At 43.5% G+C, this 538,988-nt stretch overlaps 6 protein-coding genes across 12 annotated transcripts; 4 read left to right on the top strand and 2 right to left on the bottom strand.

Annotated features, from left to right (window-relative positions):
- The first annotated feature begins 75,416 nt into the window (after positions 1–75,416).
- On the top strand, positions 75,417–76,595 carry APOBEC4 (apolipoprotein B mRNA editing enzyme catalytic polypeptide like 4). The gene has a single exon (XM_044266292.1). It carries the CDS (start codon positions 75,454–75,456, stop codon positions 76,552–76,554), a length of 1,101 nt encoding a protein of 366 aa, XP_044122227.1. The 5' UTR covers positions 75,417–75,453; the 3' UTR covers positions 76,555–76,595.
- Positions 76,596–88,268: 11,673 nt separating this feature from the next.
- On the top strand, positions 88,269–96,895 carry ARPC5 (actin related protein 2/3 complex subunit 5). The gene is made up of 4 exons (XM_044267275.1): positions 88,269–88,630; positions 90,973–91,045; positions 93,577–93,753; positions 95,533–96,895. Exons 1-4 carry the CDS (start codon positions 88,488–88,490, stop codon positions 95,593–95,595), a joined length of 456 nt encoding a protein of 151 aa, XP_044123210.1. The 5' UTR covers positions 88,269–88,487; the 3' UTR covers positions 95,596–96,895.
- Positions 96,896–130,197: 33,302 nt separating this feature from the next.
- NCF2 (neutrophil cytosolic factor 2) lies at positions 130,198–160,914 on the top strand. The gene is made up of 15 exons (XM_044267274.1): positions 130,198–130,557; positions 132,276–132,358; positions 139,424–139,532; positions 144,312–144,446; positions 145,081–145,188; positions 146,671–146,730; positions 148,032–148,075; positions 149,502–149,643; positions 149,866–149,934; positions 150,848–150,923; positions 152,614–152,639; positions 153,035–153,186; positions 153,304–153,415; positions 157,979–158,156; positions 160,440–160,914. Exons 1-15 carry the CDS (start codon positions 130,384–130,386, stop codon positions 160,550–160,552), a joined length of 1,581 nt encoding a protein of 526 aa, XP_044123209.1. The 5' UTR covers positions 130,198–130,383; the 3' UTR covers positions 160,553–160,914.
- A 3,107-nt stretch (positions 160,915–164,021) lies between these two features.
- SMG7 (SMG7 nonsense mediated mRNA decay factor) lies at positions 164,022–254,826 on the bottom strand. 6 transcript variants are annotated; one of them, XM_044267264.1, is made up of 24 exons: positions 254,585–254,826; positions 218,245–218,383; positions 201,748–201,779; positions 199,341–199,458; positions 197,464–197,596; positions 188,914–189,085; positions 187,664–187,735; positions 186,639–186,789; positions 186,122–186,257; positions 181,832–181,994; positions 180,974–181,130; positions 179,857–179,927; positions 178,161–178,221; positions 175,344–175,463; positions 174,087–174,513; positions 172,368–172,512; positions 171,494–171,873; positions 170,495–170,866; positions 169,587–169,736; positions 167,503–167,583; positions 166,879–167,038; positions 165,416–165,586; positions 165,155–165,300; positions 164,022–164,543 (listed from the first exon to the last, which is right to left on the bottom strand). In XM_044267264.1, the coding sequence occupies exons 2-24, from the start codon at positions 218,358–218,360 to the stop codon at positions 164,430–164,432; spliced, it is 3,648 nt and encodes a 1,215-aa protein (XP_044123199.1). In that variant the 5' UTR covers positions 218,361–218,383; positions 254,585–254,826; the 3' UTR covers positions 164,022–164,429. The 6 variants fall into 6 exon arrangements, with proteins under 6 accessions (XP_044123199.1, XP_044123201.1, XP_044123200.1 ...); XM_044267266.1 differs by having other exon boundaries at positions 174,225–174,513; positions 254,585–254,824; XM_044267265.1 differs by lacking the exon at positions 218,245–218,383 and having other exon boundaries at positions 254,585–254,825.
- Positions 254,827–256,200: 1,374 nt separating this feature from the next.
- On the top strand, positions 256,201–446,261 carry NMNAT2 (nicotinamide nucleotide adenylyltransferase 2). 2 transcript variants are annotated; one of them, XM_044267272.1, is made up of 15 exons: positions 256,201–256,378; positions 257,322–257,454; positions 280,155–280,617; positions 282,036–282,298; positions 293,220–293,365; positions 413,857–413,945; positions 414,597–414,664; positions 416,748–416,826; positions 420,136–420,262; positions 421,608–421,688; positions 422,867–422,911; positions 426,834–426,910; positions 439,036–439,137; positions 439,293–439,360; positions 442,001–446,261. In XM_044267272.1, the coding sequence occupies exons 5-15, from the start codon at positions 293,281–293,283 to the stop codon at positions 442,101–442,103; spliced, it is 924 nt and encodes a 307-aa protein (XP_044123207.1). In that variant the 5' UTR covers positions 256,201–256,378; positions 257,322–257,454; positions 280,155–280,617; positions 282,036–282,298; positions 293,220–293,280; the 3' UTR covers positions 442,104–446,261. The 2 variants fall into 2 exon arrangements, with proteins under 2 accessions (XP_044123207.1, XP_044123208.1); XM_044267273.1 differs by lacking the exons at positions 256,201–256,378; positions 257,322–257,454; positions 280,155–280,617; positions 282,036–282,298; positions 293,220–293,365 and adding an exon at positions 293,431–293,499.
- A 2,767-nt stretch (positions 446,262–449,028) lies between these two features.
- LAMC2 (laminin subunit gamma 2) lies at positions 449,029–507,377 on the bottom strand. The gene is made up of 23 exons (XM_044267271.1): positions 507,202–507,377; positions 488,135–488,323; positions 479,715–479,850; positions 475,735–475,833; positions 472,954–473,090; positions 471,836–471,958; positions 470,823–471,012; positions 469,674–469,786; positions 468,481–468,699; positions 467,678–467,860; positions 466,278–466,523; positions 464,066–464,211; positions 462,861–463,017; positions 462,393–462,598; positions 461,559–461,638; positions 460,251–460,397; positions 459,611–459,755; positions 458,770–458,919; positions 457,934–458,048; positions 456,498–456,697; positions 454,006–454,164; positions 453,814–453,913; positions 449,029–450,773 (listed from the first exon to the last, which is right to left on the bottom strand). Exons 1-23 carry the CDS (start codon positions 507,278–507,280, stop codon positions 450,520–450,522), a joined length of 3,573 nt encoding a protein of 1,190 aa, XP_044123206.1. The 5' UTR covers positions 507,281–507,377; the 3' UTR covers positions 449,029–450,519.
- Between the last annotated feature and the right edge of the window lie 31,611 nt (positions 507,378–538,988).

Here is a 538,988-nt window from a genome sequence, read left to right as displayed (position 1 = left end):
TATTATCTCCTACTCCTTGGAAACCCAATAGCATTCTAGTCTCTATAAGGCAACACACTTATGTTCTGCATATTGGTTTCTTTTGCTCGTCTCAATTTACTCCAGACTCCCCTGCTGGACTGCCAGCTCTTTAAGAGACTGAAACTAAATGTATCCTATTCCTTCATTTTTTATTTTGGAAAAAAAAAAAAAAGCTTAATTGCCCTTTTATAAGAAATCATTTTATTTTCCTTCCACTAAAAGAAAAAAAAAAAAACTTCACTGGAATAACAGTTTAAACATTTACTATCATGATGTATTTTGGAACAAATGTCAATCATCGGGAAACCATTTTCAAAGGAATTTTAATTATGTCCTGTCTTACTGAGCACAGAGCAAGGTTGCACAATAGAGTCTACAGAACCATAAGGGACTTTCTCTGACAGCAACTGTCTCCTGTTAAACGTAGAACATTGAAGAAGTGCAAGACATTCCTGCTTCACTCGAGTTGATATATATTTTTTTAAGATTTTATTTATTTCTTTGACAGAGAGATCACAAGTAGGCAGAAAGGCAGGCAGAGAGGGAGGAGGAAGCAGGCTCCCTCCCGAGCAGAGAGCGTGATGCAGGGCTCGATCCCAGGACCCTGAGATCATGACCTGAGCCGAAGGCAGAGGCTTAACCCACTGAGCCACCCAGGCGTCCCAAAGAGTTGATAAATTTTTAAGGCTGTTCCATGTGCACTTCAGACTTTATGTGCTACCAGCCCCTTCCCCTCCCACTGATAGTACTTGGCAGTTTTTAGTAATAGCTCCAAAAAAGAAAAACCCAGACTGGGTTTGTACTACCCTTGTGAACCTCCCTGGAGAAAATGTTGCTCTTTGCTCAGCAATTCCTGCTCAGCTAAGAAAGCCAACACAAGGAAAACAGCTGGGCTCCCTTCCTGGTCCCCCGTTCAGTGCGGGCAGTCTGGAAACAGATCTGCAAAAGCAGACGTTGGGGAGGGAGAGGGAGGATACCTAAACAGAACAGAGCCCGAGATCAGGAAAAATCCCTCGGCGTTGTAAGAAAGAAAGAATTCAAAGGGACTGAATTTTTTATGGCCTGCATTTTTATTACAATAAAAGGCTCAGCGATTCTGTTGCTTGAAAAGAATGAGATGAAACCGTAAATCACATGACCATCCCAGGCTCAAATGTTTCACAATTCTGTGGATTCCAGCTTTAACTTGCTGAATGAGGGCAAAATGCAAAAAACCATCAGGGGAGCATCACACAGTTCAATGGTCACAGGCTAATCTTTATCTTCGAGTTGAAGGAAGTCAAGCTGACTCAGGCAGGAGTCATTCTTTTGGTAGCAACAATGGCTGTAGGAATTCAGTGGTGAGGTAGCATTCACCGTGCCAGGCACTAGACTTGCCCATCATGAGCCTCAGTGCACCCTCACAGCAGCCTGGGAAAAGCTCAGATCAAGACAGATGAGGGAACAAGCCTGGGGTTTCTGTTGAGCCCTCCAGACCACAGAACTGCGACCTTCCCGGGAAACATGCTGCCACACTGTAATCACCTGTGTTCCACTTATAAAATAGCATCGTGTCAATGGTGGAAAATCTGAATTTGCAGGAATCTAAGCCCTTGAAAAGATCTGGAGGTGGGCTTCTCATAAGAGCAATGCAAAAAGCTGAAAATATTATATTCAGGGAAGGAAGTCTGTCGAGGTTATCAGTTAACACAAGATCATTTTAACTAACTTCCAAGTAGACTGGCCTTTCACATCTTAGGTTAAAGGGCAGTCTGTTCTCAATCTTTTACTTGACTAAAAACAGAAGTCTAATCTACTTAATTATAGTCACTTTACTAGGCTATAGGATAATAGCAGGTCTCTATGGGGGAAGATCTCTTTTAAGAAAATACTTCCAGGGGCGCCTGGGTGGCTCAGTGGGTTAAGACCTCTGGCTTCGGCTCAGGTCATGATCCCAGGGTCCTGGGATCGAGCCCCACTTTGGGCTCTCTGCTCAGTGGGGAGCCTGCTTCCTCCTCTCTCTCTCTGCCTGCCTCTCTGCATCCTTGTGATTTCTGTCTGTCAAATAAATAAATAAATCTTTAAAAAAAAAAAAAAAAAGGAAAGAAAACACTTCCGGAAGAAGCATGGACAGTGACCTGGCACTAGGCCACTCCTTATTCTTTCTCAATCTCCAAGCAGCAAGGACACCATGGTTTTTCCATATACCATATATTCCTTTTTTCACCATATATTCTTAATTAAACTCTTTTTTCATTAGATCAGATAACATCTTGCCCCACTTGGACAACTCTGATGAGTTTCACTAGTAATAATTAAATCTCCTTGGTAGTGCTAAATACCAGACACCAATTTGCTGGGCTAACTAAGTATAGGAAGCTCTATAATCAGGGCAGCATCTTCATTTTCACCTAACTATGTTGTGCCTTCCCTGATCTTGACCTTTAAAATAGGCATAAATGCCTGTAAGAGAGGCCAAGGCCGAAAGAACGGATCCAATATTCATCCAGCATGGGAGAAGGAGGGATCTCTGTGCCTTGTGTTAGGGAGAGTTCTCCCACTGGGTCACATTTTCTACTTTCTTCTCAGCTTTTTGGTCTGCACCCACGATGTAACATGGTAAACAACCCATGTGGGATCAAAAACTCAAGATGACCCAGATGGACACAGATACATTAAAGAGACAATCAGATGGAGGAGAAACCACTAGAGATGCTGCTTCTTGACTCTTGACTCTTGCATATATCTAGAGAGCTTGTCCCCTGGTGATCTGTGTGTCCTGAGCGAACACAACCACAAGTCAAAGCCATATCCTCTGGATTCTAAGAAACCTTCCCATCGGCTTGAGGCTGCTGCAGCATCATGACATTTCTATCAGGAAAGGCAGTGATGTTGGTCATGTTTCACGTACATTGGAAAAGACGCAATCATTATTTTCAAATATTTTTATTCAATATGTTCAGCTCTTTTCAAACAGTCTTAGCAAACTCGGTGAGGATGCTCAACTTCCTGTTCCTTCTGTATTTGTTTTGTCTCATGTCAAGCTCTGCATGCGTGTGCCATAGACGAGTGGTCCCACATTCGTCGGTATGTGTATTGGCTGAGAAGCTGCTATTGAACTTATCCTCCATGGTCACTAAGGATAGAATCCTCACTTTATTTTGGAGTGAACCAAAGGATATGAAGCCTAAATGAGACAACTGAAAACCAAATTCTACTCTCAAATCCTAAAGAAATTTCCAAAACATATTTGAAAACGGCTTTGCATAGTGAGAATCAGGAGTGTTTTCAACTCATCTGGTGGAGAAGGCCTTGCCAGGACAGATTAAATAGGTACTGACTTTGAACCTACTTTTTCTTTAAAATTGCAACCATTCCGAGCACAGCCAAGCCTGGATTTCTCATCAGGCCTTCAGAACAGCATCAGCCATCCGTCACCGACTTTTCAAAGGCTGCATGAAATGCCTTGCGTACCTCTGCTGGGTTTCTGCGTTTGGTCCTAGGTTACGTTTTCACGAAGGCCAAGGGTTAGAGCTTTGACAGATGTGGTTGTGGTCTGATTGGCCAATTTTATCTTCCATTTTACGGACACATACAGTATCTGAGAGCCACATTTGTGAAATGGCTCCATTCTGATTGCAGCCAGTGAGGGGTGGATGGAATGTGGGGCTCGAGACCTCCATTCAGTGTGGTTTTAGTCTCAGAGCCACTGTGAAATCCACCAAGGCATCTGTCTGGGGGAAAATAGGGTCATTTCCTTCTGTGTCACCATTCCGTTTCAACTGGGCTGTAGGTTCTTTTCTCTTTCTTTTATTTTTCCCTTCTTAAACTTTCAAAGGACTTTCCACTTCCTCCGGTGTTTGCAATGACCACAGTTTGACATTGCTATTTCCAACAAACCAAAGTAGAAAGTGAATGACATGGTATCTTGGACTCAGACCTCTTAGCATGATAGCAACTGTGCAAATATACTACTCCACATCCCTGACTTCCTCGCTGAGGGGTGGATGGGCAGATGTGACTTAGCACAGCAAGCGGCGACTTCCAGGGAACGGGATGGGCAGGTTGCTTCAGCCCCGCTCAGCACTGAGGGAAGGGAAGTCCCTAACATTTTATTTGGCTACAGCCTAGTCAATGTGCCAGGTGTGTATGAGGCAGGGACACAAAAGGTCAATAAACACAGGTACTCCTTTCACTGGCTTACATGCTGGGGTTTCTGCATCCAAATCACTGCGAAGTCCGTAATCACAGGAAGAGAAAAGGAAAGATTTCAAAAGGATAGGATACATTTCACAGATACATTTCAAAATGATCGGTGAATGTTAGATACGAGCAAGAGCGTTACAGTGAGCGCCCTGACAGCGAGGTATTAATTCCCCATCAGCTGACACCGAAGACCAGGGCAGGTAAGTGAATTGCCCAGGATCACACAGCAGAATGCAAATTTGAAAACAGATCTGTCTGACTCCGAACACGGCGGCCCTTTCCATTCTGTCGTGGCGTTTCCAAAATTTCATAGAAACGTGGCCATGTTAATTTCTGGCTTTGTAACTTTAATGTTTAAAGAGAAACACCAGTTCCTTCAACTCATGTCACAGGGGAAAAGCCAAGAGGGTTATTAGAATTTGTGTTTCCTACTCTATGCTTCCTTATCTACCAAAGCTGACAGTCAGCTTCTTCCTCCCTCCTTTCAAGTCCCCTCTGCGCTTCTTCTACTTGCTGGGGTTCCAATCATGCTTCCCCAGCCCTGCCCTTCCAGACTTAAACAATTATTTCCTTATTTTTAAAAAGTGGCAGAAAACAGAAGCAAAAAATTGACATTGTTAGTTCTTTCACTTCTCATTCACATATGTAAATTTCTGCTCAAAAGTATGCTGATCTGTAGTCTAAGGGTTTTCTTTTCTTTTCTTGTTTTTTTTTTTTTTTTCTCAAAGGCTCTTTAAAACAACATATGGAACCTATTACAGTACTCACTGACTTCTTCACTTTTGCTTCTGCTCTGGAGGGTGATGGGTTTATGATTTACAGCTCAAGTGAATGCAGTTCTTGGGTTCACTGCCCCAATTCGATTGTGGTTGACATTGATTCTGGATACCAGAGAGACTTTAATTGTTAACTTTATCGTAGACTGAAAAATGATTTACATGCTAGTGAAGCTTAAGCTGGCTCAGAATCTCAACTTCTATACACTCATTCCTTTTTTTTTTTTCACTTCAATCTGGACCACAAGAAAATATGGGGTTTTCTTCTCTTCTTCTGTGTGCCCTAAAAAGGAATCCCAAGCTAGTTACTTTATAGCTATAACATCACAAGAAGGATGAAATATGGTGAAACCAGTCCAGATAATTTTCAGGTCTTCCTTGAGAACTAAGTGCATTGATTAAGTCTGCCTAGAAATCTGTCAACAGGCTGCCTGGGTGAAGGTTGATTAACTCTCTCTCTCCTTCTGTCTCCTTGCCACAGACCTCCAGAGTTGTTTTAGATTCTACTCCAAGTCCTAGTGGACCAATTCATCAAGAATAAGTGGTGTATTCTCCAAATTAAAAGCTGGCAACACTAACCTTCCATGTACAGTGGGCTGTCATAGCTGGTCTCACGTAACCAAAAAGGAAATTGAAATAGAAAGGCAGGACTTTGCATACACTCAAGCAGCACATTCGCAGGGACATCAATTTTAAATATAAGATTCCCCGATGCTCTGGTCTGAGCCACTGAGCCAATCTAACACACCCTCCTTTTCTCCACCTTGATCTTAGGGAGGAGGGGTAGTGAAGTAAATAAACTTCCTCACAATCCTCTCTGCTGGGCCTGACCGTGCACACTTTCCTCTGGGTCCAGCTTGGGACTTCTGGTGCAGAGCCCCTGTGTCTTGGTCTTAGCCGGTTTGTAAGGGGGAAGTTACTTTGTATCACAGGTCAAACAGTTAAAATCTTGCTTCGTTTGAATTATAATGACCTTCTCGGGCTATGGACCAGAGGTGTTAAGAAAATTTCACACATGTCGCTCCTAGAGGGTAATAACTTGTATACCTGTTCCAAAAAAAAAAAAAAATCCAGAAAGAAAGAAGAAAAGATGGGTCAGTGAGAGTCCCCCAAGGGGAGAAAGAGACACCATTTCTCTACTCCACAATGCTACAGGCGGGTCCAACAATTGGTGTCATACTCCAGGGAGTCCAAAGCAGAATGAACACACCCCACTTGTTACCCAAGACAATGGACTGGTATGCAGAAAAAAAATGACAACTTTGATTTATATGTTTATCTCATCTCATCTTTTTCCCCATTTTGTATATGTCTTATAACATATATAAATGTTGGAGTAATAGTGCATGTATGAAATTTACAAGTAATTGTGTATCTAACGAAGGATACTCAAAAATATTGTACTGAGTAGAGTACTCTACCAAAACGTTTTCAAAATCACTGCCTTCCACAAATAAAGCATCCACTGTTCATGCCTCTTTTTTTTTTTTAAGATTTTATTTATTTATTTGACAGACAGAGATGACAAGCAGGCAGAGAGGCAGGCAGAGAGAGAGAGGGAAGCAGGCTCCCTGCTGAGCAGAGAGCCCGATGAGGGGCTCGATCCCGGGACCCAGGGATCATGACCTGAGCCGAAGGCAGAGGCTTTAACCCACTGAGCCACCCAGGCAACCCCCACGTTCATGCCTCTTAACTCCCTACAGAAACTTTCTCTTCCTCATGAAGCTCCTGTTTCTACCTATGGCAGTACCATCCACCCAAAAACCCAAACTAGCTATCCCAGAGTCATCTTCAAATGCTCTATATCCAAGGGGTCCCCAAATCCTACTGACAACTTCTTTGAGGCATCTCAGGCTAGAGCCTCCTCTGTATGCTAGCAACTGCTCTTGACATATACTTCCATTATCTCTGGGTTGAACCAGTGCAAAAGCCAAGTTACTAGACTCTCTGCACTTGATCTTACTGGTCATTCTCTATACTGTCACCAGAGTAGTTATCCTAAAAATCTTTTTTTAGGAAATTGCCTTGCTTAGGAACTTGCAGTAGGAATGCACCCATAGGAAAGAGTTCAAGGCTCCTATTCCAGTTTGCCATGATCTGGCCGCATCCTGACCTTCAAGTCATATATTCACCTTGGCCTGAGCCAGTTCCCTACTCTCTCGCATCACTAAACTCACTGTTCTCCAAATAGGGCCCTTTCATACCTTTGTTATGTTGTTACTTCAACTTAGAATATTTCATCCCCCTACCCCATCTCCTCTTTGTCTCTGTAACAGCAGCTGAGTCTATATCCTCCTAATACAATGCTTTTACTTCTTTGGCATACACATGCCTGATACTGTGATACATTATTTGTGGCACCCTGTTTTGCTTCTCATTTGATACAGAGAGTAGGTAGCAGAGCCATGATTCCAATCTCTATCTCTCTTGTTCTAAGGTATATGATTTTAACCATTGGGCATTAAATTTAAAGCAAATGTAAATATCACCCCCTCAGTCCCAAACCCACTGGGGAGAGTTAACGACTCCCCGTGTGTAAGTTGCTCACAGTTTTATCACAGCACTTACAACACTGTACTTTAGTTTGCACCCTCAGAGACCAAGTTCTTAGAGGTCAAGGACTATTTGTACTCCCCTACATATGTTGGGTATCTAGTGCATGCTGGCGCATATAAGGTGCTCAATAAATATTTGTTGAATAAATCAACTTACACATCTTTGGTCCCTCCTCAATCCTTACCTTTCCCCCTCAATTCACTATGCCCCATCACAGCTTAAATATAAGCGCAAAAGTCACAGGAATGTCTGACACAGTACTCAATACAGAAAAAGGCTTTATACAATAATGAAACTGTCAACACCATGACAAAGTTTCCCTACAAGAACTTGCCCTCAAAAACAGAGCGACCATTGCATCCAAAGTCATAAGATACCTAGGAATAACCTAACCAAAGAGGCAAAGAATCTGTACTCAGAAAACTATAAAGTACTCATGAAAGAAATTGAGAAAGACACAAAGAAATGGAAAAATGTTTCATGCTCATGGATTGGAAGAACAAATATTCTGAAAATGTCTATGCTACCCAAAGCAATCTACACATTTAATGCAATCCCAATCAAAATCCCATCCATTTTTTTTTCAAAGAAATGGAACAAATAATCCTAAAATTTATATAGAACCAGAAAAGACCTCAAATAGCCAAAGGAATATTGAAAAAGAAAGCCAAAGTTGGTGGCATCACAATTCCGGACTTCAAACTCTATTACAAAGCTGACATCATCAAGGCAGTATGGTACTGGCACAAAAACAGACACATAGATCAATGGAACAGAATAGAGAGCCCAGAAATAGACCCTCAACTCTTCGACAAAGCAGGAAAGAATGTTCAATGGAAAAAAGACAGCCTCTTAAACAAATGGTGTTGGGAAAATTGGACAGCCACATGTAGAAAAATGACACCACACATGAAAATAGACTCAAAATGAATGAAGGACCTCAATGTGAGAAAGGAATCCATCAAAATGCTTGAGGATAACACAGGCAGCAACCTCTTTGACCTCAGCCGCAGCAACTTCTTCCTAGGAACATTGCCAAAGGCAAGGGAAGGAAGGGCAAAAATGAACTATTGGGACTTCATCAAGATCAAAAGCTTTTGCACAGCAAAGGAAACAGTTAACAAAACCAAAAAACAACTGACAGAATGGGAGAAGATATTTGCAAATGACATATGAGATAAAGGGCTAGTATCCAAAATCTATAAAGAGCTTATCAAACTCAACACCCAAAGAACAAATAATCCAATCAAGAAATGGGCAGAGGACATGAACAGACATTTCTGCGAAAAAGATACCTAGATGGCCAACAGACACATGAAAAAGTGCTCCACATCACTCGGCAACAGGCAAATACAAATCAAAACCACAATGAGATACCACCTCACGCCAGTCAGAATGGCTAAAATTAACAAGTCAGGAAACATCAGATGTTGGAGAGGATAAGGAGAAAGAGGAACCCTCCTACACCGCTGGTGGGAATGCAAGCTGGTGCAGCCACTCTGGAAACAGCATGGAGGTTCCTCAAAAAGTTGAAAATACAGCTATCTTACGACCCAGCAATTGCACTACTGGGTATTTACCCTGGGTATTTACCCTAAAGATACAAACGTAGTGATCCGAAGGGGCATGTGCACCTGAATGTTTATAGCAGCAATGTCCACAATAGCCAAACTATGGAAAGAACCTAGATATCCATCAACAGATGAATGGATAAAGAAGATGTTGTATATATATGTATATATATATATATATATATGTATATACATATGTATATACATATATATATACACACACACAAATAAAGAAGATGTATATGTATATATATATACACACACACAAAAATATGTATATATATGTATATAAATATACACAATGGAATACTATGTATATGTGTATACACACACACACAACAGAATACTATGCAGATATCAAAAGAAATGAAATCTTGCTATTTGCGATGACGTGGATGGAACTAAAGGGTGTTATGCTGAGTGAAATAAGTCAATCGGAGAAAGACAATTATCATACGATCTCCCTGATATGAGGAAGTAGAGATGCAGTGTGGGGGATCTGGGGGGGGTAGGAAAAGAATAAATGAAACAAGATGGGATTGGGAGGGAGACAAAACCGTAAGAGACTCTCACTGTCACAAAACAAACTGAGGGTGATGGGGAGGGGGAGGGTAGGAATGGGGGGTGGGGTTATGGACATTGGGGAGGGTATGTGATATGATGAGTGCTGTGAAGTGTGTAAACCTGGCAATTCACAGACTTGTACCCCTGGGACTAATCATACATTATATGCTTATTAAAAAAGTAAAAAATTAAAAAAAAATACAACAGAGAGACCACTATACACAAGGACAGTTTTAATAAGGTATAGTTTACATGTCTCATGTTAAAGATGTACCCTCTGACTTCTGACAAATATTTATGCCCATGTTAACAACACTAAATCAAAATATAGAACATTTCCCTCACCACAAAAGGTCATTCCTTTAGGTCTCTTCCAAGTTGATCTCACCCCATCACTGTACCCAGGCAATCGCAAATCTGCTTTCTATAAATACATGGTACATTTTTCCTTTGGAGTTTCATGTCACTGAATATCATATAATATCTACACCTTTTTTTTCTCCAATTTATTTATTTTCAGAAAAACAGTATTCATTATTTTTTTTCACCACACCCAGTGCTCCATGCAAGCCGTGCCCTCTATAATACCCACCACCTGGTACCCCAACCTCCCACCCCCCCATATCTACACCTTTTTATCTGACTTCTGTCCCTTACCATACCTATTCTGAGATTGAACCACGTTGTTGCAGTCTAAGTAGTTCCTTCACTTATACTGCTGAATAGTATCCCATTGTTCAATATTTTATTTATATATTTACTTGTCGGTGGACATTTGTGTTGTTTCCAGTTTGGGTTACTTCAGATAAAAGTCGAGGAACATTTGTGTATAATCATTATGTGGTCATATGCCTACATGTCTCTTAAATAGCTAAATGTGGGATTGCTTGATCATGGGGTAAGCATGTGTTTAACTTTATGAGAAATTGTCAAAACTCGTTTCCAAAAAGGTTATAAAATTTTATATTCCCATCAGCAGTGTATGAGAGTTCCAGTTACCTCATAATCTCACCAACAATTGGTATTGTCATTTTAATTTTATTCACTCTAATATTCTTTCTTTCTTTCTTTCTTTCTTTCTTTCAGAGAGAGAGAGAGAGTCTTAATCAGACTCCACATTGAGTGTAGAGCCTAACAAGGGGCTCAATCCCACAACCCTGAGATCACAACCAAGCCAAAACCAAGAGCCAACACACTCAACCAATTATACCACCCAGGTGATCCCACTCTAATGTTCTAGTGGATGTATAGTAATACCACATTTGTGATTTCGATTTTCTTTCCCTAAGGATAAGTGATATTGAGCATCTTTTCATGCACATACTGGCTGTCTGTATATATTCTTTGGTAAAGAGTTTGTTCAAATTTATCCATTTTTAGAGACTTTTTATTGATTCTATTGGCAAATTATAAGAGTTCTTTATATATTCTGGAAAGCAGTCTTTTGTCAGATGTATGTACTGATAATATTTCCTCCCAGTCTGAGGTTTGCCTTTGCATTTTCCTACCCTGTCTTATGAGCAGCAAAAGTTTTCCATTTTCATGTCGCCCAATTCAAACATTTTATGTTTAAGTTTTTTGGGTCCTAAGAACTCTTTGCCTACATGAAGGTTACAAAGTTTCTTCTGGAAGTCTTATAGTTTTAGCATTTACAATTAGGATTATGATCCAGTTCAAGTTAATCTTTGTGTGTGATAAAGTAAGAGTTGAGGTTCTTTTTTCTTTTTTTAATGTAGATAATAAGTTGGTTCCAGACCATTTGTTGAAAAAGTAATCCTCTCCGTATTGAATTACCTTGGCATCTTTGTTGAGAATCAGTTGACCATACACACATGGGTCTATTTTTAAACTCTCTATTGTGTTTCACTGATCTATATGCCTGAACTTACACCAATAACACACTATCTTGATTAACTATAGCTTTGTAGTAACTGTCAAAATCAGTAAGTGTAAATCCTCTAACTCTATTCTTTTGCAAAACTGTCTGGTTATTCTAGGCATTTAAATTTTCATATAAGTTTTAGAACCAGCCTGGAAATTTCTACAAGAAAGCTTGCTAGAATTCTTATTGAGATTTCATTGAATCTATAACTCAACTCAGAGAGAAGTGACATTTTAATAATACTGACTCAATAGCAATACTGACTTTATTGGGATTTCATTGAATCTAGAAATCAATTTGGAGAGAATTGAAATTCTAACAACACTAAGTCTTGCCAGCTATAAACACAGTAAATCAATTCACTTAGGTTTTCTCATTTCTCATGGAAATATCTCTAGCGCTCAGGGTAGAGATTTCATGTATTTCATGTTTTGGGATGCTACTGCAAATGATATTGTCTTGTTTTTTATTCAGATTTCTATTTGTTTATCACTAGTATACAGACATGCAACTGATTTTTGCAAATTGATTTTGTATCCTTAGATCTTGCTAAAAATATTATTAGTTCTAGCAGGTTTTTTTGTTGATTAGTGAGGATTTGCAGCATGTTTGATTGTGTCATCTGCAAATAGAGATGGTTTTATTTGTAGCTTTCTAATTTGTATACCCTTTATTTCTTTTCCTTGTCTTACTGCACTGGTAAAAATGTCCAGTAGAATGCTGACTACAAGTGAAGATAGTGAATGAACATCCTTGTCTTCTTCCTGAGCTTAGGGCAAAATCATTCAGGTCCACCAGTGATACATTAGTAATAATTTGTACTTTTTTTTTTAAGATTATTTATTTATTATTTGACAGAGAGAGAGATCACAAGTAGACAGAGAGAGAGGCAGTCAGAGAGAGAGAGAGAGAGAGGGAAGCAGGCTCCCTGCCAAGCAGAGAGCCCGATGCGGGACTCGATCCCAGGATCCTGAGATCATGATCTGAGCCGAAGGCAGCGGCTTAACCCACTGAGCCACCCAGGCGCCCCTGTACTTTTTTTTAAAACAGCTTTATTGAGATATAATTCACATGTCAAAAAATTCAACCACTGAAAGTACACAATCCAGTGGCTTTAGTATATTCATAGAGGTGTGCAATCATCAGCCTTTTATTGGATTGTGGAGGTTCCCTTCTATTCCTGGTTTAATGGGAGATTATTATTGTTAATGGATGTTGATTTTTTTTTAATGCTTTTCCTGCATCAATCAAAATGGCCATATAGTTTTTCTCATCTATTGTAGTAATAAGATGAACTACATTAATTTTTTTTTGTTAATCAACCTTGTATTCTTGGGACAAGCATTATTTAATCATGATGTATTATGCTTTTTATATATTTCATTTTTGGTTTGCTAGGATTTTGCTAAAGATTTATGATTCATTTATTCATTTTCCTTTTTTAAAAAAAAAGATTTTATTTATTTATTTGAGAGAGAAAGTGGCAGAGGGAAAGAGAGAAACAGACTCCCCACTGAGCAGGGAGCCTGATGTGGGGCTCGATCCCAAGACCCTGGGGTCATGACCTGAGCCAGTGCAGACGCTCAGCTGACTGAGCCACCCAGGTGCCCCTTGTGATTCATTCTCATGAGGATGTTGGTCTGTGGTTTTCTTGTAATTTTTTTTGTCTCACATTGATATCAGGATAGTGTAGCCCTCATAAAATGAGATGAGAAGTTTTCTCCTGCTATATTCTCAAAACAAGTTTATGTAAGCTTGGTGGTTTTTCTACCTTGAGTGGTTCTTTTGAAAGATTTATTTGTTAGAAAGGAGAAGGGAGTTGGGGTAAATTGGAAAGGGAGGTGAATCATGAGAGACTATGGACTCTGAAAAACAATCTGAGGGGTTTGAAGTGGCAGGGGGGTGGGAAGTTGGGGTACCTGGTGGTGGGTATTATAGAGGGCACGGATTGCATGGAGCACTGGGTGTGGTGCAAAAATAATGAATACTGTTTTTCTGAAAATAAAAATAAAAAAAAATAAAAAAAAATAAAAGATTTATTTGTTTGAGAGAGAGAGAGAGAGCAACCAAGAGTCAGATGCTTAACTGACTGTATGTACCACCCAGGCTCCTGTCTTCCTTGAGTATTTGATGCAATTCACCAGTTAAGGCATCTGGGCCCACAAATTTCTTTGTGGGAAGGTTTCTAATTGTGAATTAATATTTTTAATTGATATTTAGATTTCCTATTGATTTCTGAAATAGAATAGAATAGAAATTCTTTCAAGGAATTTAATCATTTTGTACAGGTTGTGGAGTTCACTGGCACCAAGTTGTTCATAACATTCTATTGGTTACCCTTTCAAAGTGTGAAGAATCTTAGGGATAGTCCCTTTTCATTACTGATATTAGTAATATATGTATCCTTTTTGTTTCTTGATCAAATCAATTAGAAGTTTATTTATTACTCTGATCTTTTCAAAGAATCAGCCTTCAATTTCATTGATGTTCTTTATTATTTTTCTGTTTTCTATTTCATTGATTTATTTGTTTCTTACTGATTTGAGGTTTAGTTTTCTCCTATATTTCTAGCTTAAGGTTGAAGCTTAGACTGATACATGTAGAGATTTATCCTTTTGTAATATAAGCTTTAAACCTACACATTTCTCTTTAAGTTGCACTTCACAAATTTTGATAATGCAAATTTTCTTTGCATTCAGAACAAAACATTTCCAATTTTTGTGTAATTTCTGCTTTGAACTATGCATTATTTAGAACTATGCTGCGTTATTTCCAAATGTTTTGGGATATTTGGATGTCTTTCTATTACTTATTTCTAATTTAATTTGTTGTGATCAAAGAACATACTACATATGATTTCAAACATTTAAAATTCCTGGAGGCTTTTTAATGTCTGAGCACGTGGTCTATGTTGGTAGGTGTCCTATAGGTATTAGAAAAGCATCTGTACTTTGCATTTGTTGTGTGGAATATTCCATTTATAAATGTCAACTAGTCCATGCTGATTGAAATGTCACTTAAATCTTCCATATCCCTGTTTATTTTCTGTCTGCTTGTTCTATCAATTACTGAAAAGAGTGTTGAAAACTGCAACTATAATTGTAGATTTCTCTTTCTCTTTTCAGATCTGTCAGTGCTTCAAGCATTTTGAAGTCAGTTAATAGGTGCATACATATTTAGAACTGTTGTGCTTTCTTGATTTTTTGACCCGTTTATCATTGTGAAATATCCATGTTTATTCCTGGTAATATTCCTATTCTTAAGTCTATTTTTTCTGTTATTTTAGTTAAAACACCTTTATCTTTTCCCAAGCTTTCCCTTTTAATTTGTGTCTTTATATATAGACAGAAATTTTTACAGATCACATAAAATTGGGTTTTTTACAATCTAATCTAACAATCTCTGGATTTTTGGTGCAGAGTTTAGACCATTTACATTTGATGAAATTACTGACAGGGTTGTGTTTAAACTTACCATCTTGCTATTGTTTAACTATTTAACTCATCTATTCTTTGTTTTTTTTCCCTATTTTCCTGCTTTCTTTTTGATTAACTGAGTATTTTAAAATTCCATTTTATCACCATCATTGGTTTGTTTAACTATATCTCTTTATTTTCTAAGGATTTACCTAGGATTTACAACATCTTGCATTTTTATTTTATATACTGCCTCACATATAATATAAGAATACTGGAATAATATACCTTCAATTCCCTATCTTGTCCTTTATGTCATACATTTTGCTTTCTCATGTGTTATAAACCCCTCAATATATTATTACTATTGCTTTAAGCAGTCAATTATCTTTTAAGAAATTTTAAAATAATGAGAAAACTTCTTAATATTTATCTCTGTATTTTCAAAGCTCCTTATTCCTTTATGTAGATGCACATTTTCTGCAGGTGTCATTTTCTTTCTACCTGAAGAACTATAGATCTTGTAGTGCAAGTCTGCTGGTCACAAACCCCTATGCTTTTTTTGTCTGAAAAAAGCTTTTATTTTATCTTCATGTTATAAAGGTATTTTCACTGGGTATAGAATTCGAGATTGACGGGACGCCTGGGTGGCGCAGTTGGTTAAAACGACTGCCTCCGGCTCAGGGCGTGATCCTGGAGTCCCGGGATCGAGTCCCACATCAGGCTCCCAGCTCCATGGGGAGTCTGCTTCGCTCTCTGACCTTCTCCTCGCTCATTCTCTCTCTCACTGTCTCTCTCTCTCAAATAAATAAAATAAAAAAATAAAAAAAAAAAAAGAATTCGAGATTGACAAACTTTTGTCCAGTACTTTACGAATACACTACTATCTTCTGACTTGCATGGTTTCTGAAGAAAAGTCTATGTAATTCTTATCTTTTGTTCCTCTGCACATAATGTCCACCCTTTTTTCCCTCTTTCTACCTTTAAGATTTTTCTCAGAAACAGTAGCTTGTTGTGGCTGGATTATGAGGTTCTTGGTGTGTGGTTTTGTAGAATGTATTTTGTTTATATATGTCTGCTGAGTTCCCTCAATCTGTGCGTTTATATTTTTCACAAAATTTGGAAAATCTTTGTTCATTATTTCTTTAGACATCATTTTTGTTCTCTTTTTCTCTCTCTCCTACTTCTAAAGATTCCAGTTTACATATTACTCAATTTGATATTTCCCCAAAGGCCTATTTTTCTTAATTCTTTTGTCTCTTTGTGTAAGCTTCATTTTGGATAGGTTCTATTGCTATGTTGTCAAAAGGTTCTATCACTTTATCTTCAACTTTCATTATCTTTTTTTTTTAAAAATATCATGTCTGCTCTACTATTAATCTCTTTAGCAAGTAAAATTTTCATTTTAGATAAAAACTCCCCTTTAGTTTCTTTGTATGTTTTTCTTTTCTCACCTCATCCTACCCATATTTTCAGTTTAATAATTGATCCTATGAAGTGTATTTATAATACCTGTTTTCATATTTTTATCTGCTAGGTTTATTACCTCTGTCATCTTTCAGCTTTTTTATATTGACTGATTTTTTTCTCCTGGCTTTGAGTCACATCTTCCTGCTTTTTTGCATGTCTTATAATTTTTTCTTAGATGCTCAACATTGTAAATCTTGTATCGTTAAGTGCTAGGTTTTGTTCAATCCCTTTAAAAAATGTTGGGACATTGCTCTGACAGGAAATTAAATCTCTTTCGGATTAGTTTGATTATCCTCATGCTTATTTTTAAGATTTTAGGTGTGGGTCTAGGTTACTCTTTACTCTAGGGTTATTTTAGCCTCCCAACTAACATTCAAGTCTTACAAGATCTCTATTAAATGTTCTACATGTGGAATGAGATCTCTCCCTCTCCCTCTCTCTCTCTCTTGTTGGTAAAAACTCAAATTATTCTTGGTCTTGTTTGGCCTTTAGAATTGTTCACCTTACATATACCTAAATTTTTTTTCTTTGCCAGAAGGTTCACCATCCTCTCATACAGATTTCTATTTAGTCAAAGACTCAAGGGGAGCCATATGCAGATTTCTGGTGCTCTTTCCTAGCATAGCTGCCCCCACCCCCAGAGTATTCTCTCATAAATTCTGCCTGTCTCAATCCACCTGAAATTGAATCTCTGTCTTCTCAATCCTGCAAAATGCAGAGTTCTGTTTGGTAGTTTTTGTCAACATTTCATCAAATAATATTCAACTACCTAGTGTTTTTTCACTCTTGGGAAATTTTTCTGACCATCAGCCCCAATTTCCCTAATATTTCATCATCATTGCTGGTCTTTTCTCCTTGTACCATGTCTTTTCTCTTTTTGGCTGTTTCCACTTTTCTGAAATGTAGAGATGGTTTTCATACGAGGGTACTAAATAGAAGATCTCTTATGACACTAGATGTCTTTCTAGAAAACAGACTCTTCCTTCAAGGCTCATAATAATCAAGAAAAATATTCTATATTATCTTTATTTTTATTGGAGATGGAGATTCTTCTGATCCACGATGTCCTACACTCTTTCGACAAGACCATCACTCTCTCTACTATACAACTAATCCCAGCCTGCACAGAGGTTAATATACAAACTTTTTTATAACACTGGTTGATTAGAACTTGAAATACATTTTTCCAATGTGTTAGAGACTTTCTGAGGTGCTTCATTATTTGTTAGAAATTCTGTGCAGGATCCACACCAACTCAGGGAGAAATCTTTTTCAAAGAGAAAATAGCTAAGAATGTTCTTAGCACAACTTAATGACTGTGGATTCCATACCACCTGTCCTCTGTTTGCCACAAATATTGAGGTGCTGCATCATGAGCATAAAGACCATTGTAGACCTGCATTTGGTACTGAAGGTTGGATTAAAAGTGGCATCTCAGCACATTGCTAGGCAACTGTTCCATAGTTGGGTGAAGGGCAAAAGCACAAGCCAAACTTTCCACTGATTCTACTCAACACCCCTGCCATACTCAACAAACTTCATGCAGTGTTACAGGCTCACTAGTGCCGAGCATCTGCTTGCCCTGAGGATGCAGAGCTTTTTTATTACTGTTGTCTCAGAAACTAAAAGAAATCCCCTGCCAGAATAATCGGGTATCATAAGGGGGAAGAAACCCTTGTCATGTTTCTAATTCAAAAATCTCATTATTGAGTATTGAACATGTGTTGCTTCACATAATCTTCACAAATCTGCAAAGTGGGTATTTGTACTCCCTCTTTTCATTATGGAAAGTAAACTTCAGAAAGACTATCTACAGTACCCAAGGCCACATAACAGGTTGTAGTGACAGAGCCAAAATTCAAGCCCCGGTTCATATGACAGCCAGACATGTGTTCTTAATCACAGGGTTAGTTCGCTAAGTCCAAATTGGGCTTTTCACAGAACTCTCCAACATCCACGATCCTTTCAAGTTAAATTTAAACTCTCAAAAAAGAATGGGTGAAAGACTGGGTAAACCAGGCATAAAACTAATCCTGCCACTTGAAGTTCACTCTGGTTTCATAGTATCATCGTCTTTCTTCTATTATTTATTTGAGATATAATTGACATATATTATACTATTTTCAGGTGTACAATATTTTTATCTATTTCAAAATGATCTTCAAAATAAGTCTAATTAACATCCATCACCATGCACAGTTTTCCTTGTGCTGTGAATTTTTAAGATCAACTCTCTTAGCAACTTTCAAATATAAAATACAGTATTATTAACTACAGTCACCATGCTGTGCACTACAACCCCATGACTTATTTATTTTATAACTGGACCTTTGTAATTTTTGCCTTCCTTCACCCATTTCATCCACCCCAGGTCCCTGCTTCTCACAACCACGATTCTGTCATCTGTATATAAGTGGAATCATACGGTATTTGTTTTTCTCTGTTTGACTTATTTCACTTATAAGTATAATGTCCTCAAGGTCTATTGTTACAAATGACAAGATTTCCTTCTTTTTATGATGAAATAATATTCCATTCTCTCTCTCTCTCTCTCTCTCTCTCTCTCTCTCTCTCTCACACACACACACACACACACACATAAACACTATTTATTCACCCATCAATGATGGACACTTATGTTGTTTCCATATGCTGACTACTGTAAATAATGCTACAAAGGACATGGGGTGCATATATTTTTTTTAAGTTAGTGTTTTCATTTTCTTCAGATAAATGCCCAGAGGTTCTATTTTTAATTGTTTAGGGAAGCTCCACATGGTTTTCCACAGTGGCTGCACCAATTTACATTCTCACCGACAGTATAAGAGGGTTCCCCTTTCTCCACATCCTCACCAACACTTGTTATTTCTTGTCCTTTTGATAATAGCTATTCTAACAGGTATGAAGTGTCATCTCATTGTAGTTTTGATCTGCATTTCCCTCATGATTAGTGATGCTGAGTATCTTTTTGTGTGCTGTATGTCTTCTCTGGGAAAATGTCTATTTAGATTCTCTGCCCATTTTTAAATCAGATTTTTTTTTTTTTGCTATTGAGTTGTATGAGTTCTTTATAAGTTTTATATTAATCTTTTACCAGATATATGATTTGAAAATACTGTCTCCCATTCAGTATGTTATCTTTTCATTTCATTGATGGTTTCCTTTGCTGTGCAGAAATTTTTTAGTTTGATGTAATCCCATTTACTTATTTTTGCTTTTCTTGCCTCCCTTTTGGTTTCAGATCCAAAAAATCATCACGAGGACCAGTGTTAAGGAGTTCACCACCTATGTTTTCTTCTAGGAGTTTCACAGCTTCAGGTCTTACGTTCAAGTCTTTAATTAATTTGAGTTCACTTTTGTGTATGGGAACGATAGTGATCCCATTTCACTCTTATGCATGTGGTTGTCCAGTTTTCCCAACACCATTTATTGAAGAGACCATCCTTTCCTTCCTTTATCAAAAACTAACTGACCATATGTGTGTGTGTGTTTATTTCTGGGCTCTCTATTCTGTTTCATTGATCTGGGTCTGTTTTAATGCCATTAAGATACTGTTTGGATTAGTATAGATAATACGGTTTGAAACCAGGGAGTGTGATTCCTCCAACTTTGTTCTTTCCCAAGATCATTTTACCTATTTGAGCTCTTTTGTATTTCCATATAAAATTTAGGATTGTTTATTCTATTTCTATGAAAAAAGCCACTGGAATTTTGATAGGGATTACAGGGAATCTGTAGATTGCTTTGGGTAGATAGTGTGAACATTTTAAGGATATTAGTTCTTCCAATCCATGAGCAGAATACCTTTCTATTTATTTGTATCTTCTTTGAGTCCTTTCATTAATATCTTATGGATACCTATAACATCTTATAGATGCCATAAAGGTCTTTCATCTTTTATTTTATTCTTGTTGATACAACTGTATATGGACTTGTTCTCTTAATTTCTCTAATAGTTTGTTATTAGTGTATAAAAACGTAACAGATTTTTGTATATCGACTTCGGATTCTGTGACCTTACTGAATTTGTTTATTAGTTCTCACAATCTTTTTGGTAAAGTCTTTAGGATTTTTATGTATAATATTAGGTCATCTGCAAATAATGACAATTTTACTTCTTCCTTTATGATTTGGATGTCTTTTATTTCCTTATGCCTAATTGTTCTGACTAGGACTTCCTATACTATGTTAGGTAGAAGTGATAAGATTGGGTATTTTTATCTTGTTCCTGATTTTAGAAGAAAAGCTTTCAGCTTTTCATCATTGAGCATGATATTAGCTGTGGGTTTGTCATATATTGCCTTTATTATGTCAAGGTATGTTCTCTCTATACTCACTTTGTTGGCAGTTTTTATCATAAATGGATGTTGAATTTTGTCAAACACTTTTTCTGCATCTATTGAGATGATTGTATGATTTTGAGCCCTAATTTCCTTAATGTCATGTATCATCTTGATTGGTGTGTAGGTGTTGAAGCATCTTGCTTCCTTGGAATAGTCTCACTTGATCACAATACCATCATCTTTCTATACAAAGAATGGCTGAGCATTCCTTCCTTCGTGAAGTTATAAGAATCACAATGCAGAAATTCCCTTGGATCAGGGGCCCCTGGGTGGCTCAGTGGGTTAAAGCCTCTGCCTTCGGCTCAGGTCATGATCCCAGGGTCCTGGGATCGAGCCTCGAATCGGGATCTCTGCTCAGCAGGGAACCTGCTTCCCTTCCTCTCTCTCTGCCTGCCTCTGTGCCTACTTGTGATCTCTGTCTGTCAAATAAATAAACAAAATCTTTAAAAAAAAAACAACAAACCGGAGGGGTTTTAAGTGGGGGGGGGTGGGAGGTTGGGGGAACCAGGTGGTGGGTATTAGAGAGGGCACGGATTGCATGAAGCACTGGGTGTGGTACAAAAACAATGAATACTGTTATGCTGAAAATAAATAAAAAATAAATTTTAAAAAATTTCCCTTGGATCAGATCTGCTTCCTAACCTACAAATACATCTACATGCACACTATTCTTATGTTTGAATTTTTTAATTTATTTATGGCATAGCCAACCCTCATAAGCAAAGATGTTTCTCATCTTAATCAAAGCTTATTTGTGTACATGTTGCTCTAAGTCCTCCATCATGTTTGGGACCCTTTCCGACAATTAGCCTATCTCTTGCTTATATATTAAACACAAACATCTTCACAGAGTCCTTCCTACAGTTTACCAACGTATTTTTCTTTTATGCTCACCTCTGTGAATCTTTCTCCTTCAATTCAGAAATAAGTGTTTATAAACAACAACATGCGTTCATTTCTCTACTTATGACCTCTCATGAACTCAATTCCCAGAAATCTGACTTCCGGCCCAACACTCCAAGAAAATTACTTCCATTTTTGATCTCCAATGACAAAGATGACAAATCTAATGGATACCATTGAGTATTATATGTGTGGATTTCTGAAGCATTTTGTCCTATCCTGTATTACTGCCTCCATGAAATTTTCATCATCACACCGTTCTGCCCTGGTTTCTTACTTTCTATGGTGCTTTTTCTCAGACTTCTTCATGGGATCTGCTTGCATGTCTGGCCCCTTAAATACTGGTGTTCCCCAGTGTTCATGCCTTGGCTGTCTTTTCTCACTCTAAATTCACTCTCTGAAAGATTCCATCTAAAGTCATTCTTTCAGCAGCTACCACGGATGCTGGAACACAGTGGTAAACAAGATGTTCACAGACCTACCTCTACGGGGCTTATGATCTAGTAAGAGAGACAGTCACTAAATTAATGATCACATAAGCAATACCATCACCACAGTGAAAAGTGCCTTGAAGAAAAAGAAAACAGCTCTTTGAGAGTAACCACAGAGGACCTAAACTAAACAACAGGCACAATGGAGGTTTCTTTGAAAAGGTAACATTAAACTGACCAAAAAGTGGGTTGGGAGGGACAAGCTGAGAAAGCTGGGAAATTGAGCACAGATGAGAGAGGATCACACATTCGCATAGCGGTATATTGCTCCAAGGTTGGGTTGATGAGTGGTAGGGGGGAGAAGATGAGATTGGTATACGCAGGTAATGCAGAGGCTGGAAGGGAACGGACATTGGCTGACATACGATGGAGTCCGAAATGGTTGCTTATTTAGTGTCAGGGAGACATACCTGAAGCTATTAAAATGGGCAGGGGTAAATGAGCATTTCTAACGCAGTGGAATGGAAATGAGAGAAGAAAACCAAGAACTACACAAATCAAAGAGATTGACACAGCATGGGTGTTTTGGATTTGCCGGTCAGAAAGAGAGGAAGCAGGAAAAGGGAATTCCTGCTGAATGACTGGGATTATAGGGAAAAGAACCAGGCTTTAGAGGAAGATGATAAACTGAATTTGGACATGCTGAGTATGAGCAGCCTTCGCTCTTCAGGTGGAAATGTTCAGTAAGCAGCTGCAAATAGCGATGCGGAATCAGGAAAGAAGTCAGGTCTAGAAAACTGGGGTAAGGGGACACCAACCTGATGTCCAACTCGACAGCCAACTCGGTCTCTGTAATTAACCATCTCAGCTTTTTTATTTCCTTCCTAAGTTTCCTCCTCTCCTTGTGTCCTCTCTTACAGACAATTACACCACCACCCATGCAGAGCTCTGTCCAGATCATCTTTGACACCTCCGCCTTGCTGAGGACCTACATCCAATCAATCACTGATTGATTGCAACCTATCTCTTGAAAGTCTCCAACAGACAATCTCCTATGCTGGCCTCTCTGCCTACTTGCTGGCGCTTCCTCCTCCCAAAGCAAGCCACCTTTCACTCTTACCAACACTGTTTCTTCCTTAGTATCGCAACGTAAACTCCTGCTTTCTCCCTATCCAATCCATTCTCCACACACTAGGTCCTGGGAATATTACATAAGCAAAACAGCCACAGTGCCCGACTCAAAGGGCCTTCAAATGACTGAAGGGAGAGCGCCAATTAATCACCTGTAATACGGACAAGTCAGCAGTATGACGGGGGAAATGGACAGCTGTAGCAAACTGATCCTCTGCCAGAAGGACGCAACCCCAGGATGCAATCCAGGCGTGTTGGCAGTACCTTTGGGTCAGTTCTCACGGTGCATGTATGGTTTGGGGCCAGTGGGAATGAAATAGAAGAATGGCAACAAAGCTTGTGTTTGAAGCGGGAGGTACTAGGGTGGCATGAAAGGTTTCATTTCAGGGCACACGTGTTTGTGCGGCTCTCAGAGGTAAAGGAGTTCGTTTTTCTGGGGCATTTTTTAAATGAGCCACACACACAGGCAAGCTCTGTACTTGCAAGTATTTTTTTTTTTACTCTAATATTTTGGTATTAAATTTTCCTTTAATGATTTTTAAGGGCCTTGCTATATTTCCCTGTTGATTTATCAGATCTATTTTTCCCTTCATTTCACATTTTTCCTCCTGCTTTAGATATCTCATTGAATCTTTCCTTTTGCTTTTGGTAGACTCTATTTTTTCAAGGTGAATTTTTCTACCATACTTTATAGTCATCCTCCAGTTTCTTTTCTTACCCCTTCCCTGAGGCCATTCTAAATCCTCTCTTCTAACACCATCTTCATTCAGTTTCTCATCTCTCCACCCCGCCAGACCCTGTGAGCTTGCTTGTAAGGTCTCCTTCCCTTTGCAAACATTAACTTCTTCCCTAATAACCTCTGGTGTGTCGCATAAAGCTCCCCCAACCCCGCTGCCCCATCGGCCTTAAAAGAGAAAAACAGGTTCACTTGGGTAGCACAGTCAGTTAAGTGTTTACCTTCAGCTCAGGTCATGATCCCAGGGTCCTGGGATCCAGCCCCAAATCGGGCTCCCTGCTCAGCGGGGAGCCTACTTCTCCCTCTTCCTCTGACTGCCACTCCCCCAGCTTGCCCTGTCTGTCTCTCTCTGTCAAATAAATAAATAAAATCTTAAAAAAGAAAGAGAGAGAGACAAACAGAACAAAGGATAAAGCCACCCCGGGGAAGCAGGAGATAAAGCCATCAGCTTCTCCTCAGGGAGAGGCTACTCTCCTGGTGATTGTATCTCACTTTGCCCTAGAGAGGGATACATGGACACTGAAGAAGAGAGAAGGAGAAATCTGATTTCCTTGGACTTCTCTCCTCACTGACGAGGAGCAGAGACCACAGGTAGTCGGAGCAAAACCAGCAGACGTGCGGGCTTCTCAGTAAGTGTCTCAACATATGTTCTGCTGGGACCATCCAGCAACAAATACTGACTGCTGGGCCAGGAGCACCAACGTTTAGAATAGGACCAAACATGGTCCTTGAGCTCAGAACTCGGGGGAAAGCAGAGAAGCACACATCATCACAGAGGCGGTATAGTATGCCATAAAAGAATGTATTTTAGAAGGATTAAGACTTGGTTATAATCGCAGCTCCTACAAGCCCTACCTTCTCCAGCTGAGCGAATTTTGATACGTTATTCAACCCTTTGAGCATCAGCCTCCACTATCAGTAAACAGGAAAAACAGGAATTTGCACTGGATTGTGACGCATGAAGCAATTAGGAAAGAACTACATGAATGGTAGGGTTTGCCTCCAGGAGCTGCTACCCCGGTTCAGCAAAGAACTAGATGTGATGATGTGCCTTTCAGCTCATTCTGCAACCATAGGAGACAACAGAAGCTGGACTGGCCCGACTTGGCTCTTAGCAAAGCTATAATATTGGTCATGTAGATAATATATATTGAATTCTTGTTCTGAGCTAAGCATTTTACATGCATGATTTACTTAAACTTTTAAGTTTTCCTCTATGCAAGAAAGCTACTCTTTTGTTTTTGGGTTTTGGTTTTAATGATTTTATTTATTTGTTATTTATTTGAGAGAGAGAGCATGTGGAGGGGGAGCAGAGGGAGAGGGACAAGCTGATTCCAACGCTGATCACAGAGTCTGAAGTGGGGCTCGATCCCCCAACCCTGAGATCATGACCAGATCCAAAACCAAAGAGTTGGATGCTCGACCAAATGACCCACCCAGGAAGGTATTGTTTTATAGATGCAGACACTATGGCTCACGGAACGGACTTTGTTTATATAACCGAAACAGTGGATCCACGATTCCAACCCCAGTGGCCTAACCTCAAAGCCCATATTCTAAGCCACTACTCAAAGATCTTAAAATTCTTTGCTCAGGTATCCCTCAAAAAATCTTGACCAACTATTTTGCCACTTATACATTTTAAGTTTTTAAAGATCTTATTTATTTATTATTTGAGAGAGAGTGAGCAAGAGAAAGAAGGAGCACACAAGCAGGAGCAGAGGGAGAAGCAGACACCCCACTGAGCAGAGACCAGTAGGGCTAGATCCCAGGATCCTGGGATCATGACCTGAGCCAAAGGCAGAGGCTTTAAGTGAGCAGCCCAAGCACCCTACCACTTACATGTTTTAAGTGGATATAAAAGTATTTCATTATAAGTTTAAATAGTTTCAAATGATGAAATATCTGGTACATGGTAAGCTTAGAAATATTTGAAGTATTTTAAAATAAAACTGAGATCACTCTTTCAAATGATCCAGTGGAATGTAAATACCACAGTAATGGGATCCTTTGCAGCACGCATTTAAAATACATGCGCACAAGCTCTTCTTTAATGGAAAGGAGCGATGCTCTCCTTCTCACCGGCTCCTTCCCTGCAACTGGAAGATACATCTGTTCAAACACGGAGACCACATCCTCTGCACATGTACCAAATGTCACCTCCTCTGAGAAGCCTTCCTGGATGGCCCACCCTGTTGATTTCTTCATAGTACCTACCACGACCTAAAATTATTTTGCACATCTGCGAAGGTATCATTTACATTCTGTCGCTCCCACGGGTAGATTCATCCATGAAAGCAGAGTCTGTCTCAATTATAACTACACCCCAAGCAGATAATCGTTCCTTTATCTCCTTGAAATTGTATTCGTTTCACCTTTGCTATAGAGTTTTATCTTCATGTAAAATAGTTTTAAATTTCAAATTATTCTGTATATGAATAAAATACAAATTTTATTTCTGTGACTATAAGGTTGTAAGTTAAATAATATGTTCTTAGTTGTATTTATGATGATTAATCATACATTATTGATCAAAACAACATAAATTCATGCACATTTTTAATAAACATAAAGTGGGGTGCCTGGGTGGCTCAGTGGGTTAAGCCTCTGCCTTCTGCTCAGGTTATGACCTCAGCGTCCTGGGATCAAGCCCCGCATCAGGCTCTCTGCTCAGTGGAGAACCTGCTTCCCTCTCTCTCTGCTGCCTCTCTGCCTACGTGTGATCTCTCTGTCAAATAAATAAATAAAATCTTTAAAAAAATAAACATATAAAGTAAAATTTTTTACTAGAGATGTATCTCTTAATGAGATAGATGGAGGAAGCATGTTTAATATCTTGAATATAAGTAATGCCAATTATTTCAAAAAACCACTTTGATGCCCTCAAGGTTTTTTCACTTGAAACAGTGAGTTACACAAGAGTCAGCACGGGTAAGCAGGAGACCTTTCTTTGTATGGGGAAAGAGGGAGGACTGATAAGATGCCTTAACCATGGATATTCTTTGATCAGTTTTAAGAAACATATGAACATTAAAAGTTATAGATAACTGGGACGCCTGGGTGGCTAAGTTGGTTGAGCGGCTGCCTTCGGCTCAGGTCATGATCCTAGCGTCCTGGGATCGAGTTCCGCATCAGGCTCCTTGCTCAGCCGGGAGCCTGCTTCTCCCTCTGCCTCTGCTGCCCCTCTGCCTGCCTGTGCGCTCGCTCGCTCGCGCTTGCTCTCTCTCTCTCTCTCTCTGACAAATAAATAAATAAATAAAATCTTTAAAAAAAAGTTATAGATAACTGGTTCCCTTAAAACTCTGTATGACCTCACCCCTTGGGAAATCTTCATGCATGGTGGGGGCGCACACAGCCCACTTAGAAGATCCCTGTGCTACAGTGGACTGCCTCCCACAGATCAGTGCTGACTGTGCTCCATGAAGACCTGAAGCGTATCCCAGCACGGGATCAAATGAGCCCCTCCACTTGGCGGCCAGCTTGGTCATTATGGAAGTTCAACATGAGAGAAGTTCTGTTGCATCAGCCCAGGACTTCACTGCATCCAGTCAAAGAACTATCTGACTTCCCATGGAATACGAATGTTTTTTTTAACAAAAAACAACAACAACAACAAAATACCTTGGATGTCAACTGTTTAACTCCCTCATTATGGATAAGAAAAGATTACCAGCCAGTTACCAGGAATGCCAGTACTAGAATACGGATCTTCTGATCTTGGTACAGGGTGTAACACAAGGCTAGCTATCTTCTAGAATTGTATGTCCCTCTGTCTATTATGTGGGGTCTCTCGCCAGAGACTACATTTCCCAGACCCCTAGCGGTTAGAGACCGCCACATGACTGAGACCCTGGCAAAGGAATTTGATGAAAACACTGTGTGCCTTCCTAGTCCGGCTCATAAAATCCTCCCATGTGGCACTTTCCCAAGCTCTTTTCTCTTTCAATTGGCTGCAATGGAGACAACCCGTAGGTTGACCTCAGGAGCTGAATATTGCAGATGAAAGAGTCTCTTTGAACTGTGGTCCCTGCTGACTTGTTAATTTCCCCAGTACTTTCTTAGGAACAAGAAATAAACTTCTGTTATGCTTGTGCCGTTATACATTTTTGAATCCATTTGTTATAGCAGCCTACACAAGGTTTTATATAGCATTCCAACCTTCCTTTCCTTTGGTCTGATGAGTAATTTCAACCTGTCTTAAAATGTAAGAATGTAAAAGTTCTAGTATATGGAGGTAACAGTTTGGTCCATGGGCTAAAAGTTGCATGAACTGGTAAAACAGCAGCAATTCTTAGCTTTGTGGTGGTGAAATATACAAATAAAGTGTTAATTGCACTCAGCCCCTAATCACCTAAGATGCTAGTGATATCAGAGCAGCCTGAGAAACAAGGCTTACCGCTCAAGGAAGGCGAGTTCTGCAGTCTCCAGTGGATCCCTCCCGACCCCCGCTACCCTCTCCTGAGAGCCCCATTTGCAAAAATCTCTGTATCAGTTCACAGTCGAGGGGGGACAGGGGCAAGAGGGGATGGAAAGCAGGTATCAATCTCCAGAACTGGGGACCCAGGAGGACTCTCAGAGGTTGCCCAAATATTTCCTCTTCCCAGTGAGATCCTGGAGGAGAAAGTGAGCAGTCACTTTCGGGTAGTACTCTGCAGACCAGGGTTCAAATGAATCTCGGCCGATCCTTGGCTATATGACTTTAATTTAAGTGGGCTTCCTAACCATTCTAAGCCTCAGTTTTCTCCTTCTTAAGAATAACCATGTCCCCCTAGCAAAGGCGGTAATTAGGATTAAATGAGATAAAAAGTGTCTAGCATAGCAGTGGCCCCATAAATGTTGGTTTCTTTCCTGCAACAAAACCAGAGTCCCAACCCAACCTTCCTCACGCCGCCCCAGTTCGGTCCCTACCACACCCCACCAGACTGCCTCCAACTTCCAATCCCCAGCCTTTCAGCAGAGGTTCTTCTAGTGCTTTCCCAGACTCAGCACAAAGATAAAAACTGTTAGCATCTGTAGTCTTGTTTCTGGCTTTAATCAATCATTTGATATATATATTATATAAGAGACATTGGTTCCCTGCGGCTTACTGCAGCAGTGTCGCAGAATAAACATAGTGCCCTTTAGGGCTTCCGTCTCAACCATGGTTCCTATAGGTCCCTGCTCTGTGCTTTGGCTTCCTCAGGTGGAAATCCAGGGCAGGGTCGAGGGGGGTGATAAATTACATAATAGGCTAAGATTATTACTGATTCTAAAATTTTGTTTGTTCATTGATGTCTAATCAAATGCTTCATCTTGCCTTAACTCTGAGTGTAGTTCTTGGCCCTGTGATTTGGCACCACTGTTTCCATGCAGGCCAGCAAAGCAAAAGGAGGTAGAGAATGGGTTGTTTATCTGATCTTTTACACTAAGGTGGTCCTCAACTTGAAAAAGAGTAAGGTAAACCACCTTTCAGACATGGTACATGGCCATCAGAGAGCTGAACTGTATTATTCTCTGGCACGGGATTGAATGTGACTCAGATACCAAAAAAAGAAGAGAAAAAAAAAAAAAGAGAAAGAAAGAAAGAAAGAAAAGAAGAGAAAAACCTGGTAGCTAGGTTAAGTTAAACATCACACAGACATCTGTATGAAATAATAAATGAAGCAAGGATAGAAATGAATGCATGGCCCAAAAGAGGAAAAATCCCCCACCCCTGATATGCATTCATTAAAGAAATATTTACAGAAAGGGAGAGAGGAACTTTGGGTAGCGTTTTCATAGAAAACCACTGCAGTAAAAACAAACGCCCTATTTCTTGTGGCCTAAGATGTTTGCACTTATGACACCCACGCAGGGAACCCCCAAAGGCAAGGACTAACCACGACCCAGAAGTCACCCCCAGTGGTGGGCCATACTCCTTTTCTGATTGATTCACTCATTAAACAAACATTTATTGAGCACCAGGCTCAGGGCCAGGACCTGAGGATCCACTGGTGAATAAAATATACAAAATCTCTGCATTCATTTAAATCACATTCTAGTGACTAATTTACCTCTGGTCCTGGAATGTGTAAGATAATGCTTCAGTCAAAAGGGTCATTTAAAAACGGAACACTATGCTTCTAGATTTTAAAAAAAAGGCAGTAAGGTGTCTTTTAAAAACCTCCATCCAACCCACTGGCATCCAATCATCAAAGGTAGAGAAAGGCCATGCAGGTCACTGCTGTGGGGCCGACTGTTCATGTCAACTGATAAAAATGACCTCCTCCTCACTGGTCTGCTTGGCAGGGACAAATCTCTCTAATGCCTGGAACCCGGGATCTATCATAATTTGCAGTCACGAAATCAAGGTTCAACAGGGATTTCCCAAACTGTTTCTTTTGTAAGAATTCTACAAAACATTTCTTTGTGATAGCACCAGAAAACTTGATTTCCACACGTTATTCTGCCTTAGGAACTAGGATTCAGATACACATCAGACCACATTGGCCTTGCACCAGCCAACACCCCCAACAGTAAGACATAAACTAAACAAGTACAAGACTTCTTGTGTTGGCCTCCTTATCCAAAACACCAGGTCATCCTCATAAAATGTGTTTTATACCAAGCCTCAGAAACCAGTGAAGATGGTGGCCCACTGGCAATCAGAGTAAGGAGGCATCGTTCACAAGAATGCATGCACGTGCACGCACATACCCACCCACTCAAGCACACGTGGGGAGTTCCAAAATCACGGTATCAGATCACCAGCAGGAGTTGCTGCAGCTAAACCAAAAAAAAAAAAAAAAAGAACCACTTCCAACCCAAGGCTGACCTTCCAGGCACTGACGTCTCCCACCGCTAAGAGTCGACAATGGCAGGCTGTCAAGTGACTACCTCATGGCCTCCTCCCGCTGTCTCAGGCCTCACACTGCAGCTTTAGGAAGATAAAATAATAAGTATGTGTCAATCAGGCCTTCATAAACTAGCTCTGTGCAAAGCCCCTCCTGGGCTGGTTCCTGCCAGGAAATGACTGCTGCCCAAGGAGAGGCTGACAGCCCAGGCATAGCTCTGCACTCGGTCTCTTGGGAAGTACTTTTTCTTTTCCACAGCTCTTCATATTTGGAAAAACACTTGATGATCATTTTAATTACATGACTTTGGAGACTTTAATGCTCAGAAAAGCCCTGCCAAGTAAATCTGAACTGATACTCTTGCCTTTAGAGATGGGAAAACCGAAAGACTTACACAAGACCACGCAGCATTTAACATCTCTGACTAACCATTTAGCTCGTGGATAAAGTGGCCTGTAACAGTAGCTATTTGCTATCAGAGATGTCAATTATGAAAGTCTTCTGCTTCTCCTCTGCTCCCATCTCCCTCCACTCATTCTCAGAGTTCTGGAACACCGTGGATACTGGAGCTATACCTAATGAATGACCTGGACAGCCCCCCAGGGCAAAGCTCAAGATGGTTGTTGAATCCACTGAGCATCACAGGCTCAACAGAATGTAGAGCAGGATTCCCCAGATCATTGTAAAAGAACGTGCAATGGATTCCCTTCCAAGGCTTGCCAAGGGGAAGTCTAAGGAACCCCTAGACTTCCACCATTAGGCCTTAGTAACCTTATGAGGGGGTTGGAGAGACACAGCAAGAAGGGTCTGTAACATTTCACTCCTCTCTGTGGTTTTCCTCTGTCATTCCTACACACACCCCCTACACGCCCATTAAGTGCAGTGGGGGATGAGGGCAGCTGGAGGGCTCCCAGAAACTGCTCATTGAGGCTGGGAGTGACCACCTACCCAGAGGACAGTGTTCACTGAACTCCATCCAAGGATGGTTCCAGGGAGAAACTGATGGCTGTTTCCTGGAATATGGGTGTCTGTAGACACAGAGCCTGGGCCTGCTTCCCACTGAAGAGGTTGACTGGAGCCAAACTACCAAAGAAGAGTGCAGAGAGAGGGCGTCAGGCTATGCTGTCAACCATGAAGACGGTGGAGTTTCCTAGGATCCAAATGCACATTGCAAAGTGTGCCCAGGCTTGAGACATATGGAACAGATCTCCTTCTAAAAGGGCTGACCTAGTAATAGATTGTATGGGGTAAACCTCCAGGAGCAGGAGCACAGGAGGGAGTCAAAGAACAGTGAAGCAGAGTCGTCCCCAATGAAAGTCCTCCAAGGAACCCAGGAGAGTGGCCCACAGAGAGATGATGCACGTAAGCACACCACACAGAGAGAAAAGCAAGGACCAAGAGAGAGATGGATAAGTGGCATCCAGATACACGATAATAATTTTGTCCCTTTCCTTCTAATTGTCCACCTCCACCACTGATCCTAGAAAAGACCCAGAAAAAGAGGAAGTAGAAAAATGAAGTGGAAGAGCACATTATTGAAGTGGGTGTTGGGGAGGGACAGGAAACTGGCCCTGCCTCAACTCCCATTGAATCATGTTCATTTAATAAACATGGTTGCACAGTAGGTTAAGGTAGGCCCTGAGGCCTCTCCTGATAGACCACGCCCCACCCATTTCTCCCAGTCATATGGTACTGGGTGAGCAAGCAATGCAGGGATATGGAGCTCACCTTACTTTCTTTCATGAACTTCAGCAGCCCCTCAAAATAGAGGGTTTACACGAATAACCAGGTGACCTCCAAGTTCGGTTCTGGGCCAGTTCTTATATTAAATTACTTCAAGGCCTCAGAGAACTGAAAATCATCCTTTCTTCATCAAAAGGTTGGGAACCTCTGATTTTATTAGTGGATTGGCAGTCCCCAAAACTAAAGCCTGGAATCTGTCCAACAAATCCCTGTGTGAGTCAGGGGCAACACGGGATTCATCCAAATCTCCATTTCCCCATCTGTGACCCAAGATCCTTGAAACCTGCTTTCTGTCCATTTTCCTGGGACGTGGAAAGACTTCCTATGAGAACTATGTTAATAGTATTGTATGGATGTCCCCAATTTAGTACTACAAAGCTGAAATCTGGACAGAATCCTCCCCTTGAGGACCTTGAGGACAGTGGTACTAACTTGACAAAGCCACCACCATAGGCTTGCAATGACTTTCTTCCCATATGGCTGTTCTTCGTGATTGAAAAGGCCAGTGGTAAGTGCTGCAGTCTGTTTATTATGGGAATTATTAACTGGGTGGGTAATATCCTATTCCGTTGTCCAGGTCTGAGCGGGTTGGGGGTGGGAGTGAGGAGAGGGAGTAGAACACAGAATTAACCTGGCCACAGCCACTAAGAGAATTGGTATCATCCTGAGAATAAACAGGTTCAGTCTGGCAGGCAAAGCACCACAGTCAATCTACACTGGTCCAACTGGCCGGGGACAAAGGCAAACACAACGAGGTGGCACTGCCTCAACAGGCAGGCACAACACAATGTCAGAGGGACGGAGGCAGACACTCCAGAGAAAGTTCAGGATACGGACCATAGGCTTCACATCAGTCTCTCAACAGACGGTAGAGCCCAGGCTTCAGCTGGGAATTTGGGACAGATCTTTAGGCTCTGAGAAATGAGTAATTAAGAACAAGGAGGGAACAGATGAATAAGCAGGTAAATTGGAACCAAGATGGAGGAACTAAGAAGGCCAGTTATAAAAAATAAAGTACAGGGATTCCATGTGAGAACGAAGCAAACATTCAGACATTCAGACAAGAGCTAAAGGGCAGACAGAGGCAGACCATCCGCAAAGAGGGACATGAAGCCAGGTGAGGTCTGCACATGGAGTCTAGCGGCTCCGTCTGGGGAGAGGAGGAACCCTGCATAGGAAAAACCGGGTTGGGCCTGACACAATTTACATCAGATTTGAGGAGAATATTAAAAGGATGGAACAGTATTAAAATCAGTGAACTTTTCTTGTTATATCCCCTCCTTGCTCCACTCAGAACAAAATATGTCGATCAACAGAGAAAGATGGGCTCTCCAGAATACTCCTTAGGGACTCTGTAAGGTGGGCATTGAGATAAAACATGGAATTATAGTTCAAGTCCATGGCCTGGAGCCATTTTGAAACAGACCCTAGACATAGTACCTAGGTGAGGGTACAATATAGTTTCAAGGATCTTAATCAGTCTGGAGCCATGGCACTCCAATAGTGAAAATGAATTTTAAACTATCATTCAGGACAAATCATACCAACACATGTGAGGGAAACACACCGAGTGAACCTATTAAATTCTGGGCTACTGACCCTGCAGTGAGTGTATTAGATGTCCCGGCCACTTTACCTCAGAAATATTGGTACCACTGTCCAGATACCACAGCTCACAGTATCCAAAAATGGACACACAACGTACATAATGAAAAGGCTAAAATCTGTACAATTCAACCAAATAAGGAATAGATGTTATATTTCTTCCCATTCTCAAGCAAGGCAACAGTACAGGTATTTCAGGTAAGACAAATTTGTGTGTGTGTTGCTACTAAAGATTGTCCCTGAGTTCATTCAAATATAGCACTGCTGCCCTAGCACGTGGACTGGATCAGTCACTTTCCAGGAAAGCAGAAATAATTTCTTCCTTTTGCAAAGGAAACAGTTTAGCCCAGGGAATTCCTCACACATTTGATCAAGGAACGGAGTCCTCCACAGTCCCTGACACGGGAGTAGAATCCAGCCAGAAGCAACAGCTGGAAGCCTCTACGACTCCCAGACTAGAGAGAGAAAAGGAGAAGATAGAGCTTGCTAGAACCCAGCCGCTGGGCTAACGGAGTGCCCTGGGAAATGTTTAACAATGGCTAATGGGAGAAAACCCATTAGCCCCTTTGGAGCTTATCTTAAGTCATCAACACGGTATCAGTAAACAGGAAGTAGAGAAAAAAGGAACAGCATTGTCCCTCATGAGCTGGTATGCGTTGGCTCGTGCAAAGCACCATGCTGGACTCACAGGCTGGGAGCTGCCGCCAGGGCAGTGGACTCAGCTACCACTGCCCCCGGAGCTCATAGAAGCAGAGGGAGAAGGAAAGATGCTGGCTTCTCCCACCCGCTTCCCTCCATCATCCACTAGTGGCTCCTCTTGGGCCAACCCAGACAGAAGGATGTCCAAGGAGGAGGCCCCCACCAGCAATGCAGAGCAGAGTGGGGAAGGGAGATACAGTGAAATCTGCAGAAGACTGGATGAAAGGTGTCACAGAAAGAGAGAAGGTCAGCGATGACTCTCAAATGTAGAGGCTGGCAGGTGAACTAGCTCTGGGGAGAAGGATCAACTTTTGTATTTAAACATGCTCAGTCTGGATGTCAGTTAGAAATTTAAGACAGGCATTGAATAGATGTTGGATAGAAGAGTCTACCTTGTGTTCTATCCAGTAGAGCTCTGGACTGGAGGTATCAGGGAATTGTCCACATACAGACAGAATTTAAAGCCATGAAAGTGGATCTGATCCCTAACATCTGTGGACTGAGCCTGGCGACCGTTCTCAACGGAGAGTCTGTGAGAAACTTAAGGCCACTCCTTAAGACACCCATTGTACATAACAAATAAACGTCCTTCCTATGCTTCTAGAAGGGTGCTCATTATTTACCTTGGGAAAATTGAGAAAATAGTCTTTCAAACTGTTAGGTGTGTTGTGTGGTTCAGATGAGAAACCATGGTTGGGAAAGGCTGACTGGGGACTCCAAACTAGTCAGGGCAATGAGGAGGGAGCGGAAAGAAAACTAACAAGTGGCCGGTAAACTGGAAGAAAGCCAGGAGAGAGAGGAGACCTGGGAGCTAAGTGAAGGAGAGGGGGAGGGGATGCAGCTGATGGGTCCCCTGAGGGGGGCTCTGAGAACTTTCGGACAGACATGGAGGTCTAGGAACCTTGACAAGTGCCATTTCAACAGAATGCATTGTACTGGGCTTAAGAGAGAATGGAAAGAGTGAGCCTTCTTGGGTTAGAGTTATATGGTGACTAAAACTGGACCAGAAACTTCCTATCAATGATCTTTCAAACTTCTGGCTCAATCGGATTGGAGATTATTCTGAGTCACCTTCTGTTAAGAAAATTATACCCAATGGCAAGAATTTATCTCTTGGAATTTTTTTCAATGTTGGGCAAAGAACAAAACTTAAAAATATATCCAGGTAGTGAGGCTCCAACTGACTATATAAAGATTTGTGTTCATCATAAATAGTCTGTTGGTGTTACTGGTTAACTAGAAAATGGATAATAATTAGAAAACTGCACTTATAAATTCATGCTAAAAATAGGAGCTATGGCTTAACATAATGGGCTTCCACATAAATTCCATTTGCCAAAAATATTTAAGAATCCAGTGCAATCCCATCATTCTTATTGTTTTAAACTTCCTTAAAAACATATTACATACATGGAGAGCTTCAACCACTTGAAAGCTGACAGCTAACAGTATAAAATTTACTACCTTACAGTTCTTATGATCCAGTAGTCTGTTTCTATGATTTGCACAAGTCACATAAATCCTCTGAACCCTCATTTCTTTTCCTGGAGGCCCAGAATGATAATTCTGGAAGCACTCATTCAAAAGGTTTTAACACAGTTTCTCAGTAGTGAGAGCACATGACACATTAAGACTGAGCTAACTTGACCAACTGAGAAGCTTGGGACATTTACTCACCTAGACAGATGCCTCAGCTGACTCAAGTGAATGGAACAAAAAGGACCTAAAATAATAGAAAGTAGAACTAGAACCCAAAGAGCTCCTGAAAAAGGCCTCTCTGGCGAGCTTGCTCTTGAGCCGGTGCTCCCTGTGGTGGGGATGTAGGGGTGCCGTTGGCATGACGTCATATCTGAAAGGGCAGCCTCTACCCATATACCATGTCACGCACACCTACCTTAATGTGGCTTCAACTGTCTCCCACTTACATCATCTGAAAACTTTGGTGATGGTGGCATGGAGACTTGACATTCTGTGGACTACTTTGCTTTTTGTTTTACAGGCTTTCTGAAAACAGCTGCAGAAATACCCAGACCTTTGGGAAAGAGGCTGATCTTACTGCATTTCCAGCCAGACTGCAAGCTGAGAGAAGTGGAAATATATTACCAGCCTATTTTCCTGAAATCCTTGTCAAAACTGCTCCAGCAATTTCTTGGCTTTCCACATGACCTCAAAACAGGACAAGCTCCTCTTCCAAACCCATCTGCTTTTTTAACTTTAGCTCTAGTCTTACATTTAAATATGCAGTTAAGTCAGGTACAATAGCCCCACAGTCCTAGCGATACCCCAATTTGCAAATCTGAGTTACTACCGGAGCAGGGATGTATAAATCAGATGGTGAGTGCAAACCACAAACCTTATACCCAGAGATTCAACTCCAAGAAATCTATTACCAGCAACACAAACAATATATTTTCAGACTAGCTAAAAGACAAATGCTTTATTTCGAAATGATCTTAAGCAAGGCGTATGGCTAGGGTTGGCAAAAGTCAAGAATCCCACTGGCCGTTATCTCACAGCTAGCATTTTAAAATCCAGAACGACTTAGGGAAAGATGGAAAGGAAAAGAGATCACCAAAGGTTATGTAAAGAATATGAATTGAGAACTTCAAACTAATCTTTTATTGACTCAGTCTGGACTTAGCGGACTCAGGGGGCTGTCCTACACAGCACCGCCCAGCCCCCTCCTGCCTGTGTGAAGCAATACGCACACCACACTCTCCTGCGAACTCCTGTATCCAAGAATTCATGCAGCCTGTGCTCTTGGAAAGAAACGTTAACCTTCCCCTTCCCAAGGGATAAAAAACTTTCTCCTTTGGTCCCTTGTCCAGGGCTGTTTCCTGGGCAAATGGCCAGAGGAACACCCATTCAGAAAACCAGAAATCGGGTTGCCAAGGAATTGAGATGCTGAAGAGACAGAACTGAAGAAAGAGGCCATGTGGTCTAAGTCTTGCCTTCACAGCCCTCCAGAATCCGTCGAAGACTGCTTCAAAGTTGGTCCAGGCCCGAGACACAAAGTTATTCTTTCAAAGGGACAGAGAGCTAACTTCGGACACGAATCACCCTGGGATGTCCAGCCCAAAGAACACTAAAAGGTCAAGATCACCTGACGGCTATTCCAAAGGCCCTCTGGTCACTTCTGGCTTGTGCCCAGCTTCTGGAGCCTGACTCAGCTCCAGAACAACATTTAATATTGTCCGAAAGAGAGAGGCCCACAGGTTAGGTCAGATATCACAAGTGTGTTCTGAAGAGCAGCATGGTTCTAGTTTTGGTTGTATTTTGGCTCAGCTGAGGATTGGAGCAGAAGTGGACAGACCAGCTTCTCATCCTCCCTCATTTCACGCTCCTTCCATGTAATTTGGGACGCCACTTCATCAAGTCAGAATTTAACTCCAGAAAGAAGGGAGGGAGGGAGGGAGGGAAGGTGGGAGGGAGGGAAGGAAGAAGGGAGCAGGAACGATCTATTTAAAAAGAGAGAGAGATAAAAGAAAGCTTGGTAAATCAAGTAATTTTCAGCCTCCATAGAACAATCTGAAGGGTGCACTTCTCCAACCTAAAGAGCTAAGAAACATGCAAATCCTACACATTTAGGACCCCTGCTTTCCCGTGGCCTTCTGGGACTATTTCAGTGTACATTTCTCCATCATTTGGCTCTTACTTAAGAAAAGAGTTTTGTATTTCCTTGTAGGCATTTTGTGCTCTATTTTGTATTTTTCAAATTATCATGCAGTAAAATGGACTTTTTGTGGTATACAGTTCTATGAATTTACACAAATACAGATTTGTGTAAACACCACCACCATCAGGATATGGAACAGAAAGATGACCCCAGAAGACTTCCTGGGCCTATCCCTTTGCAGTAAGACTATCTCCCCACTCCTAACCTCAGCAACCACTGATCTGTTCTTCACAAATAGATCGTTAATAGTTACTTTGTTCCACGGTTCCTGGGTGGCTCAGTCAGTTAGGAGTCTGACTCTTGATTTCAGCTCAGGTCTTGATCTCAGGGTTGTGAGATTGAGCCCCACGTTGGGCTCTGTGGGGATCGTCACTGCACCTGGAGCCTGCTTAAGATTCTCTCTCCCCCTCTGCCCCCGCTCCTCACCACTTGCACACATGCTCTCTGTCTCTCTCTCAAAAATAAATAAATAAATAAATTTCTTTGTTCCACATTCCCAAACTAGAAATGCCATTGTTTAAAGCCTGAAAGTTAAGCATCTTGATATGGCAGTTATTTTAACTCATATCAAAATTTATTCAAGATAAAATATAAATTTATGTTAATAAGCATGAAACTTAAAAAGGTGAACCATCTGAAACTGCACCTTTAATTCGAGTCAACATCAACCTGGGAACAGACAGTACAGAAAACCTACTTCATTCAGAGTTCACAGAGGCCTGGAGCTTCTCTCGCTCCCGGGGGAACCTTCCTTCACAACTGCTCTCACCTGCCCTTTACTCAGCCTCGATTCAGAACTGACAGTGTGTCTGGTTGATCTAGTTCTGACCCATTGCTCCCCCTTGGACTCACGCACAGTGTGCACTTCTGGATTCTCTAATTACGTTACCTGGGCCGACCTCCCACCTTCCAGCGCGAGTCCCACAAATGGCTCACGAGGCCAACACACTCTCTTGGTCCAACCTGGTCAATGAGCAAGGGGCAAGTTCTGAAGACACTACAGTCTCCAGCTTATAGTACAGTCATCTGAAATGTTACATATACAAATGTGCCATGTATATGACTTTTTTTTAAAGTATGAGATATAAAGAACTAAAAAAGTATATTATATATTACAATATATAATACATATATTACATAATATTGTATATATATTGTATTATAATATATACAATATATACTATATATAATTATAATATATATATAATATATTTTAATATATAGTAATATATATACTGTAACATATAACACCATATTAAATATATATTATGATTCTGTAACATTATATATATGTGTGTATATACATATGTGGGTGTGTGGGTGTATATATATATATATATATATATGCTTATATATACATATAATTATCAAATTCAAAAAAATGAGATTAGACCATATAGGAATGACAATACATTTTGAACATCTGCTAAAGTGGCACTTAATGTTGAATCTTAATGGGTTGAACACTCTATCTCTTATAAAATTGTATGACCTGAGAATTTACATAATATCTTTCTTAATACTTGACTTTAAAGCTATTAAAATCTAACATTATTAAGTTAACATTGGTTATACATTTTTTAGGTTTATACACCTAAACCAACAAGTTTCCAGCATCATCAAATTGCTCAGCTCTTCCAATTAAACTGAATTCTATATAAAAATATGGCTTACTACTTAGGAGAACAGTGTGGAGATTCCTCAAGAAATTAAAAATACAGCTTCCCTATGACCCCGCAATTGCACTACTGGGTATTTACCCCAAAGATACAGATGGAGTGAAAAGAAGGGCCATCTGTACCCCAATGTTTACAGCAGCAATGGCCACGGTCGCCAAACTGTGGAAAGAACCAAGATGCCCTTCAACGGACGAATGGATAAGGAAGATGTGGTCCATATACACTATGGAGTATTATGCCTCCGTCAGAAAGGATGAATAACCAACTTTTGTAGCAACATGGACGGGACTGGAAGAGATTATGCTGAGTGATGAGTGAATTAAGTCAAGCAGAGAGAGTCAATTATATGGTTTTACTTATTTGTGGAGCATAACAAATATCATGGAGGACAAGGGGAGATGGAGAGGAGAAGGGAGTTGAGGGAAATTGGAGGGGGAGGTGAACCATGAGAGACTATGGACTCTGAAAAACAATCTGAGGGTTTTGAAGGGGTGGGGGGTGGGAGGTTAGGGAAGCCAGGTGGTGAGTATTGAGGAGGGCACGTATTACATGGAGCACTGGGTGTGGTGCAAAAACAATGAATTCTGTTATGCTGAAAAAAATAATATATATATATATTTTTTTAAATATGGCTTCCTGATGTTGGTATAACTGAGGTTTATATGTCCACACCCTCTCTCAACATTACTATCTTCTTTAAGAATTATTAAATTAATTCCTTAAAAAAAAGAATTGTGCAAACATCCCCTGTGGCATTACTTGTTGTACAGCTTCTTTGCTCCTCATTTACTGAGCTCTTATCAATCCCATAAACCAATGATAGGAAATACTTCTTCATTGCAATCGTTTTTGGAACAAGCCAAAAAACAAATGAACAGACTTATTTTTCTCGTCTGTCTCTTCCCTTCCCAATCAACTCACACTTACAGCACATAGGGTTCAAAGCATGTTGCTAACAGTGAAATGCTCACTAACCCTGAATGGAAGTACATCATTCCTGTTAGTGAAGTGTTAGTATGTTAACCTCCAGTTGGCAAGGGGCTGATAAAGAATTTTAATATGAAAATTTTCTATTTACATTGAGCCTCTAATATTAAAAGAAACAGCATCTGTGGCAAATAACCAAGTCAAGTTCATTATGTTCAATTTTTAGAACAAATTACTGATCTTTAGATATAACTCCTTAAGTTCAAAAGGTTAAATAGGATAATCCTTAAAAACAAACAAGTTTATTTGATTAAAGATACTAACAAATAAAAGAAAATAAATCCCAAGTCCTATAGAACTGTCTGCCTTGCAATGTAGTATTTTTTCATTTGGATACCAATGGGATAAATTTTCTTTTCTTTTCTTTTCTTTTTTAAAGATTTTATTTATTTGAGAATGAGAGGGGGAGAGCACAAGAGGGAGAAGGGTAAGAGGGAGAAGCAGATTCTCCGCTTAGCAGGGAGCCTGAGGCAAGGCTCAATCCCAGGACTTCAGGATCATGACCTGAGCTGAAGGCAGATGCTTAACCAACTGAGCTACCCAGGTGCCCCCAAATTTTCACTCACGTCTAGGTAAGTGCAGCTGAAGCTTGGACAATGTGGCGATTGGGATGCGGACCCCTGCTCAGCCAAAAATCTGTGCATAACTTCTGATTCTGCCCAGACTTAACCACTCTTAGCCGACTGTTGACCAGAAGCCTTACCAATAACATAGTCAGTTCACACATGTCTTGGAGGTTATATGTATTATATACTGTATTCCTACATGAAAGTAATCTAGAGAAAAGAATACATTGTTAAGAAAATCAAAAGGGAGACATTTTAACAATGTCTATTCTTCCGATCCATGAGCATGGGATGTTTTTCCAACTTTTTGTGTCCTCTTAATTTCCTTCATAAGTGTTCTATAGTTTCTAGAGTATAGATCCCTTACCTTTTTGTTTAGGTTTATTCCAAGGTATCTTAAGGTTTTTGGTGCTATTGTAAATGGGATCAATTCCCTAATTTCTTTCTTCAGATACATTGTTAGTGTATAGAAAAGCAACTGATCTGTGCATTGATTTTGTATCCTGCCACATTGAATTGCTGTATGAGTTCTAGTAATTTGGGGGTGGAGTCTTTTGGGGTTTCCACATAAAGTATCATGTCATCTGTGAAGAGAGATTGACTTCTTCTTTGCCAATCTGAATACCTTTTATTTCTTTCTGTTGTCTGATCGCTGTGGCTAGGACTTCCAGCACTATGTTGAACAATAGTGGTGACAGTGGGCATCCTTGTCATATTCCTGATCTGATGGTGTATGGTGACTACCATAACAAAATTTTAAAAATCATAGAAAAAGGAAAATCACAAGGGAGAGAAAATACATTTCCAGCACTGTACTATAAAAATTCCCAATATAAATGGACCTATGCAACTCAAACCCATGTTGTTCAAGGGTCAACTGCGTTTCCTTTCTCTGAAATCAGGGGTATTGGCTCCAGAATTTTGGCCTTCATTGCTTAGATGATCTCTTTTGGCAATAAATTAAGGATGCGTCATGGTTACTGATACACTTTCAGGGGAAGATCATTAATATTAATACCTATACCATTATTTTGACTTTTCAAGGATTAGTCTGAATCTCCTTCCTCTCTTTCCTTTCCCTTCCCAGTCCTTGAATTCTTCCTTTTGCTCTCTCTTTAAGGCCTCCTGAAAAGACAAATGGTTAAAGTGCTACCTATTTTTTATTAAATCATAAAATTTAGAATTCTTTTAAAATTCTACATCTACCCCTTTAAAAGCCAAGCCCTATCCATAGAAAACTGTCCATATACATACAAAACCAGTTTGCAAATAATCCCAGGTTTCAAAGTTACTCTGAAGCCTATCCTTGGGTGCACAGAGAATCTGCCGTCGTCAGAGTAAACCCTGCTCCAAGCAGACGCTCACAAGTCATCCATTCAACTCTGCCCTAGCTCAAGGCTTGCTACCTCCTCAGTCCTTTCCTTTGGCTCAGTACTGCTGAGTCCAAATTAACCTGTGTGTCTCCTACAAAGCCTTCCCCGATTCCTTCCGTCCAACCCCACTTTCTGTCTTTCTAGGTTTCCTGTCACCCACAGAGTCAAGTCTTAAAACTTAGCATTCACTTTCCCTCTAAATAATTCATACAGGTAAGCTATACATCAAAATCTAATTGGCAAATCCCTGAAAACAGATACACCTTACATCTCTGCAACTCTACCTACAGCCCTTGGCATGGATCCAGTGAATATTTACTGAAAGATCAATGCATTCATCTAACCTACCCCCTAGGTAGTTCTGGCCCATCACCGCTACTTTGCCCAAGGAGAAGGATGAGGCCAAGACCCACTTTTTTTTTTTTTCAAGATTCATTTTACTTATTCTAGCGAGAGAGAGAGAGAGAGAGAGAGATTGGTGGGAGGGGCCCGGGCAGAGGGAGAAGGAGAGAGAGCTCAGTGAGACTCCCTGCTGAGCGGAGCCCGCTGTGGGCTTCGATCTCATGACACCGAGATCACGACCAGAGCTGAAATCAAGAGTTGGACACTTAACTGACTCAGCCACTCAGGTGCATGAGACCCACATCTTTTTGAGCAAAATCTAGCTTATGCAGAGCTCAGGGGCTATCACACTACACTATTTTGTTCATCACTTAGCAATCACTTATGAAGTTCCCACTATGGGTCAGTCACGAAGCGAGGTCCTGGACATATAAAAGTGACAGAATGCAAGCAGATGAACTATGGTGTCCTACATGCAGGAACAGGAGCAGAAGGCACCAGTGAAGGAGGAGTAGGCAAGCATCTGTGCAGAGAGGTTAGTAAAGCTCTCATTGAGAAGAGGATGCTTGAAATGGATGTTGGAAGAATCAGCAGCAATTTGCCAGATGAACTACGATGGGAAAGACATACCAGACGTAACAGCAAATGCAAAGGCCCAAAGTACGGAAATAATTTGTCTCTTTAATCCCCTCCTCCCTTTCAGAATGAGTCCACATTTCACTAAGGCCGACTCATCTCACCTTCTGGATTCTTTGCCTGAACAGGGATTTATTTTTTTTTTAAATGGACTAAGGTGCACTGCCTAGCAAATACGAATTTCACAATGCTAAGTAAATTTAGTATTTTGGATTTGGAAATCCAGTCTAAGTCCAAATTATGGATTTGTAATGACACACATGTGACTGACTCAACATTCATTTTATTAGGGTACATATTTTTATACAGAGAGGATTTTTAATACAATTTTAATTGTAAAGATCTGTCTGCCTTCAAGGTATAAAATAACATCAAGAAAGAAATGGTTTTAAAGTATTTATTCAACTTTTCCATTCCTGTATCATTTACTTCTCCAAGTATGTTTCAGCTTCTCTGTCTGCTGGCTTTATAAACCTCTCTTTGGGCTTTAACAACCATGGAATCACTTTTACTGTGAAGTTTAATATCCTGCTTTAAAAATCCAAATATGATTCACATATTGCATCTTCAGTATTTCTAAAACAAAACAATCTGCTTGAACTTTAAAAAAAAAATTACTTTTCTCCAGAACACTTAAAAACATGCCTTCCAATATCTGGAAATAGGACTCACTTAATAACACAGGCAATAAACTGCTTTGGGCTCACTTTCCTGCCTTGTACTCTAAAAAGAAAGATTAGTAACACTGCTAAACTAATTTTATTTAAAAAATACTAATGATACTAAAATGCATCAATAGTCTGGCTTTAAAAAAAAAAAAAGCTGGAAAGAATAAAGTCAAGAAGAAATGGTTGCAGAGGTGCCATTCCTGGCACATCCTACTTTTTCAGAGACCTGAGCCTATAATTGTTTTTAAAGACACGAGAGCCTTCATTCTCTCTCCCCCAAAATATCCAAAGCAGGCTTCATATCTGAGATCCTAAAGAATGCACACAAATTTATAATAAAGACACAAAGCCTCACTGATGGTGTTACACTCAAGGTGCCTTTATCCCTGTGACTAATCTCAGATACACAATAAACAATCAACTAAGCAAGCAGAAATTTCCTAGAAAGTCACTTAAAATTATTTTACATTGTTTCACAAAACTGAGTTCAGATCTTCATTGGCTCTCCACTGTCATTAAAGCTCTAGGACCCCAAAGTTGAAAACCATAAGAGAATGAAGACCCGGAACCTCATACGAGAAGGCTGATTACCCCCATCATGACGATTGGGATGACACATTATATTTGTCTCATACTTCATACTTATTAGCATTCTTGCCCTAGATTCACCTCATGTGATCATCCTAAACCTCCAACAGAGATGATAAACCTAGGTTTCAGAAGTGTCGTGCTCAAGGACATAATGCAAAAGTGGAATCAAAGCCCAGATCTTGCTGGTACAAAATAATCTTTTCCATCACACCAGATACAGAATGACCAATCAATCATTTTCCCTATCTTTCGCTCATTTTGTTTTGCATTTCGTAATAGACTCATTGATTGGTTTTAAATATAGTATTTCAGGATCCTGAGACCTTCATCTTGAGTTTCCAGTTTTTAAAATGTATGAATCAGCCCAATATCCAATTCCTCTTAATTCACAGTTAACCTTACTGGACGATGGGCAGTCCAAAGCAAATAACGATGTTCTGCATTCACTTCCTTTTTCCTCTTTTATATCACTGCTGGAGGGCATACTGAATGCTTCCCTCAACCAGTAAAATATCTTCCCATTTATTTATTGGGCCAGGTCTCTCTCCCAGAAAACACCATTAATTCGTTTCCACAGAAGACCTCTCAGAAAGATTGCAGGGACCACAGGATGCAAGCAACAAGGCCCAAATGATACCATATATTTAAGAGTATAAGACTCTAATATCAACTTCAGAAACACATTATGAAGCAAAAGTCTTTCAGTTCTTTCAGCACTTTACAAAAGAGCCCTAAGAAAATCAGTCAAGGAGTAATTTTTTTCTGAATCCACAACTACTGAAAGAGAGCAGATTGTTCATTTCATTAATTCATTCACTGGTTGGGTCACTCGTGCATTTATTCAACATGGAGTTCTGTATTGCCAGGGTGCTCTAGGCCCCAGGGTTTTAGTGGGAAGCAGCCAACTTTCTCCCTTCTAGAGCTTACATTCTAGAGGTAGTAGGAAAGGCAACAAACCCATAAACAAATAATATTATATATTGTTAAGTATAATGAAAAAATAGAACAAGATCATGGGGAACAGAGCAGAAGCAGGGAAAGCAGCTGAGAAGTGATGATGGAAGCCCAGGAAACAGATGAAAGTAGGCTGATGAAAAATAGTTCGGTTTAACACTTGCCAATAGATTTGATGTCAAGCTTGAGGAAGAGAGAAATCGAGGATTATTCTAAGATTTCTGCCTGAGTAAACGAGTGGTTCACCAGGGGCACCTTGGCTAAGATGGAAAAGACCTCGAGAGAAACAGGACAGGGGTAGGAACATCAAGGATCCTCTCTATTGCTAAGTCAAGTTTGAGGTGCCGTCAAAGTGAAGATCTGATTAAAAAAATAAAAAGACAGTTGAGGGGCGCCTGGGTGGCTCAGTGGGTTAAGTGTCTGTCTGTCTGTTAATTTCAGTTCAGGTCATGATCTTGGTGACGTGAGACTGAGCCTTGCATCAGGCTCTGTGCTTAGTAGGGAGTCTGCTTGTCTCTCTCCCTTCTCCCTCTGCTCTTCTCTTCTCTCTCTCTCTCTCTTTCTCCCAAGTAAGTAAATAAATAAATAAATAAAATCTTTTTTTTTTTAAAGTTGAGTATACAAGTCTAAAGCTCAGGGGAGAACTCAGGGTTAGAAATACAAATTTGAGGGCGCCTGGGTGGCTCAGTGGGTTAAGCCTCTGCCTTCGGCTCAGGTCATGATCCCAAAGTCCTGGGATTGAGCCCCCGCACTGGGCTCTCTGCTCAGCAGGGAGCCTGCTTCCCCCCTCCCCCGCCCCTTGCCTCTCTGCCTGCTTGTGATCTCTGTCAAATAAATAAACAAGAAATCTTTAAAAAAAAAAGAAAGAAAGAAAGAAAGAAATACAAATTTGAGATTCAACAGAATTCAGATAGTATTTAAAGTCATGGAACCAGATGAGTTCATCTCAGGACATGTGTAATCAGAAAGGGTTCAAATTGTTACCTAACTTGGGAAAAGTCTTTAACCTTTCTACAGCCTTTCTATGCAGGATAAATATGTATCTGAACATGCTAGGAAATCTGCATACCACTACACAAATACATGTTGTCGTCAAGCTCCCAAGAAATTAACACCATAGAAAGACAGAAACAGCAAAACCAGGAATTGAAAATGTAAATTTCCTGACCATGGTAATAAGTGACCAGTTACCTTAGCAGAGGAGCAAAACCAATTGCCAGCAAATTTCCTGATAGGGAAAATGCCACTGAGGAAAATAAATATAGGGTGTCCCTACCTCTGGCCCACTGGACAGAGAAAAGATTTTCATTAACAAATGTAGCAACTGAAAATAGTATGCTGTGAATATTTTTATAGTAAATATTTAATAGTGACTACTTCCAGGGGCTGATTAATTCTTAGAATTTTATCATTACTCTCATAATTAGAAAAAGAAAGTCACACGAAAGGGTGATATAATAAAGAATTATGATTTCTGAAAATCATGCTGATTTGTGATGACATATATAACCAAGAGGGGGAAAAAAAAAGCAACTCGTGGACTATTTTCTAGAAGCTCCAATGTGGCACTTGGAATCACCAAATGACTGATAGACTGATCTGGATAATGTTCTTGCTAAACTGTAATGTGTGTTGGTGAGGTTACAAAGTTGTTGAGGTTTTAAAGTGTAATTATTCTAGAAATTTCAAAGATCACATACATTTGCCTAGCCTATTATAAACTTAAAAGGTAGACCTTTTCTTCGGATTGAAAGCATCAACATGTGTGAACTATTGGAAAGGATTTTAAAAAGCAGCAGACAAATTAAGGATCACAAAACTACTATAGTGCCATACAGTAAGAAGAGAGGAAGCAAGATTATTATCTGATCATTTTCTTCCCACATTTTTGCTTATTTTATCTAATTACCCTTGTACCTTATCGATTTAGCCAACTTAACCTATTATCCAAGGTTTTATTAGAATACCTAAAGAGTTGCTGCAGAAAAGGTTTCATATAGTCTTTATGAAATTATAACTACTGTTTTTAATGTTACCGCATGTTTAAAAAATTTTAACACTAAGGAGACCTTGGAAGAAACCGTGGCCATTGCCTTGTTTGAACTAAATGGAAAACCCCTTCTGATTATGTTAAGCTAAAATCTCAACCTGGGGAGAAATAGGTTTTACAACTCTCTGTAAGTCATTGAACATACAGTAGAAGTTCGTCTCTAATGTCCCCTGCTGGTGCTTCCAGTTGTAATTCAAGGTAGCAAGCACCAGATGGCACTGTTGATTCATAACCAGGCAACTGATTGCTTTTCCAGGTTTTAGGCTGAACTTGAAAATCTTTGTTATTAACAAAGTTAAACTTCTAGAGTAACTGAAGAAATTTTAAACATTTCAAATGAAAAAAGAGACCTCTAAGCCAATTTAGGGTGTTCTCTTCTTGATGCTATTATACCTTTCCTTAATTGCCTGTTACTCTAAATTGAGTTCTCTACATGAGGTTTTTAAATATATAACTACCTATAAATATAAATATAAAAATACTGAAGTCAAACATTGGTGTACTTTCAGATGATAATTATAATTTAAGTGGAAAGAAGTAAGGGTTCCCAAAGGAAAAATTGTCTCCAGCTCTGCTCAAGCAACTTGTCACTAACATCCTAAGGGCAGGACGGGCAAGAAGCAAACAAATTATGGGTCTGGGACTTCACCTCTATTGGGTGCTTAGTACTCACTAATAAAGGCTCTTCTGTCCACTTTGAGACTGAAGTTTCCCAGTCTTTCCACCTAAAAACCAGATGTGTCAATATGGCAAGTGCCCCACCCCCAGCAGGTTCTGTGACTATTTGGGCTTATAAAGGGGGGCTGACAGCGACACTGAAAGGTCCCTTGCTTCACCCTTGCAAATGTTCTGCTCTGTTCCTCCTGTGGGTCACACAAACAGCCAGCGCCACTGAAATTCACCAAGCTAACAAAAGTTCTCCAAAATGGAAAGTTTTAAAAAGTAATCTTGTTCTTTCAAACATGACATTTTTTAAAAAGAATGTTGCTCTTTTAAGAAGAGATACAAAGGAGCTTCTCAACCTACCACTAACCAAATAAATACAGGTGATAGAGAAAATTTCTTAGAGCTAACATGGAGACTGCCCCTCACCAATTCATTCATTTACTCAATTAATGTGTCAATGTGCCATGAATGGTACTCAGAGCAAATAATGTGGCAGTGAACAGAAAAGAGTTGGATCCCTGTCTTTAAGAGCCTCCTGTTCAGTAGTAACAGAGATGATGTCAGTAATATAGAAATAATTATTTTAATATCACTAATACGCCAATCACCCCAAAGTCTTTTAGAAAATAAGCCTGATATGAGCTAATGAAAATTAAACTCACTGGTCATGGTATCACGGCAGGGAAGACTGAATCAATGGAGAGTGAGAAAATAATTCAAAAGAACTTATTTTGGTCTTTGGCGTCCCGGTCTATTTCACAGAAAGCAAACTGTGTTTCACTGCCTGGGAGGTCACTCATAGCTGCATATTCATTTTTATTCATTTTTATGAAGAAAAGCAAATGAATAGACATTGTGGATGCTTGGACAGTTTTCCTTAGATTATTTCTCCTCCCCCCCCCCCCCCCCCCCCCCTCACCCCCGCAAAGTTCCACCTCATCTGCATCTGCTTTAATAGCTTCATCTTTGTGGAAGTAAAATATCTTAGCCAAGAACTATGAATCATCAACAAAATTATAATTTACAAATGCAAACTTAATTTTATCACATTAGAAGAAAGTCTTCCAGGGGCTCCTGGGTGGCTCAGTCAGACCATGATTTCAGGGTCAGATCAAGACCTGCCTTGGGCTTTGTGCTGGGCATGGAGCCTGCCTGAGATTCTCTCAAACCAAGCCCCCTCTTGGGCTCCACACTCAGCAAGGAATCTGCTTAAAGACTCTCTCTCCCTCTCCTTCTGCCCCTTTCCCCTCTCTTCCCTCTTAGAAGGAAGAAGAAGAAGGAGGAGGAGGAGGAGGAGGAGGAGGAGGAGGAGAAGGAGAAGAAAGTCTTCCATTGTAGAAGGCTATTTGATCAAGAACCTCTGTCCAAATTTAGTCATGAAGGTACCCCAGTCTCCAGTTATCCTGACATTGCAGACCAGGTTCTAGTTCCTGCTCTGTACCTCACTACCTGTGTACTTTGCTTTCCTCATCTCTCAAATGGAGATGATAGTTATGTGGTGGTGGTACTACATGACTAAGGGAGATATACCTGTAAAATGCTCACTGTGCTTTGTGCCTAGTTAAGTACTTGATATATAGTCACTGTTACAACATCCAAATTTCAGTGAAGAATTTCATTAATATATTCATTAGAAGGATCCGAAACCAAAGATGACTCAGACTATAAGAAAGCATCTAGCTTCTCTAAAGAAGCTTTAATCTCCTAGCTTGACCAAACTACATTGTAGGATATGGAAAGAATTAAGCAAATGAGATCACTGGGCCAACAGAGGGCATCTTTAAGGAATCTAAGCAGTTGAGAGGAAGCTGGTCAAATGAAGGAAAGTCTCAACCTCCAAAATAACAGAATGCAAGTCCTGCAAACTACAGAACTGCTGGCCACAACAGTACTCTAGAATAGACCATTAAAATATATGGTCATTTAAAGAATGCTATGGCAGAAGGTCTGTGCTATGGTGAGTGCTGTGAAGTGTAAACCTGGCGATTCACAGACCTGTACCCCTGGGGCTAATCATACATTATATGTTAATTTAAATTTTTTTTCAATAAAATAAAGTGCAATTATTTAAAAAATAGTAATAAAGAATACTATGGGGCTTCCACTAGGAATTAGTTAGTCTAAACCATTTCCTTGCTCTCACAGCAGACTAATAAATCTAGAAAATATCAAAGATATTCTGTAGCAAGAAAAAGGCCTTTGGCAATAGGTTTATACTATCCTTTGCACAAGAAGAAAAAATACAGGTTGAGTGATAATATAAACAGATTCATTATATTAAATGATTGCCAAATGCTACTTTTAAGGGATACATATTTTTAATCCAGAAGGAAGTATCTAGTTACCAGTCCCTGGGCTTTATATAAATCCTCTTTGGGCAACCCCAATTTACTTGGATTAAGACCCAGAGCAACCTTCAAAGAACATCAGTTCCCAGCAGAAGGAACTTGGCTGGCCTCTGCTCCATCCCTGTCTCCTAGAACAGTACCCGGCAACCCATGGAAGTTCATAAAATACTTGTTGAATGAATTAAAAATGTGTAAATAATATAAGGTTGAGAGGATGAATAATTACTCTGAATAATTTAATCAGAATCCAGAAGTTCCTCACAGAACAGAATAATGGGTCAAATGAAACCCAGGTAATTTCCCAGAGTGAGGAAACCCTAGCCTTGAGAGTCAGCTAGACTCCGTTTTCAATCTTGATTCTGCCACTTGTCAAGGAGGGAAATAGAGTTTGTAGGCAGAGAATTGAGGTGAAGTTTCCAGAGGGGGGAAAAAAGTAAGATTCTCCATGTAAATCCAAAATTGATCAAATACTTAGAGAAGATACAGTTTTTAGCTAGGGAGGGAGGGGGGCATTTAACTGGAGAAATCCCTACTACAAAAATATAGTTCAGAATAATCAAACATGAGTTTCTATCTGGGCCACGTTTGAGAGTAAAAGGAGACACTGTAAATTACGCAAGGAAAACAGGTGCAAAGTGGGGTTCCCCTCAGCAAATGGGGACACATGATCACACTACTTATAGGACACACCAAAAGCTCTAGACATCTTAGTTGATGAAAAATTAAGTGGATCAACAATTTGCTGTATCTGGTTTAGAAATATATTCATTAATTGTTTACCATATGCCTGGCACTATTTGAAATCCTTTTCATGTATTAGCTCATTTGATAATCACAAAAGTATTCTGAAGTATTGTTATCCTACATACCATGAAAAAAACGGGATGCACAGAGAGTTTAAGTAACTTGCCCCAAGTTACTAGTCAGCCTACTCCAAGGCTTACGCTAACTGAATGGACAGACTCCAAAACCAGTCGCCTGAGTCTGTGCATTTAACCATCATAACATACAACCTCGGGCTGCAATGAAATGCATTGAATTGCATTCTCTTAACCAGGCCAAGAAAGAATAGTCTGGATTTCCTCTGTTTCAATCAGAGTACAGCCAGAAACATGGTTTTGATTCGAGGTCCATATTGTTCATACCAACTAGGTAAGCTAGGGTGTATTTAAAAAGGCAAAGAGAGATATGAGACCATAATACCAGTATACGGATGAGCAAAAAGAACTGTTCAACTTACTGGAGAAGACACTTAGTGTGGCATGAGAACAGCTCAAATACAGGATGGCCATGGGGAGGAAAAGTCAGACTCTATTCAGCAGCTTTCAAACTTTTTCTTCATCACTGAGATTCAGTTTACCGACATAGTTAATTATATGATTAAATAACTTAACTATGCGATCAAGACAAATGTTTCATGGACACCCTACTACTTAAAATACACTCTGATATTTTCTTTTCTATTCTATGCTACTTCTATTCTACCTATTTCTTTGTCTTCTTTTTCTTATTTTCTTTTAATGCTGGTCATATCCAACGAAAATTATTCCACAACCCCCGGATTTTAGCCTAAAATTTGAAAAATGCTGCTTTACAAGCTTCCAAGAAGAGAAACTAAAAAGTGGTAGGAAGATGGTACAGAAAAGTACATTTCAAGCCAACAAAACAACAGCTAAGTAACCGTCGGCATTGTTCAGAATTGCAATGGGCTACTTTGGAACAGAGGGAGTTGTATCTCACTGTAGGTAATGAAAGTATCTATCCCATCATAGACTGTGGGTAGAATAGAAAGGATTCAAATATTAGTTAAATGGCTGAAATAGAAGAACATGAATTTTTTTTTCCAAACCCAAGATCTCATTATTCTAATTCACATTTTTGTAATAAAAATAATATTTTCCCTTCAACAAAATCCAAGCTACCAAGACTTAAGGAAAGAAGGGAGATGGGAGGGAAGAAAAAGAAAGAAGCAGAGTGGGGGGTGGGGGAGACAGGGAAGGAGGATTGAGAAAAAAAGAAAAAAGGAAACAAAGAAAACCATATAGAATTTAAGTGTTACTACATAAATTTCAAGTTTGCCTTCAAAATGAATTCTAAACCCCTTCTTTCCCAATTCCAACAAGAATGTAAATTGGGTTCACCCAGAGTACAAGATTCCTGAGTACCCTGCATCAGAAAAAGGAATAAAAAGGCATCTGAAAATCACTCTAGGCTCTATAATTAGCTCTGATGGTTTTCTTTTGGATCATTCTGGATGATCAGATCAGAACAGAAGAGTGAGACTGGCTCAGGACCTAACATGTGAAATAGCTTTCCACGGGGTTTGGTCAATCCTTTTTGACAAGTATACACATTGCAACAATCTTCAAAGGCAACTTCTGGAAGAGCCTCCAAACTCCTTTTGAAGATGCTGCCAAGAAAAGCAAGAGAGAAAGTATGAAGAGAAATCTAAATAAGGATGAAATGATGGAAAGGACACCAACATGAAGCCCAATGGATACGACTAGTAAAGATTAAAAATTCTACTAGACGACTGACCAACCATTCAACTCATAGTTTCCGTGGACTTGTTATGAGCACAGAGTGCTCTCTTGCCACCAGATCCCTTGTTTCATCTTCAAAGCCATTTTCCATAATCAAATGCTAACACCACTGGCACAGAGCTAGGGTTGTTCTCGGAGTAAGACGGATGTCTTGGTAGTGAACCTGCCAGGGCTCCCTAAAAGAAATAAGAAAGCCCAAACTGGGGTAAGCGATCCATCCAATACTGCCAGGAGTTCTCTGGATGCTTTCTGCCAGACTCAATTTCCTTACAAGGTTTCAGAGCAAAAGAGTACATGGTCTAGAACAGCCACAATCCAACCGCAGTGGGCTGTGTTTAGTATACACGGAAATGGCTCCTCATGAATTAAACAAATAAAATTAAATCAAAGGGTAACCTCAACTGTAAACTCCTCCTTCTGACAGAATGAGTAATTCAGTATTTATCTTCAATTAATACTATGGTACATATATTATCAACATGTAAGAGAGAGTCTTTGGGACTCTCTCTTTTAAAAATGAAGTGGAAAGTTAGTTTTTGTTAAGACCATCTGGACATCTTAGAAATCTGAATCCTAAATTGGACCCATTCCCACACTGCTATAAACTATGCTACAAACTCTCAGATCAGGAATAGAGTCCTTTGTAGAAAGACAAGTCCAGGAAATAAACTGAAGCCAGACTTCAGATTGGCAAGTCAGTGAAGACAGAGACTTGGAAACAGAAGAAAAAGAACAGTGGTGGACATAATTCAGGTAGGCTGGAATTCAAATCATGCTGGGACCCTGGCAACACAGGCCAGCTGGAGCAAGACGAAGCCCAAACCAGGCCAGGCACAGTCTAGGGAAACACAGACAAGCTCCAGAGGTTTGTCTCCAGGAGGACACTGCAAGTGCAATATATCATGTCCAAAAACACAGCAAATGCCCTCTTGATTCAAGCAGACACTATGAACGGGAGAATGAACTTAAGGACAGGGCATGGCCATGAAAGTATAGACTCACAGTCATAGCAAAACTTCTGTTTCGAGCAATATTATGGCCTAAGTACACAGAAAAATCTGGAATTGTTGGATAAAATAAAACAAAGATTTTAAATGCACAAGGAAGTCTAACATAGCAAGGAAGTAAGGGAAATTATAGCACTGAACAAGAGAAGTATATCAATACAGATATATTACACGGAATGTCCTGAGACTATTTGTTGATACTGATAAGCAAGAAGTTTGGGGCTTTATAGCTGTACAGAAATAGATGATAAAGCCTTGGGTTTGCTTAATGTGGAGGAGGGGACGGAGTTCCTCCCTGCCCCCCATAAGTCCTCAAAGGGCTACTTTCTTAATAAAAAAAGATGACAAGGAATCTATCTCAGCATAGACTCCCTGGCATCCCCAAACACAAAGTTCAAATTTATTTACCTAACTGAGGCAGGCTCCCCATGGAGCAGGGAGCCCAAAACAGGGCTTAATCCCAGAACCTTGGGATCATGACCTGAGTCAAAGGCAGACACTTAACAGAATGAGCCGCCCAGGCATCCCAGGAAGAAACACTTTCAAACTCATGTTATGAGGCCAGCACTACCTGATACCAAAGCCAAACAAGCAAACTACGAAAAAATTACAGGCCAATATTCCTGATGAACAGATCTGAATATTCATAACAAAAGACTAGCAAATTCAATTCAAGAGCACATTAAAAGGGTCATACACCATGATCAAGTGGAATATATCCCCAGAACGTAAATACTTCAGCATACATAGATCACTGTGGTACACCACATTAACAGAAAAATTAGGGGCACCTGGGTGGCTCAATTGGTTAAGTGTCTGCTTCAGCACAGGCCATGATCCCAAGGTCCTGGGATCGATTGAGCCCCGCATCAGACTCTCTGCCCAGTGGGGAATCCGCTTCCCCTCTCCCTCAGCCTGCCACCCTGCCTATTTGTGCTCTTTCTCTCTCTATCAAATAAATAAATAAATAAATAAACAAAATCTTTTTTAAAAAAGAATAAAAATTGGGATGTCTGGGTGGCTCAGTTGGTTGAGCGTCTGCCTTCCCCTCAGGTCATGATCCCAGCGTTCTAGGATCGAGTCCCTCCTCTGGCTCCTTGCTCAGCGGGGAGTCTGTTTCTCCCTCCGCCTGCCACTCCCACTCTTGTACACACACTCTCTCTCTCTGACAAGTAAATAAATAGTATCTTTTTTTAAAAAAAGAATAAAAATTACATGATCATTTCAACAGATGCAGAAAGGCCTATGAAAATATTCAACATCCTTTCATGATTCAGGGTTAGTAAAGAAGGAATACGCCTCAACAAAATCAAGTCCACATGTGACAAATCCATAGCTAACATCATACTCCGTGGTGAAGGAAGAGCCTTTCCTCTAAGATCAGAAAGAAGACAAGCTTGTCCACTCTTACCCCTTCCATCCACCAGAGCGCTGCAAATCCTAGCCGCAACGATTAAGCAAGAAAGAGAAATAAAATGCATCTAGATTAGAAATGAAGAGGTAAAGGGCGCCTGGATGGCTCAGTTGTTAAGCATCTGCCTTTGATCCCAGGGTCCTTGGGTGGAGCCCCAAATTGGGGCTCAGGAAGGAAGCTTCAGCAGGAAACCTGCTTCTCCCTCTCCCACTCCCCCAGCTGTATTCCTTCTCTCGCTGTGTATCTCTCTGTTAAATAAACAAATAAAATCTTTTAAAAAAAAGAAAGAAAGAAACAAAGAGGTAAAATTATCTGTTTGCAGATGACATAATGTTATATGCAAAAAACCCTAAAGATTCCACCAAAAAAAAAAAAAAAGAAAGAAAGAAAGAAAAAAACTGTTAGAACTAATAAATGAATTCAGTAAAGTTGCAGGACACAAAATCATTTGCATGTCTATACACTAACTATAAGCTACCTGAATAAAATTAGGAAAGCAACCCTATTTACAATAGATTCAAAAAAAAAATACTTAGAAATAAATTTATTTATTTTTTTTAAGATTTTATTTATTTATTTGACAGAGAGAGATCACAAGTAGGCAGAGAGGCAGGCAGAGAGAGAGGGAGAAGCAGGCTCCCCGCCGAGCAGAGAGCCTGATGCGGGGCTCGATCCCAGGACCCAGGGATCATGACGGGAGCCAAAAGCAAAGGCTTTAACCCACTGAGCCACCCAGGCACCCCTATTAATTTATTTTTAAGTAGACTCCAAACCCAGCATGGAGCCCAATGTGGGGCTTGTACTCACAACTCTAAGATCAAGACCTGAGCTGAAATCAGTACGCAGATGCTTAACCAACTGAGGTACTTAAGTGGTCCTACTTAGGAGTAAATTTAACCAAAAAAGTGATCCTCGACGTTCTTGCATTGGAAAAATTACTATTGTTAAAGTGTCCATACTACCCAAAGTGATCTATAAATTCAATGCAATCCCTATCAAAATTCCAATGGCATTTTTCACAGAAAGAGAAAAAACTATTTCTAAAATTCATCGAATCACAAAGACTCTGAAAAACCAAAGCAATCTTGTGAAAGAAGACTAAAGCTGGAAGCATCACGCTTCTTGATTTTAACCTAAATTACAAAGCTATAGTAATCAGAAGAGTATGGTACTGGCACAGAGACCAATGGAACAGAATAAAAAGCCTGAAAGTTGGCCTATGCATATACAGTCAGGTAATCTTTGCCAAGGGCACCAAAACACACAATGGGAACAACAGTCTCTTCAACAAAGGGTGTTGGGAAAACTAGACAGACATGAAACAGGACCCCTGACTTACTCTACTCATAAAAGTTAACTTGAGATGGATTCAAGACTTAAATGTAAGCCTGAAACCATTAAACCCCTAAAAAAAAATAGGGAAAAACTCCTTGACATTGGCCTTAACAATGATTTTTTTGGATAAGACACCAAAAGCACAGGCAAAAAAAAAGCTAAAATAAGTAAGTGGGACTACATCAAACTAAAAAGCTTTTGTACAGCAAAAGCAACAATCAATAAATTAAAAAGCTACCTACAGAATGGGAGAAAGTATTCACAAACCATATACTTGACAAAGAGTTAATATCCAAAATATATAAGAACACATAGGATTCCAGAGCACAGAAGCATATAATCTGACTTTTAAAAATGAACAAAAAATCTGAAGAGACATTTTTTCCAAAAACAAATGACTAATAAGTACATGAAAAGGTGTTCAACATCACTAATCATCAGGGAAATGCAAATCAAAACCACAATAAGATATGATCTCATACCTGTCAAGATAGCCATTATCAAAAAGACAAAAGACAAAAAATGTTGATATAGATGTGGAGAAAAAGGAATCCTTAAGCACTGTTGGTGGAAATGTTAATTGGTGTGTATGATGGGAATGTATTGGTAGGAATGCAAATTGGTGCAGTCTTTATGGAAAACAGAATAGTAGTTCCTCAAGAAATTAAAAACAGAACCACCACATGATCCAGCGATCCCATTCCTGGGCATCTATCAAAACAAACAAACGAATCCTGAACTCAGTATCTTGAAGAGGTATCTGCACTCCCAGCTTCTCTGCAACATTATTTACAACAGCCAAGATACGGAAACTACTTAATGTCCATCAAGAGATAAACAGATTTAATAAAATATGGAGTATGGGGTGCCTCTGCCTTCAGCTCAGGTCATGATCTCAGGGTCCTGGGATCGAGCACCGCATCGGGCTCTCTGCTCAGCGGGGAGCCTGCTTCCCTTCCTCTCTCTCTCTCTCTGCCTGCCTCTCTGCCTACCTATGATCTCTGTCCGTCAAATAAATAAATAAAATCTTTTTAAAAAGATGGAGTATATTTAATGGTATATTATTCAGCCATTAAAAAAAGGAAATCCTGCCATCTGCAACAATATGGATGAACCCTGATGGCATTATGCTTAAGTAAAATAAGCCAAAGACCAACACTGTATGGTATTACTTATATGTGGAATCTTTTTAAAAAAAGAATAGAAAAGAAAATAAAGAAAAACTTGATTTCACAGAAACAGAATGGAATGGTGGTTACCAAGGTTTGGGCGAGGGGTAAACGGGAAGATGCAGGTCAAAGGACACAAACTTTGAGTTATAAGATGAGTAAGTTCTGAGGATCTAATGTAGGGCATGGCATGGTTACTATAGTTAATAACATAGTATTGTTATATGTTATTTGGATACTTATATTCTTGAAAGTTGCTGAAGGTAGGCCATAAGCATTCTCACCACAAATCCAAATAAACAAAAACCCAGAATTAACTGTTAGTTGATGAATGCCTTAATTACCTTGATCTTGCTAATCATTCCACAATGCATATATATATAAAATCATCACATTTTATGCTTTAAATATATACAATCATATGTGTCAATTAAAAAGTTGGAGGGACAGTCTTTAAGCAAATAATACAAATAATCAAATTGGCTTTGTTGACATTCTGTATTTAAAATGTTTTTCTACTGTTAGAAAATTTTTATACTACCTATATAGTTCAGGAGCCCAGAGATGAGAAATTGATACTGATATTAAAATTGATATTAAAGCCCAGAGATAAGAAATTGATATTAAATTCTAATTGATATTAGAAATATGCTGGAAACATAACTTCTAATATGTATAAAAATTAAAAGCAAATTCTTCTGGAGCACTGGTTCTCAACCATAACTGGGGAGAGGGGTTTTTTTTGTTTGTTTGTTTGTTTTTCCTTCTTTCTTTCTTTTTTTTTTCCTTTAATGACCATGGAGCTTGAAAAACACTAATGTGTAAGTCTCATACTCATAGTATCTGAGTTACCTGGTATGGCGTTCCAGCTGTCATTCTAACTTTTAAAGGCTCACCAGGTGATTCTAACAGGCATGCAGCAAAGATTGAGAACCACTGCTGTGGCACATATCTTTAGTGCAGACCACACAGGATTCCCACCAAGCGTGACTTAAAAAACAAAGTTTACAACACCCAAAGGTACAATTCACCATAAGCAAGGGTAGGCAGAAATAACAAAAAGCACAGTTAAATTCCCAAGAACACTAGGTAATAGAATTACTTGTTACAGACTACATAGCAATAACATTTAAAATAATTAAAGATTAAAAAGATCAAAAATATGAAAATGGAGAAAAATACAGACACTAAATATATATATTCAGTGACTTAAAAAAACAACTCAGTAAGTGGATTAAACAGCAAATTGACAGACGTGTAGAGAAAAATGGAGAGCCAGAGGACTGATTTGGAAGAGGTGTCTGGAATGCAGCAGTGACAGATGAACAATAGGAATGACAGCTGAAAACTTAGAGTCATGTGAGAGGGTTCAATATATACCTAATCGATATTCCAGAAGAAGAGAAAAGAAAAAACAGAGGAGACAAATATTTCTAATATTTTAACTGTTCAAATACTTCTGAGTATTTTCCAGAGTTAATGAAAAATAAGAATCACCAAATTTGGATTTCCGGCAGGATAAAGAAAACTGAATCCACACCTAAACACATCATGTTAAAACTATAAAACATGAAAGGCAAGAATAAAAGAAAAGGCAATACTTACAGTGAAACAATGAGACTGACAACAGCCTTCTTGATAGCAAGCACTTAGAGGATTGTCAGAGCTCACTATATCCTCCCCATACTGAGTCCATGGCCATAATATTTTCTCTGAGCTTCCACATACTCTTGTCCTAACTGAAGGATGAGACTGGACTGAGCTCAGCTCAGCCCTATCAGTGATTTCCTTTGGAAGAGACTGGCATAAGAGGAGTTGGAAGCAATTAAGAAGCTAATTATCAAATTTCTTGATAAGCATGGTGCTCTTTGGAGATTTATTGGGGGTTGGTTATGCAAAGGTTGATATCCAGGATCTATTATGAACTCCTCAAACTCAACACACACAAAACAGGCAATCATATAAAAAAAATGGGCAGAAGATATGAACAGAGACTTCTCCAATGAAGACATACAAATGGCTATCAGATACATAAAGAAATGTTCATCATCACGAGCCCTCAGGGAGATTCAAATTAAAACCACATTGAGATATCACCTTACACCAGTTAGAATGGCCAAAATTAACAAGACAGGAAACCACATGTGTTGGAGGGGATGTGGAGAAAGGGGAACCCTCTTACACTGTTGGTGGGAATGCAGGTTGGTGCAGCCTCTTTGGAGAACAGTGTGGAGATTCCTCAAGAAATTAAAAATAGAACTTCCCTATGACCCTGCCATTGCACTCCTGGGTATTTACCCCAAAGATACAGATGTAGTGAAAAGAAGGGCCATCTGTATCCCAATGTTTATAGTAGCAATGGCCACGGTCGCCAAACTATGGAAAGAACCAAGATGCCCTTCAACGGACGAATGGATAAGGAAAATGTGGTCCATATACGCTAAGGAGTATTATGCCTCCATCAGAAAGGATGAATACCCAACTTTTGTAGCAACATGGATGGGACTGGAAGAGATTATGCTGAGTGAAATAAGTCAAGCAGAGAGAGTCAATTATCACAAAGGAAGAAACAGAAGAACTACAGAATCCCATCCACTGTTTACTCCCAGCCCATCAAATGACAAGCATAAGAGAAACTAGTCTTTCTGAATTGCTATGTCAAGTACTTGTTTATGTTGACAATAGCCAAGCGTTGGCAAGAATGCAGAGTAACTGAAATGTTCATATGTTGCCCATGGGTATATAAAATAATAACTACTTTGATAAAAAAGTTTGACAGTTTTTAGAAAGTTGAGACACATGTACCATACAACCCAGCAATTTCACTCTTAAGCATTTGTCCAAGAGGAATAGAAACCTACATCCACACAAAGACTTGGACAGGCATGTTCAGAGTACCTTTTTCATAAGAGCGCCGAACTAGAAACAACACAAATGTCCATCAACAGATGAATAGATAAATTATAGTGTATATATATGCTATAAATTATAGCGTATATAGCATATGTACAATGGAATATTACTCAGTATTAAAAAAGTAACAAGCTACTGATATACACAATCACATGGATGAACACTGAGCAACACGTGAAAGACACCAAAATTCATACTTTATGATTCCATGTATGTGAAACTTGGGGAAAAATAATATCTAATCTATAGTAACAGCAAAAAGATAATACTTCCCTAGAGCCATGAAGGAAGGTGACTGATGGGGAAGGAAGGGACCCAGGGAAAATTTGGGGTTGATGGGAATGTTTTATATTTTTATTGTGATGGTAGTAACATGAGTATATCCATATGTCAAAACTCATATAACTGAACACACAATGGGTACATTTTGTTATATAAATTATACCTCAGTGAAGTTGGTTCAGCTCGGGTTGTGGTCCTGGGGTCCTGGGATCGATCCCCACGTCGGGCTCTCTGCTCAGCGAGGGCCTGCTTCGCCCTCTCCGTCTGCCTGCTGCTCCCCCTGCTTGTGCTCTCTCTCTCTCGCAAATAAAGATCTAAAAATATTTAAAAAAATTTTTTTAAACTTTCTTTCCTCTGACAGAAACATTTTCACATTTTCAGCTGTTTCCCACACTTACCTTCTCACCATGACACTTTTCCTAGCCTGCTTGACTTTCCTAACTTCATTTCCTCACTTCTGAAATTTAATTTTTCCCATTTATCTTAAGACTAGGTCATAAATTTGAAATTATTTTCTTTTTGCTCAAAATGTAGGATGTGATGGAGCGATAATGGTATCAAGAAAAGAGTTTCAGAGGGCTCTGGTTTCAAATCCCAGCTCACTAGCTATCTTATCTTAGCATTAGCTCTTTGAACCTTGGTTTTGTTATTTGTAAAACGGAAATTGTAATAATATGCACCTCTTAGGGATGTCAGGCACGTAAACTTTTTGGCACAAAGGAGGCATTCAGTAAGTGTTCCTCTGTGTTCAACGAATGGTATTTTCATTCAAATTCTTTAGCATTTATATTATAAGATAGCCAGAGGAATTAAATAAAATTTAGTGCACTTAGTTAAGCAGAATCACTACCTAATAATGACTTAAGTGAAATGGAATAAGTACACAAAAACAATGTCACTCAAAGCTGCCTATGAACCAGGGCCCACCCATAGACTGTCACCAATGTCGACAAGGTAAGTACAGAAATCGAAAGTACTTAGAAACTTTTATAGAAATTTGATATGACCCTGTATGATTTACATCAGGAAAAGTGATTTAGAGCTTAAATCTTGCATGGGAGAAAGTTCTAGGATAATTGCTCAGATTAAGGAACTCGAGCCAGAATGCAAAACCACACACTATTTCCTTCATTGAGTAAACCTTACTAGGGAAAAAAGTCAGCCAAGCTAATCACTGTGCTTAGGACACATTAAAAACTATGAATTACACAGGGGTTGCCTGGGTGGCTTAGTCGGTTAAGTGGCTGCCTTCAGTTCGGGTCATGATTCCAGGGTCCTGGGATCGAGCCCTGCATCAGGATCCCTGCTCAGTGGAGAGCCTGCTTCTCCCACCCCTCTGCCTGCTACTCCCCTACATGTGCTCTCTATCTCTCTGACAAATAAATTTTTTATAAATCTTTAAAAAAAAAAGATGAAATGAATCATTTAAAAAACACTACAAATTACATAAATGCTAATGCATTACATTTGAAATTATTCTGTTTATGTGATAATATGGAAGTTGATCATAAACAACAGCTTTATATACTGGGTTATGATGGTCACCTAGGGGAAAAGTTCTGTAGAGAATGTTGGAACTGCTGAATAAATGCTCAGAATTACTGCTGGGTAAGAAACCAGTTTGGGCCCAAGTTTTTAAAGAAAAAGTATATTAGACATTCAGATTTGCCTATTTGTCTGTAATCTTTGTTATGTTAATAACCTTAATATTTCCAAACATGGAAAAAATTCAACATGTTTTTCAATAGCAGATGACTGAAAAGTCAAAATAAAGATGAGAAGTGTGGAAAAACAGAGTTTCCAGAGATGGTTATGTCATGTTTCATAATTTTAACAACTATTATCAATGCCATAGATAATAATTTTGATAGACAATCTATGTATAGGGAATTTGTGGAACCATAAACTAGTCCTTTCATCAAAAGATAACTTAAATTTAATACAACTACAGGATAAAATATTGGAAGTGGCTACTGATGAATTTTGAAAATATAGTATCACTTGCTTTATTTTTTAAAATTGTTAAAAATGAATACCTTGAGCTTGTGAAATTGCTTTAAAGCCTCTTCTTCTATTCCAATTAGCCTACCTCTTACAACTGGCTTTCCCTATTCTAATGCTACCAAAATAAACACAGAATCAGTCTAGATATGATTATATCCTGCAAATAGTGTTGTCCATCAGTTGGACCTGGATTAGATGGAGTAACAAGCAAAAAGCAAGTTGGTTGGTCACAATAAAAATTTTATAAGTCAATATACTGATGTTCACAAACTGCATATTTAGGACATTGAACATTGCTATATCCTTCAAAAGCTTTTTGTTTAATATAATTGTTGAATATAATAATAACAACAGTGATTCTCTACTCTAGTCATCTATACATAACACTTTCAATAAACAACACATATGGTTTTGGTAATTCTTTTTTTCTTTTTTTTCTGTGTTATGTTTGTTCTGTTTATATTTACATAAAGACAGACATATAGACAAATGGGACAAAAATAACACAAACCCACACACACACGGTCAAATGATCTTTGGTAGTGCCAAGGTGCCAAGAATATGCAATGGGAAAAGGACAGCTCTTCAACAAATGGTGTTAGGAATACTGGATATCCATATGCAAAAGAATGAAGTTGGGGGGCACCTGGGTGGCTCAGTGGGTTAAGCCTCTGCCTTCGGTTCAGGTCATGATCTCAGGGTCCTGGGATCAAGCCCCACAGCAGGCTCTCTGCTCAGCTCCTCTCTCTCTGCCTGCCTCTCTGCCTACTTGTGATTTCTCTCTGTCAAATAAACAAATAAAATCTTTTTAAAAAAATGAAATTGGACCCTTACCCTACACCATGCACACACACCAGAAAAACCCCAAAATGGATTAAAGAGTTAAACATAAGACCTGGAACCATAAAACTCCTAGAAGAAAACACATGGGGAAATCTTTGTAACACTGGTTTGATCAATGATTTCTTGAATATGACATCAAAAGCATGAGCAACAAAAGCAAAAATAGACGGGTGTTCCATTTACATTTATTGAAATGTGATTTAAAACTTTCATATCTTTTGATCTGTTTATGTCTTTTAATTATTTATAAAATGAGCTTATGATGTCTATGTCTTTTTTGTTCATTTTTCTATAAAATCACTTTCATTGAATTTTACAAAATGATCGGTGTACGATGGTTGGTAAACTGAAACTGGTCCTTCCCCTCAGACAGTCTGAAACCTTTTTTAGAGCATCTGTACAGATTCTGGGAGTAAAGATGGTGGCTTCACCCCGCACTTTGCTCCAGTTTTAGGAGTTACCTAAAGTTTCCTAAATTTTAGGAGTTACCTCTCATTCTAAGCATTTGCTGGTATTTACCTGGGACATCGGAGGAAACCGACATGGAGGAATTCTGCAAATCTGTGAATTTAGCAAATGAACTGTGGTCCAACAGAAAGTTTCCTGCTGGTAAGACTGTGCTGCCACCCTGTGGCCTTTCCATTTATAATCCCAAGCGAGGACATCCATCCTTTGCTTTTTTTTTTTTGGTCTTCTTTTCCTCTCTAACCCTAACACTTATCTTGTCCCATCTGTCCTACCTAATTCTCAGTGAGCCCCATGAAATCTACTGAATTCTCTCCTCTCCTTCTTTTCTTCAGTGTAGGTAGCTTCTTACTGCTACATAAATGTGGGCATTATTATTCAGTGTCTACCAAACCGCTATGAAAGCAGTGAATTATATAATTAACTGGCCATGTGCCTTCAAATAAAAGTTAAAAAAAAAAAGGCAATAAAATATAAGTTATCCAAGTCACCTTAGAGGTAGCAACTAGCAACACACAAGCCACCTTAGATACACCCCACATTGGGAAGCCAGAACACAGATTAGAAACAATTTTTAGAGTGTTAACCTGAATAAAGGTCTTTTAAAAATATATATATCAGTATGAGAGAGTTTGGCCTTTGCAAAGCTTTTTCATTATAATCTCATATTACTTTTTTTTTAAAGATTTTATTTATTTATTTGACAGAGAGAGATCACCATTAGACGGAGAGGCAGGCAGAGAGAGAGATAGAGGGAAGCAGGCTCCCTGCCGAGCAGAGAGCCCGATGCGGGACTCGATCCCAGGACCCTGAGATCATGACCTGAGCCGAAGGCAGCAGCTTAACCCACTGAGCCACCCAGGCGCCCAATCTCATATTACTTTGATGCAGATAATATTCACTGTAACTCATCCGACTGAAGATGAAGATGGCAAGGGAACAAAGGAAGACAGAGGAAAGGAGTCTGCTTGGGGAAATAGATGTTTCTTCAAAGTTCTCCCTTCCTGTACATATCAATTTAGCATAAGAATTGTGAGCAGGAACCCCATGATCAAAGTCCTTCATTTCCTTGTGGCTAGACTCAATTTTAAAAATCATTTTTATGTGGGCACCTGGGTGGCTCAATCAGTTGAGCATCTGCCTTGGCTCAGGTCATGATCTAAGGATCCTGGGATGAGCCCTGCTCTGCTCAGCTGGGGAGTCTGCTCTCTCTGTCTCCCTCTGCCCCTCCGCCTGCCCCTGGGTTCACTAACCCCACACATAAATAAAATACATAAAATTTTAAAAGTCATTTGTGCAACCTAAATGAAGCTTTGTGAAGCCGATCTTCCTTTGGAATCTTCCTACACCTAAGAGATGCAAAAAATGGTGGCTCATGCGAAACAATAAAACTGGACGTTTATCTCACACCATATACAAAAACCAACACAAAATTAAAGACAAATGTAAATGGTGAAACTATAAAACTACTAAAAGAAAACATAGGAAAAGTGTTCTTGACATTGGTCTTGGTGATGAATTTTTGAATATGACATCAAAAGTACAGGCATCAAAAGCAAAAATAAGGGTGCCTGGGTGGCTCAATCGGTTAAGCATCTGACTCTTGCTTCCGGCTCAGGTCCTGATCTCAAAGTCATGGGACTGAGCCCCAAGTCTCAGCGCCAGTCTGCTCAAGATTCTCTGCCTCTCCCTCTCCATCGGCCCTTCTCCCTGCTCTCTTGCTCGCTCGCTCTCTCTCCCTCTAAATAAGCAAATAATTTTCTTTAAAAAAGCAAAAATAGGGGTGCTTGTGGCTCACTTGGTTAAGTATCTGCCTTCAGCTCAGGTCATGATCCCAGGGTCCTGGGATCCGGCCCCACAGAGGCTCCTTGCTCCATAGGGAGCCTGCTCCTCCCACGCCCTCTGCCCCTCCCCACACCTCACTTGTGCTCATTTCTCTCTCTCTCTCAATAAAATCTTTAAAAAAAAAAAATCTTTAAAAAAAATAAAAAATAGACAAGTAGGACTACATGATGCTAAAAAGCTTCTGCACATCTGAAGAAACTTAATCAACAAAGTACAAAGGCAACCTACAGATGGTGGGAGACATTTGCTAACAAATTTGCTAATATTTGCTAACCCCGATGAGGGACTAATATCCAAAATATCTAAGGAATGTGTGTAATAGCAAAAAGAAACCAAATAATTTACTTTTTAAAAGATTTTATTTATTTATTTGAAAGAGAAAGAGAATGAGAGGGGGAGACGGTCAAGGGGAGAAGCAGACTCCCTGTGGAGCTGGAAGCCTGATGTGGGACTCAATCCCGGGACTCCAGGATCATGACTGGAGCCAAAGGCAGTCGCTTAACAAACGGAGCCACCCAGGTGCCCCAAACAATTTGATTTTAAAAACGGCAAAGGAGGGAGCCTGGGTGGCTCACACCCAAACCACCTCACACCTGTTTGGATGGCTATTATCAAAAAGACAAAAGAAAACAAGGGTTGGTGATGACACAGAAAAGGGAGCTGTTAGTTGGAATATAAAATGATAGAGCCATGATGGAAAACAATATGGCAATTCCTCAAGAAATTAAAAATAAAACTACCATGAGATTTGGCAATCCCATTTCTGGGTATTTATCCAAAAGAAATGGAATCAGTATCTCAAAGATATGGTATCTGTACTCCCATGCTCACTGCAGTATTACTCACCATAGTCAAGGTACGGAAACAACCTAAATGTCCATAGACAGATGAATGAATAAAGAAGATGTGGTACACCCATAAAATGATATATTATTCAGCCTTTAAAAAGAAATCCTAGTGGGGCACCTGGGTGGCTCAGTGGGTTAAAGCCTCTGCCTTCGGCTCAGGTCATGATCTCAGGGTCCTGGGATTGTGCCCCACGTCACGCTCTCTGCTCAGCAGGGAGCCAGCTTCCTCCTCTCTCTCTGCCTGCCTCTCTGCCTATCTGTAATCTCTGTCTGTCAAATAAATAAATAAAATCTTTTAAAAAAATAAAAAGAAAAAGAAATCCTAGCATCTGCCACAACATGGATGAACCTGAAGGACATTATGTTATGTGAAATAAGCCAGAAACAGAAAGACACATATTGCATAATGCCATTTTTATAGGTGGAATCTAAAATACACTCGTAGAAGCATAGAGTAAAATGTTGATTGTCAGGGTTTGGGGCAAGGGGGAAATGGAGTAATGTTGGTCAATAGGTATAAAGTTTCAGTTATGTAAGATGACTAAGTTCTGGAGATCTAATGCACAGCATAACGACTACAGTTAACAATACAATATTGTTTACTTGAAATTTGCTAAGAGGGAGATCTTACATGTTCTCATGCAAACCCCCCAAAAAGATAAGTCTATTTGGTTATAGATTTGTTAATTATCTTGATTGCTGTAACCATTTCACAGTGTATAAGCCTATCAAAAGATCAAGCTGTACACCCTAAATATACACAATTTCTATTTGTCAATTAAATCTCAATAGAGCTGTTTTTAAAACTGGCTATGTGGGATCGCCTAAACCTGAAATTAACCTAAAATCCAATTGGTAAATATGTCAGTGGATAGAAACTCATTTTTAAGGGGATTTATTTTTAAGATTTATTTATTTATTTGAGAGAGAGAATCTTGAGCAGACCCCATACTCAGCACAGAGCCTGACACAGGGCTCAGCCCAGAGTTCACAACCTGAGCGTATGTCCAGAGTCAGACGCTTAACCAACTGAGCCACTCAGGTGCCCCTTCAGGGAACATTTTTAAATGGGATGTCATTTATTAATGTTAAATAAAGATGGAATCTTGATCTTATATTTACAAGTTCATCGAGCTAGGAGATGCTAGGAAGACAGAGGCAAGAAGGGAGCACAACGGAGGCATGCTCAGTGGCCAATGGTGGGGAAGGGACCAATAGCGAGTTGTCCCAGAAGCAAGCATGAAAGAATATGTAACCGAAAAATAGTTAGGTGAGACCCTTAAAAGGCAAAGATCAACATAAAACATCTAAACCAGAAGGAGTCCCCTCAAGCCTCAAGGAGAAAGGACAGATGCTGTTGGGGAGACTGGGAGTTTGAGAAACTAGCTAAGAGTGGTTAAGGCTGCTTGCAGGAAACCTTCTAGGTGCTTCCATTGTCCCTGCTGGGCTATTTTCAGCACAGGAAATGTGTTTAAGAACTTTGGGGTGACACTGGGGAGGGTATGGGCTATGGTGAGCGCTGTGAAATGTGTAAGCCTGATGATTCACAGACCTGTACCCCTGGGGCAAATAATACATTAAATGTTAAAAAAATAATTTTTAAAAAAACTTTGAGGTGGTAACTAATGGAAATACACAGTAGTGATCATCACTTGTTCCTTCAGGTGGCCTGAGGAAGAGGAAAGAGGGAATAATTGGGAGTGAGCACAGTGAGTCATGACCATCGACATGTCCGGTGTCCTAGGAGAAGACGTAGAGAGGCAGGGCAAGGGAACAGAACAGAACAGGCCGAGTGGCTCTTCCATTGGCGATGAACAGGGAGCCACCACGTTCCAGGGGGCGGGTTTGCCTTAAACTGGAGGGAAACAGATACATACCAACTGCAAGAGTCTCCCGGAATCTGTAAGAAGAGACTGCTGGCCCAGATCTGGACACACTGAAGAGCTCTACCTTCAGGGGCTGTGGACCTATTAGTAGAAAGTGCCTCCCTTTGGGGAGATCGAGTCTCTGCTCCCTCTCACCAAAACGCAAACTTCCTAAGAAAGGGCCCTGGTGTATCTACATGCAACGGAACCAGTGAATCATGTCCACATACTAGGCCCGGCACCTGCTCTAGATCAGGACAAAGACGCTGAGGAGCAGGACCTCAGAGCTTGATTCTTACAGCCAGAGGGAGAAAAACCCCAAGATGTCCCCAGCAGTCGTCAGCGAGTGTGCTTTCATGCAGACTGGAATATGCATTCATGTATATTTTCATCTTCGGAACAGGTGGTTTGAAATGCAAATAAAGTAATAAGTGTCAGAGCCGTATCCTAGCAGTAGCTACTTTGCAAACGTTACCATGGCACCGATTCAACACTGTTCTTAGAGGCAGCCACACCTCAGCAAGGTTTTTCTAACTTGGGACAGCAAAGTTCAAAGGAACTAACAGAGACAAACTGCGAAAGAGTCCCGAACCGATTCGGAAGGTGAAGCTCGCCAGCACGACCGGCCTCGGGAACCCCTCGAAAAGGGCATGGTACTGAAAGGAGGAAAAAAGGGAGCGGACCATCTTCTAGAACACCTGGAATGTTATCCAAGCCTGGAGACAAAATGATGGTAATTATAACTGCTAACATTTGTTTTTAGCTGCTAACAGATTGTGCACAGATTGGGAAGGGCAAACTCCATTCTCCCACTACTCCAGTGCAAACTGTGCTTTACCAGTACTCACTAATCCTAGCTGGGGGTGAAGAGAGAGCAGATTGTCCTCATGTATGCCTCATTTATGTTAAAGGAAGGAAGGCTGTCATCCCAAGGCTGCAGTCCAGGGGCCACTCACAACCAGTAGCAAGGCGCTGGGCTCTACAGATCTCTGCTTCTTACTAGTAGACCTGCTCTACCGAAGGCATCATGCCTTTCCCAAGCACCTCCAAAGGTGGGAGGGAAAGGACGAGCTAGTAGGGACACAGGATGCTGGGGAGACAAGTCTCAGCCAACCTGGCCTGTGAACCAACTAAGATTCCCTGAGTCTGGTCCTGGGCTCAACAGGGTATGCCCCTGCCTGGGTAGTGGCAGAGTGACTGGGCGGATAAGCAGAAGTGAATGATACAAAAGAGTCTGTGATCATTGGCCAACCGATGATACAAATCACCAATTCTCTAAGAGTTCAAAGCTGATGGAGGTCTTTCCTGCTTCCCTCTCAGATGAAGGTGATCAAAGAAAAGTCTTCGAAAGACCCTCTGAAAAAGTGGAGGCTCCACCCCTGGGGAACCACAGCTGACTGACAGTGAAAAGCAAGAACGAACCTCCAGAGCTCCCCCACCCCCGTGCCCTATGGAGGCCACCAGTCCTTAAGATCTCCTTAAAGACAGGAAGGATGCATCCTTCCCAGCTAAAACAGCAGATGGAGTACAAAGAGAAGAGTACTTAGAAAAACAGCTGGGACTTCCCATACTGCCTTTATTTTGAAAGATACAAAGACTTCTGCTTCCCATAAGGATAAGTGTGGGATGATTAAGTGTAGTTAACTCCACCCATTCCATCCACCCTAAAACAGGCAGACAAAGGCCTCATGTTACGGTTTCCGGAACAGTCCAGTTGAATCATGGGGGACTTAAAACTGCAGTCTTAGTACTCCTTTGGATATAGGCTGTGCCACCCAACAGAAGACCACATCCAAGGCTCCAGATTCAAAAGCAAGTGGGACTCTGGGCTTGGTTTCAGCAAGTTTTGATATTCAGAGACATCTATCTGGTCTGATGGGTAAGGCTGAAAGAGGAGGAAATCCAGGGAGAAAACAGTGCCCAGGATCAACCCAGGATGGTGTGAGGCTCCAGGTAATGCATTCGTTGCCAAAAGGAGAAGAAAAGAAAGTCCGGGACCCAGAGGAAAAGATAGGCAAGGGCTGGGAGGCCTCGGGGCATGAATTCAGTCACGCCAGGAAAGTGCAGAACTGAGGAGGACACTGAGGTAAATGTCTGACCCTATGGACTAAATTGAAATGACAGAGATTAGGAGAAACCTGGAATTTGATGGGTTTGTGGCATCCAGAATTACTGCAGAGACATCAGCCATTAGGAAAATGGTGGCATGAGTAAATCACACTCCCTCGACAGCAGGACTGAGACTCCTAAACCATTTTCTGCCCAGGACAGGTTGGCAAAGGGGCGTTGCAGGTTTCAGTGGTACCAAATACAGCAGGGACGGAGCTGACTGGGGTTGAGGAAGAAAGAAGTTGATCTAAGTGCTTCCATACGAAAACTGTAATAAATACTCCTGAAATGACAAATTCAATTTTGGAAAGTGAGAAATATATTTTCTTTTGTTTTGTAATGGTCAGTTTATCTCTCTTTAATTTTCTGCTTTATCTGTGTTGTTGCCTGGACAAAGAGTTAAATGTAAAAGATAAAACCATACATACTAGAAAAAAATATGGGGAATACTTAACTCCTCTTTGATGGGGAAGTCTTTTCCAAATACAACAGTAAAAAATCTTAAGGGCGAAGATGAGACCATAGAAAAATGTAAAATTTGGTATAATTAAAAATGCCATCAGCATAATCAATGGCTCCATAAACCAGGTAAAATACTTGCAAAAATTATGTCAGCTAATATTCTTAATACAAAAAGAGTTCCTGCGGGGTGCCTGGGTGGCTCAGTGGGCTAAAGCCTCTGCCTTCAGCTCTGGTCATGATCTCAAGGTCCTGGGATCGAGCCCCACATTGGGCTCTCTACTCAGCAGGGAGCCTGCTTCCTCCTCTCTCTCTGCCTGCCTCTCTGCCTTCTTGTGATCTCTGTCTGTCAAATAAATAAATAAAATCTTTAAAAAACAAAAACAAAACAAACCAAAGAGAGTTCTTGCAAATCAGTAAGGAAATCCTCAACAAAGCGCTGGGTGGGGGGGGGGAGGGATCAGAGATATTTCACAGAAGGATAAATACTACAGACCAATAAGCATGTGAAAATGTGTTCAACCTCACGAGGAATTGAAAAGGTCCAAATTATAGCCAAAAAAGGATACGGATGCTCACTTCTCAAATGGGCAAAGGAGGATGAGAGAGAATTGGGACACCATCCTAAGAAGCAATCTGACAAAGTCTGAGCTAATAATAAAACTTTAGTAATCTACATTAAAAGGAAAGAAAAACACAACTTTGTTTCCAGAAATGCTCATTGAAGTATTATTTATAATAATAAAAAGAGGCAAGAACCAGAATATTTGATTACATATTTGTTGCATAATAAAATACTAATTAGCCATGAATATTGCTTTTTGAAAAATTTTTAATAACATGGGGAAGTACTCATGACCTATACTAAGTGAGAAGCGAAGTATAAAACATGATTTTATTTCTGTTGTGAATAACAAACACGTAGCAAAAAGACTGGAGGGAAGAGACATATTAACAGTTAGGGAACATAAACTGAGATAAATCAGTATGAGTTTTTATTTTTCCCTTTATGTATTAGCATTTTTAAAAATATCCTACAAGAAATACATAATACTTGAATAATACAAAGTTATTTAAAAATGTTCTTGAAACTATATTAGAATGCCCTAGGTTGCTGCGTGGGAACAATGTAACTGAGTAATTTTTGTTTAAAGGAAAAAAATCATTACTTACAGACCTCAACTTTTGTGGTTTAACATCCCAGAAACTATTCACTTGAAATATCCTAAAGAACCATATGTGCTTTCCAGAATGGTAAAGTTTCCAAAATGTTCTAACAAGACCCACCCACTGGAAATAAAACCCTCAAATAGCAAAGTGTTCACTACCCAAAGAATACTCAAATGGCATTCCCACGAGAAGTCTCCATGATCCTTTCCCCAAAAGGATAATTAGCTTCAATTTACTGCCACTGATCTGAAGAAACAGCTGATTTTAAATGCAAGCACATTCAAAACCTATGCAGATAATTAGATAATATCATTCAAGAAAGGGACAGGGGCGCCTGGGTGGCTCAGTGGGTTAGGCCACTGCCTTCGGCTCAGGTCGTGATCTCAGGGTCCTGGGATCAAGTCCCGCATCGGGCTCTCTGCTCAGCAGGGAGCCTGCTTCCCTCTCTCTCTCTACCTGCCTCTCCATCTACTTGTGATTTCTCTCTGTCAAATAAATAAAATCTTTAAAAAAAAAAAAAAAGAAAGAAAGGGACAAAGGAAGAACATGACAAACAAAATTGCAAAACCCCCGCTTGTTTAGGCTTTCAAAAACAAGAATTGTTTAGATAATCCCAGGATTTGTACTATCACTACTAAGAGCTAATCTTTAGTGAGTCCTTAACATGAGTCAGACACATAATAAAGCATTTTTTTTTAGATTTTTATTTATTTATTTGACAGAGAAAGATTACAAGTAGGCAGAGAGGCAGGCAGAGAGAGAGGAGGAAGCAGGCTCCCTGCCGAGCAGAGAGCCCGATGCGGGACTCGATCCCAGGACCCTGAGATCATGACCTGAGCCGAAGGCAGCGGCTTAACCCACTGAGCCACCCAGGCGCCCCCATAATAAAGCATTTTATATGTATTCTATTATTCACCCCCCAGATAACCTTTTACTGAGAGGTAAGTACTATTCTCATCCTCACTTTATAGACCAGGAAGCTGTGACTCCCAGACTTTAACAACTTGCAGAAAGTCACTGAGCCGGTAAGGGGCAGAGCCCAGATTGGAAACAAGGCAGTCTGTTTCCAGAGCTTGCACTGTTAACCCATTTGCTGTGTCGTCTCACAATCTGTGAAACAGGTAAAGCCGCATTATGCCTTTCTTTTTCATCTCCTCCCCACACCCCAAGAATCTCAATGAACAAAGATGAATCTTGAGCTTCCTCATCTATGCCTATATATAACTATCTTTTAAAATCAAAGACGCTGGGGCGCCTGGGTGGCTCAGTGGGTTAAAGCCTCTGCTTTCAGCTCAGGTCATGATCCCAGAGTCCTGGGATCGGTCCCGCATCTGGCTCTCTGCTCAGCAGGAAGCCTGCTTCTCTGTCTCTCTCTGCCTGTCTCTCTGCCTACTTGTGATCTTTCTCTGTCAAATAAATAAATACATAAATAAATAACTTTATTAAAAAAAATCAAAGACTCTGAGGCGCCTGGGTGACTCAGTGGGTTGAAGCCTCTGCCTTCGACTCAGGTCGTGATCCCAGGGTCCTGGGATCGAGCCCCACATCCGGCTCCCTGCTCAACAGGGAGCCTGCCTCCCTCTCTCTCTCTCTGCCTGCCTCTGCCTACGTGTGCTTTCTGTCAAATAAATAAATAAAATTAAAAAAAAAAATCACAGATGCTATAGCTATTGTGCTACCTTCTTTAAAGAAAAGTATGGCTCAATAAATCAATGCACTTTCTTTAGTTTTTCCTGCACTGGTTTTACGTATAATTTCTTTTCCTTGTTTAGGGTTGCAGCTAGAAGACCATAAATCTAGCAATGGAACCCTTATATGAAGAATACCTAGCAAATCGTGGAACAGTAGTAAAACCTTATTACTGGCTAAGCTTCTCTCTAGACTGTTTGAACTGTCCTTACCATATTCGGACAGGTGAAGAAGCAAGAGTTCCCTATACAGAATTTCATCAGATTTTTGGATTCCCTTACGGGCCAGTGTATCCTCAAACAAAACACCTCACGTTTTATAAGCTAAAAACTTCTTCTGGAAGCCTGGTGCAAAAGGGCCACGCTAGCAGTTGCACTGAGAACAATACCCATCCAGAATCGATGCTATTCGAGATGAATGGTTATTTTGACGCAGCCCGACACAAAAACAATGCTATCAGGCATATCATTCTGTATTCCAACAACTCTCCTTGTAATGAAGCCAACCACTGCTGCATCAGCAAAATGTACAATTTCTTAATAATGTATCCAGATGTTACTCTCAGCATTTACTTTTCTCAGCTCTATCATACTGAGGCCGAATTTCCTGCCTCGGCGTGGAACCGGGAAGCTCTCCGGAGCCTGGCCAGTTTATGGCCACAGGTCACCTTGAGCCCAATAAGTGGTGGAATTTGGCATTCTCTCCTCAACAGCTTTGTGAGTGGTGTCTCAGGACCCACTGTTTTCCAGCCCATTTTAACCGGGAGAGCACTGGCTGATAGGCACAACGCATATGAAATCAACAGGATAACGGGAGTGAAATCTTATTTCACTGATGCTCTTCCCCAGACAAAAGAGAATCGGAACATAAAAGCTCAGGCGGCTTTAGAGAGCTACCCCTTCAACAAGGTCTTTCCTGGGCAGTATCTTCAAGTGACACGTGGACAACCGCAACCCAGTCTGACCCCAGACCTCAGAGTTCCCGTAGTTTTTGTGTTGGTGCCTTTCAGAGACCTACCACCAATCCATGTGCATCAAAACGCACAAAAACCCAGGATTATTGTGAGGCACTTAAATATGCCTCGAATATCATTCCCGGACACCAAGGACCCCAGAAGGCCTCCCATGGGAACGCCAGTGGAGAGAGTGGAAATCACGGAGCAGGCTGCAAGTACCAAAGAAGCAGATGAAAAGAAGAAGAAAGGGAAAAAATAAAATCTATATTTCTACAACATGAGACCAAACAACTACGAGAGGACAAATTCAATAGCAAAGAAAAATCTAGAGACTTTCTCTCTTGGGTCTGATCCAAGATGGGAGATGAACTGATACACTAAAAGCAAAACCTGAAATATTTGCTATCTCAACTGCTATAAAGCTACCCAGCTTTTACCATAATCCAAGATGTTTTCATAAGCAACTTGACCTCTCTCCTTTACTTTGAAAGCGACAGTATCAAAATGGAGCCATTAGTACCTTATTAATACTTTGGTGTGGAAAAGAAAACGTCATTATTCTAGTTTACCCACACCATCTTTCCACCGAAAAAGGCCATGGACTAAACAGCTTCCTAAATTGGTTTTAGTATAAAAATTTACTGTAAAATTGGAAAACAGCCTGAAGTTACTGACATTAAGTGCTGTCTGCAAAAGCAAACCAGTGATTTTCCATTAATTGTTAATCATGAACAGAAGACCTTAGGCAATCCATTTTTTTCCTAAAGTGGTTCAAAATAGTTTTTTATGGGGAAAAAAAAAACAACTCTTTTGCTAATTGATCACATATAGCTGCAAAAATTGATTTTTGAAACCTAGTCACCTGCTCAATGTTGATTTTTCCCAGCACAGATCTCTCCTTCCTGATCAGACAACAGAGGCAGGATGATACATGAGACCCTGCAAAGGTTCCTTCCATCACACACCGTGTAAAATCCAAGCTGCTCTTCCGGGCTGTGAAACCTCCTTCTCTACCTTCCAGCTGCCCAATCTCATCGCAAGATTGTAAATTCCTACTGGTCAGGCACCTCCCTCTCCCTCTATGGTTTTCCCTTAGAATCTAGCCAAGTATCCAGGCATAATGCAGGTTGCAAGGTTGTGAATCTACATCTCAATAATGTTACCAATCACTGCTTTCCAATACTCCATACTCATTCCAACAAAGAGCTCGCTTAACCATCCTGCAATGGACATCATTTCTTTTTTAAGATTTTATTTATTTATTTGACAGAGAGAGATCACAAGTAGGCAGAGAGGCAGGCAGAGAGAGAGGAGGAAGCGGGCTCCCCGCTGAGCAGAGAGCCCGATGTGGGGCTCGATCCCAAGACCCTGGGATCATGACCCGAGCCAAAGGCAGAGGCTTAACCCACTGAGCCACCAGGCACCCCTGGACATCATTTTTTTGTTAGCATCCATTCCCCCTTTTTCTGATATAGCACCACAATGCATAATTTGTTTTACTTCCCTTTTCTCTAACCTCTTCTCTTTTCAGCAGTGTATATCTATACCGTCTCTTAAAATCTTGCTCGAAACACACTTCTAGGAAGTGCTCCTTGAATAACCATCTGAGCGTGTACATTAAAACACTTTGTTTAATTCATTCATTAATGCGGCCTCACTTCCCTCTTAGAAATATGTAAAAACATATTACGAGAAAAATGTATATCCATTTGTAACTGGCTACCAAATTTTTTCTTTTTTAAAAAAAAAAGATTTGCCTATTTTTAGAGAGAGCGTGCGTGGTGGGGAGGGGCAGAGGGAGAGAGAATCTCAAACAGACTCCCCACCGAGCATGGCCCTCCTGCCCCCCCACCCAATGTGGGCTCCACCTCACCCGGAGATCATGACCTGAGCTAAAATCAAGAGTCAGATGCTCATCCAACAGAGCCACCCAGGCACCCCAAATTTTTTCTTAAGTATGTAAAAGTAATGCTAAGCTAATAAGATAGTTCTGGGTGATGGGCATTGGGGAAGGTATATGTTATAATGAGAACTGGACATTGTATAAGACTGATGAATCACAGACCTGTACCCCTGAAGCCAATAATACATTATATGTTAATTAATTGAATTTAAATTTTAAAAAGGAAAAGTTTTTTTTTAATTTTTAAACATAAAAATAGGGGCGTTTGGGTGGCTCAGTGGGTTAAGCCTCTGCCTTCGGCTCGGGTCATGATCTCAGGGTTCTGGGATTGAGCTCTGCATCGGGCTCTCTGCTCAGCAGGGAGCCTGCTTCCCCTCTCTCTCTGCCTGCCTCTCTGACTACTTGTGATCGCTCTCTCTGTCAAATAAATAAATAAAATCTTTAAAAAAAATAAAAATAAATTAAAAGCTTAAAGCACATAGTAGTACTCCAAGTCAAAGGAGGAAGTGGAGGAGGAGAAGGAAAAGAAAATAAAAATGTTTAGAATAGAAATTTCTATTGTGATTAAAATAAACATCATTAAAATTTTTAAAAGAATATTCTATTGTTAATGTGAAAATTTTTATAGAATTATTGGAATATAATTATGTTGTAGTATATAGTAATTATTATTTTATAAGTACTGAAGTTTATTATAAGATTATGAAACCATCTGTCTACAATTTGGGATGTAGAGTCAAAAAAAAAAAAAAAGACCCAATGTGACAAATTCAGCTTCTCTATCCAGGTGGGCAACTGAGCTAAGAACATTGGCAAATCTGAACGGTTTGGGGAACCGGCTCTGAAGCCTCTTGCCAGGCTGGCTGGGGATGTCCCGCAGCAGCTGGGAAGGACCTGCCCACCTTACAGGCCTCTCAAAGAAAGGGAAAAAGTAGATTCAAATAGTTGCCATGAACTCTATCTACAAAGTGGTCAAAAGACATAACAATCGGGCTACAAAGCATTCAGTTAAAAACCAAGTCTGAAGGGGAGCCTGGGTGGCTCAGTCAGCTAAGATCCAACTTGTGATCTCCGCTCAGGCCATGATTTCAGGGTTCTGAGACTGAGCCCCAAGCTGGGCTCCATACTCAGCATAGAGTCTACTTGGATTCTCTCTCTCTCTCTCTCTCCCCTCTTCTGGCCTTCCTCCCACTCACACTCTCTCCCACTCTCCCTAAAAAAATAAATAAATCTTTAGAAGAAACATTTAAAGAAAACATAGTCTGAAATCTGAGATGAATTTGTATTTCAATAGTATATAACAAAGGGAGAAATGTTGCCTGAACTATAGGACAGGAAAGTCTCTTTTGGCAGTTAAATTTTTGTACTAGTTAGATACCTGGTGCTAGGAAGAATGTCACTGACAGGTCATGAGTCCTGGCCCGTGTAGTCAAGCCTTCAAGAGACTGTTAAGAGAGCATAAAGATATAGGGCCCTAGGCATGTAGCCTCTCTCTCCCCTTCGGTAAAACAAGAGATATCAACGAGCTCATACATAATGTCCTTTCAGCTCTACCCATACTAAGATGGCTTGGATCAGAAGAACAGATCCACAGAGCAAGTGTTCACAGTGCAGTGGTTACACTTCTTAATCACGTAACGGATTCCTGGTCACATCGGGCTGGCCCGGGGACTTAGGGAAGCGTCAAAGTGGGAACGTTCCACCTCTCTTCAGCACACTGGGGTTACTGTTAGTGAAGAATTATCACTGCTCCCACACTTAGGGAAACTCCAATAAAGAAAACACAAGCCAATAAATTACGCAGCTAGTGGTGGGTGACTTAAAGGAGGAAGGGGGCTCTATCCCAAGAAACTGATGAGAAAGGGGAACATTACCTTTGTGCATCTACCATCCTGCAGGTTTGGCTCTTAGTCTTTAGGCTCAGCTACCTGCTTAGTCAGTACAGAGAGTGAATCTATCTATCTGTATCTATCTGTAATGAATCAGGGCAGACCTTGATTAGTTAAGCTCCCAAGACAGACATGTAAAAACAGAAGGCTAACGTACTGATTTCCAGTGAGACTTATAACGGGATATGCAACCAGATAATTCAAGCAGTCTCGTCTATACAACCTCTCCATGCAGAGATGCTACCTGAGAAGCCAAGTTATTTTTTTTTTTTTAAGGTTGCTTTGTGGATTAGGGGAGTTCATTATTTGAATCAAATGTTTAGTGCCATCACTGCTTACCAGCTGCTTACCAGAGACACTGTGCCTGAAACGGTGGGCTCTGCCCAAGGACCCCAAGCCCCAGACAGTGTTTAAGGGGGCCGAGACTGTAAGAGACCACAGAAACCTTTATAACCAACTCCTGCCATGACTAGTACAGATTCTCTATAGATGTTAATGTTTTATCAAGCTACCATCTAATCCAGTTGGCTTGGGAGCAAATCCTATCTGTTACTATGTAGTTTTTTTATTCAAAGCACATGAAATCCAAAAAATTTAGCTCAAACAATATCATGTTATGCATCTTATTTCCAAAGGTTCTAAAGAAAGCTGCATGATGACTTACACTAATTAAGAATAATATTATTACTGCCTAACATTTAGTGAGAACTGTATGTCAGTCGCTTTTCTAAACAGTTACATGTATTAACTCATTTAACGCTCCCAATAATCCCATGACGTAGGTATTACTAAAATATCTATTTTCTTTTTTTAAAGATTTATTTTTCTTTTTAGATTTTATTTATTTATTTGACAGACAAAGATCACAAGAAGGCAGAGAAGCAGGCGGGGGTTGGGGGGGTGGGAAGCAGGCTCCCGGCTGAGCAGAGAGCCCAATGTGGGGCTCCATCCCAGGACCTCAGGATCACGACCTGAGCCGAAGGCAGAGGCTTTAACCCACTGAGCCACCCAGGCGCCCCTAAAATATCTATTTTCATGTAAGAAAACTGCACCACAGAAAGCTCATGGAGTAAAGGCTGAGCTAAGGGCAAACCCAGGAGCTCTAACTCCAGAATCCCTGTTCTTAATCACTACACTTTAATGGCTCTCAAAATAGCAACAATATGGACTCAGTACAAAGCCTGGGATCAATACCCATTTTTACCTGCACTGAGACCTTTCTGTAGTTCTGCTCAGACTATTGTATCAATTGGCATCCTGTAGACTATGGGAGCTAGGGAGGCTGGGTGGGCTGGTATGGAGAACTTCAGGAGGTCTAGATCCCGGGGTCTGAACACCCTCCCCATCCCCAACTCTTGTTTTAGCTGGAGCCTCATACCAAATATACACCCTAAGATTACCTTGACTTGATGTCTCTGACTCTCAGGGATGTAGCAAATCAGAGACCTAAGGCAATGGAACATCGCTTTATTACCCTATTTAGTTAATTAAATCAAATTGGTGCCTCAAAAAATTAAAAAGAGAATTATGTGATCCAGCAATTCTTCTGAGTACATAACCAAAAGAATTGAAAATGGGGTCTCAGGTATTTGTATAACCATATTCATAGCAGCATTATTCATAAGAGCCATAAGTAATCCAAGTGTCCCTCAATAGATGAATGGATAGAGAGAATGTCGAATATACATACAATGGAATACTACTCAGCCTTGAAAAGGAATGATGTCCTGACACATGCTACAGTTGTGAATGAATCTTGAGGAAACCACATTAAGTGAAATAAGCCAGCCACAAAAACGAACCAAGTACTGTATGAATCCACTAATATGTGATCCCTAGAGCTATCAAATTTATAGAGACGGTAAGATGGCTATCGTTCAGAGCTGGGGAGAGGAGTGGGGAATGGGGAGTTATTGTTTAATGGGTACAGGGTCCAGATCTGTAAGATAAAAAAAGGTCTGGATATGGATAGTGGTAATGGTTGTACAATAATGTGAACGTAATTAATATTACTTAGAGGTACACTTAAAAATGCTAAGACAGTAAATTGTTATGTGTATTTTGCTACAACTTGAAAAAAATTAAGTGGAATTATTCATCAACACCTACTGATCTCTTCCTATACCAAAAAAAGTGACATCTTTTGTGACAGACTAAATATTAGGTAACAGCCTCTATGTCTAGTCTCAAAATACTGAGATAAGGTGGGACAAAACCTGAAAAACACATGTCTTTGAAAAAATCATTACAATAATAAAGTTTTTTAATATTTTTTAAGTTCACAGTTTAGAGTTCATTTCAAGCTATTGAAAACCTTGGTGTAGGTTTATTGGGACCTTGATACCTAGTTATATCCTTATTTTTAACACAAAGGTAAGCAGCACAGTTGGGGATAGTGAGAAAGACTTGTGGTGATTAAAAGCACAAGATTTGGAATCTGACATACCTAATTACCATACCAGTAGTAATACCACTCAGTGGCTGAGTTACATAACCTCTCTCAGTCTTAGTTTTTTGACCCATAAAATGGACACACTAACTTCTAAGTCCTAGAGCTACTCTGATAATTAGATAAAGTAAATAGATTGTTTACCATGTCTAACACAAAACAAACATCAAGCAGTCACTATTATTAATAAAATATTAATAGAACAAGGATAGACAGTAGAAAAAGTAGGAATTGCAGGATCTTTCAAATTCTATCAAAACCATAAATTTTATTTTCTATAAGAAGTAACAATATAGTACTAGGATTTGTAACAATCATGTTAGGGGAAGGAAAAAAGTTTGATTTTAATATTTTGCTTAAAGCAACAAGAGAAGCAATAAGTCCATGGTCATGCAAGATATTAAAATAATTGTAAGAAAATATTTTGTGCAACTTTTTGCAAAAAAACTGGCAATCTAGATAGAATGCATGATTTATTATGAAAATATAAATTATAAAATTGACTCAAAAAGAAAGAAAAACCAAACAAGTCAATAACCACAGAAGAGAGAGATGATCAAAGATCTAACCCTAAAAATATGAGCAAGTCCAGATAATTTTGCAAGCCTATTTTAGAACTCTCAAAGAAAAAAGAGCATAGTAATTTTCTAATCACATTTTTCCAGAGCATAGAAGAGAAGGCAGAAATCTTCTCAACTCATCTTACAAAGCTATACTAATTCTAATATCAAAATTGAATAGAGATGGCAAAGAATACTATGGGGCAATCTCACTTACATGTATTGATTCTGAAATCACGTAAACAAAATATAAACTAATCGAAATTATCAAGTAATTAACCACAACTATCAAGTAAATAACCACAATCTATTCTAGAAAGGCGGGAATGGTTCAGTGCAAAAATATATATATAGATGGGGCACCTGGGTGATCAGTCAGTTAAGCGTCTGCCTTCTGCTCAGGTCATAATCTCAGGGTCCTGGGATCAAGCCTGTATGGAGATCCTGCGTTAGGCTCCTTGCAGGGAGTCTACTTCTCCCTCTCCCTCTGCCCCTCCCCAACTCCCCTCATGCTTGCTCTCTCTCTCTCTCAAATAAAATCTTTAAAAATATATATATATAGAGAGAGAGAGCATATATGTATACACACATATATGAATATATGTATATATTCATTACATTTAATTAAAAGATAAAAAGTAATACTGTTTTTGTTACTAGGCCCCTCAAAAAAAGCATTTGATAATTCCAGCAGTCATTCCTAAATATCCTAAAATAACAGGAGATATAAACTGGTTAAATACCAACATCATTTCCATTAAAATAGAAACAAGGAAGAGACCCCTAATATCACCCAGTTTTTCAACACTGCTTTTGTGAGTACGACTAATGCAATAAGATTTAAAAAAATAAATGAAAGTGATATAAATATTAGAAAAGAAAATGTAAGTTATCCTTATCTCAAATATTATGATTATATACTATGACAAGAAATGCAACCCTAAAACAACTGTTAGCATTAATAAGAGATCCCAGCAGTGGGAAAGAATACAGAATAAATAAATTTTTAAATCCATAGCTTCTCTTAATATTATTATAAGCAGGTAAAAAAATTAAACAGAGAGTCCAATTCAAAACAATGTTTAACAAATAAGATTTATTTTTGTTTGATTTAGCACTAAATGTTTTTCCTGAGACAAGAGTACAGATTAAAATTTTTAATCTTATAAGTACTAATATATAAATAAAGGCCCCATTGTAAAATAGTTCACCCTATCTATCCCATCCTAATGTATAATCATAAAGTTATATAAAGCTAAAATAAATCACAAAGCAAAAATGGAATGGAAGGCTAGTGGTTCAACACAGAACTAGTTCATTTGGATATTATGTACAAGCATTAGACCAACTATAGTCTAGGTAACATGCTAAAAAATCTTTTTATAGGGGTGCCTGGGTGGCTCAGTGGGTTAAGCCTCTGCCTTCAGCTCGGGTCATGGTCTCGGGGTCCTGCGATTGAGCCCCACATCGGGCTCTCTGCTCAGCGGGGAACCTGCTTCCCCCTCTCTCTCTGCCTGCCTCTCTGCCTACTTGGGCCTCTCTCTCTGTCAAATAAATAAATAAAATCTTTTTAAAAAACTTCTTATATTGTACTATTATGTTTCTAGAGAACAGTGGTATTACATCACCATTACCAGAACTGAACTTCACTTATTTATTTTATATTTATAACACATGTTTGATGTATTTGATTAACACTGGCCTCCCTTCCATCTCATTGCTGTGGGATTCAATGTCTTCGTTTGTTAAGTATTTAGTGTCAAGGCTGGGGAAAACAAGCACATGGTAGTAGAGCACTCAGTTTAAAATATCTGAAAAGAAAGACCTATTATAAAATAGTTTTATCAAAATCCTTTCTAATTAAAAAGATTCTTCACTCTTTGCATTATCACAGATAATAAAAAGGAGCTACATACTATCACGCAGCATTAACCTTGAGAAAATTAAGATTTAGTCTGAATACTTTAGTATTCAACTAAACCAGGTTATTTGCACAGTAAATAAAATGTCTTAAAACCTATGGATCTGTTATTTCAGGGATACACACTCATTTGGAAAATAAAATAGGGAGAATAATATTACCTAAAATGAATTAAGTACCATGGTTAACATAAAAAGTTGTAATTTGCAAAAAAGTGGAATAATGTATATTATCTAATTAAAACATAATTAAGGACAGGTTTCAACACACACACACACACACACACACACACACACACTTCCCTAAAGCTTTATAGATTTGACTGTTAGCTGATTAGGGTAGGGAGGAAATTAAAGTATCCATTAAGAAATACTCACTCTCTAAATATGATTCCAAAATTGTTAGATTATTCATTGGATACAAATATGTTTCATACTTATTATACTAGGTACTTATCATTGCAAGACAATAAAAAATACCACATTGGAAAAGGACCTTTTGACATTATTACATCTCAAATGTATTATGCATTATGCAACTGAGAATTAGTTATATTTAACACATTCAACATATAGAGCAAAATTCTGAGTAATCAAATCAATTATACCCTTGAGCAACTCGATTTTTTAAATTCCTCTCACTATTCCCTTAAGTTGATTTCTACCCCAGAATTCCTCCCAGTTCTAAAATAAGAGAACAGAGACATTTCCTAAATAAGACCTAATACAAAAGAAGAGAAATGTAAGAGAAGGGATACATTAGTCTTAAATCCTTGTTTCTGTTTGCTCTCAATAGCGCTTCTACTGTTCAATTTTCTCTTCAAAGAAAATCTTGATTTAGAAGAACAAAAGAGTACAATCATCTTTCACATAAAAACAAGTATACTGTTGAGCTCTTACCAAAGTTAGCGAAAGATTGAAACTGAGGAGGAAATAGTAAAACAAATCTTTATTGTAAATTATATAATGCCACTCACCATAGTAATGGTCTGATACATTGGCATATGTATTTTTAAAGATTCTATTTAAAGATTCTATTTATTTATTTGACAGGCAGAGATCACAGGTAGGCAGAGAGGCAGGCAGAGAGAGAGGAGGAAGCAGGCTCCCTGCTGAGCAGAGAGCCTGATGCGGGGCTCGATCCCAGGACCCTGGGATCACGACCTGAGCCGAAGGCAGAGGCTTCTAACCCACTGAGCCACCCAGGCGCCCCTGGCATATGACCTTTTAAAATAAATATTACCAACAGGTAGAAAAATTTCCTCTGCTCTCTGAAAACAGAGCATGGAGGAGTTCTTTATCATGTGTTTGCATAACTTGAATCTTAAAGAAATGTCACTTCCACCACCTAAATGATATATTTTCTATAAGAGTGATTTAATTGAGAAGAGAAAAATGCCATATTGCTTCTTCCTTTCAAGAAAGGATGCATTCCATTCCTGAGAACTCCCTCTGTCTCTCTCCATATATACATATACATACACATATATATGTCTATATCTCCACATATATACATATGTATACATGTCAATGTAGATATAGATACACATATATACATATGTATGCGTATCTGTCCAACAAATGGTTGATTTTGAGATGTCTCTTCCTTTCCTTACTGATTCATTATGTTCACTCTGACTTTCAAACATTTATGCATTCATCAATGAATAACTGAGTACTTAAATGTATTGAGTTCTACCTGCATGCCGAGCATTATATCAGATGTAAATAAGATACAAAATAAATATAAGACAAGTCTTTGCCCTCCAGAATCTTTTGATCTCTTCCAGGAACGAAATAAAACATGATCTGTCATTAAATAATTCATAAGACTAGTGCCAAAATCAATGGTACAGGTAACATGTATTTTACATGTACATAGAATTTTAGAGCTTCGGAACACTTTCCTGTACTTAATCATCAGAACAGACTCGTGAAGTACACATTATTAGCTCCACTTCAGCGACGAGGAGCCTGAAATTCAGAATTTTAAGTGGAATGCCTCAATCAAATGGATTATGAGTCGAAAAGACCTGAGCCAGGATTTCCCGACTCTGAGTCCAGTGCTCTCTTCAATACAGCACAGGAAACTAAGGATTGGGGTGTTAACAGGGCAACAACCGGCTTTCAGCTTGAGATGGAATTGAGCTAGACCTGACAGGATGTCAGGAAAACATAAAGCTATCTGAGCAGCGTCCAGCTGAATGTCCAAAATAATTTTATTCTGCAAATATCTGTATTTCAGTGTTATACACAGAGCACACCTACCATTTCTTTAGTGCGAGTGACTCTATCTTCTTATAAGAGCTTTGCTCTCAGAAACGAGGATGTCAAATGTAAGGAAAAGCTGGCCTAGCAGGATCATACAAATCTTAAGTCACAAACATAAATCTTCAAGATCTGGTTTCCACTAATCCTCACACGTTTTGTTTCCCCACATCGCCGGAGAGCGGAACTCGCCCCTGTCCTTTTCTAACAATCTTGCTCCAAACAGCCACTCATTTTAAGATGTCCGTGACTGACCCTACCCCAAACTCCACAGGTTCGCCCCAGTTTTGCCACCCCGGCCCCTGCCCAGAACCCCCCCCTCCCTCCCGACGGATATGATACCTACTCTGCAGGTGCCGTCGGGATGCTGTCACACAGCACTGACGGATAAGATATGACCTTTCGACTCCGTCCTTGGGGACCTCCCGCTGGCTGCACAGCGTAGCTCCAACCCGGGGAAAGGGGCTCCCGGCTCAGGAGCGCAGCCACCGGCAGTGCACGGTCCGAAGTGATGTCTCTGACAACTAAAACGACGCCGGGCGCACGGGCGCGCATCACTCCGCCCCAGACTCCTGCCAACTGCAGGGGACGCGGTCCGGCGACCAGTCCATCCCACCTCACAGGCAAGTCCGGGCCAGCCGGACCTCACGCAGGACCCAGATGACAGGTCGCCGGCAGCGGCGGCGGCAGCAAAAGCCACCCGCCCCCAGGGCCCATAGCCACCAAGCTAAGGACCCCCCCCACCCCCCGCCCCGACTGGACCGCAGAGAAGCGTTGCTATGGAAACCCTCTGAGGATCACATGACGGCACCGGACGACCAATTGCCTCTTCCCTCAGCCCGCGGCCCCGCTTTCGGCCCTCCCCCGGCCCCGCCCCCTCCGCCCCCGCCTCCTTCTCCCAGCCCCGCCCCTTTCCTGCAGAGAGCCCGCGTCTGCGCACTGCGTTCAGCGCGCTCCCTCCCTCGCGCGCGCTCCCCGGGGAAGAGCGGGGGCGGCGTAGGAGGCTAGAGAAGAGCATGAAGCTGAGGAGGAAGGAGCGCCGCCAGCGCGCAGGCCCAGAAGCGCCAGAGCCCTGACTGCCGGCGACGCCCCAGAGCGGAAGAGGGAAGTGAAGGCGCCAGGCTGCGGGTTCCTGGTGGGCTTCGCTTACCGAGGTAGAGGCAGCAACCCAGAGGAGGCTCTCGCCGCCGGTCCGGATCCGGGATGTCGAAGAACACGGTGTCGTCGGCCCGGTTCCGGAAGGTGGACGTGGATGAGTACGACGAGAACAAGTTCGTGGACGAGGAAGACGGGGGCGACGGGCAGGCCGGGCCCGACGAAGGCGAGGTGGACTCCTGCCTGCGGCAATATCCTTGCGTCCGCCGGCCTCCCTTCCCCGTCCCGCCCCGCCCCTCTCCCGGGACCCCGCAGCCCCCCGGGCCAGGGGCGCGGAGCTGCCCCCAGCGGCCCATGACTTAAATCCGTCTCTCTGGGGTCCTCCGCTCTGAGAGGGCAGGGGACACTCCCATTTCTACCCGAGACCCCGGGGACCCGCCTCGGAAACTCGCCCTTCCCCGCGCGCCCTGCCCGCCCCGATTCCTCAGGTTGCGTCCGGAGTTCCTGCCTCCGGGAACTGGCGGGGCTGGCCGCGCCCTCGCCGCGGCGCGGGGGGAGGCATCTGGTGCTGCCCTCTGGCTCTCGGGGGGCGCTCACGTTGGCCTCCCCAGGACGGTGCTGGCCGGAGTCACCTCGGCTCCAGAAATTTGTGATTGGGAGTAGCAGGCTGCTGCTTCTGTTTTGGTGGTTTGGTTTTGGCAGCGTTGGGAGAGTTTATTCCTTGCTGGGAGGGATGGGGCGGTTTGCAGAATGGAGGCCCTCGGTCCTTTTAGCCCCTGGGCGTTTTTTAAAAGCATTATTATGTAAAGAGAAAGGAATTTGGCAAGATAAAGATTGCAAGGTACAGAATTTGTTAACCGGGAGGAAGGGAAAGAATACGGAACAACCAACTCCCGAGAAGGAAGGTTGGAGGCTTTTTACCTGCTAGGCGAGGGACAATGGAAAGAGGGATTGCATATGGAGAATCCCTGGAAATATTTAAAATAAACCCCAGTGAATAAAATAGACGATGAGTCATTTGTACAAAGCAGGATCATTTTTGTAACCCTGAAATCGTTTCCATTTCAGTTAAAATGCGGCTGTCAGTTCCTGGGTTTTGTTTTTGCATATTTGAATATTCATAAATTTGCGCATTTGCATCACATCTTTTTTAGAAGAATGTAAATGTTGCAACAACTAATGCTGTAATTTTAGAGAATCTCAATTACTGAATTCACTCATTTCTAATTATTCTTGAATGTATTATAAGATAGGGAAGACTCTAAACCCTTTCCTCATCAGTGTCCTATTAAATAAAGTATAATGGAGAAATAGGAGTGAAAATATTGGTTGTAACTATATCTAGTCTTAAAGGCACCTAAAATACAGCACTAAACATTTATCAACATACAGATGTTTTTTTGATTTCCACAACTTTCACAGTCAGCTGTTGCTATTTTGCATTACTTAAATACTTAAATGCTTTAGTTCTTAAAAATGAGCCAGTCTGCAAAAGACGTGCTTTTCTAGAAGTTCCGTTAACCCTTGAAAATAACAGCTGACCACCACCCAGAGGGGTTTTTTGGTTTGGGGACTTTTTTTGGTCAGACTTGTTTTTCTCTCTTTCTCCCAGACATAAGCAGTGGACGTGACTCTGTCTGAAAACACTCTTTGTGGTGGATAAATGATGTTTTGTGAACTAACTTTAGGTTGATGGGTGGTGAGTCTTAACTGGTACGGCTGTATCCATATAATGGATCTGCTTTTTAATCACTATGGTAAAATAAAAAGATACTGTCTCTTCTCTCGTTGCAACCAGAAGAGACAAGCTCTGGGCCAGGCACTACAGATGGAGGAACAAGTGAACTCTGTGGTTTTCCTTTTAGGGGAATGACTGTATATTCTGACAGTCTGATTGGCCTTCCGTGTCTCATACTTGCTAACTCACTGGTGCTTTCAAAGACTAAATTTAATAGGTATGACCTAAAACAGTTTCAATAACCTTTATGAAATATAAGAGAAAATAACACAAAACAGAAAAATTAAGCTACTACCTAAAGGTCCTTGAATTACTAGATCTTTTATAGTGCCTCTTTTCGTTAATATTGAGAGATTGCTGAGGTATATCATTTAGAGTGCTGCAATAATCACCAGCATTTTCTACCCGCATTTCAATTCATATAGAATATAATTGTAGCAAACGTTTGGTCTCTATTTTTCCAGTCAGAATCACATAAAAAGAAATCTTGGTTGAGAATATGCTGTTTCATTTTGGGACCGGATAATTCTGAGATACGTATAATTTTTTAGAAATGTAACTGGATAATGTTTGCATCTGTGTCTTACTGGAAGAGAAAAGGCTATCACCAGAGTGTTCATTTAGTAGTTAGAGCCAGACAAGAACTGGTCTTTGCCTTATTACTTTCTCTTATGTCTTTAATATTTTACATTTGATTGACATCCTGGAAACCAACATGCTGAGTTTTCCAATATTCAACAGAGTGACCGCGGTAATTTTTCTTTCTATGCATAAAGTCAGGTCTTAAGAACCAGTGATATTTACAGTGCTTTCCTGAGGGCTGCCCTTTGGTGCTATCCCCTTAACCTCCATCACAGGAAACATGACCGCCGCCCTCCAGGCAGCTCTGAAAAATCCCCCTATCAACACCAAGAGTCAGGCAATGAAGGTAAGTCCCAGACACACAGTGATCTCTGCTGATTCCAAAGCTTTCTTACCAGAATCCTCTGAAGTGTTGAAGTCAACAAATATTTTAACCATTTATTATTGTCTTTGATGTGGAAGAGCTTACTCTGTAGTTTGATAGGTAAAAATTTATATGTGAAAAACAGCAATCCAGTACTGAGTTATGAGAATGAGAGCTTTTTTGTGTGTTTATTGGAGGCACTTGGGTTGAATTTGAGCAGAGGCCTGAAGAGTAAAACTCTTGAAAAATAAACAGATTCTATTTGGCTGCTTTTTAGAAATTTTTCTAAATTATGCAAGTATTAAATGTTTATATAACGGGCACCTGGGTGGCTCAGTGGGTTAAAAGCCTCTGCCTTCGGCTCAGGTCATGATCCCAAGGTCCTGGGATCGAGCCCTACATCGGGCTCTCTGCTCTGTGGGGAGCCTGCTTCCTCCTCTCTCTCTGCCTGCCTCTCTGCCTGCTTGTGATCTCTGTCTGTCAAATAAATAAAATCTTTTTTAAAAATAAATAAATAAATAAATGTTTATAGAAAACTCAGAGAAGTGGGGACAAAAGCATAATCATCATCCCCCTGTCCAGAGGTAGCCAGTTACTACTTTTTGGTGTTGCTATATGCTTACAGAGTTTTTGGATTAGTTGTCTTGCTGCTTTTTTTTTTAATGGAGTTTTATAACTGGCTTTTTTAAAAAAAATATATATGAACATCTTTCCTTGGCAATAAGTTTATTTCAAAAGCATCTTTTTTAATGGCTGCATATAGATAGGCTTCAGTTGACATGTAACTAATCTCCTTTTGTCATATGTTTAGGTTATTGACCTGTTGTTGTAAACAGTACTGAAATGAACATTTGGGGTATATTGTTACTTTTTTTCTTTGAATGAATTCCTAGAAGTGAATTGTTGGGTTTTTAGAATGCACATTTTTTAAGGCTTTTGGTACAGGTGGTATTGCCAGAAAAACATGACTTAGCATCCCCAGCAGCGGTCTTTCCGGAAATTCTGGAGAACTTATTTACTGATTGTTTAAAATGAAGCCCAGAGCTCTGACCCCATGGTCTCTAGGAACCCTAAGGATCCCTTTAACTGAATACAACTAATAATTTAAGTAGATGTATAATAATTACCTCACCAACAATGAGAGGAAACATTTTCTTTGGTCTTTGAAAATGGTGAGAGAGGTCATTGAAATTCCATTTTTACCACCTTCTGCTTTTACATAGGTGAGTTTTTATCACAGTTTGCGGGTGGGAAGTTATAGCTGTGGTGGTTAAGAATATTTTTCTAAATTGGGTAATTGCACAGTCTTTAAACTGAAGACAACGATAGGTGGTAGAAACATTCTGTAAACTCCTGAACATTAGGAATGCCAAAGATATCACTCTTGAATAGGCGAGGTGACAGCCTTTTATCAAAGAAAAAAAAAATCATTGTAAAATGAAGATCACTATATCTTATATCTTGATTGTAGATATGAAACTTAAAATGAGTGTTCTTAAAAGCTTATTTTTATTTATTATTATTGAAATTCTATATTGAACCATAGAATTGTTTATTATTATTGGTTCTATATCGATTTCAATTATTATTGAAATTCTATATTGAACCATAGAATTGTAGTTCATTTTTTTCTTTGTCCTCAGGGGTTTTTTTGAGGTCAAGAAGTAAAATTTAAATACTGATTTAATAAAATGGGCAAGTTATCATATGTGTTTGTAAGCAAATCCTTTCAGCTCTCCTTCAGACATGTCAAGAGTCTGTCCCCTTCCACTGCTCCGATGCGAGCCCAAGCCAGCCTGTATTATCGCAGTCCCTTCCAAACTGGTCTCCCAGCTCTGCCTCGTTCCCTGCCTCCCCACCAGCCCGGCATCAGCTTATTCTGGGCATGGCAGCCAAAGGGATCCTGTTAAAATACAAGTCAGTTTATCACTGTTCTTCTCAAAACCTTCCAACATCTTCTCATTTCTCTTAAAGCCAGAATCCTCACAGTGGCCTGCGGGGCTTATGTGGTCTGTCCTCCCGCTGCCTCTCTGACTTCCTGTCCTACTACTCTGCCATATTGCTCTGGCCCCCAGGGAGCTTTCTGCTGTCCTTGAACACCTTGGACACACAATAACAGCATTTGTTCTTTCCTCTGTCTGAAATGGTTTTCTCAGATATACCCAAGGATGCTTCTTTACGTCCCATCAGGTTTTAATGTCACCTCAGTGTAGCCTTTCTGGAACAACCACTTCACACGCACGTCTAAATGTTCTGTTCTGGGGCACCTGGGTGGCTCAGAGGGTTATGCCTCTGCCTTCAGCTCAGGTCATGATCTCAGGGTCCTGGGATCAAGCCCCACATCGGGCTCTCTGCTCAGCGGGGAGCCTGCTTCCCCCTCTCTCTCTGCCTGCTGCTCTGCCTACTTGTGATTCTCTCTCTCTGTCAAATAAAATCTTTTTTAAAAAGACATTAATTAAAAATAAATAAATTGATAGATAAAAATAAATGTTCTGTTCTTTATTTATCCCCAGGATCGAGCAGGCAGCATTGTTTTGAAGGTGCTCATCTCTTTTAAAGCAAATGATATTGAAAAGGCAGTTCAATCCCTGGACAAGAATGGTGTGGATCTTCTAATGAAGTATATTTATAAAGGCTTCGAGAGCCCCTCTGACAATAGCAGTGCTGTGTTATTGCAATGGCATGAAAAGGTAAGTTACAAATTCTAAATCACTATGACTGGCACCTTTATAACAGAAAGTAAACATGACACACCTTCTACCACCTAAATAATTATTTTGACTTCTCGGCCGTACATCTTTATTTTTACAAATAAATGCATGAAAATGCAAGTTTAGATTTATGCTTACTGACCTTGGTTTTAAGAGATTCTCGTTTACAACACATTCAGTGATGAAAACACACACTAAAGAGATAGTAAACTCATCTTTGTCAAGTCACTTGATGGCTCATCCGTGACCAGATAAAGAGAGCTAACATTTATGGATGGGGTAACCAGGATTTTCCCAAGATGGCCCCAGTTTATGCCTGTTCTCCCAACATAATTATGACTAGTTCCCTTTCAGTCTCCAGTGTACCAGTTGGAGAGTAATGTATATGGTCACTTTACCATTAGTTGATATTTCATTTAAATCTTACAATGACCCTACAAGGTATATAAACATCTTTGTCATCCTCAGTTTAGAGGTGAAGAGCCCACTTAAAAACCTAAGCCACGTGGTTCCTGTCCAGTGTCGGGATCATAGCAGCCATTGGTGGAGCACTTACTGTATTCCAAGCACTCTCCCAAGCACTTTACAAATATTAATGCCATTAATCCTCATAAAAATACTAGGAGAGAAAGCTTGTTGTCATACCTGTTTAGGTGGATGGAGAAACTGAGGCCCATGTTAAGCCTTGATTGCTTCCTGACATCAGTCACCAGTTTTTTGCCATTCTGTCCACTCAGTAATTCTCCAGCCATGCACTCGGATACCTCCCTAGTGCAGCTCTTTGCAGCCTCTCTCCGTCTGTTGCTGTAACTTCCTATCCGGGCCTCAGGCTACCAGTTCTGCCTCCCTCGAATCTGTTCTCCACCCAGTTGGCCAGAATGCCGTCTCTCCAATCCAGATCTACCCTGTCAGCCACCTGCAGAATGAAGCCCAGGTTCCCAAGTCTAGCCGCTCCTCTGCTGTGTTATCCTTCCCCTTATCCTCCAGCAGTGAGCAGCGTAATCGTGTGCTTTCCCAGAATACACTGTACTGTTTCACACTCCTCGACCTTTGCTCAGGATTTTCTCTGTGTCTGAGTGCCTCCTCCCGGAGGGCACACCTCTGTCACTGCATACATTATACTCGCATGATCTCCTTACATATCTGTCCCTTCCTGGTAGACCAGAAGATGCTCTGTCCGTAGCATCCAACACGGTACCCAGTACACAGAAGTATTTAGGAAGTAAGCCAGAGCTTTCAATTCCTGATACTCAGGACTTGCAGTTTTTGAAGGTAAAGTCAAAATTAAAGCTCCCAAGTTCTTAGCTATTGAATAATACATTCTTAGCTTGGGGGGATAAAAAGAATCTGACAGACTGGCTAATATAAATGGAACTTAGGGCAGTTGATCCCAGTTTGAATTTCTTCCTGACAGAGCTAAGAGAGCAATATGCAAGTTCTAATTTATATGTGAGCACTTGTTTTAGGCAAGCACATGCTGTAAGAACATCCTGTTACGCGAAAACAACATAGTAGAATATCAGCTACTGTCTCACTGGCATGTGGGTGCACGAAGCAGGGACTCCGAAGGTGGTGTGGGTCTCTGTGTGCTGAGAACAGTGCCTGGCGCACAGTGGGTGTGCAAGAAATGCCTGTGAAAATTAATGAATCCAAAGCCAATAGCTGGACACATTCCTTCTTTAAGAAAAATGTTTTACTTGGTATGAGAATTGACCCTTTCTGATCCCATCAGCATTTAACGTTTTGGTTTCTTCTTAGGCACTTGCTGCTGGAGGAGTCGGATCCATTGTTCGAGTCCTGACTGCAAGGAAAACCGTGTAGTCGGCAGGAACTGGATAGCCTGTGGGTGTGTGGGAGTTGCTGGTACCAAGACCAAAACAACCAAATGCCACCGCTGCCCTTCAGGCAGCATCTGTTTCTCTCAGCTTTGCCTTCTTGCTTCCTTTTTTCATATCTGTAAAGAAGAAAATCACATATCAGTTTTCCTTTCATGAAAATTGGGATAATACAGAGGAAATGTTTATGAACAGAAGTATTCCATGCTCTCAAAAATGATTTCAGTGTATACCTGTCTGTATATAGTACAGTTTGCCTTCAAGTTTAATTGTGCAATTTTAACCCCTATTGGCTTGGTGGGGTTTTGTTTTGTTTTGCATTTTTTTAAGGTGTTTTGTTTTGTTTTTGACAAATAGTGAGAAATTTGATCAGAATTTGAGGCCAGTTTCCTAACTCATTGCTAGCCAGGAAATGATCTTTATAAAAAATACAGTTGAGAAACTGGCAGCTATTAACATTGCAAAACTGGACCATAATTCCCTTATTTAAGCAAAATGTGTTGCTGGAATGAGTGGTGGGTGAACACCACTCCAAGTTGCAGCTTTGTTTCTGCTTACCTCCAGATCACATGAGCTTAAGTACGTTTCTTCCTCTCTGCATCCGATAATCATGGCCTCTCGATTTCTTTGTGGTCTCCAGGGTCCAGAGCAAGGAGTCTTGCTCTACAAAAATGTATCTAGGAAATGCCAGAGCCAGTTTAGCACGAGCATAAAACTTTGTTCTAATAATATGACCCAATGTGGGGAAACTACTCCAAATGAGAAAAGACGTGGAAACAATGATGAAGTTCAAACTCTGGGCAGCCTCTGAATGAAACGCTCTTTTCTTTAGAAATATAATAGCTGCCTTAGACATTATGAGGTATATAACTAGTGTTTAATATGCCCTATAAATGTCTTCAGTGTTCTTCAGGGTAATTAGGATCTTAAAAGATTTGGTTCAGATCCAGACACATTAACAGTCTGTATTTTAGCTCAGTGGTTTTTAAAAAAGGAAAATGCCACATAGCAAAAAGTGTTTACTTTGTTGGACAAACCAAATTGGTCGGTTCTCAAAAAATGACCGGTGCTTATAAAATGTTACCATTCAGTAACTCCAAAACAAACCACCTGAATGCACATGACCAAGAGGGAAATCAGCCTGTGTTTAGTATTTACATTGGACACCAGTTTTGTAATCACTGTCTTATGTGAGAACTGGTGGAGAAATTCTATAACCTCTTTGCTGTTTTTGATACCTGCTTTTTGTTTTGTTTTGTAAAATGATAAAAGTTCAGGAAATAAAATGTCAGTGTTGAATAATTTATTTTTCTCTTATTTTAATACTTATGAACGTGTGGTTAATTAAGGGGGAAGATTTCCTTTTTTCCCAGTAGGTTATGGTACTTTCGACAAGAAGTAATTTGGTACAGAAGATTTCTAAATCTCCTTTATTCACATGTAAAGGAGAGAGTCACTGATGAAGGCAGGGTACTGCTGGAGCCTTGGGAATGATTCCATAGCCCTCTGGATGCCAGCTGAGCCCCCAAGTATCACTGCCCAAAGACCAAAACTAGAATGTGCCAGGTAGCCTAGCAGCTGTGGTCCATTGCTCCTGGCCTGTACACCCTTTCTCACCCCACAGCCTCTCTTGTCTCCACACTGGCCCTGATTAGTAAAGCTCTAGAAACCGAAAGGGCAACTCAGAAGGCTGGGAGTTAAGCGAAAAAACAGATAGTCAAGTAGGTACAGCATAACCCCTTACAAACTTGAAAATGAAAACAGAAGTGGTATTGCAATACTTCTTTGTAAAATTCTTCTTAACCTCATTTTCATGACGATCAATGTTGTTGGAGAATATTCTGGAGTTCCGTATCTTACAGTTCCCCAAATGGGTGTTTTCTAAATCTGCCAGTGTATCCGCTTCACTCAGGGAGAGAGTAAAAAATTTAACAATTAGGGCAGCACAGGGACTGATTCAGAGTGGATGCTGGCTGGAGACCACTGGCTCACCCGATTGCTCTGGGCTGACTGAGCCTGGGGGGTGGTGACCACACTGCCCAGCTTAGGGGGTTAGTCAGGGTGATTGCGGAAAACCAAATCAAATCCTAAGGGGCACTTTGGGCACAAAAGTAGTTCTTTCCTTTCCATTCCCTTCTACTTGAGTCTCTGGGTTTTTTTGTTTCATTGTAGCCATTTTTGTTTGTTTTGCCCTTGCCATTTTTAAAGGGGGCAAAATGGCACACATCCCCTCTTGGTAATTAGGTGACCACACCATGTAGGCAACAGTCATACTTGATAGTAAGTGTGCTGATGTCATAAGGAAACTCAGTAGCATGTATGTGCAATCAATCTATAGATGCTACAAATTAGCAAATTGTTATTTTTTAAGCATTTACTGTGTTACCAGGGATCATGAAGACCATAATAGAAGAGTAATAGTACGCTAGCAATAAGTATATTTGTCAGTAATAACTTCACTTAAACAGGTATGAATAATTTTATCCTCTAAATATATTCGAGCATTTCTTAAAATGCCAGTTGAACCTTTCTTAAAATGCCAGTTGAACATCAGTAATTCTGCCTGGGTCCATGTGGTCCAGAGGTACATGAGCTTTTTTTAAAAAAACATGATAGGATAGAACCCTTTTTTTTTTTTTTAAAGATTTTATTTATTTATTTGACAGAGATCACAAGTAGGCAGAGAGAGTGGGGAAACAGGCTCCCCACTTGAGCAAAGAGCCCGATGCGGGGCCCAATCTCAGGACTCTGAAATGACCCAAGCTGAAGGCAGAGGCTTAACCCTCTGAGCCACCCAGATGCCCCTTACATGAGCTTTATAAAAGATAAAAACCTAACCCAGATAGAACACAAGTAACAGGAGACCAGAGGCATAGTACCCCCAGCACATCACGACTTTTAATTTCCAAAGCAAGGTTCTGAGTGAGAGTATGTGGATTAAGATACAAAAGCTACCCTTTGTTGACTATTTATGATGTGTCCAACCCGTTGCATATTTTATCTTCAAAACTGAAGCTTGGAGAACATAGAGAAGATCCCATGGTTTGTAGGGGCGAGAACAGGAATTCCAACTGTTTCTGCCTGACTCTTAGATTATACCACACTTTTCCCTCAAGTCTGGAACTTGGGGAATACAGATACTTCCAGGAGAGAAGAGGATTGGAGTTTCCTCTAGAAATCTCAACCCTGGATGCATGGGGGCTACTGTTGAGAGGAAAAATCCACTTGGAAGTCCTTCAGAGAGGTGAGGAGAGTAGACAGGTGCTGAGGTCAGAAGAAGATTCGAAAAGGAACTACAACAACGACATACCCAGCACACACAGCATAGCTATTTCTTCATTGTGAGTTTAACTTGCTTTTTGATAACTTTTAAAACTATGAGGTTAGAGTTCAACACTCATAACATGCCTAACTCCACTAGAAAAGAGAAAAGTGGCCTAGGGCTCCTCAAAGCTTGTAATTTCTCTGTGTGTCATTCTTTTTTTTTTTTTTTTTAATCAGAGAGAGTGAGCACAGGCAGACCGAGTGGCAGGCAGAGGCAGAGGGAGAAGCAGGCTTCCTGCTGAGCAAGGAGCCCGATGTGGGACTCTATCCCAGGACCCTGGGATCATGACCTGAGCCGAAGGCAGCCGCTTAACCAACTAAGCCACTCAGGCATCCCTGTGTGTCATTCTTCATGCAGTTTTTTAGTTTGGTGGTGGGGGGGGGGTTGGGTTTTTTTTTAGAGGGAGAGAGGCTGCACACTCAGCTCAGCACAGAGCCCTAGGAAAGGTGAGGCTCCATCTCCGGACCCTGAGATCATGACCTGAACCGAAATCCAGCCGGACACTTAACTGACTGAGCCACCCAGGCACCCCACTCTTCATGCAGTATTTTCAATATGTTCTCCGTTTTCCATGTTCTCACAGATGCTGTATTTTAACTAATAAACTTCTATTTTAATTAGTTTTGTCCTAATTCCATTTAGCAAGAACCAGAGCCTCAATCTCTGATTTCATTAGCCAAGCTCAATATATTGTTGGTCATAACTAAAAATTAATTGCCTAATTGAATTGGTAAGAGTCACTTTGGTCACCTGCACTGTAATTGTCCAGTCCCCTGTTTTAGAGGCACCCCTAATTTGCAGCTTGTCTTGGAGGACGATCTTGGCGAGCCCTCATTCTGATTTCAAAGCTAGTTGAAGATTTGAGTTTTTGCAGAAGAAATCCTAGGAGATGGGACATCTTTGAGGTAACTGGGCTTGAGGAAATCCGCATCAAAATCGTAGACTTGTGTGGATAAGGAACCAAGGCTCGGCTCGCTAGGAACGAGGCCAACAACAGGTACTCCCCCGCGTTCTTTGCGCGTGGCCCTCACACACGTGGGGGGGTTCGTATGGATCTGGGGAGACTCTATAACTGCTGTTGTCTACCTGTACTGTTTCCAGTCCTTGTTGGCATTTTCCTGCTCTGCTTTCCTTTCCCGAATTATTTTCGCTCTTCATTCCTGCTGCTGCTGCCTTCCCGCCCTCTTTCTTCTCTCTACTCCTGCGGCCTTGTTTCCTCCACGCACCCGCACTCAGACTCATTGCTGCTGATCATATATGTGGCTCTCAGGCAGATTCATTCAAGAAAGGCCCTACCCCAATTCTCCATCTGACTCGAAGTGTTTAGAAACCCTTTCTTTCTAAACCACAAAAATGCTGGGGTTTATTTCCATAGGTTGCTTTGGACAGAAATTGAGCAAATAACCCAAAATTTCAGACTCGATTTCTAAGTACATTTTTTCCCCTTTAGATTTACAAATAACTTGACCTTAGAAACCAAAAAAGGTACAAAAAAGAGCACCAAGGTGACTGGGAATGGGAAGACGAGCCCAATAAAGAAACTGATTTGGCTCTGAACATTTCCGACAGGGGTGCCCTACAATAAGGCTGCTTCTGTCCGTAATCCTGCCGGGGATCTTCCTCTAACCCCATCTCCACTTCAGCCCGGTATCACTGATGGAGAAATATGTGAAAACCCCAGTTTCCAAAAGTCCCGAGCGCTAAAATGCAGGTGCTTCTCGAGCCAGACTGGGACCCAGAGAGGTACCGCACAGCATCGGCCGCAAGGGGGCGCTACTTCCCCGCGGTGATGAGCCAACCACAGGCCACGTGGGCTCGAGCTTCCCCTCTCAACGTTTGTTTTCCTTCATTGATGTTACTTGGATGTTTAAGTAGTAAACATAAATTATCTATGTTTACATCTCTTCTCTAGGAAACAGTTCCCTAAAGGCTGTCTGCATGAAAGACGAACTGAAGACTATTCGGCTCCTGCCCCCGCGTTTTAAGTCTCCCGTATTTTTCAGCCCAGCATCTAACTCCTGCTCTAGAGCAACCAACCTCTTGAACTTTCCACCGGAAGGTGCAACCTTTCTGAGGTCACAGCTATGTCTTACTCACTCCCCGCAACCCCCTGACATAGTCGATGCTCACCAAATATCTATTGTTTGCATCATATTGGTTGAGCAGAGTCATTGAAAGTATCCTGACTTACTTTTTTAACTAGGATTTTATTTATTTATTTATTTGTGAGAGAGAGAGAGCATGAGCAAGGTGAGGGACAGAGGGACAAGCAGACTCCTCGTTGAGCGGGAAGCCCAATGTGGGGCTTGAAACTACTACTGTGGGGGGGACATGACCTGAGCCAAAGGTAGGTGCTTAACCCACCGAGACACCCAGGCACCCCTAAGATACCCTGAGTTCTAGCACAGGTCCTGGGGTGCCTGGATAGGATAATATATTTGAAGCACAAATGGAGAACTATGAAAAGAGTTAAATAATCCTCCTTGGATTCAAATAGCCTAGGACCAAGCACAATTTCAGTTGGCTTCAGTGTGGCCATGTAGGCCAAAAATTTGTCAGCCTTAGGAAGAAATTAGAGCCACGATGGGGAGCATGAGTGGTCTGGGTAGTGTGCGGCTTTGCAAGTCACCAGAGACAGTGGCTGAGGGACAGAATTCGAGCTCACGTCTGGCCAGCAGTGGCATCCAGGAAGTTTCCATGGAACAGCTTTCATTATTCTGTGGCATCACCTTGAAGGTCCCAGACACATCCCAACACTTTTTATTTCCCTTAAAGGTAAAGAAAGGTGGTTTCTGATCTTTGGCAATTACAAACAATCTACAAAACAATGCTACCAACAATGCTACCCCAAATCACTAAAAATTATTATGCCACCTTTCTTGACTCTACTTAGGGGTTCCTTAGAATATTTAAGACACAATCCTTATCTTTCAGAAGCTTCATTCTAGGGAATGGACACCATAAGCAGCCTGCAATTCTATAGGAAACAAGCTAGAATACAGAAAGGAATAAAGTCATGTCGAATACCAAATGGGGAGCAATTACCTCTCCAAGAGTGTATGAAAGGGAAAAGCTGCAAGAATATAACCTTTTCACCAGGCTTGCAGGCTGTATAAGAGTTTGCCAGATAGACAAGAGCAGAAAGGAATGCCAGGCAGAGGGAACAGTACAGTATCAGAAATCACCCAATTAGCATTCCAGAATCTTGTTCATTCTTGGTATTGAGTCAAGCTAATTAACTGATACCATTGTACCACCAAGTGATTGAGTACTGGTTCCAAATTTTCTTGGTCCTCAGATAGAAAGCAAAAAATTTCCTTAACTTCTATGTCATTCCCAGTGTTGATTCTAGCCAGAAGGAAAACATCTGCTGTGGAGACAAAGACACTTATAAATGACATGGTACAGCTGTTGGTATAAGCAATATATACACAAGGCACATGCTGACTGATGGTCACTCTGGAGTGCTGTGCTGAGTAGGACATGTCGGGCACCAGCAGGAAGGCAGACCATGGTAATTAGTGACGTTTGCAGTGGGTTTTGGAGGGGTAGAATGACGGCACATGTGCTACTCAATTGCATTCAACACCCTGAGTTATTTGCTCCTGACCTCTGTCTACCAACTGAAAGTAGGACTGTCTCGTAGCACAACTCCAGGGGTCCCCATTCATGCCATGCAGTCATGTTCTCAGGGGGGCCACTCATAGGAACTGTGTAAATGGTGCCCCTTGGTGCCATACAACATGATAGTGACTAAAGTTCTGCTTAACTTGACATGCTAACCCCCTAAAACTCATGCCTGCATTTCTCTGTAGGTCTGCACTATTCTTGGCTTTATTACCAACCAGACTCCTCTCCGTGTTCATCAGAAGCCCCCTATTGTTTTCCATCTTGAAGTTCAGACACCCAGACAAAAACTGACTTCTCGTTTCCAGTTCCACTTCCAAAGTCCCGGGAAGGATTGATTGGTCCAGCTTGAGTCAAGAATCAACCTCTAGACCAATCAGCTGTGAAGAGTAGGACGGAGCATGCTTTACTAATATGGAAACTTGTAACTCAAGTTCTTAGAAACAGGAGATTCTTATCTCACAAACTAATAAATGTCTATTTCATATACAGGTTCTTCCAGGGCAGGATCCATGGATTACTTATCTTTGATCAGCTTATAAAACTTGTATGTAATTGGGTCCTTCATATATTTCACTGAAGGACCAGGCACTTTTTGCTGAATGATGAATGAATATATGTATTATAGTCTCCATTTTTTACATTTTTTATTATTTTTTAAAGATTTTATTTATTTGTCAGAGAGAGAGAGTACACAAAGGAGAGCATGATCCAGGGGTGGGGAGAGAGAAGCAGGCTCCCTATCAACTGTCGAGCAAGAAGCCCAATGTGGGACTCGATCCCAGGACCCTGGGATCATGACCTGAGTGGAAGGCAGATGCTTAACTGACTAAGCCACCCAGGTGGCCCTATTGTCTCCATTTTAATAAGGTTAGCTCAGATAATTATATTGCCTGAAGAAATATAGACATTATAGGATCAACTAGAATTTCAGTGTCTGGTTATAAACAAGACTTTTTCCACTACATGAAGGACTACAAATGAAGTCTTATAAGAGATATAGGTGATATGGCATAATCAAATAAGCTTTTGCTTTGGAACAAACAGATCCAGCAAGCTCTTTAGTCTTTGTCAAGTTGCTTTACCTTTTTTGAGCCTGTATATTCTTTGGCAAAGTGACAACGATGTCATCTACAGCACAAAGTTGTTATGGAGCATAAACCCATAAAGAATGTCAAATGTCTGGCGTATCAGATTTTCGAGAAATATTAGTTAGAGTACCTTTTTGTACTAACTGTCTTTTTTGGAGTTGTTTCTCAGTTTTCCAGCCATCTTTTACTTCTGTGTGCCATCCTATTTGACTCTACCATTGTTTATTTTGTTAGCAGGTAGACTCTGAGAGAACAAGCATTATGTCTATACAACTTACTCTTTTTAAAGAATACCAAGAAGGCCAACTGTGCTTAGGAAATATAAGCATACCATTTGATGATGACAATGCCTGGATTACTGAAACGGCCTTCAACTGGTGCCACACAGACACTCCCCATTCCATCTCTACACAGCCAAAATTTTTTTCCAAGTCAAAGATTTGAAAATAAAAATCCTATTATAATTCTCTATGTCTTAAAATGCTTCAGGCATTTTAGTATTGCTTTTAGTATAACACCCAAAGTCCTTAGTATGGCCACAAAACTCTATGTCTCCTCAGTCTCTCAGCCTTAGCCACAGGGGCCTCCCCTCAGTGCCTCCACAATGCTCCCTCAGCACAGGGCCTTTGTACACACTGCTTCCCCTGCCCAGATGCTCTTCCCCTCTCCCTCCCTGTCGCCTAACTCCTCATTTAGTGTGCTTCCTCAGGAAAATCTTTCCACATCTTACTTGATCTAAATTAGGTCCCCCTCACAGCCGAGAGTAGCTATAGTCCTTTTTCTGTGCAGCACTTGGCACTCTGGGAACTTACATTTATTTATCTGATCATTTGATTACCTGTATCACTACTAAATAAATGGTTCACTCCATGAAAACAGGCGCTGTGTCTCTTTTGCTCACCACACTTCTCCCATGACTAGCACAATGAGAGGATGTACTGCAGAGGTACAGAAAATATTGGTTGACGAAATGTATCTTGTACAATAAAAATGACTAAAAACTTATTTCTTATTGCTGTACAACCAACTGTACAGAGAGCTCTAAACTGTACTGTTTGGAGCTGTACAACTCTAAAACATAGTAGCTTTGAACAAGAAGAATCGTTTATTACCTCTCACAGTTTCTGAAGGTCAGGAATTTGGAGGTATCTTGAGTATCTTTTGCTTTGAATCTTTCATGAGGTTGTAGTCGGAAGTCAGTGGGGGCTACAGTCATCTGAAGGCTTATCTGAGGCTGGAGATCTTCCCAAGAGCCTGGAAGTTTCACTGGCTCTTGGGAAGAAGCCTCAGTTCTTCTCCACATAGGCCTCTCCATGGAGTTTCTTGAGCGTCCTCAAGACATGGCAGCTGGCTTCTACCAGGGAAAACTATCCAAGTCTGCAATTTTATGGCTTAACATTGGAAGGCACAGACAGTCATATGTACAGTATTCTTATGGCCACACAGGTCAGCTCTGATTCTTGGTAAGACTACACAAAGACATGAAAACCAGCAGGCATGGTTGACTGGAAGCCATCTTGGGGATGGGTTACCATAAATGACTCTGTTTAACTCTTGTATTTTCAGACCCTTGATGTATGGAAAGCATTTGTACAAAGAAAGCAGAGCATTCTTCCCTGAGGCGTCTCTACCTCCCTGGGAATTATACTGGGTTTCTAAATTCAGAAACTCCAGTGAAAGTCTCAAAAAATAACTTTCTCATACACAATTAATTAATAAGTTACTGTTTCCCAAAGCCTCTGACCCATTCAAGTAACTAGGAGGTCACATTCATTTTCCTATTCTATCACTTACATACTGCTTCAGAACAAATTACCACAAAACTTAGAGGCTTAAAACATACATTTATCATCTCACTCTTACTATGGGTCAAGAATTTGGGCATAACTGAGCTGTGCCCTCTGGCCGAGGGTCTCTCTTAGGCTGTGATCACAGTGTGGGGCAGGAGCCATACACATCTCAAGGTTCAGCTAAGGCTAGATCCCTTCTGCACCCTGCTTAGACTAAGGGCCTCAGTTTCTCAACTGCTGTTCCCCAGAGGCTCTTGGCCACATGGCCGCTCAGTAGTGTAGCTCACAACACAGCAGCTGGTGTCATCAAAATGAGCAAGGGAGAGGAAGTGAGAGAATGCTAGTAAGACAGAAATCACAGCCTTTTGTTACCTAATCTTGGAAGTAACATCCCATTACTTTTGAAGTAATATCCCCACTCTCTCTCTCTTTTTTTTAAAAGTGTTTTTAGCTCATTTTTTTATTGCTATTTTTTTTTTCTTATTTTATCTGCTGTATTCTCTTCATTAGACATAAGGCAGTAGATCCAGTCCGCATTCAAGGACAGGGGCTCACGCAAGCGTGTGAATACTATGAAGCTGGGGTCATTGAGACCCTGTGGCTGCCTACCACCCCCAGTAACATCCCTGAGTTAGGGAGTGTCTCTCTGCTTAGCAGAGACTTCCACTGCCCATCCCAACCTGGTTTTACTATTTCCAGCTCTTTGGGGGCCCACTCTATAGATAGCCTAACCTCGGGTTTCTGGAAGCAGTCATGGGAAAAATTCTCTATATTCTCACCAATTTCAAGAATTCATCTCTTTTTTAAGAAAAACAAAACAAAACCCTACAGTTTTTCTGATTTCAAAAGTGAGACAAACTTGCAGTGCCTAGCTTTCTCAGTCGGTGGAACATGCCAATCTTGATCTTGGGGTTATGAGTTCGAACCCCACATGTGATGTGGAGTTTACTTAAAATAAAAAATTAAAAAAAAATTTTTTTAAAGCAACACAAGCTCATTGTAAGATTCTGACAATACTGAAATATAAAACTATAAATAAAAGTTCCCTAGCTTTCCTCCCACATCTCAGAGATAACTTAGCAATGTTAATACTGTGCTATATACATCCATACCTTTTTCCATTACATGTGCTAATATCATATTCTTATTAATTTATCAAAAAGGTATCAAATGCGGGATGCCTGGGTAGCTCAGTTGGTTAAGCTGCTGCCTTTGGCTCAGGTCATGATCCCAGGGCTCCTTGCTCAGCGGGGAGCCTGCTTCTCTCTCTGTCTCTGCTTGCGCTCTCGCTCTCTGACAAATAAATAAATAAAATCTTTTTTTAAAAAGAGGTATCAAACCCTTCTTTAGGTTTTTGTTTTGCTTTGTGTTGTTTTATTTAACAGGGTAGCTTGGCCATCTTTCAATATCAGCACTTATGTATCTATAGCATTCTGTTCCTATACACACACAGAATGATCCATTTAATCATTCCCTTATTGGCAGTCACTTAGATTTTTCCAAAAATTCTTACCTGTTATAAACATTGCTGCAGTGAGCATATATGTGTGCAGAACAGGTTTCTAGGAGCAGAAGGCTGAATCAAAGGGTATTACAAGTGTATTACAAAGTGTTGTTCAGAGAGGTCCCAATTGCAACTTTTCCAGAACTGAAGGTACTTGTCAGAGTGAAGTTCCTGGAGGAACAGGTCTATTGCTTTTCGAGGGGATCCAAGGCCCTGTTAATTATGAGGACAGCTAAAAAGCAGTAGAGGCAGAATTCCTCTGCCCAAGGCCAGGGCTGTCACAACAACAACAACCAAACTCAGATTAATTCTCAGCTGACTCTGGTTCTGACGCTGCTTCATGTCTGCGCTAGTAGTTGACCAAGAAATGAGGCGGTGTGGGCTGAGCCCACATCGCATGCAGTGTGACTCTGAGATGCCCCCACAAGATCCAGCTCGTCATCTGGAGCAGACGTTCACATGACTGATGGGTTGACCACACTCCCACCAGTTGTGGAGGACAACTGGTGACAGAGGGGCCCTTGCTGGGCCTCTGGGCAGGGAAGGTCCCTTGATAGAGCCTTTCTGATCCAGCAACTTGAGCTGGGGTGGGAGGAACTGAGGAATTCAAAAGCCACAAACTCCTGTAAACAACCAGCACCCAAAGGCAGGCCATTTTGTGTGCAAAGTCAGGCTCTATCTGTCCTCGTTCTAAGACTGCTCTCGTGATCTCCTATAAAATGGAAGCTCTCTAGGGGTGATGACATTCGTGTGTAACACAGCTAATAATTCACAGAGTCATGCATTTTACTACATGTAAATTATACTTCAAAAGCAAGAAGGGAGGGAGGGATCATGAAAGAAAAAAGGAAAGAGAAAGAAAAGGAGGGGCAGGAGCAGACAGGGTTCTGTCACAGTGTGTTCTGTCCCCACCCAAACACACCTCTTCCCAGGAGGCTGAGAGAACAAAGGACCTGTGGACCTTTTGCCCTGTGTTCCAGCCTGTACCAAGTGAGCCACTCCTGTTGGCCCCAAGCCCTTTGCTCAACAATGGTGCATCCATTGTAACTAGTCAATAGTACAAGAGACGGAATAACTGAGAAAGAGCATCTGCACAATAATGACATTTGGTGACATAACACTATGAAGTATTAATGGGTGATTCCTCTCCTCACTCTCCCTTTGCCTCGGTGACCCTTCCCCCATTCCTGTGGAGCAGCAAGAGGCTCCCCTTTACCCAGGAGGAGAGCAGATTGTTGGCTTTTAAATTCAAAAGGAGTCCTCCTAGGTAACACTGAAAGGTAGATGGGGGGTTGGAGAATGTTGGCCAAGCCAGACTCCTGCACTCTCCATCTTCCTTCTTCCAACTGCCCCCTTCCCAGCTGCCCCCTCCCCACCCCTGAGAAGATAGACAAGGGAGAGAGTCAGGATGGATGGGGAACTCCTGGGAGAGGCGCTGAAGGCCATGGCCTCTCAGAAGTCATTAGCTTCAGAGGAGAAAACAACAGGCCCCCTAGAAAAGTTTGGGAATTTCAGAGTAAGAGAACTTGAGTGGGTTTAAATCCGAGGTGTCTGAGTATGCTTGGAATGGAATAAGATTGTTTTCTGCCACCAGAAGGAAAAGAGAACTAAAAATAAAGAGTTGGGGAAAAATGTAGTTTTTTTTTTTTTTTTTTGCATATCTGTATTAGTGGGAAAATGCACATTTGCCACAAAAGCACAATTCTCTGGAGTGGATGTTTCTGCTTGTGTTCCGCATCACTCTTATCACAGAGATGCCTTTTCCAAGCCTAGAAATCACATCTGTGACCTAACTGGGACAGCCAAGAGAAGAAAAAAAGAGAGAGAAAGAGAAAGTTATGGCTCAGCTCTTGTCATCTGGAGATTTTCATCCCGAGGTCAGCTCAGACACTGAATGGGAAAAGAGAAGGTACTAGATTTCCCCCCTCTCTTTGCCAAGAAAGAAAACTCTTTCCCAGGCCCCTGTGCCCAGGCCTGCCCTAATTTGTTTCCCAAATTAGGAAAAGAAAACCACACGATGAGGCTAATTTCACACCCATTTGTACTTCCCCACCCCTGCATGTGACTCAGCAGATACCCAGGGGCTGGGTGAGGGAGGGAGGGTCCAGTTTCTTTAACCACTACCACCTGATGGCCAGCTACGGCACAAGCAGAAAGAGATGCTTTGAACAAAGGCTTCCTCCAGACCGGATCCATTACCTGGACACCTGGACCACTTCCCTCCCTCCCCTCCCCATTCTCGGCCCCACTTTGGCCTCCCCCAGAAGGGGAAAGAAATGGCCCCCTTGTTCACGCTGGGCATGCGTGGTTCAGTTCTAACAGCTGAGCCCTGGGATCAGTTGGCCAAAGGTAACAGGTGGGGTTTGTGGTTTTTTTTAAGTTCCCAGAGAGCAAATGAATCTAAGATGCTCTGCTTTTAGCTCCCCAAATGGGTGCTTAGTGAACGGAAGCATGGAGTAATCAGCTGAAGTGCAGAAACCCCAACGTGGGTGCTTAGATGGTTGGGAAATCGTTTCTAAAGCAAGAGCAATAACAATAACCAATCAAATTCTGGCTCCGGATTTAGCAAACTGGACCCAGAAGAGCGGTTTAAGGTCTAGACAGGTGTTGTAGTTTCCACACACTGCAAGAAACACTGAAAATCATACCGAAAGCCAGGCGGCTGAAAGACAGCCAAAAAAGAGAAAGGAATCCCTTCAGTTCACCGAAGATAGCGCATCGGGACCGCCAATATGCTGGAACACTTTAATTTGGGAAGAAAGCAGAATTCATTTGCATATATATGTTCAAAGTCCTAAGAATGTAAGCATAAGTCTTTTTCACCTTCTGGAAATGATGTCTGGCCAAAACAATGGACAGCTGATTTTCCTTTGGCCCGGTATTGGCCCTGATCATCTTACCCAGCATGTCTCCAACTGCACAGAAGTGTTTTCAGGGCAAGGACCTTGACCTTGTCTCTGTTTGCAGAGCCCCCAGAGTAGGTAGACTAAGGGCTTTGTAATTATGTGAGGATGACTTAATTAAGCCTGACATCAACCCTGGATTTCAGTTCTTTTCTTTTTCTTGGTTAAGACAACAAGTAAGAAGATTGATAAGAACACCATCATCACGTAGTTTAGAAGACAGTGAGTTCGGAGATACAGCACTGTGACGCTGCCTGAACAGAATGAAAGGGAATTGTTGGACCCTGAATAGCTAAATTTAAAATGTACACATTTGACAATAACATATGACAATAGCAAAGAGCCAATTTGTTTTAATCATTTTCCTAGAATGGAGCAGAAAGCACCTGATTTTTAAAGCTACTTCATGGCCAACTAAACACATTTCTTATTCCTCAGAACACTGTCTTGGGGCTAAAAAAAAAAAAAAAAAAAAGGCCCTCTGCAAAATGACACTTCCTGTTTGTGGACTGTTGGGTGCTCTGCCTCAGGCTTGGTAAGCGGGGCCCTGCTGGGTTCCTGGGTCTTCCGGCTGGCACCCCGGTTGCTATAGAGATCCCAGGAGCAGGATTCAGAGTTGTCAGAGGAGTCTCAGCTTGAAGCTGGAAAACAGCTCACTGGGAGCCTCAGCAGACAACATGAATTTTTCCAGGACTAAAATGAAAGCCCCAGGGAGCAAAGATTTACCTGCTTGTTCCCCAGACAGAGAAAATCTGGTTGTTCATGAGCGCAGTTACCTTGTGACATTGGCAAATGCCCTTAGCTGTCCTTCCTTTGTAGCTTTGCAAACAGGCCCAGGAAAGCTAGGGTCCGTCAAACCTGGATCCCACCAGCTGGGGCCATGCCCTCGCTGCTCCCCTTTCTGTCAAGGTGCCTCAGCCTGAGGCAGACAAGAATTCTGCTTGGGTGGCCCTGTGGGATTCTAGAAGTTACCTGGGCCGGGAGCCATGATGAAGGGGATGGCCGGACTGCAGGCCCACTCCCTTCAGCTCAAACACGCTCCAGGCTGAGCTTCAGGCTCTTGCACTACCCCCGACAGAAGAACAACACAGCACTAGGCCAGGGGTTCCAGATGCCCACTATCTCAGATGTCTTTTTTACAGTGCTGTCTGTTTTTGTATGTATTTTGATATGTATTTACTTTGATAGAAATTTGTTTGAGGTCACAGGGGGAGGAAAGAGGTTTAGTATATTTAAGTTTTCCAAAAGTCAGGACGGCGAAGCCATGCTGCAGGGTGTCCTAGCCCAGCCTTGTGCTGGTGGAAGCCCCTACCTCCTCCAGCCTCCTCTGCCACCACTGCAGAGGTCCCGCCTTACTCCCCTCTGCCCTCGGACCCCGAGGGCCCAGTTGTTTCTTACACAGCTTGCTTCTCCCATAATCAGTTCCATATGAGGGGACTCCATTTCTGATGGATGACGGGTCCAAGACCAGTGATTTTAGAGCAGGAAATGACAGCTTTTGTATTCGTGGCAGTGAAGGGCTTGAGTCTATCAGACCATGGGGCACCTGGATGGCTCAGTGGGTTAAGCCTCTGCCTTCAGCTCAGGTCATGGTCTCAGGGTCCTGGGATCGAGCCCCGCATTGGGCTCTCTACTCAGTGGGGATCCTGCTTCCCCTTCAGTCTCTGCCTGCCACTCTGCTTACTTGTGATCTGTCAAATAAATAAATAAAATCTTTAAAAAAAAATTAAAAAGACCATGGGCCAGAATTTCAGGAGAACTCGAAAGGTCAAATCATTCTCTGCCTCAAAGTAGGACAGCACATTCCTAAAACCAAAGGTCCCTGTTTTGATTTGTCTTTTAATTTAAAAAGTTTCCAGGGATGCCTGGATGCCTCAGTTGACTGAGCATCTGACTCTTAACTTCAGCTCAGGTCACAATCTCTTGGTTGAGGGACTGAGCTCTGTGTTGGGTTCCACGCTCAGCGGAGACTCTGTCTGAGTTTCTCTCCCTCTGCCCCTTCCCCTACTTGTACAAGATCTCTCTAAAAGAAATAAATAAATCTTAAAAACAACAAAACAAAAACACAAAAACAAAAAACTTACAGCTGAGATATCTTTGACACACTTTGGATCCTGGACAAGCAAAAATTTGCCAAAGCATAACCAGAACAGGTGAAATGCCTCTGATGTGTCAGCTTCCCATTTCCTCTTCCTTATGGAGCATACATTTGCTCCATAAGGTCGGGACAGACCCTAGGTGTGATCCAGATCATTTATGAGCTCTGTAACCTTGAACATGTCGCTTAAGCAAAGACTCTGCTTCTGTCACTATCAATGGGCGCATGTAAGGAGTAAATGAAATGAGGCACATCCAGTGTTGAAAGCTTGCCTGGCAGACAGTCAGGGCTCCTCAGAGATGCACTGATGTGATCGTGTTAGTTGCCAGCCCTCCTTCTAGTCCCCCAAGGATCTCCAGTCTCTGCAACTACGGCCATTGGATACATACTGGTCCTCGAGGGGGGAAGCTTACAAGTATAGGCTTGCACTCATCTTCAAAGCACCTTGATAGCAAATAGGCAGTAAGGCTTAGGGGGAAGAGGCTGAAAGAAGAGAGGCTGGGCGGTTCTGCTAATTTTTGATGATTGTCTGAGGACTCTATACTCCCTGTGGGTCATTGGCTTCAGCCCTGTTCCCTAACCTTCTCAAAGATAACGTGGGAACCCCGAGAGACCCCCTGTACTCCTTACTAAACATACACTTACTAGGGGAGGAGTCGTGTTGGTTTGCAGTAGTCATTACTTCCCTTCCTTCTGCATCCTTTGAGACATGTCTGCCCTCTAAACTTTGTGTCTGGAGGAGGGGAAGTGCCTGTGGAAAAGGTCTGGAAACCATATGCCTCAGATCTCAACCCTTGGCAACCCCTGGAGAAGACCTGAGTCTCTGCTACCGGACACTGACCTCTTCTCCAGGACCCTAGCCATTTCTTTGTCTCGGCTGGTGAACTTGGTGGAAATGAGTTGAGCGGTAGCCTAATGCAGCTGCTCAGTTTTGCTCAGGAAGAAGGCTGCTAGAGTTTATGCAGAAAGGAGAAGAAAAGCATTTCATCAGTGGAAAGGAGTTACTACAGACTGACCAAGATTTCAGAAAGACTGCTGAACCCCCAGGGGGTTCGAGACCAGTGAAAGGAAGACACAGAGGTGAAAGGGTGAGGGCCACAGTCCAAGGACACTCTCCCTTCCCCCATCCCTTCCCTACCTGTTCAGAATATCACACCCACTAGAGGTGGGGCCCCCCTTCTTCCTTTTCAGAGGCTCCCCCTTTATTCCCTCACTTCCCACTGACCCCTCAGCTCCTCACGACCTGACTTCTGCCTCCCCTATGCACTCCAGCTCTGCTGATGCCCCTGCCTTGGCCTCCTGCCTCCACCGCTCCACATGTCCTGACGTGTGTGTCAGCATCACCTTTGCTCTCCCTTGTCTCTCTGAACATGTTCTTACCGACCTTCCTCAGCTCCACCTGCCTTAACTAGGAACTCCCTAAAGTTCAGTCTTTTTTTTTTTTTTTTTTAAGATTTCATTTATTCAGGGCCGCCTGGGTGGCTCAGTTGGTTAAGCCACTGCTTTCACCTCAAGTCGTGATTTCAAGATCCTGGAATCTAGCCCCACATGGGACTCCTTGCTGAGCAGGGAGCCTGCTTCTCCCCTGCTTGTGCTTGTTTTCTTCCTGTCTCTCCATCTCTCCCCCTCTCCCTACCTCTCTGTCAAAAAAATTTTTTTTTCATTTATTCATTTGAGAGAGAGAGGAAAAGCACACAAGGGAGAGTAAGAGGGAGAAGTAGACTCCCCTGACAAGCAGAGAGCCTGACACAGGGCCTGAACCCAGGACATCGAGATCAGGACCTGAACTGAAGGCAGATGCCCAAACAACTGAGCCACCCAGGCGCATCCCCCTCACCCCCCGGTCAATCTTGGTTTTCATAAGGCCATATCGGCCCATCTCAGCCTAGGCTCTGGAGAGACAAAACAATCAGAAGCATCATCTGAGAGTGATTTGTATAAAGCCATGGGAGTGCAGGGATTGCCACCCCATTTCCTCCACTTCCTGTGGCAGCCTCCCAGCCCCTCCAGCTGGAAACACTAGGGGATCCTTTGTCTTTGGTCCCTCCTCTTTTCTCCACACGCAAGACCATCATGTCTTTGGCGTTGCTTCACACCCTTCCTGTCTTCCGGCAGCTGCCTCAATATTATTATTCCTTGCCTAAAACACTGCAGTAACTTCTTAATATGCTTCCTTGCCCTACTAGGAACCACTTCTCCAGCCTTGAAAACACCTTATTTCCCCGTCTTCCTTCCATAATTCTAATGCCCCAGTGGGTAGGGGTGGAAGGAGAGGGCAAGAGAGCGTCTGAAAGACCCTTGGCCATAAGGAATAGATGCCTCACTTATAGCTTCTAAGTGAACAATCCAAAAAGGTAGAGAAGGAAGTATGAAAAACTCTGTTTTGTGGAAAATCTCAATAGGTTCTCAAGCAGGAAGTCCAGTATTTTGTGTAAAAGGGAACTTCCATAGCAATAACTCTGGACAGAAGGTCATGCCTGTTATGGATTTAATTGCATCTCACTGTAATAAACCATTCTTCAAGTTTTTACGGGCTAAGAATTCTGAGGGGAAAATGGCTACAGAGCCGAGAGCAGGCAAATCAAGAGCTAAGAGAAATTTGCTCAGAGCTTGGACAGAAGTGGAACTGAGTATTCACGGGTCCCAGCGGGGAGGTCGTGCCCAGTGTGCTCTGAGACTACAGCTCCAATTGGCCTGGAGTGGGCGGTGGGAATGCCAGGACAGAGGATCAGCACCCCACGAAGCAAACAAAGACTCTTCATTCTTTTCTGATGAATTTGGAAGCCGAAAGAACACTACTGCATGTTAGCTGCTGCTTGGCGCTTGTATAAGGCATTCCATTTCAGTCTCGGGACAAACCAGCAAGTCAGGCACTGTCCTTAGAACCATTTTGCAGGGAGGAAAAGAGGCTCTTGAGAACTGGGGGGATTTATGAAAGTTTTCTTAGGTCAGACCTGACAGACCCAGGATTTGAATCCAGGATTTCTGACCCCACAATATTTTTTTGGTTGAAACACAGGTTGAAACCAAGAGTGGTTCCATGGAACTCAGGGGTATGCATGGGGACAGAAGTCACTGAGCCACCTCCAAATGCTGGCTCTGACCAGTTAAGGCTCCCTGGAAAACCAAGGAGAACTTGGACCCAGGCTCCCAAAGGCTCTCCCCTAGAGTGATGCTACATCTGTGATAGATGTAGGACTATGACAGAAAGGGTCAGCAGAAGGGCCCCAGACCACAGTACAGGTGGCCCGGTTAGCCTCATAGATGGGAGTGGGCCCAAGGGAGTGGGCGTTCAGGAGTAATAGGGGACAGTCTGTTGGGATAGCAGTAGGAGGGAGGAGACCATTCATGCCTGACATTATTTACGGGATGGGTTACAGAATTTGCAGAATCCTCTGAAAATGTGGTCTCTTGTTCAGAATTATTGACAATTTCAAAATGATGACAGAGGGGAGTGAAACCAAGCATGGAGAACTTCTAAGCCTAGGACTTCTAGATGCCATATAATGTGTGTGTGTGTGTGTGTGTGTGTGTCTAGAGGAGAGTGTTGAAAGGGAGAAGTGCTAGGCAGAACCAAGATTCTGACTTCTCTATCTTCCCCCAGTTCATTCCAAATAGCTGAATTATAGCAGCCACCATGCAACAAATAGGTCCTATATTCAAGCACATGACTGTATTATTATTCCTACTTTCCCACATGGGCAATATGAGGTTGCAAGAGGCTGTAAGACCCACAGCCAGTGAGAGGAAAGTCAACATTCAAACCCAGGTTTTTGGACTCTGAAGCTCTCCCTTCTTCTGCACCTTCAAACCCTGCATAAAATGGAGATCTTAGCAGCTTCAAGTAGGGAAGATGGAAGTTCCATACCAGATGAGTATTTCCCAAACTCTGGCCCTGTGTATATACCACTTTCAAATTTTTAGTGATATTTTCAATTCACCTTCAATTCAATTTACTTAGTATTTTTCTTTCATTAATTCACTTAAAAATGTTTAGCTTCATTATAAAATATAATAACTGTGAAACTGTGTTTGGTGCGCAAGCTATACATTTTTTCAAATACACATGAAAACAAAAACACTCCATTCCACCTATTCCACTTCTATAACTTATCTTATGAATATGTTCACAGAAGTGTCAAGGGACATATATGCAAGAACATTCATTGTGACATTATTATGATAGCATAATCGGAAACAACCTGTCCTTCAACAGAAAACTGGTTATGTGAAGAAAATCTACTATATGGCCACAAAGGAGGAGGAAGCTTTCTATGCCCAGATAAAGCATTATTTTAAGAGAAAGGGCAAGGTGCAGAACTGTATACCAAATGGTATGTGCATAAAAGGGGAGGGGATCTACATTTGCATATGCCTAAAATCTCTTCTGAGAAAAGAATGTCAATACACTAATGCAAATGGTTCCTATTGGGTAGGAAGTGTTTGACCATAATGGGAAGAAAATCGTCCACATTTGTTAATTTAAAAAAAATTTTTTTTTTAATTTTTTATTTATCTATTTGAGAGAGAGAGAGAAGAGCAGAGGGAGAGGGACAAGCAGACTCCAAGCTAAGCATGGAGCCCAACATGAGGTTTGATCCCATGTCCCTGAGATAATGACATGAGCTGAATTCAAGAGATGAGTCACAGAGCGCCTGGGTGGCTCAGTGGGTTAAAGCCTCTGCCTTTGGCTCTGGTCATGATCCCAGGGTCCTGGGATTGAGCCCCGAATCAGGCTCTCTGCTCAGCGGGGAGCCTGCCTCTGCCTCCCCCCCTCTCTCTCTCTCTGCCTGCCTCTCTGCCTACTTGTGATCTCTGTCTGTCAAATAAGTAAATAAAATCTTAAAAAAAAAAAAAAAAAAAGAAAGAGACAAGTCAGACACTTAACCGAATGAGCCACCTAGGTGCTCTCACCGCATTTGTTAATTTTGAACCGTGTGAATATTTTATTTATACAAAAAAAAATGAAATGAATTAAAATAATACAACAGTTACTATGATATAACTATTCATCTACATACTGCCTAAAATTGTCTTGTGAGCCAATGGTGGTATGTCTTATTACTTGGTGAAACGCTGATCTGACGGATTCAACTCTGCACCCAGGTACTCATATGCATGGGTGTGCACTGTCAAGCAGGTGAAAGTCCTGGGTAAGGTAGGCCAACCCTAGTGCAAAGAAGGAAGTGGAAGAACCCTATCATTAAGAAAGGCTCTTTAGACTTATTATTTGCTCATGGAATCCAGCTGCTGACTGCCCTGAAGCCCAGAAAAGAATCTGAGCCCGAGAAAAAGGTCTATGTCCTTTTGTGAAGAATGTATGAGCTATGTCTTCTTTGGCAGCTGAGGTGTGACCCGATGAAAAAAAAGGACTGAAATAAGGACCTTTCCATGTCTTCTCATCTCAGCCAAGAGTGCTAGGGAAAGACATGTGAATACCAGCCAGGTCAGGATGGGAAACCTGGATGACAGACAATAGAAGATAGAAGAGATGTGTGCAAGTATGTTCTGAGTTAGAAAGTTGGTGCCAATCTCCTGCCATGGTCAAGAGACATTAGTCAGATCTCTCTGTGAGTCGTTAAGTCAGGAACCATCTGACACAAGAGTTGGTTGCACTTCTGTTAATGCAGCCTATGATTGCATTAGATGTTTTGACAACCACATGATTCTGTTGACTCATGTTGAGCTTAAAGTCAACCCAAATGGTTATTAGACTTCTTCCAAGACACTTCTCTTAAGTGTTGTCTTCTACCCATCTTTGGACAATTGAGTTCTTTCTTTTTTTTTTTTTTAAAGATTTTATTTATTTATTTGACAGAGAGAGATCACAGCAGGCAGAGAGGCAGGCAGAGAGAGGGGAAGGGAAGCAGGCCCCTGCCGAGCAGAGAGCCCGATGCGGGACTCGATTCCAGGACCCTGAGATCATGACCTGAGCCGAAGGCAGCGGCTTAACCCACTGAGCCACCCAGGCGCCCGAGTTCTTTCTTTTTTAAACATTTATTTATTTATTTATTTGAGAGAGAGAGAGAGAGAGAGAGAGAGTGCATGCAGGGGATGGGACAGAGTGAGAGGTAGAGAATCGCAAGCAGATTCCCTGCTGAACACAGGGCTTGATCCCACAACCCTGAGATCATGACCTGAGCTAGAGTCAAGAATTGGTCACCTAACCGACTGAGCCACTTCTGGACAGTTGACTTCTTGAACTCAAGAGTAAATCTTTACGTTTCTTCCTATCAAATTTCAACTTGGAGCTTTTGTAAGTCAGTGTAAGTTGGGCAATATTTTAATTCTGATTCTGTTATTTTAAATGTTAGCTCTCTCTCTCTCTCCAAGCTTTTAGTCACTTGCAAATCTGATCCAAATTTTTTATTAAAAGGTTAAAGAAACAAGTTGACAGTGATACTTCAAGAAGGCTTTAAGAGTATATTTAGCCAACTAAATCATGTAAGTTGTTTTGTCTTAGGAATACTTTGGTCAAATATATTTCTGATATTTATCTATGGGACTTTTCCACTGATTAGGAAAGTCTCAAAAAAAGAAAAGTTGATTTCACCTGACTTGTTCTTTGTGAGCTCAAGCTAGTTCTTAAAGGTCCCAGCTTTCTTTTTGTTCTTAAATGCCTCTGTTTAATTATCTATATTTTAGAATTCTTTCCAGGGATCAGCTGGTAAATCTTGGATGTTTTTAGAATTCATGCCTTTTGGAAATCTAGAACTACACTAAACCATCTACTCTGGCTTTCTAGCATCTACCCTGGTCTTTGCCATGTTTCAGTTAGTGACAAAGTTTTAGGGATGATACTTGCAAAATCTTTTGTTTACTGGGATTTAGTGAATCTGGACTTGATAACTGAATTTCTTTCAAGCAGCCATCAGCTTTCTCACTGTCCTTTCCCACTGGGTCTTCATTCTCTGTGTTAACTCAGAAACAAAGTAAGAGCTGAGGAGCTCTGTTTTCTCTTTGACTTCTGCTAATGTGATGACATCTGCACCAAGGAGTGACCTCCCTGCTCTTCCTCAGACACCAAGGAGCTCTTTGTGTTGTCCCTAGTATTTTTTGCAGCCTCAGCTCACTCTGGATTTCATCTTCCCCTCTACTCTGCCTTTGATCTCTTTGCACAGCATTTGGATTTGTCCTTGGCCAAGAGCCATACCCCCCACCAGCTGTGCATGTCTAGCCTCCGAGAGAGTTCCCCAGTGGAATCCCAGGGCCTCTCCATTTCTCTCATTACTGGGATGCCTGATTACTATGTGGTTGTGTTTGTTTCTGAGAATCTCCCATCTCTCATTACAATTGATTGTTTTAGAGTCTTGGGCCATGGGTGCGCATCTATTTTTCATTTTTTATTTGCCTAGTCTCTCTTTTCTTGACATACAGCAAAACTAACCAGAGCAAACCTAAGTAAACACTGACATTTATTAAAAGGGCCTATCAATGTCTCCTAGGGGCTAAGGGCAAGAATTTGAGTGGGCTCTTGGAATCAGTGGCTGGAAAGTTCTGGGTTTCACTATCTCTTGTCTCTGATTCTCATTAGGCATCTGCTTCATTCTCTCTCTATGCAGACTGGTTTTCTCTGCTTTCCTGGACCTTATGGCAGAACACCATAGACCCACAGCTCCTAAGTTCACATGTCATGTGTCTAGCTCCCCAAAGAGGTAAGCCTTTTGTCCTTCTGTCCTAAATTTCAATTCACAGGAGATGGAACCTAACTGGTCCAGCTTGTCAGACACCCACCACAATCCAACCAGCCAGAAATCATGCTGTTCAAGTGTGGCCACTTGGGCCACAGGGCCACTCTCCTATTATGGATTTGATGGGTGCAGTTCCTAGAGAACAGGGAGAGGAACACAAGCTCATTAAGTGTCTACTCCTGACTCAATCATTCACTCAGCAAATATTCATATGTCCAGACACCGTTTTAGTTGTTAGGGACACTACAGGAGAAGCAAGAGAATCTTGAAAATTCTACTCTACTGGGTGGCTCAGTGGGTTAAGCTGCTGCCTTCGGCTCAGGTCATGATCTCAGGGTCCTGGGATCGAGTCCCGCATCAGGCTCTCTGATCAGCAGGGAGCCTGCTTCCCTCTCTCTCTCTCTCTGCCTGCCTCTCTGTCTACTTGTGATTTCTCTCTGTCAAATAAATAAATAAAATCTTTAAAAAAAAAAAAAAGAAAATTCTACTCTACTAAATGCAAGGTACGTTTCTAACTCTTCTGTACATCCCCCTTTTATGTATTATGACATGATCCATTTCTACTCCTTCTATATCAATAACTATCTTTTTAGAGAAGCATTTTCCCTTGGATACCCACTGACTTGGAATCTGCATACTTGGGAGAAATATGTTGAAGAAACACAAAATGAATTTTCCAGACACTTGACTTTCCTAGAGAGAAAGGCCCTGTAGTATTAAGCCAGTCCAAGGAAAACACAAACTGAATCTCTGGCTTGTGGTTAGATCACATTTACTGGGTGGGCACTGTGGGGAGAAGACACAGGATTGAAAAGGCCAACTGCATTCAGTTGGGCCTGACCTAATCAGACAGGTCCTTAAATGGGAGTCTAGTGTTCAGAGACTCAATGAAGTAGACACTCTCCATTTCTATCTTGAAGAAAGGATCATGTGTTCTATAGCTGCAACCCTGCCAATAACATGAGGGAGTTTAAAAGAAGATTCTTCTCCAGTCAAGCCTTCAGGTGAGAATGCAGTCTGGCCCACACCCTGATCTCAGCCTTGTGAGATCCTGAGCAGAGGACCCAGCTAAGTCGTGCCCACCCTGTACACCCATGAAAATTGTGAGAGAGTTAATGTGTGTTATTTCAAGCCACTACTTTTGTGGTAATTTGTTATACAGCAGTAGGAAACTATTACAATGGCAGATTAGACAGGACTATCTTATGATGTGTTCTTGGAGAAGGAAGACTTTTCACACTGAGGCCTTCAACTAGCATTTCTGGACAATGGGATCCATGCTGGGTATTCTGTTTGCTCTCTGTGAAATACAGGCAAAGTTTATACATAATACGAGGTCTCCGGACCCACTTCCTAAGAGTTTCCTATCTGGTAGTCGATGTAAATATCCACTTGATGTTAGAGTTGAGGCCACAGAAAGAAAATTTTTTTCTTATTGTTATAAACGTATCTCACTTTATATAAATAAGGTGATTCTGAAAAATTCTGTAAAATTATATTTTTCAAATAGGATGTGGTTTTCTTAGTTTTTTATTCATTTACCCAATTAGCAAAAATCTGTATAGCACCTGGCATGTGCCTAGAACTATGCCAAGTGTGAAGAAAGACAAAGGAAAACAGAGACATGGTTCTACCATTTGAGGAGACTGAGAAGCCTCATGTAGTTAAAAATGTTAAAGAACAATTAAACACTAAATGCTAAAAGTGGGTATGAGGAGGTAGCCACTGAGTGCTAAGGAATAATGGAAATTATGAGTTAGATTTCACAGGCTCTTCCCTCAAAGAAAAAGGAAAACACTGGAATATTCTTAGTTTCCAGTTAACTGAATAAATGCAACAGGAGTTCTGTGACCCGTTAGCTACTCATATGTAAATCCTGTTTATTCAGAATTTAGAGTAATTTCAAAGGTAGTGAGCTGAAACTTTGTTATCTAAACAATATCTCAGCAAAATTTACTCAAGAAATAAGGTTAACTGAACACCTACTATATTGAGTCTTGTACTGGGAATGAGAATACAGTGGTATAACTGTCAGAAAGATTTTTTTTTTTAAGTTTTTATTTATTTATTTAAATAATCTCTACACCCAATGTGAGGCTTGAACTCATGACCCTAAGATTGAGAGCCACACGCTCCTCTGACAGAGTCAGCCAGGTGCCCCTCTGTCAGAATGTTTAAAACAATAACAGAAAACCCCATCTAAGTGACTTAAACAATAAATATATTAATTACCTCACTGAACAAGAATTCCTGAGGTAGGTCAGCTCCAAAATGGGTTAATTTAGGAGCTCGCCAACATCATTGAAGATCCAGATTTTGTTTTATTTTTAGTTTTCCATCTCCTTTTCCTCAAGACTCTGGCTTGTACAATCTTAGCTGGCTTTCCTCATGGTCACAAGAAAGCTGCCACTGTTCTAGGCACATCTTCACAGCACTGTCTAGGGGAGAGATAAGTACTATTTTTTCCCATGTGTCTTTTTTTATTATTATCAGTGAGGGGGAAGAAAATCTTTTCTAGAAATCCTTCATAGACTTCCCCTAATGTCTTATTAACCATAACTGTATCTCAGGCTTGTGTCTAAACCACTCCTTGGGGCAGTGATGGGGGCTTAACTTCACTGAAGCACAGGGCCTCAGGAGAGCAGAGACTTGAACAAAAGTGGGATTCTACCAAAAGGAGGAAGGGGAATGAAGAGTGGCTGAAGTAATAGTATCAATAGTATCAATAGTGTCAATAACTGTTGTAATTAAAGGTAGTAATGATTGTCTCTGGATTGGGCCACAGAAACAATCTCACAGATGCTATGCAATTACAAATTGGGACAAACACCATGACCAGGGGTGCCCAGCTGGCTCAATCGGTAGAACATGCAACTCTTGATCTCAGGGTTGTGAGTTCAGACCCCACATTGGGTGCAGACCTTACTTAAAAAACAAAGAAAAAAAAAACAAAACCACACCATGACCAGAGAGAACCAATGGCTGTGAGACATCACAGGGTGCTCATATTGAGGTCATGGTCATGAAAGGCCATTCAGAGGAAGAGAAAGATGAGTAGGAACCAGCAGACAGAGGGTTGGGGGAAGTACATTCCAGGCACAGGGAACAGGCCCGGCTCATTGAAGAACCCAGGAAGGAAATGGGGCTGGGGAAGAGGACTGGAGGAGGGAAAATGGCGCAGAAAGGGCATGGGGCAGCAAGCAGAGTCCTGTCTGTAGCATGAGACAAAGCTGACTTTGTATTGTAAGAGCAACGAGATGACATCTGAAGGTTTCAATACAGGGGCATGATCCGACTTGTATTTTAAAATGCCAGTCTGGCTGCAGGATGCAGAATGGATGGAGGGGATAAGGCAAGGTGAGGAGTGACAGGGCTTGGCAACAGGAGAGTGGAGGAAAAAAGACAGAGCTGAGTATGGACAACATTGCTGGGGTTCTGGGTCTACAAGGATGTGGGAGTCCCAGGACCTCCCCCAAGAAGTGTACAGTAGGTCTGTTCAAGGGGCTAAGATACACACACAGAATTCTACTTTGGGGGAGAATGATCAAGTACCATGTGGGAAAAGAAGGCAAGATCACAGTTTGGGGGCTTTCAGGTGAGTCTGATTTCCCAGAGGCTTCTGGAGGCGAGTGATCTTTGAGCAGGCATTGTGCAAGGTGGATTTGAAGGTGCAGACATGGAAAGGGCAGCTCAGAGAGAGGAAGCAGCTTGGGCCAAAGCAAAGGGGAAGGAAATGCAGACCTAGAGGGAGAGGAATAGGTAGCAGAGTTTGCAGAGTTTGCATCTTGAAAAGATGGCCAACCAGCAAGGGAATTCCAGTCCATCTTTTCATTTTTCCTTTATCATGCCCTCCTTTGATGCCTCTTTAAACACCTAGTTTAGAGGGTATCATTATCATCTACTATGGGCTGATAGCCCTGCAAGTCTAGTATCTGCGCAGCCACTAACTTTAGGATGGATTGCTAACTTTAGGATGGAAAACACTAAGTTTTCTATGAACTTAGCAATCCATCCTAAAGTTGCTGAATAAGCAAGAACAATAACAAGTTTCTGGAGGAAAGTCCAATCAGAAGGGGCAGCAGCATAAAGTCCTACTCCTGAGGTGAGGGCTATCACGCCGATGATAGCCAGGGTCCATGGCAAACAGATGTCCATCAGTCGGGGTCTCACTGAAGGTGGAGCTGGAGAGGGTCCATAGGTTTGGTTGGGCTTTCCATTGGTGTGATTTGTCCAACTGGTGAGCCTTCTTTACTCCAGAGTGGGGGACCCATTGTTTACCTAAGACCTTGAGGGCAGCAGGGGTGGTCAGAACAACAGTGTGGGGCCCTGTCCACTGTGGTTTGAGGGAGTCCTTTTTAAAGCTTCTCGGGAGATGTGCCTTGGAGTTCTTCACAGGGCTTGGAGGTGTTGGGACACTTCTAAGTTTCCAATCTGTTCGAGGTCTCCTCTGAGCCTGCTTATTAGCAGGAGGCAGTGCGGAGTGGCCTGTCATAGAGCCTTTGAGGTGAATTATAGCTATGGAAATCTTTTTTTTTTAAAGATTTTATTTATTTATTTAACAGAGAGAGAAAAAGAGAGAGACAATGAGAGAGGGAACACAAGCAAGGGGATGGGAGATGGAGAAGCAGGCTTCCCACTGAGCAGGGAACCCAATGTGGGACTTGATCCCAGAACCCTGGGATCATGACCTGAGCCAAAGGTAGACACTTAATGACTGAGCCACCCAGGTGCCCCTAGCTATGGAAATCTTTAAAATCCAGTTGACTAAAATAAACAAGACCTCCAACAGTTATGATTTATAGAAGGTACAATGTTCAGGTCCAGGCATAAGGGTAGGTGGGTTTAAAATTTGACAGGTTTTAGGTATTATTTAAGGCATATCTACAAGTGTAGCTTGGTATTTAATAAGTTGGCCTCCATCATCTATTGGTAGCCTTTGGTTTCTAAGACACTCTGGACCTGATGTGAAATCATTACAGTCAGGGACTATTCCACAGTGATCTTTGAGGCTCCTTTTATCAGGAGAGGAGCTGTATGTTTAACTAAAGCCTTTGTTTGCAATTGTACCTCAATAGAGGTGGCTTCTAGGATAAATATGACTGTGAGGGATGAAACAATTAAGAAAGACATCTTTGGGGTAAAGCCTTAATATCCTACCTACAAAGGAATCACTGGCAAGTGGGGGAGGACTTATCAAGAGGTTATGGGCATTCCCAAGTACATTATCCAATCCAATCATAAAGTGGGGTCATCCATTATCTCCACAAGTCTATAGTTAACCCTATGGAGTGGGGTATGCTCTGGCTTTCAGGGAATGATTTCATTATCCCAGCCACATAGAATTGGTCAAGGTGATAAGTTATACAATTTTGGGGGAATCAATCCCATTTGCCAGTTGTTTAATCATGTGCTACGGGAGACTGTTATTATTATCTCCACAGAATAAAACACAAGAAGATTGTCTAAATGAGCTATTGTGCAACTTCTCTGAAGTTTACCTCAGGTTGTCTAGCTTAGGTAAACAACAAACATTTAAAGACAATCAAATCTAGAATTTAACATCCACAAAAGTTGGTTATTTAAATGTAATTTTTCTCTCTAAAATAACCCTCTTTTCCAGAGATAGCCAAAGCAGGACTAATTTATTTGAAAAACAAGATCAGTTTTAACAAACTTGGCCTAATTATTTACACAAGCTCAGCAAGAACAGTGAGTGATCATATAGATCTTTTAAAGATTATTTATTTATTTATTTGTCATAGAGAGAGAAGCGAGAGCAAGCATAGGCAGACAGAGTGGCAGGCAGAGGCAGAGGGAGAAGCAGGCTCCCCGCCAAGCAAGGAGTCCGATGTGGGACTCAATCCCAGGACGCTGGGATCATGACCTGAGCCGAAGGCAGCTGCTTAACCAACTGAGCCACCCAGGCGTCCCTAGATCTTTTAGATATGCTTTACTGGAACTTTATAAGGAAACTCTAGGTTGAACTTTTAGTAGCCTCTCCAAGCCAGAAGCCAAACCAAGTACTTGCCATCAGACATAACTGCGATACCCATAGATGTGGGCAGATTCCTCTTTATGAGGTCTCCAAAATATCCAGAGGGTCCTACACCTGCCAGAAAGTGACATTCTTTACTACTCACTTGGTGAGGCTGCTGGGAACTCTGTAAGCAAGGTACCAGGCCAACATTTCCAAGGGGCTTTATGGCTCCAGGTTTTATAAAGCCAACCTCCACTCCTTAAAGCTGTTTGGTCATATCTGAATCTGTGCATGTCTTTCTGAAATATGACATTCCAGTCAAAGCCTTGGTAAAATGACCAATGTTTCCAATGGTGTCCTGTTACAAGGAGAACAGATTCTTACTGAACTTATGCAAATGACTAGGCTTACCATAGAAGAAGGTATACTTACTGAGACCTTTAGAGTTTCAGAGGGTTCAGATAGAGAGAAAAGTTGAATGCTTTAATTTGCTTACAAATGATTATTTTAATCTGTAAATTATTTTAATTCTGTAAGTCATAGAAATCTTAAGTATCCTCAGTCAGGAAGAGTGAACATTAAGAAACCAGTAATGTTTTTCAGACAAGGATCACAGAACTATAATTGTCTTTTTAGTTCATTTAGTCCCATGTTATTGATTCTGGTTCAGTTTGAATGCAGCTTTTACTTAGTTCTGGAAGTTCTTATTCATTTCAGTTCTGATCTTAAAGATACTGAATACCTGCATTGTCCTAAGAGTCCTTTATATGAACCTCCTTGAAGCTGAACCTCATTTTGCAAGACAATAAGGACAATTATAAATGACAAAAACTCAGAAATGGACATGGTTAATGATCTGATAGTTCACTATGATATGATTGACAAACTCAGTTATTCTGTGATACATAACATTTCAATAGCCAGAACCAGAACATTGTATACCGCACAAGCAAGCCTAATTAGTCAACAAGACTTTGTTCACGATCTAAATCTTGGGGAAGTTTGTTAAAACCTTAGAAAGTTTTAAAGCACGTGCCTAAATAGGATTAGGGATGTTAAAGACCTGATAAAGGCAAGACACAGAAACTGGTTTTTCTAAGCAGGGAGAGAGAAAACAACTATTTGCATTTTCTAATGAAGAGCGGCCCAACAATTGGAGAATACTTTGCCTTTTTGAACAGACAGAAAGCAGACTTTCAATCTTATACCAATGTACTCTAAAATCCATTCATTTCAACGTTGGTCTGTCCCGACCACATCTAAAAATTCCGTTCCAGTTTTCCCTCCATAAACCTTCTACAACTTTCCTATTCATTCAGATTTTTGTCCCAAGTCTTTTCTTTCCAAACAACCATCTTATTCAGGACAAAATTACCTTCTTTTACCTTCAACAAAAATGCATTCCTTATCTTTCTTACATATCTCCTACTTTTCCACATACAGAGTTGTTTCCCTTATTTCCATTAGTCTTAGTTACAATTAGCAGAATTTTGCACTCTCTAGAAACCTTAATCTCCAGTGAAGACTAAGGAGTAACCAATTGTGAACTATAACACCAGAAATCTTTAAATGGCAAATTTGTGAATCAGTTAAGCACAAAACATGTTTACCATCAGATTTAAATATCCTTGGTTTCTTTGCAGTAAGAAGTCAAAAGCACAAGCTTGTGTCCAGTAATTAATGACTTAGCACTTTATCCTATTTGGAAAAGATCTAGATGTCCAATGTATTCAGTTCCATTTATCATCCAAGCAAAACTTTAAAGTTTTAGGTTACCAAAGACTTTGAAAGCTATCTTAACAATTACCCAAGAAAACTCTGAGACAGTTAACCATCCCTGTAGTCATCTTTTTGTTAACAAATTGCAACAGAGGTAACATGAGGTTATTTGACCTTCAGTAAACCTTGAGAACAAAAGCTTCACGTTTACTGCTGATAATTTAAAAGACACGTCTAGCTTAATTAAATCAACAAACTTAGTTTAAATACTGAATTATGTTCCACCTGGTTGATTTTCATTATGTTCCTACAGGGTCAATTTTCACCTAAGACACGTGGGGAAATCTGGAGTGGGGGGTGTTAGGTCCAGGGGATGCTCTTCTTGCTCCTTGACAGTGAAGGGAGGAGCCATGGTGCCTGAGGCACCGAGGATGGTCTAGAAGCCAGTAATGCAGGCTGTACCCAAGGTGGTACAAAAGTGGGAGAAGGGGGATGGGGAGGCAGGAAAGACAAAGGGCTGCTAGAGGGCAGGGAAAGGGTTTCTGCTTCAGGAGCTCATCAGCTCCAGAGGAACAGACGCCATATTTTCCCGCCAACAAGTGGGGACAGGCAGTCCATGTCAGGCCAGACAGGGAATTTCCCCGAAACAAAGGGAGTTTCAGCAGCTGCTTGGGAATATTCCTTAAAGTCCCTGGCTGAAGGATGCCTGGGATCATGACCCGAGTGGAAGGCAGACGCTTAACCGACTAAGCCACCCAGATGTGCCCCCCACAAACGTAAGGATGAGAGCTCCTGTTATTTTACATCCTGTTTCTGTCTGGATCAGTTTTCCTGTGGGCTGTCCGAGCTGCTAAATCAGATTCTCCCCACACATGCCACTGAGAAGCAGCAGGAGCACCGTGTTCCTGAAGCTCAGCTTCAGGCCCTGGGTCAGAGGAGGACGGTCGTCCCCATGCTTCTTGACGGGCTCATCCTTGTCCAGAGCTCATCCCTGTTGCTGGTGCCGATGCCCTCGGGCAGGGCCTCCCTGGTAAGCTTTGCTTCCTCACAGCCTTTGGGCTCGTTTACTTGTGTTAGAAATATCCGACTTTGGTCCTTCCTATTAGCACAGAATCGGACGTGTGGGGGCAGAGTTTGGGCTACCTGAAGCCAAGAATCGATATACGGGAACTGGGCAGGGTGCCCGGGAGTCCCGACATGACTGTGTAAATGACCTGGACAGTGGGTAGGGCTCAGGGCACCCTCGGAGGGCCGGTCGACCCCGAAGGTGGCCCATTCCGGTTCACAAAATGAGCTTGATTTTCCAGGAGACGATTTGACCCCATAGTCTCCTGAAAATCCCTTCTCAAAATTTTCGAGCATACAGCCTAAGGCCGTAGGTTTGGAAGAGCTTCCACCCATGATGACCAGGGGCTCTCTTGTCCACCCTGTGTGTTCCCTCCCGGTGTCGCTGGCATGAAGACAGACAAAGGGTGGGTGTCCCTCCAGAGGAGAGACCAGTCAGATGCCCACCTGTCCGCCCTCCCGGAGGACACCTGGGTGCCTCTTAGCCAAAATGAGTCCGTATAAACCTGGACTGGTGCCCGAAGGGCTCGCCATTGACCTTGTGAGGACACCACGGAAACAGGTTAGGGCCCACTCGGACTCCATAAGCTTCTGGGGACCCTAAGGGTGCCCACTCCTGCAGCCACAGACTCAGTCCGCCGGACAAGTCAGGTCGAACTGCACATTCACTCCTGCATTCACTCCACATGTTCTTACAGTTCCTCCCCCACCCCACCCCCCACTCCCGGAGGCCCTGATCTGTGCATTTCCCTTCCTTTTAGAAATTCCTTCCTGACCACCCCCCTTCGGGGCATTCCTGACCTGAGGGACCCTGCGCCCCGGAAGGCCGACCTGTGAGACTTCTAAGAGGTCTCTGGGAGGTAGTCAGTCTCCCCTTCCACCCCGACGGGTGGGCCTGACTGGGTCCTGGAGTCCCAGGTCTCACCGGAATCTGACGTGGGGACCAGGTCGTCACCTGCCAGGTCTCCTTCGAGTCCGGTTGGAAACAGCGGGGCGTGGCCAGCCTGAGCCACTGCCGGAAATCAGGCCGCACGCCTTCTCCTTTACGACCTCGCTTGCTGCCCACCGATGCCGCAAACCGGTGGCAACAATGGGCCGGCGTGGTTGGGTTTCCCGGGCGGGGAACCCCGTGTTAGGGAACGTGGACTGGGTCCTAACAGAAGAGCCAAGCTGTCTCGGAGACCTGGGAAGATGGGAGGTTTATTTAATACCAGCGGGCTCGGAAGAAACCGTTCTCCAAAGGTCCTAGCCCCGAGCACTGGCAGGGAGGGGAATTTATACCCTTCTACTTCCATATGGTACTTCTGGTGCACACGGGAAACAGGGTAGGGAAGAGCCGGGAAGGGCTTTGAGACAGGGACTGTAATTCCCTCCCTGGTTTGGTCGGCCACCTTAGACTACAGTTTTCCCCCTTACCAATTTTAGCTGCAGATTAAAAAACAAAACAAAAACCACCTCTATCCAGATAGTCAATGAGGTAATGAGAACGCGAGCAAGGAATTCATCGAGGACTGAAAAGAACCAGCCTCTCCTCCAACGCCCTCATTTAAGGAAGGTGTGGAAGGGGAGGCCCAGGAAGGCGCTTCCACCTGCCGAGGTTGCCCTGAGCCTGGGGCCAGAGACCTGACCGAAAGCCGCCCCAGAGCGGCGGTGGAAGGCGGAGGGCTGCTGGGTGACAGAGCAGAAGCATTTTGGGGAAGTGACCCATGGCAGGCAGTATCTGATGTACTTCCTCTCCCCCACACTCCGCCCCCCCCCCCCAAGCCACCCGCCCTCTCTAGCTCTTTCCTTTTCTCTCTCATGGTAGGGTTGTGCGTCAGTTGCCGAAAGGTGGGGACATTTCCTGAGCCTTTGCAACACTGAGACGTTGTTGGACCCCATTCGGAGTGCTGCGCCTGGCAAGTGCCAGCCTGGAGCAGGAGACCCCCGCTCACCCTCTCTCTGGGTCCTGGCAGCCTCCCGGGCCCCAGGCTTGTGCCTGACCATGTCCCTGGCCGAGGCCATCAGCCTCTGGAATGAAGGGGTACTGGCAGCCGACAAGAAAGACTGGAAGGGAGCCCTGGATGCCTTCACTGCCGTCCAGGACCCCCACTCCAGGATTTGCTTCAACATCGGGTGCGTGCACACCATCCTGGAAAACATGCCTGAGGCGGAGAAGGTGAGTGGAGGCACCTCTCCAGGGAGCCTCCTCCTTCGTGCCTTTGTCATTAGTGGTTCTCCTCCCAGGCTGCACCTCAGAAACCTCTTGGGAGCTTTCAAAGAACAAAAGCTGACCAAGCACCATCCTCGGGGGATCCTGATTAAATGGGCTTGGGGAGCAGCCTGACCAGCCCTTTTGTGTTGTTTTTTTTCCTTTTCTTTTCCTTTTTTTTTTTTTCTTTCTTTTTTTCTCTTTCCCCCCAGGTGATTCTGCTGGGCACTGACTGGCTGGGAACCTTGGGCTGTGGGTTGTGCGCTCCTTTCTTCTCCATCTATTCACTTCAGATCATTCTGGAATTGTTCTTTCACACCTTTATGAAGACTCCCCTAGTTATGCTTTCTTCTACGAACTCGTGCTGGCTCCTGGATCCCCATCTTGCTGCTGCACACCTATTAGAAAACCCCTCTTTGGGCTTTCCAGGAATTTCATAAGCGTGAGCTTTGCCTGCCCTAGAGAGCAAGGGGAGGCGCTTAAGAAAAATAGGTGTCCTGTCACGTGACAATCCTCATCAGTTATAAGGGGCACTTTTTTAAGGAGAGGCTGGCACAAATCATACCATGTTGATTAATGATGTCTGCAGAGGGCACGCTGTGGGGTGTCTCCTCAACTGTTTTTTCTCTGTCATATTCCCCATTGTGGGGTTGAGCCCTCTCAGTAATCACTGTTTGGGTGGGTCAGGGAAAGCTGGAGAGGGTTTGGAATGTGGGAGAGGAAGATCTAGGATCGAATCCCACCTCTGCCTATTTCTGGACCTGGGGTTCTGGCAAGTCATGAAGACTTCCTGAGAGGGGCAGACATTTTGAGGATGAAGTGAGGCACCAACTACTAGTAGATGCTGTATAACTTCACACCATTGTGTAAATGTTAGCTCTTATTTTCCCCCCCTTGACTGCCAGTCTTTGCAAGGGGGTGTGGACAGGTGACTGACTCCCCAGCGTCTTTAGAGACTCAGGTCCTCCCACAACCATCCTGGCCATGGCCATGACCAGCCAGTGAGCAAAGACAGAGGAGAGCAGCCACTTGGAATACAATCCAAGCACACAGTCCACATCAGGCTCCAGGGTGGGCAGACGGGAGCAGGCAAGGGTCTCGCATCTGGTGGGAAGAGACCTGTGCTCCCCAACTCCCCGCAGAAGCTGAGCGAATAGCACCCCAGATTCCAGGGGCTGCTGGAGGCAGAGTGCACTCGGTTGGGGAGAGAGTTGGGCCAAGCATGTCCATGTGTCTGGACACAGCTATGCCATCACCTGCCTGCTTGCCCCCTGCCAGATCCCCCTCCCCCCCACGAGATCTGTCATCACGTGCTTCTGCTTCTGGTGCTCAGTCGCTGTGCCTTTCTTTGATTCCCTGGGTCAGGCCCTTATCCCAGCATTTTATAATGTATTCTGGTTATTATTTTAATTGCATGATATTTATTTACTTAATCAACATAATACTGTATATAACAGTTTAATTGTTCTCCTGTTTCATTACTTTTATTATTTTAATCTGGTCAGTAATCTCAAAAGGCAGAGATTAACATCTCCACTTTATAGAAACACCTGACCTCTAAGTTTCTTGTCACCTTCAAGACGACCCTCCTCATACCCTTTCTTGCCAGAGGGAGCTCTGGGCTCATCTCTCCTTCCTCACTGCCTGGCTCCTGGATCAGGTCTGGACCCTTCTTCTCTCCACAGGCCTTCACCAAAAGCATTAACCGAGACAAACACTTGGCGGTGGCCTACTTCCAAAGAGGGATGCTCTATTACCACATGGAGAAGTAAGTGGTCCAGTGTTGCGCAAGCTGGGGAAGTTTGCAGAGAAGCCAGGACACGGTTTTGGCACTGCTAGACTTTGTGTTTGTGAAGTATCCTTCCAGCTTCTGTTGGGAAGTGTGACTGACTGTCTCTGGACAGGTTATGCAATAGGTCAGCATGAGGCAGAAGCCCTCCCCAGGGAAGGAGGGAGGGAGGGCAGGCCTGCCACCCAGTTAGCAATCAGCAAACTCATAGCGTACAGGGACCTCACGTAACCACCACAGGCCTTCCCTCCAGCCGGTGTGACCCCTCCCTGGCATCCCTGATGGGTCATAGCTTGGGCGGCACTGGTTGGTAGTATATTGACCATCAAGGGAACACCCATGATGGTCTTCTACTAGGAGGCAGTGAGCTGTCACACAGTGAGGATTTGCGTGAAACCACATTGAGACCTTCCTTCATTCCTACAGGATGTGTTTTCAAAAGGCTGGTTTAATCCATTCAGTGAAATATCATGTAGCTACCAGAATGAGAATGTAACCTATTAACATTCTATATGTAAGGATATACTAATACAGATAAATAAGTGGCATTTATATTAATACGGGAAAAAATTCATAGCAGATGTTAAATTTAAAACACAGATTTCAAAAGAGCATGTACTTTTTTTTTTTTTTTAAATCCCGAAACAGTATGTGTAACATGTATCCCATTTCTGTTTGACAGAATGGTCTGGAAGGCCATAGGCCAAAACATTGCCAGCAGTTCTTTCTGGGTGGTGACATTATAGGGATTTCAATTGTCCTCCCTCTAGCCTGTCTGTATTTTCTGGTGTGTTTACAGTCAACATGGAATTATTAATAAAAAACCAAAGAATTAGAAAATGAAAGTTGATCTCAATTCCCACTACTTGCCCCCAGGATACCCCCAAAAGAGATACAAATAACAAGGAAAAATATTCTAAGCATTCACTTAAAATGTGTTAGGGGATGGCAAACTCCCCTTTGTAGGAATTGTTCCGTTAGTGGGCACAAGTTCTAGGGAAGGAGAATTTGGCTCAGCCTAAGGAAGAACTTTCAAACAGTGAAAATGGTGGTGGGGGCATGGTGTGGGTGGCATGATGTGTGTGTGTGTGTGCGCGCGCGCGTGTGAGAGAGAGAGAGCGAGCGCAGGAGTAGCAGGTGAGGTGGGGCTTGATGGGATGGAGGGGAGATGGCAGAGAACATCCGGGGATTGGGGAGGGACGGGACTCTCATCCTGGGCAATCTTGAAAGGCTTGGATCTCAGGGTCTAGTAAGAAACAGTCTGGAAAGCTGCTGTGCTCAGCTGTTGCCAGGGGCAACCACAAGAAGCTCAGAGGACTTGCAAGATGTAGATGCGACCACCTGAAGTGGGAAGGGCAGTGGGAAGACTTCCCTTCCCAGAGGAAACCCACAGACACAGAGGCTATCTAGGGAGAGAAAGCTGGGGACCGAGGGAAGCTATGTACAAGCATTTACCTTTTGGTGGCGTCCTGCCTCTGTCTCCCTTCTTAGCATGATTCTTCCCCGTCCCCCTTCCCTCATCCTTATATTCTCCAGATGGATGGGATTCCCAGGGAGGCCAGAGCACCAACCCTCCAGCTGATCTTAAATCTCAAAAGACAAACTCTAAAGCCATCCTTTAATTAGCTCTAACAGCCTGTAATGAGGGGAGAGAACTGACAAAGAGGGAAGGCTCCCACAACAAATTTTTACACAAAAATGTCCACGAGCCCCAGAACCTGCAAGGTTCAGATTTTAAGCGAAGCAGACAGATCTTAGATATGGGAATGAGACCGAGGATTCAGTTAGTCTGTGGTTGATAATAGTTAAATCTGAGAGAAAAATCTACCGAGGTTCATCTTCCATTCAGCAACTGTCTAATGAGGAAATAATGTAAATGAGGCACTATACTAGACTCTGAACTGCCTCCTTTTTTTTTGCTCATCTGTTCCCATTGGTGTCCCCACCTCCCAGGCTCTGCTCTTGACCTTTTCCCCTTTTATCCCAACAGCAGTGGTTGGGTTTTTGGGGGGCTTTTTTTTTCATACTTATTTATTTTAGAGAGAGAGAGAGTGAGTACACATGCAAGAGCACAGGAGAGGGCAAAGGGAGAGAGGATCTCAAGCAGACTCCCCACTGAGTGCAGAGCTCGACTCAGGGCTTGATCCCAGGACCCTAGGATCATGCCCTGAGCCAAAATCAAGAGAAGAGTCGGGGGGCACCTGGGTGGGTCAGTGGGTTAGGCCTCTGTCGTCAGCTCAAGTCATGATCTCAGGGTCCTCGGATGGAGACCCACATCGGGCTCTCTGCTCAGCAGAGAGCCTGCTTCCCCCTCTCTCTCTGCCTGCCTCTCTGTCTACTTGTGATCTCTCTCTCTCTTTCTCTCTCTCTGACAAATAAATAAATAAATCTTTAAAAAAGAGAGAGAGAGAGAGAGAGAGAGGAGTTGGACGCTTCACCAGTTGAGCCACCCAGGCACCCCAGAGGTGGTTGTTTAATGGCAAAATGTATGGCCTGTCTTTACAGAAGAGCACACACATCCTTCTATGTACAATATTGGGGGTTCAGTGTCCCCTAAAAATCCATACGTGAACCCTAAGGGATCTCACCCTCTCCCATAGCATTGACCCCCACCTGTAGTCAGCCAGCTGCTAAATCTCTTCCTGGGATCAACCCAGAATGTCTCTTCTCCAAACTTTGTCAAGTTGACCTCTCAAGTTCTTCAATACACCCATTTTTCTCCACCAGCACTACCCTGGTTTAGACCCTCATTTTCACCAGGACGACTGAAATCACTTCCAAACTGCTTTTCCAACCCCCAGTCTTATTCCAGAGCGATCCTCTTTAAAAACAAAAACAAACAAACAAAAAAACAAATGTGGGGCACCTGGTGGCTCAGTTGGTTGAGTGGCTACTTTCAGTTCAGGTCATGATCCCATGGTCCTAGGATCGAGCCCTGAGTTGGGCTCCCTGCTTGGAGAGGGAGCCTTTCCCTATCCTTCTGCCTGCCTCTCTGTCTACTTGGACTCTCTGTGTCTCTGTCAAATTAAAAAAAAAAAATCTTCAAAAAAATAAATGTGATCCGCTTAATAACTTCCAGTGGATCCCAGTCCTATAGGATGAAGTTCCCTGGGCTGCTCCTACGTGGTCCAGCAGCTGCCTACGCGCCCACTTGTCCTCCACCAGTTTGCCCTGGCGTGGCTACCACTCTCTTCTGCGCCTTCTAAAATAGTATCTGTCCAAAAAACAAAACAAAACAAAAAAATAGTATCTTTCCACTCGGTGACAGGGGTTGGCTTGTATATTTGTCTCCTTGACGACTGTCTTTCTAGAGAGAAGAAATCTTATTCACTCATATTTTTGTGTCTAATCCAATAATAAATACTTATTGAATTAATTAAGCAAAAGGAAGCGAAAGGTTGCTTAAAGAGGTTTCCTTAAAGGAACTTTCAGTTTAAGGAACCTTCCAATTAAAAGCAGAAACAGGTCACAAACGCTAGGAGCTATCATGCAAGGTGGAAAGGGGCAAGTTCTATGAGAGAGTATTTTGAAATAAGTGCCCTAGGGACATAGGAAGATTACTTCTGAATGAGGGGGCTAGGGATCCCTCTACATTGCAATGGGGGTTGTTTAGGGTGACGAGATGTGCGCTTTTCCTCTCAGATCCCACCCCAGCCCCCGCCCTTCTCGTGTTGCTGTGCGGCTCTCCCGTCATTATGAAGTTCCACAGGACAAAATTTGGGTGCATTTCTGAGAAGCAGGTGGGGCCTGGGTGTCGACTGTGACAGACCCTCACCTGTCTGACCCAACCTTGCCCTTTGAAAGGGGAAAGGAGCTCTACGTGGTGGCGGTTCCAATTCTGGGCCTTAGGGCCAGGTTAGAACAGCAAACCCTGTAGACGGAGCCGGCCCACGGAGGCAACACAGCAGAGCCTCTCCATGGTGTCTTTGCAGTGGGAAAGGGTCTGAGCCCAAGCTCCGCCTTGGAGGGCTCTGACATTTTGACGTCCTCCAGCTTGCTAGAACTCTCCAGTGTCCTGGACACAGGTGCGTGAGGGGCAGGCTTCTGGTCTGCAGGGGACTTTGTGGGGCGGGAACAGTCAGGAACGGCGGTGGTTACTGAGAAACCTCTACAGAGAGGACTGCCAAGATGGGGAGTATATACCCTCTTGGGCTCAGAGCTGTGGAAAGCCCCTGGAGGTTGCTGGTGCGCTGGTGAACCCCTACCTGGAGGAATGGGGGCTCTGGGTCCAGAGCAGGGCTGGGGTGGGGGAGTGTCGTTGGTAGGGACAGCGTGGGAGGAAAGTACTCCCACCCCTGCCCCGCAGAACCTGGCAGGAGGATGCCAGCATCCTGGCCTCCTTGGGAACACTGTAGGCTTGGAATGGCTGGAGGGTGGGGGGGGGGGGCTGGCTGAATGAGACTTGGGAGTCTCACACTGAGCTTATGCAGAGCCTGTACAATGGGGAGCCGAGCTGAGTGTCAAAGCCCATGCAGCTCCAGGTCAACAAGGGGGGGCAGCAGGCAGTCAGGGCAATGCTTTAAATCCGACATTTAGCAGGGGGCCTCCACCCCCGTTTCTTAACACAAAGTGAGCACTCTGAATAATTCCCCAGCTCTTTCTCTACCATCTCCCCCGGGGGTGCAGTTCTTTAGAACCTGATGAGAGGGAGAATTCTGAGGACTTTGTTGGGCTCACTCGTTTCCAGGTAGTCAATGTAACTTCACAGCTACAATTCACCCGCTCAGTCAGCTGGCCCGGGGGCAGGTCACACGACAGGGTGAATGCTGACCGCACTCCAAGTGTGCTTCCGAGGTCCTTCAGCTGCCTCCCAGGCAGGCTGTGGAACCCGGTGGAAACTGCATCCGCCCCTCCTTCTGGGCTCTGTCCCCAGAGCCAGTCACCCAATCTCCCAGCTTAGAAAGGAGCAACAGAGATGTGTAGTCTCTCCCCCTTCTTGGCAGTGTCTGTAAGAACAGGTCAATGACCTGAACTGTTTCTTGCTCCTTAAGGAGTGTCCTGCAGGCTCTTAGCACGTTTGACAGTCATTTACTAAACAACAAGGCTGTGTTAGAGAAAGCCACTCTCCTTCAGATCCCGCCTGTCTTCTTTCACTACTGCTAAAGCCACGGCTGCAGTGTGAGTGACCCCGAAGCAACGGTGACAGCATAGGTAGTTTCTGCCCCATCTGCCCTGGGCGCACGTTCCTTAGGATGGTTGGGTCGGCCCATTGAGATCATGCTTCCACCGGCTGAGACCGTGGAGTTTATCTCCAGATAACACCTAATTCACTGTAGAGTGTTAGGCATGTAATAAATGATTGGCATATGAATGTCATTGCCAGAATTTTAGAGCTATGCTAATAACAATAATAACTAATAATAATAATAAAAAAAGTAAATTACTATGTGTGCTAAGCATTCCCAGAGTTGCTTAGGGCTAATAATAGAGTCTACATGGGGTGCCTGGGTGGCTCAGTGGGTTAAAGCCTCTGCCTTTGGCTCAGGTCCTGCGATCAAGCCCTGCATCGGGCTCTCTGCTTGGCGAGGAGCCTGCTTCCTCCTCTCTCTGCCTGCCTCTCTGCCTACTTGTGATCTCCCTGTCAAATTAATTAATTAAATCTTAAAAAACAAACAAACAAACAAACAAACAGAGTCTATGGCTGCCCAGGCCCCTGGGGACAAACTGCCCAGGTCCTGAGCTCCTGGGTGCTTCATCTTTGTTCCTACAGCCCTGGGAAGCACATGTGACCATTTACTCTCTAACTGTAAAGATGAGGAAACAGACTCAGATAAATTCAGTAACTTCCTCTCTGTCACCAGATTGTATGTGGCAAAGCTAGGACCTAGGTCCAAGGGGTTTTGGATCTGGGACCACATACTAGCAACGGCCTCCTATTATACAGGCTTCTCGAAAGCAATACACTCCTTGTACGGGATACACTCGTGTTACTGACACGGAACCTGAGGCCAGGAAAGTGCTCTGCCAGGGTCTCCTGGATAAGAGCAGGGCTGGTGGATCTGGTCCCCGTCTCTCAGCGCCTGTCCTAAGGTGCAGGCACGCATCATTAGCCCGTGTCCGAACTTTAGGCACCTTTGTTTCTGTTGCCCAGGTGGAACCATGACTGGGCAGTGACCTTTGTTCCTGCAGGGCCAGTGAGCTGAGGAGGTGGGGGCAGCTTGATTTTCACGTCTCCTACCCCCCGCAGCCTGATTGCGGCTCCCTCTTCCCAGGGACTCTGCGGAAGTCAAGGGCAGGCCTGGGAGACCTAGTCCAGGTCCTGCCCACATCCCGGTGGGCATTATTGATGTGGTCAGCCCCACTGTCTGTCACAAAACCAGTGACAGCAGCCCTGTACACCTTGAGCTAGCCAGCACAATGGCAATCCAACAAAGCAAACGGCCAGTGCCAAGAGCAGGGTTGGAAATGCCACCTGGCTTAATTGGTGGTTTCTTTCTTCTGTTTTCCAAAGTGTGTGGAGAGGGAGGAGGCTAAGAAAGCCATGAAACCAAAAGCTGAGTTGGGCTCAAAAGAATTGGGAGGAGAAGCCTCTGGGAAGGAGAGCGATGTCGATGTCGTTGGCTCTGGAGAGTCTCTGAGCGGAGCCAGGTCAAGCTAGCCTGGCCTGGCATTGAGGGGTGGGGTGGGGGGATGGAGCAGGGGTTGGGGGTGTTATGAGGAGTGAGCAGGGCTCCAGATCGCTGCATGGGGCCTTGGGGCCGGCAGGTGCTGGCACTGCTGGGAGAGGACGAGGGCTCTGCTGGGAAGTGAAGTCAGAAAGGTAGGAGTTGGATCTGTGCACAGAGAAGAAAGTACCCATGATGGCCTGAATCTGGGGGGATCCCCAGGGGTGCTGGGATGCACACTGTCCTGGGATGCCACTCACACGGAGTACTGTGGAATACTGGGGCTCAGCTGTGGCAAAGAGCTAAAGCAGGACAAAAGGGATTGGAAAGTCTTCTTGCCCCAGTGAGACAGGCCGGGGAAGGGAAGCCAGTGCATGTTCTATCCCGCATTTGCTCCTCTCTGCCCTGGGCCGTGGTCTCATCTCCCTCTGTCCCGCAGATATGACGCAGCTATTAAAGACCTTAAAGAGGCCTTGACTCAGCTTCGAGGGAACCAGCTGATAGACTACAAGATCCTGGGGCTCCAGTTCAAGCTGTTTGCCTGTGAGGTAAGGAGGAAGGGCCCAGCCCGGGCAGGAGCACACAAAGGCTGAGGGAACAGCGGACAGTTTGGAAGCCCAGCGATCTGCTGAAACCTCTGGGAGCTTGGAGAAGGCTTCTGGGCCTCAGGACTCAGAGTTCCCCTTAAGAAAAGGCTCAGATCAATAACTACAGGCTCACCCCGGAGTCTCCAGTTACTGAGGGCATGCAATATAGTAACATAAGGCTCAAAGGACCCTTTGGAAAGGAGCTTGCTGGGTTCTCTGAAGGGATGGGGCCCGCCTGTGCTGGCCTATGAAAGTATTCATAACAATTTGCACAACAATTTGCATAATTCCAGCTGACAAGCTATTTGTTCAGCATTATACCAACACATCCAAAATCATGGGTTCACTATCCGTGCCATAACCCTCATGAGCTCCTGAGTTCCAGACCACGCTCTTTGCTATTCATGGCTCTGCCTTTGTGTGCTTGGTTGATCCCCAGAGAAAGAGCAAGGATAATTTGGCACAAATCTGTCCTCCCCAGCTCACAGAACAAATCAAAGTACACATTTAGGGAAGGTTTCCATAGAAGGATAACTGACTTTCTCTATTACCAAAAGGGAGAGACATGACCAGCTCTGACTTCACAGGCTCGCATGCTTTTACCAACCAACCCCCCCATCCCCCCTCCTAAATTCCAAATATACACCACTAGCTTGAAAAACGAAAAGGCCTGCAAATATCATAGATCTTTATTTAGAAGAATCGCTGATAAAAAAAAAAATCCCCTTGCTTTAGTTTCTCAGGCAGGAGAAAGCCAAGCGTTCCCAGGGTTGCTCAGGGCTAATAATAGAGTCCACAGTTGCCCAGGCCCCTGGGGACAAGTGCCCCCATCCAGCCCGGCGGTGGCGAGCTTGCCACTCACTTCACTTCTCACTGGCCAGAGAAATGGGGCTTTGAGAATTTCAGGAAATTGGTTGGCATTTGGCCAACCTTCTAGAGAGAGGTTTCTCGACCGTGCCACCACTACTGACTTGCTGGACCAGATAAATTTTTATTGTAGGGGACTGTTCTGTGCACCCATCAGATGCCTCTAGCCCCTCCCCTACCCCTCTACATGACAACCTAAAATATCTCCAGACATTGCCAGTCGCCCCCACCCCCTCAGTGAGAACCACTTATACAGACTAAAGGGTTGGGGGACTGATTAGCTATAGAAAAAGGATCATAAAATGGGGGCATCCAGGCAGAATCCCATGGGAGAAATGCTCCCCTGGTGTTCGAGTTGAACTGACCTGGGGTGGGGAAATACTGGTTTTATAGTCCTTTCTGCAAGTGAAGCTGGAGTTTCTCCATGGGGAGTTTCTCTCCATGAGACCCTCAGTCATTTTCATACATATAATGCCATCCCTCTCTTCTCACCACGGTCTGGCCCTCGTTTCGGAGAAATCACAGCATCCTTTTTTTTTTTTTTTTTTTTAAAGATTTTACTTATTTGACAGAGAGAGATCACAAGTAGACAGAGAAGCAGGCAGAGAGAGAGAGAGAGGGAAGCAGGCTCCCTGCTGAGCAGAGAGCCCGACGCGGGACTCAATCCCAGGACCCCGAGATCATGACCTGAGCCGAAGGCAGCAGCTCAACCCACTGAGCCACCCAGGCGCCCCTCACAGCATCCTTTTTGAAGGCCTTTAGGCTTTTCCAGTCATGGAGTCAAAAAAGCCTGTTGTGGGAGAAGGTCTTAAGAGAAGGGAGCAGAGAACCCTATAGGAATGTGTTTTTTTTTTTTTTTTAAAGATTTTATTTATTTACTTGACAGAGAGAGATCACAAGCAGGCAGAGAGGCAGGCAGACAGAGAGAGGAGGAAGCAGGCTCCCTGCTGAGCAGACAGCCCGATGCGGGACTCGATCCCAGGACCCTGAGATCAAGACCTGAGCTGAAGGCAGCGGCCTAACCCACTGAGCCACCCAGGCGCCCCACCCTATAGGAATGTTTAAGGACCTGAGTTCTCCTTCCTGTGCTCATGGCCAGGCTGGGCCGCAGCAGTCAAACATGCCCGCAGAGGACGACAGCTCACTGAGGCCCAGAAACAGCCTGGGAAGGGAATGCAGACCTCTGGTTCTGGGCTTGCTCCTGGGGCCATCACCCAGCAACGCCACTAACTCACTCTGTGAAAACGTAGTCCCACCACATGTCTGTACTTGCCTTGATAAACTGTTCTTTTTGTCTGGCTGGGGCCCTGAACCAAATTGTTGATGTTGGTGGCAGACTGTCAGAACAGAGAAGTGCATTGGTGATCCATTGTTGAATACCAGATTACTCTGAGATGCAGTCACTTAAAACAATACCATTTATATTTCACATTTTCTTGGGTCAGAAATCCAAAAGTGGCTTAGTTGGGGAATTCTGTCTCACAGTTTCTCAAGGGTTGGTCGTCAAGATGTCTACCAGGGCTGCCATCCTCTGAAAGCTTGACTGGGGCCGGGGGAGGGTCTACTTCTACGATGATTTATGGGTCTGGCAAGGTAGTGTTACTTGTTGGCAGGAGGCCTCCATTCTTTGCCACCTGAAGTTCTCTGTAACACTGTTTGAGTCTTGTCAGGACATGGCAGCTGGCTTCCCCAGAGAGCGTAATGATCCAAGAGAAAGTAATATAGAAGACCAAAGTCTCTCATAACCCAGCCTCAAATGCTGCACCCCCTCATTTCCATAATATCCTATTGGCTGTCCACGTCAGCTCCATTGGATGTGGGAGGGAACACGAGGGTGAGGACCAAGAAATGAGATTCTTCGGGAGTCATCTTAGAAGCTGGCTACCACAACGGCAAAGACTTTGGAATCAGGCAGATGGAGATCTAATCCTGGGCAAACCCTTAGCAGTTGTGTGATCCTAGGTGAGTGACGTGTCAGTTTTGAGCCTTAGGCTCCTCACCATCTGTAAAGAAGGGCTGAGTGCTTACCTCATATACACTCATTAATAACCCCATGGATTTTATTTTTTTTTTAACATTTTATTTATTTGACAGAGAGAGATTATAGGTAGGCAGAGAGGCAAGCAGAGAGAGAGAGAGAGAGAGGAGGAAGCAGGCTCCGCGCCGAGCAGAGAGCCCGATGCGGGACTCAATCCCAGGACCCTGAGATCATGACCTGAGCTGAAGGCAGAGGCTCAACCCACTGAGCCACCCAGGCGCCCCACCCCATGGATTTTATAATGCCAGGCAGCTCCACAGACAAGGTGGGCAGCTCCCAGAAACTCACGGTCATGTGTAATGTGAGGTCGTAAAGTCAGGACAAGAGAATTGTGGTGGAAACACTATGCAAGCACAGAAGCGATGCCTCTGCTCACCTGGTGGGATTAGAGATCAGGCAGATAAAGTGGCCTGGATTAGGTGGTCCGTGGGCAGCCTCGGTGAGGACGAGGATGAGGATGACAAGGAGAGCGGCAGCGACACCACCTCCAAAGGCAGCACTGATTTCCAGGAGAGCACCGTCCTTCATAATTTTAGCCTTTTGATTATAAACAGCAGGTGTCCCCAAATGCATCAGTCTGCAAAACTCAGCCCTGTCGCCTTCCCCAAAACCATGCAGGCGACACTAGCGGGACAAAAGCCCTTCTCTGCTCAGCCGCCCAGCAAGGCCCAACACGGTACAGCAAACAACAGTCGTGGTAGTAGTAAATACATGTTGAATACACAGCCTGTGCCAGCACCCCCAACTTGGTGCTTGATACGAATTATTTATTTCTTAGAACAATCTGGAGGCAGGCAATGTTACTGCCACAATTTGAGAGTGAAGCCGAGGCCACAGCCCTGGGGTCCCTGTGCCTTCACCTGTCTCCTGCAAGGCCTCCATGGGGGAGAGAAGGCCAACCACTCCCTTCCCCTCTAGGCCTCAGTTGACCAACTCTATCTTTTCACTGAGGCTTCAGAGAACCAACCTCACCGACCCGGGGCAGCAGGCTGTGACTCCTGGTTATGCCTGAGAAAACCTTGCGGCAGCTCCTGGCTGTCCAGCACATGGTCCGCTCAGGGTGCTGGGGCGCTTGGGGACTCCACTGCACTCTCGTAAGAAAGAAGGAAAGTTAGCCCTCTTTGTTATCTGTCCGCCTGATCCTCTTCCGCTCTCTGTTGCTTCCCATCTTTGCTCGAGAATCTTCTCACTCCACTTAGTCGTTTTTTATCTTGCCGATGCATCCAAAAGATTATTGGATTCTCTGTGTAAGTTGTAAGGCGTAGTGATAGATCGGACGCTCACCCAACCCGAGACCTGGGAAATCACGATTCTCCGAGAACGTGCTGTTCCTGCGTGTCCCCGGGGAAGCGCAGGTCTGGGTTTGTGCCGAGTCTCTTTCTGGCTTCACTGCCCTTCTGCCCGCAGAGTTTCCTCCTGAAACCATACCACTGTCCTGTTACTCATTACCATGCCCCAGGCGGAGTTCTGCAGCTGCTGGTACAGGATCATACGTCTGGAGCCCTCTCTGTCCCCACCCTTCACCTGTCCAGTCTTCTGGCCTGGGCTCGGTGGCACCAACACAAGAGTTTTTGTCCCCTCCTGATCTGTTTGGTTGTTGAAAGAATAACGCACTTAGTGTTGGATTTATGCACCATGTAATGTTTTCTTAACACCGTCCTTGTGCTGGACATCACCTGGTAGCATCACCTGGTTATATTGGAGATATCCCTGGGAAAGCTGAGGAAGGGAGGGATGTCCGCCGGCAACGTTCCAGGAGCAGACAGGCCAGCTCTTCCCTGCGGCCTCGATCTGGAGCTGCCTCAAGTTCTGTGTTGTGGCCTATGCTTATCTAGGTGTTATATAATGTTGCTCTCATGCACGCCAAGAAGGAGGAATGGAAGCAGGCAGAAGAACATTTAGCTTTGGCGATGAGCATGAAGTCTGAGCAGAGGCATACTAAAATCGACAAAGCCATGGAATGTGTTTGGGTAAGTGTACTGATGACACGGGGTGGCTGGAGGGTTCCCACTGGAGTTCTCTCTGCTTCGGTGGACACAAAGCCGTGGACGTGGTGCTTGTAATCTCTCTGAGCTCTGGGTAACACCGATCCCAGGGTGGGGTCCCATGTTTTGGATCATGAATCTGGCAGTGTTGAGTCCAGGAGGCTCTGTGGTAGCGCTGGGTTGGGGGGAACAAGGAACACAAGGCTGGATCCCAGCACAGGGGCAGAGGCTGTGCCTGCTTGCCCACCCCTGAGTCCTCGCTGGCAGACCCAGGATGGCCATGTCATGGGCCTTGCGTGGACCCTGGCCACCTCGTGGTTGCAATGCCACCTGCGTTGAGTCTGTGGAGTGAGGAAGGGGCAGCCCCCCCTCCTTCCTTCCCCAGGGCATAACACGGACAAATGTCCATACAGCCTCTCAGGGCAACGCGATTGTGAAACCAACTGTTCTCACCTTTGACATTCAGAAATTATCACAAAGGCAGGCTTTACACATGTAGAAAAACTGCTTTTGTGAGGTTATCTTGGTGAACCTTTGCATGCATTGAGTGAGGGAGGCAGGACAAGCATCATGAGCCCCGTTTTGCAGGTGAGAAAACACTGTGCTCTCCATGTTCTAGAAACAGAAGCTGTATGAGCCCGTGGTGATCCCTGTGGGCAGGCTGTTTCGACCCAATGAGAGGCAAGTGGCTCAGCTGGCCAAGAAGGATTACCTAGGCAAGGCGACAGTAAGTGACTCCCTCAGCTTCCCCAGAGGCTCCTATGGTGTGCGCCCTGTGAGGACCAGGGTGGGGACAGACTCCGGGGAGGAGGGCACCCACCCACCCCCATGATGCTTCCCTGGGATGGCAGCCAGAGACTCTTGGCAGCGTGGGGCTCTCGCTGAAAGGTGGGCAAACGCCTCTAGCTAATGGTCTCTGGCTCCTCTCATTCCTCCCTTCCTGCCTGACCCTGGGGGAGAGCCTTGGGGAGCCACGGGGTTAATCACCTTAGTCACTGGTAGCTGAGTCTGGGGGACTGAGCCAGGGAGGAGAACGGGGAGAAAGTGCAGCTACAGGCCCTCAGTAACTGGAGAGAAAGCCCGTGGGAGAAAGGGACAAGCTCAGCATTCTCCTGGCTTCATGCTCTTCCTAGTCCCGCTTCCGCAGCCCTCTGAGGAGACGCCTTTATAAACTGGACTCCTTTAAATCCAGGTCTTAAATCCTCCCAGAGGTGATTCAGAGTAAGCCTGCGGCCCCTTTCCATAACTGCACTTGACTTTGACATATCCTTAGGGCTAACAGGTTCCTACTGCCTGGGCAGCTGGTTCTCTCAGAGCTGCATAGTTCAGGAGTGCCTGGGTCAGTGGAAACACCCCAAGGCCTGTTAGTGGATGAGTGGATAAACATGTGATGCAGCCATGCAGCAGAATGGCCATAAGAAGCAGTGAAGTACGGGGCACCAGGGTGGCTCAGTCGGTTAAGCATCCAACTCTTGATTTCAGCTCAGGTCCTGATCTCGGGGCTGTAGCGTCGAGCCCCGTGCGGGGGCATGTACTGGGCATGAAGTTGGAGCCTGCTAAGGATTCTCTCTCTCTCCCTCTCCCCCTCTGCCCCTCCCCCCATCTGTCTCCTTCTCTTTAAAAAATAAATAAATACATAAATAGGAATAAAGCGTTGATACAGGTAACAGCATGGGTGAACCTTGAAGACATCATGCTAGGTGAAAGAAGGCAGACATGAAAGCCACATGCTACATAATCCCTTTGACATGAACTATCTAGAATGGGGAAATGCACACAAATAGAAAGCAAATTGGTGAATGCCGGGTGCTGGGAGGAGAGGGTGTGGCGTGTCTTTTTGGGGGTGAGGAAAACGTCTTGGAACTAGATAGAGGCAGTGGCTGCACAGGATTGTGAACGTTCTCGATGTTACTGCATTGTTCACTTTAAAATGGTTAATTTTATATTATGTGAATTTCACCTCAATTTAAAAAACGGACAGAAAGAGAGAGAGGAGAGAGCCTGCTGGGTTAGCAGGGCTGGGCAGGTACTAGTTTCTTCAGTTGCTGGAGCTTGTAACCCAGAGGGTCAGCGATCCATGCCTTAGCCCCGTCTGCCTCTAGGAGCGGGCTCCCGGGAGCACGGAGAGAAAGGAGGCAATCGTGGGGAAAGCCAGGCAGCGTGGGAGATCTGTGCTTCGGAGCCTCACGCGCTCCTCTCTCCGTTTCAGGTGGTGGCGTCTGTGGTGGATCAAGACAGTTTCTCGGGGTTTGCCCCCCTGCAGCCACAGGTGAGGCGGTCCCGTCTTCCTCCCCGGACCCAGGTCTCCAGAGCTCTCTGGAAACCGCCAGCTGGGGCAGTGATTGTGCTGAGCTGCCTCATTAGAAGGGCTCCGTCAGCTGACCTCTCGGTGTTGCCGGCGGTGTCTGCTGGCCATTGTGGGTCACAGGTTCCACAACTCTTGGGAGAATAAGGCAGTTTTAGGCTTAACCTCAAGTTCCCAGAAACCAACCCTCCTGCTTCCCCCAAAATGCCAGTCGTCACGCCTCTGCTGTCGAAGATGGCTTCTGTTGTCCATCTCTCCCGAAGCCTGGACTAGGCTCCCAGGAAAATGGGACCACAGCGACGGCAGGCTCTTTGATGAGGCCTCTTCTCAGACACAGCGGCGAGTAGGGGCCTCCATGTCGCCTGCCCTTGTGTGGGGGATCCCCTTGGGAACACGATGGGTGCCCCCAATGAGCCATTGCTCTGCCTGGTCCGGGCTCAGAGATGCTTCCAAGCAGACTGGGTGGCAATAGGTCTAGAAACGTGAAGGCCTTTCCCTCCTTGTGAGGGAAAGAAGGTAAGACAGGCTGAGGGAAATCTGACCGCCATTGCACACGCGCTGGGGAGGGGCTTCTGAGTGGGGCACCTCCCCCTCCAGGCTGCACACACCTGGTCACTCCCGACAACAGTGCCCACAGCCTGGGGCAGAGTGACGGCTGCTAGCCCAGAATGGGACCGACACCGGGGTTCTGGAGGGCGAGATGAGCCAAGGAGGATGGATAGATTCAGGATCCTTTGATTCATGTCTTGACAATGAAGCTGAAGAACACCCTTGTGGAGGACCCCTGGGTCCACAGAACAGCCAGAGAGACTCCAAAAGGCGGAAGAAGCCCCAATCAGTGGACTCCACGATATCTGGTATAGAGCAGAGAGCACACTAAAAGGAGATTGCTGCCTGGTCAGGGGACGTTGAGTGGGTTTTAAATACCCACAAGTGTCACATGATACAGCAGACATTAATTATAGAACAGAGCTTTTGGAAACTGTCCTAGGAAAGGGACAGCGCTCAAGGTCAAAAGCGCCCTTGTGAGGTCATGTTGCTCTGTGATGGCGAAAATTCTCCGGAAACCAGGACTGGCTGAAGACGAATTGCTCTGCTAGGGATACCTGGACCCCGGGAAACTGGTGGGAGGGGTTATTTTCCAGTGGTCAAGGTCCATGGTGCCCTCTCCCTCCCATGGAGCTTGAAATGCTTGTTTGATTTTTGGGTTTGGGAGAAGGCTCAAATTACCATTAACGGTCTGTTCTCTCCCCCACTCCTTCTAGGCCGCTGAACCTCCACCCAGACCCAAAACCCCAGAGATCTTCAGGTAAGTTCGGTTTAGAGCAGGATGCAGAATATCCGAGCTCCAAGCCTGAATTCTGGCAACCATGGGGGCGAAGAAGATGAAGCAGGGGTCAGGGGCTGAGTCCTGGGGAGTGTAGCCTCGTGTGTGGGCTCTCGCTGTTTTCAAGGCTAGAATGGAGTGATGTAGGGGGGGTGGAGGCCTTGGCTCTGGTAGGATGGACCACAGGGGTTCGCAGGTCCCCATGCACAGCCGCCCACACGTGGGGGTCCCTGCTAGAGGGCAGCAGGTGTCCGTGGAACAGAGCCCCCCTGCGCAGAGGCTGGAGCAGTTTTGTCCTGACTGTAGGTGCTTCAGAAAAGAGGGAGTCCAGAGCTTTCTGGAGTCGGGAGAGCAAAGTGGGAAGCTAGATGGTATGTCCTTTCCTGAGTGGGCGTTTTTCACTCCTTCTGGACACATGGTCTCTGGAGAAGTAAGAGGAACAACTCAGGCAAAAGAAGCCGTTCTTCTATAAGACAAGAAGCCAAGAATGACACAACTTACAGCTTTCTGAAGAATTCTTCTAGCAAAGAAGCAAGCCCCGATCCCCTCGCCCCATAAAGAGGGTTTTTTTTTTTTTTTTTAAAATGAAAAAAGCACCACAGCAACTATAAAAATGAGGGGGCCGATGAGCTCATTGCTAGCTCTGCCGGCTGGAGGAGTCTGTCTCCCCCACGCAAATAGCCTGTTGTTTGGAAACAGAGAGCAGGGCTGAGGGGAAGGGGACAGAGCAGAGGTGAGAGGGAGCCCCCCACCAGAGCAGGGGCCAGCCCCACACTCACACATTCCAAGGAGGCACAGACTGTACAGCCAAAGCCTCCAAGGGCAAAGGAGGTCTTGAAGAAACAGTAAAAGGACAATGACATTGCTTAGCACACAGCTGGCTGGCCTCAGGCCCTCTTTACACATCTGGCCACTGCCCACAGCTGGCCTCTTGCTCTTCACCCCCGTACGCCCCCCCACCCCGTGCGCCCATCGGCTGGTGGGGCCTCCAGGTGACTTGGCCCCCCACCCCCTTTCTCAGCCAGCTGGCTCTCCCCCCGCCCTCCACCGTGTGTGTTCATCTTGCCCCACAAGCCCGACCGACCGCAGCTCAGACTGGAGAGCTGGTCCAGCACAGCCGGAAGCTGCCTCCTCCGAGGAGAGGGGAAGGCGAGGAGGGCACGGCCTGGGGGGCTCGTGTTGTTTTATCTTTCATTCTCATCCCGCTGCCTATGTGGTTATGGCTCATGTTCATGGGCACTTCCCTGCCCGGTCCCAGTTAGGTCCTAGGGGCAACTCAGTACTGAGCTAGAGGGTGTCTGGAGCACATGTCCCAGCCCCAAGGTCACTGTCGTGCATGCCATGGTGCCATGCGCAGGACGCCGTCCAGGCTGGACAGAGGACGGAGTCTCGCGTCTGTCCCCCGCAGGGCTCTGGAAGGGGAAGCTCACCGGGTGCTGTTTGGGTTTGTGCCCGAGACGTCAGAGGAGCTGCAGGTCATGCCGGGGAACATCGTCTTTGTCCTGAAGAAGGGCAACGACAACTGGGCGACGGTCATATTCAACGGGCAGGTATTCAGAGGACCAGGGGTGGGTGTGTCGGCCACGGGATCCTGGCAGCAGACGGCGGCGCGTGCTGGCGAGCAGCATCTGCTGCCTCGTTCGCAGCCCGGCTACCCGCCTTCGTCTGCACCCCCATCGCTCCCCCACGTCCCTGGGCCGTTGGGTGGTCCGGGTCCACTGGGGACTGAGGAGCCAACTTGTTCTCCCCTTTTCGATCACGCGATGCCACAGAAGGGCCTCGTTCCCTGCAACTACCTGGAACCCGTCGAGCTGCGGATCCCCGGTCAGCAGCAGCCCCAGGTAACGATGTGCCTTGCGAGGCTGAGCCCCTTCCCGCTACAGCCTCCCTGGAGGGGGACAGGGCTGTGTGGAAGAGGCGCTGGGAAGGTCTTTCCACGCCCAGTCCTAACTCCAGCCGCCCATAGTGGAACCTGGGGAGCAAGGAAAGCCCCCACATGTGCTGAGGGAGGGTCTGAGGGACCTGTTGGGCCCACCCCACCTCTGGGATTCCTCCTGGCCAGGGGTGACTTGGGATCCAAAGCCTGTAGTACAGGAAGGTTAGGTCTTCCCGGAAGTGTCCTCCTCACCTAGAAGAACCGTCTGTGTGTTGGCTGGTGACACACCGGGAACGAAGAGAAGTCCGTTTTAGAGCACGGGGGCGGACTGGGCCTCGCCTGCCACAGCTCCTTCCTCCCTGCTTGAAGGCCTGCCCTTCCGCCGGTGGTCTTCACTGGACCTGAACTGCCGTGTGGAGACCGACGGCGTCCGACGTGTCTCTCTGGACACTGTGAAACCAGCTGTGCTCTGTGCGCTGGCCCTCCCCGGTCTGAGTTACTGTACTCCGATAACTGGAAGTGTTTTAAATGCCGTACCGATGAGGGGTGGACTTTTTCCTTCAAAGGGGCGGGATGTGGAGCGAGAGGGGAGCTGAGGCAAGACTCAGGTCCTCCCTCATCTCCAGAGACTTCCAGTGCGGCTGAAAGGGGCAGGCAGCAGGGGCCTTTTAGGTGGGGCTTAAGGTTCTTGTTTCTACTGTGATTTCTTCCCACCAGGTCAACCCGCGTCCTCTCTAACCAGCATTTTCCTTAGTCTCCCCCGAATGTCACCACTGCTCCAACTTTTAGGAAGCTGTTTGCCTTTCCTTGCCCCCCCCCCAACTCCTACCTAAGAACTTGGTCTGAATGAAGGCTCTCACCATCTCTGTCACCTCCAGGAGGAAGCCTCCCCAGAGTCTGATATCCCAGCTCCTCCCAGTTCCAGCGCTCCTGGAAGACCCCACTTGCCACCCGGTTGGTGTCCCTGGAAAACACTCTTGGCCTGGGTATAGGAATGCTCCTGGCTGCTTCCTCGCAGAGCATTGCTCTCCCAGCCTTCTAGGACATTCTGGTTTCTTCTGCCTGCATGCCACTCAGCTGATGAACCCACAGCCCCAGGGCTGCTCTCTCCTGCACCACCCACCCACCCAAAACATAGGAAATAAGACATCCTTTGCCCCTACCTACTCCAGAATACCCACAGGGAGCAGGTAAATGTAGCTGGTTTCTGGGGGGCAGTGAGTGTCTCGACTTAAGTGGTCACCAGGCCCCTCCATCATGAGGTACAGAAACCATGGCCCGGAAAGGTTGAAGTCAGTGCAGAGGGGGATGGAGTGGCTCTTTTCGAAAGTCCAGGAGCTCTATCTGGAAAAGAAACTGCTCTGCAGAGCCCCGAGGGATAGACCACGAACCAAGGGCCAATGAGAAAAGGACGTTCTCCTGATGTCTGGAGAGGGTGGCCTTGGGAAGTAAGGGGATTTTGGTCACGAATGCCGTTTAAGCTGATTCTGGACAAGCGCTCGATAGAGATGCATTCAAGAGGCGGTTTGTCCAAATCCTAGATCCATGAGAGTTAGGCACCCCCAGATCACCAGAACCCCTTGGGATGCTCCCCACACCTCCATATTTATTTTGAAAACTGTCGAACCTACAGAATGAAAATTAAAAGTGTAGTACAATTGACTCCAGAATACGTTTCACCTAAATTCACCAACTGTTAACATTTTGTATCACATCCTTGCCCCACTCCCCTCCCCCCACCCCCAGCCACTTGAAAGGAAGTCGCAGACTCATGGCCTTCACCCAGCACTTGAGTATTATCTCCTTTTCTCCTGCATAACCACAATTGTTACATCTAGGACATTGAAGGTTATTATAATATTATAGAGTGTTTATTTCATACTCCTATTTCTCCAATGACCCCCTCAAAACATCCTTGATAGCTTTTTTTTTTTTTTTTTTTGGTTTTTACCTTTTCTCTCTAGGGGCCCATCAAGGATCACATATTAGCCTAGGAAAATTATATGACTACAAATTCCTAGACATTTGATTCCGATTCTTCAGGATTGGAATTGGGCTTTAGAATCTGTGTTTCTAGGGAAAAACAAAAAACAAAAAACCTTTCAAGTGACTCTAATGATTAGCTGGGTATGAGATCAATGGTCTTTTTTCCATTGTGCACCCTCTATAGTGATTATCTTTATGCAGACTTCTCATATAAATTATGTGCATATGGCACATATACATATTAGAAACAGGCACAAAAATAGAGGACGAGGGGGAAATGAGTGGTTCTAACGTAGCTGCTATGGTCCCTGGTTCTTCTTGCATTCCCTGCTTTCATTGCTCAGCGCTCACTGGTGTAACTGGACTTTGGGGTCCCTGCTCACCCCATGCACTGCTGGGGAGGGATGGTCCTTTGATACTCGCCTGTACGCTCCCCAGAGGCAGGGACTGGGTTTCTCTGTATGTTTGTGCTTTGCCTTGCACATTTCCCCCAAGTGCGATTTTCCCTACAGTTTAAGGTTAAGAATCACCCCAGAGATTTAAAGGTAAGAAGTTGTGTGTCCTATTCTAAAAGGTTTCATTCTGTGGAAGGCAGGGACTAGCCAGGAGTGTTTATTCGACATCTTCTTTTGTTTTACTTCCTACCTTCTCCATTTAGGTCAAAAAGGAAAAGAAGAGCCCAAGGTAAGCTTTTTCCTTGTACTCTTTCAAGTGGAAGAGAAAGGAAGCTGAGGCTCTCCGCAGTGAGCAGGTGTCCCTGGGTTACAGGAGTCCCCGAGGAAGGGTAGGCCGGCTACTACCATACACACGATCGACAGGGTGGAGGGTCCCATAATGACTTTCCCCACTCCTGAGCACACATTTCCTACTGGCCTGGAGTGCATGGGCCAGCTCTTCCAGCTCTGTAAGAATTCCTGTCCAGGCAAGACTGGGGCTGTGGGCCCTCTGAAAGCCCCTTCCCGTGAAACCGGCTAGCTATTGGCCTCTCCCTGCTGCACAGAACACTCCCCGTGATCCAGGATGGGGCTGAGAGGAGGCCACAGACCCTCATGAGCTCCCTCTGCTTCCTCTCCCCTCAGGAAGGAAAGCTCAGCGTTCCCATGCCCTACACACTCAAGGTGCACTACAAGTACACGGTGGTCATGGAGACGCAGCCCGGGCTCCCCTACAGCCAGGTCCGGGACATGGTGTCTAAGAAACTGGAGCTCTTGCCAGAACACACGAAGCTGAGGTGAGCCCATGAAGGTAGCGGGGCTCCATCTGGGGACCTGGTGCTGGCCTGGAGGAGAGAAGACAATGGTTTTTGTACTGATGTTCTCCAACTTGGTTCTTACTCGCCTCTGCCCAGCTATCGGCCTCTGGACAGCAATGAGCTGGTGCCCCTTTCAGAAGAGAACATGAAGGCCGCCTGGGGGCAAGTGAAGAACTTCAGCCTGACTCTGTGGTGTGAGAACACAGTGGTGAGTGCAGGGAGCCCAGGGCCACCCAGCGTCCTCTGTCTTTTGGGCCCCTTCCTCAACAGCACGTACCGAGCCCCGGCCACAAGCCCGGCACTGTGCTTGGTGTTGAGGATACGGTGAGTCACGAGCCACAGCTCTGCCTCCCTTTCCCCGGCACCCCTGTGGCAGCCGGGAGAGGGTTCCCCGCAAGGGAAGATGCACAGAAAGCCTCCGAGTCCCTTCTAGCTGCTGCCCCACCCAGTGGTTCCAAGGTTCGACCCGGCGCTGTCAAGCAAGGTCAGAATGAAATCCTAGCTTGAGGCTGGGCTCCTCGCCGTTCTTCACTGTCCGTTTCCATGCGGAAGAACACTTGGGAGTGGAGGATAATAGTTTGCATTTATGTCACAGAGAGATGATTTGGATTACAACCTCCCAGCAATAGCCAGAATCTATTGAACGTCTCCCAGGTGCCAGACGCCACGCTAAGTACCCGCTGCGTGTGCATTCTCGGGGTCCCACGGCTCCGTGAGGTATTGTTAGCCCGTTTCACAATTTAGGTAAGAAGGCAAAGAGAGGTCGACTTGACCAAGATGACACAGCGGGTCGGTAGTGCAACCGCGGCCCAGTGAGAATTTTGACTCCAGAGTCTGTACTCTTGAACCCCTTTCTAGACCTCAGGGCCTAGAACAGAGGTAACTCACTTCCCCTTAAGAGTAAAGGGCATTGGGGGCAAAGTTAGAGGCTAGGAGTAGTAGCTACGCATTAACACTCAGGACTTTGTCCCTTTGTCTCCAAGGGAAAAGAAAATTTCTTTTTATTGTTGAGGTTAATTCCCTCCTACAACCGTGGCTCCTGAAAACCATCCATGTTCTATGAACATTTCAACGTATGTTTTTTCGCCTTTTATGTAATTTCATTATAAGTGGAGCATATAAATGGATTGTATAGTATATATATGCACATAAATTCACATGATCTGTTTATATGAAATTGATGGACTATTAAAAGTTATAGGCATGGTATATATTTTCACATATATAATGTAAATATTATATATTATATTTATGTATAAAATGTGTGTTATATATATGTCACTATATATACTATACATATGAACTTTAATAGTCCATCAGTTTCGTAATAAAGGGATCATACAATAATATATAAGCTTTTAATAGTACATTTCAATATATTCCTTTCCTTTTTTTAAATTTTTTTTAAGATTTTATTTATTTGACAGACAGAGATCACAAGTAGGCAGAGAGGCAGGCAGAGAGAGAGGGGGAAGCAGGCTTCCTGCTGAGCAGAGAGCCCAATGTGGGGCTCGATCCCAGGACCCTGAGATCATGACCAGAGCCGAAGGCAGAGGCTTAACCCACTGAGCCACCAAGGCATCCCTACTTTTCTGTCTTTATATATACTTTTGTGGTATAATAGTCCATTTCTTTTGATCACTAATGGTATCACTAAATGAATAGTAGTTTGTTTATTGATTCACCTGTTGGTAGACATTTGGATTGTTTCCAGTGTTTGTCTGGCACATTTATTCTTCAGCAAACATTTGCTGAGCACTTACTGCTCTCTTGTATCTTCCTGGAGATACAAACACTAACATAACACAGGCTCTTCTTGGGGGAAAGACGGGGGCGGACAGGATTACAAAGCGTGTGTTAGGTGAACTGATGGAGACGGATGGTGGGCTGTGTTTCCTAAGCGCAAGGGAGGGTGTCTCACCCAAAAATGCTAAAGGAAGGTGGGACAAGTCAATAGTCAATAGCCTTCCTAGAGAGAATAATGCTGAAATTGTCTTGAAGCATAGCCTGACAACGGTAAAAGAACTAGCAAGGTGGAGGAGGTGAGGAGGCCGTATATGGATGGAAGAGCAGAGGGAAGACCCGAAGAGTCGGCAGTGGTGACAGACACAAAGACACAAGCTGGAAGGCCGCCTCATGGAAAGTCTTGCATACTGTGGCACTCGGATGGGGTTGTTAGCAGGGTAGAAAAATAGGAGGAATGATGGCTTGGGACGGATGATTCAGGAACCTAGGAGCAAGGGAGCGGGTGCTTTGGGAGGCAGGCCAGCCAGCCCGCAGGCTTTCTTTGAGTGCTCAGCTTCCCGTCCACAGTCCTGACACTGAGGGGTCCCGACGCACAATCGAGGAGATCGCAGCTTCTACCCACCAAAGCCGCTGTCAGCAGGGGTCCCTCTGACACCTTCAGTTCTCCCGTTTCCTGCTTTAGCATGTTTAGATGGCGGCATCTGCAGTTCCATCAGTAAGGGGTATAACATTCGACAGGTCCTACGTGAACCCTTTGGAGAGCTACTATTTTTTACCTCTGAATGGATTTTGAAACCGTGGAAATGAGTGCACAGGTGAAGCTCTTCCAGACCATCTGGGCTTGGGGCAGTGGGCTCTGTGGGGGCAGAGTCCCTCTTCTAAACCCTCAACCCCACAGCTGGACAGGGACTTCTGCTCAGCTGGGGAAGGGTCTCTGGCAGGTTCTCACTGAAATCAGATACATGTTTGCTGGGAAAGAAAAATGAGTGGGAGAGACAGTAAAGAGGTTGGGCCTGGCGGAAGGCCCAGCGGTAAGCCCCAGGCCGGTGGTGTCTAAGAGTTCAGAAAATTTCGTTCAGGGAAGTATGGCCCCTGGACTTACTGGCGCCCAGGACCCTAGGTGCGGGAAGGCGGAGAACAGGAAGCAGTACAGGGGGTCCTTTGGAAGTCTGAAAGGTCATCCTGAGGTTTTCCATGGTCTCTGTCAGGAGGGATCCTTTCAGTATTGTCTTGAAAGGATTCTGCCTGGCCCTTCTGCTCTAAATGTGTTACTTCCCTTAAAAGGGAAGTATTTTCTTTATTGTTTTTAATTATGGTTGATTTTTGTTCTTTGAAGAGTGCTTCAGTATAACTAGTGGCTGTATGTAACTAGCCCTCCCCAAATTCCCAACACAGTCTTCTTGGGATGCAGTCCGGCTTCAGAGGTCATTGGCAGGCATTTTTTTTTTTTTTTTTTTTTTTAAAGATTTTATTTATTTATTTGACAGAGAGAAATCACAAGTAGGCAGAGAGGCAGGCAGAGAGAGAGGGGGGGGAAGCAGGCTCCCTGCTGAGCAGAGAGCCCGATGCGGGACTCGATCCCAGAACTCTGAGATCATGACCTAAGCCGAAGGCAGCGGCTTAACCCACTGAGCCACCCAGGCGCCCGGCAGGCATTCTTTTATCACTACCCCTTAGTCCTGGAGGCAGCAAGTCAGGATGTTCTCATTCAGTTGCTAGAAGAGCAGGAAAAGGGACCATTATTTATGAAGTATCTACTCTATGCAGAAACACATTAATCAAGTTTAAATATAAATATGTATATATTGAGACTAGGACTCTCACAGAGAGTTTAATAATTGTGAGCCAGGGACGCCTGGGAGGTGCAGCTGAGCGTCTGACTCTTGGTTTCTGCTCAGGTCGTGATCTCAGGGTGTGGGACGGAGCCCCGCATCAGGCTCCCTTCCCCGAGCCTGCTTAGGATTCTCTGCCTCCACTTCCCTCCGCCCCGCCCCTGCTCACACATGCACATGTGTGTTCTCTCTCAAATAAATAAAATCTTTAAAAAAGTAATTGTCAGCTATTACTATTCTACATCATATTTCATTCTTCTAGCCTCTATTTCAGGCGAGAAAACGTTCAGAGAGGTTTCACCACTTGCTCAGGGACACACAGCTGGTGAGCAGTGGAGCTGGGATACAAACCCAGGCCTTTAGACTCCTTACAGCCATTTCCACCCCACTGTATTGCCTTCCAGTAAAAGGGACCTGCCAGGGAACACACGACATTAGGAAGTAAGAACTCTGAACACTCAGTACAGCACTGAACCTCACAGGGTTTCTATTACGGGTTCGTTAAATCCTATGGTTCACTTCTCTAGAAAACTGCACCCTTTTTCTCTTCAACATTTGTGGCTCAAAAACCACCACGATGATAACTAAGTTGTGTACTTAAAACATGTATCAGAAAGCAACGCCTTTTTTCATGGCCTGAGAAAGACAACATGACCCTCTGCAGGGTTTCCCCAACTTTAGCAAGTATGAGACTCACCTAGAGGGCTTGTTAAAATGCAGATCGCTGGGCCCCACATGCAGCGGGTTTAGGATTTAATGGGTTTGGGATGGGGCCAGAAATTTACATTTCTAACGAGGTCCCTAGCGTTGTGGGTGCTGGGGAGAGGGTGTTAGATTCAGAGTTAGAAACCCAGGTTTGACCTTGGGTTCTGTCGGTTACTTGTGACTCCATCTCTTATTTTTCCATCTGCGATGAAATAGCAGTAGTACTTGTTCTTTTTTATAGGACTCCTGTAGGTTTTTGTAAGATTTTAAGACCACCTATGGTCCTGCAGACCTTTTGGGTTCATTTATCCAACCAACCTGTGTTCCTAAAGTACATGTTGGGTCTGTGCTAGGGACTGATCACACGCTTGGCCTTCATGGGTTTATATCCCAGGTGCTACACTAACGTTTCACGGATTCTTTTAGTGATGTTCAATGTTCACTGGCTGAGAAGTTGAGAAAACTAACAGGCCCTTTTATTATTTCAGGGTGACCAAGGCTTTCCAGATGAACCCAAGGAAAGTGAAAAATCTGAAGCCAATAACCAGACAACAGAACCACAGCTTAAGGAAGGAGGCCAAGTGGTAGCACTCTTCAGTTACGAGGCCACGCAGCCAGAAGACCTGGAGTTCCAGGAAGGGGACATAATCCAGATTATATCAATGGGTAGGTACTACTCCTGGATCACAGAAACTAATTTCCATGTGCGCAGCAATAAGTCCAAGGGAAGAGAGGAAGAAACATTAATAACTTACAAGCCAAACTTTAGCCAGTGGTTTCAGTGTCCTTCCTCGCTTTCAGCGGGAGGGAGCAGAATGGAGCGCTCAGCCTTTCCATCTGTTGCTCCAGTGGGGAGGGAAGCAACAAATGACAGACTCAGCTGACATTTTGATTGTTAAAGATGGCTGTTTCAGGCAGGCCCTGGTGGCTCAGTGTGTTAACTGTCTGCCTTCGGCTCAGGTCATGATCCTGGGGTCTCTCTCCCAGCCACCTGGCCCTTTGTGCTCTCTCTCGCTGTCTCTTGAGTAAATAAATAAAATCTTTTTTTTTTTTTTTTTAAAAAAAAGGCTCTTTTGGAAGCCATGCTTTCTCATTCCCAGAGTGAACCGATTGGAAGGTGGCTGGAATCATTTTGTCTTTGCACCAAGCCATAGGATACTTTTCTGTAAACCGCAGTTCTTTGAATTGATGTACTTTCTAAAGCTGAGAGAAGAAGTGGGTAGATTTTGCCTGAACAAGAAGATACTCAACATTGCTTTGTGTCTCTGGTGACTTTCCTGATCCTGTTAGGAATCAAACACACTAAAAGCTGAAACAGTATTAAGTAGAGTTCCAATTTAACTCTTCTCCCAACTTCAGAATGCCCAAGCACCGTTTTGAGAGTTAAATAAAATTCCTGGCCCAGCAACCAGATTCTGATTCAGGTCTGGGGTGGGGCCCACAAATTTGCATTTCTAACAGCTTCCAGTGTGATGCTGATCTCCCAAGGGTGAGAAGCACCATTCTAACTCACAGTTTGACATAATCCGTATTTCTCCACTTCAAAAGTCCCATCAAAAGCTTTGTTCAAAACAGCAGAAATATGCATTAGCAATGCAGAGTAGTGAAAACAAACACCATTACCAATTATGACAGAAAATCCAACAGATTAAGAAATCAGATTTAAAAGTTAATGTTGTAAAGAGTATACAATTGCGTGGCAATTAACTCAAAATTATGAGTAATGAAGTAAAGCAGGGTGCCTTGGCTGTGACTGTCTTCTAACAGGGGACAGTAAGACTTAGTAACTCCCAGCACCATTTTTTTAAGAGTCAGTATCAACTAACCAGCTACACTGTCCAGTGTTGGGGTGGGGAGTGAGAATGGGGTGAGATCCCAGAAAAACCTGGGTAGATGAGAGGGAAAAAAAAAAAAAAAGGTGGCATATTCCTTACTGTGTCTGACTCTTCATTTCAGCTTATGTCATGATCTTGGGGTCTTGGGATCTAGCCCTGTCTTGGGCTCCACGCTCTGCGGGGAGTCTCCTAGTTTTCTCTCCCTCTGCCCATCTCTGTCATGCTCTCTCTCTAAAATAAATCAATCTTAAAAAGAAAATAAATCGTAAGGAAAATACTGTTGTAGCACAGTGCTGAATCAAAAAATCTGTGTATAAGTGGACCCTCACAGTTCAAACTTTTATTGTTCAAAGATCAACTGTTTTTTTTTAATTAATTTTTTTTGAGAGAGCATGAACAGGGGTAGGTGCAGAGGGAGAGGAGAGAGGAGGGAGGGAGGGAGGGAACTTTTTTTTAAAAGATTGTATTAATTTGCCAGAGAGTGAGCTTGGGAGAACAAGCAGGGGGATCCCCAGGCAGGACTTGATTCCAGGGTCCTGGGATCATGACCTTGAGCCAAAGGCAAATGCTTAAGGGATTTAGCCACCCACGTGTCCTGGAGGGAGAGAATCTTCAGCAGATTCCACACTCAGTGCAGAGTCTGATGCAGGACTCAATCTCACAACCCTGAGATTATGACCTGAGCCGAAATCAAGGTTGGATGCTTGACTGACTGAGCCACCCATGTGCCCCAAAGATGAACTGTATCTAATTAATGGCATGTCCTCTGCATGTAATCAGAATAAAGATTCCTAACATAGGTCAGATAAAACTCTTCTATTAAAAAATATCCTACCTCAAAATGTATTGTTTCATTTCTTTTATCTTATTTTTCTGACAACTTTTTGAAACATCTAATTGATTTTCTGTATTTTACTCCTCCATTGTAAGACAGAAACCAGTAAGACGGTGGAAGTCCTATGTTCACTTTTCTCTCAAATCACTTCCCAATAGACTCTTCCCTGTTAGCACAGTTGGGGGTGAAGGACTGCCGAAGCTCTGTGTGGAATATCCAGGTGACCTTAATTCTCCCGCACTGGTTTTAGAAATTGATGTATTCATTTCCTTCTATCAGTGAATGAAGACTGGCTGGAAGGAGAGTGCAAAGGGAAGACTGGCATTTTCCCCAAAGCGTTTGTTGAGGAACATGCAACTACAGATTTGGAAAGCTCTCCTAGAGGAGTCTAGGATGTTCCAGAACCTACAAAGTGGGAGAAAAGTAACTATAATCACTCAAGGTTTGGCACACACCTGCAGTACACTGTAGGGAGACATCGCTGTGCAGAAGTGTTAACTAATCTACTTTTCCCACTGAAAATTTAACCAACTACACAATGATGTAAAGACTTATGATGATGATGACCCTGGCGGGTGGGGTGGGATGAGTGGGTGGAAATGTCTGGAAGGGCATGAGGGGGTCTTCTAGGGTGCTGATGTTTCTTGCTTGGAGTGCTGGCTACCCAAATGTGTTCACTTTGTACAAGTTCACTGAGCTCTATATGGATTATTGGTGCCTTTCTATATCTCAATAAAAAACTTACAAAAAACAAGACATGCGGAGTGTAGGCCCAAGGCCGAAGTATAAATGCCCCTATTCCTGTACTACAACATTGCAGACCCCTCCTAGAGCCTGAAGTAAATCTACGGGTCATTCAGATGGCAGACGCATGCAAAATTAACTTTCCTTTACTCAAAGTCTCATTGTTTGAACTGAATTTAGACTTAGTTTTCAATTCCATAGAGAATTGCAACCCTAAAATCACTTCCCTTCCTACCTTCGCAGGGAGGGACATTTGTTAAGAGTTCAATACTGAATATGGGCCACTACTACCGGAGTGACACAAAGAAGCCACAGTCAGGAAGCCACTTGGTCAAGACTATCCTGCTGGTTAACATTTTATAAGATGGACTGATACACGTGACAGAATGCTATGGTTTTATTTTGGTCATCATTTAACCAAATGGCTTGATTTTTTAGGGTTAACTTGGGGTTAACAAATACTAGACTTTAGAACCAGCCTTCCTTTCCCTCCCTCCCTCCTTCTGGCACAGTACGTGTGGCTCTGTGACCATTCAGTGTTTGGGTGCTTGTGGAGAGCAGTCAGGAAAGGAAGTGTAGAGGGAATCGACACGGACGTGAGGGGCTTGCTGACCAGCGTGAACACACAAACTGGCAGGCCGCGGCACTGACCTCCAACCAGCCGCCGCACGCCCAGCAGGCCACTACCGGAAACTTTGGACATAACTATAAGAAATGCAGCCTCATAGCTAAGAACACTAATTACTGTTGGGGTTAACCAGACTTTGTGATTTTTAGACCAGAAAGAGAAACTATCTCTGCATTGTCCCACTGACAGTAAAAATAGGGATACATATGGAGGGTTGTTAACTTCCTTGCATAAGCCAATCTTTATTTATTAGATAAAAGAATTTTGACAATCAGTTTCTTCCTACCCATCCCTTTCCATAAAAATGCCCAGTGGTTTGGAATGCTATTAAAAGCACAAATAATCCTGAAGCTTATTCAATTTCTGACCATCTCTGCTTTCTCCTAGATGACTTATATAAGTAGTTATATACTTGGCTTTTTGTTTTTGTTTTTATTAACATATAATGTATTGTTTGCTTCAGGGGTACAGGTCTGTGATAAAGTAGGATGTTCTTCGAAGTTAGAAAAGAAACAACGTACACACAGATCTGGTTGGAGAGAACATGGTTTAATTAAAGGCAAAGCTGATTTCAGCAGCTGCAGGTCTTGCACAGACAGACCAAAACAAAACAAAAAACAAAACAAAACAAAACAAAAAAACAAACACAAGAGAAAGTTTACTACACAAAACCAGTTTCTGATGAAGATTCTCCTCTCCCGCCTCATTACTCCACACTGAGGATGGTAAGGCGAGAAACCCCGCCCCAGGAGTCAGAAATCATTCCAAACACCAAATTCTCATGCAGAAACAGGGCTGTATGGGATGTGGGCAGTACCAGGGGTGAGACAGTGAATCTGGCTAGCTCATCTAGGGTGCGAGAATCAGGGACAGCTCAAACACTGGAATGTCGCAGCTGCCTGAATGCAGAGCTCAAACACACAAAGTGGGTCAAGGCAGTGGGGAGGGAGGCTTGAAGGGAGGGGATGGAAGAGAAGCAGACACGGGGAAGGGGGCTGGAGAGAAGCACAAAGGGTTTCATATTGCCATTGGGTGGGGGGGGCTTTACCCTTTCAGACCTTTCAAAACAAGAACAAAACAAAACAAAAAAAAACCCAAAACAAAACGAAAACAAAAAAACCCCAAACACCATGTCAAACTTAAAGAGCAAAAATGTAAGCATACGGGGCTCCAACCACTCTCTCTGAAGAGCAACGAGCATTAATCTCACCCCTTCCATTGCTGGGGTTGCCCAGACTTGAATGACAACCGGGGCTCCTGGATGTGCTTTGCTCTGCAGCTGTCTTCCAGTTTGTAAGTCCCACACTGACTCCACACACTCACACACACTCCCCCTCCCCCAGGGAGAGCAGCTGAGTGTGTACGCACACGCGCGCAAACACACACACACACACACACACACACACACACACACACACACACACACACACACACACAGGAGAGACCTCCCAGAAATAGACCTTACCACTAGCACAGCAATTGGACATTTAGATTGTTTCCATAATTTCCCCTTAAAATATTACTTTTCCAGGAACTAACAGAAATGCTGTCCTTCTGTTTCTACACAAGAAAAATTTCAGTCCTCTTTCCTTCTAATAAATACCAAATAAAAGTTTATCTTCCTTTCTTTCGCCTTTTCCAGAATGGACTTCGTTGTGTTCTCTTCTGTGCGTGCCGCACACGTGTCCTTGTTGCCTTGACTTTCACTCTGAAAGTGGAGGTCGGGAGATGCAGCTGGGCAGGGGCCTGGCCCGTTGTGCGCTGCGCAGACGCCACTGCTTCCTTCCTCCGCAGACTGTCCTTTGGGCCTCAACTGCTGGACCCCATGCTGTTGCTTCTTGGCGAGATGTTGTACACATTAGGAATAGAAACAGTTACTAGCAGACAGCACAGGGGAGGCAAGGGATGGAGGTAGGGACGAGAGGAGGTGGGTGGTAAGCAGGATGGGGGTCACGAAAACCAATCAAACAAAAAATAACCACACTGAAAGCTTCTACCTATTAAAATGGGTCGGGCCGCGAACGGACCAGCCTGCCTTCTGTGAGACTGCTTGCTACGCTACTGTAAAATGTACAGGAATCAGAAACATTAATTTCAAGTCCTACAGCAGTCGTCTGCCAGCCCAGCCCAGCACCACCGCCCACACTGTGTCCTCGATTGGGGCTCGAGCACCTACAGAGTGAAGGGCATCTCCTGCTGCAGTCTCCAGGCCAGAAGGGGGCCTGCCAGAACCTTCTGAGTGAAGGCTGAGGCCTTGGACGCTCCCTCACGGAACACTTCCGCTGGCTGAAGAGGTCAGCTTCCCCATCCTGTCACCACCAACCTCTCACAGGAGCAGTGGACGGGGCTTTCCTTGCTACACACTGACTAGAAGAAGCACATCTGTGTGTGGAAGAATTCAGTGTGATATTTTACTACTGAGAGTAATAACAATAATAAAAGATGTTCAGGAATAATTTCAACTACATTCTCAGTCAGCAAAGCAATCATTAATGGATTCCTGTTTTATTCCCCAAAGAGGAAAAAAGGACTGAGAAGTTCCCATTGGCTTCTCCCATCTGCCTCCCCTTCTCAGCTTTCACTTCCCTTGTGGCTGGGGACATGCACGATGGAGAAGGTGAGAGGCGGTGGTATCAGGTAACTGAGTGAGACAGACAGCAGCTCCTCTCTCCCTCCGGAAGGCCCCAGGGGGACGGAGAGTTCCCGATGATTTTTTCTTTTTGTTGCACTGCGGACATTTCGTGCACACTCAGCGTGCCGGTGGAACGCTTACACCCTCTCAACAGCAAGAAACAGAAAAGAGGGCTGCCACCTGCAGGGGACTGTATGGGCCAGTCCTGCAAACCCAACATGCCATGGTTTATGGAGCCTTCATTCCCAGGGTTGCCACTTTGGCCTCAGTGTGGAGGGTTCATGGTGCCTTGTCCCCGCTGCTGTTTCTGCTTCTGCTGCATTAACAGCTGCTCCAGAGCGGAAGGTCCAGGATGCATCATGGAACTGGACCAGATAGACTGAAAAACAGCCCAGAGCTTGTCAGCAGAGGTCAAATGCCCGGACGTCTGAAAGGGGTTTGTTTCTCAATCCTCGCCAAATATAAAGGCATATGTGTCCCAAGATCCCTGCCCCTAAAGCATCCAGCTATTAGACAAAGCTGTTGTAAGACTGTCTTCAAGACCAGTTAGTTTCCACTGAGATTTTAAACCAGAAAAGGTGAAATACTTTTTATTAAAACTCAGTGCCACGTGGGACCTCACAATATTTACAATAAAGATTTTAGGCAAACAAAACATCTCTAAAATTAGGTACCTTCTTTCATGTGTTCAAAAAAGGCTTAAATCAAACATTCCTAAATTAATCAGAATCGTCTTAACCTTGCAATGCAACTAAAACCTTTTTTCTGCTCCCCTTGAAGACAAAACTCTTTATCACTAGGGAGTTCACAAATTAAAAAACAACGCTCCTTTTCAAGAACCTTGTAATGTAGACCATGTTTCTCTAGGACTTTGCTAGATACATACTATGAACTGATCAACTCTAAGGGTTTAAGGACTAAGCCTGGCTATCTACAGGAACAAAAGCAGAACCACATCTCTCATGGTTCTTGTTCCCAAAACTCACTCACCTTTAGGCTTTCCATGAGGACAGCAGAGGAATCCTCCATGGAGGGGCCATGGCCTGCCCAGGTGCCACTTGGAGTGCTGGCCTGATGCCAACTGCTCTCAGAGGATGATGTCGCTGAGAGATAGTCAATGCCAAACCCACCCATGGCTAAGGATGCAAAGAGAGAAGAATTCAAGATGTTCTGTCATCACCAAATACCAAACACTAGAGAAGGGCAGAGTAAGTGATTTACTTTCACTAGGCAATGAAGTCTGGATCTCACCTGGCTTATCAGTTTTCCACCGATCTGCAGTTCTCCTATCCCTGTTATCTGGAGTTCCAATGGGTCCAAAGTTGGAGAATGGAACAGAATTATGGTTGTGTGTTGGAGGGGAGCTTGGCAGGCTGCTTGGGTTAGAGGAATGAGGAGATTGGCTGGCTGGTGTTGAATGATCTATTAAATCACAACAACACAAGACATTAATAGATGTTTCACAAACAAGTCAAGAACTAAAGTTTCCTATAGATCTGCTCACTTTAATTCTACTAAAGATAACTACAGGGGGCGCCTGGGTGGCTCAGTGGGTTAAAACTTCTGCTTTTGGCTCAGGTCATGATCCCAGGGTCCTGCGATCGAGCCCCGCATTGGGCTCTCTGCTCAGCAGGGAGCCTGCTTTCCTTCCTCTCTCTCTGCCTACTTGTGATCTCTGTCTGTCAAATAAATTTAAAAAAAAAAGAAAAAGAAAAAAAGATAACTATGGGGCGTTGGGAGAAAGGCAGAATCAGGGCCTCCAAAGGGACTCTGCCGGATGTGCTAGTTTGTCCTACTACACATATTTAAGGCATGGTCCTTGCTTTAAAAAAAAGAAAAAAAAAAAAAAAAAAAAAAAAAAGCAAGGGGTGCCTGGGTGCTCAGTGGGTTAAAGATCTCAAGAGTCCTGGGATCCAGCCCTGCATCAGGCTCTCTGCTCAGCAGGGAGCCTGCCTCCCCATGTCTCTCTGCCTATCTTTCCACCTACTTGTGATCTCTGTCAAATAAATAAATAAAATCTTTAAAAATACATAAATAAATAAGTAAATAAAATAAAAAAGCAAAACCAAACAATTTTATGCATGCACTATTCTGGCATGCCTGTTTCAGGTAAATATCTACCAGTCCTCTCTACCAGAAACAGAATTGCCTGATCTTAAGAATGACTACTGACTCAAACTCCATTTATAAAATAGAGAGTCAAAAAAATCCATTTTAAGAGTGCAACTTTTCCTGCAAAGAATGAATATCTATAAACAAAAACTAAAGAACAGGGGCACCTGGTGGCCCAGTGGGTTAAAGCCTCTGCCTTTGGTTCAGGTCATGATCCCAGGGTCCTGCGATCAAGCCCCTCTGGTTGGGCTCTCTGCTTGGCAGGGAGCCTGCCCACCCCCCCCGCCTCTCTGCTTACTTGTGATCTCTGTCAAATAAATAAATAAAATCTTAAAAAAAAAAAAAAACTAAACTAAAAAACAGCTGGAAATCTTAAGATAGAACCCATATTTTTCTCTCTTACAACTGTGCTGGTTACTGAGGATATAAAAAAGCTTTTTCAGTGGCACTTATTATGTGAACTGGTTCATTAAGCTTTTTTCCTATTTTCTTTCAGAAACTAAAAAAACCCCTAACATTTATAATCACAAAATCATACTAAATTATCATCAATCGCAGTGAATAGGAAATGCAAGGCCTGCAATTTAAAGACCAGTCAATACCTGAACTGGCAGGAAGTGATGGAGACCAGGGGGTCCCTTCGAAGAGGGAGTACAGTGATGTCTCCTGGGGGGCCAGCGAAGGATTAAGTTCTGTTTTGGAGCTGGTTGTCAGGTTTTTCCCATATACCTCATTGAACACGCTGTTATTTGGGTATCTTTCCTGGAAGACAATGACAACCAAGTTATAAACTCACTCCAATGAAATAGATTTCAGAAAATGTCATGTTCATGTTCTCGGATGCTTAAGCATCTTAAGTGTATTGAGCTTTTCTTAACAAGACAAATCTTGAAGGCTTTTTATCTCCGTTGCTTCTGGTTTTCCTATTAAATTCATTTTCCCCTAATTTGCTTTCCCTCAATCTATGTAAACCACCCGGATTTAAAGTATGAAAAGTTCACTTGGCTGGACAAAAGAGCCCTAAGGATTTCTGTATTAATGAGAAGTTCAAGGGTTCAAACTGAAAACATACAAGTATCTCATATACCCAAATCAGAGAGACAGAGGATAAAATAAAATGTCTGGAAGACTCCAATACATGGAAGAGAAAGAGAGAGAAAAATAGGGGGACAGAAATAGAATGGGAAAGGATACACTAGCCTACTATAAAAGCACCATCTACCCACCTGATTGAGAGAAAATCCGGTGAGGGACAAGAAAGAGGAGGAATGGGACATGAGCTCCGAGGGCTTCTCCAACAAGGATTTCTTCACAGTCCCGGAAAAAAAGGTAGTTAAATTATGCCTTCCATTTGCTTAATATTAATCTTAAGGTACTAAACAATCTAGCAGAAGACCACCATTTAAGCATACTTGTACGTACCCACCATGTACAAATGTAAGGCTTCAAAGACGTGAACTAAATGTTAATACCACGACACCAGCTAACTGCAGGTGCCACAGGCAAGTCGGACACAATGCTCCTGGATGAACACTTCTCATCTAGCACAGATACCCTGGCAGGGACCAGGGACCCTGCAAAATGCTAGTTCTGAGTGTTTATTAGCAGGAACCTTCGGTAATACACTTATCAAGAGTCGCATTTAAAATACTCTCAAAACAAGATGCTGAGTTGAGCTGACAGTCTGTGCCCCCCCATCCCCCAATTTTAAAACACTCACAGTAATGACTTAAAGCCTTTCAAATACATTTTGACAACTGAACTGGGTTTGTCAACATGGTTCCTAAGCAGATCTATTTGTGGTACATATTAAAATAGTTGCTGAAGTTGAATATACATTTACTGGCCCTAAGAAAATTAACCAGGAAAAAAAGCTGAATCTCTGATGCTCACTGTCATTGAACAGTTGATCAACAAAGCATTTACTATACATCTAGTACATGCAAGGCACTTTCACACACATTATATCATTAATGATGTTAAATACAGAAAGGATTACAGTTAAGGTTTTTTTTTTTTTTTTTTTTTTGTGAACATGAAAAAAAAAAACCAAACTCTAAAACACTACCCCTCCAGGCACACTTGTTCTACCATCAGCTCCACGCTGAGTGGAGGAGGGACAAGCAGAGTAGGAAGTAAGGGGGTAGGAAAGGACTGGAGAGAGAGGCACTGCCCCTGGCCCTCAAGCCACACCAGCAGAGAAGCATCAAGAAAGGCAAACACACGGAGCCAACAGTTTCGCAGTTAGGCTTTCCACAACCCTGAGGTGCTGTCACTGTACTCTTGTAGGTGATGAAGTTTCTAAGGGATCTTTTATTTCTCTAACTTGGGGGGAAAAGTGGGAGGTCTCTCTGGCCACTCACCCAGGCAAATTCTTACAGGAACTTCAAGTGCCAGGGATGGCAGCTTCTGTTAGGAGAGCCATACAATTGTATTTCTCCTAATACTAAAATTAATATTTTAATCTTACGAACGTTTTCTTGCCTCACAAAAAACAGCAAAAAAGTAGAAGTCAGAACTGTTTCATGTTTTGTTAAGATAAAGTAAAGGGAGTAAAGGGAGGGGAAAACTTCATAGCATATGCTTCTCATATTCCCCCACCTCAGCAAAATATGATGTAAATATTGACGACAATATAGAATGCCATTCTTCGAAATGCAGAGTAATTTCTAGAGGGCTATTTTTAAGATACCACTAATCAATACTTCAGACTTTATTTCATACCATTCTAGTTATTTATCTCTGTATTCACATATCTATGGCACTCCAACAATGTTTATAAATAGAATTCTCTTCATTTTTACTCATTCTGTTTATGAAGCTTGCTCTGAATTTAGATCAGGGCTCTCAGTTAACCAAACAGAAAAGAGCCACATACCGTTCAATAATGTCACTAAAAAATCTAGAACATATTTCATTTCATATTTTGAGTACATGGGGAAAAATCTCACTGCTCCTAAGCAGTATCAAATGACCCTTGAAATTCCTAGGTTTAGATGGAAGTGCCACCTAAAAAGTAAGTTAATTTGCCAGCACTGCATCCTGTGTGACCTGCCCTGAAGGATGCTTCTGGATCACATACGACACATACGACAAAGCTGTGACTCTGAAATTTACAGCTATGGAGTCCAAGATGTTTTCCCATGTTCTACTACCGTTTGAAGGTTAGTCTGGGCAGTAAGGAAACAAATGGTACAATTTGGTAAAAAAAGAAAAGCTCCAGAAAAAAAGAAAGCATCTATTCCAAGGACTCCAAAATCTCAGGAAAGAAGCTGGGGTTAGAGCAAGGAGAATTACGTCAAATACATACAAAGAGGCTCCGTCCAGGAAGAGAGGCGAGAGGCCCCAGCAAAGCTGGGTAAAGATCAGGAGGGTTAGAAAAAATCAGCTCTTCCTCTTCCTCCAAGGCAGCCAGACTCTTTAACAGGTCCGGAGGAAGCAGAGGGGAGCCCTTGGGGTCCTAGTGACAGAAAGGATCACAGTGAGATGCAGTAAGGGATGACAAAAGCACAAAGGAGTAGTAGCATGGTGTAGGGCACAGAAGCAACTCAGGTCAAGGAGAATTACAGCAGACAGTACTATGCAAGGAAGAAAAGGCTCTGAAATAAAAGTAAAGTGACCCAAGGAGCACGGTGCAAAAGATCAAGACAAAAGAAGCATAAACCACTGACAAACACGGAGAACATACAAGGTTAACGAGACTTGTGAGTAAACCAATGCGGCGGAGCAAGGGGATTAGCCTATCTTGGGCTCTTTCGAAAATTACATTCTCTCTTGAAAATTACAAACACACCGGTTTCTCATGAATTAAGAGAGAAAGGAAGGGGAACTCCACTATCAAAGATATCTGGCTGACTTTGTTCCTCTCAGAAAGCAATTTGTTTAAATACGCAGTAAACCTATTTTTAAACTTGGATGATTCAGCCCAACTGAGAGGAGCTTTGTTTCAGAATTCTCTAACATGCTGTGTGAGGGACTTCTGCACCATCCCTCTGCCAGAGCATCACAGGTCCACCACAGTAACGGAATTCTTCCACTCCCCCAGATCAAATCACTGTGCAACTGTGAGGGGGTGACCAAGAGCCACCGCGGTTACTCAGCAGCTCGCTAGAGCACTCATGAATCAGAGCGGCCTTTATAAATGCCTACTTGAGAAAGTCAAAATATGCAGCCCCAGACCTAGTTCTGTTGTGTCTGGTGACAGGAAAGGACACACACCTCAAATGGCATCCTGGGCACAGGATCCTGCTCTGGACGGAAGACTCCTGGTGACCGTTTGCCCCTGCGGTCCATGTTTGCTTGCTGGGCCATTACAGCTCTGTTATCAGCCATGCTGTAAGAAGAATCCCAGTAGAATTCTGGGACCTTGACTTCTGAGGGATTATGGTTATATGGCTCCATGGGAAAAGGCTTCATTTTTTTCTCTAGAGGCTGCTGCTGCATTACAGGAGGTTGCAATGACGGCTCAAACAGTTTTATGGGGTCTTGGGACTGAAGGTAGTAGGACTGTTTCACAGGCATGATTTTCCCTAATGGGCCTTGAACCTGAGGGGGATTCCACAGCTGTTTGGAGGCATCTGCCTGTTGATACTGAAAAAGAGATGTTTGTCATCAAGAGGATAAAATGCAATGTTACATTCAATACTCAGGACATCACCGAATGAACATAAGGGGTCTTACAACCAACAAAACTCAGCAGTCCTTTACCCTTTAGGTTTTTCAATACACAGAGCTTTCTGGGAACACATGTGGGGCACTGAACTCATGTTCTCTTTCAGTTCAATCACTCATGATGTTAATGAACAAATGAGTGTGTGTGTGTGTGTGTGTGTGTGTGTGTGTGTGTTTTCCCCCTTCCTGCCTCAAGCAGCCATTTTTAAGAATGGTATCCTATCCTTAACACCTCACCAAGATTACGACTCTATTTCCTTTCTGCAGTTTATGTTCAAATAGGAGAGAATCATTTACACAAAGTCCTTTTCTACAAAGCTGACAAGTAGCAGCAAAGAACGGTACTTAAGATCTAGTCTCCTTTACAAGAGAAAGGAAAACATTTGAACTTTCCTAAACAGCAAGAGGAGTATTTTTGCATTTCCGTAATCCTTACACAGCAAAAACATCTGAAAGCTTAACCAGTATTTCTAATCAACCGAACACTGAGTAACTTCAGTCTTCCCTCCTTATTTCAGCTGCACAGTACCCGCCACTCGAACTTACCTGCTGGAATCCAGAGTGGTGAGGAGGGCTTTTCCCCAAAGCCGGCACAGCTTTTGTGGGGGATTGTTGCTGAGCTAGAGCTTGAACCTGCAACTGGTTTGTAGACTGTGCTGTTGGCTGAGCTGGTAGAGATGTAAGGGGTTGCTGGGAAGGTGGCTGTGGTTGTTGAGGTCCCTGGTTCATTGGCCCTGGTCCAGAGGGCCGTTGCTGGCTGTAAGGAATGTGGGACTGTTTCCCAGCTTGCACCTGGTTTCCTGCTGGAGAGTGAGCTGTAGGCTGAAGAAAGGTTCCTGGGACAGAAACACCAGCTGGGAAGGTGTAACCTGAGCCCATAGAAAATGCCACAGGAGGGGGAATAACATATGTGGGGGGCGGGAACCCTTCAAAATAGAAGAACACAGCAGCTTTAGTTCTAAAGGCATTTAGCAAAAGAAACGCAAAAATAAGTCATCTGAAGGGGACATGGGGCAGGGTAGAGAAGAGGTCCTCTAATAAATTATACAAGAACAGGGATCGACCAGCAAGTGAGACTGATCAAACATCAATCTTTAACTTGATTTCAAGAATTAAATTAGAGTAGTGGGGGCTGCTACTTCTACCCACTGAGGCAACTGGAGTATTTTAAAGGTGGTCTCTTAAATGCTAGGTTTAGCGATGGGAATTCTTTCATGGTAAAAACATGCACTTGTAAATAAACTAGAGAAATGGCTCCAAAATAACTTCATAAGCATTAGAGAAAGGAGAACTTCCTTCTACCTTTTAACATTATGGTTTAGTAATTCTAACTCCAGAAGAGTATGAATTACTCAATTAACGAGCAGAAACTCACACACAGATGAGATTAAGTAGAACAAAGTATAAAACGTATATTTACCTGGCCGGCTGGGAAGAGGAGGGAAGGCTCCAGGGTGATGAATGGGGATGAACTGCGAGTTACTTGCTTGACTTTGGGTTTGAGTTACAGGTGTTTTCCTGGCTTCAGACACTGGAGTCTTTCTTAGTTCTGTCTGGGATTTTACCTATGACCAACAGAAGCAACATTATAATAATCTGAAACACAAATGTGTCAGAAAGAAGCACCCACTCTAAGAAAGTATTCAAAACCCACTCTGTCAAAAAAAAAAAAAAAAGAAGCCTAGGAAGGTATTTAAATTCACCTAAGTTAAAAATGGGAAAAATCAAAATAGATTATTTGTCAATAAAAGATATAAGGTCTTAGTTTTACTAGTCTAATTATTTTCCTTTCACAAAATCATAAAAATACTAAACACGGAAAGGACCTGAGAACTCATTTGTTTTACAAATGAGAAATGTCTTGCCAGCAGGGTAAAAACTTGCCTATAATCTCAAGCCACCTATTATGGGCCCCAGCGACCTTTGCACTTGAATTCATTCAACAACATACATGAATTATGACTTAATAACGACGACTATCAACCCACAGGGGACATACTTTGGAGCTCAGTTTAATTTCTTCTGGGCAGCCTTAAGCATACCAGTCAGGCACCCCACCCTCCACGCAGACACCCCTTTAGAACTACTTTCAGCAGTAAGGAACAGGCCCTGGTCCTACACAAGGAGCTACAGAGAATATGATGTCATACATGTTGCTCAGAATGAGTAAAATGAAGGAAAACAGGTGACATTTGTGAAGACCTTCAGATGAGGTAGGGAGAGTGGTGATACACAGACTCCTGTCAGGCTTTCTTTAATCATCAGAAGCAGATTTAAGAGGGAAGGGAGGCCAGAAAGGAGATTTCAGTCTGGCTCTCGTAGGGAGGCAGCTGCAGAGGAGGAGGCAGAGCAGGCACGAAATACTGGATTCATCCCTGGTCTAAGCACTGGTCCTTTGGCTTTATCGTTCATTGGTTTGTTCTTCACTTTTCCCCAGCACCTCTCTCCCAACATGCCTTTTCTCGATTTCTACCAGGTTTCTCTCTGTTTCTCCCTCTAGTATTAATCTCAAAATGTAACTATTACGTTATTTCTCTGTTAGAGAAGAGACTTAAATTCTTGCTTTATAAATTCCCCAGCAAGAGACTTATATTCTTGCTTTATAAATTCCCATGAGTCAGCATAACGCTGAAATGACATAATGCTACTGGCTGGGACAGGTATAAAGGCCAAGAAAAAGAGCCTCACCTTTTTCCAAGAATATCTTTTATTTCTTAGTGAATTAAGGAGAAAAAAAACCACTATAAGCCTTAATATATCCTTGGTTCTACTGGATGGCTAAAAGACCCCCAAATTTCCCCAGATAACATTAACAAATGGCAGTTACACTTTCCAAAGAAAATAGAATTCTTCATATGGTTAAGAGGTCTGCAACTGGTCATTTCAAACCACTTAAACTGGAGAGGATTGACAAAATGTCAAATCAAGTTGAGATTTTTTTTTCACTCACATTACAATTTTGAAGAGTTGATGGAGTAACCACCTACCATAGCTCTAACGTGACCTTACTATTCGGCATTCAAAGAATGCATTCACGCTTCCAGAAGAGCCAATTCTCAAGGCTTTAGGAACAAAATGAAAAATCTTGCCTTTTGTGTGAGTCTTCCTCTACCTGCGTTATAGTTCAAATACAGCTTACCTGCACTGCCACACTCTGCTTTCCTGTTTCCTGTAACTTTTCTAAGGTGCATTTCTTGGTTTCTGTTTTCCTCTTGCTGTTGTCCTTCTTTCCATCATTCTTAGTTACAGTAATTCCTTTGCTATAGTCCCTTCTCACCTCTTTGGGAGGAAAACTTCTTCCTTGGTCTCTGTTCACTTCTCGCGGCTTAATGTTCTCTTTGAAGGTGACCATTGGCTTCTCTCCTGGGTCACAGCTGTTGCTTAGATTACGGCCCGTGGACAGCACTGATTTCAGTCCTGGGTTCCCGTCCGCAGCCAGGGACTCTACCATGGATGGTTCTTGCAGAATGAGGTTCTCTTTGGCCTCACTGGGGTCTTCCAGTATTAACTCTGGGATTTCTGTGATAAACAACAATTTCCCTACCTCATTTTCACACTGAATCAGCCTAAAAAAGTAAAAATAAATCCATATATGAAAACCGTAAACCTAAAAAACACTAACACTGCAACTGCATATGGCCCCAACAGTCACTACATCCCCAGTCCCAAAGACTTGGAGACAGTGGGGTATCACAGTATAACATATCTCTTTTTATATAACATAAAAAGTAGTTTCAGAAAAATTTGGATTCTCAATATCGCTTAGCATTCCCGTAACATTCCCATGCCCTTTTAATGTATTCTACTGATTACAGTTACATTGACTGAGCATGTCTTAAGTACGAAGCACTACACTAGGCCCTTGCAGTGACAATCTCTAATTCCTATTTTATAGGTATAAAAACTAGAGTTCAAAAGGACTAAGTTCATTCAAACATGCAACCATTTAAATGCTGCAGTGTGACAAGAGCCTGAAGACAGAAATGAATATGAAACAGTTACTGACTTTGAAAAAGGTGATAATCAACTGGGAAGATCCCAAGACGCACACTTCAGGAAGTGGCAGTACTAGAAACTTATCGGACTCTGAGCTGTCCTGACCGACACTGACCACCCTGCCCCCGTCAACACAAACCACCTAAGAACCTACCAGTTGGTTAAATTTACACAGATGTTTGTAAACTAGAGCAGAAGCTCATGATTCATGGGGGAGACAAAGCCTATTCCTCTACACAAGGCAGTTTGACGGGGAGAACAGAGATTAAATGGAATACACTCAGGATCAACAGGGTCAAAATCTGATGTGTTACCAACATTCTGACTTAAGAGTTTATAGTAACATTAAATAGAGCGGGAAACACATGCAGGGTATGTAAGTGCATCTGGTAAGAAATACCTTGGCTGATTATCGGCAATCCATTTGCCTATAGAGATCAAGCGCTGCTGCCGTATTTGTCGTTGCTGACCTTCTTTGTCTCCTGTAATACCCTGGTGGCCTTTAGAAAAATCTAAGTTCCTAAAATTGATATAAGCAAATTATACAAAATTAAACTTCTAAAGATATTTCCCAGGCAACCAAGTTCACCCACTTAACTGCAATGGTTTCAGATTTTTCCATACAGACTAGCTGCTTGATGTAATCCACTGCATTTGAATATGAGCTCCCAAGGATTTTATGGACAATGAAACAAAGCAAAAAAGGTAACATGCAAATTCATTACATTAACATACTTTTAATTTAGATTTTACTTTCTAAATGAGGAGCTCAAACAAATCACAATCTTTTATTAGGAAAGATACTTTTACTGTAAAAATTTTCATTAACACTTATGTTGCATTCTATGTCATCTGTTTGAAGTGAACGCTGCAAATGCTAGGGATCCGAGAGCATGCCTATTCTAACAAACTGTTAATTATGCATTTAGGTGACCCTAAACCAGGAAAATGTATACGTATCATAGAGTATAACCTCATTGACATTTGGAAGGTAAATCAACCTGAAAAAAATAAGGATTTTTCAGATTTCTCTTCATTAAGTGCAGTCTATTTTTTTTTAAAGCATCTAAGTACTGCCAGATAGTTGGCTAGATGCTGAATACACAAAGATAAATGAGAAAGAGAAATAGTCTCTGTCATAAGGATGAAATAGGAGACTGCGAATCAGTTTGATGAGTGTCACAATAAAAATGATGCCAAGAATAAGCACGGCAACAGGGGGGCTTCTTCCTTCTGATCAGCTCTGAAAAGCTTTCATGGCGTGTTACTGGAGTTGGACTTTGACAGGAATGGCAAGTGCATACAGGTAGGGAAGGGAAGGGCAGAGGAGGAAAATGGAGTGTTCCAGGCATAGCATAAACAAAGTCTTGTAGGAATAAAAACAGAATTACTCAAAAATAGGACACAGGGAATGTAGAGAATGTTAGTATTAGGGGAACGGAGGGTGGAGATGGCAGAAAATATGGCTAAAAAAATCAAGCACTTGCACATGAAGCTGAAAAAGATACTGGAACCACTGGGGGTGAGTGAATTGAAGTCTTCGTATTAGTAATGGGACATTAACAGGTCTATATTTAAAATATAATTACAGAAGAATGCCAGAAATGACTTATAGAAGGAGAGGGACTCTTAGTAGGGAGGTTGAATAGGAAGCTTTTTATACTCCAGGTTAATGGTGGTAAAAGCCTGAACCAAAGGGAAATAAATGGGAGGAGCTGGATCTAAAAAGCATTTTAAACACAGAATCACAAAGACTTGGTGAGAAAGGTTAATGGAAATAAGGATTTTTTTTTTAAGAGTTCACGTAGGTGGATAATGGCACACAGATAAATATAGAAAGATCAAGTTTTGCTGACCAGATAGGAAAAATAAGAGTCGTTTTGGGTCATATTAAACTTTGAAATGTATATGGGAGATCAGATTGTTAAAATAGGAGTCCAAACTCCAAAAAAAAGAACTGAAAATTTTGGACTTACTAGCCAAGAGATGAAAGCTCAAGACAAAAGGATGGACCTGATCACCAGCAAGAAGGCAGAGGGAGGGGAGGGCAGGGGCGGGAAAAAGTCTGGACAATACTACTCTGAGGCATGTGGTACAGAAGAAAGCGAAAGAGATGGAATATGATGGTAGAGCTGAGAAAAAGGAGGCTTCATGAAGGAATGGGATAAACAGACTCAATGCTAGAGAAAACTGAATAGGATGAAAATTATCAAGTCAGTGGAGTCTGGTAACCAGGAAGGCGCTATTAGTTTAAGTTGCAGGAGGCAGAGAAGTGGCTGGGAGTGAAGCAGGGTCAGTTAACTGTCCTTCTAAAAAGTCTGATGATGAAGACAAAGGGAAACATCAGAGAAAGATGGGGTGGTGAATTTTACTTTTTAAAAAGAACAAGGTAGGGACGCCTGGGTGGCTCAGTTGGTTAAACAGCTGCCTTTGGCTCAGGTCATGATCCAGGGTCCTGGGATAGAGTCCCGCATCGGGCTCCTTGCTCAGCAGGAAGCCTGCTTCTCCCTCTGCCTCTGCCTGCCTGCTGCTCCCCCTGCTTGTGTGCGCTTTCTCTCTCTCTCTGACAAATAAATAAATAAAATCTTTAAAAAAAAAGAAAAGAAAAGAAAAAAAGAACAAGGTATACCTGAATGTTATTAGGCTAAAAGTAACCGGTTGTTTAAAAAAAAAAAAAGATACCAGAAGTACAACACAGAGAGAGGGTAACAGGTGAGGAGGCAGGAAGGGATAGGATCAAGGACACAGATGGAAGAGTTAGACTTGAAAAGGAGTAAGAAGTTATTCCTCTGAAAGGAGGAGAAGAGACAAGAATGACTATAAAAACAAACTGCTTTATCATCTTTATTGATATGAAAGATGTCAAGCAGAATCCTTTGATTTACATTTAGTTCCCATTTTTGAGACTTCTCCTCTAATTTCAATAAAGTATAAAAAAAATCCAGTGTATAAATATTGCCGGGAGAAGCAATTTTCTTTTCCTTTCCTTTCCCCCATATTTGTAAAAGCACTTAGTTGTGTATTATGCAGCAGGTAAAAACATGACATATACAAATCCATTCCGTATCAAAAAACTTAAGCTTTTAGTTGCTGTTAGGAAAAGAAGACAAAGTTGGGATAGACCAAAGGTTAAGGTTCTTTTATACCCAAGCCTGATTTCTCATTTTAATGCTATAATCACTGGTAATGAAATAAACCTCCTTGAGCTGCCACTCACCTGAAAGAAGGTCTCAAAGCCAAGAATCCTTGTAACTCAAACTCCTCTGGAAGTGGTGTAGCTACAGAAAGGTAGAAAGCAAGATTTGTAAACATTTTAATTTAAGAACTGTTATTCAGCACAGTGTTGTTCATTAAATCAAGAAAATGACAATCTTCTATACAGAAAAAATGCTATCTATAATGCTCAGAGTTCTCTGCTCTTCTCTATAGTAATCCTGAGAGCAGAATTCATGTATCAAATCCCTGCAGGTCGTCTCTGGGTCCTTGACACTGTCCCCTATTCCTTACCCACTACTCAACACTAAGGGAATGGAGACAATGGGACCTTTCTTCCCTAGCAGCCTTAAAACTTTACAGCCTCAGATCCAGTAATCTCATTGTTTAGATTATCTCCTTGTTTTACTCAAAGTTTTGAAAAACAACACCAACATCACCCAAGAGCAAGAAATGTAGAAACGTAGGTACTATCCCAAACCTACCAGTTTATGATTCATCATAAACCGCATTTTTAACAAAATCCCAGGTGATTCATTGCAAATTAACACTTGAGAAGCACTGATCTGACAGGAGTAAAATAATCAGAAAGGAGTCAACTACAGATTGTTCAGTGCAGAATTATTTATAATGGGGAAAATTTTAATGGAAATAGACAATGAGGCCACATGATGGCCTAGAGTGCCTAGGTGGCTCAGTTGGTTAAGCAACTGCCTTCGGCTCAGTTCATGATCCTGGAGTCCCAGGATCGAGTCCCACATTAGGCTCCTAGCTCCAGGGGGAGTCTGCTTTTCCCTCTGACCTTCTTCCCTCTCATATAGATAAATAAAATCTTAAAAATAATAAAAATTAAAAAAAAATCATGATGGCATATTCACAGAGCAGAATATTATGCAGCCAGTAAAAATCATGTTTCAAAAATGTTTAAATGGCAAAGGAAAATGCTAACAATATAATGTTAACTTTAAAAAGCAAGTGCAGGGGCACCTGGGTGGCTCAGTGGGTTAAAGCCTCTGCCTTTGGCTCGGGTTGTGATCCCAGGGTCCTGGGATCGAGCCCTACATCGGGCTCTGTGCTCAGTGGGGAGCCTGCTTCCTCCTTTCTCTCTGTCTACCTGTGATCTCTGTCTGTCAAATAAATAAATAAAATCTTAAAAAAAAAAAAAAAAAAAAAAAGCAGGTGCAAAGCTATATCTGAAAGCAATCACAGGCCAGGTGTATATACATGTAAGAAAAATGTCCCAAGAAATACACTATCACATGAATAAGTACAAAGTATCTTTGTATGAGAAAGCCATGAGTGACTCCTGTTCTTAATATGTCAATGTCCCAGATGCTCTATAATAAACAGGTATTATTTTAACGGAGTAAAAGATGTTCCCATTAGCACCTTTAAAAAAAAAATAGTAACAATGAGGAGGAAAGAAGAAGAAAGAATTTAAGGGTACTGTTCTCTTTGGACTCCTATTCAAAAGTAGCTAAATAGGAGAATATGCTACTAGGAGAAATGTTAAGAACATTCTCTCTAATTCCACCCTCTTAATCATGATGAGTAGAGAGTTCAAAGTCACTTCTGAGATACTGAACTTAAAGTCACTAAGTTAAACACTTAACAACAAGAGCCTGTTTTTTCTCTGGCCTTAAGCCTAGTATTGGTGATTTAGAACAATGTCAACAACATAAGATTAAGATAGCCCTTACCATTAGTACTTGAAAGATCCTCTTCATGGGGATGGAAACTATTTAGGAGAGAAATTAGCCAGGGCCAAATGCTGTAAATTAAAGAGACATTTCAGACTTTTTTAAAATAGAGAAACCAAAACACTAATAAGTCATTACAATGTTATTTATAGGGCCTGGACTTTATGTATTTTTTTTCCCTTGCTTCAGCATTTTAAAGGCTATATGATTTCCTAAAACCTATTTTCAAAGATGTCTAGATAAGAGATACAAAAAAAGGGTCAAAGATGTACAACAGAGACCTACTATGGCAAAGCATTTCCCAGGCTCCTAATTTAATAATTAGTGAAAATAAATTGTTAAACACTGATAATGGATATTCACTAAGAACACACTGTCTAGAGAAACAACATATTATGTTTTCAAAGCTGTCATATACATTATCAGTTATGGAACCCATTGCTAGTTCTTAATCTGTGACAGGGTAGGGTACACCACAGACAAATTACATTCTCTGTTCAAGGGTGATGAGTATGCCTTTTCTTTATGATATAAAAAAGTCCACATTCTGTAAAAATATCAAGGTAAACTGAAAGCTTTCATTTGTCACCATAAAATCAAAAGCTCCTAAGAAACATCACAATTATTTTGAGTAGAGATTACAGAGAAAATGGTGAGAGCCAAAATAATTTCCAATCCTCTATGCTCAAAACAAGCAAACATAACTTAAACTGGGTATTACTCTAAGGCAAACAGAAAATAATGGAAAAAGTAAAAAAAAAATCACTTCTCTTCAACTTCTAAACAGAATTGAAGCATACTGTAATAGGTAAGAAGTAAACTGGTTTTACTTCAATTTCATTTTGAAACGTGAAAAACGTTTCTTCCCCATGATGGCAGCCAGGAATGGGGGGTAACCCACAGGGAGCCAGAAATCCTTAAGATTGTGCCTCACATGAGAAATTCAAACAAATAAATAAAAAGCACACAAAGAGGTCTTTGGTTCAATTTTCAGAGAGTAGGTAGGAAATACAAGCATTTCATTGTTCAAATGTTGTGTTTTAGGAGGCGGTTTCTACATATCTAGGACTATCAAACCAAAAAAGCACACAAGCTAATGAAATTCTAAGATACTTACTACTGTCTTTCGTCCACCACTGCTTCCTGAAAGACCCTGGGTCTGAGTCTCAGCCAGTCCATGGAGACCTTGACTGCAGGAAGGGGATAGGCATTGTAGGACTCCTCCTGAGACTTGTTCTGGAGAGGACACTTGCACAGGATGCCAAGAAAAGACACTTAAAGGAAAAATGTATTCAGAAAGCATAAGATATTTGAAACTATGTACCAGTCCAAATTAAACTACCATTATGAGCCTTCTGCTATATCCTACTTAACACAAATACCTCACAGCTTTTTTCTAGAAAGGCATTTTTTTCCCCCACGTTAAAAATGTTACAGGGATAACATGATAAGAATGTTACAGGGGTGCCCAGCTGGCTCAGTCAGTACAGCATATGAGTCTCGATCTCAGGGTTGTGAGGAGGAGCTTCATGCTGGGTGTAGAAATTACTTAAAAATAAAATCTTAAAAAAACAAAACAAAACAAAAAAAACGTTACAAGGGCACCTGGGTGGCTCAGTCAGTTAAACAACTGCCTTCAGATCAGGTCATAATCCCAGGGTCATGGGACTGAGCCCCACATTGGGGTCCCTCCTGTTTCTCTCTCTCTCTCCCTCTGCTGCTCCCCCTGCTTGTGTGCTCACTCTGTGTCAAATAAATAAATAAAATCCTAAAAAAAAGAGTTACAGATATAGTTGGTGAGGGGAATGGGAGTAGATAAAAGGATAGAACTTAGGGTTTAGGCCTCCAAATTCAATATTGGGAAATATAGGACACATTTTCATATGTCACTAGTACTCTGTTACGATAATGAAAATGCCTAACATTATGCTTTCCAAAGAAGACAGCACAGAAAATTAAATGATTTAATACTTACTAAAGAGGGCCAGCAACTGTGTCCAACACAGCTGCTCATCTTGGCTATAACTATGCTGCTCCGTTTCATTGCTAAAGTCACGAAGGTGATGAAGTTGAAACAGGTTAATGACAGTGACGTGAACTAACTGCTGAGAGTTGAAAGCTTTTTGGAATAGCAGCCTCTGTAAAAGATGACAGAAATACTGCATATATTATCAAGAACAGGAGCCACCATCCACACAAGAATTAAACTGGCGGTCTGCATTTAAAGTCACATGACTAACAGATACAGATAAGTAAATGTCTCCACCCTTAATCCCAGGATTTTAACAGAGTCTGATGTGGTCTGATGTTTCTCTGGCTGACTCTCTGCCTTGAAAGGAATTAGCCCAGACACCACAGGGCTCTTTGAGCTGTTTTTCACAATACCTTTTTTCCCTTTTGTAAACTGTGTGTTTTTTAATATGATGAGAAAAAAGTTTTGGGAGTCAGTCAATAAACATATACATCTTAATCCATTAGAAGCAGTTTTGTAAGAAATGCATACATAGTAAAATATTAAGTTGGAACCAATGACCAGAAAGTAGATGTACACAGTAAAAAGGAAATTTCAAACTAGAAGACTGAAAAATGTTTTGAACTGTTGGTCATACGTATATAAGTTATACATAAAGAATGACTTCCAAAATTTGTCATAAAATTTACTCTTTCAGAGGCTTGACAAATTTAAAGAAACTTACTTATAAATGGGGTAGATAACAAGAACCTACTTTGGAACATGGGGTAATGATCTATTAAGACAATAAATAATGTATTATAGGTAACTTCTACATCTTAGAAAAGCACATCTATGATCTTCATCATCAAATTCCTTTTACTTAATAACTGTGTGTTGTTCACAGCAACCTGCTAACCAGGTTATTATGAGAAAGAAATCACTGACCATGCTCTCAGCCGGCAGCCTCAACTGAGTCACCCTTTTACCTTAGCACCTGCAGGACTTTTAGTTTATTTCCACATAAAATATATTTCAAACACAAGTTCCTAATAAAGCTGATAGCTACTAGAGATGATATCCTCGCTTCACTGTATGTTTAACCTACAGTCAACCTCCTTCCCTCTTAGGAAATGGATACAAGTGGGGATTCACTGTCACTTGGCTTATGGTGATAACCTTATTTACAGTTCTACCAGCAATGACAAGAGAGCCTACCATCTGAGAAATTTACAGCTGCCTTTATCCAGCTCCAAAGACTTTTTTTTCTATTTACATAAAGAACCTGAAATATCCAGAGTAAATTTAATGATTCTATTAGCAAGGTCTTTTACATTATCATGGCAGAAAAGTACAATTCAATTCCACTTAAACTCCTCTCTCTGCCTCCTTGCCATCTGCCATTCCAGTATATACATCTAGAATGCTTCTTCCTTTTCCAAAGGCATCAAGCATTTTTCTTTCCTTTCTTCAAAACATTCTGAAATTGTATCTCTTCTTCAGACTTCTCCCACAGAAGTTCTCCTTTAATCTCTACATACAACCTTTTAAATTGACCATTTACACAAATATAGCGTACTGGAATAAAATGAGAATTATAGCTTCTATTTTTCAAAAAGCATTTTTCCTTGTGGAAAAATGTATCTATTAATCCACTGGCATTTTATTTTAGATGGCAATACCCAACAGAAGAGAAACACAGCCCTTTAAGGGATTTTCTAGTGTATGTACAGAAACATTAATCATATGAGTGCATTCTAAGTAATGTAAATGATAATGTAAAATTTCAAGAAAGCACAGACTTTGTCTTCGTCTCCCTTTTGTCCCCAAGAGCCTAGAGAAGTGTATGGTACACAGGAGGTACTCCATAAGTATTTAGTGAAGGCACAACCCACACCTTTGTAAGGAAATGTGTAACTATTTCGTTGTAACTTCATAAATTTAGATTACACTGTAGTAAGTAAAGTGCCTCATCAGGAACAAAATCAGATCGGAGCTGATACAGTGTTACTCAAAGATGTCTTCAAGAGCAGTTGGGAAAAAAACAGTACATAGTGAACATATATAAAAAGCCTCGTGTCTCATTTCCTAAACCCCAGGCCTTAAGCCTTTCAATAAACCTCAACTTAGGAGCTAAAGATTGCTAGTTATACAGACACACTGAAGTTTACATGTAGATGATACTAATGATCTACATATGCTTTAGAAACACTTTTGCATATTTACTCAACTACACTAAAATTTCACTCCAACAATGTTCTTCTGATGTTTCAGAAATGAGTAAAGTTTAAAATAGATCTGCCTCATACTATGTTTAACTTCAGAGCATTGGAACGATTCTTCAAAGTATATTTACAATTGCCCACATATCCCCCCACAACTTTATATACAGAAATATATACCTGAGGGGTGCCTGGGGGGGCTCAGTGGGTTAAAGCCTCTGCCTTCAACTCAGGTTATGATCCCAGGATCCTGGGATCGAGCCCAGCATTGGGCTCTCTGCTCAGCAGGAAGCCTGCTTCCCCCACCCCCCACCCCACCTGCCTCCCTGCGTGCTTCTGATCTCTGTCAAATAAACAAATAAAAATCTTAAAGAAAGAAAGAAAGAAAGAAATATGTACTTGAGGGGTGCCTTGGTGGCTCAGTCAGTTAAAATGTCGGACTCTTAGTTTTGGCTCAGATCATAATCTTGGGGTCCTATGACTGAGCCCCAAACTAGGCTCTACCCTTAGCTGCTCAGGACAGAGCCATTCGTCCCTGCCCCTTCCCCCAGCTTGTGTGTACATGCTCTCTCTCAAATAAATAAATAAACAAAATCTTTATACATTTATACTTGAAGAGAGTATCAGCGTCTGAGGTTGCATCCGATGCAAATGACTAGATTCTAGACCAGAATAACTTACATAGAGAAGATTTCATTTCCCCCTCTCTCTCCACTTAGGGAATATATCTTTCATAGACACAAAGCCAGGAACAATCTCAAGAGGTCATCTGGTCCAATCCTCTGCTATTTTATAAAATTGTACCTAAACCATCCATGAAAGATGGCTGTCAACCTGACTTAAAAGCTCTCAAAAGAGAGAATCACCGGCAACCCCCTACAGATCTCTTTTTTAAGAGTTAAGATTTAATTTCAGTTCTGACCTCAAAAACAAACAAAGATAAGTTATTTTAAAATAATCCTTCATCTATCTGAACACTTAAAATGAAACTTTTCAGACTTGTTTGTTCTGTCCAGACAGAACAGCTTAGGGCATAAAAATTAGCTGTTCCTTTCATGCACCTGACTCTATAAATCATGGGTTAAAAGTTTAAATAGGCCACCAAAAGAAGCGGAAAACAGCAGGGGACTCTAGAAGCTTATTTTAAAACAAACTATTTCTATTATAGTTATTTAGTACAATCTCTTATACATAAGAAGTGTCAACTACAAAATGATTATCTGTAAAAACTACTTCGCATTGACTATATTTGGCTAATTATGTCTCTTAAGTATCTAAACTTCACAATTTCTGGAATATATTACTTTTTTAATACTTATGAAACCGTAAGTCAGTTACAGATAATTCCCCAAGTGTTTAGATACCCAGAAGTAACCAAGAAATAGAAATGTTCTTTAGACTGTCTTGTTTGCTGTTGATCCTCGTGACTAAAACAGTGACTGACGGGCAATCAAGTATGTGTTGAATAAATAATTTGAAAACAAAGTTAATGTTTATTCTTGACTCCTCCCATATTTCATATACTATACTACATATAAACTGCTAATTTAATATACTAATAGAAGATCATTTTCATATGAACAAAGGTTATTTAATTTTATCTCCTTACACAAATTGGTAAAATATAGTCCTGTTGCGTGAAATTCTCATTTCTTTCCTTCAAACTACCACAAATCCCAATGGATCAAAACACTATGAGAATATAGAACTAGGTTTGCAGAATGAAGTATTATAAAGTAGGTACCAGAACCCTACCTAGAATATAAAAACCATCAAAAGTGTATTCTCAAAACCGAGAAAGAAAGGTGCCTGATCTGAGAAGGAAGGAAGGAAGAAGTTGTTTTTTCCTCATTTTAGTACTCTCTGCCAAACCGCAGCTAGTTAATGCAAACACTGCCGCTATGTTTCTCTATAGATGGTATCTTTGTTTAAAGTGAGGGGATGTTGTATGCAAGAATTCCATATGCTTCAAATTTAATTTTTACCAACAGTTCATAGTTTAGTAATGACATAAAAACTGGAAGTCAGCTTCCCCTAAATTTTATGTTTCCTGTTAGACAAGACAAAACACTCTGTATTTTTAAAATCTAACCTTAAACTGTTCTTCCAACTTCTCTCGAAGAGGGCTCAACTTTTCCAAGCTCTTACTCAGGTACACATGACCGTGGAATTTAATAAAGGCCTTGATGAAGTCAGAAACACCCCATTTGGTTTTCACCTCATCCCGGCTGAAATGAAAGAAAAATTTCCATGAGTCTTAAGCAGCAAAATGACTAACAGCTCCTCACAGAGGTTTCAAGTCTGCAAAAACACATTATTTGAGTGCCTGATACATAAGGAGTGGAATCTGCATCTAACTTTTCATCTGCAACACACTCAGAGGGGTCCTCGGTATCCGGCAGCCTATATTCCTCTACTACGAACAAATAAGATGCTGACTGCTTGAAACTCAGCAACGACTACATGCAAAACTATTAAAATATAATTGTGTTTTTAAAAATTAGGCAAACAGAAGAGCAACACAGGTAACTATCAGTTCTTGCATGCCCAAATTTGACAGTTGAAGGCCATCAGATTACACCAACTCCTGTTGGAAAAGTCAACCCTACCTTTCCAGTGCTTTAGAAAGTGCTTTTTGTAGATTAGTGGAGGCAGCTGGGAAAGGGAACTTCACAGCGATGCTTCTGCAGTAGTAGAAAATTGTGGTCAGATGGTCTCCTTTGGAAGAAGCTAAGATAGCCAACTGATTATAAGGCTGACCTAGAGGAGAAAGTGAAGATTCTATAGTAACCAAGATGCACAGTCTTGTTATCAGAGTACAGATGATCAGTTTTTAAACTTTTTAAGTTAATAATGCAGAGTTTTTTATAAAGTAAATCTCATGACTACCTCATTACAAATGGGCATAATTTAAAACAGCACACTCCCACAACAGCACACACCACGTTTAGGTTAAGAAGTACACAATAAGGGGAGAGAGTACTATTACGTTTAAACAAGACTTTAGAAAGGGCTAGACAGCAAATCTTGGCTTTATGGGCTCTATGAGGCCTTATGAGTCTCTATGGCCACTGTAGCAGGAAAGCAGCCACAGCCAAGTAGGAAACCAGGTGCACACTGCTACCCCCTGCTTCAAAGGGGCTTCTCCGAGAATCAAAAATTTCAACATGGCTTAACAAGAATGATGTGGATCACCAAACAAGAACCACTGCTAATTCCGATCCCGAGGTTATCAAAAGACAAAAGCCCTGTCTTTTAGGTAATAAAATGTAATTTTTCTAGTAAGGAAATGGTGGTATTAAGGAATAATTATTTTATAAGTAATTAAGGAAGCCAAAGTTAACTTGTTGAAACAATTTTAGATCACACTGGGAGATATTCTATTTATACTGGTTTACTTAGAACAATAATCTTATTAAAATATTCATTTCTGGTTATACAGAATATACAATTAAAAGAAAAAATATGACCCAGACTCCAAATCAATCAATACCAAATCCCCAAAACACAATACCAAAACTTGAAATCTTTTGCTTTCATAAAAGATGATGACACGAGATGAGCCTTGAGCTATTTTCCGTATTGTTATAAAGTTTCACAGTCATCCACAAGTTGAGGTAGGAGGCCCACTCACCATTAGAGGGGACAAGCTGAGCTGCATGCCTATAGTAGGACTCTGCCTGGCTGGTCTGGTTTCTGTATCGAGCTGAAAGGAGAAAAACGAACGCTTAGTTTAAAAACAAGCAAACGAATGAATAGAAAACCAGTAGGGTAATATTTCCAAAGCAACTACAGTTTTCAATTCTAAAGATAATAAACACATTAAAATTAATTTAAGATCATTAAAGACCGAAGATACGTTAAAACAAATTAACTATAGGATTATGTGTAAAGTGTCCATCTGGTCTTCCCTATTTGGGACATTCATCATGTAACCAATTTTAAAGCTTACCTAGCCCCCATTTTCAGGTCCTCCAGTGTCATGCATCACCAGCTCCCATTATGGACTATGCTGGTGACCTGGAGCCGGCCCACAAGAAGGGGTAAGTTATATGGCACTTAAAAACAAAACAAAATAAAAAACACTATACAATATGATCTGAAAATTATGTATTTCTTCAATATCTTATACAGTGATTTTGGAAAATGCCTCATACCTACTGCAATATTAAGCATGTGTGTGCACAGAATACACTGAAAGCAAAAACAACCTAAATACACTACTCACTGATTCTCCGCGCAGAACTTGGTGCTTACTCTGATGTGACCGCGAATGGAGGTCAGTGATTTATATCAAGAAATCTAAAAATCTTTGACCTTAAAGCAGTAATGTTCTCCATTCCTTATTATTTGAGGACAGTTGAAACATAATCCCATAGTTAATTTGTTTTACAACCTTTTTAGGTTAACCTTAAGGATAAGTTACAGAACACTCGCAGATAAAATATAAAAAATATTAATAAAATTTAACTGTAAAAAGGAAACACTTTAAAAAGAGATTTTAATAAACTGATAGGAAGGAAAGAAGACAAGATAGCTTCAGAAGAAGTAACTTACAAACCCTGCAATTCCAAGAGGATACTTTGAATTTAGAAGACATGGCACCACTTTGAAAAATTTAGCTTTAATTACACTTTTTATTCATTTGCCTACATCTGCATGAGTCCAAAGGAAACGTAAATCTTAATATGGAAGTTGACACCTTCAAGATCCATTGCCAATTCCAAAATATTGAGAAAATTTAACTTAATTTACATTTTAGTTTCCACTAATGACCATCTAAATTGTGTGCAATCCTCAGTTTGAAGGAAAGGAGTTTCCTTCTGTGACTATGCCAAAGAAAAGGATGAATGTATTAGCAATTCCTTCACACCAAAGGCTCACCAATGTCTCCAAGGTGGACGAGGCAGTGCTGGCAGATATAGGAACAGGAGCTAGACTGTGGCTTCACTATGGCGCTGGTATGCGTCTGTTTATTGCTGATAATTCCCAACTGGGAAGACTTCACACGGCATGGTAAATCTACATTAAACACTGTACATAGTTCTTGTAATAACTACAAAGAAAACATGAATAAGACTTAGTGATAAGCCAGATCGGTAAGTCAGAAGTGTTCTAACAGTTGAGTTTATATACTTTAACATGTCTAACAGTTAAGTTTATATACTTTAACATGTGTACCTAACATTATAGACAACTGAGACCTGAGCAAAGACTGAAGAAAAGAGGATACGATAACTAGTAACATTTATTATAAATCTTATCTTTTAAATTCTCAAATACTAGAGCCATCTAGGATGTGCCTCTAAAAGGAACAGAGTGGGGACGCCCGGGTGGCTCAGTCGGTTAAGCATCTGACTTGATTTTGGCTCCAGTCATGATCTCAGGGTCTTGGGATCAAGCCCAAGAGTTGGGCTCCACACACAGCAGGGAGTCTGCTTCTCTCCCTCTGTCTCTTTAAAATAATACAAACAAATAAATAAATAGAAGGAAAAGCAGGACACCTTGGTGGCTCAGTCAGTTAAGTATCTGGCTCTTGGTTTTTACTCAGGTATTGATTTCAGTGCTCCTGAGATGGGCCCACTGGCAGGCCCTGCCCTAACAGGGGAGTCTCCCTGGGATTCTCTCTCTCACACACATTGTCCCCCACCCCAAAATAATGTATAAATAAATCTTTAAAAAAATAAACAAAAGGAACAGAAACATTATTAAAAAAGACTTTACCTAAATAGCGTATTCATTCACATTTAGCAAGCAACTCCAAGAAATTATCTACTATTCCTCTTAGAAACATAAAAACCAGGGCTCCTGGGTGGTGCAGTTGGTTAAGCGACCAACTCTTGGTTTCAGCTGAGGTCTTGATCTCAGGGTCATGAGATCAACCCCGCCTCAGGTTCCTCGCTCAGTGAAAAGTCTGCTAGCGAGTCTCTCTCCCTCTCCCTACTCCTCCCGCTTATGCTTACCCACTTTCCCTCTCTCTCTCCCTCAAATAATCGTAATTAAAAAAAGAAAGAAAGAAAGAAAGAAACACATACAAAATAACATTAATGATTGGGTGGTTACAAATAGGACTTAGATACAAGCCGACATATTTGTCAGACTTTAGGAGTTCCTTGAGATAGAAGACCGACTGATTTTTTAAGTAAGTTCCACACCCAGCATGGAGCCCAACACGGGCTTAAACTCGCGATGCTGATATTAAGACCTGGGCTAAGATCAAGAGTCCACCGCTTAACCAACTAAGCCACCCAGGTGCCCCCTTGAGATTTACATTCTTAACCCCTAGGTCAGTTCATATCTTTGCATATATAACAGATCTGATAGTATTACAGATCTGGAAGGGACTTTTGACATTATATAAACCACCCATTTTTTTCCTTCTCCATTAGTCTCACTATTAAAGGAACCTCCTCCTGGTCAGAACTAACTCCTCTGCCTAAGCATACCTATTTCATTCTTGTCTGCCTCCTGCCTATCATCCCCTCTCTCTCATGTCTATTTCCAACTTCCCATGCTTCTTTGTACGAATATCAAGCGTCACCTATAGAAAACAATAATAAAAAAACCCCCAAACCAAAACACTCTCCTCCTTGACCTTAGATTCCTTCTCCAGCAACCTTCTAATGTCTCTTTTTCTTACCAAACTCCTTCAGAGGAATCCACATATGTGCTATCTGCTTTCTGAATTCCTAGTCGCTCCTTATTGCATTATGATCTGCCTTCCACACAAACCCTCCTGCATCCCACCACCTCTCCACTGAAACTGCTGTCCATATGACAACCGGTTATCTAATAAGCAAATACAATGGACCCTTTCAGTCATCATCTTATTGGATCTCTTTGTTGCATTTAGAACAGTCGACCTCATGACTCATCACTGAGCTTTGCTAGCTGTTGTGTTGCTTTGTAGCTGTTGTTTTGTCTTACCAACCATTCCTTTTCAGTCCCCTTTCTCCAAAGACTTTTCTCCCCCTACCTTGCTCCCCAAGGGTTTCATTCTTGGCCCCCAGAGAACTCGTTGCATTCTACTCCCATTTATTCAAATATTTATTTACAAATATATTCATTCACACATCTGGTACTGTATTAGACACCACGGTAAGCAACAGAGATGAGCAAGAAAACCTACCTTCTTTAAGAGCTCACGACCAAATGTGCAAGACAGGTAAATAAACTGGGAGTGGGGAAGGGAAGGGGCAGTGGACAGCAAGGGATATCAAACATGACCGTGAGCATAAGCCAAGAGAATAATCTACATTTATAGTCAACATTATTCCCTAGGTTATTTGATACATTTGTCTCACTTATCCTTGTGATAAACTACTAACAATAGAGTATATGTAGTTATAAAGCTCCACTTTTTCAGATGAGGATATGAAAGCAACAGAAATACCAAGTGCTTTGACTAAAGTTACAGAATTAGAAATACCTTTATTCTATCATCACTCTAACACGTGCAGAACTCAAAATATAAAGTAAGGCATCCTGAGGACCCCACACTGGATTTGAAATGTCCCACATTTTTCCTAAGTTAAAAACCACTTTCAGAACCGAATACAAGTTCTGTGTACCCTTTCTTACTAAGCAAAGAAATTATCTCCTTCAGCTTTACTTATACCTATACATTTGTTATAGGCAATAAATTTGCTGGCATAAAATTATGTAAACAAGTTAAAGCCCAGAATGGTTAGAATCAGGAAACATTAAAGGCAAGAAGTATAGAATGGAACAAAAAAATGGGGTGAAAAAAAAACGCAACAAAACCAGATGACTGCAGAAGATGACAAGAAGAAACATGATAGGTGGTGGAGAATGGAGTTCGGTAAGTACTGAAAGAATAGACTAGAAAATTAGGCAAGGCGGAACATCTACCAAGAAGAAAAAAGGACGTTCACGAAAGGTAAATCAAACATGGCTGGAACATCATGTGGAATGCCTCCTCTAATAAAATCTTTGTCTGAACCCAGGGGCTGCAGAGGAAGATACCAGAAAAGTTCCTGCGGACTCAGAGATTCTGGGTGAGAGATCTCTAGTGGGTTTAGAGCAGAAGTACGGTGGCAATGAAGAAGAGAAACAGATCTATATTTGGAAATTATTCTGTGAAAACTCTGTATCGAACTATTCCACTGCTCCTTAGCTCTTCGCCCTATGTTAAGAATGGAGAACTAATGATGAAGGTACAGAACATCACCTTTCAAATTACTACAGAAACTTGGTGATACTTTCCTTTTGGCTCCCACTTTCTTAGAGTAACAACTATCTGTTCAGTTCTTTGATGTTTTCAAAAAACCTACAGCGGAATGTTACATCTTTACTTTGAGAATTTCCTTCTGGCTTGAAGTACCATGCTTTCAATGGCTGACAAAATGACCATCTTCACAGAAATTGTAGCTGAGGATCACAGGTATCAATCTCTTCTCAATTCCCTTCAGTTAGATTTCTATCCCCACCGCTTTACCAAAGTCACAATGCATCAAATCCAAGATACCACAAATTATAAAATAAACTATTACTTATCACACTGAGAAAAAAAAATACTGCCCATTAAACAGTGACTGACAATCTTCTTTGAACTTATCCCTGTTTTAGAGATGCTAAAATATGAAAAATAGTTTAGAAATGAAGAAATACAGTATTTGTTAATGTCACCAGCGACTTCCATGTAGTCAAATCTAATTGGTCACTTTTTAATCCTATTACTTGACTTCTCGGCAGCACTTAACAGAGTTGATCACTCTCACTCCTTACTGAAATGCTTTTCTCTTGGCTTCTAAGTCACCAGTGTCTGATTTTCTACTACTGCAATGGTGGCTCCACGTGTGCTAACCTGTTCTCACCTAGTCCTGTGGTTTTAAAAAATTTATTTATTTAGTTTGTCTTGGAGGTAGAATTTAGTGACTCATCAGTCTGCACGTAATACTCAGTGCTCATTACATCACATGTCCTCCTTAATGCTTATCACCCAATTACCCCACCCCCAATCCCTCACCCCACCAGCAACCCTGTTTGTTTCCTAGCAACCCTGTTTGTTTCCTAGAGTTCAGCGTCTATTACGGTTTGCCTTCTTCTCAATTTTCATCTTATTTTATTTTTCCTTCCCTTCCCTTATGTTCATCTGCTTTGTTTCTTAAACTCCACATAAGTGAAATTATATGGTATCTGTCTCTGACTTATTTCACTTAGCATAATACTCTCTAGTTCTATCTACATCGTTGCAAATGTCAAGATTTCATTCTTTTGATGGCTGAAATATTCCATTTTATTTATACACATACACACACACGTGCGCGCGCACACATCTTCTTTACCCATTCATCTGTCAATGGACATCTGGGCTCTTTCCATATTGTGGCTATTGTGGACAATCCTTCTAGAGACATTTGGGTGCCATGTGCCCCTTCAAATCACTCTTTGCTAGTCCTGTGATTTTTAAATACCAAATACTAATGTCAGGCTAAGTCAGGGTTTTTTATTTTAATCATAAAATTTACTCCAACCCTGACCTTTTTACTGAGCTCCAAGTTTATCTAATTTCCTATTTGACACCTGCACAATAGGCTATCTCATTTAACACAAGCATAGCTGCTTTCTCTACAGTACTCCCCATCTCAGTAAATGGTACAAGCAGTAATCTAGCTGCTCAATCTGATACCTCAAGTCACCTGATAATTCTTCCCCTACCCTGATTCCACATATCCAATCTGATCCATCAGCAAGTCTACTGGCTATTCTTCAAAAAATCCATCAATTTCTTTCCATTTATCCTCCATACAACAGCCAGGATAATCTTCTAAAAATGCAAACTTTATCATGTTACTCCCTAGCCTCCTTTCCAATGGCTTGCAACTATACTTAAAGACTAAATTCAAAACTCATCTTGTCCCGTAAGGTTGTACAATGATCTGGACTTGGTCTATTCCTTCAATCTGGTGGCTTAATCTGCACTGCATGTAATCAAGAAAAATATATAAAACATTACTGTTAGCAACACCATTAACTGTTTCAATGACCAAACCAAGACAACATAAAAATGGAAGTAAAAAGTTCTATTAATGCTAATATCTGAAAAAGTTTATTGATGTTCATTCTATAATTATTGTACTTCCTCAACCACTGCCTAAGGAAAGCAAGTAGAGAAAATCAATGACTATAAAAATGGAAAAAATAAATTTCAAAATTAGATCACTCATGTATATTCCTTATCAGATAATTTGAGCATGATTTTATTATTCACCTGCCCAAATTTTTTTTTTTTTTTTTTTTACAAATATCATGCTCCCTCAATAAAAATGATGATTCTTGCTTTCCTTCCTTGCAGATTTGTTTCATCAATGTGCAATTAAAGCTTTGGAAATGTGTTACATATATAGTACCTTAAAAAAGGTCAAGAATCATGTTTCAAGATGACAAACCAATCTGTACAATGGCTATTATAAAAACATATTGCAACATGTGAATGCTTTCCCTCTCCCTCCACCAGGGCCAGCTGCTTAGAGTCTCTACTTCAGCTGTGCTCATTCACAATTCCAGTTTCTACTGCATAGGGAAGGAAAGGAAAATAGATCTGAATCAGAAACGAGACTGGAGTTTAAAAAACAGACTATGTTTCAAAAACGTAAAGTCAACCAGAACATTACAGAATCTTTCTAAGAAGTTATGACGGAAATCTGGAACTCAACAAAGCACAGCTGAAAGTAGTGATGGAGAGAGGGAGAAAGAGACAACATTTTTGTTAATACTCGGAGCTGAGACTCCTCGATTAACATATGAGTCAAACTGTATACATAATTTTGTATGATTTTCCACTCAATAATGCCATAATTTTTCCATCATTTAAAAAAATCATAAATATCACTTATAATAGTTTCATAAATTCCCATTTTACAGATATGCCATAATTTGATCATTACTCTATTTTAAGACATTGTGTTATTTTCAAATTTAATGATTTAAGTTATAGTATCTATTTGTTCCTTTACATAGAAATATCATTGTCCTTATTAAATATTCACTGATCTATGGACAAAGAAAAGACTACATTACAAAAAAACAAAATCTGGTAACATTAGGAGGCTCTAAATAAAATGCAAAACAAAAGGAGAAACTGGAAATATTTGCCAAAAACCAATAAAAAATTAATATCTCTCATGTATAAAGAGCTCTGGAAAAAATAGGGTCCAAACAATGAACAGGAAAAGTAAACTGATGATTTATATAAAATACAAATATCTAATAAAATATGAATCCAGTTCAACACTAGCAATTCAGATGTTAAATTTTAAATGAAAAGTCATTTTCCATTTATTAAATATGAGTTATTCATTTAATCATTTACTTTTACTGAAAACACAACGCTGGCAACACTCATCAACTCATCAATGGGAAAATTAATTTAAAAAAATTTTATTTTTGTGTAATTTCCAAATTTCTTGAAATAAGTATGCATTATTTTTATAATCAGAAAGCAAAAAGAGTATCTATTAATGTATCCACCTCTTGATTCAGACTCTATGTTCCCTTAAAGGAAGACTCTTTCCCCTCCATATCCCCAGTATCTGTATTGTGCTTTACAAATAGTAGGCTTTTAAAAGCTACTTGTGGAATAGCCAAACTATGGAAAGAACCTAGATGTCCATCAACAGATGAATGGATAAAGAAGATGCGGCATATATATACAACAGAATACTATGCAGCCATCAAAAGAAATGAAATCTTGCCATTTGCGACGATGTGGATGGAACTAGAGGGTATTATGCTTAGCAAAATGAGTCAATCAGAGAAAGATAACTGTCATATGATCTTGCTGATATGAGGAAGTAGAGATTCAACATGGGGGATTTGGGAGATAGGAAAAGAATAAATGAAACAAGATGGGATCGGGAGGTAGACAAATCATAAGAGACTCTTAATCTCACAAAACAAACTGTGGGTTGCCGGGGGGGAGGCGGGTAGGGAGAGGGTGGTGGGGTTATGGACATTGGGGAGGGTCTGTGCTAAGGTGAGTGCTGTGAAGTGTGTAAACCTGGCGATCCACAGACCTGTACCCCAGGGGCTAATAATATATTATATGTTAATAAAAAAATAAAAAATAAAAACAAAATAAAACAAAACAAAAACCCCAAAATCAGCCACTGAAAAAAATAAAATAAAAGCTACTTGTGGAATGAATTAATCTTTAACATCTACTTAAAGGATTAGTTAGCAGCATACTACAAGCCCTCTCTCCACAAACATTGACTTTTACTGTTAAAAGCTGGCATAAATTTGAAAATAAATTTCGAGAATAAGAACCATACTTGAGTTCTTTCAATAATGAACTGTGAAGAATGTTTTAGTCTAAGTAAAACAAATAATCTCCCTACGATGATGGCTAACTATGGGACAATTTCCAACACAAAGTCTTTTCTTCTCCTTCTTTCAAAGAAATGATACAACCAAAATGAAGCCAAAATACAGGTAGCAATGGTCAAGAAGCAACATAGAAAGAATGGCCCAAGATGAGTCCAAGATCTTTAAAACCTCAGCTCATCATTCTAAGATGAGAGTTTATACACATTTTATTAAATAAAATATGAATGCTACTACAAATGGATGAGATGAAGTTTCTACAAGATTCTGCTTAAAGAAAAATCACCGTTCAGGAAGATCTATTCTTTTTTTAAAAAAGATTTTATTTATTTATTTGAGAGAGAATGAATGATGGGGAGGGGGAGAGGCAGTGAGAAGCAGACTCCCCTCTGAACAGGAATCCATCCCTATGAGGGGCTCGATGCTGGGACCCTGAGATCATGACCTGAGTTGAAGGCAAACACTTAACTGACTGAGCCACTGAGATGCCCCGAAGATTAATTTATTCTTTCACCTTGCCTGACTTAGAAGGTATAGCAGGATGTAACCAAGGACAAGGTAAGTCTCTGAGGATGATAAATAATGGCTTATTATTAAAATGGAGCAAAATCTACTCCATTTCTTAAGTAGTTTAATAGCATTTAAAGCCCCAGATAAATTCTACTGAACACATAATACTATGAAAACTCACTTGGTATCACAAATTTTGATGATTTCTTGCCTGGTACAACACAGCTGTTACTTTCATAATGACTATACCCATACTCATAAATTCACATTTGCTCTAATACCACTTATAACTGATTACTTCTACTGTTATCACTAAGGCATGATTTTTTTCTACTCATTATCCTTTTTCTATGCACACAATTATACCTCCAATCTTTAAGCCAAAACATTAACTTTTGGTTAAAACTTTATTGTTTGAAAACAATTTGGGATATGTTTATTCATGTCAGACTACAGGTGATCAACTCCTGGATGGCCCACATAGTGTTAACAAAAAGTGTTTATACGAACAACAAGACATGTACGAAGCACATTCACAACTAATTCTAGAAGAATTGGTATAAATGCAGAACTCACCTGAGTATAGAAGCCACTAGCTGCCTCTAGGAACAGAGAAAGGTTTGCCTGAACTTCACTCCGATTCGGGTTTGCTCGATTCTTTGCCTGGCCTTGTAGTGTTGTGATCTGATTCTTAAAGGCATGATTCCAGCTGAAAACAAAATGTAATTCTATTTGGTATAGCAGTGACTCACTGGGCAGACACTGGTCCCCCTGAGAACAAGAAAGAACTGTTTGTTATAACACACTAGACAGTAAACCTGCATTAAAGTTATTCACTTACTTAAATAACTTTATGCTCCTCTTTGAGCAAGACTACAGATGCAGCAGAATCCAACTGACCTTAGTAAACACTTACCAATGTTCGAATAATCACACTGTGGCTTCAGTTATTGATCTTTTAGAGCTACTAGAGCTAGAGCCTATTTAGGAATCCCAGTACAAAATCAGAACTACAGTGGCAAGACCAAAGTAAAAGTAAGCTATTAACGAACTGCCATACATTATGTGAAGAAATAATTCTTTTTGAAAATTCTTCTTGAAAATACTAAGTCCTATCTCTTATTTCCATAAAATCTATTTCCCACAGCACTCTGTTCTAATTCTATTTAAGACTTTTATTTCTCTTGGGGTTAATATTTTCTTGAGAGCTTGAAATATAAGTTCATTTTTTGACATTTCAATTCTGGCTATTTAAAATAGGAAAAAACACAATGTTGACATATGGCATGCCAAAATCCCATTATAAAATGTCTTTCATTAATCAAGCTATATAGAGAATCATTTTAAATTCAGTTATGGTGAAATACAGTCATTGCTTAACTTGGAAACCACAGGAGGGGAAAAAGGAACTAGGATGGAGGGAGAATACTAGAATTGCTTTGATTAAAGGAAGCAAACACAGATAAAAGGTCTACAATCTACCTGGAAAGTACCTAATTCTTTATTAACCTCAACTTTGAGACTCAAGAGCACTGGGTATTTTTAATGGTTTATGAGGACAATCACTCCCTCAGCATTTCTGATGATATTTTATCCTTGACTCTAATATCATGGAAATGGATTTTGAGTGGCTGTGATTAAGCTCTCTTATTACTAGAACTCCTAAAAATATAAAATATCTAAGAAAAGTATAAACTATAGGAAAAACTAATTTTCACCACAACTTAGGGTAATAGCCATTTCTGAATAGAAATATTCTGAACTGATTTTTAATTTTCCATCAGCCTAATATCCCTGCTCCAATTTATAAGGTAAGGCCTTCCACAACAGGCATTTATTTACTCACTTGGGAATCTGGTCATCTGCCATTTCACCTCTCATAGAAAGAACAAGTGGAATAGCCTAAATATACAAAATCTTTCTTTAGTCTTATTAGGGGAAGAAAAAATAAAAAAGGAAACACCTACTTATTTTATAAAAAGAAGAGCTTCCCTTACAATGCAAACACATTTTTCTTCGGGAGAAATTTATAGAATCACATTTACCAGAGATTTATCTAAAGCTCACTACTGAATTTTTCAAGCCATGACTTAAAATGCAGGACTGGCTTAAATGGCTTAAATGCAGGACCGAACAAATACAGAGAATCCAAACACTGTCTCTTAGTACCTGAAATACATATATAGAGATTTGTTTTTATGATATGCCCTAAAGACATTAAAAACATTCAAGTCCAAGCACTTTTCCTGTCACCCAAGACTATCTGAAGTAATACGAATGGTTAAATATTTGGTTCAAAAAACCCACAAGTATTACAGGTATTAGAATTTCTTCTTTCACTGAAAGAGCTTACTCTGATAGGTTAAGAAGAAATAACGAAATCGTTCCTTTCTATCCTAAAGTCTTGGTAATACTCTTGATCTTACAGGGACATCCCAAATGATAATACTTACAGATCCTGTTCTACTTTCTTGTCTAACGCGTATTCCAAATCAGTAACTAGCATTTTCTGGTACAGGTCCTGCAGAGCCTGTCTGGATGTCCAGACCTCAGCCGGACCCAGCTTAGAATCTGAGTAACAAAACAGACAAAACAACAGAGACAGAGAAAAACAGATAGTTAACATTATACCACACCAATGACTCCTTTCCTCTCCATTTCCCAAAGCAAACACCTGCTTTAGGTAGATACCACAGACTGCTGCGAAGTTTTATACTACTATATTTTCAAATAACTTTCACCTTTTGGCTAATGACTAAATCTGGTTCAAAATGTTTCTGAATTTGTCTTTTGGCTTTGAAATAACATCATGACATGAGAAAGGCAAAAAAAATGAATGGTTTACTCTTTGCTTTAGTTTAGACTTCTATGTATTCATATCAGAGGAAGTCATATGCCTCAGAAGTCACCCCATTTAAAATGATGGACCGCTAAGATGGTCTGTTTACTCTCAGAACTGTATTTCTTTCTCCAAAGCAGCTTTTCTATTTTGAATCATTCTCACAACTGTCCTTACAGAATCTTCATCTCTGCTCACAATCCAGCAGCTGTTTACACACTCTGCTGTCATTCCTATTCTCTATATATCAACCCAATAAAGCCAAAACAGTGAGGGTTATTTTAATGACTGGTAAATTGCTTGCCAAGAAATTTTGTGAGCAATCCATACTTGCCCTTTCATGTAAATAAGAATTCATAGCAAACACTGCCTGAACTGCTCAAGAGGCCAAATGAGAGAGTGGGTGCAAGAGGAAAGGAAGTCAGGCTAGGACTAAATGAAATACCCAGCTGGGGCCATACTGTCTGCCAGAGTCCTGCAAGACACTTCAGCTTTTCCGGTTACTAGGCTTAGGAGTGCAGTAACTGATAGTCAGCTGCATCAATAGAAGAACCTAGTAACAGATACTTCAATTAGGCTTCTGGTTACATTTAATATTTTGCAACAGCACAATGACACAGTTTTTACTCTTCTTTAAGCCTACAAATAAAACAGGTTTTTAAATTAATCCTCAAAAGAGTTCACTGGCTACAAAAAAGCTGGGTGTAGTATCAGCTTCTTGGTCCCTTATTAGTTTTTTAATGACTAAATAAACAAATTTATAGATTTATTCAATCTTGTTTCCATTCAACTATGGCAGGGGAAGGATAATAAGGGATCATTAACTCTGATCTATCAGACAGACTATCATTTAAATTACTTAATATCCAAGTTAATGTTCTTGGGCAGTCAAATGTTCCTTATAAAAGCCAAACTCTAAGCCTACTTACTGAGGGTATTCAATACTTAAGAAAAAGTAAAAGGTATAGCTAGCTGAAAATTGCTCCAAGTCTAATTTTTGTCACATAATGCATATTGTGCCTAACAGGACAATACAAAAGCATAATACAGTAGCTTAGAGCTGACACTAATACCCATAGTATGGAAGATGATGGCAGTCATGTTAATAATGGGAGGAACTGAGGTACTACATTAAGTAAACCTGTTAAAAGTGCTTTTAGCTTTCTTCCCTCTTTTCCTTGAACAAGAAGATAATGATATTACCCACGAATTCTTAAAACAATAGGATCAACATTAACATTAACATTAGACTGCAATGTTGAGAAAAAGACATCTAGAGCCTATCCCTTCTGGATTGTAAATTTTGGCCAGAATACTGTTGTAAAAGTTTAACTCTTCTTTGTGGATTTCACTTTAGAACTAAAGTTCTCAAAAATAAGAATGAGATCCATTTGCACACGTTTACATTTTAGGACACCATATGCTGCTACAGAGAGCACAATGATCACTACATAGTCACTGTCATATATTTCCCAATTTTGGAAAGTTAAAATCATCTGCTCCTTCTAGTGACTTCCAGCTATTCTTTCAAAATCACCTTGGTTATTTATTCAAAACAAAAAAGACAAGGGAAAAAAGAAAGGCGGCAAAGCAGCTCACTCAATTTCAAGAACTTTTAGTAGTTTTCCTACAAATATTTTTTCTCAAGGTCTAATTACTATTCAAGATTGGGGAATATAAACAGGAAGACATGAACCCAATACCCTAAGATGTTTTTAATACGGTATATGCATTCTTTTTTTTTTAATGTCTTAAATTGATGATAAGCAGTTCATAAAAATTAAATGATTATATGCATTAAGTTAGTTAATATTTAATTCAGTATAGCACAGATTATACAAAATTCTTGATGATCTAAGTAAGAATTCAAAGTTCAAAAACAGTAATTATTAAAAGCAAACAGTAAGTTATTATTCCTCTGGCAACTAGGACAGTGCAACAAGTAATACAGGGAAGGTGACACCCTTCCCTCAATTTAATGGTATAAAATAAGTGTGAGAAACAAATGAGTGAGCCAATACCTGTCATGTCAGCCTTCAGGACTTCTGCCTGCCTAAAAAAGGGGGAAAAAAAAAACATCGATTAGAAACAAACTAGGCCTATTCAACATAAATAACCCTGAAAGTTAAAAGTTAAATGAAATCATATACTACATAAAGAGGTATAGCACCTCCATATGTGAGGGTTTCCCACTCTCCTCAGATGTTGACTTCTGGTGTCTTCATAAGGCTAGCCCAGCTGCTAAACCCACAGAGCCCTCTTCTTCCTTTCTCCGGTGCAAACACTAGAGGCACTCCATCTCTTATTTAAGATCAGTAATTCCACTTAGTAGGCTCTTTCTGGCCTTTATTAAGGACTTCTGCTTCTTTAATTATCTCCTCCCTCTTTCAATAATTTTGAAAACTTCCCTGTCTAGGTGATCCCTTAGTATTTTAAACATGCCCAAGTTTTTCACAAGGTTTTCAAAACCTCCTGTCTGTCCTAGATTATCCTCCTCTCACTGCTGCTTCTTTTCTCTCACATTCTTCAAGAGCTCCCAAACTGAACTTCTGATCCACCTGCAGGAATGGGATCTCTTTCTGGTGTTTCTACCTTACCAAATCTATCACTGCTTTCCCACTGTGAGAGGCAGACACCTGGATGTCACCCATGACAACGTTCTTCCAATCCAATCTTCCAATCCAAAAGATTACCAATCTGGTAATCTATCAACTCCAAAGAATTCTACCAACTAAATATATCTTGAATCTGTTGATTTCCCTTTACTACTTCTTCATCTACTCTCACTCAAGTTCTGAACTATCTCTTTCCTGGACTAATGCAAAACCACCAAAATTGTTTTCTCTATTTTACTCTTGTCCTGTTTCATACTGTTCTGTCTGCTGCTATATGAGGGATCTTTTATACAAATCTGAGGGGCTTCAGGGTGGATCGGTTGGTTAATTGTTCATGATCTCAGGGTCATATAGGATCAAGCCCTGCCTTGTGCTCTGCGCTAGGTGTAGAGACTGCTTCAGATTCTTGCTCGCCCTCTGCCCTTCCCCCACCTCTAATAAAAAAAAATACAAATCTGATCTTACCAACTGCTCAAATAAGACACTTTAATGATTTCCCATTGCTCTTAGGGTAAAAACTATAATCTTTACTAAAGCGTCCTACAAGGTTCCCTGCGCTCTAAAAATTAGAGTTTGCACTCTCCTTCTACCAGTATTACTCTCTTCTCTCTTTGATCTCTTCTCCAGTTACTAGACTTCTGGTCTCTGCAAATGCTTTGCTCCCTTCACATTCAGGTTATTGTAAAGAAGAGTCCTGCCCTCTTTGGTTAATTACTACTCATCCTTTGTCTGAGTCAGACACATTATTTTCTCAAAAAAAGTCACTTGATAAATGATGGATATTCTTACTTTCTGTTCTTTTTAATTTTTTTTTGTTGTTACTTTTTATTTATTAGAGAGAGAGAGAGAGAGCGTGCATGAAAGGGGCGAGGAGCAGAAGGAGAAGTCGAGTCCCTGATGAGCAGAGGGCCCGATGTGGGACTCAATCCTGGGACTTCAGGATCATGACCTAAGCCGAAGGCAGTTGCTTAACCAATTGAGCCACCCAGCTGCCCCTTACTTTCTGTTCTTAAAGCACTCATTTCTTTCATCATAGTACGTATCACAGATTTGAAGAATGCTCACCATCACAACCTATTAGTACACGTGCCTAGCACAGAGTAGGCATCCAATAAATATCTTTTAAGTGAAGAAAGGAAAGAGGATACATCATGTTCATATACTATAAAAAGGTATGTATATAAACTTATGAGATTTCCATGTCTTTTTTTTTTTTAAGACTTTATTTATTTATTTGACAGAGGGAGAGAGATCACAAGCAGGCAGAGCAGTTAGCAGAGAGAGAGAGGAAAGGAGGCTCCCCACTGAGCAGAGAGCCCGATGTGGGGCTCGATCCCAGGACCCTGAGATCCCTGAGATCATGACCTGGGCTGAAGACAGAAGCTTAACCCACTGAGCCACCCAGGCGCCCCTCCATGTCTTTTTTAAAGATTTTATTTATTTGAGATAGTGAGCAAGAGCAGGGGGAGGGGCAGAGGGAGAAGCAGACTCCCCATTGAGCAGGAAGCCCAATGTGGGACTCCATTCCAGGACTCTGGAATAATGAGCTGAGCCAAAGTCAGACGCTTAACCAACTGAGCCACCCAGGCATCCCAAGATTTCCATGTCTAAAAACAAAATATGACATAAAAGCTAGAGAATATTCAGAGATTCTAAAATTTTACTGTAAATGTATGTACTTAACTAATATCAGTTGTGAATTTGTTTCATCAAAACATAAGATGAGGGACACCTGGGTGGCTCAGTGGACTGAGCCTCTGCCTTCGGCTCGGGTCATGATCTCAGGGTCCTGGGATCAAGCCCCACATCGGGCTCTCTGGTCAGTGGGGAGCCTGCTTCCTCCTCTTTCTCTGCCTGCCTCTCTGCCTACTTGTGATCTCTGTCTGTCAAATAAATAAATAAAATCTTAAAAACAAACAAAAAAAACAACAAAAAAAAACCCATAAGATGAAATTTTTCATTTCTTAACTTTTAAAATATATTTTTAAAATTAAGCTTTCAAACAAGAGAATAGCGTGTTATGATAACTGCCAGTATAAATAAACAATATAAATAAACACCTATACTTTATCCTCAACCAAGACATCATTTCAAATCCCATTATTCAATATAACCCAGCTTCACTGTTTGCTTTGGGTGTTCAACTTTTGCCATTAAAACAAACAACTTTCACAAAGTTTGTTGGCTTATACCATTAAAACCTATTAAGATCATAGAATTTAATAAAGAATATCATATACCCTGCAGAAGATGTTACATACAAACCTAAGAGCAACCACAAATCTAAAACCAGTAATATCCAAAGAATAAAGAGAAAGAAATCCAAGTATATCACTAAAAAAAGGCCAGTAAACCATGAAAGAGAGCAAGAGAAGGATCACAAAAAAATTACAAAAACAACCAAAAAACAAGTAAAATGGCAACAATAAATATCAGTAACTACTTTGAATATAAATAAATTAAATACTCCAATCAAAAGACACAAGGTAACAGAGTAAATAAAGAAACAAAATCCATCTATATGCCACCTATGAAAGAGACTCATTTCAGACCTAAAGACACCTGCAGATTGGAAGTACAGGGATGGAGAAACATTATCATACAGATGGATGTCAAAAGAAAGCTGGGGTAGCAATACTTGTATCAGACAAAAGAGACTTTTAAAATAAAGACTGTAACAACAGACAAAGAATGACACTATATAATAATAAAAGGGAAAATCCAACAAGATATAAAAGTTGTTTATTATTTATACACCCAACATGGGAGCACCCTCATACATAACAATAACAGTTAATAGCAAGCATAAAGGAATTAATCAATTGTAATACAAGAATAGTAGAGGGCTTTAACACTTACACCGATAGATGACAAATCATCCAACCAAAAAAATCAACAAGGAAAGAGTATTCTGAATGACCCACTGGATTAGATGAATTTAACATATATTCAGAAAAGTTCACCCTAAAATTGCAGAATATACATTCTTTTCGAGTGCACATGGAACATCTTCTAAAACAGATCACGTATCAGGTGATAAAACAAATCTCAACAAATTAAAAAAGATCGAAGTCATACCATGCATCTTTTCTGACCACAATGCTATGAACTAGAAAACAACCATAAGAAAAAAATCTGGAAAGAGCACAAATAAATGGAGGTTAGATAACATGCTACTAAACAATGAATGGCTCAATCAAGAAATCAAAGAAGAAATTAAAAAATTACCTGGAACCAAATAAAAATGAAAATACAATGGTCCAAAATCTTTGGGCTGTAGCAAAAGCAGTCCTAAGAGGGATGTTTCCAGTAATACAGGCCTACTTCAAGAAACAAGAAAAATCTCAAATAAACAACCGAACTTAACACTTACAAGATCTAGAAGAACAAAACTCAAAACCAGCAGAAGGAAGAAAGTAATGAAGATTAAAGCAGAAATGAATATATATAGAAATTTAAAAAACCTCAATACAACAGACCAATAAAACCAGAAGGTGGTTCTTTGAGAATATCAATAAAATTGATAAACCTCTAGCTAGACGCATCAAAAAAGAGAGAACTCATATAAACAAAATCACTAACGAAAGAAGAGAAGTAACAACCAACACCACAGAAATACAAACAATTTTAAGAGATATTATGGAAAATTATATGCCAAAACTGGACCTAGAAGTAATGCTTAATAAGTCCTGGAAACACATAGCCTACCAAAACTGAAGCAGGGAGAAACAGAAATTTTAAACAGACCGAGATTACCAGCAAAGAAACTGAATCAAGAATAATAATAAAAACAAAAAAACTCCCAACAAACAAAAGTCTAGGACCAAATAGCTTCACAGGGGAATTCTACCAAACATTTGAAAAGTTAGTATCTTTTTTTCAAACTATTCCAAAAAATACAAGAAGGAAAACTCCCAAATTTGTACTATTCGAAACCTCCAAATTCATTCATTCTATTCATTGTTGATACCAAAACCAGATAAAGACACATAAAAAAAGAGAACTATAGGCCAGTATCTTTCATAAATATAGATGCAACAATCCGCCAACAAAATACTAGCGAAACCACTTTCAACAACACATTAAAAAAATCATTCATCACAATTGAGTGAGATTTGTTCTTGGGATGCAAGGGTGGTTCAATATTCACAAATCAATTAATGTGATACAGCACATCAATAAGAAAAAGGATAAATACCATATGATCATTTCAACAGGTGCAGAAAAAGCATCTGACAAGTACAACATCCATTCATGATAAAAACCCTCAACAAAGTAGGTTGAGAGGGAACATATCTCAATATCACAAAAGGCCATAAAGTAAAAACTCACAGTGAACAATATATTCAATGGGGGGAAAATGAGAGCCTTTCCCCTAAGGTCAGGAACAAGACATGGATATCCACTCTCACCACTGTTATTCAACACAGCACTGAAAAGTCCTAACCACCAGCAATCAGACAACAAAAAGAAATAAAAGGCATCCAAATTGGTAAGGAAGAAGTTAAAACTTTCTGCATTGTTTGCAGATGACAGGATACCATTTATAGGAAACCCTAAAGACTCCACCAAAAAACTACTATAACTGATGAATGAACTCATTAAAGTCCCAGAATACAGGATACAAAATCAATATATGGAAATCTGTTTTATCTCTATACACTAATAATGAAGCAGCAAAAAGAGAAATTAAGGAAACAATCCCATTTACAACTGTACCAAAAATAATAAAATACCTGCAAATAAACTTAACCAAAGCAGTGAAAAACCTGTCCTCTGAAAACTATCAAACATTAATGAAAGAAACTGAAGATGACACAAAGAAATGGGAAGACATTTCATACTCATGGGTTGGAAGAAAAAATATTGCTAAAATGTATGTTCTACCCAAAGCATTCCACAGATTTAATGCAATCCCTATCAGATTCCAACAGTATTTTTCATAAAACTAAAACAATCCTAAAATTTGTATGGAACCACAAAAGACACCAAATAGCCAAAGAAATCTTGAAAAAGAAAAACGAGACTGGAGGTTATCAAAACTCCAGATTTAAAAAGGTGCCATAATCAAAATAGTATGGTACTGGCACAAAAACAGACACAAATCAACAGAATAGAAAACCAAGAAATAAACCCACAATTAATTAATCACAGTCAATTAATCTTCAACAAAGGAGGAAAGAACACACAATGGGAAAAAGACCATCTCTCTTCAATAAATGGTGCTGGGAAACACCAACACCAATGAAGCTGGGCCACTTCCTTACACCATACACAAAAATGAATTCAAAACAGATTAAAGACCTAAAATCATAAAAATCCTAGAAGATGGCATAGGCAGTAGTTTCTCTGACAGCCACAGCAACGTTTTTCTAGATATAGCTCCTCAGGCAAGGGAAATAAAAGCAAAAATAAATGACAGGTACTACCATCAAAATAAAGTTTCTGCACAGCGAAGCAAACGATCAACAAAACCAAAAGACAACCTGCTAAATGGAAGAAGATATTTGCAAATGTCATATCTAATACAGGGTTAGTATTTAAAATATATAGAGAACTTATACAACTCAATACCCAAAAACCAAATCATCCTATTAAAAACTGGGCAGAATATATGAACAGACATTTCTTCAAAGAAGACATACAAATGGCCATCACTTCTTCAGGGAAATGCAAATCAAAACCACAATGAGATATTACTTCACATGTTTCAGAATGACTAAAATAAAAAAATACAAGAAATAACAAGTGCTGCCAACAATGTGGAGAAAAAGAAGCCCTCCTGCACTGTTGGTAGTAACATAAACTTAATGTAAAAATTTCCACTGTGGAAAACAATATGGAGGTTCCTCAAGAAGTTTAAAAAAAAGAACTACCCTATAATCCAGTAATCACACTACTGGGTATTTATCCAAAAAATACAAAAATGCTAACTCACAGGGATGCATGTACCTCTCTGTTTATTACAGTATTATTTATGAAAGTCAAATTATGGAAGTAGTCCAGGTGTCCACTGATAGGTGAATGGAGAAAGAAGATGTGGTATAATATAATACGTAATGGAATATCATTCGGCCATAAAAAAGGATGAAGGCTTACCATTTGCAACAACATGATGGAACTAGAGAGTACAATCCTATGAAAACTAAGTCAGTCATAGAAAGACAAATATCATATGATTTCACTTCCATGTGCAATTTAAGAAACAAAACAAATGAGCAAAGAAAAAAAAGAAAAAGAGCAAGACAAACCAAGAAAGAGAATGTTAACTATAGAGAACTGATGGTCATCAGAATGGGGGTGAATGGGAGGATGGGTATAATGGGTGATAGTGGTTAAGAATACACTTATGATGAGCACTGAATAATGTAGAGAAGTGTTCAACCCATGTTAAATATACCCATATTAACTAAGATTAAAATAAAAACTTAAAATAAAAAGCCATATATTCTATCCTACCTGTGTCAAGACAACATACCCCTCCAAGAAAACAAAATTCCTCCTGGAGTATTATTTATGAACCTTATACTGAGAAAGCCAGTGCTAATTATGTACCTTCACTAGATTCAACATTTTCATTGTGTCCCTGAGTTGCAAAGTTACAAATAATGTATTTACTGTGCTCCCACATATTGGTTAAAAAATTCATATAAGTAGGGGCGCCTGGGAGGTTCAGTGGATTAAAGCCTCTGTCTTCGGCTCGGGTCATGATCCCAGGGTCCTGGGATTGAGCCCCATGTTGGGCTCTCTGCTCAGCGGGGGGCCTGCTTCCTCCTCTCTCTGCCTGTCTCTCCACCTACTTGTGATCTCTGTCAAATTAATAAATAAAATCTTTGAAAAAAATTCATATAAGTATATACAAGATATCTTATACTTACAATCATATGTGTAAAGGTTGTTTTCTGATTCCAAGCAAGATTTGCTTATAAAAATGAACAAATATCATTTCAGTATGCTAACATGTGCCTAATGAGGATACCAACTTCCTGTCAAAAAATTTTATTGAATATACAATAGGAACCATTTACAAATAATCTGCTTCTGCTATAGGCTGTCAGTAAAAGAAGATAATGTAAGTCTAATAATGTCTCATGTCTTGCCAATTCTGTGGCAGGCTTCCATTGATAAACAAAGATCAAAATTTTACTTTATATTTTTACATACCATAATCTAAGAATGTTTAGAAAAACTAAAAATTCAAGGACTAACAAAAGTACAAAAATGTAATAAAACAATCTGACATAAATGTTAAAGCATTCTGAAATTCAAGGAGTTTTGATTCCTCAGTATGACAAGAGTAGAGATGCTCAATCTCTACACTGTTAATTCTCTCCTAAAGTCTGAAAGGCACACATTAATGACAAAAATAATCTTACTAAATTGAATTGATGTAAAGAGAGCTAAATGGAAAACACAACAATCTGAAGATATCTATCTAGTATTATTCCTCTTCTATAAACAAGGAAATTTAAGTTCTTCAATGTGAAGTAAGGTGTCCACAGTCACAAAGCAATTAGGTACAATTAAGTACAAACTTAGTTCTTCCTGACTCCAAAGTCCAATCATTTCTACTTCTTTCAAACTAGAAAAAAATAAAATATGACTTAAAAAGCTAACACAGATTCTATCAATTAAACACTAACATTTAAGTCATCAAGCCTAAATTAAAAGATTTGTTTAAATAGAAAATAAATTCTACCTGAGATTTTTTTTTTTTAAGATTTTATTTATTTATTTGACAGACAGAGATCACAAGTAGGCAGAGAGGCAGGCAGAGAGAGAGAGGAGGAAGCAGGCTCCCTGCTGAGCAGAGAGCCCCACGTGGGGCTCGTGGGGCTCGATCCCAGGACTCTGGGATCATGATCTGAGCTGAAGGCAGAGGCTTTAACCCACTGAGCCACCTAGGTGCCCCTCTACCTAAGATTTTTAATCAAAAAGACCATACAAAGTAAAATTCATATTCTAGTACAGTGGTCAGCCTGTGGGTGAAATTCCTTCCTCCACTCTGAATCCATTTTCATAAATAAATTTTACTGGAACACAGTCAGGCCCCTTCATTTTTGTACTGTCTATGGCTGCTTTCTGCTACAAAGGCAGAGCTGAATAGTTGAGACAATGACCACATGGCCCACCAAGCCTCCAATATTTATTATCTGGCTCCTTTACAGTAAACTTTGCCTCTCCTGCTCTAGGGAGTACTTGATCAAAAAATGAGAAGTAAAGTATCTACAAGTTCCCAAACCAAATAGTTTTCCCATATGGGGAACCATCAATAACAGTTTCCTCAGAGAAATGATCTGTTTTTATTAATGTAGTAATCCTACCACAAAGAGAACTATATTTAAAAAAAAAACAGTGTCACATAACAAACAGTAAAGTTACTATGTGCAGGCCACGCTATTTTTTGATGGACTTCATCTATAAACCATTTAAAACCCTGTTAGGGTTATACACTATTACCTACTAACCCTTCCTTTTTCCTGTGTACCAAAAATACCCATTTAGACAGGTGAGAGGGTTAAACTGAGAAATGTCATCTCGCAAGAAGACAAATCCCTATCCTCCACCACTACACAATTTTCTTTTTCTTTTTCTTTTTTTCTTGTTAGAAGGGTGAGGGGCAGGAGGGGAGAGAGAAATCTTAAGTAGGCTCCAAGCCTGACAGACAGGGTTCAATCCCACAATCCTGAGATCATGACCTGAGCTGAAATCAATAGGACGCTTAACTGACTGACCACCAGGTGCCCCACAATTTCCTTTTTTAAAATAGTGTATAATAAACAGGAAATCAAATCAACAGATGTGTAGTCTTATAGTAACTGCATTCATAAATATTAGTACATAATTGGCTATCTTGATTATTTCATAAAGAAAAACTACTACACCTCGACTGACCTACTGGTTTTGTTAAAGACCAATAATGTTAAAGTTTAATCTTCTAGTTTATAGCCAATGCCTATATAAAGAGAGGGAGTTTTTTTCTCTTGGTAAAAGATTTTGGCAACATGAGTTCCTTTTTATTCTTACTTTAAGCTGAAGGAATTAATGAAAACAATGAATGAACCAAGAATTCAAAAATGAAAAATCATCATGTCTTCAATAATAAAATAGCACTATTAAATAGTTAAGAAATACAGAGCTTTCAAAGTATTAAACACATCGTGTCAATTCTTTATAAGAGAAATTAAGCACTTCTATCAAGCAATAAAAAAGTCATTAAAAAGCAGGATAAGGGGCACCTGGGTGGCTCAGTGGGTTAAGCCTCTGCCTTCAGCTCAGGTCATGATCCCAGGGTCCTGGGATCGAGCCCCGCATCAGGCTCTCTGCTCAGTGGGAACCCTGCTTCCTCCTCTCTTTCTCTGCCTGCCTCTCTGCCTACTGCCTACTTGTGATCTCTCTCTGTCATATAAATAAATAAAATCTTAAAAAAAAAAAAAAAGGCAGGATAAAGGGGCACCTGGGGGGCTCAGTGGGTTAAGGCCTCTGCCTTTGGCTCAGGTAATGATCCCAGGTTCCCGAGATCGAGCCCCACATCGGGCTCTCTGCTCAGCAGGGAGCCTGCTTCCCCCTCTCTCTCTGCCTGCCTCTCTGCCTACTTGTGATCTCTGTCTGTCAAATAAATAAATAAAATATTTTTTAAAAAAAAGCAGGATAAAATTTGAAACATTCAGTGATAAACAATGCACTGAAAGCTAACAACCTGAAACAATATTCTTGGAGACAACATAATTATCAAAATCTATAAATATACCCAATGTATTTAATGTACCAGGTACTGAAATAGCCAATACTCAATATAGCACTTACTACTGTCAGACACTGTTCTAACGGCTTTATATAAATTATTTATTCCATATTATGAACTATTATTACACCCACTTCATAGATGAAGAAACCCATGGAAATGGAGGTTAAATCACATGTCTTAGGTCATCAAGTTAATACGTAGTAAAGGTAGCATTTGAACTCCTCAACAGTTTGGTTCCAGAGCCTAACTCCTAACCACTACATCACAGTTCCTCTTATACAAGACAGCAAGAAAAAACAACTGGAATGTTTAATGGTAATAACCCACAGAACTAGGGCTTTCAATATTTAAACATTTTGTGATCATTTTTATAATGCCATTAGAGAAAAAAATACTAATATTAGTATTTATCTTCTTTAACAAATATCTTGATTATACACAGCACTTACGTAACAATGCAAGGTAACATATACAGAGTAATCTTTCTTAAGAACACACATTAAGGTTTGTGGTTTAAAATACAAGATATCTCCAAGGTTGCCCAGGTAGCTCAGTCAGTTAAGCATCCAACTCTTGATTTCAGCTCAGGTCATGATCTCAGGGTCCTAGGATCAAGCCCTGCAGGAAGTCTTGCTTGAGATTCTCTCTCTCTCCCTCTTCCTCTGTCCCTCCCCCCAATGTGCTCCTTCTCTCTAAAATAAATAAATCTTTAAAAAAATTAAATAAATAAAATAAAATACAAGATAGCTCCAAAACAGACACGGTAGAAGACTCCACCTGAACTTCTAAACCTGTTTCTTCTATGAGCAGAACAAAGGAAAATAAATCAACATCTTCTAAACTCACAGCTGCTAAAGAAAGGTGAATCAGCTTCTTTTGTTTTGGGTGGTAAGGCTAGAATTTCTTTTTCTGAAATTTAAATAAAAGCCACAGCAGGTTTTATTTTAAGTTAATTTGTTTACTTATTTTCATAGAGTACTAAGAAGTACTTGGGATAATAAAAGTATTCATCAATTACAATTATAAATATAATAACCTAATCATATTCATTTGTGCAAAACAGTAGGCCACATACTTAAGTTGAGTATAAGCCTACGCATGCATGCATGAAACACACAATCTACACAGATCTCTAAGATATCACCAAGTCTCATGGTATTTATAAAAAAAAAAAAAAAGAAAAGAAAAAAAGAAAAATCCCATCACTCTACTGTTGAATTTCACTTCGAAAAGAACACCCAGGGAAGATGCTGCTGGAGGAGCTCTTCTCAGTAAGAGGTAACAAAAACACTGATTTGCTTTCTCTCTATGGCACTTTATAGTTTGTCATGAAGTTTCAAGTCTCCTGACATTATTCAGTGCTAAACATTTATTCTACAGTTTCTGTTATTTGAAAATGTGTATCTAGTTTTATTAAGTGATAGCCCTTGTCTGGAAATATCAAAGGCAAGAAGGAATTCTTTTTCCAGACAGAGAAGTGACAAAATAATAAAAGGCTAAATCATGAAGGTGGGAGACTGGAACATAAAATATAAGGTAGAAAGCCACAGGAGATGAGCTGGAGAACCAAGGCAGAAAGCAGATTCTGAGAGCCTGCATGACACGTTAGAGAGATCAGATTCTATCTTTCAAGTAATAGGAAACCAGTGCTGAGTTTTAAGCAGGAGCACAGCATTGTCGGAATTTCATTTTTAAAAGATTAAAACAACATGCCTGAAAGATGGATTTTATTTTATTTATTTATTTTTAAAAAAGATTTTATTTATTTATTTGACATGGAGGAGAGAGATCACAAGTAGGCAGAGCAGCAGGCAGAGATAGAGGAGGCAGGCTTCCTGGCGAGCAGAGAGCCCGATGTGACTCGATCCCAGGACCCTGAGATCATGACCTGAGCCAAAGGCAGAGGCTTAACCCACTGAGCCACCCAGATGCCCCAAAAGATGGATTTTAAAAGGGCGAGACTGGAAGGGAGGAAGTGACAATACAGGTGGACAGAAAAATCTAGATTCAAGAAATGCCTGTAAGTAAAATCAGTAGAAGGAAAGCTAAAGCAGAGAAAAAAGTCCAAATCATTCCTAGTTTGTAAGCTTGGACAGCTGGATATATGAGAAAATACAGGTGTGTAAGCAGGAAATTAGAGATCAGTATCAACCACAGAGAAGCCATCAAGACTAGGGATATAGTACTGGCGTGACCAGGACACTGATGATAATTAAAACCATAAGAAAAAATGTAATTTCCCAGATGGGAAAAGGGAAAAGCTAGCTTTTGATGTTCATTTTTTTTTTTTTTTTGAGTATAGCTGACACACAAAGTTATATTAGTTTCAGGTGTACAACACGGTGATTCAACAACTCTATGTTATGCTATGCTCACCACAAGTGTACCTACTATCTGTCACTATACAACACTATTACAATACCACTGGCCAGATTCCCTACGTTGTACCTTTTATTCCTGTGGCTTATTCATTTCATTACTGGAAGCCTGTATCTCTCTCTCCCCTTCATCTATTTTGCCTGTTCCCCCAACCTCCTTTCTTCTGGAAACCATCTATTTACAGGCCTGATTCTGCTTTTTGTTTATTCATTTGTTTTGTTTTGATTCCACATATAGGTGAAATCACATGGTTCCTTGGTTCCTCAAAAACTGAAAACAGAAATTTCTACAGAGTACGTACCCAAAGATAACTAAAACACTAATTCAAAAAAATATATGCACCCCATGTTTACTGCAGTATTATTTACAATAGCCAAGATATAGAAGCAACCCAAGTATCCATCCACAGATGAATGGATAAAGATGTGGTATGTATATACAAAGAATATCATGCAGCCATGAAAAAGGAGGAGACCTTGTTGTTGGCAACAACATGGACGGACCCAGAGTACAGCATGCTAAGTGAAGTCAGACAGAGAAAGACCTATATTCATTTCTAAGAGGCAGATAACTATGAGGACTGGAAAGCGGGTTGGATTTGGTGAAATAAGGGTCAACAATAGCCCTGCAGAAAAAAGACAGTCAAACTGCAGAGATCTAGGAAACAAGTAAGAAAGAGAAGTTTAGGGGTACCTGGGTGGCTCAGTTGTTTAAGTGTTCCACTCTTAATCTTGGCTCAAGTCATGATCTCAGGGTCATGAGATTAAGCCCCAAGTCAGGCTCCATGCTAAGTGTGTTCTAACGGCTTTATATAAACTATTTATTTAATCTCTCCCTCTGCCCCTCGTTCTACTCACTTGGGCTCTCTACCCCCTCTCTCAAAAAAAAAAAAAAAAAAAAAAGAAAAGGAAAAAGAAAAAGAGAGAGAACTTAAGGTCAATTAAAATGCTAGCCACTGAGGAAAAAGGAAGAGGGTCGTCATAAAGAGAAGTTTCTATTTTATAATGGTAGAGCCTTAAACACGTTTAAAATGAAAAAAATGAAGCCAGGAGAACAGAATAGTTTGAAGACTTCAGAAAGTGAGCCCCAAACTGACGGGCATGGTTCTGGAAGATATGGAAGGAAATGAAAATGTGATTAATAGGACAGGAGGCAAGACTGCCTTTGAAAAAGAAGCAGAATGAAATTGGAGGGAGGTAAGGTTAGATGGAAATGTGCTGAAAGAATCTGGAGTAGTGTGGGGTGAAGAGGTATCAAGAGAATTCACAGATGCACTCACTACATCACTTTCAGAGATAAAGTAGATCAGATCAGAGTCTGAACATAAGAGGTAGATAAACTGAAGAGAATGGTGAATATCTGGGATAATTTCAAAAATAATAGGAAAGGAAACCTTACCAAAGGCAAAGAAAATAATTGAGAAAAAGTTTTGCAAGCCACATGGATTAGACACAATAGAAAAATTAATATGAAAATATAGCTAGCCTTAATGATGGCAGGTATTACTTACTTGTAAGGAACTCAAGATAAGGTGGAAGATAAAAAAGACATACAGATGACTTCAAATATGCTGTGGCTGAGTACAAGGATAAAGATAACATGCTTACAGTTCAACTAGAAAAAGAGAAGAGCCCATGGGAATGAGGGAGAAGACAGTGTTCAGGGCTGTATCCCTAACACCTAGAGCTATTCACTAAAATTTTGTTGAATTAATGAATGGTAAAATGTGCATCATACAAGAGGCAATTTTCTGCAATGAAAAGTGATACAGAATTTAAAAAGTCTGAATGTGGGTTTCCTACATATTAGTAGTGGTATGCTGGAGATTCTTTCCAAGAAACTTCAATTTCCTCATCTGTACAGCAGGGAAACAAACTCCCTTTCAGAGCTGCTATGAGAAATAAGTAAGACAACCAGTAAGTACCAAAGAAGAACCTAACTGAAAACTCCAAGAGGGAGGACTATAATCTGATTATAATGCCAACACTTCGGTGAATATCAAATTACTTTTGCTTATCTGGTTTCTGACACAGGATCCTTTCTGAAGCAGAATAGGGGGTTGAAACATTCCAAGATGGGGGGTCAAAAATCCTGTCATCTACTGTAATCTGCCATATAATGCTAAATTTAGGGCAATAGAAAGAGAAACTGTTTATACATCATGATGACCAAGTTCTTAGTATGTACAAAAAATGAAACCAGAGGGCGATAGATCCAAGTTACAAAACAGTTTTTATTTTTGTTTTGTTTTTGCTTTTTTCCAAACAGTAGTTTTGATTACATAACTTAAACAGTACATTTTAAATATTGGACCTGAAAATAGATTAAGCAAATGATAAAATACAGCAATGTTATGATAATGGATTATAGACTCTAAACTCTGTTAAGAATTAACTTAAAAGGGGCACCTGGGTGGCTCAGTGGGTTAAAGTCTCTGCCTTCGGCTAAGGTCATGATCCCAGGGTCCTGGGATCGAGCCCCGCATCGGGCTCTCTGCTCAGCGGGGAGCCTGCTTCCTCCTCTCTCTCTGCCTGCCTCTCTGCCTACTTGTGATCCCTCTCTGTCAAATAAATAAATAAAATCTTAAAAAAAAAAAAGAATTAACTTTAAAAAAAGAGAATTAACTAATAGCTTAATAATAAGAGTTCAATCATTTAGTATTTGCTAGGTGCTGTTTACATGCTTTCGTATTTTATTAAATTTTTAATTCACGCAAATCTATCAGGTAAGTCCTGAGTTTATCCCCATAATGGACAAGGAAACAGAGGCACAGAGTGGTTAAATAACTTGCCCAAAGTCACACAACTAGAAAGTGGCACGGGGCGCCTGGGTGGCTCAGTGGGTTAAGCCGCTGCCTTCGGCTCAGGTCATGATCTCAGGGTCCTGGGATCGAGTCCCGCATCGGGCTCTCTGCTCAGCGGGGAGCCTGCTTCCTCCTCTCTCTCTCTGCCTGCCTCTCTGCCTACTTGTGATCTCTCTCTGTCAAATAAATAAACAAAATCTTTAAAAAAAAAAAAAAAAAAAAGAAAGTGGCAGAGCTTAGTTAGGTTCTACCTATAGACTGTTTCCAGAGTTCTTAAGCACTGCAAAGCAAAGCAAGTTCTTCTGGAATGGACTGGCTTCATGGTTATCAACTTCTAAGGGCAACAACCACTTCTCATTTAAAAGCTACATCTCTGAGATCAGACACCTTCACACATTGTCATTATAAGTGTCACTGCAAGCTGCTGTGACAACAGTTTCTAACTCACCAGCATGCAATCATAGACCTATCTCCACAGGCCTCTGGGAGGCTGGACTGTAGCCATGGAGACAGAGAGAACTAAGTAAGAGCGGATGCTCCCTGCACTCAAATGAACTGTTATATATGAAACCCAAAACACAGGAATTAACATACTAAAGGACAATCTATAAGATGGACCACATGACCCTAATGACCCAATGCTTATCATGAATATTCAGAGAGCCTCATATATAAACATAAAAATGTCTTAGATTTATGACAGTAAATGTTGAAAAAATTTCCTTCAACTACAAGATATAAATGCTCATGACAAAGTAAACATATGCCAAAGGTCTCATGAAGCCACATAAATTAAAAAAATAAAAATAAAAATAAAAAATCGTAGCATTCCCATCTCCCATCCTGACCTACAGCAAATGCTTCGCCGAGTCTCTAACTCTTCCATTAGTGCTCACGGAATAAGCATACTATAGAACATACATCTCTAAAAGGAATACAAACATGTAGAAATCCCTTGTAATTTTTATCCTACCTAATATTACTTGATTTCAGATGCTCCTCTGATTTCAAGTTTCCGGTCCTCATCTGGGACTTAAATGAAACGTTTTCTCCCACAATGACTATCTGCAAGAACATCCAATTTCTCATAAGGAAGAATGGTTTAAGACATTCTAGACAGAGGAGAGGAGGAAAATATGAGTTAACCCACAATAACAGAGAACTCCTTTGAAAAAAAATTAAATTATTTTCTCTTTATTTGAAAATGATTTAATGTCAAAGTCAAATGAAAAAATACTTTTTTCTTTCTGTATTAAGTTTCTTGGAATACACATTTTAATATGCTGTTTTGTATACTTCTAACATTCTAGATTTATATCTAAGTATTATCTAATCTCCTTCTCTCTCTGAAAGCTGACTGATCTCTATAAGGCAAACAAATACCAGTTACCCAGCAGGGTTTTTGTAGTTGCAAGATGAGAGTGTCCTGTAGAACACAGAAGCAGAATGGCTGGTGTGAACTATACTGTTTACCAATGGAAAAACATGTAAAGCAATTAAACCACAATTATAGGTGGTATGAATGATGTTTAAATTGTAAGGTCAACTAAAAAAATCAGGCTTTTAGATCTTTATTCACTCACTGAACGACGATTTGGTCATGTCTATGTACTAGATATAGTGTGAAGGACTGGGTATACAATGATGAAAAAAACAAATACGGTGCCTTCCATGGATTTAAAATATAATGTGGACATAGATCCACAAGGAAGGAGGAGGCAATAAAGGGTAGTGATTAAAAGCATGGGTGTGTGTGTCACACAGTTTGCATTTAATGGCATGCTGCGAATAAGTCAAGCCACAGAAAAACATAGCAAAATTTCTTAGGGACATCAATTTAACTCAAAGAAATGAACAAAGTTAAGTAAATATTATTGGCTGCTGATACCTGCTTACACATACAATTACTATTATACATACATTTTTATGAATCTCAAAGAATGGGAGTATAATGTAATAATAGTTAAGTATAGTCTTATATTCAGACTGTGCATTCAAACCAAGCTCTGCCAACAACTAGCTGTGTAACCTTAGGAAAATCACTTCTCTATACCCTAGTTTTGTTAGAAGTTAAGAAGGAGATAAATAAATGTACCTACCTCATTGAGAAGTTTTGAGGATTAAATGAGGTAACAGAAATAAAGCACTTAGGACTGTTCCTTGTAAGCCCTCAAAAAATATTAGGTATTTTTGTCATTGTTATCGTTACAGTTATTCGTCTTCCCAACAATCCTAAAATGTAAGTGCTATTATTATTCTCATTCTATAAATTAGGAAACTGAAGCTAAGAACTACACTAATCAATTCTAGAATAAAAGACAAGGTTATTCACAATATTTAACAACAGAACACAAGTCTTAAGAGAAATTTCAAACATGCAGGAGATCCGTGTGGACTTCGTCCCCTCACTTCCGAAGCAGATATTCAACCTCCAGTGACTTTAGTTGTACTTTAGTGGAAGACTGAGAAAATACATGATAAAGCCCAAGCTCCTTAGCATAGCATGTGAGGTCCCACAGGTCCCCGCTTTATACTTTATGACCTAATAAAACTAAATTATTTTTAGTTCTTAGCTACTTTGTTCCTTAGTATCTCTACTCATGCTCTTTCACTCAACCTGGAATGCCGTCCTCCTTCCCTCCTTACCTGGTTAACTCCTTCTCTTATTTAAAACTCAGCAACTTCTATATAATGCCTTTGGCTTGGCCAAGCACTCCCAGTGCATCTTAACGCCCACTTCTATCTTAGCACCCAGCCCTACCAGGAAGTTACTTCCTCCACTAGAGACTATTCTGCGCAACTCTGTACACCTGGTGCCTAGCTATGCCTGCCAAACTAAAGTGTATAAAGCAAATTTATGTTAATTTGGGCTACATGGTCTCTCAAAAGGCTAAGACACTAAAAATTCGGTTTCTCAAAACTGACAGCAGTCTCAAAAGTCTTCCAGGAAAACAATTTCTAAGGTTTTTTTTACCTGATAACCAGGAATAACATACTTCCTTCTAGGTTCAGAAAATCTATTATTTTATACAGTCTGTTAGAAAAATCCATGATCATTTTCTTGGCTATCTATTCAGATTGTTTTCCACACACTTGAATCTATTATAGTATAGACAATACAGTATATATCTATATAGAAATACAAAATCTGAGAGAGGCCTGGGTGGCTTAGTCAGTTAAGCATCTGCCTTGGCTCAGGTCATGATCTCAGGATCAAACTGAAATCTGGCTCCATGCTCAAGGAGAGTATGCTTCTCCCTCTGCCCCCTCGCTTGCTAGTTGCACACATGTGCTCTCTCTCAAATAAATAAATCTTTTTTTAAAGATTCTATTTATTTATTTTGACAGATAGGGATCACAAGTAGGCAGAGAGGCAGGCAGAGAGAGAGAGAGAGAGAGGAGGAAGCAGGCTCCCCGCTGAGCCCAATGCGGGGCTCAATCCCAAGACCCTGGGATCTTGACCTGAGCCGAAGGCAGAGGCTTTAACCCACTGAGCCACCCAGGCGCCCCTCAAATAAATAAATCTTAAAGGAAAAAAAAAGATAAAATTTGAAACCTCCATAGGATATGGAGAAAGTCAATAACCCATGTACGCTGAACAAGAAATTAAGGTTAAGGCTAACAGAATTTAAATTTAAAAAAAGAAAAAAAATTTAGAGTAAACCATCAACAACTGGATGGCTATTTCCCCCTCATCTCAATTTCTACATTAGATGAGATATGCCAAAACAATGGTTTTCGACTCTACCAAACCCAATGCCTTTGGAGAAAAAAAAAGGCATTCTATGTAACAACGCTGTACCTTATGGAAATAAAACACAAGATAATATTATATTACTTATTTAACACAGAAAAAATGAAAACTAAATGCCTTTTAGGGTAAAAAAAAAAAAAAGAAAAATAAAGGAAAGCATTTTTTAAAAATTAATTTATTTATTTGAGAGACAGACAGAGCATGAGTGGGAGGGGCAGAGGAAGGAGACAGAACCTCAACACCCAACAGAGAGCCCGATGCAGGGTTTCATTGGAGAAGCTGAAATCACGACCTGAGTTGAAACTGAGAGCAGGATGTTCAATGGACTGAGACACTCAGGTGCCCAAAAGGAAAGCAATTTTTAATAAAATTAGCATCTGAAGATATAAAAGATCAGGTAAGACTACTTTTGAAGACACAATAAAGTAAATGCTTGCATATACTTATAATGGTAAGAGAAGGTTAACAGAATACCAAAGACAGAAAAACAAAAGCTAAAATATGAGTAGACACTAGAATCAAAGTACGTATTAATGTAGTAACAGATTAGATTCATTGGAAAGGACAATAAGAGAAAAAAATTACATCAGGGCAACCCAAGACAAAGTACAGAGTTGATCTGAAGTAAACAAGTATGTGACTATATGCTTTGAGAGGTGACATGAAATAAAAATTAGATTTAAAAAAAAAAAAAAAGAGCAAACATCCAAAATAATGTAAAACACCATACTAGTTAAACAAAAGTAAAGTACTACTTCCTGATGTGGAATGGGGATGATACACAAAATGGACAAGTTAATTAACTCAGCTAGCAACAAGATACCATCTGACTTAACTAAATCAAAGAATCTAGGTGTGCCTGGGTGGCTCAGTCAGTTAGTTGAACGTCTGCCTTTGGCTAGGGTCATGATCCTGGGTCCTAGAAAAAAATCCCAGATCTGGCTCCTTGCTCAGCGGGAAACCTGCTTCTCCTTTTGCCTGCTGCTCCCCCTACTTGTGCTCTCTCTCTGACAAATAAATAAAATCTTAAAAAAAAAAAATCTATAAATTATTATAGTACATATAGTACTCTCTACTTCTACATGGCCTCTGAAATTAAAAAAAAAAAATAAAGATATACACAGAAGTCAAAACTGATTTTTCTACCAAAAAACCATTATTTAGCCCATATTTCCAGACATCAGTTTTAGCTAGTCATGTTCCTTATTATTTTCCTATCTTCAGAAAGGGGTGGTATATTAAAATCAAGTAATTTAACTGGATACAGATCATGGAAGGCATATGGAAGATTGTTATATTAATGGCCCCCAATGAATCACACACCACCTGGCATATGTACCCTTATTAATCTCTTCACATACTGACCATAGGCTGAACACGTGACTTACTTTGGCCAACTGGACTTCACCAAATGTAACAGAAAGAGATTGATAAGCACTTGTGCATTTGAGCCTGCCCTTTTGCTAACACCATCATCATGTTATAAAGCCATGGACAACATACCACTTGGAACAAGGAGACCCAGTTTTCCCACCTATCACAGTCATCTCAGCTGAGGGTCCAAACAGTTGAGTGAGGTTGTCTTGGGCCATTCAGGTCAGGCTGAGCCACTGGCTGACTGAGTCATCCAACAGAATTAACTGGCTTGGTCCAGTAGACAGCAATATAGACAGCTATCATCAGACTTTGACCAATAACGTTTTACTGAGTGAAGGGAAAAAGGGGGTTGAGATAAAAAAATGATTCCTGGCCAGCTAGAAGGGTGGACTAGCCATTTACTAACAAAAGGAAGATGATACAAGTAGGTATATGGAGAAGAGTCCATTTTGGGATAATAGTGCTTGGCACATGATATTACATAAGCTCTTGCTATTGTGCTTGATGACAATGGTAATTCTGAGATGGTTATTATACATCCAACGGAATGAACTGACAGGTAGTTAGAGTCTGGGGTTTAAAGGAAAGGTATGGGCTGCAGATATTCATTTGGGAGTCATCAATATACAGGCATACTTGTTTTATTGTGCTTTGCTTTACTGTGCTTCACAGATGCTGCAGTTGTTAACAATAGAAGGTCTGTGGCAACCCTCTGTCCAGGAAGTCTACTGGCACCCTTTTTCCAGTAGCATTTGCTCACTTCATGTCTCTGTGTCACATTTTGTAATTCTCACAATATTTCAAATTGTTTCATAATATTATTATTACACTTGTTATGATATTCTGTGATCAGTGATTTCTGACGTTATTGCAACTGTTTGGGGGCACCACAAACCATTCCCATATAAGACAGCGAACTTAATGAATGTTGTGTGCGTTCTGACTGCTCCACCAATCAGCCACTCCCCCATCTCTCTCCCTCTCCTTGGGCTTCCTTATTATCTGAGACACAGTACTGAAATTATGCTTATTAATAACTCTACTACGGCCCCCTAAGTGTTCAAGTGAAAAGAGTCACATGTCTCTTTTTAAATCAAAAGCTAGAAATGATCAAGCTTAATGAGGAAGGCACAATGAAAGTCTAGACAGGACTCTTGCACAAAACAGCCAACTTTTACTCTCAAAGCTAAAAGTTCTTGAAGGAAATGAAAAGTTGTGCTCCAGCAAAGACACAAGAGATAAAAGAAGCCTTACTACTGATTTGGAAAAAGTCTGAGTGGTCTAAGCATATCAAGCTGGCCACAACCTTCCATTAAACCAAAGCCTAACCCAGAGCAAGGCCTTAACTCTCTTCAATTCTACGCAAACTGAGAGAGGTGAGGAACTGCATAAGAAAAACCTGAAAGCTAGCAGAGGTTGGTTCATGAGGTTTCAGGAGAGAAGCCATCTCCATAAAATAGAAATATGAGGTGAAGGAGCAAGTGTTGATACAGAAGCTGCACTGAGTTATCCAGAAGACATAGCTAAGATAATTCATGGAGGTGGCTAAGCAACAGACTTTCTGTGTAGACAAAACAACCTTGTATCAGGAGAAGATACCATCCTGGACTTTCACAGCTAGAGAGGATAAGTTAGTGCCTGGTTTCATAACTTCAAAGTACAGGCTGACTCTCTTGTTAAGGGATAATGCAGCTGTCAACTTTAAGTCGAAGCCAATACTCATTTCCCATTCCCAAAACCCTAGGGCCCTTAAAACTATGCTAAATCTCCTCTGCCTGTGTGCTCTATGAACGAAACACCAAAGCCTGGATGACAGCACATCTGTTTTCAACACGGTTTACTGATATTTTAAACCACCACGGAGACCTACTGCTTAGAAAAAAAGAGTCCTTTCAAAATATTACTGCACAATAATAATAATATACCTCGTCACCTAAAAACTCCAATGGAGATGGACAAGATTAATATTGCTTTCATGCCTGCTGACACAACCATCTTCTCTGTAGCCCATGGATCAAAAAGTAATTTAGATTTTCAAGACTTTGTATTTAAAAAATACATTTCAGGGTCACCTGGGTGGCTCAGCTGGTTAAATGTCTGCCTTTATTCAGGTCATGATCCCAGGGTCCTGGGATTAAGCAGGGAGCCTACTTCTCCCACTGCTTGTACTATCTCACACTCTGCCAAATAAATAAATAAAATCTTAAAAATAAATAAAAATTATTTTTTTGTAACGCTATAGCTGCCATTGATAGTGATTCCTCTGATGGATCTGGGCAAAGTCAACTGAAAACCTTCTGGAAGGGATTCCCAATTCTTGATGCCATTAAGAGCATTCAAGGTTCATCTGAAGAGGTCAAAATATCAACATGAACAGCATTTGGGAAGAAGCTGATTCCAGCCCTCATGGATGACTTTGAGGAGCTCAAGACTTCAGTGGAGGAAGTGACTGCTGAAGTGGAGGAAAGAGAATGAAAATTACATGGAGCCTGAAGATGTGAGTGAATTGCTACAATCCACTGATAAAGCTTGAATGGATGAGGAGTTTCTTCTTACGGGTGAGCAAAAAAAGTAGTTTCTTGAGATGGACTCTACTCCTAGTGAAGATGCTTTGAAGACCGTTGAAATGACAAAAAAAGGATTTAGAATATTACATAAACTTAGCTGATAAAGAAACTGCAGGGTTTGAGAGGATTGACTCCAATTTTGGAAGAAGTGCTACTGTAGATAAAATGCCATCAAACAGCACTGCATGCCACAGAGAACTCATCTGGGAAGGAGTCAGTTGATGTGGTAAACTTCACAGACTTAATTTTTTTTTTTTTAAGATTTTATCTATTTGGCAGAGAGAGAGCACAAGCAGGGGAGCAGTAAGCAGAGGAAGAGGGAGAAGCAGGCTTCCCAGAGAGCAGGAGGCCCGATGAAGGGCTCAATTCTAGGATACTGGGATTAGGACCTGGGCCGAAGGCAGACGCTCAACTGACTGAGCCACCCAGGTGCCTCTTCACTGCCTTATTTTTTAAAATTGCATTTACAACTCTGTATCATATTGAAAAATCAAATTACCAGTTCACTGGACAACAGACCCCAAGAAGTTAAGAGTTCATATTAAATCTGGCTCATATCAATTATATAAAAAATATGTGAAGAAATGACAGAATAGCTTTCAAATTTGATGAGTTACAAACCCAGAGATCTAAGATGCTCAACAAACCTTGAGCATTTAAACACAAAAAAAGACCATACAAAGACACTGTAATCAAATGGCTGAAATTCAATGATAAAAAGAAAATTTTCAGAGCAGGGAGAGAAAAAGGATCCATTATATAAGAAGGAATCAAGATAAGACTAATGCCCATATTCTCAGAAAAAAATGTAAGCCCAAAAATAATGAAGTAATAGCTTCAAAATATTGGGAGGGGGAGAAGGATAAGCCCTTATCAAACCTATAATTATATGTCCAGCAAAAATACCCTTTAAAACTGAAGGTGAAATAAGGACAATTTCAGAAACACAGAAGCTGAGGAAATTTGATGCCAGAAGATCAATACCATAAGGAATATTTAAAAAATGAAGTTCTTGAGGCTAGAAAGAAAGATACCACACAGAAACCTGGAACTACACAAAAAGATAATAAATGCCAGAAATGAAAAATATGTAAGTAAATATAAAATAATGTTTTTCTCCTTGTTTTTTAATTTCCTTAAAAGTTAACTAACTTTTGGGGTACTGGGTGGCTCAGTTGTTAAGCATCTACCTTCGGCTCAGGTCATGATCCCAGGGTCCTGGGATCAAGTTCGTCATAGGGCTCCCTGCTCAGCAGGAAGCATGCTTCTCCCTTCCCCCCTCCCCGGCTTGTGTTCCCTCTCTTGCAGTCTAATAAATACATAAAATCTTCAACAAAAACAAAAAATAACATGTAGTTTAGGGTTTAAAACAAATAAAGGGGAAAAAAGGGGGGGTGCCCAGCTGGCCCACTTGGAAGAGCATGCAACTCTTGATATCAGGATCTTGAATTCAAGCCCCACGCTGAGTAGAGATTACTAAAAAAAAAAAACTAAATAAAAAATAAATGACTTTAAAACAAAAAAGAGGGCACCTGGGTGGCTCAGCAGGTTAAGCATCCGACTCTTGACTTTGGCTCAGGTCATGATCTCAGGGTTGTGAGATCAAAGCCTGCATCAGACCCTGCACTAGGCATGGAGTCTGCTTAAGGTTCTCTCTCTCCCTCCATCTCTGCCCCTCCTCCCCCAAAAAAACAAACCAACAAAATAAAAATGAAAATGTAACAGTACAAACAAAAGGAGAGGGAGATATAATTACACCACTTAAGATTTTATATTATACTTAAAGTGGTATATATAAAAACGCATATTATAAACCCCAGAGAAACCAAAAGAGGATTATTAGAGGATACCTAATAAACAGGAGAAATAAAATAAAAAGAGACAGAGAAAAGAAAAATAGATAAATCTATAATTATTTGGAGAGTTCAAAACTCCTCTCTCAATAACAGACAACTAGGCAGAAAGTGGGCAGAAAACTGGCAGAATTAGACCAATACTATCAATCAAACATTTAACTGGCATTTCTAAAACACTTTACCCAACAGAAGAATACACGTATTTTTCAAGCGCACATCCATCCAGCAAGAAAGACCATATGTGAATACAAAATAAATCTTCAGAAATTTAAAAGAATCAAAACCACAGAACTACCAGTCAATACAGAAAGACAGCTGGAAAACTCCTCACCTATTTAGAAATGAAATAATACATTTCTTAATAATCATGGAGCAAAAGAAGAAATCACAGAGGAAATGGGAAAATATCTGAAACCAAATGAAAATGGAAACATAATGTGTAGAACGCAACAAGGCAGTGCTCAGAGAGCTCTTTATAACTTTAAATGCCTAAACGAAAATAAAAAAGGTCTTAAGGCATTAATCTACCTTAAACTATAAAAGAGTGTATTAAACCAAAATTAAGTAGAAGAAAATAACGAAAAGCAGAAAACAAATAAAAGCTCACTTCAAAAAGATCAACATAATTCCCCTCAAACTAATCTATAGTGAGAATACAATTCCAATCAAAACACGAGGAGGAGGCTGTTTTTGGTAGAAACTAACGGACAGGTTGGCTTTAAAATTTATCTGGAAATGGAAAAACTGAGAATAAACAAAACAATGTTCCAAAAGAATAAATGTGGGAGAACTTACACTACCAGATTTCAAAATTTTATGCGGTAATAATCAAAACAGTATAGTATTGGTATAAGAATAAACATACAGATCAATGGAACAGACCAGATTACAGAAATGGACTCATCTACTCATGTACGTAGGTACATGTGTATCAGTGTGTCTGTGTATACAGCCAAATAATGTTTAACGAAAGTGTCAAGGCACTTTAACAGGGAAAAATGTTTTCAATGGTAGTGCTGGTATAATTGGAGATAAAAATTTAAAAACTAGAAAAAATTAACTTTAAGTGATACATCACAGCACACACAAAAATTAATTCAAAATGGATCACAGACCGAAATCTATAAAATTTCTAGGAGAAAATTTTCACTAGCCCAGGGAAATAAAGAATTCCATACAGGCAAGAGTCAATAAAAGAAAAAGTAAACCGATAAATTGGATTCATTAAAATTTAAAACTCCTGCTCCTCAAAATAATTAAGAAAAGTGAAAAGGCAAGCCAGACTGGGATATATGTGTATGTATACAAACACAAAGGATTTACACTGAAAAAATATAAAGAGAACTCAACAATAAAGCATTCCAATTTTTAAAATGGACTAATGATTTAAACACTAAAAGAAGATACACAAATGGCCCATTAAGCACATGAAAAGAAGCTCAACATTTTCTGTCATCTGGAAATGTAAATCTACAATAAAATACCAATTCATACTCACTAGAATGATGAAACTCAAAGGACTACCAATACCAAGTTCTAGAACAAGCAAAAGTAATTTATAGTGATAAAAATCAGAACAACTGCCTGACGCATATAGAGGGTTAGGACATATTGCAGAGGAGTCTAGACAGTATTTTGGGAGATTTGCAAGTATTCTATACCTTGATCAGGGTGGTGGTTAGAGGGTATATTTTCATAAAGTTCAGTAACTGTAGAGTTAGAATGAATGCATTTTGATTACCTCAACTAATGTGATTTATTTATTTTTTTAAAGTATTTTTAAAAGATTTTATTTATTTGACAGAGGTGTCCTACAGACAGAGAATACAAGCAGGCAGAGCAGTAGGCATAGGAAGAGGGAGAAGCAGGCTCCCCACAAACCAGGGATCCTGATGGGGGGGCTCAATCCCATGACCCTGGGATCATGACCTGAGCCAAAGGCAGACACTTAACCAACTAAGCCACCCAAGTGCCTTCAACGTGGTATTTCTTTTTTTTTTTAATTTTTTAATTTTTTTATAAACATATAATGTATTATAACCCCCAGGGGTATACGTCTGTGAATCGCCAGGCTTACACACAACTAATGTGATTTAAAAGTATATGCCCTATGATCATAATCTGATTAAAATGCATTATCTACACATTGCATAAAATGCACATTCTATATTCATTTAAAAAAAAAAAAACTGAGGAGCATGAACAGTCCTGATGGCAATTTAATACTACAAATCTTCTCAAGAGTTAACAATGACTGCCCAAACTTAGCTTTTTCTCAGTCTTCATACGTCCTGAACTATAGTGTATTAGCCCTTACTCAAACTTCAAACCGTATCAAAATCTCTTTGAAAGCCTCTGAAAATGGTCACTGAACTTGATCCCCAGTTTCTGATTCAGCAGGTCTGAGATGGGACACAAGATTTTGGATTTCTAACAAGTTCCCAGGTGATACTGATGCTATTGGTCTGGGGACCACACTTTTGAGAACGAGTACATTAAAACCACCGCTTTATTAAATTTTAAAACTTTAAATTTAAACTGAGGCACCTGGGTGGCTCAGTTGTTATGTGTCTGCCTTCAGCTCAGGTCCTGATTCCTGGGATCAAGCCCCGCATGGGGCTCCCTACTTGGTGGGAAGTCTGCTTCTCCCTCTCCCACTCCCCCTGCTTGTGTTCCCTCTCTCACTGTCAAATAAATAAAATCTTTAAAAAATAAAAAAAAGAAGAAGAAAAGAAACACCTAATCATCAGGGAAATGCAAATCAAAACGACAACGAGCTATTACCTCACCCCTGTCAGAATGGCTGAAATCAAAAACACAAGAAACAAGAAGTATTGATGAGGATGTGGAGAAAAAAGGACTCTCATGCACTGTTGGTAGGAATGCAAACTGGTGCAGCTACTGTGGAAAACAGTATGGAGGTTCCTCAAAAAATTAAAAATAGAATTACCACACAATCCAGTGATTCCACTACTGGGTATTTACCCAAAGAACATTAAAACACTAAATCAAAAAGATATATGCATCTCTATGTTTACTGCAGTATTATTTACAGTAGCCAAGTTATGGAAATAGTCTAAGGGTCTATGAATGGAGAAAGATATGGTGTACGTACGTACACACACACACACACACACACACACTCACACTGCAATGGAATATTACTCAGCCATAAAAAGATTGGAACCTTGACTGTTAAAACAACACGGATGGATCTAGAGAGTATAATGCTAAATAAAATAAGTCAGAGAAAGACAAACACCGTATGATTTCACCCTTTTGTGGAATTTAAGAAACAAAACAAATGAACAAAGAAAAAAAGAAAGAAACCAAAAAAGACTCTCAACTATAAAGAACATAATTGATTGTCACCAGAGGGGAGGTAGGTGGGAGGAAGAATAAGACCTTATTATCATCTGGTATCTGTTCCCTAATGATCTCACCTGATACCGATACACCTGTATCATTACTTTCCAGCTTGTGGATTAAGTGTCACCATTACTGAAGACAACTATGAAATCAATCATTTCCAACCCAGCTCACACTATGTCCCCATTCCAACAGCTATCTGGCATCTCTGCATGGATATTTATTAAATATTCCCTTCAACACCCATGACTTTATTACCTATTTCCATGAGAAGTGCTACTATTTCCCCACGGCCAACTTCAATATGACTCTCCCTCTCTCCCTTGATACATAATCAGTAGCCAAAATCCCACTGATTACATTCACGTATTTTCTCTCATAGATGCTTCTCAGTATCCTGATTCAGACTTTCACTGTCTTTTACATGGATTTTTGGCAGTTTTCTCAAATCATTCCCATGACTTTACTAGCATGAACTTCCCAAATATACGGTATCAAGTAATTCTAAACACATCAATGTCCAGATTGAAAACATTAATTTCCATTTATCCATTAAGTTCAAACTAAGCAGCCTATCAGTATCCTCCAATTTAGCTTCCAAGCTTATCTCCTTAAACCTCTCCCTTCATGAACTATGCTCCAAATGCTTCTGATTCTTCCTATGTCTGTCTGTCTGTCTGTCTGTCTGTCTCTCTCTCTATACGTATTTTTTTTTCCTCTGCCTGGAATATCCTTCTCCAGTTCATCACAAAATTCTTCTATCTTAGGGAGATGATATGCCCTTCATAAAACCTCTTAAGACATTTCTATGAGGTCAACCCTTCAATTCATATCCATTATGGCACGCACTACATTCTAACATGTTATTTCTTCAATTAATCTCTGATTTATACTATAACCCCAAAACTGCCTTGAAGAGTACCTTATTATCCAGTCTTCCCTGAATAAATACGTTGAATGAGTGCACTTAACAATATATTTATTTGTATATTTTTAAAATATACATTAAATAAAAGCCTCAAGGCTACAAATATGATTTCACACACACAAAAAAATTCACAGTAAAAATCTTTTGATAGAAACTCCTTATCGTCAATAGAAGGAAATCTAGTATTAGTCACATATTTACTATATGTAACCTATTTCTTTTAACTTACAAAAGTAAAAAGCAGAAAACAATGTATTTTAATCTAACATATCTAAAACATTAGCATTTCAACATGTAGTCAATATAAAAATTATTGAAGATTTCAAATTCTTTCTCATGCTAAGTTGTCAAACTGTTTCACAATTACAGCACCTATCAATTAAGCAGCTACTTTTTCATCAGAAATATTCGATCTGTATTTAGATTCCTTAAAATGTACTGTTGAAGGTAGATTCACAGACCCAAATTGTTCTGACAACTCAATCAAGCATAAATTCTTGAAACTTAAATTAATTAAAAAAAAAAAACAACTTTTACTTACAGGGGTGCCTGGGTGACTGAGTCAGTTGTCTGACTCTTGATTTTGGCTCAAGTCATCATCTAAGGATCCTGAGGCTGAGCCCAACACTCGCGCTGGGCATAGAGTCCGCTTAAGATTCTCTCTTTAATACCCCTGCTGGCCCTCCCCGCGCCTCTTCCCATTCTAAAAAAAAAAAAAACCTGAATTATAATACAGCTCCTCAGTCACACCGGCCACATTTCCAGTGCTCAATAACCACAGGTGGCTAGCAGTTCCTCTACAGGGCCTTGCAGGTATAAACCACTTCTAAGAGGATCAATAATTTCAGCAATATGAAAGAGAAATATCACAAAAGACTCCTAAAACCATTTTAACTCCTAAATTAACTCCTAAAACCATTAAGATTTTAGCAGGGGAGAAACCCTCCAGAGAAACCACTTTGCTTAATAATAGAAGCAAATGTAAAACAATTTATACCAATAATTTCTTAATATCTCGGGCCTGCTATATCCTAGACACTATTCTAGGAGCTGGGATACTGAAGTGAAGAAAGTACACAAGGTTCCTGCTATCAAGGAATTTACATTTTATATTAGGGGTTGTGGGAGGAGATAAAAAGCAAATCCACATATTATCTATTGGGGTTACAGTGTGAAACTGACTAGGGATCAGTTTGGGGAAGGCTCCCCGAGGAAAGTTAGATCCACTCATACAAGTGTGAGGCCCCTTCCCCACAATGTTCCATTTGCCATTCTTTACCAGCTCAAGCTGCAAAACGCAACAAGAATAAGACAACAAGGCCCAGACCAGGGCAGAACAGCTAGCTTTTTTAGTATCCTAATATTCAACATAATACTTAGTACCCTAGGCACTTTATGTTGCACTGAACAGAATTATATATTACACACACACACCCAAAAGAATAATATAACCCCTTCTAACTTTGCTGTTTGACCCTCTGGCCTCTCTGAGCTTCAACTTCCTATATGAAAAGTTAAGAGTTAATTATGCTTATTTTGCAGTCTGCATTATCAGTAAAACATATAATACATGTGAATGGATGCTGTGAACTCTAAAGCATTATATGAAAAGGAAAAACTTACTAGGGGTATTAAAAAAGAGCTTATTCAACATTTCATTTTGGGCAACCCCTTCGGGTCCCCTCCCTTCTTGGGAGTTTTGTACTATCAGTTTGCTTTCACTCAATAAACCTTGCTTTGCTGTCCCTGATTTTTTTTCCTGATTGACCCTCATACAATAAACATGTCACACCACTGGTATAGACCTGGCCTGTCTAATTCAGTAGCCACTAGCCACATGAGCATTTGACATGTAATTAGTATAACTGACAAAATTTTTTATTTTATTTCATTTAAATGAAATTCAATTTGAACAGCTACACATGCCTAGTGTCTACCATTCTGGACACACAGGTATACATCAAAACCACTGTTACTGATAACCTACTGGAATGAAAGAAGAAAGCCTCAAAACCCGCCTACCTTCCTCCATGTCACTGTTCAAAAGGCAAAGGTACAGCAGACAGCAATTTCTGATAAGCATGTAAGACAGTGAAATGGAAATGAAAATGAAGAGCTTTCACAGAACAGAGTTGGCTTCCTATCAGGTAAGGTATGAGAAAAATGGCACTGATTTATGTTAGGGTACTAGCACATGCACATCGCTTTCCACTCCTGCTCTGGCCGCCATGAGAACAGAAACAGACATGAATGACTCTTACTCATCTTCGCATCTCTGATACAGAGTTTATCAAATGAACAGAATCCTATTACCAATGACTTTCCACTATACTTACATGCTCTCTCCGGTTGGCATTCTTCTTTGAAGCCCAGCATCTTGTTTTTTTAAGATTTTATTTATTTATTTGACAGAAATCACAAGTAGGCAGAGAGGCAGGCAGAGAGAGAGGAGGAAGCAGGCTCCCTGCTGAGCAGAGAGCCCTGAAGCCCAGCATCTTAATCTCCCCTCCTATTTTTAAGAAATCTCCCAACTTAGAAGGCAGAAGCAATTTCCGCTATATATTTACCAGCTTCCCTTGCAGCTAGGGTGCAAAGAGATCAATCAGACTTACAATGAGCACACCAACATCACATTTTTTTTAAAGGATTTTATTTATTTATTTGAGAGAGAGATTGCAAGTAGGCAGAGAGGCAGGCAAAGAGAGAGGGGGAAGCAGGCTTCCTGCTGTGCAGAGAGCCCGATATGGGGCTCAATCCCAAGACCCAGAGATCATAACCTGAGCTGAAGGCAGAGGCTTAATCCACTGAGCCACCCAGGCACCCCCCAACACCACATTTAAATGACAGCTAGTGAGAGAAGAGGTACTGCGGCAAATCCACCTGGGACAAGAGCAACTAAATCAAATTCCCAGGATCAGTGGTCCTGCATGTCAAGTGTGGGTCAGGGATATAAATTATGGAGAGATCATGGTCTTACACAAGACTATCTTCATAGGCTGAATTTTAAAATTGTATACGGGTGCCTGGGTGGCTCAGTTGGTTAAGCGACTGCTTTCAGCTCAGGTCATGATCCCGGAGTCCTGGGATGGAGTCCTGCATCAGGCTCCCTGCTCCATGGGGAGTCTGCTCCCTCTGACCTCCCCTCTCATGCTCTCTCTCACTGTCTCTCTCTCAAATAAATAAATAAAACCTTAAAAAAATAAAGTTGTATACTCCAGGTTACACAGCTATTGTGGGAGTCAGAATCATGGCCTCTCCCAAATCCCATATCCTAATCCCCACAATCTGTGAATATGTTACCTAACAAAAAGGGACTTACTTTAAGTCAGATGTGATTAAGGATTTTGAGGAGAGATTATTCTGGATTACCTGGGTGTGTCCAGTATAATTACAAGGGTTCTTACAAGTAAAAGAGGGAAGAAGCAGGAGAGTTAGAAGAGATGTGATGAAAGAAGCAAAGAATAAAGTGATAGGATTACTGATTTTGAAGCTGGAAGGAGGCCATAAACCAAAGAATATAAGCAGCCTCTTTTCCTAGAAAAGGCAAGGAAATGGATTCTCTCCTCTAACCTTCAGAAGGAAAGACACCTAAATTTTAGCCTAGTGGGGCCCATTTCAAATTTCTGACCTCTAGAACAATAAAGTAATAATTTGTGTTGTTTTAAGTCACCAAGTTTATGGTAATTTGTTACAGCAGCTGTAGAAGCTGGGTCTCTAGCTCTTTTATGCTTAAATGAACCAGTTGTTCCTCTTCCTCACATAGCTGATATACTCCCCTAATTCTCCCACCCTTAAGTCTATACAATCTACTAGCATTTCCTTTTTTTTAAGATTTATTTGAGTGAGTGAGAGAGAGAGGGAGAGGGCACACACACACACGTGGGGGAGGGGCAGTGGGGGAGAGGGAGAGAGAGAAAGGCAGAGAATCTCAAGACAACTGAGCACGGAGCCCAATAAAGGCCTTGATCTCACCACCCTGAGATCATGACTTGAGCTGAAATCAAGAGTTGGACACTTAATCAATTAAGCCACCCATGTGCCCCCATTAGCATTTTTAATTAACATATAATGTATTATTTGCTTCAGGGATACACATCTGTGAATCATCAGTCTTATATAATTCACAGCACTCACCATAGCACATACTCTCCCCAATGTCCATAACCCAGCCATGCTATCCCTCCCCTCCCACCCCCCAGCAACCCTCAGTTTGTTTCCTGAGATTAAGAGTCTCTTATGATTTGTCTCCCTCCCTGGTCCCATCTTATTTCATGTTTTCCCTTTCTACCCCCCATGACCCCCCGCCCTGCCTCTCAAATTCCTTGTATCAGAGAGACCATATGATAATTGTCTTTCTCTGACTGACTTATTTCAGTTAGCATAACACCCTCTAGTTCTATCCACGTCGTTGCAAATGGCAAGATTTTGGATTTTTGATGGCTGCATAGTATTCCATTCTATGTATATGTGTGTGCATACACACACACACACACACACACACACCCCACATCTTTATCCATTCATCTGTTGAAGGACATCTAGGTTCTTTCCACAGTCTGGCTGTTGTGGACACTGCTGCTATAAACATCTGGGTGCACGTGCCCCTTCAGATCACTAATTTGCATCTTTGGGGTAAATACCCAGTAATGCGATTGCTGGGTCATAGAGAAGCTCTATTTTCAGCTTTTTAAGGAACCTCCATACTGTTTTCCAGAATGGCTGTACCAGCTTGCATTCCCACCAACAGTGTAAGAGGGTTCCCCTTTCCATGCACCCTCGCCAACATCTGCCGTTTCCTGACTTGTTAATTTTAGCCATTCCGACTGGTGTGAGGTGGTATCTCACTGTAGTTTTGATCTGTTATTTCCCTGATGCCAAGTGATGCTGAGCACTTTTTCATGTGACATCCATTTGGATTTCTTTACATTTTTTTAAAAAGACAATGACACAGTTTTTGCTTTTTTTCATTGCCTAAGTCAGGTGTGCCTAGTTTTGTTTACATCACAAAGGAAAATAATACTATTCAGACTTTACCATCTCCTGAAGACTGAGATATGTCAAGCATTCTGACTGAGAAATTAATATATTTCAAAATGTTCGCAATAAATAGACATTACTGGTCAACATTTACTGATTGTCAGTATTGTTCTAAGTTGTACCAAGACAGGGGCACCTGGGTGGCTCAGTTGGTTAAGCGTCTGACTTTGGCTCAGGTCATGGTCCCAGGGTCCTGGGATGGAGCCCCATGTCTGGCTCCCTGCTCAGCAGGGAGTCTGCTTCTCCCTCTGCCCTCCCCCTCTGCTGGTGCACATGTGTCACTCTCTCTGTCTGAAATAAATAAAATCTAAAAAATAAATAAAATAAAGTTGTATGACAATAATTGAGAAACCCCTCCCCTCAAATCCTAACATGGGAATAAAATGGTGAACAAACACAAAATAATGTAACCAGTGAAAGAGAACTGAGAAAAAAAGAGAAACATCTGGTTATTTATCTAACAAAATTCTAAGATGATTCAAAGAAAGACTTTCTGGAAGAAGGAACTTTTCAAGGACAATGTACAGTAACATGAAAGGAAGCTAAGACTGTGAGATAAGTACAGGAAGGTTGTCTCTTTTCTAGAGTTAACCACAGTCTCATTCTCTCAGAATCAGCTATGTGTTTAAGTAGAAAAATGGTAAATTCAAAGATGTCAGGCCACATATGAAAGCTTTAGTAATCTGTTTCTTTTAAAAAGTCATTGAATTTTCCTTCTGAAGCAACTTATTACTTAAAATTTTAATTTCACACATGTAAAATTCTATTTCTTTTAAGGTCAGAAGCTGATACCTGAACACCTTTGTGTAATAAGTCAACTACGACAATAAGGAAAAAGCAGTCTTAATCTTCTGTACTTAAATTATAAAACTGGCAAGTCATCCTCCATTGTCCTATTAGCCCAGGTGGATCAGAATGGTTTTTCCCCATAGTAGCTAGTTCTTGATATCCCAAAGGTTTTGGGAAATATCCTGTATTTAAGTATCAATACTGAAGATAAAAACTGCAGAAGAACAGCTATGAGAGAAGAACAGCAGGCCAACTAGTCAGTAAGTTCAAAGCAGTCTAAGTTAATTTATTACAGATATAAAAGAAAAACAATCTCCCCTTCTCTTTCCCTTAATAAGTTTCCTGGCAAAACTACTCTGCCCTCTCCCTTATTATTCCACAAAAATAAATGCATTAGGAAGCTTAAGACTGATGAAAAAAGTTTGTTCAAATCATACGCACTACATATATACTTATGCATTTTAAATGTTTTACAGAAATATATTATCTAATAACAAATATATAAACAAAACAAAAATAAAATTTTAAAATCCTACAATCCTAAGCAAATAAAAATATAAGACTATAGAGGTAGAGTCCATATGATGTACGGTTAAAAGCATTCTAGAGCCCAACTCCTGGTTCAGCTACTTTATGCACGGCACCAGGCTTAACTATATTCTGCTTCTTTACTCTTCTATAATGAAGTCAACAGTACACCCTCACAGGGGTACTGGGAGGATCCACTAAATATACAACATTTGGAACAGGGTCTGGCACAAAATGAAATTGTTGCTTTAGTCTTATTAATCATGTCAAATACACAAACCAGCACCCTCTCTCCTTGAAGTTATCATACCTCACTGGTATGATACTGCTACTCTATGCAAGCCTCATGTTAGCACTGAAAAAAAAAAAAAAAAACAAACACCCAAAAGTTAGGTTAGCATTGCCAAACTGCAGTCCTAAACAGGGACCCATACAGGAGAGGGTCTAGAGCGCAAACATTAAGAAGCCACTGAAACAATAAACAAATTATTCCTAAAAATATTTTTAATAAAATCATAAAATAAAAAATAATAAATCATAGCACACCAAAACAATTTAAAAGAAAGACTATTGACTCAAGATTCCCTATCAAAGTTTCACAAAGATTTATACTAAAAAGTATACTTGTATGACCACAAAAATCAGAGTATATCACACACATCCCAAATGCAACACAAAAACAAGGAAAGCCTCACACAAAAGAAAGCAGTGTGCATTAAAATGAGAGAAAATTACTCATGGTGACATCTTTTATTTTTTTAAAGATTTTTATTTATTTATTTATTTGACAGAGAGAGATCACAAGCAGGCAGAGAGAGAGGGGGAAGGAGGCCCCCGGCTGAGCAGAGAGCCTGATGTGGGGCTCAATCATGGGACACATTTTTGAGCACTGCCATCACTTGCAGCTTCATACCAAAATATGCCAAAATAGTTGCCAAAAATACAAAACAGCTGCCAAAAATAGTGGAAAGACTGTCATTTCACATATGAAGAAACAGTGGAGGTAACCCATAGTAAAGTAGAAAACTTGAAGGTTTATTAGCTTGGTATCACACTATATCATTTTCAGCCTCACTTTACATGGCCACCATTCCCAGGTTCTAAACTGTTCTCTCATTTTCATCTTACCTCACTTAGGAATCAGGGGATCTGAACCATGTAACATAAAGAAAGAATTATGTCGGGGCGCCTGGGTGGCTCAGTAGGTTAAAGCCTCTGCCTTCAGCTCAGGACACGATCTCAGGGTTCTGGGATGGAGCCCTGTGTTGGGCTCTCTGCTCAGCGGGGAGCCTGCTTCCCTCTTACTCTCTGTCTGCCTCTCTGCCTACTTGTGACCTCTGTCTGCCAAATAAATAAACTGTTTAAAAAAGAAGGAGAGAGAGAAAGAAAGAAAGAAAGAAAGAGTTATGTCCACAAAGAAAAGTAACTCCCATCTTATCAAGAAAAGCATCTATTTCAACAGGATCTTGTATGAAGATAAAGTAAGTATGATATTCAGTCTGGCTGGCTGGCCCAGTTTCTCACCTGGACCCTCCCAATGAATCATTTCTTCCAACTCACGAGTGTGGTCTTTCTCCCTCTGATTCTACCATTCTACATCTTCCTATGACTTGCCTCAAATTCAAATTGCACTGAGTTTGAAAACTTGCACCTGACCACCTCTTTAGCTATGTCCTGCCATCTCCACACATACCCTTAACGTAAATCACGATGTTTCTCGCCCTGTATTGGAAATGATGTGACAGACAGAATAATCTTTTAAGGTTCTTGGGACTGATTCCCTAAGGCAGTTTACAACACCCATTATGGCAACCTCATATCCCAATTTCCTTAAAAGCAATCATCTAAATTACTACAGTAAGTTCTATTCCTAGTTCTCTGAGACGATTAAAAGTAAAAAGGCCATAAGTCAAATGCATATGTATTCACAGGGTTGTACCTGACCCAGTGCTCCTATCATAGTCCCAAAATTTGGGATATACAGTAAGTTCAAATAAAGAAAAAAATTGAAGAAATCCATTAACAATAACATACGACAACTGCTCCATAAGAATGTGAGGTTTTTAAATACCAAATAATACACTCCTACTACTAATATTAATAATAATAACTGCGCTTATTGCTTTTTTAAAAAACTAGGAATAAGGTAGATTGTTATCGATTTTTATTCTTTTACCTCATTTATTCCTTGTCAAACCATAAGAAACATACCTCCATTTTACTACTGACAACACTGGAATTAAAAAGGTCAGGTAACTTAGCCAAGATCATACATCCAATTTAAATCCAGGGCTGTCAGAAAACAAAAGCCATGCTCTTGACTTTTCAGTGCCATATTTGGCCAATACTTTATCTGGAGTATCACGCTAACTTTCTGATAACATAGCGCTACTTTTTTTTTTTTTTTTTTTAAGATTTTATTTATTCATTTGACAGAGATCACAGGTAGGCAGAGAGGCAGGCAGAGAGAGGAGGAAGCAGGCTCCCCGCCAAGCAGAGAGCCCGATGCAGAACTCGATCCCAGGACCCCAGGATCACGACCTGAGCGGAAGGCAGAGGCTTCAACCCACTGAACCAACCAGGTAACCCACTGTTTAGGTAAGTCCCATGAGATAACTTTTCCATATAAAGAATCCAGTGTACCGCAGTATTTCTGAATTTATTTTGCCTTAGAAACATTGAGAATCCTAACACCTATGAATTTCCCACACAATTCATTTTCAGTGGAATGCACTCTGGAAACACTAGAGTATTGGATACATTTGCTCACGTGTAACACAAATAAAGATATCAAAGAGTCTGCTTCATAAAAAAAGAGAGAGAGAGATACAGGAGACCTTCAGTACTGGTGAGGATATGAGAAAACAGGTACCTTCAAACACTGTTAGGGTGGGAATAAATAGCATGAACTTCCTGGTAGTACCTACTATGTATTGTTAGTTCCCTTTTGTGGTTGTAACAAATTACCACAAATACAGCACCTTAAAACGACAAAAACATTATCTCACAGGTCTGAAAGTCAGAAGCCTAAATGAGTCCTAGTAGTTTAAAGTCAAGGTGCCGACACAACGGTGTTGCTTTCTGGAGACTCTAGGGTTTTGGCTTTACCTAGTTCTCAAGGCTGCCTGTGTTCCTCAGCTTGTGATCCCCTCCATTCCAGCAGAATGCGCTCTCCAGTAGATCGTTCAATTCTCCCTCTTCCATACTTACAGGATCCTTGTGATTATGCCCTGCCCACCAAATAATCCATGATAATCTCTTCATTTTAAACTCAGCTGTTTAGAAATCTTAATTCCCCCCTGCCATGTTAAGGTAACAAATTCACAGGCTCCAGGGATCAGGATGTAGATATATTCTGGGGTTTGAATTGGGGGGGAGGTCGGGGTGTTATTCTGCCTACACCTAACAAATTATTTTTAATGTGCATACATACCCTGTCACTCAAATAAGTGCACACAGGATACATGTGTACAAGGATGTTCATCATAGCACTTTTTAAAATAATAATAAAGTAGGGGAGGTGAACCATGAGAGACTATGGACTCTGAAAAACAATCTGAGGGGTTTGAAGTGGCGGGGGGGGGGAGGTTGGGGTACCAGGTGGTGGGTATTATAGAGGGCACGGCTTGCATGGAGCACTGGGTGTGGTGAAAAAATAATGAATACTGTTTTTCTGAAAATAAGTAAATTGGAAAAAAAACAACCATGGCCATAAAATAATAATAATAATAATAATAAAGTATTGGAAATAACACAAATTTTTACTCTCAGGAAATCAGTTTAGAAAGCTGTGGTATTCCCAAAGAACAGAACATTATGCTAATGTTTCCAATGAGGCTGCAGATATATAATTACAAACCTGTCTTTAATAAAATGTTAAATGAAAAAAGAAAAGCCAGGTCACAAAAACAGAATACAGTCCAATCCCAGTTATTAAAGAATATACATATATACAAATATATGAGTATATGAGTATGTTACCATACATATAAAAAATAATGGGAAAGCAACACAACTCTGGATGGTCGGATAACCATATATTCCTGTGTGCCTGGGACAGTCCAGATTTATGCCCACTGTCCCAGCAGTGATTTGCACTCTCTTTCATGGTCATAGGATCATTCTTACAATTTTCTGGGGTTTGTTTTGTTCCATTTCAAACAAGTACTTTCCTGGATGCTAAAAGTGGCAAGAATCAAATCTGTATCACCATTTGAAATTGTACAAAATTAAAGTAACTTAGGAAGTACACTTTTTAATATATGAATTTGCAACCACTAATTGTGAACCATCTAAATAACACACACTGCACCATTTGATAGCATTGCTGGCAAACACAGACACCAGAAGAGAGACTTCATTTTTAAGAGCTCCCCCCAAGTATGTGCAGTGGACAAAGAGGGAGCAAAGGCCAATCCCAACTCTGCCACTAATCAGTTACCTTAAGTATCGTTTTCCTTCTCTACAATATGCCAATCGAGTGAGTTATACAAAGTTACTGTATATAGTGGCTTAAAAATACATTTAAATAAAAGTATTTTGGAAAATATAAAGCACTAATAAAATTTAAGACAGTACCTTGAGGAATATAATAGCCCTCTTGTTACAGTAAAGATCACTAGACCACGCTATAGCCAGTAAGACACAATCTGCTCCTGCCCAATTCAAAAACTACCTTAGCAAGTTAATAAGTAAATACTGATATATCCAGAAGTGCAGGAAATGAATACAATGCATAAATTAAGCTCTTTACTATGCTGCTTTACATACACATTTTCTCATGTAATTCTAAGTAATTCTAAGAATTCTATCACTCTCATTTAATAGAAAGGAAAATACAGAGTAGAAAAGTAAAACTAGAGAGGTTCAAGGTTACATTGCCATGTGCAGAGCTGGGATCTGAACTCATGACAATCTAAACACAAATTAGGCTAGTCTTAATTAATTACTTTTTTAAAAAGACTTTATTTATTTATTTGACAGAGAGAGAGAGATAGCAGAGAGGCAAGAGGAAAAGCAGACTCCCTACTGAGCAGAGAGCCCGATGGGGAGCTCGACCCCAGGACCCTGAGATCATGACCTGAGTCAAGGCAGATGCTTAACTGACTGAGCCACCCAGGTGCCCTGGCTAGTCTTAATTTAAAGGCTTTGCTCATTCAACACCACCCTTCTTTCTTAGGATACCAAAAAGATGCTTGAGTATGAGTTACAAACAATTTAATCAATAAATTTTCTCAAATTAGAAAGCAATTAATATATTAACATTTGCTTTTCCTTTCCTATTATAAACCAAAATTTATGACCAACATGCCTTAAATTTGAGTTATGCTTCTTAAAATGTTCTGACCTTTTTCCATTAAAAAACAAAACACAGCAAAAGTAATGATTATTTCAAACAAATATTATCTTAATTATTTAAAATAAGCAGTTTAAGAAATAAAATTTTAAAGAATTAGGTATTAAAATACAAAAATTTCACTTTAAATTACTTTACACAAACTATATGTGTGCACATGCACAAAATTTTCTGGATACCCTTTTTATATTCAAATTCATCCTGTGATGGTTCTCTTAACACTATGCTTTTTATCTTTTCCCACAAGCAATAAAAAAAGTTTCAAATAAGCATACATTTTAACTCATTTCTTCTTTGAATATCATCTTCTAATTGTATTTTACTCTAATTATCTTTCTACCCATATCTCATTACTGCATAGTACCTCACCCGTTAAAAAAACTAAGTAATAATTCATGAACTTTCTAAGAGATAGCATTAGTAAAACACATTCTAATATACTGTGCCCCAACTAACACCACTGAAATGCTAGGCTTCTGGAAAGAGGAAGGAAGGAAAAAGTACTCAACTTATGTGTTCAGTGAACCCACGGAGTTTTAAGAAACAGACTGAGGATATTAACACATTAAATATAGCAGCTCTTAAAATACAATATATTTTAGAACCATCTTCTCACTTAAGACAGACATTAAAGAAAGAAAAATGTCATTAAGAACTATGGGAAAAAAGTATTAATCATCAAAAAGAATTTCAAATGTTTTGTTTTATGAAAGACTTGAAAAAGGTTAATCCAAAGAGACTTCACTAATTTAAGGTTCTGGTTTTCTCCCCTTTCTTCCCTCACCTCCAACCCTATTCCATGTCTGGACTCAAGAGGTGAAGATTCTAAAAAATCAGTCCTATCAACCCAGTTATTTTCAGAATTATACATATTCACTAATACTTCCGTCTCCTAAATAATAATTTAATAATGTTCCAAATAACTAATTTTTACCTAAGATGAAGTTACTTTCAAAGCTAAGGAAGGGAAATTTAAATCTTTATGTATCTCAAAGGAAGGACTGTAGGCACTATATAAGTATCTTTTTCTTCTGTCTCCCTATTCTAATAGGAATGTATACAACAAACATGAGCCATTCAAATGTAAGTTGCTCCCATAAGATTAATGACCAAATTTGTTGAAAAAGAACCCTGGGCTCCCAAACAAAAGCTGAATGAGACAGGACTAATAGCAATCTCTGTAAGTTACACACCATAACCTGACTGACAGTCTGATCTGACCATGCTGTATATACATCAACCAAAACCTCAAACACTTCTAATACCAAACTTTTTAGAGTTCTCAAACACATTGCCCCAGGCATTTATTTACTCATTGTGTTCCTCTGCCTACTACATCTTTCCCTTCTTTCTTCGCCTCATTAATCCTACTCATCCTTTAAGACTGAGCTCTGGGATTCAAGTCTGGAAGTTTTCTTTGAACTACCCCAGCAATAAAAGTTCCACTTCCCTCAGTATACTCTGGCATCCTTGAAAATATTCTTTTTTTTTTTTTTTTTAAAGATTTTATTTATTTATTTGACAGGCAAAGATCAAAGGAGGCAGAGAGGCAGGCAGAGAGACAGGTGGAAGCAGGCTCCCTGCTGAGCAGAGAGCCCAATGCGATGCAGGGCTCAATCCCAGGACCCTGAGATCACGACCTGACCGGAACCTGAGCCCAAGGCAGAGGCTTTAACCCATTGAGCCACCCAGGCACCCCAGACTTGAAAATATTTAACACAGTATTTACCACATTATATGGAAATATTTGTGTAACATCCATCTCCACTGGGAGACCACTAGCCTAAGGAAGAAAAATCAGTTCACTCATTCTTACATTCTCAGGGCCTAGCACTGGCATCCTTAAGTAGTCCATAAATGTTTTGCAAAAACAAAACAAAAAAGCATGAAAACTTTACTGAACACTCATTATGTACACTGTGTATTTAAAAATGCTGAGACATGGTTTCTGTCATACTCAGCCTAACTGTAGAGATAATTTACTTATATTAAAAAAGAGATTATTACAAATTTAAGAAAGTGTACGTACCAAATGACTAAGAGACAAGAACTACTACAAAGTTCAAAGAATGCAGACATCACCAGAGTAGTCTTCACAGAGAAGGTGAAACAAGATAGTGCAGGACAGTACTTCCTGTAAGGAAAAGGGCCTAGGAACAGAGATTTAAGCAGGAATGGATAAACCTTGTTTAGAAGGCAATAAGTAAATTACTCTGGCTGGCACTGTGAGTTCTTAGAAAACGTAACAAGATATCATGTGGCACAGGTAGATAAGGGTCATTTTATGGAGGACCTAGAATGCCAGACTGAGCAAGGTAAATCGACATATAGTGCTTTGCAGGAATACTAATGCAGGAATACTAATGCAGGAGCAATGTGAAGGTCAACTGGCAGGGCAACAGGTGGAGTGTGATAGAGAACCAAAATTTGCAAAACGTATGTAAACCTTTATTATTTCGTTTAACACTGACAATTTTATGAGATCAATATTCCATTTTAACAAGAAAGAAATCAAGACCCAGAGATATTGTGACTTCAAAAACAGACTAATGGGTGATGTTTAAAAACCCAAAGTCAAAACTTTCTTCTTGCTACTTGCCAGAGGGTAGCCAAGGTATTAGGAAGAAGACTTATTTCAACAGCAGGTGTGGAATAGTCTGAAGACACTGGGAGACGAAATCAAAGATGACTGCAAGGCTTTAAACCTGGATGGGAGGATGAGGAGTGGTAACACCAAAGAGCAAAAATGAGGAAATATGAGGGACAGGGTGAGAAGAGAAGAGTAAGAATTACCAGTTTAGGGGCACCTGGGTGGCTCAGTGGGTTAAAGCCTCTGCCTTCAGCTCAGGTCATGATCCCAGAGTCCTGGGATTGAGCCCCACACTGGGCTCTCTGCTAGGCAGGGAGCCTGCTTCGTTTCCTCTCTCTCTGCCTGTCTCTCTGCCTACTTGTGATTTCTCTGTCAAATAAATAAAATCTTAAAAAAAAAAAAAAAAGGATTACCAGTTCACCTTTCAGAGTGTTGCGTTTGCTATGACAAAAAGGCTTCTAAAATTAGGAAGGTCCAGAGGGTAGATATGCAAAATTACCAGATTAGTCAGTGCCAGAGGCTAATTTTCAGGCACTATCTATAACTAAAGCCTACATAGTGCTTACTATGTGCCAGAACCACACCAAATACTTTGCAAGTTAACTCGCTTGATCATTGTAACTCTATGAGATAAAGATTATTATTATCATCACCACTTTTCAGATCTGGAAACTATGGCACAGCAAGCTTAAGAAGCTTGTCCAAGGTCACACAGCCAGTAAGTGGTAGAGCTGTGATTTGAATCCAGGCAGTTCTGCCCCAGAGACCAGCTCTAAACTACCATATTCAATTGTTCTTTGTTTTGTAAAAGGCGAAAGATTTATACGATTTGAAGAGAAACCAGAGTATTATTTTATGTTTATGCCTATTTCTTTCTTTTTTTTTTTTTAAAGATTTTATTTATTTATTTGACAGACAGAGATCACAAGTAGGCAGAGGCAGGCAGAGAGAGAGGAGGAAGCAGACTCCCTGCCAAGCAGAGAGCCTGATGCGGGGCTCGATCCCAGGACCCTGAGATCATGAAAGCAGAGGCTTAACCCACTGAGCCACCCAGGTGCCCCTGTTTATGCCTATTTCATTAAAAAGCTTATAAACTCTCTGAATGGAGACATGATATCTAATACATGTGTCACCCTAAGACTTAACACCATGATTTATACTAAGTAAACATTTGACAGATTTTAAACGATGATGTGGTGACAGCCAAGTGGATGTGTTATCTGAGGAAAAGAAGCATTGAAAGAAGAGAAAAAAGAGGAATAGGGCTATGCATTTTATTTTGCCACTGACGGGGCAAGGCAAACCAGGAAAACAAAATAAAAGGCAGAATATTCAAAATCATGGAATTTCAGTGCTAAAAACAACAGACGTCAACAACTTCCCTAAGGCCCCTGCGTATAAGCCATAGCATCTATGAACTATGGGATAATTATATACTTGCTTATAGGCCCTGGTAAAACTACTTGACAATAGATCCTCTTTTTATTCCCAGGGACCTGGGATATATACCTTGGCCCAAACTGAATGTTTACTTGTGGGAGGGATGAATGGATGCATATGAGAGGGACGCATAGAAAAAGGAAAACAGAAGTGTCAGTGTAAGTGAGAAAGAAAAACAATCAGTGGATGAATTCCGCCATAAGTTCTTTGCCACCACTGGAAATACTAATTCCAGTAAGCCACTAAGGAAAAACAGTTGGATTATAAAAGATTAAGAAAAAGCAGATGGTAAGTAAGAGTAAAAACTATAGGGCAAACTTGAAATTGTTAGCTGTAAGAAATTCCGGTAAAGAAAGAATCTAAAGGGAAAACAGAACAGGAAAGGATTTTTAAGAGAAAATGAAGAGGGTTCCACAAAAGAGGATTAGGGGGAATATTTAAATAGACTAAAATAATAAACTAACTAAAAGAACTGAAACGCAGTTCTAGTGAAATGGCATGTGATCAAGTGCGCAGGAGAAGGGGTCTTTCAGGACTCGAACCAAACTGGCTCTTCCCTTCCGCCAGCTACCCCCGCCATCATGGGTTCAGAACCACCACTTCTCCATCTCTATTTCTAGGCCCTTACCTATCTTACCTAAGAAGAATTTAGAAAGCCCTGGCTAGAATACTGTCATGTATTAAATGAAAGTTAATGAAATGTTTAAAAATGTATTTGGAGTAAAAGAACTATGAGATGTTCCTCCTGCCTGAGATGTCAATTTTCCCAATATCCACTTTTAAAAGTCCCATCTATTTTTCAAAACCCAGATCAAATCTTACCTCCTTCAAGATACCTTCTTCACCCCACCTCCACCTCTGATGGAATAAGGTTCTTCTTCCTTATATTTATAGTACTCAGCTTCTCTATCATAGCACTTTCTAGTTTATCAGCTATTATAGTTACTTAAATGTCTTTCTCCAGTATCTTTGGGTTTCCCACAGGGAAAGCCCCTATAATTGTGCTCTGCACATAGTATTAACTGCCAATAAAATGAAAGAGACTTTAAAAAATACATTTAAAATATGTACAAAATTCTTACCAAGTCTAAACATGGTAACTAGTCTACTACACCTAAGAGAAAACAGTTAAGAGAAGCCTAAGAAGTAATCTATGGCTTGAAGAAGAAAACAAGAAAAAGAATTTATGCTGTGCATGTAAAATCTTCTTACACATATTTTCTAAGCCAGTGGTTCTCAACTGAGAGTGGATATGTGTGGAAATATCTTTGGTTGTCACAAATGGAGGTGTATGATACTGTCATTTAGAGGGTAGAGGCCGAGGATGCTACTAAATGTCCTGTGGTGCACAGGACTGCTTCCCACAACAGAACCATCAGACTCAACATGTCAGTAACATGTCATGTCAGTAAGTGCTAAGGCTAAGAAACCCAGTTCTAAATGAAGCAAAGGAAGAATAAACTGAAACAAAATTGCTACTTACTCTACTTGAGATTCCTAAAGTTTTCTTAAACAACTGCTTAAACATCTATTCTTCCTACTGACTAAATTTGGGTCTAAGGGAGTGAAAACCACCTTCCTAAGGAGCTCCACTTACATGTTAACAAGAAAGGAGTTGGTTACAAGTTCTCACTTACCTTGTGACATGTTTGCCAAAACTCCATCCTTGTATATTCCTGTTACTGCTGATTGGCCCTTCTTAGTTATAATCTCCTAGACCGCTGATAAATCCATTCCCAACAATTCATTAAATTAAAATACAGCTTGACTGTAAAACTTAAATGGCATGTGATGACCACCTGCCAAAATACGCAACCCACTATGCAAAAGACAGGTGCTCAATAATTTATTTATTCTCTGAACAAGATCAGGTAAATGAATCCACCTAAACTTTCAGGTACTCATTCATGCCACTAGAATAAAAAATCTGAAAGGCTAGACAGGATTAGAGATGTATTTAGAGACTGCAAACAATATTAATCCACTATAAAACAAACTAGCTCTTTTAAAGTCTGAACCACCCTCTACCCCAAAACTACCTCCAGAAACTTGCTACACTAGTGTGTCCAGATCTTACTAGAGCACCTTAAAAACAAAACAAAAGCTCAGCAGTTGTTTCATCTACCAGGAAGGTAGAACACAACAGCTGTTAGAAAGCAATGAAATATAGTCTAGGACAGGAAGTATACATTTTGAATCCAACTGAAACCACAAGGGAAGCAGAAAGTAACTGTCAAAATAATTTAGCCAGTCAATATTCAAGCAGGTAAAATGTTATTAAAACCATTATAACAACAACAACAACAAACCCCAGAGTTATAAGCCTCAAGAGAGAGTAATTTTTTTTCCCAACAATTTTACCATGTTTGGTAAATCAGTCACATCTGGCTAATTTTCTGGGACCAAAGCCATTTTATTTTAAATCCTGGGAAGGGGCAGGGGCAGGGGGACACTTCTTGACCACATGAATTAGAATCAGCACGGGCTGCAGGATTCCTGGGTGTGTGTATGCACTACAGGATTTTTTTTTTTTTAATATATATGATTTCCTATTACACTGTAGGATACTTGAAGCTTCTAGAGACAATGAATGCCCAGCCCAGTATATGTATTCCTCCCACTAACTTCCCTGCTCCTCTCCCTAGACTAGGATAAATGGCTCTGCTTACCCCTTTATTCAGTCTCATCTCCACCTTTTATTTCCCTGTGTCCCAAGATTTACAGTGATACATTTTATCTTAACAATTTACTGGACTGGACTCCTGGGTGGCTCAGTAGGTTAAGCCTCTGCTTTCCGCTCGGGTCATGATCTCAGGGTCCTGGGTGGAGCCCCACATCGGGCTCTCTGTTCGGCAGGGAGCCTGCTTCCCCCTCTCTCTCTGCCTGCCTCTCTGACTACTTGTGGTCTTTCTCTTTCTCTCTTTCTGTCAAACAAATAAATAAAATGTTAAAAAAAACACCAATTTACTGGACTATTTTAATTAGTATAAAAATGATAACCATTTTTCCACTGTCTCAGAAAACAACCCTGTGGCAGTTACATTGTTTCTATCTCTTGCAACAAAGTTTCTGACAAAGAAGTCTGCACTGGAATGCAGCCTCTCTGTTAACAGAAGTAGGATGCAAAAAAATCCTAATAAATCAATTTGTAGATGTTTCTTATAAAGGGTATAATATCAGGGATCAACTTTCAGTGGATCTTCCAGAAAAACCTATGGCATAGGATGAAACTGAAGCAAAAAGGTATGAGGGGAGTAAGTACAGAGTACCAACTGCTGCCTCCCACAACAGCAGCAGATGTAATTCAGTGGCATACCAGCTTTTGTAACAGAATTTGACCTATCTGACTGGTATTCCCTCTGGCTAGGATTATTCTATTTTTTCAACTTTCCAAACAACTTTGATGATGTCTTCCCTGTATGGTACTTCAATACTTTCCCTACGCCTGCTTTCCCAACTTTGATATGTTAATTCCCCTATTTCTATTCCCTAAAATATCATTGCTTTAAAGCATGATATACATCCCCTACTATTTCATCCATGGATTATCCTTATCCTTCCACCCTTATTAAATGAACAATACTCAATACACCCTTCTCTTCTACTCGAGGTGTCAAAGTCTTCAAAATCTTTCCATTCTGTCATAAATCGAAAGAGAAAACACTGAATTTTTCAATTTGAGTAATAAATTTCCAACAATATTCAGTCTAGCACCCTCATATTTAAGACCATTTCTTATTTTTTAAATATTTTATTTATTTATTTGACAGAGGGAGAAAGATCACAAGTAGGCAGAGAGGCAGGCAGAGAGAAAGGGAAGCAGGCTCCCTGCTGAGCAAAGAGCCCGATGCAGGACTTGATCCCAGGACCCTGAGATCATGACCTGAGCTGAAGGTAGAAGTTTAACCCACTGAGCCACCCAGGCGCCCCTCTTATTTTTATAAAATGTAGGAAGTATTCTCAGTTTATGCATTTGGATAAGAGTCTTGTCAATCTGCTATTTCAAAAAAATGACACTTCTCAAAAAAAAAAAATTAAAAAGACACTTCTCTTCCAACAACAACAAAAAACTGTCCAACATCCTATCTTGCCTAGAACATCACCTTCTTTTCCACGCAGAAGACAGGTTTTCTTTCCTTTCATCTCTGATCTATTCCTACAATTCAAGACTAATTCAGTCCACTTAATTTTGAATTCCCTGTCTTCATCTTAGTGATGCTCTGTACTTCATAACCTCTATCTCCCTCTTCCGAAACCACCATCTTACTCCCTGGTTTGCCACCACCCCACCAATTCAATTCCAAACACCCTAGTCCATTTCCTCCAGCAAATTCATTCAGCTGATACAAAGCTAATTTTCATCTACATAAGGAAAGATCTGTAGCTATGCAGTTTAAAAATTGCCCAGTCATGGTCTACCACTGAGAAAGGTAGGCAACAAAACTCTCCCTAAAGTCAAGGTCACAAAGAATAATTGCTCTACCCAAACCACACTTGTTCAGCAATACCAAGCATCCTTCCCGAGTTGTCTAAAAACTAAAGGTTCAGTTTCCAACAAAGAAAAGAAAGTGAACATGATGCTTCCCTGAAGACATTCTCTAGCCTCTTCGCCACTGACTTTAAATAGATGATTTAAATAAATGATTACCTGAAGAGGAAAAGGGAAATCTGGGCTGGTCCAAGTCCTTATTACTCCTTCCTCTCTAAGTCCCATACTACTATTAGCCCAAAGACTCGCTTTATTTACTTTAGAACAGACATGCAAGATTGAGGAAAGACTGGCTCCCAGGCATCCTTAAGGGACTCCAGGTCCTATGCCTGTTCAATTCTGCTTACTCAACTTTAACTAGAAAATATAAGTTACTTAAACATGGTGTTCATTCTTATTCTTTCCTCCCTTCTTCAAAGAACTCAAATCATCTCAAGTGGTCTATCAGTGATTCCACAATCTAAGGATACATCTTCCCTAACATGTTAATTTCACAAAATATAAAACAGATTAACACAGAAGCCTCTCAAAACCAGCCGATCTTCTCATTAAAATTATCACCACTCTCCCAGTTTGCTTTCATATCTTTCTATTCCACCACCTTATTTCTGGTCCTAACTGCCCATTATTACGTTATACAGAATCATTGATAATACCTATCTATGAACATGTGAATGCTCTTCTAAACAAAGCATCTCAGATTCTCTACTGTTCATGCACTTTAACTATAAACTACTGATCATGATTCAAGACCCTCTCAAATATAGGCACCTTACCTAATAGGCTTTCCTTGATCACCCTGTCTTTACAAAACAAGATATCCATATCTTGCTTTTTCCTCCTAATTCTTGTCACCACCTAACAAACTTACTAGTTCATATGTTTATTGATTGCATAATTCTACAAAGAATGTCTTCCTATGTTTTCTCTTTTGTTCACCACTGTCTCCTCAGCATCTACAAGAGTGACTGGTATATATGCAGCTCCCAAAACATATTTGTGGAAAGAATGGATGAACCCAGACATGTCACACAGTATGGCTGATACGGAGTTAGAAGACCTACAGAGCTTCCACATACCAGCTATATGGTCCTCAATAACTTTTACTTCTTTGTGCTATAATTTCCTCATCTGTTAAAAAAAAAGGGGGTCGAACTTCATCTATAAAAAAAAAAATCCATGTAAGTTTTTCCAGGTGCATCACCCTATATTCCTGTTTAACTAGACTATAAACCTTCCCTGGTCCCCAACCTTCCTATCTTAGTATCTCTGCTCAGTTTCCTTCCATTGGATTCCCCATTCTCAGTCCACACGTGGCAGAATTTTGCTTATCCTTAAGGTCCATTTTGAGTGGCATTTTCTCCTTGAACCTTAACAAACTGTAAACTCAGTAAGAAGAGGGTAGAGTTCTTTTCTATTCTTACCACTGAGACAATGCCTCCCCAAAAACTGACGAATAATGAGTGTATGAATGAGCAAATGAACAAAGGAAGCTTTTCCATATTTCCCCCAACTGCTCATGTAACCTTCTGCCTTTGGACTCTTATAATACTTGGCATCTTTTGACACTTGTCATAGTTTACTCTGTGCTATTATTAATTTACTTGCCTAATAAACTAAATAGCAAATTCCTTAAAATTAAGTACTATCCTAATGGTTCCCATAATCTCCCTTCTATAACATCTACTATAGAGCTTTCCCACAGTTGTATTTATTAAGTTCATCTGACATGTTAAATAATAAAAGGATAATAGTGGAGAAAAAGAACTGTGATAGAAAGAGAACATTCCAACTACCCTACAGTCATTGAGCACATATGTTGTGTGGATCCTGTCACTATTAAACTCAGGCATTCAACCATAATTCAAAGATCTCATCACTCTCTTCTTTCCACACTCTGCTTAATGAAACTATTACTACTTTCGTAAGCAGAATAACCACTCTCCTATATAACTTACTACCTACCTTCTCTTGTAATATGCATACAGAAAGCCAATCATCAATGCTTTCACTTCACTAAACAGAAAGAGTGACTTTTCTGCTCATTTCAGACTTCTACCCCATGCAATTCCCTCCTCTACAAGGTATGAAACCAATTTTTTAAAGATCTTCCCATAAGCCTGCCTTAGTTCTGCTCCTGAAAAACAAAAAGGATCCGTTTTAAGGCCTTCCTTCCCCTTTTCTAATAAGTAGTAACTCTCCAATTAATCTCAGGCTCCAACAACCTTGTATTTCTCTGCCATCAAGATTTTGACCCTCTTTTTCTACCTCCAAGCTCTTACTCTGCTTCCATGGAACCTTCCTGGCTGCACAATCGCTGGTGTCTTTCTATTCAATATGCTCATCATCGCATACCTGGTTCCAATGTATCTGTGTTTCGCTTCCTAAAAATGTTTATCAGTCGCTCCCTTTACACCACCCAGACACACATCACATACTCGCACACGCTGTACCCATGCGTCACTCTACCTCCGACATACAAGTTCCTTACACCACTCTTAATGAATGCACACGACTCAGAATGGTATCTTCCGACTACACTAATTCTAACTCAGTTTCTTCTGGGGAACCCAACACCGTCCATAGTACCTCCCTCTTTCCTCACTTCCTCATCCATTCTCCCTCTTTTATCTCCCACCCCCACCTCGCCAACTAACTACAGAGGACATTATTCCTCAGCACTTTCAATTCGAGAACAGAGAACAAACTCGGGTTTCCAGCGGTCTCCCTCTCCTCTAGCCTTCCCTCCTCGACACCCCCCCCCACAGGTGTGCAGACTTCCACCTCGTCCTCTCCCCATGCATCGCCCCAACCAATCCCACACCCTACACCACACAATGTTACCCCCACCACCGGGATCAGACTCCACGCCCACCTCCACTCGGGGTCGCCGCCACCTTCTCCCCCCGCCCCCACCCACGTCCCCCGCCAGCGAGCCTGCGACCCTGGGGGCGCGCGCGCACACACATTCTCACGCTTCCCTAACCTCCTTCCCGGCACCTGGACTAGCTGGCTACGCTGGAACTCAGCCCGGCAGGAGGGGGCTAGGCACCCGAGAGTGTGCCCGCCCCGCCCCCTCCCGCGGACCCCCTCGCAGCCCCCGCCTCCCCGCCGGGGAAGGAGAGGACACAGCAACTCCCCCGCCACCCCGACACACCACCTCTGTGGCTGTTGCTCCGTGCCCCAACCCTCGATCAGCTCCCCCCACGTACGGGACCGACCTCTGCACTCACCGGAGATACTGCGCGCTCTGCAGGCTCATCCTCCGCCGCCGCGTCTTCCCGCGAAGCCTCTGTGGGTCTCTCAGGCTCCTCGAAGCGGCCCCGCGGCTCCGCGGGTGCTGGCGGCCGCCGCCATCTTCCTCTCCTCCGGCTCCTCCTCGCTCGGCGGGGGGGTGGGGGTGAGTGAGGCGAGGGGGAGGGAGCGGGGAAAGCTGCTCTCGCTGCTGCTCTGGCCCGTGGGGCGCAGGGACACTCCGACCCGGGAGGGGGGAGGGGGAGGGAGAAGGGAAGGGGGCGGGGGGGAAAGAGGAGGGAGAAGCAGAGGAAGGAAGTGGGGGTCCCTCTCGCGAGATTTCAGTGGCGCCCGTCCCTCCGGGTGACTTCTGCCTCTCTGTAGCGCTCCCTTTTGGGATCGGCTAGCTGTGAGGCCCCTGTGCGGCTGCTGAGCGGCCTGCTGGAGGCGTTCGGCGGCTTCCGGCCAATCCACCCCTCTCCAGCGCGAGGGGGCAACCCCAGCCTCACCGGGAACATCGAGCCCAAATGAACCAGGGGTTACACTCAAAGTCTTCCCCCGTCTTTCCACTCCACCCAATTTCTCTCTTCCTTTTTCCACTCCTCCACTTTTCCCTACCGGAAACGCTGCCCCTTCCTCCTACAGTTCCGCCTGCCAGTCCCTCAACTCTAGTCTTCCCTCGCGGCCCAGAGAGTGACGCTAAGGACCCCCTCCCCTTTTCTGGGGGCCCCACCTCCTGCACGCCTGGAGACTGTTGAAGGGGATGGGGTGGAGCCCGGGGAGGAAGAGAAAGGAAACCAATCGGATTGGATCAGCAGCTGCCATGGCAACTGGAGGCTGTGGTTGTATTGTCATAGTAACCACTGTGTGCGGACCGGGTGACCCTCCCTTCGCGAACGGATTCCCGGGAAAGTGCCCAGGGTTCCCCCTTGGCTTCCCTTCCGTCTGAAAGCCTCCCCCAGGTTGGGAATCCGGGTGATCTCCTGGGCGGTGAAGTTCATTTCCTCTTCCCTTTCCCCTTCCCGCAACAATGGGAGACCCCGAGGCATTCACCGTGGGCTTTTCCACCCGCCTGCGGGCGGGAACCACCTCCAGTTTCCTCTCAGCGCGGGGCGTGAAGAGGGGCGGGCCTTCGAGGGAGACGCGGGGCCTGAAGGCCCGCGAGCTGCGGACGGGAGCGCCGAGGGCGAGGCGGCGGGGCGAGGTCGCGGCGCGAAGCTGCGAGGCGGGCGAGGGGTTTCCCCGGGACTGCCTCGGGCCGGGAGAGGCGGGATCCCGCCAGGACGGGGTCCCTGAGGGAGGAGAACGGCACACGACGACCCAGATTCCTCTCCTGCCGGGAGAGACCTCGGACTTTTGCCTCTGGGTCGACCCCTTGCCGAAATCCCCCGAACCGCCGCCCACTCGCCCTGGGCGACCGCGCCACCTCCTGCTGCGGGGAGGCCACGGGAGTGAGTGTGGGAACCCATCCTAGCACGCTTGACGAGGTTTTCCAGCATTTAGAGCCAGGGACGTGGTGAAACGCCCACGACTGCCGTCCCTCTCGGAGGCACCCCGCAGTGGGGGTCCCACTGGGTTACCCGAGGCCGACCTCCCGGTTCCTCCCTCTGCAGACTTCTCTGATGGGTCCGCAGCGTTTCAGAACTCGTCACTCTGTATCTCCTGAGGGTCCCAGAGGAAAACGTGGGGTAAAATAGTATCAACGAGAACCTAGAGGCAGACGGGAGCTTCCGAGGAAAGACACTGAGGAAAAGGATTTTCATTCTTCGAACCCATCTTTTTGAAAACATTAGGTGTGTTTTGTGTCAGGTTTGGGGCTAAAAAGCAGAAATAAAGAATGGGGTCAATAATACTATGGAGTGTGAGAAGTGGTGGTCATTCGCATGGCTTAAAGGACTTATTGGACAGTTTACAGATCCTATTTTCGATCTGTGTACCCCAGCGCTTCAGGATGTATAACCGTATAACCCCCACCCGACCCCCGGAACGCAGCCCACCCTAGACAGTTAAAATCAGCATTTTAATGGGCTGTCCTGGTTTGGCTCGGTTTGGGTAACTGCTTCCTGCTGTCTTCCATGCTAGAAAGAGGCACTTTCCAGATCCTTCCGTGAGACCACACCTGTTACAAGACTAGACCAATGTCTGTTTGGAACCTCACGTATACAGGTTTGGAGGAAAACGAAAGGACAGGCTACTCTGAAATAAATCCCAAGAAGATTATCATTAATGACACAGAACCCGAACTATGTCCTGTCCCTCCTGCTGCCATAGCCTCCTGTGATGTGGTGTGAAGCGTGGTGATTGCAGCTGTACAATGCTCCCTGTCATCCCTCCCTGCACCGACGCGCCACCCACTCACGGAAAAGAGAGCCACCTAGCGAAAGATTGTCCTCATCTCTGGTGTGGATACTTCTTTTCCTTACTGCCACCTAGTTCCTAAAATACCCTGAATCTCTTTCCTGAAATGTATTAGATCTTTTAAAAAGATTTTAGCCAGAATAAAAATTTTATGTTAGGTTAAAAAAAAATTACTCCCTTAGTAATCATCACAATAACACCCTTTCTGTCTGTGGCTTACAACTCCAATAGACAGTATTGGAGCAAATGTCATGACACTCCTGGCAAGGGATCTAGGAGAATTTACTATCTTCTCATTTCGGAAATGAGGAAACTGGGATCAGAAAGATGAATCCTTTCGTTTTTTTCTATAAACATTTACTAAACATTATATTTCAGGCACTGTCCAGGTTACTATGGATACCATGGTGAAGAAGACATGATCCCTGTCTTGGAGAAACCCACATTCTTGTAGAGAGAGCAGAGAGCAGAGAAGTGATAAGAATACTGTATGGTGGGTGCAGTAATTAAGGTAAGAACAAAGTACTTTAGGTACACAAAAATACAAATAATCTTTATATTTTATAGCAGTCTTCCCTAAGAATTGTATAGAATTTGTCAATAGTTTCACCGTGTCCCTACAAACTAGGTAGAATAGTAACATCAATGCCAATCCTGAAAATAACTTTTGGAAAATCAGTAAAACTCTGAATACCCAGAATTTACATATTGCTTAATGTACATTTACCATTCTCACCTCTTTCTACTGCCTCCCCATCAAAAGACTTGTAGAATACAAGCATCCTTATGCAATTGCTTTTATTCACTTTTTTCCCCTGCAGATATAAATTACATCTAAACGGAAAAAAAAAATTTAAAGAGAAACTCTTACTTTGTCTAATCCTACCTGATTTTAAGGTTTTTTTGTTTGTGGCTAAGTGATTTTGTGGAAAGATTATGAGCCAGCAGACCTGAGTGTGCATTCCAGCTCTGCCCTCCCAGTCTCTAATCTTCAGCTTCTTCCTTGACCAATAGCGAAACATCACCTTTTACAGGCTTCCTGTGAACTTTAATGATGATGTATATGACTAAGTATAACTGACATATAACACTGGTACTTGATAAGTGTTCATTTTCCTTTTGCCCTCTTACTCTTTTATATCAAGCTAAAAGGAATTGAACTACTGTGGCTTAAAATTGTTGTTTTAAAATGGTAGCTTATCTATTCTTTCTAATATTCATAGGTCTGACCACACACCCAAATCTATTCTTATTCAGTGCTAGAAAATAAATTTCCTTATCCATGACTTTGACCACAGAAAAGAATACAATACCAGGGGGCACCTGGGTGGCTCAGTCAGTTAAGCATCTGCCCTCAGTTCAGGTCATGGTCCTGGGGTCCTAGGATCAAACCCCATATAGGGAGCCTGCTGCTCCCTCTCCCTCTGCCACTACCCCTGCTTGTGCACTCACATGCACTCTCTCTCTCTCTCTCAAATAAATAAAATCTTTAACAAAAACAACAACAAAAAGAATACAATATCAGGACATTGTAGGTCAGATTCTGGAGGGTTGCAACTTTTAAATAACTTTTTATCACTAAAAATAGCCTAATATGGGGCACCTAGATGGCTTAGTTGGTTAGGCGTCTGCCTTTGGCTCAGGTTGTGATCCCAGAGTCCTGGGATTGAGCCCATCATTGGGCTCTCTGCTCCCCAGGAAGCCTGTTTCTCCCTCTCCCACTCCCCCTGCTTGTGCTCCCCCCCTCTCTCATTCTGTCAAATAAATAAAATCTTAAAAAAAAAAAAAGCCTTATGTAACTGCATTTTGGCCCAAGTAAACAAAGTATCCAACTTTCAACCACACAACAAGTACTTGCTGAGAAGCTGCTATTAACATTCCTACCAAATTTACCCAGAGCTTTGGTAACCTGATAATTAATACATAGGAAGCCTCCTCCCTTTTTTATAATAACAGACATCTCACCTGACCCATGAAACCATAACAAGCACTAATTTATTTTAATATTTAGCCTACATATTCTGAATGTGTCCAAATCAGGTGCACAATTAGGTACTTAATACATGTGTTTCTATTTTGATGAGTAGAGTGATTTATCAACTGCAGTATTCAAGTATACAATGTATGTGAAGCCAGTCGGTACTGTCTTCAGTAACACACCTCAGGCCATGGAGCCGAATGATTTAACCAAAAGAATGATTCATTCTCTTCAAATAGTGAGTCAGATACAAACTGACATTTAAACTCAGGTCTCCTATTGCTCAAGATTTCTTAGGCCAAGGGTCAGCAGCCTTTCTCAGTTTGCCAAGTATATATTCATTCACTCCTGAGCAGGAGTCGTTGAGCCTGAAGAACAGTCAGGAAGTCTTATAGCCCGAGATCCTAGAGAAGAAACTTGTGGTTTGGAAGGCAGTGAGGTAACAGAGAATGGTGGTCAGAGCTCATTCTCCTTTTCCACTCTCCTAATATTTACTAAGGGAAACTTTTTTTTTTTTTTTTTTTTTAATTTGACAGAGAGAGAGAGAGAGGGAGAGATCACAAGTAGGCAGAGAGGCAGGCAGAGAGAGAAAGGGGGAAGCAGGCTCCCCGCTGAGCAGAGAGCCGATGCAGGGCTCAATCCCAGGACCCTGGGATCATGACCTGAGCTGAAGGCAGAGCGTTAGCCCTCTGAGCCACCCAGGCACCCTAAGGGAAACCTTATTAATCTTCAAGAATTTCTCCTAATTCCCAATTAGAAAATACCTTTGGGAAAGAACCACACCTTAAAATCTTATCTGCTAGTTTAATGGACATAGACCATCTGGAGAAAACAAGAAATGCTCATAGGGAAAATTGAAGAGTATTAAAAAAAAAAAAAGGAAAATTAAAACCTTAGCCTCTTAACAGTCTATATTGTCCAAGGGCCTTACTGTTCATGGATATCTTTACTACTCAAAGGACAATACTTCTGACACCATCTTGGTGTCCCTGGTATGAAATCAATATGTTCCATATCAAAATCAGTTATATTACCCAGAAGCTGCCATTTTTTTTCTTAGAACACCCAACTAAAAGAAAAAAAAATTTAATATTTTATAGTCTGCACTTTCCTAACTTATATTTATATATTTTATAGTCTGCACTTTCCTAATTTATATAAGACTATTTTTGAGAACAGAGAATGTGAAACAGTATTGTCATTTGCTCTTCTTCAGAACCCTGGGAAACTACATGTGCACATACACGCACACGCACACCTTCTTGCTCTTCCTGTCTTAAGTATTTTACCACCTCTATCTGCAGTTCAAATTAAGATATGATATAGATGTAAAGCAAAGAAACTCAGGATGTAAGTTCATCACTTCAAGATATAAGGATAGGGGCGCCTTCGGCTCAGGTCATGATCCCAGGGTCCTGGGATCGAGCCCTGCATCGGGCTCTCTGCTCAGCAGGGAACCTACTTCTCTTCCTCTCTCTGCCTGCCTCTCTGCCTACTTGTGGTCTCTGTCTGTCAAATAAATAAATAAATAATCTTAAAAAAAAAAAAAAAAGAAGAAGATATACTAAGGATATAAGATATACTAAGATATACTAAGTATAAAGATATACTAAGGATATATACTAAGGATATACTAAGCCCACCCAAGGGCTGTTCTGCTTTGCTTAACTATTCTAGGGTCTTTTCCATTCTTAGAAAAATTCTACATATCAGAAATATAATAAGTTTGTCCTGTAGTAATAAAAAAAATTCTTAATATCATTGGATTACTAGATATAAGAGCACATTCCAGAACAAATTAAACAGTACGTTAATATATTTTTATATTCTATATTTTAGTCATATTAAGCTTTTTAAGAACTTTTATTTCCTAGCTTAAATTCTCCATTGGTTTTCCATTACCCTTAGAATAAAGTTTCCAATCCATATATGGATGACATATATGATCTGGTCCTTGCCTGCCTCTTCTCTAACGTTTCCTGGCAACACCACTCTTGCCACATTGACCTCCTCTTAGGTTCTTCAGTAGGTAGCCTTCCTTTCTACACAAACTTGACACAAGCTGTTCCCTTATTTCTCTTGGACCACTCTTCTCCCTTCTCATGCTTCAAGCCTAAATTTCATCTTCTTTGGAGAAATCATCTCTACCCACCCCCAACCCCAATCAAGCTAGATTAGCTATATCTATTACATATTCCCCCGGTACCCTTCCCTTCTTCATGGCATTTGTCATATTTCTAATTCTTTCTGTTCAGTGTTACCTCCAATTGGCTGTAAACTCTGTAAGGGCAGACACAGGGACGGCTTTGCTCACTCCCCTAATAGGGTGCCTGATACAAGGGGGGGCTCAATAAATGTTTGTTGAATCAGTTAATCTTGGGTAAAAAATAGAAACCAAAAAAATAGAAAAATAGAAATCTGGACAATGACTTACGTTCCTGACTATGGAATATAGAAGCAATCCCTAAGCAATAAGAAAAGAACTTCAACCCATCTGCGGAATTGAAATCCGCTATGATATTTAACAAGATGAAAGTTTTAATTAAATGAAATTTACTTAGGCAATGAGTAAAGAGCACACTTACATGATTATGGAAAACTCATCAATTATCTTGGCCATTCATACTTCAACATAGGAAAAAAGTCTTCAATATCCAAATCATTTTTATTTAACTTTTGTCTGATTTGAGAATAGGGAAAACAGCCAACCCTTTCATTGTGAGACAAAATAAAAAAAAACACTGCTGGATGGCAGGAGAGAGAAGAAGCTATTAACCAATTGGTAAATAGGATAGAAAAATTAGATCTAAAAATTCGGAAAGAAAATGGAATCAGTGTATAGAATGGAAAACTCAGTGCCCTATGTGTCTCTCACCAGAAAAGTATCTATAGATTTTGGGCATTACTGTTTTGGTTTGGTTTGGTTTTCCTCCTGTGATGGGATAGGGCTACATAAATTGAATGTAAGTTTGTTATGGAAAGGGCCACAGGCAATTTCACAGTAAATGGTAGATTTAAATTGTTTCTGGAGGCAGATTCTGCAAGTTCAGTTAGATAGTGTATGTATCCTACCTAGCAGTCCCCTGCACCTTGTAGGCACTCAGCAGGTGGTGCTGCTGTTACTCACTCAACTTAATACTCTAATTAATGTGGTTTAGACTCATTAAAAAAAAAAAAAGTAGAATCACATTTGTAGAGAGAAATGAACTAGCACACCGCCTCGAAATCATATGACCAATTGTATCATAAGACCAAGTATAAATTGCCAACAGGGAAAACAGCTTTCATCTACTTACAGAGGATGTCTCAGTTCATTAGCAGTTTTATGTTGGAATGAGATGAGATCCAAGATCTGCCAAAGCTGAAGAGGATAAGGAGGCTAATAAGGAGCAAAACCAACTGTTTATGCTTTCCCCAGCCCTCTTTCAAACGGACATCTTTGGAAAGGCTCTCTGGCTCACTCTCTCACTCTCTCAACCATTGGCTGTAAGCTTTCTGTTATATACCTCTCCTCCCCCAAGAGATCCACTCCTTTGTCCAAGAGGACACGCATCATTTTCGTGTTTCCATTTAACAATGGTCCTGTGGTGGAATCAGGCCTATAGTGCAGCCAAATATTAGAATGCAATATTTCTAAAATGTAAGCAGCAGTGGCCTAGATGGTACAGGAAGTTATTAGCTATAGCAAGAAGTCAAAATTAATTTTCTATGAGTATTTGTGGGACAGCCAGATTTTAGCATTAAAGCAAAATAGGAATCTTAGGTAGAGTTATGAGTTTCGGGTCTATGAGGAATGTTCAGCTGATGATCAGTTCTTATCTGTCACTGTTCTTTCAAGACAAACCTGAATCTAAACCAGTACTTCACTTCTGGAAACCTTAATCTGGATATATCCAGATACTAAGGAGAAAGTTTGTTATGTTATGGCTCCTCTAGAATTTTAGTGTTTAGTTATTTATTCTTTCATTCATTAAATCTTCAGAAACATTGAGGGGGCTTCTGGGTGGCTCAGTCACTTAAGTGTCTGCCTTCACCTCAGGTCATGATCTCAGGGTCCTGGGATTGAACGCCATGTCAGGCTTCCTGTTCAGCAGGATATCTGCTTCTCCCGCTGCCTCTCCCCTTGCTTGTAAGCTCACTCCCTCTCTCTGTCTTTCTCTCAAATAAGAAAAAAAAAAAAACACCATATTGAGAATTTTCTGTGTGTTGGATCATACGCTCATCGCTGGGGTAGAGCTGGAGAACAATAGTCTTGCGGTCAGAGTTTGAGGTTCAGAAGACAGTTAAGGAAAAGAGCAGTTATATTATAGATGAATGTGTGGTAGAGGTCTTTGGAGCCATTCCACCATAAGATCAAGTGTAGGCATGCAAGCAGATAATCCACATAAGTGTCCCTGTCAACTACAAAGACCCTCAGAATGAGATTTTGCAGAGTTTACTGTTTCAAATTCTATTACTTAGCAGGAAAAGTAATACGTATAATTCAACTGTCCGGAAAAGTAATGGAAAACTGTAGCCAAAAGCATCTGAGACCAAAGTATATCTGAAAGATACAAAACTGTATATGTGAAGTATAACCACAGAATAGAGTTGCATAGAAAAATGGTCAGAAATACAGTAAAATACTAATAGCAATTGCTTCTGTGAGATGAACTGTTTATGGGTGGCTTTATTTCTTGTAATTTTTCAATATCTCCCACCAACCAAAGAGTAAAGTAGATTAGGTGGTAGTTGTTGCGATTATTGTTAGGAGTTTCATTTTTCATCATTGTTTTTAAAGAACGGCTGAGCTATCCACCACATTACAGTAGTTCAAAAGTGACATTGGAAATTGAAAAGGAGATAGATGAAAGATAAATGTAATAACTTCTCACATCCTGGTGATTTGAAAAAAGATCTTATTATCCACAATTCCTTAGGCATTTCCTAAGGCTCACTGTTATGTACTCTCAGGTGCTGATACTTTCATACAAACAAAAACTGATGGGGATGATGGTCTTTGATTGTATCATTGCGGACCAGCTTCAGTAATTTGGGGTCTCATGGGAACCATCACTGCCTGCGAAAGATGGAATGCCCTAGATGAGACTCACAGAAAAATCATTTTAAGTAGTAAGAATCAAAAATTAAACCTTTGCTGATGCCTTCTTTTACCTTTAGATTACTCTTCTCCTCCCTCAACTGTCAGGTCACACCTCTGACCCCTCCCAGTTATGTAACAACCACATTTCCTCATTTCTCTGGAATGTCACCAGTCAGGAATCTCAACATTTGTGCTTTTTTTTTTTTTTTTTTTTTCTTTTTTTCCTTCTCTATTCATGGGTGAGAAAAAGAGAGGCAGGAAAACTGAATTGAGAAAGAAGCAAGAGTAGGAAAAGAGAACAAGAAAAAAGAAGACCATAAAGTCTGGAGGAGGAGGAAGAATTGATGGGTGAGCAAGGGAAGTACACAGCCTAGTGGTAGTAATAGTTCTTAGACACCTTCCTATGAGAATCTACTTTCCATGAGAGATAATTAAGAAGAGATTAGATTCCCAGCCTGTGTTAAACACAAGAAAGGGACTTGGTGATCTCTAGACTGTACTTCCAGACTCAACAATCTCTGTCTTGCTGAGTGGGACAGGTCTGGTCTTGCTGCCTATAACCTGTGACAGTTGGACAGGATTCCATATAATGATCCAAGTCAAGGAAGGTGGTATATGCTTTAAGAAATTGTGTATTGGCATTTTAAAGACTGATATTTTCCAAAACAAAAAGTATCATCTGAATTTGGCCTGTCAGTGCAACGTGGAATGTCACCCACCCATTTAGGGAAGGGTGAAAACAACATTTATTTATTTATTTATTTATTTATTTAAAGATTTTATTTATTTATTTGACAGAGAGAAATCACAAGTAGATGGAGAGGCAGGCAGAGAGAGAGAGAGAGGGAAGCAGGCTCCCTGCTGAGCAGAGAGCCCGATGCGGGACTCGATCCCAGGACCCTGAGATCATGACCTGAGCCGAAGGCAGCGGCTTAACCCACTGAGCCACCCAGGCGCCCCTGAAAACAACATTTAAAACAACAATACAGGGGAGCCTGGGTAGCTTGGTCATTTAAGCATCTGACTCTTGATTTTGGCTCAGGTGATGATCTCAGGGTCATGAGATGGAGCCCTGCATCAGGTTCTGTGCTCAGCACAGAGTCTGCTTGAGATTCTCTCTCTCTCTCCCCCTCTGTCCCTCTCCCCCAGGAGCACACTCTTTCTCTCAAATAAATAAATAAAATCTTTTTAAAAATTACATTAGAGTAAATAAAACAATAAAACATTGGAGTTCAGACAGTTATTAAACTACTATATACTCTGAAGAAATTCCTTTTTTACATCTCAGGTAACTGAGATCAAAAGGAACCTTTTAACTAAATCTAACAATTTCTTGTAAGTCTTTATTCTTTCAAATTTTATGTTCCATTGGGCAATATGAGTCATATTTTCTTTGCTGAAACTATTTTTTTACCCTGAATCTAATGATAAATTTTTAAAAATTTTATTGCCTAACCTCATCTTTGATTCATTATATTGTTATAGATCTAGTGATACCTAATAATGATTGGCTATAAACATTCCTTAAATGGAAACATAATGACAAGACTTGGCCACTTATTGAATGTGAGGGAGGGAGGGGAAGAAATCGAGGAGAATCCCAGGTTTCTGCTTGGGAAACAATGGAAAAAGAAAACATAAGAAATCATTTGGAGAGATGTGTAGATGTGAAGATGAGAATTTGTTTTAGACATGTTGAACTTCAGTTGTCTGGGGTTCAAAAAGTTTTGTGGATCTGGAGAATACAAGAATCAAAGCCAGGATTGAAAACTACGAGATAAGAGAGGCCAAGTATATAGGAGCATGGCTTCTGAGGAAACTGGAAAATACAGATTTTCAGGACACAAGGGCAGGAAGGGGAAATCTCTTTTCTAGTAGAATAATAATGAAATTGTAATTGTGGGGTTTCCCTCCCATTACTCTCACCCCTCTCTCTCTTATCTCATGCCCCTGTAGATTTCAAAACTTCAGGTTACAAAATCACGTAGATGAAAAATCCAGGACAAAGACTGATGATTTAAGAGTAAGGCTTTCAGCACCAGAATATATTAAAAAATTCCTCTAATTGCATACAGAAAATCAGAGAGAAGAGCAAAAAACAAGGAGACTTTGTACTCTGCCTCCCACCTGAAACCAGAAACCCTGAGGAGATTTATAGATATTCTAAATCGTTTTCTGGCATTTGAGAATAGAATAAAAACCTCAATCCCCATTGCTATATAAAGCCAAAGAAAGTAGCAAGACCACAATGGCACAGGAAAATAATTAACAGTATTATGAACTCGTGCTTTGAATTCCTACATCTTCTCCAAAAACTTCAATCATAAAAACATTTTTTTTTAAAATTAAAGACATCTCTGGGTACATTAACAAGATAATTTTCTCTGGATATCCGTACTGAATGAGCTGCACAGCTGGGTTAGTGAGGATGGAACTGTGGCCCTGATGTGGGTCTGAAAAGCAGGTGGGAATTGGCTGGGACTTTGAATCCTTTGGCGTAATGGAGAGCAATGGCTCCCATACATAGTATGGCCCTTTAAGTTAGACTCACAGTGGAACTGGGATTTAGGAAAAGCTATGACTTGCACCCTGAGCTAGGGTTTAAAAAAGAAAATGAGCAAATGAATAAATGTACCACCTGCTGCTTATCCCTGGTAGTGGAAGGAAGCAGAGAAGTCAAGACTTGTGACAGTCTGCCTTCCTGCTCTCTTCCGCAATATCCCTGAAGAACAGGAGCCCTGAGACACCTAGTGCTGGACTGGGGGTAGGGGCTGGAAGTCTTGGGATCTCCATGGGGGCTACACTACTTGATGTGGAGTAGATAGAAAGAAAGCTACCACTTAAGATGAGCTGCAAATTACAACTTGCACACTAAGGCAAATTAATACAAAAAACATAGTGCACCCTTCAACTTAATTTTGTTTAATTGATCTGTTTCTAATAAAGGTATATTTAAAGTTCCCAATATACTTGATGATCTTCTTATTTTTTCCTGTAATTCTGTTGCTTTTAAAAACTTTCATAGTTACAGGGTTAGCTAGATAGAACTCCTTGGTGATTTTTTTACCTTTTTAAATTACTTTCATTTTTGTAATAAGGATTTTTCTTTATTTATTTGACAGAGATCACAGGTAGGCAGAGAGGCAGGCAGAGAGAGAGAGAGAGAGAGGGAAGCAGGCTCCTTGCTGAGCAGAGAGCCCGATGGGGGCTCGATCCCAGGACCCTGAGACCATGACCTGAGCCAAAGGCAGAGGTTTAACCCACTGAGACGTCCAGACACCCCAATTTTTTTCATTTTTAATATGATGTATTTTTTTAAAGATTTTATTTATTTATTTGACAGAGATCACAAGTAGGCAGAGAGACAGGAAGAGAGAGAGGGGAAGGGAAGCAGGCTCCCTGCTGAGCAGAGAGCCTGATGCGGGGCTCGATCCCAGGACCCTGGGATCGTGACCTGAGCCGAAGGCAGAGGCTTTAACCCTCTGAGCCACCCAGGCGCCCCCATAATGGGATTTATCGATCTAATTTCTCAATTTTTGTACTTAACATTTGTTTAATATCACACTTTCATTTTGAATTCACTCTTCGCTGATATACATGCTTTATTCATTCAATAATAATTTGTGGTTAATAAATTCGACTTTGGGGGTGCCTGGGTGGCTCAGTGGATTAAAGCCTCTGCCTTCGGCTCAGGTCACGATCCCAGGGTCCTGGGATCGAGCCCCGCATCAGGCTCTCTGCTCAGCAGGGAGCCTGCTTCCTCCTCTCTCTCTGCCTGCCTCTCTGCCTACTTGGGCTGTCTGTCAAATAAAAAATAAATAAATAAATTCGACTTTGAAGGAAAAGTTCTCTATTTCATCATTATTCTTACATAGTAGTTTAGCTAGGTTAGAAATCTATGATGCCAGTTATTCTCCCTTCACTGCTTTGGGGTATTACTACAGTGGCTTCTAGTATTTATTGTTATTGATGAGAATTCTGGCATCTAATTGGCATTCTTTTATGGGTAATCTATGTTTTCTCTTTGGTGGCTTTTGAAATTTTCTTTTCATCCTTAATGTGAGGCATCTTCACTATAGCACATCTAGGTATGAATTTTATTTTCATTGTTTTGCACCAAATATGTATTTCATTTCAAGAACTTTAGGAAATTCTCAGTATCATCTCCCCAAATATATCTTCCAACATTCCTTCTATTCTCTCTTTCTGACTTTGCTAATTAGGTGCATCCTTAATGTATTCTGTCTTTGTTGCTGTGTAACAAATCACTCTAAAATGTAGTGGCATGAAACATTGACCATTTTATTATACTTACAGATTCTGCATGATGGGAATTCAGGGATAGCATGACTCAGCTTCATGATGTTCAGTGTGTCAGAGGAAAAGATTTGGACAGTGGTAGTCATGTGAGTGACCAGGGCTTTTGTTTTGTTTTTCTCCACTGCTGTGTCTAGGCTACAGTGACAAAGGCTGGACTCTTCTGGAACTGCAGGTTAGAGTACCTACACAGGACTTCTCTGTGTGATTTAGGTTTCCTCACATTGTAGTAGCCATCTTATATCTGTGTGAAAAAATGGATGTATGTATATATTTGTAAATACATAGAATATCATGGAAGGATGTTTAAGAAATTAATAATAGTGATTGATTGCCTTTATTGAAGAAGATGGGATCACTGAGGGACGTAAAAAGGACAGAAATATGCTTTTAATGTTATACTCTTTTGTGTCCTTTGCATTTTATATCATGTGAATGTATTATCTAATAAAAAATAAAAATTAGAGGGTCGCTCAGTGGGTTAAGCCTCTGCCTTCAGCTCAGGTCATGATCTCAGGGTCCTGGAATCGAGTCCCACATCGGGATCTCTGCTCAGCAAGGAGCCTGCTTCTCTCTCTCCCTCTGCCTGCCTCTCTGCTTACTTGTGATCTCTCTCTCTCTCTCCCTTTCTGTCAAATAAATTTTTAAAAAAATCTTTAAAATCAAAAAATAATAAAAATAAAAATAGAAATCCCCAGCCATGCAGCCATTTATTTATTCATTAAATGTAAAAAGATACTGCCCCATGCTTGATGTTACATATGAAACACTGCACTAGCAATTCTAGGACTTTTGAAAAGAAATACACCATACAGTCAAGCATGGCTTCTTAATTTATTTTAGGTAGGCTGCACACCCAGCACCTGAACTCAGGACCCTGAGATCAAGACCTGAGCTGAGATTGAATCAGACACCTAATCAACTGAGCCACTCAGGTGCCCCCAGTATGACTCCTTCAAGTAGAGCATCAGATTACAGATTGAGTCCCCTTCATGTAAAGACAATGAATGACTCTCAATGGTACAGTCTGTGAACCATTAAAGATCCATCTAACCCAAAACATTTCCTCCTGCGAACTTGCTCCAGTTCTGAAAACCCCTACCTTGAACTTTTTTTTCTAAGGTAAAGGTATATTTTCAACAAACCCCTGTTAATGCTGCACGTATGTAACCTGACTAGCCTGGTGACAAGATGAGTTTATTCACAGGTTCTCTTTAGCAGAAAGTTAACTGAGGAAACAGGTTGGTTTTGGTGGGAGGGAGTTAGAAAACTCCGATGCATGCAATCCTGCAAAAGATCACACCCTTGAGATTTGCCACATGAGAGTTCCTGCATAGTAACAGGCATAATGAAAGAACTGAGCTTTTGGGAAAAATTGAGAAAAGCATGCATCTTGATGGAGTACCAAATACAAACCTCACCTAGTTTTTATGAAACAACATCTGGCTATATGGTAGGGTGATGCTGTACATGGAAAGTACAGGAAGATCAAAAGTCACAGTAATTTTAAAAAAGTCACAGTAATTGAATATAGGTTGACAATAGACTTACATGCCTCAGTGTTTCTTTTGGAGCTATAAGAGTAATATAATCTGTTATAAGATGGTTTCCTATACATCATCTTACCCCAATATTAATCAGTGTATGTTCTGAATAATGCTAGCCTCTTTGGATCTTTATAGATGTTGTTAACATAATGTATTTCGTGATTAAAAAGTTTAAGCAACAGTAGTTTAAGCAGGATTTTCTTTTTCTTGGTGAGACTTCTCAGAGCCTATAACATGCAAGTATATATTTCCCCAAAAGAAAAAATATATATATTATGCAATGTGCTCAAAATTATCTTCCCACAGAACCCAGTTTTAAAATCACAGCACACATTATAGACTAAAGTTATATAGGACACTTGGGAAGAGCTGATCCTTTCTACGTTTCTCATGGTCTCTGTTCCTATCGTGATAATCACCTTCATCTTATGTAACCTGACCCTCCCCTGAATCATTACACATCCTGGCATTATGATGTTCATACTTGGAAAATGATGATGACATCAAAAGCAACGATGACCTTCATGCAAGGTCTTCCTTACCACTTGTTATTACAATATCCCTAGATGTGAGTACCAGCAGGAGGTTCTGCATTTTCTGAGGCAGTTGCAGTCTGTAGCAAGACTCACAGAGATCTGTGCCAAATAGGAGCAGGCCTGAATGCAGTGTCTCCCTGTCCGTGTAATCCTGCCCTTCAGTTGTCATGATGCTCTCTGTAATCCAGTCTCGCCTTCCCTTAGGCCTCAGAAATTGGGTCTCAGCCTTGGCCTTAGGCCTCCCTGAAGCAATGATAGTGACTTTTCTACCTTTCCATGTTTGATTTAACTGAATTCCAAATTCTTTAAAGCTAAAATTAAATTTCATTAGAGTTAGAAACCAGGCCATTAGAATGCTACCCATCTCTGACCAACATATTCTCCAAGGGTAGGAGACAACAGTAAGTGGTGGCACCACTGATTGTGTTCATCAAGACTGCCTGATTATATATTAGTAAAACCAAACTAGGGGTTACTCCATCTGTCATGTTCATCTAAACATTTCATCTCATTCAAAGGAATAATTGCAAACCTATCTTTAAAGAGCTTTGAAAGATCATTTATCTTCACCCTAGTCTTAAAGAAGTAGCAAAGTAGTAAATCACACCACATAACTAGAACTTAATTAAAATCCTTATTTATTTCCCCAAAGCCCCACACCACAGAGCAGCTGCTGTCCAAATAGCCCTTCTTTGCTTTTCAGTCATTTCCCTCCTCTCTTATTACCCTACTTCCTGTGTCCTCTTCCTCTTCCTTCCATAGCTTCTCCACTGTGGGTAATTTCTTATCTTTTTAAAAATTAATGTAAATCACTTTAGCTTCTCTAGTTCTTTCTATTCCCTTATCACCCTTTTTCCCCATTACTTTCCCCCACTTACCCCATCAACTCAACAAGGAAGCTGGGAGAGAACCAAAGTGGAGGAATATTCTTACATGTTAATACTCTTACTCTATTATATACTATCTAATATATAATATGTAACAGATGTATCTCATGTATATAATACATTATATAATATGTCCAGCAAAGCCTTAATATAATAGTACTTGCCCATTACAGCCTGCCCTGTAAAATTGCTAGATTAATGCACCAATGATGTATTTTTTTTGGTGATTTCCAATGACTAGTTCTCTTAAAAGTTCTTGCTCTTTACTCAGTTCCACAGCAGAGCAAATGTTCTAAGTTCTTGAAAAATTGTGTAACTGAGCTGTGTAAGTTTAAAACAAATGGACAAACTATTCCGATATAGGTCATTCGTAAGAATAAAGCTGCCTATCTATCACCTGCTGGAAGGTCTGAGCTCACATGGGAAGACCATTTTATGTCTCCCTTGTGCTAAGCAAGATAAAGAAACAGTTGAGTAGGAGCTGGGTCATCTGCCTCCCATTGCTTATCACAGTCATCAGAGCTGTCTCTTAGCTTAGAAGTTTCATGTCTTTTAAATGGATCCCATGTTCTCTTTTCTTCTCTACAAACCAGACTTTGCTAACCATCCCACCTTTGAGCAAGTTTATACATCCTGTGTGTGTGTAGGTTTGTGTGATCTTCTCAGCTTATTATTTTTTGACTTGTATATCTGATCATTTCCTGGACAAATGCTTCATATGTAAACTATACAAAAACACATATCCAGGCTGAATTTAAGATTTTAGAATCAGAAGTAAGAATTTCAGAGAAACTAAACTTGAAAAAGAATAGAAAATGTTAGCATATACTCCCCAATCCTCCTGCTGCTTGATCTTGGTCAGAGTGAAATCAGGATTCAGTGGTGAAGACCACATCCTGTTACCATGGAAATTATTGTACTGTCACAAATTTAGTACTGTGACTTCACGGTGAAGAGGAACAGATGGTCTGGAAAAGAATGGAGGCCTAGGGTTAGCAAAATTGTTTGGTGAATAAGCCATCTTTGATCCCTTCTGGAAGTAGGTAAAAACATAACTAATAAGCAAAAACTACTTCACTGGAGCTTTACAAAAGCCTTGAAGCAAGGAGTTTAGCCAGGGTAAAACTATAAAGCTCTTTTAGAGAAAAACAAGCATTTTACTGTAGGATGAAGCACAGGTAGGAATATAATACAGCTTATAGTAAGTCCATATTCCAAGGCTACCCTTTTACTCTTGGGCGGCCTCTCACTTGACTACTGTTGAAGTAGTATCTAGAGACTTCAGGACCAGCAGTAAGGCCCACACTCGCCGCACTTTCATACTGTCCCATTTTTAGATATTTCTGGCTTTAGTGTTGATTTGATTCCTGCATCCCGGGTCACTGACTTCCAAACAGCCACAAGAACACAAGCATCGGTAGCGGGACAGGAGGGTGACAGCCTGCTTGGGGGCTGTGTGTAGCTAGCTCATCTTGCCTCGGGGGTCACAGCCCACATCCAGTTCTTGCCCATGCAGGCTGGCATTCTAGAAACCGGTTTCCACAGATTGTACGATAAAACCAAAGTATCCCAGCAACTCAAAAATTGACCAAATACTAATTTTTAGATCTTTCTGCCTAGTCACTTTCCATCATGATATTGTTCATTTAAAGGGCAATGAAATTTCCCAAGCTTATGAATGCCACTAAAATCACTCATCCTTAAAAACACACTTTACTTAGAAACAATAAGAGATTTCCTAACACTAGCACCCTCTGGGGATGATTACTAAGTAAATTAACTAACAGAAGCTAACAGCTAGTGTGTGCTAGCCAAAATGATTAGAAATTTTTATTTTTTAAATAACTTCAGATTTACAGAACAGTTGGAGATAGACAGAGAGCTCGTGGATATCCTTCATCCTGCTTCCCCCAATGTCAACCTGTCATGGTAACCACAGTACAAGACAGACACTGTGAAACTAACATTGGTACAATACTATAAACTTCAGACTTCACTCTGATTTTGCCAGTTTTTCCATCAATGACCTTTTTTTTTTTTTTTTTTGGCTCTCAGATTCAGTCTATGTTACATTTAGTCATTGCATTTAAGTCCCCTTCAATCCAGGATAGTTGCTCTGTCTTTCCTTGTCGTTCATGACCTTGATAATTTTAAAGAATATTAGTCAGGTATTTGGTAGAACATCCCCGAATGGAGGTTCTTCTGTTATTTTCTCATGACTAGACTGAGCTTATGGATTTGAGGAAATGACATCACAGAGGCGAACTGCTCTTTTCATCACATCACATGAGGGATGGGTACAGGATATCAATATGACTTACGACTGATGATGTTAACTTTGGTCATTTGGTTAAAATGGTGTCTGTCAGGCTTCTCTACTGTAAAGTTACTGTTTTTCTCTTTCCATGCTGTTTGTTAGAATAAATCAGTAAGTCCAATCCTCATTTTAGGAAAAGGGAATTAAGCTTCACCTCCAAGAAAGATAATTATCAAAGAATTTGTGGGCACATAAATGTTTCAACCATTACAGTAACTAATAAATATCCTTTGGTGAGATATTTTGAGGCTGTGCATATATTCTGTTTCTAATTTTAAGGGATCTTGACTGCAGCAGTTATCACTGTGGTGTGCTGATGGTTATTTTCAATATCCCTGATTCCTTCTACATTTATTATCTAAAATTCTTCTGTAAGAAAGCTATACATGCCTACCACAACTAATTTATTTGTTTATTTTCCTTACTTATTTATATCAGTATAACCTCATTGGCATTTATTTTATTCTTTGAATTATAATCCAATGCTATAACTACTTATTTTGTTGTTTGGATTGTTCCAATTTCAGCCTTGGGAGTAATTTTAGGTTGGCTCCTGTGTCCTTTTCATATGCCCTGTACAAGAAAAAGTTAATATAGGTCAGAAGCTGCTGTGTTTAGAAGGGTCTGCCTGCAAGGTCATTCTTGGATGGCATCTGGGAGCTTGCCCTGTGAAAGGTTCCCCACCCTGATAAGAAAAGTTCTCTATACTGCTGAGGTTGTTTTGTCCACTTAAGGCACTGAACACCTGCTTCCTTCTGAGACACTGGGATTTTGGTAGTTGCCAGGCAAAGGATGCCAACTAGTCCCAAATAAAATCCCTAAGCTAATCTCAAATCTCAAATGGGCTTCCCTAGGAGAAATGTTTCAATGCATGCCACTACCAAAAAAGGAGGCACACCTGGCTTGCCCCATCTTGGCCTGGAAGGGAAATTCTGTATATGGATTTCTCTAGATTCTGCCTAATCCCTCTTAATGGTTCACTGTGTAACTTTACTGTGTCATTGTAATAGATTTTAGCCATTAGTGCAAGTAATTCCTGTGAGTTCTTCTGCTAGCATGGCACCACATTTGTTAGTAGTCTTGGATACCTCCAAATATACCCTATCCCTCCCTTCATTCCTTCCTTCCTTCCTTCCTTCCATCTCTCCCTCCCTCCATTCATGAGCACTTCCTTTCTTTATGGCACTACAAGAAGTTTCCAACTTATATATTTTCCTTGTCCTAGTCACAGAATCAGCCATTTCTTCAAGGAGGCTTTGTTTCTTTTATTGGAGTTCAGGTCTGGGCACTCATGGCTAATGTGTATCATTGCTTCTAGGCCCTTTGGCAAATAGACAAGGAAATGTATGTTTGCCGACCCATATATATACACACAAATTAATACTTATTTCTATGTCTTTCTACTTGTGACAACACACTCATAGTGATTTCATACTGGTAATCACCAGATTTATTTTATTTTATTTTATTTTTTTTAAAAGATTTTGTTTATTTGTCAGAGAGAGAGAGCGAGCACAGGCAGACAGAATGGCAGGCAGAGACAGAGGGAGAAGCAGGCTCCCCGCCGAGCAAGGAGCCCAATGTGGGACCCGATCCCAGGATGCTGGGATCATGACCTGAGCTGAAGGCAGCTGCTTAACCAACTGAGCCACCCAGGCGTCCCCATACTGGTAATCACCAGATTTAATCTAGAACCCCAGAATTCATTCTAGCCTTCTCTGCTTATTCGTAATTTCTTTTTTTTTTTTTTTTGACAGTGAGAAACCTAGCTTCCATTAGCTAAAATTTATTGACTTATTTGTTCAACCCTAGTATACATGCAAAGTAGTTTCAGAATTGCTGACTTTTACCCCTGTGAGAACAAATTCACCAATTTACACCCCTTATAGTAAAGCAGCTTTTGCTTTAGTCCAAACACATTTCCAAAGTTACTTAGGTCAGCTCCTTTCCCCCCACCCGTTTCAGATAGGTAGGCTATTTGTAATACAGGTAGATTTCTTAGTCTGCATTCTATCCTGGGATTCCTCCACATCCTCATGCATTTTTAAAATTTGCATATAGTATATTTCACTTTTAGTTTTATAGTAAATTACACCTTGTTAGAATAAGTGTACCATTCTGTGGGTGTTGACAAATGCAGGTGGTCGTGTATCCACCACCACAGTACCACACAGAACACCTTCATCACCTAAAATCTAAACTGTGCACCTCTTTACAGTCAAACCCTTCCCAGCTCCTGGCAACCACCAATCTGGGTTTTCTGTCTCTATAGTATTGCCTTTTGCAGAATGCTGCATAAATAGAATCGTAGAGTGTGTCGTCTTTTCAGTTTGGTTACTTTCACTTAGCAAATGCATTTAAGATTCATCTTTGTTGTTGTGTGAATCCAAAGTTCATATTTTTTAAAATTGCCGAATAATATTCCACTGCGTAGACATATTGCAACTTGTTAATCTGTTCACCTCCCGAGGACATCTCAGTGGCTTCTAGTTTTTGGTAATTATGAATAAAACTTCTATAAATATTCATTTATAGCTTTCTGTATATACAAGTTTTCGGTTCACTTTCATAATTACCTGGGACTCAGATTGCTGCCCCATGTGAGAAATGTATGTTTAACTTTGTTGAGAAACTGCCAAACTAGCTGTACCATTTTGTATTTCCATGAGCACTGACTGACAGTGGTCGCGCACCATGTATTAACCAGCATTTGGAATTGTCAGTTAAAAAAAATTTTTTTAGCCATTGTAATGAAGGTGTCTATTGTGGTTTTCATTTGCATTTCCCTAATAATTAATGACTTAGTCTATCTTTTTATATGCTTTTCTCCATTTGTATCATTTTCTTTGGAAAAGTATCTCATCTTTTTTTTTAAATTGGGTTATTTATGCTTTGCTGTGTTATAAGAGTTCGCTATATCCTGGCTACAAGTCCTTTATTGGACATGTGATTTGCAAATATTTTCTCTACCTCTAAAGTTTGTCATTCTTTTAACCTTTTTTTTTTTTTTTTTTTTTTTTTGCAAAACCAAAATTTTTCACTTCAGTAAGTCCAATTTATTCATTTTTTCCTTTTATGGATTGTGCTTGTGGTAACATATCTAAAAACTAATTACCAAACCCAAGGGGATGCAAATTTCTGTATTTTCTTTTGAAAACTTGATAGTTCTATATTTTATATTCAGGTATATGATCCAGTTTGAGTTGATTTTTGCCTAAGTTGTGAAACATGTGTTAAAGTTATTTTTTTCCTTATTTTCCTGTATATGTATGTTGAAATGTTTTAGCAGCATTTGTTGGAAAGATCATACTCTCTCCATTGAACTGACTTTGCACCTTGTCAAAATTTAGTTGACTATATATTGATGAATCTGTTTCAGGGTTTTTCTGCTTCATTGATCCATGTGTCTCTCCTCTTCCCAATTTCATACTATTTTGATTATTAGAACTTTATAGTAAATCTTGAGTTGTATGACTCCTCTCTCTGTATATATACTTATATATAAATATATATTTATACATATATTTATTTATATTTATATTTATTTACATATTATATAATATCTTTATATATTATATATAATATTATTTTATAATAGTATATATTATATACTTTATATATTATATATTATAATATTATATATAGTATATATTATATATTTATATATATACAGTTATATATAACTATAAACATACAAATGTACACTTATCTGTAAAATATATGGATAATATATAAGTAAATATGTTTACATATATTATGTATCATATATGGTCTAGTTCTGACATCTCTGTCATATCTGAGTTTACTTATGATGAGGACTTTGTCCATTCAGCTGCCAACCTAGACATTTTAAATGCGCTATCTCAGAGTTTTCAAATGCATCTGTAAGTTCAAAAAGGATTTTAAAAATCTTGTGTCTATATTTTATGATCATCTAATATGAGATTATTCTGGATCTTGTCATATGGTGTTAGTCCTCATGTTTGTTTCTAGCTGAGTTTGTACCAGTGAATATCTAAAGTAACAGCGTATAATATTTAATGAGTGGAAAAGCATGTCACACTCCTGTAAATTTGCATGTCTTAAAGTCAAAACAGCAATAATTTTCCTGCATAACTACTGTTGTAGTTATGTTAATTAATTTTACCAGTTATGTAGACAAAACTAAGCTTTTACAATGATAATAATAGCTGGAAAGATATTGTCATAGAAAAATACTTTGACTTAAGTTTTTTAATAACTTGAATTTTTGGGTATAAATGATGATGATGACTTAGTGCCAGCTAAAGCGTAGTAACTGACCTAGTATGTAAATTTCTTATTTGCATCAAGTGAAAGTTAAATTATGACATGCTACCTCTCTTTCTCATGCAGAAGAAGTGCCTCTAGTAGTTTAAATAGAGGAATAAGAGAATTAATCTGCACCATAACAGTTTCATACTGCAAGTGATATACTGCTTCAATATTGTCTTTGTCAACCCAATTTTAACAGGTTATTAGCCGAAGTATGGTGGTATGAACTTAAAAAAGAATTTTGTATTAACTGGTATTTTTCCCAGAATTGTATTTTTGAATAATGGACAGTTTAATGTTGGATTTGGAGTTACAAACAAATTCATTGTTTAAAATGGAAAGCAATAGCAATAACAACAGCCTGAAATTTAGCCACTCAGTTAAAAATCAAATTAAGTCAACAAGTGGCAGAAAACAGAAGGAACTCCCATTGCCCTCTCCTCCTTATTTGGAATTGGCAACGTCAACCCGAGTCCTCTGAGCAGAAGCAGGCCTCCCATGTATCTCATAAGGGGGCAAAATCAATAATGGGACCAGGGCACCTGGCAAAGGAAGTGGGACCTAAAATTTATCTAGAGGAAGAAGTATCTTTCTAATTTACACAGAGATGTCAAATGGGGTAAATGGCGCCCTAGCTGAAGAATCCTTTCCTTTGCTAAGTTTGTTGTATTAGTCAGGATACATAGAGCTGCAAGTCAGAGATCATGTGACCAAGAGTACATTTACCTGGAGATAAATGGTTCCAGGGTTGGGAAGTGTCTCAATGATGCCATTAAAGGTTCTTTTTTAAAAATCTTTCCACTCTGACATCCTTGAGTGTTGAATGTTTATCTTTGGATGGTCATCTGATGGTAAGAAACTTGCTGTTACAGCTCTAAGACCACATCTTCATACAATTTTGTCAAACCCCCACCTCTGTTTTAATCAGAAATCAAAATTATTGGCAGAAGTAAATCCATCCTCCCACCTGAGCCAATTTCCCCTCATGTATTATTGGCCCGAACTGGGTCACATAGCTACACTGGCTTTGAAGAGAGGTGGGAATGACTGCCTGAAAAAAGGAAGAGAATTGGCAACCGACAGTGTCTACCACACCCATAAAAGAAAAGGCTCTTTTTTACTTTCTGTTTCAAAGGCAAGGTCCAAATCTAGTAAGTAAAAAGCATCTCAACCACCCTTCTCTTTGACTGGAATTTTTCTTGAATCGCTTTATAATCTTTATACTATCACATTCATTCAGACTAAGTAGAAAGAAGGTAAGTCTTAGTTAGTTTGAAATAAAAATAATTATAGAATAATTTTAGTAACTTGAATGTCTATCACTTTAAACCACATCTTCTCAGGAAAAACTGGGCTAGCTGGCCAAGGTCAAGAATGAATCATTCAGACAAGCCGTAAGGAATTCTTTGTATACAATGGATCTACCGAGCTTCTTAAACATTTCTCTCTGCAACCTTCTTTAGCATGTGTATTTTTTGTGTATACAGGATGGAGGAGTGGTCGATCAAGGGAGCAACTAAAAGAAACATAGGCTAATTAAAACAATATTGGCTTTTCAATTTAATTTCTTAAATTATGAGGAATCTTGGTATTTAGGGAAATCCTATTTGCGACTCTAAGACAAGAAATCCGTCAACAGTCAAATAACTACTGCCTAATTACCTCTTTACATGTAAACATGGATTTATACATATTAAACTTTTTTTTAAGATTTTATTTATTAATTTGACAGAGAGAAATCACAAGTAGACGGAGAGGCAGGCAGAGAGAGAGAGAGGGAAGCAGGCTCCCTGCCGAGCAGAGAGCCCGATGCGGGATTCGATCCCAGGACCCTGAGATCATGACTGAGCCGAAGGCAGCGGCTTAACCCACTGAGCCACCCAGGCGCCCTATACATATTAAACTTTAAGTTATATTTTTCTCAATAGTATTCACATCTCTCATAACAAAAGTTTTTATGGAAACTCTTGTTTTTATGCTCCCCAAGCAAGACACTTCCCTCTCCCCACACACATACCTCAAACAAATATACCAAACCCCACCTTAAACTTAGAAAAATTCCATCTTAAGAAAGAAAGGAAGAAAAGAAAAAGGCCCATCTTGTCCGAACTTGCTTATTTTTTCCTTAGAGGTGCTGTTAGGAAAAGGCGTGAGCAACCTTCATTCTTCCCCCTCTGATTTCTGTTCCCAAGATTGAGAAATTAAAGCTGATTTAGGTCATTCTCTTGTGAAAAGTGCTTTCTTTTCTTTCAGTGTCCTGGGTTTGCTGAGGAGCACAATGGTAAGAGAACGGAGAACAACGTCACAGCCTCAAAGGCAGTTTCTTATTCATTGTGTTGTGAAACTGCCTCCTTTTCAATAGCATACATCATTTTAATCCACATTATGGCTCCTGCATTTTTCCAGAGAGGCTGAGAAAGTGAAAGACCCATCCTTTCTAATTATACTTCAGAGAACCCTTTTGGTGCCATTTAGTTGAGGAGAAGAATCCTTTACTATTCACAAGTAACAGTTCCTCTACTGGGATGAATTTGCTCACATCCTCTTGGAGACCACCTCAACGCATGGATAGCCTTGAGTCATGGGCCTACAGGAAGATTTTAAAGCATTTTTACCAAAATCAGCCGGTGGTTTCCTTCTGTCCGGAAGTCTTCCTTAAAAGAGCTGTCCCCTGAGATTAAGAGATCCTCGAAGTAGGAGAGCTTTCAAAGACCAGGTGAGCCAGAAAACTTTGAAAGTCTCACAGCTGAAGGGGAAGGGAGGCCTCAGCGGAGGAGGGCTGGTGTGGGAGGAAGCAGAGCAAAGGTGCTGGTGATTATCGGCAGTGAGTACTGTCTTACCTACCCCATGTATCACTGGAATTCCAGCTCCGGGGACTCTGGCTGGCAGTTGCTTCTGGAAAGTTAGTGTGCTCAGCCTTTAGCTAGAAATGTCACTGGGCTGGCATATTCAGCTGGCATAGCCTTCCATCTTTTTCTAGTCTTAGATATCATGTTTGAGAGCCAAAAGACCCTTACCTACTTCACTGTCCTGCGGTTGACCAAGAAAGGTGTGTACCCCCACCCACAGTCTCCCTTCAAAAAGGCAGCTTGAAGCCTTGAAACGGGAGTGGACCCTGGACTCTGACAGCACTGGTTCAAATCCTGGCCATGCCATGATCATGAAAGAATGATCTTGGACAAATCATTTGATTCCCATGACCCTTTTCTCATTTGAAAAATTGTGATCACAGTCTCTGCCAACCTCTAACCCCCTCCACACACCCAGGTTTAGAGTAAATAGTCAGAAAACATGACTTTCAAACTCACCTCAAAATTTCCTTTCTTCCCTTCACTTAAAAATAAAAGGTGTGGAGAGTGAGAAGAGCTCCCGTCCAGAGGGATGGCAGGGGAAAAATCTGTAGCCTGCGTAGGCTGATAGACATGTGCACAAGGGCAGTTCTAGAGAACATTAACCACAAGCAGCCATAAAGACGCGTCATAGAATTCACCCTCCCCACCTTTGCAAAGTGAAATCACAGACCTTCCAGAGCTTGGGACCTCTAAATGCATCTTTCCACCTTTGGTTCAAAGAGCTACATGGCCATCTGTCAGCATTAAAACTGAGGGTGAACTGGATGTCTTCATTAACTTGGTTGTGGTAATCATTTTACACTGTGTACATATATCAAATCACGTTGTTAACCTAGAATATACACAATTTTATTTGTTAATTCTATCTCAACAAAGCTTGGTGGGGGAAGGCTGATAGTATATTTTTATGGACTCCTAATGGTCTATAATGTCCTTGCACTTGGCTTTCTAGAGTGTGTCTACCTGTAATTTTAAAAAATGTCTACCTGCTCGTATCCACATACACTAGCTCTCAGTCTCAGACTCCCCTTCTCCTTCTTTGAGTCCCCTTTAGATCCTCCTTCCTGACAGACAGTCACAGACAAGGTGAGTTCCTCCCTTCCTGCTTTCATTTTCTCTTCTACCCAAGGCAGTTAGAAGCCTAGCTAACCCTAGAGTGACTGTTGCCTCTGTTTGCTGAGACAGGGGCTAGTTTAGGGCAAATGCCGTCAGACCTGGCAAAAGTGGGGGAAGCTCTGTAGTCTTCCTAAGACAGTGTTTCCTTTTCTCCACAAATTCCAAGGTCAGGATCAGATGCATCGGTGTTTTATCGTGGTGCCAGTCAACCCCAGGATGGAGATCTATCTTCCTTTCACCAGATACTAAAGCGTCCTCCAGATAGAAGAAGGAAATCATGGCGTCAACTCCTTTTGGTTCCCCTGGATGACCTGTTTCTTCATTCTTCCCGATCCCAGGCCACTTCTGAGCAGCTCTATATGTATCCTACTGCCCTCATGGAAATAGCTCTGTCTCCTAGCAGGACCCCTTGCTTATCTGCATCTTAAGGTAGGCTTGACTCATGTGACAGAAAGTGTGAGAGCTGAAGGGGAAATGAGGGGGAGGTGTATGCAAACACCAGGGGCCCTCTGTGTTCCCTTTACCATAAGCTCTGATAGGGGCAACCAAAGGGTATTCTGTCCTTCTTTTCTTTTTTTTAATTAATAATTTTATTTATTTAACAAAATGGTGGTTTATTAAAGCACAGGGGCAGGACCTGTGGGCAGAAAGAGCTGCTTCCCAATTTTATTTATTTGTTAAGTAGACTCCATGCCCAGTGTGGGGCTTGAAGTCATGACCCTGAGATCAAGAGTCACATGTTCTACCTACTAAACCAGCCAAGCGCTCCAACAGTGTTCTGTCTTACATATTACCTTACAGCCAAAACTAAGTCTCTAACTTCACCCTAGTGCCTTTTTCCATGATGAGTAATCAGAACTCAGTCAGACTTTTAAGTGCAAGAATGACTTTACTGCCATATGGGAGCATCAAGTCAAAGACCACCTACGGAATACCGAACTTTACCTACGCAGTAGACAGACTGACTCCACTTTGCTCCTCGGTCCCACTGCCAGGCTGTTCAGGTTCCACCTCCCAGGAACTAGTGGCTAAGAAAGAAGAAAGAGGCACCTTCTAGTCTTGAGAAAGGCAAGGATATTTACAAGTAGGCTCTGCAGCCTTTGTGTTCAGATTTAAAATAGCATGTCTGTCCTCCTTGATGGTGTGAAATCTTCAATTCTCCCTCCTTCTCAAGCCAAACTAATTTCTGTATCCAGCACCCTTGATGTTCTGATCTGGACACAACCTTGAAGAAGTCACTTCCACTAGCTACAGCCTTGAGGAAGTCACTTAAACTTCCTGAAACTTGCTTTCTTTCCACAGATGAAAAATCCAGAACAGGGCCTGTAAATGCTTTAGCTCACAGAATCATTCATTGTAAGGATCCAACAGAATAACATATGTGAGAGCACTGTGTGTACTAGATGGCCCTACACATGTAAGCAATTATTGGATCAAATTCTTCATCATAATAATAACATAGTAATTACAATTGTGCTCTGTTAGCCCCTTGTAGAGCCCTGGGGTCCTCTGCTCATCTTTGTTTCCCCAGTTATTATCTGTCATTCTGCTTGATTCATCCCTCCCACGTTCTCCCTTCCCCTACTCATGAAATACACATGCACAAAACCTATAATTCTTTCACCCATTATTCTAACTCCTGTCAATCAGTTTCTTTTTCATCGCATATTTACATTTCCAAAATAACTGCATTTACATATAATTTTCTCTTGCCCGCACAGAAAAGTGGGTACAGCTAGATACGGCATTTAAGGGGGTGTGTCGGATTTCGATTCAGGAAACAGAAACAACTGTAGGTATTTTAAGCAGAAAGGGATTAAAAACAAGGAATTCGGTGCTTATGAAATTCGCAGGAAGAGCTAAACAAGGGGAAGTTATGGGCCACCACTGGGGTCTAGATTTTTAAGGGCACACCTCAGTAGCCGTAGTCCAGAGGTCAGCTGCCAAACTGCCTCTCAATGCCCAGGACTTCTGTGACTAGAATCTGAGGACTACTGGTATGTGGGTTCTGGCTTCAAACTCACATCGAGTATTACTTGGCCGCAAGAGAAATAGCAAGGTGGCCTTCGCCTCACTGCTGCCCTCCAAATCTCAGGCAAGCGTGTTGCCCCAGCAGAATTCAGTTACTGTCCAGAAATAGTTGCAAAGGAGTCTAAGAAGTGTCATTTCTGACTTCCGAGGGCCAAAAGTTCAGGAATGTGCCTACAGGGCTTTGGGAATAAATATCTACTTTTATCTGACAATAACCTGCTCAAGACAGTGACTTCAAACTTCTTACAGAGTAAACACCACCATGATGGCCTAAAAGAGAGTTTGAGGGGAGGAGGGAAGAAAAGGGGCACAGATCTTGTAGTTGCAGCCTTTACAAATACTGGTGGGGATTTATTTGGGGCAGGCAGGCCTCTTGGTTTTTAAGTCATGTAACTCAGATTAAGAATAAAAAATTATGGGATGCCTGGGTGGCTCAGTCGTTAAGCGTCTGCCTTCAGCTCAGGTCATGATCCCAGGGTCCTAGGACTGAGCTCCACATCGGGCTCCCTGCTCAGCAGGAAGCCTGCTTCTCCCTCTCCCACTCCCCCTGCTTGTGTTCCCTCTCTCTGTGTGTCGTTCTCTCAAATAAATAAAATCTTAAAAAAAAAAAAAAGAATAAAAATTATGCATAAAGAGTGGAGTCAGCCGTAAGCAAAAAGGATTCCACATTTGCTAAATGCCACGCTGTGGTAGTTAAGTGGGGACAGAACGGTGAACAAGACAGAAGCTATTCCTGTTGAGAGATAGGATATTAGAAGTGTCTGGTTGACTGCCCAGGTTCAAAGCCTACCTCTGCCACTTACTAGCTGTCTGGCTTGAACAACTTCTCCAAGTCGCAGTTTACTCATGTGTAAGCCAGATATAATCAAAGAACGTACTTAATTGAGACATAGTAAAAATAAAATGAGATAACGCATGTAGAGTGCTAAGCATACTGCCTGGTACATTGTTGTAGGGTCTGAGTAAATGTAGGTGAAGGGTATAAGCAAATCAAAAGGCAGTTATAGTACAGGACACTGTAATAATGCAAAGATACAAGAAAAAGAGCCCGTATGAAGAGAGGCATTAACTCAGGCCTAGGGGTCTCACCAAAGCCTCAGGAAATAAATTCTGGGTCGGCATTTGCTGGGTAGGAGAGAACATTCTACATTTGATGACTAAAGGAAGTTCACTGTGGCTGGAGCAGAGGGAGTGGAGTGAGGTTGGAAGGCAGTTAACCAGATCATGAGGGGACTTGTAAGATTTTTAAGAGTTTGAATTTTGGGGCATGTGGATGGCTCAGTCAGTTAAGCAGCTGCCTTCACCTCAGGTCATGATCTCAGGGTCCTGGGATTGAACCTGGGTGTGGGGCTTCCTGCTCAGCAGGGCATCTGCTTCTCCCTCTCCCTCTGTTTCTGCCCCCTCCCCCCAGCTCATGCTCTCTCTCTGTCTTTCAAATAAATAAGTAAAATCTTTTTTAAAAAAAGTTTGAATTTCATCTGAGGGCGCTAGGAAATTGTTTGAAGGATTCAAAGCAGAGTGACCCGATTTATATTTTAGGAAAAAAAAAAAATCCCTTTGGCTGGAATATAGACAATGGTTTAGAGGAGAGAAAGATTACTGGCAGGAAGTCCAGCCAGAATTTTTTGGATTAGTTAAATAGAGAGGAAAAGGTGGTCTGAACTGGGGAAGTAGCAGAAAGATAAAGAAAAATGGAACAGTTCTGGAGATATTTAAGAAGCAATTGGCTAGAAAGTGAGGTACGCACTTTTCCCCACACCATTCTCCTCCTTCCTTGGCTTTCTTTATAAATTTCTATTAGGAAACAAAAATCTTTTAACTAATTTATCTTCTTAAGTAATAGATCAGTGCTGTCATAGTGGCCCTTAGAAGCATGCCCCATATTAGTTAACATAGTAGAGATGTTCATATCATAAATTTCAGGTCATATGGGAAAAAAAGATGTAACAGGGACTATATTTGCATCTGGTTTTTGCTTTGGTGTGTTTGGGGTGGTAGAAGCAGGCCAGTGCCTCCTTACAGCTCCAACTGAATAAATGGGCAAATGCAGACCTATTTTTTGGCCCCTGGTGAGTGAACTAAGATAGTTACATGACTCAAGCTGAGCTAATAGAATTCTATCTCTACGGTTTGTACCAAGACACAGAAACTGAGGTAGTGGATATAGGGAATTGGAAGTCAGGTATAGTCTACCATAGTTTGGCCCATGAAAATTCAGATCATTCTTACAGAGCAGCAGTAACCAAGAAGCTTTCAGAGAACCTGGTGTACAGAGAAAAGGATGATGTCGATGCGTGGCACAGGCAACGGTGGGGGTGCGGCATGGAGCAGGGAGGTGGGGGAGAAGAGGAGGAGAGAGGGAGAGAGACTGAAGGAATTTAGAGCTTCTCGTTGCCAGGCAAGAACTTCTTAGAGAGTATTTAGTTCTCATCCTCAAAAGAGTATTTCCATCACTCTCTTCAGCCCTTGAAACTCCAGCACAAACATCCTGGATTCATCTAGGATTAAGTTTACCTTGGCATGCTCTGCTCCCTTCCCACCAGTTGCTACCTTCCCACCAATCAGTAAGTCTCAGCTCACTCCCTACGAGAAACTGGAGTTCTGAATATTATCAAGACATGTTCCTGGGTTCAATTAGATTATCGACTTTCAGATCTACACTATGTGTTTTCTTCTTATAGCAACGTTGGAGACGTAATTTTGCCCAGTTTCTTTACAGTTCTCTATAACAATCCTGCCCAGCCAAGCAGGTTGAATGGAGTTGGCCTCCTTCCTCTTTCCCTTCCCCTTTGAACCCAGCATGAGCAAATGACTTAGGTTTGGCCAATTGGAATACTTCTCTTTCAGTGCCAGATAATCAGGTCTTCCTTAGGACTTTACTGACTTTACTGGCATTGCTGGGAAGGATGTGCCCTCTTTCAGTGGGATTATGATTTGTAAGGACTATGTCATTTGAGGCTGCCAGGAACCACCTAGCTTTGATGTGAAGAGCCCCCTTCCGAAAGAAGCAGTCACAAAGGAAAATAAACAGAGATGATAAGAGAAAAAAATGGAGTCTTGATGATATTATTCAAAAACCTGGATACAGCTTTCCTCAAAGCTAGGTTTCTATTATGTGGATTATATATTCTGATATTTTGATATCTTAAAAAAACCTTCTTTTTGGGGGGAGAGACTACTCTTCCCTGAGCTAGCCAATTCTTAAGAGATAGCAAAGTGCCCAACAAAGAGCCTGACTTTGATAGGAAAACTAATCCAGACACATTTGGTTCATGGTACTGAAATTCTAGGTCGATCTGATTGAACCAAACTGTGAGGTATTGACATAATGGGAAAAAATATTTTGTATTTTAAGTTGCCTATCCTTTATTTAACATTCCCTTGAGCCAAATGTGTTTTCCATTTGAGTGATGTAAAGGAGAGAAGTAGAGATATTCTCAGATGTCATTTCAGGGAATACTTATCCTTTATTTATTTATAGAGAGAAAGCATGAGTGGGGGGAGGGGCAGAGGGACAAGGAAAGAGAGAATCTCACACAGACTCTAAGCTCAGCACAGAGCCTGATGCAGGGCTCGATCTCAGGACCTGGAGATCATGACCTGAGCCAAAACCAAGAGTCGGATGCTCAGCCTAATGAGCCACCCAAGTGCCCCAATACTTATCCTTCTTAATGATACTTCTTTCTAAATCTGCTAGAACTGATTTTTCTTCTCCTATTGCTGCTCTGGGGAAAACTTTATGATAAGTTGTGAGATCTTGAAGTTCAAGATGAAAATAATGATTTATATGCTTCTTCTTCCCCCCTCCCATCTGAAAGAAACCATGATGAATAAATCAGCAAATATCTGAGCTGGCTGAAGAAATTTATTGTTAAATGTATCTAATGCTTATTGATTATAAAGACCTGGGGTGCCAGCAGTATTACTATGTTTGTAATTGATAACCAGGCTTTATATTTTAGAAACACTTTTCACTTGTGAAATATGATTTGACTGATTAGAGAAATTATAAGTCAGAGTGAGGTTTTGGAGATTTAGAGCTAGAGGAAGGGGAATCTTGATCTAGGGACATTTTCACTTCACAGATGTAAAATACTTGCTGGTGGTGAAGATGGGGAGAGTAATGCCAGTCATTTCAGCTGTATCCCTGAAGAGGTTTATCTTGAAGAAAAGTAGAAAAAGCAAAGAAAAGAGAATTGTACAGATGTCGAGGCCTGCAGAGAATCCCAGAGAGTCATGGTTTACTCAGAATAATATTTTTACAAACATAAAATAAGTATTCACTCTTTGACTTTATGACAAGAACTAAAGGAGCCACACCTATGTGTGTACCTTTTTACTCTTCCTATAAAGGATGGTCCCTAATACTTTGGAACCAACTTTATAAACATGGAATGGTTTCCCCCAACCTGTGATATAAATGAGTGATTAAATTGAACTAGGTGACTAGGAAGAGAAAGGAAAACGTATACCTACTATGCTAGACTTCACATGTGCACATTTCAAATCAGACCCAATAGACACTAATGCTTACCCATCAGAACAGATATTTACAGCAGGGAAAGTTCTGGGTTGGACTATCTGTCTTGAGCCATTTGGAAACCGAACTGGCTAGAGCAGATTGCAAGATGTAGGCCGTAGGAGAATGACTCTGGTTCCTTTTCAGCCTAAAGCAATTACCCAGCTGTTGGAAAGTTGAAATATTGGACCAAATTATATTACCTAAGTTAAAATAAGCACTCCTGAGAATAGATCACTACATATATTAAGGTACCTGTATTACGTAAGAGTTGACATTCCCATTTCTATATCTCATGAACCAGTCTTGGAATCTTCCCTGAAAATAAATTCGTTGTTAGTATCTTTTTGGCTATCTGTTTTTGTTAGTTAATATATACACTACTAGCACATTTCCCAAGTTATTACCCTTTACAATTAGCACTTCCAAAAATCTTCCTGACAAAGCCGTCAATAGAAACAACTAAACACTTAAAAAACAATAGGTGTCTTGTAGGTAACAACTATGGAGTTTGACCAAAAGCTGACACTATGCATTTTAAAAAGTACACTATGCATTTTAAAAAGTCAGTGACTCACACGTGGTAGTATTTGATCCCATATAGCAGCCCTCAAATTAAGTAGGACACATTGATAATGGAATCAGCAATAAATGACTTGCCCAAAGCCAAATAATTAGCAGGTGACAGAACAAGGGCTTGCACTCCATGTTTTGTTTTTTACTTCTTATTTATTTACTTTGTTTATTTTTAAGTGGGCTCTCTGCCCAACGTGGGGCTTGGACTCATGACCACTCATGTCACGGGTCACATGCTCTACTGACTGAGCCATCCAGAAACCCCTCTCCATGTTTTTCTAGCCCAATTCCAGACCCCTCTTTGTGGATGCAGAAATTAGATATAAACATAAGGAAAATTAGAAGAGACAATTAGAATCACAATCAATTAATCAATGGAATTTAAACTATCACTTAAGACATAACCTATAAGACTGAAAATACACATTCATGTTTCATTGTTACCCTCTGGGCACTGGACTGGTAAAAAGATATTTCATCTTAACTCATCAGTAAATAGTCACTGACCACTACTGTGCATGGGAACCCTGAGTTGGCTCTTTTTCTTTTTTTAGTAAAATTAACTTGTAGCATTGAGTGAGTGTCCCTTCATTCCAGCAAGTTAATGTTGAATTTTGCTCCACCTTCCCATTTCTCCTGGATAAGGAAGGGAAAACCTGAAGATGTGGTAAGACAATTCTCAGTCTGTTCTTCATGTCTTTGCTAAGAAGTTCCATTCTCCTGGGGTACCTGGGTGGTTCAGTTGGTTAAGTGACTGCCTTCGGCTCAGGTCATGATCCTGAAGTCCCTGGATTGAGTCCCACGTCCGGGCTCCCTGCTTGGCAGGGATTCTGCTTCTCCTGCTGACCTCTCTCTCTCTCAAATAAATGAAAAGAATCTTTAAAAAAAATTTTCCATTCTCTCATTTATAAAATGGGTATCACTTAATGACTATCTTTTATATTCTACATCCATTATCAGTAATCTCCACATCTCTGTAGTTTAGAGGGTATAGTTACCTTTACTTTTACGGATGTGGTTAGTATAGCATAGCAGTGAAACACTGAGATAGTAGCCTTGGATCAACAGCAGGTCCTTCAATCAAAGACTACCAGAGTTTGAATCTGGCTCCATACGAATCTGAACTCCATACAAAGTGATCCATAGTTTTCTGAACTTGGATCACTTATGCCATTTCTCTGTTCTCCTTTAAACCCATCTCTAAAATGGGATAAATTACATGAACTTATTAGAGTTATATGAACTCACAATTAGGTTATTGTGCTAAATGAATTAACATCTGTAAACAGCTTATAGTTTCAGGGCTTCTAGTGGTACTCAATGAACCTTAGCTACCATTTTTAATTTGGTGTACCCCAGTACTAAATCTGAGGGACTCTTTTCTTCTTTATATATCTGTTACTCCCTAGATGACCTCATTTAATCCTATGGTTTTAAATATAAAACTATACTGATGACTCCAGAATTCATATCTCCTGCCAAACTGATACTTTTGAAGTGTAAGTCAGCTCACGTCCCCTCTCCACTCAGAACCCTCCAGCGACTTCCTATCTCTCTCTGGAAAAGCCAAAGCCCTAGCCAGGGCCTATGAGGCCCTATGTCTCTGTCCTACTTTTGTAATCTGTCTCCTACCACTTTTCACTGTCTGTCTTTTCTCCAGCAATAACGTGACGTGTGCTTCTTGAACATTCCCTGACACTCTTGCTCCTCTGCATGTATACTCGTCCCCATGCAAGTGCTATAGGCCTTCACTTGCTTCAGGCCCCTGCTCAAATACCATCTTAGAAAGGAGGATTTCCCTTTCCATTTCTTCTTACCCTGCTTTATTTTTCACTGGGTATCTATCGCCATTATGCTTATTCATTTTTCTATGGTCTGTTTTCCCTTCTAGTGTGTGAGCTCCATTGAAGTAGGGACTTTGTTTTATTCACAGTCCCTAAAGCAAGTGCCTGGCGCATGGCAGACACTCCATAAATATTTATTGATTAAGTATAATTATGCTAATTGCCCAGCTAGTGTCAAGAGTTTCATACCCAAGTCAGTTTCCCTTCAATATCTCTTGCTCTTTCTACCCCACTAACCTGCATCCCATGCCAGGGAAGACATAAACCCCATTGTAAGTGTACATCAATTCATAGGATTTTTGTATCTGAACTGGAGATCTTATGCACATTAGGGTTGATTTGCTATTCAGCATAATTTAGCAAATATTTACTGCACAAATATTTATGTGATCTTGAATAAGAAACACCAACCAACCCACTAATATAGGGTAGCAATTTATTTAAGAATCTCAAAGCCCAGGAAAGGTAAATATTTGTATTTGTGGATCTCTAAGTTCAGAATTATTATGTACACCTAAAATTAATACATTATACCTCAACTTTTTTAAGGCCATTAAAAAATAAGAATTAATAGGTATCACAATAGAGCACCTGGTTATCTCTCAAACTTTCTTTCCCCATTTTCTCAATCTTTGACCCTCAATCAAGTCCACTTCTTTGCCTAAGCCAAATTTCTAGACATTTTCTTAGATTTCTCTTTACCTCACCTTACATGTCCAATCCTTGTGCAAAAACGATAAATTCTATCTACCAAATTTGCCCTGAGACCATCTGCTTCTCATCAACTTTACATTTATAAATCCTAGTCCAAGGACAATTCCACTTAGCCTAGGCTACCAGCAAAATTTCCTAAGTGCTTCGGGAACCTGGGTGGCTCTGTCAGTTAAGTGTCTGCCTATAGGTCAGATCGTGGTCCTGGATCCCTGGATCCCTGGGATCGAGCCCTGCATCTGGCTCAGTGTGTGGGCCCTGCTTCTGCCTCTCCCTCTCACCTCTGCTTGTTCACTCTCTCAAATAAAATAAAATAAAATAAAATAATTCACAAATGCTGCCTTGCCCTTCCACTTTTTGCCTACCAACTGAGTGATCTTATAAAAATGTAAATTACTCATCATTCCCCTGCTTAAAGCTTCAGTGGTTTCCTTTTGTTATTCCTCTCTAAGTTATTCCACTTAGAAAAACATCCCAATCCTTTCCTAGCCTCCAAGCCGTGCTCCATTCTGACCTGCAGGACAGCCCAATCTTGTCTCCTAGTGTTTTCCCCTTATTCATGCACTCTCCGTCACGCTGGCCTTCTTTCACGTCTATGAGCACAACACGCCCTTCCCTTTCCCAAAATATGTGTACTAGCAGTTCCTTGTCATTTTGTTGCAGTTTGAATTTCACCTCCCTGGAGAGGCCTTCCCTGACTCCTGGATTTAAAGTGCCCCCCGCCCCACCCCAGTTCAACTTTTGATCTGCCAGAGAATGAATGCCATCCACTGATAGTGCACTGCACAGTTGCCTTCTGGTATTTTCCTCCTCTGCTTATCACACCCATCTCCCTCCCCTAGAATGTAAGCTGCATGAAGACGAGGACTTTGCTTTACCAGCAGGGTTTATAACAGGGCCTCACACGTAGTGAGCACTCAAGAAAACACTTGTTGAGTGGGTAAACCTTTGTTTCAGCTTTGACAGCTTATTTGACAGGATCACATAGTTTCCTAATACAGCTTTAGTAACTCTACCCCATACATGTTCTCAGCATTGCCTCACCCTACAAAAAGGTCCATGATTCCAGAGGAGGGATTCAGATTCCCCCTATCTCTTGGCAACCACTAGGTGAAGATCTAGACTCAGTTCAACAGTTCACGATCATCAGATTAGGGGGAAAAGAAAGACAGAAATTAATATTCCTGACATGACCCATTGTCATTTCTTACTCAAAATTTTGAGGAAGAAACCCCCCCCCCCACAATTCTTAAGATCAGACACTTTCGGAGTTGAAAATGTTAGAGAAAGTAGATGTGGACAGAAAAATGTTAGCGTGTGGGAGGAGAAGTCAGAAGGAGGTAAGAGAAAGAGCTCACACCATGCTGTTGAGTATCATGGTTCTGGGCTTGGGTACCATGTCTTGCCTTGTACATAAACACTAAGGAAGGGCGTGATGGAGTGAGGTGGGTGGGGGCGAAAAAAGGGAGGAGTGGGAGACCTGGAGTAGAGACGCGAAAAATGCTAAAAAGAGAAGGACGGAGCGGAGCCACACAAAAGCAGCCTCGGATCTTGCCGGAGCTGCAAGCGTTAAGGGGAGGCGGGGAGTGACGCGGTTTGCGTCTGGAGCGGCTCCTTGGAGTCCACAGCATCCACCGCCGGAGCCTCGCCTTCCTTTCTCCCTCTGCAGACCTATCGAGACACAAAAAAAGAGGCGACCCCCGGACCAGCGCGAGGGACCCACCCGCACGATGACCGAGACCACCAAGACCCACGTAATCTTGCTTGCCTGCGGCAGCTTCAATCCCATCACCAAAGGGCACATTCAGATGTTCGGTGAGTCCTCCCGCCCACCCCCGGAGGCTGCTTCCGCCTCATTCCTTCCCGGGCACCTGTATTTTCCAGGGCGACAGGACTGTAAGGCGTGTGCCCCTCTGGAGGGATGCGCCGGCTCATCCCACTGGTGGGAGGTCAGCCCTTTTATTCCCGGCTCCTGGGAAGGGACGTTGACTGCGCTTCCCAGGCGTCACTTGCTCCGGGCAGACCCGGCTCACTGGGGGCCAAGGGGTGGGGGAGGGGAGGGGCCCGAGGTGACTGTGGGTTTGGACCGGGTGGGAGGTCGAGATTCCAGAACTGGGGTGCGGTGGTGTGGTAGTTTGGCCACTTGGCCGTTGAGGATCGGGGTGGGGTTAGAGGTTGGGTCGCGGAGAAGGCAAGAGGGGGTTGGAGATAACGTGCTGTTTGTTTAGGATGGGTGGAAAGCTCGAAGGAGTTAAATGATGTATATGCCTTGGAGGCACAAACACACTCACACACTAGCAGGGCTGGGGCTTCGAAGAGATTAATTTAGGGTTTGACTAATGGTTCAGGGCGGCCCGGGGGCGAACGTTTGAGGGTTGTGAACCGTGTATTGCCCGCGCGAGGTGGATGGCTGAGTGAAGGGGCTGGGGGACTGGGCCAGCCTGGGCTTGGCTGCCGGGACCCGCTGCCGGGGAGGGGGAGGGGGCGGGGCGGCCGCTGCGGGCAGCCCTTTTCAAGCGGGTGTAGATGGATCCGGGCCCAAGTTGGCTGAGGCTCTGCCCAGGGCGGCGATGGCACCCGGAAGGCTTGCGGCGTGCGAGAGTGTGTATGAGTGTGAATGTGTGAGTGTGTGTGTGCGCGCGCGCGCGCGAGTTGGGGCGGGGGGAGCGCGCATCACTGAGCGTTTGTTTCTTGGAGGCTTTGGGGCGTGGAGAGAAAGGGAGCGAGCGGTGGCTCCCGGCTGCTGGTTTGGGATTCAGCAAGGGCAAGGGAAATGTGATCGATGCCTGTTGGAGATGTCGCGCCACCGGTGAACGCGGCTTCTCTGCTGCTCCAGTGGGACCCAACGGCACGGGGGCGTGCGCGTTTGGACACCGAGGGAGGGACGCGGAGGTCACTTTAGAAGCAGGCATAGAGTAGAGGTTGGAAGTTGGGGGGTGCTTTTTTTCTGGCGCTGAAGGAAAGGAGAAGAGAGGAGAGAGAGGGGGCTGGAGATGGATGAGAGACCGGGGAGGCCCTGCGCCAGCCGGCCAGCGCGGCGCTATCCAGAGGCAGCGGTGCTGAAGCGCAGGGCGCGCCGGAGCTGGCTTTGGACACACGTGTTTACCCTGAGCCGGAGGATTGCGTGAGCCCTCCTAGGGCTGTTTAATGAAAGTCACATCATACCGGTAAAGACTGGACGAGGTGGCTTTGACTAAAAATGCTCTTCTGTTAAACCTAAAAGGTGCGTTGAACTGGGCCCGCTTATTAAAAACCTCATGAAAAGAATATCGAACTACTTTGAGCTGAGAGCAGATTCAGGTAGGCACTTTAATAGGATCCAAGGAGGGAGACTGAGAGGTAGCCATCCCTTCCTCACCATCCCTTTAACTTTTAAGTGTCTTACTAGGAGCTAACCAACCTACTAAATAAAGACTTGTTTAAGCATCAGAATAGACCAAAGCATCTCATCATTCATCTAAGGGAATACCAGTGCCCTAGGAACACTCTACTTTCACAGAGGTGTTTACCAGAGTCCTGCTTTTCTTCTCTGTCCATATTTCCTCTACCCATTTTTTGTCGCTCTACTTTATTCCTCTCTGTTGACAAGGCAGGATTGGGCTTTCCTCTGGAACTCCTTGGCACTAGAAATCTTTAGTGAGCGGGGAGCTACTCCTTTTTTCCTGGGGCTAAAGTAGTTAATTCCATTTGTTTTAGATTGCAAAAAGGGGTGGATTTAAATCAAGAACTGAGGATTCTGTCTTGCAGCTGAAAAGAGTTTGCTAACGGTATAAAGGCTTTCGTTAAGTTGATGTTGACCCACCAATTCCCCAGGAGTTTAGAGGGTAGAATATGTGGAAATAGTCATGGATTACAGCAAGCAGGTTTAGACATAGAACAGGTAGAAGAAGACTTTCTGACAGTTGTGACTATTTTCTTGGTATTGAAACTGAGGAATAAGAGAGACTATCTGTCCACAAAGCTTTATGATCGTCCATTACTTATGTGTAATCCAAAGAGCAACATGGAAAGAGGATATGGGATGTTCAGGATAGCTTTAAGGAGCTTATAACCTAATGAAGGATTTAGCACATATACATATGAAAAGAAAACAAGAACAAGAACACAAAACACATATTAAAACTATTCTTTGTAGAATTTCTTGTGAGAATCTTTGAGCTCACAATAAATTTTGTGATTTACTTCTGTAGTTTCTGGTTTGCAAAGACTTTTCATTTCACTTACTCCTAATAAACAAGCTCACCCAAAAGGCATCATTATCTCCATTTTACAAATAAGAAGCTGATGTTCAGAGGTGAAGTGACTTTCTTAAGAGGCTTAGGTGAAATGAAGAGTGGGTGGCAGTGTGGAGACTTAAAGCCCACATTCTTGATTCCTCTTGCAGAGGCCTTTGCCCTGGACCAAATGCAGGAACAAGTGCTCACTGATCTGGCTGCATAATTCCATGAACTCCATTTCCTTCAAACATAAACTAACAGAGATTAGAATTAAATTGGTCATCAACTAAATGAGATTCTTGAATATGAATTTTAAGAGCTTTTTCCCATCTCTAACAAAATCAGTTATCCATGAACTATTTTCTCTTTTTAAATGGCTTTTAAAATCTCCTCCACAATAGTACAGAAATAATTAATTCAATAAAGTTATCAAGCTTTCTTTAAGGTGCCTGATATCTGTAACTGAATTTTTTTTAAGGACAGGAACAGGACTTTGAAATTAGACATCTTTAACAAAGTTCCTGTATTTTAAAATCCAACTGCTTACCAAAGAAAAAAGAGAAAGACTATAAACAAAAAGAAATGTGTTGTTCAAAATGAAATAATTCAGGGCACCTGGGTGGCTCAGTGGGTTAGGCCCCTGCCTTCAGCTCAGGTCATGATCTTAGGGTCCTGGGATTGAGCCCCACATCAAGCTCTCTCCTCAACGGGAAGCCTGCTTCCTCCTCTCTCCCCCTGTGATCTGCCTACTTGTGATCTCTCTCTCTCTCTCTCTCTCTCTGTCAAATAAATTTTAAAAAATTAATAAAAACTAATAATTCATTCTTCATCTCTGAAAAGTAATACTTACATAGTTCTCAGTATTTGTAAAATATTTTAGAATGAGCTTTTCCTTTTACTTTGAGGAAAGGGAAGTTGATATTCCTAATTGTGGCTGTAGAAACACATAGAAAAAATTAATGTTTGTGATGAAGGTATTTGACACTTATGTACTTAACTCTAGCTAAAATGTTTTCAGGGATAAATGAATATTTGGCAAAATAAATTCATAAACTAGCAGTGTTTTATTTTGTGGGTCTGCCTTATTACCTAAGAGACTAACAAGACGAAGTCTTTTTTTTTTTTCTAACTCACAAGATCTTATTGAGTATGTAGAGATTATATTTCAGTATAACTTTCTTTGCATTTATATTGCTGTGTTTGTCAATAAATTCACCCCGGGAAATAAGATAAAAAGTTTAAATAGAAAAGTAAAAAGGGACTGATCAGATAAGTTTTGCCATAAAGGAATTGAAGGACTTGATCACAGCAGAAATGTATTGTTTTTTGATGATTGCAAAATAACAGGATTTTTCAGTTTCTCTACTTCAAAATATTTTCACTTTGAACAAATGGGTCTTTTGAAAAGAAATATGATCCAATTCTGTCCCTCTTCAAGGTTGATGAAGAGGGCTTTTAATTTATTTTGGAATTAGAAACGCAGCCCCTATTGCTACAACTAGAAATTGTAAGGAAAATGAATTTGAGCTGCTACTGATATAGAGAACTGTCAGAAATCAAGAAACTGTTTAATATGCTTGAAATGCCTGTAGAAAAAGAACATTAAGCACAAAGTGGTACTTTATACTTTTGGCATCATTATTCTATTTGATCCTACCCTGCAAGTTAAACTGGATAATATCGTCTCCCTTTTACAAATGACAAAGGAGAGGTACAGATGTAAGTCATTTGGTCAAGGTCATATGCAAAAGTCAAGATAAAACTAGTTTTCTGATATCTAGACTCTCTCTCATCCAGAATTCCTCTTTATTCCTTTAATTGCAACAATTTTATGAAAGGAAGAATCACCTGAACTTAGTTATTAACAAAGGGTAATGAGAACTTTGTGAATTTTTGTTCTTGGTAACACGGGCAACCAACAAAATATATTCAACAAAGGTATCTGTTCCCAGCATCTTATACCTAACAAGGAAAAGCTATTTCTTAGTACTTAAATATTTCCCATATAATTGTGTTGCTGGAACATTTTTTTCTACCACTCCCTAATTCCTCCTTCTTCCCCACTCTTCTGTTATCCCAACTGACATCTACTAATCCTTCAGATTTTCGCTTCAATGGTACTTCCTCAGGGAACTCCACTGACTTATAAATTAAGTATGGTTACCCTGACATTTGATTCCATATCTCCTTGTACTTTCCATGGCATAACTCTCATCTCATTATGTGCTTAATGACTGTTTTCCATGCTAGACCTTAAGTTCCGTTAGAACAGAAACCATGCCTGGTTTCATTATTGATTTATTTACTAGTACCTAGCATGGAATAGGTTTTCTGTAATAGTATAATATAAATAACAATTGCAAGTTGCAAGTCTTTGCTCCATCACAGTTGTTGAGTAAATAAAAAATAAACGAGTCTACAAAATCTTGTTCCAGGTAGTTGAATCAACCATGCACAAGAGCTAGAGTAGCGAGACAGAAAACCATGACATATTAGAACAAAGGATGGTTTAAGGAGAAGGGGAGTAAGAGATAATACTAGAAAGGTAGATGGAAGTCTGATCGATTATGAAGGCTTGTAAGTCATCTTAAGGAATTTAAATTTTGTCCCTATGGCAATGACAAAACATTGCGTGGTTTTTAAAGTAAAGGAATGTCATAATCATATCTCCAAAGTTATGAATTAATCAAATTTTGAATATAGATTGGTGAAGGGCAAAGATAAAAATGTAGTGACCAGCTAAGCACCTATTTCAGCAACACAGAGCTCATGTAAGGGAAGATGGTCGCCTCACTCAGATCGGTGGTATTTGGGATGGAGAGTGAGTGCACTTGTCACTTAAATGTAAAAGGGATGATTATTTGGAGACTTGATAGGTGGTTGGTGGCAAAGCAGGCCAGGGTAACTCTCAGGTTTCTGTCCAAGGTAGATGAATAAAGAACACTGGAAGAGAAGTAGGTTTAGGGTTGGTGGGGAAAGTGAAGATTCGTACTTGCACTAAAATTTTGGAAATATGTGTTTTAACCCAGCACTGATGCAAAAAAAGGAAATACTTAAATTCAAAGTATCTTTGTCGCTGGGACATCTGAATCTTCTAATAAAAGCTCCGAGTAGGTTCTAGTTGGATTATTCAAAGTTCTTCTTATGAAAACGATACTGAAATTCATTAACATTATGGAAGTAAAAAGATATGAAAGGGTATACTGCCTTTTTAAAAAAGTATGGACTTGGAGAAAATCAAGGTCCTAAAATTGACTCTTTCTTAATATTAAGGTTGTGAAATTGGGAATAGTTAATACAGTCCAAAAGATCATTCTAGAACTTGCCCACCACTGTGAAAATGGCTGTAATATATTTTTCAGGTGGATTTGGGCATTCTAATTCATTGATAAGTTAAAAGTCCATTAATGGAAACTCATGGGTCAATCACGGTAGTTTCACTGGCAGGAGCTCTGTCTGCTCATAACATGAGAATAATGCCTGAAAAAGAAAATTTGGACATTTTTGCTCACATGAACAGGTGTTTGATTTACTTTCTCCTGCTGAATTGATTAACTGAGCCTCAGATGGAACAAGCTAGCTATGAGAGGCAAATATCCCATCTATTACTCATCCCAAACCAAGGAATAAGATAAAACCAAGAGGGTTGATGATCTAACAGTTTTGAAATGAAGAAATATTCATTTTCAGTTTCTTCCTCTTTTTGTTTTACTTGATTTTATTCTACTTGTCTAAGCCTTTTATTAGAAGATATGCTTAGAACTACCAGAAATAGAGGGTTCGTTCATATGCCTTTTAGGAAGAAGCTTGAATTATTACTTAGTAGGAATATCCTTTAAAATATTACAAATTTCGGGTGCCTGGATGGCTCAGTCGGTTAAGCATCTGCCTTTAGCTCAGGTCATGAGCCCGTAGTCCCTGGATCAAGTCCTGCTTCGGGCTCCCTGCTTAATGGGGAGTCTCCTTCTCCCTCTGACCCTCCTTTCCTTCTCTCTCTCTAATAAATAAAAGTCTTTAAATTTTTAAAAAAATATTATGAATCTCAAGAGAAACATTTCTATACACATTTCCAATGTTAGACCAAGGCTAGTGAACAGCCTAGAAGTGTGGAGGCAAACGAAAAAAACAAAACCTGCTAACCCTCATGTTTGGACTCCTCTGTTTCAGAGATATTCTCAGACATAAGAGGAGAATGCAAAACTGGGTGGATTATCTATCTTTTCTGTTATTTTTCTATTGTTAGGCAATATTTGTGAAAGTAGTATATGGATGACTGGGAAAGAAAATGAAAACCCACTTTTTGTTTCTTTTTTTTTTTTTTTAATTTATTTGAGAGAGAGAGACAGTGAGAGAGAGAATGAGCGAGGAGAAGGTCAGAGAGCGAAGCAGACTCCCCATGGAGCTGGGAGCCTGATGTGGGACTCGATCCCGGGACTCCAGGATCACGCCCTGAGCCAGAGGCAGTCGTTTTAACCAACTGCGCCACCCAGGCGTCCCTTTTTGTATTTGTTTCTTTTTTTTTTTTTTTTTTTTTTGAAAACCCACTTTTTAAAAAAAAAAGATTCTATTTATTTATGAGAGAGATTCAGCACAAGTGGGGTAGTGGGGGAAAGGCAGAGGGAGAAAGAGGCAGACTCCCCACTGAGCAGGGAGCCATGACACAGGGCTTGATATCAGGATCCAGAGATCGTGACCTGAACTGAAGCATTGTTTAACCGACTGAGCCATCCAGGATACCCATACCTGCTTTTTTTTTTTTTTTTTAAAAGATTTATTTATGTATTTGACAGACAGAGATTACAAGCAGGAGAGAGGCAGGCAGAGAGAGAGAGGAGGAAGCAGGCTCCCCGCTGAGCAGAGAGCCCGATGCAATGCGGGCTGGGATCATGACCTGAGCCAAAGGCAGAGGCTTTAACCCACTGAGCCACCCAGACGCACCCCCATACCTGCCACCCAGGCGCCCCTCTCCATACCCGCTTTTAAAAGTGTTTCTTTAAAAGGCACCTGGCAGGCTCAGTCAGTAGAGCATATGACTCTTAATCTCAAGGTTGTAAATTCAAGCCCTACATTGGATGTAGAGATGACTTAAAAATAAAATCTTAGAAATAAATTGTTTCTTTAGAAAAGATTCAAGTGTAAATTTTATAATATCACCACAGATACAGTGTTTAATGAATATTTAATGACACTATAAAACATACACATTCTAGTTAAGTTTTTTTCTTTTAATTTATTTGAGAGAGAGAGTGGGAAAACACAAATGGGGAGAGGAGCAGAGGGAGAGGAAGAAGCAGACTCCGCACTGAGCAAGGAGCCTGATGAGGGGCTCCATTCCAGGATCCTGAGATCATGACCTGAGCCCAAGGCTGATACTTAACTGACTGAACCACCAGGCACCCCTCTTGTTCATTTTTTAAGTTTTCAAATCACCCTGAACTGCTCAAGAAGATCCTAGGGACACGAAGAAATGCATTAAATATTTTTTCAACACCACCTTTTTAATTTTTTTTAATACCACCTTTTAAAAAACAATATTAAACACATAGAATTTTGGTTAAACAAGGCATTTAAAGGAATTCCTAAAGATTCGATGTAACAGGCTAAGAACTGGGATATAGGAATTTATTTGATAGAGAATTATATAACCTTATTTATGGACATGTTCCATATCTCAGCATATGTAAATGCAGCATGAGTTTACAAGGAAGGAAGTTTTCCATTGCCAGAGGTTTTCCCATTATAAACATTCCATTGCAAGGAACAAATTTGCTTTTTTTGGATACAGTTTGGCAGATAGCCTCAGAAGTATTTTAGCCAAAAAAAAAAAAGTTACCTAGTTTGACCAAGGCCATCCCCTGACATTGGCATCTTCCCTCCACCTCTTACACTGGATATCTCCATGATCTATGAGCTCTGCAGCAAAAGCAGATATTGTAACCACTACCAGCATCATCATTTTCCACATTATCGTTTAGGTAGTGGAGCTACCTTCTTCCAGAGCTTCTGTAAACTCTACTACCATTAAACTGTTTTCTGTTTAATTTATCACACAGTTCTCTTTAGTTCTGGACAAGTAAGCCATTCAGGAAGGTTGTTGTAATTCTGGGGATAAGAGAGTAGGAGGAAGAGGTAGAAAAGAGCAAGACTTAGAGGCTAACCTATGGACGGGATGGCAGCTTAAATAGCTCTTTTTTCCTGCTTACCTTTGCATCATGTTACCTCCACATGGATAGCCATGCTGCTACATGTCGACCTCCTTTAATATTTACCAAACGTCAAAAGGGGGTGAGTGAAGTATAGCCCCTAGCTAAGACTACATGCATATGGTTTCGCTCTTGTTCCAGTTGCTTAGGTCTTAAACCGTGAACTTTCTTGATCCTTCTCTCTTTGGACACCCCCATCAATGTCAGCAAATGATTTTGGATCTCTCTATCTTCAAAATACAGGTAGGACCAACCACTTTTCCATATCTATAATCCTGGTATAAGCCACTGGTATCTCTGACCTGCATTATTTCAATAGCTTCTTAACTGATCTCCCTGCTTCTACCCTTGGCCCCAATACTCAGTCCTCAACAAAAATAGCCAAAGCAATCCTTTCTAAATGTAAGCCACATCTAAGTCAGATCATGTTGCTCCTTTGCTCAAAATCCTCCAATGGCTCTCTATCTCATTCAAGGTCAATGTCATTAAAATGACCTGCAAGGTCTCCATGATTGGCAACCTTTCCCCTTCACCCCGCTACACAGCTCTTTCCACCTCATTCTTAGTGAGACATACTGAACTCCTTGCTTCAACCCTAGAGACTTCATGCTGAATGTTCTCTCTGCCTAGAATGCCCTTCCCCCACATATTCCCATGTCTAATTCACCCTCCTCAAAGTTTTTGCCCAACTGTAACTTTCTCATTGTTTACTTGGCACATCCTATTCCCCTGATCACATAATTTAAATTGCAGCTCACACACTCCCAGTCCCCCTTATTCTGCTCTTCTTATATCTTTTCCCCTTACCTCTTATTACCTTTTTTTTTTTTTTTAAAGATTTGGTTTATTTATTTGACAGACAGAGATCACAAGCAGGCAGAGAGGCAGGCAGAGAGAGGGAGAAGCAGGCTCCCTGCCGAGCAGAGAGCCCGATGCAGGACTCCATCCCAGGATCCTGGGATCATGACCCAAGCTGAAGGCAGAGGCTTTAACCCACGGAGCCACCCGGGTGCCCCACCTCTTACTACCTTTTAACAAAGCATGTTATTTCCTTATTTGTTATGTTTGTTTTTTCATGTCCCCAGCCAGAATGTGAGATCTTCAAAGGCAGGGATCTTAATTTGTTCTGCTTACTAATGTATCTCAGGCTCCTAGAAGAGTGCCTGGCACAAGATAGAGGCTCAATAAATGTCTGTCAATGAATGAAATGTCAGAATTACCCGCCAGCCTCCCATCCTCACCTCCAGTCCCTCGTCTTTTTGTGGCCGGAAGGGTAGAGAGTCAGGAGAGGACTCAGGGGCAGTGGATTCATTTGATAACAGCTTAATGAGTTATGGATGTGCCTCAGGCACCGCATTAGGCCTCAGGGATATGAAAATTAAAGGCACTCTTTCCCATGCCCCGGGAGAGATCATCTTCCATACAGGAGACAAACAAACTAAACAGAGCATTCAAGTCGTAAGTGCTATGAACCAAGCAAAAAGGAGGTAGAGGAGGGAGCACAGACCTTCAGAGCAGGTGTTAGTAAGACTGAGCTTGACGGAAGGAGCTGCCCAGTGCACAGGGTATGTGTAAAGCCATTTATTTATTTATTTATTTATTTATTTATTTATTTACATTTTACTTACTTATTTTTCAGAGAGAGAGAGAGAGAGAACACAGCAGAGAAGCAGCAGGCAGAGGCAGAGGGCGAGTAAGGCTTCCCATGGAGCAGGGAGCCTGATGCTGGATTTCATCCCAGGATGCTGAGATCTTGACCTGAGCCGTAGGCAGATGCTTAACTGACTGAGCCACCCAGGGGTCCCTGTGTAAAGACTTTTAAAAACATGGCACACTGAGGAATCTCCCAAGGAGCCTGCTAGATGGCTGAATGTGGGTGGGGACAGGGAAGGGCAGGAGATGAGACCACCAGAACACAGGGTTGGGTGGAGAGTGAAGGGGCTAGTTCCAAAGGGTTCAGACTTTACCCAGCACTTTTAGTGAGCCCCTGATGGGTGCTAGGCAAGGGAATACATTTTGCATGTGGGGCCTTGCCTCCCAAATGTCCATGTCCTTGTCACTGTGATTTTTTTCTAAATATTTTGAAGTCATTTCTGTATCACTCTTTGAAATAAGTAGGGCTTTTCTTTTTATTTTATTTATTATTTTCCAAAAAGGAACCATTGTCTATTGCACAAGCCATATCTACTCAAGGAATAAATAAGTGAAAAACAATACTACTACTGTACAACCCTACCAAACAACCAACCTCTTCCCTGATTGGAAGTTGTTCTCACCTGCATTCTAAATGTATGTCTTCTGTATGTCAATGGGATGGCCTCTCATTGTTCAAATATCTCAGATTTGGCGAACTCAGTTCACCCTAGTTTGATCTTCCATAATTTTGTAGAATTTGTATCATGTAATTGTTCTCTTTTCCACAGGCCTAATTGTCAGAAGAGTAAGGACCATAGAGATCTTTTTCCTTGACACTTGTTTTTTAGCTCATATCCTTTTAGGAGGTCTTGAACAAGTATATTTCTGTTCTTGCTATAAAACTATGGGTTTCCATGACTTTGAAATTTAGTATTCTATCATTTTAAATCCTCAAGTAAGTGACATTCCAGTGGGGGGCTGGGTTTCCCAATGCTTTATTCTTCAACATTTTCCTAACCCTTCATCTTGGTACCCACAGTGACATGGAGTACTTATTCCATGCAGCCCTGAGATTAAACAACATCAATAACTATTCACATTTCTTTTGAAATATTTATGTACTCATAAATATTTAGCAGTGTGTGGTTCATCACATGAACTACAAGATCTTTAGGCAAATGTTTTTTGTTGTTGTTAATTAGAGATTGCTACCCAGTATAAATTAAGAAAGACAATAAAATAGGATATATATATATAAGCCATAATTGCTCCATTTACCAGGAACCAATCTGCCTAAGGACAGTTTAAAAATTATTTACTTGTTATGCCCTGGGAATCAAAATTTATAGATAACATGTGATTTTCCCATGCTGTGAATAATGTTGAGAGAGAGTGGGTAAATGTCTCAGTTTTTCCTCTTGCTTCATTATTGCTCTCTATGTGGACATTAATAAACTGAATTGCTATTGATTTGGGAATATACTTAGTCTCCTTTAGCCTTTGTTTTTTCCTCTGTAAATAGAGTGATTGTACAACCCAGGGGTCAGCAAGCTATAGCCTGCTGGCCAAATGTGGCTTACAAGCTAAGAATGGCTTTTATGTTTTTAAATGGTTGCAAAAAATGCAAAAGAGTAATACTTTGTGATGCATGAAAATTTTACAAAATTCAAATTTTAGTATTTATGAATAAAATTTTATTGGCATCCAGCTACACTCATCCATGTGTGTATTATCTATGGCTACTTCCATAGTATAGCAGCCGACTGGAGCAGTTAGTTGCGATAGAAACCTTAGGAGCTGTAAAGCCAAAACTGTTTACTATCTGGCTGTTTACAGAAGAAATTTGCCTATCCCTGATATACCTACTTCTGAGATTTGAAATCGGCAGTGAATCTAAAGGTTTCCAAAACTATAAAGTGCCATTGAAGTGCATTACCCAAAGGAACTCTAATGAACAATTTTCACCTAAACTACATCTCCAAAAAGACTTGTTTAAGCAGTAAATGTAGTTTCAATTTCATAATTGTAATTTTTCTAGCTGACTGAGTAAATGACTGTGTTCACAGTAGGGATGATTTTCTGGTGTGTGGTTTACACTGGACATTGATTAACCCCTCTGGCTACCGTGGGACATTGATTTGCTGTTGAACATTAGACGTAGTTTTCCAGAACATCCTTTTCCCGATTCACAGTTACGTCCTTCTTTAAACCCAATATTTTACATACTTTATAGTTGAGGGTTTTAGAAGATTAGCACATCAATGGCATCAGGCCTTTGCAGAGCGCTCTTGAAGTCACATCTCGTTTTTCTGCAGCATCTCACCTCCCTGTGAACTCCAACAGCACTTGCTTCCTACCAGTCTTAATAGCACTTAGCACACCGTGCCGTGGGGTATAGCTATTTCTGTGCGTGTTTCATATTCTCTATCAGATTGAGATGTAGGTCCTTGCCAGGGTCATATGGCATTTTGTATTTGCTAGGGTGCCTAACACAGTGCTCTAGGCACGTGGAAGGTACTATAACTATTTACCAAATATCTGAAAGATATTCTGTTGGGAATATTTAGAATTCTCTAGGTAAAATAGGTGATCAGAAATCAGACAAGAATTTGGGAACCAACAAATATGGGAAAACAAATTCAAGTATGACAGAGTCAGGAAGCAGGGCAAATAACAAATGCTTAGGGACTTCTAAATCGAGATGGTTGTGGTCCCCAGATGGGAAGGCTCATGTGTCCTCGTGGAATCCTATCCCAGCATATAGCTTTTCCAGATTTCTACAGTGGGAACCTGCAGGTCATTTTGGGGAGGTATTAAGTATGTAGCTTGGCAGGAGTGAAAAGTGTGGGGTCAAGGATGAAGGTGAATCCTGAAAGTGACCCCTAGATGCTTTTGTCAGATGCACAGTACCTCTGGGAATGTTTTCTCAGTGACGTGAATGGGTTGGAAGATGTCAGAGGGGTTAAGTTTTATTTTTATTTATTCCCAGCTTGAAACATGTTTTAGGCACAAGGCACCTGGCAAAGGAAGATTTGTATATTGTTTACTTCAAACAAACAAAATGAACAGAAAACCTGGTTTGTTGATTGTTAAGTTTTCATCTTCAGAAATCACAGACTCTCCATTTGAAGGAGATTTCAAAAATCATGCAGGTACTCAGTACTGAAATCCTCCCTTTAAAACATCTTCACAGGTGTTTTCCCAAACTCTGTTTGAGATCTTCTCGGGCCAGGGAATGCACTCTTGTCCAAAGCAGCCAAATAGTGTTTGGCATTATTATTATTATTATTTTCAAGATTGTTCCTTCTTTTAGGCTGACATTGGCCTTCCTGAGACTTTCCTATGTTGACAGTTCTTTTCCTATCTTTTTTCCCTGGGATTCATGGAAGAGGTCTAATCCGTCTTCTTCTACTTGTGAGACATTGGAATAACTGAAGACAGCAATTCTGTCCTCCTCACCACACTTCTCATTAGGCTTAGAAAGCTCTAGTTCCTTCCGCTGGGCATCCATTACTGTTTCTAGTCTTCATACCACCATGGCTTATCTTCTTTGGTCATAACTTCATTGTCTTAGTCCTCTTGAAGTGTTATGTCCAGTTCATGATGCAGCATTCTAATGTTGCCTGATGCATACTGTCTAGTCTATTATTGTACTTAGCTTCCTGGACGTTCCCTCTATTTATGGCCCTCTTGTCTCTCTCCCTCATTAAATCAGGCAAGGCAAACTATTGCTACCTGCATGCTAAAATGTCCTGAATAATTAATTGATTTGGTGGACTGAGCTGCTAAACTAGTCCAGTTTATTTAAAGATCTTTCTGGTTAAAAAACAAACAAACAAACAAACAAACACCTGACTGGCATATTGTCAAGATGTGGTATCTTCTGGAACTTTGCAGGTCAGTGCACGTGCTTAGCTATGTGAGATGTCAGTCATACCCTGGGAGTAACAAGCTGCCTTTAGAATAAGAAACTTTGCTGGTTCCCAGACAGGGCTGAGACCAGAAGTCTCTGAATTCTTGAATTATCAAGTTTCTTGACATTTCATTGCAGGGTATGTTATTTTTTTAATGGCTTCTGTTGAGAGTTCCAAATAAACTCTCATCCATGTTCAAAAGTCCTGATTTAGGAACTAACCTCTGAACTTTCTTCCTGTCTTGTCTAGTAGTTCTTCCCTTCATGGTTATGCCATGGGCACTGCCCTATTCCCAGGGCTCCCATAAGAGTGGTAGAAATTCTCTTGTTCCCAGTAATGGTGACTTTGTCCCAAGAGAGGTAGGCAGTGTCACATTTAATTGGGCAGGTAGAATTCAAAAACAAATAATAAAAAGGTCATTTTTCTTCTGGAAATTTCCAAACATGCAAAAGTAAACAGTGATATCCCCAAAGTACCTGTCATCCAACTTCAATAATTATCAATTCTTTGCCAGTCTTGATTCATTGATATCCCAACTCACTTCCCACCCATATTCTTTTGAAGCAAATCCCAGACATCCTGTTGTTTCAAGGTGAGATCTATTCACCTAGTACATAATTGCATCTCTGTCTATAGGGCTTCCATTAACTGACTGGATCTTTCTCCTCCCTGGTTCATGTTTGCTTGACAGTTCGAGTGGCAGATGGGCAAGTAGGGGGACAATGTCTAATTTCCATCTTTGAACAGGCATAATAATGCTTCCACCCCAGTCAACAGTCAGTGACACTTTATCTTTGGCATTGCCTTTACAGCAAGGGATTTATGGCCTTTCCCATCTTTCTCACATCATGTGGGGCCCAGAAGGCTGTCCTCCAGGGTTGAGTTCCCACTGAACACAATGGGCCATTCTTCCATAACATACAACTTTCAGATTTTTTTATCCCTGGTCATTCAAATCCGTAAATGTCTGTGTTAGGAGATGTTCCTACATCAGTGGGCCCCAACCCTGGGGGCTCTGAACAACCAGGGATTCTCATAAATCAGAAATGAGGTCTGGGAACTGGTTCCAGAAAGCATGTATATTCACCCTCAATATGGCAGAAGCTAAGCATCAAGTTTCTGGGCGTTTGCTTATAGTGTTACCAGTTTGGTGAGGTAAGCTCATACTGATCAGGAGTCCTGCTTGGTAGTTACAGATGTCATTGATGAAAAAAAAAGAAAAAAAAAAAGGCAGGGGGAATTTTTTTTCTTCCTCTTCTTCATAAGAGGAGGAAAGTAATTGACCAAATTCTGACAGTTTTGCTCCTGGGATAGCATTTGAATTCTGGGCTTCTGTTTGGCCTGCCTTTAACCTTTGTAGAAAATTAAAATAAAATCCTTCTTATTGGTGCCTCAATCCTTCCCTTGCTGTTTTAAATCAACTTTTCAAAGTGTATTGTCATGCAGTTTTGTTACCATTTGCATTTAAATGTAGTGAGTAAAGAACTCCCAGCTGAATCCCTTGGGGAATGTTGAAGCCCCAAATCCCAGTTTGCCCAGTAAATCAAGCAGCTCTGAATATTCATAAAAGAGGGCTTGAATGACTTCTCCATATGGTATTTGCTCCTCTGGCCTGCACTCTTTTTGTTAAGATTGGTTCTTCCTGGTTTCACTTGTGGTTGTATGAAGCTATGACCTTGGACAGAGAAGGAATGATGGGGAACCTGTAAAGACAGTTTCCGGATTGGGGCCTTTCAAATATGGCCATGAGGGTACTCTAATGCTTTTCTGGCAGTGCTCCCCTTTACTTGCTCCCATCCCCCACTCAATACAACCCACAGCATTTACATATATGCTTTTCTTTTAGATGCAAATGAGTTTATTTCAGTCCATTGTGATAAAAAATTTTTTTGTTTGTTTGTTTAAAGAAATGTAGAAACAAACACATTGTCCTCGAAAAAAGGCTGGGAAGGGGAAAAGGAATAAGAAATGAATGGTTGATGAGGAATTGTTTTACTCTCTGACAGTGGCTTTGGGGTACATTCCGAACTTTGGAAATTAAAAGAATGGGGAAGAAAAAAGAAAACCCAACTTGTCAATGAGGTAATCTCTCAGCTTCCTTTCTCCTTCCTTCCCCTTAGGTTTGAACTAAGAGGGTTAGTTCAAAAGGGTTCATGACCAAAGGCCTTCATGGGAAATGAATCCCCTTACAGATATTCTCCCTGGCCTAGGGAAGCAGGGAGCAACAGTGGCATGATGTGTCTAACCCCAGGGAATTTTTCTAATGGGTCCATGTTATGACCGACCCTCTTCATCCTCTCCAAGAAATTATCACTATAAACTAACGTCAGCTAACATTTATTGGTTTGTTGAGCACTTACTTTGTCCCGGGCACTGTTTTAATGCTCTTCTTGTCTTATCTCCTTTAATCCTTACAACAATCCTATTTTTTTTTTTAAAGACTTTATTTATTTGAGAGAGAGAGAGTGCACGTTGGCAAGCAGGGGTGAGGGCAGGAGGTACGGAGGGACAGTGGGAGAGGGAGAGAGAGAATCTCAAGCAGATTCCCCAAGGAGGGTGGAGCCCCACTCAGGGCTCCACCTCCTGAATCTGAGATCTTGACCTGAGCTGAAATCAAGAGTCTGATGGGTTTTAACTAACTGAGCCACCCAAGCACCCCTTTACAACCATCCTATTATCATTCCCATCCAGCTAATGGTTAGGTAACTTGTGTCAAGCCACACAGCAAATACCTAGTGGGCAGATGTGTAGACCCAGAAGCTCTGACTATGGTCACTGTTTTAAGGGCTGCAAGATGCTGCCTTGCTCATTTGTTGAGTGAGAAGGGATGCTGAGCACTGTATTAGGGGCTGTGACAATGCAGAATTGAGCTAGGCCTCATCTGCCACTTGCATCTACCAAGTGGCCAGTGCCAGGGATCATGTGCAGAGAGGCTGGTGTTGATCTGGGGATCCTGGCCAAGGCAGCCAAGTGCAGATTCTGCAGAGCACCAAGGAGACCCATGGACAAGTCCAGAGGACAGTGAAAAGAGCAAAAAGAAGGGCTCAGCCTAGAATCAGGAGACACTAGAGGGAAACAGAAGACTGGGAGCCTTCAAGAAGGGCCCTAGGTGATGATTATGAACAGAGTGAAATAGCCATACTCACCTTTCTGCTAATTTAAAGGTTTAGGGTCAGAGTGGACAGATAGAAAGTTGGCAAGAGTGTCCACAGGTAATTATTCAGGAACCTATCTCCCCTTACGCATTATAAAATGTGTATAAAAATATCTATCTTATTGGGCTATAATAGCGAGCATTAAATGAAATAAAATGAATATATTGACTGCTTGGCTTTCATATGGGCCCCAGTGCACCTTGGAAAATCACAAATCCAGTCCCTAAGGACTGAGTGTTACAGATTTTACTCTGTATTTTACAAAGAGAAGAGTTGCAGTAAATCACCAACAACTTCTAAAATGTCACACAAAGTTCTAGAGAGAGGAAATTTGTTTTTTCCCCTTATGGTAGTAGATCCTCTCCCTTCTGCCAGCAACTGCCCCCCCACTCCCACACCGCACCTCCCCATGTCCTTCCCACAAAATGCCCTTGTTTCCTCCCTGCCCATCCGGCTCTTAGCTTCCTTGGCTCAGCTGCCCCTCCGTCATCTTTCCCACCTCTCACAATCCCTTGGCCAGCCTGACTTCCCTACAGTAAACAAAAGCTACTTGTCAGATTCTGCCCAGCTCCAAGCAAGTCCCAGCCATTGTAAGGGCCTATTCAGCCGGAGCGGCCCTACCCTGGTTGAACTGCCATTTTGTTGTTTATGCAGTAAAACAATCCACTCTGCCCCCCCACCCCCAGGGGAACTTACTTAAAAACAAGTCCCGGAAACCAGTCCCAGGTAACAAAGTCCAAGTACAAGGGTGGGTCAGGCCAGGTGGAGGTATTCAATCAGTGGGGACACATACTGTCCCCCTAGCTACCAAGGAGTATGGGCCCCGCCCTTTGGGCACCTTTTGGGCGCCAATTCTGAATTAGGTGATAGGCTGGTTCAAACGTCTGCTAGGGTAAATTGTAATTCAGTTGGTCACCTAGCATGACTGTGCAGCTTTCTCTGTGTGTTACAATTTCATTGGCCACCTGTGTGTGGCCAGGCCCAACCACATGGCCTATGCTCTATGAAAGTTAGTCTGTGAAACAGAGAGGGGTCGCCCTCTCTGTAAGGGGCGGCCCCGACTGGTCTGTTTGGCAGTTGGTTTGATTCTTGATGCTTGGTGCGAAATAAAGCTTTGATTGACCTTTGCTTTCTATCAGTCTCGCTCCTTTAATCATGGACCCATTATTGGGGGACCCAACACCATGTGTAAAGATTATAGCCCATCCGGTCACATACAGAGTTTTTAACAAACTATCTGGCCCGCAGTAGTGATGGATAAATGTGGGTAATACTAGCAATTGTTTCAGTGTCTTTTCGTGGTGTCTTGCCTGGGCCAACACGCAGTCTGCCCGGAGGTCTGCTTGCCAGTATTAGTGGGGGATTTGGGAAATGACAGAAAGGCAAAAGAGGGTGGGTGATTGACATCCGTGGATGCTGTGAGTGGGCTGAGATGTTAAGAGAGGCCTGCAGAAGTGTGGACATTGCCACTGAGCATCCAGAAGTCATCAGGGAGGCAGCCGCCTGTCCAGTGTGATTTGCCCTTCTCCTTTTTGTAATCACTAGTGGCTTACCTGTCAGTGAGAACAGAGCAAGTGCTGAAGGCATCCTGCCTGTCCCTGCTGGGCAGAGCACCTCATTTAGATGAGAGGCCTTGGTAGATCCTGCAGGGTGAGGATCTGCGCCCCTGATGTCCCTGCAGAACAGTTAGCTTTTGCTGCTCCTGGAAAGATCTAAGGCCAACAGTCATGTGACTGCTCATCCTCTGGGAGGGCTGGCAAGAGAACCAGGATTTGGGGCCAGATTTTTGCGCCTGTCCTCACCCCATCACCTACTGGAACTAATGGTGACTGAGGGTAGAGAGAGTCTATAGAATGGAACATAATCAGATTTGCAGTTGGAAGAGGTCATTCGGTTACTTATTGGATACTTTCTGTGACAGAGAGCTCGTTTCCAGTCTGTTTCATTGCTGGCAACTTTATTTATTAGAAAGCTCTTTTGTCTTGAACAAAAGTGGTGCTCTTATAACTTGGGGCTATTTGTCCTGGTGCTATCTTCTGAAACTGCCGACCAGGTGCTGTTTAGCTTTAAGAGCACCCCAAATTACCTAACATCTAGATTGGGAATATTGCATATCTTTGTAATTCAAATGTATAATTTTGTAGGCTCTTCACCTAACAGTTTGAAGCACAGTCCACCCGTTGGCCAGAGGAAGAATTCATGGGTAACATGTTAATGAGTTATTGCTGGGTATCTCTAACATTAGCTCACCTGCTCTGCTCCCCGTCAACCTCAATCCCTTTCCCTTTCTAAGAGCTATCAGCCCCTGACGTATTTTCGGAGGCGTTTAGTTGTTTATTTGCTTATTGACATCTCTTCTTTAAGAATAGAGGCTCCATGAGAACATAACCTTGTCCTGGTCTGTATTGGCCTGTACTGTATGCCCAGTGTTTAGAACAGTGCTGGAACATAGGAAGAACTCAATCTTTGTGGGACTAAATCAAGAGCCAAGGGAAGATAGTGAAGGTCCCAGATCCTTTCAGTACTTATCTGAGCACTCTGGTGAAGGACAAATTGTCTCTTTCATGACTGACTCCTACAGATACAATAGTCCTAACCCTGGACTCAGGGCACTTGGGTTCATCCCAATTTTGCATTCATTGGCTGCAGGACCCTTAAGCTGATATTTAACTGCTCTAGGGCTTCTCCTCCTTATCTGTATAGAGGATGGACACTCTCTGCTTTGTTCAATTTCAGAATTGTCTGAGGAAATACAACTATATGCAAGAAAGAATTCTATAAACTGGAAAGCCTGATGTAAATATGAGTTATTACTGTTATGATTATTATAATTGAAGATGTATAATCTCCATATAGTCAAAGTATATTGAGTCTGAGAATGAATTTATCTCACTTTTGAGATGAATTAATTTCTGGAGCAGCTAGGGATCATTTAATTTTTAGAGATGCTCTTTGTGATTTTGCTTAGGATGATAGCAACATGCTATCCTCACTACCAATACTTATTTAAGTGTTTACTAGGTGTAAACCATTTGTCCAGTTGCTGGAGGTACATCAGAGAACAAAGCAGATAAAAATCCCTGCTTTTATGGCATTTATAGTCTAGAGGAGGCAGAGAGACAATAAACAAATAATTATGTAGTGTGTTAGGTTGATAAGTGCCATGGAGTGCAACAGAGGAAAAAAAAAAAAGAGCACAATAGAGAAACAGGGGGTACCAGGGATGCGGGTTGCAGTTGTAAAGGGTGGTCAGTGGAGATCTCACTAGATGGTGACATTTAAGCAAAGACTTGAAGGAGGTGAGGGATTCAGCCATATGGATGCTGGGAACAGAGCATTCCAAGCAGAGGGAACAGCAAGTCCAAAGGTCCTAAGGTGAGTGCGTCTCTCAGATGCCCAAGAGAAAGATAAGGAAATCAGTGTGTCTGGAGTGGGGAGAGATGGAGTGATAGATGAGGTTAGAAAGATACTGGGGGTCCGGATTGTACAGGGTCATTACGGACATTTTCAGGACTTTGGAATTTACTCTAAGGGAGAAGGGGAGCCATTTGAAGGTCTGGAAGAGAGGTGGAACATTGTCCGACTTTCCCTGAATTATTCTGATGGCAAGGATGAGACTAAACCATTAGGGATGAAAACAGAAACAGGAAAACCAGTTATATATTTAATCCATTTAATCTAGAAAAGAACTGATGGTATTTTGGACCAAGGAGGTAAAGGTGGGAAGATGCAATAAGAGTCTAGATGTATTTTGTAGGAAGTTCCAATAGAATTTATTAATGACTCTGTTTTGGTAAGAAAGAAAAAGGGATCAAGGGTGAGCCAAGGTGTTTGGTGTGAACCACTGGAAGAATGGAATTGCCATTTACTAATATGGTGTGACTCTGGGAGGAGCAGGTTTGGGAATATCAGGGGCCCAGCCTTGGGCATGTTACTTCTGAGAAGATGATTAGATATTCAAATGAAGATGGTGAGTAAGCATATATCCGCAGGAGCCCAAAATACAAGTAAATAAATAACTCGAAAGTCATCAGCACATACTTGATATTTAAAGCCACGAGACTGGCTGAGAATACTGAGGGAGTGAGTGTCCCCAGGGCAGAGGTCAAGGACTGAGTACTGTGGCACTGCAGTGTGTAGGGACTGGGGACATGGTGGGGGGGCAGTACTTGGGGAAGAGGCAGTGACATTGACTTTAAAAGACAGTCAGGGGGCACCTGGGTGGCTCAGTGGGTTAAGCCTCTGCCTTCAGCTCAGGTCATGATCTCAGGGTCCTAGGAGCAAGACTCTCAAGGCTCTCTGCTCAGCGGGGAGCCTGCTTCCCTTCCTCTCTCTCTGCCTGCCTCTCTGCCTACTTGTGATCTCTCTGTGTCAAATAAGTAAATAAAATATTAAAAAAAAAAAAGTGAGTGAAGCTGATGCAAGCATGCTATGAAGGCCCGCACATGAGTTGTGTCTTTACGCAATGTCAGTTTTATTCAATCAAAAAGCAAGGTTGAAGCAGGTTCAGGATTCCAAACTCATTGACATTGACATTTTGCTATGCATTTAACTTAGCTTCATTCACATCACACAAAGCAAAGCACAATACAAAGTCACACAACCAACAAGAGTCAACAAAGGGTAGTAAGTTAATGAACCAAATGTGACGTCAGTCCCTGAGTACACAGTTGGGACAAGGCTACGGTCCAGCTCAGCTCCTGACATGTTTAGCGTATTTTGTTCAAACAGTAGAGAATCTCGGTGATGTTCCGAGATCAACTGGGCAGAGCATTTAGCAGCAGTTGCATTTTGATGTGGTCAGATGTGAGAGAGCCAATGTCTAGAGAGTCTACCATTTGCTGCAGAAGATCTCCCCCCCCTTTTTTTTTTTTAGATTTTATTTATTTGTCAGAGAGAGGGAGAGAGAGCGAGCACAGGCAGACAGAATGGCAGGCAGAGACAGAGGGAGAAGCAGGCTCCCCGCCGAGCAAGGAGCCCGATGTGGGACTCGATCCCAGGACGCTGGGATCATGACCTGAGCCGAAGACAGCTGCTTAACCAACTGAGCCACCCAGGCGTCCCGAAGTTCTTCCCTTTTAAAGGAGTTTAACCAGCCTTGGGCTTTTGCAGGTCTCCTCCAGCTCTGCTGGTATCAGTCCTGGGTACCATCAGCCTCTACTGGTTCTGGTGATATCTGGTCTTTGCTGCAGTACCCTTGGCTGTTTATGTCATGGTTTGATATGAGTCACTGCTTGACATGAGTGACTCCATTTTGCTCTTTACAGAGGAAGAGGGAAATCAGGACACTGTGAGGTCCTGGAAGCCAAGTCAAGCTAGTACTTCAAGAGGGGGCAAGATAAACCATGTCAAACATTGAAGAGAGATCATCAGAGATGAACTCTGAGAACTGACTGTTGGTGTCTCAAAGCAAAGGCCATTGAAGACTGACAAGAGCAGATTTGTGGGAGTGGTGGGGGCAGCAGCTGGCTGGAGCAACCATAACAAAGAAAGAGGAGAATAACTGGAGAGAGCAAATTTTGGTATTCTTTTGAGGAGTGTTACTTTAGAAGGGAGCAGAGAAAGAGGGTATGGCTGGAGGGAGACATGAGTCAAAAGAATGTCTTTGTTTTTTTATTATTAACGTCATGCTTGTATATTGTTGAGAATCATCCAATGGTTATGGAAAAACCAATAACACAAGAAAGGTGAGAAATCTTGGAAGAAGGTTCTCAATTAGGTGAGAATGTTGGGTCAAGGCAAAATGGTAGAGTTGGCCTTGCAGAGGGGTGCTGCAAATTCACTCACAGGAGAAGAAAAAGCAGGGAATGTGGAGTCACGTGCAGGAAGGTGGATAAATATGCTGGTGGAAGTGTGCAGAGATTCTCTTCTGAGAGTTCCTACTTTCTCAGTGAAATCAGGAGAAAGATCTTCAGGTAAGAGTGAGGAGGGGGAGCAAGCGCCGGGGTTTGAGGAGAGAAGAGAAAAATGCAACAGGAGCAGAGACAGAACAGGAAGGATGTGGGGCAGGTGTTTGTCTAAGGGCTTTGGCCCTGCCCTTGTGTGAGAGGAGGTCAGTGGTGCTGTCGGCTACAAAAGATTAGCTGTCCCTATCCCTCCTTCAAGATTTAATGGTCAGAAAAAAAAAAAAAAAAGATTTAATGGTCAGGTTTGCATCAATTTTTAGGCATGAGTTTTGAAATTAAAACTCACTTGTGTATCATTCAGATGATCCTAGGTGGTGGGAGCTATATCAGAATTGTCATGGTCTTTTCAAAAATGGACGTCATAAAAAGAAAAAAGGAAAAGCGGTACACTCCGACCCAAGCTGACCTTCAGACTGTTCCAAATTTATGCAGCATGCATGGCTTAACTTTTCCTTCACATCATTAGTTAGGGAGTCAATCCTGGCCTGGGAGAGGAATTCTTTATTTCTTTTGTTTTAGATAAATGTGCTATCCTTTGCATTTCTCCCTGCCAAAGTGACTTTGGTTGATCCGCCCGGGCATCCCTAGCCTGAGTTATTTCATCTTTTTAAAAATTCTAAATGCTCCCTCGAATCACTACCTTTTCAACAGCAGCCAAGAGCCTCTTCAGTTTTGACTTTAAGCATAATTTGTATAACTACCGTTAGAATCAAGCAGCTCACAAGTATTCGTAAGGCAATTATGATGTACCAGCCGGGAAATCACAATGCACAATGATAGCCCTTCCATGCTTGGCGTATGCCAACAAACGCAGGACGGGATGCCTTCTCAGGCTCAGCCATCTCATAATAAGGAAACTTATTATGCGACGAAAAAGTGCTGACAGCATCAGGGTGGGAAGATGACCTTGGCCTGTGACATTTTGGTCATTGAAACCTGCACGTCTCCCTCTCAGTGCTGGCTGGTACCATGGGCATGTTTGAGGAGCTGTTTTCGTAGTGATGTACATCACCTCTGATTTATAAGCAACACACACAGAGAAGGCAGCAATGTGCCACCACCTTCTCTCACCACCACTGCCCACAGAAACCACCCTGTGCGGTAGGTGCCCTCTGTCCCTGGGACCACAGAAACAATGTTCTAAATAGTGATGAGTTTCTATGCACGATTCTGTAAAACCTCATCTCTCCTTGGTTCGTGAGTCCTTTTGGATAGTTGAGAGTTTACTTCAAGGACAGAAAGAGAAGTAACATTTTCTTTAATACCCACTCTGTACCAGGTGCTTTTTCTGTTTTGTTCCATTTAATTCTTACAGTGACCCTGTAGAGTTGGTTTTATCCCCGTGTTTATGAGATGTGATGACCCAGGTGGTAAAGAGGTTATGTAATTTGATCGAGGTCGCACAGCTATAGAATCAAAAGACTTGGGTTCAGATTCAGGTCTTTGCCCCTGATAGGAAAAAGTAATAATGATACTTGAAAAACGGGAAAATGATTTTTTAAATTGCCATGTTTCTTTCTGCGGAGCATGGATCCAAGGGGCCAAGGTGTGAGGAGTTACCCTGCAGACCCTTTATTGTTCAGGGCCAAGGGGAGCACAGAGATCCAGGAGGAAGAACAGCTGGGGACCTGCAGTGCCCGAGGGGGGCAGCGTGAGAGGGTAGAGGGACGGCAGGCTAGCAGGCCAGGAGCTTGCTGTGCCCAGAGATGCCCAGTGGAAATTTAGGAAGAAGCAAAATGCTGTGCTCTGTGTGAGGTTGCTTCTCTGCTCCATCTCCCAACCCCCCTCCAGCAAAACACTTTCTTTTCCTTGTGCTCCAGGACATGCAGTTGCTTCGAGGGTAATGGAATCATATTGATACACTAACTCCGGGTTGTCTGGCACAGATAAAGGCAGCCCACAAGGGTCTGGTGAACATTCTCAAAGGCTCTTCTTTTTCAAATACTCACTTCATGAATATTTACTGAGTCCCTTCTCTGAGCCAGGCTTGTTTTAGGTGCCAAACACAAGAGTGAAGTCTCTGCCCTTATGTAGCTTGTGTAGCTGGGGGAGGCAGACAATAAAAAAAAACAAATGAGGAAGTGCTATAAGGAAAAAACATACAACAGAGAATTATTCTTAAAGTGCTGGATAGAAATCTTCCTGAAATATTTTTAACACGTGTCTGCTTCATGAAGAGAGAACTGAGAATCGAGAACTAATGGTTTACGACATTTGCTTAACAAAGTTGTATTGATTAGTTACCCTGCCCCAAGTCCAGCTCTAGATGGTAAGTGGACTGAACTTGGATCCTCAAGGAGCATCTGGTTAATAGGGGAGATGAGATGGGTTTGTTAGTAATTTAAAAGGTGATGAGGTAGCCGGACTGCTATAAACTTTTCCAGTGCAGTTGGCAGGAGTGCATTTCTTTAGGACCCTGAAATTGGCCGAGAGTGGGAGAAAGCCTTCCACTCTGCTATAGCCCTGCCTTTTTAATGCTCGACCTTTGCTTCACCCAAATAAACATGTGTGCCTCTGTGTCACCCAGTTTACAGGCCTGTCTCCCTGCCCACATCTGGTCCCCTTTTTTCTGGTACTCCTGGTTAAGGTGGAAAAGCATAATGATGGAGGGCATAGTTTCTCAGCTTGTCACATTTAGAGCTGTGTCCCCAGGCCGTAGTGTCCTTATCTGTAAACTATGGATAACACCACACCTGCTTCATGGGGTGCTCCTGAAGATCAAATGAATTAATTTATGTAAAGGAATTAAAAGAGCGCCTGGCACATAGCAAATTTTGAGTTAGATTTAGCAACCGTTATTCCGGTGTTATCTAAGTGTTCAATTATTATTATTATGTAAACTGACCTCGCTTCCCCTCAAGACCACCGTGCACCTCCCCGAGCAGAGAGGCTGCCAGTACTGAGCCCTTGGCGCTGGAGATTTTCAGAAGGGAGGTCTACTTTTCCTTGAGACATATGAAATGACAATGCGGTGGTATTTGAGATGGACCCTGGAGGTGGGGAGGATGTAGGTGTTTGGCAATGGCAGAGAAGGGGAGGGGAACGTTAGCCTAGTCAGAGAGAACTCCATGAGCAAAAGAACAGAAGTCAGGCATATTGGGAAGCAGTGATGCACTGCGGGAGATGATTTCCCTGAAGACTGAGTGCGTGAGGTCAAGACCAAGAGATAGGTATGGAAATAGCAGAGATTGTGGAGGCATGTGAACATTAAGGTTCTTAGTGTTAGACTTAACCCTACAGGCGAACGGGGAACTATTGTGGATTTTTAGGAAGACACATTTATTCTCTGCTATAATGTAGGTGTGTAGATATAAGGACTGTTCACCCCAACATTAAATAACCCAAAGCTACTGTAATATTTTGAGTTATTCATTTTCTCCTCACTAGTTTTATCTATTAGATGCTCCCCAGGGGTTGGTCAAGAAAACCTGGGTAAATTAATTACCTACAATATATATTGCAAATCAAGGGTATTCCATATTTTCTCAGTAAGAAGTTGTAAAAAATGGGGGCACCTGGGTGGTTCGGTTGGGTAAGCATCTGCCTTTGGCTCAGGTCATGATCCCAGGATCCTGGGTTGGAGACCCACATCGGGCTCCCTGCTCAGCGGGGAGTCTGCTTCACCCTCTACACTTCCCCACCCACCCCACTCCTGATCTTCTCTCTCTCACTCTCTCTCTCTCAAATAAATAAATAAAATCATTAAAAAAAAAAGTTGTAAAAAAAAGATAAGGCTTTTCCATACACAAACCCTTAGGGCTATAGATGACATTTAAAACACTTAATTCATGTACCTATTTATTCTTGCATTAGTTAACATTATATACCATATGAAATAGTATATTCATTTATAAGCATCGCCTATCTTCATGCATATTTCATCAGTTTTATTCAAATTCATCATGGGTATTCAAACTCATCAGCCACCACGTCTTTGTCACTCCTAAGTGAATTTTAAAATCATCCAGTAGTTTTCCAGAACACAATATCTTCATGTTTGTCTAAGTGATTTGATATAAAGCCCTTTTTGCATCTGTGTGTAATAAAATTTTATCCTAAGCGACAAGTGTCCATTTGCATAACATAAGGGTGGTTTTGATTTTTCATTTTTCCTCTAGCTAGCTGCTCATAATTTCCATGAAATAGTTAATACTGTATTGCTTTTCTTATTGGTAAAGAATTCTTAATTTAGTGCAATATTTTGACACAATAAGGTCTACTGGAAAAGGAAGGATACATAATTATAAAAATATAGTATGACCTCAGCTATGAAAAAAAACCCAAAACAATTATATTTCTTTTAAGAAGTAATTTTTTAAAAGTTTATATACAATATCCAGCCCCAGGTATCATGAAGTTATAAGCCCAGACCTAATTACTAGACATGCATTAAATTTCCTTGCCTTGCTTTTTACCAGTATCATCAAATGTTTTCTGAAGACACCCAAACTTAGCATAGACTATGGTTGTTTTAGGTGAAATAACTTTCCCTAATACATAGCTGTTCAAGATAAAATAAGGGGTGCCTCAAAATGCTAGAGACTTTGTATTGATCTATGCATAAGATAGTTTTCTCTTTCCATTTTTTTTTTAAGATTTTATTTATTTATTTGAGAGAGAGGGAGCATAAGCCAGGGGAGAGGCAGAGGGAGTGGGAGAAGCAGGGCTCCATTGAGGAGGGAGCCCAGTGCGGGACTCGATCCCAGGACCCTATGATCATGACCTGAGCTGAAGGCAAGACACTTAACTGAGCCACCCAGGTACCCCAGCATTATCTTTCCTAAGGATATTTTTGGATACCACATGTTTGAGCATATATGGTCTCTTTTTTCCCACTGATAATGTCTCGTCTTGTGATCCCTTTGCTCATGGATTTTCTTCAAAGTGGGTATAGTTTTTTGCTTAAAAGATAGTCCTTTAGGAAGCAAACTGCAACAGCAGAGTTAAACAAACAAAAATCAAATAATTTCCTTTCTCTAGAGCAGTTCTCACACTGGGCATCAGGTATGTGTCTTCCTTCCCAGAGCTTCCCTGACATAATGGCTCGGTGCCCTCCCTCTGTCCTCTCAGCACCCAGGACTTGCCTCCTCAGGACCCCATCATTGGCTTCAGATACACCCATTGACTTGTCTGAGTCTCTAGCCACTAGGTGTCTTGAGGGCAGAGACTGTCTTCTTCACGACCTCAGTCCCTGGCCCAGTGCCTGAAGGAATAAGTACGTGTCACACATCCTCCCATGATGAAGGATCATTCCAACATCTTAGAGAGTTGGTTCAAATTTCAGATGATACCATATGCAGACTTTAACGTTTGTTGATTCCAACTATGTACACACATTCAGATAGTTCCCATCTGTCGTCTAAATGTCTGGGTGGCCAAATCTCATACACAGGGTGATGAAGGAGGACAGGCAAGGCCTGCATCTTCAATGGACAGGCTTCTCTGAAAAAAAAAAAAAAAAAATCCAGGCTTGGCCTGTTTGTTTACATCACAGGGCGCTGATTTGGGGCCAGGCCACACCCCTGTCTTCACAGAAGATGTGCCCATTCACCCTATCTGTAGACCAGTAATCTGCTTTGAGTTTGTTTTATCTCAACTAGACCTTCGCCTGCCTCCTTCTAAGGTTGCCTTCCTTTGGTGTATTTTTAGATGGTTAGGTTGTCGGTGGATGGTTTTTCAGGAATTTCTGCCATCCGTGGGTTGTAGGCCATTGCTTCAGCCAACCTCTGCCACCACTGCTCATGGTTTCCACACACGCAACCACACTCACGCACATAGATACCCAGGGACTTTGATTCTCGCGGGATTTTTGTTGCATCAGTTTCATGTTGCTGTGGTCTTGGTCGCAGTCTATATACTATGTCTTGTCTGGTGTTCTGCTCTGGTGGACCTTATGGTTGTCACAGTACCAAACACATATGGTAGACATTCATCTCCAACGCCTTCCTTCGCGTTTCTGTTATTCTCAGCCAGGAATGTCAGCGCTTTCCACCTCAAAGCAGTGAGGGACACTCACTCTCCAGGTGGGGATGTGACTTAGGGTATTCTTACAGAGTCCAGAGCATCAACATTAGGGCATAATGGCATAGAGCCCGGACTACAGAATCAGACACCTGGTTTGAATATTGATTCTACCATTGACCAGTTATGTGATCTGGAGCAAGACTCTTATTCTTCTCTCTGTGTCTCCATTCTCCCATTGTTGGCTGGGTATACAGTAATCCCTACTCCTAGGAATTCTGTGAGGGGCTTAGAACAATCCCCATACAGAGTAGCCATTAATTTTAAATGTGAGTTACTGTCATTTTATATACTTATTTTTTATTGAGCTAAAATAGTAGCTGTTATTATATATATGATCCTGGCTCTGGTCATCTGGAAAGGAACTGACTGACATGACCAGTCCATATTGGGTTATCCTTCCCCAGTCCCCTCCCCTGCAAAGTAGGGCTTAATCTTTCATTGGTAACTTGTACTTTCTCTGCTTGCAGAGGCTGGAGAAGGGAATACCAGGGCCTGTCAGTCTTCCATCCAGAACAGGAATCATGTGGATGCCTGTCCCTCTAGTTATTTACATAGTCAATTTCTTTATCAATCATCCTTTGACCTTTCGTAGAGATTTCCTATCACTGGGCATCCCGTTTCCTCTCCCTCTCATTCTTCCTAAGGGCTGGCCCAGGTTCTCCTTATCTCTCTCCTGACCATTAAAGAAGCTTCCCCACCATCTTCTCCGACTCTAGTTCCAACTTTCCCATCCCATCCTTAAACTGCTTCCAGAGTGATCTTTTAAAACAAGTCTCATTGTTTCTTCTCTGCTAAAAGCCTTCAGTGGCTCCCTATTACCTGCACAATCATGTGAAAAGACACCATTTGGCTTTCAGAACCCTCTATGACATGTCTATAGGCTCATTTCCTCAAGCTCCTTTCCTGCTCACCTTCTACTCCAGCCAGAAGGAGCCAGTACCTGTATCTCTGCTTCCTTTTTTTACTCAAGATATGTCCTTTTCCAAATGACTTCTCCTGCTACTTCTATATATTGAATTTCCATCTTTAAAACTTAAGATGAGGGGCGCCTGGGTAGCTTGGTCAGTTAAGCATCTGCATTTGACCCAGGTCATGATCCCAGGGTCCTTAAGCATCTGCATTTGACCCAGGTCATGATCCCAGGGTCCTGGGATCAGGTCTTGCATCATATCATGCTCCTTGCTCAGCTGGGAGCCTGTGTCTCCCTCTGCCTGCTTCTTCCTCTGACTGCCGCTTCCCCTGCTTGCGTGCTCTCTCTCTCTATTTATTTTATGAATAAAATAAAATCTTAAAAATAAATAAATAAATAAATAAATAATAAAATTTAAGGTGAGATATTAGTTTTTAAAATGAGGTTTTCCTGAAACAAGATGGAATCAGAAGGGAGACAAACCAAAAGAGACTCTTAATGTCACAAAAAAGACTCTTAATGTCACAAAACAAACTGAGGGTTGCCAGGGGGAGGGGCGTAGGGAGAGGGTAGTAGGGTTATGGACATTGGGGAGAGTATGTGCTATGGTGAGTGCCGTGAAGTGTGGAAACCTGGCGATTCACAGACCTGTACCTCTGAGGCTAATAATACATTATATGTTTATTAAAAAATTAAAAATTATAAAAATAAATAAAATGAGATTTTCCCCCAAGATCCCTCATCCCCCACCCACTACCCCTCCAGTCAGAATTTTTTATCCTCTCTCATACTACCATAGATATAATTTGTTTATATCTCTATGATAATGCTTAGCACAGACTTTCTTGTGATATTCATTTTTACCTTTACTTATTTCAAAACAGTTTTCAGGTGGCTAACAAAAACAACATGGTAAATATTTGTCAAAACTCATTCACTTGTACACTTAAGATGGGTTTATTTTATTGCATGCAAAGCATACCTCAATAAAATTGATTTTAAAAGAAAAATACAGTGAAAGTAAAGCAGAATAAAAATAAACACATGGGAAAGTTAGGATGAAGGGAAAATAAGGATGGAAACATAAAATAAATTTAGGGGTAAAATTACTATAAACATGCATGTCATAAATTTCCATGGGCTATAAATTTGCCTCCAATTAAATTTCCCAGCAGCCACAGGAAATAGAGAATTACTGCTAGAGAAATAGAGATTTTCCTAGTTCTGAAACTTGAGCAAAATCTTTCTCCTGGTTTATTATGAAAAGAACACTGTGATCTAAAGGACAGCTTTCTCAAAAATAACCCTGTTAAACCCAATAAGGAGTTATATAGGACTGTTTCTTATAACATCTCTTAGTTTAAGTTGCTGGCAGAGCAGCAAAGGGCAATTAAGAAAACAGTCCCATAAGGGATTAAAATAGTGCAGTTCAAGTGCACAGCTCTCTAATGGTTTGGCTGGATTAAGAAATAAAATTTAAAATAACTATGGGGCGCCTGGGTGGCTCAGTGGGTTAAAGCCTCTGCCTTCGGCTTAGGTCATGATCTCAGGGTACTGGGATCGAGCCCTGCATTAGGCTCTCTGCTCAGCAGGAAGCCTGCTTCCCTTCCTCTCTCACTGCCTTGCCTGCCTCTCTGCCTACTTGTGGCCTCTGTCTGTCAAATGAATAAATCTTAAAAAAAATTTTTTTAAATAACTACAGAATTGGATGAATTGCTTATCCTTCAAGAAATCTTTTGAAGAGACTGTCTTTTTTCCACTGTATATTTTTTCCTGTTTTGTCGAAGATTAATTGACCATAGAGTTGAGGGTCCATATCAGGGCTCTCTACTCTGTTCCACTGGTCTATGTGTCTGTTTTTATGCCAGTACCATGCTGTCTTGGTGATCACAGCTTTGTAATAAAGCTTGAAATCAGGTAAGGTGATGCCGCCAGCTTTATTTTTGTTTTTCAACGTTTCCTTAGCGATTCGGGGTCTCTTCTGATTCCATACAAATTTTTGGATTATTTGCTCCAGCTCTTTGAAGAATGCCGGTGGAATTTTGATCGGAATGGCATTAAAAGTATAGATTGCTCTAGGCAGTATAGACATTTTAACGATGTTTATTCTTCCGATCCAAGAGCATGGAATGGTCTTCCATCTTTTTGTGTCTTCTTCAATTTCTTTCATGAGTGTTCTATAGTTCCTCAAGTATAGATCCTTTACCTCTTTAGTTAGGTTTATTCCCAGGTATCTCATGGTTCTTGGTGCTATAGTAAATGGAATCGATTCTCTAATTTCCCTTTCTGTATTTTCCTTGTTAGTGTATAAGAAAGCCACTGATTTCTGCACATTGACTTTGTATCCTGCCACGCTGCTGAATTGCTGTATGAGTTCTAGTAGTTTGGGGGTGGAGTCTTTTGGGTTTTCCATATAAAGAATCATGTCATCTGCGAAGAGAGAGAGTTTGACTTCTTCATTACCAATTTGGATACCTTTTATTTCTCTCTGTTGTCTGATTGCTGTTGCTAGGACTTCTAATACTATGTTGAACAAGAGTGGTGAAAGTGGGCATCCTTGTCTTGTTCCTGATCTCAACGGGAAGGCTGCAAGCTTTTTCCCATTGAGGATGATATTTGCTGTGGGTCTTTCATAGATAGATTTGATGAGGTTCAGGAATGTTCCCTCTATCCCTATACTTTGAAGCGTTTTAATCAGGAACGGATGTTGGATTTTGTCAAATGCTTTTTCTGCATCAATTGAGAGGACCATGTGGTTCTTCTCTCTTCTCCTATTAATTTGTTGTATCACATTGATTGATTTACGAATGTTGAACCATCCTTGTAGCCCAGGGATGAATCCCACCTGATCATGGTGGATAATCTTTTTAATGTGTTGTTGGATCCTGTTGGCTAGGATCTTGTTGAGAATCTTAGCATCCATATTCATCAGTGATATTGGTCTGAAATTCTCCTTTTTGGTATGGTCCTTGCCTGGTTTGGGGATCAGGGTAATGCTGGCTTCATAGACAGTCTCTTCAATAAATGGTGCTGGGAAAACTGGACAGCTATATGTAGAAGAATGAAACTCGACCATTCTCTTACACCGTACACAAAGATCAACTCAAAATGGATAAAAGACCTCAACGTGAGACAGGAATCTATCAGAATCTTAGAGGAGAACATAGGCAGTAATCTCTTCGATATCAGCCACAGCAACTTCTTTCAAGATACGTCTCCAAAGGCAAAGGAAACAAAAGCGAAAATAGACTTCTGGGACTTCATCAAAATCAAAAGCTTCTGCACAGCAAAGGAAACAGTCAAAAAAACAAAGAGGCAACCCACGGAATGGGAGAAGATATTTGCAAATGACAGTACAGACAAAAGGTTGATATCCAGGATCTATAATGAACTCCTCAAACTCAACCCACACGAAACAGACAAACACATCAAAAAATGGGCAGAAGATATGAACAGACACTTCTCCAATCAAGAAATACAAATGGCTATCAGACACATGAAAAAATGCTCATCATCATTAGCCCTCAGGGAGATTCAAATTAAAACCACATTGAGATATCACCTTACACCAGTTAGAATGGCCAAAATTAACAAAACAGGAAACAACATGTGTTGGAGAGGATGTGGAGAAAGGGGAACCCTCTTACACTGTTGGTGGGAATGCAAGTTGGTGCAGCCTCTTTGGAGAACAGTGTGGAGATTCCTCAAGAAATTAAAAATAGAGCTTCCCTACGACCCTGCAATTGCACTCCTGGGTATTTACCCCAAAGATACAGATGTCGTGAAAAGAAGGGCCATCTGTACCCCAATGTTTATAGCAGCAATGGCCACAGTCGCCAAACTATGGAAAGAACCAAGATGCCCTTCAACGGATGAATGGATAAGGAAGATGTGGTCCATATACACTATGGAGTATTATGCCTCCATCAGAAAGGACGAATATCCAACTTTTGTAGCAACATGGATGGGACTGGAAGAGATTATGCTGAGTGAAATCAGTCAAGCAGAGAGAGTCAATTATCATATGGTTTCACTCATTTGTGGAGCATAACCAATAGCATGGAGGACAAGGGGCGTTAGAGAGTAGTAGGGAATTTGGGTAAATTGGAAGGGGAGGTGAACCATGAGAGACTATGGACTCTGAAAAACAGTCTGAGGGGTTTGAAGTGGCGGGGGGGTGGGAGGTTGGGGTACCAGGTGGTGGGTATTATAGAGGGCACAGCTTGCATGGAGCACTGGGTGTGGTGAAAAAATAATGAATACTGTTTTTCTGAAAATAAATAAATTGGGAAAAAAAAAAAAGAAATCTTTTGAATTAATATGAATATAGCATGAATATATCTTTTGTTAATATTTGAGAGAGGGTAAAACTACAGTTGGTGATTTCTATTATCAATCAAGGATAGACCTTTGTTTTTAAAACTGTGCTGTTGTTAGTTGCATATACATTTATGGTTGTTATGTCTTTGTGTTGAATTGGCCCTTATATCATTATGTCATGTTTCTTTTTATCCCTGATTATATTCCTTGGCCTGAAGTCTACTTTGTGTGAAGTTGATAGAGCTACTCCAACTTTCTTTTAGTTAGTGTTTGCATAATTCTTCTTTATCCTTTTACTTTTAACCTATGTTTTTATATTTTATATTTATATATTACATTACATATTTTATATTTTAGTATATTTTAAGTGGAGTTCTTGGAGATGGTATAGAATTAGGTCTTTTAAAAAATCCAATCTGATAATTTCTTTTAACTGGTATATTTACATCACTCACATTTATTTTCTTTTTCTTTTTTAAGATTTTATTTTTAAGTAATCTCTACACCTGGTGTAGGGCTCAAACTGACAACCCTGAGATCAAGAGTTGCATGCTATACGACTGAGCCAGGCAGGTACCCCATATCACTCACATTTAAGGTGATTATTGATATGGTTGGATTAAAACAATATTACCAAATTACTATCTTTCCTCTTCATTTCTACTTGTTCCAATTGTTCTTTGCTTATATATTTTTTTCTACCTTCTTTAGGTTTAATTAGAATTTTTTGGAAATTCTATTTTTATTTCCTCTCTTGACTTATTTATACTAGTGATTGTCATAGGACTTATAATACATATTTTAAAGTAATCCAAGTCTACCTTAAAATAATATTATACCACTTCAATTGAAATATAAAGACCTTATAACAGTATATTCCCAGTTCCTCCTTCCCATTCTTTGTGCCATTATTGTTATATATTTCACTTTTACCTATTCTAAAAATATTGTAACAACACATTGTTACTTTTTCTTTTTCTTTAAACAGTCAGATATCTTTTAGGACAATTAAACATAAGAAAAAAATCTGTTTTTCCTTTTTCATTTCTGTATGTTGATTCAAATTCCCATTCTTCTTCTTCCTCCCTGCTCCTTCTCTTCCTCCTTCTCCTCCTCCTCCTTCTTCTCCTTCTCCTTCTTTTTAGATTTTACTTTTAAATAATCTCTACACCCAATGCAGGGCTTGAGCTAAACAACTCCCAAGATCAAGAGTTGCACACTCTACTGACAGCCCATCAGGCACCCCTGTAGAATAAAATTTCTGACCTATATTTCTTCTGCCTGAAGAACTTCTTTTAACATTTCTCATAGAGTAGGTCTGCTAATAGTGAATTCCCTAAGCTTTTGTTTATCTGAAGAAGTCTGTATTTCTCCCTCACTTTTGAGAGCTATTTCTATTGGGTATGGAATTAAGACTTGGTTTTTTGTTGTGGGTTTTTGTTTGTTTGGTTGGTTGGTTGGTTGGTTGGTTTTGTTTTGCTGTTTTGTAGTTGCTTTGCTTTCAGCACTTTCAAAATAGCAGCCTATTGTCTTCTTGCCTAAATGGTTCTGACAATAAGAGTGTTGTAACTCTTAGCATTGTTCCTGTGTAGGTAATGAGGTAATGTATCTTCTTCTCTGGTTGCCTTCAGGATTTTCTCTTTGAACTTTTTGTATCTGTTATGATTTGGTGTGTCTCACTCATTTGGAAAATTCTTGGCCATTATTTCTTCAAATGTTTCTTTTGTCCATTCTCTTTCTTAGATTCCAAATACACATATATTTAATACTGTATATTTAATATTGTCTCACATCTCTCAGATTCTCTAGTCTGTTTTTTTGTTTTTGTTTTTATTCTTTTTCCCTGTTTCAGTTTTGGTAATTTCTCTTGATATATTTTCAAGTTCACTGACTTACTGATTCTTCCTTCAGCTATGTCAAATCTACTGATGAACCCATTGATAAGATTCTTTATCTCTGTTCCTGTTCGGTTTTTTTTTTTTTATTTCTAGTATTTTCGTTGGATTCTTTTCTTATAGTTTTCAATTCTGATGAAGTTATCTGAATTTCCATGTTGTTTGGGTTTTCCATTAGAACCTTTACCATGTGAATCATAGTTATTTTAAAGATTTTTTTTTTTTTTTTTGACAGAGAGAAATCACAAGTAGATGGAGAGGCAGGCAGAGAGAGAGAGAGAAGCAGGCTCCCTGCTGAGCAGAGAGCCCGATGCGGGACTCGATCCCAGGACCCTGAGATCACGACCTGAGCCGAATCATAGTTATTTTAAATTCCTAATATGATATCTCCAACATCTGTATCATTTATGAATCTGATTCTAATGATTGTTTTTTCTCTTTTGACTTTTTTTTTCTTTTTTGTATGCTTTGTAATTTTTTGTGGAAAGTCAGATTTGTTGTATAATACAGTAGATAATGAGGTGCATTCATAATTTTTTTATGCTTGAAGATGAACACACCTTCCTTTTTGGTTGACCTGTAGGGGAGGGAATTAATGTTAACATACATAGAAATTAGGCATGGTTTGAAGTTGGGCTGGGTTTGTTGTTGCTGTGGTTACTCTTATTGCACCAAAGGCTTCAAATCCCTCTAATGATAACTTCTGTTTATGGTATGGTATGGTTTATGGAATGGAGTTTTTTGGTCAATGTCTGTTCTCTGCTTGACTTTTAATCTTCCTGCTTAGAGTCTCCCTTTGTACTCCTTGAGTCTCCCTTTGTACTGCTACCTAGAGAGAATCTGCCTTTTGTAGCTCTCCTAGCTATATTCCAGTTGTTATGTTTTAACTTGATGCTTATTACTGTGGAGAAGATGGGTATGTGGAGGCCATTCTCTGATGTCCTGATTAAGCCTCAGCTGTAGGCAGGCACTTTTCATCTGGGACTCAAGGCAGTAGCTTTCTCAAGTGTTCTTACTCCCCCTCCAGATACAGTGCTGCTGCCAGCATGCATTTCTGCGCCTCTCCCAGAGGCAGAGTTTTCCCTTTCTCCCTATTTCCTTACCCCAACTTTTGTGAGTTTCCACCTGTGCTCCGAGACTATTATTTTGCTGTACTTCCTGCAATATTTTCTTCCTTGGAGTATACGAGGGAGGTAGAATATCAGCAGTGGTTGTTATTTTCCCTCAGCCAGCACCACGAGAGGAGCTTTCTCCCTAATCTTCTTTGGAAGACTTTGGTGGGGTTCCTAGAGAAAATAATTTATAAGGAAAACCTTATTTTTGATAGTCAACGGAGCAAAATTTGAGTACTCTTATGAAAGTTAAAGATTCCAAATAGTTCTTAGGCCCATAGAGATTGCCACTCTACCTCAGTGTGGAAGGGGCTGCTAGGGCCCCTGTAGACAGGGCCATGATATCTTTAGCAAATACCTTCCAAGGTTTATCTTCACTCTCGCCACCACGCAGTGAAATGCATCTTCAAGATCATAAAGTTCTAAATGGGGAACAGTGGATTCCAGGTTTGGATTTCGTGGGACAGTAAAATTAAAACAACAACAAAAAATTTAGAGAATCAATGTCAGGTTCTCAACTTTTTATTTTTCAGACCAGAAAGCATTCATTCTGCTATCACATCATTTCAGTATGAAAGAACATTTAATACCACTCCCTTCCTCAAGCTACAAACGATGTAGTCTTGGAATAGTGACCAATCCTTTACTTGGGATGAATTTAACCCTTTGAAAAAATCAGTATGGTGAACTTAACTTTTTGTCTTTATCATCATAGATCAATGGATGCTTGTTTATGGACCAGTAATAGCCCTCAGCCTAGTGCTCATGGGCTTGTTGCAGAGCTTAGCTGCCTTTTCATGTAGCTCTGTTTTCTTTGTTTCTGTATCTTTGTTGGGACCTCCTGGAAAGCAGAATCATGTCACATTCCCATTTGTTTTTCGAACTTGACCCTCAAATGTAGCCTATGTAATAGGTGTTCAGCTAAAGATAATGATTGATATTACTTATTAGTACCCTAATATATGTGTGTATACATATGTAGTGCAATGTATGTGTGTGAATATACATATACATGTATGTATATACATTGCTAATAAATGTTAGCTGAACTGAACTGATAGCCTGTTATGCCCTCTCTAGCACTCCTTAGATCCTCTTCCAGTGCCTAACCCTAAGCCCACCTGGAAGAATACAATATTTACTTTTATTTCTTTTCATCTTAATGACATTTAGTGAGTGCCCACTTTGAACAAGGAGGTTGTTGTTTTTTTTTAAGAAGCTGTAAGAGATAAAAGGATAAACAAGACAAGAGTTTTGCTCTTAAGTGGGTTCTAATTATTATGTACAGAGGTTATTAAAATACTAAGCAGAGTGTGATCAATGGACTAATTATGAGTACAGAGGACCATGGGAACAGCAAAGAAAATGTTCATGTGCCCATTTACTCATAAATACTCTGAGTGGTTACTTTGTTTTAGACTTAAGGTGGAGGAAGGAGAAAAAGCACGAGTTTTGATTTGACGGAGGGTCGCAATGAAATAATAGTCCCAAGGTATAAAGAAATAACAGATGTGGGCAGAGCATGGTTGGGCAAGGAACACAGAGAGGGGAACAGCTAATTCTTCCTGGGGATGAAGGAATGGCAGGTGGTCAGAGAAGTGATTAATGCTGACTTGGGGAAATCTGGAAATGTTTCATAACGAAAGTGGCACTCGAGTTGTCCTTGAGGCTGGACAGAACTTGGATGTCTGGTTATGGAGGAGGGGAGTTGATCCCACAGGAGCAGCCTGGGCAGAGGCAGAGGCATAAGGGAGGACAAGTATAGGTCAGGATCAGGAAATATAAAGTCATAACAGGGAGAACAAGGTGTATGGAATGAGGGTAGGACTGGAGAGGCTGGCCAGAATCAGAGTGTGGCTGGCAGGGAGCAAGTGCTTAATGAATACTTGTCAAAATGATTGGATAAGAGAATGACATGGGTTGTTGTTATTTTGTTTGCTTATTTATTGCAGTAGCCAATGGTGTTGAATTTTAAATAGGGAAGTGGTATGATCACACTATCATGGCAGCTCTGTGGAGGACAGGAGAGACAAGGCCAACCATGGGCGGGACCAAATTTAGGAAACTGTGGTGATTGTCCTAAATGGCCTCTCTGCCCCCAGTCCTGGAAGGCCCGATTCTCTGCCTCTGTGAGACGCTAGGCTGGAATGCTGCCCTCTTTTGAAATGTTTATGGGTCAATGAATGTAGGGCTCAAGTTAAATGCAGGGTATGCTTAAACAGACACTGGGAACATCAACACACATCCTATTCCCAGGGAGGGGACTAAGGATCCCCTTGTTGCATTTATGTCAGGGTTGGCCTGGCTCCCAGGGAGGATCTGGGGAGGTGATATGTAGCATGACTGTTGGTCTTGAAGTCTGTACAAGCCTCTAAATGTCCTAAGCTTGATGATTCTCCCCTTCTTGCCTCCTAGAGGGAAGACGGAAAGCCATCTGATGTTCCTTTCTTAGCACTCCTCATCTATTCGGTATTGACATCAATAAACAATGAAATCACAGGATTCAGATTAAGTAAATCTATTTTCCTTACATGTGGTACAACACAGTTTGAAAATAAAAAAACAAATTAAATGCTCTGAAAGCAAAACTAATGCAAATTAAGGTCTGGAGAAATCTGTCAGCATCTGAGCCTTTATTTTTCTTTCTTCTCCCCTTTAAATTAAACTAACGCTATTTTCCAAAGCTCAGATGTGGATCACAGGCCCTTCTGGAATGAATGATTATGACTCTGACCTAATTTAAACAGATGATCCCTGCAAGTGTGGGAGGAGAGGCTCTTCTCCGTGGGGTAACTGCCAGATGTGGAATTGCCCAGGTGAGGTAGCCTGAAGCCAGGGGAGCAAAAACAGACCCATGCGGATTCTACATTTCTTTTTGATGAACCCATCACTTGTGCCTCTTTTTAATTTTGTGAATGCTTCTCAGTAACATTTTCAGTGGTCTGTAGCATATAGAGAACTGGTTCAGACCCTCATCCCTAGTTGTGTGACCTTGGGAAGGGTTACTTAAAGTCTCTGAACTGCAGTTTCCATCCCTATGATTTGGGGACAATAACACCCAGCAGCACCTGCATATTTGCAGAGGGCTGTATGATGTAATCCATGAAATGTATTTAGCACAGTGGCCCATAGTGAGCACTTAACAAAAGATAGCTTTTTCTTATTATTAATAAAGAGTCAAATTCAGCTATCTTGAAGGAGAAGGTAGAAGTCTTCAAGAAATCGCAGATCCTTATTCTAGACACTTGTGCTTTCCTGGTGACTCTGGAATTTCGTGGCTGTTCTAAAGCTTTTCGCTCAGCAGTTAATGCAGAAGAGGTCACTGGGGGCTGGTCAGCCCTGGGGCTGCTCCAAGACAGTAAGAACCTGTGAGATCTTCACTCAGGCTTCCCATTAGGTCCCTGGAGGGAGAAGAGGGGAGAAGAATCTGGTGGTGCATTAAGCCCATGTCAAGTGTCCCTTTGCAATCAGACCCACAGATGAGACATCAGGTACCTGCCTCACATAGAGAGTACTGATTGAAGAAAAAAAGAAGAGGAGAGCCAGGTGCTTGCTTTGGCAATGTCACCTGATCTTGTCCCATCAAGGGGTCCCAGGAAATGATCATTTGAAGTATGCAATGGGGGTGAGCAGAGAAGCTATTCTGAGCTGGAGGGAATAAGAAGGCCTGGGCCCTTCTTACCCAACCTAGGGCCAGGTACCTCAGCAACCATCCCAGATGCTCAGGCCCAGTAGCCCTGTTTAGAGTCTGTCAGCTCCAAGGATAGGACCTTTGGGCCTGGACTCTCTGACCTCCCCAGAGGAGCTGCTCCTTCCGTAGGGAACCCAGACAGTAAAAGATCCTTTTGCTTCACAAAAAGGATCTATGGAGGGTCTTTCTACCTCTGGGACTAACCTGGGGAATTAACCTTCAAGACTCATTCCTGCCTCCCTGCCAGGCTGAGTTGTTCAGACATCATCGGGGCCAAATTCTTTATTGATATCACAGAGTCTCTTGTCCTTATAATAACATCCCTTAAAACCCAGCTCTTCAGCTCGGTCATTTCCCAGGATCACACTTTTGGATTTTGACGTCCAACGTCTCCTTGGAAATTACCTGGCCCTTAACATGAAAGGGAGGGGGCTGTTTTGTTTGCAGAAGCAAACTATTTCAAGGAAAGGACAAGGAACCAAGCAATTTTGCAGTAGGTTCTGAACTTTAGTCTCACTAAAAAGTCTATTTTATTTGGAGGCAAAAGAAGGATCTGGCGTTCCATCTGCCATTCCGCACAGGTGGCCCCACGTAGATGATCCTGCATTTTCTGTATTCGAAGGCCGAGGCTTGTTCTCTGTCTGGCTCTTCCAGCTCTGTCGGGACGCCTTGCTGTCATTCCCTCAATCAGTGTCCAGCCCCTGGCCTTGCTGTTCCTTTCTCTCCTTTGACTTTCTTCCCTGGCTTTCTGTAATGTGGAGTTTATTTCTCAGTCATCTCTGTTGCTGCTTCTGCCTTATCTCTGTCTTTCTGGTTTCCTAAGCATCTCTCTCCTAATTTGTTTCACCAGCCAATGCCCAGCAGCCTGGTTCCTGGAGAAGCATGGTTCTGTAATCTGTTTCAGATGTCCTCCGGAACTGCCCCTTATTTCTCCGGAGAAGCAGGTGGAGAATTCCTAGTTCACCTTTTGTTTCGTTAATCTCGCAATTCCTTGCAAAGGAGAGAAGAAATTGGGGGAGCCCAGCTCCCTCTTTCCTTGCCCTCCAGCCTCCAGCAAACTCAGCAGAGCTCAGAGCACCCCAGAGTTTCAGGCCTATTCAGCTCCTTGGATTCACAGTTTCAGGAAGTTTGTCTCATGCTCCAGGTGACTGAATGCATCAATCAAACTTTTAAAATCTCTCTCTCTCTCTCCACCCTCTGCTTCTCTCCCACCTCCACCCTGTGGAAGGCATGGGGGGAAATCCTAAAATATTTTTCCAGACAGTTTGCTCTTCCTAAGTAAAAACACGTGCTAGGCTCTGCAGTCAGGTGCCACGCACTTGCTCACCGGCGGATCCAGAGGATATGTAGTGGCACCGCCTGTGCGCCCGCACCCCACTGACGCTCTGGGCATCCGGGCAGAGCACGCTGGGCTCTGCAGGAGCTGTCCTGCCTGCCTGCTGGAGGAGGGATGCAAGTTGAAGCAGGGATTCGGCCTTTCGCAGCAGCATCAGGATTGTCGTGAGCTCTCCGGCACCCCATTGTTCTAGTCTTCCTGCCAATACTTGCACCTGTTTTTCTGGGGATGTTATTTCATTCCTCCAGGATTAACAAGTCCCAGCCACTCCTTGCTCTCAACCATACCTCCTCTTCCTCATTCTCCTCTTCCCAGCACACTGGCCAACTTGAGCAGCCAGACTGGCAGGGCTCCCGTGTGTTTGTTCATGGAGGGTTTTCTGTTTTCTCTCTGCAGAAGGTAAAGTGGGAAAGGAAGGGGTCGGGAACTCACGATGACCGGGTTTCTGCTCTGGGTCAGGAACTGCACCTGCCTGTTGACTTACGGTGCCCGGAACCCTGGTCTCTCTGAATCCCAAAGCCGGAATCTTGCAGCCCCAGGCTCTGTGCAGGTGCGCGCATGTGAGGGCGGTGCAGGGAGAGGCCAACGTGAGCAGGGCAGTTGGGTCGTCCCAGTTTCTTTCTCTGCCACCATGAGTCTTGGAGCTGGAGAGGCTGGCCAGTCTTCTGCTTCAGCTCAGAGTCCAGCCGCGTGTCTTGGACAGATGGGGCATTAAGGACACGAGGTCTCTGGCTGTCTCCCCAGCAGGACTTCTGTTTTCTTTCCCATGGCTTCGTGGGCTCCAGAGCCCGTGTTCTAACCCCCTCCTGTTCGCTGGCTGTGTTACGTTAGGCAAAGTACTTCAACTCTCTCTGCTTCAGTTTCTTCTTCTGCAAAGAAGGTCATAATAAGAATACTGTCCTCATCTCTAGAGTAGTCAAATCCATAGACAGAAAGTAGGATGGTGGTTGCCAGGGAGCAGTGGAAGGATGGAATGGGGAATTAATTGATTGTTTAATGGGTACAGACTTCCAGTTTGGGAAGATGAAAATGGATGGTGGTGATAGTTCCACAACAATGTGAGTATCCTTAATGTTACGGAACTGTACACTTAAAAATGGTTACAGTGGTAAGTTTTATGTATGTTTTACCAAAATAGTAAAAAAAAATAAAAAAAGGTGCCTGGCTGGCTCAGTTGGTAGAGCATGTGTCTCTTGACAGTAGTACATGTGACTCTTGATCTCAGGTTCGTGAGTTCAATCCCCACGATAGGCGTATTGCTTGGATTTAAAAAAAAAAAAAAAAGAGTATCTTCCTCAAAGGATTTGAGGAAAGCTTGAATGAGATAATGCATTTAGAACAGAGCTATGGTAAATGCTTCATAAACAGAGCACTTCTGGGCTCCAAACTTGCCTTTTCCTGGGAGATCCTTGAAGCCAGGGGTACAGCTCTGAAGCACACACCTGTCTCTTGGCTCAGGGTTGTATGGGAAGGGGGTCTCGCGGCCAGCGTCTGGAGCAGCTCCCTGTGCATAATTCGGCAGCTGTCAGGATGGGCTGGTGACGGTGCATTTTAATGGAAGAGCTCTCACTGCCCGTGCTGAGCACCAAGGTTATAAATGGAACACTGCTTGCTAAATTGCCCTATTTTGCACATATGCCATGAGTTGCTGGCTCTGATGTCTGGCTGAATTTGGTGGTTAAGGTAGAACAAAAGAATTATGAACCCACTGAGGACAACATCCAATTAAATGGCTGCAACACAGTACGTCTGAGAAGAGAATGGTGTTTCAACGTTGTCAGTGGCCTTACCCACAAATCTTTATGGTGTGTCAAATGGGAGGGAGGTGGGGAAAGCAAAGTTCTTAGAGTTCAGCTCCAGAAATAGTTAGTGAGGTGTTGTTATGGAACCAAGGAGGGAGAGCAGACACACCCACACAGTTGAACACCCCTGTGTCATATCTGGGACAGGAGCTCCTTCAGACTTCCTGCGTGCAATTCTCCCCAGACGCCGCAACTCAGTCCAGAGCAATAACATTTATGATCAGGTGTATAGAACTCAGTAAGCTGCTACAACCTGGGCCAGGGCAGGGGGCAGTCAGGAGAAAGGACGCCCCTGTCCTTGTGTCCTTCTTTGGGTCCCAGAAGACCCTTCCTAATTCACTGCAGCCATGAGGCTCACCAGATTTTGAACCCAGAGGACCCTGCCACATGCTCCGCTTTCCAATGCTCCTCTAGCTCAGGGCTCTAGGACTTACTGTCTTTTGAAGCATTTTGTAGCCCCTCTATGGTGAAAGACCAGGTTTGTATTTTGATTCACTTTTTAAAAAATTTCTAATCCATTGTGGGTAGATAAGGTACAGTTAAATTACTAAACTAATTTAATAAATAAATGAAGAAGTAATTTGGAAAAATGAAGTAAGAAAGAGATAAAAAATACAAGACCACTTTTACAATTGCTATAGGCAGCAGACATGAATTTGTCTAGTCAAATTGCTATAAAAGTTTCTAGATACTTATTCTCCATTTTGGTGCTTATCGCGAACAGATCAGTAACAAAATGCCTGTGTCCCCACCCTGGACAGGGGACTCCCATTTTGAATGGCATTGTTCTAAATCGCTGGTCTCCCGAGTGGTGTGCCAAGACCATCCCTTGGGGTACAGGAAAAAATATTGCCAACCTATTTATATTTTTATTCTATCTTCTGATTTTTACTTTTGTGTATATTTTTAACATACATAACACAGTTGTAAAATAAGGCACATCAGCTTTATAGGGGGAAAAAAAAGGCAGGCTCTACCCAGAATCTTTTTACTGATTTATGGGATCAAAGACACTTGAAGTCTACTCCCTTCAGCTACTCATGTGACCATTACTGAGATCCCTCTTTGGGGGCATTGCTTATCCTGCATTGGGCTTCTGTTATTTATTTATTTATTTTAAAAGATTTATTTATTTATTTGACAGGCAGAGAGATAGAGGAAGGGAAGAGCCCAACAACGCGACAACATGGGGCTCAATCCCAGGACCCTGGGATCATGACCTGAGCCGAAGGCAGAGGCTTTAACCCACTGGGCCACCCAGGCACCCCAAGGGCTTCTGTTATTTAATATGTCATATATTTATGCCTGTCCTAAAATTATATTCTCTGAGGGCAGGAACTATGCCTTATTTAAGTTGATTAAGGTGAGAAAAGTATGCATGTGATTCCGACCAGTGTCCTGGGATACAGGAATGTAAACATGGCCAGGAATTGGTTTCCTTTCTTTAAGATGTACATATCCGAGTTAAGGGCGGAGACCTTACAAATGAATAATTGCTTCTGGTGTAACGTGTGCAATCGAGTCAACCTGCATCGGTAACAAACTTGAGGCATGAAGAGTGGATAACTCCATTGGGGATGGTTCTCAGATAGAACCGGGAAGAACGGATACCCGAGAAGTTAGTGAGGGATGACCAGGCCGAGGGACGATGCGTGGCTGGCAGGAAGGGGACATTTTGGGTAATATTAGCATGCAAAAAGGCATAGAGTTCAGCATGCCCATGAGGATAAATATTTAAAAAATAGAAGATGACAAGTGTTGGCGAGGATGTGGAAATGGAACCCTCTTGCACTGTTGTGAGGAATGCAAGATGATGTGGCCACTATTATAAACAGTATGACGGTTCCTCAAAAATTAAACATAGAATTACCGTATGATGCAGCAGTTCCGCTTCTGGGGTTATACCTCAAAGAAATCAAAAGCAGAAACTAAAACAGATATTTGTACACCCATATTCATAGAAGCATTATTCACAATAACCAAAGGTGGAAACAGCCAGAGCCTCCACTGATAGACAAATGGATAAACAAAATGTGGTCTGTATATTCAGTGGACTATTATGCAGCCTTAAAAAGAAAGTCAGTCCTAACACGTGCTGCCATGTGGATAAACCTTGAGGACATCATGCTGAGTGAAATAAGCCAGTTACAAAAGGACACATATCGTACGATTCCACTTATATGAGGTACCCAGAAGAGTCAAAATTACAGACGGAGAGTGGAATGGAGTTACTAGGGGTGGGGATAGAGGGAATGGGGAGTTATTTAATGGGTACAGAGTTCCATTTGCGGGAAAAGGAAATGAGAAACTTCTGGAGACGGGTGGTGGTTTGGGCTGGACTACAATGTGAATATATTCAATGCCACTGAAAGGTACACTTAAAAATGGTTAAAATGGTGAATCTTGTGTTTTATGTATCTTACCATCATTTTTTTTTAAAGGCATAAAGTAACAGATGACACAGTGTATTCAGAACATGGCGTTTTCTGTGCTTGACTATGGCTGGACCATAAGCTGCGAGGAGGGGAGGGAGGAGAGGTAGGAGGTGCCCATGTTCCTTCCAGCGTAGAATGAAACAACACAATTACTCTGTCCTATATGTCTCTCTAGATGCTTACTCCCTTCTCTCCCTCCCTGGACTGCCAGGTGTTATATCCGTACCTCTGTGCAGCGACTTCACCTCCACACATAAACATACTCACTGAAGACTGGACACGTCCCCTCACCCCCCGAAGGCTCACAATGGCTTCTTTGGTGCTAAGTCCCACGGACTCGTCCGTCTTTCTGACATTATTAACCACAGGCTTCTTGTTGAAACTCTACTCTCCTTCCATTTTTTTGGTGTCACTCCTCTGATTTTCCTTCTCTCTACTCCTCATTCCATCCCAGTTTCCCTTGCTGGCTTCTCTTCTCTTGTCTCTTCATGAGGATCTTTTCCCAAGGTTCCAACTCGGGTTCCCGTCTCGTGTTTTGTAGCGTCCTCTTGTTGGCTCTCATTCCCTCCTGCTACTGTTTATATATCAGTGACTCCCAAACTGATGTCTCATTCCAGATCCCTCCTCTTAGCCCAAGACTTGGATATTCATCTTTTTACTGTCCCTCTGTCTGCTCACACTCAGTGTACCAACGGCATCAGCACCTGGCTTGTACCACCATCACACTCTTCCCCTCTCTCACCTCTGGCATCTCTTTTGTTCATATCTCTTCAATTCTGTGTCTCCTTTCTATGTCTCAAATGCATTTCCTTTCAATATTAGTAAGGGTAATACTTTTTATAAGGCTACTCTTTTCCACCACTGTGTGCTCTTCCTGATCTTGGAATCTCCAAGCTAGCAGAGTACCGAGCCTGCTGCCTAGTACTGAGATTAACAAGGGATGATGACCTAATTCTACCGTGGTGCTGGATATGTGCCAGGCCCTGTTCGAAGCACTTCACAGATCATACTTCACTTAATTCTAACAAGCATCCTGTGAGGTAGATCATTCTTTTTCTATCATTCCATTATTCTTTCTACAGATGAAAAACGAAGGCACAGAGAGGTTAAGCATCTTGCCTAAGGGCCACAGCTTATAGAGGCTCCATGTTGAATGAATGAATGAAAACACAAGGGAAAAATAAATGTCCGAGGCCAGAAAGAGGGGCTGAGTTGCGTAATGGTGAGTTATGCCGTGAGTCTGTTGGTAGGCCGGAAGCCATTTCTTGGGTTTCTTTCCAAGGAGGCGCTAAATGTTTGTTTTGGCAGTTGTAGTTTGACCCAGGGTAGAGTAGTACATCAGAGAAAATAAGAATTTGATATATGTGATCAAGATAAATAAGGGGACAAAACATTCTTGATGGAGAGGGAAGAGAAACTGGTTCTCCAAGGTCTGATTTCAGCTGAAGGCGGGAGTCAGGGTGGTTTATCTACAGTCTGTGCCTGCAGAGTGATGCTGGCATCTTGCCTCATCCAGCCCTTGCTACACAAGCATCGTGACCAGCATTCCCCAGGGAGCCCTCTCCCGGGGATTTCTATAGCACAGCGTCCTGGGCATCGGCGGGGGGCTGCTGGTCACCTGTCACTGTTGCTCATTTAAAAAACCCATTCTTGATACCCACATCTCCTCTATCACACTAAAGCCTGGTTACCACAAAACTATTCACCGACCGTTTTATACTCTAGGAATATTGTGCTGCCGGACCTGTTTGCTGTCTCCCCCAGTTCTTAACCCTCCCTGAGCGTCCCTTCTGTGTTCAGAGCGCTCTGGTGCTGCAGGTCTGTGGTTCTGCCCTGACCATTGAGAAAGGAAAGCAGTGAAAAGGGTCCTTCTCCCTCCTTTGCTGCCCTCTACAACCAAATAAACATCAAGACACCTCCATTTTTCCTGCTATTCCTGTTTTCTTCCTTTCTCCCAGCTAAAAATAAACACATGAATAAACTGCCCACTCTGACAGATTGTCAGAACTTCAAGGCATCTTCAAGACCTGCTGGTTCAATGTCCTCATTTTAAATATGAGCAAACAGAAATCTAGAGAAGGTTGAGGATCCTGTCGTGGGGCACCGTTTAGATGAAAACCCTTGTCAGGGGACGTGAGAAAAAGAAAGCATTCTCCCTTTGCTCAAATTTCTCTCTGCAGCTTCTACTTATGTGACAGAATTACACTATAAATTGATTTTAATTCTTCCCTGTGATTGCGCCTTTAAATTCTATTTAGAAAAATAACTTTAAGAATCTATCACGTTTCAGTTCTTCTCTGCTGGTTGCCTTCTCCAGAGTAAGCCTTGACATAGAAGAATGAAAGCATGTGTATGTTTTCTTCTCTTCCCTTCTAGTGGCTATATGCAAAGGGAGGGATTGCCATAAGATACCCAAAGAGGGGCAAAACTTCAGTGTCTAATATTTTTGCAAGCTTTAAACGGTGTACTCCCATGATGAAAATCACTTGAGGGCAGTCACTGAAAAACAATGTTATTGGTAAATATCATTTATATACCAATTTTATCCACCACATCATGAGCACTTTGGAGGCATAGACTGTCCTCTCTTGTGTTCCCACTACACAGCACAATGTCTTGCACATAGTACGTGCTCAATAAATGATTGCAGGATGATGGCTGAATGGAGTTATCAGTCTGGCCACTCATTCGGGGCTTTGACTCCCCCTTTTATAAAGAATAGTACTTAGATACTAAATGATCCTCAAGCTGAGCTTTAATGCAAAGACAGCACATGATAGCAGGAAGAAGGTTGTCTTTATGCACATGGAAGAAGCCAGACAAAGGCTGGGAGCAGGAGACTAAACTTACTAGGTTGTCCATCAGGAAATTAAACAGCCTATCCATTCATTAGAGAAGGAACAAATGACAGGCCTTGTGCATTACCAGACTGTTAATAAGCAAGAACCAGACTTGCTTTTATGGAAAGCCAGACTCTGAATGCCATGTTACCGAGTCCTCTCAAGCTACCCATTCTTAGAGTCTTGCTATTCAAAATTGCTAAAACTGTAAAGAGTACTGGTGCTAGAAAAAGGGGTTACAATCCCTCTTTTATAACAGTTCCTGCCCTCCTTTTTTCAAGGCTGCTGAAATGGTTTATATTTGCTCTGATGATCTCATGCAGAGATTAGCCAGGCCATGTTACCCCTCACCCAAAAGGAGAGGCATTGGTGTGTGTGTGTGTGTGTGTGTGTGTGTGTGTAGGGGACCTCATAATAAACTCACTGACCTCTTCAAATTGAAGGCCTTGCCTTTTGAACTTCAATCCATTCCACTTGCTGTGTTGTAATTGGTCCACCAGGGTCAAATACATCTTCTTAAGGGAAAGATGTCTGCAGCAAGGATGGAGTGATGAGAGAATCTTATACATTTTTGAGGGTCTGTTGGATACTTTAATCTGTGGTTTTTGCTTTTGCATCTCATTTGTTCCTCCTAACAACCTCTTTGACCTCTTTTTACAGATGATAAAGCTAAGGTTCAGAGAAATAAAATAGTCTTGCTTAAGGTCACGTAGCTAAGTGGTGGAGCTAGAATCAAATACCGGTCAAATACAGGTCAAATACAGGTCAAATACAGGTAGACCTGTGATCCTTCCAACATATAATTCATTCAACAACCATTATAAAAATATCTGAGGCCAACAAATAACCCAATTTTTAAAAAGAGGCAAAGGACTTGAGCAGACATTTTTTCAAAGAAGTTATGCAAATGTCCAATAAGCACATGAAAAGAAGTTCAACATTATTAGTCACTAGGGAAATGTGAATTAAAACCACAATGAAGTACCATTTCACACTCACTAGAATGGCTATAATAAAAAAGACCAGTAGTAACAAGTATTGGTGAAGATATGGAGAAATTGAAACTCTTGTACATCACTGGTGGGACTATAAAATGGTGCCACCATTCTGGAAAACAGCCTGTTAGTTCTTTAAGAAATTAAACACTGGGGCGCCTGGGTGGCTCAGTGGGTTAAAGCCTCTGTCTTCGGCTCAGGTCATGATCCCAGGGTCCTGGGATCAAGCCCGGCATTGGGCTCTCTGCTCAGCAGGGAGCCTGCTTCCTCCCCTCTCTCTCTGCCTGCCTCTCTGCCTGCTTGTGGTCTCTGTCTGTCAAATAAATAAATAAAGTCTTTAAAAAAAAAAAAGAAATTAAACATTGAGGGGCGCCTGGGTGGTTCAGGGGGTTGAGGCCTCTGCCTTCGGCTCAGGTCCTGGTCTCAGGGTCCTGGGATAGAGCCCCGCATCGGGCTCTCTGCTCAGCAGGGAGCCTGCTTCCCTTCCTCTCTCTCTGCCTGCCTCTCTGCCTACTTGTGATCTGTCTGTCAAATAAATAAATAAAATCTTTAAAAAAAAAAAAAAGAAGAAATTAAACATTGAGTTATCATATTATGCTAACAATATGACTCCTAGGTATCTACCCAAGAGAATTGAAAACATATGTCCAGGGGCACCTGGGTGGCTCAGTCGGTTAAGCATCCCACTCTTGATTTCGGCTCAGGTTGTGATCTGAGAGTTGGGGATCCAGCCTGACATCGAGGTCTGCTCTCAGTGGGGAGTCTGTTTGAGATTCTCTCTCTCCATCACCCTCTGCCCCTCCCCCCTCCTAACTCTCCCTCCCTCTCTCTCTCTCTCAAATAAATAAAATCTTTTAAAAAAGAAAACATATGTCCACCCAACAACTTGTATGTGCGTGTTTATAGCAGCATTATTTGTAATAGATAAAAAGTGGAAACAACTCTGAATGTCCATCCAATGATAAATACATAAATAAATTGTGGTATATCTACATAACAGAATTATTATTCAGCCATAAAAAATGAAATACACTTGAAAAATAAGGGTGAATTTTATCATACTGACACATACTACAACATAAATCAACCCCGAAAACAGGATGCTAAGTGAAAGAAGCCAGTCACAAAAGGCCACATACTGTATAATTCCATTCATATGAAATGTCTGGAACAGGCAAATCCACAAAGGTAGGAGGTAATGGTCGCCAGCGGCTGGGAGGAGGGAGGAATGGCCAGTGGCTGCTAGGAAGTATGGGGTTTCTCTTCCAGGTGATAAAAGGGTTCTAGAATTAGATAGTGATGGTGAGGGCTCCACTCTGTGAAAACACTAAAAACCCCTTACCTGTACACTTTAAAAATAAGGGTAAACTTTATCATACGTAAATTGAATCTCAACAAAGCTGTTATAAAGTATATATGGGAGGCCAGAGGGTTGGTTTAAGCTGGTGTCAGGTAACCACCCTTGGGAAAAACACTCACTGGGCACATGCTACCAGGATTTTGGGTTTAACAATAAAATGACCAACAGAATGCTTGCAGGAAGTGTCTATCTGTGACAGCCTTGGAAATAAAGTTCTTGAAAAACAACCAAAAAGGTGAAGGAATGTCCCTTTTGATTCTGGTGTGAGATACATCGCTCATTACAGTAACGGTGTATCTCACAAGAGACTGAGGTGCTAGTAGTATACAACCAGTAGGAGACCAGCCCATCGTTTATAGTACAAGAGTAAAATAGAGGTCACTGTAGTGCTACTTTCATTTGTTCATTTATTAGAAAGTACTTAGCCAACATCTGAAATGTATCAGGTCCTTTATTATTTGTGATAGAATTTGTCACGTTTATTATTCACAGACCTCTCATAAAGTATTAGCCTCCCATTTCGCAGATGAGAAAACTGAGACAGGGATTAAGAAAACTGCACAAAGGTCCATATCCAGTGAGCAGGAGAGACAGAATTTGCCCCAAGATTGGTCTGACTCCAGAGCTAAGAGCTAGAGGATTGGATGGGAAAGTAGCAAGCAAGCAGGGGCTGGCCATCCGTGGGCAGTATCGATGTTGGGGAGAAGGAGCACGGTGGTGGAGTGAGTGATGTCTAGCCCAGACCCTGAAGTCAAATGCCTGGGTTTGAATCTTGCCTCTGCCATCTCACGGGCATGGTGTCCTGCTTTCATAAGTTATGAATGCAAAAATGCTTACAACATTTGGCGTATAGTGAACATCCAATGTGCAGAGCAATGAGCATTTATTTATTATTATTATTATTTTGTCATTTCTGTGCACACACACATGGTCATGACTCTGAGGTTAGGGACTATCTCATAGATTTACAGTTGAAACAATGGTTATCTCTGGGGACTGGGCTTAAGAGAGCAGGAGTGTAGAGAAAGAGGAAGGATGTTCTTACTCTCCCTTAATTGTCTATTTTGAATTTTTTACAATCATGCATTACTTTTTTTTTTTAAAGATTTTATTTATTTGACAGAGAGAGAGAAATCACAAGCAGCAGGCAGAGAGAGAGAGAGGAGGAAGTAGGCTCCCCTCAGAGCAGAGCGCCCGACGTGGGGCTCGATCCCAGGACCCTGGGATCATGACCTGAGCCGAAGGCAGAGGCTTTAACCCACTGAGCCACCCAGGCGCCCCTCATGCATTACATTTTAAAACAAAAGAAAAATGCTGCTAATAATGCGTTCACCAATAAAAGAATACTTGTAAAAAACCCACAAAAACAAAATACAAAACAAAACCCAGGGACATCTGTATTTATTTTGATTCTTGGGAAACCCAGAAAGTAGTCTTCTATATGCAACTCACAGATTAGAGTCTTTGCAGTGAGGGGCACAGTGCCAAATTTAGAGATTCATTACCTTGCTCCTTCAGCCTGTTTTCCATTATGGGCAAATTTGCAGTAATTTGATCTTGGTAGATGACCTGACAGGTGTTTCTAGACCTCAGCTCTGCAGGGAACATCTCTCTGATTCCATCCTGTCAGGTACTCCCCAGATGGGTGATATTTACAGGAGTCTACCAGCAGGGCCTTCCTCTAGGAGATTAGAAGGTGATGGGGAGACCTGTCTGCTGATGTGGAGTCTGAGAATGTCAGTCATGTATGGGATCTGGGGCTCAGGAAAGGAAGGAAGAAGAAGAGGCAAGCACTCCCATCTTCCCAGATGTGAAAAGGCAAGTAATGTCCATCACCTCACCCCAGGGAGCAAAGACTGGCTCTGCATCTTTCATCTTACCTAGCCTCAAATTTTCCATGTCAGCCCTATCAGGCTGTTTTTCCTTGGTTAAATTGTGACTTTCTCATTTGTGAAATGGGTTTCCTATTTCCTCTTTTCCAAGGGTTTTTGGAAATCAGATTCGGTTTGCCCTGAAATGTATCATATAGGCTTCTGGGAGCAAAGCAGAAATGATGCAGAAATAAGGACAGGGGACAGTGGAGTGCCTCATCACCGGTTTGTCTCTCTACAGGAAGAATAACTAGAGGATTTAAACTTAACAGCCCATCAGAAAACAGCCCCAAACTAGCAAAACTTCAGTGTTTTACACTTAACTCTACATAAGGATAAGGGTATGCTTGGGACAGACAGTAAGGATACAGGAAAAAAGCTGCTAGAATGTTGTAAGCAAAAACACTGTCATTATTTTGCAGGTCTCTCTGCAGAAAGAATAACTAGAAAAAATTTTTATCCAGGCTGAAGTTCCCAAAATAAATGCCTTCCAGTGCTTCCTGCCTTTAAGCCACACCTGTATCCTACCTCTCCTGGACTCTGTCTTACACATCTCTTCTTTGTCCCTCTCCCACTGCTGAGCCAGATCTTGGCAAGGGGAAGGAGACAGCCCCAAGGGACGTGTTCCCACCAGCCTTGAGCTGACTCCATCTCCATCCCTTACACATGACCCAGATGCCCTCTGTCCTGTTCTCCCATACTTGGAAAAAGATTTGCCCAGTGAGGCAACCACAGAGGAAGGACAGAGTTCAGAACTCACATGGTTGACAATACAAAGTGATCCAGGAAATTCAGAAACAAAGACAACTGGCATCAGCTTCCCAAGGCTGTTCTTCCATTCTCATTGCAGAGCAACCAGACAGTATAAGATAGGATGAGCTTTCATTCCAACCAACGAATCTGGTGGTTCACATACCACTATGTTTTCTTCTCTTGGCCTTCTATTGGGTGGAACATGGGGGAAAGAGAGGATTTCTGTTTCCAGAGAGTCTTTTGTCTCCTTCTGGAAAGGTTCTTAAATGACAGTACTCTATGTGTGTTTCCTAGCATAATCTGTTGATAGTGTGGCACTGAGGAGGCCTGAAACCGTCTTTGTCCAACTGTCCTCTGCTAGCATTGTTCACAGGAACACCAGCAAGTTCTGTATATGAGGTAGGCACATTCCTGCTCTGCTTCAGTCAGGGACTGACCTGTTACTATTATATTTAAGTAATTCAAGCTCCTCCCTTCTGCTCCCAATCCTTAAGCATTTTGTTTAAGCTGTCCCATTAAATCTTGTTTTGATTATGTGATGCTTCCTTTCAGGGAGAAGGGATTGAACCCTTTCAAAGAGAAGTCAAATGATACAATGGAGGGGCACCTACGTGGCTCAGTCAATTATGCAACTGCCTTTGGCTCAGGTCATGATCCCAGAGTCCTGGGATGGAGTCCCTTCCTGGGCTCTTTGCTCAGTGGAGAGCCTGCTTCTCCCTCTCCCTCTGCCTCCTACTCCATAACCTGAGTGAATTAGGAGAGGTCTGGAAGGGGGCGTGCACCAGCTTTAGTGTGTGCCCTGCACCTTTCAATGTGCTGCCATCCAGGAAGGAGCAGAGATGAGAGGGCAGAAAAAGAGGACAGCTGCACACTCTTGGCATGCCAGAAGACTCTAGAAATGGTTTAGACTCAGCATGTTGAAGTAACAAAAATCGCCCAGATCAAGGGATGAGGGAGGGTAAGTGATGAGGCCTGTATACCCCACCGTTCTCTCTGGAGCTGCCACTCCCCCTTCTGCTTGGGCTTGTTTCCCAGTCTCTGGCCTCGGTCTGGTCACTCAGCTCAAGATGTTGCAAGTGGGTGCCTGGATGGCTTAGTTAGTTAAGCGACTGCTTTCAGCTCAGGTCATGATCTTAGAGTCTGGGAATTGAGCCCCACATCAGGCTTCTTGCTTGGCGGGGAGCCTGCTTGTTCCTCTCCCTCTCCCTGGTACTCTGTCTATTTATGCTCTCTCTCTGTCAAACAAATAAATAAAACCTTAAAAAAAAAAAAGATGTTGCAAATGTGTTTTCAACATTTTCACCTTTGTACCTTTGTTCAAGCCCTCCCTCTATCCTCCCCACCCCCTGTGGCCCAGCTCAGAAAGGCCTGGTCTTCATGAGGGCACCCCTGAAATATTCTATTGAATTTGATGCCTCTTTTCCCTGAGCTATTGGCTTTAGTACCGAGCTTCTGCCATAGATTATGTTGCTGCACTTCTACTCCTCACTAACATCCTAAACACTCAACAGACCCCTCCCCACCATAGCTATCCCATGTAGCCAATTATAAGCTTTTTGAGGATGAATGTGTGTCTTATTAATTTTTATATTATCCATAGCACATGGCACAGACCCAGACCACTGTGGGTACCAAAATTGAATAGAATATTGGCTGTGAATTGTAACAGTAGACCTAATTCTGTTAGTGAAATGTTGTTTGGATTTTAGAGGCTCATTTTCTGACAAATACAGTTTAATCTAGAAAAATCCATCTTCCACTACCAGAAATAGCCCCTGGCAGCCCAAAGGAGTTTTAGCACCTTTCAAAGGTGAACATTTCTCACTTCCTTGCTAGTTAGCTCTGCTTGTTTATATACTGTGAACACAGTCACAACCACTTGACTCAAGCCCACGGTTTATCTGGTTGGTCTTGTCTCTCTGGCCTGGTGTGAATGGGGTCCATAGGCTAATGGGAGTCAGGTCCGAGCACAAGTTTGAACAAAGAATTTGAGATCCAGGACCAATAAACACGATGATGATGCTACATTTTTGCACTCTGTAATGTAGCAGGTATGTGCTAAACTACACACTTGGCCAAGCGGATTGCTGGCCCAGCAGGGCACTCCTTGGCATCACCAGGTGGGAAGACTTTAGTGCCCATGAGCTGGCTGTTTGCCCTAGAAGTGGCTCTAGGACTCCATAGCTTTCTCTAATAGGGACTAGTATAGTGTAATGGTTAAGAACCAGGCGTGTCTGGACAGAACTAAATTAAGTCCTGGTTTAACCACTACTAAAGGAGTGATGGAAGGTAAGATACTTAATCTCTTTAAGGCTTATTTTTTTTAATCACATTAATTTATTCAAGAAAAATGTTTTCCCTCCAACTCACTTATTCTTATTTTTATATATAATTTAAAATTTTTTTAATAAACAGATAATGTTTTCTTAGCCCCAGGGGTACAGGTCTGTGAATCACCAGGTTTACACACTTCACAGCACTCACCAGAGCACATACCCTCCCCAATGTCCATAACCCTACCCCCTCTCCCAAACCCCCTCCCCCCAGCAACCCTCAGTTTGTTTTGTGACATTAAGAGTCTCTTATGGTTTGTCTCCCTCCTGATCCCATCTTGTTTTATTTATTCTTTTCCTACCTCCCCAAACCCCCCACGCTGCATCTCCACTTCCTCATATCGGGGAGATCATATGATAGTTGTCTTTCTCTGATTGATTTATTTTGCTAAGCATAATACCCTCTAGTTCCATCCACGTCGTCGCAAATGGCAAGATTTCATTTCTTTTGATGGCTGCATCATATTCCATTGTATATATATACCACATCTTCTTTATTTAAGGCTTATTTTAAAAAATATGTGAAGTGGAGAAAGAGCCCACTTCATGGCATTGTTGTGAGGATTATATGGAATTGTGCATTTCTCTGTGGTTTCAGACGCATAGTCAGTGCTCAGTACCTGCCAACTGTTGGGAGCTGACTCTTCCCATATGCTTAGTAATAGAGGACCAGCCTCTCTGGCCACAGTTCTTGTGAATTCTGGCTTTTAAGCAGGAAGTGCTGCTCTCAGAAGACTAAGCTGAACCCACTGTACCCTCAGTGCAACCCTGGGATTTCCAGAAGGATTTAAAAGATGGAGAGAATAATGGTGCAACTCTGGGTGTCAAAGACGTTTCCTCTCAGGGCACCTGGGGGGCTCAGTCAGTTAAGCATCTGCCTTCGGCTCAGGTCATGATCTTGGGGTCCTGGGATCGAGTCCTGCATCAGGCTCCCTACTCAGCAGGGAGTTTGATTCTCTCTCTCACTCTCCCTCTGTGCTTCTCCTGCCCCAGTAAATAAATAAAATGTTAAAAACAAACAAACAAACAAACCACCTTTCCTCAAGCGTCTAAGGCTGGGAGAAGGGCAGCAGATCTGCTGTTTCTATGTCAGGGGTTCTGTGGGTTAGAATAGCAGCATAACCTGTGTGGCCTAGAAACATGCTGTGAGCAGAACCTGGGCTGGACCCGGCTAGGTTAGCCATCAAAGCCTGGGGAGCAGAGCAAGCTTTAGGAGCCCACGCGAGGGCTACGTTTCTGATCTTGGCCACAGTAGCGTCTCTCCCAATGAACCCATGTAATGCACATTTATTAATTCAGTCACTCAACAAAATCTTACTAAGTGCCTGCTCCATGCCAACCACTGACCTCATGGAGCTTTCATTCAAGCCGGCAAGACAGGTGTCAATCAGTTTGCCACAGGAATAGCAATATAGCACCGATTCTCAAACCTTAATGTGCGGGGTGCCTGGGTGGCTCAGTTCGTTACGTGTCTACTTTTGGCTCAGGTCATGAACCCGGGGTCCTGAGATCGAGTCCCAGGTCAGGTTCTCCCTCAGCTTCTCCCTCTCCCTCTGCCTGCTACTCCCCCTGCTTATTCTCTCTCTGTGTGTGTCAAATAAATAAATGAATGAATAAATAAAATCTTAAAAAAACAAAAACACCTTAGTGTGCATCAGAATCCTCTGAAAGATTTGTTAAAACAGTTTCTGATTCAGGAGGTCTGGAGTGGGGCCCAACATTTGCATTCTTAATGAATTTCCAGGTGATGTTGGTCTAGGAACCACACTTGGAGGACCACTAATGTATGATAACAAACTGTGATAGGTTCTCTGGGGCACATATATGGAAGGTTCTGGGAGAGTGTATCAGAGGATCCTAACACAGATCAGAAGAGTCTTAGAAGTCCTGCCTGAAGAAATGGCATTTAAACCGAGATCCGAACTGGTGGGAAAGAGTGAGGGAAAGAACGTGGGGGCTCTGAGGAGGAAGGGAGCATGGTGAACCGGAGAAGCGAGGCCAGTGTGGCAGGACCATGGAGGGTGGGACAACAGCCATTTAGACAAAGTCAAAGGGCCAAGAGTCAGATCATCAGGATCTTGCAGATGAGCAGGAGGGCTCTGCTTTATGTGTTAAGCACAGTGGGAAGACTCTGTTGAGCAGAAAAGTGACATGTTCTGATTTAACATCTTGCCACTGTATGAAAGATGGATTGCATAAAAGTAAAAAATGGTAGTAGGAGACTGGTGAGACTGTTACAGAAGTCCAGGCCAAGATTTAAAAAAAAAAAAAAGTGGCTTGGATATCGATGGCACCTATAGGGACTGAAGGAAGTAAGTAAATCTGGGATATTATTGGAGGTACTATGGCTAAAATTTGATGATGGCTTGGATGTAGGAGAGAGGAAAAGAAAACAGTTAAGGATGAGTACATGTAAGCAGGGAGAAATTACAGTAGCGGGGTGGATCTGATGATCTTCTTAAGAAAGTGAAGAAAATTTTGTGTCCACATCCCCTAACAGTCCTTATTTATCTTCCCTCCCAACTTTCTTCCCCTTTTCCCCTCATCTTTGTGCCATCAACCCACGCTCTACCCATCTGCCATTTCTTTGGGCTAGTTAAGCGATTTTCTGTGGCAGTAGGCTGTCTGAAGATGAGGGTAAGGGCTCTGGTAAGTTTGATCAAAATCTGTGAGCACTGGTTCCCAATCCAAAACACACAGCGGGGAGAAAGGGTTGTCCCCATATACAAATGCTGTATCCCTTTCAAGCTCTTCTGTAAAACTCTTAAAACATTCATCAGAGAAAGCTTAATATTGTCCTCCTTATTTCACTGGGGCAACCCTGAACCATGGAGCAAAATGCCTTGCTGTCTGCCAGAGAGGGAAGGAAGCCAATTCCAGCGTGAAGGTTTGGGGCTTCCTGGCTCCCAGGTATCTCAGCAGGGCCTCTTGCTCGAGCAAGTAGAAGTAGGTCATGAGCTGCAATTAGGGACAGGAACAGGATGTTTCCAGCTGGAGGTTTGAACACCAGTGAGTCAAAGTGGAGGTTCCCATGGCAATGGTAATGCCATCTCTTTTTTTGAGACCAGCAACCTAGCAATATGGGGGTGAGTCAACTGCTACTTTGAAAACCTGTTGTATTTCTCTACTTTCTTGTCTTAGATTGGAAATATCTGTAATGACTTGGTTCACAGGCATTTGACAGAGTTTCAAATGGTTTTCCAGGGGCGGCTCGTTAGTCTAGGGGTATGATTCTCGCTTTGGGTGTCAAATGGTTTTCCACATGGCGATGTGGTCTTAGGTTAGAAGCCTAGAAGCACCATCTCATAATGCACCTTTCCCCTTGTCCATTGCACCATCCCCAGGGATTAATAGACTTTAAAGATCTAATGGTATGAGTTTTTTTACTAGCTTAACAGTCTTTCTCAGGGCGTTACATCATTTTCCAACTTTTCTGATTTTGAGAAATATCAAGAAGGGAAGGATGAATGGAAAAGATCCTGCTGTTTCCTAAAGATCTCTGAGAACCTTTGCTTTGGCTCTTCTGTCTCCATAGGAGGTTGTGCTTGGAAAAAGATGGTGAAGGCCTTTTCTCCAAGCCCCCTTCTTCTGGTCAGATTGCAAGCCCAGACCATACAGGCACCCTAGGGCTCTATCTCAGGATGAGTCAGACAAGTCTTGAATCACAGAATATAACAAAGTGGGAAAGGGCTTCAGTCAGAAAGGGGTGAGCATAGAACTAGTTGAGACTTTAAGACTTCGTTCAGGTGAGGTCTCTCACCTTGGTGTGGTCACTGTGTTCCTGAGACCAGCCATTTGTTTTATAGGTCCAGGTTTCATAGACTGACTCATAATAACCAGGTTTGCCATAAATTAACATATAAACTCAAGTGTCTCTATATAAATTTTATAATGGGGATATCCCATATCAGAGACCAGATTTCTCAGGTCTCTTACCCAGTGTCAGAGTGGATGAAAGAGATAGGACTGATAATCAGGAGCTTACTCAGTGATTAAAGCTTTAGAGCAAAGTGACGTGCATGACCTTGAATGATCTTTCGTCTGGGACAGAAACTCCTGCTGCAGTATCCCTGCCCAACAACACACACTTGGGGTTATAGAGAATGTTCAGATGCTCCTGAGCCTGCCATTCCCTTCCAAGGACAGCCTTGGGAAAGTAAATACTGATCAGTTCCCTGTCAATAACATATTACATTTCTCTGGGTTTCAACTGTCTCAATGCTAAAACCATTTGCAACTATGTCCACTCAAATCACACCCTGGTCACCTTGTCTCCTGATTTATTGATGTCCTCTTTGGATGGGTTGACTGTGAGCAGTGTCCCTTTCCAAGGGTACCCAACTTCTATATTTTTATAGGGAGCCCACTAGAGCCTCCTCTGGACTGTAGAAGGACCAACATTATTGCCAGTCCAACACTTGAATACACAAACTCCCCTGGGGCACCTGGGTGACTCAGTTAAGCATCCAACTCGTGATTTCAGCTCAGGGTTGTGAGATCAAGCCCCGCATTGGGCTCTGTACGCAACGGGGAGGTCTGCTTGAGATTCTCTCTTTCTCCCTCTGCTCCTCTCCATCCCCTTCTCTCTCTCAAATAATAAATAATTAAATCTTTGAAACTCCAATTCCCAACGCCATATCCCCAGCCCACCTTGACTTGAATACTGCCAGCATTGCAGAGCTCACCACCCTCTGAGGGCTTAGTTTTTCAATGAAGACCGTAGGCTGTAAAAGATAAATTAGTGAGAAGATACTGTCCATGTCCTGCGTGTCTAGCACCAGCCTGTGGATGAGGTTTGTTCTCAACGTGCTGCTGGGGATACAAGAGAAGAGTAAATGACAACAGGAATGGATGGCTGGCCTGTTTCCAAAGTTCCAGAGAAGGAGGGTCCAGACAGGCACAGACTTATTAGTTTGTGTCCTTGTCACCCTTGGAGGTCATTCAATCACTTGCAATTACTCCTTTCTATCCAGGACTCCAGGTGTTTGCTATTTTGATGGAGAAAGCTGAACCCTGGGGCTCGTAAAGGGAATAGCCTTGCTACTAAGGTCCCCATGAGGATTGTCCTGAGTGTCTGAAATTTCCATCAGAGTTTTAGACCCTTGTTTAGTTATAGCATTGTCTCCAGAAAGTTCCCTTTATAATGCAAATCATTTCATATGAATTCAGTAACAGATGATGACGTAAGTGACTGAGCATAGAACAAGACCCCCACCTCCCTCCAAAATGGGACCCAGGTGCAGGAGCACTGATTTGGAGTATGGCGCACACTTCTAAAGGGGAAAATGGAAATTTTGAATGATGATAGGTTGGCTGCACACAGTGATGGGACATGGCTCCCAGGGACCCACATCCCTACTCCAACCCTCAAACCAAGATTCCACAGTGAGATTTCATTGCTATTTTTTGTCAACCCAATTCTGGAACTGGAGAATTTTCCCTCCAGATTTATCTTGAACTCAGTAAACTAGCTTATTGTTCAAATCCCAGCTGTACCACTTAATAGCTTTGTGACCTTATATATGGTACTTAATTTTTCTGAGCCTCAGTTCATTCCGCTGTAAAAAAGAGAAAATAATACCCACCCAGAAGGACTGCCTGTGGAAGATTAAATGAAATTACATGTAATGTGTGGCATGTGGTAGACATGCAGTAAATGGAAATAATTATTTCTCCTCTTACTTCCTGTAGCAGCTCCTTCTGATGTGTCCATAAAGAATTCCTTCTACCCCATTTCCAAGAGTCTTATCCAGATGTACAATCATTCATTCCAGGAACTGAATTGCGATGAAACCTAATAACAAAAGTGAATTTGAACAAATTAGCTTTGGCCTTGGGAAGTCAGACATGTATATTCCTTCCTAAGATAACTTACAGACTTTGAGCTATAAAATTGTGGTAATAAAAGGGGGTCCCTTTCTTTCCGTCTGTTTTCCTGCTCCTCTTTCTTTCCCTCCTCCCTTTATCATCAAGACCTTCGAGCTGCAGGATGTCTTTGAGTGGATTTATCTCAATTTTCCCTCCAAAACTGACCAAGGCTGATCAGGACAGTTTCCTGTTCTCAGCTGGTGAGAAAAGGGGACTGCCTTGTCCTCCTGGACTCTCTAGGCCATGATTCTTGCTTGGTGGGTGAGGAATGGGGAAGGAAGGAGGACCCTAACAATCACGTCGTTCAGTTTATCTACTGATAGCACTTACCATCGTCTATAGTTATGCCCCTTGGAACGGGAGCTCCACGTGGGACTCTGTGTATCTCATATACTTTTATGTGTTCGGTGTTGGCACAGTGCCCGGCGCAGAGCAGGGATTCAATCAACGTTCAGCGAATGAAGGCCTGAGTGTGTATGATGGTGGCTTGGTGGGCCGGGCTCACAAGGCAAGTCTGGAAAACTGCTGAACTGTGGAGCCACCAACTACACTCTGCCAATCCCAGCAATGGGACCTCCTTTTTTTTTTTTTTTCTCCTAAAGGTTTGTTTATTTATTTGAGAGAAAGAGAGTGAGAGCAGGGGGAGGGGCAGAGGGAGAGGAGGCGATAGAGTCCTGCGGAGACTCCCGCTGAGGGCCCCCCCCCCCCCCCCCCCCCCCGACTCAGGGCTTGAGGTCACAGACCTGAGCAGAAATTGAGAATCCGATGCTTAACCGACCGAGCCACCCAGGTGCCCTAGGGACCTCCTATTTTGGACTGAGATTTGTATCTTCAGGCGAGTTCAGCATTAGGATAGCTTCTGTGTCTTCTTCCCTGAAGTAAGCCTCTTGGTTCTCCCCACCCCACCTCATCCAACCCCAGGCTCCCAGTCTGCAGGGCCAAGATATATTTCCAGCAGGAAATCAGTATTGGATGTTCCCTTCCTTCCCTAGCATTTACGTTTGCAACTTCGGAAATCCCATGTCATGTCCTCTTCACAGATAGGAAGTTTCTCCCTTGGCTTTTCCATTCTGGGCCCAGGCCACCCACTGCTGCAGATTTTAGGCATGTTATTTTCTGCTTCTCTGAGTGCCAACAGCACACTCAGCACTAGACACAAACATGCAACGACACAGCTCTTGCCTGCCCCAGAGACTTGCTGGGTAAGTTAAACAGACAATAAAATGCAGACTTCAAAAATGTCAGAGGAGAAGGCATTTAAAATTCTCAGCGGGGGCTGGAAAGAGAATGCTTTTAAAGTCTTTTCATTTCTTTCTCTTCGCTTGCCTTCTGCTTCAGAGCTGCCCGAGAGCTGTCCTGCCCCTTCTCTGTCTGGATGACCATTTAAGGATGACTGGTCCTTTTGTGAGCAGGCAGAGGGTTTGAGCTGTTGGCCCCAGGTGTGGACAGTGCCTCCTAGGTCTCCTCCCGTGCTGCCTGAAAGAGCAGGGGCACCTAAACTTGGCAGTGAGCATTTCCAAGCCTGCTTTCCATTCTACCATGTAGAATGGTGTTAGAAGTTGATGATTCAGGATCACAAACCAGCAGAACTCTATCCTTTGGGGGAAGCGTCATCTGCATGACAGGTTTCACTTGAGCTATTTCTGAATACCCGAAACCAGAGCCCAGGACAGTTGTAGACCAGGAAGCAGTAAGCCAGGACCCAAACCTGGCTGGGGTCTCACGGCTGTGCTCTCCCTGCTGGCCTTGGTCTTCGCAGCAGGTGTCCCCAGGACAGCACGAGTCCTCCCCTCCCCAGCATTCCACGCTGGGGCTCCTTTCTCCTGGCAAGGACCTCACTAACCTGCGTCATCGGCTTTCCTAAGCAGACATGAGGAGAAGCTGTAATGAAGTCCCATGATTCACATCCTGCTCTTTTGGGGAGGCTGTCTTATCGAGGAAAAGTTGTGCTCATTGGCTGACGTAAGGATCAGGACTCAAATAGCGATGAGTGTGGCATCCACATCTCACCAAAACCCACGGCCTCAGAAAGCATAGTATCTTCCTTGTGCCTGGAATGTGTGGCCAGAACAAGTAAAAAAGAACAGTTTCGGGTTTTGTTTCATTAAAGCCCAAGGACCTTGCCGAGATGCCCCGTTCTCACGCACTGCATGGTGAAAGACCCTTTGTTCCAGCAAATCTCCAAATGTGGTCCAGGCTACAAGGCTGGTCTGGTGCATTAGGCAACACATAGACATTTTCTTTACCGTTCTCCCTTTATCTCCCTCTCTATTTTGTTTTCCAGACATTCACATTAATATACATGTCTTAACAGCAAAGAGCATACATGGTCTTCATAACTAATATTTTTTGCCCTTGGTGCTGCTCCATCCAGGGTGCTTCCCTGGATAGACACTTATAGCGAGAGAGATAGAAATGATTTAACAGCCCTCACTCACTCAGCATTGCCAGAATAAATTACTTCCATTCCCCCTGCCGCCGCTGTGGGCACTTAGACTCGGTGCATGCTTGCACACACACAGATGAAGACCAAACAGACCACGTGGCTTATTGTTTCAAGGGACCGAAAAGCCTCTAAAAGACGGCTTTGTTGTGTCGCCACCGTTTTTACTAACCTCAGGCTGGATTGAAAAGGAGAGAATGTATCACCCCTGTTGGGAAAATAAAGGAGGAGGGCATCTGATATACAGGTCCCATCATTTCGAGAGAGGCAGGTGAGTGCCTCTTTTCAAAACAGGGCAGGGGGTGGTGAAGGGAGGTAGAGCAGGTATTCTCTTGGGAACGATTTCCAATGTACGTGTTCTCATTTGTTCCTCCTACCCTGAGTCGCTGTTGAATCTAGCCACGCTTCTGAGTGTGTGTGCCGTCTGTCTGAGCGGCGGCATAAAAATGAAAAGGTTGAGATCAGCTGATGTAAAGGAGCAGGAAGGTTGGGGCCCCCCTAACAGGTGGAGAACAGCGGCACTGAAGAACAAATAGTTTCCATTCAGAGATCCGCAACGGACTGGGAACCCCTGCTATAGCCACACGGTCTTATTGATCTTCAGAGAGCAGGGCTGTGGCAGCCATCTATAGATTCAAATGTATTTGTGAAAATTCCGACAGCCATGGCACCATGCTGAGGGCTTCAAAGACGCAAAGCTATAATTAATAACAACATTTTTGGAATGTATTTTCCTATGGATTAGGAAATTTCCCAAGCATTTTTCATATAATAATTGATTTAATTTAATCCTTTCAACAGTCCCAAGAGGGAGGTATTATTTCATTTTATAGATTATGAACCAGGAGTTGGTGCTCTACAGCAAGGACAAAACAGTCACAGGAGAAAGTGATAAAATGCCAGAGGAGAAGCTACAAAGGATATGCTAGAGTAGTTTGTAAGAAGGAAAGGTCCAACCAGGTAGATCAAGGAAGGCTTCACGGAGGAGGTAGCATCGGAGTGGGTGAAAGGAATTCCTTCTTCTGCTGTGCTGGAGTTCTTTGGGGACAGGAGGGCCAGATGAAAGCGCAGTTTGGTTTTATTAAGGGTAGGTATTATGGAAAATCTATTTCATTTCCATTAGGATTGGTATGGAGGTCAAGAGAGGATCACCTATTAACTCTGAGATCTATTTTTTTTTTATTTAAGCAAGTGCGGGGAGGGGCAGAGGGAGAGAAGCTTAAGCAGGCTCCCTGCTGAGCACAGAGCCATGGATTCAGGGAAGCGGGTTCAATCTCAGGATCCATGAGATCATGACCCGAGCCAAAATCAGGAGTCAGATGCTTAACCACCCAGGTATACCTCTGAGATCTATTTTGATGTCAGAGTCACAGAACCTGGCTCTCTTGAGACCATGAATTGCTCACAATTTAGGCTGCTGAGTCAGGTGAGTTAATGAGGATTAGGTTCTAGGCTGCCATTCATTTTCTACCTACCCTAACATGGTGGTCCTTCATCAAGGGCCATTGTTCACCCAGGGACCCCCTTGGCTTTTTCCCTTGTGGGTAGGGGCCAGAGACGCTGCTAAACATTGGTCAAAAAAAAAAAAAAAATCAGCTGACAAATGTAAAGATCCAATTAGCTTTATTCAACAATTCATATTCGGGCAACCTCCCCTCTAATGGACAGTGGTATAGAATGGAAGGATGTTATAGGCAGAAACTGGGGCAGGATAAGGAGGTTATCAGCAAACGAAAAGAAAGGGTGGTAACATGCAAGGTGAATGGGAGGAGCAAGGGGTCTTACCATGCAGATGACCTCACTGGTGCCCATCAGGAGATTCTAGACTAACTGGTGTAAGATTCCACTCCTGGGAGAGGCTGGAAGTGCAGTGGAGTCAGGGATTAAGTCTTGGTAAAGTTTAGCAAAGATGACCCCATTTTGGGTCTCTTGTTTCTTTTTAATGTACCTTACAATGCGCAGGGCAGCCCCCACAATGAAGAACATTCTGGTCCAAAGTATCAACACTGTGAGGCTGAGAAAGCTTACATCAATGCACTTACTTATTATTCATAAAGCACCTACTGAGAGCCAGCTCTAAGCACAGAGCTGAGGGTATACAGATGAAAGGCAAACTTGTGCTCTTGAATATTTTGAGGGACAGACGTGCACAATGATATGGAAATAAGATGTGTGTTATCATGGGGGTACATACAAAGACCAGCCAGAACAAAAAGAAAGAAACCCAGCATAGTGATTGAAAAGCAGTCTCTTTGGGGCTTTTTTGTTTTGCTTTTTCCTCTCAGATCTTATTTAGTTATATGTCAGAGAGAACACATGCACACAGGCAGAGGGGAGCAACAGGCAGAGGGAGAAACAGGCTCCCCACTGAGCAAAGAGCCTGCGTGGGACTCAATCCCAGGACCCTGGGATCATGACCTGAAGGCAGACCCTTAACCAACTAAGCCACCCAGGCTTCTGGAAAAGCAGTCTTTTTGGAGTTGGCCTTGGATTTGAGTCCCAGTGATGTAGGAAAGATGTTAGGGTTTGGGCCCAATGGCCAAGAAAGAATTCTTGAGGTGTCTTTGGTGCAAAAAGATGGTTTTATTAAAGCACAGGGATAGGACCCATGGGCAGAAAGAGCTGCACCGGGGTCATGAGGAGCGTCTCACTGTATACTTTCATGTTGGGAGGGCATTAGGGATGCGTAAGTCTCTGAGGAATTTTGGAAGAAAGGTTTCCAGGACCTCAAGGGGCTAGCTATTGTTAGGAAAAGATTGTTTATTACTAGCTAATAAAAACCTGAGTCATGAGACCCTCCAGATGTATATTGGTGGGTCATATGCTTGGGGGATGATTGCTGACATGTATCTTGGAGGGGGGTAGAGATAAAGGAAGTTTCCAAAGGAATTTTTATATGTTCAAGTAGACTCACAGGATCCTGGGTGTTGGGCGTAGATCAGCTTTGGCCCTTAGCGAAGAATTAACATGGAGGCAGCTGAGTTCCTAGAGGAATGTCACTCTGCTTGCTTCAGGGACTTGCCAGTAGGCAATAGGTAATAAAGAGATTTAATTTTTCTTTTGGCTTTGTTTCCACGTCACTAGTTCTATTCCTTACTAAGTCACCTGAGGCAAATTACTGAACCCCTATAAATCTCAGTTTCCTCACCTATAATACAGATAATTATGCTGACCTGATTGTGCTGTGAGGATTAAATGAATTTAGGCCAGTGCTAACACATAATAATTGATCAATTAAGGGCAACTAATGGTAATGATGAAGACAGCACCCTTGCTGATAATGATGATGATGTTTGCCTGCCTCAAGACTGGGGAAAGCATCACAGAGTAGCATTTACTCTGAGGCTTGAAGAGTCGACGTTTTCTAGGTAGGCAACAAGAGGCATTGTGGACACAAAGAACATCATGGGCGAAGACCCTGAGAGAGATTATATCATGGCTTGTTTGAAGAACGACAAAGAGCTCAGTACTGCTGAAGTTTACAGAAAGTAGGGGTGTTGGCTGGGACTAAGATCGGAAGCTAGCAGGGTGAGAGACTGCGTAGGGAAACGAGGCCCCATCATGAAGTGCCTTTTATTCAATGCCAAGGAGCTCAGCTTTTGCACAGTTAATTGTGAGGAACCATGGGAGTATTTAAAATGGGAGAGTGACAAGATCAGACTTGGGAGATGGGAAAAATAACTCTTTCTGAAGTTCGTAGGGTAGATTAGAAGGAACCAATAGACCTATAAGGAGACTTTTGTGAAAACCCAGGAGGGAGATACAACAATGCCTTATCTCAAAGCATGATCTCCATTCATTCAGGTAACTTATTGAGCATTTATTAAGTTCTTGGTGATTGGAATACCATGATGAAAAAGACAAAATCTCTGATATCATAGAGACTGCCTTCTAGTGGAATAGACCTAGAACAAACAAGACACAAGTGGAAGGGCTTCTGGGTAGAGCAGCCAGTTGGGCATCTGACTCTTGATTTAGGCTCAGGTCATGATCTCAGGATCATGGGATCAAGCCCCACTTTGGACTCTGTGCTCAGCAGGGAGTCTGCTTAAAGATTCTCTCCCTCTCCCTCTCCCCTACTTGTGGACTCTCTCTCTCCCTCAAATAAATAAATAAATCTTAAAAAAAAAAAAAAAGGAAGGAAGAAAAGAAAAAGAAATGTCTTAAAGATGTGCCCCTCTGAGAGTTAACGCACCAGTTAGGATGTGTACTACGTGTCGGAGTGGTTTCAGTCTTCCTCCAGCCTGTTTCAGAAAGGAGTTTCTGAAGCTGTTCTCAGGGGCTGTGAGTGCAAAGCGAAGGATGGAGCTGTTCCTGGTGAGATTTTCAGGCAGAGTGGCTGGTTTCTCCACCAGGCACACTGCTTTAGCAGGTCTGGGCCACAGCAGAGGTGGCGGGCAGGGGTTGTAGGCGACACAAGGGCAGCAGAGAGGAGAGGAGAGGAAGAGAAAACAATCCTAGAGATGCAACTGATCTGTGAGGGGCCCCCCAAAATTCAGAGATGGTCTTTGACTTGAACCGCCCAAAAGAAATGGAGCTTGGTTTTTATCAATTAATTTGGTGTCTGTGTGTCCAGACAAAAAGCACTTTAACAAAATTGAGGGAACATAAGTATATTGATATAATTTCCAGTGGACTTCTGAGATGACTTTTTTCCTCTGAGCATTCTTGATGGAAATCAATCATAAATGCATGAGTCTGAAAAGTAATCTGAACAGAAGGGAATAGTTTATCATATTTAACAGCAATCAACGTTTACTGGGCACCTGCCACGTATGGTCATTTGTCCCAAAGCACTTCGCTTACCCCATTTGAAAACGTTATGGTCGCCATTTCAGAACCAGGGCACCTGAGTGATGGGTACATAACAAAGACCCTGAATTCCTGAAATCTTGACGTGAACCACAGTGAAATGCCTTCTTCTGAGTCATAGCGTTCAGTTCTAGCAACCTGAGCAGTCCAGTGTGCCAGAGAGGAAAGGGCCAAGGGTGCAGGGTTAACATAGCCAGGATCACGTTCTAGCTCAGCGGTCCATTAACTACGTGACCTTGGGGAAGTCACTTAGACAGAACCTGTTTTCTCAGCAGTAAAATGAGGACAAGTATTGCCTTCACCCGCAGCTTGTCCTCAGCATCTAATGAAATAACACACGGGGGGTGGGGGTGCTCTGTGAACGACAGCCTACCCCCACTAAAGGATATCCTAGTAACTACTCCCGACCTGCAGTAAAAATCCAGGTGGTTAGGTGGGGTCACAGTGGTGTGGCTGCCCCGCCACGGGGCCACTTGCCAGAGGCTGCAAGGAAACTAACAACGTGGCAGATTGTCCTTGGGTTATGCCTCCTCAGCCCAGGTTGGCAGGCCTGGAGGGACAAACACCTCCCAGCATCCAGGCAGGTATCGTCACCTAAGTCAGGGAGGTATCTGGGAAAAGTCCCCAGGCTGGCTGTCCATGAGAAGCAGCTAGCCCAAGGAAACAGTGGGATCCAAATGGCCATGGGTACCAGCCAGCTGTGTATATTTGACGATGTGCCTTCTGGGGGAGCCAGGAGCTTTGCTCTTCATCCTTTGGCCCCCTGCAGGGAGGCAGCCTCTGGGAAGGGAGAAGTCAGGGAGTCTGATGCTCTGGCCTGAGGCCCCTTGCAAGGCTAGTTGGCAATGGACCTTAAGGAAGGTGATGGGACCAAGCTCTGCGCTCATTGTAATCATTCTTATCAGCCCACCTGGCTCTTTTGATGGTCAAAACTGGCTCTCTTTTTTTTTTTTTTTTGAAGATTTTATTTATTTATTTGACAGACACAGACAGAGATCACAAGCAGGCAGAAAGTCAGGCAGAGAGAGAGGGGGAAGCAGGCTCCCTGCTGAGCAGAGAGCCCGATGCGGGGCTCGATCCCAGGACCCTGGGATCATGACCTGAGCCGAAGACAGAGGCTTTAACCCACTGAGCCACCCAGACACCCCCAAAACTGGCTCTGTGATGAACCGTTCCTCTTTCACGTGTTTGGGTTTTCAGGATGCTGATCCTTAGTAACAGTAATGGCCCCACCTCCTTTTGTGTCCTGGGCATTAATGAACGCTTCCAACCCTCCTCTCCGCCCCCAACCCCAGCAGACATGCCCCTGTCAGAGCCTCACTGGGCCACCCAGAAGGCAGAGATAAAGGTGCTGTCTCGAAAGCAATGCCACTTGCCTGGTCCAGAGGGTACCTCTCCAGTTGCCAGGGCAGTTATCAAAAATGCATTGTGTGACAACTGAGAAAATCCACGTCGAAGCCTTAGAACAGTGCCCAGCACACACACACAGTGCTTAGTTAATATTAGTCATCAATATTACCTTTCTCACAATACATTATGAAAAAGTATTGTTACAAACGCAACTTTAAGCAGGAGGAAATGGAGCTCAGAGAAGATGGATCTCTTCCCAGGCAGCTTCAGCTTATGAATGATGTCCTCGGAACTTGGACTCGGGATTCCTCTGAGCCATGCTTCCTCCCACCCTGACTCTGTCCAAAAATGCTGGAAGGGACTAAAGCAGAGTTGTCCAAACACTTACTCTGGGCATCAGCCCTTGAGGACTTAAAACTGTGATCTCAGGAACCAGACCTGCTGTGTCTGCCATAATGAGACGTGTGTCCCCAGGCGAGCCCTGGTGTAGGCACCAGGGGAAGAAGGGCTGCTAACAGGATGCTGTGCACTCAGCCAACAGTGAAACAGAGGCGCTTGGTTCTGATCCCCTGGGATATTTCCATCTCTCTTCCCAGCCCTGCCCCACTTCACCCCAATTGTTAGCCTAGGACGGGCAAGGCCAGCTACAAAAAAGTTGCCTGGCCAAATTCCCCAATGTGGGGCAGTTTCTAGTTACTTCTTACCGTAACCCAAGGCCACGGTGTTCGTAGAACTGCAATGGTCAGCTGCTGTCCTCTGCAGCTGTCCCCTGAAGCCACGTGGTGCTTCCTAGGTCACTAGTGAATAAGACAGTGCCCCTGAGGGCAGCTGAGTAGTCCAGAGGCAGTTCCTCCGATGGGTGGAGTGCACTCAGGGGACCCAAGTCCTACATTGAGCTTTTCCATTTACCAACCTGGGCCATAGTGATAACGAACACTAAGACGGCATCGACAAAACAGCCTCTCCAACCCAGTTTTATTTAATTCTCCCAAGACTGTGTATTCACGATCAGGACAGATTCTCTGATTTCCATTTTACAGAAGAGAACCTGAGGTATGGTTAAGAGCCTGATGGAGACTGGGCCTCTTGTAGGTGAAAATCAGGACACGAAGCCGAGAGCCCAGTGGCAATCCCAATGGTATGTCCCCATTGTCACTTTTCTTCCTTCTCCCTGGACCCACACCATGAACTTCAGAGTTTCATGCGTGAAGTTCAAAGTCTGCAATAAACGAGCTCGGAGGTCCCTTCTAACTCAAACAGAATCGAGTGTCTTTGAGTTTTCTGATGTACCCTTATTCCGTTTATGATACCTGTACCAGGGTTGTGGTCTTTCCAGCCTGTTCCCGCTCTGCTGGCTGGAACATATATCCAGCCATGGATATGGATACATATATCCCGTAACACTGCCGTTCTCCTAGCTCATGGAATATACTTTCTTCAGGGAGGGGACCTATTTGCAACCAATACTAAGAGAATTACTAGTTTATTCCTATAGTAATTCCTATAGTATTTCTATAGTTTATTCCTACAGACTGCACTAGCTAATAACGAAAGAAACCCCCAGCCAGGATGTACGTGCGCACTTGAGCAGCCCCGTACTTGGACATTAAACCTCTGAGGGCAACTCAGCCTCTCTCCATAAAGAAGCTTGGTCTATAACATCTTCTGGCATCATCTATGAGGCATTTAGACCTCTGGAAAATGGCAATAATAGTGCAAATGGATCGAGAGAGTATTGATGGCTCAAGGTATCTAAGTGATTAAGAATTTAAAAATGGAGCAGGAAATGTTTGTTGCCAACAGAAAGAAGCTTCAGCTGAATCCTCGGTCCATTACTCTTGAAGGAATAATTATAATAGCCCACAAACTGCTAGTGATTCTCCATTAGAGATGCTTCTCAAATATATGGTCTTTTTTGCTGCAGAGAGGAGGTGGTTAAGATTAGGGATAGTAGGGAAAACTGAATTCAGGACCTACATTTTAACAAATTACTTAAGCTTTTTATATCTCAGGGTTTTATTTCTAAAAATAATACTAAATAACATATCAAATAGGGATGTGAGGATTTTAAAGTAAAAAAAATTATAATTAGTATTTTTTCCTTATTTCCTTCCCACCGTTTTCTCATTCTCTCTGTCATTGTGGAAATGCTCTCTTCCCCATTCTTGTCAGTTTTGAAAACTGAGGCAAAGTCTATACAGAGCGGCAAGCTCCAATCTTAAATGTACAATTCGGTGAATTTCAATAAATAAATATCTCCAAGTAACCAACTCCCCGGAGAAGATATAGACCATTTCCCCCAACCAAGAAAGTGTCCTCGTGCCCCCTATCCATGCAGCCCTTACCCCTCCCAGACAGCTAACTTGTTTAATTTCTGTCATGGTAGATTAATTTTGCATTCTTGAACTTCACATAAATGGAATTACATTATTAACATTATTCTACATTGCTTTGCATTTGGATTTCTTCGCTCAATATAATGTTACTGAGATTTATTTGTACTCTTGAGAGTAACAGAGTTTATCCTTCTTAAACTGCAAAGTGGTCTCGCATTCTACCAGTCCACCACAATTTGTTTATCCCATCTGTTGAGGAACGTTTGGGCTGTTTCTGGTTTGGGGCTATTGTGAACATAGTTGCCTAAAGCCTTCTTGTAGAAGTACTTTTGTGGACATACACTTTCATTTCTCTTTAATAAGCATTTAGGAGTAAAACTGCTGAGTCATGCAGTAAATGTCATAGTTTTTCAAAATGGCTGCCATCTTGCAAGCCCACCAGTCCCGGTTCTTCCACGTCCCCAGCAACGTTTGGCTTCGTCAGTCTTTTTAACTGTAGGTTAAAACTGGTATAAAGTAATGGAAAATATAACCAATGAGAGAAACTGGGTGAAAGAATATAGGAGACCCCCTTTCTTTGCAACTTCCTGTGAATCTAGAATTATTTTCAAAATAAAGAGGTTTGAAAATATGTTGTTGTTGGGGCGCCTGGGTGGCTCAGTGGGTTAAGCCGCTGCCTTCGGCTCAGGTCATGATCTCAGGATCCTGGGATCGAGTCCCGCATCGAGTCCCGCATCGGGGTCTCTGCTCAGCAGGGAGCCTGCTTCCTCCTCTCTCTCTCTCTGCCTGCCTCTCTGCCTACTTGTGATCTCTCTCTGTCAAATAAATAAATAAAATCTTTAAAAAAAAAAATGTTGTGTTTTTTTTCCCAAAAAACAGGTGTGGAGTAGTATTTCCTTATAGTTTTATTTTGCATTTCTCTGATTCCTAATGATGGTGAATACGTCTTCATGCGGCTTCGGTTGCTCATTTTCTTTTGTGAAATGTGTGTTCGAGTTTTCATACATTTTCCTTTAACTTGGTTGTTCATGTTCTTATTATCGAGTGGTAGGAGTTGTTTATGTATTTTATTTTATTTTTTTTGTTTACATATTTTAGATGTAAGTTCTCAGTTACGTATGTTGCAAATATTTTCTGCAGTTGGTTGCTTGCCTATTTATTTTCTTTAAAGTATCTTTTGGGTGGCTGGGTGGCTCAGTGGGTTGAGCCACTGACTTCCCTCAGATCATGATCTCAGGGTCCTGGGGTCAAGCTCCATACTGGGCTCCTACTCAGCAGGGAGTCTGCTTCTCCCTCTGTCACTCTCCCCACCCCCCTTCGCCCCACTGGTGCTCTCTCTTTCTCTCTCTCTCTCAGATAAACAAGTAAAATCTTAGAAATAAATAAAGTATCTTTTGATAAGCACAACTTCTAAATTCTGTTGGAAGTTAATTCATCACTTTTTCTTTTATAGTTAATACTTTTTCTGTCCTTAGAAAGTTTTGCTTATATTCCAAGGTCACAAATTTATTATCTTCTATTTCTTCTAGAAGCTTTATGGTTTCAGCATTTATATTTAGATAAATGTGCTGTGCTTATCTCAAATTAATATTTGTGAATGTTGTGGGTAGGAGTTGAAGTTCGGGGGGGTGGGGGTTCCCATACATTTATCTAGTCGTTTCAGCACCAACTGTTGAAAAGGCTTTTTTCCCCCATTGATCTATTTTTATTGCAAATCAATTGACCATACATGTGTAGGTCTCTGGAAAACCTTTTAGTCAGATTGGATCTCCTGGATTCATCTTCTACCTTCTTTTTCTCTCCTATTGTTCTTTGTCTTCGTGGCTTACTTTATATAATTTCTTCAATCTAATCTTCCAACCTTTCTTAGAATTTCTAGTTGTAGTATTTTCAATTGGCAAGAGTCTTTTTGTGTTCTCATATTTGCTATCTCAACTCCTTCATTTCTGTGTTCAAATGTTATTTTCTCAGTGAGGTTTCTCTGGTTATTGTGTTTAAATTTATATAATCCCTCCTTGTCAGCTCTGCCTAACTCCCTTACCTGCTATTTTTTCTCTTCATAGAATTTACCACCAGCTGGTATACTATTGTTAACCTATTTTTGTTTGTTATCTATCTCTCTCCCCTAGAATGGAAGCTCCCCTAGGGCAGGGTTGTTTAAATATGTTCTGTACTAGTGCTATTGCTATTGCTGTTTCTAGAACCTTGCACAGTTAGGCACGGGAAATATCTACCAGATGAACTAACAGTGGGATCTGTTATAGCATTTTCTTCTTATTTCATGGATGCAAAATCTTACATCTCTCTGAGGATATTATAATATCTTTGATTTTTTTTCCCCTATGTTCTGCATTTCCTCTGTTTCTCTGAGTGTTTTTTCCTGACCCCCATTGTTTGTTTTCATTTCCCTCCTTTATGTTGGATGCTTTCTACGTGACTGGTGATCCTGGACTGTTCATTCACAAACTGGTCCTTGCTGAATCCAAGATGGAGCTTGTTGTCTAGCAGATTTTATGGATATGTCAGGGTGGCTCCACCAATATCCACCCATGTTTTCTCTTGAGCTGCTCAACTTCCCCAAAGAGGAGTCCTCTATCTTCTGCTTGAAGAACATAAACTAGTCTGTTAGTGTTTGGGGAGCCTCATGGGAAAGGAAGCTATGGACCTCACTGTTTAGCATGGATACTTTGATGTAATCCCCTTGTGTTCCAGAAAGCACTTCCCCTCTGCCCTTCACTTTGGCTTATTTGCAGAGTCCAGAACCTCTTAGGGTTATTTGCTCCAGAGGAAAATATTCCCAATTCCTGCCAGGATCAGAGAGGGGCAACAAACACATTACAGGGAAGAGGTCAGAGAGTGTGTGTGTGTGGGGGGGGGGTGTAATGGTCCTTTATACCAATTTTTACCTATTCTGTGTTCAGCTTCATGCTTTCTAAGGTAATGTTGCCTCAAATCCCCAGTCTTAGATTCAATCATGTGAATTAGCTTTGGACATTTATGTTTTACTTTCTCCACTCTGCTTTGTCAATTACTATTCATGCATCTGTTTTTCACCTTCCAAAAATATGTGGCTATCTTTTGTTTGGTGTTACCTTCCCTCCCATTTTCTTTGTCCTTAACAGTTTTTTTTTTTTTATTCCTTTACTTTTATTTTAATAGGTTGTGTTGTGTTGTGTTTTGTTTTGTTTTTGAGAGAGAGAGAGAGAGAGAGAGAGAGCATGTGAGTGGAGAAGGGGCAAAGGGAGAGGGAAAGAGAGAGAATCTTAAGCAGGCTTCATACCCAGTGCAGAGCCCAATGCAGGGCTCGATTCCATGACCCTGAGATCATGACCTGAGGTGAAATCCAGAGTCAGGATGCTCAACCAACTGAGCCACCCAGGTGTTGCCATTTTAGTGGGGTTTTAAGAGAATGGAAATAAATGTGTATGTTCAGTCGGCCATGTGCAACAGAATTCTGCTGTAAGGACTAAATGAAAAGTGAAGGGGACAATGACTCATAGTGTTGACAGTAACCATGTTTAATCTAGTCCCCCAGCTTGATTCTGAATCGAGTCCAGTAGGCTTAGATTTAATCATGGCACTGCTCTAGTAACACCACAGTGCTGATCCTGGTTAAAAAACCAATAAACAGAAGTTCCCTGTACTGATTTAGGGAGGCATTAAATTCTGTTGCCAGGGAATAAAGTTGGTATTAGAGGAAATCACATGAATTCAGGGAATAATTTCTGACTAGGCTTTAGTTCTTCCCAGAAGCAGGTTTCATAGAGTTCAGGGGCTTAGCTATGGCGGTCTCGGCCTCCTATGTCCTTGTAAACCTCTTCATCTCTTAAGAAAATCCTGTGCATAGAGGACGGGCCAACTTTTATATTCACAGATTATTATTATTTTTTAAAAGATTTTATTAATTTATTTGACAGAGAGATAGAAAGATCACAAGTAGGCAGAGAGGCAGGAAGAGAGAGAGGGAAGCAGGCTCACTGCTGAGCAGAGAGCCCGATGCGGGCCTCGATCCCAGGACCCTGAGATCATGACCTGAGCCGAAGGCAGCAGCTTAACCCACTGAGCCACCCAGGCGCCCCTATATTCACAGCTTATTTATCCAACAAACATTAGTAAGTGTCTGTAATGTGCCAGACACTGACTAGGCTGGGGGTTAAAAAAATAAGTTGATCCCCATCCTAATTTCTGAGACTCTACAATCTAGTTGAAAGAAACATAAAAATACTAAAATGAAATAAATGATCTTACTTAGGGTTAACTAAAAGAGGCATGCTTGAGGTAGCACGGGAGCACAGAGAGAGAGGTATGATCAAGTTCATCTTGGAATACAAGGGGAGGCTTCCAGAGAACATATGTGTTGTCCCTTTTGGAAAGTTATATTTTTTTTCACAAGCTTCAGGAAAACATTATACAGGTTGGAGAAACATCCATCCTAAGGAGATGTAGTTGTGCTGTAACTGAAGTTGACCTGATCAGAAACATCTTCAAGCTTGGTGCAGCAAAAACATCTATGGATCAGAAAAAGAGTCCTTCAACCCTGAAGCACCTCACTACAGAAGGAGTCATGGAGGTGATGACTGTGGTGATGGCTCATTCACGTCTTATATTAATGTGTAAAGGACTATCTTCTTCCCACCTGCATCAGTAGCCAGAAATGTAGATTTTCCCAGAACATGGGGATGAATTAACTGGAGAAGGGTAGAGTAAGATAAGACCATGTGGTTTCTATTTTTTTTTTTTTAAGATTTTACTTATTTATTTGACAGAGAGAGATCACAAGTAAGCAGAGAGGCAGGCACAGAGAGGGGGAAGCAGGCTCCCTGCTGAGCAGAGAGCCCGATGGGGGGCTCGATCCCAGGACCCTGGGATCATGACCCGAGCTGAAAGCAGAGGCTTTAACCCACTGAGCCACCCAGGCGCCCCAAGACCATGTGGTTTCTATCAGACATTGCTATTTGGACATCTGGATGGATGGTACTGCTATTAACAGAAAGGGGATCTAATAAGGAGGAGGAAACCTGTTGTGTTGGTAGTTGTTGTATCAGTTGTGTTTATTTGGTGACCTTTCACAGAAGCCTGGTAAAATGAGAAAAACGTGACAGTAGAGTGAATTAAATGAGAAAGCATCTGTAAAGTGCTTGGTAAGTTAGGCTAACTATTGATAACTATTATTAATCAATATGGAGTTGAACTCCTTCAACAAAAGGAGTTGGGAGACCTGGTTGAATCACACTTTTGTGATAACCTAATCCCAACCTGTGGTCTAGTTCCTGAATTCTCTCCACTCAGGACAATATCATGTGACCTCTTCCTCACCCATTGACTAGAGCAAACAGGAAGTGGGCCCAGAGCCTCTCCACTGGAGCTTCCCAAACACAAGTGCTCAGTCTCCATGGCTGTTTGAGTGGGACCTAAGGTTCTAGTTTTCTTGTGCTCACCTCTGCAGCCCACTCTAAGGCCTATGGTAAGAGCCGGCCCCGATACATTCCTGGGTGTGTTGACAGTGATGTAGTTAAAGGCTGCTTTCAGCCTCAGTTGACTTTCATGGAAAGCATAGAGTGTGTTGAAATGCAACAGGAAGCAATTCTGTTGTGGGGCCCTAAGGTCTGAGAGCTGCTGCCTATGGTGGCAAAGTTAGAGCAGAAGAGAAAGGCTTGCTCCAACTGGGGCTCAGCAAATCTCGACATGTGCCATGCCGTGGGGTATAGAGACAAATATCTTCCCCTTGAGGAGGCTGCGTGAAGGCTAGGAAGGGCTCCCTGACATTTGTTAACCAGATTGCCCATGGGACGTTGGGGATGGGGTAGGCGGAGACGCATAACCCACTTGTCTTTCTAGCACCCCTCCAGGAGAGGTTCTGGGCCCTGCACATCCCCAGGACGGTATTGAGTGAAGGCTAACCCCAGTCTGCACGGCACGGTCACGAAATGCATTGCTCTGAGTGTGGTGGGAAGAAACTTTTGATAAGCTCATCTGCTGGAGGGGATCCTTCCTGGCATCCTCTTCATTCAGTGAGGAAAAGCCATCATGCACGTTTCTCAAAGCCTCTGGACTCGCATTTATCATTTCCTCCTTCCAGTTTTCATACCGCTGGGAACAGTTAGACTGCACTGGCAGATCCCTGAGATAGCTGGAGAGAACAAATTCACAGCCAGAAATGACAGAATTAATGGCAGGAGAGGGAAGCACAAGCCATAGATGCTCTGTGAAGAAAGCCAAGAGAAGGGCCATGTTTCAGGCTTCCCCAGAAATGGTTAAGGTTGTGGGGAAGTCAAATAGCTTAGTGCGTCTGCTTGTTTCCTATTACTGCTGTAATAAACTGTCACAAATTGATGGTTTTAAACAATATGAAGGTATTAGCTTACAACTCTGGAGGTCAGAAGTCGAAAATCAGTCAGGCAGGCTGCTTTCCCTTTTGGAGGCCCTAGGGAAGAATCTGTTTCCCTGTCCATTCCATCTTCTAGAAACTGCCACATCCCTTGGCTCATGGTGTCCCATTACTTCAACCTCTGCTTTCCTCATCACATGACCTTTCCTGTCTCTGATCCCCTTGCCTCCTCCTTGTAAGGATCTTTATGTTACCTTAGGTCTACCCGAATTCTCCAGGGTAATCTCTCCATCTCAAGATCCTTAACTTAATGACACTGCAAAGTCCTTTTGGCCATGTGAGATGACATATTCATGGGTTCCGGCAATTAGGATGTAGACATCTTTGGGGAGCCATTATTCTGCCTACCAAGGTAGAGATGACCTTCTCAACCCACTCCCAGTTTGAACATTCTTTGGGCCAAAGGGCCTATCTTTGGGTCTATCTGAAGATGTTCAGTAACACCTCTGAGTAATGGAGTATCCAGGATTCACTTTCACTAGCTCCAAATATCCCCTGGAAGGTTCTCTGGGCATAGGCCTCCTCCTAGGATCTGTTCTTTCCTCCCAAAGAATTTTGAACAGCTGGGCGGTGTCCTTTTCTGTGGGGTTTTTAGTGGGGGCCCAATGCATCCCAGCTCTGTGCCAGCATTGCCTGGTGACACAGACATCACGTAAGCCATAAGACCAAGGGCCACCTCCCTGGATCATGATCTCATTTGCCATCACCCTGTGGTTCCCGATAGGCTAATGGCTGTCACTGTTGCAAACAAAATGAGGGGAAACATGCAGGGATTTCAAAGGCCATGAAGCCAGCAGGGAGGGTGGGAGGGCAGGCGCCCAGACCTGCGTGAGCCCGGGAGAATTCGGGGTGAGTGTGGATCCCCAGAGAAATGGTTACATCCAAGGAAGTCATGGAATTTCCTTCTGGTCCAGCATAGCTTAAAAGTAACCCTGGGTGGCCTTCCTGGTCTTAGCTAGCATGTCCTTCAGGCGGGCTCAAAGGAAGGCCAGGATCTTTTTGACTTTTTTGAACGTCTCTCCCCGTCTGGTGCAGGGCTGGCTGGTGACAGGACCTGACTGTGCTTCACTTCCATCCTACGTGCTCATTTCAAGTCTTTTCTCCATTGTCGTTGCCCTCAGTTTCCCCTCCCTTTGGTCCTGGCCCACATGACTAGCACTTTAATTTCTTCAGTACTGGGTGCCTTTTACACTGAGCATTCTCAGTGATGAATACCATATCCTGCCTCTTATCATTTAACTTTGCTGTACCTCTGGGTTATGGTGTCCCCAAAAGACAGTCAGATAAGATAAAGTTGTCGGGGGCGGGGGGGGGGGCGGGAACCCTGCCGGTGAGATCAGATAATATAGAACAGAGTAGGCTTCACTTTATGAATCTGGGCTTGCACTCAAATTCTAGAAAAGGCCCACTGGCCCTTAGTTTGCAGTAACATAAAGTTCTCTCTCTCTCTCTCTCTTTTTTTTTTTTTTAGATTTTATTTATTTATTTGACAGAGAGAGACAGAGCAAGAGAGGGAACACAAGCAGGGGGAGTGGGAGAGGGAGAAGCAGGCTTCCAGCCTAGGAGCAAGCCCAGTGCAGGGCTGGATCCCAGAATCCTGGGATTATGACCCAAGCAGAAGGCAGACGCTTAAAACTGAGCCACCCAGGCGCCCCTCCCATAAAGTTCTCTAAAGGAAAGCCAGAATCCTGGTTGGGAGGCCCAGGCAATGTTTGGGCAGAGCTCTTCTCAGAGAACACGTGTTCCATTTGGAGTTTGTAAAAGGGGTGCAGAGTGGGGCGTGCTGCTGGCCAGAGAGTTGCCTGGGAGAATGAGGGGCAGACTGTGCTGCCCTGGGAAGGGGAGCCCTGAATCGTCAGCCGTGTGCATGGAGCACTCGGAAGAGGCTGAGGCCGGAGGGCCCAGCAGGGAGAGTGGGCAGCCCTCCAGCAAGGAAGGGGGTTTGAAAAGAAAGCCTAATGGCTTTGCATGATGGGGAGAAGGTGTTCACATTCCAGCCCCCCCCCCCACTCCGTTCTGTTGGCCCAGCCCTGGGCCTAGCCTGCCTCTGCTTCCCTCTGCCACTCAGCCTCAGGAGGATCTGCTTTCCTTTCATCTCATCTGTGCAGCAGGGTTCCCTGCCAGCAGCTCACCCTCCAGCTCCCTTTTCCTCCCCTTCATCCTTGCCCATCGCCTTCCTGCCCCCCTCTTCCCCAGCTGGAGCTGCAAACAGGCTCTGGCAGCCCTCCACCAGCCCCCTGCCCTGGTGGCCCTCCTGTTTTATGACAGCAGCTGTGATCTACATCTGCCCTCTTTCCCGTGTGAGCGCGCCGCTGCCCCCTGCCAACCCCGCACTGGTTCTGTGCCCTTCTGTCCTGTCACTGGAATTGCCCTGAGGGGTTCAGAGTGGAGGGGACCCTAGCTGAGTCTTGGGTTGTGCCTCTGCCTGAAAATCCAGGTGGACCTCTAACAAAGCTGGGGAAGTGAGAGGGAGGGAAGGAGGGGAAAAAAAAAGAGAAGAGAGAGAGGGAGAGAGAGAGCATCCTAAAAAGGTTCACAGAGGAGGTCCCACATTTCTGAGAAGTTGGGTGGAGACCCGAAGGAGATCCTGGGATCTTTTCGACAGAGACTGGGAGCTCTGAGCCCTGCATATTTTACTCTAGACCTCTGTTGCTGTCTGGATTTATCCTCAAAAATGCCGGTTGGCCAAAAAACCCCACACCCCACATGTCTGGGGGTTAATAAGAAATATTTGGGGGCACCTGGGTGGCTCAGTCGGTCTGCCTTCAGCTCAGGTCACGATCTCAGGGTCCTGGGATGGAGCCCCGTGTCCTGCTCAGTGGGGGGTCTGCTTCTCCCTCTCCCTCTGTGATGTCTCTTGCTCTCAATCCTGTTATAATAATAAATAAAAAATAAAGTAAAATAATAATAAATAAATAAAATTTTGAAAGAAAGAAAGAGAGGGAGGGAGGGAGGGAGGGAGAGGAAGAAATGCCTCATTTGTTTAAGAGTGCCTTTTGCACTCCAGCTCTCTATTTCCAGACAGGCGGCAAGCTGACGCAGACTTCAGGAAGCGCCCACAGCCTCCTCTAGCAGGAGCCTCTGAAACCAGGTTGCCACAGACCAGCAACCTTCCTACCCCGCTTCCTGTGGGTCCCCGCCCCGCTGCTTTTGTAACCCAGCCCCTGGTGGTGAGGGGCTCTGTCCACCTGATGTTTCAGGTTGGCTCTACCCCCAGACACCTCATCCGACTTCCGGTCTCCAGAGGCTGCTTGATTGTATCTGACACACACCTAGCACACACCGCATGTGCCAAGCACTGTTCAACGTGCTTTACTCACGTTAATTATAATAATGCTGAAGCAAACCTATGGACAGATACTGTTTTTACCTCCCATTTTGTAGCTGAAACGGCTGAGGCATAAAGCTGGTAAGTAGCTGGCCAGAGCCAGTGCAGCTGGGGAAGGTTGGAGCTGGGATTTGAACCTGGGCCCTCTGGAAGCAGATTCATGCTCTTCGTCTCCGGTTATGCTGCCACTTATGCCGGCTCCCCTTGTCTCCCTGCTCCGTGCCCAGCCCCCATGCTTTGGGTGGGAAGAGGAGTTGGGTAGAGTGAGTAGAAGACAGCTTGGAGGTCAATAAACCTGGTTCTAGTCTGGGTTCGTTCACTATCTGGCCAAGTGTCCCTGGGCATGTGGCTTGAGCTCTCTGCCCCCCGTTCCACATCTTTAGCTAGCTGACTTCTACAGCTCTCTACCTACCCCTGAAGGCTTGCAAGGCTCTCAGAGAGCGCTCAGCTCTGCTTGGGCCAAGCCATCCCTGCAGCTTCCTGGAGCTCACCCGGGGATCCCCAGAGGAAGATGGAGGCAGGGAGGAAAGCAAACACACTTGGCAGGAAGGCAGTAGCGGGGGCAGGGGGGCAGCCTCCTTTGGAAAGATGGATACCTTAATGAGGCTCCAACAGTGTCCCTCAGTGAGGGGGACAGTAAAGGTTTGGGTAATGATCTTACCAGGGAGATCCTCTTATGATTATGATCCCCATGATGATGACCATTGTTCTGGGCCTCACGGCAGGGTTAGTAGGAAACTGCCAAGGGCTATGCCCCACCAGCCAAAGGCTAACTCAAGTAGATCTCCCACACAGGCAGTAACAGATAGATTTCAGCTACTCCTTAATGACTGGGAGCCATGTACACTTTAATTGCATTTAAATGGACCATTTTACCTAATTAAGAGTCAGGATCAGAGAGTTGAAAATTGAAGTAGCCTATTTCCTCAATGTTAAGATGCATGCTTTTCATGTTGAACGTTTCTAAAATTGGAATGTCATACATACAAACTTATTTTTATTTTTTTAAAAGATTTTATTTATTTATTTGAGAGAGAGAGAGTGAGAGAGAGCAGGAGAGGGAAGAAAGTCAGAGGTAGAAGCAGACTCCCCATGGAGCTGGGAGCCCAATGCAAGACTCGATCCCGGGACTCCAGGATCATGACCTGAGCCAAACGCAGTCATTTAACCAACTGAGCCACCCAGGCGCCCCTACAAATTTATTTTTAATGTAGTGTTTCTTCCCCCAACACACACACATATACACAAATTATAAAATGCTCGTGGTGCGTGTTAAAATTAAAAGAAATATAATAGCATTATTGTTGCTTTAGCCTATGTTGGTAGTGGGGGACAGAAATCACTTCAGCAAGAAGAGGGACTTTATTAACGATCATGAACCCCTGTGGACAAGAATAGGCCTCAGGGAGGCTAGAAACTCAAATTCAGAACACTGTGGGGATTCCTTGAAATATATTTATCTCTTATCTTTCCCTCTTCCGTGTGTATGATTCATCATTCACTCATTCTGCTGACTTGTGACCTCTATACCTCAAAATTCATGGCAGAAGATGGCCGACCACAGCCTCACAGAAAGACCTAATTTTTCCATCTCCATGTTTTTCTGTCTCTTTCTCCTCCAGTCCTAACAGGGGGAAATTCCTCTTTGTCCTTCTAGTCCAATCAACTGCGAGTAGAGTGGAGAACAGGGCCACATTTTCCAAGATGGCCACCAGCTTCCTGTCTCTGCGGGTCAGTATAGGGAGACTCTCTAAAATTGGGCAGACATTCCTTAAGATCTTCCCACAGGAGGCAGAAGTTTACTGCTGTGGAACATCATTCCAGTGGCACCATGCGTTGGAGCTGAGAAGGACCATAGGCTGGGCACCAGGAAACAAGTCACTAAGACTAGAATCGGGACTGCAGATCTGATGGCAAATCCAGTGGGCAGATCAGCAATGGCCATGCTGGCTCACTCGGGACTGCCCAAGGCTTTGTACAGATCTCCACCTCCCTCAGGAAGGACTCAAGGACAGAGGGACGATTGTCCAAGAACATCTGAGGAGTGGCAGGGAGGCAGAGATGGTAAATCACAAGAAAGAGACCTTCTAGAAAGGCTCATTGACCTTCAGATTAGCACCACAGAGGCACTCTCCAAAATGCTCTCTGAGGGTCCAGATTTGCTGGTTTCATCCTCAGGCTATATCCAAAGAAAGCATAGCCCCTCCACAGTCTTTGGAGGTACGAGCGGTGGGACAGTTGGGTGGAGTGGAAGCCAGGAAGCGGGGATCCCAAGCTGTGGTGTCTGGCCCCTTACCTTTTTCGGGGACCTGCTTCAGTGGCTGGGATCCACCTGCAGTGCTGTGTGGTCTTCAGTTCCAGAACCAAATGATGAACCTCTCAGAGGACACCTGCCTCCCCTCTCTGGCTCGAGCTTTGGCAGCAGCAACCGCCATGTCTGCTGCCGAAGCAGAGATTTGGCAAGAGAGCTGCTTGCTAATTTGGAGAGGATGTTAAGTGAGAAAAGGCAGTGTTCAGTGGTAGCTACCCTGAAACTTGGGGGAGCCAGGGAGCAGAGAGGGGCAGGGAAGACCTGGGAGGAAAAGCAATCGCCTCCCAGGGCAAAAGAAGAAAACCAGCAGCCAAAAGGACTATTTTTATTTCCAGTTCTCCAGGCACGATTCCCAGGAGATGTGCCGAGTGACTCATGAATGTCCTTGTGCACAGAGCCATCGCCTGGTATGTGGGTATAGAGAACTCTGTGCTTACTGAATAAACCTCCCCTCTCCAGCCACTCACCCCTACCACCCCCTCCATGGCAATGCCATTCTGGGAATGTAGTCTCTGTGCAGTGTGCAGATTTCTGAACTGGTAAGAGTTGCTGGAATGCAGACAGTAACGAGGGGGATTGCATGCAAATATGGCCCATTTGGCTCACTGGATTGTTGATTCTTATGCCAACGCATTTCCATAATTTGCTGTGTGAATGGGGAGATAAACTATCTCACCAATTTCTGTTTCCACTTTCCTATTAAAACAAAATAAAACAAAACAAAACCATGAGCACTGCGGGGAAGTGGGAATGGTGGCAGCCGTCCCAACCCTTTTTGCTCGGGTGTGGTATGACGGGAGACTCGTTCCATTCATCTCCTTATCTTGGTTCTTCCCCAGTCTTCTTCTAACCACCTAGTTACCCAAGCCCCTCCCTAACCCACAGAGCCAAACCCTCAGCTACCCTGGTAATTTGTCCTCCAATGTGTATCTTTTTTTTTTTTTTAAAGATTTTATTTATTTATTTGACAGAGAGAGATCACAAGTAGACGGAGAGGCAGGCAGAGAGAGAGAGAGAGAGGGAAGCAGGCTCCCTGCCGAGCAGAGAGCCTGATGCGGGACTCGATCCCAGGACCCCGAGATCATGACCCGAACCGAAGGCAGCGGCTTAACCCACTGAGCCACCCAGGGACCCCAATGTGTATCTTGAATCCATCCTATTTCCATGTCTCTTGTCAACCCTTAACCTCTCCCATGGTACTTGTTCTCCTCTAGCTCCTCAATCCACTCTCCTTACAACCCAGAATGCTTTACTAAAACCTAAGTGAGACCGTGCCACTCTCTTAAATCCCCTCAATGACATCGACTTTCCCTTAGGGTACACCCAGCATGGTCTGCTGCCTGCGGAACCCCTCAGTGATGCTAGACTTCTTATGTTCTAGAACACACTGAACGTTAGCCTGTCTTAGAGTCTTTGCTCATGCTGTTGCCTCCACTTGGAAGGCTAAGCCTTTAAGTCTCTATCCCTGCATCCTCCTCCTCATTTGTACCTCAGATGAAAATTATTTTTTCCAAGCTATCTTCCCTGACAACCCTTACCCAAGTAGCTCTCTTCCCCCATTCCGTGTGTTCCTGACCACTCCATTCTGTTCATTACCTAGTTATTTCATTCCGTTCCTGTTTCTCAGTTTGCATTTATGCATTTATGTGTATACTTCAATATAAATACAAGTCTTTTCTGTCTCCTTCCTTCAGGTTATAAGCTCCATGAGGGCCTGGACCTATCCCTTTGGTTCACCTCTGACCAACAGCACCCAGGCAGGGTACCCAAGATAGAGCAGGTGCTCAATAAATATCTATTTAGGGGCAACTGGGTGGCTCAGTGGGTTAAGCCTCTGTCTTCGGCTCAGGTCATGATCCCGGAGTCCTGGGATCGAGCCCCGCATCAGGCTCTCTGCTCGGCAGGGAGCCTGCTTCCCTTCTTCTCTCTCTGCCTGCCTCTTGGCCTACTTGTGATCTCTCTCTGTCAAATAAATAAATAAAAATCTTTATAAAAAAATAAATATCTATTTACTTCTTTTGTGAGCACCTATGATATGTGCGAAAAATTGTACTATGTGATGGGCCAAGAGTGATGAAGTAAAATAAACTGCCCACATAGACCTGACGGTCATAACACATGATTAACTATTTGAGTGTAAGTGGAGGGGAAAGGTGATGGTTCTTTCAATATCCAATTCACACTGCAATTGCATTAAGAAACCCAGAATAATAGCAACAGACTGATCTGGCTTGCTCCACTGGGGGGATAATATAAGGTGAAAGGTTTTATTTAAAGTAGCTCCAGCCCTGCTGTCATACTTTGGGCCTATTTAGACATATTCTTTAGAGGCTTCTGATGCACTTTCCCCAAACCATCAAGCATTAAATTAGCTTAGGGAAAGCCATAAAGATTTCCCTGAGTCTCTTAAAGAACATGACACTTTTCATCTTTCCATTTTATTCATGCAGATAAATGTGAGTATCTCTCCAGAGTATTTATGGATTTTAATCCTTTTACAAGGTAACTGTGTTTGCATTGTTGAAAGAGAGGGGATAAAATCCTTTACCTGAAAGAGAGGGCAGAAATCGATAGAATGGAGCTGGCTGAGGTCGGGAGAGAGCACTGGCTAGGGTTTGGGAAGCTCAGATGGTGGGGTCAGTCCTACCACGAAGTAACTGCCAAGTCGTAACATCTCCCGGCGCCTCAAGTTTCTCCCTTGGAGAGTCAAGGGACTGGACTCCCTTAGGTGTCCTGATCTACAAGGGGCAAGAGGCCAGGATGGAGGGATGATGGTGAAATGGGAGACCCTGGGCAAGCAGCCCTAATCATCTGCTCCGTATCCAGAGGGAGGACTTCTGGCTCCTGGGCAACCCCGAGGATTTCTCTGTTGGGCCACAGTCATTGAGCCCACATTTACTCTGCCCACATGGAACCACACTGACACTCTACTGGGTGGGTTCTGGGGGCGTCCAGAGATTCAGTCATTCAATAAATAAGTGAAAAGTACAATGTGACCTGTTAAGAGGACGGAAGCAAGGGCCGGAAGTGGAGGATGACCCAGGAAAGCACTGGGAAAGGAGCCAGAGAAGACTTTCCAGAGAAGGTGGCATTCATTTGAAGGATCAAAAAGGAGGAAAGAAAACCTTGTTCAAAGGCAGGAAAAGGTTTAGAGGATGGAGGAACTCAAGGGAAGCCAGGGAAGCTGGCACGCAGTGGTCCAGGAAGAGGCTTGGAATAAAGGTAGTAAAGAAGGTAGAAGCTGGACCACACAGGGCCTTCTGGGTCAAAGTAAGAGGTTTGGATTTGGATTTTGAGGAGGTGAATAGTATGATTGGGTTTACATGTCACCAGTGTGAGATTTCCCACTTGAACTGTACAGTGTACAGACAGTTTTATACATTTCCCTCTGATGAAACTCAGCTAAGGAGAGTCCTTTTGCCCTTGCCAGGGCAGGTGACACAGTAGGCTCTGGTACTCTTTTTTAATATCGTCTCAGCACTTTCGAATCCCTCCCTCCCTTTTCCTTCTCTGTTTCTCCCTGGATTTGGTCAAAATTCCAAGGGGGCATATGTAACTTTCTGATGCTGAAGGAAAGGGCACCTGACCCACGCTGGTCCTCTGCTGGCATCTCCTGTTTTAATGTAGCTTGGCATATGTCCTCTTGCCCTGGGCGACATGAATTAACTTCTCTAGGAGTCTCCCCTTCCAAATTTGGCCTTCATCTCCGCTCTTATTTCTCTGCCTCCTCTCAGGTCCCCAGTTCGGTCACCCACCCTGAAGCTTCTGACTTTGGGACGCTTTACACATTTTATGACGATCTCCCATCAGGCCCCCAGGCTAACCTTTGTCCCACTTTGGCACGTGGGGCATTGATCCAATCTCCCCACCTTACTGGAAGCAAAGAGAACGGGGCAGGGCAGGGGGAAGATGGCCGGAAGGTAGCATCCCAGTCCCTTTCTCCACCTACATCTGCTCACTTCCATTAACAGTGCGTCCCTTGCTGGTGCTGAAATTTTTGTTCAGAGTTGCAGACGGTTAGTGGAGTCAAGTTCTTTCCATTCTCAGATCCTCAAACTTTTCCAGTTTTCCAGTTTCCTCATGCCACCGTCATGAGGGAGGAGGGCAGCAGTGGGCCAGGTTCCAGCCTCGGTTGAAAGGTGCTTTCTTTCCAGCCCCTCTTTCCTCTAAGCTCCACCCCCTGGTCATCTAGAGAAGAGATGAGTGTCGCTTGGAGGATGGTGGTGGCAGTGAAGACGGAAAGAAGCTGGCGGGGTGTAGAGGCTGTTCATGGGTCAGATGGGGGTGGGGAGGTTATGGGAGGGGGAAACCAAGGTACTCCCCAGTTGCTGGCTTCGGCAACCGAGTCCTGGGTAGTGGTGTTGTTGCACGGAGGGGGCAGGCAGGTGGGCTGTGGTGATGGTACAGATCTGAGGATGGATGTCAAGAATCTAGTGTTGTATGTATCAAGGGTGAGAACTTTGTGAGAGCCACCCAAGGGAGAGACGGCAAGCAGATCATTTGATTTCTGAGGCTAAAGCTCAGGGGAGAGGTCTGCCAGGTGATGGAAATTTGGGAGTGGTCCGCAGACAGATGGTATTTAAAAATCACGGGAGCGGACCTTCAGTAGTCTCAAGTGCTCAAATGGGACTTCAGCTTTGCTGTGCGGTCCTGAGCATTTCACCTCGTGATTTGGGTAAGAAGAGCCTAGGGTCCAGATGGCTGTTCCAGGGGCCCTGGGGAGCCAGGTGGTGCATCCGTGATCCCCTGACAGCTGCTACTACTCAACTCTGCAGGCTCCGTTAGTCTGGTGAGATGTGGGAGCTCCCAGCTGGGGACAGAGGCTGGGACAGGCCCAGCTTGTGAGGAGTCAGGGTGGGAGCAGGGAGAGGTCTGGCCATCTGGATGGGGGCGGGGGGTGGGTGGGTGGGGCAGGATATTTCTAGAATATTTCTAGGCTAGGTGTCCTTGCCCTAAGTGCCTGCGATTATTCCTGGAGCTCCAGGAAGGTGCTGCACAGGATGGCAAAGAAGGAGAATTCAAGGCCCACTGTGCTCAGGTCTAAGGACAGCCTGGGACCGTAGGCCTGGACATGTTCTCTCCCTCAGGGTTCTCACGGACAGATGATACTATAATCCCTCATATGTGTACCCCTTCTGAACCCATAAACCCACTTAATATAGTCTCAGAGGGTGTCATATTCCAGAAAGTCAGTGTAGCATTCACTCAAAATTTAAAGATGATTCCATCTTTACTGTCAAGGATGTTAAAGGCACCCACATGCATAGACCCGGGAATGGTAATTAAAATCTTCTCTCTCTTTCTTTTCATGTGATTTACACACCACAGCTGCTCAGGCACCACCATGGACCAACCCAGCTTTCCCTCCCTCATAAATAAACCCTCTTCCATGCCAGCCTCTCCAGGTGCCTCCCTCCGTGCCCTGCTGTCTCTCTCAGCCCGATATTATGGATGTGTCTGTCCTCTCTCCCAGAAGGAGAGCATGCATCCTTTTTGAAAGTGAAGGAGGTTTAGGGAAGGAGGTTGGAATGACAGGACTTTCTCTGGTGGGAAGGAAGAATGGACATTTTTGTTTCCTCGCACACTTACAGGTCGACTGACGCTTCCGTGCTCTCCCGGCTTCCCAACAACCTGGCAGAGTAGCTGCTCTCATCAATCTGATGCTATAGAGGGGGAAACGCTGGCTCACCCAGAGCCATGTAATTTTTAAAAGGCAGGGAGAGGACGGGAACTTCTTGCCAGCGTGAAGTTGGCTGAGATGGGGACGGGGGTGTGCCACCGAGAGCAATGGAGGGAGATGATCCCTCTCCCCCACTCCCCTGCACCATTCCTCTCCTTTCTCCCCACCTCTGCTCACCAATGTCCCCTCATTTCGTTTCAGCAGCAAGGACAGGACAGGAAATTAGTTGAGAAACAAGGAACTGGGGCCTGTCTGGCTCCTACCTGTTTCTTTTTCTGTAATAAAATGAAGGGGTTAAGGGCGCCTGGGTGGCTCAGTGGGTTAAAGCCTCTGCTTCAGCTCGGGTCATGATCCCAGGGTCCTGGGATCCAGCCCTCATGGGCTCTCTGCTCAGCGGGGAGCCTGCACCCCTCCCTCCCCACCCCCACTTGTGATCTCTGTCAAATAAATAAATAAATCTTTAAAAAAATAATAAATAAGGGGTTAGGTGACTTTGGATGGAATTCCACCAGTGTTGGTGTAACCCACACAAAGCTTAGCGCCTCTGACCCGGTCCCAAAATGGTGATGTCCTCAGAGAAACAATCTTTGGATAGCCAAGAAGTCATTCACAAAGAAATTCTAATCTCTGCTAAAAGCTCTCAAAGAACACCAAAAGGGTGTTTTGCTTAAAATAGAGCAACGCTTTAAAAAAAAAAAGATCTCTCTCCTACAGCTACCTCAAGTAAAGTCAGCTCCCTCCACACTCCCAAAAAGTCCCCCAGCCCAGAAGGGCCGCATGCTTCTTCCCTTCTCATCTCACTCAGGATCTGTTTATTTCTCTTCCAACAACAACTCAGGGGGTTACTTTTCGGAGGAAATCAATCCCCCACTGTGGTTTCTCTCAGTTACCAGTCTGACTTCTACTTCAGTGAAGCTTCCACCGCGGCAGCCCGGGGGGCGCATCACGGGGGCGGCGCACACGCGTGTGTCCCCGGTGCAGGGGCTTCTGAGTCCAGACCCGGTGTGATCCCGGACTCTGCCCCCTTCAGCAAGCCCTTAGCTCCGCATCCGTCAACTGGGATTAAAGACCGCACCCCCGGGAGAGCCGGCGCGATGGTTAAATGGAAAGTAACAGCAAAAGGTGACGGTAGACACACGCACGTCCCTGGCCCCGTCTGCCCCGGCAGCCGAGGCCAGAGCGGAGGTCAGCAGCTCGGGGCACGTGGGTCGCGTGTGCCCACAGGCGTCCGCAGACGGAGCCCACGGCCTCCCGCTCCCCGCGCCCCCCGCCCCCCAGGCGGGAAGGACTTAGGACTTTCCCAGGGTGGTGCAGCGTTCTGGGCCCCCCGCCCAGCGCAGGTCCCCGCGAGCCACCCCACGAGCTGCTCCCCCACCTCCCTCCCTGGGGGATTTCCTTGCTCGGGAAGGACGAGACGACCCGGCTCTGGTTTCGGAATTCCAAGACAGAGCGGGAATAAATCCTCCGGAGTTGACCCCGCTTCCCAGGACGGCGCTCGCTCAGTTCCTCCTTCCCTGTGGGCATCTCCTCCCCATCCTCGCTCCCGCTCCAGCCCGGAGCCCGGTTTCTCCATCTGGCCCGGGCTTGTCTCCAACAGACCAGGCGACGGCCCCTACACAGGCCCCGAGAGCTCCGGGTCCGAGGCCCAGAGGAGGCCCCGTGGAGCCAGAGTGAGAGCAGCCGGGGGCTCGGGCTCTGCCGCTGGGGTGCGGGGTCGTCTGGGGAGGTGAGGCAGAGACGCGGCTGGGCGAACCACCCCTCAAGCCCCCACCCGGTGCCCCGGGGTCAGAGGCTGCCCTCCCCGCCTCCTGCGGTGGGACTCGGAGCTTCGCTCTGTCTGTGGAAGAGCTCGGACCCGGGAAGGCCGTAGCGCGGTGTCCAGCACGGAAACGCCCTCAGTCCTGACCGTGACCGCAACGCTGGGCACTTGTCGCTTTCCGCGTCTCCCTCACCCTGATCGTGTCTGCGGGGCTTCACGCAGGATCCAGCTCGCGGCGGCTCTGAACTAATTTTTTTTTTTTTTTTTTTTTTTACTTTGGACATGAGGCTCCTGTCATTAACCTGTGTGGGGGCCTGTCTCTTGACCAGTGAGCAAAGCCCTGCAGTTAATGGCCTTGGGCTGGGGGGTGGGGGTCGTGAATCCCTTTCCAGCACAACAGGTTAGCTTGGCCGGGCTCTGGGCCCTCTCCTCTCTGTCAGTACAGTGAGGGGGAAACTGAGTCAACTCTAAAGGGCTTTTCTGCTTGTAGAGAAGGAGGGGGTGACGTAACTCCAGGTGAGGAGGGCTGGCGATCGGGGAAAAGCATAGAGGACCAGGGTTCAGGCCCAGGGAGGGGCAGGAGGTGGGAGGCTGAGATAAGACAGGGTAAAGCTGGGCCTCCCCTCTGGGGTGGAAGGGCTGACCAGCCTGGCCCCAGTGCCCTGAGGCGGCCACTTTTGAGGTCCGACCTGAGAGCTCCAGTCTAGAGGGATCTACCCTACTTCAACAGAGACTGCTGAAGCGAGCATTTTATGCATTTATTTATTTACACTGCCTACCCATTTATTTATTTATTTACACTGGCTTACCCAAAGGGGGAGAGTCAGGGATGTTTTTTTGTAAAGACTGATTTATTTATTTTAGAGAGAGAGTGTGTGTGTGTGCACGAGCAGGAGGAGAAGCGGGGAGCTCTGCTCGGTCTCCATTCCATGACCCTCAGACCATGACCTGAGCTGAAACCAGGAATCAGACGCTGAACCGACTGAACCCCCCACCAGAAACCCTGAAATGATCGTTTTAGAGTGATTCCTTTGGGGAGGCAGGCTGAGGATTGAGATATATGTATTAGACTCCGACTAAGCAACATTTATAAAACAAACACAGGTCCAGTGATTAGTGGTGTCAGGATACTAAGTAACATCTGGCTGACCCCTAGGACCCCTGGGGTCTGTCAAGGCTGCTGAATGAGAGCTCCAAAAATGCGGGACAGGGGCTGAGCTGGAGGACTCAGGGCTGCTGGCAAAGACCTCAGTTTCCACAAGTGGGAAGAAGGGGAGTCAGATGAGGGCCTATTTCCACATATTTTGCCTAGTATGCAATATTTCTGTGAATATTGGCCTGCTTCCAGTCACTCTCTCACTCAGTGTTCCGTCGAGTGGCAGTAATATTCAGGATGCTCGCTAAGGGCTGGAGATGGGGTGGAGAAAGCAGCAAGCTGTGTGGGACACAGCCCTGCCCTCCAGAACACGAAATGTCAACCGTCCTGGACAGCCCACCAGGAACCCATCGCGGGCCAGCTGGGAGGCCGGGGCTGGCTGGCCCGGCTCTGGGGCTGGGGCTCCTGCCGACTGGGAGAAAATCTGAGATTGTTGTTTGGCTCGGCGCGTCATGATCTTCTCAGACACAGAGAGAAATGGTTCAGGAAGACTGTCTGTGGAGAATGAATCCTCTCCCTTCTCAAGCTAGAGAGCCTGCAGGGGAGGGAGGAACCGCCCCCTCCCCCTTCACTCCCCATCCCACCCAGTGGCCACTGATGCAGGGAGGAGTCATAGAGACAGATTCCCTTCCTCCCCTGCCCAGGTGGCACAGACACAGGGTCCTGCCTCCGGCTCCTTCCTCATTGTTCACATGGCCCTCTGACGTGTCTCAAAATAAATTCCAGATCCCAGGAGAGACATTTCCTGCGAATGCAAGCACATGGGGAGGGGGCGGGGGCAAGGAATCTGGAACTATGATTTCCCCACCATTTCTTTCTTTCTTTTTTATTGTGTAAGATTTTTTAAATTTATTTTTTAGAGAAAGAGAGTGGGGAAGGGGCGGAGAGAGAGAAAGCCTTAAGTAGACTCTGCACTGGGATCTCACAACCCTGAGATCATGATCTGAGCTGAAACCACGAGTCAGACATTAAACCGACTAACCCACCCCGATGCCCCTTCCCCCCCATTTCTGAAGAAACCTGCCTCACTGCCTCAAGCACCCCAGTCTGTAGATGCTCTTGGGATAGGTACAGACTGAGCCCAAGAAGAGAAATACAGGCTGAACCCTCCCAACAGGGTGGTGTTTTACTTCAGTAGTCATTAAGGAGAAAAAAACATCTTTGAATCACAAATGAAAGACTGGTTACTCTGAACTCGGTGGTTTGCTCAGTCTGTGGGGTCCTCTCATTTTCAAAAGCAGTTTGGACATGTTGTCTCTAGTTTGGGTTGAATTAAGCATACACCTCCACACGTACGACACACATTCTGGGCAGACCGTACCCCCTAAAGGAGTGTTGGACTAGTGACTACGTGTGTTACCGAACGTGCGTGATGTGGCTTTGTGTCACCAAGGTGGAAGTGCTGTGCCATTGGGAAACTTGGGACTTATTCTTTATTTTGTTGGAACAGTTGAGATATACATGAACCCTTTTAAAACTGAGTATGGGGTAGGGAGTGTGCCTGGGTGGCTTTGTCGGTTGAGTCTGAGTCTCGATCTCAGGGTCATGAGCTTGAGCCCCATGTTGGGCTCCACACCTAGCACGGAGCCCACTTAAATAAACAAGCAAACAAATTAATGAAAGCAAGTACGGAATATTTTATTTCGATCTGTATGTCTTCCCCATGTGATTTTAGGATCAGGTACAGATCGCCATCATGGCATGAAGGATAGTTCCATTGAATATGTTCTTCTTCTTCTTTTTTTTTTTTTAAATCATCATCACCATCTTTTTGTTGAGGTAAACCAATGTTCTAGATAATAAGAGAAAAAAATAATTGGTTGGCATACTCAGATGAAGTATTAATATGACTTTTTTGGACCTAGTTATTATTTTAATGTGTATGAGGTTATGTTAGGATATTGAATCCACAAAATTTGTTTGTTTGTTTTTTTTTACTGACAAGTTACTATATTTGTATGTGAAAAATCCCCCTTCAGACTGGTCATTTCTCAAGGTACCTGCACTTTTACACATACGTGTGCTGTAATTCAGCACAAAGCTGGAAGCTTTGGGAGTGCTGGTTGCGTATTACCCAATGTCTAAGTGACAAGGAGGGACCGGGTACTGGAGATGCAAAGAGCAGACCACAGTCCTTCGCCAGGTGTTACCAAGCCGGGGAAGGGCATTCAAGGGAGAAGGAACACATGGGTGAAGGCCCCTGGGGGAGTGTGCATGAATCCATGTCTCTGGGGGGAAAGGGCAAGCTTGAGGCTGTAGCGGGGCCCAGGAGAGAGCCTCAGGGTTCAGAATTAAAGAGGTCAGCTTGGGATTCTGGGCCTTATCCTCCAGGCAACGAGCTGTGGAAGGTTTAAAGGCATGGGGGAGCGTTGAAACGTGCCCTTGGAGACAAGCAGAAGGTTCCACATGGGACCACATGATTGTCTTTCAGCTGCAACTGCTCCTGGCAGAGGCTATCTCCTAAACATCAGGCCTGAGGCTTGTGGCTCAGCAGCTACATGCCTGGCAGGTCCCTGGAGAGAAAACCCAGCTACAGCTGGGGCCAAACCTCAGCTTTCTGCTTCAAGGCACTGCTTCCAGCCTTTGCCTTGGGAGCTGCGCCTGGATGGTAGTTAGTGATTAACTGATATGTGCTGTTGTCATTGGATTTTAAAAGGTATATTTCTTGGGGCCTCGGTGGTTCAGTCGGTTAAACCGCTTGACTCTTGGTTTCAGCTCAGGTCACCATCTCAGGGTCATCATTGGGGAATCTGCTTGAGATTCTCTCCCTCTGCCCGTTCCATGGCTTGCACTTTCTCTCTCTCTCAAAATAAATAAAATCTTGGGGCGCCTGGGTGACTCAGTCGCTAAGCGTCTGCCTTCGGCTCAGGTCATGATCCTGGGGTCAAGGGATCGAGCCCCACATCTGGCTCCCCGCTCTGCAGGAAGCCTGCTTCTCCCTCTCCCACTCCCGGTGCTTGTGTTCCCTCTCTCGCTGTGTCTCTTCCTGTCAAATAAATAAAACCTTAAAAAAATAAAAACAAATAAAATTTTTATAAATAAATAGATAAATAGTGTATTTCTCCAAAGAAATGCTTGAAAGTAGAAATACCTAAACATCTTGTGAAAGCACTGGCAACATAGTAAGTATATTTTAAACAGTAGTTTTCTTTTTTTCTTCCTAACCAAATACCCAGTTATCCATGCCTAGGGAAAAAAGTACAGCTGGTTGACCCAAATACCCAGGAGCCAGCTATCTCCCTGTCTCCAGTGGTAGATACTCAAATCCCTGCCCCGTTGCTTAGGAGGAGATGTGATCTCACGCACCCTGGGCTCTTGGTGTTGTCCAAGTTTAAAGCACAGGTATTTTAATAATCTTACAAGAAATGAAGTTTTGCTCTTTTCTATTTTGTAATATGCTTGTAGATCTCTAGGTCTGTTGTGGTTTAATTGAACAGACTGGTGTTGGTGGGTGGGGAGGGGACCTGGCAGGGAGAGAAAGAAGTTAGGGAGATGGCCCATTTGGTGCCAGCTCTGCCAATGAAAACAGGAGGACCAGACTTCATTGAGAAGGGCTCTGACTGGAAAAGTATTGGAGAATAATAATCCTATAAAATTACAAGGAAATGAGAAGTGAAACGAAAGGGGGACAGCAGGGTACCTGGGTGGCTCAGTGGGTTAAGCCTCTGCCTTCAGCTCAGGTCAAGATCCCAGGGTCCTGGGATCGAGCCCCACATCGGGCTCTCTGCTCAGCAGGGAGCCTGCTTCCACCTCTCTCTCTCTGCCTACTTGTGATCTCTGTCTATTAAATAAATAAATAAAATATTTTTAAAAAGGGGGGGACAGCAGCCAACATGAAGACTATTATTAGTGGATATTGCTTTACACATGTGTGAAACTTGTCCCTGCATAGACTTATTTGGTGACTTGGTTCACTTGGTTGTTCCCAGAGACCTATGAAAGAGATTCTAGCATTTCCCCCATTTAACGGATGGAGAAACTGGGACCTGAGGTGTCCAAAGTCACACTGCTGGCAAGTAGTGAGGCCAGGATTTGAACCCAGATATACCAGGAGATCCTTGGGAAATCCTGTTCTGCTGGTCCAGACTTTTAAACCATTTTGCCAGACGAGTTTCATAAGCTGTCACTAATATGCCCTTTTGTTGGAAAACACACTCTGAAGTATTTAGGAGCCAAAAGGGCACTTACTATCCAATAGTTTAAAAAGTAATAATAATGTGAATATATGGAAAGCAAAAATGATAAAGCAAATGTGGTAGGATATTAACGAAGAGGGAATCTGGGTGAATGGTATGGTATATGGGAGTTCAGCAGCTTGTTTTTAAGTCTGAAATTATGTAAACATAAAACTATTTTTAAAAACAATACAAATCTGTGACTAATGTGCTCAGAAGAAGTGATTCTCTGCCTTTTCTTATTTCAGAGTATGCTTCCAAATTTCTAAATCTATTGGATTAAATTGGGTATACACCAAGACGTGGTGTGTGTGTGTGTGTGTGTGTGTGTAGGGTCCAGAAGTGTGATACTCGGTTCAGAGCAGCAGCCCACTTCTCAAGTTCTTCATGAGAAATGTAGTAACTACATCTCATGGCTCTTAATCACTGGGTTATAAAGCAGACCCTCCAGTCCACTGACCCGAGAGGCCAGAGGCAGATCTTTCCAGGGAGCTTGGCTAGAGACAAGCCTCTCTGTCCACTCCTGCCAAGACCGTGCAAACAGGTCCCTGCCATTTGAACTTCCAGAAGGGAAAAAAAAAAAAAAAATCTTTACAGCAGAGTGCCAAGAAACCAGTACAATTTTTTTTAACCTGATTATTATATAATATTACTTTGGGCCTAGAAAATAGACCGCTGAGAAAGCCTTTCGCTGTTGCTCGTCTGAATTATCCCCTCACAGCTTTTCACAAGGAGTATGAATTAATTAGGGCCTGCCAGGAGAAAGGGTCTCCCTTGATCTCTGGCCAAGGATTCCCTAAATCACTCAGTCTGCTCGTTCCAAAATCCTGTATGCTTTAACTACCGTGCACAGAAACCATTCATTCTGTCAGCTCAGGGGGATTTTTGAAGCTTAGATGCATGGCTTCCGAGGCTATAAAAAGCAAAGGGAAGGGAGCAGATAGCAAAGAAAAGGGCAATAAGCAGGAGCTTGTGCTGATCACCCTCCTCCACTCAAGCAGAGCCACGCCTCCACCTGCAGCCTCTTCCTCGGTGAGCAGGGACCGCAGGACCCATCGCTTCCAACCCTCCTGGATCTCTTGGCAATCCTTCCATCCTGTGGGGCTTCTGGCCGCAATGGTATTTGACTTAGTCACTTTTTCCAGTAACAGTTCCTTGTGCTAGAAGGAGTGGAAAGGTGGGCTCTGAAATCCCAATGCCCTTGTGTTTCTTCTCTTGGGGCTTCAATACTTCCACCTGTAGTAGCCTTATTCATTTCATTTTACCTTTCAGACGAAGGCCTTGTTTCATTTATCTGGAGCCTAGTTTCCCAATCTGGGCACCGATAGACCAGACAATTCTTCGTTGTGGCAGTTGTCCTGAGCATTGTAGGATGTTAGGCAAGCATCCTGGCTTTTACCGGCTAAAAGCTAGTAGCAGCCCCCTTCCAACGGCAACAACCAAAATTGTCCCCAGGCGTTGCCGAGTGTCCCCCGGAGAGCAAAATCAGATCGGGTGTGAACTGATCTAGAACTTCCTTACCCATACAGGGTCTTCCTGGTCTTCTTGGGAAACCAGAACAGGCTAAAGGCGTTTGATTCAGCTTGAGGGCTGATGGGGCAAAGAGAAACAGCTGTGACCTGACAGGTGAGACATTCTGAAAGATGTGTTTTGCAGTATTTCTCTGGATGCTAGATCTAAGGACACAGGACTGTCGTATTCTGCACTGGCCGTTGCCACAGGAGTTTTTGAGAGCAGTCTTAGGATGAGGGCAGTATGGGAAGCAGACCCAGAGATAGTAAGATCCAGACTGCCCGGCCAGGGTCTTTGAATAAGTAGAAATACGGCATCTTAAGAATGTTTGGGAGCGTCTGGCTGGGCCCCTCCCGGGTTGGCTGCTGATTTACCTGCTCCTGGCAGTCTCTCTCTTTGCAATCAGAACTGCCCTCCCGGTAGAAGGTCACAAAGCTCATCTTGCACATTCCAAAAGCAGCCGTATGGACCACCCAGGGTGAATTTCCATGGGTCTTCTTCAGGTGTCTGCCCAGCACTTTCAGGAAAGTGCTGAGAAGGAGGTTCATCCAAGAAAAAATACTTACTGGACCTAAAATCAGAATGAGAATATCAAATCTGGTCTTCTAGGGGGCACTGTAACTTCAGCTAAAAAAAAAAAAAAAAGGAACAAAACCAGAGAGATAAGTATGCTTCAACACATGCATGATACATCTAAAGGCTCGAGAGTATGGGACTTCCTGCTTCCTTAGGAATTTTGCGCAGGTTTTCGTAATTCTCGGGGTCTCCTTTCAACTCTTGCGTTTGGGGGAGCAGTCCTGTTACTCATTTTGTTAACTAACGATGTAATATCAGGTTGTTGAATACATAGGCATGTTCTGGGGAAGGGATTTGACCAATCAAACATGGTCCTCACAAAATAATCTTCATAATTAAGCAGTTATCACAAAATTTAATTCTACTATAATATCTCTCTCTCCTTCATGTAGGCCTTTCTACTTTTTAAAATAATGTCCAGTTATCCAACATTTTCATAAGACGCTGATCGATTACTGTAGCTCCTTCAGAGGTAAATGATGGGGGAGGTCTGGCCATTTGCAGGTTCATGACTGTCATGTCTCTCCTGGACTTGGGATCCCCTGAGTGGTTTCACTCCCCCTACTCTTGCTCCCTCTCAATTCATTCTCCACCCAACAGACAAACGAGCTTTCAGATTTTTGAAAATTGCAAAATAGTCAAAATTTCAAACATTCCAACCCTCCAAGGGCTTAAAATAAAATCCTAAACTTCTTCCGTGCTCCCAAGGCCCTTCCGAGTGCGTCTCCCTCCAGCCTCCCTGACTGTAGCACCAGCCCGACTTTTCTGCCTTCGGCACTTTGCAGGCACCGCACCCCGCATCTGCCACACTTTCCCTCCCGACCCTTGCGTGGCTGATGCCCTGTCATTCACTTCTCTGCCTCCACGTCACCTCCACAGAGAAGCCCACCCACAACCACCTAATCGCCGCCCTCTCTCCCCATCTTATTTTCTTCACTGCTCTTATCATCACTATCCGAAATGATTTTACACTCATATAGCTTTAGTCAAATGTCACCATACTATAGGTAAGGTTCTGTGATTTGAATTTTTTTTTTTTCAAAATGCATTGTTGACTTTTTTTTTTTAACACTGTGTTAGAAATCTCCCCATATCAGACCGAACAGGCCTATTCCATTCTTTTTAATGGCTGTGTAATAGTCTGTAGGTCTATATACCATAATTTGTCTGATGGGCTTCCACATTTATTTCTGATTTTTTACCACTGCAGTTAACGCTGAAGTGAAACATCCTTTGGACACACCTCCCTGCGCATGCGCAGATTTTTTCTGTAGTAAAAATTCCTGGAAGTGAAATTGCCAGGTCAAAGGTTATGCCCATTGGTCATTTTCATAGATGCTCACCATCTATTGCCTTTCCTAAAAGGCAATCAATTTAACTCCCACCAATGGTATGTTAGACTGCACACTAATGGTATGTCATTCTCACGGACACTAATTAGTATCATTTTTTTAAAAAAACGTTGCCTTAAGGAATGTGCAGCAGAGGTATCTGATTTCATGCCACGAGCCTGAAGCCCATTTTAGGATCGTTTCCTGCTGCTGTCCCTTGGAGTCCTGCCTCCAGGTCAGCTTGGGAAGCAGCAAAACCGTCTGTGAGCTCTGAAGAGTTCCCGAAGACCAATGAAACCTTTGAAAGCGGTCTCCTCCATCCGGCAGAAAGCCCCTCTGTCCAGCCGCCAGCGGAGCGCAATCGATAGCCTGGAGAGCCGTGAGCCAGCCCGACATTTCCTGCGTGCAGCTTTCTCCCCCATCCATCATCCAAACACATTCCGGCCGCTCAGCTATGGCTGGACAGAGTCGAAGGCTGGACAGAGTCGAAGTCTGCCCGAGTGCCGCAGGCCCCCACCCCCAATCTTGGCTTCTCTGGCATTACTCAGAACCCTTTGTTTGGTTGCACTTAAGGACGAGAGGAGATCAGGGTCTGGGAATGGTCAGACACCCAGTCTCCAGAAACGGCTTTTCAAGCCCAGAGGGCCACATCTCCTCTCTCTACGGGAGGGCAGGACAAGGGGCAGTGAGCACCACGACAAACATCTCACTAGGGACACCAAGAGCATTGGGACCCGAGGAAGCCTTCTTATACTTGATGCCCCCACAATGGCAAGCTGCATATTTTTTTTTTTAAGAGTTTTTCAATTTTTCCTATCCCACCTTCGCTTTTGTTAAACAAAAACAAAAACAAAAACTCAGTTCTTTCCTACTGGGAGTCTCTTCCCCGGGTATCTCCTTTACTCCTTGTAGAAAATGCTCACGCTTCTGACATTTCTGGTCACTTGTCATGTGGAGGTTTTTCCCCAAGACAGTCAACTCTCTGTGACAACAGCTGGCTGTCCTACAATTTAACTCCATTCTGAAAGTATCTGCCTGGAGATAGCACCGGATCCCACAGGTTGGGGCTCAGTCCTGCAAGTGGGGCACCTCTCCCACTACTCACCTCCACCTGAGGAGCCAGGGGCAAGCCCAGGTTTGCAACCTGGGTTTTTAACCAACCTGCTATAGATCTGAGGTTCTAAAGACCTCTCCTTGGGTTTGATTAACTTGCTAGAGTGGCTCCCAGAACTGAGGGGGAAATTACCTCTATTTATCAGCTTAGTAAAGGATATGGTAAAGGATACAGAACAGCCAGATGAAGAGAGACACAGGGTGAGGTCTGGGAAGGTCCCTAGCTTAGGAGCTTCTGTCCCCATGGAGTCCAGGTGTGTCACCCTCCCCATGTTGTGTTCAGAGCTCTGTGAAGCCCCTAAGACTGGGATTTTATGGAGGATTCTTCGCACCAGTATGATCAACTATTAACTCCATTTCCAGCCCCCTCTTCCCTCTCTAGAGGATGGAGGGACGGGAATAGGGGGCTAAAAGTTTCAGGCTTCTGATCATGGCTTGGTCTTTCTGGTGACCAGCACCCATCCAGGAATACCAAAAGTCATCTCCTTTAGAACAAAAGACACTGCTCTCACCAGGAAGTTCCAAGAGGTTTTGGAATTGTGTGTCAGGAATGGGGGTCAAAGAGCAAATACAAGAACAGTAGGCGCACCCTACAAAGGTCTTAGGAGCTCTGTGCCAGGAACCAGGGGCAGAGACCAATATATCTATTTTCCATTATCTCATAACTTTCCTCCCCAAAGGAGTTATTGAACTTCCCCGAGAAAGAAAAGCATGGCCATTGTGTCCTGGGTGCTGATGTTACGCTGCTTTTCACACCTGTTACTCCACAACCCTGTGAGTTGGATCATATTATCTCTAGTTTAAAGATGTGTCTGCAGCCAGAGCAGTTGTGTAACTAACCCAAGGTCACCCAGCTAGTCATGCCTAGCGCAGGATTTGAACCTAGGGTCTATAAGCTTATGCTCTATGGCCAGTGAGGTGGGCTCTCTGACTTAATTTCAGGAATTTCAAAGACTTGATTTTGGTAGTTGCTAGGTTATCTTACATTTCTTTACTTATAGGTCTCTTCAAAGAGAAAGTTCTAAAATACCAACGAAATGACTTTAAAACCATGTCCTTTCTGCGATCGTGAACAAGTCCAACGTATGATACCTTTTCTTTGAGCCTATTTCCTCTCTCCACTTCTGTAGGAGTTGATACCTCTTCTTTGGTTCAGTGCGTGCAGTACAGGATGGAGCGACTCACAGGTTCCCTGGGCAGGCTGATCCAAGCGAAGGGAAGGGTGACCATGGTATTAGCTTCTTGCTGCTGCTGCAATCAGTTACCACAAATTTACTGTTTCAAAGCAATATACATTTATTATCAAGTCCTAAACTATTATCTTAATAGTTATTCCTAGAAGCTCTAGGGGAGATCTGCTTCCTTTCCTCTCCTGGCTTTACAGAGGACAGGTACCTCCCTTGTCTCGTGGTCCCTTCCTCCATCTTCAAACCTGTCACTGCTCTGCTTCCATTGTCACATCTTCTCTGAGTCTGACCCTCCTGCATTCTCTCTGTAATCCCGTCGGACCCACCTGGAACATCCAGGATCATCTTCTCATCTTGAGATGAGGACTTTAATCTAAGTCACGCCAGCAAAGTCCTTCTTGCCATGTTCAGGTGACGAATTTCCAGGTTCAGGGATTAGGACGTGGACTTCTTTGGAAGGCTGTTTTTCCTCACACCACACCCATCATCTCAGTTTGAGGGGGACTACGAGCCCTACCATGTTGTGGAAACTTCCATGTTGAAAGTAGGAAAGTTCTAGGCAAGCCTAGAGAGTTGGTTGCCCCTAGCGGAGGCACCCTTGATCCAGGAAGATATTTCTACTGATTCTTGGGAAAGTAGGGAGGGAAGATGAGCACAGGTAAGAAAGCTGGAAAGGGAACAGTGTTTTTCCAATCCTATTCTTAGGGGGAAAGCAACACCTTTAACCTTTAAGCAGTCCCGTTCCATTCCGTGTGCTCCCCGCACCAGAACCTCCGCGGGACCGCATCTTTCCAAAAGTGAGAGTCTCTGCCTGATGTTTTCCACTTGTTTTACTAGATAAAGACAAAGTAATTTCCTGGATAAACTCTACTTCAGAGGCTGAATTCCCCCTAAATAAGAAGCCTGTATGGTGAACTTGTATTTTAAAAGGTTAATGGTTTGTCCAGTGTGAAATCACAGACGTGTGGTTAAAATTAGAGCCTGATTCCATGTGAATGACAGATTCATCACTAATGGGAAGCCACGGTGGTGGGGTTTTGTTGTTGTTGTTGTTGTTTGGGTTTTTTTTTTTTACATCATGTGTGTTCTTTTCTCTTTGTACCTTCCCCCACACTTTCCCCTCTTTCCGCCACCCTCACCCCCCCCACCCCCAGTTATATTTAGTATTACAGGCAGAGGGTTTGTAAAACAATTCTCCCATGTGTTCATGAGTCTCACTGAAGGAGAAATCAGTTCATGCTGTATTTTTACATATATATTTAGCTTTCTATTTCTGGAGAAATAAATAGAAAAAAATAGTTTCAATAACGGGTGAATTCCAAGAAGCGTGGTTTGGAAAGAGTGAGGGATGGGGATGTGGGGAGCTTTTCCAGCGGAGAGTCGGATGAAGAGGCCAGACCTCAGAGGTGGCACGGAGCAGCCGGGACACATGAGAGGTTCACCCTGGCACGGTCTGTCCGAAGTGATGCTTGTGGAACTGATACTCGTGAATCATTTCCTAGTGGGGAAGGCAAAGGGACACCCGGTCTCCCAGCTAGAGGTCGTGGAGCCAATAGGATAAGCAGGGATGAGGGAGGAGCTGTGCCGCACTGCGTGACTCCCTGACAGGGCTCAGGTTTGCAAGTCCAAGTGGCTGCAAAAGCCAGACAAATGGATGAAAATCCAGGACTAGAGGAAATCCCAGTAGGTGAGGGATTCTGGGAAGCACTGCCTTCTCTGGTGAGTGAAGACAGCCTGAGATGCGTGCCCTGTGGTCCGGGGCAGATGGTGGGAGTGGACAGATGGTGGAGAGAACTGGATTCTCTGTGTCCAGGGGAGCTTCTTGGGGTTTGCAGGGCTGCTCTGCACCTCTGCACCTGGTCAGGGGCCTCGGTCTGAGCCCCGCATGCATCCACACCCAGCCCACATCTTCTTCTGATCAGCCCCTGGCCACAGAGACTAGGCAGAACGTGTCAGACTGGGGCTTAGGAAATGTAGCCTTTCTGAGCCAGAGAACCAGGAGGAAGCAGGCGAAGAACAAAAGCTGTGCTCTCATAATCCCAAGAGGTTCCATATTTTACTGCTTCTCTTATAGTTAAGAGTCCTGGGTCCTGGGTGTGAAGGAGAGGAGGGGCCATTGCGCTGGCGAACGTGCAGCCCGCCGGCCAGTTCTGCTGAGGTATGATGGCGAGCGTTCGCAGATGGCTGGCTGGGGACAGGGCTGGCCAACTCCGGGAAGGGCTAAGCCACTTGTCCCCTATGGACACATAGTCCATAACCAGCCTGAACTTATTAGAGGGGGGTGGCCACTGGGGGTCCACCAGTGGTGACCGAGGGATGACCCGATGGGCTCCCACGGTCTCACTCATGGATCAAGGTCAGGGACCATACTCCTTTTCATACTTGCTTCAGGTTCAAGTAGGCTGCTCACTTGAACACTCATGGCTTAGGCTGGACATCTCAGGGAGAGAGGACCTGGTATGACTGACTGTTTCACCGGCCAAGGGAAACATGATCACCCAGCTCCCTGCTTCCCAAACACATTGGGACTGGAGGGTCTGGGAGTAGGAGGAGATCCAGGAAGGTGGGCCGGTCATGGGCGGGAGGGTGAGACACCCTTCGTGACAAGGCACGGAAATGGTATCATTGCTTTTCAAGCAAAGAAAGTCAAGCCATAGAGCTCAGCGGAGCCTGGAGGCTCCATGACTGACTCAGTCCATCTGCTCCCATCCCCTAGAATGGGTGTCTTCCTTCTGTTTTTAGGGTTTTTTTGTTTTTGTTTTTGTTTTTAAAGATTTTATTTATTTGAAAGAGGTGGGAGAAAGAAAGAGAGCATGAGCAGTGGGGAGAGGGAGAAGCAGGCTTCCCTGCAGAGCAGGGAGCCTAACATTGGGCTCAGTCCCAGGATCCCCTGGGATCATGCCTGAGCTGAAGGGAGACACTTGCTGACTAGACAGCCAGGGGCCCCATCTTCCTTCTTTTTTAAAATATGGGCTTTACTGTTATTTGGGTGTGGCAAAGCCAACAGATCTGGAGATGAGCGTCCCTGAAAAGATAGTGATACTCACAGATCCCAGGAGAGGACAGTCCATGCTACAGGGGGACCACACAGGGATGCACCGGTCAGGAGGGTGAGGGAGTCCGGAAACAGGGGCCAGAAGCTTTATTGTAATTACTGCAGGGAAGAAGCAGAGGAAGAGTCATCAGGCTTTTGATTGGCTAGTTTGATTAATTTCGGTGGCTCTGTGACATAGAAGCTGTCCCTAGGTGTCTGGTATCTGGCCCTGGGGTGATGAGGGCAGGTGTGTAATAGCCCTGAGCATGGGGGTATGGGCTCTGAATTGGTTAGTTTGTATTTGAAAGGCGTGCTCTAACATGAGCTGTGTCCAGTTTCTAGAAACTGGCTAACTCAGGGAGGGCTGGCCCCTCCAGAATCAGCATGGCCCCAGATGTCAGAGCCTCAGAAAATAGAAACGTAAAAAGACCCAGTTAATACACTTCCTCTTCTCTGCTCTGAGGACGCAGCTCAAGTCTCCCAAGTTCTAGAAAAGCTTCCTAGGCCACCCACCTGGGACCATTCCCTTCCCCTGAAGTCCCATAGTCCTCATTGGTGCTGCTCATTCAGCTTTTACCTGTTATCTAAGCAGAGCACCCTGTGTCCCTGTATCAAAACCCCAAGATCCTTGGAAGTGGGGACTGTGTCTAACTTCTCTATGTGCCCCACAGCACCTGGCACAGAGCCTTGAACTCAATAAGTTCTCACTAAATTTTTGTTAAGGAATGCCCAGGGTTCAGTGTGGTAGGCCACAGGGATGGTTCCTATAAAAGAAGAACCATTTTCAAGCCCTGGGCAGGAATAACCCAACTTGGTTCCTTCCTTTAGTATGCAATAAGTATTCTAAAATTCAGAATGTTTACAAACCGAGATCACCTTTATGAAATGCACAAATGAGGAAAAATTCAGGCAGCTCCAGTTGTGAATACAACTGAGAAAGGGTCATTTCTAATTGCAGCTGAAAAGGAAAAATTGAGTTAGTATCGATGCCCTGACCACAGTGTTTCCTCCATTAACTCTCTGGAAGAGAAGAGTAGATTACACACATCAGCTGGTTTCACTGAGTGGCCAGGAGGCAGACGAGACATGTCTGTCTCCTGAATTATTATTAATGGACAGATCATCTGGGTTGTGTCCGTCCTGGCCTGGGGGGAGGTCTATCACAGGCTGTCAGGAGCAGAGATTTACCTGGTTCAAAGTGGCCTGGAATGAGTTGGGAGACATGGTGGGTCCTCAGGGTGTTGAGGGCAAGACACGGCAATGCCACCAATGGCCTTGGGCTCCTCCTTGTGTGTGTACGGGAGCAAGGAAGGTAGACCAGATGGAGGGCGGGTTGGACCTGAGTAGAAAATGTTAGAGGGATTTGGCTCTGTTCCTGGGGCAGAGCTGAGGGACAAAAATAGATCACATCTTGGGAAGCCTGGCATGAAATTAAATTCCAGGGCCCTAGCCAAGCTCTGCCAGCGAACTACCTGCCAGTGTCCAGAAATGCCCTCATCATGCTAAGTGGAGGTGATGGTGGAGCTGGGGAGGGAAGAGAGCTGCTTTTGTGGGTACCCTAATGTTGCAGGGGCTGCCCCTCCTGTCTTTAGTCCCGTGCTATTCAAAATAGAGTCTGCAGACCAGCAGCACCGGTCTCATTTGGGAACTGTTTAGAAATGCTGACTCTCGGGCGGGGCTGGGAGTAGTGTGAGGCCAAAGGTGATAGCTCGCTCGGGCGCAAAAGTTCAGGGAGCACCCCAGCACTCAGTAATGGAGACAAATAACATTTTTTAAAGGCAAAATTAATGCCAAAAATCTATGATGAACAAAATAAAGTGATTTGAAATGAAGACAGGATCTGACCCTACACTTGAACGATCCTACCCCTCTCAACTCACCCTAATCCAGACCTGATCTCAGACCCCACTCAGACCACGGAAATCAGCGTCTGCCTCTAACAAGATCCCCAGAAGACTCAGGGGCACATTAAAGTTTGAGAAACACTGCTTCGGACAGTTCCCCCGAAGCCATCACAACCCCAAATCTTGGACTCCAGACAGCAACAAAAATGGGAAAGGATGAGCAGAGATTCCAGACATTCCAGAAGCATCCAGCCCCACGAGTTTGCTTGTCATTTGCCTGGATATGCACACTGCCACCTTACAATTGTACAGTGTCCTGTAGTACACTGTAAGCTTTTAAAAAAATGTTGCATTTTGAAATAATGATAGATTTATAGGAAGTTGAGAAGATAGTACAGAGTTCCCATGTACCGAACTTAACCCAGTTTCCCCTATTGGTTACATGTTATGTATCGACAATACAATACAGAAGTGAGGAAAGTGACATTGGTATAAAGTGGATATATAGTTATATGCCATTGCATCACACGTATGGATTCACGTAACCAGCACAATGAAGCTACAGAACTGATCTCTCACTGCAAGGCTCTCCCTGGAGCCCTATATCTTGAGAGTCACACCACCTCCCTGCCCTGTCCCCACCCCCATCCCTAACCCTCGGCCGTCACTAATCTATATCATTGCAGAGAAGGTTATGTGAATGGAATCATATAGTCCTCAACCTTTTGAGATTGGTTTTCACACGGGGGCATGATGATCTGAAGAACATCTTAATTGTTGCATGAATTGTTAGTTTGTTCTTTTTATTGCTAAGTAGCAGTATCCCAGGGTAGGGATATACCACTGTTTGTCTAACAGTTTGCCTAAAGCAGGACGTTTCATTTATTTCCTGCATTTGGATACTACAAATGAAGCAGATATGAGTAATCATGTACAGGTTTTTACGGAGACATGTCTTTATTTCTCTTGGAAAAACACCCTGGAGTACCATTGCTGGGTTATATGATAAAGCCTATGTTTAGTTGTGTTTTTTTAATATTTTATTTTATCTTTTTAAAGATTTTATTTATTTATTTCACAGACAGAGATCACAAGCAGGCAGAGAGGCAGGCAGAGAGAGAGGAGGAAGCAGGCTCCCCGCAGAGCAGAGAGCTTGATGTGGGGCTCGATCCCAGGACCCCGAGATCGTGACCCGGGCCAAAGGGAGAGACCCAACCCACTGAGCCACCCAGGCGCCCCTATGTTTAGTTTTTTAAAGAAACTGACAAACTCTTTTCCAGGGTCGCTTGCTGTCTGACATTCCCACCAGCCATGTAGAAGGAATCCGGTTTCTCCATACCCTTGTCAGCTATTGGTGTCGTCATTATTTTTTCTTTTAGTCATTCTGATTGGTGAATTCATGGTCTTAATTTACATTTCCGTGATGCTTAGTACTATTGAACATCATTTCCTAAGCTTGTTTGCCATCTTTGTTTGTCCTCTTTGGTGGCATGTCTCCTCCTGCCTTTTGCCCATTTTCTATTTGGATCTTTAGGGGTTTTGTTCTTTTTGTTTTGTTTTACCATTGAGCTTCGAGGGTCTTTCTTATATTCTAGATATGAGGCCTCAGATATGTGGATCGCAGATATTTTCACCCCATCCATAACTCATTTTTTCATGGGCTTAACAGGGTCTTTCAAAAGCTTTTGTGAACGTCTTGTTTATTGGTTTTTTTTCTTTTGGGCGTCATGTTTTTAGTGTCATATCAGAGTCTTCACCAAGCCCTCTGCCCAGTTTTCTGCCATAGTTTCATCTGAAAGTTCATATTTTACATAAGTTAAAGCTATGATCCGTTTTGAATTAATTTTCTATGGGATAAGAGATTTAGGTTGATTTAGTTGTTTTTTTTTTTTAAGATTTTATTTATTTATTTGACACACAGAGAGAGAAATCACAAGTGAGAGGTGGACAGAGAGAAGGAAGCAGGCTCCCTGCTGAGCAGAGAGCCCAATGCGGGGCTGGATCCCAGGACCCTGAGATCATGACCTGAGCTGAAGGCAGAGGTTTAACCCACTGAACCACCCAGGCACCCCTGATTTAGATTTTTTTATTGTTGTTTATTTTTGTCTATAGCCATCCAATTGCTCCAGTGCCATTTTTTGAAAAGACTATCCTTCCTTTATTGAATTATTTTTGCACCTTTGTCAAAATGCAGTTGGCCGTTTGTATGTGGGGCTATTTCTAGGCTCTATTCTGTTTCATTGATTTATGTGTCTGCCTCTCTGCCAATACCTCACAGTCTTGATTACTATAGCTATATAAAAAGACTTGAGATTTGGATAGGTTGATTTCCCTATTTTCTTTTTTCCCACTTTCTTATTTTTTTAAAAAAAGGTTTTAACCATTCTGGTTCCTTCTGTATAAATTTTAGAATTAGTTTGTCTGTATCATTTTTTAATTTTTATTTATTTGTTTGAGAGAGAGAATGAGAGAGAGAGAGATTGAGAGCATGAGAAGGGGGAGGGTCAGAGGGAGAAGCAGACTCCCTGTTGAGCAGGGAGCCAGATACGGGACTTGATCCTGGGACTCCAGGATCATGACCTGAGCCAAAGGCAGTCGCTTAACCAACTGAGTCACCCAGGTGCCCAGTTTGTCAGTATTTACACCAAAAAATGTCTTGCTGGAATTTTGATAGGAAGTGTATTAAATTTATTTATTGGTTTGGAGATCATTAATATCTTCTTTGTTATGTCTTCTAATTCATAAACATGGTGTGTTTCTACATTTATTTACATCTTCCTTGATTTCTTTTTATCAGCACGTTGTAGTTTTTAACACAAATTTTGTATATGTTTTATTATATTTATACCTAAGTATTTCATTTTTTTCTGAGTCATTATAAGTAGTCTAATTTCAGTTTCCACATGTTTGTTGCTAGCACATAAAAATACAATTAATAAAGGGTGCCTGGATGGCTCAGTTAGTTAAGTGTCTGCCTTAGGTGTCAGCTCAAGTCCTAATCTTGGGGTACTGAGATGGAGTCCCACACCAGGCTCCCACCCCAGTGGGTAATCTGCTTCTCCCTCTCCCTCTGCCTCTCCCCCCCTGCTAGTGCTCTCTCTCTCTGTCTCTAATATATAAATAAAATCTTTTTTTAAAAATACAATTAATTTTCTTACGTTGATCTTGTGATTTTACTTCACTCATTTTTTAAAGTATTTATTTATTTGAGAAAGAGAAGAGAGAATGTGGAAAGAGGCAGAGAGAGAGAATCTTCAAGCAATCTCCCCACAGATTGTGGGGGTATCCCCACAGACACCCTCCCCCCACACACACACGATCTCAATTTCACCACCCCTGAGATCATGACCCATGAAATCATGACCTGAGCTGAAACCAAGAGTCAGACGTTCAACTGACTGAGCCACCCAGGCACCCCCTGAACCCACTTAATAATACTAGGAATTCCCTTGTAGATTTCTTGGGATTTCTAAGTAGACTTTTATACAAATAGAGATAGTTTTCCTTTTTAATCTTTTTGATCTCTATGCCTTTACTTTTTCTTGCCTTATGAGCTAGCTAAAACTTCAAGTGCCATATTGAATAGCAGGGGTGAGAGCAGATGGGGCTGTGTTGTTCCTGACCTTAGAGAGAAAGCATTCTGTCTTTTGCCATTAAGTATGATATTTGCTATAGGTCTTTAAGGATGTCCCTTATGTTGAGGAAGTTCCCTTCTACTCTTAGTTTTCAGAGTTTTTATCATGAATCAATGTAGAATTTTGTCAACTGCTTTCTCTGCATCCTTTGATAGAATCATGTGCCTTTTCTTCTTCAGATTGTTAATATGGGGGATCACATTAAATGATTTTTCAGATTTTTTTAAAGATGTATTTATTTATTTATTTGACAAACAGAGATCACAAGTAGGCAGAGAGGCAGGTAGAGAGAGAGAGAGAGAGGAGGAAGCAGGCTCCCTGCCGTGCAGAGAGCCCAATGCGGGGCTCTATCCCAGAACCCTGGGATCATGACTTGAGCCAAAGGCAGAGGCTTAACCCACTGAGTCACCCAGGCACCCTGATTTTTCAGATAGTGAAACAGCCTTGGATCCTTGGAATACATGCCCGTTGGTCATGGTGTATTATTCTATGTGTAGCTGGATTCTATTTGCTAATATTTTGCTATTGGTTGTTGCGTATTTTCTAGTCTCTTTGCCTGGTTTTGGTATCAGGGTGACACCAGCTCCATGAAATAAATTGAAAAATGTTCCCTTTTTTTTTTTTTGTCTTCTGCAAGAGACCCTAGAATTGTGTCACTTTTTAAAATGTCAGCTTTACCAAGGTATAATTGACATATAAAATGTAAGATATTTAAAGTGTGCGGCGCAGTGCCTTGATAAACATGTACATTGTGAAAGGACTCTTCCCATCCAGTTCATAAACCACATCGGCCACTTCACATATTTTACTTCTGTGTCTTTCTTTCTTTCTTTCTTCTGTCTTTCTTCCTTTGTGTGCGAGAACATTTTAGTTCTACGCTTTTAGCAAATTTCAGTTATACAATGTTATGGCAATATTGTGATTTATAAAAAACATATATTCTGACCTTCATCCACAGTTCCTGACCCACAACTTCTAAAACCTGTGAAATTCCTTGAGCAAGAAGAGAAGAAGTACATCTTTTGTTATAATATTTGGTCTCTTTTTCTCAGTTCCTAAAAATGTTTCAGAGCTATAAAGGTGAAATGGGTGTCTTGTTATTCATAACAAAACCCTCTCCACCACAAAGAGGTTTATGTTAATGTTGTGACTTTTGGAAACCACCTAAGGATGGAGGCTGGTGGCCAGGGGAACCATCTATAAATAGAGAGTTGGAACTTTCAGTCCACTTCCTGATTTCTGGGGAGGTGAGAGGGCCTCAATGGTCAATGAGTTAATCAATTATGCCAAATTAATGAAGCCTCCATAAAAACCCCAAAAGGAAGACATTTGGAGAGCTTCTGGTTTGGGGAGACAGACGCTTCCACATACCTTCATTCTGGATCCCAAACTCCATGAGTCCCCAAAACTACAAAGGCAGAGGCTCCTTTGTTTGGGTCCTTGCCCTAGGTATCTCTTTATCTGGCTGTTGATCTGTAGTCTTTAATATCCTTTGTAATAAATTGGTAATCTAGTGAGTAAATGAACTTCCTGAGATCTGTGAGCTGCTGTCACAAATTAATCAAACCAATGGAAGTGGCCATTTGGCCAGAAGTACAGGTTCCAACCTGGCCTTGCAATTTGGTAGCTGAAAGGGAGGAGGCAGTCTTGTAGGACTGAGTCCTTAACCTGTGGGAGTGGATACTATCTCTAGGTAGGTAGTGTCAGACTTGAGTTGGATTGTAGGATACCTGCTAGTGTCTTGAGAATTGCTTTGTGGTGTGGGAAATAGATACACAGACACATGTACACACACATACTGGAAGTGGGGGTTAGAATCATTTCAGTTATCAACTACAATCACCATGTTTTACATTAGATCCATCCATGGCTTTAGTTTTAATTCTTCTTTAAATGTTTAGGACAATTCCCCATTGAAACCATGTGGGTGTTATGCACTTTAATATTCAGAATTTGATTCAATTCTCATAGCAACCTTGCAAAGAAGGCATTTTACAGGTATGCAAACTTAAGGCTCAGAGAAATGAGGTGACTTACCCAAGATCTAGACATCTTCTGATTCCAAGTTTAGTCCACAAAACCACACTTCCTGAGTTAGATGTCATTAGGCTGACTCTTCAGTCCTTTGAGATCTCATGGGAAACAAGGAAGAGAATAATTGTAGCTGTTCCTGACCACTTTTGTTTAGCTGGGTGCCAGTTCTTTCTTGCTGGACATCACATTCAAGTTAGAGGGTAACGAGGCAACCAGTGAATCACTGAGTATAAAACCTAGTACTGTTCATACATCATGAAGGTACAGTTCGAAAGATTGATGGCACATGCATTGACACATCCAACTGCAAAACCCGAGAAGCAAAGCAAACAAAACCATCTCAAGAGAGAAGGAAATCCTATTATTTTGTGGTCCCTGGACATACTCTGGGAAGTTTGGAGGGGTCATCTCTCTCCTCCATCCCTTATTACCTGACCCCAAATTTCCCACCAGGAATGATTAGCTTACTTAAGATAGGATTTTTCACCACCTTCACTATCCCTTCTGTGGTTTTTTTTTTTTTTTGAAGATTTTATTTATTCCTTTGAAGACAGAGATCACACAAGCAGGCAGAGAGGCAGGCTGAGAGAGAGGAAGGGAAGCAGGCTCCCTGCTAAACAGAAAGCCCAACACGGAGCTCGAACCCATGACCCCGGTGGGATCATGACTCGAACCAAAGGCAGAGGCTTTAACCCACTGAGTCACCCAGATGCACCCCCTTCTGTGATCCTCCCCCCCCAGCTCTGATCATGTCGTTTCCCTGTTAACAGCCTTCAATGATTCTGTATTGTCTCTACTTCTCAACTCAAGGGTTGTTGTCTGTGTACGTCCAGGGTTCTCAAACTTCAAAGAAGAAAAGAATCACCCAGAGACACTCCCTGAAAATGTAGTGTCTTAAATCCCAACCCCAGAGATTTTGACTCAGTAACTCTGGACTGAGACCTAGGAATCTATTTTAATAGCCTCCTCCTGGTGAGTCCAGTGCCGTCCACAGAATACACGCTGACCAAACACGGATCTCTGGTATAAAGGCCATAGTCCCCGGCCTGGCTTTCAGGCCCTGGGAAGTTCGATTCCAGCTTGCTTAGTGACTAGTACCCCTCCCTCACCCTCACCACTACCAGGCCTCCAGACCTACAGACCAACCCAGGGGGTAGGACTAAACCAGTTGGCAAGCGCGCTTCGGGAAGGCAGAATTAATCTCTCCTGCCCCTTTCCCCCCTGCCCTTAGCCCTTCAACGCTAGCACAGCGTTGTTCAAACTATAGGTTGCCACCCAATAGTAGGTTTTGACCAGGTTCTTATTTAAATTTATGATTCCTAGAATAGAATATATGAAAGCCATCAGTGTGCAGTGCTGTAGTTAAGGGGATCGTAATACATTTGTTTCAGTTAATGACCTGTATACATAGATGCGTATTGTGTCGGGACATGAACTGCGTTTCTCACTGGGGCTTGTACTCCAGCAACACTGAAAGCCACGGCTCTAGAACTCCTCTCTCATTAGCTCCATCAGTATGGCTTTCTGTGTCTCCATTATTGTGAACCTTTGGGGAATAATGAATAAAGCCACCTTTATCCTCTTATTCCTCCAGGATCCATCGTGGTATTTTGTAGTCAGCAACTGAACTGATTTGATTACATCATCACAATCATGCCTCTTCTGGGTTTAACTACTTCAGATCAAGCACCCTCTTCTAGGGTATAGGGTTAGGGTTATTCCTTTCAGAAATTGCCTCTTCTGGAGGAGTGCCTGGGTGGCTCAGTCAGTGAGGCGTCTGCCTTTGACTCAGGTCATGATCTCCGGTACCCGAGATAGTGCCCCATGTCAGGCTCCCTGCTCAAGGGGAGCCTGCTTCTCCCTCTCCCTCTGCCCCTCTTTTACCCCATCTTGTGCTCTCTCTTTCAAATAAATACAATCTTAAAAAAATTTTTTTTGCCTCTTTGTGAGACAGTGAATCTTGGAGCATTGCTGAAGAATTTCTAGAACCTAGGTGAGGTTCGGTGGGCTGAGGTCCAGAGCTGATGACCAAGAAAGAATTCTTGAGACATCTTTGGTGCAAAATGGTGGTTTATTAAAGCATGGGGACAGGACCTGTGGGCAGGAAGAGCTGCTGCCCCCGGGTTATGAGAGATGGCAGGTTAGGTACCTTGCAGTTGGGGGAAGGTGAGGGGAAGGGAGGTTTCAACGGCGCTTTCATATGCTAAAGAGGGCCTACCTGGTGCCGGGATACCGCAGGACTTGGCGGCTTGACCAGTGTTGTCTTTTGGCAAGCCAATCACATTTCTGCTCTCAAGCATCTTTGTTAGTGAGATTTGGGTTTAGAAGAAATTTAAGGTTATTTAGGGCTTGAGGAACTGAGTTATTTGCCTCTGGAAATTGTGCTATTGATAAGGTAACTTCTTCGTGGATCTCTAGGACATTTGTAAACCAAGGGAGACTCTGTCTTGCAGGATTGTGATCTCTGCAAGTTAACTATTTGTTTCTCGCTTATGGCAGTCAGGGGTGCCTGAGGAATGTCACACACATTACCGAGGGGAGCGGGTGGAGAGGGGGTGCAAGGTGCCAGCTTTTGCTTTGTCTTCAGCCAGCCTCCTGCTCCCTCATCAATTGCCAGAAGAAGTGTCCCCTCACGTTCTTCGGGGCAATGTATTTCCTGTGGAGAGTCTGGAGTGTGGTCTGAGGATGGAGTGGGCGGTCATCTCTGACTTAAGATGGCCCAGTGAAAGGACGCTCTCTAGAGGAAATAGCTACATGAGTCTTCTAGGCGAGCGTGTGTTAAGCACCCACTGATCAATTAACGAGTCACTATGCAGGCTCTTAAGAACCCAAGAAGTGTTCAGATGGGTGATGACTGGACCACATGTGGAGCACAGCTTTGTTTTCTTAAGGCAGCCGTGTTTCAGATGGCAATGTGTCCAGTCAAGGTTGTTTGAAGGCTAATCATCTTATACCGAGCTTGCTTCTCACATGTATGTTAACTGCGCATCTCTGTTAGCTGTGAGTTGGGGACCTCCTACAGCAAAATCTCTGGCTTTGAAGAACTCAGTGCAGAAGAGGAGTGAAGGCATACACTTTCAGAAACAATTTCCCGGCCAGGCCCCTTGAACTTGATGCCCAGGGGCCTAGTAGAGCTGTAAGTGCAGTCAAGGCGGTTGCTGGACAGAGCAGGCAGGCTGGGCCAAGGTAGAGGTGAGGTAGAGGGGAGCTTCCAGTGAAAAGCTTGGGTGTGCAGAGTAAGGAGAGGCCACTTTCTTGGAGGATGGGGGAGGAAGGAGGCTCTGACTTATTACAGCGGGGACTCCGCGACAGCTAAGAGCCAGATGTAAATGATCTCAGTGAAGACTAGAGTATGAAGGGCCAAGAGAAGAGAGGGGTGGTATGGAGCGTGTCCCAATAAAAGGGTTTTTGTTTCGTTTTGTTTTAAAGATTTTATTTATTTATTCGACACCGAGAGAGGGATCACAAGCAGGCAGAGAGGTAGGCAGAGAGAGGGGGAAGCAGGCTCCCTGCTGAGCGGAAAGCCCAACGCGGGACTCGATCCCAGGACCCCGAGACCACGACCTGAGCTGAAGGCAGAGGCCCAACCCTCTAAGCCACCCAGGCACCCCTGTTTTGTTTTAACAAGGTTTTCAATTTGTCCTTGGCCTCAAAATAAGACTTCTTGAAAACAAGTAAAGTAATATCACGCTTTAAAAAAGCAGAGGTTAGGGGCGCCTGGGTGGCTCAGTTGTTAAGCGTCTGCCTTCAGGTCAGGTCATGATCCCAGGGTCCTAGGATCGAGCCCCGCATTGGACTCTCTGCTCAGCGGGGAGCCTTATTCTCTCTCTCCCTCTCCCTGTGTTCTATCTCTCCCTCTCCCTCTCTCTCAGATAAATAAATAAAATCTTTAAAAATAAAAAAAGCAAAGGTGACACACCTTATTAGAACGGCTAAAATCCAAAAAAACCTGGTAATTCCCCATGCTAGCAACGATGTGGAGCAGCAGGAATGCTCCTCTGTTGCTTGTGGGAATGTAAAATGCAATTATCACGTTGGAAGCCAATTTGGCAGTTTCTTCCAAATTCAAATGTCTTCTCACCGTCTGACCCAGCCACTGCACTCCTAGATGTTTACACAACCGAGTCGCAAGCTAGGTCCACGCAAAAACCTGCACATGAATGCTGTATCAGTTTGATTCATCATCAGTGAAAACTGGAAGCAACCAAGACGCCCTTCAGTTGGTGAATGGATAAACAGTACAGATGGATAAAGAAATTGTGACATATCCAGAGAACAGATTATTATTCGGCAATTTACAAGTTGAGTTATCAAGACACAATGCATACCGTTAAGTGAAAGAAGCCAGTCTGAAGAAGCTACGTAGTATATGAGCGCAACTCACTTGGTGTTTTGGAACGGGCAAAACCAGAGAAATGGTAGGAAGATCCGTGGTTACCTGCAGCTGTGCACCCAGGGAGAGGGATAAACAGCGGGATCACAGTGGATTCTGTGTAGACAAACTGTTCGCAACGTAACTGCAACAGTGCCTACATGTTATTATACGTTCGTCGAAACACACAGACTGTACAACACAGTGTCTCTTCGCGGGGACTATGGCCTATAGTTAATCCATAGTAATGTGTCAGTATGGACTCATCAAGTGTAACAAATGAACCGCACTCATGCAAGATATTAATAATAGGGAAAACGGTGGGGGGCGGGGGGAGATAGGAAGGTGGGGGCTGGATGTATAGACCTCTGTGCGCTCTCTGCTCCATTGTTCCTTAAATCCAAAACCGTGCTCAAAAATAAAGTCTGTTAATTATTTTTTTAAGGAATGGAGAGATTTCGCATTGAAAGAAAAAAAAAGGCAAATGTGATGAGAATTATTTTTAAGTTTTAAGAGAGGAGCAAGGAAGTCCGGGGCACTTGCTTGTAAACTACACAGCCAGCCTTGCTCCCCAAGACCCCCTTCGTGAACAGAATCCCTCGCCTGCGAAATAAATCCACAGCACATCTCCTCCCCGGTACAAGCTCAGGCCCTGCTGGGTTTGACACTGAACCCCCTTCAAATGAGAACTAAAATTTTCCTCCCCTTCCTAGTTTTCTAAATTTTCTCATGGAAAAGACATCGGGCTTGTCTGGTAAATTTGAAAAAGCAGCCTCACGAATTCCTTCCAAAGGGAAAAAGGCTTTTCTGTGACCGAACTTCTCTCAATCAACCATAACGATGGCTTTCCTGGTAATTCTCCCTAAGGACATGGAAGGCCTTTAAACTTGTTTTGGTGGTTCTCTTCTGAGATGAGGCAATCAGCCCACCTTTGGTATTATAAGAAGGTGGCGGCTGCTTCTTCTCCTTCGTCCTTGTTTTCTTCCTTTTAAGTCACTCCTCCATTTTAGAATTTCCACAAGTGATCATAGGCGTAAATTCCAGTCTGTCCCTCAAACGGCTTCTAGTGAGGTGCTTGTTCTAAATCCCTCTAAGCTGCCGACTTGTCCAGCAGAGGACCTTTTAAACTGGATTAATCCCCTAGGTTCTAAATCCTTTTGCTTTGGGGGCCAGAATCTCATCCCATAACCTTTTGAATCACCAAGGTAACTTGGAAGGTTGGCACTTTCCATGTAAATGGCGAGAGAGCTGTAAGGCAATAAACCTTGCAGAGCGGAACGTATTGATTTCATCGATCACCTTTAATCCACACCTTTCCGAATCTTTATAACGTGTGGTTTTCTTCTCTTAATTAGAAAGAGCCAGGGATTATCTGCACAAAACTGGAAGGTTTATTGTGATTGGTGGGATTGTCTCTCCTGTCCACGACTCCTACGGAAAACAGGTGGGTTGGCCCTTTGCCTCTCTGCTCCTTTACCCTCCCTTTCTGACCCGATGGATGGCTCCTAGGGCACACAGCTGCCCCAAGGCCGTCTGGGCTACACTTCCTGGAAACACACATGCCTGGTAGCGGGCGTCCTGCTCCGGGCTCTGGACCACGCTGAGCCACACCGGCGGCGCGTTACAGATCTTTCCTGGATCTCAGGAGGAAAAGGCCCATGCCTCTTACGATCTGATTTAAAATTCCTTTCCTTGCGGTTCCCTCCCTGCCACACGAAAGGGAAGGGCTGTCCATCTCCCCTCCATCCCCAGCGGCCTCCGAGGAAGTCGCCCACCCAGCAGCCCGAGCCTCAAGACGAAGCCCCGTTTGCAGGGTCAAGTCTCTGTGCTGGGCAAGGGTCGGCTGCTTCCTCCCAGGGGCCCACCTCCTGACCCTGTTGTAAGGGGCCCATCCCGACCTCCGTCCCTTTCTTTCCCCTCTGCGCTCTGGGCGTCAGCGTGACAGGTACACACGCGGCGGGGGGGGGGGGTGGGGTGGGCACACTCTCCTTCCCGGCGTGGCTGAGGAAAGGCTGCCCTTGAATGAGAAGTCCGCTTGGGGTGGGGTCCCCGGAGGCTGCAGGGAGCCTCCCACTGATGCTCTGTTGTTCCCCAGGGCCTTGTGTCCAGCCGGCACCGCCTCATCATGTGTCAGCTGGCGGTGCAGAATTCCGACTGGATCAGGTAGGGCTGGCCTGGCCCTTGCGGGGGTGGGGGGGGTGGGGGGTGCATGGCCTGGGAGTCACTGGGGCTGAGGGGAGGAAGAGGAGGGGTCCTCTCAGCCATCTGGATCCCACAGGGGTGGGGAGGTCAGAAGAGGCATTAGTCCCTGGCAGGCTATAATTACGCAAACCTTCAGAGGTGACCCCGCTTGGTTTTATAACCAGGCGGTAGGGCCCAGCAGACCCAAGAGGAAAGCCGCAGTGTTTCTCTGCTCTGGGACATTTGGATCCAGGAGTATTCCTGGACATCATTGGATTTGGGGTGAGGCCTGGCCAGGAAATCAGAAATGCCTCTCCACTTTTCTCCCCCTTTACTTCCTGTGAACTCAAACTTCCTTTTAGGAACCAGTCCCTGGGTTTCCTTATTTCCCATTCCTGAACTCGGGCTTCCTGGGGCTCCGGGCTGAGCGTGGGACCGAAGGGCTCCCAGCAAGCAGGCACTGCCCGTCCCTCAGACTCTGGGCGCCGGCCGCCCGAAGATGGCAGACACCGTTATGTGCAGTGCTGGCGGTGTAATTAAAGCAAGCTTCCACTAATTATGCTAATTACACTCCCCCAAGTTCCCACAGTTATAATTTGCATGAGAAAATGGCGTTTTAAAAAAAATAATGGCACACCATTTGTACTGTAATTTCCCCCCACGGAAAAATAAGCAGCACCTAGAGGTTTCTATGAAGGGAGGGATGTGAAGGGAAGCTCACCTCACAGTGAGGGGGAGGAGATGGGGTGGGCGGGAAGGAGAGGGGTGAAGGGAAGCCACCACTGTAATCACATTGGGATCTTTGCGGGCCATGAGCAGTGATTTGTGTGAGAAACACTTGTACCTCAGAGATTTTCTCAAACCCCTGAGATACAGGGAGACACAGCTGCCTTTTCTCTGGTGAGAAACAGGCCCAGAGAAATCAAGGGGTTTGACTGTGAACAGCCTGTCCACGGTCACGTCAGGGATAGAAACAAGGCCTTGTAACACTGTGGCTTAGGATCTCCTGGGGAAAATGGGGACCAGTGGGGGAAGACACAGGGCAGGAGGTTGCTCCTGCTTGGATGTGACTGGAAGATTCTGAAAGAATTGCTTCATTCATTCAACAAATATTTCCCCAGCACTTCCTGCTGGCTCTGCACTGCTCCAAGCGCTTGGGCAAGGTCAGAATTCCAAGAATTGAGGTCACTAGGGAAGCTCAGGGGGCTCTAGAGGTAGGGGCGGGGCCTCCGGCCCTGGGGGAGCCTGTTGCGGGCAGGTGGGGGGTGGTCAGAGGTGGGGGGAGGGCCTGCCGCACAAGCCGACTCTCAAGGTTTTCAGCCCGGGAGCTCTTACCTCTGGGAAGCTTCGGTGTGTGTGCCTGGTGGGAGGTGGGCAGGGAATGCTCAACTGCTAAGAAAATGTTTGAGAAATCTCCCAGTTCAGCAGCTCATTAAGTATGCCAGTTAAGCCTGAGCAAGGCATTGGTCTGGGCCAGCTCCGGGGCTCGGTTCACATCCCCCTGCACAGGAGGGGCTGGCCAGCGGGCGGGGCTGTGCCCTTCAGTCTGACAGGCATGCCCCTCCCCATGCCCACAAGCCCCCCCCCCCCCCCCCCCGCAGCACAGGAAGGCAGACAGGGGCGGATCCCCCAATTCAGGTATCTGCAGCCGCCGCCCCTCGATGAGGGCCTGACTTTGAATCCTTACCCTCGAGGGCCCAGAGGAAAATCTCCATTGTGTGTGGAAGCATCAGAGCGAGGCTCTGTACTAAGCACTTTGTTTATGAAACTCATCTAGCCCTTCTAATAACCCCACAAGACAGTCACATCGTCATTTTTACAGGTGGGAAAAGTGAGCACCGGAAGAAAACATCACTTTCCCAAAGCCCCGTACTCCTCCTGTTTTACAGAGGAGGAAACTGAGGTGTAGGAAGGTGTTTCAAGCCCACGTTTGATCTGATTTGGGATCTAAGTATGCGGCAGGGGCCAGTCTGCTGAGCTCCCTGAGCTACAGGCTCTGGAAAGGACCAGTGAGGAATGAGTGTGAGAATGGAAACCGTGGGAAGCCTCTTTCTGGTTCTGTTAGGGTGGACCCCTGGGAGTGCTATCAGGACACCTGGCAGACCACGTGCAGCGTGCTGGAGCACCATCGGGACCTCATGAAGGTGAGCTGGGCCGCGGCAGGGGGGCGGGTGCCCCCGAAACCAGGCAGGCCCGGTAAGAGTGCTGCTGGCCTGCGGACCTGGTTCGGTTTCCGGCTTCTCGGGCAGCGGTGGGAGACCAGGTCCCCCAGCAGGAAGGAGAGCAGCCAGTTAAAGATTCGGACCAGAGGCTGCCCCCCACCTTGTCCCCCTGCTCAATCTGACTGGGGCTGGTTTTCAACTTCTGACAGCAAATCCAGGGTGGGAGTGAGAACAGACTTCAGAAAGTGAGGAGGGAAGGAGACCTGGCCCGGGAAGGCGGGAGCACAGAGGAGCATGGGGGAGAGCGGGGGGACGAGCATCCGGGGGCTCCATCCCCATCTATATTGGACTTGCCAGTCCCCTCACTCCAGCACTGGGTGCTGTGGCCGAGACTCCCTCACCGCTGCCAGACGCTGTCCCTTTGTTCACTCTCATTGATCCTCTCATGAGTTCCAAGGCAGGCAATGTTCTGGTCCTTTTTATATGAGTGGACAAAAGGAAGCCCAGAGGGGTACCTCGGTGGCTCAGTGGGTTAAAGCCTCTGCCTTTGGCTCAGGTCATGATCCCAGGGTCCTGGGATCGAGCCCCATATTGGGCTGTCTGCTGAGCAGGAAGCCTGCCTCCCCACCCCTCTCTCTCTCTGCCTACTTGTGATCTCTGTCTGTCAAATAAATAAAATCTTTAAAAAAAAAAAAAAAGGGAATCCCAGAGAGGTAAGCCAATCTACCTGAGGACGCACAGCCATTGTTTTGTGTCTCCCCTGGATGGGAGCCCGTGGCTTGTGCCCAGGTGGCAGCCACTGAAGAGCTGGTGACCAGGTTATAACAAGAGCCATGCCCCCCAGCCCCACTGGCCAGAGTGTGAGGAGAGCATCCTTCCCAGACCGACAGCGGCCCATCCGTCTCTGCAGCGATGGCAGGAAGAGCAGAGCCATCCGTAGCAAGAAGCCTGACTGCCCAAGACAAGAGTCAGCACCCCGACCCTGCCACGGTGCCCTTGTCAGCCGCAAGCGGCAGTCGGGACGGCCCTCTTCCGACACAGGGAGCGCGGCCGCCCGTCTGTGTTTTGCGTCAGTGGGTGTCAGAAGCCGCTCCTTGGGGAGCCGTCGCATCACACTCCACCAACGGGGCCAGCTGTGCTTGTGGAGGTGGAGCTCTGGCTCCTGACCCTCCGGGAAGTCAAGAGGAAGAGGAAGAGGAAGAGGGCGGGCTCTAGCGAGCTGTTGCCTCATCTGCTAGGTTTGTCCCCCTTGGAACTGACACAGCGCACCTCCCTTCCTTCCCTCTTCAGAATCCTTTACAGGCATCCAGAGTCTTTTCTGATCCCCTTGAAGGGACTCTGCCATTGAGGGGCACTCACCAGCTCCCCGTGCTGGTCTCAGCCACCGCAGTAACAACAGGCGTCCCCTCCTGTCCTACTGTATCAGTCAGGAGAGGCTAAGATACGCTGTGTTAACAAACATCCTTAAAATCTTGGGGACTTCACATCAGTTTATGCCACACCACACATCAGCTGGGAGTCCGTGGGGGCCTGCGTGCCTTCCGATCTCACGGGAGCCTCGGGCTCCGTGATGGAAAGGAGGAATCCGGGACCCTGCAGACGTGCTGGAGCCCTGCCTGTACCAGCCACGAAGTCTGCCCACTGTTTTCCTTCCAAATGCCTGGGCTTCCCGAACCTTCCTTCCGTTACTCATGCCGGGAGGCGGGAGTCTGGGCCAGAGCAGCACAGCCAGGAGCTCAGCCCTTCCAGCGCCACAGGCCAGCAGAGAATGTGAGTCCCCAGGACCCCTGCCTACAGTGGCGGTGGAGGACACACCATCGCTCCTGTTCTACCATCAGGCCGGTGTTCCCGGCGTGGACGGCAGACCTGTTGGAGAGACTGACGCAGGGCTTACTTAGAGGTGACCCGAGCCCATGCTTGGAAGGGTCTCTGCGAACGTGAGAGCCCGCGGAGGGGTGACGAGGGCAGAGTGGGGCACACAGCCAGCCCTTTTCTTCTCTACCTAGAACAAGTCCCCTGGGACCCGCCTGCAGGCAGCGGGAGGAAGCATTTCCTCAGCTACCAGACCAGTTACTAAAGGAGAATGTGGCGCTTCCTTTTCCAGAGGCGAAATAATGAAAAAGGAGGCAGGCCGGCCCTTCCCCTCCAGCAGCCACAAGCAGGCGGGGAAGAGCCTGTTGGGGGGGGGTCTCGGCAGGCTCCCAGATGGGGCTGGATGCTGCTGGGACTGTCCCGCGTCAAGAACATGACAGAGGGGACAGGTCACCCCGCAGAACAAACGCCTGTCCTCCGGGGCTCAGAAGGCATCAGCGCCGCTCTCTGCCCTCTGTGTGGAAGACGGAACTTCCGGGGGTCACGAGGGCCACAGCAGCCCCGCAGCTTGGGGTTCTCTGGCAGCGGGACTCAGGAATCCAGAAAGAGGGGTACTTGGGGGTGAGATACTATCTGGAAAGGGACCTGCAGAAGCACCGGCCCTTGGAAAGCTGAACGGATTCTGGAGCTCTCGCACCCACAGTAGGGAAGGGGGTGGGTGTCTGGGTCAGCGGGGCAGGACGTGGCCTTATCAGCTCCATGAGTTCTGCGGCCCCGAGGGAAGCAGCAGGGCAGATAATCCAGCACAGTAGAATATACACGGAGAATATCCGTTTGGCTCTGGAATGTGCATCCACACTGACAAGCAGGCGAAAGAGTGCCCAGCCCCCCGCTTCTTCCTGCCGCACCAAACACATCCCGCTGGCCTGGCCCCACTCTCAGCCTTGGCCTTGTCATTGGCGTCCCTGGCCTGGAGAGGCGACAGGTAGTGATAGTGCCTGGTGTTCGTATGACCTTTCCAAAGCGTACACAGCCCTTCTGCAGACACGACCTCGTGTGCGGCCCGTGCGGCGGGCAGGGAGGGCAGGAATGCACGTCACACGGGAGGTTACAACATCGGCGGCCAGACCACAGCCCAGAAAGGCAGCCACCGGGCCTGTCGGTGTCAAACTCCTGAGCGGAGGTTCAAGTGACGGTAACTGTCCAAGGTCACGCAGCCAGAGTGGGGCAGAGCCCAGACTTGAACCAGGGCAACACCGCATGTCATGCCTTCCCAGCACTGAGCTAGCGGTCTGGCCTCCTGTCGGCCTCACGCAGCCAGGCCACGCCGCTGGGTCTAGAACCTGCCCTTGCCACCAGCTCAGCGCCCAGTGGCCTCCCCGGGATGGGTGAACAGATGAGCGGTTGACGATAACTAGGAATGCTCTCCATAAGTTACTTGGCTAATGCCACTGACCTTGCACTTCTCCCTTCCCCCAGCGGGTGACTGGCTGTATCCTCTCCAACGTCAACACACCTTCCATGACGCCAGTGATCGGACAGCCCCAAAATGAGACCCCCCAGCCCATTTACCAGAACAGCAACGTGTCCAGCAAACCCACTGCAGGTAGGGGGACCCTGGTGGGAGCTGCGGCTCTCAGACCTCAGAATCACCTGGAGGCTGGTTAGAATCCAGACTGCTGGGCCCTCCCCCAGAATGTGACTTAGTAGGTCTGGGACGGGGAGGAAAATTTGCACTTTTAACAAGGTGACACTGATGCTTTAGTCCTTAAAATAGAGCATCAGAGAGAAGCAGTCACAATGAGAGAGAGACGGGGTTGATGGTGTGCATTTTTTTATATTTATAACTATAAATTTATAATTATAAATCATATTTACAAAATCTATTTATAATTGTCTTCCTGGGAATTAAAAATATGGAAGGCAACATTTTTCTCTGCCTCTTCCAAGGGAGTTGACGATCTTGCCCAAGGTCACACAGTGAGGAGGTAGCAGGACTAGGAGTCAAACCCAGGCATCAGCATTCGGAATCCCAAACTCTCAGCCGCCTCTTCAGTGGCAGAAAGCAAGGGCTCCAACATGTACCCAACACCGAGTCCTATATGCCCATACAATGCACAGTGCTTTACATGGATTCGCATTTTATGTCATAATTCTGTGATACAAATATTATGTTCCCATTTACAAGGAGAGAACTGAAATTCAGAGAGGGTAAGTGATTAGCCTAAGGTCACACAGCTCAAAAGTGGAAGAGTCAGAGTTCATGTTCAGGACTATTCGATTCCAAGGTCCATGTTTTTTCCAACATTTTTTACCAGCCCATTGCAAGAGGCGGATTCTTGTTCATACTTTTCAAGCCTAGAGACCATAAGCTACTAGATTATTAGTCTGTTCGAAACAGGGTAGTTCACAAGGAGCCAGAATTTCATAGTTTTCATACAGCTACATTTGGGGGCTCAGAAAGATTTTCTGGGTTAGAGCCCAGAGAGGACATCAAAAACCAGATCCCTCTCAGCCAAAGTAGGATGTCTGATTATGATCAAATCCATCTTCATGGGAAGGAATGAAGGGTAAGGCTCATATTTAAAAAATGAAAGGAGCAAATAGCCCATATGTTAGTGGTGGTTGTCTCCTGGGATGGGATTACGGGTGCTTTTTATTTTCCTTTTTATATATTTTCCTCTTCTACATTTTCCGGTTTTTGACAGTATAATAAATACAAGCAGAAAACAGATTCCAGTCTGTGGCTCATGATGCTTGCGCCTTGGACTGTGAACGGGAAGGAATGTTTGCTGTCACATTTCTGTTCTTTCTCTCTACCCTCCTGCCTCCCACTACCCAACCCCTGCCCGCTCCAGGGCAACCCTATTGTTTAAGTGGCCCACATGCCCGGCTGTAAGTAGTGAGTGGTTCTCTCCCTCTGTCCCTGTCTGTCTTGCTCTCTCTCATAGCCAAGATCTTGGGGAAGGTGGGAGAAAGTCTAAGCCGGATCTGCTGTGTCCGCCCACCAGTGGAGCGCTTCACCTTTGTGGGTAAGAAAGCAACGACCTTCTTTGCCCGTCCTGTCTCTTCTTTGTCCCCTCCCTTCATTCCTTCTGCAAACACCTCCCAGCACCTGCTGTGGGATGACAACTGTGGAGAGAAAACAAAGTAAACAGGAAGAGTCCCCAGGCTTGCAGGGCAAGAGTCCGGAGGGTGTGACCCACCTAGCCTGCCACTGCCTAGACCTCAGCGTTGCTGTGCTGATTCCCCACCCCCACATCTCCCACCCCGCCCCCCCCCCCACAGAATGAGGTCACATGCCTAAGAGTTTTCAGGGTCCCAGAATCCTTCCTCCCGTCCTCCCAGCTCCGGCAGTGTATGTACCCCTCCGATAGGCTACCAACACCCATGCTCTTTCCTTAATTCCCTGTTTCTGGCTGTTCCCTCGAGGACTCCATGGATGAGAATGTCCGAGTCGCTGCGTCCCAGTTCAAATCTGCAGAATTGCTGAAGGTCTAGACCTCATTCCTTTGATGCTTTGGGGCTGACTTCTGCCACTTCTGAGATTTCCAGTTTTCCAAAAGGAACTAAGAGGGGTAGCAGAGGAGGAAAGGAGACAGGGGACCAAGGTGGTAGGGCTGTGGTTTTGTGCACACCGTGAACCCCCGTGCCGGCACTGCTGAGGAGCACTCGAGAGCACGGGTCCCAGCCTCTGTCCCTCTCGTCTTTCACGGGCTCTTGCTGTACCCGCCGTCTCAATGCGCTCAGCGGTGCTAGTTCTCTGAACCAGGCAGCCCGTGCCTGGGGTGACGGGGCTGCCTCCTGGTGATGCTGAGAGCCGTTTCGCTCTGTTTAGAGGACGTTGCTTTTGTGGACTACCTCCCACAAATACAGACAGAAACAGAAGGTGCTTAGCAGGAGCGTGTGTGTGTGTGTGTGTGTGTGTGTGTGTTCGTCATCGGCTTCCCAGTGAAGCTGTGCGATTCTTTAAAGGCCCAGAAATGTGAATTCCTACCGCGCAGCACGAGGGGCTGCGTCCCCTGCATTGCAGGCCGGATTGCTCTCCATCACTACTCAGATGCCCTCTGTGCAGGGAGGCAATGACCCTCCCATCCCGTGTGTTCCACCCCCGCCCACACACTCCTGAGGAGGCCCCTGGGCCAACGGTGTGCACAGGCGGCAGTCAGTCCGTGCCCTCATGCTTCTCCGTTCCCTCTCTCCTCCCTAGATGAGAACGCCAATCTGGGCACGGTGATGCGGTACGAAGAGATCGGTAAGTGGCCGGAAAAGCGGGGACACTTGGGGACAGAGCTGGGCGGGGGGAGTTGGGCGGGGAAAAAGGCTTGGAGACCCCGTGTTGTGCCCGCAGCAGGGCCTGCTCCCAGAACACCGGCTCCAGACTAGAGCAGATTCTCCGATATCTCCATCGGGCCAGTTCCCGGGAGGTAGGACCCGCCGGCTTGTCAGTGCTCCCGTTAGAGCCTCGACTCTCTCATCCCAGACACGTGGAAGTTAAGCTTCTGCCGCAGCCCAAGACCTTTCTGGGGCCCAAGACACTGTGTGAGGCCGAGAAGCTTCCCCGTCTTCCTTATCTTCTTCCTTACTTCTGGGCTGGAGGGCAAGCAGGAGAGGAAGCCGAAAGCCACCTCCACAACCTCCCAGCAGCCTGGGGTGGGCGGAGGCTAAGGCATCCTGGGACTGTGGGAGGAGGTGGACGGACGGTGGCTCCATCCACCAGTGGTGGGAGGGGAAGGAGCTGACCCACCTGTGGAAATGAGCTCAGTCCTGCGGAACCCTGGGGAGCAAACCAGAAAGCTGAGGTTCCAGGGTGGGTGAGAGACGCGAGTGTGTGAAGCTGAGGAAGGGAATAGATGGCTCAGAGTGGACCTGGAGTCAGCAGGGTACCAGGTAACAAGGAGGGTCAGTGACTGGCATGCTTGGAACGCTAGCGTGGGGGGCAGCCTGGTGTCCCGTGGACCCGCCCAGTCTGCCGTCCCAGCTGCAAAGGTGCCATCCCCAGGGCTAGGGGTGGGTGCTGTGGTCCTGGAGCATAGGACGATGCCGGAGCATAGGCCTCTGCTAGGAGGCCCGGCACATGTGACATCGATTCAAGGAGCCTCCCTGGGTCCCGGCTTCTGATCTGAGGAGCAGTGATGTACCCGAGTTGACGCCTACTGGTTTGTCAGAACCCTTTCTAAGATTTTCAGGAAGTAAGCAAACTGATTGTCAAATGTAGCCGATACTAAAAATTAAGTCATTTTAAACAATAATTAAATACACTGTATTAACGACAAAGATCCTGAGTACTCAAAACTCGCTTCTGAATTACTTTCCTGTATTTTAATATCCTTTATTTCCCCGCCCTTCACCGTCTTGAAGCCACAGAAAGCAGCAGCGTGGCTTCCTGGTTGCTCCCCCAAAACAGGGCAGAAGTATTTGGGTCCAAGTTCCCCAATTCCTAAGCACCCCAAGGGGGAGGAGAAGCAAGCCTTGAACTCCCACTTCCAGCAATTCTGCACCTGGCCAGGAATTGCATTCCCCTGGGAGGTCCTCCGGAGCAGCCCAGCACTGAGCAGTCTTTAGACTTGCAACTGTATTCAATGAGTGTTTCTCTCGTTTCTTGTTCCAGAAAGCATTTACTGTGGCAAACTTTGGCGGTGACCTTGTTTACCTTCCTGGCTCGCTGGGCCAGTGTGTGAGGCCATACCTGCGGGAGCTCCCCGCCCACAGAAAGGCCAAGCTAATGAGTGTTTGCACAATTTGCAGCAAGTTCCTTATCTCACTAGCCTGACCCCATCTTACTCTTCTTTCCAAGAAAGGGAAGCTGGGTGGCCACAGCTGTCAGGATCCATTCAGGGCCTGGTGTGGTCCTGGTGGTGTGGCCTCAGAGGGCCTCAGAGGCCCTCTAGCTCATGAGTCCCCTTTTTGAAATCCCCTTGCACCTTGCAAGAAGGAAAAGGCCTTGTTCTAGCTCAGTTAGCGCCTATGGCTCCATTTCCATGTTCTTAAACCACTGACTGCTTTTGGGGGCTGCCACCGAGCAAAGGCTCTGGGAGCTGGAAATGCTTGCCTTAGTCTCCGGCAACAAACCAAGAGAGATTGCTGCTGCCCTCCAGCGGCCATGCATGGGACCCCAGGCTCTGCCGGGGCCTCTGGGCTGTGACAAATGCCTCAGTTCTGGTCCTGTAAGAAAAGGCGGACACCACACTTTTTAACTTTCTGTGCTTTGGCTTAAACAAAACAAAACACTGTAGTCAAGGGAGTTCCTGACTCAGGAATAGAAAAGAGTTATTTTCATGGCTATCGAGCAGGCTTTCTCAACTGTGGGCTATTGACATTTGGAAATAAACAATTCTGTGTCTTGGGGGCTGCCACGTGTCTCGTAGGACGTTCCCCAGCGTTCCTGTCCTCCGAGCACCAGATGCCAGGAGCACATGCCCTCCCCCTGGTCTTAGCACCCAGAGATGTCTCCAGGCACTGTCTAATTCAGGGTCTGCCGACCCAGAGAAATCCAAGGGCCAGCACAGCCTTTGGACGGTGGCACCAGACCGAAATTTTAGGCGATCTGAGTTACAGTACAGAGTTACAGGCAATCACTTTCCACAGAACGAGAACACTTGGAGCCCTGGGTGGTTCCAGGTGGGAGGTGGGGAGCCTTAGAATCCCAGGAGGGAGCCCAGTGTGGCTCCTCCCAGCCGTAGGGAGACTGGTTTCTCCCCGCAGATGCAGAGTTGGGACAGAAGTCCCGTGGCGGAACTTGAAAGGAGGGAGACACCACTTACCCAGGGCCCCCCAGACTGCAAACACAAAGGCCATGATGGCCCCAGCAGAGCCATCCCAGATGGCCTAGAAGGCTCTTAGACCTCTCTCCTGCATGGCCTCTGCGGGCAACTCGTCTGTTGTTCACGTACTCGGTACATCCCGAGCACCTACCGTGTGCAGGTCATTCTGCCAGGCCCAGGGGCTAGAAAGATAAATTAAGGTCCCTGCCCCTGAGCAGATGTTTGGGCTACAGAATGGCATGGCGGGGGTGGGGGTGGGGGGAGAGGCTGCAGGAATATTTAGGAGCGAAGGACCCAGGGCTCCACCGGGCTCCCTGAGGACGGGCTACGGGTAGGACAGATACTGACACTGTCGGCAGTCCAGCGGCCTGCCTCTTCTGAACCATCTGGAGAGTTCCACAGCAGGGACAAGGTCACCGTCTGAATCCTGGTCAGGTTCCCCAGGCAAACTGTGGCGTCTCAGGTAGGCCGACCTAACGGCCGCCTCTCAGCCTTGGTGCAGGGTGGCAGTGGTCTCTGGAAGTGGTCTCGGGGCAGGGCCATCCCTCCCATTTTGGAAAAGATGCCCACAGCCACAGCCTCTCGCCAGAGGGCCCAGGATGCCTGGGAACCAGACGCTCCACACCTGGCAGGTGTCCCTCCCCCTGTGGTTTGGAGAATCCCAGGATCCTCTCCGCACCCCCTGCCCAAGCTCCGGTTTAGTAAGTCAGTCAGTCCTTTTTGAAGGGGCTTCTCTGGGATGATGCAGAGTGGGCTTCGGGAGGGAAGGAAAACAAAGGACAAGCAGGACATGCACCTGCACCTGGGAGGGGGGCGGGGTGCGCTCAACTCCGCTTCTCAGGCTCCTTGCTGAGGACAGTGGCCTGGTAAAGAAAGGACATCCAGTGAACTCAGAGACTGCATGGAGACACTCCGTGTCCCCCCAGACCCTTCATCATGTCCGCATTTGTGATAAAGGACAACACGTGGATAATGCACAGCAACAGAGGAGCCGAGCTCTGTTAGCACCTGACCTTGATATGGAGCAGGAGAGAGAGCCCCACAGACCTTAGACGAGCCACATGGCCAGCTCCGTCTCTGTCGGGACGAGCAGCCCTCCCGGCTTAGCGGGGAATGACCTCTGTCCCAGGAAACCCTCAGTACCAGGCAAACCAAGACCCGCCCGGCCCTGCATGAGAAACTCCTCCCACAGGGGGATAAGAGTGGTCTGTAGATGACCCAGCCAGGCAAAGTTGTCTACACTGCGCACACCACACACTACACTGCACACACCACGGTGCAGGGGAGCCTGGTGGAGCTGGGTGCTGGAGGCCCAGGAATGGGAGGCTTCTGTATTTATCAGGGGCGAGGCTGAGAGTTGAATGTTTTCCAGACCTCCGCTCACCCCTGTGCCAACTCTGTCCCCCTCCCCAGAGCTGCGGATCTTGCTGCTGTGTGGCAGTGACCTGCTGGAATCCTTCTGCATCCCCGGGCTCTGGAACGAGGCGGATGTGAGTAACAAGGCTCCTACAGCACCACACACAGGTGCCTGGGAAGGATGGGGAGGGGGCACTTGGGTTCAGCCTCTGCTCTCCCCCTCCCACGGCCTCCCCTCCCCAACCCAAGGGGCCCATCTCCTATGAGCTCCCGATAGGACAATCCATTCCCCTTGACTATGGAAGAAATTCTCACCGATCCCAAGCTTTGGCTCTGACCGCAGTTTTATACTCAGTTCCCCCTTGGGCTTGCTCCTGGAAAGCCCCTGGGGAAGAAAGCAATCTGAGTCAGAGGATACCTTCTCCGAGTAGTACTCGGAATGATTGTGTGTGGCAGAGGCAGAGGCAGTGTGTAGGGGAGGGAGGGATTAAGAAAAAACCCAGCGGCCTTTTGAGATTGTGGTTTGTTTTCCTTTGATTCCTTTTGAAGAGGTAGTAAATACCACCCTAGAATTCCCTCAACAAGAAAAAAGGGTCAGTAGGGGAGGCATTTGTGGCAGAAGGTCAGTACAATCCGTCCAGCAATTGACTGGGGATAGAAACAGGAAGTTAAACTTACACCACTTAGAAGCTCAGTGGACATCTTTTGTTGCCAGATCTGGTGGTGATGGTCTTAAAGCAGCTCATTCACAAGCTACTCACCCTTGGTCTGTAAGTTCATTCTTGCTCTTTCATTAATTCATTCATTGCATTCATTCATTCCAGCCTGAGCCATTGCTAGTTCCCAATTCCATAGCCCTCCCACTTTTTAAAAAGATTTTTATTTATTTGAGCAAAAGAGTGAGCAAGAGAGAGGCAGAGAAAGAAGCAGACGCCCTGCTGAGCGGGGAACCGGATGTGGGGCTCTGTCTCAGGCCCTGGGATCATGAGGCGAGCCAAAGGCAGACGCTTAACCAACTGAGCCACCCAGGCCCCCCCACCCACTGCTCCAGTTCCACAGCCCTATGCAAGTTGGGTTCTTAAGAAAGTAATTCCAAACCTAGTACTTTTTTTTTTTTTTTATTAACTTGCTGTGAGACCCCAAACAAATCACTCAACGGTCTGGGCCTCAGTTTATTTCCAGTTTATTGAGATATAATTGATATGTAACACGGTATTCGTTTAAGGTGTACATTGCAATAATTTGAGATCTGTATATATCGCAAAATATTACCACAAGTTTAGTTAACATCCCGTAGTACAACTTGGTTGTGCTTTAAAAAATCTATAGCATGTTATCTATCACATTCTGACATTTACAAAAACAGGCAATACAGTCAGTATTGCCAAGTATCAGGCGGCAGGACATGTACATAGGAAATTTTTTCAGGTACATGTATGTACGTTTCTGGAGAGAGAGAGAGAGAGAGAGAGAACCTTCAGGATCATATTCCAGATTCCAGCTCTATTCGAACACAGCTCATGACAAAAACTATTTTGCACCTCAGTTTATCCCATCTCTAAAATGGGTGTAATAATAGTGCCTACCTCATAGGATTTGGGGGAAATTAAATGAGATGGTGTATATGAAGTGCCCAGCCTACTACCTGACACACACTTATATACAACAAACGTTCATAAGCGAATTTACCTAAACAGACTCATAGACATACACACAGATATTCTAGGTGAAGGTGAGTGCTCACGCGCTGTGGGAGGACCAGGAGGGGAGGGAGAGTTCCCCAGAGGAGAATTATACTGTGTAGGCCTTTCGCCTCCACCCCTGGACCTTTTCTTGCAGGTGAAATTCTAAACCTCCTTTCAGTTCTGGATGAATTGGCTTAATTAACCTTTGCTTTCCTCTCTACTTCACACGGTGCTGTGAAAGTAACCAGTAAGACGGCCAACGTTGTGTACCAGATCTCGGCAGAGCTCTTTCAAGAATCTAGGCAAATCGGGGATGGGGGCAGCTGGGGGCGCGGAGGGGACCCGCCTCACTCACAGGCCCAGACAGTCCAGGAGGGATGAAGTCAGCCCCTGGGGCGGCAGCCTGGAGGGCCGCTCACAGGAGCAGGGAATCCCCTCTCAGGGGCCCACCCAGGCTCTCTGGAGCCTGAAACTTAGAGCATTTGGGGCCCTGGAAGCACGGCCAGTCCCTCTCTGTTCCTCTCGGTTAGACTGCCGACCTCAGGGCACGAATTCCAGTTCCCAGCACAGGCAGCAGGGGTTTGGGTAAAGCAGAGGCTCAAAGCTCACTCCAGAAGGCTCTCCGAAGTCTAGGTAGGGCTCTGCTGCCCCATCCCCACTCAGTCAGTTGCTCTGGCGCCTGATTTAACCCACAGCCAATCTGTGGGTCCTTAGAATCATGGCCCCTGAGGTAGAGGGGGAAAAAAAAAATCAAGGATCTCTTTCCTTACATAACGAGTGTGAATCTCAACCCACAGAATAGGTGTGCTAGAAATATCACCTTTGATTTATTTAAATCAAATTAAAATTCAAGTCCAAATCTATTCCACAGGGCTGACGGGAAGTGAGTCTCAATTATCGTATTACCGACTAGCAGAACCTGGAAGGCTTCTGTGGGCCCTGAACGTGAACATCAGTTCACTGGGGTCCCCACGGACACCGTCTCTGTCTGGACATCCGTGGTCACTTGGAGGTGGTGGGGTGTTGCTGGGCCCCTGGCCAAGTCTGGAAGCCCAGCGCTGGGCCCGACCCACCCATGATCACCGGGACTTGTCTTCTTCTGAGGTTTTGCCCCTGCCTGGGTGGGAGGAGAGGGGTGGTTTTCACCGATCTCTAGCTTCCTCCTAGTGTGGAAGTTGTGTGTGTGTGTGTGGAGGGGGAATAAGATGGGGGGAGAGAGGCAGAGAACATGGAACCGCTTCTTTCTTTTCGAAAGGTGTCTTTCCTATTTTCTCTCATCGTAAATTCTAGTGAAATCTCTTCAGTGAGTTTAAAGCCACTGACTGCATCGTTTTCTGCCCTGCAAATTAGAGAGCAGGGTCGAGTGAAGGGTCCGGTTCTCTGCTAGAAATAGGTTTGGGCTGAGCAGAGGGGGATGTAGGGAGCGCACAACTAGTTAGTGACTCGGCAGATGATTCCACTGTGCTTGTTGGGGGATGGGTGGATCTCAGGGTCTGGAAAAGGAAGGTTGGACTTTAAAGACTAGGTACAGGGTGAGTCCTGCTTATCCTACCAGAAAATTCTACCATCTGGAGTTTGCCTGGCAAGGTTCCATTTTAGGGTTTTCAGTTCCTGACCATGAGATTACCAGGGGTGAGGTATATGAGACCTATTTCTATCCCAGATTTCTTCATTACTTGATGGCCCACGGGATAATTGTTGGCCACAGTCCTCTGTTTAGTGACCATGAGCCCAAACCCCTGCATCTGCCTGCGACTGGGGACAGGAGGTGGGGAGAAGAGCAAAGCTCCTTGGGAAGGCCACACGCCCTGGACCCGCATGTTCTTCAGAATCCTGATGATTCTGATGGAAGGAGAAAAGCCACACTAGTTCAGACAGGTATGGAGAGAAAACAGGAGTCTCTCCACCCTTTTGTAGAGAAAGCTCAAAGTGGGCTGGGAAGCAGCTGAGTTGGTCTGTCCCCCAGCGGGCTTTCTCCAACGGGTCACAAATTCCCCAGAGTCCATCTAGGTCTTGCAGTCGGGACTCCTGAATCAGTGCTCTCCATCCGGAAGTCTCACACCACAGCCAAAGGAACAACCCCACCTCCTAACTCATCCCTTGGGCATTTCCTATTAGGCACAAAGATCCATTAGCCCAGGATGAATTCTGACCTCCTCTGACCAATGACACACCCTTCCCCTTACATTCCAGGGGGAGAAAATTCCATACATATTCATCAAGATTCTCTCCAGGGGATACAAAAGAGCTGCTTGTGAGGCCAAGCATTGGTTTTTTCATTCTTGATTCCTGAGAGCAGTCAAGACCCCGGCTCCTGGGCTAGCCTTGGAGATCAGCAACTGGAGTTGGGGGAGAGGGGCCAGCCCTTACCATCTCTGGGTTTTTATTAGAGTTGGTCTCCCCTAGGGGACCTGATCTTTGCTGTGCGGCATCCCGGCGCCGGCACCGAAGCAGGTATCCAAGCGTGGAGCAGGCTCTGTGGGAAGTCAAGGCCAGAAGAGAAAGGGTCGGCCATGGACACACATTGCTGAAGCCGGAAGCTGTTACACTCACTCCCCTCCCACAGATACAATCAGTGGTCTAGGGCTCTTAGGCTGTCAGCTAGCTTTATCCATCATATTATAATGGAAGGCAGTCTTGCAAATTAATTCTGCTTCCAGCATTCTTTCCTTCAGTCAATCTTTCAGCTAATTCTTTCTGAGTTTTCGAGCCCAGGATGAATATAAGCACGTTGTTTTTCCTTAAGGCACTTGCAATCTAAAAATATCTTTTTTTTTTAATATTAGTTTTTTATAGTGCATAAAATAAAATTGTGGAAGGTTTAGAAGAGTTCCCGAAACTAATAAGCGCTCAAAAATGTTGCCTGTTATTCATCTATTGGTTTTAAAATAATCGTTGAATACCTACCAAGTGCCAGACATTGTTCTAGGGCTGACTGAGCAGGGAGAACAAAATAGACAAAGCTTCCCACTGTGTGCACTTTGCTTTCTAGTGGAGGAGAGAGACAGTAAAGACTTGGATGTTGTTCGTGGATTAGCTCAGTGAACCCCTAGCTCACTCCTGGGAAAGTGGAGGTGGTACCAGTCTTCAGATCTCATCCATAAAAGATAGTGAGAAGAATGAGAAATTTATATATTTCCTAGCAGGTTGCAAGAGGGGAGCTCTTGAGCTGGGCTTTGAGTCATGGGCAGGGTTGGGGTAAGTGGACGGAAAGATGGGCTTTTCGGTTCCAGAGAAGACTTTGAAAGATGGAATAGTTGGAGTAAGAGGTTCTGCGGAGATGGTTCTGGCTGGGGGAAATAGATAGTTTATCTTGGTCTTTATTTGAGAACCTTTTGACTTTTCAGCAAACAGGCCAAGTCATCCAGTTTAATGATTAAATGTATTAGCTGCTTTCAAATGGTATTTACATTTCAAATGAGCAAGGGGCAATAATTAACCCAAAGGAATGAAAATCTAAAGGCAGAAGCGGAGGCACCAGAGATGGGTGGGTAAGGAAATTGTGTTTTCTTTTTCTTTCTTTTTGTACTTCTTGAAACCCAGCATTCCACAAGCTGGCTCTAATTGGCTGTGCCCTACATCTTTCCAGCCAACGAGCCATGGGCTAACTGCTTCCTACATCTACCAGCTATGGGAAAACCACCAAAGAAAATAAACAAAGGAAGAGCCTGGGGCACTAGCCACTCCAGAAGAAATCCCAGGGCTCCAGGGCTCATAGAGCAAAGACAAACATTTGGTCTTTCAGGCTCAGATGGTTTTTATCAGACAGTCCAGCCCCAGCCAGGAAGCCCAGTGGACACTTCCACCCCAGGGGATTAGGCCCCCACACTGATAAAACCAACGTCGAATTTACAGGCTCTAGGGAAGGAGGCTTAGCTCCTATCTTGGAAGATTCTGGTTCTCGTGTGAAAGATACCGTTGGTTTGGTTTTCAAGCTTTTGTCTGAGTCTGGAATCTCTTGCCTTCTCACACCCCCCAAACTGGAAATGGGAATGGGGGTAATTTCCTCTGGGAAACCCCTTTGAAGGATCATTTATTTGCAATTACGAGAGACATTCTGGAAATGCCTTCTCACTTTCTCAATGCTGGTCATACTAACCTCTTTCCTTGCTTTCTCTCCAGAGAGGGACAGAGGCCAGAACAAGGGTGGGGGATTTTTTGTTGAAATGGGTGGGGCATATTTCAGAAGCCCCTAACTCACTGTGTGGCTCCGGCGGACACCTCTCCTCGCACGTTTTGCAACCCCGCTGGACATACACAAAATTATATCCTCCAGGGGGAGATGTGGAGTAATGAACAGAGGAAGCCCATGATAAACCTGGAGAAAAAAGAAAATACTTTCAAACCAAAAAAGTTTCAAGTCACTAAAATGTGAATCTGAAGAAACAGATCTCGAAGGGGTTTGATGTGGCAGAAAGAGCCTTTGTAGCAGACCAGAGTGGGTTCAAATCACTAACTAGCTAGTCTGTCTCACTGAGTCTTGATGTCCCCATCTGTGAAGGGAAGACTGAGGCCCGTTATCGCAGAAGACCATGTCGTGAGGGTTAAGTGTAATAATCAGGAAAGCTCCCCGTACTGTGCTTGGCACATAACAGATGGCTTAATACCTGTTTGTTTCCCTCCTTACTGATAGTCCCTTGTCCATTCCCGAACATCCTCATCTGGAGAAGAGAGCACGGTCCGGGGGACATGGTCAGGATCCTGAATCCCGATTTCAGAATGATCTTACAGAATATCTCGCCACTTAGGCTCGCCTGGGTAAATCAGTGTATATTGGATCCGGCTGTCAATGGAAGTCAGACCTTCTGTTTAAAACACTCTGATGACTTCTGTTCGCAACTGGAATGAACCCCATCTTCAAGCTGGTCCTCGTCTATTTTTCCTACTTCTCTGTGCTTCAGTCCTACCTATTCTGTTCTGTTTTTTTAATAGTTTTTCCTACCTCGGGGCCTTTGTACTAGCTGTGCCCTAACTAGGAGTGCTCTTACCCCAGATATCCCCGTGTCTGGCCCCTTCTTGTCCTTTTGGTTTCAACTTGAAGGTCATTGTGTTTTATATTCAATATTGTACTTAATTCCAGCACAGCATTCTTTTCTTTTCTTTTTTTTTTTTTTAAGATTTTATTTATTTATTCAACAGACAGAGAGCACAAGTAGGCAGAGAGGCAGGCAGAGAGAGGAAGGGAAGCAGGCTCCCTGCCAAGGAGAGAGCCCGATGTGGGGCTCGATCCCAGGACCCTGGGGTCATGACCTGAGCTGAAGGCAGAGGCTTTAACCCACTGAGCCAGCCAGGTGCCCCCCACATGCATTCTTATTTACACTTTGGTTTGTGGTCTCTCCCTCCTGGCAGGTAAGTGCTATGAGGACACTAGGTTTGCCCGTCTTATCGGGCAGCACCAGGACAGTGCCCCATTTGCCATATACACGACATGAGAGTTTATGGGATGAAAGAGTATCTCCTTCTTGGTTGGAGGAGCTTAGCCCATCAGAGAGTTTAAGTCCACCATGAAATGTGGCCCAGGCTTTCACCAGTTACTTATAAGGCATTAGCCACGACAAGGTATCAGCTACTTAATAGTAACCTGCCCTTATCCTTCACAGCAGCAGACACACTTGAAGTAATTAATCATTTGTTTAATGCCTCCTCCTGGGTAGTGATTGATCCAAGACAGGAAGCGTGTCTGTCTTGCTCAACCCTCTGTCCCTGGTGCCCAGGAAAGTACCTGGCTAAGAGCACAGGGTATCCCCAGCCCAGAGCATCCCGCACACAGTGCAGTTCTTGAAATTCAGCCTCCTGGAAAGATGGTGGTAACTTCCCGTTCCTTCCCGATCTGCCGCCCGGGTCCTCATCAGTGTTCTCTCTTTCTCAAGGCCAAGTTGCTTCCTCCCTCAACATGTCTCATATCCTTCCTTCAGATTCCCCACATATGGGGAAGCAGAGTCCACCCCCTCCCTCTTCCTCTTCCCATCCCCACCCCTGCCTCCCCTGGGGAGCTTTTGACCAGAGGATGAAAAGATACGATCAAAACATGGTGCCTGTGAGCCGGAAGCTGAAACAGGATGAATGTCACAGACCCGCACCCCAGGCCTGACCTGCCAGAGCCCAACCGAGAGAGCCAGGGTGTGCCGGCTGGCGGCGGGGGCAGGGCTTGGGGAACTCTACTCTGATCGCGCTGATTGTGGCAGAGCAGCATGGCTCATATTGGTCCGCATCTGGAAACGGACTTGCCAAGCGGAACAGCTCTGCTACCTCGGCTACTCACCCACCTCCCCAGCCCTGAGGCAGGACCTGCGGAGAACTCTTCATGAACACGTGGGAGAGGAGGACCCCTCATACCGGAATAACAGCTCCGTCCCAGGGGCCCGGGCGCACACTCCTGCAGGCTCAATGGGCAGGGAGAGCCTGAGTAACCCTCTGTTTCCCGGGGTCACATGTCCACCCCAACGCCCTACTCCCCGGGGTCACTTGTCCACCCCAATGCCCTACTCCCCGGGGTCACTTGTCCACCCCAATGCCCTACCCCCACTCCCCAGGGCACAGGGTGACATCCTTGTCCTTGTTTTTGCTGGAATCCTCCAAGGGGCTTGTCTTACGAGTATCTCATTTTGACCTCATCCCAAACCAAGCCAGAGAATTAGCAGCTTAGGCAACTGCCCATGTGATTGAAAGCAACAATTCCCCCAGAGGCTGGTGCCCAGCAGAAGGATTAGGGAGCTTTGTAAAGAGAGAGGCTCCAGCCCATCCTAGACATGTCGGATCAAAATCCCTCGGTGGGGGGGAGGTCTGGGGGCTCTCCTTTTATGGCTGGTTTTAGAGCTGCCCCAGATGCTTCTACTCACTAATCAGATCAAATCTGGGAACCTGCCAAAGGAAGCTTCCCCCTTACTCGTCATGGGACCTGAGAGTCTATCTTTTGAGTAACGTCTTTGGGTCTCCCAGAGCTCCCATGAGGTCCTGCGGGCTCATCGCCAGGTCCTGAGACAGGGAGAGTGTATCAGCTAATGCCTCGACGACAGCTGCCAGACAAGACTCAGAAGGGATCTCCTTTGTCAACAGCACCGATTAAGCACGTATGAGCCACCAGAACCTTGTCCCCTGGGGACAGAGCGGTGAACAAAACACACAAAGCTCCCTGCCTTCATGGAGGTTACCTTTATAGTAGAGAGAGAAAGAGACAAAAGTCAGGCTGGACAAAGAAAATATATAAGGTATTGGACAGACATGAACGCTAAGGAGGAGCGCAAAACCCAGGAAGGGGCAGGGGCCGTGCAGGTGCGAGTCTCGAGTGCGTCTGCGTGCCCGGCTCCTCAACTTGAAATAGCCTGGTCTCACTGAGAAGGTGACATTAAGTGAAGACTTTTGAACCAGGAGTAGCACAATCTATTTTAATATCATCGGTCTGGCTGTCGGGAATAGACTGAAAAGGGCAAGAGAAAAACAAGGAGACCAGGGCGATCTAAGTGAGAGGTGATGGGCATGAATTCATCTTCTGTTGCTGCAGGTCGGTGGCTTAAGGTCTCACAGAGGGGCGCCTGGATGGCTCGTTCGGTTAAGGTTCTGACTCTCGGTTTCAGCTCAGGCCATGATCTCAGAGACGTAAGATCGAGCCCCGAGTCTGGCTCTGCTCAGCGTGGAATCTGCTCACCCCAGGGGTCCAAGGACTGAGGGTGGGGGGTGGGGGGGCACATGGCACAAGGTTAGGGACATGAGAAAGAAGCAGCCCAAGGACAGCAAAAATTGCACGTGCCGAGATAGGAGGAAACCAGGGGACACTGGTCCCTGGGGGCCAGGAGAAGGCAGGAGATGGGGATTCGGGGGGAGTGGGAAGGACAGCTAAGTCCCTGCGTGAGACGGATACCTGTGGGACCAAGGGCACGTCTTACCAACTCTAGCACATGGCATCTCTCCCCACCCCCAGACACACACACACAACCCAAATACAAGCCCGGTGTCCTAGGATCTAGGCAAAGGAGCAGAAAAGATCTGCTGTCCCCAACCCAAACTCCCGCAGACGTGCAGCTCTGATGCGGTTAAGCTCTCTGTCTTGTCCTGTAGACCCTGTCCCCCTCGCTCCATCTGCGATTCCCAGGGGGCAAGTCTGTCGCCTGTTTCTGGAAAAAGAAAACACCTTAGGCAGGCAGCAAGGTCTCCCTCTGCTTGCCACCCACTGAGCCCCCGGAACCGTTCCTGACTGAACGATCAGATCATTCGTTCCTGCGTGGGAAGCACCGGCCGCCCTCGCGTCACCCACGGGGTGACTTCCCGGGGAGGCCGGACTCCAGTCTGAACCATTGTTTGCATGCTTTCAACCAGAAGGCTCCCTTTAACTAGCCCCCCTATTTCATTCATCGCTTGCGGAACATCTGCCCAGATCTCGGAATCAAACCAAAGGCAGACCCTGCACCAGGCCACGTGCACCATGCCTCTTGAGTCTTCTGGCGAGACAGGCAGATGAGGAATGTTCGCGTCCACCCGCTTGGATTCCCTCTCCTCGTCTCCTTCTCCCTCCCGCTCACTGCCCCTCGCCTCTCTCTTTCTGTTTCTGTTTCTGCACCCCACCACTTCCCCTGGAGTTTTAAGCAGCACTTAGACCCCGGGTCTTCAAGCTGGTTGCATCTTGGAATCTCCTGGGAAGTGAAAAAACAAAAAACAAAACTATTGCTGCTTGGGTCCCACTGTCAGAGATTCTCCTGTCACTGTTCTTGGGTGTGGGCTGGCCTTCGAGAGTGCTGAAAGCTCCTCAGGGGATTCTAATGCTCCGCCAGGTTTGGGAGCCAGTGCCTTGGTGACCTTCTGAGCCGTGGATCCCAGCGCAATGCTCTCAAGCTGTGGAGGGAGGAGCTGGGTCTACCTCCAGCACCTGGCCCTGCCTCTCCCTGACATTCCTGGTTTCCAGGACAAATGCTTGGCGCCGGTTTGCCCCAGCCGAGCACGGCCGACAGCTGCAGCTGGCCCTATAAGGCTGTGTCCCTAACAAATGACACGATCCGGTGGGGACTCTGATATTCTCTACGTAGCTTCTAACTTCTCTCCGCAGCTTCCCTCCTAGGGCACCTTCCGCCAGCTTTCTGTGTTGGCAACGTCAGCGCTCCCACTGCCGCTCAAGCCCCGGTTGTAGACAATGGCAGAAGTAGGGGAAAGGTGGCTGGAAACACCCATGGGCATGTGTACACGTGCCTGAGCACACACAGACGTATGCGAACACAATCAATGAATGAGACTGAAAAGTGGGATTCTGCTCGTATCGAAATTGTCTGATACAGAAGAAGGGGCCCCAGTGCTCCCTAATGTCTGTTTTTGTGGCACGTATTAGAGGAGAGACCTGGGTCCCTTGCCACTGGAGCAGGTCTTGCACAATGAGCTTCCCCGCTTAGAAGTAACCTGTCTCCCCCTCCCTTCTCTCCCCATCTGGGATCCTTAATTGGCAAGATCTAAACAGCAATATGCCTGGGCGAGATCCAAGTCTATTAAATGCCATAACTTTCAGGCTTTTTGAAAATAAAAATTGGCACGAGTTTCCAGAAAGAAACTTGGTAATAAGCCTTAAGACTTTGAAATCCATTCAGTGTATATCGTTTCATCTAATTATTTTACTTCTTATCCTAAGGAAATAGTCAAAGATGTGGCAAAAGATTTATACATAAAGATCTTCAACAAAGTGTTATGTATACTTGCAAAAAATCAGAAGTAACTGTACACATTCTGTAAGATTGGTTTAATATATCATGTATATCACAGTACAATGAAATAATCAGACCATGACAAAAATGCTAAATAAGTGCTAATAAAAAATGCTAAATAAAAAATACAGATAAAATGGTTACTTTTTCAGTGTAACCCACTTGTAGTTATATATACTTATTTGTAGAGAAGGGAAACCGTGGACAGAATGCACCACGTTAAGAGTAGTTTATCTGGATTGTATGATCGTGATTGATTTTTTTCCCCCTGAATTTCCCAAGCTTGTACTCTGTGTATAACCAGAAAAAAAAATTTTTTTTTCTTTATGGAAAGTTTTCATTTCTCATTAGCGCAGCAAGCATGGTGCAGAGGCTGATCTCAGAAGTGACCCCATAGTCCTCTTCCAGTCACTGCCTGTGGGCACACGGGTGTTCCAGGCCCTTCCGTGCTCTTTGTCACGCTTGAGTCCCCAGCAGCTCTGACGTGGCTGAGGCGGGGAGCATCCAGCCCTCCTCAGGCGTCGGGCCGGGCGCTGGGGTACACCTGCTGGGTAGCGGGACCCGTGTTGCCTGGGAGAGGGTCCGCCACGTGAGGACCGTGGGTCATTCCTGTTCTCCTTCGGCACAGTGGACCCAGCCGGAGCCTCAGGAATTGGCGATCTCTCCCAAATACCTCTTCTGTCCAGAGATATTTGTGAACCGTCTTCTGTGGTGGCAGTTGAAGTCCCCACTCGTTCCACTGACACGGTGACAGGTTGTTACCCGAAAGAGCTGACTGGTAGGGCTGAGAAGGCAAGCTTAGGACCAGAGCGTGGCCTTCCACAGGGCAGACCAGTCCACCTGCTAAGGAGCTGGAGGCGTGGTCTCACCCAAGGTCGCTCTCTGTGTTCGCAGATGGAGGTGATCGTCGGGGACTTCGGGATCGTGGTGGTGCCCCGGGACGCAGCGGACACAGACCGAATCATGAATCACTCCTCAATACTCCGCAAATACAAAGTGAGTTCTCCATCTCCTCGAGGCCCTAGCTCTGTGGCCTGCTCCTTCCCGGAGGGGCCTGCTGCGGGGGAGAGGGAGGGGGCAGGAGGAGGAAGGGCGCCTGAGGACTTTAAGGGGGAGGGGTGGGCAACCTGCTTCCTCTGCTCTGTCTCCAGAACAACATTATGGTGGTGAAGGATGACATCAACCATCCCATGTCTGTTGTCAGCTCAACCAAGAGCAGGTACGTTTGATGCCCAGCCAGAGGGGCCTTGGTCAAATGGGCCGACAAGCGTGAATACAACTTTCCGAGGTTCAAGCGGACCCTTATGTCTGCTGACCCTGCTACCTGGTATTCAGCCTTCTTTGGGGACCTCGCGTATTTGTCCCGAGTCATTTACTTTTTTGTTTAAGAGTTGGGGGGCAGAGGGAGGAAGAGAAAGAATCTTTTTTTTTTTTCCCTTAGGTTTTATTTATTTATTTGCCAGAGAGAGAGCACAAGCAGGGGGAGCAGCAGGCTCCCTGCTCCTTAGCCCAACGTAGGACTTAATCCAAGGACCTGGGCTCATGACCTGAGTCGAAGGCAGATGCTTAACGGAGTCCCCCAGGCGCCCCAGGAGAGAGAGAATCTGAAGCAGGCTCCACACCCAGCACAGAGCCCGACATGGGGCTCGATCTCACAACCCTGAGATCGGGCTCTGAGCCAAAATCAAGAGTCCGACATTCAGCTGAGCCACCCAGACGCCCCCTCAGTCGTTTTCTTTTAAGGGTGGGGGGTTGTTAGCTGGTTTTAGCTGGTTCGTGGGAGGAAGAGGATGTTTTTAGTTTGAGACTCTAGTTTGAGGTGTTTATGAAATAGTGTATGAATGAGCGTATAGGCTAAGCTGTCCTAACAAAAAGAGCCCAAATAGTCATGGTTTCCATAAAAGATGTGTTTATTTCCCTCTTACTGAAGTCAGAAGAGATTGAATCTCTGACCTCTTCCATGTGAAGCTTCTATCTGTGGGTCCACAGCTGCTGCTGGGGCCGCTGGAAAGGGCAGGAGCTTTGTCCTTAAAAAGGTGGCTCGGCGTTGTGCACATCAGTTCCCCCTGTGCCCCCGGGCTCAGCCCCAGTTGTGCGGCCACACCTTGCGTCAAGGGAGGCCAGCAAACGGACTTGATGTGCCCAGCTTACACTCGGGAGGTTCTATTACTGAACAGAAGCACAGAGAATGGATGCTGAGGGCCAGGTGACAGCTCCGCCACCAACTCCAAGTGGAGACGTCCGGGGAACGGGGAGATCTATGAACATGGAGGTCTGGGAGTGGAAATGGAACAGAAAGCCTTGAGCACGGAAGTGTAAACTACATTAAGAGTATGGCTGACCTCCCAGGGAGAGTCCCTGCGAAGAGAAGCATTTAGCAGGCTCAGGAGCCGTCAGACCAGCAGCGGCGCTGGCCCGAGAACCAAGGCAAGAGAGGGTGCAAAGATGGAGAGCCTTGTCGTCTCTGTCACGTATTTCTGAGAAATGAGGTGGGCCCAGCATTTTTAAAGGTCTGCGGACTTCCTCCCTGGAAGGTGATTCCGTAGACAACTCAAAGAGGAGCATCAAACTGTGAGGCAAGAGCTGAAGCCCAACTGATAAGGGCCACCGAGGGGAGAGGGGACGGATTTGGTTCCAAACATGGCTGCGTGATACAATTACCCCACAAACTTACACAAACACACAAATTCCTGTGTCCCCTTCAGTCCCACTGAATCAGAATCTGTGGTGGATGAGCCAAGGGATCGGCTTTCTGGGGGATTCTTTTTTTTTTTTTAAGATTTATTTATTTATTTGACAGAGATCACAAGCAGGCAGAGAGGCAGGCAGAGAAAGGGGAGGAAGCAGGCTCCCCGCTGAGCAGAGAGCCCGATGTGGGGCTCGATCCCAGGATCCCAGGATCATGACCTGAGCCAAAGGCAGAGGCTTTAACCCACTGAGCCCCCCAGGCGCCCCTCTGGGGGATTCTGATCAAGTTGGGATTGGCACTTGGAAACCAAGAATACAGGCCACTTTCTCCAGAAGTCTCCCTGTTAACCATGCAGGGAGGCACGTAGGGACCTGGCTTGCTTGGAAGATCAGGACAGACTAAAGAGGCCGTGAGCCAGCCTCTGAGGGGTCTCACAGGGCAGGGCTCACTGCCTTCCAGAATCTGTATTTCTGGAGGAGTATGGGCAGTTTTTACAAATAGCTCCTTGGGGCCTGACATTCCCAAGACCATCATATGAGCAGAGAATGGGAAGCAGCCAGGCCAAGGCTGGCGCACACAACTGTGAAGAAACCAAGTGCCTCACTGGAACCTTTCGTACCTGGCAGTGCCTTCCTTCTTCCTCCCTGCCTCAGAGGAGGTCACCTTCTCTGTCAGGGCTCCCAGGAGGGAAAAGTGGTCCATCAGGAGATTCCTTGTCGTGAGACCATGATGCGGAGAAACACGAAGGAATAAGATAACAGCCAACACATTCAAATACCTGCTGTGTGCTTGGGCTGTTCTAAAGGCTTTGCATGACTCCTTTAAGCCTTTTATTTTTATTTTTTAAATCCTTTTAATAACTGAAGGAGGTGGACCCAAATATTTGCCTCATTTTTACAGAGGAGAAAACTGAAGAACAGATGGGCTTAAGTAACTTGCCTAAAGTCCCTCTGCTGGGAAATGGCAGAGCCAGGGTGGCAGGGAGTCCCCAGGGCAGGGAGGAATTCTGGGGCAGGCGAGCTTTGTCCCAAGAGGGAAGCCATTCATGGAGCCTAAGCAAAGGCAGAGACTGGGGTGTCGGGCAAGCCCCTTCCCTGGGGGAGTGGGCAGGCGCGTCCTTCCGCCTTGGTCAGGGAAGGCGTCCTCTGACTCCTGTGTCTTCTCGTCCAGGCTGGCCCTGCAGCACGGGGACGGCCACGTGGTGGACTACCTGTCCCAGCCGGTCATCGACTACATTCTCAAGAGCCAGCTGTACATCAACACCTCGGGCTAGCAGCCCCCCCGGCGCCCCGCTCCGCTCTCCCCTCGTCCTCCGGCAACACACTGGCCCCTCCAGCCTCTGTCCGTCCCCCCGTTCTTCTCCTGCCTCTGTTGCTCCATCTCCTCCTCTTGACTGTTCCCCCCACTTGCTGGCTCAACCCTGCCGAGTGTGGGGGACCTGCAGAGAACCACCGCACACCCTACTCAGCAGTCATCTTTGGACAGACTGTCCTCTCGTCTCCGGGTTGGGGGTGGGTGAGGGAAGAGGGGTGGGAGCGGGGGGAAGTGCAGTCCCTGGGGACGTGCTGGCGTCTGTCTCCCAGCATGCTCCCAGCGCGGCTCCGGTGCCCGTCCTCCCAGCATGCTCTGGGGAGGCGGCTCTGGCTCTCGCCTTCCCAGCATGCCCTTTACCACGAAGGGCTATTTTGTTCTTTCCTTTCTTTCTTTTCCTTTCTTCTCTTGTTTTTTTTTGTTCTGTTTTGTTGTTCTTGTTGTTGTTCACTCCTCATAGAATTTGGATGAAATCCGTGTCCGTGGTTCTTTATGTTTGTAGTCTTGATGCCTTCCTGTGGTGGTAACTTCCCTTTGGGTGGGACACCATGGCCAGCCTCAGCGTGAGAGCCGCACCCGGTAAAGAAGGCCAAGCCACCTGCACCTTCCCGACACCCCGCACTTGCCCACTCACGCCCCACACACCCCCCCCACACACAGCAGCTGCCGACTAGGCTCAGGACCGAGGCTTTCAGTTTCCAAAACCTGGGAGGCAGGTCTGGGAATAGTAGGGTTTCTCAGAAGAATTCGTGTCCATTTCCTTAGTTTCAGAAGACCATTGTCCCGATGCTCTGCGCCTGTGATCACACGGAGCCAGTCCGTCCCTATATCCAGGTGGCATCTGTACGCTTCCTCCTTCGGGCTGTGACTGATGGCAGAGTGGGTTCCCTGCCAGCCCAGCGTTCCCAAGAATCCTTCAGGTCACCACTAAGCCCTTGGAGGTCCTACCTAGCCACGTTCCTGCCTCAGAGAAGAATCACCTATTCAAGGCCAAATCCTACTAATGCAGGCATTTCAGAAATAAAATATGCTAGGAATTCACTCAACCCTAGAGATCTTTGGTAATTGGAATTATTTTTTGCCTGTTTGGCTGGGAACATTTTCTGTCATGATGCAAGTCCAGGATGACCAAGGAGAGAGAGGCCTGTTGCCCTGAAGGGAATTGATGGTTCTCACCTTCTCTTCCTGCAGGGACCCAGGCGGTGCCCAAGGTCAGTTTCTTCTTGAGACGCAGTACCTCGGCCTTGTTACTGGAGCTGGTCGTATCTCCTGCAGAGCCCAGAACCACAGTCACTGCCTGAGGAAATCTGTCTGACAGGGGAGTGGGTTCACAGAGCAGAGATCATGGCGGAGAGGGCATTAAGAGCCACTAGATGGTTTCATCCTTTTTCTAATTTCTTACCTTCCTCTGCTGCTCCTGCAAAACGTTCTGACAGACTGTTCTAGTTGTTCAGGTCTCGCTCATGCCCCGTTTTGAGACCCAAAAGGAAATTATCGTCTTGTGCTCTCTCTCTTCTAGTCCCTGGCTCTTGGGCTTTTGGTTGTCTTCATGGAATGAAGCAACAGGATGCTTTAATCAAAATCTAGTAGCAGTTACGGCCCCGGAGGGGTGAGCTGAGACCTGACATCAGGGACACCATTCTTCAGTGCCCATTTCACGTCTGTGACAGTCTTCATAGCCTCCAGGGAAAGGAACTGGATGCAACAGAACGACATGTTCAGGTAGCATCCAGGAAGGTATTATTCCTTTTGGATTTTGGAAATAATCTCTAGGGGAGGAAATGAAGAACCTATTCTTGGGTCTCAGTGTTTGCTTAAGGACCATGGAAGCTAAATGAAAAAAAAAAAAAAAAAAACCTTTCAGAGATTAGTTGATTCAATATTCTCCTTTAAAAGATGAGGGAGCAGAGATCTGCTGGATTAAATGGCTGGTCCAAGTTTATACAGCAAGTGTAGAGCCTGGCAAAAGGATTTTGTTTCCCTGACCCTTAGGACTTTGTACCACATGATCTCTATCCCCCCAGTTCCCCTTGATACTGACCAGGTAATCAGTGGTTTCTACTCTTTTCAGCCTTTACCAGGCATCTTTCTCTTAAATCGTGTCTTACCCAGGTGCTCCTGTATATCGCATAGTGTATGCCAGTCTTGAGGGACGAGGGATGTGATGGGGAGGAAGGTTATAGCTCAGAAATCAAGAGATCTCAGCAGTTTAGAGGAAATCCCAAAATAGTGACCCTCTGAATCCAAGAAAGGATGCTCTATGGAAGCTAGGAAAGACCTCAAATGCTCAAGATGACACTGAAGAGAGAGAGAAAGAGACAGAAGAGTCTTTGGGCAAAACAGCCCTAAGCCAAGAAAAGAAAACATTTTCAAGGATGTGAAGTTTATCTATGGTTTAATTTGTTATGAGGATCTACATGAGCAGAACAGAGAAACCGAACATCTTTTGTCTGTTTGATGCACCCCATTATTCTTACGGGCTCTGTGGCCAGGCCCCCTTTAGTCCACAGCCCGTGAGAGGGAACCTGCGGGACCGGCTGTGCGTGGCTGGTGTGGGGTAGGATGCTGCACAGGAAGGAAAAGAACAGGGGCATTAGAAGATGTCTGGAATGAAAGGGGGCAGATCTTATCTTGGTGGATCACAGGGATTGTATTAAAATAGCTTTCCTTAAAGCCAAGAAAAAGTGAATTTTCTTTTGGGTAGAATTTTCCATTCCCCAAACTGTGCCATTCGTCATTTGCTCGGGGGAGGTCAGAGGCCCCCTCAGTCCAGGGCAGGACACTGTGGCTGTGATCCTGCAAAGGCTAGCACCAGAAAGATTCAGAGTCTGAAGTAGGGCCCCAGGTGACATGAGGATGCCCTCTAGGCCCTGATTTCCCCTTTGGGGTCCCCCTTCTTCCTCCAAAGGCCAACGCAAGGCTGGGTTGGCTCTGAGAAAGGCATGGGCTGCAATGATCTTGTTAAGAGGGGTCAGGAGCCTCATTTCCTGCCTACCAGTGAAAAACATCTCTCCTGTTCTGCAGAAAGTGTCTGATATGGGTAAGAACAGGCAGGAGGGAAGCCCTTTGTGCCCGTGACTCTCCTCGAGGAGTGGCCCTCTGGGGAGCTCTGTGCTGCTACCTGGTACCTCATTCGCCACCCCCTCCCCCAGGCCGTCTCTGGGTCCTTCTTGCTTTCATTTTCCTTGAATGTACATAGGAACAGGGGAGGAAAGTCTCTTATTGAAGTGCCTGAAACCCAGAGCTACAGCTTCTCGAGTTGCTCTTCTTCCCACGTCCGCGTGGAGGACCCTCCCCAGCATTCTCTGGTCTCGTGCTTCACCTTCTCAGAAAGAATAGAAGAACTCGCTGTTCTAATTAAGTAGAAAGTGAGACTCAGTCATCAAACTGCAGCAAAAGGCAGAGAATTTTAGGAAGACATGACTGTATTTTAACAACCCAATCTCCTCTCCCAAACGGACATAAACACACTTTAGGAGACTAAGAGAGAGAAGCATGTTATTTTATTCCATTCATCAAAAGAGTGACGCAAAACTAAATCCATAGACTATGAAAAGCTCAGGATCTCTCCCAAGGCTACCACAGGAAGGCCGACAGGTGAGATGGGGGAGGATAGAAACAGGGACTGATTTTGTAGCTCCTGCCATTAGGACACCCGAGGAATAGCACTGTGGTAAAGGAGCACACGCTTTCGGTCGGATTCATCCAGTCTACACCTTCCTCGAGCTGCAGGGTGAATGCAATTCTTCATGGCCTTACTTGGTTGTGTCAGTTTGGGGTGTCCTATTCGCCTGTTCCAGGTATTTAGGAATGAGCTACTCTCTTTTTCTTCAATCTAGCCCAGGTCCAAAACTCAGTTTGATCCAAACGGTCTCATGGATTAGCATGGGGAGGGGGAAGCTTTTTTTTTTTTTTTAATCACTTTTGGTCACTGAACCTGCCATTTTAAGAGTAAGATTTGCTTTATGAAAATCACTCCATTCATAAAAACTACACTGAAGTTGCAACACCATTTCATAGTGAAATATTTTGAGTCAAATTTTGTTGCTAGGATAGTCATGGACAAAAGTTTTATCAGCAAAATGTTTGAATTACATTAATAAATAAGACAATGCTACTAGTCTTGTGTCTTTGTCCAGAATCTTCTCTGTGAGTTGCAGAATTAGTCACCTTTTTTGTCATAGTCTTACTTGACAGGAGCCAACAGTTGCAAAAATGTTCTTAGAGCAGATTTTCTGCCTGGCTTATTTGATGCCACATGTGCGATATGCAAGCGTATACAGCCACACCCAAGGGTTGTAGGCAGGGAAGAATAATTAGCAAACTTGTGAACCACACCTGAGTTTTCAATGAAAAAAAATTGAGTCTTAGAACCTACCTAATCTTCGGTTTCTTATTGATTCGCTTTGGCTCCCTCATGAAATTAGTTCTTTATGAAACAAAAATGTACTTGCAAAAACTAAACTTGTATAACTCAGTTTAGGTATAAAAGAGCCTAAATAAGAAAAATCATTAAACTCACCATAAACAAGCAAAAAAAAAAAAAAAAGAATAATTTGTTAATTGCTCAGTTCTGCTCTATTAGTTCTTATCTCATTTGTAGTTGTGACATGCATTGTGTGCTGGTATAGATCCAAATGGTGATTGTTGTTAGCTAGTATCAGTTGCGATTCAGAAGGTAAAATAGCAATTCCCCTGTAGACCCCTCATTTAGGGCTTAGTCACTTGATTGTCAGATTAGTTGTGCTTTAAAAAAAAATCGTTTTGGTTCTTACTATGTATTTTGTTGTTATTGTTTAAGATTGGAATTAGTTAGCTTCGTGTGTGTCCATCTGGGTTTGGTGGCCCACCGTAATGATGCTTGATATGCCTTGTAAATTGATTACTTGTGTTTATGTTTGCTATATTGGCCACAAACCTAAACACTTTTTTCCTCTGTCCTGAGAGTATGTAATGTTGAAAATTTGTTTAAAATTGGGCATAAACACTGGTTTAGTGCTAACTTACATTACCTTATAAAATATATGTACTAACTATGAATTAATATTCATGTACATACACATTTCTTCTCTAATGACCCATAAAAGTAAGCTTCAGATCTTGGAGTTTCTTAGGAAGCTCCATGTAGTCCATAGTGTAAAGGAAGCAGGAAAAAAAAAAAAATCTAACCTCTACTTTCCAGGTGGCAAAATTGAACCACAGCAAGAATCCACAATGCTCCCATGACCCTGCAAAAATATTGAAAGAAGACATAATAAATATATCCCAGTCCTTGAGCCTCATTCCAAACATTGGACATTACTGAGTATCGTCTTCCCCTTTCCTCTGGCCTCCCAAGACTACTGACAAGAAACCACATCCTGGGATAAGATCAGAAGTACATCTGCTAAGAAGCCATAGCCTATGTGCAGTTTCATCCCTTACCCTTCCCCCCCAAACAGAAATCCCTATGAGTCAAAGTAGATGATGATACGCATAATGACTTAACAGCACAATTAATCAGAAAGCTCTCAGGGGAGATGTACAAGAGAGTTTTCACTACCAATTAGAAATACGGATGAGAACCAGGGAGGACAGCTCCCTTAACTTGACAGGGTCAGGACAAGACCGGCAACAGAGGCCAAGTCCTGGGTGGGCTTTCAGCCACACACCCTTTCTCTCTTCTAAGGGATAATTTTTCAGGTCCTCAGAAATGAGGGAATCATGTCTATACCAAGGGAGTCACATGAGTCACTTTCCAATTCCCATCTCTTTTCAAAAATCATCTCCCATTTGTCAGGGAAGATGGTCTATTACCTCCTTAACAATTTACCTCATTGAGGAATCCCTTTATGATCACATGGTATTAACTAATGGACTCCCACACCAACTTCCCTAGAACATGTACTGCTTAATCTCATACTTGGCAGAGACAGACGCCAATCACTAGTTACGCATTCTAATGCATTCTCCCCTTTCAAAGTGTAAGACTGCCCCTGAGACATGGCTTCTTACCAAGGGGATATATCTCCCAGACCCCTTGCAAGTCAGATGTGGTCATAAAACTGGGTTCTGGATCATGGAACATGAGAGAAATTGACGTGCATCCCCTCCCAGGCCTGGCCCCTGAAAACCTTCCAGGTGTCTCCCACTTCTGTGTCTTTTTCCCTTCCCACTCATTAGAATGGAAATGTTTCCCAGGGCAACCTTAGAAGTCACACGTTGTAAATGGAAGGGTTCTGGAATGACTATGTGGAGGGTCGTCCTACCGACCTTCTCCCCATTCATCACAAGAGCAAGAAAAATGTCTACTGTGTTTGAGTGATGTACATTTTTAGGTCTATGTAACAGCGGTTAATCTAACCTAATTAATAAATATACATTTCCTGGGCACTAGTCGTTAATTACGGTGAGAGATTTATAGGATATATGATTTAGTATGCCAAGACAGGATTATAAATTCACTTCTACAGAAGGTAAAGCAAAGGGATCAGACCTCTCAGAATTTGCGGGGTTAACGTGGACAGGAATGGAATCTCTTCCTCAGCCACTTGTCTAGATGGCCAATTCAGGATCTTAATTTATTAGATTTTTATTTATTTAAAAACATGACAATGTACCACAAACTACTGATTTCACCTTAATTTCATAGCCAAAGAAAAAAAGACAAAAATATTAATTAAAACCCCACCCTGTTCAGGTTGTTCCAGAAATAAATCCTTCTTCATGCTTAGGAGACAGCACCAATTAACTCTCATAAAGGCTTTAATGGTTGGAAAGGGCAAAACAAGATGTTCAAAAAATGTGAACTCTAGGTAGGACTCATTGCTGTTTTTGTGGCATTTTAGTTTCCATTGCTTTGGTACCTCCACCTTAGAGTTTGACAAATGAGAAACTGACCACAGGCATCTAAGAATTATTCTTTATTCAAAAACAAATCCACGAAAAGCCAAGGAAGTACAAAGGCGAGTCTGCACCGACATCTTCCAACCCGGGATGGAATCATTTCTGGTTTTTCCAGCAATTCCCATTGGTATTGTCATGACTCAACAGTCTGTTGCAATCAGGTGTGGAAAGGGGAGGAGGGACAGCTGGAATGAGAAGTGTGCACAACCCAGAGCCATCCCGGCTTTGCCAAATCCCAACTGCCCCCATGGGAGTGTCTTGCAACATATATTCTGTTGAGAAATGAGGTTGCAAACCAGGGGGTTATTGCAATAAAAATCACTTGTATTGAACAAGAGTTGTACGTTTAAATTTATTTTTTTAGTGTTCGTCTTTATTACTAGACAATCAACTCTGTGAGGGCAGAGACTACGTCACCACTGTACCCCAGTCGGACACACAGAAGGTACTCAATAAATACATGTTGGATGGATGGATGGATGGATGGATGGATGGAAGGAAGGAAGGAAGGAAGGATGGATGGAAGGAGAATGGAGTCTACCCAGCTCAGTGTGAATAGCAACATTCTCTGCTATAGGGAGAGAGAGTGATAAAATAAAACACATAGACACATACAATTTTTAGTGTTTGAAAAGTGGGATTGAATTAGGACTAATAACTCTTCTATAGAATTGTACTTCTTTCAATGCCCAGGTTGAATTTCTCTATCACTTTGAAACCCAAAAGTAAGTACCTTCCCAGTGTTTGTTTAGCTGGTCAGAAATGCTTTAATAAAAATGTAGTCTTTAACGAGTCATGGCATCATCAGAGAAAGGATGTCACTTCCAGGTCCCAGAAGAACTCAAAGGTGGCAGAACCCAAGCAGGCACCATTGGTCCAATTGGACCAGCCTTATAGACTCTCACTCCATCACTAGTCACTTCTTCCAGCTTGAAAGTGGAACACATGTTGACACACTGGGTGGTAAGTGGGAGGAACTCCGGTCAACAAGAAGCTTGCACTGGACACTATAAGTCAACATTATTTTACTGGCCACAGTGTGACTGGGCTTCACTCTCTGCTCAGACATTAAGAATTATATGGGTGGGCAAAGTTAAAAAAAATTTTCCTCTGGTCACATTACCTGAAGAATAAGCCGACTAGAGCCCAGCAGCACCTGCCCGTACTCCAGGACTCAGTCTGAGACTCTCTCGAGGCAAACACCTGGCCGTGTGGCTTGTCCTTCCATCCAGTCCACCCTTCAGGGTCCAGGCCCTTGGCCAGTCTCATACCCAATGCTATCTGCCCACTGCCCAGCATCAGGAAACAAGCAGTATCACACTGGTGAAAGAAGACATTGATCTGGCCAAGCTCTCGGGGATGGGGTCAGGTTCAGTGGACCTGAACATGCCCATTCAACATGCTCAAATGTCTCTCCATCCCACCCCAGCCACAGGAGGTGGCTCTTGAGTTCTGTATCCCAAAAGCCTCCGCGAGCCGTCTCTACAGCAGATTCACTGTTGCTCGAGAGCCTGCGTGTTGTAGCAGCCTGGAGGAAGGTTGTCTCTGATGTTCTCCAGGTTCTTCACGTCAGCGAGAATCCCGTCTATGCTCATCTCCAGCACATGGAGGCGGCCCTGTTGCCGACGGGCTCTCTCTTCCAGCTCGGCCATCAACGGCCTCAGCTGGCTGTTGATCTGAGCCTTGGCCCGGAAGAGCTTCTGCTCCAGTAAGGTCAGCTTCTCTTCGTCCACACTGCCAGGCTGACCTATTTGAGGGCATGAGAAAGGAGATAACATAGAAGGGCTGTGGTTAGATCTCCTAGAACACGCGTGGGCCCTCTAGACCCTTAAGTGGTAGGCCCGGAGGAAACCGTATGTCATGCTTTTCTAGGGGCATCTGCCTAGCTCAGGAGGTGGAGCACGTGACTGTTGATCTCAGGGTTGTGAGTTCAAGCCCCACAGGTGGTGTGGAGTTTACTTAAAATAAAAAAACTTAAAAAAAAAAAAAAAAGACTTATTTTGCATCGGGAATAATATAGAAAATATTCTGAGAGCGCTAGCCTAGTTACGAACAGTTACAAGTTACGAACAGCCCAGTTCAAGCCTCTGAGCTCTATAGTTAAGAAACAGGAAGCTTGGATTTCTCCTTTCACATCGGTACCCACTGTTCATGCTCTGAAAGGATGAAGGCTGAAGGTCACAGGAGACTGAACACCGTCCAAGGTGTCTGCCCAGTATAGCTCACCCTGAGATCAAGACCAACTCCCAACTATGTTTACTGAACTACCCTTAGGAAATATCTTGCTATTTTCCATTAGAAGACCTTTAGAGACTGGTTGGGCTTTTGGGTTTCTAGAGGCCAAGGTATGCTTTGCTACTTGGAGGATAGATTCCAGCTGTTTGGAAATGATATGAGACTTCATTCTGGCCTGAGTCCGTGGGAATCCGGCTAGATGCTCGTTTATTTCCCATATGAAATGCATTCATATTTGTACAGGTATGTTTCACCCACACACAATCTAAAACTAACGTCAGCATGAAGGGCCCCTGGCCAGACCTGTTTGATGTGAATAGGGCCTGTGTGACCTTTGGTCAATTCAAACTCAAGGTCAGGTTGCCTCCACATCTGAGCTGCAGTGATCGCACTGGCCCGCCCGGCTTTATCGAGCCTGGGGTGACGCCACGGTGATGGGCTCAGGACTCCAGGGAGCAAACAGGAGGAACAGCAGCATAACAAAAAGGGAGATCCAGAGCACTGGTCCTTCTCTGAGGAGCAGGGCGGAACCAGCAGGCGGCGGTCTGGGCCATGCCGAGGAAGTTAAGGAAGTTTGGGAACACAACAACCACGTCCACGGAGGGGCAGCCCAAGCTGCTCACAGAAGGGGCACTGGCCACGAAGGATCTCACTTCGAATCGCACCTCCACAATTTACTGTGTGATCCCTGGGACACGATCAACCTCTCTGAGCCTCAGTGGACGGCTCCGTGAGATAAAATAATAATAGTAAAATAAATAAATAAAACCCATCTCAAAAGACCCTTCAAAGATGTAAGTGACATTACACCAGAGAACACCCGGCAGAGCCCCGGATGCCTGGTAAATGTTCACAATTCCCACCAACCACTCCCCACACTCGCAGCTTCTCTTGAAAGACCCTATTGGTTTCATTACTTTTTTCAGAACCGAAACAAAGCTGCTAAAATCTCCACTGGGGAGTTGTGGTGGTTTTTTTTGGTTGTTGTTTTTTTTAACCCTTAGAGGGTCTTTACTCTTTGGGGCTTATTGGACCACAAAGCAGAGTCACCAGTGGAACAAAACAGTGTTATCTCCCGAGGTGAGTGAGGACGGTACTCCACAGAAAAATCGGATTTTGAAGTCCTTCAGCTGGCGGTGCCTGGGGGGCTCAGTTGTTTAGCGTCTGCCTTCAGCTCAGGTCATGATCTCAGGGTCCTGGGTTCAAGCCCTGCCCCTGCTTGGCGGGGAGCCTACTTCTCCCTCTCCCACTCCCCCTGCTTGTGTTCCCTCTCGGGCTGTGTCTCTCTCTATCAAGTAAATAAATAAAATCTTAAAAAAAAAAAGTTCTTCAATTGGGGCACCTCGGTGGCTCAGTCGTTTAAGCGTCTATCTTTCGCTTAGACCCTGATCCCAAGCTCCTGGGCTGGAGCCCCATGTTGGGCTTCCTGCTTGGCAGGGAGTCTGTTCCTGACCTCTCCCTCTGCCCCCCACCCCTGCGTGCTGTGCTCTTTCTCTCGCTCTCAAAATAAATAAATAAATAGCTTAAAAATAAATAAATAAAGTGGTTCCACTGAATCTAAAAGGTAGAAACAAGCCTTTTCCAGAATGTTGCTGGGATCTGTGATCGAAACCCTTGGTCCCTATCTGCTGCAGTCTACGCTTGATACAACAGGCTGGATGAGGGTTTGCCATCAGTTTTACCCATCCAGAATGTTAATCCTCATCACGTTCCCCACCCCCAGGGGACGGGTTCTGTAAAACTGAATTCTGGCTGCCCTGTGCCATCAAATCTATTTTGTCTGAAAATTTTGCAGTATCTCAGGTACCTACCACCTTTACATTTCTTCTGGGCTCCTAACCAGGCAGGTCAAGTTCCCACAACTGGTTGTAACAAGGTGTAACTGCTGGCTGGAGATAAACAGCAGAACCAGCAAGCGACTCTTGACTTCACAGGCTGTGGGAGAATCTGCCCCCACCCCCCACCCCCACCGCGTCAGGGCTCAGGCTCCTCAGGCAGGGCTCACCTGCCTCCTCCATTCCTTCCGACATTTCCCCCTTTCACCCCACCTTTTGCCTAACCAAGGCTCCTCCACTCACTCCCGCCCTCTACTTCGTGGCCTTTCTGCAGTCTACAGCGATGATGTTACTTCTCTGCCCACAACCACCCACGAGCTTCTCAGGAACAAGGTCAGAACCCTTGGCAGGCCTGTCAGACTGTCCCGTCTTCTCTTGAGTTGTGAAATTTGAATACTTCCTCCACAGTCTGCCGTGGGATGGGCGAGACATGGTCAACCTCTTTGCGCTTCAAGGCACCTTCCCTAAATGCACCCAGATCTCTGAGCTACAGACCTTCACCTCCAAGGGCAATAGGTACTCAGTGACCCATCTTTAGATGGTAAAATCGAGTCCAGAAAATGTAAAGTTGTGTGCCTGAAGCATCTGGGCCCAGAAATAAAGCAAATTTCTGATACCCTTGTGGGTACCCTATGGCTTCTGCTCAGCGGGGTTAGGTCTATCATCTTCCGGGGCAGCCCTGGAGCACAGCTGGAAGCTTACGGATGGCCCACATACTTATCAAGTGTAGGATGCTGTCCAGTGAGCTGAGGGTGTCTTGGATCGTAGCTCCAGCATTCTTGGCTCTGTTGTCAACTCTTTGGGCTTCTGTAATTACCTAAAGAAAAAGAAATACAAGGCAGTCTTGAAAGGGTGTCTCTCATGTTGGCAGGTTTAAAAGAATCTCCCGTGAGAACGATGGGAACTGACCATCTGCACTGCGTCCGTATCCAGGTCAAACTCTTGCTCCTTCCTCGCCAGCTCTCCGTCCACATCCCTCACCTCGCCCTTCAGAGTGGCCAGTCCCTTCTCCATGGCCAAGGCTCCATCTGCTGTCACATTGGCTTCCAAGTTCAGGCTTCCTATCTCCTGGGAAAAGAAAGGGAGCCAGGGACGGGAGGAGAGTGAGGGGTGAGGCACAAAAACATCCCAGGGACAAAGAGAGGAAAAAAACAGCTGTAGCCAGACCCCGATGCAGTAATTTAGACGAACAAGAGTCAGACTCAGAGACACACCCGTGCCCAAGCTCTGCTTCCAACAAATTAAGTCGGGGTATGTCTGTGGGGACTAGGAGCGTCAGCAGTGAGACGCTGATTTCCTCTCAGGTCAACACTCATCAAAAAGTGAATGCCAATATCATATGATCTCCCTGATATGAGGAAGTGGTGATGCAACATGGGGACTTAAGTGGGTAGGAGAAGAATCCATGAAACAAGATGGGATAGGGAGGGAGACAAACCATAAGTGACTCTTAATCTCACGAAACAAACTGTGGGTTGCTGGGGGGAGGGGGGTTGGGAGAAGGGGGGAAGGTTATGGACATTGGGGAGGGTATGTGCTTTTGGGTAAATTGGAAGGGGAGACGAACCATGAGAGACTATGGACTCTGAAAAACAATCTGAGGGGTTTGAAGTGGCGGGGGGGGTGGGAGGTTGGGGTACCAGGTGGTGGGTATTATAGAGGGCACAGCTTGCATGGAGCACTGGGTGTGGTGAAAAAATAATGAATACTGTTTTTCTGAAAATAAATAAATTGGAAAAAAAAAAAAGTGAATGCCATAAAAACAATTTGGGAAAACCCAGAGGGTGAGAAGGTCACATCACTTCCTGTCATAGTTCTTTGCTGCCACAGTCTTTTGAGCAACTTTACTAGGATCCTTGAGAGACAGCGGAGTTCAAGGTGCAGAGAAGGAATGGGCTACAGCTGTGACTCTTCTTTTAATTAGGACAAAATTTATCAATACCTCTACACTCATAAGCTGTTACGAAACATCAAATTGCAGGTGTCTCTGTGCCAGAAGCTATATAAAGAGAGCCACATGAAATTGGTCTCTACCCTCAAGGGACTTAAAATTAGAAATCATTCTTGCAAATTACTACGTGGTCCAAGAGTGAGGCCAAATAATCCAGATACAAAGAGTTCCCTCCGGGCTTTCAAGAGTTGCATAAGCATTTTAGAAGTCATGCCTAAATGAGAGTTACGAAGCTCTCTCCCAGCCGAGAAGCACAGCCTGTATCGTAGCATTTCACGTGGGGGTTGCAGGATATCTAGTCTACCTCCCCTCATTACATGGGGTGTTCCTTGAAGAGAAGGCTTGGGTCTTTCTCATCTTCATATTCCCAGCACCAAGCACAGTGCTGGCACGTAGTGGAAGGGGGAAAAAATGAACACACCACGCTTAGACATAGAAAATAGACATAAGGGGGGCGCCTGGGTGGCTCAGTGGGTTAAGCCACTGCCTTCGGCTCAGGTCATGATCTCAGGGTCCTGGGATCGAGTCCTGCATCGGGCTCTCTGCTCAGCAGGGATCCTGCTTCCCCTCTCTCTCTCTGCCTGCCTCTCGATCTACTTGTGATTTCTCTCTGTCAAATAAATAAATAAAATCTTAAAAAAAAAAAAAGAAAGAAAAGAAAATAGACATAAGGGAACCAGGACTCCAGAATTTCATAATCTGGACTCCAACACTGATGATTATTGTTATGGGGTTGAACGGTGCCCTCAAAAGGATATGCTGATGTCCTACACCCCAGGACCTCAGAACATGACCTGATTAGGAAGTAAGGTTGTTGCAGATTCAATTACTTAAGATAAGGTTATACTGGAGCCCAGGGGGCCCCTAATTCAAAATGACCAGTGTCGTCACAAGAAGGGTCAGAGATACCCAGGGAGAAAACCCCCCTGTGATGACAGAGGCAGAGATTGGAGTGACACCGCTGTAAACCGAGGAGCACTGAGGAGTGACCGTCACCAGCAGAAGCTAGGAAGAGGCAGGCAAGGTTTCTATCCAAGAGCCTATCCAAGGGGCTGTGACTCTGCTGACATCTTCGTTTCTGACTTTGAGCCCCCAGAGCTGCGAGAGAACAAACTTCTCTTGTTTCCAGCCGTCTCCTCTGTGGTCCCTTGCTACAGTTGCTCTAGCAAACTCATGCAAGAGTTGATACAAAAAAACCAATCTTGGATGGTTCCTCTCCTGGTATTGTCCAAAAAGGGAGCTGAAAATGAAGGCCCTATCTCTCAGTCCATGACAGCCTCGTGAATCAACCCACAAAAGGGGCACGTAAGTGGCTCTGGTGTTGCCATGGACCGGGGACTCCTCGGGACTCTGAGGTCTAGGCGTCCAAATGAGCCCGAAGCTCTCTCCTTTCCCATATGACCCTTGCGTTTGCGGATTCGTGCCAACCTGTATTTCAATTTCTCTTTACCTGCTCTATCTTGTCAGTGATCTCCAGCGCCTCCCTGGCTGCGGTCTTTGCCCTCTGGGCGTCCGCGGCAGCACCGCCCAGGGCTGTCTCTGCTTGCTTGGTCTTGTCACTGGCATCTGCGACCTTCTGGCTGATGTAGGGGAGTCTCTTCATGGCCTCTTCTGCTTCTGCTTTTCTGTCTTCGACCTGCAGGTCAAACTCTGAAATGAAGACAAGAAAAAGTTGCCATGAAGATGCAAAGTGACTTACGAAACTTACGAATGAAATTGAATGGGGCTGAAGTTTTTAAGAAAAATCCCAGGAAGAGAGTTATTACTGTTTGGGGGCAAGAGTGTGAGAAGATTTGACTGTTACTGCCCTTCATATATATATATATATATTTATATATATATATATATATATATATATATATATGCCCTTCATATATATATATATGAATATATATATATATATATATATAAAATTTATTTGTTGGAGAGAGAGAGAGAGTGCGTGAGCTAAAGCACAAGCAAGGGATGCTGCAGAGGCAGAGGGAGAAGCAGCCTCCCCACTGAGCAGACAGCCTGATGCAGGAGATGCAGGACTCGATCCCAGCACCCTGGGATCATGACCTGAGCTGAAGGCAGACACTTAGCTGACTGAGCCACCTAGCAGAAAGCATCTTACAGAAGGCACTGAAAGGGCCATGATTAGGTTGTTGCTTTGAGAAACTGACAATCAGCCTGCCCTGGGTCTCCACCTAAGACCCCAAAGTAGATCAGAAATAGGTAAACTCTTTGAAGCCCAAAGTTTCAAGCCAGAGCGTGAACCCGGAGCTGCCAGTGATGGGAGCTGGAGGTTGAACAGAATGGGTAGTAGGGAGGACTTTCCTGTAAGAAAATCCCAAGACTTTAGAAATGCTTCTTTTTTGTTCTTGAGTGAAGAAACCTGAATTGTAACCAAATCTCTGCAAGGCACAGACCCACATTTCCTGGGATGCAGGTACTGAGAGAGTTCCGTTATCTTCACCACAAAGAAACCACATTGACTCTACGTTGGAACCAACCAGGCCACCAGAGAAAAGGAAAACGGTCTGTGTTGTAGTAGGATGCTGGATCTGTGAAGGACCTTAGAGATCCTTTAACTCAACCTTCTTTCTTTAAAGAAGAAGACATCAGGGTCTGGAAAGCCTGGGACTGGCCTAAGGTCACACAGTGCGCTCAGAGCCGTCACGCGGCCCGGCCAAGTTCCATCAGAACTCAAGCCTCCTGACATCGAGCTAAATGTTAATACAATCAAATGCTAATACAATTTCTTTCTTTAGGAAGATACTTATTAAGTGTCTGTGACTATCCCAATGTAGCTATCATTTCGAGAAATACACAGAGATTCAAAATAAATTAAAGTTGTGGTTATTCCTTTAACATATTAAGCGACCCGAACCATGAAATGTTTACCTCGGAGGTTTTTCAGGATGTTCTCAACTTCATAAAAAGTGGCATTGCCCATACTTAGTGCTTCTTGGGCTCTGCTTTTAGCAAGGTTGGCCCGGGAAAGCAGCTGATCTGATGTCTGTAAACAGGCAGACAGAGTAAGATTAGAGTAAATGTAACACATACTCAGGAAGAGCATTCCAGTCAGCAGAATGACTCGGACACATTTCTCTTCACGACAACAGAGTGCTGTGATTCCCCAGACGGTCTAGGGGTGCTGTCGCAAAGCCCTCCACAATCCCAGACGGAGCAAGCTCTGTAACCCAATGGCACAGCCTGTATACAGAACAGTCTCAAACTCTAGTCCACTATCAAGGACAAATGCAGTTTTGCAAATAATTTTTTTTAAGATTTTATTTATTTATTTGACAGACAGAGATCACAGGTAGGCAGAGAAGCTGGCAGAGAGAGAGGAGGAAGCAGGCTCCCTGCTGAGCAGAGAGCCCAATGCGGGGCTCGATCCCAGGATCCTGAGATCACAACCTGAGCCGAAGGCAGAGGCTTTAACCCACTGAGCCACCCAGGCGCCCCTGCAAATAATTTTATACTCTATATACTTCCTAAAGCCAAGCTAGTAGAAGAAGCTGGAGCACAACTGAACTCCAGAGGCCTGAGTCCTATTCCTAGGTTGAGGGCAGATTCAGTGGGCGGGACCAGAACTGATTAATCTCAGTTACTCCACAGCGGTACCGAGCCCTTCAGAGAGTTTTCTATGGTTGAGTACTGATGGCCTCTTGCCATATTCATTCATATGGTAGTCATCCACTCCCTGTTTGTGGAGTGAGTTAAAAAAAGGATACCTGTCTCCCATTCTTTCCATTCTGTAAGAGCTGCTGGGTTTCTTCTTCCCAGTTTCCCAGACTGCTTTGCACATGCTTGAACTCATCCATACGCCGAGTCACCAGGCTTGAGAGAGCACCCGTTTTTTGTTCGAACTTCTTCAGTTCTAGCTGTAAGTCCACAGAAAGGCAGGAGTCGGACTTGCTGCCCAGCAGTCGCCACACCAGCTTTCTTAGGAGCTGGTGTCACTGTGTGCAAACGGCAATCCCAGCATAAAACCCAACAGAAATGAAAGAATGTGCCGATCGATAGTCAGACGGAAGTTTCCCCAAGCGTCTCTCTCTCTCTTTTAAAATTTTACATGTTGGCTTATACATGCGTGGAAACATTTTTGTGGCAATCACTGTGAGTGCTTTTTGTGTGGGTAGAAAGCTGCATCTTCTTAATCTAATAAGTTTCTAATAGTTAAAGAAATGGACCGCAGAAACAATGTAAAACTTCTGAGAAGAACGGAAGTCTTCCGAATGGCTATACATAGAAATGCACTGTAGTTCGGACCTAAATGTAAATACCAAGCTTTAGCTTGAATAATTTCCCACAAGTTTCAGTAGTCCCCAAAACTAAGGAGGAGATATAAAACTGTTATCCACTATTTTGTTCAGGATGTGGGCTAAGGCTTTTTCGGAGGCAAAGAATGGAGTTTCAGAACAAGAAGAATATTCTTCCTAATCCAACATAAAAGGGTCCCGTGGAGGAAAATCTAAAGGACTGAACCATAGTATGGACCCCCCTCCCCCCGCCCAGAGAAGCAGGCATGTGGCCCTTCTTCTGTCCATCCAGCGCATCACTACGTGCCCTTACCTGAAAAGACTGATCACTGACTCCTGACAGCTGAGACATGGCATTGAGAAGGCGAAGACTGTGCTGGTAAGACCTATCTGCTTCAACGTCGGTTTGAGTGGCCTCCCCCGACAGTCGCTGGGCCAGGGACTTGGCCTTCTCCAACCTGCAGGGCAGGCAAAAAGAGAACTTGGAGGAACAACTGTTTTTCTTTTATTATTATTATTAAAAGCATTCATCCTGTTGGGTAAAAAGTATGTCGCTGCAGTTATCAGAAGAACCCAAATGAGGTTTTGTGCCAGTTATGCATCCCTCTCCACAAGCTAAACATAAGCCTTAAAGTGTATTCAGGTTGGGTCTGAAAAATTCAGCCCAAGTTTCCCAAGTCTTCATCATATATTCTTCCCACATGCTTCCTGTCGTCAGATGGATTTACTCACATCCTCCAAGCATTGCAATCTCTCAGTCAAAACCCAAGTTTTACTCAGTCTTTCCTTCTTCTAGACATAAAGACATGTCCCTTCCCCGAGATTAACACTCTCGTTCTCTCGTCCCTTAGGACTGTTTTCTTTAAAGGAAGCACGGTGCCCCTCAGACGTGGCCTGTGCTCTGCAGACAGATGAGGACTAGCTTGGCGCATGCGAGGACCCATCAAACATACTTTCCCATGAGCCCTTGCACCGCGGAGCCATCCAGGCTGCCTCTGCCTCCTTCCCGCAGGGCGTTGTGGGCCAACGACAGCGCCTGTTTGAGGTCGTCCTGGGTTTCCCTGACCAGCCGCTCCATGTCACTGGCTGACCCAACATGGCTGAAAGGATTCAAAACAAAGAATTTGAGTTTTCTTAGCAAAGGTCTTCCTTTAGGTCTTTGGTCAGAAGGAAGAGAGAGTACGGGGAGCTGGATTGCCAAGAAAGGCCAAACAGAATTGACCCAGACTGGACGGAATTAGAGGAGCTGTCAGGAAGCAGGAGGTGTTCTGGAGATGGAGCTCTTGTCTTAGATCCTAGCTCATGATCTTTCGGTCTCTAGGGTATCCAGGGGGAGCGGGGCGTGGGGCGGGGAGACGGGTGTGAGCAGTCTCAGGGGGATGAAGTATTGCATTTATAAGGTCTTTTGTGCCGGGAGAAACCCCTAGGTCTTATTTCGTCCAGGACCCAGCCTCCCCTTCACTTTTGCTGCAACCCTACATTGGGTCCACCACCAGGGGGAACAGAGCCTGTCCATGAAGGTCACCCAAATGCTTACGAAGTGATAAAAACAATAAACAACACAGCAACCACAAACAAACTCAGGAGGCAGTTTATTCCACGAAACACAAATCCGCCTCCTTCACTGACTGAATTCCATGTGGGATTAGCAGAGCCTGCCACCCTGCTGGGAGCCAACCTCTTCTCCATGGTGGGATTTACAGTCAGGCAAGGACTAGGGAGCTGCCAGTTACCACTGGGGCCCTGCAGAGCCGGTTTTGGGGAGGAGGTTCCCTCTCTGCCGTCTTGGCCCCCACAGACTAGCAAACAACGGGTTGCTACTTGTTCCCAGGCTCCATGTGGGAGCCTGGGAGTCCCTCAAAGCTGCAGAACGTTCTTTTCCAGAGGCTGATTCATTTCACAGGGCCCGAAAAATCCCATCTGACACACAGCAGAGCCATACTGTGAGTCATAGAACATCTGACACACAGCAGAGCCATACTGTGAGTCATAGAAAAATCCGAGTTAAAAAACACCCCCACCCCAGACACTTGCCAAGTGACCATGCCCAGTGGCCACTCACATACTCACATAGGCTAAAAGCCAAGAGGTTAAAAAAAAAAAAAAAAAGAAAGAAAGAAAGAAAAAGAAAAAAGGCTTCAAAGCAAGGAAATGGCTGCAAAGGTCCTGGAGGTAATGATACGCTGCTTAGGTCCTGAATACCCTACGGTCTTGTTCAAGTCTGGCCTTGCAGAGATAGTCTGAAGCAGGGGTCTACTTACCTATCTGCCAGTCTTGTGGCCTCCTGGGCCAGGCTTTTAAAACCATTTGGCCCCACGTAGCGCTCTGGGGGAGGAATGTTCTGTGAAAAGAAGAGACTTGGTTAAAGCTTTGCACTCAGCCCTGGAGCCTAGGTAGCTCAGGTCAGGATCTCAGGGCTGTGAGATTGAGCCCATGGGGGGCTCCCCAGTCTGCCGGGGTCTGCCTGAGGTTCTCTCCCTGTCCCTCTCCCTCAGCCCTTCCTCTTGCTAGCTCTCTCCCTCTCAAATAAATAAATAAATCTTTAAAAAAAAGGAATAAGGTAAAAATCCAATTTTAAAAAGCTTCTGTAAATAGATATATTCATTTAAAAATACATACACGCTAGTAGTATTTTCATATGTATTTAAAGAATTCATATGTCTTCTATTCTATGTATTTAAAGAATTCATATGTATTCTATACATTCATATGTATTCTATTCTAACAAAATAGACCAAGTTTCGATGATGGTTATTTCCTAATAATGGGATGCCAGGGAATTTTTATTTATTTTCCAAGTTCTCTACAACAAACATTATTTTTGTAATAAGGGAAATTCTTTTAATCCTTCATTTCATCAGCATAATATCTGACTATCTTCCAGTTTCCTTTATTTGTCTTCTACACACCCACTCACATTATTGTCGCCATCAGCTTCTTTACTGAAAAAGAGACGAGAGCTCACTCAGATCTCTCCCTGCTACCACACTACAAATGACATCATTAAGAAAAATCAGCCTGGCAGCAATTTTTTCCCCTTTTCAGAATCCTTTCTTCACTGGATTCCTCCGGACCCGGAACCCGGGGACACCTACGGTGCTTCTCAGCGAGACCTCGCTCTCCTGCAGGCTCCGGTGCATCTGCGTGAGCAGGCTGCGCGTATCCTGAACTCGGGTCTGATATTGACTGCCCAGGGCCCGGATTCTTTCCACGGCCGTCTTGAGGTCGTTGAGGCGGTTCCGGTAGCTGTTCCCTTCGCTCCTTGCCTTGGCCAGCTGGAGACCGAGAGATTTACTAGCCCCTGGTACCAAGAAGGAGAAGGAGGATGAGCACTTTCAGAGCCAGGGCAGGGGAATCCGATAGGCGGGAGGGTTGGACGAGTGACTTTGACTGGCTAATGGCAAAGGGGGACAGCCCAGTCAGTGAATGCAGGCGGCCACTCTCTTATCGCCGTCATGCGGGTCCCAGGAGAATCAGAGATGGCCCTTTGATCTCTGCAAGTGTTGGACAAAGACACCCCCTGAACTGATACCCAACAGAAGATTATAAATTCCTTTCATCACCTTCTGTGATCTGGGCTTCTCTCAGAAGGTCCCGCAAGGCCTGCTCAGCCTGTTGCATCCTGCCTTCCAGCTCTGGGCTGGGCACCCCTCCGCCGCCACCCTGAGCCCTGGAGACCAGGGCCTCCAGGCTCTGGAGCTGCTGCAGAAACTGGTCCATCTGAAACCACATAGGAAAGAGGATCAGAACAGAGGGTGATCACAGTCTGATAGTAGGAACTCAGGAGAGAAGAGCTTAAAACCCAGAGATGCTTGGCACATGACAATCGTTAAGGGCTGAGAGCCCAGGTCCGCCGAGTTTGAATCCTGGCCCCTCTACTCATTAGCTGTCAGCATGACCTTACGCAAGTCACTTTCATTACCCATGAGATGGGGATAATCATAATATCTCATAGTTATTACTTGGACAAAGCGAGTTAGTATTGGGATAGTACTTGGAACAGTGTCCGGAACGAAGAAAATACGAGAGGGCAGGCTAAAGAGATAAATGAAAAAAAACAAACAAGTTGAGTTTTTTCTACCTTTGGGGTTCTATTTGGACCTTTTCTTCCTCCACCCTCCACCCCAGCAAACTAATAAAGAATAATTAACAACAACATCAGTTTCATTCTTCTCTGGAATGTGAATGAGAAACTTCTGGAGGCTAGTCTTGTTTGAGCAGCCTTGACACCTTCTGGACTCCTCATATCGTCTCCGTATTTATGTTTTTCTTCATTTGTTTTAGAAATCTCTTGGAAAAAATCCAGCTAGGAAGTGGCATGTCGTAAGTGGAAAGGGTACTGAGCTGAGCAGTCTCCACAGACATTTGCAATTTTTCCGTCACGGGGCCAGGTGGAACCAGGGAATTCTGGGCGGGACTCTTGGTTCCACGTGCCCACGTGATGGAAAAATTGCAAATGTTTGTGGCGCTTTGCTCAGGGAGTGACATCAAAATACTGTCTCTCGCAAATTGACTAAGTCCTCAAGAGAACCAAATGAGACAGTATCTGCAAAAGAGATCTTGAAGATGGTGCATATAAGAGCCTAAACCTGTAGCATTATTATGACTGCATGGAATTTTTTTTTAATACGGCAATTTTTAAAGAAAGAAATAGTAACCTCCACCCTCATCCCTGGGAGACTCGGAGGGTCCCAGATTTGTGATGGACGCAGCTAGTAGACCCCTAACAATTTTACTCATGGGGCTGAGGGTTGGGTAGAAGGCACACCTGAGTCTTCACTTGATTATAGCAAGCGGGACAGCTGGTTAGTGCCGCGTGTTCACAGTTGAGGCCGCCAAATCCGGGCTTGCAAACACAGCTGCCATCATTTCTACACTCCCCAGGCTCGGAGCCCGCTGGATTGCAGTTGCAAGCTAGAGACAAAAGACGGACAAACAGAAAGCATTCCTATCAAGCTAGTTCTAGAAACTGGAGATGTAGCAAAGATAAAGGGAAGAAGTTCAAATCCCCAATGGCGAAAAATCCTTCTTTTCCCTTGTCAGTTCACACTGTGCTAGATACATCTCTTGCCTGTGTCTCCAAGCACATTTCTAATACAGACAGATCTTAGGAATCATCTAGAAGTTTGTTTGCTGTGGCTGTGGATAAAGGGCTCTTCCAACAGTCCATGCTTTCTGGTAGCACTTATTATTTTTTTTCCTCCCATTAAATTGTGAGCCTGTTGGATATTCTGTAGGCACTCTAGCTTTGCTCCAAAGGGAAACAACATGTCTTCTGGGCCTCTTACATGCCGGATGTCATCTCCCCTTATTTTACAGATGAGGACTATGAGCTCAGAGAGGTTCAGTAATCTATCCGAGTCACACAGCAAGTCAATGGCAAGCCAGAATGAGAGCTTGGGAAGAGGCATTGCTCTTTTCCTCTTGCTCTGCTACCTTTGACATAGGAAACACAGTAAAAAGAACAGTGCCTTTATGCATTAATATTGATTGCATACCTGCCATGTGCCACACTGTTCTAGGAGCTGAGGATGTACAGCGGGTGAGACCCAGCTCTAAGCGAGTTACAATGACCCTCTGGGCTGCTCTACGGCGCTCATAAAACACTTGGCACACGGTGATATGATCACATGTTGAAGTATACTGTCATTATTGCTTACATACTTCTGTGTCTTCCTTATTAGCATACGGTCTCTCTGGGGGCTGGAACTGACTTACAGCCTCAGTCTGTAGCCCCCACACGGGGTCCTGGTAGGAGCTTGCCAACAGATAGTGAAGTGAAGGAATGTATGGTCTAAAGCCAGTGAGGTCTCCGTTACCAGCACCTTGGAGCTAGTGTTCTTGACAGTGTACTTCCCAGATGCTATTTTATATTTGCAACCACTTTGAGTTACACATTATTCATCCCTATGAAAAAACTGAGGCTCGGAGAGATGAAGCGGCATAACCAGTGCAATATGACGGGTGTGGTAAAAAGCTAGACAGGAACTCGGTCCTGCTCCTAGCATGTGGGCTCTTCCTGTCACGGGGCACTTTCTAGCACATCGGAGCTAACCCACAGGTTGGGATTGGGGCGGGTGGGATTCGTGCTCCAGGGTGGAAGCCTCAGATTGCACGGAAGTCCTGAGGCATTTCCAGGGCTGGGGATTCTGGGGTGAGTGGGAGATGCTGGCTCCCTGCGGACCTCCTGGGGAACCAGGAGCCCTCCTGTCTGGGTGCCCAGAGGCCCCCTCGGGCTCTGTTATAATAAACAAGCCGTGGAGGTCTGGGCACCAGGGCTGGTCTGGGACCTTTGTGACCAGGGGGTGAGTTTGTGGGGCAGGCCAGCGCCCTAGAACTGAACGTGAACTTGCCTAGAGCTAAACCTGCCTCCGGGGTGTAACGTGGACAGAGGCTTGATAGAAGGGCCGAGCAGGAGGACCGATGTGCACGTTCGTGCTTTGATCTGAAGGCGCCCGGAGAGCTGTGGCTCTGAAGCTGAGTCTCGTGCGTTGGACTCGGAACGGGCACCTTCGTCTCCCTCAGTTACATTGACTTCCTGAGAGGGTCTCTTAAACGGCGCCCACCCCTCCACCGCCCCCCGCTTTTGTTCAGACTCAGTCTCACGTCGTTCACGGCTGTCCTCTAACGAGCTCGGCAGCGTCCCTGACTGCCAGCCCCCGACGGAGGCGGATGGCCGGGCTCCGTTTCATCTCCTCCTGCGCTCAGGATGTAAACTGGACCTTCTCCACCCCCCCCCCAGCTTTAATCCTCCAGCTCTGTCTTCTGGAATCCTGCTGCAGGGGTCTTAAAGCCTTTGACAGGTGAAAGGTCCAGACGGTTCGTGGGCCCACCGGTCGGAGAAACCAAAGCAGCTTCCTCTCACCCAGGGCTGGCCTCGCTGACCGGTGTGTTCGTCCCTGTGTGCACGCTAGCAAGCTCACATGTACGTGCACGCACACCCCCCCACCTGTCCGACCGGTCTGGAGAAGCACTCCTACCTCGACACTTGTCCTCTGGGTTGGCAGCCAACGGGTCCCCGAAGTAGCCTGCTTTGCACCGATCACAGTGGACACCCGCTGTGTTGTGGATGCACTTGAGACACCTGCCGGTCAGGCGGTCGCAGTTCCCGGAGGCCCCGGGGTCCACATTGTTGTTGCACTGACAGGGCTGACAAGGCCTCACCGGGCCACGCTCCCCGAAGGGGTCCCCAAAGTAGCCATCGGCACAGAGCTCACAGCGGGCGCCTGGAAGGAACAAATGCCCAAGCCTGAGTGGTCACCCACGGGCAGCAAGAGCCGGCATGGGGACACGGGTCACCCACTGGTCCCTGGGCCCCAGAACAACAGCCTCAGGGACAGGTGCCCAGGGCAAGGGCTAGGCTCTTTTCACTGCACGGTGGTCCCAGATGTTAGAACACAGCATCCCTACTAGGAGGCTTCCTATCGGTTAACTAGACAGTCGGGGAAAAGTCAGATTTATAGCAGTACCACTGAGGCTAGTGCTAAAGAATTAACTTTTTTCAGACTGACCAGCAGCGAGATGTGACATTGACTCTTTTCTTATTTTTTTAAAGTAATCTCCACACCCAGTGTGGGGCTCAAACCCACAACCCCAAGCCCCAGAGTCGCATGTCCTACGGACAGCCAGCCAGGTGCCCCAAGAGAGAGGTGTGACATTTAAAATGTCACTACGTTTCCCTTCTATACCTTGGATCATTTTGTAAAGCTTAGTTAAACCACATATTTTGGGGTGCCTGGGTAGCTCAGTCAGTGAAACGTCTGCCTTTGGCTCAGGTCATGATCCCAGGGTCCTGGGATCCAGTCCCACAGCAGGCTCCCTGCTTGGCAGGAGACCGTTTTTCCTCCCCTCCCTACTCAAGGTCTCTCTCACTATCTCTGCTTATCCCTCAAATAAATAAAATCTTTTAAAAAATAAGACAAAATAAAATAAACCATGTATCTTATCTGAAAACTTTTATTTTTTTTTAGTATTTATTTATTTATTTGACAGAGATCACAAGCAGGCAGGGAGGCAGGCAGAGAGAGAGAGGAGGAAGCAGGTTCCCTGCTGAGCAGAGAGCCCCATGTGGGGCTCGATCCCAGGACCCTGGGAACATGACCTGAGCCGAAGGCAGAGGCTTTAACCCACTGAGCCACCCAGGCGCCCCTTAGCTGAAAACGTTATCTCCTAATTACAAACCTACACCAGCGTTAACCATTTGTACATCCCCTACGAGCCACACCTTGCCCTTCCTCAATGTACCTCTCGAGCGCATCCCCGTCTTTCGAATGAGCCCATCTACAGTGACCCCGAGTCATCAGAATTCCCTAGAGACTGTGTGGACTAGCAGCCATTCATGAGAATTCGTGGCACAGAGGCAGTAGGCCGGGGGCCTTACCGGTGACGCCCTGGGGACAGTTATTGCACACCACCTCCTCTGTCTCGGGCATGACAGAGCAGCTGAACCCATTGTGGCACGGGCACGGCTTGCAGCTGCGGGGGTCGTGTGGATCGTTGTAGAAACCAATGGGGCAGTCGGCGCACTCGATGTCAAGGTTTTCATCCCCCGAGTAACAGTCTCCTGGGAGGCAGAGGAAGAAGGGAGGGCAGAGTAGAGAGTAGAGTAAAACGATCCACTTCCTGTAACAGGGGTGATGCGTGGGAGGCAGAGCTCCTGTAACCAGAACCTTCCTTTCCAAAGCTTTTCCCGAAGTGTCGGAGCACTGGCATTCACCTTTGCCCTAGTACCAACTCTAAACCTGCCACGACCCTGGCCCTCACGTGGCTCTCCCACACTCAGCAGACCTAGCTTCCTTTCCAACCCATCACCTAACACTGCTCCCCGGGTCCCCATGGCCTGACACCATTTGTCCACATTCATTCAGTCCCTGACGTTGCCTTTGATCTCTCCAGACAATTCCTGAAACTCGACACCGACACCCGCAGCACTGAACCATGACAGCCGTTTCCTGTAACCCGGTACCTTTCCCACAACCTTGCGGCATTTTCCATAATGAAAAGGATTGAGTGTAATAAAGCACCATGTCCATCTTCTCTGACTCCAGCCCTACCTCCCTAATCCTTCCCCATCTCCGAAATGAGTTCAGGCGGCGTCTTTCTTACACGGCTCTGTCCCCTCCGTGGACGACGCCCGTCACCTGACCACCCCCAGCCACCTGGGCCAGGTGTCATTTCACGCACCTGTGTCTGGATCGCAGGCTCCTCCCCCCTGGCAGTTACATGGAATACAGGCACCGAAAGGTCCCAGTCTGGCTGAATCTCTTTTGTAGCCGGAAGCACAGTCCTGGCAGAACTGGCCCTTGTAGCCAACGGGACATACGCATTGCTCGACCCAGGGTGCCGGGGCTCCAGAGACGGGGCGGGCAGAGATCAGGGTCACATTGTCGAGGTACCCGGTGCCTGCCACATGGAGATCAGATTAGAAGGAGCAAGTGGGGAGGTCGACAGATCTAAACGCGGGCCTCTCTTTGGCTTTTATTTTTCCTGACTCTCTAAGGAAGACAGGTGGCATTCGCTCACTATGTCCTCAGGACGGACGCACAGGCTGCGGTGTCGGGAAAGTCAGGGTTGAAATTCTGGCTGCATTCTCGCTAGCTGTGTGAACGGGCAAGTCACATAACTTTCTACCATGGTGTTTCCTCAAGTGTGGAAGAGAAGTAACAGGGGTATGGACCCCCTGTGCTGGTTGTGAAATGAAAATGAGACCATGCATACATGCTAATGTGCCTGGCTCAAAAGAAAGATTCAATAAAATCATTATTAATAAGCATCTTTTCTATATCCTGCTTGATTTGCTTCGTTAGTGATGTGGAAATTAGGCACGCCAGTGAGCGATGCTTCCTGTTCATGTAAGTGCTAAAAAGCTCATGGAACTCACATGTACAGAATTCCATTGGGATCAGAGTGTCCTCCCTCCCCCATATGAAGTTCAACAAAAGGAGTTAACAGAATTCAGGTGACATCTGAATATGATAACAATGAGTACAGTCCCCAAGGTGCAGCAACTCAAGGACTATAGGGCTGAGTCATAGACGCCATTTTCTAGCTAAAGGCACAAGCCCATTTGTTGTAGATTATCTTCTTCAAATAATCAGATTCATTTAAATTTGGAGGCTCTTAGCAAGACTCTTAGCTCTTCGTTGGTGTTAGCCCCTTTTTAGAGGAAAAGAAACTTCTAAAAAATAAGAATTTAGAAACTTCTAGACTTTCTAGAAACTTCTAGAAAATAAGAGAAATAAAAATTTAGACCTAATCGGAGACCCTCCATCAAAACCATCAAGCAGCTTACCTACTTGTTTGGAGACTGTCACTGCCTCAGGAAGCAGACACACACTCAAACCCAAGAGAGGAATTCACTTCCCTCGGTCACTTACTATATTCTCCGTAAGTGGCTCGGATCCGCAGGGCCGTGAGGTTGCGCAGTAACCTCCGGTACTCGAAGTAACTCAGCTGGGGGCTCCAGTTACTGCTTGGACGTTCATTTAATCTGCAGGATTTAAAGCCCAAAGCTTAACATTACAGCTCTTATCAAGTCTTATAATTTGTATACATGATATAAATTGTGCCCAAGAAGGTGGGAAATGCTAAGCCCCTTCGTGGCCCTGCCTGACAGGGTGAAGGACGGGTCACCGCACTGTCATAGCCTGGAGCTTGGAGTCTGCTCACTGCACGGGGAGCATGAGCCCCACAGGAAGTGACAGAGGGAGTCCCAGTGCGAGAAGCCCAGCCCCAGGGGTCATGGCATCCAGTGCTGGTCCAGGTCCACAGAGACCACCTTCTATTCCTGGCCACACAAAACTCACTCCCAGGAACATGGCCGAGTTCAAGGAGTTCTGACCCTCAAGAGAGCTACCATTAATTTTTGGTTTTGTTGTTTACGTGATTTGTTAAACTGAGCACAATTTCACTTACTCTTTTCAAAAGTCCATTTTCACGTTCTACATTGGACATGTCCAGTACTTCCAAATTCAGCATTTATAACTTCTCACCGCATCGTATCACCATCCCTGTGCTAGTCTTTCAAAAGTTGTTTTGTTTTTTTATTGGAGTACTTCCAGAAATAACCTAACTTCCTTTCTCTAGTTCACTGACCTCACTTCTGTCTTCCTCTCTCCCACTCCACACTTCGCTCAGGCTTCACTACTTAGAATTTCCCAAAGTACGAAATGTCCTCAGGCATGATTATTTCCTCTGCTTTGCTAACATTCCCCTCCCCCCATTTCCATCCTTAGGAAACTCTTCCCACTTGTCATGTTTTCTTGGGAAGCCTCCCTTGATCACTGTAATGTGGGTCACTTGTGCCTCCTCTGTGTGTTCAAAATACCTGTGCCCACCTTGTCTATCTTGTCATTTACAAGCCACACCATCATATTCTTTATTTTTTCTCCCACTAGCCTACACGTTACTGCATCTGGTACATGAAAGGTGCTCGGAAAAGCTTATGAAAAGAACAAATGATTGAATGCATGAACAAAGGAAGTGGGACTTGAGTCACCTGACCCACTTGTAGTCGCTCTTTTTACCTGAACGTGTAAGTCTTGGTGATCCCACAAGGCAGCGTCTTGCCCGGGGGCATCAAGGGAGCTGTGACCCGTAGACCAGCACCTTCCAGGATCACATCATGGGCGGATGGGTGTCTGCCTCCCCTGTCCACACGGTAGTCAAAAGACAGGGTTTGCCCATAGCTCACCTGTTGATTCCCGAGAAATTTGGCTGTGAAAGAGAATTCGAAAAGATTGAGATCAGTGTGAAACTGTAGAAGAAAATGAGCTACCAAATTTGCATTAATGTTGGTGATTTCTGCTGGAGTCCCGTGTCATCAGCCTGGCCCACAACCACTGTTCCAGAAGAACCCGTTCATGGAGGCGGCCATATTGTTGTTGGCTACAAAGGAGAATTAGCAACTGACATGCTAGAAGGGCCACATTGAAAGACAATTCCCTCTACCTGATGATTCACAGCATGGCCCCGACAACAGACTGGCGTGTAAAGGTCCAGGTATGTTGGGAATAGTATCATTTGCTTTCTAATCGTATCATAATGCTTTCTAGTTCACAGACATCATGACATTTGATGTTAACAATCCTTGGAGGTATTATCACCCCCGTCGTCAGCAGAGAGAACTGAAATTTAGAAAGGTTACGAGTACAGCTTACCTGGACATCACATATGAGCTAATGAAATGAACTACTAATACATTTGTTTTTGACATACAAGTGGTTCAAACAGAGAATGCCTTATTTTCGCTTCTCCATCTGCTTCTCAGTAGATCCACAGGAGTGACCTCTGTCTTTATTTCTTGTCTTGATGGGAAACCTAGAAACATCCCCTTTGATGAAAGTAGGAACTTCAAACAGGGTCCGTCTGCGAGGATACACGGTCCTGTTCTATTGTATCATGAATCGGTCAATAGGGCTGAAGCTCTGTCTTCCAGAGACACTGCTTTTCTGACCGCCAGGTAAGGTGTTTTCACATTTGCTAACTTCGTTTTTTTCTCCTGACTTCTTGGCTTCTATAAGAAAAACACCATACATACCAGGGGCAACAAAATAGACAGGGTCTGATCGTCGTGCTGAGCTGAACACATCCCAGTGACGCTGGGACCACTGGAGCTTTGCAGGAGACCCATTTCTTTGGACAGCCTTCCAGCCATCAACATCTGGAACACAAAGAAAACCCCTCTGCATGCAGACAAAGCTCATCATCTATTGAGCTAAATAAGGCAAGACTTAATTGCCAAAAATTCCTAGACGTGAACAGCTAGTGGGGTTTTCTTACTAGTTCCACAATGATGTGCAGCCCTCAAAATGTTCTATGCCCCTTCTCTACTTGGGTCTTGACTTCAGCGGCTCCCACCCCATAGTGGCTCTGACTTCTAGGAGTCTGATTCTTGTAATAAGAGAGCATGATTTCATCTGCCTGTAGTTCATACTTTTATTTTATTTACAGAAACAGGGTCTGGCCTTTGTGAGTGGAGAGGGTCCAGTTTTAAGAGAAACGAGAAGTTGAAATCATGTCACTCTCCTAGATTTTAAAAATCTAGGATTTTGTAGCTTGGTAACTAATCTCACATACATTAACTCACTTAATGAATGTGGAAAGAGTATTTTTTAAAAAAGATTCATTTATTTATTTTAGGGAGAGAGAGAGGGCACATGTGAGTGGGAGGAGGAGCCGAGAGTGAGAGTCTTCCAAGCAGAGATGTGGGGTCAATCCCACGACCCGTGAGATCACGACCTGAGCTGAAACCAAGAGCCGGACGCTCAACCGACTGAACCAGCCAGGCTCCCCGGAAAGCAGGATTATTAATGAATGTGAATTTCAGGAAGACTCACATAACCCCCACCCAACCAAATGAAAGAGTCTTTTGTGGTTTTAAAATACATGGAGATGTGAAGTGCAAGGAGATGAAAATCTGGTCTCTTTTTAGTTATTCTTTTAAGTTACTCATATACCGGTAGGAGTCAGGTGTGCTGCTGACTTTTTCAAGACATTAGGCTCCCCTTCTTGCCCAGACAAAATAACGCCCATTAAAAGCTAGAAGAGAGTTGCTAAAGATCATGCCAAGCCAAGCTGTGGTGAGGAGGAAGCTGTCTGTAAGCATAAAGCACGATACAATGTTAAAAACAAACTTCTAGAAACAGAACACTTTACCTTGATAGAAAGTAGAGGTGATTGTATGGACACTGTAGTCTCCCGAGCTGCGGCAGTTGGCTGAATGCCCGTAGCAAAAACACTGGGTACAGCCCTCAGGGTTTTCCCCATCCAGGTGATAGTAACCCGGTAGACACCTGCAGAGGCATTTTCAAGATTAGGACGATGTTAGAAGTCATTTCTTGTTTCGTAGAGAGAACATGATGACTGATCTTTCCTACTATCTCTCCTACCTGGCCCTATCATTCCCAGAACTGGGAAATACTGTCTTACACATACCAGCCCTGCTCAGCGACACGCTGGACAGTCACAGCCCCAGTGAGAGAGCACGGACGTTCACTTTCTGTCCCTGTGCTAGAGCGTGGTCATGAAGGACTCGGTGGCCTGGGACCTTAGTGATTTCCCCATCCTTGGTGAGGAACTGAAAGTCCCATGAGCAGGACAAAAAGAGTTGGGGCAGGGGGAGGCAGAGGTGGTCCTGTCTTCGAGCAAGTGTATAATGGGGGCAAGCGAGTGGGGGAGCGGAGCCAGGAGAGGGAAGGCAAATGTCCCAGCCCCAGCCCCTGCTCAGTTGTACTGACCCGCACACCACCACCAGCTGCTGCCCACCGTCCCCGCCCCTTAGAGCCCCGCTCTGCTCTGAGGGGAGAGGGACAGGGGGGCCACATGACAAGGATGGATGGCTGGAGGCTCCCTACAAAAGCAAAATGTAGGCTGGTGCCCACCGGCCAGTGACATCTCTGAGGACCACAGCTACCAGACAGGTCTCGGATGCTGGGGTCACAGAGAAGGAGGAGAAGCTGGGGAGGACTTGTTTCTCTCCGTTCAAGTTAACTACATCCTTCTTCATGAAATAATAATAGTTTCACTGATCATTTATTTAGGGCAGATGCTGTGCCGGGCACTTGATGTGTGTTCTCCAATCTAATGCTTGGTACAACCCCAGGAGATAGGAATTGTTATTTCCAAATTTCTCTTTTTTTTCTTTTTAATTTATTTTAGAGAACGAGAGAGAGAGCGAGAGAGAGAGAGTGAGCAGGGGGAAGGGGAGAGGGAGAGAGAGAATCCAGCACAGAGCCCGAGGAGGGGCTCGATTTCAGGACCCCGAGATAATGACCTGAGCCAAAATCAAGAGTTTTTTTGTTTTTTGTTTTTTTTTAAGATTTTATTTATTTATTTGAGAGAGAGACAGTGAGAGAGAGCATGAGTGAGGAGAAGGGCAGAGAGAGAAGCAGACTCCCCGTGGAGTTGGGAGCCCGATGCGGGACTCGATCCCGGGACTCCGAGATCATGACCTGAGCCAAAGGCAGTTGGCTCCAACCACCTGAGCCATCCAGGCTCCCAATTTCCCATTTTCTTAGATGAAGACACCAGGCCAGAGAGAGGTTAAGAAATTTGTTTGAGGTCATAGAGCTGGTAAGTGACTGAGACAAGATTTTCAAACCAGGTACATCTGCCTCTAAGTCATGTGGTCTAATCCACTGTCCCCCATGACAGGAGTCTGCTTATCGGGCAAAATCACAGAAAAGCAGGTTCACAGTAAACAGTAAATGCTTCGGAGAAAAGTTGTATATAAATAAACATTGGTTTGGTTTGGTTTTTCTCTATAGAGCAAGGGTTTAAAAAAAATCATGACGGTTTCTTTGGAAGAAACCTGCAGATTAAAAGGGATTAAAAAGCAAAGAAAGTGGGAGGGGGGCACAGAAAGGGAGGGGAGGGAATGGAAAAAGAACGGAGGGGAGGAACTGAGGGAAATCAGGCAAAACTCAAGGACAGTGTTGAGGGATGCAACCAGGCACTAAATTATGAGGAAAAATAAGGGTGTGATTACACAGACGCCAGGATGATGGTCATTTCTCGAAAAGGAGGGAGGCTGTTGTCATTGGGATGGTACATTATTAGTGAAGGTCTATTTCTTAGAAGGGGCGGTGCTGACATTAGTTTTATGTGGTTTTCTGTTTCTGTGTGACATCGTGAAATTAAAAACCTTTCCAGAAAGTGATTCCTCTTTTAACACGTAAGCTGTGTTTCCCCTCCTCCACCTCGGCAGCCAAGAACCCCCAGAAACACACGCTGGGGATGGATCTGGTGTTTTCTCTGCCCAGGGGTAAGTGGTTGTCAGGCTGCCAACGGTCTGCTTTCTGACTTTCAAGGAAACGAGGGGAACACCTTTACCTCTGGGGCCAGCAATCGCAGAGGCGGGAAGAGCTTGAAGTCTGAGCCATGTGTCCTTAAGGAACGTCCGCAAGCAGCGCTAGAGGCCGGATGGCTGTTTACGGGGCCACCTGCCCCCACATGGCTCGGGGCCACATGGCATCTTCTCCCGGCTCATGTGTGTGCATGCAACCACCATCCCATCCCTGGGCGGTTCCTCTGCCGCACAGGATGGTTATTTACGGCCACATTCCCTCTTACTAGCATTTTCCCAACATGCTTAATTAGACCAGGACTTTTCTGGGGCCAAGCTGAGTCATGTGACCTCATTATCGCATGCCACCCCGTATGGGAGCACCTGGGATTCGGAGTCCGCTGGCCAGGAGACTCCCTGTGGCCCTGCACCTCTGCCGCCCTTGTAAACAAAGGGAGGGGGCCCCCAGCAAAAGCATGGGGTCCAGGGAGACTTGGGGGCTCAGCTGTCTTTTTTAAAGAGCTAAGTTTTTGAGGACAGAGGACAGGACAGGGGTGGTGTACATTTGTTAAGTGTCCCTTTTCCACAACTGCACTCGGAGAGTGACTTCTCATGCTGGCCGCTGTGTCTGCAGGGCCACAGTTCCCACAGACCTGTCACAGCGCTCTCCGGTGACAGCTGGCTTGCAGACACAGCGGCCCTCGTCGCAGGGCCCCGAGGTGCCAGCTGGGTCACAGTCGCACTTGGAGTCTCTGCAAAAGAAGAAAAAGAAAATTAGGGATGTGTCTCCAAACGCTTTTCAGCTATCCACATAAAGATCAAGAGCTCCTGCACCAACGTCACCGGCCTGAGCAAAGCCTTCGTCTTCAGTGAGGCCTCTCTCCGCTAGCCTTGTCCACGCTCATCTCTCACGGGCCCTTTAAGGACTCGTTTGTCCAGGCTTGTGCTCCTCTGAGGGTGACAGCCGGTCCACGAACCATCTGCTACCCTCCCCTGAGGAGAAGACGGTCTTGCGCCAGGACGTGAACCAAATCCATCACTAAACGATTCAGTTTGGTTTGGTTTAGTTTGGTTGACTGTCTCGTTCAATGGCCAGTTTTTTTGTTTTTGTTTTTGTTTTTTTAATTTATCATGGCTTCTCTGTTGTTTAATTCAGCGATGACTGCTTTCCTTATGATGGATTCCATCTACTTGCTATTTTCATTTAGTGCTTTCTTTTGGTAACACTTCTATCAAGACACAATTCAGGGACACCTGGATGGCTCAGTTGATGAAGCGTCTGCTTTCTTTTTTTTTTTTTCCAATTTATTTATTTTCAGAAAAACAGTATTCATTATTTTTTCACCACACCCAGTGCTCCATGCAATCCGTGCCCTCTTTAATACCCACCACCTGGTACCCCAACCTCCCACCCCCCCCCGCCACTTCAAACCCCTCAGATTGTTTTTCAGAGTCCATAGTCTCTCATGGTTCACCTCCCCTTCCAATTTACCCCAACTCCCTTCTCCTCTCTAACTTCCCTTGTCCTCCATGCTATCTGTTATGCTCCACAAATAAGTGAAACCATATAATTGACTCTCTCTGCTTGACTTATTTCACTCAGCATAATCTCTTCCAGTCCCGTCCATGTTGCTACAAAAGTTGGGTATTCATCCTTTCTGATGGAGGCATCATACTCCATAGTGTATATGGACCACATCTTCCTTATCCATTCAAACTCAACCCACACAAAACAGACAAACACATCAAAAAATGGGCAGAAGATATGAACAGACACTTCTCCAATCAAGACATACAAATGGCTATCAGACACATGAAAAAATGCTCATCATCATTAGCCCTCAGGGAGATTCAAATTAAAACCACATTGAGATATCACCTTACACCAGTTAGAATGGCCAAAATTAACAAAACAGGAAGCGTCTGCTTTCAGCTCAGGTCACAATCCCCAGGGCCTGGGACTGAGCCCTGCCTCGGGCTCCCCTCTCAGAAGAGATGCTGCTTCTCCTTTGCCCCTCCCCACAGCTCATGCTCGCTCATTCCCACAAATAGATAAATCAAATCTTTAAAAAAAAATTTAAAAAATTTTAAAGGACACAATTCACATACCAAACAATTCCCCCATTTAAAATGTACAATTTGCTGGTTTTTAGCAGATTCTCAGAGTAGCAGAATTTAGCAGAATTTAGTAGAGTTTAAAATATTCTCAATCATCCCAACCAATTGTAGAACATTTTCATCACTCCAGAAAGAAACCCTGTGCCCGCAGAAATCACCTTCCCTTCCCCCAACCCCTGTCCTCGACAACCACTAATCTACTTGCCGTGTCTATATAGAGCTGCTTGTTCCGAACATTTTCTGTAAAGGCCTTCCGGGTTTGGCTTCTTTCACTTAGTATGTTTTCAAGGTTCATCCAATGTTATATTTCATCCAAGTATCAATAATTCACCTCCTTAGGGCTGAATAAAATTCTATCACATGGATAGATGAGATTTTGCTCATCCACTCAACATCTGACAGACATCTGGGTTGTTTCCACTTTTTAGGTATTATGAGTAATGCTACTACGAGCATTTGTGTACACATTTCTATGCAGATATGTATGCTTTCATATTTCTTGAGTATATTCCTAGGAGTGGAATTGCTGAGTTTAACTGTTTTTTTTTGGGGGGGGGTGTTGGTTGCAGGACTTTCTCAATGACGGAATCTACCAGTATTTCCATGATCTAGTCTGGGCACAAGCTCTTAGTGTTCCGGCTTATGACTAGTATCATTCACATGAGCAGATCTATCTCATCGATCTCATGGGTCTAAAACCAAATCTGTGCTCTCCCTCCTGTTTGCTCTTCCTCTGACTACCCTTTGACCCCATCCAAATCTTGCCCAAACCCGAATGGGCTCCCTTCTCCCCCTCACATTTCACATCCAGTCAGAGCCCCATCCTGTCAGGCTCCCTGAAGGATCCCTTTCCCGGCCCTCTTCTTTCACTTGGGAGGCTCTCCTCCTGTCCTAGCCCCTCCACACGACTTATCTGGACCCTTTGACAAACATTAGGCACCATGTACTGGTTGCTAAGCACCAAGGACATTAAGAAATAAGATCCTGATCTCCAGGAGTCTCCAGGCAGGGCAGAAACATGAACAATGAGGGCAGCAAAGCCTAAGGCGAGCTGGGGCTGAGCCTGCCCGTGTGCCTCTCCCCACTCTGGGCACTGGGGATGCCGAGTATGAACAAGGTCAAGCCAACAAGGGGCTTCCACTCTGGTGGGAGAGACCGACAAACAAATACACATAGAAAACAAGAGATGGGAAGTAACATCAGTCAGAACTCGGAGGGATGGGGACTGGCCAGGGAAGGGCCCTGTGGGGAGTGGCTGAGGTGGGCATGGGGTCTGTGAGGCTCTCCGTGGCCCTGTAGGAAGCACGAGTGCTCGAAGCCAGGGCTGAGGTCCCTTGGCTTGTCTCCTTTGAGGAAGGGAAGGGAGGCTGGTGGGGCCAAGGGCAGGGGCTCGGGGGAAAGGGAAACGCAGTGGAAGCCCACTGCTGAGGGAACAGAGGGCAGAGGACCTTGCAGGCCCTGCTGGTCTGCAAAAGAAGTCTCCGCCTCATTCTGAGAGGACAGGGAGCTGCTGGAGGGCTGCCAGCAGAGAGGGGACATGGTCTGACTCATGTTTTAGAGGCATTTTCAAAGGCAGACGCGGTCGAAGGAAGGGTCTCTGAGGACAGTCTGAAAGGGGGCAGGGAAGCCTGGAAGAGGACAGTCTGCGCGGAGGCCTAAGGGAGAGAGAACTTGGGACAGCGGCAGCCAGGCCGGCCCACAAGGTGGGCAAGGGGCTGGCAAAGGGGGCAACGGGAAGTGATCCTCTGAGGGCACCTCGTAGCTAACAGCTTTCCTGCTGAGCTCCCTTTCTCCTAAGCCAACCCAGTCCCTGCCAGTTCTGCACCCCTGAGACTGCTTATGTGATTTATAATATATGTCCCGTCTTCTTCCAGGAACGATTTTTTTTTTTTTTTTTTTGAGAGAGCGAGCACGTGCATGAGTCGGGGGAGGGCAGAGGGAGAGGGAGAGAGAGTCTCGGGCAGACTCACACTCAGCTGCAGCCCAGCACGGGGCTCGATCTCAGGACCCTGAGATCACAACCTGAGCCGAAATCAAAAGCCAGATGCTTAACTGACTGGGACCCCCAGGCACCCCTCTTCCGGGAAAGAACATGAGGAGGGGAGGACAATGCTTCAAACTAAAGGGGAATACAACTGTGCAGAAAAGTTTTTTTAGTCCAACATCATTTGGGTCGAAATGGGTCCCAGGTGAGAAACTGGAGGGCGCTTTACTTCCATCCTTGTTCGTCTAAAGGGGGGCAATCGCTGGGGTGAAGAACATGGGTTTCAGAGCCCAGACGCGGGGTCTGAATATGAGGTCCCCGCTCCCCAGTAGTATCGGGTAAACTTAACCCCCTGGGGTGTACAGTTCTGACTTCCCCCATGAGTGTGACGTTAATCCCAACCGCTGAGGCTTATGTCAAGTCCTCCAGCAGCGCTTGGCCCACAGCTGGTGCTCAGGGATGTAAGTGACCACGGATGATAATGTCATTGCCACCCCTCACGGCACAAGCTGCGGCGGCGGAGGTGCTTACAGTGGCCTCTGGTCTCGGGTGCAGCCGGCGTCAGTGAGCGAGTGGAAGCCGGGCAGACAGCGGTCACACCTGTCTCCTGTCACACCGGGTTTGCAGCTGCACCGGCCAGAGCTGTCGCAGCGAGCGCTCAGAGAACCTGTAACCCGCGGGGTAGGGAGAAGGAAAGAAGAAAAGGAAATCCTTAGTTTATAGGACGTTCGGAAGCAGCTGAAGCCCCATGGGAGCTCAGTGACCTCTAGCGAGCTGTCCCCGTCTCTGAGCACATCCAGCCTGGGGCCGGCGCTCCCCGCCGAGCAGGGCTTCTGCACGCCGAGAAGGGGAAGGAGCTCCTGGAAGTGTGTCTACTTCTCTACCTGCTCTGATGCAAGCATTAAGTAGCATGTCCACCACTGCTTTTTAAAAGAAGTTTGTGGGGGCGCCTGGGTGGCTCAGTGGGTTAAGCTGCTGCCTTCGGCTCAGGTCATGATCTCAGGGTCCTGGGATCGAGTCCCGCATCGGGCTCTCTGCTCAGCAGGGAGCCTGCTTCCCTCTCTCTCTCTGCCTGCCTCTCCATCTACTTGTGATTTCTCTCTGTCAAATAAACACATAAAATCTTTAAAAGAAGTTTGTGGGACGCCTGAGACCTCAAGGAGAGGGACAGCGTGTGAGCGAGCACATCAGCCCCTCGAAGAGAGTATGGGACAGCGACCAATGTCTTCCCTTATTTCTGGCAGCCAAAAGCCATCTTTTAAGAGCCAGTGTGATTTATTTTTATTTTATTTTATTTTATTTTTAGTATGGGAAGGCCTCCTAACTGGAAATATCTCTCCCTAGCTGGAGTGACAGACATTCTCGACCTTGGGGCATCGCCCCTTCCCCGCGCATCTCAGCCGGTGCACTGCACAGAGCACTAGCCCAGTGGTTGCTTCTGTAGAGCCACGCTCTTACTGGTGTGCGGGCCCCCTCGGATCGCTAGTTGATGAGAGACCAGAAATGCTCAGGGCAGCAAATGCGCCCCTCCGGAGCCCGGCCTCCTCCGTCTGACTCCCTCCCTTCCCCTGACCTGCTTCAAGTCTGTCTTTTCTCCCTGGACCCTGCCTCCCCCTCTCTTCCCTGCCTCCATCCTTGCCTCCCTTCCCTCCTTCCACGCTGCTTGAACAGTGGAATTCAGGACACATTACTCAGCTGTCTCTCTCTCTCTGGTGGCTCCCCACTACAAGCAGAAGAAAACGCACTCTGCATCGTGGTGCACAGAACTCGACCTCTCCTACCACGTGGCCTGCTCTCCTGCACTCTGTCCCGGCTCTCCGCTCCCCCAGCCTGTCTGTAGAATGTGTCAGGCCACTTCTTTCCTTCGGGCAACTGCATTTGCTGCTCCCCCGGCCTGGAAGGCTCTTTCCCCAGAACTTCCCCCTCATTGGCCCAACCTCAGCTGTCAGGTCCTGATTTAATATGACTTCTCTAGGGAAATCTCCTCAAACTCCCAAATCTCAAATAGCTGTCCCACTGCTCTTGCAGTCCTGCTGACTCACGATGACCTCAGCTTGCGGTCCCTGCTCTGGCCCCAAGGCCCCAGTGCGGAACCCAACACAAAGAGGATGCCCAGAAATCTGTTGCAGGAATGCACATACGCCAAGAAAGAGGTCGGGGCTGTTGGGAAAGAGTCGGGGGAGATGGGGGAGCAAAAGATGAGCAGGAAGGTGGTGAGGGGGTGCCTCACTCGCATCACAGTCTCCCTGTGCTGGCAGAATTATCAAATAATCCACGTATGGAACCAACTGTGACAAGCAGGCCTCCCAGCATCGATAAAGCCAAGAGAAGGCTAGCCAGTTGCTTCTTTCTTTCTGATCAATTATTCTGTGAATTTTGGACTCACTAGTAGATACGATTCCAATCAATAAAGATACTGGCTCTGTGCCCATATAAAGGCTTTTTGCCACATGTGGAACCTGAACTGTATTAGCTACATTCACAGAGCCGGTGACAGATGCCATGTCAGCTTTGTAAGGCTTGAAGGGACCCTCGGTGATAATGGTATACACTACATTTTTTTGAGCATCGATCACGCGTGAGACGCTGAGTTCGGCAGTCTGGATACATGTGAGGAAATGCTAGCTCCTAGTGAGGTAAGAGCTGACAGAAGAATGGCAGATCCATCTGTGGGTAACAGGGAAGGATCAGAGGCTCAGGAACTGCAGACCCACAATTCGGAGGGCGATCTGCGGGTTGCCTCCGGGAGGGGAACAGCATTCCTTGGGAAAGGCATCCCGCTGTGACAGGATGACCTGGACTGGAGGCGTCTGTGTGACAAGGGCAGGAGGGAATCACCGAGAGAGCCACGTGGAGGCAGAATGATCAGCCTTCCCCTCCTAGGAGCTACGACGAGGGGGTAGGGATCACATGAGGACACCAATGTCCCAATGTGCACCACGAGACAAAAGTGAGGCTATTTACCACAGCGCAGGGGAAAGAAGGAGCAGGATCTCAGGTTAAAGCATCAAGGGAAGATCATGGGTTTCGTTCTGGACATTGTGAACTTGAGTTTCCGGTGGCGTATTAAGGTGGAAATGTTTCATCTGGAGCTCAAGAAAGAGGCTGGGAGTGAGATGGAGGAGTCTTCAGCCAAGTGGGAAGGGAGAGCAGGCGTAAGACCACCCTGGGGAGGGGGGGTAGACAGCGAGGACAAGGAGGAGCCTCCGACACAGATGGAACCCCACGGATCAAGGGGCTTTTCATAATCAAAGCAGAAAGAAGTCTCAGGACCCTGGAAGCCAAGGGAGAGGAGTCTGGAGGATGAGGATGGGAGTTGCAGGACTTAAGGCAAGAGAGTATTTGATGAGATGAGCCTCAACAGAGGCCTCCCAGGGCTGGTGTGCGCAGACCTCCATGCTCCTGCCCTGTAGGCAGGAGCCAACAGAGCCAAGAAGGAAATGTTCTGAATTACGCTCTGATAAGTAACATTCAACAGAAGACTTCTCTCTTTCAATCAATTCACTCGTTGTTGGTTTTTTTCAACACAAATGGGTTCTATCTAGGACCCAGAAATCCATTTTTTCCCCCATTCCAATTAATGGAAATTACACTTTCAACTGAAGAAAATTCTCCCTACAGTTTTTCAGAAATGAATCCTTCTTAGAAAATGGAAAAGATTGCACTTTGCCTTGGGTTTGGCCCACATAGATCAAAATGGTTACCCTGCGAAACAGCTTATTGAGAGAAATCAAAAATCACCTCATGAAAATAGGCGTTCTGTGTCGAGAGAAGTTTGGGAAATAGTGCTCACTTGATCCCTCTGAGATTTACAACGTAATAGTACCTTCAGCACACACGGAGCTTGTTTAAATTTTAATGCTCGTATTTCTAAATATTATTTGACATTCTTACAGTTCACATCTATTATTATCTTGAGGAGCACTGTGTTCTACAGGACGTTATCTAGAGAATCCTGCTCTAAAAGCCGGAGGGTCAAAGAGCCCCGACTTTGGGGCGCCTGGGTGGCTCAGTGGGTTAAGCATCTGCCTTCAGCTCAGGTCATGATCCCAGGGTCCTGGGATCTCCCTGCTCAGCGGAGAGCCTGCTTCTCCCTCTGCCTGCTGCTCTGCCTACTTATGCTCTCTCCCTCTCTGTGTCAAATAAATAAATAACATCTTAAAAAAAGAAGAGCCCAGACTTTGAAATCCAACAAATCTCCCTTCAAAACCAGCTCTTCCACTTAGCTGCGTGTCCTTGGGCAAACGCCTTACTCATCAGTTCTTCTAAGGGACGGTAACCACCTATGCCTTATAGAGCTGTTGCAAGACTTTGGACTAAAATATATAAAGTGCCTCGTTAAGTGTCTCACACGTCACGGGCGTTCAAAGAATGTAGTTTGCACTGGGACTGCCGGCCTCCTTCACACCTTGCAAAGTAAACGTGGAAACGTGCATGGGTCCTTGCAACGAGCATGACCACTTTGTGTCACATTCCAAAACGTCCAAAGTCATGGCACTGGGTTTTCAAACTCTCTCATTGAAATAAAAACACGTGTCCCATCTCCTACTTCGTGAGCTACTCTTAGGGATTATGGACAACGGGGCTGAGAGAACAGAAAACAGCTCCCTGTGTCGGTTTTGTGTCCCAATAAGCTCTTTCAGGGGTTCTACAGATACGGTCTATGGGCATCTGAGGGCTCAGGAAGGTGTGCTATGATGAGTACTATTTAAAAATCAGGGGCACCTGGGTGGCTCAGATGGTTAAGCATCCAAGACTCTCGGTTTCAGCTCAGGTCATAATTTCAGGGTTTTGAGATCGAGCCCTGCATCGGGGTCTGTGCTCAGCGCGGGGTGCCCTTGTCCTTCCTCCTCTGCCCTTCCCCCTCCTTCCTCTCTCTCTGCCTCTCTCTCAAATACCTAAGTAAAATTAACATAAAATAAATAAAAATTAAAACAAAAAGAGGGTCCATCCTTTTGGGAACCCTTTAAATACATATCTACGCTTGCATTTTAAACACAATATTATTATTATATTTTTATAAAAATATTATATAATATAAATGTATAATTATATTTAATAATGGTAAGTTATTATTTAAGAACGTTTTAATAACCCAAATGTTATAGTCTGAGTAATTCACTGTCGTGGTCGTAGATATGTAGAGAATAACAATAAAATTAAGAGAACAAGCCCAATTATCACTGATGTCCATATAGGACTCAAGAAGGTAGGTGTCCTGGGAGGAAAAAACCACACAAGTACACACAGTGGATTTCAAAATATTTGCAAAAGGTTCTCAGGGCTTACACATGTGCTTGTAAGAGTTAAAGGAAACTCAGCCCTGTTGCTGAACCCACAAAGTCATCCTCTCAAAATAAGCCTGGCTGCTAGATCTATGAGAAACTGATGTGAAATCCAGAATCTGTGACCACGTTCGGGATTATTACTGCTGTTGGCTTCACTTACCACACAAGGACTGACTGCATTTTTTGGTTAAGATGTGATCTTCTGCATTTGAGACTGCATATACAAAAGATTCCCTTGAAAGTGACAAATATCTCCCGGCTCATTGGGAGACTGAGAAGTCCCATGGGGAATTAAACTTGAACCAACCCGCTAGTAATCTGGGCAGCCAGCATCTAGTGGGGGACGGCACAGGGTGGGGACAGCCTCTGTCACTGACATGCCACTCAGCCTGAGCGCTCTGGCTCAGCTTCCCTTTCTCCGTCTCTAGAACGGTGGGAGGCATGTGAACACGTACAGGTTGTCAAGTTGCTATGAGTACTGACGAAGACATAGTATACGGGAATCTTCTGGGAAAGCAGAAAGCATTAGCCAGATCTTAGGAAATAGTATCCGTGAAGATTTTCCCGGACATCTAATTGTCTGCTGTTGGGGATAAAAAGGCACCATTCTGATGCTTTTTTCCTTCAGGTGGAAGGAATAAGAGGGAACAGTCCTCCCCCAGGACCTGGGATTACAACTCCAGCCCTTGCAGTGGCTTCTTGTGAAGACTGGAGGTGTGGCTTCCTGTGACGCCCGGAGGCCATGCACCCACTCCTCCAGGGCTCCATTCCCCCGCTCTTTAAAAAAAATTTTTGAAAAATTCACTGCCAATTTCAGGATATTAATACAAAAAATACAATGTTAATAAACAGTTTCAGACCAAAGATGTGGCCTCTACAGGCTTCCTTCTAAACTGGAATGTGATTTTTTTTAAAGGCCGGTGTTCCAGGAAATTGCGACACTGACCTCTGTCCTAATAAGAAAAACAACTCCATCAACTACAGTTTACTGAGTTGTCCACCATGTGCTTGACCAAGCTCACTTGTGATATCAAGAGCATGGGGATGGGGACCCTTTTATCGATGGGGACCCTGGAACAGCAAGAGGCGAAGGGATATGCCCAGAGTGACACAGAAGCAGTAGTGGAAGTGCCCAGGCTCGAGAAGACTGTGTGGCTCCCAAACCCGCCACTAGTCTCCGTGTCATGACCTTGGCTGTCAGGGCACCTGGGGCTGGCACCGAGCTCTACAGCCTTCGACAGTTTCCTTCTCCCTCGCTTACCCTCTGCTACCTCATTGGCACAACGGAACTCAGAGTAGCATCCGCTTCACATGGTAATCTGGGAAGGTTCATTCCTGGCTGAAAGCATCCAGAAAAGTGTCTGGCACAGAGGAAGCGAGTAATGCGTGTTAGCTATTATTTCATAAGCTGGAAATCATTGCTGGGCTCCACCACTTCCGACCAAGCTGTTCACAAGGAGCCGGGGATGTCTATGGCCCGAAAGAAAAGAAGAAACCAGGCTCATGGGTGCTGGGCGAGCCAAGGACCACACAGTGAAGAAGAAGAGACAGTGTGTCAAATCCTTCATTCCCATCTCTCTGCGAAGCCGCAGGTTCCTTGTCTGCTCTAAGACTATTAACCTTGTCTTGGGGCCAGGCTTTCCAGCTAAGCCAGTTAAATTGCTCGTTATTTTCTCACTGATCATTTGCCGGGGTGACCCAAGTCCAGTGACTCACAGTGAGGCTGCATATAACCTACCGGGATAGGTAGGTGTCCACGCTCTTCGCAAGGACAGAAAGCCCACTGAGATGGAGTCATTTGCCTTTTGATTTTTCTTTATGAAGCTCTTCAATTCCAGGGACATCTGCTAAATCCAAAAGATTTCTGGATGCTGACTCTGTGCCATAAAGCTGAGCCAACCTGAGTCAAACCACGCTGTAACAGCACCTGGTGAATCTGGATTTGCATCTCTATCACCGTGGGGTCCTCCCCAGGCTCTCCAACACCCTCCGCCCAGCCCATGGCTGGACCAAACCTGCCCATCTTTACATGCGTTCAGCGCAGCTGTGAATTCGTTCCACGGGGCTATGCTGAGTCATGGCCACGTGCTTTGGCTACGCTCTTTAAGTGGATTAATATTTATCATATTACGCCATTAAACACTTTCTAACAAAGAGGAGAAACATACTGCCAAGAAAGAGAATACACAAATAAGGTAGTTAAAAAAAAAACTCAGCTTATTTAAAAACTACTTGTCTCTCCCTCTTTATATGCACTAACTTGTTGTTACTGTCCGCGATGAACACAGCACAACGTGTGGGTCCGTGTGCGTACGAATTCCCACAGTTGTAAGAACAGTTGTGTGAACGTAAGATTGGGTGACATACCTAAAAAGACAAAACCAAAACACTACCAAAAAAGAGCCCTGCATTAACCAGTCATCCTGTAGGTGCCTCCTCTTTATTGATTCTCTTAACAACCCAGGGAAAGACTTTAATCTGCCCATGAATCGGGCTGTCTCTTGGACCAGTACCTCCTTATATTGTTAGCACCTAGCACAGCACCAGAAACAGATCTTTCTATCCCTTATTTTTTGAGAGGTTGGTCAAAGGCATAGTTGCAGAAAAGGGGAACTATCACTGGAAGCTGACAAGCTTCCTTTGTCCCGAGGTCAAACTGTCCCCTGCCAGGAAAAGTGACCCCGTCCCTCTCATGACTAGAACTCAAGCCAACAAGTCCTAAAGACTGCAGCTGGTTCCTACAACCCAGACTCAAGAAAAACAGTCCTTTCTGCTTGAAATCAGTAAGACACCATCATCACCAGTGTCTAGCAGATTCTCTGTTGTTCTGGATGTTGAACACAATTCTCTTGTCCTGCTGGCTTCTCCCTTCCTCCCCACCTTCCCATCCTCCTCCTGTCCGTTCATCGCCCTTTTCCCCCAATTTTTTCTTTTTAGTATAGTCAACACACAATGTTACATTAGTTGCAGGTGTACAACATAGTGATGCGACCTCCCCATAGGTTATGCTGTGCCCCCACAAGTGTAGCTGCCGTCTGTCACCCTACGACGCTATCACTGACTCTATTACCTGTGATTCACTCATTCCATAACTGGAAGCCTGTATCTCCCACTCCCCTTTGCCCATGTCGCACCCCCCCCAAGCCTCTCCCTTCCAGCGAGGGTCCGTTTGTTCTATGTATTTATAGGTCTGATTCTGCTTTTTTTAGAAGCTTATTTATTGGGGCACCTGGGTGGCTCAGTCTAAGGCTCAGGTCATGATCCCAGAGTCCTGGGATCAAGTCCCGCATCGGGCTCCCTGCTCAGCGGAAAGCCTGTTTCTCCCTCTCCCACTCCCCCTGCTTGTGTTCCTGCTCTCGCTATCTCTCTCTCAAATAAATAAATAAGTCTTTAAAAAAAACAAGTTTACTTATTTATTTAACTCATCTCCACACCCAACCCGGGGCTCGAACTCATGACCCCAGGATCCAGAGTCCCGTGCTCTTCTGGCGGAGTCAGACAGCCGCCCCGATTCTGCTTTTTGTACGTGTATTCATTCGTGGGGTTTTGTTTTTGTCGTCGCTCCACTTACGAGCAAAAGGACACGGTACTTGTCTGTCCTGGCCTGACTTACTCCACTCGGGGTCGTACCCTCTTGGCACAGCCTCGACGTCGCACGCTTACCTTTGGGGTGGCAGTGGCAGGGCAGGCAGCGGTCCCTCTCCCTCTGCCGGTAGAAGCCGTCCTGGCAGCGCTCGCAGCGAGGGCCATCCGTGTGGTCGTTGCAGTTGAGGCAGCGGAATCCGTTCCCCGTCTGTCTGTGGAGCTCGGGATCAAACACGCACTGCCGGGACTTGCCATTGCAGTCGCACACTGGGGGGCGGGAAGCGGGGGACATCGCTGGTAAAAAGCTCGGAGACGATATTATTGTGATTCCTATCAATCATGCGCGGCGCACTGAACAACTTGGAGTAAGCTAAGGATGACCTGGGCCGAGGGAGGACTGCGAGAGTCCTTGCCCCACCTAAAGGAAGCAGGAGATCCACTGGGATTAGAGGGGAGGTTTCTGTCAGAGAGAACGTGCGTTCTGGGGGGCCTGAAGGTCCCATTCCTTTAGAGACACCAACAATCTCACATGACGTATTTTTATGTAAAAATTCCTGATTTACCTATTCGCAAGGTGTTCATTTTTAAAACCCTGTGCAACCCCCTAGAACAAGTCTGCAGGCTAAAGAAGACCTGAGGACCGCCAGCGTGTGCGCCCTGGAGCAACGGTCAAAAGGCTGATGGTGTCATCTGTCCCTCTAGGGATGGTCAAGGCTGAGGAGCTAAGATGAGTGTCCAGGCAGGGATCTCTCTCTGCCCCTCAGTGTGCCTTGGGTGGCCCTCTCAGAGCCAGGTGTCAAAGAGAACCACAGTTTTATGAATAATACATTTTCCCAAGCATCTAGGAAAGTTCACCCCATTGATGTTCTGGAGACCCTCCTGGAGTGACATCTCCATGGGGGACCTAAAAGCCAAGGAGGTAACAGGTGGAAATACTCAGCATTGTTCCTGGCGCAGGGCAGACCCTCAAAAAATGTTTCAGTCACAGCTGAGAAAAGAAAGATGTTAAGTCTTGAGGTTGAAAGAACTGGATCTAGTGAATACCAGTTCTGCTGTTTTCTTGGGCAAATCCCGTCACCTCTCTGAATCTCTTTACTTCTCTTTCATAAATGCGGAAGGCGTTGCCTGCCTCCCTCATCGGTGAGAGGATCTCACTGAGCAAAGAACATCCATCCCGTCCTTCATATCTGCTGCGTCACTCACACAACTGAGTGATGACACCGGTGCTGCCTCCGAGGAGAAAAATGCCGTTGAGAAACGTTAAGTAATTCGACCCAGCGAAGAGCTGGGGTTTGAACCTGTGTCTGATGCCAAAACCCACTTTCTTTTCACCAGGCCCATTGTCTCCATTGGCCGTGTGGCCTCAATGGTAGCCTGTTTCTAGAACAGCCTACGGCCACAACTTACCCAGAGCATGGATGAAAAGTTGACAAACTGGCCAACAAGGCGTCCTGAGCAGCTGTCCTGTGTGGGCCTCGCCAGGCTCTGAAGGCCCAGAGGTGATGAAGTAAACCCATGAGCTTCCTAAGCGACTTCCTTACCACACACGTTTCCTACACACGCTCTCCCATCTGGGGAAAGGGAACTAGCATGTCCCCAGAGCCCACTCTATTTCTAGCATTTCACACGCGTCCCTAACACTTCAACACAAACCTGACTGTCCCCGTTGACTGGAGGGAGAACGAATGCTCGGCGAGCGGGTATCTTGCTTCGAGTCACACAGCCAAATGGCGACCATATCATTTGCTCCCAGGTCTGTCCAACCACAAAGCCCTCACCTTCCCGTTTTCCCCCTGCTTCTCAAGAATGTGGTTACTACTGGCGTGGAGGCATTCCTTCTAGAAACCCCTCACACGGGCTTCTTCAGCCCCTACTCAAATCCCGTCCCTCCACAGACAGCACTGGTTATTATAAATTAATTTGTTATAAATTATAAATTTTTAAAAATTTTAAAATCTGTCTCCCTCCCTGTAATGTTTGCTATGTGTTTCTGTTCTTCCGTGGAGAAAACACATACACACACACACAGACACATACCCCTACTCTCCTCTCCATTTATTTTATTTCAGACACTGTTTTACAAGCACGGGAGCAGCCAAACCTTTGACCGTCTGAAGACAGTAACAAGCGTCTCCCTCTTTAGCCTTCTCTCCTTCTGGTTACACTGGAGACCTCTCACCCCAGATCTTTCAGCCACTTCCTGTGTCATGATTTCTAGATTCTTCTCGACTGTCCTCCAGGGAACACACTCTCACTTCCACGGCCGTTCTTGAAACAGCCAGAACGTATGACAGCCCTCCAAGCGTGGCTTGAGCAGCTCAGCTCGCCGCACCACTGGATACTGTAATTCCAGGGATGCGATTTAACATTTCATTAAACTTACAGCACGCTGCCTTTGCACTCAATTCAGGCTCCCGGGTCTCTTTTGCCGAACTGGTGCCAAGATGAATCTTTCCCAACGAATGCTTGTGTAACTGACTTTGGATCCCGAACAGATGTGCCACGCAGCTGTCACGGGCTGTGAAATCACTGAGTACATCGTCAGGCACGTACGGGAGCTAAATCCAGGAGCCAACGACCCTTGGGGAGGTTACCCAGCTGCATGGCACAGCGAGCCAGTGCCCTTTCCTGCCCTGGATGGCTTTCGAAGGCAATCTCCAAGCAATCCTGACATCTGCGTTGTGCCTCTCTTCACCCAGACTAAACTCTTTGCAGGTAAGAGGTAACTGGATAAGGAGAGCTCATGAAATATTTTAAAAATAGACAGCCTGGTTCTCATCTAGCTTTTACCACCTCCCACCCTTCTGTCCTTGCTCCTTTCAGGCTCTACTCGGAAAACCAAACAAACAAAGACACAGACAGCCTGTGTTCTTCCTTCAAACCCCCAGCCTTCTGCAGAGGGGCAGGACGCTTCCAGGGACCTCAGGAGCCACAGCGCCAATGTGGAACTCGCCCACGGCCGAATCTCCCTCCTCTGTCACCTGAGTTTCCGCAAAAGCCCAGGGTTGTGCTGACTGGAGTTGGGGATGCCGAGGCCATGTGTCCGGGAGTGTATGGGCCTCCTGGGGTTGCATGATGTGAGCCCTTTGTGAGGACACGCCCCAGGCTCGCCTGCAGGGCTTTGAGGTTTCCAAGGAGCTCAGCACTTAGCAGAACCACACTTTGTTAATACTGACTGTTCAGAACGTTCATACCCGGGGGAGGAGGGTGGATAGTTTGCTCCTTTTGCAGTGGGGTGAGCCCTTTTGTCCCTGATGCCCCTGAAGCATGATCTCTCTCAAATCATCTCCTGAATTCAGACTCAATTCCCTAAAATGAATTATTGTTCATGCTCACTGCTGGGGGTAAAAGAATCGTTTAATTTCAAATTCCAGAATATTCTTGCCATCAGCTCCATAAAATGCGGCTCCTACAGCTTGGACCTGGTCCTTTTTATTCTGCGACCGATTTCTGCCTAGCCAGGGGCCCCGGCACAGCGGCTACAGAAGGGCACCGCGAAGCTGGGAGCGAGGATGTGGGGAGCAGTGGGGACTCTGCCAGAAGGGCTTGCAGGGAAGCCGCCTGACGCAGCCACGTGAGGGTGCTGCCCACGGCACATCCACATCGGTTTCTAAAGAAGACAGAAATCTGGCTTTGTATATGACATCTACTGATTTTTTTAAATAGGGCCAAAAAATTTTTTTTTAAATTTCTGCTTGAAATAAAGCTGTGTCCGGGGCACCTGGGTGGCTCAGTGGGTTAAGCGTCTGCCTTTGGCTCAGGTCATGATCTCAGGGTCCTGGGATCGAGCCCCGCATTGGGCTCTTTGCTTGGCAGGGAGCCTGTTTCCCTTCCTCTCTCTCTCTGCCTGCCTCTCTGCCTACTTGTGACCTCTGTCTGTCAAATAAATAAATAAAATCTTCAAAAAAAAAAAAAAGAAAAAAGAAATAAAGCTGTGTCCAAGGGCAAACCTTTGCATTTGACTCTGCTCTTCTAACAGGCAGAAAACACTGTCACACTTTGCAAAAATGAGAAATGGGGCCCTCGTCTATGGTCTGTGGCCTGGTCATAGTGGGTATCTAATGCTTTTTGTTATTATTATTGTTAGGGTTTTTTTTAAGGTTTTATTTATTTATCTGAGAGAGAGAAAGAAAGAGAGCATAGAGGGTGGGGAGGGCCAGAAGGAAAGAGAGAAGCAGGCTCCCGGCTGAGCAGGGAGTCCGATGCGGGACTCGATCCCAGGACCTAGGGATCATGACCTGAGCCGAAGGAAGATGCTTAACCAACAGAGCCACCCAGGTGCCCTATTTGATATGTCTTCAATGAACAAATGAATGATCATTCTCTTGAACTTCAGGAAACCCCTGGGTGTGTCTCTACCATTGAAAGGACTCCATGTGTCCCCGCATGTCTGGACCTGCCCTAAAAGTACAAATACTAATATCTGGCCGTCACTCTCTTTCCTATTCCTCGAAAGGATGCTTTTCTCCACAGAGACGCAGTCCAGAAAACAACCCTTCTTGGTACCTTATGATACAATGTTTTTTTTTTTAAAAGATTTTATATTTTATTTGACAGAGAGAGAGAGATCACAAGTAGGCAGAGAGGCAGGCAGAGACAGAGGGGGAAGCAGGCTCCCCGCTAAGCAGAGAGCCCGATGTGGGGCTTGATCCCAGACACTGAGATCATGACCCGAGCCGAAGGCAGCGGCCTAATCCACTGAGCCACCCAGGCGCCCCTGATACAATGTTTTATTTACTAGACCTAAATATAAACTTGGGCTACATTTTTACACAGGAAGAAATTCTTAAAATGTTTATTATATTTTCCTTCTTTTATATTTAGCCTTGTTCAATTTTATGTCTAGAATTTTCTTCCCACTTTTAGTTTATAATCTACTTGCTATCCTCCCAAATTTCATAAATAGGCTGTCTAGTTTCCATCAGGGAATCTTGACACAAGTGATGGGAGTATAAAGATGGGGGTCTTGGACATTTCTCCATTTGCCCGGGAAGCATTTATCCAGGGTCCATTCACTCAGCAAATATGTACGGAGCACCAAGTATGTGCCAGGCACTGTTCCAGGCACTGGGGATATAGCGGTAAACAAAGCTAATCAATGTCCCAGCCCTCATGGAGTCTTCATGTGAGCCGGGGGAAAGAAAGTAAACAAGCTAAGTAATACAGAGAGAATATTGGGATAGTGATATTCGTTCAGGAGAAATACATAAAGCCACGAAAGGAAATAAGGACGTTGCAAGGGGAGGGGGGAGTGAGGAGGAAGGAAAAGTTGAAAGTGCCATCACCTAGTTTACTATTTTTTTAAGATTTTATTTTTTAAAAGTAATCTCTACACCCAACGTGGGGCTTGAACCCACAACCCCGAGATCAAGAGTCATAGGCTCTACTGACTGAGCCACCCAGGCGCCCCTAATTTACTATTTTATTTCTATTTTGATGCCAGTCTGTCCATGAGCTTTATACATTTATCTACTAGATGTGATGTTTTTCTTAAAAATTATGAATTATTGGGACGCCTGGGTGGCGCAGTTGGTTGGACGACTGCCTCCGGCTCAGGGCGTGATCCTGGAGTCCCGGGATCGAGTCCCACATCAGACTCCCAGCTCCATGGGGAGTCTGCTTCGCTCTCTGACCTTCTCCTCGCTCATGCTCTCTCTCACTGTCTCTCTCTCTCAAATAAATAAATAAAATCTTAAAAAAAAAATTATGAATTATTTACCTAACAAATGCATCCAATTATTCCCCTCCCATTTTGTTACGTGCGTTCTTCACCCCTCCTGACAAATCTCCTTTCTCTCCAAAGCACCTCACTGGCAGATTTTTGCTTTACCGACTCTTACTCCTTTTCCTTCCTTCTTCCTTGCTCATGGAGACGTGCGCTGATTTCATTCATTTCATAAACACCACTTCCCGCCTGAGAGGGAGGGCGCTGGGATCCCGGGACTCCCTGAGCCAGCGTGATTTCAAAACAGGGAGATGCCAATGTTTTATTTTGTCAAATATGAGATTAAATACATATACTTTTAATAAACATATTGGGCTTCCTCAAACACTTGTCACATTACCCACATTTTCCTCATTTCACCATGGACAGGCGCAGGTCTGGGACACGGCACTCACCTATCACCGCAGCAGAAAAAAAAAAAAAACGGAAACAAGTCACTCTGGGACCCTAACAGACCCAAAGCCTTACAGGGCATTGGGATCAAGATGGGGACTCTTTTCTCCCTCTTTCACTGAAGTCGGTATCACAGGTGCCAGGTCCCATCCATTGTTTTATTTGACTATTCCTTTGCACTGTGCTTTTCTTTTCTTTTTTTTAAAAAAATATTTTATTTATTTATTTGACGAGAGAAATCACAAGTAGGCAGAGGCAGGCAGAGAGAGAGAAAGGAGGAAGCAGGCTCCCGGCTGAGCAGAGAGCCCAATGTGGGGCTTGATCCCAGGACCCTGGGATCATGACCTGAGCCGAAGGCAGAGGCTTGAACCCACTGAGCCACCCAGGCGCCCCGCACTGTGCTTTTCTAAGCTAGGGCCATCTCTGCAAGCTTTTGTGCTGTCCTCTCTCGGTGCCTCCCTCCAGCTCCCCCGCATCCTGGTCTGTGTCAGCCAGGGCTCTCTCCACAGCTAAAGGAATGAGATTCAACAGGTTAACCTCAAGCCCTGTGTAAACACACGGGAAACCAAGCCATTTTCCTCAGATTTGCACACGCTGCTTTCAGTCTAGTACCGTGTGGGTGGTTTTTGTGTCTGTGCTGTTGCTGCTAACGTTGGCACTTAAGTATTTATTATAATAATAACTATAGTAGCATACTGTCGCTGACCCTCAAGTGCTTCTTAGAGAAGCTGGCGGGGCAGCCAGACACAGGCTGGCCCACCCCCTGTCCCCCCTCCGGCCCCCAGACACAGATCCCAGAGGCGGGCAGCCCTCTGCAAACAATGCAGCAAGGTGTGCAGAGCCCCTCAGGCTCACTTACACCACTCCCACCCTCCCTCCAACACACAGCGCCGACAGGCTGAGACAGGAAGCACAGGGCAAAGGCTGTTTCCAAGCTGCGTCCTGGGGAGAATGAAAGGAAACCGAAAATAACTTCCTAGGGTTGTGTTGTCGCAGTCTTGGACTAATCAGCCTCGGTGGTGGCCATTCATCAAGGCATTTTAAATGTCCCATGGGAAACACCGCAGGCAGTTAGCAGAAGTTTTAGCAACTTGGCATTAATAGGATCATTTGCGTCTAAGCACATCTTCTTTTTATTGTTCTAAACTTAAAAACATGCTCTGCTTTTCACCAGCCTGACCTAACAATTCATGGGATCACGGGGCTTTTTAGGGCTCTAACAAGTAATGACGAATTTAAAAATCCAAAGCTCCTTTCAAAACCCTGCAGCTTGGGGGCTGCTGACCTCTCCAACTTTCCTTCCTCTTTGCCTCTCTCTGGGCTCCAACACACAGACGCTTGCAGGAATTCTGGAAAGCACCACCTTCCTCCCTTCGGGCTTGCCAGTTCCTTTGCCAGGAGCGTTACCTATGCCCACCCTCCCTACATGCCCCCAGTGATCTTTTTCAGAGCCTTAATGAGATGGCGCAGGGCCCCTGCTGACGGCCCTTCCCCAGCTTCTCCCTCCTCTGAATGCCCACAGGACTCCGTCCTCACCTCCGGCCTGGTATTATTTATCACTTTCTGTCCTGTGCCTGCGCTATTTGCCTACGTGACTGACTTCCTCTCCAGCCTTTCCCACATGGGTATGTGTATCCCCACCGTCTCTAACAGAGGGTGTGGGACTCTGACCGATGGGGAATGCAAGGCAGGCAGGCAGCTGGACTCTCAGAAAAGCCAAAAAAAGCACCTGAAATCTCTCAGGAGTCCAGGGACCCTGTATGAAATTTTCTCAACACGATACATCAAATTTTCATTGTCTACATATATGGCATCCAGCATCAATTTTAAAAACCTACTCTTTCAACCTAAAATAAAATAAATAAAAACACGGTGTGATGGAAACAGAAAGAACTGTGAGAAGAAGGTGACAGCGTCGGTTAGAAGGTGACAGCGTCGGTTAGAAGGAGCGTCTGAGACTTTCATGTTGCTCTCACGCCAGACGAACCACTCCCGGGTCCCGACCGCCTGCACCCCGGCGGGGGTCCGGGGGGCCCGGAGCTGCCCTGACGCCTGGCCTGCGCCCCTGCTGACAGTGAGGGCGGTGAGGCCAGAGGGAGGCGGGCAGAGGGGCCGGGGTGAGGCCGGCCGAGACCGTGAGATCAGCGTGCCGGGGTCGGGCAGCCCTGACAGGCCGTGCACTTGGCTGCTGCAGCAGACGATCTCAGGGGCTAGGAATCCGGGCGTCGTGTTGGAACCTGGCAGTGCGTGCCCGCTGCCCTCACCACAGCTCTGCTGCCCTCGCCTCCCTCTGCTGCGCGCTTGTGCTGACTCAGGTACACACAGTAAAGTAAGTCCCCCGTGACTGCCTGTGAAGATGGCGCTCCATTCTCCTCCTTACTTAGAGGAAAGGTGTGTGCCCTTGCCAGCATGTTGTGCCCCCCGTTCCCTTTTGGAGAAGCCTAATCTGTTTCTGTCCTTCCCTGCTGAAATGGTCTCCCTTGGAACACTGTGAGGCCATTTCTGACCTTGTCCCCTATTCCCACCCAAGTCCTTGTGACTCCTGTCCTCACACTAACTCTAAATGTCGGGGTTGCTCCAGGCTCAGTCCTGAACCTCCAGGACGCCTCACTCTCCCCACCAGCCAAGGGCTTGGATAACAGAGACAGATGCTGACCAGGCAGCAAGGTCCTTCCTGGGCCAGACTTCATTCTCAACTTCAGATCAGCCACGGGCTTTACATTTCCAGTGGTGGCCTCGCAAGCTCTTTACACAGAACATGTTATAACCAAACTCATAGTTGTCATCCCTTCAAGTGAAAGGATGGAAGCTATCCTTATAGGTTCTCCATCCTCACTTGTCCATAGTCCATGCAACGCCAAATTTTATTGACGTAAACCGCGACATAGCCCAAGCCCATCCACGTCTATCTCCCAAATAACCCTCTAGCACAAACCCCTATCACTTCTCGCTCACAAGACTTTCTAACGGAATTCCCTACGACTTCTCTTGCCTCCATCCAGCAGTCAGAACACCTTTCCAAATACAAATTCTGCCAGTACCTCTGTGCTTACAGTTCTCTGGTACCTTTCCTTTACCTTTAGGATAAAGACCAGAATTCCTTACCATTGCTACAAAGACTTCCATGGTCTAATCCTACCTACTTTTCCAGACTAATTTCATATAACACTCCCCCATGGGATATCTTCATCTCTCTCCCATTCATTTCATTTATACCTCATTTTATGCCTTCAGTCCCCCTGCTTCTTAAAAGTCTTGCTTTGTAAAGGAAAAGCATCCTGGTGGGGAGAGGCGATTTGGGCTAACATGGCAACTGCCATCTTTCCTTTTGCTTGTTCAAAGCAATTACGTTAAGAATTCAACCTTCATTTGCCCTATTGAATATTATTCCCTACCTCTGAGTCCAAGAACTGGCCTCCCGTAAATGGACAAATTTTTTACGTTCAAAGATCGCGACCAGCACCTCCATGAAGTCAGTTGTAACAAGGCTCAACGGGAAGTCCAAATGTGTAGCATTAGACTGAACGTGATGAATAACATTAATGTGGAGAATAACACAATCGCATTTTTTTAAAAAACCCCAAACCTGGCAAATGTTATCTTCAGAATAAAAGCAATTATTGGAAGTGTCCTTTAAGTAGCAATCTATTCTAATGTATTTTTTGTTATTTTTCCAAATACACAAATTGCACATTACTCACAAAGCCTAAAGCAAGATACACCTGACATCTATCAGTTAGGCCGATACCAAAGGCGTTGGTAGCGATCATCCTACCTGCCAAAATCGAAGCTTCCAAACTTGAGATACTCAAGATGACAAGAGGAGTATTTTTATTTTATCACACTTACATGTGATGATGAAAATGCTCGTAAGTATTTTCTAGTTTTAAAACCTCCTTCAGAGATTTTTCTTTCCAAGATCTAATACTTCTCTCCGGTTGGGTTGAGAGTCTGAAGATTTCTTCATTTAAACTAATCTTGAAATATTATGGTTTAATGTGTGAATGTCTGCTTCCAGCTTCATCTTTCTTTTTAAGGCATGTCACAACATGTGTCCTAATTAAAATTTAAAACTGAAATGGCACTTCCCTCACTAAAGAGTTTTTAAACTGAATTCAGTTTTTCTTTTACATTTCTTACGGCTGTCTTTTTTTTTTTTTAAAGATTTGATTTATTTATTTGAGACAGAGAGAGCACAAGCGGTGGGGTGAGGGACAGAGGCAGAGAGAGAAGCAGACTCCCCGCCAAGCAGGGAGTCTCAAGCGGGGCTCAGGGTTCGATCCCAGGACCCCAGGACTTCCACTCTTGAGCTGAGTAGAAGGCAGATGCTTAACAAACTGGGCCACCCAAGCTCCCTATACTCTCAATGGTCTAAAGTCATCAAGAGTCAATGGAACTCAGATCCCCACATTTTCCTTTTGAATAATTATAGCTTAAAAGGAGTCCTTTTAGTTTTACTAAGCGTTCACAGAACATTATATTACAACCTAGACCTGGATATAGCCCATGTGGACTACAGACGCTCACTCGGCCTGCTAAGACCTATGCCAGGAGACCCCATCTGGAGATGTCTTCCCCTAACCCCCCATCAAGGCTCAGGCAGACAGCAGGGAGAGGGAGAGAAAGTCCCAGCCAACAGGGAGGTTGGGGACACGGGTTGTCCTCTAACCAGCAAAGGACTTCAGGATGAAGGAGGAGGCTGATGGCTCAGTCCGAATGAGTTCAAAGGTGAAAGGGAAGAGGAGATTAGGACACGAGAAACAGAAGAGTCTTCCATTTTCTTATATCTGGCACCTGCAAGGGCTCTGCTCCAAGACAGCCGGTGTCAGTCCATGAGTATGCATGGTAAGGATTCTATATGCAAATATTCAACACCCCTAGATCCTTCTGAGCGCACGAAGAGCGGTCTTTATTTTTATGAAATCGATAAAGAAAAGCATGTCAATATAGAAAGCATATTTGACTAACTTCAAAGAGCATGGTATTCACTGAACATTTTCCGCATGACTCAACAAAAGGTATCCTATGCCCTTTTAAGAGCAGCTGAAATAAAGAAAATTAGAATGTTCAGGACAGCTAGAGGTGACACAAAGAAATGAGGACTGAAGACGGAGGGGAAACTGTGTAGAAGGAGTCTGGGTAAAGAAAAGCTAAAAAGGAAATTCTGATTTGTATTGAACCGGTTTTCAGAGTATACAGTTTTTCAATCATTTAAATTTATATTTTGTTGGCTCCTTTAAAAAAAAGTCAACAAATAAATACTCCCTCTTTAAACCTTGCATTGCTTTTAGGAAAAATATATTATCGTACAAGATTAGCCAGAGGTTTTTTGCTAACCCTGCAGCCCTTCACAAAGATATTCCCGTGCAGGGCTGTGCGCGCTTGCTGTGCCCCATTATCACTCTTGGTCTGACAAGAGAGCGATGGTAATGCATGTACATTTACAATGTTGGGAAAATGTGTACGGAGCACATTTATAGCAGCTTCCTTAGAGATTCTTTTCCAAAAGAAAACCCATTTGAAAATCGTAGATTAAAACTGTACTGCTTAAAGTCAGAAGAATGAATCAAAGGGTCTTTTGGGTCCAGCCATTGGGTACTTATCCATAAAAAGATGTAACGAATGTGCCAAGAAGAAATTGGGCCACGAAGCATCCACCAGGGAGCAGGTGCCGTGTGTTTGCATCTCAGCAGGACAAACACCCTGCCCTCCACCAGCCCCTCCCATGCCAGGTCAGCTATGGCCTCACCTCTTTGTCCGTGGACCTCAGCATGTGAACGTCCCCTCCTACCATGAGCCGCCCTCTCCCACGAGGCAAGAGCGGAAGCTTTGGGTTACTGCTGGACCCGGTGCTGCTGCAAAGTGGACCAGTCTATCTGTGATGGGAAAGGATCTTTTAACATTCGGAATCCCCTTTTACCAAAAGCAAAATGAGTGATGATTTGAAATAGTAAGTAAGTGTAAAGTATTCATGGTCAGTGCTCCGGCCATGGAACTGTTTGGATCTTGAAAGACCCTAAACCTCATGGAGAGACCAATGGTCTCCAACAGGGAGAGTAAAATAGCCTATTTGCATATGCAAATATTCATGTATGGAGTCAAAATGTTGACAGTTATTGGAGAACAATGACTAGTAGAACAAAGTATCACTCTCCCTCAACTGTCCTTTTATTTTGTTTTATTTTATTTTATTTTTTTAACGGAGCCCCCTGGTCAATTCCAAGCTGCATGAAAATCTGACAACAGAGTTGAACAAAAAAAAAGGAAAAGAGAGAGAGAGAGAAAACTTAGTCATTCAAAATCTGTTCTCTTATCAATGCTCCCACAAACTAGAGCTATGTTTGGCTGTAACCTGTGGTCCCCCGACATTTTTGAAGGAAAGGCCACTATTGTGAGTCACATATACAAACAGAAACTCCTAAATAGATGGGACACGGAAGTCCCTACCAGAGACACAAGGATGTTCTCATCTTAGATCAAGATTCCTTCCAGCCCAGGGGCACCTAGGTGTCTCAGTGGGTTAAAGCCTCTGCCTTTGGCTCAGGTCATGATTTCAGGGTCCTGGGATCGAGCCCCACATTGGGCTCTCTGCTCAGCAGTGAGCCTGCTTTCTCCCCTCTCTCTCTCTGCCTGCCACTCTGCCTACTTGGGATCTCTGTCAAATAAATAAATAAAATGTTAAAAAAAAAAAAAAAGATCCCATCAAGTCCAGAAATTAACTTAAATGAAAAGTTTTAATAAGAATTAGAAATAAGGGGGCGCCTGGGTGGCTCAGTGGGTTAAGCCTCTGCCTTCAGCCCAGGTCATGATCTCCGGGTCCTGGGATTGAGCCCTGCGTCGGGCTCTCTGCTCAGTAGAGACCCCGCTTCCCCCTTTCTCTGCCTGCCTCTGCCTACTTGTCTCTGTCAAACAAATAAATAAAATCTTAAAGAAAAGAAAGAATTAGAAATAAGTTAATAAGTTGTCTTGTTAAAGAACATTAAACTAGCAACTGAAATCTGGTCCTATTACGAAGTGCGTGGATCCGGCCAAGGCAATCACTGTTCTGTGCCTCGGTTGGCCCGTCTACAAAGGAGGACAACACACGCTAGAGCCCAGCTCTGCGATAACTCACTGTGAGAATCTGCACCGTTCCTCTACCTGGAGCCCGGGTGCCATGTCCCTCACCTACAAAATGGGAGGCTTGTGTCGAGAACCTCAAAGGACCACTCTTATTTAGGACCATGATGCTGTAGAGAGAGGGAAAAAAAGTGGGGAAGTGTGTAAGAAATGTCCCACTTACACGCAGCTACAGACAAGTAACTTTTCGAACGTTTCAGTTGGTGTGGGAAGTGACTGGGCTGCAATTTAATTTTTTCTAGAAGGTGAATATTGACAACAATGAACACAAATAAAATCTGGAGGGCCCCTGGGTGGCTCAGTGGGTTAAAGCCTCTGCCTTCGGCTGGGGTCATGATCCCAGGGTCCTGGGATCAAGCCCCACATAGGGCTCTCTGCTCAGCGGGGAGCCTGCTTCCTCCTCTCTCTCTGCCTGCCTCTCTGCCTACTTGTGATCTCTGTCAAATAAATAAATAAAAAATCTTAAAAAAAATAAAATAAAATCTGAAAAGCAGCAGCTGGAATTCTGGAAGTGGTCAACCAGCCGAAGGAGGCCAGGATGCGTATGCCTTCAGCCAGGTGATCTGCACCTCTCCTCTGACACAGCAGAGGGGAAAGACTTGAGCCCCTCCATTGATCAGTGCTGGAGGAAGCACCATGCTCTTCTTCGTTCAGAATTGGGACATAAGGAAGCACATGTTTGTTGGGCAGGCAGATAAACAGACATACAGTCACCCACGGAAACAGAGAAGACTTAGAGCTTTGGGCTTTGGATATGATTCAAATATTACATCACATACCTGGGGGTTATCCTACTAGAACACAGCCCAGCCATGATGCAGTAATCCGCTAGGCCTAATTTGTGACTAAATTAGAGTCTTCCACAATCTATGGCACTCCTATTTCTACACGAGTCTGTAACAGATGATTCAAGACTTGTCGTTGGAAATTTCTTTAGGAAAATAAAGAAGTCTATATAGTTGAACCACTAAGAACTTATGCGGGAAAAATATTCCCAAGATTGCCTCAACAACTTAATTTCATGCTCCTGACTTTCCCATCAACATGGATCACAAACCAACATTCTTCCTCAACACCTTGGACCAGTGGAGCTAAGCCAATGGCTGCCCCAGCTCAGGACACCAAAATTTAAGCCTTCATAGGAATTTCCGGCATATACTCCAACCTAGCTCTGTACTCCTGATATATTACACATACTTGAATATAATAAGGTGGAGGGTTTTTCTTAATAAAGATTTTATTTATTTATTTGACAGAGATCACAAGGAGGCAGAGAGGCAGGCAGAGAGACAGGAAGAAGCAGGCTCCCCACTGAGCAGAGAGCCCAATGCGGGGCTTGATCCCAGGATCCTGAGATCATGACCTGAGCCAAAGGCAGAGGCTTCAACCCACTGAGTCACCCAGGTGACCCAAGGTGGAGGTTTTTATTTTTCTGGGGCAGGGGTGGGAGGAGGTCACATTTAAGTCTTTTCAAAATCTCTCCTAGTATGGGGAACTTTCTGAATTGCTTTTATTGTTAAAATATTATTTGGGGAAGACACACTAATTTGACACGACATCAATCGATGTTGTGGATACTTATCAGTAAGAAAGAGGTCAGGCTGTTGACCACAATTCTCAGACTTATTCATTATCTCACAATGGCAAGTACCTAAAGTTGTCACAAGTAAGTCTTTCACGATGATTAGGCTGTGAAGATTACAATGTGCATCGAAGGATGATGTTAAATCTTTTGGACATTTTGAAAATGGTATACTTTCCAGAGACAGCATCAAAAGCAGATTCAAATCTAGCTGTATCTCAAGCCATCGGGTCTGAAGTAAAGAAATTGTATTTAAATTGCATTCGATGCTACAGGTGGAATCTGAATGTAGTTAGTTCGTGATATTTACAAGTTCATGGATTTACAAATTAATGCTTGTAAGTTGTTATTTTATAAACTATGTGACTTTAAATGCGTTTGTGAATTAATATGCCAAATTAAGCATAAAAGGACATGTGACCACTGCAGCTATACAGCTAAATGTTTTCATAATATGGTTGACCAACCCTCCTTTGGTGGGGGATAGGGGAGATTCCCCTAGTGAGAAGTGAGAGAGCAGCTTCTGTGGTGATCCTTTCGTATCTGGGAATGATCTTGAGAGCAACTGACTTGATGAATCTATATGTGATGTGATCTGGCGGTTGACAAAAGGCAAGGACAAGAAATGCTATAAAATCTAATTTTGGAATTCCAATCTGCTTGGCGTGCTTGTCAGGAATTCTATTTGTTTCATTGGGTAAAACCTGGGATTCATTTCAGCCTGAGCAGAAGGGCTCCTCATCACCTTTCTTGGGCTAATGAAAGGAATCTCTTCAAAAATTTTACCCCTTAAAACTCAGAAGGCAAGGCAATTAGTTATGTCAATAATATTGAACCCATAGCGAGTGCTTCCTAGGCACTGTGCAAAATATTTATTTTCCTCATCTTAGAGATCAGGAACTCGCGTAGCAGGGGAAGGATCTTGCCTAAACTCCACAAATGGGAAATGACAGAGCTGGGCTTTGAACCCAGGCCTGCACGTGTTTGCATGATGCTGTACCATTTCCCCAGTTTAAGTAACAGAATCCATGAGAGAGTCTAAACCTTTCCAGGGGTCCCTTCCACTGTCTACAGCATCTCTCTTCCCATGGCAGGCCATGGGAGAAATCCAGATTTGTGTTCTGTAATCATCCTGGAGACAGAGCTCATCATTCTAGAATGATGGCTTCAAAACTCACCTGATGGCTGAACCCATCAGTATCATTTTAGTCCTCATTCTTTGTGTATTCACATTTCTATATCCAAATACCATTTATTATACCTACATTGTTGCAGCTCTTCCTTGGGCCAGCCAAACACTCCTCTTGGATAATGTTCTCCTCTAACCTCCAGGCTCATCCCTCCTTATTTTCCTTCACTGTGGTTCCATCTCCTTGGTGAGTGTTGAGGTTTCTCTTAGCTCGATGTCCCAGTAATCTCATCTGTTGTCAGGGCTTTGCTTTCCACTCTTGGGCTCCTCATTTTATATTTCAAACTGTTCTAAACTTCAAAATCATGGCTCTAGCACTTCTCCAAGACTGTGGGGGCATCTCCAGTTGTGTCTCTGATTCAACAGATGCCCACAGGAACTCACTCCTTCCTCTTCATCCACGACCCAACCTTGCTCCCCAAACTGGTCTTCCCCTTACAGTTCTCATTTCCTTTCGTGGCATCCACTGTGTAACCAGCCATACTCGCCTGAAGCCTCACACACACCCTGGACTCTTCTTTATTTCTCATGATTTCCCCTCACTTGTACCCTTAACCTATGCTCATCAGATCACCAGATTCTTTCAATGTTACCTTCTAAATGTTCTGTCATGTTTCCACTTTGCTGTTTCCACCACCACAATGAAAGCCTTCATCACCTCTCATTGGATTATTGCAATGGCCACCTGCAGCCCTCTCCTGGCTCAACTCTATCCTCTAAGGCCTTCAGTGAGTGACATTTCTAAGACACGAGTCTGACCACCTGACCATGCCCACCCCTGGCTATAAACCGTCCACAACTCTTCTTGACCTGTGCGGCAGTACCCTCACTGCATCGCCGGGCACATAAGGCTCCTCAACCAGGTTCTTGGCTGTATTTCTAGTCTCATTCCTATCTACTTCTTGCCCCTTCTCCAGTCATGGGATCTATACGAACTGTGATCCAGACCAATGGAGCTACGTGCCACAGTCTAGCACACTAGTGGGGAGCTCCTGAAGGGAAGTCCTTATCTTGCTTAGTGCTCTCTGCAGATCCACGTTCACTATTTCTACCTGCACTGTTGGCTTCAGACTTTTTAAAGAAATGTGGCTCCAGGCATTTTTAAGGCACTTTACAATAATTCCTCATCTTTTCAACAACTCTGCAAGGCTGCGCAGTACAACGGCTCCCAGGTAACAGGCAAAGAAGATGATTCCAAGAAGCTGAGGAGCCTGAATGATTACTAAGAAGAAATGAGTAAGTGGGTCAGCCAAAATTTGAAGCCAGGTCAGGCTGACTCTAAAGCCTGTGCTTTAGCTGAGACCTGTCCTGCAAGTCTCGCTGATGATATCTACCACCAGAATTTCACCTTCGAGAGAACAACTGGGAAGCAATGTCATTGCTTTAGGCTCTCATCGGTGCAGCCCACAAGGTGCCAGGGGCCGTCACTTTGGGAAGCAGCAAGTTCCAAACTTCAGTCCAGCTTACGCTGCCTTCCAGCATCCCGTGAACAGAAGAGCGTGGGTGCTCTATGAAGCCCTTGGAGGAAGGAGCCTAATATCTCAAGCAGTCCATCTCCAAGGAAAGGGAAAGTCTAGAAATGAGGCTGAACACAGCTTCTGACTTACTGGTCTCGATGGAATACTCAGAGCTTGTCTATCCTGGAGAAGTGCGAGTCCAAGCTCTGCCCTCCTGAGTCTGGATTCATTAAACAATTGATCCAATCCTACCTATTTATTTCCGTTATCTAATGCTAATGCAACATACCTATACTCAACTATAGCCAATGGGAAAATTGCTTCAATAATTACCCATTATGTAAAATATATGTACTAACTCCCTTATTGCTTTTACAATGTGGTCCCAGAAGCTCAAGCCTCACAATCCCCAGATCAAGTGCAAGATGGACCTCTACCAATAGCTGGTGTGTGGCTTTGTGCAGATCAGTTTCTGCGTTCTCGTATTTTAAGCCAAGGGATATAGTAGTTGAGCCATAAGTAGTCTCTTTGAATTCTAATATTTGGAGACTCCCCTTACTTTTAGGAGCAGACTCTCCTTACTGATGGTTCTCGCTTGGTTAACTCTAAGGAAACCTAACCACGTGACCATTTTCATAAATGACTTTTAACAGGGTAGTCAGGGATGATGGGTTGGAGGTTAATTCCGGGAGGCGGGGGGAGGACCATATCAGTGCATTCAAACACATGCTGAACTATCCATGCCATTCAAACAGATTTCAGGCCAGCCATCTAGGCAAAGTCCAAGATAATTCTGTGCCTGCGTCAACACTGTCTCATGTTCATACATTCACATGTGTGAAAATGACTCTTAGACCTATTGCAATGGTACTGAAATGCCATCAGGTGCAGGAAGCAATCAATATAAATATGAAAATTCAGGGTAATGAGACAAGCAGATATTATCAGTAAAACTAAGTGACAAGGAAAACACCCGTTAGGTGTTGTCATAGCTGACACATGCCTATAGCAAACGGTTGCTAGGTTCTCAGCAAGTTTTGTTTACATGAGTGATTTGAACTTCTCACGACATGACAGCCGAGCTAAGATCAAATGATCTATGACACAGGTGCCCAATAAATGCCTGTTGAATGAATATTGTGTGAGCATACCCTCAGAAGTAACATTATGCAGAAGTAAAGCATGGCAAAGACTTCTAAGACTCACTTTCCCTCCCAAAGACGAACCAGGAGTTCCAGAAGGATTATTAAAGAGGCTTCTCTTCCATCTTCGTGGTGTTCATTGTCACAGAAAACGTTCCCACCCAAATCCCATCCACGAAAACACACCATAGGAATATAACTTATATGCCAACCTATTACTGATATTCCTGATCAAACAGGGGCCCACTGACCCAAAACGCAATCAAGAAGGTGCATTTTTAAAAGGAAGGAAAATCCTGGCTTGGCACAGCCTACCGGCCTCCCATCTGAAACTCAGACAGCCGTGTATAATCTTAGTCTTATGTTAAACCCGATCTGGCGAGAAGCCCCAGATGTGGAAGGAGGAAGGAGCTCCCAAGAAGTTCTGGAACACAGAGGGAATCCTCAGAGGTGCGCTCGGCCATCAGAGTCTGCAAAGCAAGGCCAGTCACCCGCCCGGGGCTGCAAGGTCCTCCCGGGGAGGGGGACGCCGACTCACCTTCCCTCCGGGAGGTGGCCCGGGCTGCAGGCAGGAGGAGCGCCAGGCAGAGGCAGCCGCTCAGCCAGAGCGCGGGCATGGCCGGGCCGCGCCGTCCGTCCGCCGCGGAGTCCACGCGCCGCCGGGAGTCCGCACTCCGCGCTCCGTTCTGCCTTCCCTTCCCCGGATCAGGTGGTTTTATCGACTCTTCTACCTGACTCAGTCCTGACAGGAAGAGAGCCTGTGTTTCAGGGTGTGACTCACCTGTGAATAAGGAGGACCCAGCCCTCCGCAGGCAGACACACACACACACCGCGCACACCGGGCGCACAGGCGCTCGCCGCAGCCGCCGGGCTCCCCCCTCGCGCCGCCCGAAGGTGGCACACCTGGCCCGGGCCAAGGGTGTGGTGCGGAGGCTGCGGCCCGGGGTTCCTGCCCGAAGGAATGTGCCGCTTCCCCACAGCCCTCCTCTCCCGGGGTGGTCCGCGGCCCGATCCGCAGAGGTGGGGAGGCGGCCGCCGGCCCCTTTCTCAACCTGGGAGCCCCAGCCGCAGGTGCGCAAACTCGGAACCCAGTCGGCGGCCCCGATCAGCTCTGGCCGGAAAGGCTGCGAGGAGAACAGGCCGGTGGGGGAGTCCTAACAGGGAGCTCGCCACCCTCTGGCCTGCCCTTCGCCACCCCACCCCACCTGCTCTGCTAACGCGTCTTTCCTTCCCTCCCCATCACCAGGCTGCACGAGGCGGGGGGGGGGGGGGGGGCTCCTCTCCTGGGACCCCCTAACTTCCTGATCACCTGGGCCTGCAACTCACCAAGTTCACCTGCTCATGGGTTGGCCTCCCTACCAAGGCCAGGTGCGGTCGCTGGCGCCAGGTCAGTGCTCAGGCAATGTTCTGTTGAATAGAGTAAAAAGGAGGACCAGATTTCATGTTCCTTCTACGTTTCCGAGCGTTCTTCTCAGACAGCCCTCTGTGGGCCCGCAGAAAATGTTTGACACGGCTCACCTTGAGTGTCATCCAAGTCCATTGTGCTAAGTGAGGGGAGTGATCTCCAGGAAACCAAAACTTGCTGTATCCTACATCATCTTCATCCCTAAGGAGGCTGGGGGCCAAATGCCGAGGCCTCTGTCGGAAGGCTTTGGTTCCTACTGGAGACTTAAAGAATTACCAGAGGGGGACTCAGTGGGTTAAGGTACCAACTCTTGATTTCAGCTCAGGTCAGAAACTCCCTCTGTCTCTGCTCTTTCCCCTGCTTATGCTGTCTCTCTCTTTCTCTAAAATAAGTAAATGAATATAATCTTTTAAAAAATGAATTAACTAACTAAATAAAAATCACCAGAGGTTTATACGTACTCAGTACATATGCTCAATCTGTCCAAAACAACACCTTTTGTACTTTTCATCATCAAGGTCTGCAAAGACTCCCAATAAACTGCTGTTCACTGGGGCGCCTGAGTGGCTCAGTGGGTTAAAGCCTCTGCCTTTGGCTCAGGTCATGGTCCCAGGGTCCTGGGATCAAGCCCGGCATTGGGCTCTCTGCTCAGCGGGGAGCCTGCTTCCCCCCATCTCTCTGCCTGCGTCTCTGCCTACTTGTGATCTCTTTCAAATAAATAAAATTTTTTTAAAAAATTGCTGTTCACTGACTGAAGAAATGAATGTTCTCTAGAAGTTCCATAGATGATAATAAAAGGCAAAAAACAAGACAACATAGTATATGATTATGTATCAAAAGGTGTGAGGATTTCAGTTTATGCATGTAATTGAGAACCGTATGGGCTGGCTGGGATAGCTAGGGAGGGTTTGTACAAAACGTGGACCATGAACTAGGTGTTCAGGAATAATCAGGATCTGAATACAGCACCAAAGGACTGCAGGGTGGTGGGGGGGTAGTGTACTGCAAACTGGCTACCATCTACTCTAAAATCCCCAGTGACAACAAAAACGAGGACTAGAAAGGAAACTCCAATTTTTCTCATCCCAAGGTTCCACTCTTCTCTTCTACTCTGTTTAGGATTTAAACAAATAACGTAAAAATTCTTCTCTCTCGAAACTCAATTACTGCTACAGTTTCAGTTCCTGGAGACCAGGTATTTATAATTTTCCCATCTAGTAACTAGTAGAGTTGTGGAGGCTGTAATTATAATTGTAATTGTAAAGGCTGAAGTCATGTTTCTGGGTCCCTGAGCCTTGCACATCTACCCATCAGTGGTGTGCAGTCCTGCAGAATTCTGCAAGAACAAGGAACAGATCCCTGCAAAATAAAGTCTTGAATGTAAACTTCATTTTAGTGCAGCTTATTGTAGCTTATCATACAGATACACAAATACATATTTTTCACCTGCCATCATTTTTGGATAGTGATAGGAATAAAAGCGATCACATATATAAACCTACTATTTGTAACTGCTATTGTAAATCCTTTATACATAACAAAATGTTTATCTTTGAAACAATGCTATAGGATAGGTGTACTATGAATTTCCCATTCCAAAGATGAGAAAAGAGAGGCATGGAATGGTCAAGTAACATGCTCAAAGCTGCACTGCTTAGTAAGCGGCAACCAAGATTCAAAAGTCGGGAATATCGTTCCAGACATTACAGGTCAGATGAAAAAGCCCCATAAAAAGACAAATTCACAATACTAAATGAATTCAATTATGCAGCCTGTGGTTTTTCATCAACATTCACAACAACGCAACCAAATTGTGGACTCTTGGTCCACATCGATAGAGCCAAGTCACAATGACTCTGAATGAGCATTTTGGGTATTCCTACCATGTGAGCTCTGAAAGGCCCCCCCAGAGGTCACCTGGACCTGGGGTAGAAAATAGGCAGCAGAGCCCCGGGGCACCAGGCCAACCAGCAGCCTCTTATGGGAATGCTACACATCAGTGTTTCTCCTTTCCTTCCCCTTCTCATTACCTTACTCTGGGTCTCTCCACACCTCTCAACAACCTGTCTGGCTCAGTCTGGAGAAACCAGCTCTGGCTTACTCTTCTACCTTGCTCAAGGACAATACCAACCCACTTTGCCGATTTGAGGATTTTTTTTGTAGTGCTCTACCGGTCAAAAGTCAAGCTTCTTGAAGGTTCTTGAATTCCCAGAGCCAGATCCTTGCTTGCCCTTTCATCAAGGCAGTTTATTTAGTTTTCTCTAAGCCTCAGTTTCTTCATCTATAAAATGGGAGTAAGGATAGAACAGTTACCCTGTGGGATGCTAGGAAAATTAAATGTATCAATGACCTATCTAGTACTCAGGGGAAGTACCAAACCTATAATACGCACTATACAAGTTAGCTATAATAATAATAATAATAGTTGTTCTTGCTATTGTTGTCACTAAGCACCATGGGTTTTCCCTTATTATAACTACTAACTAAAACCATGTGAGAAAGATGAGGGGTTTTGCTTCAGTCCTTCTACTACGTGACAATTCAATAATAATTTCAAACTTCCATGAAACTCTTGATCTAATCCAGTTTCCTATCCTGATTGCCAACATTTACTTGCAAGTTGTTAATTAATTTGTATTTTTGCTACATATCTTGAAATTTCCTTCACCTTCAGATCTTCCTGCCTAATGTTTTAAGATTTTTGCATTTAGAACTTCATTTTAAATATGGGGTAAGAAGATCTTATATTTCAGGGAAAATGTAAGGGTAAGATGGGTTTAAAGAATTCTTCTGATTAATTTCAGTGAACACATGCTTTTTGAAAAGGTTAGTGAAACTCTATTTGCTTTACCATGTGACCCAAATAAATCTTTCTTTTCCAAATCCAGACAAAAATCATTAGGTACTACTCAGCAATAAAAAAAGAAAGAACTGGGGTGCCTGGGTGGCTCAGTGGATTAAAGCCTCTGCCTTCGGCTCAGGTCATGATCCCAGAGTCCTGGGATCGAGCCCCACATCGGGCTCTCTGCTCGGCGGGGAGCCTGCTTCCTCCTCTCTGCCTGCCTCTCTGCCTACTTGTGATCTCTGTCTGTCAGATAAATAAATAAATAAATAGAAAGAACTGTTGGGGCGCCTGGGTGGCTCAGTGGGTTAAGCCACTGCCTTCGGCTCAGGTCATGATCTCAGGGTCCTGGGATCAAGCCTCACATTGGGCTCTCTGCTCAGCAGGGAGCCTGCTTCCCCCTGCCTCTCTGCCTACTTGTGATCTCTCTCCCTCTGTCAAATAAATAAATAAAATCTTTAAAAAGAAAGAAAGAACTGCTGACATGTACAGAACACGGATGAATCTCAAAGCATTGTGCTATGTGAATGAAGCCAGACAACAAAGGACCAAATTCTAAATAGTTCCATTTATATGAAATCCTAGAAAAGGTGAAACTGCAAGGAAATAACATATCAGTGGTTGGCAGGGACAGGGGACCTACCACAATGGGGCCTGAGGCTCATTGGGGGGCATGGAAGAAATATTCTGATATACAATAATGGTCAAAAGCAATCAAATTTTTGAAAAAGCTATTGACCTGTACACTTAAAATAGGCAAATCTGACTGTGTATAAATTATACCTCAGTAAAACTGGTATAAAAAAATAAGAGAAAATCTCAAAAAAATTGATATGATAAGTGAGACGCTATTCAGTTCAAATGTGCAAACCCAGACCCAGGACTAGAAACACACCACTATCCGCACACATTTTGCGGCAAAGTCTCAGCAGAGTCCGGCCCTAACACCCCACTGGGTCTCACAAGCTCTCAACAGCTTTCAGGCAGAAACACCACCTAAGAGTGCAGGGGAAACCCTCTTGCTGGAAACCTGTCTGGTTGGGGCATCTCTTACCTTTTGTAAGAGGTAAAATGAAATGTCTACTTGGGGGGGCACAAATTTCAACCCCCAGCTGGACTTTTTGTTCTAGGAGTGAGCACCTGGATTGTCCTTGTCTCGCCACCTCTGCCCACACCTCCCCCCACCGCCCAACACACAAAGGGCCCGTCCATCCAGAAGCCTCCAGCTGCAGAGCTTGGAGAAGGTGCTGGGGCACTTCCTGGGGGCGTGGCTGGGAAGGCAGAGGCCCTGGAAGTCCCCAGGTCCGTTGTTTTATCTGCAGCTCAGTCATCACCCAGGGGACTTTTCTTTTTCCAGTGCTCTGTAAATCCCTCCATGGACCCATCATCTCTCCACCCCCTACCTTCCAAATAGAATTGCAAGTGACATGTTGATTTTTGCCTTGAGTTCCATCATTACCTTAGCTCACTTTCCGAAGGAATGTCTGGCACGTCACCCACTTTCAAACTCACTTATGATAAAACTGAAGCACTAGCTGTTCACATGCCAGCAACAGACGGGATTGTGGGACTCGATCCCCTGCCCCGTGTCTTCCCCGAAAGTTCTCATGGTGTCAGCATGTGCAGATAAATTTTAAACGTAAAATACAGCACTCAAGGGGGGAGAACCCTTAAAAAAACAACTCCCCTTTGTTCTTAATTGCTAAAGGAAAATGTCCATAAATGGAAGTAGTTCAGTGTTTCCTGGGCCATCTGGGTAAATTCTCGAAGGTTGGCCAGACTCCAGAAAACAATGTTCTCTGAAGCAAGCACTCCGGCTGAAGTGGCAGGCTTCCATTTTATGCAGAAACATATATAGCATTCCCAAAGCTCGCTCTCAGGGAGCAGGAGAAGCCAGGCCAGAGCCCAAGGAATGTCTTTTCATTTTTAAGGGCAGATGGTCTTTTTTTCCTGTGGCTGCTTGGTGGTACACCTGGGCAGGGAATGCGGTAGGAAATGAACAGCTCCACACAAAGCATGATTTCATGGGCCTCTTTTTTGGGTGTAGTTATTGAAGACGGAAACATTCTAATCTAGCCTTTGTTTACCAATACAACAGATGAGGTAGAGCAGAGAGAAGGGGGACACATGCTCTGAACACAGAGGAAATGACAGGGTGAAAATTCCGGGAACTTCAGTACACTTGGGGGGGGCTAGCTGCTGTGATCCCTTAGTCTGAAATGTGGTCACCCACCCAACTGTGAAATGTCTGATTCTTAGAGTAAACGCGCTGCCCACAGTTCCTTGGCCACACTAATCCTTGATCTACAGATGTCTGGGGTTGAATGAGAGGTGAAGGAGCCACACAGGGAAAATTCTCCCCTGGATTGCACTGGTGGGGGTCCAGGGCTGCAGGCATGACAAGACAGGCTGGAAGGGAGAGGCGGCCACCCTGAGATCAGAGATCCTCACCCATATGCCATCCCAAAGGAAGAAATGAGTCCATGAAACATGAGAAATGAGTCCATAAACATGCTTCTTAATTTCAACCTGGAACTTTTCCACCTTGAATAACTTAAATTATAAAGTCTGAAAAACCCTATAGCATATAGGGTCGAATACTTTCTTTAGATAGGAAACTCTGGACACATTTTAAATATCTGATGTGGGGTGCCTGGGGGGTGCAGTTGGTTAAGTGACTGCCTCTTGATTTAGATTCAGGTCGTGATCTCAAGGTCATGGCATGGAGCCCCGCACTGGGTTCCATGCTCAGCTGGGAGTCTGCTTGAGTTTCTCTCCCTCGACCTCTCCCCTTCCTCCTGTTCTCTCTCTCTCCCTAATAAATAAATCTTTAAAAATAAAAACCCATAAACATCTAATAATAATTTTGACACAACCAGGATACCGGCAGTGAGGTTGTACTGGACATTCAGCACGTGTCCAGCTCCGCACAGGGAGCCTTGCAGGGGGCAGGGAACTCACTCGTCACCACCACCCTCTGCAGCAGGTGCTATTATTATCCTCATTCCGAGGTTACTCAAGTTCCCTCACGATCCTTGCCAATACTGCTCTCTAGAGTAATTATTCAGCTACAAGATAAAAACAAATTAAACCTCTCACTGAATAAACACACACTTCTCCATTTAAAAAAAATAAAAGTGAGTTGGATCTTAAAAAAAAAAATAAAATGCCTCATCTTATAACGTAAACTATATTCTACAGGACTCCTCCCCTGCAGCTCAGCCAGACAGGTTTATTAGGGTGCATTTTCCTGATCCCATTACCTTTTGCAATTCATCAGTGGACAATGACTTCAGAGTCTTACGCAACATCCCTTTGTATCATCCAGCCAGGTCTTGATGCTTTCCTCTTGGTCTGATACTTTAATCCAGTAGAAGATCTCTCTTACTAAGTAACTTAGTCCTTAAACTCCTCAGAATAATTGGAAATTATTTTCGGCCTCCTCTGAGTCTGAACAATCTGAAAGAGATCCGGAATTTAGTGGCTCTCTCCAGGCTACACAGAAATCCCCAAACATTCCTGGGTGGTTCTTCTACAGGAACCCTGTGGTTTGGACCCGACTTTGGTTACAAGGCGGAAGCATCAGGCCATCGCAGTCATGGAGAGAGCTACCAACACTCACTGAGAAGTCCGGAGACACCCCCCACTAGCCTAAAAATTTCCCACAGCCTCAATATGTCTGCTTAGATCCAGGAGGAGAATTAATGCACTGATGCAGAGAACTTAAATCAAAATGACACAAGTCCCTCAATGATCTGTCCATGTTAGGTGAATAAACTTTATATATTATATATAATACACTGAATTATTTAGACAATTGTTTCGATGTTCTGCTGTTTATTATAAGAATACTCAGCAAAACAAACTTTAATTGCCAAGGCTGCTAATGTCTTTGCTGCTTTCTTATCGTGGGGTCCTCTATTCATAAAACCTTTGGAAGTAATTTAGAAAATCTCAGTCAAAACAGAGGATGGCTACTTGGCTTAGCAGCAGAATTGTTTATGTAGCAACGGATACATTTTTTTAAAAAGGTTTTTATTTATTCATGGACAGAGAGAGATCACAAGTAGGCAGAGAAGCAGGCAGAGAGACAGAGGGGGTGGGGGAAGGAGGCCCCCTGTTGAGCAGAGAGCCCGATGCGGGGCTTGATCCCAGGACCCTGAGATCATGACCTGAGCTGAAGGCAGAGGCTTAACCCACTGAGCCACCCGGGCGTCCCCAACAGATACATTTTATGTGCCTTTGATAAACTTAACATGGATTGTGCCTACATTAAAAATTCTGCACTCATTAAAAATGCTACACACACGTGCACAGACATGAATATATATTACCTGAGCTCTAGACAGAAAAATCTTTTGAATAGAATTGTTGAATCACTACATCATATTTTGACACTAATATACTGTGTGTTAACTACTCTGGAATTAAAATGAACAACTTCATAAAAAGGCCTTTGAGTAAAATTTTGGGACTTTTGTTGGTCGGTTTGCTTGTTAGGTTTTTTTTTTTTTTTTTTCCAATTTATTTATTTTCTGCTTGTTAGGTTTTAATCCTATATTCAGTATTTTCTAAGAAAAGGGCAATTCTAAATCTTCTGGCCCTTCGGGGCCTGATACAAAACCCATCCTGGAAGTCACTATCCCAGTGTGATCCCCAGACTGCATCTTTCCTCTTGAAATTTTCTGAAGAATTCTTAACTTTATAAATTTATACTAATAAAAATTAATTTAATGAGCTTCCTTTCAGAACCAGATCTTGTCTGACCAGTCAAGCACAATGTTGATTTTCCCGCCGGACCACGGACAGAGCCAAAGTAGTGATAACCTAGCAAGTGCCGTGCTGATTCTAGTCACCGTCCCGTCCCCTTACACAGAACCAAGATGTATCTCACAGGAAACAGGTTGCTTCCACGACAGTAACTTAAATGTTTAGGAAAACAATCCAAAATATCCTCAGATTTTCTTATTAACACATTATGGAATTTTTATCCATAATATTAGCCAACTGTTTGTTTTTTTTTTTTTAAGATTTTATTTATTTATTTGACAGACAGAGATCACAAGTAGGCAGAGAGGCAGGCAGAGAGAGAGGAGGAGGAAGCAGGCTCCCTGCGGAGCAGAGAGCCAGATGCCGGACTCGATCCCAGGACCCTGAGATCATGACCTGAGCCAAAGGCAGAGGCTTAACCCACGGAGCCACCCAGGCACCCCCAACTATTGTTGTTGTTGTTGTTTTTAATAGCTGTCTTTTCTAAAAGTTTTTAAACTGCTATAGAAGACAGACATTCCTTTATTTTCTTAAAAAGACCTCTTGATTGTCCCTGGTTCTAATACTATAGGATTTGCTAAACAAGAGTAGATTTCAACCATTCCCCAATCCCTTACGACTTTATAAGACTGATCTATATGTCCCTTTGCCTTTCTAGCAGAAATATTCATTTTTAGACTCAACTAGTATCCTACCCTGGTGATGATTTTGATTGCTTTCCTTAGAATGTTTCCAAGCTTCCCCATGTATGTCTTGACCAAGAGAGACCAGGTTATAAAACTTCTTCCGTTTGGAAGTAGCCCAGCTTGCACACTGGTGGCATATGATTTGGGGCGGGGAGCCCTGTGCTGGGCACCTTGCGGCCCAGCCCAGAGATACCCAGGAGAGGAGGTGCACAGGGGTCAGGAATAGTAGAGACTGAAATCCTTCAAAGAGCCCTGTTTGCCAAGCCATGAGCACTTGTCTGCATGCATCCAGAGGAAGGAAATCTTTTCCTTACTTCGTTTGCCAAAAGGAGCTCCTTTTAGCCATCAGCAGTAAAAGAGAACAAAAGGATGAGTCTACACGAATTCTTGATTTTGTCCTTGATGTGAGGCTGGTAATTCAGATACCATCATTTAGTTATTCTTTTCTATTTTTTTTTTTTAAGATTTATTCATTGGAGAGAGTGAGAGAGAGTGAGCATGAAGAGGGTGGGGAGGGGCAAAAGGAGAGAGAGAGAGAGAGAGAGAAACTCAAGCAGTCTCCACACTGAGCACAGAGCCTGATGCTGGGCTCAATCCCACAATCCCGAGATCACGATCTGAGCCCAAACCAAGACTTAGACGTCCAACTGACTGTGCCACCCAGGTGCCCCAACATTTAGTTATTCTAATTTGGATTATTTTCCCTTAACTATAATAATTAACACCAGTTTTCACTGAACTTCACATCTTACCTTTCTGCTTACTCCAGTTCTTGAGAACTTTTCCAAAATGTTTCCTTTTGCTGCACTGATTTGACATTTAGCACCAACCTCAGCGAAATTCCTTCTGGAAGATTAAACCATGTATTATGTTCTCCAGGTAATTTACAATCATTTTGGAAAACACTGCTTACCGCACCAATCTTTGCAGGCTATTACTCTTAGCACGTTTTCCCCTACCCGTTCTTCTCTCCTAAGCAAGTTCTCTATGCATAACAAAATATTACCTCTGGTTCTAAAGTAATGAAACTTTAAAATAATCCCTGGTATGGAACTTCAGTAACTTTCTTCAACATCCACAAAAACTACTAATGCATCTCTCGTCTTTAAACCCATTTACCAGGGCGGCTGGGTGGCTCAGTGGGTTAAGTCTCTGCCTTCGGCTCAGGTCATGGTCTCAGGGTCCTGGGATCGAGCCCCGCATCAGGCTCTCAGCCTGCCTCTCTGCCTACTTGTGATCTCTGTCTATCAAATAAATAAATAAAATCTTTAAAAAATAAATAAACTCATTTACCCTCCCAGAGAGCCATCCTAGTGATCTGTTATTCCCTTTCCAGAGTACCTTGCCTGCCTACCTCCCACCTTAACTAAAAATTCTATGCGTGACTCCCTTGTCTGTGCTTCCTAAGGCAACGCTACCCAGTGGCAATGTCTACAGTGATGGAGACGTTCTATATTTGTGCTTCCTAATGGGATAGCCACTAACCACGTGGCTCTATTGAGCCTCTGAAATGTGGTTAGTGTGAATGAGGAGTGAAAATTTTAATTAATTTTATTTTATTTAAGTGTAAATTGCCACATGAGCCTAGGGCTATCATGTCGGGCAGCCCAGGTCCAAAGCCTTCTCTGTCTTTCTTATTTTTTTTTTTTAAGATTTTATTTATTTATTTGACACAGAGAGAGAAAGCACCAACAGGGGAAGCAGCAGAGGGAGAGGGAAAAACAGACTCCCCAATGCAGGGCTCAATCCCAGGACCCTGGGATCATGACCTGAGCCAAAGGCAGATGCTTAACCCACTGAAACACCCAGGTACCCTGTCTCTCCTTTTTTAAATGGACATCTCACTAAGCACCTCCTTCACAGTGGTCACTTGTAACTAAGTTAGTGAGTAGATAAAATTACTTCTGATGGGAAAACATTTTTTTGAAAGCAGACTCAATAATCTTTTGATTTGCTATTATATTTTTACCCAGCATGTATCTTATCTTATGTGTTTTCTAACATTTTCTGACCCTGCATTGCTATTGGCAAGTACCATTTTTATATTAATAAAATCTCATAAACTAGATGCCCAGAAATAGGATATCAGTTCCTTGCTCTGACTTTAAATTTCACCTTGTGCCAAAAATTTGGGAAGTTCCCCATTTTTTGTTTTGCGTTTTTTTTTTCTCATTTTCCTACTTATTCACATTGCTATATTTGAAGGGCATTTATGAGAAGCAAAGTAGTGAGCATTTGTTAAGTGTCAAAAAAAAAAAAAGTACTTTAAATTGTTTTCCCAGAACATGCTTGAAATCTTCAGGTGTTGTAATCACCTACGAATAGAATTTATCCTCAAGAACTGTCATTGCAATGCAGATTTTGATTTTATGCTTAGATCTTTTTGAAGAAAACAATATGACACAAGAAAGAGGAAAGAAGTGCTTGTAATCTGTCTTTCCAGTGACCCTAGACTAACCTCTTCATATTAAAGTCTGATGACTGTATTTTATTGAGATAATTTTTAAAGAGAATCCTTTATCACAATATTTTGCTGTGCTCATTCTTTTGCTTACTTGTTCAATGGATTTCTTTGAGCCTCTCCTCCGAGCCAGACATGGTGGTAGGCACTTCATAAGTCACATGACTCCACTTTATGGAATCTCTGTGGAAAGGATAAGACGGGGGTTACAGAAACACGCTTCCTTAGGCAGACGGGACCAAATGAAAGATATGATCGCGGAGTGCTACAGCAAGCTGTACTGTTCCATTGTACTGGAAAAGAACAATGAATTAATCCCTTATTTCTGTGTCGTCAATGGCCATTCAACTATTTGTTCCAACTCTACATTAGCTTAAGAAAGAGTAGGAATTCGTCAGTTTTGCTGTCTTGGTGTTGCCAGCAATATTTAGGTTTGTCAGGCAATATGCAGGTTGGTGACACTCAAAAATTGCCATCTTTCTCAGAATAAACCCAGTGTCCATATGGGGCCTCTATGGTCGTACACGATGTTCCCATCAGTCTCGGCTCCCATCACACCAGCCCCTCCGCTGTTTCTCAAACGAGGAAGCACGCTCCGTCATGGAGCTAGTCCCACCTGAGGGTGAAAATGACCATGACCAGGGGCGCCAGGGTGGCTCAGTCCATTGATTGTCTGCCTTCGACTCAGGTCATGATTCTAGGGTCTTCAGATTGGGTCCCACATCGGGCTCCTTGCTCGTCAGGGAGCCTGCTTCTCCCTCTGCCTCTGCCTGCTGCTCCCCCTACTTGTGCTTTCTCTCCCACACACAAATAAATACATAAAATATTAGGGAAAAAGAAAGAAAAGAAAATGACCACGATCAGATGCCACCTCCCACGTTTGCCCACTTGGCATCTCTGCCTAACTCTGCTTTGTGTGTCTTACCCCTTCTCTCCACCCCACATCAGACACTCATCCTTACTCTCTGTCTCTCCTTCCATAACGTTAGCTCCAGAACAGCCTTCACTCTATGCTATAACAAGGTCTCAAACCCTCACTGCATGGGTCTCAGTACACCCTCCGTAATACCTTTTTTTAACAAATGAGTAATGTGTGCTCAGTACTTACTTTTGCAGAACCGAATTCACTTACCTTTCTATAGCTCAGTTTAAATATTAATGGGATGAGAAACATTATCTAATCTAAATTACCCCTTAACAATGTTAGGAAGATGACTAACTACAGTAATACTATACAGATTGGACCTGCTTTGAAGAAAAACAAACCTAAAACTTCAGTTCTTTTGTTTTAGAAAAGTAATTGGGTAACTCGCCAAAGCTATACATTCACACAACTAAGAGAGACTACAATGAATATAGAACACTGGCCTATATCTATCATAAGAATGGCATAAGGAATATGAAAGTTCTAAACAAGATGCTGTTTATGAAAAGTACTTTTTTTTTTTGGCTTGGTACAGGTGGTTATTTATTACTATTGTTCTGGATAAACTCTTTTCATTAAGGCCTAAGGTTCTAGGTTATCTTCATTATTCATTATTATCTTCATTATTCCAGTTTTCGATGTGCATTAGAGCTGGAAGATGCTGTAAGGAAGAGACCCATGTTTAAGATCAAGGGTGTGAGTGGACACTTTGTGTTCAAGGTCTTTGGCGAAGGTCTTCGGTGACCTCGTCCAGGTCTTCAGTGCCCCTTACTCTTATCTTCTTGGCTGAATCACAGAGAAAGTATCCTCCAACCCAAATAGTCCATAAATTAAATGTCATTTATGACCTTTCCTGCCCTCTGGCAGACCCACACTAATCAATCTAGACAATTAAAAAGAGCTATTTCATTTCCTATTTGTCACATTATTTTTAATGATGGAAAGGAAATTTTATAGAAACAGGTATTAACTCTTTTTAGCATTTGTAACCTTTGAAAGTCATAAACTTATTTTAAAATTTTCCATCAGATAGGATGCTTTCAGCTGCAAGTAACAGAAATCCCAACTCAAAGTGATCTTTATAATAAGCAAATTTATCAGCTCACACAATTGGAAAATCCAAAGGTTGGAGGGGAAACAGGGTTAAATCACCCTGTAATCCCGGGATGCCATCAAGGATCCAAGTTCTATCTTTCCCCAGACTCCCCAATGCAGGGCTCAATCTGGATGACGGAAGTCATCCAGAGTCCACTTCACCTGAAGACTGGGTCCCTTCATAGTTGTAGGCTGTTTGCCGGCAACAATCAGGACTCTATGATTCCTTATTCAAGTAGGGGGAAGAGAGAGAACCCCTCTCCTCCAGACTTCAAACTAAAAGCTTTCCCCTTCCCTTTCCCCTTTCCCCTTTGCCTATCTCTCAGTCACTAACTATCACCAGGGAAGTAGTGTATGCAGATTGGATTAAGCCTGGGTACCTTAATCACTGGCAAGAGGGTTGGGAAATCTGATTGGCTTAGGCCAGCAGTCAGCAAGTTAGGGCTGGGGGCCAAATCCTATCCACCAGCTGTTTCTGGGAAGTTTTATTAGAACACAAACTCTTTCCCACCAATTTTATCCATGGCAACTCCCGCACCACACCCGAGTTCTGTGGTTGCTAACAGACACCATAGTGTCCATTAGTTCTCAAGTATTTACAATCTGGCCTTTTAAGAGAAAGTTTGCGAACCCCTGGCTTGCGTTCACATGTGTCCACTTTGGAGCTGACTCTAATCCCCTAAATCATGATGCTACAGAAGAGAAAAAGCTGGACTCGACTAGACCAATGTAAGTCCCTCACATGTAAACCTAAGTTAATTTTTTTTCTCCCTGTTCTTTCCTGAGCAGAGCTGAAAAAGAAACGAACACACCAGCTTCAGAATGAAAGCCTTAGTTTTGGGAGGTTATTGACTTACCCTCATTCTTTTCTTCCAGATTGATTGGGATCAGTTCCTTACATTGATCTGTCTTCCAACCTTGGCAGTGTGTTTTGTTTTGTTTTACTGAATTGTCTGCAAATTATTTGTTAATTCTGCGAAACCAGACTCGTCAAACCCTCTGCTAGATCTTCAACCCATCGGCAGTGGTTAGAGGAATTCCCCAGAGTCCTGCTGGGCTCCCAGAAGAAATCTCCCTCAAACTGGTGATGCCTGGTCAGTCACAGGAAGAACCACTCCTGGGCACGCTCACATCGTCATTTTCCAGGTGAGCCATTTCCTGTCTTCCTGTCAAAACAACAATCTGACCCTTCTGACTATACATATATATATGATCTTGCCTTGTTTACTTTTCTTAGGATAAGAGCAGCACAAGTCCACTATGGAAACATTTGAAAACAGATAACCCAAGAGAAAAAAAAGAAGCCTTGTCACCACACCATGCTGCAGGGAACTAAAAAAACAAACAGCTATCTCCCCTCTGAGCGACCTAAACCAGCTTTGACTTTTCCAGCAGGAAGTCATGATGGAATATTTTACATTTAGCTCCCTATATTTATGAAGTTACTGAATGGGTCTATTCTTCGACTAGCCTTTCCAAGGGTCTTTATTAAATTGTGAACTTCTTACCCATTTAAGGAAATGTACGGAAAAGGGCAGAGTTTGGGAAGCTGCCATTTCAAATTACTTTCTCAAAGTCTTACGTACATCTTTTTCAAACATGAAAGAGAGCCCACTTCTCTTCGTTTAGGCTAGCACATACAATTTCATCTTATTTTGTAAATAAAAGGGAGTCAACCTTTGTGAAACACAGGGCTGGGAAAGTACGCTCAGCTTCACAAGTCCTGCTTCAGGCACACCTGTGGGTTTATTGGTGCTCATTAGAGAAACCACTTGAAACTGCCCGAAGGTTGGATTGGTTCCAAAATATCACATGGGTACCACACTTCGGTTTAGGGCTTGACTATAGGATGCGATTCAGAAGCACTTCAAGTCCCTTGGGGATCTGAGTGTGGGATGGGGGCCAATGCTGTAATTAGAAACCAGGCGTTACTTCAGAGAGTGGTGCTTTCCCACCCAGCTCCCGGCACCTGCCCTGCCTCCATTATCTTTCTACCGAGTCTACCCAGTACAGCTGATACCATGGGCCATCATAAATTTGGCCCTTTGCCAAAGGGCCAAATTTTGACGAGAGTAGGAGCCGCTGAATGCCTGGAAAGAAGGTGTGAAGGGGATTGAAGAGTACACCAGTGGGAGAGGTACAAGAACACGGGTCCTGGGGCCCAGACAGTCTGGATTTTTTTATCCCAGCTCTGCCGTCCCAGGGAGGGTGATCTTTGGCCCTTCTGTTTTCTAGGAGGCATTTTTCTACCTGGATAAAAGAATAATAATAACAGCACCTGCCTACTTCATAGTGTTGGCTGCTGTGAAGGTGAAGGGCGACTAATGAGCTAAATATTTATCACAGCACTAGGTCAGCACTAGCGTTTATATCTATGAGGGGAAGGACCCAGAGTGGGGAAGCTGGGATCTTGGGAACACGCTTCTCTACATGGCATTGTCTGCACGGTGGAGTCCGTATTTACAGGGTTCCAACTTCCCAGGACTGCCCAATTCTTGATGAGACTTTGCATCAGACTGTGTGAAAGAGGCGTGTTTACCTTTCATTCAAGTAATTTTTAAATAGATTTTATTTTTAGAAAAGCTATAGATTTATAGGAAACTTAAATATAGAGTACAGAGAATTCCCATATACCCCATATTCTGTTTCTCTGATTACATCTTATATTAGTACGGTGTTTTTGTCACAATAAGGCAGTATAGGTACATTAGTATTAACTAAGTTTTACAGATTTCCTTAGTTTATTTTTTATTTTTTGCCTACTGTCCTTTTCCCATTCCAGGATCCCATCCAGGACACCATGTCTCCTTGGGCTCCTCTTGGCTGTGACAATTTCTCAGACGGTCCCTGTTTTTTGATAACCTTGATAGTTTTGAGTGCTGGTCACATTTTTTGTATAATGTCCCTCAACTGGGATTTGTCTGATGTTTTTTCATGATTAGATTGGGCATATGGGTTTTGGGGAGGAAGACCACAGAGGTAAGTGCCATTTTCATTTCATCCTATCAAGGGTACATACTATCAACATGACATCACTGTTGACATTGACTTTAGTCACCTGGCTCAGGCAGTTTTGCCAAGTTTTTCCACCATAAAGTTACTCTTTACCCCCTTTCCATACTGTACTCTTCAGAAGTCACTCCCTGCTGCCCAGAGTTAAGGAGTGTAAGGAGTGGGAGTTACCCTCCACCTCCTTGAGGGTAGAATAGCTACATATGTTGTTTGACTTCTTCTCTATGGGAGATTTTTTCCCCCTCAAGTAACTTTTCTAGGCTAATTTTTGCTTGAAAGAATTGTTTAGTGTCTATCAAGCACCACTGAAAATTAATTTAAAGCCAACTTTCCCCAAATTGCTTTAAAACGTACCCCTTTCTGTAACTGAGTATTAATATTTGCAGTGTGTCAAGTTGGGCATGGAGGAAAATATGAAAAAACAGATTTCTAAAACCTGACTTAATCTTCTAGTTCAGTGTCACAAATGCCAGCCAGCTCTGGAATTAGCAATTTCTTGCTAACCTTATATGGGAGGGCCTGAAAATGAATAGGGAATTAAAAATAAAACAAGTGGGACGGTCAAAACCAGTATGAATGAGTAGCTGTGAGCCAAGTGGAAAAGCATCCTTTGGCAAGTTGGAACTGGTTACCTCAGCATGTCCTGAGAATGTGCTTCTAGTGTTCCAGGCCATTAGGCTCCTTTTGTAGGCATGAATCCTGCCCCTCCTCAGAAAGGAAGCTAGCTCCGTGCCTCTCCTAAAACATACATCTTTAGATTGATCGAGCACTAACATGCTCTTAAAAATCTCTCTCTTCTCTCTCTCTCTCACTCTCTCTCTCACACACACACACCCCACCACCACCACCACCAAACCATTTGAGAATACATTCCACACCGACAAATTAAGATAATTTAGGTAATTGGTTGGGTAGCTGAAAATCCACTTGAACTTTTCTGCAGAAAGACTTCTTGTAAAACGCAAAAGGTGATGTCTGGGGTTATTCATTTGAAAGAAAATGGGGAAAGAGTACTGTTGGATCAGCCTATAATATTTCTACATCTGTTTAGCCATTAAAAAACCATTTTAATGTTCAAAACCTGTTCAGCTATTAAAAAAATTATTTTTTTTTAAAGAGAATATTCTTTTCCTCTGAAACCAATTCAGAATTTGCTTTCAAAACATAGGCTTATGGAAATAGGCAAGTGTTTGTTCCCCTCTCAGAGGTTTGCCTTAAGACAGAGAGGCCTCTAATGTGCTGAGTGGGTTCCTTGCTCCCCCTTAGGCCGGGCACAGCCCTAGTCACAGTGTTCCGGGGTTCTGACAGTCCCTTTGCAAACCCACCCATGACACAGCGTGTAGAAACATTCAGCCCCCGGTGGCCGAGGTCTTGGGTCCTGTCTTACTTATCCTCTTCTGCTCTGCCTTCGCCAGCACCAAAGGACAGGCCTTCATTTCAATTTATCTCAGACCATTAAAATGAGCGGACGAAAAATGCCCTTTAACAGCTCCCATGTACCATCATGAAGATTATTAAAATGAATTATCCTGGCCAGTTCAGAGCCTCCTTACTCCCCCACTTCCTATAAAGGCAGAAAAAGGAGAATCCTTGATTAAGTAGAAAGTTCAGGAAAGAAGATTTGGGGTTTGAGTATGGTTTCTGGCTAACGAAACCCTTGCTAACAGACTTTCCTAAGGTATAGCATTTCATTTTCCAGACTAAGGCATTCATGCCTTCATTTAACAAGTCAGATGCCTGCTCTGTGTCACCCAAATTGTCTGAAGCATGATTAGTACAATTTTTTTTTAAGATTTTATTTATCTATTTATTTGAGAGAGAGAGCAAGTTGGGAGCGGGGGAGAAGAGCAGAGGAAGGACTTGGGGTTTGAACCCACAAGCCCTGAGATCACAGACCCGAGCCAAAATTGAGAGTCCAGTGCTTAACTGACTACACCACCCAGGCATCCCTAGAACAATCCTTCTTGAAGAGTTTGGATCTGGTTCTTTATTAATTACTATTTTTACCCTTCAACTCCATAGTTAACACAGACAGTGTAAGCCAAGTTTTTACTCACACTTTGACCTCACTTGGAATTTTGGATAGTTCTTCATCTTTTTAATTTTTTTTTTCGATGAGATAATTGAGCTTATATTCTTAACGTTTTTTTGTTTTTGTCTTCTTCTTCCCCCCCCCCCCCCCAGTTAACTCAATTGCTGGGTTGGGGGGAAAACCATTCAAATTAAAGGTTCTGATTTAGGTTTTCTGGGTACATGGTTTTCAAATTCTTTGCCTCATGGGGTGTACTTAGAAGAAGGCCAATTTGCAGAACGCACATGACAACCACAAAGGGAAATACAGTAATCTGCTATTTGGTTAGAATCAATAAAATAGCCCTTCTTAAACCATTGGCTTTACCGAAATTACTCAAGTATACTTCATCAACCCCAAGTATGTAGGCTAATCTTTACCGGGGATGCAAAGCTGTCCTTTCCTATCAGGGAGTCTCATCGAATGTCCTAGTCATGAGTCCGTGGGCGCAGACAGTCAGGGCATCCGTGAGTCACCATGGGTCAGTCATGGGCCATGGGCTGCCAGTGAACAAAGATTTCATGCTGTTTCATTTGAAAACTAACAAGAAGTTTTGGACAATTTACTGAGGTGGCTTCAACTGGAAAAGGGTTGAAAATGTGAGAAAAGTGTGACGGCTTAACCAAACACTCTCTTTAGTGAAACACACCCTATTCTGCCACTCACTCCTGCGATCACATCTAGATCTCGCCATTCCAAGTAATTGTACGTCTTCCAGAACTTCAAGCCCTCCCTCCCCCGGATTTCCAATCACTACCTCTGATTTGGGAAGCTCAGTCTGTCCAGTGTCCCAACTTCAGTAATACCTCAGCTCCTACAATCCATGGAACCTACCATCTTTGTGTTTGTCCTACCTTCCTTGCTATCCCAGCGCTTCCCACCCTCTTCCCATCTCCCTCCCTCAGGGTCCCATTAGAATCCCAGGCTTAAGGTACCACCACAGATTGAATTCATGCTCATTAACGTCAAAGGGCTTCTGAGCCATCAGACCTCATTTCCCTAGTCCAGCAATTCTCCTAATTCTCCTTGAAGACTATTTCATGCCTTCCCCTTTCTTCAATCCTCTCACACCTCCTCCCTCATGTCACTCTCTGCCAATGACCTATTTCCTAAGACTCAGAAAATAGAAGCACTTGGCAGAGCATCTCTCCCACATGCACTGCCACATCCAACGACCTCTCCTTTCCACCTTCCCTGCTGGTATGTACCCCACTTACGACCCACAGAAGGGCTCATTCCTTGTCCTACTCGAGGAGCACTCCACCCCCTGGGAAAGGAATCTTTACTCTCTTTCTCTCCTGCATCATTGCTTTTTCTTCCTTTTCTGAATTTTTCTCATCCAAAAACCAAAAACTCCCTTCAACTGTGACATTTCAGCTTCTGCCCCCTTTCTCTGCTCCCTTTTAGAGATGTCTCCCTTATGGACAACAGAAGAGCAGGCTATGCCTGTGCCCCGCAGTTTCTCACCTCCTGGTCTCTCTTGAAACTGCTGCTATTAGATCTCAGGACACTTCTCCAACCACTGCAATCAGGGTTTTGCCTCCACCACTCCACTGAGATGGCCTCTGCGAAGTCTACAAGGATGTCCATGTTGTAAAACTCAATGGCCGATTCCCTGCCTACGTCTTCTGGGATCTATCAGCATCATTGGTCAAAACTGATCATTCCTTTCTCCTTAAAACACTTGTGTTGGTTTCCAGGACATTATGTACATCTCTCTTACTTGGGAACATAGAAGTGCCCTCTTAATGGAGGGAAAGACACCCAACACTCTGGCCTCAGACCTCTTCTCTTTTTTGTCTCTATTTACTCCCTTGGTTTTCTCAGCTAGTCTCATAGCTTTAAGTGTATCTGCCGACTTTCAAATTTCTATCTTTAGCCTGCTTGCACAGCGCCTCTGAACTCCTAAGATCATGTTCAACTGCCCAATTGAAATCTACATTTGGTTGGGTAATTAACATCCCAGCTGTAATCCAGAGCTCCTGATACTCTGCTCTCAGACCTCCTCTTCTGCCTTAGTCTTCCCTATATGGAAAGGCCTGAAAATGAGTAAGGAATAAAAAATAAAACGAGTGGCATGTTCAGTCCAAGCACTGTAAAGCCATTCTTGACTCTTCTCTTTTTCTCGCAGCAAACCTTGCCGCTCTACCTTCAGATCATGATAGGAATTGGACCACTTCTCATCACTTCCACTGTGATCACCTTAATCCAAACCCCCTCATCTTTTGCATAGATTATTGTGATCACCTCCTGTCTCATCTCCTTCCTTTTGCCTTTGGCCACCTTTAGTCTAAACACAACTGCCAGGCTGTTCCTATCATGGCATAAGTCAGATCTCAACTTGCCGTATTACAAAAGCTCCTAGGTAACCCATCTCTTTCTGAGTCGAAGCCCAAGTCCCTGTTTTGGCATCAGGGTCTCACATGATGTGTCCCGCTCCCCCCCCCACCCACATCATCACCTCACTGTCCTCCTTCTCACTCACGCCCAGCCACATGGCTGGTTCCACTCTGGGACTTGTGTGATCTCTTGTGTCCCTACCCGGAATGTGCTTTCTCCAGATATCTGTAGGGTTCTGGGTTTACTCAGATGCTGTCTTCTTTGTGGGACTCTCTCCGCCATCTTGTATCAAATTGCAAGGTCCACCCCACCCCATAAACCCCCCTTCTTTCCCTCTTTCCTGCTTTGTTTTTCTCCATAGAACTTTCTGCCCCACCAAACACTGGTACCACATAGAGGCAGTATAATGTGGTGGCTGAGATCCAGGTGGTTGAGACCGAGTCAGTTTGCCTGAGTTTGAGTCCAGGCTTGTTACTTAGCAAGTAGTCAAGACAGAATCTCTCTACGCTTCCTTTTCATCATCTACAAAATGGGAATAATCATAGCACCAACATCATCAGTTTATAGGCATAACATTTATAAAGTTCTTAGACCTGCACCTGGAACATATTAAGTGTTACACAATTAGCTAATATTTACAGATTTTATTCATCTTTTGTTTATTATTATGTCTCCCCAACTGGAACATAAGTCCCCTAGGAGCAGGGGGTTTTGTTGTTTCACACACTGCCCTATCCCCACTACCTTGGGCAGGGCCTCACACGGAGGTTCTCAGTATGCAAGTGCAGAAAGGTCACTAAAGTTTCTTAGATACTTAAGAGTCAATAAATAACACTCGTTTAAAACTTGCTTAATATAACGATGCCCATATGAATAAAAACGAGAGTTCCTCTATTGCAGATGTTGACGTGGGCCTAGATAATTTGTGTAAATCATTCACAGGTGGTGAGCCTTTCTCCTAGGTTCCTTATGAAAGTCACAGAATGGACTCTCAGTGTGCTAGGCAGGCTTGCCTTGGTTTTATTTTAGTCCTAAATAACTATCAGAAATCATCTTCTTTTGATAAAAGTAACTCATTGAGGTCTTCCAGTCCTTTATTCAGTGTTTTCCAGTCTGAATATTCTTCAATGTGCCACTTAAGAGAGCAAGAATCCACAGGTTTCCTCAGAGTCCCCAGTAAAATGGATTCCCTAAATAGAGGACAGTGTTCCTCTGCACCCGTTGACAGGCTCCGGAAGTACAGACACAGCAGGGTAAGCTGAAGAGTTCAGCTCTTTGGAGGGCCTGGCAGGCTTAGCTGGTAGAGCATATGATGCTTGGACTTAGGGTTGTAAGTTCGAGACCCATGTTGGGTATAGAGATTATTTAAAAAATAAATAATTTTTTTCGAGAAAGAGTTCACATCTTTTGGCAGGGACTGCAAAACAGGTGAAGGGGAGAATACACTTATCCTGATAAGCACTTAATAGAACACTCTGTGTTAACTAGAATTAAAAAAAAAAAAAGAGTTCAGCTCTTTCAGTGCATTTAAATAGCAGTGTTTTTGTTGTCATTACTGTTTGTTTTGTTTTAATAAAAAGCAAACAGCATCAAGTCCTGGCTGAAACATCAGGGTCTGTGTCTTTGCTGTCCCAAGTTTATGTTCTGTTTAGCGCGGTGCCTGCTTAGAGCGGGCTTGGGCCACAAAGCATCTCAAAATGACTCCAGTCCACAAGACTGTCTCTGGTGTGCAATTTCCTGAGGACAGACGTGATTGAAATTCTATTTTAACAAGTCATCTTTAAAAAACTGAGTTTTGGGGGTGCCTGGGTGGCTCAGTGGGTTAAGCCTCTGCCTTCGGCTCAGGTCATGATCCCAGGGTCCTGGGATCGAGCCCCACATGGGGCTCTCTGCTCAGCAGGGAGCCTGCTTCCCCCTCTCTCTCTCTGCCTGCCTCTCTGCCTACTTGTGATTCCTCTCTGTCAAATAAATAAAATCTTAAAACAACAACAACAACAACTGAGTTTTGCCTCTTCCGGGTTTGAGATTAAGAGGTTTAAAAAAAAGATCTGGAAGGCTCTGCCCAGTCGAGTCATTCACCATCGCTGCAGTGAATTCCTGCCTCGGGGTGCTCTTTCTTCCTCTGGCAAAAGTCTGATTCTGCAGCCTCTGGGCACACTCTGCAGAGCCTGGCACTGCCCTTAGAGCCGCACCCGCTGTCGTCATGCAGTGAGCACACCGAACAGGTTCTCCTGGCCAGACGGCCGCTGAGGTGTCTGCCGTGGAGGGGAAGTACAGTCATGCACACGCCCAATGACACAGTGACATAAAGGAAGCAACTGTCCTGCCTTACCCTGGCTGAAAATAAATACAGTCACGGCTTGGAGGTGGACTTCCCATGTGGAAGGAATGGAGCTCACGGGCCCCTTTCTGGCCCACACTCACTCTTTGCATTTGTGATCTATATTTCTAAAAAAAATTTTTAAGATTTTTATTTATTTATTTGACAGAGAGAGATCAGGCAGAGAGGCAGGCAGAGAGAGAGAGAGGAGGAAGCAGGCTCCCTGCTGAGCAGAGAGCCCGATGCGGGACTCGATCCCAGGACCCTGAGATCATGACCTGAGCCGAAGGCAGAGGCTTAACCCACTGAGCTACCCAGGCGCCCCTGACCTATATTTTTTAAAAGAAGACCCCAAGAGGAAATCAGAGAGCGAGAGACAAACCATAAAAGACTCTTAATCTTAGGAAACAAACTGAGGGTTGCTGGAAGGGAGGGGGTGGGGGCAGGAGGTAACTGGGTGATGGACGTTGGGGAGGGCATGAGTTGTAGTGAGCACGGGCTGTTACAGAACACTGATGAATCACACACCTGTACCCCTGAAACCGGTAACACATTATATGTGAATTAATTGCATTTAAATTTTTAAAAGTTCAAAAAAAATAGAAACATAAAAGAAGACCCCAAGTTGTACAAGCTTCCAGACACACAGAAGCTTAGTTTACCTGATGATACTAAATGTTGTATTTTTTTACATACGTACCCACTGACTTGAACAATTCTGTAGGGTTGTGACAGCCCCATTTATAGGAAAAATACGCAAGATTGAGAGACTTAGCTAATTCATAGACACAGCTAGCTTGTCTATGAATTGTGGCCACTCAGTAGGGCCTGAGGTTTAAACTGAACTTCTTCTGATGTCTTTAGGTATATTTGTTGCTTATTCTAATTTCAAACACATCTCTCACGTTAAATCTCTCACGTTGGCTCTCTTATTTCATACTTGTGGAAACGTTCAGAACAAGCTTGCCAAATTCATAGCATTAGATAATTATGAATCCTAAAAAGTCTATTCTTTCCCATGATCTTTTGGCCTGTTCACATCTAGTGGATAGAAATGATTATTTAGAAGATCTTGTGAAAAGTGGAGAAAGAAATTGGAAACAAAAATACTTAATATTAAATTTTTAAAATAGATCTGTCAGCCTTCACCTACTTTGAGTATTTATTTGTTTGTTTGTTTATTAGAGAGGAGGAGAGAGAGAGGCAGGAAGAGAGAGAGCATGAGCTGGAGGAGGGACAGACGAAGAGGGAGAAGCAGACTCCGTGCTGAGCAGGGAGCCCGATGTGGGCCTCGATCCCAGGATCCCAAGATCATGACCCGAGCCAAAGGCAGATGCTCAACCAACTGAACGACCCAGGCACCCCCTTCACCTACTTTTTAAAAAGGCTTTTGTATTCCATAAGAGGAAAGTCTTGATTAATTAAGCAATCTGATGTTTACATAATACTTAGAGTTTCTTAGTGTAAGTTTTAAGCACAGCAAAGAGTTAATACTGATCGTCTCTAACACTGTAATTAGCATTTATTCTGAACATTCTTCCCGGCTCAAAGAGCTACGCAGCAAAGGTAGCTGAAAGTAAAAATGATGCCTGGTGGAGTCCAACACACAGACACGTAAGACATCATTGCCGAGAACCAATTCACAGCACTCTCTAATTCTCTAGCCAGCATCAGCATCCCCGGAGGGGGCTTGTTAAGACACAGATTACCCTCTCTCCCCTCCGCCCCTGAATTTCGGATTCAGTAGGTCTGCGGTGGTGTCAAGAATGTGCATTTCTAAGAAGTTAACAGGCGAGGCAGATGTTGCTGGCTCTAGGACCTCACTTTGAGTACAGCTGCTCTAGGAGAACTCCTGAGTCCACAATCCTACGGGAACACAAGCTTCATTTTATTACATAGTCAACCCTCACCAAACTCAGCACAAAAGCACAGAAAAGTCCACAATAGCTTTTGCCAGCCATGCCTTAGAATCTAGTAAGCTACCGATAGACTGAGAGGGGGGTTGGGGTATGGACACTGGGGAGGGTATGTGCTACGGCGAGTGCTGTGAAGTGTGTAAACTATTCACAGACCGGTATCCCTGGGGCTAATAATACACTATATGTTAATTTTAAAAATTTTTGAAAAAAAGAAATCTCAGACCAGGGAAGAATATTTTGGGGCAGATGATGTATACAATAAAATTCATGTTGGATTACTTAAACCTGAAAAAAAAGATACCAATTGACTATCAATAGTTTGTAACTGCTCTTTTTTATTTCAACATGGCAAGATCTTTCTAGTTTGGGCTCTGATTAATAACTGGGCACTTCTGTAGAGCCTCAATAAATGGTGAGAGTTTAAAATAATGAAATAATTTGCTGTGTCATTGGTCTTATGAGATGATAGCCAGCAATAATCAATCAAAAAACCTGGAACACACAAAACAGAGCCTGTGGAATGCAAGAGTTCTCCATGTGATCAGAGACTACAGTGCTGGGGTTCCAGAACATCTTCAATATACAGAGAGCAATGGACGGGAGGAAAACACAACCACGCAACTGCCTATCACTGAATTTGCTGTCTGCATTTTCATATCTGGATCAATGTCCCCGAGCCCATCTCCCACTTCAGATTCTCTTCAACACAGCCAAATATACAAATCTAGATCATACAAATATAATTTGTCCTTTACAGGCTTAGCAAAAAGAACAGTCCTGAGTATTCATTTACTTTAATGAATAAATTAGTGTACTAACATTAATAGGTAATGTTCCTAGGCAACACGCTCACATACTCCTATTTAAAGAGATATGCCTTCCTCTTTTTTTTTTCCTTTTTTACTATTTTTTATGTTTTGTTTTTTGCTGCTTCCCTTACTTAAACAGATTTCTCAAAGTAGGGAAGATTGCCTTTGTCACAGCATAAAACCCATGCGTACCAGTACGAGGTAGGAACAATGAGCGCTCCAAAAATATTTGTCAGTAATGCATAAAATAGGCAATCGTCCATGGGAGAGAATAGGCCATCTTCCCCAAAGCCAAGTAGCCTAATAAACAATTTGCTCAAAATCCAGCATTATTTTTGAGAGTTTTTCATCAATTTACATGACCCATTTTTGTTGTTGGATCTTGGCATTTGGGGAATTAATGAAACCTAATTTTGCTCCTTGGAGAGGTGGCTGGTTCCAGGATTATGGAAGAGGAAAGACAAAATGAGCCTGAAATGTCTTGATGTGCCAAAAGTAAGATAATGCTCAAAGAACGAGGGAAATTATCAAAAGGTCACAGGGGTCAGCTTTGAGCTGTTCCGACCAGCCAAATAAGGGACATTTAAGGATCAAAATAAATATTGAGAACAGCGTATTGTAAATCATTAAATAAAAGAGGAATCTATAAATCTAATATGAAGATCTGACATAAAAAGTGGGGGAGGAGAAACTACCTCTCAGTATAATGCCAACTGATAAATATAGAAAGAATGATGGAATTCGAAAATCTCCCTCTGGCAGCCTCACCAACAGATGCTAAAACTAGTGGGGAAGAGTGTAAAGAGCAACAAGATATTTATAGAGTCCCAAAGTATGTCCTCATAAGATACTTATTAATCATGAAGGGTTACAGAGTAACTTTGCAGTGGAGAAATCTGGGACGCACCACGTTGATCAGCTGGCAGAGTGAACATTGCCAGCAATGACTTCTGTGCCTCCCAATAGGATGTATTGAAAAGAATTCAGCATCACTTCCCTGATCTCGCTGTCAAAGTGCACAACCTGAATCCAATCAAGAGAAAACATCAAAGGAACCAGACTGAAGAACATGCTACAAAAGAACTATTTTTTTTTTTTATAAAGTCAACACATCAGGAAATACAAAGGAAGAATCAGGAAATGCTCCAGAGTAAAGGAAATAAAAGAGACATGACAACTGAACACAGAGTTTCAGATTTTTTTTTTTTTTAAGATTTTATTTATTTATTTGACAGAGAGAGATCACAAGTAGACGGAGAGGCAGGCAGAGAGAGGGAGAGAGAGAGAGAGAGAGAGGGAAGCAGGCTCCCTGTTGAGCAGAGAGCCTGCGATTTTTTTCTTTTTTAAAAAGATGTCACTGGGACAAATGGTGTATTCATTTTCTATGGCTGCACAACAAACTACCCCAAATTTAGTGGCTTAAAATGATGCAGTTTTGTTGTCTTCTATTTCGGTAGGTTAGAAGTCTGATGGGGATCTTCCTGGGTTCAAGCTCAGAGCGTGAGCGGGGCAGTGTTCCCTGTCTGGAGGCCCGAGGGGAGAATCTCTTCCTTTGCCTCTTGCACCTTTTCAAGGTTGCCCACATCCCTGGCTCCTGCCTCCTCCTCCTCCATCTTTAAGCCCCAAAAGGTAGGCTGAGTCCCCATCTCATTGCATCACTCCGACCTTTTTTTCTGCCTCCCTCCTCTAATTATAAAAATCCTTATGATTCTATGGCTTACCCAGATAACCCAGGAGAATCTGTTTTAAGATTGTCTGATTCACTACCTTAATTACATCAGAAACCTTAATTCCCCTCTGCCATGCAACCTCACACATTCACCGGTTCTGGGGATTAGGATGTGGACTTCTTTCAGGAGCCATTATTCTGCCTACCACAATGATGCAGTCTGAATAATGGCTGTGGATAAGATAATCATATTGTATCGATGGTAATATCCTGATTTTTTTTTTTAGAGATTTTATTTATTTATTTGAGAGAGAGCGAGGTCACAAGTAGCAGAGAGTCAGGCAGAGAGAGAGGAGGAAGCAGGCTCCCTGCTGAGCAGAGAGCCCGATGTGGGACTCAATCCCAGGACCCTGAGATCATGACCTGAGCTTAAGGCAGTGGCTTAATCCACTGAGCCACCCGGGCACCCCGGTAATATCCTGATTTTGACAATCGTGCTGCAGTTACGTAAGAAAGTTCCCTGTCTTTAGGAAACATATATTGAAAAGTGTTTATGGGTAAAAGGGCATCATATCTGCAACTTAAAACAGTTCTTTCCACATAGAGCAAGAGAGCAGAGAAAAAGCAAATGTAATAAAATATGAACATTTGAGGAACCTGAGGAAAGAGTGTTGAAGAACTTTTTATGCTACCCTTACAATGTTTCTGTAGGTCTGAAATGAGGCAATAAAAAAATTTTTTTTTTGGCAATAAAAATTTTTAAATGTAATCTTTATAAATAAATTTTCTATTTCTAATAAATACTTCAATTTGTGGCATATTGTTATGAATGACGTTAATTCTGATGGAGTTTTAAAAAAATCTCTTTTGAAAATTTCAGGACATTTTAGCAAGTTGTTTAATGACTTTCCTTGTAGTTAATTATGAACATGTTACACACTGGGCAGTCTTGGATCATATTACGAAAGTAAAATCAACTATCCACACTCCTGTTGTCCCACACCTTGGGTATTAATGCTGAATATTTTTCATTTTGCCTTAAAATTCAGTATTACTTTAAAAATGGAGTCTGGAAAAAGAAGCTTCTTTAAAAGCAGGCAAAAGACCATGGTTAAGTCTTCTACCAAGAGTAGTTTCTTAGTTTTGATAAATATACCATGGTCCTATCAGAGGTTAACATTAGAGAAAGCTAGGGGAGCCAGCTCTATGCTCCTTATCCCTGAGGCTAAGTAAGAGAAGGGAAATAGAGGGGAAAGCCACAAGCAACGAGAGAGGGGTGTGAGCTGAGTGGGGCATATAGACCCAGATGCTGAAAGTCAATTGCATTGCAAGTAATAATTCTGCCACTGACTGGTTCCTTAATATGGGGCAAGTTACTAATATAATTAAATCCTGCCTTGATCTCTCCAAAGAAGGGATTTGAAGAACCTTATTATAAAGTACATGTACTAAGAGAGGTTCTTAAAAGGAAAATGGATCAAAGTTATGAGAGAATAGAACAGGCTACAACGGTGCTTAGGGTGATGGGGCAGCAAACCATGGCTGCATTTCCTCATTGGCCAAATGAATACCCTCATCAAATCAAGGGCAAATGAAAGGAAATAATCATGAAGGCACCTTTCAAAACATAGTGTGCAGTGCAAGATATCTTAGTAGTGGGAGTCCTTCCCCAGTCCTTCAGAAACGTAAGGAGGGCAACATGTCTGAAATCTGTGTGGCAAAACCCATCTCTCTGGCCAGGTCTGAGCCTCCGTATCACTCCGAGCGAGACAGCGCAGACAGCAGACAGCAGACTGTCTGAGCCAAGAGGAACGAGCAAGTTGCAACACAAGCTTCTCTGACCTTGTAGACATGTAATCACTGAAATCACAGTTGTTTCTCCCAAGACTTTATCTGGACGCTGGCTCAGCAACCCAGGAATGTGTAATCCACACCAGGACAGCACAACTTCCCCCAGACATTTCTGCTCATGGCTGGACTCGAGCTTACTTGGTACTACCCTCAACTTAGGAACCATGCTCATGAGGAAGGAAACACCCATGCAAAGAAGGGCTGGGGATCAACAGAGAGAGTGGGAAAATCGGATTCTACATCCTGGAAGGCAAGTGCAGAATATTCAGAAAGAAGTTGCAGTAGAAATCTTTTCTCTAAATAAATAAATATATATATATATATATTTTTTTTTAATTTATATATATATATATTTATATATATAAATATGTAAATGCATTGACAAACATCCATAAACCCAATTTCTGCTCATGCAGGGGAAAAGTAGCAGAAATGGGAGAATAGGCAATCATCTAAATCAATCTAAAGGTTGATTTTACCTTTAGACCATTTAGAAAACCCAGGGCCCACTTCCTGTATGTGGACAGAAATACACAGACCTGGACCTTGGGAAGTAGTAGGGAGGCTGGGGGGAAAGGTCGGTGAGAGTCACCTGGTCAATAAACATGTGGCAATGCCGGAAGCCAGTACAAAGCTTGGGGTTGGGGGTGGGTGGACACAAGGAAGGACTGACCAATGTCAACAGAGCAAGGGACACCTTGACCCCAGGCTCTCCTGTAACAGAAAGGAGAAAGAAAACCATTGGCAGGCAGAAGAGTGAAAGAAAAGACATGTTACAACAACATTGGAAATGTTGAGGTTTCTCTTCTTTGAATTCCCAACCAGGAACTTTTTATATTTGACTTCTGTTAAATATTCCTTTTCTTAAGCATATCATAATTTTTTTAAAAAAAGATTTTATTCACCTAGCTGAGAGAGAGACAGTATGAGTAGGCGGGGGCAGAGGGAGCAGACCCCCCCACTGAGAAGGGAGCCTGAAGTGGGGCTGAGGACCCTCAGACCATGACCTGAGCCGAAAGTGTCCGACTGAGCCACCCAGGTACCCCGCATATAATTAATTTCTGTTTATAATATCATTTGCATAGAAGGCACTCGAGCTGATAACTTCTGAAACCAGGTTTCCATGCTTCTGGAGCCTCTGATAGATTATTGACTAGGAAGTTTCTTATTTTTCAGTCCAATGATTAGTATCTCCTTCATTTAACCCTGCTTAGTGTGAACAGTCAAAATTACCTGCTATGTACAACTGTCTTGTTTCTGGTCCCCTGGGGAGATGTGAAACGTTCCCTGGAATGGGTCCTTCCTCACCCTACAAAGCAGGTACCATCTGCCTTTCTACTTGGTGGTTCTCCCGGGTACAGAAATCCTCTGCAGTCATTCCATTTTGAGCTTGGTGATGTGGGGCTGGTGAATTCAGATTTATCGGGGGCTCACTTTAAGCAGCAAATCTTTGGGGATATTTTGAACCAGATTATGCCCATACCAACTTTGGAGAAACTGCTAACCCTAAACTAACAAAAGGAATAGGAGCAAATTTTTAAAATCCCACTCACTACTTTAGCTAGAGAGATGTCTTTGCCTGGCAATCAGGTCCTACAGACGGCTTAAGAACAGGGTATGTGTGAAAGCTAGGAACTGGTGCCCTCTAAAGCTCTCTCCGAGCAAGTCCAACCGAGAGTAGTTCAGGTTTTTCCCAGGTGTCATCATAGTCACAAGGATTTAGAAGACCGGGAAGGTGGCAGGTCATCCGCAGGGACTCATGGCCATGAACCGAGCACTGAGGAGGAAACCGAAGCTGTCTCTGTACCCGCAATGCTTCACCTGGCCTCAGGTCACTCCAGCCTAACCCTAACCCTAACCCTCTGGGTGGGGAGAGGCACGATGAGCTAATGGACCCGCCGGCTCAGCACGTCACTTACACGGAGAGTGGTTTTCATCACCTGAAGAGACCCCCTTTAGCTGAAGTTATGGGCGTAGTTAAAGGTAGAAAGACAACTTTTTACATACAGCTGCTACTTGAAGCAGCCCAGGTGATTTTAAAATAGTCTTCAGGTGTCACTAAGCAGGCATTCATCACACCCCAAGGGGTTGGGTACATGGCAGCCCTCGGGCCCGCGCCCGTCTTTGTAAACAGCCGAGCTGGGCCACAC

This window comes from Neovison vison, chromosome 10 (genome assembly GCF_020171115.1).
Source record: "Neovison vison isolate M4711 chromosome 10, ASM_NN_V1, whole genome shotgun sequence".
NCBI lineage: Eukaryota > Metazoa > Chordata > Mammalia > Carnivora > Mustelidae > Neogale > Neogale vison.
The sequence above is the reverse complement of the archived record's forward strand: the minus strand, read 5'-3'. Positions and strand labels throughout refer to the sequence as shown.

What these genes read in the sequence shown, in the direction of transcription:
- APOBEC4 (XM_044266292.1), top strand. Translation starts at nt 75,454, where the DNA reads ATGGAACCCTTATATGAAGAATACCTAGCAAATCGTGGAACAGTAGTA.
- LAMC2 (XM_044267271.1), bottom strand. Translation starts at nt 507,280, where the DNA reads ATGCCCGCGCTCTGGCTGAGCGGCTGCCTCTGCCTGGCGCTCCTCCTG. An exon ending in AGCCACTTACGGAGAATATA is followed by an intron (nt 468,700 to 469,673) that starts GTAAGTGACCGA and finishes TCCATGTGGCAG; the next exon opens with GCACCGGGTACCTCGACAAT. An exon ending in AGGTCTCGCTGAGAAGCACC is followed by an intron (nt 461,639 to 462,392) that starts GTAGGTGTCCCC and finishes TTCTTTTCACAG; the next exon opens with AACATTCCTCCCCCAGAGCG.
- NMNAT2 (XM_044267272.1), top strand. Translation starts at nt 293,281, where the DNA reads ATGACCGAGACCACCAAGACCCACGTAATCTTGCTTGCCTGCGGCAGC. An exon ending in ACGACTCCTACGGAAAACAG is followed by an intron (nt 413,946 to 414,596) that starts GTGGGTTGGCCC and finishes GTTGTTCCCCAG; the next exon opens with GGCCTTGTGTCCAGCCGGCA. An exon ending in GATGCGGTACGAAGAGATCG is followed by an intron (nt 422,912 to 426,833) that starts GTAAGTGGCCGG and finishes CCCCCTCCCCAG; the next exon opens with AGCTGCGGATCTTGCTGCTG.
- SMG7 (XM_044267264.1), bottom strand. Translation starts at nt 218,360, where the DNA reads ATGAGAAATTGGATGTTCTTGCAGATAGTCATTGTGGGAGAAAACGTT. An exon ending in CTGAAATCAAGTAATATTAG is followed by an intron (nt 201,780 to 218,244) that starts GTAGGATAAAAA and finishes CCCCTTTTTTAG; the next exon opens with GCAGGCAGAAGTCCTGAAGG. An exon ending in ATTGCCGATAATCAGCCAAG is followed by an intron (nt 174,514 to 175,343) that starts GTATTTCTTACC and finishes TTACTTTTTTAG; the next exon opens with GCTGATTCAGTGTGAAAATG.
- ARPC5 (XM_044267275.1), top strand. Translation starts at nt 88,488, where the DNA reads ATGTCGAAGAACACGGTGTCGTCGGCCCGGTTCCGGAAGGTGGACGTG. An exon ending in GTGGACTCCTGCCTGCGGCA is followed by an intron (nt 88,631 to 90,972) that starts ATATCCTTGCGT and finishes AACCTCCATCAC; the next exon opens with AGGAAACATGACCGCCGCCC. An exon ending in TATTGCAATGGCATGAAAAG is followed by an intron (nt 93,754 to 95,532) that starts GTAAGTTACAAA and finishes GTTTCTTCTTAG; the next exon opens with GCACTTGCTGCTGGAGGAGT.
- NCF2 (XM_044267274.1), top strand. Translation starts at nt 130,384, where the DNA reads ATGTCCCTGGCCGAGGCCATCAGCCTCTGGAATGAAGGGGTACTGGCA. An exon ending in TCAAGCTGTTTGCCTGTGAG is followed by an intron (nt 139,533 to 144,311) that starts GTAAGGAGGAAG and finishes ATGCTTATCTAG; the next exon opens with GTGTTATATAATGTTGCTCT. An exon ending in TGTGGTGTGAGAACACAGTG is followed by an intron (nt 153,416 to 157,978) that starts GTGAGTGCAGGG and finishes TTATTATTTCAG; the next exon opens with GGTGACCAAGGCTTTCCAGA.